Source organism: Pantherophis guttatus, chromosome 4 (assembly GCF_059756535.1).
Source record: "Pantherophis guttatus breed Tessera chromosome 4, ASM5975653v1, whole genome shotgun sequence".
Classification (NCBI taxonomy): domain Eukaryota; kingdom Metazoa; phylum Chordata; class Lepidosauria; order Squamata; family Colubridae; genus Pantherophis; species Pantherophis guttatus.
This window is the reverse complement of record NC_142066.1, coordinates 131,639,407-132,079,437: the sequence shown is the minus strand read 5'-3', so window position 1 is coordinate 132,079,437 and position 440,031 is coordinate 131,639,407. Positions and strand designations below refer to the sequence as shown.

General features: G+C 39.3%; 3 protein-coding genes and 3 long non-coding RNA genes across 26 annotated transcripts; 2 read left to right on the top strand and 4 right to left on the bottom strand.

Moving 5' to 3' along the window:
* Positions 1–30,133: 30,133 nt before the first annotated feature.
* Positions 30,134–32,228, bottom strand: LOC148114352 (uncharacterized). Its single transcript, XR_015734063.1, has 2 exons — positions 32,154–32,228; positions 30,134–30,343 (listed from the first exon to the last, which is right to left on the bottom strand). It is a non-coding gene; the product is annotated as an uncharacterized LOC148114352 (long non-coding RNA).
* Positions 32,229–41,490: 9,262 nt separating this feature from the next.
* LOC117655021 (uncharacterized) lies at positions 41,491–43,422 on the bottom strand. Its single transcript, XR_004588499.3, has 2 exons — positions 43,110–43,422; positions 41,491–41,767 (listed from the first exon to the last, which is right to left on the bottom strand). It is a non-coding gene; the product is annotated as an uncharacterized LOC117655021 (long non-coding RNA).
* A 15-nt stretch (positions 43,423–43,437) lies between these two features.
* On the top strand, positions 43,438–44,178 carry LOC117655022 (uncharacterized). The gene is made up of 2 exons (XR_004588500.3): positions 43,438–43,808; positions 43,948–44,178. It is a non-coding gene; the product is annotated as an uncharacterized LOC117655022 (long non-coding RNA).
* Positions 44,179–49,727: 5,549 nt separating this feature from the next.
* Positions 49,728–55,637, bottom strand: SKIDA1 (SKI/DACH domain containing 1). Of its 2 annotated transcripts, none has more exons than XM_034402174.2 (2): positions 55,427–55,637; positions 49,728–54,096 (listed from the first exon to the last, which is right to left on the bottom strand). In XM_034402174.2, exon 2 carries the CDS (start codon positions 53,858–53,860, stop codon positions 51,278–51,280), a length of 2,583 nt encoding a protein of 860 aa, XP_034258065.2. In that variant the 5' UTR covers positions 53,861–54,096; positions 55,427–55,637; the 3' UTR covers positions 49,728–51,277. The 2 variants fall into 2 exon arrangements, with proteins under 2 accessions (XP_034258065.2, XP_087748957.1); XM_087892831.1 differs by having other exon boundaries at positions 49,728–54,093; positions 55,427–55,622.
* A 6,227-nt stretch (positions 55,638–61,864) lies between these two features.
* On the top strand, positions 61,865–248,854 carry MLLT10 (MLLT10 histone lysine methyltransferase DOT1L cofactor). Of its 19 annotated transcripts, none has more exons than XM_087892818.1 (21): positions 61,869–62,223; positions 75,981–76,149; positions 84,667–84,746; positions 91,795–91,849; positions 112,510–112,619; positions 135,543–135,646; positions 136,003–136,096; positions 184,517–184,612; positions 196,428–196,683; positions 198,201–198,770; positions 212,806–212,978; positions 225,985–226,096; positions 227,339–227,411; positions 230,629–230,783; positions 232,498–232,686; positions 233,203–233,291; positions 233,399–233,603; positions 233,694–233,751; positions 234,982–235,084; positions 246,466–246,657; positions 248,449–248,854. In XM_087892818.1, the coding sequence occupies exons 2-21, from the start codon at positions 75,981–75,983 to the stop codon at positions 248,491–248,493; spliced, it is 2,928 nt and encodes a 975-aa protein (XP_087748944.1). In that variant the 5' UTR covers positions 61,869–62,223; the 3' UTR covers positions 248,494–248,854. The 19 variants fall into 19 exon arrangements, with proteins under 19 accessions (XP_087748954.1, XP_087748947.1, XP_087748944.1 ...); XM_087892819.1 differs by lacking the exon at positions 61,869–62,223 and adding exons at positions 87,755–87,838; positions 88,952–89,023 and having other exon boundaries at positions 75,358–76,149; positions 233,399–233,751; XM_087892828.1 differs by lacking the exon at positions 75,981–76,149 and having other exon boundaries at positions 61,865–62,223.
* A 2,800-nt stretch (positions 248,855–251,654) lies between these two features.
* On the bottom strand, positions 251,655–365,390 carry DNAJC1 (DnaJ heat shock protein family (Hsp40) member C1). 2 transcript variants are annotated; one of them, XM_034402170.3, is made up of 12 exons: positions 365,091–365,390; positions 345,283–345,384; positions 344,543–344,589; positions 337,833–337,998; positions 336,312–336,406; positions 335,219–335,312; positions 318,413–318,503; positions 309,174–309,340; positions 286,884–287,003; positions 259,801–259,849; positions 255,923–256,407; positions 251,655–251,844 (listed from the first exon to the last, which is right to left on the bottom strand). In XM_034402170.3, exons 1-12 carry the CDS (start codon positions 365,277–365,279, stop codon positions 251,776–251,778), a joined length of 1,674 nt encoding a protein of 557 aa, XP_034258061.2. In that variant the 5' UTR covers positions 365,280–365,390; the 3' UTR covers positions 251,655–251,775. The 2 variants fall into 2 exon arrangements, with proteins under 2 accessions (XP_034258061.2, XP_034258062.2); XM_034402171.2 differs by lacking the exon at positions 344,543–344,589 and having other exon boundaries at positions 365,091–365,338.
* Positions 365,391–440,031: the final 74,641 nt, after the last annotated feature.

The following is a 440,031-nucleotide window of genomic DNA, read 5'->3' as shown; positions in this document are numbered from 1 at the left end:
TTGGTTCTCTCTTTGATTAGTTTCCATCCCTTGCTTCTTATCCTGCCTTCAGATGCTTTGGAGAATAGATTGACCCCTCCTTCTTTATAGCAGCCATTTAGATATTACACTATTGCTATCACGTCATCCCTACTCCTTTTTTTTTCCATTAGACTAGAAATACCCAGTTCCTGCCATTGTTCTTCATATGTTTTAGTCTCTGGTCCACTGATCATCTTTGTTGCTCTTCTCTGCATTCTTTCTATAATCACATCTTTTTTATATTGTAAAAAACTGGATGTAATATTCCAAGTGTGGTCTTACCAAGGCACTATAAAGTGATATTAACACTTCACATGATCTTGATTCTATCCCTCTGTTAATGCAATTTAGGACTGTGTTGGCTTTTTGGCAGCTGCAGCATACTACTGGGTCATATTTAAGTGATTGTCCATTAGGACTCCAAGATCCCTCTCTGATGGAGTAGTTGGCATGTGAACCGATATCAGATAGGAATGTCCTATCAGTCCTTTACCTCAGACAGTTTACCAGTTTCCCTCACATTTGCAAAGAGGGAGACCTATTAGATTGGTATGTGCCAGGCAACTGATGAACCTAGTAGAGCTCAACGGCAATCAGGGGTTTCCCCTGTGAAAACTTGTTGGCAGTTTATGTGAATCTATGAAGCTGCTTAGAATAGACAGGTAACAGAGACTTTGGATCTGCTCTTATGCCTCTTACAGTTAATCAATCTCTAGGTAGTGCTTGGGGGAAGGCAAAGTTAGGACTTTTGAAAGGTGAAGTGCCTAGAACACTGTTAGAGAAACAAGTAAAATTCCACTTCAGGAATTACATGATAACAATAAGAGCATAAATCTATTTTTTCTGCTCTTATTGAATCTCTCAATATCTATCCAGATACATTTTTAATCTCATGTTTTATCTGAGAGTCATCGATGGGTCTACAATGAAAAATATTCTGGGCATTTACCAGATGAATTGACTTGGACTTACTGAAAGCTGGACTCTGACTTGGCAAAGAAAATGGACAGAATCCTGAAAATTGTTAATATGATGATTTTTTATTAGATCCCATCCTTATCCTTGCTTGTTAATCCATTAACCCAGGGATGTCAAACTCAAGACCCGTGGGCCGAATGCAGCCTACGATGTGGTCGTATCCGGCCTGCGGGGCCATCCTGGAAATTGTAAGGGTCGGACCGCGTCACTTCGGCCCTGTCTACATGTGTCATTTTGGGCTGGTCTACCCACATCACTTCGGCCCAGTCTACCCAATGAGAAGAGGAAACATCGGGCCAGCATAACTTCGACCCTGTCTACCTGTATCACTTCAGCCTGGTCTACCCATTGCGAAAAGGAAACATTGGGCCAGCATGGCTTCAGCCCAGTCTACCCACATCAATTCGGCCCAGTCTACCCCATGCGAAGAGAAAACATCAGGCCAATGTGGCTTTGGCCCGTTCTTCCCAATGAAAAGAGGAAACATGCCAGCAGTTTGATGAGTGGCATCAAGCTGGCCAGGCCCACCCAGCTGGCCATGCCCACTCAGTCAGCCATGCCCAGTGAGTGGTGTCAAGCTGGCCACGCCCAACCAGTCAGCCATGCCCAGTGAGTGGTGTCAAGCTGGCCACATGCACCCAGTCAGCCATGCCTGCCTGGGCCCCCGAGGTCAACCACAGCCCTGATGTGGCCCTCAATGAAATTGAGTTTGACACCCCCTGCATTAACTGAATCCTTGCTGTGGTGTCAGTTCTTTTGAAGAAAGGGGTAGTCCTGTCAGCTTGAAGGAGGCAATGATACAACCCTTTCTCAAAGAGCCATTATTTAGATCCATTTCATCAAGTTTCAGACCAGGACTTAGCACTGAGTGTCATTAGTTAGGCACCATCAACCTACTAGTAATACAATAATACCCACTGTACATATCTAACTCAAATTAACCATACTGCCAGTTAGCTATTCCATGTCTGAAAGCCATGAGGGCTTGGATGGAGAGAAACAGACTGAAGCTCAATCCTGATAAAATCAAGTAGATGTGGTTATTCTAGATCCCTTGGATCTAGAATTCATTAATCTTTAGTCCCGATTTGGGTGACATTATCCAACTTCGGACTGATACGATATTTTAACTTTTTCTGGCCCTTCTTAATAGTTAACATTACTTTGGTTCTCTCACATGTCTACTATTGCAATGTGTCAGCGGTGAAATCCACTTACCTTCACTACCGGTTCAGGAACGGGAGCGCGTGGAAGCGCACACACTACATGTGCGCGCACCTCTTCTGTGCATGCACAGAACCTTCTGTGCATGCACAGATAGTAAAAAAATGGGACGGGTAATGACATCCCAGCATGTGGGCAGAGCCTCCCACCGCCAGCACTACCGGTTCGGCGAACCAGATAGAACCAGGGGGATTTCACCGCTGCAATGTGTTCTACATAAATGAATGGAACTCTTCCTGAATTTATCAATCTCATTCATACATCCTCCTCCCCTTCTCCAGGGTTTACCAGACTTTCTTTCCCAGGTACTGGTTTTGATATTTTTTCTCTCCCTCTATTGATGTTCACCAGTTTTCTTTTCACGCTCCTTTTGATAACCTCACCTTAAGTCATTTCTGTCTACTTTTCTTAGTTCTTCAAACTCATCTAGCAGCAACTTCTCCTCTTCGTGACATTTTACTTTAGGTAAACAAGGCTGGCTTAAAAGCAACACACTAATGTTTTTCTCCATTCTGAAAAATGATGTGGGCCCACATTAATAGCTGGATCAAGGAAAGAGAAGGTGGGACAGACTGACATCATAGATATATTGTGTCTTGTTTTAAAAATCATTTTACAGAAATCCAATTCAGAGTGTCAACATTTTTGACAAGGATATTAAGAGGCTTTGTAAACTTGTATTATATTACTATACACTTGAGGAAAGTCATGATAAGTATGCCAGCAGTTCATCTTCATGTTCAAAGCTCTTCACATATAGCAATAGGCTTATATCCATGTTGGCTGCTGACACAAATTAAAACCTTGGAGAACTAATGTCCATTGTTGCAGAAGTTCCCCCCTTAAATTATGGATGGCAACTCGGTACAGAGCTGATGTGTATCCTCAGGTGCCCGTCTTGCATGTTTCCACAGGCAGAATACATAAATAAGGCTGCACAGTCATAAGGAAAAAGATGGAATGTGAAATTTGAACCCTTCCTACTCTTTAATATCTAATTTTTTCATGATGATAGCTTGTGACTCTCAGAAGTGTAGAGGGGGATCCATCTTGCTTTGAAATTAATTGGAAACAAAAAATTAGGATTGCCAGTCACTTTGTGAAGGAGTTTGTACAGTATAAGTTCAATGTGGTTCTCTGCTACAAAGGTAAAATAAATGTGTGCATTGTTTACAACTCATACTCATTCCGTCCCAGAATATTTATAATCAATTTCTCCAAACAATGCTGTTCAAAGATTTTGGAAGCCCTGTGGTCCTAAATTTATGGAGAGTTCTGGTGTGGAAGTCCAAGATACTTAGAGGACACAAGGTTGGAAAAAATTGGTTTACAATATTCTATACTGCAACTTTCAGTGCTGTGATTACTTTAAGCCTTTTCTACTACTGGATGGGGAGAATGTCAGATATATATTGATGGTCGTGCTCATTTGGTTCTATGGGGAAGTTATTTAGTCAATACAGCTTCAGGTTCAAAAGGTTGCTTTATTATTTACAAATATATACATGCATACAATAATGAACAGGGTGTCCTGTTACATTTTTACCCTAACTGTATGGCTCAGATGTTGAGAGGAGAGAGAAGTTCACGTGTTGTCTCACTGAGAGATAGATGAGAGAGGGGGGGGGGAAAAAGGGGAAGATATCCAAGTGGTTTCTAGGTAAGAATCCAATAAGAGAGTTCATTGGCTGATATAGTCACATGTGATGTCTGTAAAGACTTAACCCCTTCTAGTCTATGGTGCATCATATGCAGGCAATATCTGACAGAGAAGGGGTTACAAAAAAACATATCCTCACAAATTCATTCTTTGATAAGTGTTTTGCACTTCCTTCTTTCTTATTTATCCAATTCAGACACCTGGCTTTTTCTTTGAGTTAATGATGAGATACCTCTTTCTTCCATGTCTCTTCAGAATCCAGAGAGATTTTAAAAAGTAAAATAAAATCCTAATTTATCCTTTAATGATCACATCAAAGACAACAATAAGGAAACATTTTCATGATATACTTTCCTGAATCTCCCAGATATTCCATGGAGCAAATCTCGCTTTCATTTCAAAGGAAGCAATGAACTTTAGCTACTGCAGGATTATCAACCTGCTTCCTTTGAGACTGAAACTCGTGTTTTCATTTATTTATTTTTAGTGAAATAAAACTTTTATTAATTTTAGTTATTGAAGATAGTTTTAAAGAAGCCTATTCAAGAACCTTTAAGGCACAACTGTGAAACTTTGGGAGGACCCAAAGTCTCATATATCTTTTAAGGGACACATCAGTGACCACACTTTCAAAGAGTCAGAATCAGGGGTGAAATCTAAAAATTTTTGCTACCGGTTCTGTGGGTGGGGCTTAATTAGTGGGTGGGGCTCAGTGGTAAGGTGACTGGGTGGGCATGGCCAAGTCAATGTCACTTCTTTGTCCTTTTTTAACTTACAAAACACAACACAACACAACTGGCTCACCCACAATGTAAAACCAGCTGTGCTAGACCCAAAATGGCCCCTGCAACAAGCAGAAACCTCACAGAGCCACAAAAAGCCCAAAAAACCAACTTTCACACTTTACACACACACAGAATTCTACATACAGCTTTGTGAGATTTTGTGTGTTTGTGTAGTTAGAGTGAAACACTACAGAAACACACTAAAACTCAGAAAACTGCACAAATATTATTTTATTTTAATTTATTTTTATTTTTATATAAAGGCAGCTAAATTTAAAACTTCCTAAACTTTAAATGGTTAGGTCTAAAAAAAGAACAACAACAAAAACCCCAATTAACTATTTTTTTAAAGCTCCCAAAGGGGAAAAAAACTTACCCAATAGAACAGGGGTCTCCAACCTTGGCAACTTTAAGACTTCAACTCCCAAAATTCCTCAGCCAGCTTTGCTGGGAGTTGAAGTGCAGATAGAGCTGCTCATTGATGAGCTTGATTGCAGGCAGGGAGATTCAGTTGCTTGCTGATGCAATGGATTGCAGGTATTACAGCAAGCGCAGCAGCTAAGGTAAGCAAGCTGGAGGCTGGGTGGGGGAGGCAAAAAAATGTTTTTTCTTTTAAATGGTCCAAACTGAGTTGCCTGATTAGCAGGCAACTCAGCTGGGATTGTCAGAGTTTGGATCGTCAGAGCCATTTAAAAAGAAAAAAAGGCTCTGTTGATCGCGCGGCTCAGCTGGGCATGGGGGGCAGGGGCAGGGATTTTTGCTACCAGTTCTCTGAACTGCCCGCCACCATCACTATCTACTCGCCCGAGCCGGTCTGAACCGGGAGCATTTCACCCTGGTGAAATTCTAACCCCTGGTCAGAATCTAGATGAAGAAATGGGTGGAGCCAAGCCCTAAAACTAGATTGGATTAATTTAATATTTATTTACATTTAATGAAATAGAATTAATAGAATGATTCCAACTTCTTTAATAATTTCCTCCTTCATCACTGTAGAACTGTTATTTATTTATTTATTTATTAGATTTTTATACCGCCCCCTCTCCCGAAGGACTCGGGGCGGTGAACAGCCAAAATTAAAAACATACAATATAAACAATTAAAATACGTTTAAAACAGAACTAAATCTAAAATCTAAAACTGTGGTGTTAAGCTCCAATAGAATTTGAGTTAGGAGCCATTAAACTGTACATAACAATTCCTGATGGCCCTATATCAGGGGTGTCAAACTCTATTTCATTGAGGACCACATCAGAATTGTGTTTGACCTTGGGCAGCTGGGGTGGGCATGGCCAGGATGGGTGTAGCCAGCTTGACGTCACTCGGGGGTGCCTGTGGTGGCCTAAGTGCTCTGCCAGCTAAAACGGGATCATTAGCTCATTTTTGGTTGTGACAGCCTCCTGCAACCCTCTGGCAGTGAAAATGGAGCTCAGGAGAGCTGCACACAGCCCTCTCCTGAGCTCCATTTTCACTGGCAAAGGCACCATGGGCCAGTCCTTCACTGCTTCCAGGGCGGGCCTGCAGGCCAGATCTAAATACCCTGTGGGCTGAATCTGGCCCCCAGGCCTTGAGTTTGACATCCCTGAATCTATGTTAACTAGGAAAACTACATGTTTATATATTTACTTATTGATATATCCATGAATTTCATAATTACGTCCTACAAAGTTCATAAATCATAAACAGCAAAACTGGTTTAAGACAATAAGAAGTGCATTTATATTTCATATTTCTAAACCACCCATCTCCTTCAAACAGGGGCTGTTTTAAAATTGGGAGACATTCCTCAGGATCTTTATCTCCCACATAATCTGCTGTTGTCGTAAAGATATTTCACAATTTAGACATACATCTAGGTCAGGACTAAAGGAAAACTGAAATCTCAGTGTTAAAAATTATAATCCTCTCTTCAAAGCAATACAAATCAATACATTCCTCATTAAAATAAGTTCAGACAATATTAGATAAATAACAACAATAAACATTTGTAATGTCTAACTTCACTTTGTGGGTAATGGATTGGGTGAATTTCTCCCTTAACGGTATTTCTGTGCTTTTCAATTTAAGATTGAGAAATAGCAGAGAAATTAAATTACTTCAGTCAACATCATAGCTAGAACATTTCAGGAAAAACACAGAGATCCAAGTGATCATCTGACCAACTAATATCCAAATTTCAGTACTGCTGTTAAAAACAAGCAGAAATCTAAACAGGATTTATCCAAAAATCTTTTAATGGGTGGCTGTTATTAGTATCCCAACAGTAATCAATAGATGCACCATTCCTCTTTTCTGTAATTTTCTTTGAGAATTTTGAAGGGAAGAAGTAATGAAGCTTGGTTGTCTGAGTGAAGTACTTGGAATAAGCCATTTATTTTGACTATGGCTGTGTAATTGGGCATGTCCCAGTGGCTTGCATTCAAATGCAGAGGGAGGGGTGGATTAACTGGATTAGTCTCCATCATCTGAGAGAGGACACAATTTTCTATGTTTAAAGTGTTTTGTGAAGGAGGACAGGACTAGTTTTGAAGTTTGCATTAATCTAATCTGTTTGAAAAGGCAGCTGCAATGAAACACCTGAACTCTTCGAAAAGCTGAGCAATAGAAAACACCATAAAAGAATGTCTTAAAGTGAACTATCTATAGTCACCCACATTAGCCATCAAACTACATTGAATAGCCAGCATTATCACTCTGCTATAGTTGTCTTCCATCCCATCCCACAAACTAACTACAGACACACAACTGGGTTTAATACGATTGGCAACTGAGAGGTTTGATAAATACAACCATGATAAATATAACACTACTTATTGTACTACCTATTTGAACAGATTTACATAAAAGGATTTTTCTTTTATTCAACAATCCGGAAATACAATTTGTATAGTGGCTCCCCCAAATACTTTTTTCAGCAAGTAGACACGACAAGTTACTGTGCTGAATGAACTTTCTTTTTTAAAAAAAGACAAAACTCATCAAATACAAGAGTTTGGTATCTTGGACAACAGATGGAACTGGAATACCTGGAGTGATTTTCTATTTATTATTTATAAAATTTGTATGGCTATCCATCTCAGTTAAAGTGGTTCTGGAAAGTGTATAATAAAACCATTTATTAAAACATTTTGTAAATCCTTAAAACAATAAATATAGATAAACAAAACCATGAGTGGGAAGAAGTTTAAATACATACAGGAGATTCCCAGGCACGCTAAGGGGAAAAAAATACAGCTTGAGAGCCTAATAGAGGGTCATAAGAGTCGGGGCTAACCTCATCTCAGAAGGGATGGTATTCTTGAAGGTGGAACACACACACATCATCTCTGTTTATACAAAAACATTAGGAGAAAGCCGGAGTGAAATCCAGCAGGTTCTGACAGGTTCTGGAGAACTGGTAGTGGAAATTTTGAGTAGTTCAGAGAACCAGTAAATACCACCTCTGGCTGGCCCCGAGTGGGGAGGGAATGGAGATTTTGCAGTATCCTTCTCCTGCCATGCCCACCAAGCCACACCCACAGAATTGATAGTAAAAAAATGTGGATTTCACCACTGGGAGAAAGGTTATCCAAAATGGTTCTATATTTTTATTTTTATTTTTTTAATTCCACTCTTGTATTTATAAATAACTTCAAGTGCAAATATGATCACTCAATACTTAAAACTCCTTCCTCCTGCTATTTTACCCACAATAATAATTCTGTGAGGTGAGCTGGCCTGAGGTAAAGTGACTGGCTCAAAGTCACCCAGCTGGTTTTGTATCTAAAGCACGACTAGAATTCATCAATCTATCAGTGGTAGGTTGCTCCCGGTTTGGTCCGGTTCTTGCGAACTGGTAGTAACGGTGGCAGGAGACTCCACCCACCCGCCCAGATCAGGGGTGAAATGCTCCCAGACTGGATCGCCCAATCTGGTAGCGATAGAGGCGGGTGGTTCAGAGAACCGGTAGTAAAAATCCCTGCCCCCCCCCCATGCCCAGCTGAGCCGCGCAATCATCAGAGGCTTCTTTTTAATTTTTAAAAGCATTTTTTCTACAACCTCTTCGGTTGAAAAAATGCTTTTAAAAGTAAAAAAAAAAAGCCTCTGATGATCGCATGGCTCAGCTGGGATCATCAGAGCTTTTAAAAGCATTTTTTTCTATAACCCCTTTGGCCGAAGAGGTTGTAGAAAAAATGCTTTTAAAAGCCTCTGACAATCCCAGCTGAGTTGCCTGATCATCAGAGGCTTTTTCAAGCATTTTTTTACAACCTATTCAAAGAAGTTATAGAAAAAATGTTTTTAAAAGGAAAAAAATCCTCTGCCGATCAGGCAACTCAGCTGGGATCGGCAGAGCCTTTTAAAAACATTTTTTACAACCTCTTTGGCCGAAGAGATTGTAGAAAAAATGGTTTTAAAAGTTTTTTAAAAAAAAGTTGGCCATGCCCACCCAGTTACATTGCCCACCCCAAGCCACACCCACAGAACTGGTAGTAACAAATTTTACATTTCACCACTGGCCCAGATGTCATGATGAATGATCTATACATGCACAGAAGCTCACACGCGCGCTCCTGTTGCGAACTGGTAGCAGAGGTAAGTAGAACCCATCCCTGCAATCTATCCTTTTCTAGCCTGTTGCCTTAGCCAATAAATCAAAAAGGATGTGCACAATGCTTCATAGAAGGAAAGTTGCTTCTATCCCATCACCAACAGTAACAAATGTTTATCAGATATGGCTTGTGGATAAGGTTATACTCAGTGGTGAAATCCAATTTTTTTTACCACTGGTTCTGTGGGTATGGCTTGGTGGGCATGGCAGGGGAAGGATACTACAAAATCTCCATTCCCACCCCACTCAAGGGATAAGGATATTGGAAAATCTCCATTCCCTCCCCTCCTGGGGGAAGGATATTGCAAAATCTCCATTCCCATCCCACTCTGGGGCCAGCCAGAAGTGGTATTTGCCGGTTCTGTGAACTACTCAAAATTTCCACTACCGGTTCTCCAGAACCTGTCAGAACCTGCTGGATTTCACCCCTGGTTATACTCCCCTTTAGCAGTTCTGAATTTAGGGTACTGTTAGGTTATGGTTTTTGCCTTGGAAGCCGATAATTATTAAATTATGTTTTAATAATTTAGGGCACCATTAAGAAAGCCAGTTTGGTCTAATGGTTAAGTCAGAAGCCTAGAAATCAGGAGGTAGTGAGTTCTAGTCCTGCCTTAAGCATTGGTCCCTCTCTCTCAGCCCAGTCCAATCCACTTCACAGGGTTGTTGTTGTGAGGAAAATAGGAGGAGGAAGGAATATTAGGTGTGTTCACTGCCTTGAGTCATTCCTACAAATTATAAAGGTGGAATAATCTATAATTGATCAATTAAAAGAGATATTGTTCATCCATGTTCTTACCGACATCCTTTTCAGCTTTTATGGAAATGTCTTTGAAGCACACATGAGTTGTTCAGTTAGTTTAAATAATAATAGCTGGAATATTAAGATTGAACATATCTAGACAATCCTTGAATCAAGCGCAAGGTTGAAAGCTGGAAGGGACCTTGGAAGTCTTTTAGTCCAACATCCTGCTTAAGCAGGAAAATCTACACCATCTTGTGGGAGGCTGGGTTATTACTTTGATAGTGGAGCACTTGGTTAATCTGGTTGATTCATCAAAAATGTCTGACCGCTCAACCCAATATAGCACAACCAACACTAGCTGTAAAAAGAATAATGCTGCCATAAATCAGAAAACAACTCAGAAGCCTGCCAACAGGCTGTTACAATCATATGGCATCAGCGTAGCACAACATACAGTATAAAAACTGCCACTTCATAGGAGAAACAGGCAGAAAACCAAAGGAATGCATCATGAACACTCAGAAGCATTCAGAAGACATGATGACAGCTCTTTAATTTCACAATACATGGACAGACTTTACCTTGGTTTCAACTGGGAAATTGTGATAATCCTTGATCAAGCCAAGTCCAAAAAAACCACTAGAGAATTCCTGGAAGATTGGCACTCAAACAAATCAGCCATCAATGGTACATAGACATAAACAGCATCTACATACTACACAAAAGAGGCAATCAATAAGCCAAAAAGGAAACAAAAAGACTGAAACATTTTCTCACAAGCAATCAGCACCCAGATGAGCATAATTAATATCAAGATTAACATCAGAACAACAATCAAGAAGTAAACAATACCCAAATCAAGCAAGGACCAAACAAACTATCACTTATTTGAGTGAACAAACCCCACTCTCTGATGTTACCTAGTTTGGATAATGAAACCTCTCCCCCCCAAAAAAAACAAACTAAGCTCAGAGAGCATCAAGGACCCCTCAAAAAGGAAGACTTTGGAAAAGCAGGCAAAAAGTCTGCTAATCAAGAAATCACATTCAGCTGTGATATTTGATAGAAAACCTGAGAGTAATCTTTACCCATGGTTAGCTCCAGATATTGCTGTATGTATTATGCACATGTATCTCAATTTCCTTCTCTTATGCAAAATTCAGAAATCATCTAATAATTTTGGCAACCCAAGTGGAATTGAGGTGAGGCTACCAGAGTTCCTTTCCAGAATGTCTCTGGAAGACAACACACAAGATTTCAGATCTGCTTGTTTGCAGATCAAAATCTTCTGTAATGAAGACTTAAAGCTGGAGGCAAACTGAATGTGTTAGATCAGGGCTGTCAAACTCACAACCCATGGGCCGGATGCGTCATGCGCTGGCCATGCCCATGCCCTGTTTAGCGAAGGGGGGAAAGTCACAATACATCACATGATGACACTGTGACGACAAGAGTTTTACACCCCTGGGTTAGATTCTTGAAACTGAAAAGTGTTGCCAATAGCTGTAGCTAACTAGTTGATTTTGCCTTAACATTAAATATCACACTGATGTAAGAAATATTGATATTAAAATCCTACACAAAGGGCCTGGAGTAGGATAGGGAAAGAGCAAAATAGAAAATGCTACTATAATATCGTCTCAGAAGTTCTATTGATCCTGTTCCAAGGTAAGTCAAATCTAATAAGCACTTTTCTGAAAAATCAAAATACTCAGTCCACTTCTCTGCACTATGCATTCTGAGAGACAAAACAGCCTCGCTGCTGCTCAAAAGCCAGAACAATTTTTACAGCAGCATTACTCTTTTAAGAGTTAATGTAGTTAGATACTCATCCAAAATGATTGTGATTTGGAAAGATGTTTCACAGGGCAAGAATGGTTTCTGAAGAATATAAAAGCTGTGTAGAATAAGCCATAAGAGCATATAATTTCTCCATAAGTGCTCAGTCAAAGATAGCTCAACACATTTCATTCTGTTAAAAATGGACAGTGCATGTCAGCAGCAGGGAGCTGTTTTTAAGAGCTATGTTAGGATAATGATAGCATTTTAGAGCAGGAAAAGGTTAGGCTTAGGAGGTCTATGAAGATCTTTGCAGCTGCCTAACATCTAACATTCAAAATTTATTTATTTACTAATACAATTTTACATTCCATTTCGAATGTGAGATAAGAACAATAGAAGGCGTTTAGGTGAAAGATTTATGAGATCTGAAGATAAGTGGAAATATAATGGAGGTATGTTTATATGTTCTGGGTGAACATTATCTCAGAATTACTGTATTTACTTTGATTTCTGGGGAATTAAGTAAACAAGTAAAGGAGTAGAAAAAATGCACAAAAATGTCAGATTGTTTGTCCTCTGCAGTGGTCTTCACAATCTAATGCTTTCCATATTAGATGAACTACAGTTTCCATTATCCTAGTCAATTTTCTTGCTTTCCTCTACAAAAACACAAACTACAGGAGGCCAGATTCTTCTCTGATGTAACCATTATTCCTCTAAATTGTTCAATCAAATAAAAGGCTACATTTAAATAAATGTAATGTTATACATTGATAATGTACGTTGACAATCCCTATGGATACCATTTGTTACCCATTATCCTAATTTGTATCTAACGCTAAAAACTGATCCTCCCTAATGGTTAATGAAACCCTTGCTTCCTTGTCTTGTGAGCCAAATTGCAATTCTGGTAAATGTATTTCTGAAGCAGAGTTCTCCAACATTCTTGAATAAGGACAGGTTTACACTCTACTGTACCATGGTAAGCACTTCAACTTGATAAACACAATGATAAACTGTTTCTTCCAAAAAAAATTGGTAAACCCCTAAATTATATGGTGGATTATAGGAAACTTTTAGCCATTCACAAAGATAGTCCTCCCCAGCTTGATGGGCAACAATTACAGTGGCCCTCAATTGTTATTCTGAAAGTTTAAGTCCAACACATCTGGAGGGCATGAGGATGGAGAAAGTTGGTTAATAAATCACTCTTCAAATTCCCCCCTTCCAAGCTTCTCTCCAAGAGGAACAGCATCCCCATCTGGAGCATATCCCAGTGGCAGGTCAAGAGAAATCCCAGAAATGGCTCAATAGGTTATTGAGTAACAATGGTGTATCAATGGCTTCATTGTTCCTCGCTTCCATTCATCCCATCTGTCATTCAGGGACAACCCTATCTCTCATCCTTACATTATTAAAAGGCATTCTCAAAAGATCTCTTTACAGCCTGCTAGAATTGTCTTTTCAGTATCCCCCAAAGAGATCCCAGACCTTTATCTTGCAAACATCTGAGCTGGTTTAGATCATTTGCAAAGAGTTACCTGTGTCTGGTCACTGGCCATGAAGGAAAATTGTGCTATTTTGGCAGCCTGTTCAGAAAAGAGGCCAGGTGTGGCACAAAGTACATTTCCTTCTTGTCCTGAATTAAAGGCTAAATCCACTGTTTCTTTATTAACAAGTAGCTGATAAATCCTGGTAGGTTCTTGGGTATTTATTTGCTAGTAACAATTTTAATAGTATTTTTTTTTCATGTATAGCCCTTCTTCCTTTTTTAAAAGAAAGTACATTTTTTATTGGAGTAAGCTTTGTTTTGCATCCATATTACTGCTTTTAATTGTACAGTTTTAAATATAGGAGGAGGAAATTTCTTTTTGAAGCCAATGGATTACTTTTCTTTCGGTCTTCAGTTGCCATTCCAAATCCACTTTATTTATTGACTTGAATGGGATTCCTGAGACAGTAACTGAATCATATGGTTCGTGATTTTTTTCTGGCAAGTTTTCCAGAATCTTCCAGTTCCTTCTTGCTTCCTCCTTTTTGCCCCAGTTTTAGTACCATATATTATTAAGCTTAGAATATTTAGTAATACATATATTCATTTTTAATGGGGGGGGAGCATATTCTTCTTTTTCTTTCTTTTTTTGCATTCAGGATTTGCATTCAGGATTTACAAACACTGTTTGTAAAAACAGTGTTGATTATTTTGCTCCTTCCCAATACCTCTTCTTGATTATTTTCTCCTTGCAGCTAGTTTCTCTAGAACTGTCTGTCCAGGATTTAATTTCTGAATATATTGCAAGATGCTTTCTACCAAGAATCTACAAGACAGCTAATGCAATTCTCTTCTACCCATCACTGATCACAATGAACTTGTTAACAATGAACTCAGTCCCCTGAAAATTGCCCAGTGTTTATCTATTTAAATACTTAAAATTATTGCTAGATAACTTGAAATGCCTAAAGACGCCAACTTGAAATGCCTAAAGACGCCAACTAAAAGAGCCTTGGTACTACAGTGGTTTAAAGCACCCTGTTATTAACACAGCTGCCTGCAATTTACTGCTGGTTCGAATCTCTCCAAGGCTCAAGGTTGACTCAGCCTTCCATCCTTTCTAAGGTAGGTGAAATGAGGACCCAGTTTGTGGGGGCAATAAGCTGACTTTGTATAAAATATAGAAAAGAATGAAGGCTATTGCTTAACGCACTGTAAGCCGCCCTGAGTCTCCGGAGAAGGGCGGCATATAAATCAAATTAAAAAAAAAAAACTTTATTAAGATAAAGGATTGATTAAGGTGCTAAAAGTCAAGTTAGGAACTGAAAGATTTATTTATTTGATAATTTATTTATTTGATTTATTTGATATAGATGAGGAAATAAATGTTTTCCTTTTACAGATTTTCTATACATTGTTCCTATAATTTTTTTCAATAAATTCAAAGCAATGGATGAGCCTAGACGCGATGTAAAAAGTGCCTTAGGACTTAGAATGTATAAAAGATGAGCGTACAACAACCCAAATATTTTTAACCTGTGCTACAAAGTTATACCAGATTTCTTTTTTATTTTGAAAAAGGGGGGGAAATCATGATTAGCTGAATCACAGTGAGAAAAGTTACGAGGAAGATCATGTTCTATGAGAAGGTGTTTAAAAAGCTTTGTAAATATTAGTAAGTAAAAAGTATGTCTAGACTTGCCATAAAGTATATATATATTAGTATAAAAATAGTAAACATATAAAGGTCTGCAATGTAATTGTTGCTTGCATCAGATTCCTGACCTTTATTATTAATGTGTTAACTTAATACTAATTGTAATTATTGTTTCTTTAATTAGCAATATTCTTAACAGCAAGATATATGTAAGCAGACAACAACTGGACTTTGCCACTTGCTAGTCAGCCCATTGCTCAATCAATAATGCTATATTGCACTTGGGAGTTATTTGGAAGAGTAATCAATAATAAGGTATAAAATTTATTGCTACTTTAGCTAACTTTCTCTGTCTTCATGTCCTTGCATATCATAAGGAAAGGAAAATATCTATAGAATAAGAACTTATCCTCCAAAAAAAATTCATATTATGAAATTTGGAACAAAATGTACCAATGGTTGGAAACGAGGAAAAGAAGTTGGAACAGAAAATATTGAGGATCTGTAGAACTGAAACTGGACAATACTCAGACAAATATACAAATGAGGATAAGGGATATGTTTATAATATCAAAGTAACAATGTATGATGAGTAGGAATTGTATCTGTTGTTATATTAAAATATGTATGGAAATGACGAAGCCAGGAAGGTTGCACTGTGTCCAATGTTTTAATGTTTATTTAATAAAAATTTCATTAAAAAAAAAGAACTCATCCTCAAGATTAATCTGAATAAAGCAATTCTCTCTCTGTATGTAGTAGAGTTCCAGAAAAGCTAGTTTCTTGACAGTTCAGCCAATGTAAGCCAATTTTATAAAATTGGTTTCTACCTTATGAGAAGAAAAAGATTGTCTATCTGTTCTTTCTAGAATGAATCATGGAGATGATTGGAGTGGTAGTTAAATACACCAGAAAGTCACTAATTTTTTTTTCAAAGGTGTCCCTTATTTTCCTTCTCTATATCACCTCACTCACTTTTTTCTCCTTTTCAATATCACAAAAAAAGGATGCTGGCAGATTTGCTGCCTTTACTACCAGTTTGCAGTGGGGCCAGGTACATGCAGAAGCTTCTGTGCATGTGCAGAAGCATTTTGGTGACGTCAGGGTCAGTGGGCAGGGCCTCCCGCCAGTTTTACTACCAGTTCTATAGAACCGGTGGGAACCAGGGGCAACCCACCATTGATACAAACTCATTAAATTAAAATAAATGTTGTTTTTTGTTCCAGCATCATCTGAAATTTAGACCTGTACCACATCATGTAGAGGCAACAATTCAAAAAATCTTGTGCTTTCCTGCATTATAACACTATTGTTTTATCAGGTTGCTTAATTAAAGTTCTAAATCTATTTGTTCAACTTGAAATCCCACTAAATTCAGTGAGGCTGCAGTACAGTATGATTGCCATGGCAGGTTTTGAACTAAAGGCAAAAAGTACAAATGGTCTCATAATAAATTTGGATTCCTTTCTATCTGTTACCTACATTTCTTTAAAAAAAAACAGGAATTACCAACATTCTAATCTAACTCCACAATTAGAGTCCACATGCACACACATACATACCACCTTTGGCAGCTGGCGTGGGGAAAGAGAAGCTAAGTCCCTTAGAGTCTAGAATCAAGCATACAATGTTGCTCAGGAATCCCTATGAAATTTCATTTCTGGTGAGGATGACAAACTAGATGTTCCCAAGGAAGCAGAAGCAATATTGCAGGGGAATTCATGATCAGAAATTTTTCTGGTCAGCCAAGCCTCTCCAGATAAATGAGAGATTGTAAGATCACACACTTGCACTCCAGACAGCTGCTCCTTGTAAACAAACTGCAGAAACCAACCTTGGTTTCTGAAGAAACCTTTGTTTCTGCAGTTTTCTTACAAGGAGCAGCTGTCTGGAGTGCAAGTGTGTGATCTCTCATTATGGAGAGGCTTGGCTGACCAGAAAAATTTCTGATCGCCAATCTCACTGTTTCTGTTTCCTTGGGGGCATCTAATTTGTCATGAATCCTCATTAGAAATGAAATTTAATAGGAATTCCTGACCAACCTTTTGCAGCCAGCTTATGAGTGGAGTAGCTGGAAATCAAGGGATTTCCACCAAATTCACAGCTGCAATGTATCCTATACAAACATAAAGTTCTGCCAAGCCTCATTTCTCAAACACTTTTGGAAATTGCTCCTTAACTGCTTTTCAGTTATTAATAACCTTCCAATTTGTAGGTGTTATAACATGCACTGGGTGAGTTCATTTAACCCTTAGCAAACCAGGTTTTAAAGATAAATTTAAGGATATTTAAAAAGCACTTTTTTGGAATAAATAGCAGATTGGAAAATTGATTCTGGAAACATATAAGTGAATTAAGAATCCTAATGGATTGAAATAAGATTTTGATCAACGGAATCCTGTCTACATTCTCTTTGTATTCTTTTTTGTGCACTTTCCATTTTTTCTTTTCTTTATTTTTTGTAGTTTGTATTACTGTAGTTTTATCTATATGATGTAATTTTTAATAAATTATTTAAAAATGAATCCCTGTTAAAACTGATTCTGCAAAAGGGAGATTTATAGAGTCATCGTAAGCATCTGGTCCAGTCTGCATTATCTTTTATTGACATTGGCTGCAGAAGCCATACAGGCAAAGCCTGGTAGGAAGGCAGAAAAGCAACTCTGACCAATCAGGTTACAAAGAAAGACCTATTGGAAAAGAAGAGGAAAAACCTTTGTTTGGTTAAAGCTTTCATGCAATGAGAGAAGAGACATTCAAGTCTTAGCATCAAGATACCTAAAAGCTACCTGTTGCTGTGGAGTAAACAGTATGAATAGAAAAACAAGACTAGGCTAAAACTCTGTTCTACCAAGGAAAACCTGTGCTGAATATTCAAGAGAACTTTATTGAAAAATAAATCAAGCAAACAAGGAGCAGACCAAAAGTGCTTTGCCAAGGACTGTGTCCAAAAAAAGATTGTCCATGGAAAAGAATAAAAAAATCACATTGAGCGTGGAATAAGCTTCCGATTGTTTTGGGGCTGACTTCAAAGTGGAAGTTGAGAGAGAAGGCCCTAACTAGATAGGGACCTGTACTTTCTACCATAATAGGCTGCCTTTAAAAAGGTATTTATCATCTGAGATTCTCCTTTAGGGAGGCATTAAAAAGAAGAGGGCTTTGCTTGTTGGTGGCATCCAGATCAAATTGGTTTGATTGTGAGTTTGATAATAGCTCTCATGTGGGCAGATTCCCAATAAAGATATGAGAGAGGGGGCAGAGCGAGGGAGGAGAGAGAGAGAAAAAGAATTGTAACAAATAAGGGGATTTATCTGGTGAGTTATATTTTTAATCTGCTTTGCTGAAATTTGAAGAATATTTCTGGTGTTGTTTGGTCTTCAATTAAATTTTATTTATCTAATAATATGCCACCCTGATCTTTCTCTTCTTAAACATATTGTTCTTTCAAAATATGGTCTAAAATCTGTAAAACAAATAAATAATCCACCAGGTAGGAGGTGTCTTTTCTTTCTCCCTCCCAGCAAACAAAGCAACAAGCTATGATTAGGAAGTGATGAGGCACAGGATTTGTTCTGTCCACTGGTCTGGGAACACTACAAATAACTTCTGAGTGATGGGAGGCTTTTGGTAATATTTGGTTGGAAGCAACATTACTGACAAGATGAGTGGAGGAAAAATGGCATCAGAAAGCCTTAAAAGTATGCCTTACTATTGATCATTTAAATTCATTTTTAATATTCTTAGTTTTTACTTTTGGTTAGACTCTCTAGAGACTTCAGTATTTGAGGAGATTAAATGACAACTTTCCCAAAGAAGCACAGTATCGAAAATAATTATATGTCTAGCAATACCAAATGAACACTTAATCCTGGCCTTCCTCTTAAAGGACAAAGTGTGCAATCTGATACATATTTACTCAGAAATAAGTCTTACTGATTTCGGTTGGGCAATTCCTCCAAGCCAGTGTACAAGAGTATCAGATTTTCTTGGGATTAAGGCTCACTGGATTTGAAAGGTTTTACTTTTGTGTCTATGTATTTAGATTGGGTTGTAATTCTAACAATGAAAATCGAGGCATTTCTGCTGAAAAGAAAATCTCATTGAATTCTCTTGGACTTATTCCCAGAGAGTTGTATAAAACTGCAAGCAAAACCTGAACATGTTTCCTTAGAGATGAGCGTGATTAAAATTACAAAAAAAATCTGCTTCCTAGTCGATATGTTTTTAGAAACTTTTGTCTTTATTCCACCCAAAGGCTTATGCTTGTATTCACAACAATCTTCCATAGTTTAAGAGCTTTTCCCTAGCCACAACATAAGCATGTTGCATGGCACCTCCTTTGTTCTGCTATGTTCCATGGTGTTACCAGACCATTAGTGAGATAACTTTAAAGCAGTGGTGGGTTGTTCCCGGTTCGGTCTGGTTCTATAGAACCGGTAGTAAAACCAGTGGGAGGCTCCACCCACCCTCCAAAATGTCATCATGGGTGATCAGCGCATGGTCCCGTTGTGAACCGGTAGTAAAGGTAAGTAGAACCCACCACTGCCTTAAAGCATCTTTGAGTGCAGGGATATTAAAGTTTTCTCCTATGGTTTTTGGTTCTTCAGATAACCTGGCCCTATGACATGAAAGTTATAGGCAAAGCCAGATTGCACCAGTAACCATGCAGTTTGCACAGCAGTGGCATCACATGAGCATCCTAAGATATGGCCAGAGACTGTCTGGGCTGCTACATGTTGGACCAGCTGTGGTCTTTGAAGGCAGCCTCATGCACACCCATTTGCAATAATCCAAGATGATCCAGTAAACTACATTATAACAAACCAAGCTATGTATATTCTGAGAATTAGAAAATGAGCATCCCTCAGAAATTGATATTGCTCATATGACTTTAATTCCATGTGCCTTTCAGTGAAATATAGGAACCTTTTAACAGTCAACAGATTAATAGCTGAATTCACGCCTACTTCTGTTACTAAATCTTTTAGAGGGCAGTTCAATCTTCCCATTCTTAAACGCAGGGAAAATCTTTAACATAATTTGCATTATAGGTGCTGCTTTTAATATATGGCCCTGGAAATACACCTGGCCATTGTGCAGTTCCACAAGGGGCTGAGAAGTAGGATCCAAGAAGCATCCATCTCAGTTTTGAAAAGGGAAAGATGAATCCTAAAATAAATATAAACAAGTCCATCGAGAGCCAAAAAGAAAGTTGCAAATGCCAGGCTTAACTCTTTTTAACAGGAATTGAGGCTCTTTTTAAAAAGCCCTTGTCTTTTGCTCCTCTTTAAGAGAGAATAACCCCAGCCCGGGAAGGGCAAAAATAAAATTGAGCATAACAGCCAAACAAAACTTCACTATATGTTTTTACCACTGCCCTCTCCCACAGACCACCAACTGAAACCCACGTCCTTCATCCTCCAGCCCTACACCCATCCCACTCCGCCTCATGTGGAGAGAATGTGGCTCCTACGATGAAAAGCACTCTGCATCTTCTCCGAGGCGCTGTTTTTTCGCACTTCCTCTGAAGGAAAAAAAAGATACCGACTAGCCAAATTCGAGCCCTGAAGTTGCTGAAGTTAAAGAAAGCTTTAAAAATTAGCCGAGCGTTGCAGGTAACGTAGCTGTTTGTTCCCGCCTGCTGATAGCCACGGCAGAAGGCAGCTGCTCCGAGTGCCAAAGGCGGCGGCGGCGGCGGCGGCGGCGGCAGCCTCTCTGGGATCAGCCCCGCGCGTCAGGAAAAAACAGTTCCAGAGATTCGGGGATTCCTGTTCGGTTACCTAGCAAGTCCCTGATTAGACTGGGGCCCCTGAGCGCCCCAAGTCCGGCGCAGCGCTGTTGAGGAGCGAGCGCCCGCGGGGACAGATTCCTCTTCTCAGGATCACCGGTTGGCGCGAATTCTAATGGATCACCGGGCGTGTTTTCATCTTCGACTGCACTCGGAGGAGGAGGACGGCGGCGACAGCAGCAGCTGCAAGCAGCCTAACACCAAAAAAACAAACAAACAAACAAAAAACCCTACTCTTCTGTACCCCGCTGATTTTGGGGATCCACGGCTGTGGGCCAGCCGATTTTTTTCCTTGGGGGAGACGTGGGGCAGAATTGTTACAGGAAGGTGCAGTGGATTTACCTCTGACTCTGACTGAACTCGAATAGTTAAGCGGGATCTGATGACTTGTATTTCGAAGGGAGACCACATGGAAATCCTAGGTCGAAAAATAGGAAATAGAAAAGTTCACTCTGCGCTGTTCCTAACAACATGCTGTGAGCAAGTCCAAAGCAGCAAAAAAAAAAAAAAAAAATCATTTGAGAAGAAACGCCTCATTCCGAACCGGTCCTTTCTGGTATCCCGAAAGAGACTGCTTTCAGACATTGGTCAAGGGCGGCGCCCCTCGGAAAGCAGGTATGGAAAAGCAGCAGGAGGGGAGAAAAAAATCACCTGGGGACAAACCGAATTAATTTGCCAAGTGCGAGGTGTTGACACGACATACCGAACTCTAAACTTATCGATCAGTGCTGATATTCCGGTATTAGGAACCCATCTCTCAGGTTGTGATTCGTTTACGGTTCAGATTTGTGGGGCCCCAGGAAGCTAAATCTACCATAGTTCAGATACTTCGAAATGTACCGTGCCATCGGAAAAATAGGGGAACTGCCGGAATGTAAAAATTTCCAAGAATGAGGGCCAGTAGCCACCCCCATTACGCTTCAGAGAAATTGAACAACACCTCCCATCATCCTCAGCCTGCCCTAAAATGTGATTTCTCGTGGTACTGGGAGAGGTAGTCTAGTAAGCAGGTAAAATGCTTCAGGTGCGCAAAATAATTCTCATGGATGTGGGGTTATTTTTCCCTGCTTTAAGCAAAAAATCAGCGATAGATTATCCCAGTATTTCAACCTTAGCCATATTTAAGAAATGTGGACTCCAATTCCCAGAATTCCTCAGCCAATATGTCCACACTTCTTAAAGTTGTTGAGATTGAGAAACAATGGATTAGTCTGTCATTTCTTAAAGAATAGCGTTTTATTGTATCTGCCATTATTGATTTAAATCCGGCTGAGGACCAAGCGAGGCAGCAGACTGAACCAGCGTAATAAAACGCACCAGAGCGGCGACAATATATGCAAACGCTGCGAATACTCAGAGATATGCGAATAGGAAAGGTGAGAAACCGAATCCTTCCTATCGAAAAGGGACGGATAGATTCCTTGAAGTGATCAATACTGTGGATTAGTCTTACTGAACAAGATCTGTGGGAAAGGAAGGGAGCTTTTTAAAAAAGAAAAGAAAGAAAAAGAAATTAAAGGCAGCTGAGATTCTCCAGCTGCTCTACCTTAAAAGGCCTCCCCTTTAAGATAAAAAGTCTTTTTGCAACGAAACGTATCGCCCCTAGGAGGCGCTGCAGGTTCATATTTCCTGGTTGAAGCCTGTCCACCGCTCACACTTGAATAAAAAGCGAATCGGAATCCCAGTCACAAATCAAGAACATCCCGGCGCTCTCCAGGGTTGCATCATAGGGCCAAAAACTCGGGGCCGCAGCCACGTTTCCTTTTGACCGTTGGCTGTGTGAACCCGCTTGCTGGAAAGCAAGAAAATAAAAGGCCTAGACTCTGCTAAGGGGGGGGAAACTTTGCACATCTATGTGGAAACTACGGATAGGAGGACCCTAAATCACTTCTGTAATTTTGTCCCGTTTGGTCTGTTGTTTCTTTTTTTTTAAACCACTTGTTAGGACCGCTTCCAAACTGGCTGACTAGGAATTCCAGGAGCTGTTCCCAGAGCATCTGGAAAGGAAGGGAAGCGAGCCCTCCTTCTGCGCCCCCCCACCTTCCGTTTAATCAAATTTGCGCGGTAAAGAATTCCTCGAACTAAATCCACACCATTTTTCAGTCTATTTCCGCTATACAGCGACTGAGGGAGGCTTCAAGGGAGTATAAAAAATAACCCCTGGCCGTTTTAAGTGTATCTTCCTTTTATTTCATTCATAAAAGTGAAGCGCTGGCCGTCAGCTGTAATCCACATGGAGTAAGAAGGCATGAAGTATTCGGAAAAGCGGAGCTTGGATTCGCCACATGCCTCACCTTTCCTCCAGTTTCTACCCGATCTCGATTAATTATCTTGCTCGCATACATGTACTTTTTTAAAAAGGTTTTTATTTTTTTCCCATAAACATATCTTAAATGTACAATTTGCATACACGTACTTGATGGAAAGCTCAGTCTCAAGAAATGAACAAATCTTCCCCAAAACATTTGCACGGGGCGTATCCAAGCAGAAGGAAATCTAGCCAGAGGAATGGGACTTACTCCTATAAAAGGCTGCATAGGATCCCAATAACGCTCACCTCTGTCTATCGATTTATAGATCTAGTTATTTCATACTAGATCCCATAGCCCTGCAGGATCGCAGAGCAATAGGGCTTACTGCAGAGGGGTGTATGGGATCTCATTAATGCTCACTTCGATTGATTGATTGATTGATTATTAAATTCCATGGCCCTGCAGGATCACAGATTTAAGGACTTGACCTTCGAGTTTTTTTCCTTCAGATCCAGCTGGTATGGTAATTGTTAGCCACTTTGTTAGTTTTTTTAAAAAGAGAGAAAATAAGTTGAGTTACAAGAATGTTTCCAGGGTAGCATTAGAAGAAAAAAAAGTTATGATGGCGGATGAAATCGTGCCTGGTTTTTGAGGCGCACCGCACAATTTGCTAGTCCCACCTAGGAGACCCTCCAGAAATACCAAGACCACCATTTGAGAAAGGGGGAGGGAGAGAGATCTTGGAAATCAGAGGGGTAAACCCCTTCACTTTGGGGCAGCAAATCCACCGAGCTCTATATTCATCAAGTGGGTTGAAAGCGCGCGTTTCTTTATTCAATTTCCACTACATACACTTGGCACCATTCCGAAGAGCTTATTACACCTCTTTTGCTCTCCAGCCAGCCCTATGGGAGCTGAAGAGCTGGATGGAGGGGAAGCAAAGGCAATGACTCCAGTTGGGAAAGGCGGCCTTCTCCCTTCAGGAATTTGCACAAAAATGACTATGGTGCTCGATACCTCCCGCTTTCTTCCCTGAGAAAGCGCTGCGGGTTTCCCAGGAGCTCGGGGTGGGGGCGTTTCCCGTAGTTGGCGTCTTGCCTCTGCTTCCACTAACAGCATTTGAGGCGCAGCCCAGAGAGAAGGGATAGAGGAAGAGCCCCCTTTATGCTCTCGCTTAGCCTCTTAGCCAGGAGCAGGAAACCCCCAGCTTCTTGGGTCAGAGATCTTCCTCTCTTGAATGAAAATGGATTGGCAGGGGGACTGGGTGGGGCAGCTTTTGAAGCCAGGTTGAACTTTAGGATTGCGCAGGCTAGCAACCGCAGGAAAAGGGGCAGGGTACCTCCCCTTTACTGCCTTTCCCAGAGGAGTAGCCGCTGTGTTTGGGGAAATGGAAGAAAGGGTAGGCGCCAATACGGGCTCCAAGTGTGGTTTACGAGGGCCGATCTTGCAAGAGGGTAAATGTCCCCCTGGGAGTTCCCCACTAGAATCACTCGGTCTGGGGAAAAGAAGAAAAGGGTTCCTGGGATGGAAGGGTAAACCTGCCACCCTGAACAGGAGGAAGGCGTGGAAGAGACCAGGAGGCCTTCGCCTGGCAGTCCCCAGGTGCAGTCCCCATTCAGAGCCCAAGACGAAATTCTTGGCCCCTCAGGCAAGTGAGCATCCTTCATTGGGGCCCAACCAGAAAGTCAGTCCAACAACATCACCATCCCAGCTTCTCTTCGAGGGATCGAAGCGATGCCCTTGCACTAGCCCACAGTCTCTGAACCGGAGAGCCTTTCCTTTCTCAGGGGCTAGAAAGTCAAGATGTGAGACCCTCAGAGCCGACTGCCCAGCCAGCCAACGGGGAGTGGGGAGAGGAAGAGGGCGATTGCGGCCGTTTTTCCAAGGCTGAATTTCCAAGGCGTCTTAGTTTCTTCACTGATTCAGAGCATAATTACGTGACTTGGAGGGTGGGGGGGAGAGAGAGGGAAAAAAGAGAAGATGATCAGATTCCATGTTCCTTTGTTACGACCCCTATTTCCCGGGGCAGGGAGATGGATCACTGAAAAAGAAAACAATCATTCTCCAAATAAATAAATAAAATTCTCCAAATGAGCAGATTTGGGTTTCTCGCTGCTGGCGCTGTATTCAAATTCTGAACTAGGGAAGGGAGGTAGCATGTGTTTTCCGAAGTGATTGTGTTTGTATTCACTCCCTAGACGCCCCAGATTTGAATGGGTTCCCGGTGCAGTCTCCGCGTATTCCGCACGGAGCCCCATAGAATTCAACTGGTTTATTTCTCGTTCTTACTCCTGCACCGTAACTACTAATAGAGTCCTTGCAAGGTTGTCCTAAACCCGAATATACATTCTGAAACATCCCTCCCCATCCCTATGTCCTTGAGCAAGACTTTCTGCCGATATTCTGCCAAGAAAACTGGGGAAGGACCCAGCGAAGCTCTCCAGCTCCGGATGGTTCGTTGGGGGCACCAAGCCCCGAAATTGCGGAGGACAGAGCAGACCTAACGGGAGGCATTGGCCTCCGCATTCCCCCCTTGTCTCTAGCCCTGGAATTCCGCGGTGGGAAAAGAGCAAACAAGCTCGAGAGGCGGCTTTGCAGTTCCTCTTCCCTCAGGATGCCTAGATAACTCTCTGACCCTGCTACAAAAAGATTTTTCTTCACTCCCTTTTGTAAGTGGCTCAGCTCGGGGACCGTTCTGGGGTCCCCTAGGTGCTTTCCTTATCAACTAAAAAGGGTGCCGCTTTTCTTCCGATCCCCCAAATTCGCCAAAAGGCAAATTCCTCACAAGTGATGGGGATTCAGATAGAAAGATTTTTGTAGATTCGGGTGACCTAATCAAGATTTGGATTCTTGAGCGGGGTGAAGGATCAAGGATTCTGCCATTCCTGTTCATTGTTTGCCCAGCGCTTAATACCGATATAGAGATTTTGCTTATCCAGAAGACGACAGATCCTTAGAGAATAATTGGGCATGTGATTGGATTTTGGAACGATTCCCAGAAGTTTAGCAAGGAAAGTTGGTTGTTTAGTTAGACTCCGGCACCACGAAATTTCGGCACCCCATCTCGTGGGGTTTTTGCGTTTTAGACCCTTCGTTCTTCCATCCCGAAGTAAACCCCACTTCTTCGATTCTCACTCGGTGGGAATGTGGGCCTTTCTTTTGCGCCCCGGTGTCCTACCACTTAGGCTGACCACTGAGCCTCAAGACTACTTGTCTGTTGGGCAGCGAAGAGATGCCGCTGCCTCGTCTTTTCTAGCAATAGATGGATTTTAGAGCTCCGGAGTGGAATATTACTAAAGATGACCGCGCAGGGCCATCATTCCCTCCGCATCATAATTTATCCAGCAGAAGGGGGAGATATTTATTTCCCGATCAAAGAAAGTCACACACACTCACACAAATATCCGCTGTTCCTGCCCCAACTTTCTGATGTGTCATTAGAAGAGGCGTCTTGGAAGAACTCTGTCCCGCCCTCCCCACCACCCAGCCGCCGCCGCCGCCGCCGCCGCCGCCGCTTTCGCTTGGCTGCGGATTGGCCAAGCCTCTTTTCGCACCACACCTGCCCGTTGACCGAGATCGAAGTTGTGTAAAAAAAAACAAAAAACCGGAGCTCATTGCCCCATCCCCGCCACCCTTAAACTAAACGGATAGTGGCCTAATCCCTTTCAGGCTGGTGGCAGCCACCGTTTGGGCTGTGTCCTCCGCTCAAAGTCCTTCAAATTGTCCATATAGCAAGGACGGCGTATTTTCATGGTCGAAGCCACCAGAAGTGCAAGCAACAAATTTTCCTAGAATGATGATGCCCACCCACTCACCCTGCCCTCCTGGGAGATGTGACCATCCCCATAATCCTTAGACGCCCCTTCCCTGAAATGACAGCAGGTACACCGACTCCACAAATCTACCGCTCCCTCTTTAGGCAACATTTCGAACAGGGCTTACCGGGATTTCTTGGTAACCAAGGTAGAATTTTCTGTCTTTGCAGCTCGCAGCAAAGAAAGCGAATGCTTCCCGGCCATTTCATCACTTGGCACCAACGTTTTAGAGGTCCAGTTCCTATTTCAAATGCAATAAATCCAACTGGCTTAACTATTGAAAGGATTGAGTTTCGTAAATGGTCTTGTTCCGTTTCCAAAGCGAAGGTGTGCAGCATTTCAAGTTTTTCAGGCTTACGAGCAAAATGTAAAACCTTAGCCTAGCCAGTTTGCTCTTGAAATCAAACGTTTAAACATAATGCCATGTTAAAGTAAGTCCTATGTTGTGCCAGTAATATGAGTGTAATTTCTGACTTTTGTACAAAATGGATGGATGGATGGAAGGATGGATGGATGGATGGATGGATGGATGGAAGGAAGGAAGGAAGGAAGGAAGGAAGGAAGGAAGGAAGGAAGGATCTTGTTATTTAATATTTAATTGAATTTTCCAAAGGGAAGTTTGCAAGATCTCAAATTAAGTTTGAAAACAAGTAAAATCTTGTTGATTTCAAATTTCTGAAGCTTCCTCTTTAGGCTCAGACACACACACACTTTCCAGTCCTCAAAGCTCTTTTGTCTCTTCAGTTCACAAATGTCCAGAATTTGTTGTTAGTTGCCATGTTCTATTAATTGGTCAGTAGGGAAGGAAGAAAGATCAGGAAACAATTTTCTTCCTTTCTTATCCTGAAGCAAATATTGGGATGACACATTGATTTCACCCTTAATCAGTCTTTATTCTTGCCCATTCTTAATTGTTTGGTCCTTTCTTTAATAAGTGAAATAGCTTTCATGATAAGCAGTTTTCCTCCCTTTGGAAATTTTGAACTGCAAGGACAAGATCCAGTGTGAAATAATTCCCATCAGTTTAGGCAGGCAAGCTAAACATAGTGAGTAAAACACCAAGGGCATTGACTTTGGAGCTTTTTTATTATCAAACCAATCTCTCTGAAAAGTATTTACCTCTCTGAAATAAAACTTGGCCTTTCACTTTGCTGATAATGGAGCCTGTTTATGCACCCTAAAACTTCCACTGTGGAACTCTTGCAAGAATTGGATGAATGTTTGAAGCAATCTTCAACTGGATGAAGATTGAAGCAGTCTTTTGGGGATCCTTTTAAAGACAAACTTGTGGATTAATAGATCTGCTTTGAAATGCAGTAAACCAGATTGTCTGCGTTTTGGAATCTTCCTTTGAATGGCTTCCTGCTTTCTTTCCACTCCACCACCTCCCCCCTGTAACAAACACACACACAGAGAGAGAGAGGGGGGGAGGGAGAGAGGGAGGGAGAGAGAGAGAGAATTTCCTTGAGAACCTCAGGAACCATTTCAGTGTACTGAATGAAGGAATAACACTATTTAATATTTACAGCCGTGCAAACTTTTATTGCAAGGCTGGATTCAGCAGCAACAAATTGCCTCAACAATGTCATCTCTGCACATGTAATCAATTTCTCTCATGTATTGACTGTGTGTAGATATCCTTAAGCATGATTTTACTTAACCCTAGCCTAGTTTCTTAAATAAATCATGATAGGCAGCTCTAGCTCATTAAGCCACAAAAGTGCAAACTACATTTTGAGTAAGCTTCTTGTGCAAGAGGGGTCTGTAAATTCAGCAGCATCAACATCCTTCTTCTTTCTCCTTTTTAACCCCATTAGAAGCTCACAGGGCAATAATAGACTCAGAAGTAGCCCCATCACCTCCTTTCTCATTGGGACAGTGACAAATCTGGGACTAGGCCTTGCCTGCAACTGGCTGGTCTGAAGACCTATCTCTCCCCAGCTTCTTTTCTGGGCCTCACTTTTGCCCCACTGGTCTGACTAAACACCCACTGGTGTTTAACCTGCCCCAGACACTGGTGTTTAACCTGCCCATTGTGTTTAACCTGGTTAAACACAAGGGGCATGGACCAGACTGCCAGGAGTGACCTGCTTATCTGAGCTGCAGCCATATCTTTTCACACATGCCCTTCCTCCACTCTCCTGGTCTGAAAGAGACTGCAAAGAGGCAATGAGGAACTTCCATTCCCAGCCACCCACCCCAGCTGAGACGCTTCATCCAGGCCTGTGATAAGGAGACCTTGTATGGGAGATAAAAGGGAAGAGAAGTGGAGAGAAAAATCTAAGAAGGATGAACTCCCCCAGCTGCAGCATCAAAGGAGTGAACCAGCTGGAGCCCAAGAAGAAGCTAGCCAAAATTTCCAGTTCCTTGCTCAGGTGGAGCCTTGGGGAAACTGGAACTCCAAAACCACTTTTTTCCCCCTCTGCAAGGGGCATTTTCTTTTTAAGAGGGAAGCTTTACTTGCAAATGCGAGGGGTTGTTCAGGTTGGCCCAGCTGTAATTGCTGCACTGTTACCTCTGCTGCCAAAAGCAGGCAGCTGGCATCCTCCACCTCTTCCATTTGTTATTTTAAATTGGAAGATAAGGACCCGTAGAGGGGAAAGAATGAGATAGAATAAAAGAAGAGGTGGCTGTTAATTAATTCTGTCTATAATCAGAAATTCAAGAATGACTTCAGTTCCCATAACTTTCTAACCAGTATGCCAAGAGCAACATATTATGAAAATTGTACCTGAACTAAACATATGAAGAGCAGCAGGTGCTCTAGCTGTGCTTTACACCAGGTAATAATAAATCCAATCCCATTCTTTTCCATAGCTTCTCCCCCCCCCCCCCATCTGTTGTGCTACAGTTTCCTTGCCAGATTTCTAACTTGGGGAAAAAATGATAGTCTGCAGTGTAATATGAACAGAGGGTTCTGAGTTGGAGGAGCTTACCACAAAATGGAAATGCATTGGAAATTATTTCTTTGAATTCTCAGAAAACTTTATGCAGCTTTGTAAAGTATGCTGAGAAAATTTTCTTCATAGATGGGGGAAAGATAAGAATCTGATTTGCTTCATATGGTGAGCTGAATTCAGGCTAAGACTATATCCTTGACTGGGATCAGCCTGATCCTTATTCATTAATTGGTTGATTCTATCAGTGTTTGATTGTGCCATAACTGCTTTTGCCTTAAGTAATTTCTTGTGTCTCTGGGCAGAAAACAAGAAATAAAACCAGAAAACAACAGAACAACATATAATTCAAAAGAACCTGACATGAAAAATATCAATTCAAAAACCATTCTTGATCCTAGACTCTGAAGAAGTGCTGGGATTACAAGGAATGAAGATCTGTTGAGTCAGAATGGAGCTGATTTCTATGTAATATATTTAATACATATACATGTTTATAAATTTATATATTAACTTTAATATTGCAATTGTGATTTCCATGGGTACTGCATATTTTCAAAGGGTAATGGATGAAATGTTATGTGGACAAACTCACTCAGGTTGAGTTCCTCAAGCACTAGCAAACATTAAAAAATAACAGGATGGTGGAATATTCGAAGTTCCTAGATGAAGAGGTAGATAAAAGCACAGAAGAAGGAGGAGGAGGAGAAAGAGGAGGAGGAGGAGGAGGAGAAGGAGAAGGAGAAGGAGAAGGAGAAGGAGAAGGAGGAGAAATAATTACATTCAAGACTACATTTTTAAACAATAATATTTGTCTTCATTAATCTGATAGTTTCTTATTGGTTACTTGCTGATTTAAAAATGTACTGTTTTGCATATTCACACAGCAGAAAAAACAATCCTTTCACAGTCTTGTTTACATTTAGGTTAGATGTTTTATTTATTTTTTTCTTTATAACTTTATGTATTGGTTAACTTTTTCCTATTCATTTTTGTATTAAAAAAAAGGAAAATCATTTAAGCCTGATTATCTTCAGTGTGCTTCACTTTTTACTAGATATTAGATTGCATTAAATGTTAGTTACCTTTTTAAAGAGTTATTTTCTTTGTAGTATTCCTACAGTCAGGACAGATTAAAGTGTAAATCTCTTGCTCTTTCAGATATTAAATGTGCCTGAAAATGGAATAGTAAAGGATTGGTAAACCTTGCCCAGTGAGTAATTGTAGGAATACTTGACTACTGTTGGCCTCCCAATTGTTTCTCTGTCCAAATCTGCTGCTTTTCTTCTTATTCTGAAACCTCCATTAATAGATTGAGGATTCAGCATGACTATACTAAAAAATTGGCCATAATGCTTTCTGCATATTCTAGAAGTTACAACAGAACTTGTGAATAGTGACTAAGGCCATTTGTGGCTAGGCACAAAAACTATATGTTACAACTAGGATGCAAAGGTACCCGTCTTTGGTTTCTATTCACTGGGAAAGGCCAGTGGGCCTGAGCCTTTCAGAGACAGCTTGGAATGGAGAATTTGAATTGAATTGAACTGAAGGCTCTTGCTGTGTTCTCACCAAGAGTGTCCCACCAAGGATTTTTTTTTTCCTTTTCTTAGAGTAGAGCGATTATGGCTGTTGTTTTTAAGTTGGGGTTGTATACTCCGTGGGTGTTTATTTTTAAGAAATGATAAGAGTCTGTCATGATCTTGTAACAAACTGCCCTGCAGATGAAAACATCTCTGATAAACATCCTAATATTTTATTTTTCAGCCAAAATTATTTTTTAAAAAAAGAGAAAACATCACAGAAGCACAAACAGTAAGCCTAGTTTTAGTCAAAACAGAAGAATCTTTCCAGATGTATAATGTCATTTTTGTTTGATTTATGCAAGTTGTTTCAGAAACTTGGACTATACTTGGGGGAAAATGAGAGGTAGATATGGCCCATCTTCAAGGTTGATGTGAACAACTGAACCACAGAACATTTCTGAATAAGTAAATATGAGCCAAGAGAATCTTCAAAGGAAAAAGACACACAGAGAGAAGCCCACCCTCATGGAAATGAGGACAGGGATTCTTGCCCAAGGTTACAAGCCTGGGAGAGCTGCAGAACTTCTGACACTGTCCCAGTGAACAAGACAGCTTGCCAAAATAGCTCTTTGGTCTATCCATGGACCTTGTCCTTCTTGTCCAGAAGACGAAACTGAACAATTTCTATAGCCACCTAATCAGAAATAAAGTGCCAGGATAGTAATACTTCTGGTACTTTTTAGACAAATTATCCAAATAGTTGTAGAAGGACTCCCATGAGTTAACTGGTAGACTGCAGTCCATTTCTACTCTCTTTGGCTCAGTTGCTTAGAGCTTCATTCCCCACCCACCCAAATCTTCTGAAAGTTGAGAACAGGAAACACCATGGTATCACCAGATGCTTTGCTCTACAACTCCCAATACTACTGACCTTGGTTATACTTACTGAGGCTTGTGGGACTTACGGTCCATATGAAGGTCATGAGGTTGCAATCCGCTGGGTTAGAGTGATACAGTCAGCCCTGTGCAAATAACACCCTATGGGTAGGAGAAAGTGGGGGAGGGGAATGTTGGAGCAGATCAAGTTCCATATTGTGAATCAGAAAGTTTAGACATTGTTTCTCAAAATTGGTAATTTTAAAATGTGTGGACTTCAACTCCCACAATTCCCAACCATTTTAGATAGATGGATGGATGGAAAGCTATATAAACAGACAGACAATAACCTACAGCTGGAATCCTACATGGGAATAGAATCTGCTAGATGCTTTGGGGTGGAAATTAGGGACTTAACCCAAAGACAAATTGACATAAACTATGCCTGGATGGATAGATGCTAGTTTGGATCAACTGTTACTGAAACACAACCTTTGGTTTTTAATGTCCAAAGTTTATTTGAAAGCAAGATAATTCCAGTAGAATTTGCTGAAGCCAAATATAGATTGGTTCCTCTATAATTTTATACCAGAATAAAATTGGCCTGCTTTACATTTATGTTACAAGATTATATAAAAATTGTAGATGAAGGACAGTTCCTCTTTGCTTAACCTTTGTAACATTCTTTGTATTCTATTATATACAGCTAAGAAGATAGTATTCAACACTTAGGTGAGTACTTAAAGTAAGGGCTTGCTACAGAAATCTTATGCAACATTAAATGTGTTAATTGATATTTAAGGTACAACAGGATGTCTTGCCTCTTTTTAATTTCATACAGACATCTATATCAAACAACCTCCCCATGGACATTAGGTGAGCTCTCACTAGGAACAGTTTCCACCATAAATTAAAAACCTATTTGTTTGCCCAGATCTTCTCTTGATTTCCTTTCTGTTTTTCCACCAGCTGGCCTACTACTGTTGTGGTAGTTGTTATCTATATTTCTACGATGTAACCTCTTTAATACAACTTTTTAATACGTCAATAGATAGGCAGCATCTGGTATGACATTGTTCCCTTATTTGGATCTGAGAAAATTGGTTGTTGATTTGTGTTTGCTGCATGTGGATGTATAGGCATTCTTAAAAGAATTATTGAATTGAAATAGTTTTTTTTTTTATCTTATTTTCAAAGATCCCATTGCTTCTTTTTGCCTGGATAATTTACCTGAGTAAATGAGAGTTTTAATACAAATGCACAACAACATTTCCTGATCACTGCTTTCACTTTTTGACTAGAAGCAGTTTTCACAAACAGAAGGACACAGTGCCTTCGAGCATGAACAAAGTTCCTCCCATCTCAAGAGACTTATGCAACACATGAAATCAATGGAAGGTTTTCTTCCTAACCTAATTGCTATGTGGGGAGGATTTGGGGTGCCACAGCATGCATAGAAAATAGGGTTAATACTTCCCTCCTAATTAACCTCTCATGGAAGCACCCCCTCTCACCCTCCCATATGGCAATTAAATTTAGAGAAATGTTTTGTGTTAGCACACGTGGAAGCCTTTTTTCCCTAATCTTGATTGCCACATGGGGAGATTGTCTAAGAATTGCAGCCTGTGGGGGAAAGAATGCTTAACCCTTCCGTCTCTGCAATTCATTCTAAAAATGTTCTTCCCAGATGCCTAGCAATTTAGCTCTGGATGGGGGATTTCAGTTGGCACTTATGGAAATCCAGACTTCTAGCAAATACAAGTGAGGGCCTATAAAATGAATTCTGAGTTAAGACATTTGGGCAATGCTTAGAAACACTCAAATGTGGGAGTAAGCTCCACTGAACTCAATGGGAGTAATTTATGAGTCAACATTTGTAGGATTGCCTTGCAAATAGCTTCAGGTATTTCCCTTCTATAGACCCTGGTCTAGCCATCTTTGAGGTGGCATAAAATAATGCCAGGATAACATTTGTTGACTCCTATACTCTATACCAGTTTGGAGAAACTGCCAGATGGCCTTGTTCAGATTGTGAACTGGCCAGTTACAGTACATCTGTGCAGGTAAGATGTTTGACTTTCCTGCCCTTCCCTTTCAACACATCATCAGCTAAGGGGGAAAACATCCATCAATGGAACACTGCAGCTGGAATGGGGAAGGTCTGGTTGTAGGATTCTGTCTGGCTTTCCTAGGATGGTTAGCCTCCTTTCTTTTAAGTGAAATAGGAAAATAAAAGACCCAGACCCAGGGAGAAAGGAGCAGATTGGACAACAAGCAAGATCCTATGAAATAGCTGCAGTTTGTCTGCCTCTCTTATTTAAGTGACAAGTGAAAAAAAGGAATCCATAAACTGGCAAATAACCAACATACCCCCAGTTTACCACCATCCCTTATTAATTTTGTAATGGACAGTGCAATAAGCAAAAGCAGGATCACTGACTGGAAATAAAAGCTAGATTTTTAAAATACTATTAATGCAGAAAGGCTTAAAAACACAGTTTTCCCTTCCTCAGATCTCTCTCCTTTTTTCTAGGTTGTTAAAAATAGAGAGAAGATGACATCCAAATGGGGCAGGATTGGGTGGGAAGTTGACAGATATGGGAAGAACTTGGGAAAGAAAGTGTTAATGGAAAGGGCAAAGGCTGGGAAAAAAACGGTTGCAGGAAGGCTGGCTAGTGACCAGAGGAATGGGAGGGGGGTATCCCTGTCTCCCAACACTCCAAAGATATACCTCCAGCCACACACACCCAGTGGGTCACATGATCTCTCCTTCAAGATAATGAGTGACATACTTTACACACTTTGAAGCTACAGCAGGAGTGGTGTCTACTTAAGGGATGGGGGAGCACCTATTATTTTAAACAGGACATCTCATGTGAAGTTATGGCTGCATCTATACTCATAGGCTGGGAGAAGGAAGCGATAATCTATGAAGGCTAGAAAGAAATTGAATGTTTTCAGAGCATGATGGTGTTGGGCTAAAGTGCCCACAGGCAACAAGGTTCTCCATATATGCTGGTAACAAGTGTCCTGGACAACTTTTGTCCTGCATAACTGGTTGTCTACGTTTATTTGTTGTGTTTCAGTATATGGCACTATTTATAGCCTGATCCTGAGAGGAAAGCTTCTAACAATAAATGTTGAGAAACAACAATTAAATACTTGAAGTAAAAAGGTAATATATATCCAAGCAGGGCATGGATATCATGAAAACTGATGTGGTTTGCCAAAATAGAAAACCATGGAGAGATACTGTAGGTACTGCTGTTGTGCATTAGTGAAAGCTGTATTTCCTTTTCTTATCTCTTGCCTTATAATTTCTTTAGTTTATAATTTATTGTCCTTTGCATACCATCACATAGGAAGTATTTACAAGAGGGCAAATATGAAATTCTTGCAGAGTGCAGCTGATTTAGGAGGAAGGGATGTTCAAGAGACTAGCACCCAAGCCCAGGAAGAAAAACAGATAAAATCTCCACTAATGGCTCCCCTCACGCTGTTTCTTCTCAGCCCTATACAGGTAGTCCTCGACTGACAACAGTTCATTTAATGACCATTCAAAGCAACAATGGCACTGAAAAAAGTGACTTATGACCATTTCTCAGACTTATGACCATTGCAGCATTCCCATGATCACATAATTTACATTTGGATGCTTGACAACTGACTCACATTTATGATGGTTGCAGTGTCCTGGGGTCATGTGATCCCCCTTTTTTAACCTTCTGACAAGCAAAATCAATGGGGAAACCAGATTCACTTGGCAACTGTGTTACTAATTTAAGAACCGCAATGATTCACTTAACAAATATGGCAAGAAAAGTCATAAATCGAACAAAACTCACTTAACAAATCTCTCAATTAGCAACATATGTTTTGGGCTCAATTGTGGTTATAAGTTGAGGACTACTTGCATTGCTGTATGGATGAGTGGAAATCATTTATTTTTCTCTCTGTTTCTCAGATTTCTCCAAGGAGCTGCAGATGAATGTTTCTATTTTATTTTCACAACTTCTTAGTTTAAGCTGAGAAGATTCTGGAGGCTGTTCAGGCTAAACAAGATGGTTAGGGAATTCCTGGATATCCATTCATCTTAAAGATGCTAAGATTGAAAAATTCTGGCCTAGAAGTTTCATAATTAAATGGGAGGGGGTCAAATTAGGGTCACCCCATTCCTGACTACAACATATTAGATGATTTCAGATAATTCCCTGGAGCTGGAGCCGGCCATCCCAACTGATATTTCCTCAATGCAAGACAAAAAAACACTGAAACCATAAAGCAAAGGGAGGGATTGGGGGGGAGGTGAGAAGACAGGGACTAGATCAGGGGTCACCAACTGTTTGGACCTCAGGGACCACTAAATTCAGAATTTTAAGTCCCGCGGACCACTAATATGATCTGCCTAATGACAGAGCTGTTGGGCGTGGCTAGGTGGTCATGTGACTGGATGGGCATGGCCAATTTGATGTCACTCACATTAAGGGGTGCCTCACCAGCGTCTACTCGCCCCTCCCCTCCCAGCCACTCCTCGCCTACCCACCCCAGCTCCTTAGGCCCCCAACAGGAAGCAGTTGTTGGAGCTAAGCAGCCACCATGAGAAAGAGTTGGCAAAACAGTTGGCTCAGTTCAAATTGGATCTGATTGAGGAGGAGGCTCAGCAGAAGCACCTCACTGAGGACTATGAGCATAGGCTTTCCAAGCAGAGGGAGGACCTGCAGGAGTGCAAGACTAGGTACAGCGCCTGGAGGCTCAGCTGAGCTGAGATGGTCAGCCAGTTCCAGGCCATGATGCAGTCCCACTGGAACAAGGCCCTCTGGCTCTTTGCAATCTGCGGCACTTCCCTCCAGCCTTCGCCCAAAGCCCCACATCAGGAGGCTGAAACAGACCCCAAGTTGGAATTTCTGTCCCCTCTGACCAGCACAAAAAAATCTGAAGAGGGAGACTCTCTGCAGCAACACAAATGTTTATTGCACGTATTCAACCCAGGAGCTGTAGTTTGAGGACCCCTGATTTAGTGCAATATAAAAAATGCAAATAATTTTTCTGTGGACCACCAAAATTTTCTCACGGACCACCAGTGGTCCACAGACCACCAGTTGGTGACCGCTAGACTAGATGACAGTCCCCAGGCCATTTTGTGGTACTTGGGGTCTGGGGCCAAGTGTTCCTTTAATCACTAACTCTCTTTTCTCTCTGCAGTCTCTGTGGATGCAATTTTCCCCTTTATACTGTATTTTTTTGGTCCACTGATGTAGGAAAACTATAAAAATAAGTATTGAAATTCTGATGATTATTCTAATCTTGAATGAGACATCAGTGCAATTTATCTTACTATCCCAGAACAACTGACACCCCCCCATACACACACACACACACACACACACACCAAGGTTTGATGGAGCCCCTCTCCTAATTGATAAGGTATTCTCGGATTAGGAAAAAGAAGTCCCTCCAAATCAGACCTCCCTTCTCAGAGATACCCTCCATTGGCCTTCTTGAGGACCCAAGCTACTACAGCGCCCACCCACCCACCCCCACCCCTGCAGCACTCAGCGGGAGCTGCCCAGTCCGCTGGGCTCAGAAGCAGCTGTTTGGCCCCAGCCAGAACAAAGGGCGAGCCGTGTAGGAGAAAACTAGCAGAAGAAAAGAAAGCCCGCAATGATTCCCCTTCCTTAGGGGTGGAGATGGGGGGGGCAAGTCCCAGCACGTTCGGTGGTCCCTCCAGCATCTGCCTTTCTAAGCACAAAGCCGGCCACTTCTTCACCCTCTAGAAACAGAGGCCCGGATCTGGGTGGAGTGGGGCCTGCCAACATCTCCCCCACCTCCCGCGCGGGAAGATTCTAAATGCTCCCGAGATCGCAAAGAGAGATCTGCTTGGAACAGAGAATCTGGGCAGAAAGAGTCACGTTGGGATCTCCGCCTCGCCCCACCCTAGTACGGACACTGATTGTTACAAAATACTGAGTTTCCCTCAGCAACGGCTTTCTTCTTTCCACATCCATGCCCCCACGCACCCACCCATCGGTCACCCAGCTTTTTCCAAGATCTACTGGCAGCAAGGCAGCCCAGGGGAAAAAAAAAAAAAAAAAGGTCCTATGCATGATCTTAGTCAGATCTTCTCGAAAATAACCACTTTGGGTTTGCCTCCAAGTTAGCCTGAATCTTTTTCCAAGCCCAGAACTTCTGCCGGAGATCTTTAGATCTGAAAGGGAACATTCTCCTGCTGTAAGCCAGATAGCTTTCCAACCTATTCCGACACGATCCCACCGAAACTGAGAGGATTCAGCTCTAAGAAAGTCTCTTTGGAGTTTTACAGAGGCATATAGATCCACCCCCGGAGAGCAGAACTCTTTCCCCCCCCTTCATTTTAATTGTGAAGATGCTTAATTCAAGATGCTTAAGACACAGGACATGTAATCAACTGCGATTTTTTTTACAGGCTCATCTCTTTCTTTCTAACTGAGTCCATTTAAAAAATAAAACCCACAGATGAATACATTCGCCAAGGTTAACCGTACTTTCTAACTAATTTTGATGATTTGGGGGAAGAGGCCATCTTGTTCCCTCAGCTCCCCCCCTCCCCAATTGCCCAAGGGTTTAAATACAAAGCGGGCAAATCAAAAGTATTGCTTAGCATTTGAAATGAATATATAAAATTGTTATATCTGAGTGTTCCTGTTTAGTGACATTAGTGGAAGAAAAATAAACAGGCAATAGAGAAACCATTAAAATGGTTGGTGGTGGAGAGCAAAATTAATAGCATTTTCCATGCTCCTGAGAGTCTATGAAAGGTTCTGTGAGCTATGGATTGTTCTATCAAGAAAACCTGATAGATTTTAAGCATAGCTTAATTTTAAAATGGTAATTTCAACATTTTAATGCTGTTATTTACTTTTTCTAGGAAAATGCTCTTTTCACTTGGAAAAACTCGGCAACTGTCGTCTCTGGGGGTTCTTTTCGAGGAAAAGTGAAGGGAGTTGAGTATAATTCAATGTATTTCCCTGCTATTTGCAGTAAAGTGATTGCTTTTCAGATGATCAGCACGAACAAGACTAACGATCTCGCGATTTCATTTGAAAATCCCGGGCTTGTTTGCATGTCCCAAGCAAGGAGTTTATGGCACCCCAGTCACCCCTTCTTTGGTGATCCTTATTCCCGTCCTTCTCTTTACTGGAATGGCGATTGCTGCATCATCCTGCTTAGCCTGGCTGTTCAGAAGGAACATAGAAAAGAACTGGGACTGCAGCTTTCATCCCCCTCCCCAAATTGTTCCTTCTTCCTGAAATCTTGCTATAAAAATTGTTATTCACTCCCATTGACATAGATTCATAAATCGATCATTCCAAAATACATAATTTAATCTATTCCAGATGATATTTGGTGATCTTTGGAATTGCAATCTGTAAAAATTCGAAAAGCTTTCTGATGGCTTTTCCTTGAAATGGGTTTTATAAAAATACAATCGAGAAATAACAGGAGGACATCAATTAACTAGGTAGCCACAAAGAAGGCTTTAAAAACATCTCTGGAAAATCAGGAGCTTGGAGCCGGCAACTGTATTCATCTGTTTACTCCTCGCCTTTTCCACAACAGGACCAGTCTCCCAGGGTATCGATCCGCCATTGAAATCTCACAATGGTTAGATATTCCGATTGCAACCATAGAAGTACAGATAGGTAGAACTGGGTAAAGCCTTGGAATCGCCTGGGAACCAACCGCCTCCCACAGTCTAAACATCAGCCCTTATCTTCCTTTTATTCAGCCGTTGCTGTGCAGGAAATGTGCCCGAGGATGAGAAGCCAAAACAACAGCAGAGTGCTTCAACTCTGTGATTCCCATCCCCCGCCCTAGGTTTTCTAGTCGCACTTTCTTTTCTTTCTTTCATATAATTTTTTTCAGCTTTATGCATCTTTCTAAAGCAACAGATCTGAGGGCCAGAGAGCAGGAGGAATCTAGACTGCAGCCTCCCCCCGCACCACCACCACACACATAAACACACAAACATAGAGACATCTCTTCTGTCAAGCTATGCTAGGTATCCAATCCCTTGTCTAGGAAGTCCCCTCAAAACTACCAGCCAAACTGGAAAGTCAGCAGCGATGCTGATTTTTAAAGGCATGAGAGCAGCCTGGTTTTCACCCAGGGCCACCAGAAATCACTGTCTTTCTTGTCTTCGCTGATGGAGAGCACAGGGCATTGGTTGTAAAAATTGCACTTTCACAAGTGATTCTTTCAGAATGAGCAAGTTCGTCATTTAATTGCTCCTGAAAATGGGAGGGGAGAGAGAACGGGGAGTAAGGTGGATGTACAGCATTGCAGAGAAGTAATACCTTTTCCCATAATATATAGATACATTACATGGGATAAATACAGGAAAGAATACAGCACCTTGGGATTGTCTTAACTTTTTGGTTCATCTTATCAGATATATAATTCAGTGGATGTTTGAGTGATAAATCATGAAGCTACCTTAAAGATGTCACAACATTCCATTTGTTCTTTGCCTACATTGACATAATAGAACAATCCCAATAAAATGCCATATATTATAGAACCATCAAAGTATAGACTGATGAATTCTATTGTGATGTCCCCTCCCCATTTTATTTTATAGTAACTTTTATTACTGTAGTATTTCTAACCTGAGTTGTAATTTTATGACATTTTTTTTGAATATTATTCCTTTTGCTATAAGAAGAAAATGTAAACTGCTCAGAATCCCCCAGGATTGGTCAGGCAACCCCAGCAATTAAGGAAATAAATAGAATAATAGCCAACTGCATACAAATAAAGATCATTTCAACATTGCTTAACATTATACTATACTTTCCCCATGGGCCAGGTATAATCCAGAAGAAATCTTGCAGAAAATATATAGTATCTAATTCCCCCAAACCTGAAATTTCCAGTAGAAGTTGCATATAAAAATCCCATTGCCGTTTCCCTTTGTAAGAAAATTCCTTCCATCCTAACCAAGGAGTTTAAAGATACAGGGAGAGAGTTTCATTTTGATCAGGATTAAGAGCAAAGTAAAGCAAAGACCTGTCCAGTCAAATGTCCTGCAAGAAGTAAGTCAAAGGGGCATTTCAGGCCAGCCTCTAAATTGGCTTGTCAAGCAACCAGGTTGGAATGAGGAACTCTTTTCTAGATCAGATTCTAATTTAGTTGGTTTCCTCAAGTCTTTGACTGAAAGTGCATTTGTGTAGTTACTAGGCCCCAACTGATTCCCTCCAGAAGATGAAATAGATTCTAGGATGGCTTGCTGTGCTGGTTCATCATATGGATATTAGCTGTCCCCAATATGTGCTGAAGCACAGTTCCCTTTCAGCAGGGCAGTGACAGGGTAGTGCCAGGAGATCACTGATTGGTCTTCCAGGAGGAAAAATAGTCCTGTTTATTCAAAAGGCAGTTAAGGCTTTTATTATGATCTATACTGAGTTCTTATCTGAAAAAAAATACACATATTTTATCCCACAGAGAAAATGAAACACTCATAAGCTGCTTTTCCACCAAGTTCCTCCTAACTCTAACCTTTGGGTCAACACCCATTTCCCTTGGGGATCTTAGTTTTTCTGCTTCAAGAATCCATCATGTTCATATTTCTCAAATGGATATGGTGGGAGTTGCTCAGTCCCAAGTGCCTTCTTGCTCCCTTTGTCAGCTTTACCACACATTTTTTTCCTGAGGAAGAAAAGTTAAAAATGGATATTTATCCTAAAAAGGTCAAGGTGCAGGGTCAAGAAATTAGGACAGGTTGGGTACCATTGGTTACTTGATACTAGGAGTACAAAGCTTTATATATATAAAGTATAAAGATACTAGGAGTATATAGTCAAGTTTTTTCCTGTCCTTTAGTAGAACAATTATGTACAATATCAAAGCTTGTCCTTGTGCTAAAATACATCATAAACTTTTTAAATATATAATCTGAGAATTTCCAAAGTTTGAGCTTTTAATTTTTGTGTGTTTGAACTCTATTTCCAAATTATACAACCTAGCCTGAAGCCATATGAATTCTTTCTTTCTCTTTCTTTCCTTCTTTCCTTCTTTCTTTCTTTCTTTCTTTCTTTCTTTCTTTCTTTCTTTCTTTCTTTCTTTCTTTCCCTACTCATTCACTCTCTCACACACATCTACATTTACCTAGAAACAATGCCTGCTGCTTTCACTGGACCTTCTGTCTGAGAAAAAGCTCTTGGGATTAAGGAGTGTAGGAAACATAGGAAAACAGAAGATTCCCGACAATCCAAGGATTTTCCCGATTTTTGTCATTGTGCATGCGAAGTGATCTAGCCTAGGGAGGCAACAGATATACTTCATCTAGTTGCAAAATAAATATATAAATATTTGCCTGATTTATCTTAATCTTGAGCACTTTTGTATCACTTAATCTGTAAAAGTGCAAAAAAGGAATTGCCCCAAACTGGCTCCAGCATTCTGTGAATCTACAGAGCCAGATCAAACCTCTCAGATTTAGAGAGATGCTGCAGCCTTGCATGGATCTTTCTTTGGGATGGAGATTTTAAAAGAGAAGCCCAGTGTCGTTTTCTCCCCGTTTGCTTGGACACAAAGCGGGGGTGGGGGTGGGGGTAGGCAGGACGAAGGAGATCGTTGTTTGAAATGCAAAAGGAAGCAGGGAGAGAGGGGAAATGTGAACTGACCCGAGCGATCGTTTAAATGGGATGGTTTATCTCAGCGTATTTTAGGCTTGCTTCTCAACTAGAGTTTGGGACGTTCTTCAGAATGTATCTATAATGATGAAAATCAAATAGAATTTGATAGAAACATCCCGGTTTTTGCCAGGAGAAAATGGGAAATTAAACCTTAGAAGGAGAGGGGACAGGAAATTGTAAATACTGCGTCTTTCCATGATTTCTGAGGAAAAGGAGTATGTTCACAAAACTCACCCTCGGATCATAAAGTGCTTTAAAGAGAAAGCCCTGTGGAGCTTAGCGCCCCGGCAGCGACTAACTACGATCTAAGAGTAAATAAATAAGGCTAAGTGGTGGCGTGTTAATTATATTACCTTCCGTTTTTTGTTCGGCTTTGTTTTCGTGAAATCTGGGAATGTTTCCTAGGCCTAAAGCTTAGGCTCGGAGGAGAAATGAGAAGCAGCCCGAAGCGAATCTCCTGCGGGGCCTGCATGTTATTGGCATTTCTCGAATCAGAGAACTACGAAAAAAAAAACCCAAAGAAAGTGCCTATTCGCACTAGTCTCGGCTCTGGTATTTCCATCGCATCAAAAGTGCTGTTTATAATATACAGACACACGAGCGCCGAGAATCTGGTATGTGGTGTCGCCGCTCAGTTGCCGCTGCGCCAAACCAACTGTCCTTTCATTTTCCTTTGAAAACCAGAGAGAGAGTGAAAAGCTCTCGCTTTAGCAGCCTCGCCGGGTCTATCCACGGCCGGATCTCATTGAAACTGCCGCTTTGGCCAGCACTTGCCAGCAACCCGAGTCGAAATCCTACCCTGATGGGATCTTTTCCCCCCCAAGGAAAAAGCCCTTTGAATTTTTAAAAACAAAAATAAACGACACATCGATTATTAAAAAGAGTAATGGAAAAAACTGAATGCTGAATCTATGCAATCACCTTCCCATCTTAATGTTACAATGTGTTTTCCCCCCTCTTTGGAGATTGGGCTCTGTTTTGCAGTCCCCAAAGATGTTTATTAAGAATTGTATTTATCTACTTGATGGACATTAGTTTCATAAATGAAATTGGTACGTTTTCACCCTTTCTCCTCTAATACTTTTCTTTTCTTCTTTAAAAGTAAGTTAATCTTTCTCTTTTAAGAAAAAGAAAACTGAACTTCTGGAAAGGCTGCCACAGGCTGTAATTTTTATTTGTCTACATTTCTAGAGCTCGGGATTTGGAAAACATTTGAAGTGCGAGAGAATCCAAGCAGACTGTGGGATTGCTTTTGCAACCGTCAGCCTCCATTTCTCAAGGACATTTCCTGTATCAACCCACCGGTATTGGCTTCGACATCTCCTCCGCTCCCTTTATCTTATACAATGAGGAGGCGGCCCAGGGAATCTTTACATTTCGAGACAACTTCCCTTAAAGTAAAATGTGTGTGTTAAAGTAAAATGTGTGTGTGTGTGTTGTGATAGCATTTGTCACATAACCTTACTTGGCTCTGCTTTGTGAGCAAATGTGGAAATATGTCTTAGCTTAAAAGAGTTGTTGCCATCTCAAAATGTCTTCTGCTGGAAAGATTACAAGAGCGGATGTTCCTGTATCTTTTCTAGGAAGCCAAATCAAGGAATAGCCACAAAGAGTTGGGGAATTGGAAATAATGTATCTATTATTTAGCACTTACGTATGCATGTATGTATGTACATACATGTGTCAGATTCTAATCCTGTGTATAAGCCTTGGGGCTGGGGTAATGCACCTTTGAGGAGGGAGCCGTGAAGAAAGATCCCTACTACCTCCTTTCGGCCATGACCGATCCCTGCCTCAGCTCTTTAAAACAGGCAGCCATTTACTGCCCCTTATTGCCCCACTGACCAGGTTAGCTCATAAAGCTATTCACACGCCACAAAGGAGATTTTCTCAACAATTAACAAGAAACAACATAATAAAGCCATTGACAAAGGCCTGGCTATTTACTAGAAATTAGGCACTCTTTAAGAGACTAGTGCGTAATTTCACACACTTTACAGCTCCCCAGCGCATATTCCAACGACAGAGTAAACAACCTGGGTGCGGTTTTTGGCCGCCCGCTGTCGCCACCACTGTCCGGGGTGATTTCTTTCCTTACCCAACCTCCATTCCCCCCTCCCAATTCACACGCCCCGTCATCATTAAACTCATTTTAAATAGCGGAATGGCTGAGGAAGGACTATGACCTCTAAACAATAAAAAGACACCAAACTGATCCCTGGCATCTGATGGCCATCCCAGGGCCTTTGCGTTTCTCACGACGGATCTGATAGGGCTAAAGCCAGCTGGGCGACGGCGTCCTTTGACCTGTGAGCCTGGTTCCCCCACCCCAATCCAGGGATCTAGCCGGACTTGCAGGATTTCGCCCCTGGGGAGAAAGGGTTGAGAGCCAGAAAAGAGGTCCCGGGCCGTTCTGCTCCCAGAGACTGAGGCGAAAGGCTGCCAGAGGGTCGCCCTGCCTCTCCCCCAGCTGCCCTTTTTTTCTTTTTCTTTTTTTGGAGTGGCCTCATCGGGACATCCTAGGCAGCTGCGTCCCTCTCGGCTTTCGCCGAAAGACGACCCTGCATTTTGAGACTCCCGGCGCTCTGCGGATGGCCCGGGAAAAGGCACAAGGCCCGGGGAGGCTGGCGAAGGGCAGGTCTTGCGGGGAAGCTGGAAAGCTTGGGGGGCGGCGGCGGCGGCCGCTGAGGAAGGAGACAAAAGGAGAAGAGCTTGCGGGAAGCTGAGGCGAGAGAGCCCGGGCCTAAGCAAGGCGAGGCCTCCAAGGCGGCGCTTAGGCCTTCCCCTCTAGCCTCTGAAAGGCCACCTTGAAGTGGGTCTCTGGACGACTCCTCCAAGAGGCCCTTCCGCTTCGCCTAATGAGCTGGTAACACATTCAGGCCGAGGGAGAAAGAAAAGGGGAAGAGAAAGGCCGGAGACACAAGGAGAGGCCAGCCGGGGCGAAGAAACGGCGCGAGGTCCTTAAAAAAAAAAAAAAAAAAAAAGCAGGCAAGATGGCGACGCCGCGGCTGTGAAACGGGGAGCCTCTTCTCCTTCGCCCCACCACCTCCACCCTTCCCAACTCCTGAGATGCACGCAGGGGCCTTGCCCCCTAGTGAAGCCGCGGAATGGGGGAGACCCATTTCCTGTTCCTTCCTGACTCGGAAATCGACATGTGGGACTTGTTCCTGAGTCGGCCGTCTCCCCCAATTCGCGGCCAATTCTACCGGCTCTCAACCCTTGCCCTCCCCTGTTTACAAACACAGCTGTTGCCGTAGCTTCGCAATGCACCCTAAAGCCACCAGCAGCGAGAGAAGGTGCAGGAAAAGGAAGGGGGAGGATGGGGAGGTGATCTCGGCATCTGGAAAGGACGGAGCGCCTTGTTTTTGAAACTGTCAATTCTCTCAACCCCTATTGTGAGAGCTTCATGCAAAACATCTCAGCCCTTTTAACGTTGGGCCTTGTGAGGCTGCCTCGGGTTGAAAAGGAAAGGAAGAGGAGAGGAGGGGGAAGAAGCAGGGCAACGCAAATAATTATATCAGAACAGACATGCACAGAAATTACAACGTACCCTGCAATGCGTGTGCATACACACACACACAAACACTTAAGTCGAATGTGAATCTAGGGGAAATGTATTTAGTCAACACAGGAATATATGCAATCTTTGTCAATTAAGAAAGCCAGCTGTTCTGTCCCTTAAATATCCCAACTCCATATGAATGATGGTGGTGGTTGGTTTTTTGTTTTTTGTTTTGTTTTGTATAGCTGATCTATGGAATTTCTAGGAAAATATTTTAACAATGTTTGATGATTATAAAAGCAATTGAATTAGGTAAAATCCTGCCTTTTGTCATGCTGCTATGGGAAGGGGAATACTTCTACAATATCTGAAAGGAATTTTTCTGCCATCCCAAATGGAGATGCAGTTGAATCATAAACTTTTCTTTCTTATCTTTCCCCTCTTTCTTTTTTTAACACAAGTGTCTTAACTGTAAAAAACCACAGTAAGCAAGCACTTCCTGTCTTGTATATGTGTTTCCCAAAGGCCACTTTTGATCTTAACTCATGTGTAAAATGAAAGGAGATATGATTTCAAGTGTCTTCTTACAAAAATCTGAATATTTTGGCAATAATAGCACAATCTGTGTGTGGTAGGTATGAGTATACACCCCTTCCCAATTTTGCTGCTATTGCCAAAATACTAAATTTTTTCTTGAAAGAGGAGACACAGACAAACAAACACACACACACACACACACTTGCAAAAATACATGAAGAGGATACATAAATCAGACTTTTTTTTCCTTTTTTACTTCCCAGTGGTGTTTCGAATAAACAAGAGACTTATTTTGTTTTTCATTTATTAAAATAATTTTGCCTTTTCAGTTAAAATGATTGAATTTCTAGAGACTATCTCCTTTTGCAAACCAGGAGTTGATGGCAAATGCCTGAAAATTATTTTCACATCCATCCCCTTTGAATACCAGATGTATAAAGTCCTATTTTTTCTTTGTGTTGAAGAGTGAGTATATCATGTCTCAGTTACCTGGCATGGGAAGAATTTCTCTAGTGTGGGCTTCCAAGGTGACGCTCAGAGTATGTGTTAGACTATTTTTATCAGTTTGGTTTAGCCTCAAGGATTGTGTGTATGTATTCCTGCTTATGAATAAAGGGATGGGGGTTTCTGGTGGGTATATTGGCATGTGGGAGTATTAAAATAAGAACATTTCACCTACATTCAAGCCTTGTTGAAAAATGAAGAATGTCTTCTGTGAATGCTAAGAAGGTCTCCGTTTCTGGAAAGGACAGGCAGACATTCCTCAGGTCATTAATTTGGGATGCACTCTATAAAATTCTCTGCTCTAAAGCAGACCAACAGAGGACCAGGGGGTTGTTCTGCAGCAGGCAAGGAGTGTGTGGCTTTATGTTTTCCTCAGCATTCTTAATAGGACAAGAATATCTTGGACCTACAGGAATTGTTAGAATAGATCTTGAAAACATCCAACTGGACTCAGGACCTCTCTTCTTACATTTATTTATTTTTTAAAAGGTGACTCCTTACATTTATTTGTTTAAATAAAAAAGGCTGACCCTTTTTTTCTCTTAAAACTAGGGCTTTAAAAAAATCCCAAAAATAAGCACAGAAGCAATTTGGCCCTAGACTCCCATCATTCAATATATGATTTAATAGTTGAAGTGATCAGATGGATCAATATCTTTGATCCAAAGCTGTAAAAATCAATTAAAATAACATACAGTGAAGAATTATTTCAGCATTTGGTGTTTTCCTATGTCCTTGTACTTACCAGCCACTGACTTCAGTGGTCAAAAACAATGGAGGAAAAAATGCATAGATATGTAGAAAGCAATAAAGAGGGAAGGAGAGGGGGATAAATGGATGTTTTGCCCACCAGATTGTCAGAAACGTAAAGGGCTTTAGTTACATATGTGAAAGTGACCTCTCTAGAATTTGGAAAGATTCAAGGGTGGGTGGTTTTTGTAGAGATTTTTTTTTTTTTTTTTTTACTGAGCCATCAATCCACTGGAAAAGGCAGCCTGAAAAGCTTAGTGTTCTTTACCTTGCAACTTTTCAAAACTATAACTAGCAAATTAACCTTGAAAACCCTAAAGTGAAATTATAACAACAGACCAATTTTAGTTTTATTTTATTTTTTAAAAATTAATCTCACATTTGAAAATTAAGCTAGTTTAATTTGGTATAGTGGTTAAGATGCTGGCCCAGAAACCACAAGTCTGTGAATTTTAAGCCAGCTGGGGTAACTTTGGCCATTCTTTCTCAGCCCAACTCACCTTACAGGGTGATTGTTAAGTAGAAAATAGGAGGAAGGAAGGAGTATTCTCTGTCTTGAATTATTTATAAATAATAAAGGCAGGATAAAAACATTTTAAAAAACCAGTGTGGAATGTTGACATTTGCCTGCTCTTTTTAATGCAGAAACCAAAAAACAAAAAAAACAAAAAACCATCCTTCCATTTGTGAAAGCATTGCCTAGTGGGGAAAGCCTGTGTGAGTTTATCTGGATGAAGGAATGGCAGGTCTTAGGACTGTATGTCTTTTGGCAGGTTTCTCTTCCCAAAGGAGTAAAAGGCCTTTTGCAAATCACTTAGGGGTTGCTGAAAAAGCAAAAGAAGAAAAGGAGGGATGTTCCAAGCCAAAAGACATTCATTCATTCCAGATTGGATGACACACATCTAGATACACATACATCCAGGGTTACATTTCTGCCAGAACAATTTCATTTGCATTCTCATCTCTTTTTGAAAGCATCACATTTTAGCAAAGCAATTAAAACACATAATGCAGCCCTGTAAATTAGAAATATAAGCCGGTAAGAGGGAGCCTGACTATGCAGCAGGTGAAGGTATTTCTAAATATATTTGGCTCTTGCATATAATTTGCAGAAAGAAAAATACTTTATCTTCCTACCTGGGTCTGTATGAGATAGAGAAGAAATTATCTCAGTCTATTTGGAATATATAGAAATAAAAAAGGGAGATATAACCTAGGGGAGAAATGTCAACATTGTAAATAATAATATATGCACCACATCTCCATAAGAAAAGTTGACTCTGATGTCAGGATAAACAAAGGCTTGTTGCTTTTGTTGTTGTTGTTGTGAAATTGAAGATATATTCTCTTGGGACTGCCTCTTAAAGGATATCCTTCAGCATTTTTAATTTAAAAGAAAGATGTGCTCTCAAAATCTGATCAAGGAAAAAGAACTCAGGAAAAAGAACCAGATCCAAAGAACTAATTCAACAGCTTTTAGAGGGATGTAACTAACATTGTAAAAGTTCTTTTCTATTTCACAGTTATAATATTTGAAACATTTTCATCACAGTTTTATAGGAACAACAATTATTCTCTAGAAGTATCTGTCCTTCCAACTAAAGCTTTACATTCTTCCCATGCACCCAATTCATAAAAGAATGAAAACAAGGATAACCCTGCAAGAAATATATGAACATTTTCTTTTTAAAACAGTGTTTTATTTGAAAATAAAGCTAAAGCATGCTTTTTCAAGAGTGCAAATTTCCATCATTTTGATTTACTGTTTCCATTATCACAACATCTAGAAGTCCGCTTGCTTCAATTATGACAAATTTTAAGTGCAAATATAGACAATTGCCTCTGATTGTCATGTGCAGTAAAAAATGGTCTTGTTACAAAGATAGGATGGTTGGGAAAACTGAAATTTCCAGGTATGTAAGAAAACAGTGTCACATCCTGGTTTCAGACACCTGAGTTTGGGTGATCACAGCAGCTACTGAAAACAAGGAATTTGGGGCTTCTGTTGTTGAATTAAAAATGGAGGAGAGGGTGATTGCATTTTCCTGCAATGGAAATCTGGAAAAAAAAAGTATTATTTTGATTTTTTCAATCTGAGAGAGACACAGTTATGGATACTCCTTCATCTTTCCAATAAAAGATAGCTTCAGTCTGCTCCACTGCAATCCTAATTCTTCTAAGACTGCAATCCTTATCAATCATTCAGGGGCTGGTGTGGGGAAGCGGTTTTCTAAATTAAACGTGCACAAGTCTGGTCTGTGATACAGGAGACTGAATGCTGTAACCAAGATAGGATATGTGGACATTCTGAACAATTTATTATGGGAAGGGATAGAATGCTCCTCCCTTACTTTTTTAAAACTGACTTGTCCTGGATCATTTTATTTTTAATTTTAACAAGAATCCAACTAAATTTAACTGCTTCTATTGATTTTCAGCTGTGAAAGAAACAATTGTCCCAGCAATGATCTAGAAACATACACTCTATGCTAAATGTAGGCATGTTAGTTATTTTGATAGAAAGGGGATGAGGTGAGGATTAAGAGGTGGGGGAATACTTAGAAGTTAAGAAGAAGCGCGCACCCCCCTCCCCACAACTAAATGATAAAGTCCCTGTGCAACTTCTTGCTGAAGAAAATTGAATAAAATTGTACAGACTTCCATGTTCCAGATCTAGTGCATTACATATTAATGGCTCATTCAAATAATCTTTCAACTAATAAAATCCCAAACCCCAAGCATTTACTTGTAACAATTGAATTGAGGTACCAGGTGCATTATGAGCAATCTGAGACAGTAAAGTGTTCCAGCTTTGAGAGAGTCCACTGAGGTGTTTGTTTGTTTGTTTTTAATTAACTTGAGACTTTTGTTTGAAGTAGTCTGTGGAATGTTAGATCTCTCTCCCTTCATGCACACTACTACCCTCTTCCCCCACCCCCATGATCTGTTTTAATGGCAAAAAAAGTAATCCAATTTTTGCTGTCTTTCCCCCCCTCCCCCCCTCCTCCCCCCAGTGACTGGGAGGATAAAGTAGAATTCCAAAAATCAAAATGCAAGCAGATGCGATAGAAGAAAAACCAGAATATTGAACTGTAGTGAAAAAAGGTGTTGGGAAAGGGAGAGAATCAAAATGATATTAATTATAACTATTATTATTAGGATGAATTCAGAAACTCAAGCCATCCTCACATCAACCATAAAAGTAGACTTCCCACCCTAGCTCTTTTTTTAGTTCAGTTTCCTGAACTTGTGGCTGGGTGGAAGAGGTATTGGTGGCCCACCCAGCTGCCATTTCCAGAAAGGATGGGCCTTGGGTGGTAGTTGGGCACTCTTGGTGGTGCTTAAGGTATAGGCTGGCATGAGATCTCCATCTGGGCCAACCATCAAGGAGGGAGGGCAGGGAAAGTTGCCCATGAGACTGAAGGGCCTCTTGAGGGTGGAGGTGACATTGCTGGCCACCCTCTTGCGTCTGTTGAGAACACTTAAATCATCCAAGCCGCCTTCCTGAGCTTCTGGGAGTTTCCCTGGAGGTGGCCGGGGGTTGCGTGCTGATTTCAGATTTGGCTTGAGTGGTGCTGGGCTCGGTATGGTGGCTCGTTTGCCCAGCACCAAGGTGCGGTAGTTCTTCCTCACCCGGGCTCCAAATTTGTAATCCCCATCCTCAGGTTTGGCAGCAGAAGCAGGGCCTAAAGTGCATGCAGCAAGGGTCCGGCTCAGAGACGCTGGACACAGAGTGCTCTTGGGAGGTCTTGGACAGTCCTCTAGGCAGGTAGGGTCTGCCTTAGCTGACAGCAGAAGAGTTCCTGGATGCTGGGTGGGGCTGGGCTGTGGTGATGACTGGCAGTCTGCCTCCATCTTGGTCTCCTGGTCACTCTCTTCCCATTTGAGTGGGATCTGTACTGGGAGAGCTCCATACTCAGCATTAGCACTGCTGTCCTCAACTTTGATCTGGGCAATGGGCACAAAAGAGAGGAGCTGGACATGGCTTTGGAGATCTGGACTTGCAACAGCAGCAGTTCCCTGGCAAGTGGCTGATCTCACATTGAACTGGGCATTTCCCAGAAGCTCCTTGGACAGGTGGGTTAGGGCAGCAGTGGTGCTGTCTGCACCAGTTGGAGAAAGAGGAGAAGAATGAGGGTGAGAGGCAAGGGCAGGCTGGCAGATCTGGCCCTCTCCGAATCTTGCTTGGGGCAAAATGTAGTTTGGCTTTAAGCTAGAAGAGTCACCGCAGGCTAACCAGGGGACCCCAGGCAGGTCAAGAGACTTTACCTCAGGCACGAGTGTGGAGTGGTCCTCGCCAGTCAAGAGGGGTCTTCCCTCGCCGCCACCGGCTCCTTCCGTGGGCTGTTCCAGCAATCCTAAGTAAGCACTGCCGGCAGGATGAGTGGTGCAGTCCAAGCCCGGCTCAGCTTTTGAAAACCAGCCAGCCGGGATCTTCCAGTCCTCAGGTTCTTCCGACGCTTCGCATTTGATGAACTGCGGTGGACCTGGAAGCTCCTCGTGGCCAGCAAAATGAGTTGGATGGGGCACGAGGCCGGCTGAAGTCTGGAGGGTGGGCGATTTGCAGAAGCTAGTGCGCCTGAAGCGGATACTCTGGACCGAGACGTGGCTGGACCCGGAGCTGGAATCAGATTCCGAGCTGGTCTCTTCTTCCTCTTCCTCCTCCTCGTCTTCTTCCTCTTCTTGCTCTTCCTCGTCAGAGCTGAGCTCACTGGACTCAGAGGCGCAGCTGCCTTCCTCCTCTTCTTCCTCAGAAGAACCGGAACTGCTGGTGCTGCTCAGGCTGGAGCAGAAGTCGGAGTCGTTGTCTGCGTGATTCGAATAGGAGCTGGATTCCGAGTCGCTACTGTAAGGATCCGGCAAAGCTGGGGCAGGCTGCGGGGTCAGAAAGCCGCACAGTCCAGGCAGCCTCTCTGCCACGGCGCTCCGAGCTGCTTTGCAAGCTCGGGGCAGGATCAACACACGCCGCCCGCACCCGGCAGAGAAACGTCTCTCGGTGCTCTTTTTCCGCTTCGTTCTGCAGCCCAGACCCAGCGGTTTGCTTCTAGAGACTGCCGCCGCCGCCGCCGCCGCCGCCGCCGCCGCGATCTTAGGCTGAGTGGCAATGGCGGCCGAGGAATGGTAGTAGTAATGAGGATGCTTGGAGCAAAGCAGGCTCTGAAAACAAGCGGGTTCTGTGGCCAGAGAGACGTAGCCGGGGCCAAGCTGGGCCGTTTCATAGTTTACAGCCTCATTGCTAGGCAATCGGCCAAAGTTTGGCAAACTGCGCCCTGCGGATTTGCTCCAAAAATGAGGTAGATCCGAGGCCGGTAGGAAAGCTCCTGCTTGTGCAGCCGCCGCCGCGGCCGCTGCCTTGCGCCAGGCTGCTTTCTTTCTGCTGCTGGCTTGGTTTGTAGTCCCTTCTTTCAAGCTCGGGCAAAGTTTGCCGCCGTCTTTCCAAAAAGCCGGGTAGGGGTCGGGGCGCGGGGTCCCCTGGCCAGGCTTTGCGCCTCCCCGTCGCTTGGTTCTCAGCACCCGTTCGGTCTTGCACGAGGTATAAAGCGCCTCTACGTCCTCGCGGGAAATAAGGGTGCATTTGGCGGCGTGGAAAGCTATGGAGTTGATGGACTTGAGCTTCCGCAGTTCCTCCAGGTCGCACTGGTGCTTTTGGACTTTCAGGTGGTCCATGCGCTTGTGCACCGTGGTGCGCGGGATGTTCTTCAGAAGATCTGTGAAGACCTGCGAGAGGGGGAACATCTGCTTGCCCCGGATCATCAGGTAGCCCAGGCGTACGCCATCCACCTCTTCGAAACCCGACTTCAAATCTTCCATGGTGCGCCTTAAATTAAGCTTAGCATCTGAGTAGGGGAAGCGGAAAATGGATGGGCGACGGCCCGCCGTGCACCCCACAAGTTGGAACGGCGATCAGCAGCAGGAAGAAAAGGTGCGATGTCGGGCGGGTGTGGCGGCACAGATAGAGAGAGGAAAAAAAGAAATCCACACACGAAAAGGCAGTTTTAAAAAAAAAATCCTTAGCCAGATGCTGGATTTGGTCTCAAGGCATCCTACTGGATGGAAAAGAACAAAGCGTGTTATTCCTGACCAAACTTCGGAGGACTAAAAAAAATCAGAAGCGCAAGGCAGAAAGGAGGAGAAGTGGAAAGAGCCCTGGAGGGTGGAAATAAAAAAATCATGTCCTGGGGAGTGGGAGGGAATATATCAGTTTGGTGGCCCCGGCCTTTTTCGCGACGTAGCTGAGGAGGCAGGCTCACTACCTGTCCTTGGGCTGGTGGCTCTTCCCCCTGTCCAGCCCAGGATAATGGAATGTAAAGCCAGAGGGCTGCTGAAGGAGGCAGAAGAGCCACGCAGCCGTTCTTCCCGCCGCTGCTTTCGCTCCAAATCAAATGACAGAGTGAAGTGAGCTCGTCCGGAGACACCTTCATCAATTAATTCCCCTAAAGCCAGCGCTGATTGGACACTCCTGACAGGTGATGCAATAAAAATTGATATTCCACCCCCTTCATGCCCCCCTCCCCAATCTTTGGCTAATTAGCATACTCTTAGACTGCCACCTTCCCTCCCAAAGTAAATAATACTGTTAGTATATAAATCTTTCTATTAAACAATCCAGAGGTTCTCAGCCAGCCCAAAGGCAGCTCGACGGTGCTTGGCTATTAAAGGAACGGGTTGGAATGGGATTACTGACACCGTTTTAGTTCTTTTTTCTTCTTTTTCTTCTTTTTTTCTTCTTCCTCCTCTTCCTCCTCCTCCTCTTCCTCCTTTCTACTCTTTCTCCCTCCTTCCTTCCTCCCTCTTTCTCCTTTTCCTCTTCCTCCTTCCTCCTCCTTCCTTTTCCACCTTTCTCCTCCCCTTTTCCTCCTTCCTCTTTTCTTCCTCCTCTTTCTCCTCTCCTTTTTCTCCTTCTCTTCTTCCTCCTCCTCCTCCTTCCCCTCCTCCTCCTTCCCCTCTTCCTCCATCTCCTTTTCCTCTCCTCTTCCTCTTCTTTTTTTTCTTTTACAAAGCCCCCCCTCCCAAATAAATACCAATCTTAAAGCATCCAGGCATTTAGTATAATTTAAAGAGGGACTGTTTTTCCCACCAAGACACTGCAAGAGTTCTAGGGATGAAAGATGACTGAGGTGTGTGTGTGTGTGTGTGTGTGTGTGTGTGTGTGTGTGTGTGTGTGTGTCCGAACAGCAGAGTAACCATTTTAAGTAATCATTTTAAAGGGGCGTTTATTCTGCCTAAGGAGTCAAAGGAGACTTGCTCGTCTGGCGGGTCCCTCCGCGGGCGTTAAAGTTTTCCCTTTGTTTTAAGAGCTGGGGCGTATTTGTTGTTATTTGGATTTCTCCTTTCTCTCCACCCACCCCCTCCGACTGAGAGAACGAGCATACTCACGTTCACTAGAGGTGCCTCTTCTTTCCTCCTTCTCGCTCCTCTCTATTCCCCCCCCCCACACACCCCTTTTCGTTCCCCCCCTCCAAGAGCTAAGTTGTTGCTCCCCTCCTAGGATTTCTTTGGGGCAGTGCGCTTCTCTAGAGCTCCAGCTCCGTCATACTGTAACACTTTTCGATGAAATTCTGCCTGTGATATTGGGGGGAGGGGAAGCAGAGGGGGGAAGAGGAAGGGGGGGGAGATCAGGACGTGGGCTCACGTCAGACCCGTAACAAAGCAGAGATAAGCTAGAACTGTATCCACTTTCCACAGTTTGCGGGGCGGCTTCTCAAGGTAGAGGCTTTGAGTTTCCGAGTCAGTGCCAGGATCGCCTGAGCTTTGATTGTTTGGCGGGAGTGAGTGAGTGAGTGAGTGAGTGAGTGAGTGAGTGAGTGAGTGTGTGTGTGTGTGTGTGTGTGTGTGTGTAGAGGGGGGAAATGGTAACAGATTCAAGAGAAGTACTTGGAGAAGGAAGATTGTAGTGGGTCAAAAGGATGCTTCTAGTTTACAGCTTCTAGCCCCAATTGCCATTGCAGAACACTTCTACAGGTTCGATTCTGCCTTCCAGTCCCAGCACTGCAATCTCACGATGTGGGGTACAGAACTCCTGCGTGGGACAGTGGATTTGCCAGAGAGCAGACTACAGATTGAAATTGCCTTTCATGTCTCCCCTTGTAGCTCCTATTAGTGACCTCCCAATATTCAATATCTTAGTCTCAGGAAAAACTCACCAAAAACTTGCAGGATTGTTTCAGAGGTGTACATTATTCTCCCCCACACCACCCACCAGCAGCGCCCTTTCACCTTTTCAAGAGTAAGGACTCTTTCAATCATCAAATGCATGAAAAACCAAAGAATAAAATGCATTCAGCCCAAAGGGAACAGCTCCTAGGTGTGGAATCAGGCCAAAGACTGGTCTTCCAATGGAAGTCCAGCCAATGGGCCTCAATCAGAATTCTCCAAAGCTTCTGGAAGATGTTGGATGGAGGCATCCATTGATTTTAAGCTCCCTTCTTGGCCAGATGCACAAATCAGGCCTCCCATAGCTCAGGGCCAGAGTCAAAATGAAATACATCCCTCCTTTGCAGAAAACCCATGGGGGGAGGGGGAGAGAATAAATCTCTCTTCTAATTCATGGTTCTGTTCCTCAGTCCCTCCCCTTGATATAGACCTGCAAGTACAGGAAAAGGGCTTCTTATTATACTGGCACTGCAATAAATAAATACACACAAACCCTATATACACATACACACATCACTGCTTTTCCCCATCTTTTTTTGTAATTAATTTTCATGGCCGTTTTGCATGACTACATCCTTTCACCTCTCTTTCCCCAAATATATGATTCCCCAAGAAGGCTGACTTTGTCTTTCTTTGCATGTGCAAGGAGGCATCCGGAAATTAAGAGGCTCCTTTGAAAACCTAACTAAGCACCCCTAGGTGACTGCTTGCTTTCCTTTGGCTTCTCAAGAGCTGCCTGAATTCCCAGCCTCTTCAGCAGAATCTAAAGGCAAAGGTAAACAATGAATGGGTGTATATTGCACAGCTCAAGTTGAGCTCCCCATCTTGTCTATAGACAGACTCCTCTTCCTCTCACCAAGGAGGCAGCTCCTCAGATTCTGGAGCTGCAAGCCTATTTTTTTGAGGATAAACAGCTATTTGGACTGTAAAAAAAAAATAACCGTAGCCGAAGGGAGGGAGATATTTTCTTCATCTTTTTTTCTAGGATAGCAGAAGGCTCATTCTATTCCTCCTTCCTCTATTCCCTTTTGCTTTGAGGTTGATGATTCTGGAATCTTAGTAGATGAAGGTACAAAAGAAAGAAGCTGTGGCCTAAGGCTCAAAGTTCTCTCCTCTCTGGTAGCTGCATATTTGTTTCCTCCATAAAGTTGAGTTCTGAAGCCTTGGTTTGACCTGGTGCAGCTCAATTCCTTTGGGTTGCCATTGAACACAAGCCAAACCAAAATTCCCTTTACAGCTGTGAAGTACTCAAGGATAAATGGGGTGTAGGAATCTCTCTTGTTCTCTCCCCGCATCTCTACCTCCTTCCCCCCCCCTCACACACACACACACACACACACACTTTTAAATTTGCCAGATTACTTGCACCCTTTAGAAAAGGTTCAAACTCTCAAAGGGTTTTGTTTGCTATAAGCACTGGCCTTAAAAGCATACCCTCCTGCACGTGCATACAGTTATTAAGAATTGGTATGAATCCAAATTTCTTCCAAAGTACATTCTTATTTATTTTATGTAAGTCATGGTCATAGCAGCTTCTCCTGCCCCCGCCACCGTGTATGTGTGTGTGTGTCTGTGTGAGACAGATAGACAGACAGACACACAGAGAGAAAAACAGAGAAACAGAGAGAGAGATGGGGAAGGGAGGGGATAAACAAATGAAGAAGTAAATAAATACACAAGCGCAACTCAAGTCACAGGATTTAAGAAGATGCCCAGCTCAGCCAGTGGATTGGATTTAAGTCTCTCCCACAAGATTTTTTTAGGTCTTTTGTTTCTTAAAACTTCCTCTTCTTGATTTTTTTTTTGGGGGGAGGGGAGGAAGAAAGCTGCTGGTTTTCATGTGATCATCAAAACAAGATGCCCTCACAGGATCTTTCTGGCAGCATATTTGGAGGCAAGCTGGATTTATAAACAATAGCTCAGAGACCCCTAAGTGAGAAGAAAAAAAGAAAGAAAGAAAGAAAGAAAGAAAGAAAGAAAGAAAGACAGACAGACAGACAGACAGACAGACAGACAGACAGACAGACAGACTGGGGCTGTCCTAGGGATCATAGATCGCCTGCTGCAATCTGGGAGCCGCACTTAGAATTCACATTATTCGCATGAAAAATCACCTCCTTTCCCCCACTTCCATATTCCCCCCAATATAAGAGACCATGTCCATTTTGTGCATGCATATGAGTGAGCCAATGAAAAATTAAGGTGTTTATTTCCGGTCATTTCCAGAGAGACATTCTTCGAGGAAAAGCAATGCAGGCCCTTCCCTCCTCCCCCTCTGCTGGGTTATGATCTTTCAGCCCAGCTAAAGCAACATGCTTCAATTCTGGCTGTCTCGGGTTCCAGCCTTAAGCAGGCTCCCTCCTGAAGGATCTGCCTTCTAGCCGACTGTGACTGACTTCCAAGTCCAGGAACCTTGCCCTCAGTTCTTCACCTTCCTATCACCGAAGTCCTTGGGAAGACCAGCATACTGGGATTTATTCCTGAATACCCAGTAGTTCTTTGCCTAAATCCTAGTGAAATCTTCTCAAAAGCTGGGCTAGTAACAAGGTTCACTTTAACTCCACTGAATTATGGGCGCTGCTGGGAAAGTACTTAAGGTGCTAAAGGCGTGGAACTGGGCCTCCCGTTTCTTTGTGGAATAACAGGCTTACACTGTGTGGGGATCTATGCAGGAGTAGAAAAGTCCTAACTTTGAAGCATTTTGCAAACTGGGCTACTGTAATGGGGCACTGGCATTTTCAGCTCTTTTGAAAACTTTATTTCAAGAGAACCAAGGACCATCCTCTCAATTCCCACGAAAGGATTTTCTGTTACAAATGAATGAAAAAACAAACACAAAATGGCAGAGGTGAGCTTACCTGAATTGTGAGATGGGAAGACCTGTGATACAAGGTTCCCGACTAGCTTACATATATAGTAAGTAGACAGATGATCAGTCAAATATGCTTCTTACTCATGCAGTAGATTTAATGTTTTTTTTTTTTAAACCTTAGTTCATATGTCATTTTGAAGCACCCTTGGAAGATGATAAAGCTAATTAGAAAATAATAGAGAAAAGTAGTATTCTCCTAATGGTGTAAATAGTATAGAGAAAAATAGTATTATTCTCCTAATGGTGTAAATGAGCACTCCAATAATTCTTGTTTTGATATAAAAATATATTGGATTGTTGTGTGAATTTGAAGGACTGTGTGTGTTTCTATTTGAAATTGCCCCTTCAGATTGTACTTTGATATATTTTCACAGAATTATCAGGATGATGTTAAAACAGCAGGACAATCCAAGCTGACCTCTTCTTTCTGGAAGAATTACCCAGAACCATTTATAGCCTTTTAAAGATTTACTTGTGAAATGCAACAGCACTTTAAACTTCTGTTTCTCCAAGTCCTTAAATTCACTCTATCTTGATACATTTTCACACTACAATGCCCTCCTTCATGCAATGCTATTGTTTGTTTATTTATTCTGTATTATTATCTCTTTCTGCTTGATGTAGTTTAGTCTTCCAGAGCTATCCAGAATACCACTTTGTATTTTATGTGTATGTGGGAGCGAGTATGTTTGTACGAGTATGTTTCTACATGTATACCAGAAGAAATAACAAAACATTTTCTAGTTCAAAATAGGTATTCATAGTAAGTACATATGCTGTACTTATCACCCTTAATAATATATCCAAAGTAGTTAGAGTGATGGCATGTGAAGGATGAGACAATAATTAAAAGACTATGTGACTATAAATTAAAAGCCTCAATTGATTAAAAAAAAACATAGCAAACATAGGTACTTTTTAACACATTACAACTACAACCATTAAAAAAATAGTCTAAAAGCCATAATGTTTTTGTAACATAACATAAGGCTCTTGGATTATTCCTTTGTAAACAAAGCCACATTTATCATGGTGCTAAAGGCTGCTTTTCCCTTCAGCATTTCCCAAGCTTTAACTTCTCCCATGGAATATCTTTTCTACCTAACAGGTCCTAGAAAGAGAGGACCTTTTCCATTTTTAATTATTTCTTTCTCCCTAGAAATTTGGCTCATCTTTGTTTTTAAACTTAAAAAAGAGTTTTTGGGACACAAACCGTGTGCCATGTTGCCTACTGACCCATAATCAAAATGCAGTGACCTTCTACCCTTTTTTTGCCCCTTGACCCATCCCAAATTCAATGCAGCCTTTATAAATTTGCAAATCCTTGGATGTAAAGAGGATTTGGGGAGGCTTTGTTCTGCAAGGTTCCTAAAAGTGGGCATTTTTAATTAGACACAAAGGTGCAGTAAACAAAAAGAACAGGCTGGCGTTTCTTACATACAGGTGGGCAAAAGACTAGACTGTATGGAAAAAAGAGTATCCTAAATTTAACCCTCCTCCCATCTTTATTTATCCCCCACCCTGGAAGACCACTGAGAATCAAGATACAAAAATTGAAGGGAGCAGCAACGGCAATTACAAATATAGAGGATCCAAAGGTTATAGATTTTACCAAATTACAGTGTAGTACAATTTTACTTCAATGGTGCAAGGAATGACCAGACTTCTAACATTCTGTATTTACCAGGTATCTGAGGTTCCTGATGACCTGTACCCAGAGGGAGGGAGGAAGGGAGGGGGAAAAGAAAGATTTAATCTGAAGCTAAAGGCTAATTCCTTTATCTCACTTGCTATGAGGCAGTTAAAAGGACACCATAATTACAATTGTGATAAAAGCAAGACAATGCCTGCCTATTTTGGCTGCATTCATAAGGAATGTTTACAATCTCAGAACATTTTGATGTCAATTAAATATTGGCCCAGAAAATCTCTTCATCTGTCCCACATATTCCTTGACTATTCCTATTATTATTGGAATCTTTGTTTTTGTTTTTTCCTTTTGGAGAACAGTCATTATTGGGGAAGGTGGAGTCATTAAGAAAAAATGCAGGATAAGCTATATGAGGGGCAGGAAAAACATTGACAACATTATCCTTTCCATTTTTGAGAGTGTGATACTTATTTTATCAGTAGCCCAGGTATAGAAATTAAAAAGGTTGGCAAGGAAATTAATCTCTTCAGAGAAATAGTCCAAGTCAATGTTTGTGGGTTCTCAGTGAGGTTTTAAAATATGAGGATGAAAAGCAAGGTACACTCAATTCAGTCCCCAGATGAAGATGGAGGTTGGCAGTGAGTGCCTTCTTTTAATGTATCTGAGAGCTGCTGAAACCAAAGGAGACTACAAATCCCTCTCATTTGTTCAGACATAACGATCAATTCAAACAGCCACTGCATCAGAAAACCTCATCCTATTTAGATTAAAAGGTTTGTGCAGTGAGACTGTAATACTGGGCCTTTAGCATCAAAGAAAATAGGTAGAAACCCTTGAAAACAAGCTGACTTTGCTCAATTGACCATTGCATTAAATAGACACACTCTTGTATTTTTTAAAACAGTAATCTTTTTTCTTTTCAACATATTTTTCTGAGTTTCCTATGCAATTTAAAACTTTCTACCCAGGAACTCTACAACCAGATCATTTTATTTTTTAAGTCTCTTTTAAGGTTTGCCATGTGGGTAGAAAACAGAACAGAATGTGGTGGTGGATTTAAAACGTGTGCTGTGCTTCTCTTTTAACCTGGTACTCATGAAGAATCAATAAAGTAGAAACTTTCCTTCTTTCCTTTTCTAGCATTTCCCTTACTGCATGCATGAGGAAAGCGGTTGAACCCCCTCCCCTGCAAACCCAAGAGCATTTGTGAGCAGGCTAGTCGAAGGCCCCCTTCTCTTTTGAAAGTTTAGACCTTCAATATCCTCGATTCTACTGGCAGAATTAGGATGGCCTTGGAGGGCCCTAAACGTGACCATTCACCAAGGAGGGGAGGGGGGGGCTCCAGCTTGCAACAACGTGCTCGGCAACTTAATCTTGCACCAAAAAGAGAAGGGTGTGCAAAAGAAACTCTCCCAACATTTCTAATCTCTTTCCAAAGTGGATTGTATATTTACAGCTGATGGGAACGCCTGGATTTCGCAGCAAAAAAGAGAGAAGGTAAGTGTTAGTGATTATTGCTGCCAGTTCGGGGAGAAACAATGAAAGAACAAAGGGAATCACTTCCCCGGTGAAGCGTTTTACATTTCTTCCTCCATTTCTCCGCGAGAAGCAAGAACTGGGGGGGTGGGAGGCAGGGTTAAGGGGGGGAAAAGCGTAGAACTCTCCCAACTTTGTTGCTTTTAGAAACGGTGTAGCTAACGCCGTACAATATTTGAGGAATAAGGCGGCGGCGCACGGATTTAAATGAAAACTTATCGGCGAAAAGACCCCACCAACCGCTGCCGTACGAGGAGAACAGCGGCGGCTCAAATCGAAGTTTATAATCCAGGGGTTTGTAGGCTGGGGACGCCCCCCCGGGACTGTGCTAAGAGGCAACAGAGCAGCTCGTTCTTTGGGGCCAAGTGTACAGCATACTGAGGGTGACTGAGGACCAGGGGATAAGAAAGAGGTGGACTGGGAGGCTTGAAATGTAAAGCAAATTCTGGGGCGACCAAGGGGCTACCCGAAACGGGAATTAAGTGACCAACAACAACAAAAAGATACTTTTCTTTTTGTGGGGTACAACAACAGAGTTCTGAAGGGGAACAGAAAAAGCCGTGAGGCAGATGCGGGGGCACTACAAAAAAAATAATTTCTGTTCCTTGTACTACGTTGTCTCTGTGTGCGTATCTGTGTGGGTATGTGTGTGCGCGTGTTTACGGGCAAAGAAGGGAAAAAGTAAATGGTGATGGTCGGTGGGAGGGAGAAAGAAAGAGAGATCACCGCCTTGCAGGCTGAGGGAGGTCAGTGTCTCCAGCAATATCTCAGCCTCATATGCGAGACCGAAGTGCTGGCCCTCGTCCTGGCTCCTAGCTTGTACCGTGACGAGGGGAGCAAAGAAGAGCAAAGCCCCCATAATTGCAATTCTTGGTGGCATTGTCCGACAAACGCGTTGGGAGGAGGAGATTGTTGAGCTCAACTACTTCTTATACAAATGCAATGCACCACTGCCTGCTTGTCCCGCCGGGAGGGAGGGAGGGAGGGAGACATGCAGAATCTCCGGGAGCTGCACATGGAACACTGTGCAATACCAGCGCTGCCGCCACTGCCGCAGCTCTAATCTTCAACCCTCGCAGTTCTTCCATTCATTCAAGCACCCAGGCGCAAAGGGCGGGGCCTCCAGGCCGCTAACCTTTCACCTCCTGCCTGCCTCTTTCTGTCTCTCCCTCTCCCCCCACCCCCTCGGCGCTTCCTTTTGCCGCGCGGCCACTTGCTTACCCAGAATCCATTGCGCCGAGGGCGCACTCGTGCCGAGCTCGAGCCTCTCATAATCGCTCTCTCAATCCCGCCCTCTTCGCTCCCCCCCCCCGCCTCCTTTTCGTGAGGTTTAGATTCTAAAGCTGTTGCGCCCTGCTCTGTCGCTGGGGGCAGCCGCTTGCAAGGAAGGCTCTGTTGAGCATCCCCGGAGAACCTTTCCATAGGTGATGATGATGATGATGGTAATAACAATAATAATGTTTCAAACACACAACTTGAAAACTATTTTGGTTCCAGCGAGGTTTATTCTCGCAGAGAGTCGGCCTGATGGGGTGCATGATTATAAGTAATTATTAAGGGTAATTCCCGAGCGCAATAATTAATTGAATTTATTGAAATCAGTTAATACTTATAATAAACGAGGATTATTTTTAATAGCAACAACAGGATTGAAGAAACACGGGCGTTCCTTAAACTAGAGAGAAGCAGATGAAACCAGGCCACGATGTTAGAGGGAAGTAGATTGGAAAGGGGAAAAGCAAGCGACCGCGACCTGAAATATAGAAATGAGAGGCTGAACTAACCTCCCCCCCCCGCCCCCCGATCATAGTTGAAGGGTTGATCCTTGGAAATGTGCGGGTTGTGATGAGTCAAGGCATTTCCTACTCAGCATTTCCTGGACCCTGGTCATCTCCCCTCCCCCTTTCCTCCAAAAGCCTTTGAAGCAAAGGTTTAGAACTCTTTGTTTCTGCTTTTCTTCTTCCTGACTAGAGAGGGGGAGCAGCAAAGCAGGTCAGTGGGTGACTGCTTCGGCATTTTAGCCCCTCTCTTCCCGCCTTAGAAAAAATGACACTCCTATATGACTCTTTAAAAAAAATCATAGACTATTTTAAGGGTACGAAAAAAGACAAGAGACAGAGAATAACTGTAATTTAATTCTGCACCTCCAGTTAAAAGCAAATAAAAATGTTATCTGGTATCGCCTTGAATTACGAAAAATGGCTTTTGGTTATTTTTATTTTTTTTAAACTTCTTTGGGAGTCTGGATGATCACACAACTTCTTTCTCTGCGTGCTTCAGTTACACGCGATCTTCCTAATTTGGGTGGACGATGCTCTTTCCTCAGCAGCTTCCGTGGGGTGTTCCTCCCCTCGTCTCTCACTTGTTTTCCCACCCTTTCAGTCTTTGCGGAGGTTGCTGAATAGCCCCGAAGTTGGGGCGTTCAAATCACATGTAACAGCAACCGCATCTGGAACATCTTCAGGTCATTGCCTGATTTATTTATTTATTTGCTTAAGTCTTTCAAACGTGGGAGATTGTGAACAGGAACAAAGTGCAGCACTCCGAGCATGTGGAGCTGAACTTTCGGAGGTCTGGAGACCCTGCAAGAGGAGGGGGAAGGAGAAGAGATACTTATGGAGACATTCCATAAGTATCATGACTTCCCTTTTCTTTCTTTTGTCAGTAGGAACTAAATGGTGACCCCTTGCAACAGAGCCGAAGGTTATTGCAAAGGCAAACATTCTCCCTAACAGCCAAACGGAGTTATGCTCCATTTTAAATAAAAACTGTAATGGGACAGGTTTTAACTTAGAAGCATTGGCACATTATGGAAAGGAGTGTAAAGGCATTACCTTAGGGCTTATTTAGCACATCCTTGCTGCTGGCGCTATAATCAATACAAGCAAATCATGTAGAAAGAACAAAAAGATCCCTCCACCTTTAAGATGCAATAAAAGGCAGATGCTCTATGACTCTTCAAATCCCTTTAAATGTTTTGTCGAAGCTCTTGTCCACAGGCCAGCAGGGACATTTGGACCTGCTTGTTGCCTGTTGAATATGATTGACAAGTGTTTTCTTTACCAGACAAGAAATGCTTTTTTTCCTAACTGTTAGTAGTGGCCTACTAATAGAGTCAGTATCTAAGATCAGAAAAGATACTTAACAAATTCATAGAATGCTATTGCTCTAAACTGATTTGTGCAATGGAAAAATAAAATATAAGATAGTATTCGATAGACAGAGCATTAATATTAGTCACTCTTATCTTCTCCCACATTACAGCATTTCAGCCCAATTTCTAATTAGTGCTAAATCTCCTTAACTTAAATTATGCTTCTGATCCTATATATATTATTTGAATGAATGCGAATTCCAAGTCTGATATCTACCCGTAAAGAATTTACTATCTGAGAATTACTCTGGTCATCCATAATTTATTTATTCTGAATCAATCTTATTTGATTATTTGAGCTTTGCAACTCAAACTTGCTGTCCTGATAACTGTTCGAAAATAAGGCACCAATATGTGTAATAACCAATTAAATGTGTTTAAGATCCAATATCCCTGATTGTGTGAACAGCTTGAATTCATTTGGAATCATTTGGGCATTTTTCCTTGAAGAGTTCTCACCAACCTCAGTGGCCACTTCTCCCAAATAATCATGGAAGCATTTCAATGGCTTATGAAAGGTTGCCAACTGAATATCCATAATGTCCTATAATTCACATGTATCAGACACAAGCACATTTAGCAATATGGATTTTCATTGCAATATAAGCAGCCCAGTTAACATCAAATAAATGTCAAAGTATCCTGATAATGCTACCAATATTATTAACCTGAATTTTATAAATAAAGAGAATTGCTTACAAAAAAAGTCACTGACAAAACTACTCTATCTCTTCCTTCAAAATGTAATAAACCCACTGAAAGTCAAAACATATTTCTAGTCCCAACTGTAAGAGTACTGAGTTGCACTTCAGAAAATAGATCTGTATTACACTCAATAACTCTTGTGGCTTTGGAAGTGGCAAGTTATAGATCTAATGACTAGTAGTAAAAGTACCAAAAACCTAAGTCCTATTGAACTCAGTGGGTCTTATTTATAAGTGCCAGAGCATTATTACTGAGCAAAAAGACTCTGTTAAAGAGGATTTATGAGCAGGATAATTTGAAGAGTAGGAACAGATCTCAAGCAGTACAAGTGTCTTCTTCAGAGTAAGGGCCTGATTCTAGTTCAGTTATGGATTCACAAATCCTTCCTAGTAATTTGTAATGTCTGGGGAATGCTGCTGTGCTCCCAATGCTTGGATTTGTTTTGTTTAGCTCATGACTTTGCCTCCTGCTCAAGAGCCATTGCAATGAGAATACTGCTACCGATGATAGTTTTTGACCAGCACAGAGCTGTAGGAAGATACGCGCAGTGGTGTTGAGAAGTGGGCAGAAGCATTGATTTTCCTGTAGGCAGCGCTAGTGCAGGGAGAAGATAAAAAGCAGGACCGGGGCGGGCCGGCAAGGCAGTGGCGGGGTTTTCGCAGGGGCTTATGAAGCTGGTCCTAATTGGAACCCCGGACCTTAGGCAGGAAGAGAGAAGCTGAGCTGCTGCTGGCGAGCAGCCAAGTCCCATAATCCCATCCCCTTCCCTCCTCAAAGCCCTTTGCGTTGTACTTGATGAGAGAGGTTGAGCGTGAGCAGGTGAAAGAATGAATTCGCGGGTGTCACTTACAAAATGAGAGTCAACTGAGGGGCCTGCTTGTGCAGGACTAAGCTGGCTGGCGGGAGGGCTTAAAAGAAGAAACCGCGCCTTGAAGGGAACCTCGGCGAGGTGGCGGCTGGGCCTAGCTGCGCCGGGCAGCGAGAACTCGAAGGCTGGTCCCCACCGAAGAAGCCGCGAGGGGCGTCAAGAGTGTTGGGGTAGTTGGGGAGATGCCTGTTGGTCGTGGAGGAGAACGGGGGGGTGGATGGGCGCGAGCGGGACAGCGGATTCCCCAAGGCAGCAGCTGCTCCCGAATACCTCGGGGATCATTCAGGCAGGAAGTGCCGCTGGAAAGATCGCGCATAAGTTGCAAGCAGCCCGGCCGAGGCAGGGGAGTGGGTTGGGCCGTGCGAGGAGAGGAAGTGGAGCTGCCGAGCCTTTTCCTCCAGCCGCCCCATTGTTCGCGAGGAAGCCACCGCAGCTGTTGGCCGCCTTTGCACTTTTAGCCCAAGGTTCGCCTTGTCCTACCGCAACTGCGAGGGGGTTGCACGAGCTGATGCCAACCTAAGCTTCCGCAGGCGCCCAGTTGGGGAAACGGCGCGACTTTGTAACTCTCGTCCCTGCGCAGCTCGTGGGTTTCCAGCAAGCAACGCTGGTAAATAAGTAGGAGGGACTCCCTCTCTCCCCCCCCTTCTCTCTGCGTCTTTTATTTGGGACTCTCTTTTACTTCTCTTCACCGAGGAAAGTTCCGTAAAGCTGTAGCTCACGTGGGATGGCGAAGACGAAGAACGCACCCGGGCGAGCGCTCGACTGATACAAAGGGAAACATCTGTTCGGTGGTGAATTTTTAGAACAAGACTTTCTGGCGGGGATGGGGGGGAGGGAAAGAGGGAGCGGCAGGAAATAACACGAAAATAACTGAATGCTGAAATAATCAAACAAAACAAAAAAGGGGTTAAAATAAGGAACGGGTGGGGAAAGGAGTTATTTTATAATTTCGGATTTCGCTTTGAATTCTTCCAGAAATAAAATTAATGTTTTTACATAAACGTCGATTAGTCTGTTCTATTTAAAAATAATTATATTCGAGAGAGGAACTTTGTTTTTAATGAACTCCTTTATCGTGTGATTTGAGGCTGAGATATATGAACAAAACAAAATAACTTGAGTAAGAAAAAGTCCAACAAGTGTCTTTCTTAAAACGGGGGGGTTAAACTTATTGAATTAAAGGGGTGGGAGGTGACAGGCCTTGTCTAGGCTGCCGTTAAAAACATTGTTGGGACATGCTGTGCCTGCTTTTTACAGCAAACAATCTTCGAGACGAAAATAATGTGGACACTTTGAGAAAAAAGTACAGAAACAAACTTGAGGTTCTCAGGAGAAAAAAGAATAATTTTTCTGCAATTCTGAAAAAAAACAGGATTCTATTATTGAATTCTGTGAAACAAAACATTTGCTAATTTTTCAGGACACAGCACAGAATTATCCCTTTGTCTTTCCTTTTTCTTTGTATGAATTTTACTTTTGGGTTTTCAGAAAGAAAATGTAAATACATACTGTATGATTTTGAGAAGCTTTATGTTCTGAAAGATAATACAAAGTTTAAAATTTAAATGTTGAGATATCACAGATAATTAAAGGAATTAGTTTAAAACTCCTGATTGTTTCCTCTCTTGATCATACTCTTTATTTACTAATGATCAGAATTAGTTTTTGAAATATGCCTCTGAAGAAATCCTTTATTAAGTGTATAATTTTTACAGACTTGTATAAATAAATAGACTTAAAAATAAATATATGTTATGGTAGAGAAAATGTGTGAAATATAAAGCAAACTTTGTGGCTCTTTTTCCTGCATGTTTCTTCTCTTACATTCCAAATAAGATTTCTCTCATTGTCTTCTGGCCAAATGAGTCATTTAAAAGCAGAAAAAAGTAGCATTTTTTTGTTTTGTTTTTTTAAAAAAAAAACATTTCAAGCCTTAAATACCACAGTGAGACTGCCGAAAAAATGATCCAAGGCTTTAATTCATTCCGAATGTTAAGCCCCCAAGACGCTCTCCGCCTATGTGGCCCTGTTAGCTTTTCTCTGGGTTAGTAGACAATTTTAATGGTAAAAAATGAATATGTGGAAATAACATTCCTGATGTATGCTTTAACAATTGTAAAATTGAGATATAAAAATAAACATTGTGAGATATGTAATGTTGCTAGAAATATTGTTTTTAAATGGAACTATTTATAATTCCATTCATGAATACAATTCCATTAACTGAAATTCCAGGTATATTTTTGTGACTGGAAAATGGTAGTCCCTGTTTCATAAGAAAACTCTTAATTTGTGTGTGGAAAAATCATGATTATTTAATTTGATTTATACATGGACACTTCATATTGAAAACTCCTTTCATCTTTCAGCAAAGTAATTTTATGCCTTAAAATTAATCTGAAAGAATTTATAAACTGATCGTCGGTGATTGTATAGAATCTAAAACACATTTTCCATAGAGTAAAAATATTACAGAGAACAAGGGGGAAGGGTGAATATGGGACAACTTACAACCCCCACCCTTGCAAAACAAATGAGTGACTTTATACAGAAGATATATGCAAATATCAAAAGTGTAGGAGGGAGGGAAGTTGAAAGATTGTTTTTAAAAGTATTGCAGGAGGGAAGGAACACTTTCTAATTTTTCAGTGAACTTTTCTCACTAAGATCTGTATTTCACATTTAGATGAACCATTTCTTTACTATTTCTAAAGGCTATCATGGCATTAATGAAATGCCATTTAGCTTGTATTTTTAAACTTAAAAATAAAATACACTATAAACTGTATTCTAGTATAGGACATGATGCATAATTCCGAAATTTAAAGTTTTAGACTCCTGCTGTAAAAAAGTTCATTCATATTGCTTTAAAGAAAAAGTTCTATAATTTATTTATTTATAAATTACAGTTGAACATAAAGATTTTAATGCAAAACTACAATGCCTTTTCATAGATATATAAAAAATTATAGGGCAGAAGTAATAATTAAATACTAGAATTAACGTAATAGAAAGAGTACTTGAGAACAACTATTTCATCCACTGGTGCTTCTAGTTAAGTGGCATTTGCCAAAAGCCTCCTGAGGTGATAGAGCAATTTAAAACAATATAATGGATGCTTTAAAAACAATTTCCCAGTTAAATTAGTGTTTTAACTGGTATAGTTTAAGGGATTTTAACAGTCACAGTTTTAAATAAGTTTATACTTAACTTTAATAGAATAGCCAACTGACATGATTTTATATATACAAATAGATTAAAGATAAAATGAAATTTAAGCTATATCACAGAACTTCCTGATAGGTTTGGTTTTTTAAAAAATATTTTTAATATAACTTCACCCAAATTCAAAATACATTTGCCTGGAATTAAGTTTAACAAAATCAGATGGAAAGCAATCTAGTTTGAAATATACTTGACAGAATCAACATGAAGTTTTCTTTAATGGCAGAATATGTATTTTAAAACTTGAGATAATTAATGATTCCATGCCTACATAGATTTCTTTTAGTTTCAATAGAGCAACATCTAAAACATATTAATGTACATGGGTCATAACACAAGTGTCATACATTGTGTAGAACACCTATTATATTTTCATTTTCTAGGATTAAACAAAGCATCATTAACTTTTATTTCTATTAATACTATTTTCAAGTTCAGTAAACATAAGGAAGGCAAAGAGAATGTAATATATTTATATAAATACTAACAGAGCATCCATACTTTATAAACATGTTTCTACAAGCATTTTTGATAATATGTCTTGTGTTACATAGCTTCTGGTGCCCATGTAAACAATAAAAATAAATTTTACACTGATTTATTCTGAAGATCTTGGCAAAAGTTGTTAAGAAGGGCCTTAATGCAAAAACTCCCTAATTCCACACCTCAAAAAAGAAACAAATTGTCCGGACACAAATTTTCTATTTTCTCTCATTAATATTTCTAATTATTTGTAGTACAAGGTAAAAAAGAAACAATGTTGCAAAAATAATTATATATTTGTTTTACTATTAATATTGCACAATATGTACTAAAATTGCTTCATATATATGTGAGAGAGATACATTATAGGCTCTCTGTTAATCAGAGGATGTGATGTTGATTCTATTGTAAGATAAACCACAAATAAGGAAAAAATACTTTAAACAGATTTTAGTTAATAGTATTTGTTTTTTAAACATTAAAAAGGTAAATAGACTTTTAATTTTACTTCACTGAACTTAATGGTTTCTTTTCCTAATGCTCAGTCACTTTGAAAATAAAAGTAAATGGAAATACTGTTTTCCATAATATATACTTCTATGTGTATAACTTTAATGCTGTTAATAGCAATCTTATGCATGCCCAAGAATTCACATGGAATTCCTTGAAAGGTAGAGGATTTGCATATAAGCCAGTACTTACAATGATACAGAAGTACAGAAAGTATGCATATTTCATTTTAAGTTTTACATGTTTTAAATGTTGCTTTTCTGTAGTTTAATTTTAAGAAAACAATTGCTTACAAATTAGAAAATATAAAGTTGCAATAATTCTTTTTTCTGTATTAATATTCTTCTGAGTAAATCAATATAAAATGAATTTTTAGAAGCATGCCTCCATATTGCACTAGCATTTAGAACAACTGAATCCTTAAAAACACAATCTAACACTTGAAATTCTAAAAATATAACTTCAAAGTAATTAACATTGATTTCAGTCAATCTTACTCCCAAGTACTGTGCTTAGAAGCGGGATGTAAAAGGTTTATACATTCATATCATATGGATGTTAATGGCTTGCTCTATGTACCTCTTTGTAATAAAGCCTTTCTGTTTTCTGTTTTGCATTTCAATGGTTCCCTCAAAATGTATTGTTTTCCAAAACCACCAAGTGACTTACCTACAACTTGCCATCAAGTTTCCTGCAGTTATAAACTAGTGATCATGGTCAGTTTACTTTCATCACTAAAGCTAAAATTAATCACATCTTATTTAAAATAATATTGTAATTTATTAATGATAATATAGTGTCCTTTGATTTATACCCAGTGTTTAAACTGATTCTTAAATATCCCTTTGCTGTATATTAACAGTGACGTGTATTTGAACTACATGAAACAAAAAACTTTTAAAAAATTGTTTTTGTTTTGATATATTACAGTTGACATCATACATTTTGGCAAGGATAAGATTTTAATTTAACTGATTGTCTTTGCAAAAAATGTGAATTGTGACATTTAAAGACCTATGAAACTTACCAGTGTTTCTAATTTATTTTTAAATTAGAAAAGTACAGACTAATTTCTTACAATATTCCTTAGATTCACTGATTACAGTATATTTTTATCTTGGCAATGCTCACTGTTTAGGAACAAAGATTGCATTTCTTTTGTATTATTAATTCTGTAAGTTCCCAGTCATCATTATCCCTGATGGTCACTCTCTTTTGTGCCTCAAATCCCAGTTTCTTTAGCTCTCTTGTACATCTATCTATCCTTATTTTTTTCTGCAATTAGTCTTTGTAAATAGTCCCCTCTAGAAAAGAATGACTTGTTTAAGAACACTGTCCTGGTGACACTGGGGCTACTTTGTAGCAAAGTGATTGTTTTTGTGTTGATCTCAATTAAAAACCATAGTGTATCTGTGGATTTGATGTAGAAAAGAAATATAAATAAATAAAAAAATCAGTTAATATTTAAAGTACCACAGTATTTTAAGATTACAATCTCATTTGGACCATTATCTTGTTGGTGTTAATTAACAATATATTTCTAGAAATTAAGATTATGGAATTACTGTTCATATAAATACAGGAAGTAATGTTATATAGTATATGTACTTGAAAATACTGTAGGACTTAATGTAGTAGGATTTACTTCTGAGTCAATATGCACAGGACTAGACTTCATATGGAAACATTTAGATGTAAATGGATTTAATCCCCCAGTCATGGAACTGGCAGTGCAATCCCATGCATAGTTTACCCAGAAATTTCTGCTAAATGGGACTTATTTTGTAGTAAATATGCATAATGTGCTTGTGTACACGCAAGCATATTAATAGGATCCCAGCAATCTAATATTTTAAAAAGATTTTATTGAAATTGATGCTTCTCACTCATGATAATAAATATCACATATTTGTAATGTCCAAATAATTTTCTTTGAAGGACTAAAAGACCTTTTAAAAGAATGCTATATGGTTTTAAGTATTCTTTTTCATTTATAGAATTTTCTTCCTGCTCTTCATGCCTATGCACACATACACAAAAGTGATTTATAAGAAAATTATTACCTTGAAAGTTAAAAAAAAAAAAAGATTTCTGCTATGCATTATATTGGGGAATATTCAAATGACAAATTGCTATGTTAATCACTGTTCAGTAATGTTTTCTGTAGGAAATGACACTCATTGTTTTCCTTCCCTTGTCTTCAGTCATCTATTTAGAAACATTCACTTTAGACTTTCAAGGACAGCAAAACTTTAGCCAAGATACCCTACATGCAAAGTACAAGCTCTAATAGTGGTGATCTGAGGAGGAGGGTGGGGGTGGGGTGTAAAGAGGCTGCACAGCTCTACTTTGTATAGCAGCTTTTTAAAACATTCAATGTATGTCGTGATTATTTTGCAACTAAAAAAATGGCAATCCATTTTATATATTTAGGGCAATGTTATAGGATGATACTTTATTTAATACTGTAACGTATCAGTAAATAAGGCAGGTTTGCAAAAACATAAACATTGCCAAGTGATGCAGAAAATTGTCTTGCTTATCATTTAATGTGATGGTCAGATCAGTGGTATCTTGTGTTATTCTTTTCATCTTCCGTATAAAATTAGCAGCCTTGAAATAGCAGAAAAGTTGAAAGTAGTAAGCTTGAAATAGCAGAGAAGTGAAATGCTGTAAAGTTGCAACTCTTTACTGAGCATATTTTGATGTTCCATAAAATTCAAAGGGACTTATTCCAAACATATATTAACGATATTGTCATCCCACTCTAATCACTTCAGTTTTATGAGTAGCTACAGTTCCTTTTTTTTAGTCATAACTGCTCATAATATATAAATGAAAAAAGGAAGATTTTTCTTTGCTGATTACCCTCAATTTCTCCTGATTTTTTTATATATAAGCAAATCAACTATTTATTAAAAACTGAGAAAGATGCCCTTTCAAATTACCTTAGATAGCAAGAAAAGTCAGGTTGTATCTAAGAGCCTGAGGCAGATTTGTTGGTTTTTCTCTTTTTTTGTTAGCAGTTTAAATGCATATTGATATGCTGTGATATAGTGAAGCCAGGGTGAAAATAATAAAACATAATAGGGTCCTGCAAATTTAGGAAATATGACGGAATTAAAATGAATAAAGTAAAAAGCATCCAAATCAAGCTGAGTTGCTGGTAATTTAATTGATGTACATCCAGGTAGTTTCCCTGGAACAAACGAAAAATCAAAATGTGTAAATTCTGCAGATGAAGCAGAATAAAATAAATTTAAGATGACTATGAATGGGAAAGAGGTAAAAATAAATCTTGCTGGAATTCCTTAATGTTGCATCCTTAGTCTGACAAAGCGTGTCATGCAGACATGATTAAGATTAAAGAGTACAATAGAATAAAGGAAAGCTTATGCCAGAATAAAATAAAAGGCCATTGGACTCTTGTTCTTCATTAAATAAATGCAGCACATTTCAAAATCAAAGCGTTTTTAAATAAGCAGAATTTTGCAATTTAATTGAGACCATGAAAAAAAGCCAGTCAATTCTTATTAAAAATATCTGAAATTATTGCCATTAGGAAAATATTATTAGGTCAGTAAAGAACTGTACCAGTGAGAACAATTATTATAAGCCTATTTTGAACTTTTAAAGTATGCCCCAGAATAAGAAATATGAGCTTTGCTTGTGCACGGGTGCCTGTGATGACAAAAATAGAAAGCTGCGGTTGATCACATCTCTAGGGCTGGCCCCAGATGATAGCAACTGACCTAACCTTAGATTTGGTTGCCCGAAGCGCTCTCTCCACTGCGAGGAGTCTGAAATACACGGGGGGGGGGGGAATGCAGCGCCGGTGTGACCGAGCCAAGGGCCAGGAATCCATCAGCTCCGTTGGCCCCAAGAATCACAACGGCCTAAGGGGGGAAGTGAGATGAATGAAAACACACGCGCGCGCGCAACATTCCTCCCCCTCCCCCGCATCTCTCGGGAGCAGAGCGTGGTGTCATCTTTGTATGGCAGCCAAGAAACGTTAAAAAAAAAAAAATGAATGCGTCTTGTCGAGGCCTAGTCCCTCCACACAGCATGACTTCCTCAGACAAGAGGGAGGGCGGCTGAGCATTCCTCCCTCCCTTCTTTCCCTCCCCGCGCACGCTCCGAATGTGCATCCGTAGGAAACGGCCCAAAAAAAAAAAAAAAAAAAAAGAGGAAGGCTCGTGGGCATTGCGCGCGCGACACGGGAGTTAAGGTCGCTCGCGGTCTACGGACGGCCCATGATTCTCGCGTGGAGGGAGGAAGAGCGGGGAGGAGGAGAAAGAGAAGATCGGGGAGTGAAAAGGCCCTCGGTTCTGCGGCCGCTGGCGCGTAGTCGGGCCTTCTCTGAGGAAGGTTTGCAGTGCGCCTGCGTGGAGCGGGCCTTGCTCTCTCGCTTTATTGCCTCGCTTCGTGGACCGCAGGGTTTTTACCGCGACGCTGGCCCGTAACTTCAGACTCGTTCCTGTTGCCTGAGCTGAAAGACTGACGGATAGTGGCCCGGCCGAGCCGGCGCACGGGAGAAACTTCAAAGAAGCTTCTTCATCGCTTTTTCCCCCCCCCCCTCGCCTCCCCGCCGCCAGCAGCACCACTGCCGCTTCCAGCGGCCATGGGTCCGACATCCCTGTTATGGAGGCGGTACTGGCGGCGGCGGTGGCTGAGTGACTGAAAACCGAGTGCTGTGGGGGAGAAGGCAGCGGAGGCCACGGGGGTCTCCCTGGCGGTGTGTGGTGTCGTGCTGACGGTGTTTTTAACCCTTAGATGGTCTCTAGCGAGCCGTTGTTGCTGCCTGTGTCACTGGAGGGCGAGTTCTCCAATAGCATGAAGGAGATGATCGGCGGCTGCTGCGTGTGCTCCGACGAGAGGGGCTGGGCCGAAAATCCGCTGGTTTACTGCGACGGGCATGGCTGCAATGTCGCAGTGCATCAAGGTGAGTGAGAGGGCCCGCCTCGGCCAACCCCGTTCCGCCGCCCATTTACACGGGCAAGCTGCTTCCTGCGGCCTTCCCTTCCTCCTTCGCCCTCGCAACCAACCCTTCAGCGTCATCTTAGCCCCGATTGCCCTTTCGGAGTATGTGTGCCTGTGCACGTCATTCGCTCTCCCCGCCCGATAGCAAAGATCGAGTGGCTGCCTGCTCGCAAGCCCAGGCATTGTTTTAGGATTATTATTTTTTTAAAAAACGACAACAACAAAGGTAGGACGCTGTGTGTTGTGCAACAGTTGGGAAAGGCTCGCTTTCCTTCTGTTCGGGAATTGCACGAGTCAGTTGCGCGTGTCGTCTTAGGTCGCTACTTCCTTATCCTGCATGTGCCTGCCCCTTCCTCCGCCCTCTGGTTAGAAAACAGGCAGGGTGGGAAAGGGCTGGGTCGTTAGCAAAACAGTCCACGAATGCAGAGTTCGGCGTAGGAGAATACCGAGGTGCAATTTTCGGTCTCTGCCTCCTAAATTGGAATCCGTTTTCCCGTTTGCACGCCCGAGAGAAAGCTTGCTGCTTCCCTCACGCAGACTTCTATCCTTAAACGAGACGTGGAACTAGGTAAAGTGTTTGTCCAAGGGAGAGTTAGATATCATGTGACATCACCCCCCCCTTTCCCCCTCCCTCTCTTCCACGCTTGCCAAAGTATCATTAAGCTGGATCGGGTCGGCTGGATAGGAAGACTTCCTGTTTGTGGTAGGAGCTTGATGGAGGAAGGGAGAAAAAGGGCCGCTGTAGAATTACTTAGCCTTTGATGATAGATTTGTTTGGATTACTGGAGGGAGTGCAATTGGCTGGTGCCCAGCTGTGTTGCTGTTTTGCTGGCTATAATGAGCACAGTGTGCATCTGTCTGTACCTTGGTGTTCTTGTTTCTTTTACTTTTGGAAGAAGTTGGGGTCACTTATAACTGTATATCACAGCACAAAAGGTATAAGGGATTTAGTTGTTTTAAGAACACTTGTTAGAACTTTTGACAGGATCTCTTTCTTCCTGCAAACAAAATGTTTACATTTAAAGTTCTGTATGTATGTATATGTACTCTTCTTACCAGGTTTGCTAAATTTTAACAGCAGTTGCTAAATAGCAATTTAAATTCATATATTTCATATAATTTTCTGGGAGAAAAGAGAGAAACATTAGGACAAATTTTCCAAATAAATGATGTAGAATATTTTTTTCAAAACTGCTGTATGTACTCTTGATAATTGTTGTACTCAACAGGGTTGAAGAATTGATATTGAAATTTCAGTCTTTATTAATTTTCCAAAAGCCTATACATTTTGATAGCATGACATTTCATGGTAGGAAATGAGGAAATGGTGACCTTATATAAATGTGGTGTAGATATGTTTCTTACCCCACCTGAATGAAAATTAAATAGCTTTATCCAAAAACATTGCTGGGGATTTTCTCAATATTGAGTAATGTGAGAAGAATATATTGCATATTTTATAAATATCAATATTTGATACAAATGGTTAGGATTGATGTTTTCTCCTATAGAGATTTATTTCATTGTATTTTCTTAATATGTTCATAGTTAATTTGCAATATGTATCATATTTGAGATGTAATACAACCATGGGAACTACAGAATAATTAAACAGAAAATACAATGAGGATGATAGTCTTTTACAGCATGCTATAATTTGATTTTTATATGCTTCAATCATTTTTTGCATACAACAATATTTTGGGCTGAAAAATACATTTATATACTATGGTTTTTCAAAATAAGTCCAATTAATTTAATTGCAAATAGTCTATACCCTTAGAAAATAGTCTCAGGTGTTTGCTCAGTTGATTCATAGTTTCAAAAATATTCTCATGATTTACAGAAAGATTCAAGATTTTTCTAATGAGAATTAAATTGAATTCAATGTGAGAATGCATATTAAAAATCCTTATGAAGTAGCTCTTCAGAGAGATTTTTTGAGAAAGTTCATCTTAAGAATCAGTGATTCCTGTAGCAGGAATTAATTGCTTAACGGAATTAATGGGTGAAGGGAAGAATTTCATCATTGATGAGTAGTTATCCTTCTTTTGATATTCTAATCTTCCATTGTAGGAAAAATAAAGAAATTTGAAATTGAAGAAAGTTAATGTAAGTCTGCAGTCATTGTGGAATGACTGGCAAAGAAGGAAATTCAGAACAGTTTGCTTATGCTATAGACTAGTGTATGGCTGTGGGATGTCATTTGACACCTGTTGCCTATAAGGTGACATCTGAAATCCTCACAATTACATTAAAATGTTTTTTTTAATGTTTAGAAATTAAAACAGGTAGAATTCTTTCTCCAATCATATCTTATGACATTTTGCTTGAATATCCAAGTATATTTTGTGACATACAATTTTGGATAGTTTTGATTGGCTTTTTGATCATTTGATGGTTATCATTGCTTAGAATGCTGGAGTTTGGAGGAATTGCTTAATTGCCTTTACTCGCCTATTCACTACAGTATCCAAAAAAGAACTGATAGTTATCTAGTCTTTATTTGAGCACATCTGGTGAAAAAGAATCCATTAACCTATCTGGATAATTAGATCCATTATCAAACTGCCTTTACTGTTTGAATTCCCCCACCACCACCACCACACACATTTAGTAGAATTATGCCTCCTATAACTTAAATCTATTATTCCAAATCTGTACTCTGGTATGAAAGAAAACAAATCTTAACTTTTTCTATGTAACAACTTTTTGGTATTTTAGGAATGCTAGCAGCACCCCTCAGCTGGCTTTTTCATGGCTGAACTTACCCAAGTCCTTCAGTCTTTCTTCATAGAACATTTTCTATTCCCCTGATCATCCTTGTTGCTTTCTGGATTTGTTTCAATTTTTATGAATATTTAATGTAGTGTGCCCAGAACTGTACAAGTTCTTTAAGTAGTACCTGTGCAAAGCAGAATACAGTGGAATGATTATTTGCTGTGATTCAGAAATTATATTCTTGTTGGTGCAGCCTAAAGTTGCATTATACCTTTTTTGCAACCATATCCCACAGCTGGCTTATATTCAATTTGCAGTTAAGCACTTTATCAAGTACTTTCTCGCATGTACCATGCCAGATAGTCTCTATTCAGTACTTGTGCAGATAATCTTTTTTTCTAAGTGATGAAATTTGTTCTTGTTTCTGTTAATTCTCATTATTTTACATTCAACCAATATCTCTAACTTGCCAAGATTATTATTTTTTCTGTGTGGTGTCCAAGTGCTGTAGATACACTATCCAATTTGCTAAGGAATCATTGAGTGCTTTGTTGAGTACAATTTTTGAGTCAGCTTTGTATTCATCTTAATTATATGCCATCCAGCCCATGCTTTGAGAATGGGGCAGCTGTAATATATCTGATTAATAATAATAATCATCATGCTTTGGTTGCTCATCAGCATGTTACATGTTATTTTATCTAATGATTTGCTGAAAATATGATATATTATGTTCACAGAATTCCCATAATCTATTAAGGAAATTGCCCAGTCTACATTTCTATATTTATCTATATTTATGTATTTGTCTTTGATAATTTTTACATAGTTTTCAAGAATCTTATGAAATAATCTTTTTACAATAATTTCAAAACTTTTTCCAAATGTTGATGCCAGACTAAACAGATATTGAATTCAGATGTGATATTAGATCTATGTCAGTTTTCTATATCTTTTTTTTCCTTTTGATGATGGGCAGCATTTGCTGCTTTTCAGACATTTGGCATTTTGTCAATTCTTTAGGATTTCTCGAAAATAATAACTAGCATATTTTTCGGACTATAAGATGCTCCAAAGTAAAAGATGCACCTAGCTTTTGGAGAGGAAAACAATGGGGGAAAATCTGCCTCTGCTTCCCAGTAATTTACTTCCTTGCAGCAAACAGCAGACAGCCTGGTCAGCTTCAGCACAGCCTGATTTAGCACAAGCAGCTGATTGGCGGTTAGATCGGCGGTTAGATCCCGGAATATCGCCTATCAGTTGTTCCAGGCTGCAGGGATCCCCACCGCCTATCGCTGCTGCCACCTATCACTGCCTCCGAGTGCCCCATTTTCACCCCCCGTGCATCTTGTTTTCGGCCTCTGCGTGTCATGTCTTTGGTTCATTCCAGGCCGCCGCCTATCTCTGCCAAAAAACGGAACGCGCAGAGATTGCAAATGGGGCGTGTGGAGGCAGTAGCGACGGATGGCAACGGGTGATGATGATCCCTGCAGCCTGGAAGGTAAGCTGATAGGCGGTATTCCGGGAGGTCGATCCAACTGCCAATCAGTTGCTTGTGCTAAATTAGGCTGTGCTGAAGCTGACCAGGCTGTTTGCTGCAACGAGGTAAATTGCTGGGAGGCAGAGGCAGAAGGGTGGGGGCCAGTGGGTAGGCGTGGCTTCAGCATTTGCTGTATAAGACGCCCAGCACTGTTGAAATGTAAAATTTGTTACTACTGGTTCTGTGAGTGTTGGCTTGGTGGGGGGGTAATATGACTGGGTGGGCATGGCCAACTTTTTGTTTTTTAACTTTTAAAACCATTTTTTCTACAACCTCTTCAGCTGAAAGCCTCTTTAAAAGCCTCTTTTAAAAGACTCTGACAATTCCAGCTGAGTTGCCTGATCGTCAGAGGCTTTTTTTTCTTTTAAAACCATTTTTTCTACAATTTCTTCGGCCGAAGAGGTTGTAGAAAAAATGCTTTTAAATGCCTCTGACGATCCCAGCTGAGCCACGGGATCATCAGAGTCATTTTTTTTTTACTTTTAAAAGCATTTTTTCAGTCAAAGAGGTTGTAGAAAAAATGCTTTTAAAAATAAAAAAGTGCCTAGGATGATTGTGCGGCTAAGCTGGGCATGGGGGAGCAGGGATTTTTGCTACCGGTTCTCCGAACCACCCGCTGCCATCGCTACCGGATCGGGCGATCCGGTCTGAACCAGGAGCCTTTCACCCCGACGCACAGACATTTCCACCCACTTTTTTTTGGGGGGGGGAGTGCGTTTTATACACCGAAAAATACGTTCTGCCAAAACTTCAGTTAGTATCTTAAGTATGATAGGATAGGATTCATAGCATCCTTCTCTGACTCAGTTTATTCTTTTGTTTTCTGACTCCAATTTCATAGTACAATTCCTGACTACTTGTCCGTAAGTTTCCTTTGTAACTTGGACCACTTCCTACTTTATGTATCCAGTTTTTATTTTCATATATTCAATAAAGATGTTGATTTCTAAAGTCAATACTAGAGATACAAGCACTTTAACTTCTTTGTGCAATCCAGGTCGTTGTCATGTCTGATGTTATTTTATTATTTGTATTTATAAAAAGCAGACTTGCTCAATTTACTGATCTTATTTTCCTATCAATCTGCCTCTAAGACCATCAATTTTCTTATAGATAGAAGGGTAGCTAAATGAAAATACAGTAATATAAAGCTTATATATAACACTACAAGTTATGTAAACTTTATTTAGTGATAAATCCAAATGAATTCACTCCAACTTAATTTTCAAATTAATATGCATTTGATTCAAATGCTATTATGATGCCAAGTGATAAATTAAAACTGCTATATTATCTATACAGTGGTACCTTGCTACTCAATTGCTTTGAAACTCATCAGATATAGTACTCAACACATTTTGATACAAAAATTTAGTCCTGGAACTAATAGTTTGTTTGGTATTCAATGCACAGACTAGAACCTGTTGTCAGTTTCCTTGTGACTCACTACTTTATTCCTTATGGGAAAAACGTTTGGTACACATTGTTTTTGGTATTTTTTGTGCCTCCCAGAATCAATTAACAATGAGTACCAAGGTATCATCAGTATAACTAAACCGGATGTTTTTAGTCACATCACAGTTACCTTGCTTTATGAAATAGTTGGATTTTATGCTGTACAATCGTCATGGACCAGATGTTCCATAATCTTCAATCACTACTGTGATTTCTATACTCAGTTATACCAGTGGCATATGAATTTCAGAGCATTTATATACATGCAGTGTTTGCAGTTTGCATGCATGCCTGCCTTACCGATAGGTAAAGGAACTTCATTAAAATATTGCCAAACTGGGTCTCTGTTATGGCCTGCTGCCATTATAGGTTTTTTCCTCCAAGGAAAGTATGTGATAAACCTCAGGTCATACACACAAAAAGATCCAATGACTTGTCTGTCTGTGGCTGTGCAGTATTGTGCTCAGAAAGTTTCACTTTCATTTTGTACTGCTTGTCTGCTTGCCCCTTTCTCCTCACACTTAGTTTCGCTTTCTTCTTGTGCAGATCTATTCCACTCCAAACAATCAGAAAAATATTGTTTCTATTCTATTCACTGAATTTCTTGAAATTTAGCACTGAAGGGGTTGATTCTGTATTCATAGGTTTGTAGAACAATAGGATTAAGGTCTTTTTCTCAACTCTGTTCATGTTATAACATTTTTGCTGTGAAGAAGAGGCATGTGATCTCTGCTGAGTCAAATTCAGTTTTGAGAACTGCAAAAGTAAACCAAGCATCTGTGATAATATCTTGTAGGCAGAGAAACTGCCCAATAATCTTACAAAAACCTCTGGAAGAGCATGACATTGTGAATGGATTAATGGAATTTATTTACCAAAAAAATTAAACATATACAGCCTTATTCTACATAATTAAAAAAGTAATCTTTATTTCATGATGGAATAACCTTTGGATGGTAATATATTTTCCTCAAAAAGCATTTTATTTAAAAAAATCCGATTTAAATCAAAAAAATCCGATTTAAATCAAAAAAATCCGATTTAAATTAAAGAAATCTGATTTTTTGGATTTTTTAAAAAAAATCATTGATTTTTATCCACCCTGCATGCATGTATACATACATACATACATACATACATACATACATACATACATACATACATACATACATATGTAACTTCAATTTAAAACATACAACTAAAAGATTGGTGTATATCCAAACCTGAAAGGAATAAATAGAATTGGCAGATGTTACTTTCATGATGAAATGTGATAAAGTATATATGGGATAACTTGTTTCCTAGTGCTGGGAATAGCATTCTGTGATAGCACCAATACATTGATTACAATAGTTTTATTATAGTACACTTATTAATGGAATTTACAATATTATAATGCTGATGGAAGTCTAAGTAGCTAGTTGGAAGGTAAAAGACATGTAGGAATATAGGTTTGTTAGATTTGATTGTTGTACAATGTTATGGGACGAATATATACAAGGCATTTTGAAGAATAATAAGCAATACTGTTTAATAGATTATCAGAAACATAAGCATAATAATATTAGTAGACAAAGATGATGGTAAAGCTTCAATTGAGAATAGTATTATATATAACTTGAAGACCTGGAAATGAACACATCTGCTTTTTCTTCGTCTGCTTTTTGTACCAGATTGCTTGATTAAAAATAAATTTTTAATCCATTATTAGCCTTATAATGGTTTGATTTGCCCATTCAAACTTTTGTCTCCATTTTAGTTCCACAATATTCTTGTGACTTTTCACATACTCTTTTCTTATTCTCACTCTTAGTTTCGTGTAGTAGTTAAGGCATTAGACCAGAAGACAGTGAGTTAGGCATAAAGCCAATTGGGTGACCTTTGGCCAATCACTTTCTCTCAGCCCTAGGAAGAAGGCAATGGCAGCACTTCTGAAAAACTTCACCAAGTTAACAGCAATTTTTGAGAATTGGAGACCCTTGAACAGAAAAAAAACCCAATCCCTAGGACTGTGATGGCGAACCTATGGCAGGCATGCTAGAGGTGGCACGCAGCGCTCTTTCTGATGGCATGCAAGCTGTTGCCCCAGTTCAGCTCTGCCATGCATGCGTACATGCTTCTCACTGGCCAGCTGGTCTTCGGGTCTCTTCTGTGCATGCACAGGGGGCGGGGCAAGTGCGGGGACCGTGCACAGGGGCAGGGCATGTGCACATGCGTGGCGGTGGCACAAGTACACACATTGCGTTTTGGGGGTTCAGGCGTGCTTTGGGCGCTCAGTCCGGAAAAGGTTAGCTATCACTGCCTTGGGAAAATACTAGATTAGGGGAAAGGTTATTAGGTTATATGCTTTGATAGATCTAAAAAAGAAGCCCTTGTTGGGGGAATCCTCAATTTAGCAATTTAAGATAAGTTAAAGACGAGGATTTGATTTAAACCATTTTTTTAGTTAGAATTTGTTATATGGTATCTATTAAAATGCTCTACTAAAAAAAAGGACTGATCAAATTAACTTTCAAGGGCAAAAACATCAAAATAATTTTCAAGGTAAAACACCTTGTTGTATTAGTGTACATAAAATAATTGTAACATTTTAAATAGAATTAACAAGAGGTTTCTAAATATATATTTAATATTTATAAATTACCTGCCTTCCTCAATATTTATATATAAATAAATTACATTGCAGGTAATTTAATTCAATGGTATATTTTGGGTATAGGTCAGTAATATATCTGCATATATTGGTTTTTGTCCCCAAAACAGCATGCTACGGAATTGTGCAAGTACCCACTGGACCCTGGTTTTGTAGAAAATGTGAATCTCAGGAAAGAGCAGCCAGAGTGGTAAGTCTGAATTAGTCAGTATAATTTACAACTTATTTATAACTATTTCTACTGGCTGATATATACTGAAAATGAATTATATTTATCAGGGAATGATCAGTCAATAATGGGAGTAACTAAGTTTCAAAAAGTAAGCATTCTATTTTTATATTTTTTGCCTGGATGTTTTAATTAGTTCTAGTTTAAATTTGAAAGTATAGAAAACCAGACAAGGCACCCATTTTTACTTTAAACAATATATTATATATTCCATGACTGCATTCCTTCCTACCGCCTTCCCCCACTTACCCCTTCAGAGGGGAAAGATGACCTGTGAGTAAAAGTGCAATTTTCATTTTCTTTTTCTTTTGAATTTCTGCTATAAATTGAAAAATAAATCTAGATGCCAAAGTTTTCTAGCAGCTTGAAAACTTGGGAGGCTGCTTCTTCAGCATCTATTAGTTTCTGGTTTTTGCATCAAAACTGAAACTATTATAAATATCTATCTATCTATCTATCTATCTATCTATCTATCTATCTATCTATCTATCTATTTATTATATTTCTATACCGCCTTTCTCCCGTAGGACTCAAGGCGGTGTATAGCCAAGAAAAATATAGACACACAAACATCATAAAATTGCTAATTAAAATTATTACTTAGTTTGGCCAATTAAATAAAACCCAGAATTAGATAACATTTTAAATATGTTATAGAAGTCTAAGAGAGGCAAATCTACTCCTAGATTTCGCTCATTTTCATTACTGTAATTGACATATGGATACTTGGGAGTAAAAATCACAGTTCCAAAAGATAATTTCTACAAGTATTGTCAATGCATTCTGACAGTTTATTATTGGAAGTGGTATAAAAAAGAAAGCTAATTGTGATTGGAAATACGCATGGAATCTTAAACTCCTATTTTCTTTTATACTATTTTTTTTGAAACGGGCAAAGATGATCCACTGTAATAGTAGATCAGGATCTGTAACTTCAAAATTATAGCACTGAATTATGTTTGAAAAAAGCTAACAAAATTTTAAAGATGCCTGCACTTGTACATCATGCTAAACCATAACTTAATATAGCAAACACAAATAGAATCTCAGCAGGTCTTCTGTTCTGTTCTAGTTTTCCCTTCTTTAGTGTATTAATGGGAGAAATAATTGTCTTTTTCTTTATACAAATTGAGATTTAAAGTAGGTCAATTTCAAACTTCTGAAACTGGTTTTTGTAATTATGTTAGTTAAATATAAACTATAATTCTGAAGTAACTTATATAGCTAGGTGGAAGCTGTTTTCTGATCTGCAGTATTTCACAATGCACTGCTACATAGATGCATTGGTTCTTTAGTTTCTAAGTTACATAATTACATTACTGAGAATTGGGTTACTATTATATTGGGATTACAGCAAATTGGGAAAGGTTACTTTAGTGCATAATGTAAGATACAATTATAAATATTAGGTTATATTGTAAGATTTACTGTCCATTTTCTAGATTTAAATTTCCTGTGCATAAGAACAGAGCTCATTCTTTATTATCTCTGTCTACTATATAGTAGGTTTCTGTAACATTCTCATTGTCTTTTATAAACCTGAAAGAATACTTAGCCTATTAGTGGCAATATATTAGGATGTTGACTGGTTTATTTTATTTATCAGATTTATTTAATAAGAAATAAATGAGGATGCATTGAAGCTTAAGAATTCAGTTTAGTTCTGTTGCAGTTGATTGCTATTTTTTATATTTGTTACTGTATTTATATGGATGGCTAAGTGTTGTAATTTTTTCAATTATTTGATGTTTTGATGGACTTGATATCTACTACATCTAGATGCAGCTTAGCACATTGTTTTCTTGTGAGTCAGTTAAGTCCTTTGGTGGCACACATTTTTAGGGTGTGTATATGATACGGTGTGGCAGTATATCCTGCATACTGCTTTGCTTTAGATGAAATATAGTATGAATTCTTCTTACTCAAGAAACAGTTGAAACAATAGGTTGGGTTCACACATCATGCTATGCTGTGCTTTATTTCACTGTGGGCAAGATTGATTGGGATGTTAGAGCTCAATTCCTGTTCCTTTGGGGACAGTCTGGTTGTGGTTAGCAATATGGACATTGAAACAGAGCTGAAATGTGGATCTGTATGATCTATATGTATGGTGATGCTGAATACTGCATTCTTTATGGTTTTTCTGCTTTTCAAAAGCTCCTTGCTAAAAGAGAGATGAAACATTTATGGAAATGTAGATGGTTTACTAAATCAAGCAATTTTCAGAGAAAGGACAGTAATAATGATTTGGAATGCATGTATGCCTCTCAAGTTTTTTTTAAAAAATGCATCACTCTTTTATTTCATATAGTTGAATATTTGGGTAGCTGATACAATAAATACAGATTTCTGTCTGAGCCTTGGCTTTTATCCATGATTAGAAAAAAACTTTATTTAAATGTGGTATAATATCTATAGTTACTGTAATCCATTTTGATCATTTTTGTAAAGCTTTTGAAAGGATCCTCAACAGGACTTGGGTCAAGGTAACTATTTTTGTAATGGTTTTGTCCATTCCCACACTAATATTTGTTCTGCTTCATTTTCTAAGAATAAATTAGAACTGTAAATGTAAACATCCTTATAGAGATTAATTTCAGTACCTGAAATATTATTGTGCAATTTTGCAAGGAGGAATGCTGAATTAGTTCCATTCTGACCTTTTTTGTTTTTTGACTGCCATCATTTTCATTTAGATGGTCTTTGGTCAAAAAGTACTTGTAAATATTAATCTATTTTGCTTGTAACTAGTTTTTGATTTAATTTTTATATACAGTGTACATCATGAGTGTCAAATTTGCCATGTCACGTTGCTGTCACGTGACGTATTGCAACATTTTTCCCTTTGCGGAACTGGGGTGGGTGTGGCCTGTGTGTGATGCATCTGGCCACTGGCTGCCAGTTTGACACCCCTGTTGTATATGGTTTGCTGTTCCATGTTTTTATTACGTGTATTATTGTTCATACAGTTATGCAGAATCCTGCTCAGAACCTTCTAGAACTCATGTGTAGCTTGGTGGCAAGTCCATCCCACAAATATGTCACTCAACAAGGTATGGCTCCTGCCAATCTTTTTGATTGCTTTAACCATCACAATATTTGCATATTTATGCTTGAAGTTATTATTTCTCTACTTTGCATAAATTCTTCCTTTTAAAAACTTTTTTTCCTTAAAATTTTTTAAAATTATCTTCAAAACTCCATAGATACATTCACCAGGACAGGATATCCTTCTACTACAAGCTTTCAGTGTCATGATTCTCAGGGACTCATTTACTTGTTAGCATTGTTAGGCATTTATTAAACAGGCTCATCAAAATCATTCTTTTAGTTAGTCTCTCTTTGAACTTCCTGAAACAAGCATTAAGGGTAGTAGAATCCAAAGCTATCGTAACTCCTTTGTTCTTCTTTATGCCTCCTACCATATCTCCAAAATTGCCTGGCAGCTTCCTTGTCTGAGAGATCTGCTGATTTCTACGTCCTGTAGAAGACGCTTAATGTCTGTGTTGCACTATTGTTGGCCCCAAAAAATTCCTCTTTGAGATTTAAAACTTTCTAAGAGGCCTACCCTGCCTCATTCCACCCAGAATCAAAATAAAAAAATCTGGAACTACACAAATCAGAGCCCTCTTAACCTCTGGAGCCTAAAGCTTGCTGGAACAGCTAGGTCTTTAATGCTTTAATAAAGGGTAATAGGGTCAAACTATCTGGATCTCCCAAGGGAGTGCTGTTTCAGGCAGTATGATAGGATTATCTTTCTCCATAAAGTTATTTCCTTCCAAAGCAGTCTTAATCTTCCACCTGAATTAGAACATTATATTGCCACATTTTGCCAATCACTCAGTCACTGAAAGTTTTTGGATGTTTACAATGCTCTCATATTTTACCTGGAGTACAAGATACTCATTTGCTGGAAGCAAATTTTATTTCTGGTTTTTTTGTGGCATTTAAAGGCCATGGATAATTTATCCTTTAGCATTTTCCAAATGAAGGTGATAATCATGTTTTGTTATGAGTTAGCAAAACAGCCATGCCTCCTTTTTACTTATGCTCACTTTTCAAAACTTGTGGTAGCATTATCATTATTCCCCTATGGTGATTCCATAGTGAATTTATGCTGGGTAGCCACATGGGTCCAGTCTTCCCCTTTTCATATTCTTCTGTAGACTGGACCTCTTTTCCTAAGGAGTTGCAAGGTTTGGAAGGGCTATTCCTATTGTGGCAAGACTCTCTTCCAGGTAAGAAGTTGTTACTAATCCATGTGCGTAAATCTCACAGACAACAGTGAAAAACTGATTGCTTAGCTTTTGATTGGTTGTCTGTGAATTTACACAGCCCACCCTACTACACCACTAGGTGTCAGATGACTATTGTTCCTTTGGTTCTACTGATTTAGTTTTAGCAACTCAAGGGACTTGGTAGAAGTTTTAGTTTAAGATATTTCCAATTGAGACTTTGTACAGGGACACAAGCCTTGAATGTGAAATTATAAAAATCATTTAAAGAATGATTGTAATTAGAGGATTGTAAGTAATTCATAGCCACCTGAAGTACTGTCTCATGGAAAAATAAATCTGTATTTAATAATATAGTACATGAAAAGATAAACTCTCTTCACATACTAGGAAGGAATAGGAAATACAATGGGGTCCTGACAGTATTTGTATAAATCTCTACTGTGTGGGATGATTGCACTTCACAAACAATTTACAGTTTGAGTAAATGTATGTATATATTTAGTTTAAAATGCAGGTAATCTTCATTTAGTGACTATAACTGGCAGCTTGCTTATAAAGTGAAGTGATCACTAAGTGAAATTGCCATTATTCATGATCTTATTTAAGCTTTCCTTTGCTTTGCACTCCAAGGTTATAAATATGAAAATCAGTTGTAAAATTACTTTTTCATCGTTGTAACTGCAAATGGTCATTGTATGAGGCAGTTACTAAATGAGGACTACCTGTATTGTATAACTTCCCATCTTAGAGCACTCTCCGTGTGGTTTTTAACTGTGATAAACTACAAAAAGTAACCACAGTTATACAAACTGAAAGTAAAAACCTGGTGTCTCAGACATTCTGTTAGAATGCCCTGATAACCATCCATAGGCTCTCCTGCACTATATCCCAGTGAATGTCAGAAAGAACAAAAGGAGTCTGAAATTCCTTTAGCAGAGGATCTGCACCAAGTGGAAGTCTGAACCTTGTATTTGGGGCTAGAATTCTAGATCAGTATAATCATACTTCTCTCTTGAAACAAAAGTAACTAGCATATTTTAACAATACAAAGTTCAGCTTTATTAAGATTTACTTTAGGATTATCCTCACATTTTAAACTAGCAGGTATATCTAGCTTTCCAAGATTATCATAGAACGTTTTTCCATCAAATAGTTGCTGTTATGAGTATGATTAGTTCGGCTGGATGAAAATTAATTTTATTAAGTTTCAATATAGGTGATGTACATGAAAATGGAAGTTTAAAATAAATGCAAATTTAATTTAATTATTCAGTACTTTTTATCTAGTCTTCTAAATTTTTTTCTTTTTCAAACCTAATTTAAGCATTTTAAAACTTTGGATCATCTCATAAGACCTTCCTTACTGCTTTTCCATATGTCAGTTTCTCCACTTTCTGTTACTTAATACTACTTTTCTTTTTCCATTTACTTTTTGGGTCACATAGCTTCCTTTTTTTATAATACTGTATTATCTACACTAGACTTGCAGAACTTCTAGAGAGTAAAAAGCCACATTGAGAAATTAAAAATAATCACAGGCCACAAAGGAATACCTGGCATGCCAATCAGCTGTTTGGCAGCTAGTAGCACAGTGATAGGGAGGGTGCCGGTAATGTGGATGAGCCTTGGCTGAATTGAGATGCTCAGTAGTGTGTCTTGGAGGGTCCCTGCAATGGAAACATTGGACGCAGGGGATTTAATGAATTTCAGAAAATTCCAGCAGGCTGCACAAAGCTATTTGGCCAGCAGATCCCATGTTGTGCAGACTTGCTCCAAAGTCTTGTCATAGATGCTGTAGTGTGATTCCCAAATGCCACATACTTGGCACACCAAAGAGCAAGAATCATGTGCATTTCAAAAAAAGTTATTTAATGCTAGTCTGAGAAAAAAGAGTAAATTCACAATCAGACTCCTAGTAAGTTAATTAAAGATGGAGCAGATGTTTACTTTGCCTGGCCCTTATATGTTGGCTGTGTTACCTTTTTTCACCTAAACTGTACTTGTCTTCCTTCACTTTCTTTTGAGTCTCTCACAGCATTCCCTTTTACTGGGCAATGGTAATAAAGTTTGACCTTTCCTTTTTCTCTTTGAAATATGCCTGGCCAAGTGGAAAAAATGAAAATGAAATAAATATTAGGTGTGAGTAAGTGCAAAGGAAAATGTCTGTGGCTGAAGTGCACCTGCAATAATCATTATCTACAATTTACCCTGTGGAGGGTTCTTCCCCATTGCGGATATAATGAATTATTCCTTTCATCGCTTCCAGCGTGCATTGGTGTGATTGGCTGAAAAAGATTGGAATTTTAGATTTGAGAGATATAGATTTGGGGACAATTGTTATAAAATATGAAGATACTGTGTTTTATTTAGTTTTTAAAATTATCTTTCAAAATATTGAAAATGAAGAGATATAAATATCTAAGATATCTCAAAATGCTTTATACTGGTGTCTTCACTGAAGTTTTTCTTATGCAGAAGCATCTGCAGTAATCTGTCTCATATTGGAGTTGGATACACACAGAACTCAAGAACTCAAGACTTAAGAAGTTTTTCTCATCTCCCATGGATCAGTGTAAATTCATATGGAACTAGTAACAATAATGGGAAAATACGGAGCTCTGATTAAGGCCAAGGAAGTTTTTTAATGCATGAAAAATTCTCTTACTAATGTCTTTCCTTAACTGGAAAAAACTAAATTACAAGTTAAAGGTATTTCATACATTATGTTTTTCTTTTTTTTGCTGTTCATAATTGTGTTTATTTTCCTTTAGAAATGCGAGTTGTGCCCTCACAAAGATGGTGCTTTAAAGAGGACTGATGGTGGGGGTAAGTATTTAAAAACTTTTCTTCCAAATTCTTTGCTTATGAAATTACATTTTATATAACTGCTTACCTCTTTTTCTTTAGTTCTGTTTCTGGACATATATAAACATGTCTAGAAGTGAAACATCTTGAATGGAATATGTAATGCTTGGCTTGATTGTTCTGTTATTCTATCTGAATGTTATTTTAGTTCCTTTATATTTAAGGTTTTAACCACTTATAACCTGGTCAGAATCATTTTTGTGAGTTGCACAGCCATATAAATCAAATTAAAAAAGAAATAATACAATTAACTGGTATTATGAGTGGTAAAAGCTTTTAGGTTACAATCTATACATTTTTCGAGACAGTAAAAATCTCTTAAATTTTTGTATACCATTTATTGTATTTGGTAATGTAAATGTTCATCAGTATAACATATGTTTAGTTTTACATATGGGCATGAATCTGAGAAAATCATTTTCTTCCTTAATTCATATCTTCTTACACATGGTAAATAAGAGAATAGTATTAGAGGGCTGTATATAAATTGTACTCTGAATTGATAAAGAAATTCTGTAGTGAACTTTATAATTTCATCTGAAGCTTTAATTTACTACTCTCAAGTTGCATGTGTAAAATGAGGTGCAAGTATTCAACGATACAGTAATGTAAAGCTACATTAAAATTATTATCTTCCACTTCTGCTTTGGCAAATTGTGGAAAGAGATGAAAATCTTTCTTTTCCTACAAACTGATCCTTTCAAATGAAAATAAATTCAGGTTTGCTTTTTAAATATAAATTTCATAACAAAGCATTTAACTCTGCAATCTAGTCTTAACTTTCCATTTAGAAATCCACAGCATACTTAGTAATTACAACTACTTCAGTATAAAAATAGCAATGCTAATTTAAAGCCAAACATAATAAACTATGTAGCAATTCTGTAAAACAATAGAAATGTAAACCAGGCTCTAGTGTTTCTAAATCCTGGTAGAATAGTAGTTTTTGTTTAATGTCTGAAATAAGGAAAGAGGGAGGGTAATCACCATAAAGAGGAAACTAATAGTTGCAATGCCACTGCTGAGAAGGCCTTACCATGTAACCAAATACTGTATCTAGTACAGAGCAAATACTTGAAGTAGTGAAGAATTTTTAAGTGGTTCTTTTTGCAAAAATTGGACTTTTAGCATTTCCTAATTTAAATTAATCTGAATTTATAATCCTAGCAGGATTATAAAACATAATTTTACTAACAGAATTCCAGTTTCCTTACTTCAGATTTCTCTTGTCATGGCTTCCTGAAATATAATGCATTTAATACACCTGTTCCAGAACATTTTTTGATAAAATGTACAAAAGTCAATTAAGATTAAAGTAATATTTTTTGTTTTATGTATGATTTACATATGTACGCACACAAGTGTATGTTTGAGGGGTACACACACACACACACACACACACACACACACACCCTCTCTTGGCACATATATGCATATGATATTTTTACAGTGTTTAGCTTCTAGGTTTGTAATTATACTGCTTTGCTCTAGTGGTTATAATACAGAACTTGGAAAATTTTAATTTTATTATTTAAGACTTCAGAATGTACTTTATTAGAAGTCAACCCTTTTCATAATTATTATTTTTTTGTTTAGTGATTTATTAGCATGATATTTTTTCATGAATTTGAATATTGATTAAAGGTTGGATGTTTATACAAATTTTCTTTGAATAAAAGATGGATGGTGTTTTTTAATGGCGCTTTTAAGAATTTTCACTTACCAACTTTGCTGTTTGTGTGTGCAATATTGCTACTCCATGAATGAATCCTTTAGTTAATGCTTGAGTGGATGCTGTGATGAATGTTGTAATTGTAACTAGTTATAATGGAAGAACACAAGCACCAAGTTTCCTGATAATTAAGATGACTTTCCCTCTGTATGCTACGGATGCAGTAGATTTTTCGCAATGGTTTCTGCTGCTCTACTGGAACTCTGATTGATTTCTAGAAAGCACTTAAGGGTAAAGACATATGATGGTCATGGAGAAGATTTACAATAATCTGATGTCTTCTGCATGCTTTAGTCTATAATTACCTTGATCCTTGCATACCTATCATAACCTAGACATGATATCAACTGTAAACTGAAATAAAAAGGATAACTCGTTTTAGAAGTTTGCTTTAGAAAATGTACTCTTGTGAATATTCTGATACGTTAGATACTGTGTAAAAGTGAGAACACGTGATATGGAAAGATAAAAGTTGAGGCAAGTCAAGCTGAGCATGGGTTTAAATCTATGTTAAGGGTTATTCTTTTGAGATAATAGTGAATACATTTATTATTACAATTCTATCCTACCTCCAAAGTGTTTAGAAAGTAAAAACAAATTATCTTCCATTATGTTTCTCACAGGAGAGATGGTGATGGTTATTTTATGATAATAGTAGAATCTATCTGAGTAGACTCTGTCAAGAATATGATTACTTTCTGCCCTCTCCAGGAAATTTTACCATGGGCCAATTGATGGTAATGATCCTCTTGGGCAAGGAAAGCAGATCCATCCTAAGAATCTTGTATGTTAATGAGTAAAGTTGTATGGTGATTATAATCTGCCTTTCTTGTTCTCTTACCTTTTTTTAAAAAACCACCTTTTATCTATCCAATGCCATCTAGTGGAGCTTTAGTGAGCTGCAGATAATGTGTTCAACCTATCTAACTTGATGTTTGCTTTTGAGATTTTTCTAGATATATACTTGTTTATTAGTGTGTTTCCATCAGGGTGGATAAAAATCAATGATTTTTTTAAAAAAATCAAAAAAAGCAGATTTTTTTGATTTAAATCGGATTTTTTTGATTTAAATCAGATTTTTTTTATTTTTTATCGAATTTATTTTAATAAAAAACTTTTGGGGTAAAAATCTATCGTAAGATAGTTTTCTATTTAAGATACATAAATAATTTAGTTTATTCAGCATGAAATGGAGCTTAGTTATGTAGCATGAGGCTGTATATTCTGCAACACTGGGACTATCGGTGAGTCAACAGTGGATCAAAGGAGTAGCAGAGATGACAGTTGCTCTTTAAAAATTATGATTTAAATTGAGTTGATTTAAATCAAGCCTTTTTACTAGTGATTTAAATCATGATTTAAATTGTGATTTAAATCAACTCGATTTAAATCAAATCCACCCTGGTTTCCATAACTTACATGGATAAGTATTTTATGCTATATGCTCTCTCTATATATCCTGGGAGATAAATATTTCCATATATGGCTGCACACAGATTTTAAAATAAATATAAATGATCTATCAAAAATTGCATTATTTATTCATGTTAATAGTTTTGTATTATTAGAAGAGATACTCTAATCCTTTAGAAATATCTTCAGAAGTCTCTTCTTAATCACGCATGGCTAAACATGAAAATCATTCCTAGCTTTTCCTAGATGTCCCAAAGGTGCTTTTTCAAGAGGCAACTGAACTTTCTGGTTTTTCTTTGAAGACGTTTCACTTCTCATCCAAGAGGCTTCGTCAGCTCTAGGGGTTTTTTGCCAGGAAAAAAATTAACAACAAATTGTTACAAATTGTTTTATGTGTTTTGAATCACCAAAGTTAGAGATTAAAATCTTGAAAAATTGTAAACTATCCTAAAGATAAAAGACAGAGATCTAGTATGCTAAATTTGAAGGCAAAGGATGCATCCATGATTTGTTTGTAATTGTTCTTAGACTGTGGTGACATTTCACACCTTTTGTATGCTTAGTTACAATCCTTCCACTTTCAGTAAATTGTTTCACTTAATCTTGTAGTATTGCATAATTATTTTTCATCTGAGGAACTAGCGAAAGCATCTTAATCTTTTTTTATATAACATTTCACTCTAATTTAAAATCCAAAAAGTTTCTGTAGTTGTGTAGCCAGATTTCAACAACAAATAATCACCATGTACATGTTTGTTAGTCTTGTTCCAACTTGCATATTTCAAATGCCTTTTCTTGTTTAACTATCCTCAATTATGGCAATTTAAAGACAAAATTATTAATAATATAGCATGTTTTCCTTTTTATAACATGTTTTCCTTTTATATAATTTATAGACTCCACTGTAAGGGAAACTTATAAATTAATTGTAAGGGGAAATCTAGTCTCCCCCCCCCCCCCGGTGTATGTGTGTGTGGCTTTGTGGTAAACTTGTTTTTAATTTCTTTGGAAGCCTATAGTATACACAGTGAAGTTCTTTAGTTTTGTTAAATGTAAAGGCTTTGTTGGGATTGAAATCTTTCCAATTGGATGATGATCAGGAATGCTGTAGAACAGCATTCTTTGTTAGTTTTATAGCAGGATTTCTGAAAAGCATCTGCTTAGTTGAAAGTCAACTTAACAATGCAATAGTTTTGTTGTCATTTTTTAAGATTTGACTGGGGATCTCCTTGCTTATAAAGAATGTCACACCTAGCTTTTGAGTCAGCATTTTTCTAACCCTGAGTTCCCTTAAATCTACATTATACTTTTATTTATAAAAATCCTAGTGCAAAAATTAGGATACTAAACTGTTATCCTTAGAATATATATATATATATTTCTTTTTCTTTTTCGTAGGCTTTTATGTGCATATTCTTTCTAGCCAGGTTTTATCTACATAAGCTAAGATGTTCTAGAGCCCTGGTTTTGTGAAATCTCATTCACAAGTTTCTGGGCTTTTTCTCTTTGCTGACAAACAGCAATTCTATATATATGGGGTTTTTATCGAAGCAACCTGGTCTACCCAAATATGGGAAGGAGCATAATGCTTTCTTTTCGCCTTTCAGCCCCAATCCAGGAGCCCTCAGGCAGTCGCTTTCACGACAAACTATTTTGTGTTAAATTTATATTTACTGACAAAGAAATAAAGGGAGACTAGTATAGATCTATTTCAAGCTATTTAGCTCTCATCAGCTAAATACCCTTCTGGGATTCGAACCCGGGACAGCTTGAAATAGATCTATACTAGTCTCTCTTTAGTTCTTTGTCAGTAAATATAAATTTAACTACACACACACACACACACACACACACACACACACACACACACACACACACACACACACAATATATATATATTGCTGATAAAGAAAAAAAAATGGTATAAAATGGTTTGTCGTGAATGCGACTGCTTGAGGGCTCCTGGATTGGAGCTGAAAGGTGAAAGGGAACAGAATGCCCCCTCCCACATGTTGGGGTAGACCAGGTGTCTCGATAAACTATATATATATATATATATATATATTCATTCATTCTAAGGATAACAGTTTAGCATCCTAATTTTGCATTAGGATTTTTATAAATAAAAGTATAATGTAGATTTAAGGGAACTCAGGGTTAGAAAATATTTAATAAAAAGTCTCCATGTTGAGTTTCAGGAGGCTACGTTTGCCATGTAGTAGGTTTTGATATAAATAAACTAATGTAAACTTAATTTGAAAAAGGTTCCTATTTTCAAAAGTAACATTTTAAATGTTGGGAGATCTATAACTTTGTAACTTTATTGTTTACATATTCAACATAGGCATTCACCTTGTATATGAATAAAATTGGATTTAGCCTCTCAGTCTTTCTGTGAAGGTTTATAAACAAAGTAAAACATCCCATCACAGGACATGTAGAAAAAAAATAAGTTATTTTGATAGGTTGTATAGCTTTAAGCATTATTCTTGGAACTGTTCGTAAGTACACCATTGCACATTTAAACATACCGATAGCACTCTTTCTTAAAGCCTAAAAGATCTACTGTGAAACCATGAAATAGTGGTGTACAATGTAGAATTGATCAGTATTTTAAAAAATCTGTTTCTTTGGTACATGAAATAACATTATTACTTTTGGATAGTAGAACAATCTTTCTCCTAACAGCGGGCACGGCAGTCATGCCTGGGAGTGACATAGCCTTTCCTCCAATGGGACCAGGTCTGCTGAAAGCTTTTAAGTCCCGCCTCTTCCTGGTAGTCCAGTTTTTCGACTCAGTCTTCTCTGGGACAGTCTTGTCTGTAGTTTTCTCCTAGCCAAGTGGTTTCAATTTGGAAGCCTTTTATTTTTTTCCCTTTCTTGTTTAGCAGTTTAAGGAGCGAGGAAGGCTTTGCCTGCAACTGCTCAGAGCCGCTAGGGCGGCTTGGGGACTGCCGGCTGGCAGGTCCCTGGAAGCAGCGCCCACGAGCTTGCTCTGTAGCACTGGCAGAGCCCCTAAACCACAATTTGAAGAGGGCAGATTGCTGCTAATAGAGCCTTTGCTCTGCAGCAGTTTTGGCGCGAAGAGCTTGCCGCGCCTTTTACGATCGCACCAAGCCGGACGGCTAGCAATTCCTGCACTACTTGAGAAGTCATTTAATCGCAAGTATTGGGGCTTAAAGTTAACTTTTTGACTCCTACATTGGGTAGAGTTGAGTTATAGTCTGTAATTAAGGCATTAGAGGTGTTGGAATTTACTGGTGGCCAGGGATTGTAAAATTCAAAATGGCCGGGGCTTCTGCAGCCAGGTCTTCCGCAACGCTTCCAAGAGAAAAAGGCAGCATGAGGTTGACCCAGGCGAGGGTTCTTCCTCTCATCAGCATCAAGCCTCTAAATTAGCTCACCCATCTACTTCAGAGGACTCTAAATCCTCCAGGAATGAGGAAAGACGCAGTAAGGCAATAGAAAAGGTTATTCAAAAAGCTCAATCTGAGAATATTGATGCCCCTGGCCATACTCAGCCCTCAACTCCTTCTGTGTCTGCCTCTGCCACAGAGATTCAAAATCCTGCTCTCCAGACCGCTCACACTCCTACTCTATCGCTTGATAGATCTCTCCATGAGAGCTCAGGTTTAGCTGATACCTCATCAGTGTTTCCTGTTACTGCTGCAGAACCTAGCCACACCATTACTGAGGCTCAAGACCCTTCTCAACCTGATCCAGTTGATACAGCTTCTACCTCTGGGGGGGGGGGCAATTCCAAAGCAGACAATTTAATGCCAGAGATTCCCCCTCCTCTGGCTTCTCTTATATCTAATGCTATTCGCCAAGGTATTGCTGAGGGTCTTTGCCAACATGCCCCTTCAGAGGCTTCTGACCTAGATAGCCATCATAGCCATTCACATAGACCTCAGACATCCAGAGATTCTGCAGTTCAACATGAGGTTCATAATACATTTAGTGCTGACAGCCAAGATTCTCTTTCTGAAGGGGAGATCATCCTATATCAGGAACTTTCTGAGGATGAGGGTCTGGAACCAGATCAGCCTTCCTTTGTGGGTCTTTTCAGGCCTCAGATGTTTAGAACATTGTTGTTTAAAGCTCAAACCACCACTCGTCTCGGTATACCCAACGCTAGGTCTGATCCAACTTCACCAGTTTTTCTGGAGCCAACAGTTCACACAGAGGTCGTTCCAGCACCTAAATTATTCTCAGATGTAATTCAAAGGCAATGGTCCTTTCCCAGTACAGGTCCCCTGCCTAACTCACTGGACAAACGCTTCTATAATCTGGCAACTGAATTCTCTAGCCTATTGCAGGTTCCTTCTGTGGATGCTCCAGTAGTAGCATTAGCATCATCAGCACCTGTGACAGGACCGGCGGAGTAATCCCTACGCCCAGAGGATAAAAGAGCAGAGAGGATTCTTATTAAAGGACATCAGGCCTCTGCTTGGGCGGCTCAAGTGTCCTTGGCAGCTTCATTCTTTAACCAAGCAACTATCCTTTGGCTGAAACAACTCCAAGAGAGGATTCCGGCTGCTGACCTTAGATCTCATCAGGACATAAATAAAATTTTAGCAGCAGTAGAATTCTCTGCAGATGCCACCCTTAATGCAGCTAGGTTTTCTGCTAAATCAATTGGGTCTTCTGTGACTGCCAGACGCTTACTCTGGCTCAGAAACTGGCAAGCAGATCAAAGGGCTAAATGGCATCTGACTTCCTCTCCGTTTCAAGGGGACAAGCTGTTTGGGGCCCCTCTGGAGCCCCTTCTTATTGAGACCAAAGATCATCAAAAAATTTTGCCTTCTCTTTCTCGAAGGTCTGTCCACAGAGCTCCTTTCTTCCGGGATCCTTTCGTGGCCAAGAGTTTAACGCCTACCAGCACCGTTCCCAGCGTCCTTTCCAACCAAGAGGGCCTCCACAGCAGGACACTCAGGTTAGACATGGGTACAGGTTCTCTTCCAGGAGACCATTTAGGGATTCCAGGGGCCGATCCTTTCGGTGAGCCTGATAATTCTCCAGACTCTATGATAGGTGGCAGATTATCTTTTTTCACAGATCACTGGGATGCCACTATTTCCGATTCCTGGGTTAAAAACACAATTCGCTTCGGCCTAGCTCTCGAGTTTTGCTCCAATCCCCCCAATTTTTTTCTGCGCTGCCCTCTGTCTTTGGACAGAACTAAGCGGGCCCGTGTAGATTCGGCTATTGAACATCATCTAAGCATTAAGGCAGTTCAACTGGTTCCCTGTCGTCAACAGAGGCAGGGTTTTTATTCTCGTTTGTTCCTAGTGCAGAAATCTTCGGGGGATTGGAGAATTATTCTAGATCTGAAGTCCCTGAACTGGCATATCATTTATCGCCGGTTCAAGATGCAATCACTACAAACTATTCTGTTAGCTATTAGAACTGGAGACTTCATGTCTTCAATTGATTTAATGGGGGCTTATTTACATATACCTATACTTCCTGCTCATCACAAATACGTCCGTTTTTGTTACAATGGCCGACATTTCCAATATAGGGCCCTCCCTTTTGGCCTTTTTCTGCACCTAGAGCGTTTACAAAAGTTAAGGCAGCCCTCATCGCCCATTTCTCATCTATCCCTGTTAGGATACTTTTTTACCTGGATGATATTCTCATCCTCTCCCAGTCTGAGAACAAAGCTCGCCGGGATATTGCCACATCCATCCAAATTTTGAGGGCTCATGGTTTTTCAATTAACTGGAAGAAGAGCCATCTAGACCCTTCCACCCGTCTACAACACCTTGGCTCCATAATAGATACCGTTGCTTCAAAGGTTTTTCTATCTCAGGATCGACAAGATAGTCTCACTGACCTTGCCCGCCGTTTTAGACATTAGGTCTGCCACCCTTCTAGGTTTGTCCCGGTTATTAGGTAAAATGGTATCCACATACGGCATAGTACCCTGGTCTCGTCTTCATAGCAGGGAATTGCAGTGGCTGCTTCTCCCTTATCAATGGAACCTCAGCAGCACCTCGTCTCTCCTTCTATCTCTTCCCACGACCGTCGTCAAATCTCTGGGATGGTGGACTCCAAAGGCAGTCTCCAAGGGCTGCACGTTCCAGGAACCTCACAGAGTAGTCATCACGACGAATGCAAGCCTCACAGGTTGGGGGGCGCATCTATGAACACACATGGCTCAAGGCAAGTGGTCCACTCTGGAAAGCGCTCTCAATATCAACCTATTAGAACTACGAGCGGTGTATCTCACTTTTCTGAGCTTCAAACCCCATGTTCTAGGCAGGGATGTTCTTGTTCTCACGGACAACATCACTACCAAGGCACACATCAACAGGCAAAGGAGGACCTGTTCACGGGCTCTCCTACAGGAGACTCTTCGCCTGGGCCTCTGGGCAGAATCCCACCTAGCGTCTCTTTGTGCAGAACACATTTTGAGGGTAGCCAATGTACAGGCAGACTCTCTCAGCCGCTCTCCACTCGACCAAGCGGAGTGGAGTCTGCACCCTCTTCTCTTTCAGGAACTGATGAGGCGGTACGGTACACCGCAGGTGGATCTGTTCGCCTCAGAACACAATCATCAACTTCCTTGTTTCTTCTCCCGATTTCCCTCTCCAGGAGCGGAAGCGGTGGACGCCTTGCGCAACCCATGGCCCTTGGGGGTTCTTCTCTATGCATTCCCCCCGTTTCCTCTCATAGCCAAGGTAATCCGGAAGCTCATCCTGCTGGCTCCTCACTGGCCGCGACGCCCATGGTTTGCCGACCTGGTGTCACTGTCCATAGCTCCCCCCTGGCGAATTCCAGACGACCAGATATCTCTCCTACAGGGGTGACTAGTTCATCCAGATCCTCAGTCCTTCCAGCTAGCCGCCTGGAGATTGAGCGGTTCCTCTTGACAGAAACGTTGGTTCCTTCAGATGTCATCTCTACTATCCAAGCCTCTCGCCGTCAATCTACGATTCATATATACAACGCCACGTGGAAGGCCTTTTCCAACTGATGTAGACTGCGCAAGATAGTTCCTATCTCAGTATCAGTTGTACAAATTCTTGCTTTTCTGCAGGAGGGATTCTCATCAGGTCTCTCCCCAAATACCTTACGGAGACAGGTTTCCGCTATCTCATCCATTCTGTTTCATCAGAATGCTTCATCAGTCTCTCTCTCTAGGGATCCCCTGATTCGCAGCTTCTTACACGGGGCTACAAACCTCCGCCCTCCGGTCATCCACAGATTTCCAACGTGGGATCTTAACAAGTTGTTGGCAGCTCTCACTAGACCTCCCTTTGAACTGTTGCGGGAGGTTGACCTCAAATTTCTCTCTTTCAAGGTTTCATTCCTAGTGGCCATAACCTCAGCTCGCCGTATTTCGGAGTTGGTAGCCCTGTTAATCCGTAAGCATTTGTGCATTTTTCACACGGACAGAGTGGTCCTTCGCCTTGATCCGGCCTTTGTCTCAAAGATCAACTCAGTTTTCCACAGGTCACAAGAGCTTGTTTTTCCCAACTTCTGCCCTTCTCCTCAGCATCGGCTGGAACGGATATGGCACACCTTGAACATTCGAAGAGCGCTTAAAATTTACATTGCCCACACATATTCCTTCCATCGCACAGAGGCATTATTTGTCGCCTTCCAACCCTCTTCCATGGGTTCCAAGCTGTCCACTATGGCAATTGGCCGTTGGATCAGGGCCACCATTGCTTCAGCTTATTCCACCCAGTCCTTACCGGTACCTCAGAACATAATGGCCCACTCCACTAGGAACTCAGCCACGTCAGCGGCCTGGTCCACCCGGGCTCCCTTAGAAGAGGTATGCCAGGCTGCTACTTGGACCTCTCTTACTCCATTCATATGACATTACAGACTGGATTCCTACGCCTCGTCAGAGGCGTCCTTCGGTCGTAGAGTATTGCAAGAAGTACACCTGGAAAATGTTTCCCAGATCTGGCCTACTCCCTCCCTATTGGACATTGGCTCTGGTATGTCCCAGGCATGACTGCCGTGCCTGCTGTTAGGAGAATGGGCATTGGTCTTACCTGATACGCCCTTTCTATATCAGGCGGGCACGGCAGTCAGCCCCTCCCTGTCTAGGCCATTCCCGGGCACTGGGGTGGATGGCACTTTCATATGTTTTCTTACCTTATAGACACGACAGTCTGCTGATCTACCTCATCTCAAAACTGGACTACACAGGAAGAGGTGGGACTTAAAAGCTTTCAGCAGACCCGGTCCCATTGGAGGAAAGGCTATGTCACTCCCAGGCATGACTGCCGTGCCCGCCTGATATAAAAAGGGCATATCAGGTAAGACCAACGCACAGTCTCAAGTGTGTTATTTGTCAAGTGTGGTATTGGTGGTATTGGTCAGCAAGCCCTTTGGTAATGTGAGGCTGAAGCCCAGGGAAGTTTTACAGTTTGACTATATGGGAATGTGTTGTGTTGAATGGTTGATCAGTAAATGCATTACTGTGTCTATGTGGTAGTACGGTTCAAATGATTAGTGACATAACAAAATGATCTGTCCTTAACTCCCTCTATCATACTTGCATCATAAAAATTACATAAGTTCTCCAGAAAAAGTAGTTTTGATAAGAATACTTATGGTAATTTCTCCAGAAGAAAGTATTTTGACACATACCTTCTTATACAGCTAGCCAGTTGCTTGGTTTCTTTGCCAGTAGCAGTCCTAATAAGATTGAGATTAGCTTCATTCTTTCTACTACCCAGACTTTTGGGATTAATGGTCTACAGCATGAATTGATTAAGTCCTGCTTTAGTCATGAAGCCATCTGGGTGACCTTGCGTTGGTCACTCTCTTTCTAAATTGTTTGAATGAATATTGAATAGGACTAGCTGGACTGCAATCTGCAATTTGATATTCTTTTAAAGTAGCTATAGATATTCAAAGTGATAAAACATGCTAATCAACATTAGCTGATACATTTCAATATCAGTGATTTCAGAATTGCTTTTAATATTTCTTATCTGCAAGCTAATAAAAAAGGATCACATTTAACTAATTTTAGATTAAATTATAGCTATATCCTGCAAGATCCTATATTTATTTATTTGTTCATTTATTTAATTAATTAGTTTTATGCCATCCATCACTACCAAGCAACTCTGCATGGCTTACATCATCATAAATAAAGGAAACTTTTTTTAGAATTAAAACATTAGACATTAAAAATTAAAATCTTAAAACTAATGCTAAAATGGATAAAAAGAACCAATGTGTAGACAGGGTAGAGAAGGGATCTTCTGTTAATCTATTAGCCGCCTCCTTCTTCTGGGATCCAAGCCAGTTGGCAAAGTCAGGTTTTCAGGTATTTTGAGAAGAGTAAGAGGATGCAGGCAGATTTCACTTCAAGGGGATGATATTCCAAGGGCTCTTCTAGCCAGGACTGCAATCTGCTCTTCAAGCAGGAATCGTGAGTCTAGAAGGACCCCCAATTGACATTTGGTTTGTCTGGGGAAGTGCAATATATTAAACTCTTGGTTCCTGAGGCTCCATGTATCCAAAGTCACTTAGTCTTACCAGGGTTCAGCTAAAGCGTGTGGTTCCCCATCCAGGCCTCCACAGCCTCTAGGCACCATGAGAGGGCAGCACCGGTAACACTTGTGTCATCTTAGACGGAGACACAAAGTTGAGTATCATCGGTATACTGATGATATCTTATCCCATGGTATTGGTTGATCCCACCCAATGGCTTCATGTAGATCTTAAAAAGAGCAGAGAGAACACTAAGCTCTGCGCATGCCACAAAGAACAGCCACAAACTAGATCTCTCACTCTATTTGTTAATATGGCTGGATGTAGGACTCTGGTGATCAAATACACTGAGATTTAGCATAGAGAAAAATATCAGCATATTTAGGAATTCTTTAAATGTTTAAATATTTTTCTTAGACTATATGCATAAGATCAGTATAAATATAATGATTTGATAAAAATGATGTGCATTTAGCAAATGCTGATGAAAAGATAGTACTTTAAAAAAGATGTGAAGAATGGTAATGTGGTTCCTTGGGAAAAAAGCAGCAGGAGCTACTTTCAGAAGTGATTTGCAACTTTCCCTGCCTATTTTCCCACTGAGTTTGCTTGTGGGAAATTGGCAGGAAAAGTAATAAATGATGATCACATGACTATGGAGGTGCTGCACCAGCCAGAACTGTGAAGCTCAGTTGTAAGTAGCACTCATTCATTGCTGTTGCAACTTCAGCGTAGTTGTTAACTGAGAACTATTTGGAAAATTGTGAAAAATGTTTAATTGACAAGTGAAAAGAAGTGTACATAGACAGTTTTATTCAAGAACATGGCTGATTTACCTTTTGGTCCCTCAGCAGAAAAAAATATTGCTTTCTATTGTTGAAAAAGGGTGGGATACATTAATGCAAATGCTTGTTATAAATGGTTATGATTTTTTAAGAAAATAAAAATTGTATCAGTGACTTTTCTGGAACCTCAAAGTGTTATCTATTACATTCTCTATACCTTCCATGCTACACACTGATTGTTCAGTTGTTGAGAGACTATAATTGTTCTGAGCTTTGGTAAACTTGATTTGAAATTTACTTTACTTTATAATTTTATAATTTTCTGTTAGAAACAATAGCTTTGTGCTCTTAGTAAGTAGCAGGATATTTTAACTACCTTTATCATCATTGGTTAACATCAAAGGGTGCCTTAAAACATTTCTCATATAAAGCTAAATTTCTATAAAAATCTTTCTTACAAGAGACTGAGTATATTATGTGAATGTTTTATATTGCAGTAGATGTTTTTACATTTCTCTATTAAATGATACACAACTAAAAAGTTATGATAAAATGATGGGGAAAACTGACACTATTTTGGATATTTTATTATGTTGTCTTCACACTGAAATCATATATTGCAGCTTTGCGGACCTGCGAGGTGGTAGAGAGAGAGGGAATGGTTCCGCATGCGTGGTGGGCATGCGCGTCCGCTACTCGTGCAGATGGCGTGCACGTGCATGCACTTGCCCACTGCTCTTGCTTGCCCGCTGCTTTAGGCGGCCCGGTTCTGAATAGCTCATGGCCTGATAGTGGGCTTGGGGTTTTGGAATCCTGGATATATTGTACATTTAGATGTGTTTTATGTCAAACAAGTATTTATAGTTCCACTTATTACACTGAAATTATTAAGCAGCTCTTTAATTTTCTTTGAAAATAGTCAAATGGGAAACATATAATATTGGTTTCACTATTTTATGGAACTTTCCTTACATTTTCCAAATTTCTTACTTAAGGAAAGTTTTCACTTAAAAGTCTAAAGTCTGAGTAGATAGTTTCCATTCCATGTAGCATTAATAAAATATAGTTTTAACTGACCTCCAACACTTTTATTAGACTTACACAAGAAACCATGTTGAGCAGATGAAGCTCTTCAGCATCATATCAGGAAAGTCAATGTTATGCTCTAATAAAATATGCACAATTCTGCTTAATAGAAATTTATGATAGGAAGTGCTCTCTGTTGTCAAGTCTGAGGTAAATGGATGGTTACTTTCTTCAAAGTATGTTTGAAGTCATGTTGACATTGGTAGTTGTGTATATTAAGAGCCAGTTTGGTCAAATGGTTAAGACTCCAGGCTAGAAAGCAGGAGACTGTGAGTTCAAGTCCTGCCTTAGTCATGAAAGCCAGCTAGGTGACTCCAGATCAGTTGCTATCTCAGGCCAGCCCATCTCACAGGATTGAGGGGAAAATAGGAGAAGGAAAATGTGTGTACTGCCTTGAATTATTTGTAAAAATAATAAAAATGTGATACAAATAAATGGAGGGATGGCTCAGCAGTTAAAAACACATGGACCACATGATGGAGTGAGCTCTTGTTACTTGCCCCAGCTCCTACCAATCTAGTAGTTGTAAACATGCAAATGTGAGTAGATAAATAGCTGCACTTTGGTAACAGCGTTCTATGTGCCTTGGTGTATAGTTTTTCTGGCCATATCACCATAGAAGTGTCTTTGGACAACTCTGGCTCCCTCAATTAAGAAATGGTAATGAGTACTGCCCCCTAGAATCAAACACAACTAGACAAGAAAAACCTTTACCTTTATCTTTACAAATAAACAAAAAATAATTACATTTCTGATTATATAGTGGTCACTTCTACTTATCCATTGCAGCTTGCAATACAATTTGAACATGTCTAATTGAATTATAGCCAATGAAAACAACTTGGAAGTCAAATATGTAAAGTTATATAGGTAAAGAAGCATATATTTTGATTACTTGCACTTTGTCACTTACCTCCAAATGATCAGAAGCCCCCTTTCCAGCTCTTTGATAAACTTCTTATTTGCTACTTTCCCACAGAATAGCCTTAAGTGGTTATTTGTCTCTGAAAAGTATTGAAACAAAATATTTTTGTCTATAAATATATAATAAACATATAATGGATTTTATATATTTTTGTTTACCTTAAAATACTTAAAAGATCCTATAATGTTTGGCTACCGACTTATTAAAATCCATGGGAAATTTTGCCAGGAAAGGGAATTTGTGCTGCAGCTGCCAAAAAAGTAAGCAGTCCTAGACTGCATTGACAGAGGGATAAAATGAAGATCACATAAAGTGTTAGTATCTCTTTTTAATACTTTGTAAGACCATACTTGGAATATTGCAGCTAGTATTGGTCACCACAATATAAAAAAGATGTTGAGACTCTAGAAAGAGTGCAGAGAAGAACCACCAAGATGATTAGGGACTGGAGGCTAAAACATATGAAAAACAGTTCAGGAATTGGATATGTCTAATTTAATGAAAAAAAGGACTAGGGATGATGTGATAGCAGTTTTCCAATATCTAAGGGGCTGCCATAAAGAAGAGAGGGTCGTCTTTATGGGGTATTATTCTTCTATTCTAAGCACCTAAAGGAGGACAAGAAACAATGGATGGAAATTAATCAAAGAGGGAACCAATCTAGAACTAAGAAATTTCCTGATAGTTAGAATTCAATTCAATTCACACCTTTATTGTCAATGCACAACATGTGTACAATGAAATTGAATGAGCCTCCCTTGGTGCAGCCCACCCAAGAACACAGAATACAATAAATAAATAAATAAATAAATAAAAATGAAATCCCTAAACCCAAATAAATTAACACACATTTCCACATACATACATATATAATATTATATTACATATTGCATGTTATACTGGCACTGTAAATCTATCACATTAAGCCTGATTGTGGTGTGGTGTGGCGTTTAAAAGTCTGACAGCCCATGGATAAAAGCTATTTTTCAGTCTATTTGTTCGGCTGGCTATGCTTCTATCTCTCCTGTCTGATGGTAGGAGAATAAAAAAATGTTCTCCAGGGTATGAATCATCCCTAAGGATTTTCTTCACTCTGCTGAGACAGTGAGATCTGCCGATTTCATCCAGTGGGTTTAGGGGGCAGTCCATGATTTTTTTGTGCTGTTACACCCTCTGTAATGCCTTTCTGTCTGCGGCTGTTAAGCCAGCATACCATACTGTGACACAATACGTGAGGGTGCTTTCTATCGTGGACCGGTAGAAGGAAGTTATCAGCTGTTGTTCCACCTGATTTTTCTGCAAGACCCTAAGGAAATGGAGTTTCTATTGAACATTTCCAATAACCTGGGACATGTTATTTTTCCAGGTGAGATCTTGGCTAAAGTGCACTCCCAGGAATTTGAACGAGGAGACCCTCTCCACACAGCACCCCTTGATGTAGAGTGGGGCAGGTTCCTCTCTCTGCTTCCAGAAGTCCAACACCATTGTAGAAAAAATGCTTTTAAAAGCCTCTGACGATCCCAGCTGAGCTGCACGATAATCTTTGTCCAAAGAGGTTGTAGAAAAAATGCTTTTAAAAGTTAAAAAAAAAAAAAAAGTTGGTCACGCCCACCCAGTCACATTAACCCCCCCCCACCAAGCCACGCCCACAGAACAGTTAGTAACAAATTTTACATTTCACCACTGGTGCAGAGCTTTCTTCTCATTTTTATAATAAAGAGTCTGGGATCTCAGAATATTTTAATGTTTCTTGCTGTTTCCTGCAAAGGCTGCAGTGTGTATTTTTACTTTTGGGTTGTTATATATGAAATATATCAGCCATGTGCTGCCATAAACCAGTAGATGATAGACCAAAGTATGCCAATTATAGGGCTGTTTAAATGTTTATCAACCCTTTTAAATTGTCAATATTTCTGCAGAAATATTGCAGAAATAAAATATAAAATGCAATCTGCTCTTAAAATCCTAAAACTGAATGAAGAAAACACAAATGAGTAAAAAAATTATTATATTTGTTCACTGAAGAATATATTCCCAAACTACATATTTAATTCGTAATCAGGTGTGAGCGAGAGAGGTCCTGCCTTATTTAAAGAATAGAATACTGGGTATACAAGTCTAATATTTATGTTTGGAGATTTCTGAGAATCTCTGACAGACAGTTGTTAATGCTCACCAAGCTGGAAAAATTTACAAATCTATTTCTAAAGTTTTGGATTCTACCAGTCCACTCTCAGAAGATTGTGTACAAATGGAGACAATTCAGCACCACTGTTATCCTCTTTAGGAATGGTTGACAAATCAACATCATACCAAGAGCAAGGTGTTTAATACTCTAGTGGGTCTCGGACTGGTCCAGGCTAATGTCTGAGGAACTGAAGGCCTTTCTTGCATTGGTGAATATTACTGTTTATGACAGAACCATTGGGAGAAACTGAAGAATAGTGGTATGCATGGCAAGGTTGCAAGAAGACAGTAGCTATTCTCCAAAAAGAAAATTGCTGCCAGTCTGCAGTTTGCAAAAGACCACATGGATAAGCCAGAAGGCCATTGGAAGAATGTTCTGTGACGGATGACACTGAAACAGAATTTTTTTGGCTTGAATTAAAAATGTTATATTTGGCTGAAAGGAAAAACACTGCATTCCAGTATCAGAACTTTATCCTATTTATGAAATATGCTGGTGGCAGTAATGATTTGTGCCTGGCTTTGGACCAGGATGACCTGACAACATTGATGGAATTATGAATTTTGAATTGTATTAGCAATTTCTATAGGAGAATGTTAAAGTTATCCATGAATTGAAGTTCAAAGGAATGCAGCAAGACAATTCTGCAAAACAAGTTCTACAACCAAGGAAGCAGAAGATATTTAATGTTTTGGAATGGCCATGTCAAAATCCTGACCTTAAACATTTAGAAATATTGTGGAGGGGCCTGAAGTGGGCAGTTCAAGCAAGCCTACTAACATCCCTGAATTGAAGCTGTTGTATAAAGGGGAATGGGCTATAATTCCTCCAAGGTAATGTGTAGGACTAATCACAGTTAGTCGATACATTTAGTTGCAGTTATTGCTGCATACGAGTTACTGAAAGCAAAGGTTCACATCCTTTTATCACTCATATATAGCTATGGATAATTTTCCTTAATAAATTACTGAATAGGTATGTTTTTGACTCATGTTTTTAAAAAATGACTTTTCTTTATCTAGTTTTAGAACATGGAGAAAAGATCACATTGTAGGTCATAGTTTTGCAGAAATATTAAAAATTTGAAAGGATTGGCCGCCACTGCATAATCTATAGTTGGATGTTATAGATACAGAAATAATGTAAACATTTTTTTCATTTAGTGTAGTACAATTTCTTAAATTAGGCTATAGAAAGCTGGGTTTTCCTTTTGTATTACAAGGGCTTCTTCGTTAAAGATAATTGAATACAATATAACACAAATTTAGAATCTTTGGAGATGTGGCATATTATTGAAGCTGTATTCTAATTTCACATATCAAGCTTTCTACAATGAAGGTATTGGTTGATTTCTTCAGGAAAAATGGATAGGTCAAGGAAACTCAAAGAGAAGTAACATACTTGTGGGTGGCTTTTGCTTATTTTTTTTACATTGGAATAAAATGCAGCTTTTCATAAAATATTGCTTATCCCAAAGGGAATATCATGATGGTATAATGTCACAAAGCAAACAGCAGTCACTGGATAACTTATTTGCATGGGGTCATGCAAATGGCATTATCATCACAATTCAGTTCAGATTAGAGTTCTTACAAAAGCTCTTAAAGAAGATGAAAAACAAACATATGACATCCATTTTTTATTTAATTTGGTTGTGAAAATATCTAGCATTTTATATAATTCTAAAGTACAAGTATTCTTATATAGTAAGGTGCCTAATGAAATGAGTGCATCCCAGCTTTTTGGTAGAGATGTTGATTGTACGACTAGTGATCTTTGTTTTATATCTTAAATTATCTCCATAATTGTTAACATTTTATAGTAATTCATCTGTTAAAAGAATTTTGTATAAGACATGGTCATTGGTCTTTAAACATTCTATCTTTTGAAAAAATGAAAATGGCATTTTCTAGAATTTCATTATAGAAGTAAGACTAAGATTTGGAGTAATTAGCATGAATTAGCAAAACTTTTGCTAATTAGAAATTCAAGGAATTTTTTTACTAAAAGGGATAATTTGAAGGAGAGGAATCTATAAAAGCAGAGCTGGAATAGAAATAAAATTAGAGTATGGTGTGGCATCAAAGTACGGTAGATGAAGGAAGCACTTAGAACATGGAATATGTAAAGTTGTTTCCATCATTCCATCGTATTTGTTATATCCTAATATGTGATATTTTCTATTCAGGGAAATATTAGAATATATATTTAGTAGGAGTGGAATTTTATTTTTTGTGAAATAATGCTGTTGCTTTTTGAAATTCCCACAATTTTGTTATTTTTTTTATTTTAGGAAATTATTACATCAAACTGCCAGGGAAATTCCTCATATGAAGCAATTCAGGACATAATATAGGGAGTTTATAAATTAGCAAAGTTTTGGCCTAAGATATGGATACAAAGAGACAATGCTTTGATGTTTACACTTTTTCTTATTCTAGCACAAATTTGTGACTTTCTCAGGAACTGCAGGAGATATGAAATAAGGCAGATGTATACTTCTGTGCCTATATCAAGTAACCTAGGAATTAATTCTATTTGTCTATGTAATATGCTGCATATTATTGAAATAGCACTAAAACATGTCTTGATTTATGGCATGAAATACTATTTTAGATAACTATCTAGGAATGTAGTAATGTCTTTTAGGAAAGGCCTGTATGGAAATAGGTTTTTATTTTAAAAGGCCTTTGTGTTTCCTTATTATGATAGATGCTCCAGTTTCTGCAATATATAAATAAAACATAAGCTCATTTATTATAATGATAATTAATAAAAGAGTTAATAAAGTATGAGACCATAGTTTTTGTTGTCTAATCATCATTTTCATTGTTTAAAAGTTAGGCTTGTAGCTCTGTGAAGAATCTTATAATCTTATCCTGTCTGTATATGTTATGTGCTAAATAATGAATATTAAATAATTAAAATTACATGCAAATCATATGGAAGCTTCTTGATATGAATTTATTCTATTTATATTGTCAAAAATGTTAAGAATAAAATTAAATTAACTTTTTATAGGTTGGGCTCATGTGGTTTGTGCTCTGTACATTCCCGAGGTGCAGTTTGCAAATGTTTCTACAATGGAACCTATCGTGTTGCAGTCTGTTCCTCATGATCGTTATAATAAGGTATAATTAAATTATGACTTTCTTTCTTTATATAACATTGTTATTTTAAAAATTTAAAATATTTTAGAATTTATAAAAATACATCTGTGAACTCTTGCACTTCGCTTTTTTACTGAAACGAGTAAATTAGGAAAAAATCTTCTAATAATAACATATTGTAATTTGTAGCATGAAGTGATTTTTGTTTAGTTAATATTTCAGCATAGCCTGAAATATTTTATTTAAATAGATTTCCAAAATAAATATAAAGTATTTTGTAATGTTTTCAGTGTTATTAGTAATAATTGTTCTTAGTACTGTTATAAGTAAATGAAGGTTATTAGAAATGCTAGTTGAGAGCAGAATGTCAGCTTGTCATTTACATTTAATATAATTATATATTTTGTTTCTTATAAAAGTCAAACTTCTTCGGTCATTGATTTTGTCATTGAGAAGGTCAATGTGATATTAGCAATTCTCCTCTCTCCTAATATTATAAAATATAGATTTCTATTTGTTATTAAATTGACCAAGCATATCAATAAATACCTAGATAAATTGCAAATTTGTTCCTTTTTTTTTTTTTTGCTATTTACCAAAAAGTAATATATAATTAAGTTTATTTTACTGGTATGTGAAGAGTTTTCAGTTGTAAAATTTTTGAAAACTAAAATAAGGCTATGGTCTCCTCTTTAGATAAGTTTTAAAATGTTACAACGTAAATGTCATCAAATGATGGTAGTTGCAATTAATAATTAGGCCTCATTTTTTAAAACTCCTGGAACAAAATATTTTTAAAATTTATAGGTAGCCCTTGACTTACAACTGGTCACATAACAATTGTTTGGAGTTATAGTGGCCTTGGAAAGGGTGCTGGACATACAAAATCATTTGGATTCACTCCCAAGTGGAACCTGTCAATGATGTTGGTCCATATGAGATGCCCGAGGAACAGTCTTACCCAGTTATCTGTGAACAGTTCAATCCTGCTAGACTTGATGAAATGGGCAGGGTCCTTGCTCCTGTCAGTGCAATCACCTGTCAGTTAGTTCCTTGTCTGTTTTGATTGGTGAAAGCTTTCAGGATAGTGAATGCCAGGTGGGTTCAGGTAGTAATTAATTCTTCACTGCTGAAGGAGATTTTCCCAGGGCTTTTTAAAAGTGACCCTGGGTTTGCCCCCTCTTAAAAAAAATCCGTCTCTTGAGCTTGCCTACCTGGACAGTTTTCATCCAGTTTCTACCCTTTCTTTCCTAGAGAAGGTGGTTGCTTGGCAGTTTCAGAGGGCCCTGGATGAAGCTGATTATCTGGACCCCTTCCAATCAAGATCTAGGCCCGGTTATGGGATAGAAACAGCAATGGTCACACTTGCTGATGATGTTTGGCGAGAGCAGGATGTGGGGGGTGGTGCAACCTTATTTACTGTCCTTGATGGTTCAGCAGCCTTCAGTACCATCAATCAGGTATCCTTTTGGGCTGTCTGTGAGGTTTGGGGCTAGATCGTACAGACCTGCAATAGTTTGGTTTCTTTCTCTGAAGCTGGTCTCAATTGGTTAGGTTGAGAGTGAGAGATCCAGGCCCACTCCTTTATGGTATGTTGCAGGGCTCAGTAATCTTTCCACTCTTTTTAAACATTATATCAAGGCCCTGGGTGAGATCATTTGTCACCATGGATTGAAGTATCATCAATGCGCAGATGATAGTCAACTCTATATTTCCACCCATGGTGTCCCAAGTGATGCTATTGCTGCCCTCCTGTGTTGCCTGGAGCCTGTGAGAGTCTGTATGGGGGACAACATATTTCGACTGAACCCTGGCAAGGCCAAATGACTTTGGGTGCTTGGAAGGTTGAGATCCAAAAGTTTGACATAGCTAATGGATTTTTACAACCTCAAATAGACCTGATGCGCAACTTGGGGGTTCTCCTGGACCTGTGACTCCTGTTTTAAGAGCAGCCAGAAATCATGGCTAGGAGAGCATTTGCACAACTTAGTGCTGTGCATCAGTTACAACCTTTCTTGGATTGGGAGTACTGGTGCTTAGTTATTCAAGCCTTGGTCATTTCATGTCTAGACTATTGCAATTCACTCTATATGGGCCTCGAAATGTAATTGGAAGCTACAACTGATGCAAAATGTGGTGGCATGGGCTGTTTTTGGGACTCCTAGGGTGGCCCATGTTACATTGTTGTTCAGCTGTATTAGTTGTTGGCTTGCTTACAGTGCAATTCAAGGTATTGGTTATCACCTTGAAAGCCCTTCATGGCATAGTTCCAGACTGTCTGAAGAACCATCTTGCCACAATGGGATTGGCCCACCCCAACCTTGCTGGCAGAGGGAGCATGCTGCAGACCCGTCAATCAAGGAATGTCCATTGATGGTGCCCAGGAGCATATGGACAGACAACCATAGTTTCATGCGGAAACTATGACATCCTAAACTAAGCTTAGTCCAAAAATGCTATTAACATCAAATCAATATTAATATCAAATCAATATACACATAGACCTGAACAACATCTACATACTCTGCAAAAGAGATAATCAGCAAGCCAGAAAGTGAACAAAAAGACCAAAACACCTCTCCTCTAGCAGTCAACACCCAGATTAACACCAGAACTAAGTAATTAATATCCCAGTCAAGAAATTGCCAAACAAGCTAACAGTAAACAGGCCAACCAAAGAACCACTAAGACCTCTCCTACCAATTGACAGGGCAAGCCACTAGAGTATGAATTGAGAGGAAATCCTACTGCCTGTTAACAATAATTATATTATTTAATTTGAGAAATGAAACATCACCAAAAAACAACCAAGCTCAGAAAGCACCAAGGACTGCTCATTTCAACCCTGAGCTACAAATATTCTTCTTTATCAACTATTCCATATTCTGTACTCTAAAATAAGAAAGTTATTGTATATGACTTTTATTTGGTATTTGAAAAATGCTGAATGCTAAACATACCCATCTCCCTCAATCTTTCTTCATACAGTTTAGTTTCTTGTTCTTGGATTATTGTTATTGAGAATAGAATACAGTAGGAGTAGGAATAGGAATAAAACAGTAATAGGAATACAATTCTTTTTTGCCCAAGCATGATTGGACACAGAAAGAATTTTGTCTTTGGTGCATAAGCTCTCAGTGTACATACAAACCACAAAGTAATATAACCATAGTAGAAAAGAAGGATAATATAGCCCTACTGCATGGGTAAATATACTTAGGTATAAGACAGTCCTTTGGGAATTAGATATTCAGCAGAGTGATGGCATGAGGGAAAAAAATCTATCTCTCTGTGTAGTTGTTTTGGCATGCAGTGTCCTGTAGCAGTATCCCAAGGGGAGGAGTTGAAACAGTTTTTCTCCAGTATGTGAGGGGTCTATAGATATTTTCTCAGCCCTCCTTCTGACCCTTTCAATATACAGGTCCTCAATGAAAGACAGGCTACTTGCAATTGTTTTTTCTGCAGTCATAAATTATCCATTGAAATCTATACCTATTTGGTTGCTGTACCAAACCAGACAGTTATAGAAGTACAAATGACAAACTCAGTAATTCCTCTGTAAAACTGTATCAACAGGTCCTGGGTAATCTGAACTTTCAGAGACACATTATTTGGGCCTGTTCCAATTTCTCTGAATTCTTTTTAAAATAGTGTGCTCTGAACTAGACACAGTACTTGAAGTGGTACCTAAAGTGGTACCTAAAGAAGTAGAATGGAATAGAATTAGTATTTCCTGTGATTTGGAAATTCTTAGGCTAATGTATTCTAAAGTTGTATTATATTTTTTGCAGCCGTGTCCCATTGCTGGTGCATATTAAATTTACAGTCAACTGTTTGGAGTGCTATGACCACCCCATATATCCTCAGTGCTATTTGGTAGTTGAATTTGATAGTTGTTTGCTAATTGAAGAAATTTTTCATTTTTATGTTAAATATAATACTGTTACTCCCAGCTAATTTGACTAATCTTTACATCTGTTAATATTGTTTTTGGTTTTTGTGGCTTAAGCTGTGCAAACCAATTTTATATCATTCATATGCAGTATTTGATAAGAATTCCCTTCATTTAAACAAAAGTGTTCCTTACATGGCTGTATTTCTTACTGGTGTCCAGTTTTGATTTTAATACATTAATGACTGTTCCTTGAGTAGTGTTTTTTTAGATAGCTATATTTCAACTTAATTGTCATGTCATCAAGCTCACACTTAACCACCTAACTAATCTCCGAATTGTGTGATGGGTAGGATCAGGGCCGGATTTAGATGAAAAGAGGCCCTAGGCTATTCCACTTATGCGGCCCTTTCACTAGTGGTGGGATTCAATTTTTTTAACAACAGGTTCTGTGGGCGTGGCTTAATTGGGGGTGTGGCTTGGCAATCATGTGACTGGGTGGGCGTGGCTAGCTGGTCACGTGACTCTGTAGGCGTGGGTAGCTCGTCATGTGACCGGTGGGCATGGCTATGTGCATAGAGACTACTCAGAGGGCTGAAAAAAGTCATTTCTGACTGGGCCTCGCACTTTTGACCGGTCCTCACACTTATGACCATCCTCACATTTATGCCCGTGCAGCTTTCTTAACAACCATGTCACTCATTTCACAACTGCTTTTCTTCACCATGGTGACAAGATAGGGCAAAAACGTAAAATGTGAGGACAGTCGTAAGTTTGAGGACTGGTCAAAAGTGCGAGGACCAGTCAGAAATAACTTTTTCAGCCCTCTGAGTAGTCCATATGCATAAAAGGATACAGCAATAGAGAGGGATGAAGGAAGGGAAGGGAAATTAGAGTAGGAGTGAGGGTAAGAGAGGGAGGAAGAGAGGAGGAGAAGGAGAAAGGAAGAAGAAGTAGGGAGGAGAAGAAGAGGGGGAGGAAGAGAAAGTAAGAAGGAAAGAAAAGAGAGAGGTGGTAGGTTTGAGGAGAAAGATTGCTGTACAATAAAAAAGATGAAAGGGAAGAAAGCCAACCCCAAACAAATACAAAGATATTAAGATAAAGAATGAATTGTTAAACTTTAAAGAATAAAAGAGAACAAATATGAATAAATAACAATAATTAGAAACACACATACAAACATACAATGTATTTTCTTTGAACAGAGTATTTGGCCAGTTCACAAATTTAAACAGTGTTTAGTCATTTCAATTAAATTTACAATTTCTATATTTCCTTTTTGCCATATTTATTCCTCATCTATTTTTGTAAAAAACCAATATTACCCTTCATCCTCATCTCTAATCTTAATCAAATTCAATTTTTCCCTTCTATTCTATATTATACCCCTTCCCATTGTCATCTATTTTTATATCCACCTCACATTGGTTAATTATGTAGTATTAGTTATTTAATATAAATTCAACATTTTAATATAAATCAATTAGTTATATAACTACCTTTTTTGTATATTAATCAATATGAACATGAATATTCCAATTATTTCCATGCAATCCAATTTCTTACAAATCAATTAATTATATTTACCAATAATAATAAACCAAATAATTTCCCCCATATATTCCTCCAAACCACAACTTAACCATTTCTGCTTTCAGAAATATACAATTAATAGTATCTCAATTATTACAATTCCCTAGTTAAATAGAGCTTTTTTTTGTGTGTTTTAAAATCCTGAACTCTCCTCTTTTTTCCTAAATTTCCCATTGTTTGCACCTACCTTTTTTGGTGAGGAAAAAGAAAAGAATTCTGCCTGCCTAATTTTCCAGCAACAGCAAAGCAGTTTCAGTTTTGTTTCTCAGCATAGCTAGGGAAAAAAAAATCAGCACTCTTTGCAAGGAAGCAGAAGAGCCCTGACCAAAAAGCTGAGACAAATCAGCTGAGAGCTGGGAGGCCAATTAACCTATGCTGAAGCTCCGTAGACCAATAAAATTACAAAAAAAAAACACCGAACCCTTTGTTAAATTGCTAGCTCCCCCGCCCCTCGCCCACCACTATTTATTGGCAATAAATAGTGGTGCGGAGGGGCGGGGCAAGCCAGCAATTTAACAAAGGGTTCGGCTGCACCACTGGCTCTAGGGCGGCCCTTTGAAGCCCCGCGGCAAGAATTTGAAGTTTTTTTTTCCTCTAGCCATCGGAGGCATCCTGCTCTCTTGCGTCCGGAGCCGGTGGGGAAACAAGTGGCAGCCCATGTGGATCCCAGACAGCGGAACTCAGGCTAGGGAAGGGGTGGGCAATTGTCACTCTTTTACAACCTGTGGCCTTCAACTCCCAGAATTCCTGAGACAGCCAAGCTGTCTCAGGAATTCTGGAAGTTGAAGTCCACAGGTTGTAAAAGAGCCACAATTGTCTACCCCTGGCTACGGTAGGCTGGCGCCGCGCGGGTGGGAGGCGAGGGGCGGGCGAGCCAGCAATTTAACAAAGGGTTCGGCTGAACCCCCTAGAACCCCCAGAATCCCACCACTGTGTAGGCCCCTCTTGATCTTGAGGCCCTAGGCTGAAGCCTAGTTAGCCTATAGGAAAATCCGGCCCTGGGTAGGATATACATTTAATAAATAAATAAAATAAATAAAATTTAACAAATATTCCTCAAAATAGGTTGCAACCCATAGGAATTCATGAGGATCTTTCGGAGAATTGCAAAAATTTTAAGGTTGCAAATGCAAGTGCTAGTCCAGGCAGAGTGGCAGTATAGTCTACCAGGATTATGCTGAAGCAATGGCAGCAAAGAAGTTTCCTCATTTGCCAAAAGGGAAGGAGCAAGGAGAAGACATCACAAGATAACCAGAACTAGAACATCACCTCAGTTTTTGGCAGTAATGTGTTCTCATCAACAGCATACTTAAGTGGTCTGGCTTCATGCTTTAAAATCTATTCTGCTTCTTTCTTGATTAAGGGAGCCAGGAGTGAAAATTCCTGTATTTTAGTTTCTCCCTATTCATACATCTATAATTTTGCTTAAGGAACAAGACACTGTGTAAAATACCCCCTTTCCCCCCAAAAAATAATTAAAAAAATGAACAAAAGAGAAAACTCAGTATTTCAAGTGGTATCCCCCCAACTTTGGTGTATGAAAGGTATGAGTAGTGGTCCTATCTTTTGAAACAGTTAACCAAAATAGCTTAGCCTCACACAAAACCCCTGTGTGAGGGGTTTATCAAAGATGGACTGATCAGTTACAGCAAAGTGAAAACTGCAGTAGACTTTTGGGGCCCCTGTGGTTCTAAAGAGGCAGAAAGATGCAACTACCAGATCAATTACCGTATTTTTCGAAGTATAAGACGCACCGGAGTATAAGACGCACCTACCTTTTTTGCTTGTTGTTTTTTTTTAAAAGTTTTTTTTTTTTTTAGACGAACACATATACAAACATACAATGTATTTTCTTTGAACAGAGTATTTGGCCAGTTCACAAATTTAAACAGTGTTTAGTCATTTCAATTAAATTTACAATTTCTATATTTCCTTTTTGCCATATTTATTCCTCATCTATTTTTTTAAAAAAACCAATATTACCCTTCATTCTCATCTCTAATCTTAATCAAATTCAATTTTTCCCTTCTATTCTATATTATACCCCTTCCCATTGTCATCTATTTTTATATCCATTCTCACATTGGTTAATTATGTAATATTACAATTGTTTAATACAAATTCAAAATTTTAATATAAATCAATTAGTTATATAACTATCTTTTTTGTATATTAATATGAACATGAATATTCCAATTATTTCCATGCAATCCAATTTCTTACAAATCAATTAATTATATTTACCAATAATAATAAACCAAATAATTTCCCCCATATATTCCTCCAAACCACAACTTAACTATTTCTGCTTTCAGCACAATATACAATTAATAGTATCTCAATTATTACAATTACCTAGTTAAATAGAGTTTTTTTCTTTTGTGTTTTAAAATCTTGAACTCTCCTCTTTTGCCCTAAATTTCCCATTTGCACCTACCTTTTTTGGTGAGCAAAAAAAAAAAAAAGAAATCTCTCCCTGCCTCATTTTGTCATGTTGCAGGTAAGAGCCTGCTTTACTTTCAGTTTCATTTTTTCAGCATAGCTAGGGAAAAAAAAAAATCTGCTCCAGCACTCTTTGCAGAGGAGAGCCCTGCGCAAAACAGCTGAGAGCAAATCAGCTGAGAGTTGGGAGGCCGATTTAATCAACTTGTTCTAATTAACCTATACTGAAGCTGAAAGGGGCTGCTTTTTCTTGCTGTTTGCTTGCAAGAAGGTAACTGCTGCGAGGCACAGGCCAAAGGGTGGGGGGTCAGTGGGTGGGCAGGGCTACATTCGATGTATTTATTTATTTATTTGTTTGTTTGTTTCAATTTCTATACCGCCCTTCTCCAATTAGGACTCAGGGCGGTGAACAGCCAAAGTAAAAAACAGGACATACAAAATTTAAAAACAGTTTAAAATAATTAAATATTTTGGCCGTAAATTAAAACAACCCAATTTAAAATCAATTTAAAATTTAACTCAAGCCAGCCCAGCTAGTTGAAATAAATAGGTTTTTAGGGCCCGACGAAAAATCCGGAGGTCTGTTATTGTACGTATCTCTGGGGGGAGGTTGTTCCAGAGGGTGGGCGCCGCCACAGAGAAGGCTCTCCCCCTGGGGGTCGCCAGCCGACATTGTCTGGCGGACGGTACCCTGAGGAGGCCCACTCTGTTTGAGCATACTGGCCGGTGGGAGGCTATTGGTGGCAGAAGGCGGTCTCGTAGGTACCCCGGCCCCGGCCCTTTTGGGGGGTAAAAAGGTGCTTCTTATACTCTGAAAAATACGGTAGTCCTGTTAAATAAGTGAAGTGAGGACTGGGAAAGAATCTTACTGTACACTTGTTACATTTTTGCCTTACTATCAAAAGGCTTAGGAATTTTACTACAAATAATTCAGCAGTGTAGGGTGCAAATGTAAATGTGGGGTGGTGGGTTTTTTTTTTTTTTTTTTTAATCTCAGGTTTTCCTTTGAAATATGGTTTGCTTATCTGTAGCAGACAACCTTAGATTAATTTGACAGTATTAGTTTACATTTTCCAGCACATTTAAGAATGGCCAGGTTGGCTGGGACTACTCCAGTGACTTTTGAAGGATCACAATTCTAGATTAAAATGTATTATTAAAAGTAAATAACATTGTGACAGAGGGAATATTGAAAACATAGGAGTAGATTAAAAATACCTTCAAAATGGAGAAAAGAAAGCAATTGCTAATATGATATAGGGATTAATGTATTGGATTTAGTTGGGGAGACATGGGTTTATTACTTTAAAATAAGAGGAGGAAGGAGTATTAATGTATGCTTGCCACCCTGAATTCCTTTTTTTATAATAAAGTAATAAAAATAGGATTTAAAAACTAATCTAATATTAATTCAGCAAATCTACAATAAAAACTAATAATTACCCCCTTTAATATCCATTGTGGCACCATTAGTTGCCCAATGGCTCACTGCAAAACAATTCTTTTTAGAGCATTCTAAAGACCTTCAAGAAGATTGTCATCTTAATTCTTGGGAATATAGTATTCTGTAGGAATAAACTATGTTGCCTTCCTTCCTTCCTTCTAGTATGACACGGAAAATTTCTTAGTCAGGAATCACTCTTTGAATGTGTTGATTCTCATACATGTAAGAGAAGGTAGTTGCAGATACCTTGGTGCTAAATCATATAGGACTTTACAGTTGATAGCTGGCACTTTGAATTGTTCTTGGGAGCCAGTGAAGCATCCCAAGTGCTGCTGTCATCTAAGCCTAATGGCTGTGTAGTAGGTTGCTGTGTTCTGAACCAGTTTCAGCTTCTGAATAATTCTAAAAGACTGTGCAAACAACATCACTATAAGCCATTCTAAAAATGATAAGGATATGGATGACTGTTGCCACAGCTTCCTACTCCAGTTAAACACAGGTTGGGCAAAAGCCCCCTTCAACTGTGAACCTGGAATGAACCTCATATTGTAGATTTCCTCCTTCAGGACGTTTGCTAACCTGTCCAGGCTAACAACAAAATCAACAAGAATCTTTCTTATTTTTGAATAAACATGACCTACATCATGCCAGAATTTCAATTTTGTTTCTTCCCATCCAATCCCTCATAGTTTTTAGATCTATATGTAGCAGGTATTATCAGCATTTTGATGGCACCTTACCCAAAATCTGACCTAGCAATTTCAGTGTGGTTGTTAAACAATAGGAGTGAAAGAGACAAAGCCTGCAAAGGAGTCACTGCTAGAATGAACTTGTTTCCCTTCAACTGAAACTGCTCACTTAAATGAGAGCACAATCACTGAAGCATAGTGCCCCTCCCCCAATTCTCAGAAGCATACCAGAAGGTTAGCATGGTTGATTTGCATTGAAAGCAGGTAAGAGATCTAAAAGGATCAAGAGGAACACACTCCCCCACATCCACATCCTAACAAAAGCCTAGATCGAAGGAATGCTGTTTCTTTCCCATATCTGTCCCCAACACAGTTTGGAAAAAATCCAGATGATCCATTTAATTTAGTGACAGAAGTTATAATGCCTATATAATAAAGGCTAGACTAGACTAGACTAGACTAGACATTAGTTTTCCAAATTTGCTGGATTCAAAGAAGGCCTTTTGAGGAGATATGCCACACTTTTCCTGTGCGGTAGGGTCACTTCTCTTGTCTAGAGAAGTTTCCATTCAGCTATGGAGAAATACTGTCTTTCTGTCCTAGCGCAGCCTATCTCACAGGTTGATGGCATGAGGAATTTTTTTTGAAAAATTCCCACATTAGTTGCCCCCAGCTCTAGAAAAAAAGTTTGATTAAAAAAATCTGAGAAATTAATCAGAACAAATCAAATAGCAGATCAGAATTCAAGAGTAGGTTTTTTCCAGCATTTTTAGTGATACCATTATTGTTTCCAGAGAATGGATTTGGTGCAAATTAGATGAATAAGGTCTATCACTAAAATGAAAAAAAAAATGGTTTGTTTGTTTTTGAATTAATGTAATAAGTGACCTAGAATTTATATTTTAATGCCATGTGTGAGTAGTTCAACAAATACAGTTTAAAATCTAATCTCTATATAGGAATGGGTAATTGCTTCAGTATTTTCTGCATATAGATTAGCCCATTGACACTAGGGGTATTTTTCAAACAGCAGAAAATTCCCACCAGAAATGACACTTATTTTCTATAGTTATTAGCAATATCTGAATTTAAACTTTCTATTGTCTAATATATTGGGACTTCAGTTTTGTTGCTGGCACCAACATTCATTTTCCAGAAAAGAAATAAATGCAAATTTACAAGGTCAGAACTTAATTACCAGTAGTTAATTAGAACCCTCCAGACTTTAATTCAATTTTATGCTGAAATCTTTTATTATCAGGCACACAAAATTTGGTTGTAAATGCATACATGGTCAGATATGATGATGATTGGTTGCATAGTCAGCCAGATGTTGAGATTGGATTTGGCATTGTTATCCACCTATCATGTCCTTCCCAAAGACCTGGAATAGGTAGATGATATTGTTTTAATGGTAGTAAAGATATTGTTGCAGGATGTAAACTGTTCATACTAAAGCTGCCTTTTACAATAGATTGATGGTGATTTTGTCAATGCCAGTGGTATTCAAATATTATTATTGCGGTTCATCGCACTGTCAGCCAGATGTTCAGACTGTATTTAGCACTAACAAGGTAACTGCTAAATGAAGAGTGGCTGTCACATGCTGCCATAAGGAAGCATTGACATTGTAATATATGGAAATGATGTTGAGAGACGAGGGGAAGGGATGCTGCCTAGGAAACAGTCAGACAACGGAGGTAGATGCTGCCAGTGGCTTAATAGTCATATAAAGAAATCTAGGAAAAACTTGCCCTTATTGATCAGGCAGTTAAAAGTAAAGGGGAGAGAGTTGTACTTTCAGACTTGCAAGATTCTGTTAATGTAGGCTTAGAATAAAATAGTATTAACCCATCTAGTTGCATTTCCTGTTTAGTTTACTTGGAGTGACTGACAGATACAAAGGATGGTCCTAATTTGTATCTATTACTCCCACAGGATATGTAATACCTGTTTCCCCCCCAAAAAAGACCAAGTATTTTCTTTTTCTTTTTTTTTAAAATTTGATTTATATGACGCCCTTCTCCGGAGACTCAGGGCGGCTTACAGTGCGTTAAGCAATAGCCTTCATATTTTTGTATATTTTTATACAAAGTCAGCTTATTGCCCCCACAAACTGGGTCCTCAATTTACCTACCTTAGAAAGGATGGAAGGCTGAGTCAACCTTGAGCCTGGCAACATTTGAACTTACTTTAATTGCAGACAGCTGGTGTTAAATTACAGTGTTTTAGTCTGCAGAGCTATCTAGGCTCTGCAGACTCCTGCAGAGCCCTCTTTTGGGCCTCAAAATATGCACTAAGGCTTATTTTTGGGGTTTTATTCCCTTCCCCCCCCCCATGTATACGAGGCCTACTTATTCTGCTTGGTTGCAGCAGGGCAGGAGGCTGCGTAGCATGCCAGTGCTGTGGCCACAAGACAGGAGGGATGGAGCTGCCTCACCACCTCACACTGGCTTATCTCAGTGCCCCCACAGCCAGACCATCCATGCCCCGACACCTGCCTCGCCTCATGGTCGGTCTCCTGCTCTGTTGCGGCCACGAGCAAGCAGAAGAAGTGGGCCAACAGCCACATGGGCTCCTGCATATGGGTGCTGGTTCTGCTGCCGTGAGGCAGGTGTTGGAGCATGGATTGCCTAGCTGTGGGGGCACTGAGATAAGCCAGTGTGGGGTGCTTGGGGCAGCTCCACTCCCTTCGCCTCATGGCCGCGGCACCACATGCAATCAGATGGAAATGGCGGGCTGTTGGCTGCCCAGGCTCTTAGGACTTATTTTTTGGGTAGGGCTTATATTAGACTCACACGTAAAACATGCTAGAGCTTATTTTTGGGATAGGGCTTATTTTAAGGGTTATAACCCTTATAAACAGGGTTATAGATGGTAGATTATAAGTAATCAAATATGTGACCCAGAACTAATTCCGTGTGCTATTAGCTAGATTACCTATATACTTATATACCTATAAATACAATACAATAATTTATAAATAAAATAGGGGCTGGAAAGTTCATAATTAAATGGGGCAGTCATTGAGACATCATGTGACCACCCCCAATTTCTTGACTTTTTATCATGCCCCTTAAGTAAATCATTCCTGATTGTTAAGTGTGACATCACAAGACTGTCAGTTGTGATTATCTGCTTACTTCTCTGTTGAGTTTGCTTGTTGGATGTTGCCTGGGACGGTCGCAGATGATGATTATATGGACTTCAGGACACTGCAACTATTGTAAATATGATCCAGTTGGTAAGATCCAGGATCATGATCATGTGACTATGGAGATGCTGTGATAGCCAGAAGTGCAAGAACAGTTGTAAGTCACTTTTTCAGTGCCATTGTAATTTGAAATTGTCACCAATCAAATGGTGTTAAGCAAGGACTACCTAATTATGGTTGTTAATTTTTGGGTTGTTAAGTAAATGGAGTCCCAGGGAGCATAGACTGCTTAGGGGGTGAGAGGCCTGCTACAATCTGTTAGTGTGTGTACTCAGGTACTGAAAATTCGTGCTGAAATCCAAGATTTTTCTGGATTTGAGTGAGAGAAAAAAAAAGCTCCTTGTGCCAGGTCTCTCCCACCTGCCTAAGGCACCTCTTGTTCCTTAGTTTACCAACTCTCCCCAGTCTTTCTACTCTGGACTGTAAATTCTGCCATGGCTGAAAGCTTGCATTTCAGAACAGACTTTTTCAGCCAGCCCCAAAGACAAGGACTCCCTCTAGGGGCTTGTTTAAACACCTTGTATTGCAAACACTGTGCCAAAATCCTTTAATTGTCTCTGGGAACTTTTTGAAAAAGATTTGTCCCCAAAATCCAAGTTGGAGTTTGGAACAGATTCTTCATAGCATGGGTGTTTGCAGCCAGCTCCTAGAGACAAAAGGACTCCCTCTCATTTCTTTCTCCCACTTATTGACTTTCTGGGGAAGCCAGCAGGGAAGATTGCAGATAATGATAATATAATCGTAGTCTGGTTGACAACTAGTCAGAAGTGCAAATGAGTTGTCAAATATCCAGATTGCAATTACGTTACTATGGGGGCACTGCAAAGGCCATAACATCAGACATGGGTTTTAAAATCCATCATCAGTGCCAACATAATTGCAAACAATCACGGAACAAATGGTTGCTAACCGAGGAGTATCTGTATTCAATTTATTCTGAATATGAAAGCTAGAAAAGAAAAAGGGCATACTTGCTATTGAAAATTACTGCATTGAATCAACTCTATTAAGTCAGATGAATGGCATAGAATTTTAATTTTACCCGTGTTTTCCCGAAAATAAGACCCTGTCTTATATTTTTTTGAACCTTGAAATAAGCACTTGGCCTTATTGCCATGCACTCAAAAGCCCAATTGGGTTTATTATCAGCGGATGTTTTATTTTGGGGGAAACAGGGTAGAAAAATATAACTATCATGTTATATGAGGTCACTGCTAATAGTTTACCACAGTCTAAACTTAGTAAAACTTTTGCATCAAAGCATGCAACAAGGAAGAATATAGATGCAGAGCTAATACAACTTGAGCATGTGATTTAAGCTACATTATAAACATGTAAAGTGATATACTGTACACAGTATATTCACTAGGAATTTAGTACTTGTGAGTGGATAATATTTTTAGAAGGTATCTAGAAAATATCCTGTTCTATAGGTGCATGTTATTAAAAATTAACATGTTTTTCTTCTTTAAGTTATACTAAGTTATATTAAGTAATAATACAAGAAAGTTAAATTTTGATTTGAACAGCATAGAAGAAGCAATGATAATCATCAGTTTAAGGGGCTGAGAAAGGAGATTAAATATAGGAATTTATATTAATGGCAACTATTCATAATAGTTTATGATAATGTCTGAAATTATTACTAATGTTACCTGGAATTTTAGGCTTTATTATTAGCCTTTTAATAAAAATATTAGCATTTTAGCATGACCTCATGTCTTCCTTTTGGTTTAAGAAACCATATTTTCTTTTTAGCCAACCCCCTTTTTTAAAAAATTTGTATATGCGAACACTAGCCTATTCATAACACTATCTATAAACCAAACAACAGGGAACTTAATTTGGAGTCCCTGAGTGTTGCAGGTATCAAAGAAATAATCTTAAATGAAGAAAGGGAAAATGCAGCAATTTTTAAGGTGGTCTGTATTTTCTCACATCTAATCAGCGTCCTTTATTGTTGCTTTTTGATGCATCACATAAACTGAATGTATGTACCATTTGTTTCTGTGTCCTACAATTTTTTTAAATCCCCCCTTTACTTTGTCTGAAGTATTTATACTATTGGGATGGAAGGAAAAAAAAGCCACTTTGCAAAGTGAGTGTCTTCAAGGAACAGGTTCTTATCAGCTCCATACCAACTTGAGTGCTTGAGTTTTAAAGGTAACACTAAGAGGTGGTAACAATACAGGTAGCCCTTGATTAACAGCCATTTGTTTAGTGATGGTTCGAAGTTACAACAGTATTGAAAAATGTGACTTATGACTGTTTTTCACACTTAACAACCATTGCAGCATTCCCATGGTCACGTGATCAAAATTTGGATGCTTGGCAACTGACTCATATTTATGATGGTTGCAGTGTCCCAGGTCATGTGATCAGCTTTTGTGATCTTCTGACAATCAAAGTGAGTTGGGAAGCCAGATTCTCTTTACAATTGTTATACTAATTTAGCAACTGCAGTGAGTCACTTAACTGGAGCAAGAAAGGTTGCAGAATGTGACAAAACTTACTTAACAACTGTCTCACTTAGCAACACAAATTTTGGACTCAATTGTGGCTATAAATCAAAGACTACCTGTAATAAGAGATAGCTATTGCCCTCATGCCTTAGTTATGGATCACCTCATAGAGGTCTGATGGTAATAAATGGGATGCTATATTATATGCTTTCTTGGTCTAATAGAAAAAAATACTATGTTCTTATGAATTGTTCTCCAGTTTTAGACCACTAGCATAGTTACATAGGACATCTCTGATTATGTTACCATTTTATTTCAGAAAGCTACAATCCAATTTTTGCATACATTGGGTATTCATCTGTCCACTGTATTACAGTGCATTGTGTGTACAGTGGAACTGCATCTATGCATCTTAGCTACTTTTACATTACATTGAGTTTACAGTATGTAACTTAGGAAATACAGGCAATCCCCAGGTTATGAGCGTTTCCTTGGCAAACGTTTGAAGTTACGCGATTAGCACCCTGTAATGTTTACAGACAAGTCACGAAACTATGAATGTTGCAGCACCATGGCAGTTGTTTGCCCTTATGAACAACCATAGAGGTTCTGCAATAGTCATCCTGTCTATTCTCCTCCTCTCTGCACTTTGCTGGTCAAAACAGAGCTTTGGAGGGGCGGGCCCCTCTGACACTCTGTTTTGGTCTGCGCAGGCCTCGCCCGAAACTTTGCAGGCCAAAACAGAGATTCGGGGGGGTGGGCCTGCCCCTTCAAAGCTCCATTTGGCTGGCAAATTCCCAGGTGAGCCCGCACACACCAAAATGCAACTGTGGAGGGGAGTGCACAGCTGAGAGACTGGAGAGAAGACAGCTTATTAGATCTTCACATGGTAAGTGACCCAGCACAGCAGGTGGGTGGGGGGGAAGCATGAGGTACTTCAGAGCAACGGGGAGGTCTTAGGTGGTCTTAAGCAGGTGGCCTGTTCCATCACTAGGTCCCCCATGGCCCTCCCCATCCTGAAAAACCGTGCATTCAATTAGTGAATACGTGGGTGAAAGGAGGGCGTAATTGCGTTCAAGATACGGGATTCACTCCCACAAATACTCAGATTATGAATGGAATGGGTAGGCTCAATTGCATTTGTAATGTGAGGACTACCTGTATTTGTATATGCTCCAAGGAATTTAATTATCATATTTTTCGGAGTATAAGATGCACCTTAATTTTTGGGGAGGAAAATAAGAAAAAAGCTGATTGGTGGGTGGATTGGCCTCCCACAATACCCCCAATCAGCTATTTCCAGAGGTGAATTTTAGCAACAGGTTCCTTGGTTGTGAGCTCTGTGCCAAACTTTTTTTCTGCCTTTGAAAGCCTCCGAAACAGAGCTTTAGAAAAAAGGCCTTTTTTCTGAAGCTTCTTTCAGAGGCTTTTATTCTGAAGGACTATCTGTATTCTGTTGAATCTCCTTTCTTTGGTATAGGTATGTAGATTAACCTCTTCCGATCTGTTGGTTATTGTGTCATTCTCCAGATTTGTTAATATAGTTTGGAAGGTGCATCTTATACTCTGAAAAATAGAGTACATCTTCATCTTTTACTACAATACTTCTGAATAGTTACTTGCAAGTTCGTAAGGGTAGGCCTGCAACTATCCGAATTCATCTTGTGGTATTTGAAAAACTTCCTTATAAATCAGATTTTTTATATTAGAAAAGTAGGTACAAGTGTTTATTTACATTTCATAATATGATAAAAATAGATATAGATTAGTCAGATACTATCAAGAAGAATGGAAGATAATGCATTTGACAAATATCTAATTATGAGTTACAATGGAAATATAGCATATTTTGAAGAAAAAAATTATGCTGCCTACTACAATCAGCATTTATTGTTCATATAATGAAACAATTAAATGAGATGTATATTATTGAGAGTTCCAATATTTGAACAGTACTTTCAAATAGCCTGTTACCATTTTAGAGGATCTTTGAAATTTTCATTTTTAAATTATTTACATAAGCTATAAATTTATTTATGTTTAATTTATTTGCTACCTTTCTTGCTGTGGGACTCCTCTAGGTGGCTTACAATAATAATAAAGGAAGAAAATGAAAGAAGTGTAAACAGAATAGAAATTAAATAATAGAACAATAAAATAAACAGTGAAAAAGAACACAATAATAAGTCAATATGATAACCAAGAAGATGGATGGTTGGGAGACCAGAGTGCAAAGTGGGGAGGAGGGGGGACTGGAATCTGCCATCAGTCCAGCAGCCACCTCCAGCTCGGAAGTCCACCATTTGGTCCCCAGGCCACCCAGTAGAGCTAAGATTTTAGGCTCTTGTGGAAGGAGGAGGGCATATCTTACCTTAGATCTGTTCCAAAGGGCAGGCATTGCAGCTGAGAAGGCTCTTCTAGTTTCCGATAGTCAGAGACTGAAGAGAAGTCTCTTTCTATTTGCATGAGAAGGATGGCTTTAGTGGGCCAAGGCAGTTCATCAGGACCTATGCCATTAAGGACTTTAAAGGTCAGAACAATACTTTGAACTACATTAAGAAGCAGACCAAATAAATAAATAAAGCACCAGTTTTTATATCTAATAAAACTTTTTTTCCCTTCAAACAGAAAATTATCTGACTTATCTGATGAGCTACAAATATTCTCTACTATTATCTGATGAGCTTTAGACATTATATGTAGGCATCATAAGGTTCTTTTCATGTTCTATCATTGCATTAATGTAGTGTATCATAAGAATAAGTCTGAAGTATAAGGGTTTCTTGTGCACTTATGCACAAGGCAGAAGTTTTGTTTGAGATAATAACTCTAAAAACTATAAAATATCAAGTATTTTATAGAATTGATTTTCCAGAATGTAACCTTTTCTGTGATTTTGGGAGATTTATTTAGGTTGTTTGAAAGTGGAGTCAATATACAATATATTACATATTGCTGAAGTTTTTATGGAAAAAAGTTTTTAATATTTAGAATTTAAATATTTAGAATTGACCTCATTTGTGCTTATGTATTTGAAATCACATACACATACATCCTTGCCTTTTTGGAATACTTCCATATTACTGAAATTAAAAAGTTAGCAATTATTTGATGACACACAAATTACAGAATACAAAAGTTAGGCAATTTATACCTCTTATTTTACTGATATTAATAGTATCAGTTGTGACTTCCTGGGCAGAATTTTTTGTGTGTTACATTTGTTCCTGCTGTAATATAGTATTTATTCATCTGCTATTAAGAATAGAATAGAATAGAATAGAATAGAATAGAATAGAATAGAATAGAATAGAATAGAATAGAATAGAGCACAGCACAGCACTGCACTGCACTGCACTGCACTGCACTGCACTGCACTGCACTACACTACACTACACTACACTACACTACACTACACTACACTACACTACAGTGGTTCCCAACCTTTTCAGCTTGCGCCCAGCCCGGTGCACACATGCCCATTAGTACGAGTAGTGCATGCGCTCATTCTCCACTTGTGAGAATAGTACTTCATATGGAAGTGGAGGATGCTTGTGTTCGTGCACAAAGCTCTACTTGCATGAGCTGCAGAAACTTGTGCTCACACATGAAGCTCCACTCGTGTGAGCAGAGTGCACTTGTTCAGGTAGCTCCATTCACACGAATGAAGCTTCATGCATCAGCATAAGTGCCCTCCGCTTGCATGAGTGGAGCTTTGCCCACACGTGTAAGATTCCTCTGCTCGTTCAGGCGGAGTTTCACATAGGTGCACACGCTTGCCTGCCACTTGCACAGGTGGAGCTTCACGCACAGGCACTTGTCCATTTTTCCTGTGGTCTGGTTTCAAATAGGCCATGGTCCGCTAGTGGGCCATTACCTGGGAGCTGGAGACCCATGCTGTGCTGTGCTGTGCTATGCTATGCTATGCTATGCTGTGCTATGCTATGCTACACTACACTACACTACGCTACACTATATTTGACCAAGTGTGATTAGACACACAAAGAATTTGTCTCTGATGCAGAAGGTCTTACCATACATGGTAAAACAAAAGAGTAATAATATAATGATGATAACAAAAAGGGAATGTAATAGAAAAGATGAGAAGGATAATAGTAATATAGCCATATTACAGGGGTAAATATATTTATGCATATATGTGGGAATTAGGAGTTCAGCAGAATGATGGCATGAGGGAAAAAACTGTCTCTCTGTGTAGTTGTTTTGGCATGTAGTGTCCTATAGCAGTGTTCCAAGGAGAGGAGTTGAAACAGTTTATGTCCAGGATGTGAGGGGTCTGTAGATACTTTCTCATCTCTCTTTCTGACCCGTGCAATATACGAGCCTTCAATGGAAGGCAAGCTGGTTACAATTATTTTTTCTGCAGTCCTAACTATTTGTTGAAGTCTGTACCTCTCCTGTTTGGTTGCTGTATCATACAGTTATAGAAATATAAATGACAAACTTAATACATCCTCTGTAGAAATATACAGTCAGGTCCAGAAATATTGGGACATCGACACAATTTTAACATCTTTGGCTCTGTACACCACCACAATGGAGTTGGAATGAAACAAATATAATGTGCGTTAACTGCAGACTGTCAGCTTTAATTTGAGGGTGTGTACATCCAACTCAGGTGAACGGTGTAGGACTTACAGCAGTTTGCATATGTGCCTCCCACTTGTTAAGGGACCAAAAGTAATGGGACAGAATAATAATCATAAATAAAACTTTCCCTTCTTAATACTTGGTTGCAAATCCTTTGCAGTCAATCACAGCCTGAAGTCTGGAACGCATAGACATCACCAGATGCTGGGTTTCATCCCTGGTGATGCTCTGCCAGGCCTCTACTGCAACTGTCTTCAGTTCCTGCTTGTTCTTGGGGCATTTTCCCTTCAGTTTTGTCTTCAGCAAGTGAAATGCATGCTCAATGGGATTCAGGTCAGGTGACTGACTTGGCCATTGCATAACGTTCCACTTCTGTCCGTTCAAAAACTCTTTGGTTGCTTTTGCAGTATGCTTTGGGTCATTGTCCATCTGCACTGTGAAGCGCCGTCCAATGAGTTCTGCAGCATTTGGCTGAATGTGAGCAGATAATATTGCCCAAAACACTTCAGAATTCATCCTGCTGCTTTTGTCAGCAGTCACATCATCAATAAATACAAGAGAACCAGTTCCATTGGCAGCCATACATGCCCATGCCATGACACTACCACCACCATGCTTCACTGATGAGGTGGTATGCTTAGGATCATGAGCAATTCCTTTCCTTCTCCATACTCTTCTCTTCCCATCACTCTGGTACAAGTTGATCTTGGTCTCATCTGTCCATAGGATCTTGTTCCAGAACTGTGAAGGCTTTGTTAGATGTTGTTTGGCAAACTCTAATCTGGCCTTCCTGTTTTTGAAGCTCACCAATGGTTTACATCTTGTGGTGAACCCTCTGTATTCATTCTGGTGAAGTCTTCTCTTGATTGTTGACTTTGACACACATACACCTACCTCCTGGAGAGTGTTCTTGATCTGGCCAACTGTTGTGAAGGGTGTTTTCTTCACCAGGGAAATAATTCTTCGGTCATCCACCACAGTTGTTTTCTGTGGTCTCCCGGGTCTTTTGGTGTTGCTGAGCTCACCGGTGCGTTCCTTCTTTTTGAGAATGTTCCAAACAGTTGTTTTGGCCACGGCTAATGTTCTTGCTATCTCTCTGATGGGTTTGTTTTGTTTCTTCAGCCTAATGATGGCTTGCTTCACTGATAGTGACAGCTCTTTGGATCTCATCTTGAGAGTTGACAGCAACAGATTCCAAATGCAAATAGCACACTTGAAATGAACTCTGGGCCTTTTATCTGCACATTGTAATTGGGGTAATGAGGGAATATCACACACCTGGCCATGGAACAGCTGAGAAACCAATTGTCCCATTACTTTTGGTCCCTTAACAAGTGGGAGGCACATATACAAACTGCTGTAAGTCCTACACCGTTCACCTGAGTTGGATGTATATACCCTCAAATTAAAGCTGACAGTCTGCAGTTAACGCACATTGTATTTGTTTCATTCCAACTCCATTGTGGTGGTGTATAGAGCCAAAGATGTTAGAATTGTGTCGATGTCCCAATATTTCTGGACCTGACTGTATCAACAAGTTCTGGGGCAGTCTGAACTTTCTAAGTTGATGTAGGAAGAACATTCTTTGTTGTGCCTTTTTAATGATGGTTTTAATATTAGGTGTCCATTCCAAATTCTAGGAAATTATACAACCCCAAAATCTGAAGCATTCTACTGTTGATGCTGTGTTATCTAATATAGTAAGACACGATAGAATAGGAGGGCTCCTCCTAAAATTCACCCTCATTTCTACAGTTTTAAACATGTTCAGCTCCAGATTGTTCAGGCTGCACCACAGGGCCAGTTGTTCAACCTGTCTATATTCAGACTCATCACTGTCTCAAATGAGACCAATGACTCTTGTATCATCTACAAACTTCAGTACTTTAACAGAGGGATCCTTAGAGATGCAGTCATTGGTACAGAGAGAAAAGAGTAAGGGATAGGGTGCGCAGCCTGAAGGGTTCAGATATTCAATGTGATTTTCTTTAGCTTCACCCACTGCTTTATATCTGTTAGAAAGCTTGTAATCCACCTACAAGTAGGGTAGGCATAGCTAGCTGAATCAGTTTGGAGTGAAGAATTTCTGGAATGATGGTATTGAATGCTGAGATGAAGTCTACAAAAAGGACTCATGCACAAGTCCCTGGGGATTCAAGATGTTGCAAGGTGTAGTGTAGTGCCATATTGACAATATTATCTGCCAATCTATTTGCACGGTAGGAAAACTGCAAGTGGATCCATGATTTTCAACTGGGCCAGCATTAACTTTTCAAGGTTTTCATAACTACAGATGTCAGAGCAACCGGTCTGGAATTCTGGGACTATATCATTTAAGTGTGGAAATCTACCATACAATCAAGTAAATGCATGTATTTGCCAGTGCTATGTGTGGTCAGTAGTAGAAACAGTTTACTGCATGGAGATCTGATACACAACTGGGAACTCTTACAGAATATTCAGATGGAGGTTGCATTCAGTGTAAAGTAACGTGTCTGAAAACAGAAGAACTGTTCAGTGTTTACTCTTTTGTTGTCAAGTTTTAACCTGCTTAAAGCAAATTGCATACTAATTACAATATTATTTTTTCCCCATAGACATGTTATATATGTGAAGAACAAGGCAGAGAAAGCAAAGCAGCCTCAGGTGCTTGCATGACCTGTAATAAACATGGATGTCGTCAAGCTTTCCATGTAACATGGTAAGTAAACAGAAAAGACAATCCTTTTTTTTTCTGTGCTTTCTTTGTTACCTAGATAAATTTATACGTTTATATGTTGCTACAAATCACCAGAGTTATTCAGACAAGTTACGTATAATAGATGTTATTTACTGTTGCAATATCTCAGGGAAATTTTCTTTTTTTTTCAATCCTCCAAACGTTGATTGCTAAGTTCCTTTTATATCATATAGATATTTTATTGATTAGTTTTACTTCATAATTGCTCCAAATTAAAAGGTCAGTTAATAACCAAATTTTGAAATTTTGTTAAGCATCCATGTTTCGTAGATGACCCTTCCTGTTTTTCTTTGTTTTGTTTTGTTTGTTTTTTTCAGTGCACAGTTTGCAGGACTTCTTTGTGAAGAAGAAGGTAACGGTGCAGACAATGTCCAATACTGTGGTTATTGTAAATACCATTTCAGTAAACTGGTAAGAACTTGTTGAATTCAGAATTGCATTTCTTACATTTCACAAATACATAATTTTACTATTAGACTGGTTGAATTTAAACAAAGTAGTGATTAAAATTTAATCTTGTGAACTGTTAAATGTGGATTTTAATAATCATGTAAAATTCAGTGCATTATAATATTTAAAGATTGGAGTTTCATTTTCCAATTTTATATAACAGAGAGTTAGGTTTTCATTTTGGGAATATCTTGAAGATTATCCATAATTTTGCCCAAAATATATTTGGACAAATGTTGCCCAGATATTCCTTGCTTCCTTGCTATTGTGTAAATGTAGCATAATATTTGCTTTATATAAAAAAGTTAATCTAGTCTCTGATCCTAATGTTTGTATCTAGTAATTGAAGATATCATATTTTAATACAAATCCTTTTTGAAATACATTTCCAATAGTAGCTGTCCTACATTTATTTTCTATAATTTATTAAAAATTTGTCTCTCCCAGTTTGTAAGTTTCAATTTACTTTTAATTTATGATCTTTTATTTTGGAGATATTTATTCTGTAAATCTGAGTATATTGAGGATTTTCCTCAAAAATCTGATCATACTGTGTTTTTTGTTTCTCAGATTAACATTGTGTATATCTTGTGTCAAATTCTATATAGCATTAAGGCTTGAGGAGATAACTGTTGTTTTGTGATTGACTGACAGTATTTGTTTTATAAATCTGTCTGATCTGAATTTACAAGTATCCAGAGAATTTAAGTTTTTTGCTTAAATTATTTTATTTTGCTTTTCCTAGTTTTTCTGCCTTAGAATTATTGTAAATGTCTTGATTGTGGAGGTAATCTTACTTAGAATTTCTATTTGTAGTATTTTTGAGTGTAAATATTTATGATAAATTTCATAAATTAATAAACATTGACTTTTCTGAGAGTACAAAACAATTTTCAGAGAACATTCTTTATTGTTGGAGATTTTATAAATTGGGATCAGTCATAGGTCTAATTCCTTTTTTTTCTGGTTGTGTCCTACATTTTAATATGAGGGATATACCTATATTTGCTTCTACAGTGGTACCTTGGTATTCAATTGCTTTGAAACTCATCAAACTTGATACTCAATTGATATGAAAATTTTGTCCTGGTACTCATCATTTGTTTGGTACTTAATCACAAATTAGAATTTGTTGGTGTTGGCTGCCTTGTTACTAATTACATTATTCCTTATGGGAAAATTTTGTTTGGTACTCTTCATTTTTGGTACTCATCGTGCCTCCCAGAACCAATTAACAATGGGTACTGAGGTACCACTGTACTTTCAGATTCTCTAATTTGTACTTTTTTCAATTAATATTTAAATTGTCATGATGGATTCCTTTGACTTTGATATTCATTATTTTATTCTACCCTTGCTGTGAAAATATAAAATTTAACTAATAGTCTTCTATTTTTAATATGGAATTGGAATGGATTTGGGATCTTGGAATGAAACTTATAAGCATTATATATAGAACTCATGCATTTCTGCTGTATACACAGGTTCTTTTTACTGCAATAGTAAATTAAAAGTTTAAATAATTTGGTATTTCTTATCCCTGGTTTTGAACCTTCCAACATTTCTAATATTTATACATATTGCATCTTTTTTCTCCTACAGCATCCTTTATTTATTTCTAGGTCCGTGGTTAATTTTTCTTTCTGAAATTCATTTTATGCCACTGTCATCCCTCTGATAATCTTTCTGTTTCCTTAGTTTGGATTTTGTTCTCATATGCCTTGCTGGCAAAAGGTATTTGTTTCAGTTTATATTTGGATCAGACATTTAATACATTTCATTTAGTTACTTTCCTATCCAATTGTCATTAACTCTTTAAACTGTGTGCATAAATATGAATTATATTCAGTGGTGGGCTGCTGCCAGTTTTAACAACTGCCTGGAAGCAAAAATGTGAGTGCACGCACGGCATCGAAAAGGCATTCAATGCCTTCCGCGCATGCACATGGCATCGAAAAACCGGTGATTATATACAGTAGGACGTAATAGCACCAGGGCAGGTGGTGGGGCTAGGTGCCGGTTGGAACTACCAGTTCGCCCAAACCGGTCCGAACCGGCAGTAGCCCACCACTGATTATATTCCATCAAGTTGGCATCAACTATTAGTAATCACATAGACAGACTTTCTGCTAGAATCAGGTGATGTAGCTAGATGATCTTCTCCCAACATGGACCTTCAGATCTTCCAGTGGTGCATCAGTTGCCATTGTAAATGAGTCCATCTACCTTAGTAGCAGTCACCTCTTCTGCTCTTTCCTTCTAATTTTCTCATTATAGATTTATCAAGAGACTAGCCCTCACATATTGTGTCCAAAATTTAATAATTTGGTCATTAATGCAATGAATGGGAATTCTAGATTGATACGTTCTATTTTCCCCTGTTGTTGTTTTTGTCTCCATAGTATTATCAGGCTTCAATATCAATATTCAAAAGCTTCAGTGCTCTTTCTATCCTGCTTCATCAGAATCCAATTTATGCTTCCATAGAGTGTCAAGGGAAGACCATTGCTAGCAAACAGTTGCTAGGTATAGACTTGTCATGGTATCTGTATATCTTTTCCATGACCTTCATTGTTATCCTACCAAGTATTGTCTGGTTCTATACAGTTATTTTGAGATCTGGATGACAGTCCCATTTGCAGAGAAACTTAGCTATATGTACATAATCCAATACACATAATCACAAGTATATGATTACACATGACAAAACCTGAATCTTACAAATAGCAATTGATCTGTATTTTCCTACATTAATGTGATAGTCTGTAATTCAAAGATTAAGATGACCCAATTCCTTTACATTATGCATGTTTCTTTAAACATATATGTAGTACCATACATTATAAATGTAACTTGCATGAGTATTAATAATAGGGTTTTATATACTGTACCTTATTTATTCAAGCTAGATGTTGAGTATATTTTCAATATATATTAAGGCAGTTCAATTTCAAAAACAGAGTTCTGATTTTAAAAGTAAAGAGAGAAATATCAATAATTTGTGCTCCTTCTATGGCACAACTCTGATAACTGAAAATGCAGCTGATCGGGAAGCACAAACAATAAATGTCAAGGAGCACAGAGAAAAAAATTGGACTAAGATTAAGATTTATTTCAGTGAATTATTTCTGGTATGTAAAGGATATTAGTTTTCAGTTCATTGTCACTAAAAGCCTCAAAATGTTTTCTTCATATTGTGTGCACATGTATATAGCATCTGTTTCGGCACATAGTTCCATTTGGAAAATTCTTGAGTAGAAATAAGTTTTGGTGAGTCCCATATTGAAAAAATATCTCATTCTTTTTTTAACAAAGGACATATACAAAAGAAAAGCAAAAAGCATAATTTTCTTCCTTTTGACCATAGCAGAAACATTCATCTCAACCAATCTATTTATCAAATACTGCTTTGATTTAATTTGATTTTATTTCCTGTCCTTCATCTCTATCGTTTTTTTCTATTCGGTATTATACCTTTGGTTATTTCTTTGGATTTTTAAAAATGTACTACAAGTTCAACAGTTCTGGATACATTGCTCTTACTGCTGAGTATTTGTTTTCTCTGCTGTTGAGAATGTGTAATTTTCAAAAATTTACCAATCAAAGCTATCCATTGCATCATTGAGCTCTCTCTCTTTTGTGAATATTGCTTCACATAACTGTTACTCCTATAATCAACATAATTCAGTGTTTGTCTCAGATCATTCCGGCTTAAAAATACCAATTGGGTACTTATCACATTTTCTTTGATATGGAACAATATTATTTATTTATTTATTTATTTATTTATTTATTTATTTATTTATTTATTTAATTTTATTTATTTATTTTTCATATTTGTATACCGCCCTACTCCCGAAGGACTCAGGGCGGTGAACAGCCATAAATAAAATAACAAAGACATATAAAAGTTAAAAACTATTAAAAAACAGATTAAATAATTTAGGCTCAAAGATTGAAACATCCAAATTTATCTAAAAGAGATTTAAAACCCAAATTAAAAAGCCAATTTAAAAGCCAATTTAAAAGGGAGAGTTAGGCCAGATCAGCCTGTTGGAATAAAAACGTTTTTAGGGCGCAGCGGAAGATGCGTAAGTCTTGGATCCTCCAAGATAATAAATAATCACAAATCTTATTTTAGAGCCAGCTCCAGCTTTGAACTTTCTGTTTTGGATTTTTTATAAGATTATTCACATTGACATTATGATAGGAATACCAACAGTCCTCTGGTTTCCAAACTCTACAAATATCCTAGGTTAATGCTTTTTATTCATCATATTTATGAAAGTGAAGATAAGCAGTTACTTTGTTAGATAGCAGGAACTGTAGAAAGTAATGTGAAAAGAAAATGGTCATTTCCATAATTAGCTATCAACATTGCTACTGGAATAGCTTTAACCATGGTGCATCAAGAAAATACTTCCCTAGTGGTTGGCTGTGTCGTATAGATTTAAATGCAATGTAACTTCCTTTAGTTGAAGTAATAAAATATAGATGATTTTAGGACATACTTCTAATGATGTATAAATTATTTGGTTTATTTTGAAAAGAAAATCTGCAAAAGTTCACATGTGCTTCATTTCTGACGTAATGGAATTTTCTGTGGGAAAAAAAGTGCTTTAAAAGATCACTTTTCAGGTTGCTTCTTTTAACTAATGTCATAGGAAGACTTTATTCAACTGGACATAAATGGGCAAGATACGTAGAGGGTATTTGTCACTGAATTTCATCTTGGTTTAAAAGAAAAAACACACTGATTAGGATGTCTAGAAACTCAGTGAAGGAGAATCCAGAATGTTATCATCCACAATGAGCATCTCATTTTTATTCACCAGTAATTCCTCAATTTTAGTTTATAACAATCACATTGATAGTAGACCATAATTAGTAAGTTGCAGAACTGTCCAATTTGTAGACTTTATTGGATTTGATTCTGTTTGCTATATTTGCAGTTCTGGTTGCAGCAGTAGTACACATTAGACTTTTCTAGATGAGCTTTCTAGTGAAAGAAACGTTTGTCTTTTTATTAGAGTCAGTGGTTTGATTTAATTAATAATTAAATTAATGAATATTTATAATACTGACTTGTCCCTTACATTGCTTATAGGCTTGTTCCAGTACTAATATCCTTAATATCATCTATTATACTTTTCTTCTAGTGTCACTTCAATAGATATAGTCATGTGAAAAAGAAAATATATTCTTTTTGAGTTCTGTGGTTTTATGTATTGGGATATAATAAAAAGCATCTGGTCCTTAGCAGTTCTTAAAAGTAGATAAGTACAATCTCAAATGAACAATAACACATTATATATTCCACTATATCATCATTTATTTTACAAAAAAAGTCAAAGTGGAGAAGCCATGTGTGAAACTTAAGTACATCTTATGATTCAATCAACCATCTTTTAGCAGCAATAACTTCAATTACTTCAATTGTTTTCTGTATGACTTTTATCAGTCTCTCACATCATTGTGGAGGAATTTTGGTTCACTCTTCTTTACAACATTACTTCAGTTCATTGAGATTTGTGGGCATTTGTTTATGCAGAATTTTCTTGAATTCCCATCACTGCATTGCAATTGGGTTGAAGTCTAGACTTTGACTGACCCATTCAAAACACCTTGATTCTTTTCTTTTTCAGTTATTCTGTTGTTGATTTGCTGGTGTGCTTGGGATCGTTGTCCTGTTACAAGATCCAAAGTCAGCCAAGCTTTAGCTGTCAGACATATGGCCTCACATTTTACTCTAGAATATTTTGATACACCGAGGAGTTCATGGTCAACTCAATGACTGCAAGGTGCCCAGATTCTATGGCTGCAAAACAAGCCAAATCATCATCACCATTGTGCTTGATGGTATGAGATGTGTCTGCTGATATGCTATGTTGGGTTTTCATCAATCATGGCTCTGTGCATTATGGCCAAACATTCCCACTTTGATCTCATCAGTCCAAAGGATAATGTTCCAGAAGTTTAGTGATTTATTCAGATGCAACTTTACAAACCTAATCCATGCTGCCATGTTCTTTTTTGTAGAGAAAAGACATTCTCCTGGCAACACTTTCAAACAAATCATACTTACTCAGTCTTTTTCTATATGTCATGAAATTTAACATTTAAGATGCTAATTGAGTCCTATACAGTTTGATATGTAATTCTTGGATTTTTTTTGTAATTTCTCTGACCATTGTATGGTCTGGGCCTGGGCTGAATTTTCTGGGATGTCCATTCCTGGAAAGATTGGCAACTGTCTTGAATGTTTTCCACTATTCTAATGTGAATAATGTTCCTCATTATAGCATGATGGACTTCAAATTGTTTGGAAATGGCCTTATAGCCCTTCTAGATTGATGGGCACCAACAATTGCTTCTCTAAAATCATTGCTGATGTATTTTCTCTTTGGCATTGTGTTAGCACACACTTTCAGATCAGAATAGACCTTGGAGGTCTTCTAGTCCAGCCCCCTGCTCAAGCAGTAGATCCTATACCAGTGATGGCTAACCTTTTTGTCCTTGCATGCCAAAAGTACATGCGTGCACACGACAGCGCATGTGTGTGTGCCCACACCCATAATACAATGCGTGCACAACACCCCCATGTGTATGCGTGCGCCACTTCCACGCATGCATGTGTGACCCCGCCCGCATCCTATTTTAGGCCTCCATGAAGCCTCCGACCAAAAACGGGGCATGGGGGAGAGCGGGGTGTGTGCCGCCCCTTGCGCTCCCCCCGTGCATGCCTATGCTGTTACAGGTGTTATGCCTGCCTTGTATGCAGATTTATTCCTCTCTAGCATTCATCTCCATTGTTCAGTGACAGTGATGCATTTCCTGCCTCTCTAGGATTTACCTCTAGCTGCTCCTGTGAGGCACTTCCTGTTCCTGTTGGATGTATATAGTTATATTCTTGTATAGTGTTTTAACTGCATTTTTTTTTTTACAAAGTTTATTTTCATTTTTTAAAAATACAATACTTTACATATATACATACAAGGTTATTGCAACTAATGTATACAAATATGCGCCTATACCACTAATACAATCCATTTCATTTCCCTCTCTTTTCTTTCACCCAATTTTACCATGAATTCCAACATTTGTAATAATCAGAATCTTTTTGGTTCCTAACTAATTTCGTTAACCGGTCTGCCTCTGCGCATTCTGTAATTTACCAAATCAATTTATTTTCTGTGGGTATTAATTCGTTTTTCCATTCTTGCGCGTATAGTATCCTAGTTGCAGTAGTGATGTGGAGGATCAAGTACCATTTTTCCTTAGTTATTTTGTCTGGTTTCATTCCTAATAAAAAAGTCTCTGGTTTCAGCTCTATATTATATCCTGCAATTTCCACTATCCAGTTCCGAACCTTGGACCAATATTTGCCTGCTTTGGGGCACGTCCACCATTGGTGGTAGTACGTCCCACTACCATCCCCACACTTCCAGCATGCCGGGGAAACTCCCAGGAACATTCTTGCGATTTTTGCCAGGGGGATATGCCAACGATAGACCATTTTATAAATATTTTCCTTGTAGGAGGTTGACAAAGTAAGTTTCATATTCCTATTCCATATCTCATCCCATTTATCCAGATTTGGGGAAAATCCGAGGTTCCTCCCCCATGGTGTCCTTAATCACCTCCTCACCAATCCATCGTGATACCAAAAACTGGTAGCACCTTGAAAGTAATTTCTTTTCGATTCCCAATAACATTTTATCTAACTCCTGTAGTGACCTATATATTCCCTCCTTTCCTTTGTCCCTTCTGACTCTCGATTGTATTTGGGCGTACGCCCACCAGTCTACCTTTTTGCCCTGTTTTGTAAGCTCCTCACGGGTCTTCAACTCCCCTTGAGGGTCAAGCAAATCCTGATAAGTCAATGGTATTTCCTTATTATATAGTGTTGCATGTGTTACTGCCTCTAATGGAGCAAACCAAATCAGAATCATTGAATAATACCTGTTCCTAAACCCTTCCCAAGATTCTAATAATATTCTCCGAAGGTAGTGTCTCTTAAAGTATCCACATTTCTTGCCCCTCTCACTCCATAAAAAGTGGTGCCAACCTTGACACAAATTGTAACCCTCCAATGTAAGACTCCTCTTCCTATTTAAAAGCATCCAGTCTCTAATCCAAGTTAAATTAGCCGCTTGGTAGTAAAACTCCCATTTCGGGAGACCAAATCCCCCTCTACATGGAGCCTCTTGGAGCATTTTAAGTTTTATCCGGGGCTGCTGCTTCTGCCACACAAATTTCCTCACATAATTATCTAGCAATTTAAAAAAAACCACTATCCAGTCTTGCGGGGGCAGTCTCAAATAAATAATTCCATTTCGGAAGTACGTGGGTTTTAATCGTAGCTATCCCAGGTAAGGAGATGTAGGTGCTCCCACTTTTCTAGGTCTGTCTTTCTTTGGGCTAACAACTTTGTGTAATTATCTGCCATAATAGACGTATTTTTAGAAGACATCCAAATACCCAAGTATTTTATTCTTTTAGTCGCTTGAAGGCCCAATTCTCTCTCCAATTCACTCCAACGGTTTCGTGTCATATTCTTTATTATATTCTTCGTCTTGTCTTTGTTGATTCGGAGACCTGCAACTCTGCCATACTTCTCTATCTCCTGAAGCAAGTTTTTACCTGATACTAATGGATCCTCTACGAGAAAAACCAAATCATCCGCGAATGCCTGTGTTTTATATTCTTCAGATCTCACCTTCAGCCCCTTTATTCTCTGATTCTTCCTAATTTCCTGTAGACGAGATTCTAGTGTGAATATAAATAGAAGTGGGGACAGTGGGCATCCTTGTCTTGTGCCTTTTCCAATTTCAATCCTACCCGTTTCTCCCCCATTAATTAAAGCTCTAGCTATTTGAGTTGAGTAAATCGATCTTATTGCCCATATATAATTGTCTCCAAATTCCATCTTATCTAACAAGGCAAACATAAATTTCCACCTAACCCTATCAAAGACCTTCTCAGCCTCTACAAAAATAAATGCTACTTCCTTATCCGAAAATGCCTCATAGTACTCCATTGCATCTATTATCGTCCTCACATTATCCCTTATTTGTCTATGTGGCAAGAACCCATTCTGGTTTCTATTTATGTAGTGGTTTAAAATTTTTTTCATTCTCTCTGCTAAAATTGAAGTGAAGATCTTATAATCAGTATTCAAAAGGGATATAATCCTGTAATTGTGGATCAGCGATGAATCTGTTTCTGCCTTGGGAATCAAGGAAATATATGCCTCCGTTCAGGAATTTGGGATCCGACCCCCCACGATGATTCCATTAAAAACTTCGGTCATATATTGTCCCACTATATCAAGAGTTTCCTTATAGAATTCCATAGGAATTCCATCTGTCCCCGGAGTTTTCCCTAATTTCTGCCTCCCAATTGCCTCTTCAACCTCCTTCTCTGAAATTTCCCTGTTAAGTATTTGTCTTACCTCTTCCAGCACTTTTGGAAGATCCAGCCCCTCTATATATTTCTCTATCTCTTGTTCTGACCCTTCCTCTCTCTTGTATAAATCCGTAAAGAACTTCTGTACGATTCCCTTCATACCTTCCCCATCAGTTACCCATCTTCCATTCGCATCCTTCAAACCACCTACTTTACTTCTTTCTCTTAACTTTTTAATTCTATAGGTTAGCCATCTTCCCGGCTTGTTAGCATTTTCAAAATAACCTTGTTTGGCCCACCTGCTTTTTTCAGCTACTACTTCTTGGTCCATTAAATTTATTTTATGGCAAATTGAATTTTTTTCCTCTAATAATGCCTGATCCATTGGTTTGTTTTGTAATCCCTTTTCCACCTGTCCTAAACCATCCATTAAATTTGATCGTTCCTTCCTTTCCAATCTTCGCTTCCTTATTGTATATTTTATTACCAATCCCCTAATTAACGCCTTATAAGTATCCCAATTATTTTGCAGGCTCGTATCCTCTTTCTTATTCTCTTTAAAGAAATATTCTGTTTCTCTCTCTCTCTTTTTTTTTTTAATTGCAAAAGTTTTACAATTACATTTTCACCCCTTTCACCCCTTTCCCCCCCCCTCAACCCACCCCAAACTTCCCAACCTCCCTAACCCACCCTAACCCTCCCCTCCCCCCGGACTTCCGCACAATATACTCATATCAGGTAAAAAAAAAACACCCTCCTTTGTATAAAGGAGGGTGTATAAAACTTGAACCCCTCCTTCCCCCTTATAATTTTTCATCTTCATTACATTAAAAAATTTCTATCTTAATATAACATTTTCAAATAAAAGCTATTTGATACTTCCTAGTTTGATATTTGTTCTGAACATAATCTATCCACTTTTTCCATTCCCATTCATAAGTCTCTTGTGAACAGTCTTTTAAATATGCTGAAATCTTCGCCATCTCTGCAAAACTGGCCATCTTCAAAATCCATTCCTCGATAGTGGGCAAAGCTTCATTCTTCCAGTATTTACCTATCAACAATCTCGCTGCTGTTATCATGTACAATATCAATTTTGTTTCACCCAATGTAAAACCCTTAACTATACCCAATAAAAACAATTGTGGAGAAAATTGAATTTTTTTCTTCAAAACATTCTGCATGACCCACCAAATTTTTATCCAAAAAGCCTTAACTTTCCTACAAGTCCACCAAACATGATAATATGTAGCATCTAAACAATCACATCTCCAACATTTTGGCTGAACATTAGGGTACATACACAACAATTTTTTGGGGTCTAAATGCCATCTATAAAACATTTTATAGAAATTTTCCCTCAAATTCTGCGACTGTGTGAATTTAACATTCTGAACCCAAATTTTTTCCCATGTTTCCAACATCACTGGTTCCTCAAAATTTTGTGCCCACTTAATCATACAATCTTTAACTAATTCAGTTTCTGAATCCCTTTCTAACAAAACATTATAAAGCCTTTTAATATGCATTGGACCTTTCTCTTTTATGTGTCTAACCAATTCTTCCTCATGCAACATAATACCAGTTTTTTGGTCCTCTTTCCATCTCAATTGTAATTGATTATATTGTAACCAAGTTAAGTTAATCCCTTCGTCCAACAGTGTCTGTAATGTCTTCACCTGCCATCTGCCCGCATCTGTAAAAAGAACCTCTTTGTATAAAACCCCCCCGAGTGACATTATATTTGTATTCCACATAATATGACCAAGATCCAGCCATAGCGGTATTTTATAATCCCATTTGAATCGGTGCTTCTTCCAAACTCTCATCAAAGAGTCTCTAACTATATGGCTTTTAAATACTTTATCCACTTTGTTGTCATAAATAAGTAAGCATGCCATCCAAATTCAAGATCAAAACTTTCTATATTCAGTATTCCAGTCTTTTTCCTTCCAAACCAATCACTTGCTAGAGTCAAAGCTGCTGCTTCATAATATAACTGTAGGTTTGGAAGTTTAAGACCTCCCCTTTCTGGAACATCTTGCATAATTTTCAATTTCACTCTCGGTTTTTTCTCGTTCCAGACAAACTTATTCACTCCAGTTTGCCACACTTTCAGTTGTTTATCACTTTTAAGCACCGGAATCATTTGAAACAGAAAAAGAAATCTTGGCAAAATGTTCATCTTAACTGCTGCTATTCTTCCAAGTAAAGACAGCTGCAGTTTTTTCCAAGTCTCCATATCTTTCTGTACCTCTCGCCACAACACCTCATAATTATTTTGAAACAGTTTCATATTTGATTCTGCAACCTGAACTCCTAGATATTTTACCTTTGGTACAATCTCAAAACCTGCCCTCCTTTCAAGCTCGTGTTTACGATCTTGTGTCATATTTTTAACTATCATCTTAGTTTTTTTCTGGTTCAGTCTAAAACCTGAAACTTTACCATAGTCTTGTATAATGTCCTTCATCTGGATTATTGATTCCATTGGCTGTGTTAGGGTAACAACCAGATCATCTGCAAATGCCTTTATTCTATAATCCTCTTGCCTTATCATTATACCTTTCAAGATATTAGAGTCCCGTATTGTATTTAACAAGACTTCTAGTGTTAGAATAAATAGCAATGGGGATAACGGACATCCCTGTCTTGTTCCTTTTTCAATTTTAAACTCTGTTGTCAAACTTCCATTAATAATAATCTGTGCCTTTTGCTCTTGGTAAATTGCTGAGACCGCCTGTATAAATTGGTCCCCAAAGTCCATCTTTTTTAAAGTCTTTAATAGAAAATTCCAATCCACTCTATCAAAGGCCTTTTCTGCATCCAAAAAGACCAGCACTGCAGGTACCTGTTTATTCCTCTCAAGATATTCCAATAAATCTATTACTTGCCTTACATTATCCTTCATATATCTGCCCTCGATAAATCCCGCTTGATCATCATGAATCACCTTTTGGATTACTGGCATCAACCTGTTGGCTAGTACTTTTGCATAAATTTTATAATCAGTATTCAGAAGAGATATTGGTCTATAATTTTCCGGTTTTTTAGGACCTGCTTGCTCTTTTGGTATCAAAGAAATATAAGCTGTTGTCCATGATGGGGGTATTTTACCCCCTTGTTGAATATTACAAAATAGATCTCTAAGTTGTTCCACCATTTCTGCTTGCAAAGTTTTACACTGCAGTCAAACCATCCATTCCAGGAGCTTTAGCTGTTTTTAATTGCTTAATTGCTACTATTATCTCCTCCTCTGTTATAGGATAATTCATTCTTTCCTTTTGTTGTTCAGTAATTTTTGTAACTCTTTTATTATCTAAGTATTTTTCTATAAGTCCATTCTGCACATCATCTTTAGCATATAGTTTAGTATAATAGTCCACAAAAGCTTCTTTAATTAATTTTTGTTGAAAAATTTCTTTCCCTCCAATATCAATATTATCAATAGTCCGTATACTCTGCTTTTTCCTTAATGTGTAGGCCAACCATCTGCCCGGTTTATTGGCATTACAAAATGTATTATGCTTCGCATATTGTAAGTTCGTTGCAACTTGTTCCTCCTGTATATTTTTTCTCTCCCCCCGGCAGTTTAGTACCCGGTGAATAGTCCAAATTACTATCCAGTACAACATTAAAGTCCCCAATCAGGCAAACATGGTCATATTTTAATTCAATCAGTTTTTTATATATACGTTCATAAAAAGACTTCTGATTTTCATTTGGAGCATAAATGGTAACCAATAGACATTTCAGTTGTCTTATTTCTAGTTCTATTAACAATAATCTTCCCTCTTCATCTTTAAACATTTCTTTAGAGTTTAAGTGATCCTTCACATATACCCCGCCCCCCTGTTTCCTCTTATCTGCCGATGAATGATACATCTTCTCAACTCTTGAACATAACAGAAGTTTCTCATGAATTTTTTTAATATGAATTTCTTGAAGGCAAGTAATATCATAATTAAGTTTTGCTAAATTATTTAGTATTTTTCTTCTTTTAGAGGGGGTATTTAAACCATTAACGTTCAAAGAAATGAGTCACACCTCTTTCCCCATCACCACCTTTCTTCCCCTCCTCCTATTTTCCTAATACTTTTTTCTTGGTTGCCGGGTTTCTCGTCTGCCTCCCCCTCCTTTTTCCTCTAATTTCCCCTCCTACTTCCTTTCTTCTTGGTTTCCCACACTATTTTCTTCCTGCAATTCCTCTGAACTTCTACTCTCCTCCTCCCTTTCTAGTTCCAGCTCTAGTTGTGTAGATTTAAAATTGTGTTCATAAAAATCCTGAGGATCCCGGCGGGCTTTCTATTTTCACTTTCCTATCGTTCCACGTAAACATGAGACCTTCCGGCAATAACCACCTATACATAATCCCATTCTTCCTCAGCTGTAGCATTAAAGGCTGGTAATTCCTCCTGATTTCCCTAACCTGTCTTTGAACTTGCCTCAGCGCTGAAATCTGTTTCCCCCTAAATACTACAGCTTGGTCCCGAGATTTCTTGTAGATCTCTCCCACACCGACTTCTTGTTAAACCTAATATGTACTTCTCGTGGGTGGTTATATCTCTTTGCATAATTAGTAAAAACCTGAAATACCTTATCAATATCACTAAGGACCGCTATTTTATCTTTTTCCAGTATTTCAGAGATAATGTCGCCTATAATCCCTTTTAAATCATCTCCTTTTTCCTCTATTACATCTCGCAATCTTAAAATAAAGGAAGATCTTTCAAAAAGAGCCTTGGTACTACAGTGGTTTAAAGCACCCTGTTATTAACACAGCTGCCTGCAATTTACTGCTGGTTCGAATCTCTCCAAGGCTCAAGGTTGACTCAGCCTTCCATCCTTTCTAAGGTAGGTTAAATGAGGACCCAGTTTGTGGGGGCAATAAGCTGACTTTGTATAAATATACAAAAGTATGAAGGCTATTGCTTAACGCACTGTAAGCCGCCCTGAGTCTCCGGAGAAGGGCGGCATATAAATCAAATAAAAAAAAAAAAAAAAAAAGTTCCAAAAAAATTATCTCCTCTTCTACAGCTCTATTTACTGAAATCTGTTCGCTTTCATAGCCATCCAGTCTGCCTTCACATCTACCTAACCTGGTTTCCACCTTCTGTAGTCTTCCCTCCTGCTTCACCATGTCACCTCGTATTTCTTCTAACTTCTCATTAAACTCCTTAATATCCCCCCTTACCGCTCCCATTTTATCTTTCATATCTGAAGTAAGATCCTCAAGCTTTTCAAGTTTTTTGGAGATAGACTCCTGGTTCTTTATCATAACCTCCTGCATAGCTTGGAGCATCCCCTGAAGGCTTTGCAAGGTGGGAGCCTTTCCCGCAAAGGTCTGATCATCCATATTTTTCACCATCGCCAAGGTTGATGAAATCAGAGATGACACAACTGGAAGCATAACAACCTTTTCCCCTGTTTTAGTCATTGTGGTTGTCGCTGTAGTTGACATGGTTGCTATTAAATCTATGTAATACCGGAATTTAAGAGTTCACTTCTCCAGCACAAGTCCAAGTCACCCTTAGGATTTAAACAAGCCATCAATAATAAATTTCTTAAAAGCGTAAATTACAATACTCAGTTCTCTCTTCCACAGGGATTCACCATCAGACGGAGGGGGGAGGACAGAGATCAAGTGTTCAGTCTGTATTCATCTTTTCAACACTAGTGGACTAATTACAAATACAAAAAGAACTACAAAGAGGAACTTCAGTGCTCTGATTTCTTTTAAATTACCAGCTTTCAGTCTGTTTAATCCCTCTAATCAGCACCAGAAAGAAAGTTTGCCTCTCTCACTGCAGCCACACTCGCTGGCAGATCTAACACACAAAAAAAGAAATTCCAGTTCTTCCTCTCCTTTCTTTAATTCCGATGACAATTGTCCCAAGCACTCCGCTGTTTAATCCCTCCTGCCGCTCGTTACAACGTAGACTTCCCTTCCAAAACAGCTTAGTCTGGGGGCAGCCATTAATGGCCCTCTCTTCCCAGTCGCTAGGGTCGAAGTATCTGCTAACGACACGCGGGATTGCCACCTCCTCGCGTATCTCAGCTCACCACACTTTCACTGACCTCGCAGTCAGCGCCAGCACCAAAAGCCGTTCGCTGGCTGGGAAAAAGCAACTCAAACCAGGAGTCATCTCCGTTCCTGACCCGCTGCAAAATGACGTCACCGGAAGCCCAACTGCATTTTGATTAAACAATAGCGCTACAGAGACCAGAAAATCAGGTGGCCAGTGGGAGGCGTGCCAGAGTTCAGCTGGTGCGAGGGCTCACGTGCGATAGGTTCACCATCATGGCCCTATACCATTTTAGACAAGTGACTGTCCTTAAAAACCTCTGGTGATGAAGCACCCACAACTTCTGAAGACAAGCTGTTCCACTGTTTAATTGTCGTCACTGTTAGGAAGTTTCTCTTTAATTCCAGGTTGCTTCTCTCCTTGATTAGTTTCCATCCATTGTTTCTTGTTCTGCCCTCTGGTGCTTTGGAAAATAAATTGACCCTCTCCTCTTTGTGGCAACTTTTCAAATACTGGAATACTACTATCATGTCACTCCTAGTTTTTCTTTTCTCTAAGCTAGCCAAACCAAAATCTGCAACCATTTTTCATATGTTTTAGTCTCCAGGTCTTTAATCCTCTTAATTGCTCTTCTTTGCACTTTTCAACATCTTTTTTGTAGTATGGTGACCAAAACTGGATGCAGTATTCCAGGTCTGCTCTAACTAAGGCTTTATAAAGCGGTACTATTACTTCACGTGATTTTGATTCTATACCTCTCGTTTATACAATCAAGGATTGTATTAGCTTTTTTGGCTACTAGGACTCCAAGATCTTCAATGATGGAGACCAGTAAACTCTTAAAACTTCAGTTTTATAGAGGAAGTCATACTTGCTGATGGGGCTGCCACAAAGAAGAGAGTGTCAACTTATTCTCCAAAGCACCTGAAGGCAGGAGAAGAAGCAATGGATGGAAACTAATCAAGAAGAGAAGCAACGTGAAACTAAGGAGAAATTTCCTGACAGTTAGAACAATTAATTAATAAAATGACTTGCCTCGAGAAGCTGTGAGTGCTCCAACACTGGAGTTTTTAAGAAGAGATTGGACAACTATTTGTCTGAAATGGTATAGGACGGGGTGGGGAAATGTGGCTCTTTTACAACCTGTGGACTTCAACTCCCAGAATTCTTGAGCCAGCTTGGCTGTCTCAGGAATTCTGGGAGTTGAAGTCCACAGGTTGTAAAAGAGCCACATTTGCCCACCCCTGGTATAGGGCAGTGATGGCTAACCTTTTTGCCATTGCGTGCCAAAAGCGGGGTGTGTGCGGGGGGTTGTGCATGTGTGTGTCCACACCCATAATTCTATGCGCCCTGTGCATGCATGCACAACCCCCCCCACGTTCCCCCCACTTTTGATATAGAGATTTTTCAATTGTAAAACTGTGTAAAGTTAATTTCAGTTAAAAAGGCCTCTTCCTTGCTATAATATGTAAAACATTGGCAAAAATGTTTAACAATTAAAGAAGTGGAAACCCTCATTATGACTTCCAGTTTTATGAACAGATAATCTACATCAGAGGTCCCCAATACCAGTCCATGGTCTGGTGGGAACCAGGCTGTACAGTCAGTGGTGAGCACGTGAAGCTTTATTTGCACATGCGCAATATTAGGCTGTGCGCATGAAAACCTCCCCTCTTCCCTCTCATTGCCATTCTGTGGAACCAAAATGGTTGGGGACCACTGGATCTACAGTTGGCATTTTGTTCGGAATTATTGATACTGTACATGTTATCAAGTTGCTTTTGTGAATACCCTAGATCAGCGATGGTAAGCCTTTTCGGCACCAAGTGCCAAAAAGGTCATATGGAAATGTCGTGCATGCGATCATTGGGGCTACACTCCGGAAAAGCTGAACTTCCGAGTTTCTAGTGCGCATGCGTGCCTGACAATCAGCTGGCTGGCGGCATGCACAGGCCAGTTTTCGGCACTTCTGCGTGAGCGAAGGGATTATGCTCCAGAAAAGCCGAATGTCCAGGTTCTGGTACGCATGCATACCCAACAATCAGCTGGGTGGTGTGCACATGCACAGCAGTTTTCAGCATTGCTGCGCACGCAAAGAACAGCTGATCGTTGCGCGTGCATGCATGCCAGAAACCCAGAAGACAAACAGGCAAGGCCGCATGTGCCGGGCAACATGGTTTTGTGTGCCACTTTGGGCACACGTGCCATAGGTTCGCCATCATGGCCCTAGATCCATGATGGCGAACCTATGGCACGCATGCCACAGGTTGCACGCGGAGCCATATTAGTAGGCATGCCAGCTCAGCTCTGGGGTGCATGCGCGGGCTGGCCAGCTGATTTTCGGGCCTTCTGGGCCCACCAGAAGTAGGGAAACAGGCTGCTTCCTGCCTCTGGAGGGCCTGGGGGATGGTGGGGAATGCCCGTTTTTCTTTCTTACCTGGCTCCAGAGCCTCTCTATGCATCTGGGAAGGGCGAAAACAGCCTTTTCCACTCCCTTGGAGGTCCTACGGAGGCTGAAAGGGCCCATTTCCCGATTCCCGGTGGGACAGGAAGTGACTTTTTTCCTGTCTCCAGCCTTCAGAGACTCCTAGAGAGGCTATTAGAGACTCCTAGAGAGGTTCTGGAGGCTGGGGACAGCAAGAAATGTCACTTCCTGTCCCACCGAGAGTAAGGAAATGGGCCATTTCAGCCTCCGTAGGGCCTCCAAGAGAGTGGGAAATGCTGTTTTCGCCCTTCCCAGATGCATAGAGAGGATCTGGAACCAGGTAGGAAAGAAAAAAGGGCCTACCAGGCCATCATGTGCCAGGAGCGGGGTTGGTGGGGTTGTGTGTGCATGCGCGTGGGCATGTGCGCGTGCGCGTGCGACCCTCCCCCGCCCGCCCCCTCTCCTGGCATGCGATGGCAAAAAGGTTAGCCATCACTGCCCTGGATGTTACAAGCATGTAGAAGCTCTGGTTATAAATGCTGCACAAAGAACAAACACCAAACAGAAATAAGAGTCTGCTTGTTGTTGTGTTTAAGCTTCATAAGCTACTACTATTTCATATAATTGAGTCTTGATAGATGCTGATTCATAGATTGCAAATGCATAATCACTTTTGCTTCAATTTTGGTCATCTTACTCTCTTTAGTTATTTTACCAGTCAGTGTTAATTAGAGGACACATGGAAATTATTAGTCCAGTACAAATTCATTAAGCTATAAAATGATAGCCTTACACATAGAAGTTGAATTATGATAGTAGTGCATCAATACATAGCAAAATAAAATTATAATTTTATATTATTTTAATCAAATTATATATAAAAAATTTTTGGCTTTCAGTTATTCTTTGCATAGTTTTGTTTAGACCATTAGTTTTGGAGTGATGTAGCTGTCAGGCTTTAATTAGATAGCTTTTATCTATATTCACTCCATGAATATATATATTATCTTTTTAGAAAAAGACCAAACGGGAATTTAATAGGTCATACAATCAAAGTTTAAGTAATTGTTCCTCTCACTGTCAGGATAAGCACCATGAGAAGGAGAAAAAAGTAAGTGGGTTTGTTACCTAACACGTCTACTTTATCATTTTAGCACCTTCAAAAGTTTCATCAGGAAGCAATAAATGTGTAAAGGTCTTTGGTTTAAACAATGTGTGAAACAGTTACATTAACACTATGTGTGTTGATTAAGAAATAATGAGAATTAGTGAAGGAGCTCTCCTTTTCATTCTTTAAATTTAATTTTAATAGTGTTTTCATTTCAGTGTGTCAGCAAACTGAACAAAATTAGAGCAAGATTTCTTGTATACAGTTGATTTCTTGTAAAAAACAATTGTGAACTTTTTCATTTCAGTATTGAGGAAGAAAGTAATTAGTAGTATATTTTCACAGCTGTACCTTACACTTTATAACAATCTTTTTTATATCTATTTCACTTCTTAGCTGAAAAAAGTTAAGTGAACATTGTTGACTGATCTTTTAATTTTTTTTTTAATTTTTAATTTTTTGATTTATATGCCGCCCTTCTCCGGAGACTCAGGGTGGCTTACAATGCGTTAAGCAGTAGCCTTCATACTTTTGTATATTTTATACAAAGTCAGCTTATTGCCCCCACAACCGGGTCCTCATTTTACCTACCTTCGAAAGGATGGAAGGCTGGGTCAACCTTGAGCCTGGGGAGAATTGAATTTGCAGTAATTGCAGGCAGCTGGAAGCTAAATACTACCTTTTTAACATTAGCATTTGTCTGCTGCGCCACTCAGGCTCTTTAGTGGTACTAGCATTCTTTCTGTACTGCAATTCTAGAATGTTATCCGTAATGTGAAAATTTATTCATTTATTTATTTATTTTATTTCTATACCGCCCTTCTCCCGAAGGACTCAGGGCAGTGTACAGCCTAATTAAAAACACAAAGATAGACAAAATTTAAAAATAATTAAAATTATTAAATAATAGGCCCAATTTAAAAAATCCCAAATTTAAAATCCCATTTAAAACCAATTAAAATCTTTACATTGATAGCCCAGCCTGGCGGAACAACATGGTTTTGAGGGCACAGCGAAACACACGGGGATCAGAGATTTTACGAATTTCTGGGGGCAGATCATTCCAAAGGGCAGAGGCTCCCACAGAGAAGGCCCTCCCCCTGGGTGTCGCCAGCCGACATAATTTGGCTGATGGCACCCTGAGGAGACCCTCTCTGTGGGAGCAAACTGGCCGGTGGGAGGCTACTAGTGGCAGAAGACGGTCTCGAAGGTATCCAGGTCCAATGCCATGGAGCGCTTTAAAGGTGATAACCAACACCTTGAATTGCACCCGGAAGACCACTGGGAGCCAGTGCAGCTCGCGCAGGAGGGGTGTCACGTGGGCGCAACGAGTTGCGCCCATAACCACCCGCACGGTCACATTCTGGACCAGTTGGAGCCTCCGGGTGCTTTTCAAGGGGAGCCCCATGTAGAGAGCATTGCAGTAGTCCAGTCGGGAGGTGACAAGGGCATGAGTGACTGTGCGCAAGGCGTCGCAGTCCAGAAAGGGCCGCAACTGGCGGATCAGGCGAACCTGATAAAAAGCCTCCTGCGTCCAGGAGGACACCCAGATTGCGGGCCCTCTCTGTGGGGGGTAAAGACTCACCCCCAATAGTCAGTGATGGCATCAGCTGACTATTGCGACGCCGGGAACCACAGCCACTCGGTCTTGGAGGGGTTGAGTCTGAGCCTATTTCTCCCCATCCAGACCCGCACGGCCTCCAGGCAGCGAGACATCACATCAAGGGCATCGTTGGGGTGGTCTGGGGTGGAGATGTACAGCTGAGTATCATCAGTGCACAGATGGACTCTCACCCCAAAACCACAGATGATCTCACCCAGCGGCTTCACATAAATGTTGAACAGAAGGGGCGAGAGGACCGACCCCTGAGGCACTCCCCATGCAAAGCACCTCGAAGTCGACCTCTGCCCCCCTGTCAACACGAACTGCGAGCGGTCGGAGAGGAAGGAGGAGAACCACTGCAAAACGGTTCCCCCTATTCCTAACCCCCTTAACCGCTGCAGCATGATACCATGGTCGATGGTATGAAAAGCCGCTGAGAAATCTTAACAGGACCAGGACAGAGGAGCAACCCCTGTCCCGAGCCCTCCAGAGATCATCCACCAACGCGACCAATGCCGTTTCTGTGCTGTACCCCTGCCTGAAGCCCGACTGGTACGAGTCCAAATAGATAGCTTCATCCAGGTGCCCGGGCAGTTGTCGTGCCACCACACTCTCAACAACCTTCGCCACAAAACGAAGGTTGGAGACCGGACGGTAGTTGGCTAATTCAGCCGGCGGGAAAGGCACCCTCACTCAGAGAAGCACTTATAATCTCCTGGAGCCAGCCTTGTGTAACCCCCGGGAGGCCAGTACCAACCAGGAGGGTCACGGGTCTAATAAATATGTGGCGGCACTAATCCAACCCAGAACCCTGTCCACATCCTCGGGAGCCACAGGATCAAACTCTTCCCAGATAATATTCTCAAGACCTACCCTCGTCTCCTCCCCTGGACTCACCCAGTCGGAGTCCAAACCTTTCCGAATCCGAGCGACTTTATCATGCAGGAATTGCACAAAATCCTCAGCTCGACCCTGCAAGGGATCTTCCCGCACTCCCCCCCCGAAGAAGGGAGTGGGTCACCCTAAATAAAGCGGCTGGGCGGTTCTCTGCAGATGCGATAAGAGCGGAAAAATAGTTAGATTTTGCCGCTTTTATCGCCACTAGGTAGGTCTTGATATAAGACCTCACCAGTGTCTGGTCGGAATCGGATTGACTAGTCCTCCAAATGCTCTCTAGGCGTCTTTTCCTTTTTTTTTTTTATTGCAAAAGTTTTACAAATACATTTTCACCCCTTTTTTTTCACCCCCCCACCTCCCTCCCCAAACTTCCCGTCCTCCCTAGCCCTCCCTAACCCTCTCCCCCAGACTTCCCTATTATATACTCATAACTAATAATACTGATATATATACCTGAACCCATCCCTCCCCCTATATAATTTTCCCTCTTTATCTCTTTACATTAAAATATTTCTAATACATTGTTTTCAAATAAAAGCTATTTGGTACTTTCTAGTTTGGTATTTGTTCTGAACATATTCTATCCACCTTTTCCATTCCCATTCATAAGTCTCTTGTGAACAATCTTTTAAATATGCTGAAATCTTCGCCATCTCTGCAAAACTGGCCATCTTCAAAGTCCATTCCTCGATAGTAGGCAAAGCTTCATTCTTCCAATATTTACCTATCAACAATCTTGCTGCTGTTATCATATACAATATTAATTTTATTTCACCCCGTGTGAAACCCTTAACTATACCCAATAAAAACAATTGTGGAGAAAATTGAATTTTTTTCCTCAAAACATTCTGCATGACCCGCCATATTTTTATCCAAAAAGCCTTAACTTTCCTACAGGTCCACCAAACATGATAATACGTAGCATCCAAACATTCACATCTCCAACATTTTGGCTGAACATTAGGGTACATACATGACAACTTTTTAGGATCTAGATGCCATCTATAAAACATTTTATAAAAATTTTCCCTCAAATTCTGCGACTGTGTAAATTTAACATTCTGAACCCAATTTTTTTCCCATGTTTCCAACATCACTGGTTCTTCAAAATTTTGTGCCCACTTAATCATACAATCTTTAACTAATTCCGTTTCTGAATCCCTTTCTAGCAAAACATTGTAAAGCCTTTTAATATGCATTGGACCTTTCTCTCTTATATGTCTAACCAATTCTTCCTCATGCAACATAACACCAGTTTTTTGGTCCTCTTTCCATCTCAATTGTAACTGATTATATTGTAACCAGGTTAAATTAATCCCTTCGTCCAACAGTGTCTGCAATGTCTTCAACTGCCATCTGCCCGCATCTGTAAAAAGAACCTCTTTGTATAAAAACCCCCCGAGTGACATTATATTTGTATTCCACAAGGTATGACCAAGATCCAGCCATAGCGGTATTTTATAATCCCATTTGAGTCGGTGCTTCTTCCAAACTCTCATCAAAGAGTCTCTAAGTATATGACTTTTAAATACTTTATCAACTTTGTCATCATAAAATAGGTAAGCATGCCATCCAAATTCAAGATCAAAACTTTCTGCATTCAATATTCCAGCCTTTTTACTTCCAAACCAATCACTTGTTAAAGTTAAAGCTGCTGCATCATAATATAACTGTAGGTTTGGAAGTTTAAGGCCTCCTCTTTCTGGAACATCTTGCATAATTTTCAATTTCACTCTCGGCTTTTTCTCGTTCCAGACAAACTTATTAAGTCCAGTTTGCCAAACTTTCAGTTGTTTATCACTTTTAAGCACCGGAATCATTTGAAACAAAAACAGAAATCTTGGCAAAATGTTCATCTTAACTGCTGCTATTCTTCCAAGTAAAGACAGTTGCAGCTTTTTCCAAGTCTCCATGTCTTTCTGAACCTCTCGCCACAACACCTCATAGTTATTTTGAAACAATTTCATGTTTGATTCTGCAACCTGAACTCCAAGATATTTTACCTTAGGTACAATTTCAAAACCTGCCCTCCTTTCAAACTCATGTTTACGATCTTGTGTCATATTTTTGACTATCATTTTAGTCTTTTTTGAGTTCACTCTAAAACCTGAAACTCTACCATAGTCTTGTATAATGTCGTTCATCAAGATTATTGATTCCATTGGTTGTGATAGGGTAACCACCAGATCATCTGCAAATGCCTTTATTCTATAATCCTCTTGCCTTATCATTATGCCTTTCAAAATTTTTGAGTCCCGTATTATATTTAGCAAGACTTCCAATGTTAAAATAAATAAAAGTGGGGACAACGGACATCCCTGTCTTGTTCCTTTTTCAATTTTAAACTCTGTCGTCAAACTTCCATTAATAATAATCTGTGCTTTTTGCTCTTGATAAATTGCTGAGATCGCCTGTATAAATTGGTCCCCAAAGCCCATCTTTTTTAAAGTCTTTAGTAGAAAATTCCAATCCACTCTATCAAAGGCCTTCTCCGCATCCAAAAAAACCAGCACTGCAGAAATCTGTTTATTCTTATCAAGATATTCCAATAAGTCTATTACTTGCCTTACATTGTCCTTCATATATCTGCCCTCAATAAATCCCGCTTGGTCCGCATGAATCACCTTTTGGATTACTGGCATCAACCTGTTGGCTAATACCTTCGCATAAATTTTATAGTCTGTGTTCAAAAGAGATATTGGTCTGTAGTTCTCTGGTTTTTTAGGACCAACTTGTTCTTTTGGTATCAAAGATATATAAGCAGTTGTCCAAGATGGGGGTATTTTACCCCCTTGTTGAATATTGCAAAATAAATCTCTAAGTTGTCCCACCATTTCAGCTTGTAAAGTTTTGTAATACACTGCAGTCAAACCATCCGTGCCAGGAGCTTTGGCTGTTTTTAGCTGTTTAATTGCTGCTGTTATCTCCTCCTCTGTTATAGGATAATTCATTCTTTCCTTTTGTTGATCAGTAATTTTTGTAACTCTCTTATCCTTTAAATATTTTTCTATAAGTCCATTCTGCACCTCTTCTTTGGCATATAGTTTAGTATAATAATCCACAAAAGCTTCTTTAATTAGTTTTTGTTGAAAGATTTCTTTCCCTCCAATATCAATACTATCAATAGTCCGTATACTTTGTTTTTTCCTCAATGTGTAAGCCAACCATCTGCCCGGTTTGTTAGCGTTGCAAAATGTATTATGCTTCGCATATTGTAAACTTGTTGCAACTTGTTCCGCCATAAGCATTTGAAATTGGTCTCTCAAAAGTTTTATAGCACTTCGTATTCTTTCATCTGTTGGATTTTTAATAAGTAACTGTTCTTTATTCTTTATTTCCATTTCCAACTCAGATCTTTTCTTTTGTCGGAGCAGTCTATGTTTGCCGCTTTTATCGCCACTAGGTAGGTCTTGATATAAGACCTCACCAGTGTCTGGTCGGAATCGGATTGACTAGTCCTCCAAATGCTCTCTAGGCGTCTTTTCCGACGCTTCATCTCTCTCAGCTCCTTGGAGAACCAAGGAGCCAATTGAGGTCAGCATTGGGTCAGAGGCCGCAAAGGTACGACGTGGTCCAAAGCCCCGGCGGCCGCCCTCTCCCAGGTCTTCAGTCGAGTCGTGTGCCAGGGTCTCAGGAAATGGCCCAAGCTCCATCAGGAACCTTTTGGGATCCATCAGGCGCCTGGGACGGAACCATTTAATCGGTTCTGTCTCCCAGCGGCGGGGGGAAACGGCAGGAAAGTCCAAGAGAAGAAGAGAATGATCTGTCCATGACAAGGGTTTAATGTCTAAATCCCCTCTACCAAGATCATTCAACCACTGACCAGAGACAAAAATCAAATCCAGAGTGTGTCCCCCTGTGTGAGTGGGGCCCTGAACTAATTGGGTCAGGTCCATGGTCGCCATGGAAGCCATGAACTCCCGAGCCACCTCTGACGCCTCACCTGCAGATGGCAGGTTGAAATCCCCCATGACAATAAGTCTGGGGGTATCAACCACCACCCCGGCAACAACGTTGAGCAGCTCGGGCAGGGTCGCTGCCACATGGCAGGGAGCCTGGTACGTAGTCAGCAAACCCATCTGCCTCCCACGGCCCCACTTCACGAGGAGGGACTCACATCCAGCTATCTGAGGAACAGTGGTCTCCCTCGGACTAAGACTTTCCCTAATAATCGCCGCCACTCCCCCACCCCTCCCCTGGGCCCTTGGCTGGTGAAATGCACAGAAACCTGGTGGGCACATTTCAACGAGGGGAACCCCCCCTTGTGGCCCAACCAGGTCTCTGTAATACCTGCCAGGTCTGCACCCCCCTCCAAAATAAGATCACAAATGAGGGGGGCTTTGTTAACAACAGCCCTGGCATTACATAACATCAGCCGCGGACCCAGGGCCTGAGGCTCTGTGCAACCCAGGACCCGAGTCGCGCATTGGGGGCCGGAGTGCACAATCGCTCGTAGACAGCGTATGCGCACCCCCAGAACATGATATGGTCCCCTGCGCCCGTCGTATCTGCCCCTTCCACTCACTATTTCAATTGGACTGCCCTTCCCAACACCTTGTTGTTCCCCAGACAAATTTCCTTCCGTGATCCCTCTGCTGCGCCCAAGCGACTCATCATCTGGCCCAGTGGCTATATGAACCCCCCCAGGTCCATCTCTACAACCCCTCCCCTCCTCCCGGGTCCCCTTAAAATTTCCCTTAAAAATCCTGATAAAAAACCCCTCAACCCCCTCTTCGCTGCATGCCATCTCTCGGGGTTCCAAAGCCCGTCATCAAGATAGGCCCTCAATAACGTGGAGGGCCAGGCCTGCGAGGGGGGGAGTCTTGCAGCACTAGAAGGTCGGCTTTTAAAAGCATCATCCGAACCAAGGACGGGAAAGGAGGGTCAGTTCGGGGTTCCTCCATAGTCCAGAGAGATTACCGTGCACAAGATCACAAATGTCCATCGTAGAGCTGGACTCCACTGTCCTCTCATGACAGGGATTTATAATATTTCAGTAAATTGTAAAAATAAAGAAACCACTAAACCATCATTATATTCCTGTTAACTTATTCTTCTTATACTTTGATTTTAGATTGTTTAGGGAAGAAGGTTGATTCTATGTTAAAAAGTGAGCACTTGCCAATTTTTGGCTAACATTACCAAATCTACAATTCCTTAAAATATATTTTTCTATTGTATAGGATTAAAGCAATAGATCTTTATAACATAATTCAGGCCTCCATAGGATGGCATTTGTGAGATATTCATTTTACTGATGAGAGAACTTGGCTTTTCAGACCAAGTTTAGCAATATTGATTAATGTTCATGAGACATAAACTGATTTGATTCTTTTATCAGTTTTTTAAAATAATATTTTCTTATCACATTTTTCTGAGAATAGTTTAAATCTGTTTTTTCATAAAATAAATAATATATTTACTGCATTGTCAGTCAATTTCAGTAGTTCTTAGTATTATTAGTTGCATGTAGTTATTAAAGAAAATGTAGTAAAATAAGTTGGCCATACCCTTGTTGTAGGTAGAACTTTTTAAACAAAAAACAGTGGCTTGAACAATTCTGCATTAGATTTACACTGGTTTGATTTGGAACTAATAAGGTAGATGCTTCCAGTATCTTAATAGATAGCAATATTATTTACATCCCTGAGCATACTAAAATTGATTGATCTTAATTTAAACAGCAATAAAAAGATTAGTTGTATCTTATTTTTTGTTATGTCTCTTGTGCTTGTCAACTTTGGTTAGTACTGGACCCATTTCTGGACAAAAAGAACTATTTTCCGCTGACCGATAATCACATAGTTAAATAACTTTTATAAATTGAGTTAATCCTCAACTTATAACAGTTCACTTAGTGACTGTGCAAAATTACCACAGCACTGAAAAAAGTGACTTTTTTACCCTTATGACCGTTGCAGCATCCCCATGGTCACATGATTTATACTGAGATGCTTGACAACTGATTCACATTTATGATGGTTGCAGTATTCTGGGGCCATATGATCAGCTTTTGCAACCTTCTGATAAGCAAACTCAATGAGGAAGCCAAATTCACTTAAGCACCATGTGACTAATTTAACAAGTGTAGTGATTCACTTAACAAAGGTGGCAAGAAAAGTCGTAAAATGGGGCAAAACTCATAGAATGAATTTCTCATTTACCGTTAAATTTTGGGCTCAGTTGTAGTAGTAAGTTGAGGACTACCTGTATGTGATCCTTATGACATTTAGGTTGAAAACAGCAGTTCATGAAGAGCATGATGGCCAGGTCCTGTGATGCTCTCCAAGTGCACTGGCTACTAATGAGACAAGTCTATACCAATGACTGCACATCTGTTAAAGTTAAAGTTCTGTTAAAGTTCTGAAATTTACAGACAATACAATGATCATTAGCCTCATTCAAGACAGATATGAGTCTACTCCCTCTTACTATATTCAACAGCACAGAATCAACAGTAGAGTCCTTCAGGTTTGGGGGTTCTATAATTTCCCAGGATTTGAAGTGGACACTCAAAAAGACACAATAAAGAATGTTCTTCCTGTATCAATTCAGGACATTCTGACTGTCCCAGGAGCTGTTGATACAATTTTACATAGAATTATTAAGTCTGTTATTTATACTTCTATAACTGTGTGGTTGGGTACAGCAACCAAACAGGACAGGTGCAGACTTCAATGGATAATTAAGACTGCAGAAAGAATAATTAGAACAAGTCTGTCTCCCATAGAACACCTGCATATTGTGCAGATCAGAAAGAGGCTGAGAAGATATCTGCAGATTCCTCACATCCTGGGCATAAACTGTTTCAATTCCTTCCCTTGTGCCAATGCTTTATTTATTCTATGCCAAGACAACTAGTCACAGGGACAAATTTTCCCTTCTGCCATCACGATGCTGAACACCTAATTCTCACAGTTCCGTTAAATTTCTATTTATTATCCCATATAGTGTAGCTGCAGTATTATTATTTATCCTTATTATTATACAGTATTTACTTCCCTTTTTAAAATTGGAATTATTATTATTCTCTGTGTTATTTTGCATGTACATTGAATGCTTCTGTACTGAAGACAATTTTTTACATGTCTAATCACACTTGACCAAATAAAGTATGCAATTCATTTCATTTCAGTTCAGATTTTATTCTTATAACATAGGACTGAGATGGGCTAGCTTCATGGTTGTAGACTTATCAGTTTTTCAATTTGGTATCTTCTCATAGATTGGACTAAATGTATTTGTACATTTGCCACTTAATAAGATAATTCTTATTTACTGACTACCTCATTTAATATCCATTCAAAAGTTAAAATCATGCAAAAAATACCACTGAGGACTCTGTTAGAGAGTTAGATATCAACAGAAGGATCCTTGGAGGTCTTCTAGTCCAACCCTCTGCTCAAGCAGGAAACCCTATACTCGTGATGGAGAACCTATGGTACGCGTACCAGAGGTGGCAAGTAGCGTGCTCTCTGATGGCACATGCGCTGTTTCCCTAGTTCAGCTGTGCTGCGAAACTGTGTGCGCCTCCCGCTGACTAGCTCGTCTTCGTGTCTCTGTCATGCATGCGCAGGCGGGGTGAGTGTGGGGGCGGCATGCATGCATGCGCAATGGGCGGGGAGCATGCAGGGGGCCACCCTTTGACTGTTTTCGGCCTCCGTGCGCTCTGTTTTAGGCCTCTGTGCGCCCCATTTTCAGCCTTTGTGCACCCCATTTTTGGCCCATTCCAGGTGGCGGAGATTGCCACTGGGGATTGCTGGTGCCTATTGCTGCTGCTGGCTGCCTAGTGACGCTGCTCACTCCGGCCATTCACCATTGGCGATAGGTGGCGGTGATAGGCAGCAGCAGCAGCCCCCACTACCTGGAATGGGCCAAAAAAGGGATGCTCAGAGGCTGGAAACAGGACATGCGGAGGCCGAAAATGCGGCACATGGAGGCTGGAAACAGTGGCGGGTTGCTACCAGTTTGCCCTGGTTTGGATGAAGTGGTGGCGGGAGGCTCCCCGCACTTGCCCGGACATCGTCAAATATGCTCTGTGCGGGTGCAGAAGTGGCACGTGCACAAGCGAACCAGTAGCAAAGGTAAGTGAAACCCACCACTGCATGGAAATGGGGCGTGTGGAGACCAAAAACGGAGCATGCGGAGGCGTTATTTCGGGAGGCTGATCCAACCTCCAATCAGCTGTTCATTCTAAATCAGCCCGCGATAATGTGCTGAAGTTGACCAGGCTATTTGCTGCAAGGACACTGGCCAGATGAATACCAATGGATTCTAGGAGGCAGAGGCAGATTTTTTCCTCTCCAAAAGCTAGGTGTGTCTTATGGTCCGGAGTGATCTCCTGTGCGCTGCTTGGAGAGTCCAAGCAATGGGTTCAAGTTTAGCCTGGTTGGCCAGAACTGAGTTGAATTTGCCTAGCCACGCCTCTTTCTCCCATGAGCCTCCAGTGTTTCAACTCAGTCGGCCTAAAGAGACTTGCTTTAAATTTCTCTGTCTTAGAAAAATTATTTAAAATACTGCCAGCCACAGAAAGAAGCCTCTTTCTCCCTTTTCTCTTTAAAATTACCACCAACAGCCTGAGGTGTTTTCCAGCTGCAGCCGGGAGCTGGAGCTAATTAGCTCCGGAGCTAATCTCTTGCCTCAGGGCCTCTCCTAATTGCTGCCATTAACAGCACAGCGGAGGCAATCCTCTTAAAGGCAAAATTGACCCCTAGCAGCTTTTAAAGGCAAATTTGACTTCTACCAGCTCAGAAACGGAGCAAAAGCCTCAAACTTTTCAGAAACCTTCAAGGGATCTTAATTATCAGTCCTGGTTTATCGGAAACACAGCAAGGAGCCACGTGAGTTTTGGCGATTGGGCCTAGCATTGCTGGCTGATTTACTGCTGTTGCCTTTATGGTTTGGGGATTGTTGTGTCTCGCTCGCACCATTGTTTACTGCTGCCTTTCTCTCATAGCGTTATTAGAGCTGGTCATTGATCAGTCTCACGCTTAATACCTAACAGCCTTTCTCTCATAGCGTTATTAGAGCTGGTCATTGATCAGTCTCACGCTTAATACCTAACAGCAGTGGAAAATTGGCACCATATTTACAACTACTGGAGTGAGGAATAATATCATTATTATAATCATTATCCTAGTAAAATCCTCTGATTGAATTGCCTTTTTTGCTTGTCATTCCAAGATAGTGGATCGCAGTTCCTCTCACTCCAAAAGTACTGCATCCCATTTCTCTGCTTCTAAGAGAGCTAAGTCTTCAGATCACAGTAAGCCAATTGGGGCTCAGCCTGGGCCTTCTACCAGATCCAAGGCCCCTTCTTCCACAGCTGTTGATAAGGATGCAGAAAGAAGGCAAAAAGCCTTAGAGAAACAATTTGCAAAGGAAAAAAAGCAGGCAGAAGCCTCCTCAGGCCTAGGCCTTGTCATTGTTCACCCAGAGCCTAATATCCCTCCAATTCAGGATATACCTCCTTCTGCTTCAAATGAAGATAGATTGAATTGGTCTCCAGATATTACCACAGATCCTCCAACTGAATTAATTGAGAGTGCTGTGGAGGTTATTCCCATATCAGAACAGGACTCATCTGATCAGGGAGTCATTCCAGTACCTAGGAGGTCAGCTCCCTCAGCTACTTTCACCCGTACAGCAGTGGGGCTCTGCCCTGAGGTAAACCAGGCCCCTGTTCTTTCCCAGGAACTCTGCCAGATGTTAGCTCAGACCATTGCCCAGGGCATTGACTCTGCCCAGGGCATTGACTCTGGGCTTTCCTGCTCCCGACTCAGCTGGTACCACTCACAATGTACACCAGGCCCACCAGAATAGGGTTTATTCCCGGGCCCCTCACTCGCCTCATGATTCTCAGGGCAGTGAATGGTCTTATGCTGGGGAGGAGGAAGAATTCGCAGTTCATGATCTTTCTGAAGATGAAGGTAGATCTCCAGACAAACCAGCCTTCACTGGCCTTTCAACCCTAGCATGTTCAAGACCTTGTTATACAAGGCCAAAACCACGGCCAATCTAGGGGTTGTGGCTGGGGCATCTGACCGCTCGGCTGAGCAGGATCCCCATGCTCGATTATTTACAGAACCGGTCTCTATCCAGGATGCTGTTCCTTCTCCCAGATTATTCATAGACATTAAGAAGCAATGGCTTCAACCTGAGTCCTTGTCTAATCCCAGCGGATTAGACAAAAAGATGTACACTGTAGAACAGGAGGTAGAGGACTTGCTTAAGTTGCCTACAATAGATACTCCCTTTGCCAATCTAGCATCTTCCAATATTCTCCCCTCAGACTCTGCAGAAGGGCTGAAGACTGAGGATAGGAAAGCTGAGATGTCAGTTTGTAAGACACATCAAGCAGCTGCCTGGGCGATCAGATCAGCCACGGCAGCTTCCTTCTTTAATAGAACCTTCCTCCTTTGGCTGCGCCAAATGCAGGCAAGAACTCCCCAGGGAGATGTCAGGTTACACCAGGACATCAACAAGTTAATTGCTGTAGCAGAATACTCTGCTGATGCAACCCTTAATGCGGCTAAGTTCGCTTCCAGGGCACTGGCCTCTAATGTGACTTCCAGACGTTTATTATGGCTTCACCATTGGCAAGCCGATATGAAATCCAAATGGAAATTGGCGTCTGCTCCTTTTCAGGGCAATAATCTTTTTGGTGATGTTTTAGATCCCATTTTGGTAGAGACCAAGGATAAAAGGAAGGTACTTCCCCTGTCTCACAGGAGGCAGACAGGAGATACTCTCCATATTATCGCAGGCAGTCCTTTCGTGGGGCGGAGGGCGGTTACTCCGCCCCAACCTATCAGAGGACTTACCCTCCAACTTCAGACCGATCCCAGGATAGGGCTCAGTTCAGGGACAGGTCTAGACAACCCAGTCTAGGAGACCCTTTCGAGGGGCCGGCGGTAGACCTTACCGCAGGTCCAAATGACTCCCAGTCACACGTTCCCATTGGAGGCCGCCTCTTGAGGTTCTCAGCCCAATGGGAGCTCATCACAACTAACGCCTGGGCTCTGCAAACCGTCCGGCTCGGTCTCACATTGGAGTTTTCATCCCTTCCTCTAAGGAGATTCATCTCTTGCACTCTTCCCAGGGATGCCACCAGGAGGTCTCTGATGGAAGCCGAGATCCTTCATCTACTCTCCATCCAGGCAATAAAACCGGTGCCTGTCTCGCAGAAGAGTCTCGGTTTCTACTCGATCCTCTTCTGGTCCCAAGACATCGGGGGGTTGCAGGGGAATACTAGATTTAAAAAAAAAAAAAGACTCAACAAACACATCAAATACAAGAGATTCAAGATGCAATCCTTAACCTCTATTCTAAATTGCATTAGACAGGGGGATCTGCTTACATCCATAGATCTAAAGGAAGCCTACCTGCACATACCAATTCGGATTTCACACAGGAAATATCTCAGATTCTGTTACGCAGGGCAACACTTCCAATACAGGGCCCTTCCATTCGGGCTGTCCTCTGCCCCCAGGACATTCACAAGCTCCTGGACATGGTGGCAGCCTATCTGCGGGCTCGCCCAATCAGGCTTCAATGTTACCTAGACGACATTTTGATTCAATCTTCATCCATCAGGCAGGCGAGACAGGATTTGTCAGAGACTATTCAGGCTCTGCAACTTCACGGGTTTTCAATAAATCTAGAAAAGAGCCATTTAATTCCATCCCATTCTATCCATCATTTAGGTGTCCGGATAGACACAGTCAGTTGCCAGGTTTTTCTATCACCAGAACGTCTAGTCAGCATACGGGCCTTGATACATCGGGTCAGGTCAGCCAGGTCTGTCTCCCTCACAGTATTGTCCCAGTTACTAGGGAAAATGATTTCATGTCTGGCCATCGTTCCTTGGGCAAGGTTACATTCCCGAACCTTACAATGGTTCCTCCTACCGAGCCAATGAGCAGGCATCAGTCACTCCACAACAAGAGTCAGAATGCCTCCAAAAGTTCTCCACTCCCTGAACTGGTGGACGTCACCTTCCCTAGAGAAAGGCTATCTCTTCAAGGAACCGCCACATCTAACACTAACTTCAGATGCCAGTCTATTCGGCTGGGGGGCTCACCTGGGTTCTAAGATGGCACAGGGCAGATGGTCCCCACAGGATCTGTTATACGACATAAATTGGTTGGAACTCAGAGCTGCCCACCTAGCTCTCCGTCATTTCCACCTCTAACCAACCGTCACGTGTTGCTGTTAACCGACAATGTGACCGCCAAGGCACACGTGAACAGGCAGGGAGGCACCCGGTCCAAGGACCTGATGTCTGAAGCAGCGAGCCTCAGCCTCTGGGCGGAATCACACCAGACTTGTTTCACCAACTGACAACCAGGTTCAGCCAACCATGCGTGATCTGTTGGCAACACCAAAGAACACTCATCTACCACGGTTCTTTTCCAGATTTCCAACGCCAGGGGCAGAAGCAACAGACGCCCTTCGGGCACCCTGGCCTCGAGGCCTTCTATATGCATTTCCTCCAACACCTCTACTACCAAGGGTCATCCGGAAGCTTCTGGACGAGCAGGCAGAAATTCTGTTGGTGGCTCCGCACTGGCCCAGAAGGGTTTGGTTTGCGGATCTGGTGTCACTGTCAGTGTCCCGCCCGTGGAGGATTCCGCCAGACAGGATTGTCCTAAACCAGGGAGCAGTTCAACATCCCGAGCCCCAGTGGCTCCAACTGGCCATCTGGCGATTGAGTGAGAAATCCTGAGGGACTCCAGATTCTCAAGCGAGGTCGTTTCCCTCATCCAGGCGTCTCGTCGTCCATCTACCACCAGGATTTACGACGCCACTTGGTCAACCTTCTCTAACTGGTGCCGAAAATCGCACATTCCTCCCAGGGCAGCTTCTGTTCCGGAGGTCTTGAATTCTAATTCTTACTGCCAACACGCTCCGCAGACAGGTGGCCACCTTAGCGACTATTCTACAGGGAAAGGTTCCTATTTCTCTTTCTCAACACCCCAAGTTGAGGAGTTTTCTTCAGAGAGTTGCTAACTTACAGCCTCCTCCAGTCCATAGGTATCCTTCCTGGGACTTGCCTCTTGTTCTGCAAGCACTTACGTCTGCTCCGTTCGAGCCCTTAGGATCCGCCAGCCTCAGAATACTTATCTTCAAGGTCACCTTCTTGATAGCAATCACATCTGCGAGAAGGATCTCCGAACTGGCGGCACTGTCGGTACGTGGAGATCTATGCATCTTTTACTCCGACAGGGTGGTCTTCAGGTTGGACCCGACTTTCGTACCAAAAGTCAACTCTTGGTTTCACAGGGCACAGGAGGTGGTTTTACCTAACTTTTGCCCTGACCCAGCACATCCTAGAGAACGACGTTGGCACACGCTCGACGTTCGTAGGGCACTCCGCAAATATATTGACAGGACCGCATCATGCTGGCAGTCTGAATCACTATTTGTATCATTCCAGCCTACTGCCATGGGGAAGAAAGTTACCCCATCTACAATTGCGAGATGGTTCAAAGCTTGCATTGCAATGGCTTACGAACACCAATCTACTCCAGTGTCTAGAAACATCACTGCGCATTCAACTCGTAGCGGTGCCACCACGGCGGCCTGCGCTACTCAGGCTTCCATATGGAGATCTGCAGGGCTGCAACTTGGGCTTCTCCCACTACCTTTATCAGAAATTACAAGTTGGACGTTTTGCCTCAGCCGAGGCTTCGTTTGGCAGAAGAGTCCTGCAGCAGGTTCTACCAGGAGAACGACACCTGGACCGCTCGGACTCCCGCCCTAGGGATACTTAGCTTGGGTATATCCCATTGCTTGGACTCTCCAAGCAGCGCACAGGAGATTGAACATTGGAGCTTACCTGAATGTTCGATCTATGTGCGCTGCAGGAGAGTCCAACCCCGCCCTACTGTAGCGGTCCAGCATCCAACACTTACTTATAGTGGACATTCTTCTATCATCTTGCTATGTCTTCTACAGACCTCTTCGTCGAAACACTGAAGGCTCATGGGAGAAAGAGGCGTGGCTAGGCAAATTCAACTCAGTCTCTGGCCAACCAGGCTAAACTTGAACCCATTGCTTGGACTCTCCTGCAGCGCACATAGATCGAACATTCAGGTAAGCTCCAATGTTCATTTTATAGACCGAAAAATATGGTAATTGTCCACTATGACTTCCAAGATCCCTCTCTCAGTTACTACTGTTGAGCCAGGTGCCACCTATTCTATACCTGTGCATTTGGTTTTTCTTGCTTAAAAGTAGAACTTTACTTTTGTCACCATTGAATTTTATTTTGTTAGATAGGGCTCAGTGTTCAAATTTTCCTTCTCTATCTTGAGCCTATCTTCTGGAGTGTTGCCTCCTGACAATTTAGTATCATCTGCAAATTTGATGAGTTCCCCCTTTATCGCCTCATCGAAAACATTGATGAAGATATTGAAGAATACAGGCCTAAGACACAGCCTTGGCGTATCCCATGGCATACTTCCTTCCATTAAGGACTGCACATTAAGTGTGGTTGGTCAACTAGTTACGAATCCAGCTGGTGGTGATGCTGTCTAACTCACATTTTTCTATCAAATAGTAGGTTGTGGTCTACTGTGTCAAATGCCTTACTGAAGTACAAGTAAATTATATTCACAGCATTTCAGTGGTCTACTAATTTTTACACTCTATCAAAGAATGCAATAAGATATGTTTTGCATGACCTGTTTTTGACAAACCTATTCTGGCTTCAGGTTATGACTTAGTTTGCCTCTAGGCATTTTCAGATTCGTTCATTAATTATTTTTGTCATTAAGATTTGTCTAAATGGTTCTGGAATATGTATAACCTATGGACTTTATGTACCTCAGTCCGCAGTTTGTAGTCCTAGAAGTCTTGCAAGATATTATGAGAAAATACAGATTGTATTTCAGGTAACTTTGGTGACATGCTCATTGTATCACATAACAGCATTTGACTAGGAAACCTAGCTGCCTGCAACTACTGTCACCTACAGGAATTATGAAGTATCTGTAGTGGGTCAGCAGATACCTAGTCTGCCTGCCTGCCTGCCTGCCTGCTTTCCTTCCTTCCTTCCCTCCTTCCTTCCTTCCTCCCTCCCTCCCTTCCTCCCTCCCTCCCTCCCTTCTTTCGTTTCTCACAACTCATACAGTGAGTCACTTATGTTTACTGTACTCAGCTCAGCTTTAGTATATCTTTTGTAGTAGTTTTCAAGCCACATAACATATCCAAAATAAACATGTTAAAAAATATGGTCTTCCAAATATGCATTAGATGAGCTCTTCCAGTGGTGAAATGTAAAATTTGTTACTACCAGTTCTATGGGCGTGGCTTGAGGGGGTAATGTGACTGGGTGGGCATGGCCAACTTTTTATTTTTTATTTTTAAAAGCATTTTTTCTACAACCTTAAGAGGTTGCAGAAAAAAATGCTTTTAAAAGCCTCTGACGATCAGGCAACTCAGCTGGGTTCGTCAGAGGCTTTTAAAAGCATTTTTTTTCTACAACCTCTTTCTACAACCTCTTCTTTTAAAAGCCTCTGACGATCCCAGCTGAGCCGCGCGATCTTCAGAGGCTTTTTTTTTAACTTTTAAAAGCATTTTTTCAGCCGAAGAGTTTATAGAAAAAATGCTTTTAAAAGTTAAAAAAAAAAGCCTCTGATGATCGTGAGGCTCAGCTGGGCGTTGGGGGGGCAGGGATTTTTGCTACTGGTTCTCCGAACCACTCGCCGCATCGCTACCGGATCGGGCAGTCTAGTCCGAACCAGGAGCATTTCACCCTTCGGCTGTTCTGTGGTTAAAGTTTTTAATCAGTAATAAAAAAAACAGATTAATGTATAATTAAGTTTGAAATCTAACTTTGTGCTTCATATGAAGTTACAGATTATGTAGTTTAAGCTTTAGTTTAGTTGGTAACATTTGTGTAATTTTAAGGGAGTAGTTTTAGAGAGAGAGAATTATAGAAAACAATAGGTGGCAAAGGCTTTATCTTTCTATTTTTTCTTTTAGCCATTACCTTTCTCTCTCCCTTCCCAATTCAATGGAGATACTTGGCTACATTTGGATAGAAGAAGATAGGGAGGGATAGGGGGAGGGTGGGAGAGAGGTGGGGGAAGGAGGGTGTGTATGTGTGTGTGTGTGTGTGTGTGTGTGTGTGTGAGAGAGAGAGAGAGAGAGGGAGAGAGAGAGAGAGAGAGAGAGAGAATTTTATTTCATTAACACTACAGGTTTTTTTAAAATTTTAAATTATATGGATACTTGTTCAAAACAAATAAACCAATGTTAATGGTTTCCTTTTGTGGTGGTGTCATCCTGTATAAAACTGTATCAGCTGTACATAATTTATTCATAAAGACAGTATTTACTTTTCAATCGTTGAAAGCTGTGGTTTTTTGTTTACTTACATGTTTCAGGTTATCGTTACACAAATCAACTGCAAAAAGTGACTAAAAATAACGTGTGCCAATCCTTTTTAATAGAACACAGCCTGCTTTCATCTGCATAAAAGTCTTCCTGGCAAGTCTTTTCTGAAAGCTCTCTATCTCAATTCAGCATGACATTGTATCTGAGCTTCTCAGCAAAAGTGCTAATTCGAAAAAAATGTTAACATCTGCCTAGACATTAGAGGTAAATAAATGTCTTGGATTGTGAGGGATTCCTTCTCAAGTTGTTTCTTCACAGTATTGTATATTTTTGGAAATCTTTGGAAATTCAGGTTTTTGTTGGCAAAGTATGTGTTGCCTCTTGGTAGTTTCTTTTCACCCCCAAATTCCATTCCCGTTACGAAAGGTTTCTCAGTCTTCCTTAGGAAGAGTTTAAAAAGTTTAAGCAATTGCCTACTGCAAAGTTTATTTCCAAGAGATTCCATTATAGTCTCTGTCATATGTTGAAAAATATGTTTTTCCAGTACCTATCATAGCTGACAAATGCATCCAGGGCTTTCTGTCATCTGATTCTCAGGTTTTTGTGTTTAAGAATGCTAGACGGATATTCAAGAGCTTACATATATCAATTCTGGACTGAAAGAGGTATGGGGGAGGTCTGAAAGAGGTATGGGGGTGGGTTTTCATGGCTCAGTGAATAGCAAAAAGTTTGAAATATATGAGGTTACATGAGGTTGAAATGAAAATGAGATTATCCTGTTATGAATGTGTAAAGATACAAACAGTTTCTAATATACCATTCACTATTGTATAGAGAAGATCATAAGCTTGGGGGGAAATAAAATCTTGAATGTTCTATAACAAATTGCTAGAAAACCAACCAGAGTAGTTGCATTATGGAAAGTAAGATTCTTCTGCCAGGGAAGGGGAAGTGTTTATGCCCATGTAAATGAGCAGTTAACCACCAAAGCAGATACCTCCTTTTGGAATTAATTCTTACTTCCTTGACAACCAAGGCCCCAGTTCTGACTTCCACAATAATATTAATCAAACTACCAGTAATACATGGAATTAAATTCATATATACACCATAATTTTGCAAGAGACCCTACCAGTGCATCCATATCTATGCATTCTGTTTTGGAACACTTAGAAGGGATTTCATGAGGACTGATCTCTTTGCAAATGGCTGTATTTTGATTCCAACTGAGCTTAAAAGAGCTTAGAAAGACATAAGTACCTGGCAAGTTCTCAGATAGAGTGAATGTTTTGGACTCAGTCATTTTTTCAGAAGCTCATTGCTGGGATAGATAGAGGGGAATGTTAATAAAACAGTGAACATAATGGGAGGGGTGGGGGGAAGCAGCCACCATACGTTTATTGTTTTGGTATGTGCACCATATAGGATCTGAGAGACCATTCTGCTAAAGTACAGATTCAGTCCTAAGAGAATTTTTTTGAAAGGTGCAAATATGAAAAGATTCCTGAAAATTAATGCTTTGGAGAACTATTCTCTGTGGTATAAAAGTACATCGGTTATAAAAGTAAATGGGTTACCCCCGCCTACTCAAACCATGATTTATCCTAGATTTGAGCAAGTGTCTCACAGTCCATAATTAATGAATAAGCTACTCAATTCGACCAATAGCCAGCTAGGTTCTACCTTTGAATATCCTCTCCTTTTATTGAGCAAAAACTGGGATCATTGAAAGGAGTGCAGGTGACTATATGTTACAGATTACTGTACCTATACAAATAGTTATGGTAACAGTATTTTTAGTTTAGTAACAGTCTCAATAGTTATTAAAGAGAAAAAAATTCCTCTCATGGAAATGCAAACATAGAAATAGAATATTTAGGGTCATTAACTTTTGGTAGAATTACTAGTTTTAATAGATTAAGGGTCCCAAACCTAAGGATTGCAGCATACTACTGGGCTGTGGCCTGTTGTTCACTAGGCTGCATGAGTGACTGGCCATTGCGTGTGTGCGGATGCACCCCCCTACTCATGCTAGCATTGCTGCAAGGGTCACATGAGTGCTAACGTCGCACGGGCACTGGTGTTGTCACAAGTATATCACAGGGGCTAGCATTGCCATGTGTCTCACGTGGGCGCTGGCGTCGCTACGAATGTCACACAGGTACATTCACACATGCATGCAGAAATGTGCCTGCTCCTTCCCACCCTCCAGATTGCCAATCCAGAAAGATTGGGGAACTCTGGATTAGAGGAATGCTGTGGATATAGTGTATCTGGATCTCACCAAATTCTTTGATGGATTATCTCATGAAATTCTTAATAAAAAGATTAAATGTGATCGTAATCTTAGATTGACTCAAAATTGGCTGAGTAACAAGAGCCAAAGGGTATTAATTAATGGCTCCATTTCAATGGAAGGAAGTATCTAGTAGAGCACACAGGGATTTGTCTAGGCCTGGCGCTTTTCAATATCAGTATTGGATCAAGGGATACCTATCAGGTTTGCAGAAGGCTCTGGGTTTCTTATCAACTGTAAGTTAAATATGAGCCAGTAGTTTAATTGTTAAAAAAACAAATACTATATTATGAAAGATCTGGTTATCAATAAATGAAGAAGAAATACCTGAAGGGCTGTAATATCTGGAATATGTCACATAAAAGAGGGAGTGGATTAACTCTCTATTGACCACAATGAAGGAACAGAAGCAATGCATTAAAACATTAGTGACATAGTTTCATGTTACATGTCAACAGAAATATCTTGACACTGATGAGCTGTCAGTCTATGGAACAGGCTGCCATAGGAAATGAAAAATTCTTTTACTGAGAGATTTCATATAGGTTGGATGATAACCTTTCAGAGATCCTCTAATGGATTCTTCACTGATCAAAAAGTTGGACAAATTTATCTCTATGGCCCATTGCAATTCTATGATTCTGTGAAATAGTTATTTGATCTGATATATTTTGTGTCTCCAAAGTGGAGCTGTAGTTGAATTCAAAACTACAATGGAAATGGAAAATTAAGAACACATTTAAGAATCAATCTTAATCTCTTAATCTCAAATATTCTACTAAAGCATGATCTACTAAATCTGGTGGGCAACTATGGTCCCTTTATGATCTGTGGTCTATAGCTCTGAAAATTCCTGAGCCATTATGGCCATAGTTGCCCATGCCTGCACTAAACAATGCTACTGTAATATTGTTTACATATAGGAAGAGATATTTCTGGTTCATTGATTATATCAACTGGAAAGTGTCACAATTAATCCAAACATTGGAGGACTTTGTAATGAGAAAATAAAAGAGGAAAGAAAAGTTACTAAATCACACTTTTTTTCCCAGATGAAACATCCAGTAATAAATTCACTAAAGTTAAAGAAGAAAACAATCAAACATGAATTTATAATTCAAAAATAGAACAGAACATCGGAGTAACAACATTGCTTCCAACTGCTTAGCCAGGCTTAATGTCATTCTTTTAGCATTCTAGAAATATAATACTTGCGTAATCAAATTCCATAAAAATCTGTTAGTTTTCCAGCTTTTAGCAGGACCAAAAGATGGGTAATATCACAGAAAACCAATAACTTCATTACAGTTAGTATTGACTCCATAGAAGAAAGTAAAGTTTCAGTTTCCTGCTTGTCTCATTCATTCCATAAAATAATGCTGGCTTGCTAACTCTGTTTTCACAACATCACTTTCCTAAAGAGAAAAGGAATTTTCTAATAGAATATTGAACTAAGTTCTTTGAATGCTGTAAGTATATTTCTGTTGGCTATAGAAAAGGGGTGCAGGTGGTGATGGAAACCATTTCCGTCAGCACGCTGTATTCAGAACTACATGGCACCTGTGTGTAGATAGCAATGGTGGGTTGCCCCCAGTTCGCACCGGTTCTATAGAACCAGTAGTAAAACCGGCGGGAGGCCCCGCCCACCGATCCCGACATCACCAAAACGCTTCTGCGTGGCCCTGCTGTGAACCAGTAGTAAAGGTAAGTAGAACCCACCCCTGGTAGATAGGTGTGCTTCTGATAACAGAGTGGTCATTCTAGGTGCAAATGGACAGTTGTTGTGGGAATGATAAAAATATGTTGCCTAAGAGATTGCCCCAGAAACAGGATATCAGTATGTGTTATGCATATCCTTAAAGTTGTAATACTCTGAGTCATGTTATTCTTAGGTATTGAGAACATGACCAAGAATACTGCCACTGTACGTGCTCTGATACATGGTTCTTCAGGCTCAGACAAAGCTGATTCATGATTCAGGTGTCTTTTGGACCCCTCAGGCTGCAATCATTTAACTAGTAATTTAAGGATCATAAATCCAATAGGCATGGTCATAAATATACTCTTGATTTCAAAGAGAACAGAGTTCTCCAACCAGTAGCTTGAGTTCACAGGGCAAAGTCCTGTTTGTTGTCAGTGTAGGTGAGATTATGGTTTCCAAGAAGATTTCACAGCTAAAGCTAAATACTGAATTTACATTATTTGACCTAAATTTTAAAATGTGGCTGTAATGGAGAATTGCTCCAAAATGATTGCATTCAGATGGCACATTACATCGTTGAAACTCTCCATTTGAATATAGATACATCTTTATTTTTAGTACCAGGCTGCTGCCATGTAGACTGGTCAATGCCAGGTGTTTTTCTATGGTGTTTTTCTATCTCTGTGCTTCCTGGCCTGTAACTCTACACAATAATTTCAGCATTTCCATAGGTTGGGTTTTTCAGACTATGGTTCAAGATTTGACTTACAAGGCCTCTTGTTACTTTACCACGGGTCAGGATTCTTATCCGATTCACTGATTTTCTCATCTTGAAAGTCTACTTCTCTGAGAATGCCTCCTTAACAAAGGACATAATGTGTTTGGAAAGTCATATTTTTTTAACTGTCCTCTGGTGAAAGTCTTTGATATCCATAACAATACGTATTTGCAGTTGTGACTAGTTAAATACTGTGATATATCAGCTTTCTTGATATGGAATGTAGTATGATGCTATTCAAATAGAAGACGAATACAGTTATGATGCTTATCTCTGCAATTGCTTAACCCTGGAAGATTCTATGATTTATGTTTGACTATTACTACCACTTTCCTCATACTTGTGTGGGATGTCACGAATAGTTCTCTTTTGTATCCTTGGCTGATTATTTCAATACTTCTACTAGTTCCAATGAATGCTTTCACCTGAATTTTAAATTTAACAGCCAGAAAATATATACTTAAATTACATCTTGAGTGTTCATGATATTATTAGTTATGGTTTATAATATTAGTTACAGCAACAATACTGTTTTTGATGCATTTGTAGAATGGAGCAATCTTAATTGATTGTAATACTTGATTCTTATCCTTAAGGGAACCTCAGCTTTCTTTCTCAGCAGGGCACTAATATATAAGTATGGGGTAATTCATAATTAATTTCTTTTAAAAATATCCCTATGACTAAATAGCTGCAGACTTCCAAGTATAGGCATTATCTGTAAGGGAATAAGATGTTTGGAGGAAAAACTGTAGGCATGATGAGAAATAAATATCCCTTTTCCATCTATAGTTTTTGCTGTGTAATCCTTCCATGAATATTCATAGAAATCAATAATTATGCAAACAGTGCTTTCCATGGAGGAAAAGATTTGGATATTTATTGAAGGAGAGATATTTATTTTGTTTGGCTATTAGCATTTTGAGCTATATTTGGAAGAGCTACAGATATTTCTATATCAAGTTTTTGAGATTGAATAATTTAAATAAATGTGGAGATTACTATATGTACTCATTTGAGATTGATACAATCAATCTCAATAAATTGTGCAATTTATTTTGTTTATGCTGTTGAGAAAAAATCATCTTGAAATTCTTCTTATGGTACCAGTGATGATCAATATCCTCTTAGATATTTGTCTTTATATCAATCAGATGGAGCTGCCCCAGATTTCTAGCATCATCTTTACTTCCAAGAATGCTGTGTGTGCCATTTGGGCATTATTGGAAAATAGAAATGGTGGATAGTTGCAATGTGGTGCTTTAAGAATGCCTGAAATCATCCAGAAAAATGATAAAACCATGTTGGGATGACGGAGGGCATTCTGGAACTCTAGAATAATTTTGATTGAGCCCAGTTTCATCACTTTTCCTCCCAGGCAATGGTTTTTTCTCCAGAAATTCTAAAATGCAACATAGAAATATATTGGGAAAAAGTTTTTGTAATGTTATGTTTAACTGTATCTACTATATTGTCTGAGTTCTTCAGGTTTTCTCTTCCCTGTTTTTTTTATATTGCTTTTTAATTTTCTATAAGCTGCTTAGCATTGTTGTATGATGTTGGATGCTTCTAAGAATGAATGTATGAATCTAGCTAGCTGGTTAGTTTTCAGCAACTACAAGTTACAGCATTGGTTTTGGACATTAATTTAAAAATAATCGGTAATTATTTTCATGATCAGGTAGTGAAACACGCAATGCGTAAATACTAGAGTTGGTACCTACCTATTTCAATATGATTTGATTCTGATGAAGAGATCTTAGATAAGGAATATTTTTAGCCTTTATAAAGCATTCTGTTAAACAACATTTAGATTTACAACATTCAGGTGTTTAGCTGGATGGGGAAAAATGTTTCGGGAAAGAAGCTATACTTTGTATATTTGTAGCTATACTTATATGATAATACTATTTATTCATTGGATCCTTTGGTAGTTATTTTTCATGGTACATATTTTTAGACTGCAACTTAATTTAGTAAGTCTTTTAAAAATTAAACCTTCCAGGTCTGGAAATAAGGCCTAGTGGAGTTGATTGAAATCTTGAGCACCATTTGAATTTTAATAAACATGCAGACTTACTATTATTTAGCAGACTTTTAGTGAATTAAATGTAAAAGTAATATTAAATAGAGAATGTAATATTTTCAAATTGTATTTTCCCATGAAAATGGCCAGTAGGAGGGGGGCAAACTAAAGAACAGGTTATACCTCCCATGCCTTGGGACCAGGTTATCTAAGGGACTGTCTGTTGTTGGTCACATCTACCTGACCCATCAGAGCGGGGAGGCAGGGAATGTTGCGGGTCCCGTCCCCAAGGGAGATACACCTGGTGGGACCCAAAAGAAGGGCCTTCTCCGTGGTGGCACCCTCTTTCTGGAACATCATTCCCCCAGAGATTAGAATGGTCCCCACTCTAATACTCTTCTGGAAGACGCTGAAGACCTGGTTCTACCAGCAGGCCTGGGGAACCCAGAGCGGGATGGAGCCCATTAAATGGCTCGTGTGATCTGCTTCACTGGGGTGGGGGGGTGGGAGTGATTTCATTATATTATACTATACTTATTTATTAAATTCTTTTTATTAGTTTTTTTTAAAAATGTGATTTTATATTTTGTAAGCCTCCTTGAGTCACCATGGGCAAATAGGTGGCAATATAAATTTATTCATTCATTCAATCAATCAATCAATCAATCAATAACACACAGTCTATGTAGCGGTTTCTCAACCCCTAATGGCTGCTGTTATTACTCAGATTGTACAGGTAGTCCTTACAACAGTTCATTTAGTGACCATTCAAAGTTACAATGGCACTGAAAAAAATGACTTATGACCTTTTTTCACAGTTACGACTTTTGCAGCATCCCCATGATCATGCAATCAGAATTCAGATGCTTGGCAACTGGTTCATACCTTTTGCTACCTCCTGACAAGCAAAGTCAACTGGGAAGCCAGATTCCCTTAACAACCAGGTTACTAACTTATCAACTGCAGTAATTCACTTAACTGTGGCAAGAGTCATAAATGGGGGGAAAAATTCATTTAACAAATGTCACACGTAACAACAAAAATTTTGGGCTCAATTTTGGTAGTAAATGACTATTATGAACATTTAATAAAATTTTTGGGCTCAATTTTGGTCGTAAGTCGACTATTATGAACATTTAATAATTCTTTGAGCTTTTAAAACAAGCACGCACATGGACACACACACAGTTTATATACCTATATTTGGTAAAGTTTTGTAAAAGTAAAGTGCAGGTTTCTAGTCTGGAATCATCTAGCAATATTATCAGGTGATCAAATTGTTTGTAGTCATTATTTGTTGTGAGTGATATAAAATTCAGTGTTAGATAGTCAAAGATTCTAAACAAAGTAATAGCAGGGAACTAATATTTATATTTATTTATTTATAATGCAATTTATATGCCGCACTATCTCCAAGGACTCAAGGCGGCTCACAACGGTAAAGATGCACAGTTCCTCATTAAAAGACAATATAAAATTAAAATTCCAATTTAAAACAATTTAAAATTCATTAAGAAACCCCCCCATCAGTCCAGGCTGCGGAACAACCAGGTCTTCAAATCGCGGCAGAACGAGCGAAGGTCAGGGGCCATCCGGAGCTCCAAAGGAAGTTGGTTCCAGAAGTTGGGTGCACCCACAGAGAAAGCTCTCCCCCTGGGGATCGCCAGCCAACACTGTATGGCCGACAGCACCCTGAGGAGGCCCTGTCTGTGGGAACGCACCGAGCGATTGGGAATTGTCACTGGCTGCAGGGGGTCTGACAAATATCCCGGGCCTAGGCCATGAAGGGCTTTGTAGGTAATAACCAGCACCTTGAACCTCACCCGAAGGGCAACCGGTAACCAATGCAAGTCTCGCAGGAGGGGTGTAACATGGAAGCGTCGGGATGCTCCCATCACAACCCGCACAGCTGCATTCTGCACCAGCTAAAGCCTTCAGGTGGTTTTCAAGGGCAGCCCTAGGTAGGGAGCGTTGCAGTAGTCAAGACGGGAGGTGACCAATGCATGAGTAACGGTGCGTAGGGCATCTTGGTCCAAGTAAGGGCGCAACTGGCGCACAAGGCAGACCTGGGCAAATGCCCCCCTGGTCATGGTCATTACATGATCTTCCAAGACAACCTTGAATCCAGGAGGACACCCAAGTTGCGAGCCCTATCCACAGGGGGTAACACCTCACCCCCGATGGTCAACAATGGAATATCTCGATCGGACCAAGATGCCGGTACCCACAGCCACTCGGTCTTGACGGGGTTGAATCAGAGCCTGTTCCTCCCCATCCAGGTCCATACCGCTTCCAGGCAGTGGGACATCACGTCGAGGGCATCACTGGGCTGGTTTGGGGTGGATATAAAAAGCTGGGTATCATCAGCGTATTGATGATACCGCACCCCAAAACCACAGATGATTTTCCCAAGCGGCTTCATATAGATGTTAAACAGGAGAGGCGAGAGGACCGACCCCTGAGGCACCCCACAAGTGAGGGGCCTCATAGCCGACCTCTGCCCCCTGCCAACACCGCTTGCATACAGCCCAAGAGATAAGAGAAGAACCACCGTAGAACAGTGCCTCCCACTCCCAACCCCTCGAGCCGTCGCAGCAAGATACCATGGTCGATGGTATCAAAAGCCGCCGAAAGATCCAAGAGGACCAGAACAGAGAAGTATCCCCTGTCCTGAGCCCTCCAAAGATTATCCACCAGCGTGACCAATCCTGTCTCCGTGCTGTACCCCGGCCTGAAACCCAATTGGTACGGATTTGTAATATAAATTGCAAATAAAAGATGTGTAGATTACAGAAGGTTCTCGACTTAAAACAGTTTGTTTAGTGACTGTTCAAATGTACAATGGCACTGAAAAAAGTGACTTATGACCATTTTTCACACTTACGAACTTTGCAGCATTCCTGTGGTCACCTGATCAAAATCCAGATGCTTGGCAACTGACTCATATTTATGACAGTTGCAGTGTCTTGGGTTCATGTGATCCCCTTTTGTGACCTTCTGATAAAGTCAATGGGGAAGCCAGATTCACTTAATAATCAGGTTACTAACTTATCAACTCCAGTGATCACTTAACAACTCAGGTAAGAAAGGTCATAAAAAGGGACAAGACTCACTTAACAAATATCTCACTCAGCAACAGAAATTATGGCCTCCATTGTGGTCATAAGTCAAGGACTGCCTGTACTAAGCAAAAAAACAAAGTACAGTTTTGTTTTATAATACCCAGCTTTGGGAAGAAAAGACCAACTTTGGAAGAAAATCGACCTCATTAATAGTTTTGCTTCAACTGAACATTATTAAATAAAATATTTGTTGTATATACATCATAAATTTTCAGTTAATGTTAGAAAAGTAATTTATTAATATAGGTAGTCCTTACAACCATTCTTTTAGTGAGTATTTGAAGTTAAAATAGCACTGAAAAAAAGACTTTAACAACCAAGTTGTGTACTTAAAACTAACGCAGTATTCCCATGGTCACACAATCAAAATTCAGGTATCTAGAAACCTTCATGTATTTACAATGGTGGAAGCACTCTGGAGTCCTGTGATTGCAACCTATAACCATCCCAGCAAGTTTCTGATAAACAATGTCACTGGGAGACTTAATGACTGCATGATTATTCAATAATTGCAGTGATTCGCTTACTGACCATGGAAAAAAGGTCATAAAATCTGATGCAATTCACTTAGCAATCACCTTTAAGGACCACCTGTTGTTAAAATGCAAATAATTATCTAATGTTGCTTTTACCTTTAATTTTCTAGAAATATAAAGAAAAGGAAAAGCATAGACAAAAACATAAGAAGCAAACAGATTCTTCGCCATCCTTGGTTCCTTCCCTTACTGTAACTACAGAGAAAGTAAGTGAATATTACTTGTAATTTTTCTTGAAATGATGTCTCCTTTTTTTATATTTATGAAATGAGGATTTCAGTAGTTTCCAAACTTTATTATAAATTTCTTTTGATAATAAATAGTGATTTGGATTAAATAATTTTGATAGACATTTGTGATAAAATAAACTTGATTTTTAAAATGTTAATTGTTTACAAGAATAAAGTCATATTTATTTCAGTTGGATCTTTCCACAGAAGAATTATTCCTAGAGCAACTGAAATTAAAATAGAAATTATAAATACTGCAGCGGAACCACCTTTGAACTAAAATTGTTTAATTTTAGTTTATATTTAGAGACTTAAGTTTTCCAGTAAATTAACTCTGTTATGACTGTTACATGTGACATCTAAGTCATAATTTAAACTTGAAAAAAATCATTTATTAGCCTTTTTCCTCATTCTACTAAATAAATAATTTTATTGTGTCTATAATCTAGTTTTATGTTTCCAAATGTAAAGTACTGAAAATTAAACACCTGCTAATATTTAAATACAACTTTTGTGAAAGAGTAAGTAATAATCTTGGCATTTAATAAAATTTAAAATTTATTTTTATTTATTAAATTTCAATAAAAAAATTCAATAAAATTTAAATATTTTTAATTTGTCTGTAATAACTATTTTACTGTTTAATTGATTGGAATGTATGTAGAAGAAAACCAAGAGATTATATTAAATCGATAGTATTATGTTTTTCTAATACAGATTTTTAGTTTTGTGGAAGATGTACCTTTTTATTTCAGTGGTGTGCTTCAAATTTTTAAAGTATGTTTCAGGTCTTTACACAAAATAACTGCATACCCATGTTTCCCCAAAAATATGACCTGCCCCGAAAACAAGCTCTAGCCCGATTTTCATGCCTGCACCTAAAGTAGGCCTTATCTCCAAAATAAGGCCTAATTAAGTCCTGCTCACCTTCTGGTTGTACTAGGTGAGGTGTGGTGCAGCCATAAAAATCAAGCTGGGGCGGGTAGAGGACGAAATGAGCTGGGGGTGGAGGATGAAATGAACTTGGGGGTAGAGGATGAAACAAGGTGATGGGTGGAGGACGAAATGAGGTAGTGGGGGGTAGAGGACAAAACGAGGCGGGATGTGTGGAGCTGTCCCATGCATCCCACACCAGCTTACCTGAGGGCCCCACAGTCAGGACAAAATGTCCTGCCTGGTCTTGTGACGGTGGCTCCAAAACTCCCATTCAGGACTCCATGTGGCTGCTGGCCTGCTTCTCTTTGCTTCTGCCGCAACGGAACAGGAGAGAGGCTGAGCGATGCACGTGCGGTCCTAGATGGGGCTGTTGGAACTGCCGCAAGGCAAATTAGTTGTCAGGATGTTGATGGCCCGGCCAAAACAAAAATATACTATAATTTTTAATACTAGAACTAATGAGTACTAGTCCCCCTTTAAGTCTTTTTTTTTTTTTTGCAAAAACAATTTTTTATTTTAAAACAAAACAATACAAAACAAAACAAAACATAAAAGCATCATCGTGCCAAACAATTACAGACAGTGTATCGATTGATTAACATCCTTTTGTGCTCAATCCCATCTTCAAAATATCAATATATGACCAAAGCTTATTGTCATAAAAAAATATTTCACTTATTTTATCTCAACTTCCACTTCATATTTCATATTTATCTCCATGTTTTATTATCTATCCATTGGTAAAATAAATCCCATATCAAATAATATTGTTTACTTTCTGTTCTCTTATTTCAAATGTCAATTTACTCATTTCAGCACAATCTATCATTTTCTTAATAACTTCGTCATCAGTAGGTATCTTTTCTCCTTTCCAGTTTTTAGCAAATACAATTCTGGCCGCTGTTAAAACGTTCACAATTAAATATTGCAATTCTTCATTATATGTCTCTGGTAAGATCCCTAATAAAAATATCTCTGGTTTAAAGTCAATGTGTCTCTTTGTCATTTTTTCCAACCACGTGTGTATCTCAGTCCAATATCCCTTTGCTTTTGTGCATGTCCACCACAAATGGTAATAAGATCCTGGAGTCTGATGACACTTCCAACACTTCTCCGATTTATTCTTGAACATTCTGGCTATCCTCGTTAGGGGTAAATGCCACCTGTAAAACATCTTATACAAATTCTCTTTATATGCTATAGACATAGTCATTTTATAGTTATGCGACCACAATTTTTTGCCATTTTTCTAAATCAATACCATGGCCAAAATTTTTCCCCCATGCTATCATTGATTCTTTAACTTGTTCTTCTTCCAACTTTACCTCTAACAAATATCCATATAGGTTTTTGCTTAGATGATCATCAGAACCCATGAAAATCTTATCTAAATTAGTCAAAACATTATAAAATCTTTCTTGTTTGAGATCTTCTTCATATCTAGTACGTATTTGCATATATGAAAACCAATCCATCTTACATCCTTGATCTTCTAGTTCTTGCTTTAATTTAAGTTCACCCTTTTCATCCAATAATTCACTATATCTAACAATTAGTTCCCTTTTAAATATTACTGGGTATGAAAAAGCTTCAATTGTAGATACCCAGACTGGAATTTTCAAATAATAATGTTTTTTAACCTTCAACAATAAAGCTTCTCATATCTGGTGCCTTCTAAAGTACCCCTGTATTTTTGTTCTTTTATACCATAAAAAGGCATCCACCCGATCAACAAATCATGTCCCTCCAAGTTCAATAATCTAGTGTTTCTCAAAGTTATCCATTCTTTAATCCACATTAAACTTGTTCTCCCCTTCTCAGAATTATTTTTAATTCTGAATTTATTTTTAATAATTCTGAGAAGGGGACGTCCTTCTCTGTGGCAGCTCCTGCCCTCTGGAACGATTTGCCCCCAGAGATACGAAGGATATCGGTCTTTCGCCGTGCCCTGAAAACTTTTCTTTTCCATCAAGCAGGGCTGGCGTGAACCCCCTCCCCCTTTTTTAGTCTTTTTTAGTTTTTTCGTTTTTAAATTGTCATTGGGTTTTAATTGAATTGTTTTAAATTTGGGCCAGTTATGTAATTCTTTTAATAATTTTAAATTTTGTATTGGTATGTGTTTTAGTTCTGGCTGTGCACCATCCTGAGTCCACTAGGAGAAGGGCGGTATACAAATTGAAATAAATAAATAAATAAATAAATAAATTGTCTTTTTGGGAGAAATCCATTCTGATCTATTTGTATAAAATTATTCAAATATCTCTTAAGCCTTTCTGCCAATATTGAAGCAAAAATTTTATAATCTGAATTTAGTAGGGATATAGGCCTATAGTTTTTGATTTGTTGTGGGTCTGTATCCTCCTTATGGATCAATGTAATATACGCCTCAGTTCATGATTTGGGTATTTTCTTCTTTGTCATCACTTCATTCATAACATCCAATAATGGGAGACTTAAAGATTTTTGTAATGCCCTATAGTATTCAACAGGTAAGCCATCTGGCCTGGGTGCCTTTCCATTCTTCTGCTTCTTAATTGCTTCTGTTAATTTCATCATCGTTATGCTCCCCTCCAACATCTCCTCGATATCTTTGGGCATCCGAGGCAGTTTTGCATCTTGTAAGTACCTTGCCACTTTTTCCTCCTCTATTATCTCTCCCTTATAAAGTTGTCTATAATATTCTTCTTGTCAAGTTATTTTTCCCATCTCTTTATTTCCAAATTTACTTTGCCCTTGATCATCAATTAATTGTGTGATTTTTCCTGATTCTCTTTCTTTTTTCAATTTATATGCTAACCATCTTCCTGGTTTATTCGCATTTTCAAAATAATTCTGTTTCACGCTTCTTATTTTTTGGACTAATTCTTCCTTCTCCAGTAAGTCCATTTTGTGCTTTATTATATCCATTTTCATTTTTACATCTTTTTTGCATGGATCTTTCTGGAGCTCCTTTTCAAATCTCTTATATTCATCAATTAATATTTTAGAAGTTTGTCTTTTCTTCACATTTCTTTTCCTTGTATAGTCTATTATTAGGCCTCTGGCATAGGCCTTCATTGTATCCCAAAGATTTTTGCCAATGTATCTTCTTTCTTATTCTCCTTAAAAAAGAAGGCCAACTCTCTCTCCATTTTCTGTACAAAGTCTTTTTCTTTTAAAATAGTGTTATTTAAAGTCGATCTGGATTTTCTTTTTCGACCTTTCCAGGTAACTATCACAGGATTGTGATCAGCCCATAAATTTGTTTCTATTTCCATGTGTTCTATTTGCAAAGTTAAATCCATTGTAGTCCATATCATATTTAGCCTAGACAAGATGAGTGTCTATTGGAGTAAAAGGTATATTGTCTGTTTTTCCCATTTCTCTTCCTCCATACATCTTTCAAATTTATTTCCTCTGTCAAAAGGATTTTGGTAGTGTCTTTCTATTATGTCTTACTGTTTTGAGTGTTTTATAGTCCAAGTTCTCATTCACTATTCCATTAAAATCGCCCATCATGCATATATTGTCATACTCCATTTCAATTATTTTCATGTGCAACTTTTGATAAGAGTCACTTTGATTATTGTTTGGAGCATATATTGCTACCAAAAGAATTTTCATATTATTATCAATTATTTCCACCATCGAAATTCAGATCTTCTGAATCTGCATATATTTGCTCCGCCAATATTGAATTTCTAATATATAAAACAACTCCTCTCTTTTTATTTTGTGACAACGATAAAAAAGTTCTTCCAAATTTGGGTTGTATCAGTAATTGTTCATGTTGCTTTTTAATATGACAAATTGTAGACAAATTATGTCAAATTTTAATTTCTCTAATTTCATGAAACACCTTTCTCCTTTACACTACTGAGTTAAGTCCATTTATGTTTATTGAAATTAATTTATTTTCTTCCATATTCATAGTTTATATGTAAGTTTTGTTGCTCTAGTTCAGTGATGGCTAACCTTTTGCCATCGCATGCTAGGAGAGGGGGGGCGGGGAAGGGTCGCGCGCGCACGTGCCCACGCGCATGTGTGCGCAACCCCCTCCCCCCGTTCCTGGCACATGATGGCCTGGTAGGCCCGTTTTTCTTTCTTACCTGGTTCCAGATCCTCTCTGTGTATCTGGGAACGGTGAAAACAGCCTTTCCCACTCCCTTGGAGGCCCTACGGAGGCTGAAAAGGCCCATTTCCCAACTCCCGGTGGGACAGGAAGTGACATTTTTTGCTGTCCCCAGCCTCCAGAACCTCTCTAGGAGTCTATAGGAGCCTCTCTAGGAGTCTCTGGAGGCTGGGGACAGGAAAAAACGTCACTTCCTGTCCCACCGGGAGTTGGGAAATGGGCCCTTTGAGCCTCTGTAGGGCCTCCAAGGGAGTGGGAAAGGCTGTTTTCGCTGTTCCCAGATACACAGAGAGGATCTGGAGCCAGGTAAGAAAGAAAAACGGGCCTTCCCCACCCCCCCACCAGGCCCTCCAGAGGCAGGAAACAGCCTGTTTCCCTACTTCTGGTGGGCCCAGAAAGCCCGAAAATCAGCTGGCCGGCGCGCGCATGCGTCCCAGAGCTGAGCTGGCGTGCCCATTAATATGGCTCCGCAGCCACCTGTGGCACGCGTGCCATAGGTTCGCCATCATGGCTCTAGTTGATCTTACTTCCCGTTGTTCCTTGTATTCCACAATCCCACCTATGGCGCCTTCTGTTGATTCAATCATTGCCAATTCCTCTTCTGTGAACTTTACTTGCACTACTGTACTTTGGGTTTCCATTTCCATTGCCACTTCCTTTTCTTTAAGAAAATCTTGATAAAAAGCTCTCGCTTTATCAATTGTATCCAACCTATATCTTTGAAGTTGCCACATTAAGATTAACCCTTCTGGTATCAGCCATCTGTAGTTGATTCCTTTTTGGATTAATATTTTGGTCAAAAATTGGTATTCTCTTCTCTTCTCATCTCTCTCACTTTTCTTGGTATTTGTTTCAAAATCACCACTTCTTTCTCCTTGTATTTCAAAGCTTTTTCTCTGGCCACCTGAAGAATTTGTGCTTTAATCGATTTCTTAGTAAATCTTATATGTACTTCTCATGGCAGCTTATTATGCATTGCATATCCAGTATAGATATTGATATATCTCGTCCACACCGTCCATCATCTTTTCTTTGGTAATTTCTAGAGCATCGGCCAGCATCTCAATCATAATGTCAGCCAAATTTTCTCCTTTTTCTTCTTTCACATTTTGAAATCTAAGATAAAATTCTGCTTTATCCATTTCCCATCCAATTAAATCACTCCTTTCATGTTCAATAATATAGTCTATTATCTATATCTTTCACTTTTTCCTCTTTTTGATTATCCTTTTTCTCCAATTTTTGCAGCCTTTCTTCATATTTTGACATTGTTTGCTGAATGCTGACCACTTTTTCATCTATGTTAAGTAATTGTTGTTCCATCCTTTGGACTTTTTCATCAGTCTTGAGTAGTTGTTGTTCCATCATTTGGACTGTTTGCAGAATCGTTTGTATCGATGTGCCTTTGTCTTTGTCTTTGAAGCATCACCTGAATTTATTTATTTATTTATTTATTTATTTATTTATTTATTTATTTATTTATTTATTTATTTATTTATTTATTTATTTATTAATTATATTTCTATACCGCCTTTCTCCCGTAGGACTCAAGGCGGTGTACAGTCAAGAAAAATATAGATACACAAACATCATAAAATTGCTAATTAAAATTATTACTTAGTTTGGTCAATTAAATAAAACCCAGAATTAGATAACATTTTAAAAAATCATTCACATGTTCATATGTTTAGCCCCGCCTGTTGGAACATCAGGGTCTTGAGGGCACGGTGGAAAGCACGGAGATCAGGGATATTTCGTATCTCAGGGGGCAGTTCATTCCAAAGGGTTGGAGCCCGCACAGAGAAGGCCCTCCCCCTGGGAGTCGCCAGTCGGCATAATTTGACTGACGGTACCCTGAGTAGTCCCTCCCTGTGAGAAGGAACTGGTACGTTGTCCTCCAGATGGAGATGAAGAAGGCGTGGTTGCAGCAACTCCCACTGTTGCAACTTTTCTGCTCATTTTATTCAGTGATCAGCCAAGGCCAAAGCCAAAAATGAATTAAAAAGGAGAAAAAAGAAAGAATGCCAAATATAAAAAGGAAAAAGGAGAAAATGAAACAAGTCTTCAGGTTCTTCCAAACCCTAATCCATTAGATGTGAGTCAAAAAAGAAAAAAAGGATTAAAAAAAGAACAAAAAAAGGAAAGAAAAAAAGAGACAAGCCAGCCAAAATGGGGGAGGGGGGGAGAGAAAGTAAAATAATATAAAAATCCAAATTCAAAAAATCAACAATAAATTTTCAGGCTCTTGAGTTACTTAATCCAATTCAGTTATATAAGAATCTCAAAAAGAAGAAGATCTTTCAAACACATTTGTACCCAGAAAGCATACAGAGAGTTATCTCTTAGCCAAGCCACAAACAAGAAAAATAAAGTAACTGCCCAAAAGAAGAAAACCAAAAAGATTTCCTTCTATAGTTTTCCAAGACTCCTCCTTCAAATAAATCCAGCAAGAACATCTGTGTAAACAATACAGATAGTTCCACTTCCTCAGATGTTCTCTTCACACACTTATCAATCTGGAAGTTCAGAATCATTTTATTATGGCTACAAAATATCTCTCAGCTTATTGCTTGTATAGACATGGCAACAAAGTTTCTTTCTTTCTTTTCCAGCAGATGGCAGCACTACACACTCTCCTAACTTTCCTGCACTTTAAAACCCAGACCTTCTTTATTAAAAATTAATAAAAAATTACAGAAAAAAGAAGAAAAAGGAAATACTTCAATCACAAAAAATCAAACAGTCACTTTAAAAAGGCACGGCTCAGAAAAAAAATTACCAATATTAGTCTCTTCTCTTTCAATCCAGTCCCGGTCAGTAGTAAAAAAGAAACTAATTTTAAAATCCTCAATTAGATAATCGGGTATAAAAAAACCATTCCAAATTAAATTTGCTGCTTAATTTGTCTTACTCTTGCTCTCCAAGTCTCTTATCTCTCAGGATGTTCTTTGTATTAGTTAAAAAATAAAGCTTTCTCACCACATCTATTTACTGTCATTCTTCTTTCTTCTTCCTGGAGCTGTCCCAGCCTCAGCAACCGCAATGGCTGCTACCCTGCTGCCAGAAAAAGGGCTTTCCTGGATCAACCAGGGACTTTGCGATGTCCCTGGGATCGACAGGATGTGCCCTCTACTACCACAGTCAAAACTAGACTGTGGGGTCCGAAATGGACCGTCCAGCAGCAGGGCTATCAGCAGGGATCCTGGAGCCCCAGAATCACCCATCCGTTTCGCCACAATGTCAGCTTCCGGTCCCCCTTTAAGTCTTAAAGCCATGTCATTCTAACATTAAAAATTATAGTATATTTTCTGTAAATAGAAGCACCATAAGAATATTTTCCAGTCTAGTACTTTCCATAGCAGATGTTAATCCATGTTTATCTGATTTAAAGAAATAAATAAAACCAATATCTATTAAGAATAAGAAATAGATATAACAACTGTGTGTACATAAGAATATTTTCTGTTGTTCACACTTTTATCCACCATGCCTTTTGCAGTTCTATAGTTCTATAAAATCACAAATATTTATTTTCATATTTCAGTTTTGATGACATTTGGTGTTTAGATCTTGTGAAATTTCCAGTGTTTTTACACAGTTTGGCAGCCAGGCCATCCACACCCTAACAATTGCCTTGCGGCAGCAACACCAACAACTTGTTTTGGCCTGTATGCTGCCTGTGCAGCTAGTAGTTGATTCAGACAGCGAGGAGGCTGCTATGGTGCTGTGCCAGCAGCCTGTGCAGCTGGCACTTGAGTCGGACAATGAGGAGGCTGGAGAAGATGTGGTGCCAGGGGCGGGGATTCAGCCAGGGCCTTCAGAACCCCAGAAGCTCCCTTAAGTGAAGAGGACGAAGAGGAGGAGCCTCTTCTCGATGCACAGGCGCACAGAGCTGCCAAAAGGCAGGAATGGCTCCTCAGGAGGAGGTCTCCTCGAGAGTAAGGCTTGGGGCTGATTGGCGACTCCCTTAACCTATTTAAGGAGGAACGCCGACTGAAGCAATTTGCAGGGAACAGCTTAGTTCACATACTTTCGTGTTTTGTCTTGCTTATCTTATCAGCTTCCTGCAAATTGCTTCTGGGCATTCTGCCAATCATAGTAAGTTTTCAGTTATTATTCTTTGAATTCTTGGCGGCTGTTAATGCAATTAATTAACAGCCGTTGTTGTAAAAGACTGGTTTATTCAGTAAATTAAGGTTTGAACGGACTTTGTGTGTGCTGTGTTCTTTGGGGTCCGTAGCTGGGGCAGAACACAGCTGTGTGCAGCAGGAGCCAACGTGGATGCCGGCCTACTTCTTTTTATGGCTCCGGCACGGCACTGGAGTAGGAGGTCAAGTAACGGATAGGTGCTCTGGCCACGAGACAGGAGGGTGAAGCTTCCCCATATGCCCCACACCAGCTTACCTCAGGGCCCCCGCAGGTAGGCCATCCACACTTGGCTGCCGGCTCACTTCTGCTTGCTTGAGGCCAGAATGGAGCAGGAGACCGAGCGACGCACCAATGTTGCCATCACGGGATGAGGTGGGTGTTAAGGAATGGATGGCTTGGCTGCAGGGGCTCTGAGGTAAACAGGTGCAGGACGCATGGGGAAGTTCCTCACCCCTCGCCTTGTGGCGCTTGGGAGCTGTGCTGGTGCCAGAAGAAATGGGCCGGTGGCCACATGGGGTCTTGCTGGACGGGGCTGCCAGAGGTGCTTGAGCGAGGTGAGGCAGGTGTCGGGGTGGGGATGGACTGACTGCAGGGGCCCTGAGGTAAGCCCTGTGGGGCACGTGGAGCAGCTCTACACCCCCATCTAGCACCAACGGCACTCAAAAGAAATAAGACATCCCCAAAAATAAGCCCTAGTGTTTATTTTGGAGTCCAAAAGAAAATAAGACTGGATCTTATTTTGGGGAAAACACTGGTAGATACTACACACTCCAAGTAGTAAAAATTTTAAAAATACCAAGAATTTTGGACAGTACATATTTTTATTATTACCAGAATAATAATATATCTAGTTAAGCAAACTGTTAATAGCAAATTAAGCAAATTTGTTTAATATTGAAAAATTCAGAAAAGGTTATGTGTAATATTCTGACCTAGAATTAGTTACTGATGCTGGTAAATTATATACTTTCTTTGAAAATGTGCATATCAGTAACTGGTTTGGAATTGAGCAATCAGGATTAAAGTAATATGGAATACTGGTAGTTCACAACTTGATTAACAGCTGTTCACAGTCACAAAGGGCTTTGGAGAAATGCTTTACAGTTCATAAGGCACTTCCAGCTGTTGTAAAAATCATGGTTCTACCAGTCACAAGATTGTATTTCAGTGCTTGGCAACCTATTTGTATTCATAATTGGTTGCCAAGTTTCTTGTGATCATGTGATCACCATTTCCAATCTCTACTGGCTTCTCTAGAAAGTCAGTAGGAAAACTGATAGAGAAGATTGCAAATGGATTGGATGTTAGATTTGAAGTCTTTCCCCCCAGTATGTTAACAGTGAAGAAAAGCTACAGTGAATCTGGCTGTAGATTACAATATCTCCCCTCACAGATATCTGGAATGCTACATCCTCCATTTTTATTTTATATGGATTGTTGTAATAATTGATTGGGATTTTAATTTTTTTTTGAAATTCTAATAAATAGAATTGTTGCAATTTATTTCACAAAGCAGATTAAATAATACTTTAATACAGATTAAATTTAAATTTAATACAGATTAAATTTAAATTTATATGGCATCCATCTCACTGATATAGTGACTTTGGTTGGCTTACAGATTGGTTAAAAGATAAATATAAAAACAGTTAAAAGTAATAAGACTTAAATAAGAACTAAAACCAAACCATTTTTATCTTTGAATGGCATTTTAGGGGCAAATTCTAAAAAGTGATTAGGATAAAAACACAATTCCATTTGAAGTTGCTGAAGGGGAAGTAATTGCAGAGGAACATCTCCAACTGGTTTATACATATGTGAGAGCATATGTATGTTCAGAGAGCTTTTCCAATTCTTGCTTATACTTGTAAAGTTTTATCATCTTAATATTACATATAATTTGGCCTGTTTGCTTTAGGAATTGCAACCCTGAAAACTAGTGTTCAATTATTATTATTTTTTGAAAAAAAAGTCATCTTGATTGTTGCTAAAGGGGAAAAGAGTAAAATTAATTTTAGATGCTAATTTTTTAAATGTCAGATGGTAATAAGTTTCATGGATGTGCTGTGAGATGACATTGTGTGTATACAATCATGATATTTTGTAACATTGTATTTTCTGAATTAAGCCAAAGAGTCATTTTAAAATTAAATGGCTTTTTCAGGGTAGATATTTGTGCTCTATCTTATATATACTTTTATTTGTAAAGCTAAGGTGATGAACTATTTGCCACTGTGCTGAATATATTAAAATAATGCAATTTTCTTTATTTTCTCTTTAGTCAGAATATCAAATCAATAATAGTAGAGATTTAAGACACAGCAGTTAAAAACAGCAGAAAAACAGGAAATGAAGCTTTTTTTGGGGTTATATCATTGAGTTACATTGGAGAAGTTTTCAGAATCTTTCAATAAAGAGCAAAAGAATGTAATTAAATAGGAGCTGCTTTTATAGGTACTGTGGAGAGCCAGTTAAGTATAATTTAAGGGCAGGTATATATCTACACTGCCACTGATTGCTGCAAAGTTTTATGTCAGTTCCTTGTGGTCTAACTGTCTCTCTCAACTTCCCTTTTCTCAATTCAATACTGTTAAGACTTACACAAGCACTACCAACAGCTCTATGACAGGGTCATTGAAGAGACTGGAAGATACCACAGCTCGTTTTACAAATGCAAATTTCCAGGAAGTCTCTGCACATGCTTCAAGTGGCAAAGATGTTTCAGAGGCCAGAGGTTCAGAGAGCAAAGGGAAGAAGTCAGGAGGTCATAATTCAGGTCAAAGGGGAAGAAAGCCTGGTGCTGCCAGGACTCCTGGAACTGCAGTATCAGCAGCTTGTACTTTTCAACAAGGTATTATTGAAGGGTACTCTATTGCTTTCTTCAGTGCCAAGTGGAATTTAAATTAAAAATAATAAATTTAGATGAAATATATTTTTCATATTTAGTATGTGAAGAATATAAGTAGCTTCAGAATTTCCCTTGAGAAGCTAGCAGCAGCAAAATTTCAGCACATGCTCAGTATCTTACATGGCATTATCTAGAAGTAATTTTCCTAACAAATAACTGTGAAAACCTATACTTTATTGATATAAGAATTATATTTTATACTAATTTAGGGGAGAGAAAATATTTTTGAGAAACAATATACAGTATCAAAGAAAGCACTGCATGTTTTTATCAAGAATTAGTTGAATATATAATAGTACTGAGAAGAATATTTTCCCATATAAATTGAATTCTTTGCTTTTCTTGGAATGATTTTATAGTTGAAAAAGGTATTTCTCTTATTGGAATATTTCCTATTATCTTTACTGTAATATATTACATATAATGGATTGTTTCATTTGCCAATTCTGAAATCTGGAGTATTATTCTTCCCTTTTGATTTAAAAATATGTTTGTAATCAATAAAAAGTATTTTTCAGATCAGGATTCCTCTTAATTGCCCAATCTAGATATTATGAGAAAGTGTGGTAAGAGTTAAGTAAGTTTAGTAAGAAAAAGGCAGAGATAATTTTTTTAGAGGGGAGAAAATTACCTGTTTATTTTGCTCCTGATCTTTGTACTGCCTACAAAGGGCATATCAGGGACATATGATAAGAACAAGTTACTGCTTGTTTTAGCTTTCCCAGGATTATTTTAATTTCTTTCTTACATATTTTTCCGCCCAAAGAACCAGCAGTTGGAGAGATGTAATTTTTATTTTTATTTTATTTGTCTAATTCATATAAATGGCATTCTCAGAGAACAAGTGACTCTGGTTGGTTTACCATAAATTAATTTGAAGGTGTTTTTTGTTGGTTGCTAACTTAAAAAATAATATATTAAAAGCCACGGTGGCGCGGTGGTTAGAATGCAGTACTGCAGGCCACTTCTGCTGATCACCGGCTGCCAGAAGTTTGGCAGTTAGGGTCTCACCGGCTCAAGGTTGACTCAGCCTTCCATCCTTCCGAGGTCAGTAAAATGAGGGCCCAAATTGTTGGGGGCAATATGCTGACTCTGTAAACCGCTTAGAGAGGACTGGAAAGCACTGTGAAGCGGTATATAAGTCTAAGTGCTATTGCTATTGCTATATTAGCAGTAATATTAAGTAGAACTTTAGTGACTAGTTAGAAAACCTGCCAAGAAAGTTTTCTAAATTGTAATTTTTTTAAAAAAACTGTTGCTGTAAACCATGAATATGTGTAATTACTGAGTTGGTTAATTCTGGAAAACAGAAAAAGCTACATGCATGTCCAGAAGTTTCTTAATAACTCAAAATTCATAATGTCAGTAAAATTTTCTTTTAATAATATACTTACATATTTGCTGATAGAGTAAACATCTGTTTTCAACAATCAACACTTCTCCCCATCTCTTTTCTCCAGGAAGTTTTTTGGGAACTCCAAACAGTACAAAATCATCCTCTGGAAGTTCTGTTCAATCTCCCCAGGATTTTTTGAGCTTTACAGACTCAGATCTACGTAATGACAGCTATACTCATTCTCAGCAAACTTTGTCAGCCAAAGATGTATATAAAGGAGAGATTGGAAGTCAGGAAGGTGGTTTGAATTGCTTTACTTCCTTAATTAATCTTCCTTCAACCTCAACTGTTTCCTCCCAGCCTACTATTTTTGACAGTTCACCTGGAGAATTAGGTAGTTCAAACCTTACTCCAACAGGATACAAACGTGCTCAGTCATCTGGGATAGAAGATGAAACCATAAAGGAAAAGAAACGAAAAGGAAATAAGCAATGTAAGCATGGGCCTGGTCGGCCCAAAGGAAATAAAAGTCAGGAGAATATTTCTCACCTATCAGTTTGTTCAGCCTCCCCAACATCATCAGTAGCATCTGCTGCAGGAAGCATAACAAGCTCTAATCTGCAGAAGTCTCCAACATTGCTCAGAAATGGAAGTCTACAAAGTCTCAGTGTGGGTTCCTCTCCTATTGGTTCAGGTAGGCATTTAGTATTATTTTAGAAGATACATGTTTTAATTTAGCTTTACTTCAAAGTAATAATACTTTGGTGTTTGATTCCACTCTGTTTTAAGTTACATTTTCTCGAAAACAGTTGCCTTTTTATAAATATTTAAAGGCTAAATGAGATTTTTTTTCAAGTTTTTATCTTTATTGTTGTTTACCATATGTTACATTTACTTGACATCTGTTATCCTAGTTTATTAGAGGTGAGCACTGCTTCAGTTTCAATGGGACAAATGTGCTTTGGATTACATGTGGAAACCTACAATGCATCTGCAACAATCCTATAATCTGTTTCTAGAATTGAGATCCTAGGACAGGGGTTGGCAACTTATAGCTCCGGAGCTTAATCCTCTGCTGTGGCTCTCTTCTTTCATCCTTCTGCTGCAAAGAGAAGCAGCCAACGCCGCTGCTATTGCCACCTCCATGGCCTGCTCGCTGCTCTTGCAATGCCTTGCACAGCACAATGAAATTTAGTGTGTTTCACAGTGTGGGAGACAGAGTCTCCTCCTCCATAAAGGAGCCCTTTATGATGCGGAGCCACAATGTGACCATGCCCCACTTGCCCCCGGCAATGGCCACCTTGGCTGCAGTGTGGGCCAGTGTCAGGGCAGAGAGCAGGTCATGTGTCTCTCTGAGCGACCAAGGCGCGTACAATACCAACAAAGGTCGGAAGTAGCCTCCCGCCATTTCCTGCTGCAGTAGATTGGGCAGTGAGAGACAGAGAGAGAGACAGACAGACACAGAGAGAGAGAGGGAGGGAGAGAGAGAGAAAGAGAGAGAGAGAGAGAGAGAGAGGGAGGGAGGGAGGGAGGGAGGGAGGGAGGGAGAAGGAGAAGGAGAGAAAGAAAAGCGAACAACACACCCAAGGCTGGGTGTGGCAAAAGGTGGCTGGAAGGGAGGGGTGAGGCGTGGCCTGCTGTGGCAAATAAATTAACAACTGGTTCTCTGCCCTAATGACTGGCTGGGTAGGCATGGCTGGTGGGGGTCACTTGACTGAGTGGGAGTGAGTGATGTCGAGTTGGCTACATCCACCCAGTCATACCGGTTGTTAAATTATTGGCTCTTATAAATTATTGTTTTCTTTTCTGTGGGAAACAGGTACAAATGGCTCTTTGAGTGTTTAAGGTTGCAGACCCCTGTCCTAGGAAGACAAACTGTTTCAAGGAGTTTGTAGTGTGTATTGGCGAGTGCTCCCACATGCTCCAAAGTACTGTGTCTTTTAAGATACAAATAGAAAGTAGGGCATGCAGCATTCATACAGTCAGGTCCAGAAATATTGGGACATCGACACAACATCTAACATCTTTGGCTCTATACACCACCACAATGGAGTTGGAATGGAACAAACACAATGTGCTTTAACTGCAGACTGTCAGCTTTAATTTGAAGGTATGTACATCCAATTCAGGTGAACGGTGTAGGACTTACAGCAGTTTGCATATGTGCCTCCCACTTGTTAAGGGATCAAAGGTAATGGGACAGAATAATAATCATAAATCAAACTTTCTCTTCTTAATACTTGGTTGCAAATCCTTTGCAGTCAATCACAGTCTGAAGTCTGGAATGCATAGACATCACCAGACGCTGGGTTTCATCCCTGGTGATGCTCTGCCAGGCCTCTACTGCAACTGTCTTCAGTTCCTGCTTGTTCTTGGAGCATTTTCCCTTCAGTTTTGTCTTCAGCAAGTGAAATGCATGCTCAATGGGATTCAGGTCAGGTGATTGACTTGGCCATTGCATAACATTCCACTTCTGTCCCTTCAAAAACTCTTTGGTTGCTTTTGCAGTATGCTTTGGGTCATTGTCCATCTGCACTGTGAAGCGCCGTCCAATGAGTTCTGCAGCATTTGACTGAATGTGAGCAGATAATATTGCCCGAAACACTTCAGAATTCATCCTGCTGCTTTTGTCAGCAGTCACATCATCAATAAATACAAGAGAACCAGTTCCATTGGCAGCCATACATGCCCATGCCATGACACTACCACCACCATGCTTCACTGATGAGGTGGTATGCTTAGGATCATGAGCAGTTCCTTTCCTTCTCCATACTCTTCTCTTCCCATCACTCTGGTACAAGTTGATCTTGGTCTCATCTGTCCATAGGATCTTGTTCCAGAACTGTGAAGGCTTTGTTAGATGTTGTTTGGCAAACTCTAATCTGGCCTTCCTGTTTTTGAGGCTCACCAATGGTTTACATCTTGTGGTGAACCCTCTGTATTCACTCTGGTGAAGTCTTCTCTTGATTGTTGACTTTGACACACATACACCTACCTCTTGGAGAGTGTTCTTGATCTGGCCAACTGTTGTGAAGGGTGTTTTCTTCACCAGAGAAAGAATTCTTCTGTCATCCACCACAGTTGTTTTCTGTGGTCTCCCGGGTCTTTTGGTGTTGCTGAGCTCACCGGTGCGTTCCTTCTTTTTGAGAATGTTCCAAATAGTTGTTTTGGCCACGGCTAATGTTCTTGCTATCTCTCTGATGGGTTTGTTTTGTTTCTTCAGCCTAATGATGCCTTGCTTCACTGATAGTGACAGCTCTTTGGATCTCATCTTGAGAGTTGACAGCAACAAATTCCAAATTGAAATGAAATGAACTTGAAATGAACTTTGGGCCTTTTATCTGCACATTGTAATTGGGATAATGAGGGAATATCACACACCTGGCCATGGAACAGCTGAGAAGCCAATTGTCCCATTACCTTTGGTCCCTTAACAAGTGGGAGGCACATATGCAAACTGCTGTAAGTCCTACACCGTTCACCTGAGTTGGATGTATATACCCTCAAATTAAAGCTGACAGTCTACAGTTAAAGCACATTGTGTTTGTTTCATTCCAACTCCATTGTGGTGGTGTATAGAGCCAAAGATGTTAGAATTGTGTCGATGTCCCAATATTTCTGGACCTAACTGTATGTAGTGAGGCAAGAGGAGTAGACACTTGATACTTGATACTTTCACAAATTAGTATTGACTAATTTACTGTTTTAAAATTGAAGTAATAATCATATTGATTGTGAAAGATTATCAATAGTAACACAATTACGGAGATATTAGTTTGAAATATTGCATAATTAAATTACTAATATTCTTGAACGCCTAGCATCACTTGTGATAATTTGATAATTGGAACATTTGGTGATGAGAGAGCAATCTGTTTCTGAAACAGAAATTTTTGTATACCGCTATACCTCTGGGGTGGCGCGGTGGCTCAGCAGTTAAGATGCTGGGCTTGTTACCTGGAGAGATGTGAACGCTATGCTACAGGTGAACTTCTGTTCTTGCCCCAGGTCTTGCCAACTTAGCAGTTCGAAAGCATGCAAATGCGAATAAATAAATAGGTCCCATTTCAGTGGGAAGGTAACAGCAATCTGTGAGGTCATGTTGGCCACATTACCATGGAAATGTCTTCAGACAGTGCTGTCTCAATGGCTTTGAAATGGAGATGAGCATCACCTCCTATATTGGCAATGACTAACAGAGTAAAATCCTCAGGGACTCTACATAACTTGGTTTGTTTTATATTAAAGCTATTCAAGAATGACTGAAAAGAGGGAAAACTTTTAAGTGGCTATTTACATTCTACTGTAAAGAAAAACCATAGCTAAATTAATAATAAGATCCCAGACTTGTTCAATATTTTTGTTGCATTTGTAATCATATACAGGAGCGAATTATTGAAGTTAATTTAATTAAGTGGTCCTGTCCATTCCAGGGGTGAAATGCTCCTGGTTCGGACCGGATCGCCCGATCCGGTAGCGATGGCAACAGGTGGTTCGGAGAACCGGTAGCAAAAATCCCTGCGCGCACTCCCATTCCCACCATGTCCAGCTGAGCCGCACGATCATCAGAGGCTTTATTTTTTACTTTTAAAAGCATTTTTTCTACAACCTCTTCCGAAGAAAAAATGCTTTTAAAAGTAAAAAAAAAAAGCCTCAGATGATCGCGCAGCTCAGCTGGGATCATCAGAGGCTTTTCAAAGCATTTTTTTCTTCAACCTCTTGGCCAAAGAGGTTCTGGCAACTCCCAGCTGAGTTGCCTGATCGGTAGAGAGGTATTTTTTAAAATGCCTCTCTGACGATTCCAGCTGAGTTGCCTGATTGGCAGAGGCTTTTCAAAGCATTAGAAAAAATGCTTTGAAAAGTTTAAAAAAAAAAAAAGTTGGCCACGCCCACCCAGTCACATTAACCCTCCCCAGCCACGCCCACAGAACTGGTAGTAACAAATTTTACATTTCACCCTGATCCATTCAATCTTACATTTCATATATAGGTAGTCCTCCACTTATGATTGGTTTCTTAGCAGCCATTGAAAGTTATGACGACCCTTCCCCCCAAAAAAAACCTACTTATTACTCAGTTTCAAAATTACGTCTGACGCAGTGCCCCTACGGTTGGCCTTATGACCAATTGCAGGGCTGTTACAGTGCCCCCTTCCCCTGCTTATTTCCCTCACCCATCCTCTCTTGAGGATTCCCATAGCCTTGGGCCTGCTTTCCAGGCAGGAAAAGATTATGCTATTGAGTGGCTGCATTTAAAATATTTAGAATTCTGAATATTTTTTTGATGTAATATGTGAAAGACCTCTAAGTATTTGTCATTTATTTTATATTTCTCTTAAAAATATTTCAGCTTATCTCATTTCAATTTTTTAAATAATTATTTGACATACTTTCTCAAAAGCAGATTGTGCATCAATTTCAGATATGATTTTTACATATAAAAGTTTAGAAGCAGCATTTTTAAAGGAAAAAAGTACAGAGTAATTGCAATAAGCAATAGCTATTTGAATTTCTTTCTGATGCTAGTGAAATTGTGGGTATAATGTAATTGGAAAAGCAAGAGTCTTTGTTTTGAAGCACACCATTTCCTTTTCTCTAGAAGAGGGCAGTCAACAGCATTGTGGTGTGACTTTAAAGTCACTATCCTTCCTGATTGTGCTATTTCTTCCTTAAAATTGCAACTGTTTCTCTGGTGGATGTAACAGCTTCTTTCTTAGTTTTTTTTTTTAAAGAATGACTTAAATATCCTTTGCCTTTATGTTTGAGTTGTTTCAAATTATTATTTTTCTAGTTATTTTAGCTATTACTCAAATATGTAAAATATTTCTGCTCATGGTTAATTTCAGGAAATCACTCTTTCCTGTTCTTCCTTAACAATTTTTGAGCACAGAAAGTTTTTTCGGAAAAATGCTTGTGATATTTATGTCTGTTACACTACCATTTTTCTTTATTTCCTCAGTCAGTACCTGCACAATTAGTTGCTTACAGTGAAGGAATTCAAATTTATTATCTGAAATAATCTCTTCACAAACCTAAAAACACCTGCTAACAGCAATAGTTACAATTAAAATGTCTTGAAAACAATGGATAAATGCCATAATAGTGTTCACAATATAATTTATTTATACTTTTCAGGCATAAAGAATTATTTTTCTTTCAGAGATCTTACATACAAACATGTAGCTATGGTGGCGCAGTGGTTAGAATGCAGTAATGCAGGCTACTACTGATTGCCTGCAATTTGGCAGTTCAAATCTCACCATGCTCAAGGTTGACAGCCTTCCATCCTTCCGAGGTCGGTAAAATGAGGACCCAGATTGTTGGGGGTAATATGCTGACTCTGTAAACCCCTTAGAGAGGGCTATGAAGCAGTATGTAGGTCTTAAGTGCTATTGCTAGGCATGGATATGGTATATACATCCAAAATTGCATCAAAACCCCACTTATAACTAGGGATGCATTTTTGATTTTAATACATTCTGGGAAAGTAATCTAGTTTACTGTTCTTTGATGGCTTTATTTTTTAGCAAATGTAGACATTTTCAGAAACTGCAGCTCCTGTAAGTGAAAGCATGAAAATTGACTAGGAATATTTATTTAATATCTTGTTTCTGAAGATGTACTTTTTTTAAAACAACAACTTTTTGAATTGATTTGACTGAGAATGACTGGCTCAAAATCATATAGTGAGCTTCTGTGGATGAGCAGATTTAAATGGGCTTCTGTGGTTCCATTCTATCTTTTTAACCATTGTACCACTCAACTAATACTAATACTAATATCAATATTAAAATAATTTCTTTTATTCTATTCAAGTAATGGCTTTTATTTTTAATATCTATATCTTTGGGATACAATTTAGGAAGCTTTTTTATCATTACAAGTCCCTTTCTGTATAGTAAGGAACTATCCACTGTCTAATTCAAATCTACTCTTTCTCAAATGATTTCTACCAAGTAGCCTTTTTGCCATTGGCATTTAAAGTACTTACTGATTGTAGTAATCAAGCAGTTAATCTTTACATCTTTATTGTGCTAGAATTTATTTTATAGTTTTGTTTTTATCATCAGGAACTGTTATGGATTTGACAGATCAAAACATGTATAAACTTAAAATGTTACATTTTTGTTGAATGCTTTCTAAGAAAACAAAAAATTAGGACTGTCTGGAAATCAATCATTTTTGGACATCTGGAAATGATTTACCACAGACAGCATTTGTGGTACCTCATTTGCAAGATAGCAACCAGCAATTAACTATTAAAAAATTGTTTAAAGTTTCCAAGAAAGAAAAAAAGTGGTTCATATAGAAAAAAATAAGTTTAAATTTAAATATTTATGATACTGTAGAGTATCTGCTATGGATAATTATTGATAAGAGCATTTGAAACAATATATATAAGAGTAAAAAGGGCCGGATCTCCAGCAATTTGAGGAAGTTTTATAGAATATACATATGTATGTATGTATGTAAGTTTTCACGGGTATATATGTGTGTACAGTTAATATTTCGGGTTTCTTCCCGTGTAATTGTGAACATATCCCTAAAAGGGTAGAAGCGACGTTTCGACAGAATCTCATCTGCCATCATCAGGCTCACATAAGCCTGATGATGGCAGATGAGATTCTGTCGAAACGTCGCTTCTACCCTTTTAGGGATATGTTCACAATTACACGGGAAGAAACCCGAAATATTAACTGTACACACAAATATAGCAGTAACATCATGCATTTTTCACTTGAATAATTTATATTTTCTAATAATCTGCAAAACATAGACATAGACTGCATTTCAAATTTTAGTGTCAGATACTTCTTTCTCAATATGGTTGCCAAATTTATTTCACATTTGCTTTTCCCCAGACTCTGCATTCTAATACAAGACAACTCATGGTTAAACTGTGGAGTCCTTAGTTTTTTCTGAGCTTTGTTTTTTGCTTGTAGATGTTTCATTACCCAATTAGGTAGCATCATCAGTGCTAGCAACAGTAAGATTCCCTCCCTATTTATATAAAGTAGCTTACTCTGCCATTCTTGGTGGGAGCATTGTTTTCTTCTTGGTAGTTCCCTGATTAGGGTATTGTTTTCTACTTGATTGTTTGTCTAATGTTAAGCCCCATATATGAGCTTGTGGCTATACAAATGTTGTAAAATTGGCATGATTTAATATTTGAACTACTTTTGTTAATGATCAGTTTATAGTGAAGCTATAATAATTAAAATAACTGTGAAAAGGAGAAAGAATTGTGATTGTTATTTATTTATTTAGAAAATTTATATGGCTGCTTAACTCACTCACAGTGATTCTAGGGAACCAGCAGAAATAAAATCCCAAAACAAAAACCCTACTGCACTGGCGATAAAAATCGAACCAACCACTTGATGGACTTTGTACCACTCTGGAGTCTCCAGACCACTGGCAAAACCATGTCTTCAGTGCCTTTCGAAAAAGTGTCACGGTGAGGGACCAGTCTTATTTCCACAGGGATGATGTTCCACAGGGACCAAGCCACCATGGAGAAGGTCTTTTTTCTTACCAAATGAACCTCCTTAAGACAAGGGCCCCATAACATATAATGCTTCCCTTCTCTAGTGGATCAGGTACATGTAGTTGGGAAAAGACAGTCTTTCAAATAACATGGTTCTAAAAGATAAGTGGTTGTGTTCATAGTGCCCTGGATCATGTCCACTTTCTCAAGAGCAACAGATTGTGGCTGATGACATATTGACATTGAAGCCTATATAGGCAGGCGGCATGTCATTATTTAAGACACATGAAAAAACATTTTTCAGTCTGCGTATACAGATGCAGAAAGCTTTTAATAATCCAGCTAAATGTGGAATGATGATTGGTGACAATACCATGTCTTAAAAAGCTAATCTATATTTGTAAACTAGATTGTTAAGTAGCCAATGTGTAGATTAGGATGTTGAACCAAGTAGGGATGATTGAGATTCAAACTCATCTCCATGGAAACTCGCTGTGTGATGTTTGGACCAGTCACTCTCTCAGCCCAATTTATTTTAGAAGAACATTTTTGTGGGGAAAAATATATAGTAGCTTACTTGTTCCCAAACAAAAGGAGGATATAAACAATTTAAGAAAAAAAATCAAATTGCATATTATTGAATGCAGAGTGGATAATCCATCAAATTATATATTAATATTATCACTTCATTCACAATTAAGCCATGTGCTTACAGTAAATGTACTAGGATATTCTTAAAATATCAATATTAAATAGGTCAATGACTTTACTTACATATATATATATATATATATATATATATATATATATATATATATATATATATATATATATACACACACACACACACACACACACACACACACACACACACACACACACACACACACATGCCATGGTGGTTATGAACACATCTGACTACCAAACCAAATTAACCAACCTACTCCAAGACTCCATATACAAACCCCTAAACACAGACCCCACCACCTACCTGGAAAAAACCACCAGATCCAAAATAAAAGCCTCCTCCATCAGCGAAGATTTTCAGCAAAGAATCATTCCCAGAGAGAAATCATCCAGATGCCCTAAGCTTTATGGTCTCCCCAAGATACACAAAGAAGGAACCCCACTTAGACCCATAGTCAGCTCCATAGGCTCACCTCTACAAAACCTAGCCAAATTTCTCGCCAAACAACTACACCCCTATGCAGAATCCATCACCTCATACGTAAAAAACTCATTCCAGTTCATAGACATCATAAAGCAACAAAACTTACAGCCCAGTGACTTACTCGTGAGCTTCGATGTCATATCCCTCTTCACCCAAGTACCAATCAAAGAAGCCTTGACAGTTATCCAAAACAAATATAACCCCCCCAAGCACATCTTAGATCTGACCAACCACTGCCTATCCAACACATACTTCATCTATAATGGACAGAAATACAAACAAACAGAAGGAGCACCCATGGGATCACCCCTCTCACCTGTCATTGCCAACCTCTATATGGAATACTTTGAAACCCAAACTCTAGAAAAATCCGATCACAAACCCAAACTCTGGCTCAGATATGTGGACGACACCTTCATAATCTGGCCACATGGGAAAGAAAAACTGGACAACTTCCTCACACACCTCAACAGCCTACACCCCAAAATACAGTTCACCATGGAAACAGAAGCTAACAACCAACTTCCCTTCCTGGATGTCTTAGTCTACAGAAAATCCAATGGCTCCCTAGGACACACTATCTACCAGAAGAAAACACACACAAACCGCTATCTGCACGCACTCTCACACCACCACCCTGCCCAGATCAACTCTGTAGCCAAGACACTCATTTCCAGAACAAAACGCTTAGCTGACGAACAACACCTAAAAACCGAACTACACACCCTCACTAACGTACTAACATCTAATGGATTCCAAAGAAATAAGATCACCAACCTAATCCAAAAAGAAACCCCCACTAAAATCCAAGACAGAGAACAAGAAAACGGCAAAGCCCTCCTCCCATACATAAAAGGCACCACAGACAGAATAAGCAAAATCCTCCACAAACATAACATCAAGACAGCATTCTGCACAAACCGAAAAATATCCACCATCCTAAGGAACCCCAAAGACAAAATTGAGTTAGAAAATCAAGGAGTATATGAAATCCCATGCACCGCCTGCCCCACCACATACATCGGACAAACCAACAGACGAATAAGTGCACGCATAGAAGAACACAAGAACTCAGTCAGAAAAGAGGAACCAACTTCTTCCCTGGTCCAACACCTTAAAGCCACAGGACATGATATTGACTTTAAAAAGACCAGAACTATCGCCAAAACTGAACATTTTAACAACAGAATAATCAGAGAAGCCATCGAGATAGAAAAACGCCCACACAGCATGAACAAACGGGACGATACCTTCCGCCTACCAGCCATTTGGAAACCCGCCCTTATTGACAAACGAGTCCCTTACACAACGAATGACACCAGACCCACACTCACGAGAGCCACACAGGATGTCACCACCACACATCCACGCAGAAAGCAGACTCTAACCCACACTGATAATGAGCCACGACCAAGGACCAGAAGCCAGACCGCAGCTGCATTATTAGCCACTTTAAACCCCTCCAATCCATACATGAAGCAGACTGACACCCACCATGAAGAGCTCGCACGGCCACAAACACGAAGCCAAACAACAACAACGCAGCTCACCAGCTCAAATCCCCCTGCAACTCAGACTAAGCTGAGCACAACCAAGCCCCCACCCAAACAGAACACACTCCCAGCCAATCAGAGCACAACCAACCCCCCATCCAATCAGAGCAGAGCCAAGCCCCTAACCAATCAGAACACACCTCCACCCAATCAGAACACAGCCAAGTTCTCACCCAATCAGCTCACCCCCCCACTAGCAGTTAAAAGGAAGAGACAGCTGCGATCTCACATTGCTCCTGGAAGCACGAAGCCGAGAACACCAGCCTGAAGATGACGAATGAGACTTCGTCGAAACGTCGCCAAGACACTTCCAATTTTATGTGGGAGAAGACCCGAATAACCAAAGACCTACATACAAACACCCGCGAAAACCTGAGAAAACATATATATACATATACATACATACATACATACATACATACATACATACATACATACATACATTTTACAAAAAGAGGTAAAATACATATAATTTCCAACTGGCCATCATTATAGGTACAGCTATAAAAAACAATTGTCAAATAGCAGCAAAAAGTAGTATTTTTATTAATTACATTTATATTCCATATATGTATTCTTTTTCTGAAGTGTAGTTTTACTATCAATTTTTATTTTCTTAATTCAAGCTTCTTTGTAGAATATGGTGATTAGTTCTTAGAATATCTACGTATTAATTACATCCAAAAAATGTCCCTTCATCATTTCTGATTGAAGATCCGTCTGTTTTCTTGATTACCTGTATTTGAAATCAATCCATTGTACAGAATCATTTGTTGAAGATCTTGAAAAAGTTTTTATGGCTGGCTGGGCAAGTTTAATAGAAGTTACTTTTCTACTTTAGATATAGGTTTCTGCATTCTATACTGCTGGATTAGCAACCTATAGTAGTTTTTTTTTTTACTTCTTATTGGACTGGACATTATCAATTTTAGACATTGTTGTTTCAGTTATGTTTATGTTTTGATTGTGAATTAGTTAGAATTTTAGGTCTTTTTTTTGTAATTAACCATTCTTAGTCCAGGGATTCTCAGATGAAATCTGAGTAAAACTATTATATCATATTCTAGCAGGCCTTTCACTTTTCAGAAAGTGCACCCACATTGCCTGGAAAAACTAATTGTTGGCTTATCTAAGCAACAATTAGCACAATCTGGCTGTGATCCAGTTTTGTGAACACCTAGCCATGTTTGCACATTCGTTTATTCAAACATATATTAGGTAAAATATCAACTTTAGTGCTTGTACTTGAGCAAGTATCTGTATTTTAATCGGCAACCAAAGTTAAGTATAATGTCTTATTTATATCAATATATTGATAGAAACAAAGAGATGCCTAAATTTGGAGCAAGAGTAAATTCAGAAAGTTAAATTTGGTATCCTGTTACAGTAGATCTGATTTATATCCAATTAATTTAACTCAATTTACATATAATTGAAGTCTCAATTGAATGATTTAAGATATTCATTCGTTAGGAAGATTCTGTAATCTTTTCTAGTAAAAATGTATTTTTGTTGTTTGATGTAGTCTGAATATTACTCTGCAATACTCAGAGAAAGATATTCACTATTAAGATGTGTGTGTATGTCTCCATTATTTTTCAAATTAATTCTAATTAAAAATTGAAAATTATTGCACATTTATTAATTCATGAGGAGCTAAAGCATCTCCACTTCAGTAATGCCATTTTTCAACATTTTGAAAAACACTTTTAGCAGATGTGTCAGGAAAATAACTCACTAGTTTTTAATACATTTAATAAGAAAGGTGACTGCCTTGCCTTAATTAAAAATGGATGTGCTTGGTTTTGATTGCTGAATTTACATAATTTCCAGTAATTCACTCCTTATTTTTTTTAAAAAAATACCATCATCAAACATATAACTTGGCTGAATATCCTAATTGTTCTGAAATATATTGTAAATGATGTCACAGGTACTGTTTTGATGGAGGTCTATGTGATACCTGATTCTTTCCCATCAAGGATTGTTTACCGAAGTTTTGTCTCCTGTTAGTTTTATAACCATGACATTCTTAACTAATCCAATCATCAGCCTAATTCTGATGGAAACTAAGGCACCACACAATTGGGTCAAAAAGCATCATTGCAAGTGTTAGGAAATCTTTAGGACATTTTTGCTTTCTCCATTTAAATTTGGCCATTTAAATAACAGTAAGGAAAACTTAGCTTTACACCTAATCACTGTTTGGGATATGTGTCCATTGTTACAAACCTTTGCATGCGGCTATTTTGATTGCTTTTTCTCTTGAGCTTAAGAATTGGGTATGCATTATGGATCAACTGATCAGACAGAGAGGTTCCCACGAGATAGCGAACAGAATTAACCCTATGTAACTGTTTGTAGTTATATTTCCTCTCCCGATGGATAGTTGCCTAGGTCAACTGAGCTTTCCTTGATGTGTCCAACAAAAAGGCCATTGTAAATTTTGGTCCTGATACTAATCTATTCCATCAGACATTTTGTTGGAAGGTTTGATGTGTCCTCCACATCCCACACTTTCTTCATATCTTGTGAAATACTTTGCAACACCTACTATACTAACTTTGTTTTTTTGCAGCAAAATAGTATTCCATGTGTACATATTAATTTGAGAATTCCTTCACTTTTGAGTTATGTTTGGCATTATCTATGCCTATTCCTGTAAGATAGAGAATTAGTTTGCAGTTTGGGGCTGATCTTTCAGTATTATTTAATAATAATATTTATGGATCACTGCTATCATAATTAGTAGATGTTGATGAAAAATTAGATATGGGAGACAGCCATCAGAATTTGGATAGAGTCACCCAAAGAAAAGAAATAGATGTAATCATTCCACATTTTTACTTGTTCAGAATTATTGACTGAATACATTAACAGAAGTGAAATAGTGGTTGCTGATTTAATCATAATGAAATAATGGAACAGTTGTATGTTTGTGAACTGTATAAATGTTCAGAAGAAACAGTTTGTAAGGAAGAAAGAGTATAACAATGTAAAACTGTTTATAATGTGATGATCAGGCATGCAATCTTAAATTTCTTGTAATTATGCTTTATTTGAACAAGGAGCTTTTGGTTAGTTTCCTTGCACCATTTGCATTTTGCATAGTTTCCTGTTTTACCCACTGGTATAGAAAATTGATTTCCATATACAATCTCTTTTACTGTCTACTGACATGATTAGTTTGAATCAATAAACTGTGCACTTCAGGATCAGAAATATAGTAAGTTTGTAGTTTTGTTTTGTGTTCCCTTTTTATTTCAGTTTCAGATTCATTTAATTCCAAAGAAATCCCATCATCAATGTATTACATTTTTTCTGAATATTTTCCTGAACAGTTTACAGCAGGGCAAAGCTTTAGTTTACAATAGTTATCAATCTTGCCCACCCCCACCCCAAAGCTTGTTATAACTGTTTTATTTGTTTTTAAATAAATTGCTTAGAGGCATGATGTTTTTTAGCTCCAATTTCTGTAACAATTTAGTTCATATGTGTTTTCCTCTTTCTTTTAACAGGCATTTATAGCAGTAATGAAGTAGCAGTATCTTTTCCAAATGTAGTCTCTGGCTCAGGATCTAGCACTCCTGTTTCCAGTTCACATTTACCTCAACAGTCTTCTAGTCATGTGCAGCAAGTGGGAACTTTGTCTTCTACACCTTCTGTAACTACAGCTGTTGCTGCAACTCAAGTAGGTTGTTAAAAGTATTTGATAGTCAATATTGGTGTGATAAATGGGGCATACTGGCATTTTGCATATGCTTTTTCAGACATGTATCTAAAGAAAGAATAAACTGTACATGTATCTTTCGTTTCTTTTAATGTGTTATGGAGAAAACCAGACTAACTTCTAATTTTTCCACTTTTGACTAATTCCACAAATGGATTTAATGTTCAGAATCTGCACACTATAAAGTTAGATATTTTTTAAAAATAGATTTTCTGTTTTGGTATTCTATTTGTTCTTCTGCTAGCTATATCTGCTTAGCAGTTATGGTCAATGCCAGGATTTATTCATTATATTAAACTAAATTTGTTTGTTTGGTTGTGACTTAACATGGTATGTTAGCCCAGTCAATTGTCAGTCTGTATTTAACAGACTGTATGGTTAAACAGTGTTTACATTGTATTTGTAAACCCAGCTAATGAATATATTTGAAAATCTTCAGTGAATTGTAGTTAGTAATTACTATTAATTACTTAGAGTCTTACTTTGGCATATCTAATGTGCATAATAATTTGGTGAATGTATCTTTAAATTTGTAAGCAGATTTGAAAGCCAGTGAAGTTGCTATGATTTTTTTTAATGTAATTGCTTGCTAAATAATATATTACAATTGTAGCAGAAATGCTGTAATGTGATATGAAAACTAGTATATTAATCATAACAGTAACAGTATAAAGGCAAACTAACAAATATTTATATATAAATACAGCTAAATAAATACCTGAGGTAGTAGCAAACAAACTATTTCTTTATTTAAACTATTTTACTACATGGATATTTTTACTTATAGAAATTATTCATGGTCTCTTTCAAAAAATAATGAAGACAACTCATGCTTAATTATAATAGCTTCGTTAGTTATTCACCTATAGACCTAATAAAGCTAAATTGCATCTTAGTTTTATTTCAGGAAAGTTCCTTACTACATTAACCTTTTAACCACTAAAAATTAGGTGAAAAACTTCTGATCTTTTGTCATCATAACTACTCCAGGAGTCATTTTTATAAATGAGGAATTCTCAAAAGGCAAAATTCTTTGTTTTAAACATAAAATATCCTACTAGGTTACTAGGATTGAAAGAAACTTTTGAACTTCAACATTCAAGTGAAATGCTATACTTAATGGTTCAAAATAAGTCCCATTGATTACAGTAGATCTTGGTAAATCTGCATAGCATTAAAGTCTGTTAATCCTTTAAGAACCTTTCATAAATTCTAGCTTTACAGGTGAGATACATTGAAATATTTACTGAAGCTTTCATTTAATGCCCATGGTAAGTAGTGTCATCATTAAAACAAAACTCTGCAATAATTTATTTTTAAGTAAAAATATAATTTCTTCAGGCATATAGTTTTCTTTCTAAGAAATAAAGTATTGAGAAAGTATCTTAAACTAATTTTTCAATTATATGGGTAGTCCTCAACTTAAAACAGTTCATTTAGTGCCAGTTCAAAGTTACAACAGCAGTGAAAAAAAAGACTTGTCATTGTTTTTCACACTTAGGGCCATTTCAACATCCCCATGGTCATGTGATCAGAATCCAGATGCTTGGCAACTGATTCATATTTATGATGGTTGTAGGGTCCCAGGTCATGTGATCCCCTTTTACAATCTTCTCAGCAAAATCATGGGGAACCCAGATTCATGTAATTGTGTTACTAATTTAAAAACTGCAGTGATTCACTTAACAACTGTGGCAAGAAAGGTCGTAAATGGGGCTCAATTGTCATAAATCGAGGACTACTTGCATATGTGATTATATAATAGTGCTTTCAATTGTATATTTCTACTTTTGAATTCACTCTAGTATTCTCTATGCACACATACATTTACTGTAATTGCTTTGAATATCTGGAATTTAGTTAGATGATATAATATATCGATAGCTTGTATTTTACTTATGTGCTAAATTGGATAAATACATTTTAAGAAAGGCATTAGTATCTTTTTAACCTCATTATTCCAAAGAAAGAGAATAATAGGTGGCACATATTGCATAATAGTTGCTCATTATTTGTTCCTTTAATGCTTCTGAAAAAGTGGATGTTAGATTTTTGACAAGTTGTTTGTGTAATGCTAATGGTGTAATCGGTTGTACATTTACCTGAAAATAAACTCCATAGAAAAGCAAACAGGAAGTAATGAATGTTAACGTATTAGCATGTTTATTGCTGTAGTTTAGTTTTACAATTAATATCTTAAATATTTTGTTTATTTTTCTGTTCTAGCTCCTTTTCCACACATATATTCCTAAAATGAAAGTGTTATATCCCATTTTATATGTTAATACTGTGTGGCTTTGCCTTCTCTTTTATCTTCAGTACCACTTTTTTATTCTTAAAATATATTTCATTTGTTGCATATTAGATAGCTTTCCTTTCCTTTTTGAAAAAGAGAAAGCTACCAATGTTGTTGTCTAAATTGTGCTGTTTATATACTGTGATTTATTTTTATATTTTCCATATTTAAGGAAAATTTTCCATATATGGAAAATTCCATATTTTCCACATTCTTTTAATTCCTAGAGTTCCATTCTTCCTAAGGTGAAGAGGAAAAGTTCAAATAAGCATACTAAGTATACAAGTTGTTTTCATTAAATTGTTTAAGTTGCAATTTGCAGTTGTTTGACTCCAGACATGTTCTTTTCCAAGACATGCTGTTTCAGTTCCCCTTCCCCAATAATAAATCAATGCTCCATGGTTACTGAAAATTGTTAAACTTCACTGGACTATTTTGGGATATTTTCTAAAAGCCTTTTTTGATATTTCTGGAAAGCTTAGTATTTCCTTGAGTATGGTAATACTTTTGTACTCTGCTGGGTTGTTTGACTATATGAGGACCAGTAAATGAAACAAACTTGCTGCTGAAAGATGTGAGTGTAGAGTCATAATTATTTATAATATTTTTCAGTAATTTATTTTTAAGTAAATACCTGTGAAATATGTTCAAGTCTGTTTATATTATGTAGAACTGTCACTCATCCAAGGCATACAGTTCTGTTTATTTCCATAGTTTTGAATCAGTGTTATCGTGTTTTCCCTTTTTTTAACCTATTTATATAGCAATTTCTTTTTCCCCTTTTTGAGTTTCTGTAGAATTCAAATTATGTGAAGTCCTGCCTTCCTGCTTTTTAAAAAAAATAGCAATAGCATGTAGACTTACATACTGCTTCACAGGGCTTTACAGACATCTCTAAGCAGTTTACAGAGTCAGCATATTACCCCCAACAATCTGAGTCTTCATTTTACCTGCCTTGAAAGGATGGAAGGCTGAGTTAACCTTGAGCCGATGAGGATTGAATTCCCGACAGTGTGCTGAATTAGCCTGAAATACTGCATTGTAACCACTGCACCACCATGGCTCCTCCAATTAATACTAATTGTTTTTTTTTTTTAGCAGAGCCCTTTTTTCCATCAGAATAAATCCAATTTTTTTAAAGTATGAATTATCTGAGACCATTTATTTAAAAGTGGGTTGGGAAATGACCATCTCTCATCCATAATTTTGGATCCAGGCATAGTCCCAAATAAAGTATATGGATTTCCTATATCTACATTCCAGGAATTACATTATTACATTACCGGAGAAGAAATTGTAATTAGCAGTCATGTATTATCATAGAGGTTTATTATTCTGGAAATGCAGCAAGAAGCTAGTAAATCCAAATTTATCAGAAAGGCTAGAATGTCTAACTATTTACCTAGCTGTAAAGGCACTGAATTCATGGGGATTTGCTTCTCAGTAGATAATTAAAACTGTGCAACAGGAAAGCGTCTCTTTGGAGAACAATATTCACAGATTAACCACAGTGGATATTTACAATATTTGGATAACAATTCTGTTTTTCAAATGTTAACTATAATGAGACATAATGCAAACATGGTCTTAGTATTTTTCCTGAAAATAGGAATAGACTAACAGTACTACTGTATGTAACTTATATTGGAAAGTTAACTATCCACAGCAGTTCTATGCACAAAGTATGTATAGAGAATTGTGGGAGAATTGTTATATCAAGTCCTGAACTTTGTCCTGAATTTGTTTTTTGAAAAGTGGTATTGTATTTGTAACATTCCAGAGTGACCCCTGCTGGCAGGTAGTATTAAAACAGTGATATCTAATTAAATTTTCCTCTTTCTGTTAACACAAGGTTTCCTAAATGATCACATATTTACTGATATCAACAGTAACTTACGTTTATATTTCTGTGTAAATTTACCCAGCAAATAGTAAAATGTTTCTATGATCACCTTTATATAAAATGTAATTTCATAATGTCTCATTTGAATATCTGTTACTAGGTAAAATTAAGCAAAATCTCTTTTTTGAGTTCATTAATTTGACTATAAATTCTGTGGTAAATTAGATTCTGTGGTAAAGAGTAGAATTAATAACCAAAATGGAAATTTCAAACAAACTTGTGATTTCACTATAAGAAGAAAAGAATCATAGCTACTTGTGATAATGATCCTTGGTTCAGTTAAAATGTTTGCTGCTCAATAATCTGATTTCAGTAATATACGCCTCCTTATAAATATAATTCAGTAAGTCTGCTAAAGAGTTGTGTAATCTTTTGCACACCACTGCATGCTGAGACAGCTGCATCAGGGCTTCAGTCCGCCAGTAAATGGTTTCTGCCTTCAAGCTGAAGCTTATTTAGTCGGGCTTATCTGATGCTGCTGTAGCAACCATCAGTCTCCAGGCAACTGAGGCACATTGACCTCTCTGATGAACTGAGAGAAGCACTACTTCAGTTTAGCTTCCTAAGACAATTACTGGTGGTGAATTTATATATATGTTCATAAATCCGTGTGTAGATACACACATACAGTTCATAACACATTATGCACATATGTGGCTGTATTCTCTGAAAGGATGCTAAGGTAATAAATTTAAGAACACCTTAAGCTAGCACAAAATCTTTTATAGGATAAAAGTCTGATTAATCTTTAAGTAATGTGCAATTATATTCATATTTCATATTTTTTCATATTTTTAAAGAAAATTTTAAAAGGTTTTGTTTTAAAAGTTGCCTAGTAAAATTACAACATGTTCAAGACCGGGTAATAAAGCAATAACCGTGCTGAGATTTAGAGTTCTTCCATGTAATTAAAAATTAAATTGTTTGCCCTTAATTTTATGTTTTATCCTTTAGAGGACAGTGATAGATATTCATTTCTTTATACGTGCTGTTACTATCTTGGCTTTTAACTGTTGGGTGTTAATATTTTTGTTTTTAAATCAATATTAATGCGTTTAATTTGACAGGGATTTTATAGTATCAGATAGTTTATACTTCTTATGTTTGGCTATGCACATTAAAAATATCTATCGCATAAAACATGTGCCCGACAAAAATATGTCTAAGCAATTTTGTGTTTTTGTAAAAAATGATGTAGTCCTTTTAAGTTTAAATGGGGCTTCAAAAGTACTGAAATAGAATGTAATGGCTTGTCAGTTTATTTTAGTTGCATCTTTATTTCAATTGCATCTAATATTCTTGAAAATTAGTAATAAAAATGAACAACACAATTTGAAATTATGTCCTTCCTCTAGATCTTCTGATTTGGGTGGTTGCCATGGGCCCTCTAAAGGTGGAAAGACACATCTGTCTTGGCAGCCTGTAATGTGTCCTCAGAAAATTCTGTGGTGTAGATTTATGACTAGCAGAGTTTCCCTTGGTAATAGACTTTGAAATGTGGCATTCCAGGGTCAGGAAGTTGGAGGTGGTCCTATATCTGATAGAGTGGCATAGGTATTTAATTAAATCCATGGGGAAAGAAAAGGGGGAAAAATCCCTGGAGAAGAAAAAAAAACTAGATGCTCCACCCTAACACCTGGGGTTAATTTTATAAATGGCAGATGAATAGTCACTTAATCCTTCCCATCCTCACACCCACACAAATTACTCTTAGGAATGCTTTTTTGGACAAATAACTTACTCTAATGTAAACCCTCAAATATGCTAAGTGTAGTTTTTTTAAAAAAATCTGAGGAAAAAATAGTCTTATGTTTCTGATTAAGTGAGAAATTTCATAAAAGATTGCTATAGAATCTCTGGGATATTTTATATTATTCTGTGTATCTTTTGGATCGTTGATGTGTCTGTTCTAAGTGCTGAAAAAGGTTAACACTGCTGGGCTCCTTTTATCATCTTTTTATTTCTGCTGGAGAGACAAGCCGTTTCTGAAAATAAAATTGTGCAATGCATTCTAATTTTGAACCTCAGTATCCAGGTGAGTGAATCCAGTACTTATATGGCTATTCAAAATTTGACTCCGGTGAGTGAAAGTTTCTTCTGGAGTTTGATAATGAGCAGTGTTGCAGGAGCTCCTTCATTATGTTTCTTAGTTTACATTGGTCATCTTTATGTTCCATATTTGTATTTTGTTGATAAGAAGATTTGGCTGGCATCCAATTGAGTCACTTTGCTACTGCAAATTTTGCTCATAGAAAAAAATCTGTTTAATTAAAATGAAACATAATGCTTTGATTCCCCTTGAACACATTTTTTTTTTTTTTTTTTTTTTGCAAACATGTCCAATTCTTCATTAAACTAGGTGCTTGTGCGATGTCCTTAACTAAATGCTTGGCACTTTCATTTTTTTCATTTCATTTCATTTTATTAAATTTGTATGCCGCCCTACTCCCAAAGGACTCAGGGTGGTGAACAGGCACGAAATAAAACACATAAATACGAAAGTTAAAACATGATTAAAACCTAATTAAATAATTTTTGCCCGAGACAATTTAAAACTCCCAATAATTTAAAACAAATTAAAATTTGAGTTTAAAAATTTAAAAGAAGGGGAAAAAATTAGGCCAGGCCGGCCTGCTGGAATAGGAGTGTCTTCAAAGCACGGCGGAAAGTGCGCAGATCCGGGATCCTCCGTATCTCTGGGGGGAGCTCGTTCCAGATAGTAGGTGCCCCCACAGAGAAGGCCCTCCCCCTAGGGGCCGCCAGTCGACATTGTTTGGCTGACGGCACCTGGAGGAGCCCCTCTCTATGAGAGCGTACCGGCCGGTGGGAGGCTGTTTGTGGTAGTAGGCGGTCCCGTAAGTAGCCAGGTCCTAAGCCATGGAGCGCTCTAAAGGTGGTAACCAAAACCTTGAAGCACACCCGGAAGACCACCGGGAGCCAGTGCAGCTCGCGCAGGAGAGGTGTCACACGGGAGCGCCATGTTGCTCCCATAACCACCTGCGTGGCCGCACTCTGCACCAGTTGGAGCCTCCGGGTGCTCCTCAAGGGGAGCCCCATGTAGAGAGCGTTACAACAGTCCAGGCGGGAGGTAACGAGAGCATGAGTGACTGTGTGTAGGGAGTCCCGATCCAGAAAGGGACGCAACTGGCGGATCAGGCGAACCTGATGAAAGATCCTCCCGGTCACGGCCGTCAAGTGCTCTTCTAAAGACAGCCGTGAGTCCAGGACGACGCCCAAGTTGCGAGCCCTCTCCGTGGGGGCCAGCGATTCGCCCCCAATAGTCAGCAATGGCATCAACTGACTATATTGGGACGTCGGAAACCACAGCCACTCGGTCTTGGATGGGTTGAGTCTGAGCCTGTTCCTCCCCATCCAGATCCGCACGGCCTCCAGACACCAAGACATCACTTCAAGGGCATCGTTAGGGTGGTCCGGGGTGGAGATGTACAGCTGGTGTCATCAGCGTACTGGTGGTACTTCACTCCGAAACCACGGATGATCTCACTCAGCGGCTTTACATAAATGTTGAACAAAAGGGGCGAGAGGACCGACCCTTGTGGCACACCACATATGAGGGGCCTCGGGGTCGACCTCTGCCCCCCTGCCAACACAGACTGCAACCGGCCGGAGAGAAAGGAGGAGAACCACTGTAGTACAGTGCCTCCCACCCCTAACTCTTCCAACCAGTGCAGCATGATACCATGGTCGATGGTATCAAAAGCCGCTGAGAGGTCTAACAGGACCAGGACAGAGGAGCACCCCCTGTCCTGAGCCCTCCAGAGATCATCAACCAACGCAACCAATGCCGTTTCCGTGCTGTACCTGGGTCTGAAACCTGACTGGAACGGATCCAGATACATCATCTCATCCAGGTGCTGGGGAAGCTGTTGCGCAACCACACTCTCGACAACCTTCACCACAAAACGAAGGTTGGAGACCGGACGATAATTAACCAACATTGCCGGGTCCAGGGAAGGCTTCTTGAGGAGAGGCCTCACCACCGCCTCTTTCAAGGCAGCGGGGAAGACACCCTCACCCAATGAAGCATTTATAATCCCCTGGAGCCAGCCTCGCGTCACCTCCCAGGAAGCCAGCACTAACCAGGAAGGACACGGGTCCAATAAACAATAAACAAGCACTTAACTAAACCAAGGTGCTTGTACAGTAGATAGTAGACACACAACTACTAATGAAACTGTGCTGCCAGCATCTGTATACAGCAACTTGTATTTCTGTTGGTGTTATGTTAAATACAAATTCTAGTAATTGGCAAATATTTTCTTCTTTTTCATAAATATTTATATTGTCCTGTTGTTTATAAAGATTAGTTCCTGTTTTTCTTAAGTTAAATATTGAGTGCATATCAGAATTTTGTTGATAAATGCACTTTAAAAAATGAATAAAATTAAGTTTTGAATAAATTCATATAAATAGAATGCATTGATGAATCTACAAAAATACACTTGTAAATTTTAAAAAAGAACGTTTTTAGGGATAACTTATTTCCAAGTTGAAGCAAGCAAATAAAATTGTTCTTTATTTCATTTTTAAATATGTTCCTCTGTTCTTTAACAGCGACAACAAAAACTAATTCTCAAGAAGAGTATTGATTAGATATAAACTGATTATGAAGCAACCCTGGAATTGGTGGCCCAGTCATTTCTTATACAATTAAATCCCTCCTTCTTCTTTATGGAAATTCAACTGTGGGCATTTTAGCATTAGCCTAAACAATGGGTTTGAATATGTTAAGCCCCTAACAATTAGAGAGAAGTTTGGGGCATTGAATAATGTGGAATGATGCAATTGAATCTGACAGCTTTAACAGTCAGCCCTCTCATGGGACCTCAAAGTTGTTCACACTTGGTTTCATCTCTCATCACATGCTGAGTATTAAAACCTTACTGGAAGGTGTCTTAAACTTAAATGAGGTGTATATCAGAAAATATTTAGTATCTTAAAAGTTGAGATGACTGAAGAGTTTGTGCTTTTTAAAAAGATATTATAAGATTCAGTAATATACAGCAGGACAATTTTTGTTTAAAAGTAAATTTTGAAATGCAATGTATAGCTCAGCAGAACTTTTTTTCCTCTACCTTCAAGTCATTTCTGATCCTAGTGTCTGCTTAGACTAATCCACACAATTGTATTGCCAAAATGTTCGGAAGTAGTTTGTCATTACCTTCTTTTTAGGGCTAACATGGAATGACTGGCCTAAAGTCATCCAGCTGACTTCGTGCCTAAAGAAAGACTCACTCTCCCAGCACACCCAGATTGGTGAAGTGTTTAGTGAAGTTGTATAAAGTCTTTGTGTTTCAGTATCAGCAGATCAGATGCATTACATATATTGCAATGTATTTGGTAAATTAATTTACATATTTATATCAAAATGTCAATGTTTTTCTATTTTATTCTTTAAATGTAGGTAATGAAGGCAAAATATTCAGCCTGTTCAATACAAACATTAAAATAATATTTATATGATTTGTTACTGTGTTCCAGTGCTACATTTTTTATAATCAAAGGATTTTGGGAGTATATAGATACATACACAGAAAACAGACAGGCACACAGACAAATATATATAGAAATAGACACACAAGCACACACACACAACCAGTTTATTTTAATTTCAGTGTTATCATTTTAGTAGTATATTTCAGTTCTTAATGATTTTCATTAAATTAACCCAAGTCAAATAAGGTGTATCATACTTCTAAAAGTGCTAAAAGTTATGCCTTGATTTGACCTTTTTCATATGTTCAAATTATCCTACATTTTAATAAATGCTTTTTAATGAAGTTGAAATACATTGTAAATGGTACAAAATTGATAATACCAATCCAAAATAATACCAAATAATACCAAATTGAATATTTATCTCAATCTGTGAAATTGTTATACTATGTAGCTTAGAGAGCTAAATCCCCCCTTTTAACCTTTTTAAAAAAAATAATAAAAAACTGTTTTGTTTATGGCACTGTTGTAGTTACATAACCAATTTTTAAATTTTTATCCCAGTGCAAAGATTGCATTATAAATATAATGTATAGCTAATGATAGAAGAAACCAGTGATATTCTATCTTGATCAGAGAATGCTACTGCCTTGGTATCAGGTTTAATGTTTTTCTTACATTTGGGGAAACAATTCACCAGAAATGAAAGTTGGCATTTTCCACAGCTTTTATTTAAATAGCACAATTATTCTGTTAAAACAGTACTGTCTTGTTTACCTTTTAATCTTACTTATTAATCTTTTATCTGCTAGAGTAACTAAAAAGACAATAAGTAAATTAATAATTTTATAAAATCCTTCCTTTCATGAACTTTCATTTGAAAAATGATTTGTTTACATGAAGGAATGTACAAATGAATTCAAAATTTTTCATAATCTTTAGTAACAAAAAAAAAAAAAACTGCTGATTTTGTTCATGTAGTTGCTTGTTCACTGTTTGATGGCTCTAATCTAAAAACAAATAACTATAGTACCCAGCATACTTACGTGAATAAGTTGTTATATAAGATGTGATGAGAACATGTTTTTGTTCCATACAACCATTTGATATATGCAGAGTTATAGAAAGTTTCATTGGACTTTTATAGGTTTCAGGTGCTCAAATTCACACTATTTCTGTTGAAATTACATGTTTGTAAACCTGCTTCAGCTTTTAAAAAGTTGGGACACAGGATGTTCTGTGTAGGTACTAGGAACGTCTCTAATTTATATGATCTCATTTCTCCTTTTAAGTGTTAATTTTTTATACTGTTGTATATCTTACTTGTGAGAATTGAATTACTGTTTAATTATTCATTAATCATGTGAGGTTTATGAATGAATAGATATTATGCAATGGGAAAAATACTTTATTAGAGGGGAGCCTTATTCTTTGGATCTGGAAAGTGGCATGCTCCAAAACAACAATGAAAACATCAGTCTTTTCAAATGAAATTTCACAATCTCCTCCCATCCTTGATTTTCATTGCTAGATCTCATATTTGTCTTGTTTTGGGAAAGGGAAAACTAGAAAGAGATAAAGGACTGACTTTTCTTTCTCATTGTCTCTGGAAAAATGTTTCTTGGCACAACTGTTAAAAAAATTGTCTTGGTTGAGGATAAAACCTACCAGTTCTTTATTCTCACTTCCTAATAGGAAAATGTTTAAGAAGTAGTTCCTAGAGGTTTATAAGCAAGGTTTATCAATTATCACTTTAAAAGTTGGTTTCAGGAGTGAAAGACCAGGTCCAGAGGTGAAGGTTCAGTTAAGCTGATTTATTGCTAAAAGCTTATTCACAGGAATTGTCTCAACTAATAGTCAGTACCTGGCTAGAGTTAGATCAGGGTCAATGGCATTCAAGGAGAGTTGTACTTAGTTCTTTTGTGGCTAAATAAAGGTTCTAGGTTGATTCCCCCTTTTCACTCAGCTTCCAGGTTCTGCCACTCCTTCTTCTATATTTGGTAAGTATGGAGTGTTGGCAGATCCTAATGGCAGAGAACAATGCCATTAGTACAGAACTGTGTTTCTGGTAGTTGCACTTGTGCAATTTTAACAATTATTTTGAAGCATTTAAAGTTTTGTTGATCACAAAGGTGGAATTATGATTACTTTTTTTTTTTTTTTTGCTGAACCCACTAGCCTATTAAATGCAGTACTTAGCATACTATTTAAATACTGCCTCCTTTGTTTAATGGGTAGTAAGTGTTCTTAACTGTTTTGGACTGCATTTGGTCTAGTAATTTGTTTGTAAAGCAAATGTGTGTTCTTTTCAAATTTCAAATTGAAAGTGCTTATAATTTCAGTCATTTTAATGGTTTGTGTATCAAAGCTGTAAGATGATATATTTTTTAGAAATTCTGTTCTGAAAAATAATAATAATATGTCTGGCCATTACACTTCTGAATTAAGTTTTCAAATGCCATAAGTTAATTGAGAGTAATGTAGTCAAAAGATGTTTTTAATACAGTGATTAAGCAAGATTTTGCCAGACTTAGAACTGGGCAGAATTCAGTTTATCTTGTTGAGGGTTCATCTTCTCTTGCTTGACTGAAGTCCCATTAGAAAAATTGAGAATTGTTGTTAGCAGGATGGATGGATGGATGGATGGATGGATAAATTGTGTACCAGTAAGTCAAGCTGGCTATCTGCCAAAAGTCTATTCCTTATTATGAGGTTCAGGGCAGAGCTGTGATTTTGGTGAGACCTTTATTATATAGAAAACATACCTGGAAGTAGAGCTGCTTTTCTTTTATGGGAAAAATAAGCTTTCATGTGCATAAAAAAATAGGAAGTTACTAAGCAATAAGCAGGTTGTCCTGATGACAGAGTACAACCAAGGAAATACGACTCAGGGGTACAACTGAAATGGGGCCTTTTGACCCCATTGCATTTTGTGAAGTAAGGAACAGGAGCATTTGTGAGACATCTGTTGTCTACCTGCCTTATTTTGTAAATGGTTTTAAAAGATTAAACAATTAGTGTAAGCACATGGACATCAATAAGCAAAATCTTTATATTCCCAGTGTGATTTAGAAATGTGGGTAATTCTTTGTGTCAGCAATATTTTGAAAATATAATTCATGGTTCATTGTAATTTTACTATAAAGAAAATCCTACAAATGCATTTTTACTGTGCTTTTAAACTTCTATCAACAGGATACTTGATAACTTCATTGGATTGACTAGATCAATTTTTAATTTAATATGTTAAATATATCTTTTAAGATTTTCCTTCGCATATTTCAAATTTCAATAATTCTGTGTTTTGGCAGGCATTACCTGGATCTTCCCTCGGCCTTCCTCCCTCACATGTCTATGGCAATAGGTTAAATTCTAACTCGACAATGGCATCACATACTACACAAGCTGAAAACATTCAGTTAGGCAAGTTAAAAAATGTTTTAATGGTATATGTATTTCTAAAAAAATGTTTTTTATTGATCTGCATGCTCAACTGCTAGCTGCATTTTACACACAAATAATGTTTTACACCACAGAGTATGTGAAATGTAAATGTTTAAGCAGAGCAATGAGCAGGCAGGAATGCAACAATGTCTCTTGTGACTTTTTGTGATTGATGTGTTCAGTTGCTTTAGTTCTTTGCAATGAAAGTAGCATTGGGTTTTTGTTGTGAATCGTTTAAATCTTTATTTGCATAATTTATGGAATTATATGATCTCTGAGCTGGTATAGCTGAGATCCTGTTACATAAATTCACCAGTAACTGAATGAATACTAGTGGTCTTTTTCATAAGTACTAGTTTTTTAAAAAATTAATGAGCTTCTGGATTTGCTTTGTTTCATTCTATCTTTCAGGATTTGTTGACATGTCCTAATAGTCATGCCTATCTGGGGGAAGGGAATGAGTTTAGCAGTTTACCAAGAATGGATCAGTCATGTCTTGCCCTCTAAAAGGCCAAGGGTCATTTGCTGCAGAATAGGGGGAGGGCTGCCTTGAAAGGGGCAGATAGGGTTATTTTATTGAGAGGCCATAGAGAAAAATAACCCTTTTGAGTCATGCCATGCAAGACATTTCAGTATATTTGACAAAATGTTTTTTAAAAAATCTTTTCATCTCTTATTGTTTTTTCTTTTTACATAAAATTGGAAATTGCTAAATATTTATTCTTGCTTAAATAGAAAAGAAACATTTTCTAGCATTTGTTGCTAAAATTTTGTGAGAAAAAGTTACTAGTAGAAGTGACTGTGTGGAATATGGTTTGTGAATTTTCCTGGGATGCAAAGTGTTAAAAAATACAAAGCCTGAGGATTTGCTGTGATAAGCATACAGATTAGCTGTCCGCAGCTGTGATTCATTACTTTCACTGCAGAAATTAAAAGTGGCTGAGGGGAGGGTACTAGAAATACAAACCATGCTTGTGTGCTGTAAAACTGAAAGCAAAGAAAAGACTAAGGCTAATCCATGGCCTGCTTCACCCACAGAAATTTGTACGGAGAATACTTTATCCATTGCAGTTAGCAGCTTTAAAGTAGTAGTCCTCTCTGATATTGCTACTGGAATAATTGCTAATAATGAAGGACATCTTGAAATGAGCTCAGTCTGCGACATTTTAAAATCTTAGTTCAGAAAGAGTCACTTTTGGCTGTGAAATATTTGCTGTGCAGATCAAGATCTTGGAGACAATAGCCGGAGCCTGGTTGGAAGGGGAGGTTCACCCAAAGGAAGTATTTCACCACGGTAAGCAAAATTTACAATCATTTAAGGAGAAAAAATATTTTTAAACTACAGAAACTTTTATAAGGTGCCCTATTTAAGTTGAATAAAATTATTTAGGTTCAGTTGGAGTAAGAAAATATTTTAGATTAGTTTGAAATCACAGGGATATCTAACATAATAAAGCTATGTCTTTTTCTCATGCATAGAAATTACTGAAGAATTAGGTACATTTTTTACATTATCTGGTCTCACTTATATAGTTAATTTTACAGAAAAGCAATTATCAAATGGATGCTATAAGAATATTAAATGCAAATATTTGTGTCTGTTTGGAGTGTAACCACACTGAAAAAAGGGAAGACTCTTGTATAGGCAATGAAATCAATATTTTTAAAAAATTAAAATAACTAGGATTCAATCAGCAGTTGATAGGTCACTAGCATAAAACCATGGTACTGCACAGTGAGTGTGGAAGATTTTCTAATAATTATTGGATAGCATTTTAAGTGTTTCACTTTAATGTATGATTAGCAGTACACATTTCTACTATAGTCTGCAAATAGTTAATATATGGATAATAAACTTAAAAAAAGAATGTCAGTGTGCCACTTTTGCTTATGAATTGCTATATCATGGATAAAGTGTGTGTTAGTGATCTGTGGCCAGATTTTCAAGAACCTGGAGATCTCAAAGACTGACTGAAAAATATATCCACTCTGCAAATTAGGCCAATGGTCATCTTAGGAACAAATCCTTTAAAATCTTTTGAAGCTGAGTGTGATCGACTTCTAATTAGTGTTGTAGAAATATACCTCTACTTACTGAAATATAAAGTTATATAAGAAAGTAGATCTCTTTCTTTAAAATGGTTTAGTTTGAACGGCTTTTATACATAATTATTTGTAAGGTTCCAGTCCCCAGTTACTCATTTAAAATTAAATTAAATTGAGAATGTAATATTTCTTTGTTCTTCATGCTCCTTTTCAAATTTGTTAAATCTTAATTTTAATGTAAGCTCTGTGAATAATGTTTAAGACTGTTAACTTTTTATTTTAGCTTTTTTAGAAGGATTTTGCCCACTGTTTTAAGGCTGCTAAGTAGATAAGAGAATTAAGGAATCAGAATCAAGACATAATACTGAGAAAAATTATTTTGTTGTCCCTTGGATTTTGTCAATTATAATAAAATATGCATGGATTGAAATAGCATAGAATTGCCAAATTTATACACAATGCTAGCAATAAGCATACTACTTAATAAACATGTATATCGATATATGGAGGAAGGATTTAGAAGATCCACAGTACTATAGAATGTATGTAAAGATTTTCATTCCTTAAATGAGGCAAAAATAATCTAAAACAGAAATACATGTGTCAGAAAGGTGCATATTAAACATAGCAAAGAGTCCTCTTCATTTTAATCATATTCACCTACTTTTAATATAAAAGCTGTCAGAATTATATCTAGCTAGTGACCTTCAGTGAATCTAGTACCAAAAATCCAGCAAAGGCTCAGACTGTTTTTCAGAGGAATTATTCAAGAAATACGTAGGTATGGGTGATTTGTTCTCTGTCATTTTTTCTTTATACATACACATAGCCAAGCATCCAAGATATTTTAATTTTACTGCAATCTCTTATACATCTGTGGCTATATAAGTATTTCCATAAAGTTTATACTAGTGTTCAGCAATGCATTCAGGGCAACAAATCATGTTGTGTAGCAGTACTGCTTGAAGAATACAATACCTTTTGAAAATATGTCAGTAATTTGCTAGTCATTGGCTAGTAACATCCATAAATATTTTTATCTTAATTTAATAATTGTATAATTCAATACAGTATATTATATCATCCTAGACATGGATGATGTGGTTGATTAACCATATGGAAGAGCAATTTACTGTTGGGTGAATTCTGATATTAAAGAGAAGAATGATTAGTTAACACTGTAATTTGAGTGCATGCCAAAACAAAAAAACAACAACAACTGGTGAAGGTTTATGATCTATTTGAAATTTTAATCCTAAAAACTAAGAAAAGATTGGTTCCTTTTAGTAGCAGAAATAATTCTGGTACAAATACTACAACATTAAATCATGATTAAGTACATTTGTATAATATATGAATATAATTTATTCATTATTCCATCTCCACCTTCACCGATTGCTTGGTATATACCTTCTATTGTGTAAAAAAGCCTGGAGTGCTGGCTGTGTGTGTGTGTGTGTGTGTGTGTGTGTGTGTGTGTGTGTGTGTATTAATATGTGTATTTTCAATGACAACTGGGAACATGGGAAAATAATGTTATATATTTTTACAGTGAAGCAAGGGAACAATTACAATTCACCAACAGAAAAGGGTTGCTAAATTTATTTAATTTCAAAATACTTATGTATAAGTTCTGTGATTTGATTATTTTGATACATCATGCTGCTATAATGATATTTGTAAACACATATAAAATGCTTCACATTTGACATTTTAGTTGAAATCATTGTCATCAAATAATTTGCAATGTTGGTTTCTATGCATTTTAGGATATAAAACTTTCCAAATTGTTAAGGCCTGTTAAGGCCTCTGTAAATTAAATGTTGGTCATGATTTCCTAAATTAGTGTATTGGCTACATAAATATTTAATACTTTCCTGCACATCATTATGGCTGCTGTTCCACTCCAAAAGGGCTTTTTCTGTTGTTATTAATTTATGAATTCAATTATATAGTGATGTCAGATGAATTCTTACCAAAAATATTCATTTTTAGTGAAGATATCTGGGGCATGATAGCTGTTTTTTGTTATATCTTCTGTAGATATTTAATTGGAAGAGACAGTTTTGCTCTTTCTTTGTGCATAGGGCTGAGCATTTTATCAAGGTACTTATTTGATCTGATATTTTCTAAGTATATTATAATTAATTTCATTATATATGTACATATTTCTCATTATGTTTATGTGTTATTAAAATACCCTAAAAATTAGTACACTTTCAGTTATTTATGTCATATTAAATTAGTTAACCTAAATAATTGAAGTTTTGATTTTAGTGCAAAACTCTCCTAAAAGAATTGACATGCGGGAACTTCATCATTAAACTCTTTGGTACTGAGACCTATAGGTATCTTAAGGAGTATTGATTAAAAGAGTTAAGAATAGCCAAGAAAACTGATATGTGTATATTGTATATATCTCCTCTCCCTTTGTTCTTTTAGTGTAATTCATAACCTTTCTACAGGTCTCCTGTAAGCAATTTACAGATTCGTTATGATCAATCTGGAAATAGCAGTGTAGAACATTTGCCTCCAACACCATCTACTATAGAACAACTTTTGGAGAGGCAGTGGAGTGAGGGACAACAGTTCTTGCTAGAACAAGGAACTCCCAGTGACAGTAAGTTTTTTATCCTGTCCTGGTTAATTTTTTGATTGCTTTTAACAATATGCATTGATGGCCTTACTATGTAATCTAATATCCATCAGAAAAGTATTATTGATATTTGTAAATTTTATATGTAAAAGATGATCATCATGCCTGGAATGTACCCATATGTTAAAATGTGATTCTAATCATCTGTTCATTCCTGGTATGTAAAGACATGCCTAAAACATTAGTCATTTACTTTAATTTTGCTGCAGAATTATTCTGAAGTGGGAGGATGGTGATAAGAAAGAATTTGATAATGAAAGATGAGATCATAAATTTATTTTGAAAAGATATAATTAAAGCTTGTCTGAATCTTCAATGACTAGTGATATCTGATTACATATGCATATAAATGCATTAAATATTTGAATTGTTTTAAAATTATTTTATTATTTTACAAAATGTTTCTTTAGTATATTTTCTTGATTACCGATCATGAGTGAAGTGCCATCTAGAGGTATGTATGCACGTGTATGTGTGTGTGTACTTTGTGTGTTTTTATGAATGGTATCCTGACAAAAATGCTAATTGTGAGGAAATTCATGCAGGGATAATCCTTTAAACATGATAGCTGGAGGACAGGTTTAGCTAAGTCTTATTGCATCTCATTTGGGCACACTGAGAGTTCCTTTGTATATTCTTGAAGAGGAGGGATAAAAAGCTAAATCCTTGGGAAATGACCAGATGTGCCTGCACTGCTATACTTGTGTCTGTACTAGGCCTAAAGGTCATGTTAAACAAATACAATTTAGAATTTTAAAAGCAGCTTTTATGATGCTATAATGGCTAAACTGTCTTTATGTGCTAACTGAGGAAAGTTCCAAATTTTATCCAGAATTCAAATTTCAGAATAGAAGTGACTGAGGATGTGCTTTATTTGCAGGAAGAGGGCAAGGGCTGCAGGAGCCTTAATGATCCCTGCTGGGTCCTCTTTAAATGGACATTGGAAACAGCTGGATTCTGTTGATTTAAATGCAATAAAAAGTTCTCATTGATTACAGAAATTCTGTGGGGGTTTTTTTTACATCAGCAATTGTCTTGAGATTATAATGATTCATTGGTTTATTTTCTTTTCTGAAACTATATTGTTACTATTTGTTAATAGAAGGGATATTTTCTCCCAGCCTGTTTTCTTTAAAAAAAATCACCATTTCAAATTGAATAAAGTAGAAAACATATGTACAATGTGTTCACAAACTTTAGAAGGGCAAATGATTGCCTGTGCTTCAAAGACTCTGGACTGAAGCTTTGAATTGTTAAATATCTCCACAAGAAATTTAAAAAATTATGATGTTTAAGAATTTCACAATATTTTTGATACACCAATAAAGATACTGCTCTTTCCATAGTGGCATTGGCACTATACTTCCAGCAAGGGAGGAATCTTAGGCTATATATTTGTGGATGAACAGATCTGGTGCACACATCTGGTCTGTCTGTCTGTCTTATGTAGAAATAACACAATTTAATTCTCATCATGGCTAATTTCAAGGAACTTTGAAATATTTTCTGTTTCTTCAATATTTTATATAGAGATAATTTACATTGCAAAGAAATATTCTCCAGCAATTTATTAGCAAACAAATAATTACAATAATGTACCTATCCAATTGCATATACAGAATGATGCACAAACAATTTTTAGCTGCAACTTTCAGAATTTTAAAATGTTTTTGTTTAGTTTTAGGCATGCTGAAATCTTTACACCAGCTTCAAGTTGAAAATCGCCACTTAGAAGAACAGATTAAAAATCTAACTGCTAAAAAGGAGCGCCTCCAGCTCTTAAATGCCCAGCTTTCAGTTCCTTTCCCAACAATAGCAACCAACCCAAGTCCTTCTCATCAAATGCCTACATTTTCAGCACAGACTGGTAAGTAGAGAAAAGTAGGTCTCTCTTTTAAATTGAGTTTTACAACAATTTCTAAAAGGCTTGTAGGCTCTTACCTAAATAAATAATGAATGTTCTCTGTGGGAAAAATAATTTTATTATTCCTCTCTTCTATAAATGTCTTCCAAAATGAATAAAGCCTGAGAACATTTTCAAAGAGAAAGGCACATGCATATTAGATATGTTTAAACTTTTGAGGATGACCCAAAGGGAAATTGACTTAAATTATCAGTTTATATACCTTTATGATGTCAAAAATCATTCATGGGTAATGGGATTTCCCACCTAAATATTATAAAAACTGCAGTTCAAATAACAGCTTTCTTTTTAACTTTGTCTTCCAGCTGTGATTGAATCCATTATCAGCAATAAAAATTTTGGACATAAATAGCTTGATTTATTAGGTTCAAAGTTTAGATTTTATTAAATATCTTCACATAATTTCTGCATCAAAAAGCATAAGACCTTATTAAAATTGTTTTTCAATTGTCAATCTAGCTGTTAGCTCTGATTCTCTAAACAGCAGCAAAAGCCCTAACCTGGGAAGCAGTTTTCTACCTGACAACTCCCTCCCTGTATTAAATCAGGTACTGTTTTTTAATAGCTTTTACATATCTCATTAGTTAATACTAATTTCCTATTATTTTGCTGTTTTGTGAAGTTTGATACAGCTGAGTCTTTGTATTTTTATTAGGAAATACATTCCAGTGGACAAAGCACTAGCAGTTCCTCTGCTCTTTCCACTCCACCACCTGCTGGGCAAAGTCCAGCTCAGCAAGGCCCAGGAGTTGGAGGAGTTCAACAGGTCAATGGTGTGACGGTGGGGGCACTTGCCAGTGGAATGCAAACTGTAACATCCAACATTCCCACAGTGGGTGGAATAATTGGAACTCTGCCAGGTAACCAGCTGGCAATCAATGGAATCGTTGGGGCTTTAAATGGAGTAATTCAGACTTCTGCTACAATATCACAGAATCCTTCTCCTCTAGCTCACACAGCTGTGCCACCAAATGCAGTCCATCCTCTGCCAACCACACTCAGTAACAGGTAAATTCTTTTGCCAAGTAGATATGTAAATAGGTATATTTGGATATAATATTCTTAATGATGAAAGTATTTGCTTACAGGTTTTTGTCTCTTTTATGTCCATCCTGCATTACACAAGTAATTTACTAAAGTATGTTTGGATTTGGTGGCGTATAGGTTCAATCAATCAATCAATCAATCAATCAATCAATACATACATACATACATACATTCCGAACTGCATTCTCTACTCTTCCTTCCTATCTCATAGTTCGCATTTTACCTTAGAATGTTTATGAGAATACAAAATTAGTGATATATGTGTAGGAAAAGAGAAAAGTCAGACTATTTCCTGAAACAATTTAGCAATTTGGTCTCAATCCCTGCATGCATTCATGCTGTGCAAATTAAACACCATAAAGGCATAATAAATCAGTCTACAGTAGAAAATCAAAGAGGATGCTCCACAGAATGATGACCATCATCAAAAAATTCCTGTCTCATATAGGTCCTAGGTTCTCAAATTTATGTTTGAGACACCCCTGAGACACATGATTGCATCTTAAGCCTTGCAACTGGCTCGTATTTACAACTCACTCTACCTTTCTGTGATCTCAATCACAATTTGCAACATATTTTGCCATTTTCCAGCAGAAGTTTGAAACCCCATTTGACATGCTGGATTCAGTTAATGACCACATGGTTTGCTTTACAACTGTCATAAAAAGTTCATAAAACCAAATCTGATCAGCAATCCTTCAACATACAACCATAAAGATTTATGACTGAAATTCTATACTCCAGCATGGTCATAAATTGAGGACTAGATATAGTTCAGGTAGTTTTCCTGCACTACAGGAATTTAAAAATTCCCTATATTTTTTAAATATTAAAGAGGCATTTGTGGCTGTCATCATTGCTTCTTCAGCATAGTTCAACATGCCACTGAAAATGTGGATGAGATTTTCAATATTTGTATGATTAAATACACCAGTTATTTTATTAGCATATTAATGATATTAAGTACTTTGTTAGTTCAGTTGTACTTATTTACTAATGTTACATCCGTAAATGTTGTATAAATAAACTTTTAAGATCAAAATTGAGCATATGGTTAGAGAAATACATGATCAGCCTAGGCACATAAATCTGTGTATATTTTAGTTTTAAATGGTTTAGTTTTTCAGAAAGTAGGCTATAGAAATGATTCAAGCATGTTTGCTCAGTAAAATGCACTTCGTTATTTCGTAGAACCTCTGGACTTGGATTTCTTCCTGACCAGCAGAGACAACTGTTGCTGCATCAACAACAGCAACAATTTCACCACTTACTAAATACTCAACAATTCACATCAGTAAGTGTTTCTATTTTATCATTATATTTTCAATGTTCAGGAATAAGTGTTGATGCTTAGATATTACAGCCTGTCTTTGAATGTTCATGGATAAGACAAGGATCTGCAATTTAAAAAAAAAACAGGAAAGAATGTGATTAAAAAAACATAGGCCTTATGACTACCTTAAAAGATTTGGCATGTCTTCGCTTATTGCATCAAAAAATAAAAGAGCAATAAGAGAATGTACACACTATTAACTAGAGAGCCAGTTTGCTCTAGTGGCTAGGGCACCACGCTATAAAATGGGAGACCACGAGTTCAAGTCTTGCCTTAGCCATTAAAGCCAACAGGGTAACACTCTCTCTCAGCCCAATAATAATTTATAGGGTTGTTGTAGGAAAAATAAGAGGCGGAAGATACGTTGGATATGTTCACTGCCTTGAGTTATTTGTAAAAACAATAATTTCAGGAAATTAATTAATTAATTAATTTATATATCATTGTGATTTCTGATCCACACATCTGGATTATCTGCCTGCAGAGAGTCCCATTCAGACCTGTCTAGGACTTTCAAACTTGTTTTATTTATTTATTTATTTATTTATTTATTTATTTATTTATTTATTTATTTATTTATTTATTTATTTATTTATTTATTTATTTATTTATTTATTTATTTATTTATTTATTTATTTATTTATTTATTTATTTAATTTATATCCCGCCCTTCTCCCCGAAGGGACTCAGGGCAGTGAACAGCCGAGAATTAAAATAACATGCAATATAAAAGTTAAAATAATTAAAAATAAATTAAATTAAACAGCCGCCCCAATTTAAAACCCCTAGCAATACAATTAAAAACCCCTAAAACCTATTCAGGCCAGGCCGGCTTGCTGAAATAAAAACGTCTTCAGGGCCTTACGGAAAGTGCGGAAATCCGGATCAGCCGTATTCTGGGAGGTAGCTCGTTCCAGAGGACGAGTGATCCCACAGAGAAGGCCCTCCCCCTGGGGGCTGCCAGCCAACATTGCTTGACCGACGGCACCCTGAGGAGGCCCTCTCTGTGAGAGCGTATTGGCTGGTGGGAGGTTATCGGTAGCAGCAGGCAGTCTCGTAAATACCCTGGCCCTAAGCCATGGAGCGCTTTAAAGGTGAGAACTTGAAGCACACCAGGAAGACCACCGAGAGCCAGTGCAGCTCGCGCAGGAGAGGTGTTATATGGGAGCGCCATGTCGCTCCCGTGATCACCCGCGTGGCCGTATTCTGGACCAGTTGGAGCCTCCGGGTGCTCCTCAAGGGGAGCCCCATGTAGAGAGAGTTAGCGTAGTCCAGGCGAGAAGTGATGAGAGCATGAGTGACTGTGCATAAGGAATCCCGACTCAGAAAGGGGCGCAACTGGCGTATCAGGCGAATCTGATAAAAAGCCCCCCTGGCCACTGCCGTCATATGCTCTTCTAAAGACAGCCGTGTGTCCAGGAGGACGCCCAAGTTGCGAGCCCCCTCTGTGGGGGTCAATGACTCGCCCCCAATAGCCAGCGATGGCGCCAGCTGGCTATATCGGGATGCCGGCATCCACAGCCACTCGGTCTTGGAAGGGTTGAGTCGAAGCGTGTTCCTCCCCATCCAGACCCGCACGGCCTCCAGACACTGGGACATCACTTCAAGGGCATCATTGGGGTGGTTTGGGGTGGAGATGTACAGCTGAGTGTCATCAGCGTACAGATGGCATCGCACCCCAAATCCATGGATGATCTCACCCAGCGGCTTCACATAAATGTTGAACAGGAGTGGCGAGAGGACCGACCCTTGTGGCACCCCACAGCGCCTCGAGGTCGACCTCTGCCCCCCTGCCAACACAGACTGCGACCGGTTGGAGAGATAGGAGGAGAACCACCGCAACACGGTGCCTCCCACCCCCAATCCCTCCAGCCGGTGCAGCATAATACCATGGTCGATGGTATCAAAAACCGCTGAGAGATCTAATAGGACCAGAACAGAGGAGCAACCCCTGTCCCGAGCCCTCCAGAGATCATCAACCAACGCGACCAATGCCGTTTCTGTGCTGTACCCAGGCCTGAAGCCGGACTGGCACGGGTCTAGATAGATGGTTTCATCCAGGTACTGCGGGAGCTGTTGCGCAACCACACTCTCAACAACCTTCGCAATAAAGCGAAGGTTGGAGACAGGACGGTAGTTAGCCATAACAACCGGATAGGAGGCTCCTAGACATAAATTCCCATTGATTCCCTTCAATCTGTTTTCTGTCATCGCAACTTTTAACATTTTTGTTCTTCTGCTTTACTGAAAGCATTTCATTCCTTATTTTTAATTTTTTTAAATGTCTTTTTAGCATTTCTTCAAAAATCCTTAAGAGTTTTTCATCAGGACATGTTTTTTTCTCTCACAGATTTCCAACCTTGAGCCTTATGACTATAAGACTATTTCACAAGTGCTGGTGTTTGAGAGGAAATGGGCATGAATTTGACTTTTTTGCCTTGGTGAAATAGATTTCCATTAGCTCTTCCATGCATTTACTAAGTAGTCTTGTTGTCTCCCAAATTGCCTGGTGATCATCTCATTTTTCCAAAGGTTGATTGAACTATCCACAATCTGGAGGGATTACATAGATCTCTATTGCACCACCATTAACATATCTCATTAAACATTCAGAACTTTTTCAGTGGTTTCAGATTTCAGTCAGGGCAATAGGAAAAAGCTTTTATTTCCTGCCTTCTTGAATTATCCTTCTATTGTTCCTGCTGTTGCTGAATTTATACTGTCCAGTCCTTACCAATTTTTGTTCAAGCGCATGATCTGATCTCAGAAACATATATTTAGGTCCCTCTAAAAACCTACTTTTGCAGAACTGTACTCCTACCTATTGGGAAAGTCAAAACCAACATTTTCCCTTATTGGGAAAAACCATTCTCCATTGAGAGTGGAGACAGCAGCCAGCGTGGGTAGTGCCCATCCAATCAGCTAGAAGGACTGAGCCTGCCAATAATTCTTAGTCCCGCCTCTGTTGCCGGGCAGGCCAGCTTTTTGGCTCAGTCCTTCAGCGCTGGCTGGTGTGTGGGACTGCTCTCTGTTAAAAAACCTCCTTTATCTTCTTTCTATTGGAAATTCTTCGGTTTTCTTGACTTGGACTGTTTGACTATTCTCTGCTGATTCGACTTGGGCTTTATCTGAATTTTCGGCTGACTTGGACTGTTCTGACATCGGTTTGAAGGTTGTGTGAGTACAATTTAGGCCTCGTTAACATCGGCCTCTCCTGGTTTTGCCAGGGGCGTGGGATTCCTCCCCCTCCGTCCCTTCAAGGAAGATCCTGTTTGTCCGGCAATCTGATCCTCGAGGGACAATCTCCCTGTTAGAATTTCAGCATTCCCTGTTTAATTCCGCTCCTCGCTTCCTTGAGTGACTTGCAGTTTCGGCGGGCTTCAATTAATGGCGCCCGCCATTTTGGATTTCTAAATTTCAAGCCGTTTGGGGGGAGAGCGCTAATTTAGGGCCTGCTAGCCTCAGTTGCCGCCGGAACGCTCCTTTTGCGGCGAAATTAATTTGAAAGTTTAAGGGTGACGGGCCTTTTTCCCTTGTTGAGGAGCCTCGCGCCCCCACCTCTGCGCCACTGCGACTGGCATTTGCGGCTATTTAAAGTTGCCTCGTGGCCATTCAGCACATTTAAGCGGATTGCTGGCTGCATTCTGCACAAGCAGCTGAGGGGCTTTGCGCCCCCCTCCCCCTCCTCATTACTACAGAGGCACTGATCCGAAGGCCTTCAACTCTGCCCTGTGGAGCTTCACGCCCCCTTCTTTGTTACAACCATTGTGGTTTGGGACTCTACCTCCCTTAGCAGATTGGTGGGGTTTTCGCGCCCCCGTTAGTGTCTGGTTTTATAACAATCATTGACTGTGGCCATTTATTGGTCTATTGGCTAGATTTATTAAATTTCTTCCTACTAAGGCGTTTCTACAGGCCCTCGCCCCTCCCACATACTTCCAGGCCGTGGAGTTGCTACGCTCCCATTTGACCTCTCTGGCCTTTAAATTATAATAATTAGAGGCGGTTTATTCGAAGCTTCCTCGTGTGGAGTTCCTCTCGCTCCCTCTTATACATTCAGAATTGATAAGTGTGACTCAGTCTTGTGCGTGGGAGGTTACATTTCTCTATCTCGTTGGCTATCATGCCTAAGGCCCTTTCTAAGTCTAAGCACGGCCGTAAGGCCAGTGCAGGTAAAGTTGGCCAATCAGACTCCACGTCTGTTACCCAGCATTCTGCCATGGAAGATTCCAGATCTCATTCTGGACCATCTCAATCCTCACGTTCTCACCACAAGTCTTCCTCTCGTGATGTATCATCCTCTTCTTCTAAAGTGGAAAAACGTAGAGACAGAGTTTTGACCAGGTTATGTGACAAAGCATGTGCCCAGTTGTCTCCACCCACTGTTCAACCTCCTGCCTCTTCTAATCAACCTCCAGTCGCTGTTCATTCACCTTCTCCTGACCAGCTTTCCCTTCAAGATTGTCCAGTGACTATTTCCGAGGAAAACTTGTGGGGTTCTGACTCAGTTGCTCATCAACCGGTACCTGATTCAGCAATAGTACAGGAGGCTCCTTCATCTGACCCTGCTCCTGCCCGTCCCTTAGATCCCTCCATTCGTCCAGATCAACTACAACAAATGATCGAGGCGGCAGTTCAACGGTCCTTGGCCGCCCGTTCGGGCCTATCCAGTCGACATGGTTCGGTGAGAGAGACTTCCCCCTGTTCGGCTGGCCGCAGTGATGAAGGATGTTCGCATTCTGTTCGCTCCGCTTCTCCTTCTTCTTCCCATTACAGCCATCCCTCAGTATTCATCGACGAAGGGGGTCCTGATTCTGATCTGTCAGAGGATGAGAATCTCCCTCCGGACCAGCCGTCTTTCACAGGTCTTTTTCCTCAAGCCTTGTTCAAATCGTTGCTCTTCAAAGCTGTCAATACGGCCCGTTTATCCTCTCCGAATGCGGATCCAGCACCCCCCTCGTCTTCCTCTGGACCTCTGGACCCGATGTTCGCTGAACCAGCTAGGCCTGTAACATCCGTTCCTACCCCTCCTCTCTTTCTGGACGTCGTAAAACGACAGTGGGAATCTCCGGCTTCTGCTCCTCTACCTTCAGCTAATGACAAGAGAAATTTTCAAGTTTCATCGGATCTGGAGGCTCTTCTTCAAATCCCTTCAGTAGATGCCCCGGTTGCGGCTCTTCTTCCTAATTCAATGTTCCAGGCGAGCCGGACGAAGGTCTCCGTCCTGATGAACGCAGATCTGATCAGGTTCTTCAGAAGGCCTTTCTAAGCTCCTCCTGGGCGATTAAAGCTACCACTACAGCTTCCTTCTTTAATCGAACAACGTTGCTCTGGCTGCGTCAGTTACAAGATAAACTTGCCCCCGGAGATACTCGTATCAGACAAGACCTGAATAAAATCGTAGCTGCCTTACAATTCTCAGCTGATTCTACTCTACACGCAGCCAGGTTTTCAGCAAAATCTCTAGCTTCGACAGTCACGGCTAGACGTTTGTTGTATCTCCGTCACTGGCAGGCAGACGCCAGACATAAGTGGCGATTGGCTTCGGTCCCCTTTAAAGGCACTAAGCTTTTCAGGGATGCTTTAGATCCTTTTCTCACAGAAACCAGGGACAAAAAGAAGGTTTTAGCTGCTGTTTTCCGGAGAGGAGCTCCCCGTTTCTCACCCTACCCTTCTCGTTCTTACTCCAGAGGTGCGGATGGGGGGTCCTCCTTTTCTCCTACCTTTCCCACTTTTAGGAGAGATGGGTCTTTCAGCAGACAGAGGGGTTCCTCCGATAGATCATTCAGAGGACGTCCCTTTAACTTTAAGAGGCCCTTTCGAGGGGGAGGAGGTCGTTTCGCCCGTCGCCGTCGCTGATTGCCCTGTGGATCCTCCTATCGGTGGTAGATTGGGTCTCTTTTCAGCTATCTGGGAAAAATCCACCTCGGACAAGTGGGTCCACGCCACCTTAAGATCCGGCTTGGCTATTGAATTTATTGCCACCCCCCCTCACACCTTTGTCCGCTGTCCGATTTCTCGTAATCCAGTCAAGAAGTCCCTTATGGACTCATCGGTTCAGCATCTCCTGACCATCAGGGCGATCCAACCTGTGCCTCCCGGTCAGGAGGGTTCGGGATTCTATTCAAGGGTGTTTCTAGTCCCTAAGTCATCGGGGGGGTGGCGTCCCATTCTGGACCTCAAACGTTTAAACAGATACGTTGTGTACCGAAAATTCAAAATGCAATCATTGAAATCAATTCTGGACGGTGTTCGGAGGGGCGATCTCCTCTCCTCAATTGACCTAACAGAGGCCTACCTTCATATTCCCATCCTCCCTTCCCATAGACAGTTTTTAAGGTTTTGTTATAACGGGGCTCACTTTCAATATAGGGCTCTACCATTTGGCCTTTCTTCGGCCCCCCGCACCTTTACCAAGGTGTTGGCTGCCTTGGCGGCTCAACTCCGTATCCGTTCAGTTCGTCTCCTCTGTTATTTAGATGATATTCTTTTGTTGTCCCCCTCTGTACAGCAAGCTGTTTTAGATATTCGTCTGACGGTTGAGACATTGGCGACTCACGGATTTTCTGTTAATTTGGAAAAGAGCCATCTTTCCCCCTCCACTAGATTAGTGCATTTGGGTGCCCTGATTGACTCCGTTCAGGGTAGAGTTTTTCTTTCTCCCGACAGACAAACTAGTCTAAGGCAGTTGGTTTCCCGGGTTGAGAGGAGTCGGGTGGTTTCCCCCTATGTTTTGTCTCAACTCTTAGGTAAGATGATATCAGCGATAGCTATTGTTCCCTGGGCTCAACTGCACGCCAGGGAACTCCAATGGTTTCTCTTACCATTGCAGAAGGCCGGCAGAGGCACTTCATCGAAGCCGATCCCTCTCCCTCCTGCAGTACGAAGATCCCTTCGGTGGTGGCGCTCCCCCGCTCTCTCAACAGGTTGCTTCTTCCTCGAGCCCGCGAGAGTGGTGGTGACGACAGATGCCAGTCTCCTGGGCTGGGGAGCTCATTGCCAAGGTCATCTGGCTCAAGGGACTTGGAATCCCTCGGAAGCTCGACATCCCATCAATTGGCTGGAACTGAAGGCTGTCTTCTTGGCTCTAAAGTCGTTCCGCAGTCTGGTCTCCGGAGCTCATGTCCTGGTTCTCACGGACAATGTCGCCGCAAAGGCTCATTTGAACAAACTGGGGGGCACCAGATCGAAGTCTCTTCTGACCCTAGCAGTCGCGTTGGGTATCTGGTCAGAGCGTCACCTGTGTTCCCTTCGGGCGGAACACATCTCCGGGGTTCAGAACGTTCAAGCGGACTGGTTGAGTCGCCGTCAGATAGACAACGCAGAATGGCGCCTCCTCCCGCTCCTCTTCCAGGAGCTGTCCCTCCGCTTCGGCCACCCTGTGATCGACCTGTTTGCGACTCACGAGAACTCCCAACTTCCGCTGTTCTTCTCGCGATACCCTCATCCTCGAGCAGCCGGCGTCGACGCTCTTCGAACTCCATGGCCTTCGGGCCTTCTGTACGCCTTTCCACCGACGGCTCTCCTTCCCAGGGTCATACGCAAGATTCTATCCGAGCGAGCGGAAGTGATCCTTGTGGCTCCTCATTGGCCTCGGAGACCCTGGTTTGCGGACCTAGTGTCCCTATCGGTGACCCCATCGTGGCGCATTCCTCTCTCGGACAATATTCTCTCGCAAGGCGCTCTGATACACCCAGACCCGGCCTGGCTCAATCTAACCGCTTGGAGGTTGAGCGGGGCTCTTTGAGGGAAGTTCAAGTTCCGGCAGATGTTGTGCATACCTTGTTATCCTCCCGACGGCCTTCTACGGAACGCATTTACTCTGCCACCTGGCGGAGTTTCTACAGCTGGTGTAATCAGGTCGGTGTCTCGCCCTTACAACCGTCTATTATACATATTCTGATGTTTTTGCAGAAGGGCCTCTCCCAAGGCCTCTCCCCCAACACTCTACGCCGACACATCGCAGCTTTATCCTCAGTACTTACCTGCGGATCCTTGCCTTCTCTGGCTCACCACCCTTTGATCCGACGTTTTCTACGGGGAGCTAAAAACTTATGCCCTCCTGTTCTGCATCGCTACCCGACCTGGGATCTTCCTCTGGTCTTGCAATCTCTTACGAGTCCGCCGTACGAGCCACTTCGGACTACCAGTCTCAGACTTCTCACCTGCAAGGTTGCCTTCCTAGTGGCCATCACTTCGGCTCGCCGCATTTCCGAGCTCGCCGCTTTGTCTACTCGTTCGGACCTTTGTGTTTTCCACGCAGACCGAGTGGTACTCCGTTTGGACCCGACATTCGTGCCGAAGGTGAATTCCGTCTTTCATCGGGCTCAAGAGTTGGTCCTGCCAAATTTCTGCCCCCGGCCTTCCCATCCGCGGGAACGTCGTTGGCACTCCCTTGATGTCCGGCGAGCTCTGCGGATTTATCTAAAGAGGACAGCTCCTTTCCGTCGTTCGGAGTCCCTGTTTGTCTCATTCTTACCTACATCTCAAGGCAGTAAAGTCTCGTCTTCAACTATCGGTCGTTGGATTCGTCAGACGATTGCCTCAGCCTATGACGTCAGATCCCTTCCGCGTCCTTCAGGTTTGACAGCTCACTCCACCCGTAGTGCAGCTACGACGGCAGCTTGGGCTACACAGGCTCCCTTGCTAGAAATTTGTAGGGCAGCCACGTGGACTTCTCCTAGCCCTTTCATCCGGCACTACAAACTTGACCAGTTTGCGTCGGCCGAAGCCTCTTTTGGTCGACGGGTTTTACAACGGGTTGTTGCCGGAGAGGACAATGCGGTCCAGTGTGATCCCCCCCTAATATCGGGACAGTGAACTTGGGTATGTCCCACGCTGGCTGCTGTCTCCACTCTCAATGGAGAAGGATCGTTGGTCTTACCTGATACGTTCCTTCTCGTTGAGTGGAGACAGCAGCCAGACCCCCCCTTTTTTTTCTCTGAGCTGGACTTGGCATGTTTCTGTCTCTCTATCTTGTTTCTTCTTTGTCCCACACACCGAGTCTGTCTTCCAGTCTTCGCCAAAGCTGGCCTGCCCGGCAACAGAGGCGGGACTAAGAATTATTGGCAGGCTCAGTCCTTCTAGCTGATTGGATGGGCACTACCCACGCTGGCTGCTGTCTCCACTCAACGAGAAGGAACGTATCAGGTAAGACCAACGATCCTTTAACTCAAATCTGATCACCTTATGCCTATTCTGTTTCTGAAGGACACATCTCTCCAAATTCTTTGGCTCCATGCTTTCCCATTCTTCTATGACATATAATTTCTTACCAAGTTTTTCAAAATCACAATTATTGTACCTGTATTTCCTGAAATAGTTCAAGATGTACTAAGGCAAAACTTTGCAAGTATTGATTATTTCCATATTCTTATCAAATTCCATCACCTCATATTTGTAGACTTGTAACATATATAGCTTTTGCATGTGTTGCATTCTCATTCTCAGAACTTTCCTCTTCAGAGATGTTCCTTCAAGGTAGATCTCACATCTGAATTTAAATTGGTGTGATTTCGTGTCCAGCACTATCTTATCCTAGACAGAGAAACTTCCATCTGCTGAAGTCATTTGGCCACATTTTTGGTCCACTGTCATTGCTAAGATGACATCATGTTCATTCATTCCCTATCAGAGTTCATGCCAATCATTTTCAACTTGGTGATTATCCCTCTGATTCATCCTTAATCTAGATTTTAGAAGCCACGTCACTGGAATACTTTTGAAAATGTATTTAGACTCTTAGCATTCCCAATAAATTCCTTCAGGGAAGAGCCATTACCCATTTTGTCTAAAAAGAGAATTTTGGAGCTTTTTCTGTCTTTTCATTTGTGCATCCTTGTAGTGTCTATTCTATAGTGCTTATAACTGAGAGTTTAGAAGAAGGAAGGATGAATTCCCAGTGAACACTGTTGTCCTCAAGAAACAAAGTGAAATATCACTTAAAATAGTACAGATGTTGCCTTAAAATATGGCAGCTGCCATTTTGACCAATTTAATTTTTGAATCTTGTTGGCTGCAGAGGACGATGTTGTATAATGTATAATGGATTGAATTAATGTTTTGCTGGATGTCTGATCCTTCCCCATGCAAATATGATAGAAAACTAACTACAATTTTCCTATAGAAAGGACTTCACGATCAAGAAAATACATCATATTACATTTTGAATTCAACAAGTTTACTGAATCTTGCCCAGTTGTTCATTTCTTGATATAAATTAAGGAGGAACCTGTTATCCAGTATATGTTTCTAAAGGACAAATTTCTTCATCCCGAATTACTGGGCATGCTAGCTAGTTGGGAAACTAAAGTTAGGAAACATTTCAGTAAATGTTGAAAGGCCACCCCACTCATTTTCTAAATCTTGAATCCAAAAAGGATGAATATGTGTAAAGAAAAATCATTTGCATTGTTCAGAATTTCTCTAAGAGGAGGATAGACATGCCCACGTCTTCCAGAGTGTCTATGGAGATTCTCAGTCATTCAGGTCGTGGTTGTCCCAAAGATGCTTTTCCAAAAGGCAACTGGACTTTCTTTTTTTTTCCCTTTGAAAATGTTTCACTTCTCACTCAAGAAGCATCTTCAGTTCTGAAGAATGAACTGAACTGCCTTTTGGAAAAAAAACGCTTTTGGAACACACCTCTTTGAGAAGCTATTAGATCTGTAATTCCTCAATAAGATCTTGTCAGAATGGTTTTCCAAAAAACAGGTTTGCTTATACCTTATCTCACCAGTATTTTGATTTTTGACATAGCATATTCATCAGTTGTAATTTGAATGTTTGCATTGGTTATTTCACTAGAAGACAGCTGGCATAATCTTTCCTGCCCTGCCCTGCCCTTTCAACTTTTTCTCTTTTTGTTTTATAGTTCACAGGATGAGTGAGAGGTTTGCTGCTTGTTTTCATTCCCTTTTTGTGGCTGTTACATTTGTTCTCTCATAATTGTCTGCTTAGAATGAGATTTTGTTCTTACAATAACCTTGTAAGAGATTATGATTTGGGGCCAGTGAACTTCTTAGTTGGTCATGAATTTGAATCTGAATATTCTATATCCAAGCTCAACCATGTATAATCTCTGATTAGGCATGGAATCCTTCTGCAATGAGGAGCTTTCAGAAGAATATTTTTAGCTTTCTTTCCTGCAATAATGAAATAATATTATCACTTTTTTGTACTCCAAACTATAAAAAAAATGACTCCTCAGGATACAGTGAGAGAGCTATAAATCCTGTCTGAGTGAGAACCATTTGAAAGTTTAGTTTTCATCCATGTTTAACTACTTGCATGAAAAATAATCTATAAAGTAATAACTACAATGTGCCTCCACTATTGTACTAAAGGAACAGCATCAGGCTCTTCTGTATCAACTAGTGCAACAACATCAACCTGAAGTACAGCAACTGCAGCTTTCAGGAGCTACACAGATTCCCATTAATAACTTGCTGGCAGTCTCTCAGGCATCTCCACTTCACACAGCTGCTACTAACCCATTCCTTGCAGTTCATGGGGATAATGCAGCTCCAAAAGTCTCTGTAAGTATATAGAGGTTGGGTTTGTAATAAAAAAGAAAAAAATATTCCTGTTTATAGGAGAAATGCAACTTAAAGCAACTGGCTTGTACTATCACAGCTATTTTGGTAGCTGGTCACTGAATGGGCTGGGCTGGCCTAACTCTTTTTAATTTTAATTTTAATTTGCTTTTTTAAAAAAGGAGTGTTTTAATTAGTATGGGCCAAATTTGTTTAATATGTTTTAAATTGTTTTTAAATTTTATATTGTATGTGTTTTATCTTTGGCTGTTTACCGCCCTGAGTCCTTTGGGAGAAGGGCGGTATATAAAGCCAAATAAACCTAAACCTAAACCTAATGAACCAAGTAGCTCTAATTGTTCTATCTCTCTGGTAAAGCTGACAAAAGCTGGCTTTTAACTACAATGAAAATTAGCATAAAACTTTCCAAATTCCTAATTATTGTTCAGTATTTTTGACTTCTAGGATATTGTAGGTCCTCCATCTTCAGAAAGTAGAAAGAACATCTGTAGTCACATTGTTGGTGATCTGTGTTGGCTTCATACCAATAGTTGCAGCTTTGACCAGCAACAAGTTTCTAAACCTCACCCAAGCAGCTAGAATCTGGTCAGAAAGCTAAAAGGCACATACATTCTATATTTTTAAAAAAGTTCATTTACTTCTCTGGTTTTAGCCACTGGCAAGCGGCGTGGGAACTACTTTTTCTTCTAGTGGACAGTTTTAAAACCATGTTAATTCTAGCACAATGTTCCATTGTATAAGCTATCATTACATGCAGTGTGATTTGCATACATAAATTTAATGATACCAAATATGGTTTCAGTGAAAGGACCCACCTCTGGAATATCTTAGTAAAACAATAAAGAGGATTGTGACTATTAACTAAATATGCCTCACATATATGCATGAATGGCCAGGAATTTTGAATTGGAGGGAAAAGTGGCTTGAAAGGTAGTCTTGTATCTCAATTCTTTTTTTCCCTTAGCTACTAATCACTGTTCTGAAATAAGATCTGTCCAGTAATTACTTTTAAATTCCCTAATCAGCCAGCCGTATTTACTGAACTGATATTTTAGTTATAGTTAATTTAAGGAAGTGAGAGAATTAAGAATAGTACAAAAGTTTTAAAGAGTTGTTTTGTTAAATTGTTTCAAATTTTCTATTCTCCCCCACAGCTAGCCCTAATCAGTTTCACATTTGCTGTTTTTCTATTTCAATAATAGGCCAAATGAATGTAGAACTTTTTCTTGGCTATTCAGTACAGGATATGTCCCTAGCTTCCTTTTTAACATTATTTCCCATTTTGTATACTGCTAGTATGGCAAAAGCAGAAGCCGGCTGAATCGAGGAGCAAGATAAGAGGTTTCTAGCTTGAGATGGGGTGACCTCTCCACTCCCTCCCCAGGAGTGAGTGTACTCAATGCAGATAAAATTCCCTCTCACTCAACAGCAGCGAATAAAAAGGAAGGACCACATGCTGCTTTCTGTGCCCATTTGGACTTGCAAAAGAGGCTAAGCAATCAGAAAAGAGAACAATTAGCAGATGGAGATTTACCTTGGCAGCAGCTTTGGAGGCCAAGCACTCCTCAGTTCAAAGTATCAGTTGTAGTATTACTTCTGAGCCTTAGAAAGTATTGCCAGATATGGGTACATGGGTGGGACTAAACAAGTGCAATCCTTTAAACTTTCTTTGCTGTGCTGATATATTCTGGCTAGCTGTATAAATTGTTTACTACAAAAACACTGGCAATTTTAGCAGTTGTAAAACAGTATATTTCTTTTTTTTCCCTCCAGAGGCTTAGTGATAAAAGTGGATCCCTTGCACCGGAAAAAAATTAACACTTGGAAGTGTATGTAAAATTGCAAATCCTGCTGATAGCACTTCATCTGGCTGTGAGTTGCACTCTCTCTCTGCAGGTATGATGAGACACATCAATGAGCTAACTGCACACTGGAAAAGTGAATCTACCTGAAGATGTTTATTGTAAAATTTGACCTTGTTGCTTTGTGTTGCACTGAAACTGAACTGTTTCCATCAAATTGCCTGGAAGCTTGGATTTCAGATTAGAGCACTGTAAATTCAGTCAACTGATCGGAATTCAGTTGCTGACTTTACAAAAACTGCAGTGCTAAAAATCAGATGTTTAGTTCCATCACTTCTTTGAAGAAAGCAAAGAAAATATAAAATTTTTGCCAATGACATGGTGGTTTGTCATCAGTGTTTTAGAAGCACCATTTTTTCTTCAGAAAAGAACCAGATTTTAAGTCATTTATTTTGTCTTACTAGTTTTTAAAATGTTTTGCTAGAATGAAAACATTTAAGAAATGACAAGTAATATTTAATTTTGAGATGGATTTTTCAAGATCACTGGAAAAACATCTGTTGAAAGTCATAGAACTCTTACCAGATGAGAAAGGTAACTCCTATTCTGGTAGTATTTAATGTAACCCAAGTGCCTGTTGCTTCCCTCTGTTGGGTTAGGGATGGCTTTAGACAGCTGGGCATGCACTAAAATGAGATAAAAAAGCCGCAAGTATATTCAACTTTGCACCAGCAGCCTTCCTTTCTGATCTGCCTTTACTAGAAGTGTTTGTCACTATTGATAGCTCAGGCAAATTGTTACCTGGGTTGCTTTCCACTAATAAATTACCAAAAAAAAAAAAAAAGGGGGGGGGGGGTTTCCATTGCTGTGAAATGTTAATGGATGAAAGAGACATATTTCACTTTGAAGAGTTAATTTCATGGTATGACTATGCAGTAAAACAGGAAATAGTTTTAATTTGAGAGTTAAACCACTAATTTGAGTCTGTGTGAGTTATTAGTGGAAAATACTCAAGTATACTTAGACCTTCACTGTGTACTTAATTGGAAGAACCTATTGTTTCTGCAATATTGTTCTGTTAAACATTGCACAGTTCTTACCTCATTTCTGTAAATAAGTTTTTGTGACTGTTTTGTATTGTGAAGAATTCATAAAATGTGGATATTTTGATTTGTAAAATTTCTAACTGGTAGTTTTAATTGAAAGGTAAGAATAATTTATTTTTATATATTAATGACAAGTTTTCAAGTCACAAATCACTTTTGTAGATAAATTTACTAAAGTAAATCAGTGTGGTTTAATATATTTAAACCACTTGTTTAATATTCTGTAATAATTTGTATAAATGTTGTTTTGCCTAGATGTAAAATTGCCAATTTATATAAAGATATGTACAAAGCTTTGGTTAATAAATTTTAATATTGTTTATGGCTGTAAATTGCAATACATGATACAGACTTCATCAGAAGAATGCATTAGTCACTGTGTCTACGCCAAGTCCTATTACAAGCATGCTTTTAATGCATACTGAGAGATGTCCAAATCTTGTTGTTTTAAATGGAATTTAAACAGGCCTATTCTAATGTGGATACTCTAACAAAAATATATAGCCAGAATGGAAAGTCCAGTTCCTGCTGCAGCAGAAAGTGCCTTGACACAAAAGAATTATCTTTCTTGAGAAAAAGGTTGTTTTACAATGTTTGATATCCTTTCACCCAATAGAAAAAATTGTATATTAGTTATAAGGAAAAATGTGCTGCCACGCGCCACTATATCACCACAAAGAAAACAGGCACAATTGGCTTCATAAATTTTGAGAAACATAAGGTTTTAGCACTTTAAAAAACAATTGACATCCTCATTCTACAATGGCATTAGTATGAAATGTGTAGAGTTTTTAGGCTGAAAGCAGTAGTTTTCTCCCTTACATATTTTTCAATCCTCCCTGCAAGGCTGAAAACTTGAGGATTCTTCTGATATAGTAGAATTATTCTTATTTGGAATGAAGACTTGCCTTCATCATGAGCACCAGCCACCAGCAGACAGAGCTTGGACTATACAAATGCAAATATTTTTTTATTTTTTCCTCATATTTTACAACTGGAATATATATTTTAAGTTGTGGCTGCTTCTATATATAGAGTATAGGAATGCCTGAAATGTCACACATAGTCTGATATCTAATGGGATTATATCTTGGGTTAATATTCCTGCCATGGGAGGGAGGAGGGAATCCACTTTTGATGAATTACTGACTTGGACTGATCATTCTTTTGTTCTTCAATTGAGGTCTCCAACTGTTGTGATTTTTTTAAGTTAAGTTATTTCTCAATTATTAATGCTGTCCAGCTGTTCTCTGTGTGGAAAGAAAGATGGGCAACTTTTCCTACCTGAAACTGACTTACAGGTTTGAGGCAGTAAGGTTGGTTATGGGGCTGCAGTCAAGGATTAACTGGAGGATCAATTGTTATAATGTAAGGCAATAGATAGAATTTTCTATATTGAACATTATGGTCTGAAGATAAATATTAATAGGATCCACAGTGAAGGCAAATAGAACGAAATTAGAAATTCAGTTCCCATTTGTTGGCTCTCCATAAATCTCCAAAGGAGCAGTAGCAATAGTACTTAGACTTATATATTGCTTCACAGTGCTTTACAGCTGCCTCTAAGTGGTCCTCATTTTACCGACCTCGGAAGGATGAGTCAACCTTGAGCTGGTCAGGTACAACGGAATCAAACTCCTGGCAATGTGAGCAGTTAGCCTGCAATATTGTATTCCAACCACTGCGCTATCATGCTCTGGCATATACAAAATTTGTTGACTAAGAATGGAGCTTTTGTGGAATGTTCTATTTCAGAATTGACTAAATTTTTCACTTCCCTACCTCTGCATGTTCCATTGGAATAGGATGAATGTAATGCCAATGTTATATGATAATAAAACAGAAAGTGTAATATTCTTAGGGAATGAGTGGTTATTAACGAAAAGTAAAATGTAAGATACTTAGAAGACACAATGTTTCCCATCCTGCAATATGACTTTATATTAAAAAATATTTGCTCAGTTGTTCCAATATGTATTCCAAATGATATTTCTTAAATACCAGTTAGTGGCAAAACCCCCTCCTGTACAAAAATATATTGATTCTATTAAAAAAATTCAAAGTGAAGATGTAAAATTTACAGATTTTTACTAAGGCACATGACATACTGAAATACTGAGGTACAAAAATACAAGTCACTGCATATGATGTTTAATGTATCCCATTTTGATGAATAATATTCTTCAAAATGTTCAGCTTTTGGCCATTTTTTTCTTTTGTATAAGTTCAACCAACAGTTTGTATCTAGTCATACATTCTTCCTGTAGAAAAAGAAAACATGGAGTATTAATGTGTAATATTCATTTTTAAAAGCATTACAGACAATTTATACTAGGCAGGAGAGAAAGGGAAAACATTTTCTGAGAATTATGGGAAAAAAGTAGTATCTATTATTACCACAATTTCTTATCTTGTACATCTCTTATCTTGAGCTAGTCCTCAACTAACAGTCACCTAACAGCCATTTGAAGTTACAGTGCCCCTTCCTCCTGAAAGCTGCTCATGCTCTGGCCTGATGTTATAGCTGCTGAAGTTCATTGATTCATCCTTACTACTGATTGCAAGGATGCTGCAGCACCTCCTGCCTATCTTCCTCCTGCCTGGGTCCCTGTAAACATGTCCTCCCTCAATGGCTCCCCCTTGGCCTTTTGACTTGATTTTCACCCTACCAAGCCCCGTGCACTCCTCACTTTTTAGAGTTCTGAAGCCTTCCATAGTGATAGAACAGGTTGCTTTGTCTCCCGATTGCTTGGTGTGCTCATCTCTGGGCCACATAGTGGCAACTGGAAATGGCCAGCAATTTGGTCCTGTCCACTTGTGGGTGAGGACAAAACGGCACACGAGATATATTGTTCCATTTTGCTGCCTTATCAAGGTTGGACAGCACTATGGAAAGTTTCTGAAAGCTGCAGAAAGAGTCTGCAGCACTGTGCAAACCACATTGAGGTAACAAACAAGTGGTTTGTCCCATGGCTACATGGCATCATTCTGGAAGCAGCACCCATATTTCCAGGGGCTAAATTGCATTCTGGTATTGTAAATATTGCAGCCACTTCTGGAATCGTGCCACATGGCCTTGCAATGAAGCCTTTCAGCACTCTGGAAGACCTTGGAGCTTATCAAAAGATAAGTGAGGAAGAGGGTGTTTGGCATAGTGGGGTGGGAATTAGGCCTAAGGCTTGGGGAGACCTGAGGGGCGTGGGGAAAGACCTGTGGAAACCTAAGGAGCAAGAAGCAAGTGGCCCTGGGTCTATGTTAGGCCTACAAGGGCCTTTTCCACCTGAGACACTCCAAGCTCCACCTGACCTGTAAGTTTGTTTAACAACTGCATTAGGGAAAGCAGGGATGGGAAGTTCAAGTGAGACACTATTTGTGTTATCACAACAAAAAGCCATAATGGACAGGCTCCATTACAGCTATATCTTGAGGATTACCTACATTCACTAGGCAGCCTCCAATATTAAATCTTCCTCCACTATTGAACTACTCAGCTACTGAAGATTTTCCATTCCAAGGACCCTGCAGATAACTGCACCCATTTGTAAATGTCCCAAAAGTGGGAGCCTGACTTTGCCAGGCAAAGTATTCCATATGAGAACACTGCTAATGAGAAGGCAGTCTTGCAAGCCTCTGTGCACTCAAGCTCTTATGGGCCAGTACCTGTAGCATCCCTGCCTAGTTCAGGTCAAGTTGGCATATTCTATATGGATCAGACAGCTCCAAAGATAACATAGGGCAGGGATGTCAAACTCAGAGCTGGTCTGTGAGGCAGTCCTGGAAACAGCGGACTGGCCTGCAATGCCTCTGCCAGCGAAAACAGCACTGTTTTCACTGGCAGAGCACTCAGGCCAACACAGGCGTCCAACACGAGTGATGTCAAGCTGGCCACACCCACCCTGGCCCCCAAGGTCAAACCCAACCCTGAAGTGGCCTTCAATGAAATCTAATTTGGCACCCCGATATAGGGTTTTTATACGTATTTCCCACCATCTTGAATTGGGCTTGGAATGGGCAACCAGTGCTGCCCTCAAAGAATAGACATATCAGTTATTAAACCTGTTCAATCCATGGCAGGTCCAGTCTCTGGTTGTCTTCAAGGGCTTTCCTGTGTAAAATGAATTGCTGAAGTCTAACTGTGAGTTAATAAGAGCCTGATTAATTGCCAGTATTTCTATAATCAAGTAAGGTTGCAATTGTTAGACTAGTGGGACCCAGACAAAGATCCTCCTGGTGCTCTGGAGATCAGGATGTTAAATTGCATACCTGCTTCTTCTAGAGCAGTGCCATCAAAGTCAACAGTTGAACTGTCTATGGATCCATAAGGGTTTTGCCCTTACAATGAATGTGTCTTGCTGGGATTCAGAAAGCATGTGCTTCAATTCATCCACTCCCTTCTAGCTTCCAAGCATCAATTCAAGATACTGGAATCTGTAGTGCCTCAAAAATTCTAAGCCTATTTTTCCAGCAGACATTGATTGCTATAAGTCCCTGTTCACTGCATATAGAAACATATTTGTACCATTTTTTCCAATGTACATTTGTTGCTACCCAGAATATATAATTAAAATATTCTCAAAATTCACAAGCCTGATCAAGCAGTAAGCAGCTTTTTGCTTGTAACAGTTATAGTTCTACTACACTTCAAGAAATAGTTTGTACAAAGTTCGATCTGCTTTGTGCACCTCTAACAAAAGCAACTACTTCTAATATAGTTTAACATAATGTACCTCTCACTAGAAAAATATTCAGCTTGATAGCCAAGGCAGATGTACTATTTAAATCACCCTTTCTTGCCATATCCTTTCCAAAATTATCTTTCATATATCCCGGACAATGCGGACAATGCGACAAGCAAAGATATAATTAATCAGTTCCTGTCACCTGGTATTCATTATCTAGTACATTTGACAACTGCTTACTGGCTAATTGTGGTACAGCCACTAATATTAAGACTACTCTACTGAATAACAAAATCTGACAAAGGTTTTTACTTTTTCTTCCATTTTCCATCTTTGGCCATGTATACAAAGCATCTACAAAACCTCTGAAATTATTTTGTTAGGATTGCTTATCTCAAGATGCTCACCTTCTTTAAATTAAATTTACAATCATGTAATATTTCCATTAATAAACTATTTAATTAGTTGTTTGGACTGGTCTTTTGCTCTAGTCCCTTTATTGCCTTCCATGCTTTGATAATTAAAAACATTAAACGGAGATACGGAGGATCCCGGATCTGCGCACCTTCCGCCACGCTCTTAAGACCTTTTTATTCCACCAGGCGGGCCTAGCCTAATCTTTTCCCTCTTTTTAATTATGCAAATTTTAATCGGTTTTTAAATGATTGGGGTGTTTTAATCTGTCTGGGCCAAATTGTTTAATTCGATTTTACTTTGTTTTTAAATTTTGTATCTATGTATTTTTACTGTTTGGCTGTTCACCGCCCTGAGTCCTTCGGGAGTAGGGTGGTATATAAATCAAATAAAGTAAGTAAGTAAGTAAGTAAATTATCAGCAAGTTTGGGGGGGGGGAGAAAGAGAGACAGAACATCATTTCCCACCTTACTTGGTTATTTTCCTATTGAATATACTGCTACCTGACATGTTTGGGAAAAATTAGTGAATAGAGGAAGCAATGTATCAATTAACTAATTGAAAGTATCTGCTCCCATAGCAGTCTACAAATTTTCAGTCAAGAATACACTGGAGAACTAAGTTTTGACAAAACATGGATTTCCTCAGTAACTTACAACCTACAATATACAGTAGATTGCACTCAAGCCTTGGAAAATCCTGCATTGAAAGTAGCAAGGAATGTAAATGGAAAGAAATTAATCATCACTCACAGGTAGCTTTCTAGCAACTGCTTGAAAACTGAAGCACATGCTCTCTTCCCATAGATAAACCTTTTGATATAATCAAGGAGGCTATTCATTCACTTGAAGCTTCTTCTGAAACCCTGGTCCTTTAAAACTTTCCTAGAACAGATTACATGACAGACTAGGAATACAATAAATATTTTCCAGGATTGTGATTTCATGGTCTCACTGGTATCCTGTATATAAGACTATGCAACATTTTTTGGTGTTCTAAACACAGTATCCAACTGCTTTCTGCATATTAAGCCAACACAGTTGAATTAGCTTCTATTATTCTTTCAGAGGTAGGTAATAGAGAACATTAAAAGGGCAGGCAGTTTGTTAGAAAACAAAAACCTTGTTTACCATTATCTTTAAAAATACTCTGTAATTGCATTAAATTTAAGAGAGTTAATCTTCTAAAACTAATTTTACAAGAAAAATTAATACAACATTATCGAACCCCAAATCTATGGCTTCACCTTGCTTTTTCCTGGAACACACTTGGCAATCTTATCCCAACGTTCCAGCGTTCCCTTTGGATACTGTTGCAAAGCCAGCTCTAGAAGCTTCTGTTGATTCTGAGTCCACAAGTCATCTGAACTGCGACACTTCTCTTTTTTCCTGGCCTCATCATCGCTATATTCCTCTTGTTCTGCAGTGTCAAAGTCCTTCTGGCGCTTCCCTCTACATTTGTCCTCTGTTGTCTCTTTTGTCCCTGGGAATACTGTTTCAGCAGCCTTTGGTATTGTTTTCCGCTTGCGATGTCGGGCTTCATTTAACCCAGTCTCTTGTTCATCTGTTGTGATCTTATTTATTGTTTCTGGATCATAATTGTACTTTGTTTTTTCCTCCTGGTCATCTTCTTTATCCCGTTGAGTGATTATAAGATCAGGTAAGTTAATATTGGCCTTGCTGGATCTTGAGCTTTGAGCCAAAGTTTTCAACTCTGAGAATTTAATAGTACCTATTGAAAAATAGCACACATCAGGTTAACATATAATAAGAGAGAAGATGGGGGGAACCAATATTCCAAACCAATTTTTGTTTAAAGTATGCTTCATGAGTGTGTTGAACCAGCCTTGAAAATATCTGACACCTGCATTCAAAAATCAGATTTGAAAAATGTAATAGATTAAATCCAGATTTAGTCAAATGTAAGTCTGATTCCAAACTAATAAAGTCAGGCTTTCATTTTTACTTGTATGTTTCCATGGTAGTCACACTTAGTTTAAACAATCCAGAAATAGCATCAATTAGGTACGATGTTAAGAGGTCTTCCGTTATATTCTGGCTCTTTTGTTAACATGCACTCCTCTATGCACTGATACACTGAAATGAATGAACTGCAGTGCTCCCATTGAAAAGGAAGAATAATGCACTGCCACGGTGTTTAATCAATGGTACCCTTAGTTATTTTAATTCATCTTTTGGTTCTCTGGAACAGATGTCACAAATTTTTGTTTTCTTTACACTGCTGACAATTTGAGGCAGAGTTTCACATTATCCACTTAATGAAGGCATATATGCATAGAAGCTCCTTTTCTGCCTGTTATTTGTTTTCAAAAGAAGCAGCCAGTATGCTTAGTAAAGGTTTAGTAATACCTAGGACCACCTTTTGTTCACCACTACTCTAGCCAATACAGATATTTACTCTCTGGCCTCTACAATCTTTTAAATAGGACTCAGAACTTCTGGAGGTTGCCACTTTCCCATGACTGTAGAGGAGAACTCCACAACCTCCTAAAAGCTTTGGTTTTTTTTTTTTAACGAATTACTAAAAATGATACAATGAAAAATATTAAATACTTAAGAGGAAAGCAGTCATTGCTTCAATTCATTTTAACTATACAAAATTAAATATAGATTTGAGCCTCACTTCACCAGATTTTGGAGGATTATCTGGTACTCACACCAGAAAAAGAATCATTTTTCAGGTATACAGTAGAAGAACCTCAGCCTTCTTTCTCTCCAAATATGTTAATTTGATTTACTGCTGTGGAGAATTCCTAATCCTGATAACAAAGACAAGGAAGCTTCAGTCGCTATAAAACACTATAAAATGAAAAGCATGTTTTTACCTATCCTGCCATTAGTTGAGACCTATGAATATTCAAGACTGCACCAACAAAAGACTAGATTCTGTGGTTCTTGTTCTTAAAACTCCTGGCTAGGAAAGTTCAACTCCAGTTGTCCCAGATTTAGGAAGGCAACTCTCCCTGGTTTACAGCACAATAGGTGGGCAGAGTGCCAAGAAATTGAGGCCCATTATATTTTATTTTATTTTGCAAAGAACACTGAATTAAGATATTAGCTGAAGACATGATCTTCAGTATATCAATAGTATGTGCTTAGCCACAGAAGTGGAAACAATTGAAATATTATGTGTTGCAACTCTGTTTTGGAGGATTGCACAGAGCCATCAGGAGAATTTTGGGATCATTTTTAAATGCTGTTTTGGGAGTAAGAATGAGAATAGGGAAGTCTTTGGGAAATTATCATCCCTACCCTTACCTCCATAATCTTCCTAAAACATCCCTATTTGGAAGTGGATTTTTTGCAAGTGTGATAGATCCAGAGTAGGAATGGTATTGAATTAAATTCTTACATTTCTAAACCCATCCTCTGAGGACAAAACTGCCATGAAAATAGTGATTTCAGTTTGTTTTGTTGCTAGAACAGGTAACAGCAGGCAGCATCTAGGAGGCAAACTAGTTTGCAGATTAGTTGGCCTGGCTAGGTGGCTCAATGGCTAAGACGCTGAGCTTGTTGATCAGAAAGGTTGGCAGTTCAGCGGTTCGAATCCCTAGTATAGGTCTTCCTGCATGAGCAGGGGGTTGGACTAGATGACCTCCAAGGTACCTTCCAACTCTGTTACTGTTTTACTGTTTTAGTTACATCTCCATGCTTATTTCTAAATGAGCTTCTACTTATGGAGCCACCAAAACGTTGGCCATTTGACCATCAAAATTTTACCAATCTTAAAGAGTTACAATACAGCCTGTACATTATAACATCCTAAACTTGTTCTTCAGCAAAGAATATCCCTACAAATTAATATACAATCCAAAGGGGGGGGGGAGGCATGCAACTGAAAAGTCATGAAGAATGGAGAGGAAAAAAAAGCAAGTCCAGCTATTAACCTTTAAAGGCAAATAAATACATTTTCTTTAACCATTGTGAAATATATAACAATATATATTCTTTATCAGTGAAATAAGAAGCAGACATCCTGCGAGCTCTGGAACTTAAAATTTTAAAATAATTAAAATTTTATTTAACTAAGCTTTAGTCAGCCATCTGCTGACATTGTCAGAGTATTAAACTACCATTACAGAGATCTCTGCTTTTATATGCCATTAATCAATTTGGCCCTTGCTAGTGTAATAGGCCCTTCCAGCTGTCTCCCACTTGTAATCAGCTGTGTTGTTTTTGCTGTCGTCATGCTGGATGATGGCGGCTTAATTCCTACTGTTTCCTCTCTCCTAGCTTGCTTATCAGTGGGGGATGATGTTAGCCTGTCAGCCATTGCAATTTGCTGCCTTGTCCGTGACCTTGTGATCGGCCAGGTTTCTCATTAATCCTATCCGTTACAGTTTGAGACAGCCCTGCCGGGTTGCTCTGTGTTTGGTCAGGACTAACTATGCCTTCACAGGTTGAGTCTGCATGCTCAGAGTTGGGGGGTGAGTGCCTTTGGTCTCTGCTTACTGATGGAAAGCTGTCTCTGCTCAACCTGCAGGGTCTTTCCTGATGTCTCAAAGCCTGGTAGGCCAGTGGCAGTTCGATATGCCTGTTGATGGAATTATTATTGGAGAACCAGGCTTCTTTTAGTAGGCGTCCTCCTTTAGTCCTATCATGGGCAATAACCTCAGCTTCTTGAAAATCAAATGTATGCTTGTGCTCCTTCATATGCGTCCAGATCTGGGAGCGCTGTTCCTTGACAGCTAGTTCGTGTTCGTGTACTCTGGTCTGTAACCGCTTGGCCGTTTCCCCTACGTAATTGCTTGTACAATTAACAGTAGGAATTAAGCCCCCATCATCCAGCATGACGACAGCAAAAACAAGACAGCTGATTATAAGTGGGACACAGCTGGAAGGGCTATTACACTCGCAAGGGCCAAATTGCTTAATGGAATATAAAGGCAGAGATCTCTGTAGTTTAATACTCTGACGATATCAGCAGATGGCTGATGAAAGTTAAATAAAAGTTAAATAAAATTTTAATTATTTTAAAATTTTAAAATTTTAAGTTCCGGAGCTCGCAGGATGTCTGCTAAGCTATTTAGCTCTCATCAGCTATCCATACCCTTATTCGGATTCGAACTTGTCCTATATATATAGTAGGTACATTAGACATTACCTGGAGCACTTGAAACTGAATCTTTAATCTGCTTGGCTTTCGTTGTAACCTGTTTAGGAAGAAAGAGAAGTCATCTGATTTTCAATGATTTTGGTAAGAGTGCTTAAAATGGATGTTGACTTACCTGAACGTCCCTTTTCGGTGTGCTGCAGGATAATCCAAGCGTGGGTTATCTCGCATCTATTTGCCAGAGACTGAGTGTAGATTTTTCTTGTTAACTACGCCTCCTCTACTTGGCTGACCTTCAGTTTTTTCCCGAAGGTGAAGTCATCTAGTGTGTCTAAAAGGAAACAGAAGGAACCTACCCTAGGGCTCCAATTAGGAAGCCTGAAGAGTGGGTTGGATTATCCCGCAGCGCACTGAAAAGGGCATTCAGGTAAATCAACGTCCATTTTCCAGTGCACTGCTTGGATAATCCAAGCGTGGGATGTACCCAAGCTCAAGGTAACTGGGCGGGAGGCTGACTGATCCTCGGGCCCTGGGTGGAATGCACAGTCTGCAACACCCACTCAGCTGAGGCGTAACTATCTAATTTGTAATGTCGTATAAATGATGACAATGAGGACCAAGTGGCCGCTCTACAGATGTCGCTGATGGAAACCTGTGTGGCCCATGCCACCATCGTGGCCACACTACAAGTTGAATGGGCTATAATCCATCCAGGTAAAGGCTTGGCCCTGAGTTCATATGCTTTTGCAATAGACGCCTTCAACCAATGGCCCATCGTAGAGGAGGAAACTTTTCTGCCCATTGACGAGGGGTAAAACAACACAAAAAGAGCTTCAGTCCATCAAAAGGAAGCCGCCTGTTTAATGTAACTGCGGAGGGCCCTCCTGACGTCCGAGGTGTGCTATCTTTCTTCCAGCGGATGGTTGGGAGCTGGACAGAAATCAGGCAAAATGAGCTCCTGGCCATGGCGAAACTAGGAGTTCACCTTGGGCAGAAAGAAGGATCCATCCACAGAACAACTCTGTTCGAATGGAATATACAGAGATCCCCTTGTATGAAGAGAGCCACCAGTTCATGGTGGATGTAATTGCCACGAGGAAGGCGACTTTTAGGGTCAGGAACTGGAGACTGATGGAATTCAATGGTACAAATGGTGAAGATGTAAGAACTTTCAGGATTAAGGGAAGGTCCCATGTGGGGCACCTATGTACCACTGGGGGGTGTAGATTGGTAGCCCCCTGGAGGAAACTATTTACTCTCAGATGTTGAGTGAGAGTACGGTGAGTCACAGGTAAGTACTGTAAACAAGACCACTATCTGCTGGCATAGGGTGTTAGGGGCCAATCCCTTGTCCAGTCCCGCTTGCAGGAATTCTAGGACCTCAGGTATTGATGCCAAATTTGGGTCAATGTGCTCCTTGGAACACCAAAGACAGAAAGACTGCCAAGAAGTGGTTTGTAAATCCGATTTGTCGATGCACGCTTGGAAGCCTGTATGGTTTAGATCACCTTCCCTGAAAGATTATCTTTCCTCAGGAAGATCCTCTCAAGTGCCAGATGATCAACTGGAGCCACTGGGGCTCTGGATGGAGTACAAACCCCTGGCTGAGAGAAATGCTGTCCTGGGGAATCTTCCAAGGTTGGGACATGGAGAGGCTCACCAGGTCGGCATACCAGGGATGTTGTGGCCAATGCGAGGTGACAAGAAGCACCTCTGCTCTTTCGGTCAACACCTTTCGAATTACCCTAGGGATAATGGAAGGGGAGGCAAGGCCATGCACAGAGGTGGGCATTGCATCCTTCCGCCCTTGGGCTCGGAAATAGAGAGAAAAACCTCAGAAGTTGTGTGTTCTTCGGACGGGCAAACAGGTCGAGCATCAGTTGGCCAAATCTCATTGACAGCTCCTGAAAGAGCTTTGGATGAAGACGCCATTCTGAAGAATCCAGGTGTTTTCTGCTCAACCAGTCCACTTAAACGTTGGATGAGCTGGAGATGTGCTCTGCTTTGAGGGAGAGCGTGTATCTCTCCGTCCAGCTCATCAACCTTTCTGCCTCAGCCATCAGAGGCTTGGATCGAGTGCCCACTTCTCGATTTATATGCGCTTTTGTGGCCACATTGTCCATCAATATCAACACATGACGACCTGTCACAGCAGTTCAAAATTGGCGGAGGGCCAGGTGAACTGCCCTCAGTTCCAACCAATTGATGCTGTTCTTCTGTTCCATTGGGGACCATTGTCCCTGAACCACCTGAGAGAGAAGATGGGATCCCCAGCCAAAGAGACTCGCATCCGATCTCACGGTGATGCACTGGGGCTCCTGGAACACACCCCCCGTCTGAATTGCTGTAGATGTCCATCACCAGAGGGATAAATGGACATGGGAAGATACTCGTACCTTGGCCCTGGAGTTGCTGCAGCCCGTTCTCTGGAACGGTAGTAAGAACCACTGTAGAGGTCAAGCATGCCGTCGTGCCCATGGTACTATTGAATGCACAAGATCAACTTCTCAAGCAATTGGGATAGAAGGATCACGGAAACTGACCTTTGGGGAGCAATTTGAGTCACTAAAACCTTGATGCCGTGTTGTCGATCCGGAGACAAGTAAACCTGGCCTCTGATTGAGTCTATCACCGCAGCAAGGTGGAGTATGAGAGTGGTGGGTCGCAGATGACTCTTCTTCAGGTTTAGAGAAAAAACATGTTACAGTGTTTTGGTCACCATCTCTAGGTCCTTTGTGGCTTGCGATTGTGTGGACTATTGAATTAAGGTATCATCCAAGTTACACTGTAGGCATACCGGGACCAATCGGATAGTCGCAGCTACCACTGCTAATAGTTTGGTAAATGTCCTTGGGGCCGATGACAGGCCGAATGGCATGGCTCGATATTAAAAATGGCGACTGGCATATGTGAAGCGTAGGTACCTTCGATGTTGGGGATGGACCAGGATGTGTAGGTAGGCCTCCTTGAGTTCCACCGATGTCAAGAAATCCCCGCTCTGTATGCTTCCCAAGATATCCTTGAGGGATTGCATTTTGAATGACCAGTACAGAATGACCTGTACAGAGTTGCTTGAGATTCAATATCCCTCTTCAACCCCCGGAACTCTTGGGCATGAGAAAAAGAATTGAGTAAAAAACGGTCCCTTCTTGATCTTTGGGCACTGGTTCGATGGCCCTGGTGTCTAACAGATGTTGAATCTCGGCTTCCATCAATCCTCTCTTTGCGGGAAGACAGGAAACTGGGCATTGGATGAAACGGTTCAGAGGGTTGGAGTGGAATTCCAAGGTGAGTCCGAGTTTCACCATCTGAAGACCCAAGCATCGGTGGTGGATGATTCCCAATGATCGTAAAAATGCTGTGGCTGTCCGCCAATGGGGAAGGCAGGCTGGGAGTCACTTGCCACATCTGAAAGGTCTGTTCCGGCCCCACAAAATGGCCACTTCGCCAGAGGGTGACGTCTACCCTAATCCCGGAAGGTAGACCTGTCTGCTGGTCGGTTGAACCCTTGGGCATATGACTTTTGGAAATAGGACCCACTGGAGTCAGACCAAAAGGGCTGTCTCTGTGAGTAAGGTGAATACCTATGATCCGGCCTCCTATAAGTGAAAGGCAACATCTTCCTTTTGTCCTTGTTTTCAATAAGTAAGGGGTCTAACGCTTCTCCAAAAAGATTAGATTCTTTGTATGGGGCCAAAGTGAGCCTCCACTTTGATTTCATATCCACCTTCCAATGGCGGAGCCATAGAAGGCGGTGGGAAGTCACGGCAGACGCCAATGCCCAAGAAGCAAATTTTGCCGCATCCAAGGATGCGTCGGCAGAATATTCAGTAGCTGCCACCAATTTATTAATGTCCTGGTGTTACCTTGTATCATCCAGTGATAACCGCTCTTGTAATTGGTGATGCCATATCAGGGATGCGCTGTTGTAAAAGGAAGTCGATGTTGCGGCTCTGATGGCCCGAGCGGCCGCCTGATGAGTTTTTCGGCAGGATAATTCCACTTTCCTATCCTTCATCTTCAAGACCTCCACTATGTCATTGGAAAAAACAGTGCAAGATGTTAAGCTGGCAACTGGAGTGTCTACTGAGGGAAGCTGCAAAATCCCTTCTAAATCTGGAGCCGTGCAGTAAAGTTTTTTGTCATGTCCACTAAGCGCAGCCAAGGAATCTGGCTGACTCCACTGCCTTTGAATCACCTCAGCAAAGAGCTTCAGGCAAGGAATAAACTCCTGTTCAGTTGATGGCACTGCAAACAGCTCATCATGTGGATAGTGATTCCCCTGGGGTTGATCTGCTGGACCAGCAACCAACATATTAGTTGTTACTTTAGCTTTATGAAGCAACGATTTAAACATGGAGGGACAGAAAAGGCCAGTGAAGCCGGTCTCTCTGGCAACATCCCTTCATCTTCCGAAAACTCTAGGTCTCTCAGGTCATAATCTCCCAACAAGGAATCTGCGTTATGGGTAGAATCCTGTTGAGAGGGAGATCCTGGCATTGGATATATATTTGACAGAACCTGGGGCTGTAGATTAGACGACAGAGGGGGGAATTGACTGCTTTGTTGGACCCCTGTTGCCATGGCCTTTGAGATCACTTCAGCAAACAAACTATGAATATCCAGTGACAAACCAGTACATTGCCCCTGCCCTGAGCGGAGGCCCGCAGCTGTTGGGTGAAAGTTGCTTCCAGCCCCAAGTGTCTAGTAGGCAGTGCCACGTGCGACTCAGACGCTGTAACATCTGGAACTGGCAACAGAACATCATGAGGACCCCCAAAGGATACTGTTGCTGCTATCCAGCACCATGTAATGACCAACCCTGTAGGTGGTTTGCCATCGGTTGAGGCAAGGAAATCGATTTCTCAGATCCAGATAAAACTGCTTCGGTGGTAGAGAGACTTCCGGTTGGCACCCCAGGGATACAGACGGGGAATTAGCGGGCTCTTTGGAGCCCCACGAAAACCCCGTCTGCCAAGCCCCCACCAGTAGGTCTTTGACCTACCCTGTCCTGTAGGGACAGGGGGATAGAGAGGGACCCCTTGGATGGCCGAGAGGAATGGGCAGGTTCCTCGGGGTCGGAGGCTTGCCCTCTGCGCCGGCGGCAGTGGAACGGCGGCCATGGCAGCTGCCCTGAGACCGCAGCAACCGGGATACAAGAATGTGCAAGATGAGAAGAGAAGAAGCGGAGAGCGGAGCTGGGAGTTTGCATGCCGGGTGAGTGGACATCAACCCAGGCAGGAACTGCCCACAAATGCTGAACTACAATTAGTCTGCCCCAGCCTTAACAGCGGTTGAGAACTATTGGGGCACAAAGACAAAAGACTTGTTGGTGGATAACATAAATTACTGACATTTTGGAAATGTTTGATTACAAATCTGGATATATTTTTTCTGTACTTTTTGGTGGATAAATGAGATTGGACTATGTTTGGGAGAGAGGAAGGAGAAGAGGAATTAATTATTCCTTCAAAAGCAAAGGAAAAAGACAAACGGAGATGGAAAAAATGGTTGCCAGCTGAAAAGTGAAAGTCTAAATTCCAGGCTGCTTGTTACTTGAAAAGAGAAACTTTGTTGCTTGTTATTTAAACTTGACTATTTTGAGGGAAAGACTTAGAGAACTTGACTTAGGATACATAATCTGCTCACTGGAGGATTTATTGAAGATTAGAAAGAAGAAATTAAATGGAACAATGAAAACTGAACTAATAAACGTGGCAACAAAAGAAGGGTGTAGCAATAGAAGAAGGACATGATGATACCATATATGGAATAGCTTCAGAATTAACTTTGTAGAACTCATAACTTTGATGACATTGAAATGGAAAAGATACATATTTGGACAGACTGGAGAAAGGAATAATGGAATATATCATGTAACAAAACAACAAAATATTATATTTTGATTTAAATGAATGTAACGGTTTCTGGTGAATAATGCTAGGAGATACTTTTTTTTCTTTTTCTTTTTCTTCTCTATGCTCTCTCTCTATTTCTTTCTTTTAGTATCTTTCTCTTTGTTTCTTTTCCCCTCTCTATTTTCTTTTTTAATCCATTTGACTTCTTTTGTTATATTTCTACTCTCTTCCTTTTTTCTTTTCCTTTTTTAGAGTTGCCTTATTTCTTTGTATTTATTTTATTGTAATTATCATTATCATTACTATTACTCTCTCCTTTTTTCTATTATTATTCTCATATAAATATATAAACAATTTGATTAAGAAATAAGAGCATAAATGATTGAAGAAAAACATGATTTTTGGATGTTCTAATGCCTTTTTTAAACTTTGAATTTTTAACTAGCACTACCTACAGATTTAATAATCTGGAAGAAAATGTTTACCTTTAAAGGCGTTGGATGTTAAAAAGAATTATTTACAGAATTAAGAACCATAAAAAATTGATCTTAAAGTGTTTCAAAATGTTTCCTATTGAAAATAAGAAATAAGCATGGAATGGGAGAAAACTTAAGAGAGAATAGGAGATAAGATATTTATTGAAATATACTTTTATCTTAAATTGGTAAGAGATATGGAGGAGAATAGATTGGAAAACAATATTGGTAACACATTCCGAAGTAATTTGTAGATAAACAACTGAATAAGAGATAAATGTTCTGAATTAGTTAAATAAATGAATTTAGGAGTGAAGGAAAGCATGATTCTGGAGAACAGTTAAAGTAAATTGGGAACCAGTTAAAAATAAAAATAAGAGTTAGGAGTGGAGGAAAGCATGTGCTGGAAAACAGTTAAAGCCAAAGCTGCGAACCAGCCAAAATACTGAGTTAGGAGTGGAGGAAAGCATACACTGGGTAACAGTTAAAGCAAAACTGTGAACTAGCCAAAAATAAAAAGTTAGGAGTGGAGGAGACTATACCTGGGGATCAATTGAAATAAAGTTGTGAACCAGTTAAAAATAGGGGTAGAAGTGGAGGAAAGCATTGCTGGAAGGCAACTACTTGAGTTGTGAACCAGTTTTATAATAGATTTAGGAAGAGTTAAGAAGAAGGCTGGTGTGCAGTTAAAATTATACTGTGAACCAGCTAAAATAATTAAGGTAAAGAGTGGAGGAAAGCATTGCTGGAAAGCAGCTGATTAAAGATGCGAATCAGCTAAAAAATAAATTTAGGAGGAAGTGGAAGAGATTTTACTGGAGAATAGTAGCTAAATTGTGATCCAGTTTAAATAAATACAGACAGGAGAAAATACAGCTGGGAATTAGATATTTAAACTATGAACCAGTTAAAAATTAGATTCAATAAAATATGAGAATAAACTTGAAGTAAAAAAAATAAAGTATTGTGGAAGTAACAAACTATAGAAGGAAATGTTGATTGTTTATGAAATGACTTTAAGAGAGGAGGAAAATACTTTTTGTTAAGATTATGGATATTAGATGTCATTTAAGAGAAGTAAAATATAGATTTGAGGTAATGGGTTTTAGGATTGAGGATTATATATGAAATATTGATTGTTAAAATGATAAAGATTTAGAACGGTGTTTATTGTTTAGAATTTTGGGTGTAACAGTAGAATGATAAATGTTTAGAGTAAGATTTTTTTCTTTTTTTTTTAAAGATGTAAATGGATAAAACTTGGAACAAAATTGATTGAGGGAATGTGAATAATTGTATTCATTTTATGCCGGATCAAACCCTTGCTCTAAAAAGATGTATTTTATGTTTTATGTTTATAAAAAAAAAAAAAAAAATTGGGGGGGGGAAACTGCTTCGATGGTAGAAGCAACCTGGAGCTGTTTACCCTGGGCCTTCTTTTGAGCTTTATCAAATTGCCTTTCCAAGGCCTTATGATACCTCTTCACGTCTTTGTCCCAAACATCAGACTTTTTGGATGGCAGAGGAGTTGAAGGTCTACTCTTGCCCTGGTGGTATTCTTAGAGGACTTACTACCAGGATTATGTGCCCTGCAGGCTCTGGGGGGACTATTAATTGGTCAATGTCTGAGGACTGGACAGGATCCACCATGAGTCAACAACCTGCCTTGGCAACAGCGATCAGTTTAAGACCAAAACCTTAGCACTGAAAGGTAGACCAGAATGCAGAATTGGCTGCCTAGCATCACTGGAGCTAAAAAAAAAAAAATTCCAAGGGAAAATTGATGCGATAGCCAATTAGTCCTCCCAGCACTGCTGCCGCTCGCTGAGCTGAAATTGTCTGGCGACTGTTAAGTTTTGGTGCGCAATTTCAAATTAGTCTGTTAGCACCACCGCTGCCCTTCGCAGCTGTAATTTGGTGTGAGAGCGGCAACCCTGCTCTCCCAGTGCCTGCCCAAATGGAAGTCCGTGACCACAATGAGCAGGATCTGAAACGATTACCTCAGTACTGCTTTGCCGGGTCACCCCCACTCTCCGCCGCCTCGGCTTGCCAATTAACAAGTTCCTAATGGCACAAGAGTGGATCTCAGCTCTCACAGGGCCTCCGCATTCCAATCGCTCACAGTTGGCAGGAGAGTCAATAAGACCCTCCAGGCGCCGCTGCGGAAGAATCAAGCTGAGGAAATTGGCGCGAGAATGCAATTGTTCTCCCAGCACTACAAAGCCTCACAAATCTTTGAAGTTTGCCACGGCAGACCGGGCAGTGACTCCAGAGCCGCCCACTGGATTGGAGCTGCAAGTTGGGGGCGGTTGTACTGGCGGACCAGGAAACCAGCTCATCCACCAGCAGCAAGTCCAGCGAGGAAGCAATCACTCTCCCCATCCAGAGGAGCCCTGGATGGGCAGAACTCCAGGTGCTGCCAAATGTAGTACTGGTTGGTGGCGGTTGGCCTGGCGTCCCAAGGATGATCAGTGCACCGCCGGCAGCGGAGGAGACCATATTCAGCCTAAAGCTGTGTTGGCTGACAACTCCTCAATCACAAAGTTTTTCTTCAGCTCCACCGTTGGAAAATCCAAGTTAGAATATCTACTCTTATCTAATTGCCAGAGCAATGACACACACGTCTCTCTAGCTAGACTGAGTGAAAAAAACTGAAGCTCAGCCAAGTAGAGGAGGCATAGTCAACAAGAAGAAAAAATCTACACTCAATCTCTGGCAAATAGATGAGAGATAACCCATGCTTGGATTATCCAAGCAGTGCACTATTTCCAGTTCCATTTGAAAACTATCAGTAACAGAAATCCATGGTGAGGAGACAAATTATCAAATGTGTGTCATGACATAAACTGTTCCTTTTGCACTTGCATTTTGATACTACAGTTGCTCTGGATACTCATGTCAACATACTTTCAGACTTGGATGATTGATGTCACCCTTGTAGGATAGTCCAGCAGGACGCATACCCAGAAGTAGATCTCTACTTTTATTATGAGATTACATTAAAACAACATCCTCTCCATCCTTACTTTTATGGTCAAGAAAGTCCTTTCTGAGATGTTTATCACCACTTCATTCTTTCACCAGTGAACTCAACTGCCTTTTATCTGTTTATTTCCAGACTGCAGTTCCTCCTCCTGTCTCCCAAATTCATTCCCACATACCATTACAAACATGGTATACTGAATTTGATGGATCCCTGTACATTAAGGAGACATACACTTGCGGCTAGCAACTCAAAAACCCAAAATGTAGTCGAAATGCTTCAGGAAAGAGCTGAAATCAACCCTTTATAGTTTTTAAATAAAGATGTTATCATTGGTCTAGAACTAAATAACCATCCTGAGAATTGTTTATTCATAAAGTTTCAAATGCAGCCCCCAAGATTTGAATCCACCTAGTTTCTGATTTCCTACAATTTCTGCAACAGAAGTGAGGAAATTGGTTTTTCAGATGATGCCTTTATATCCATGAGACAGATCTGCTGGGGTTAATAGGAATTGGCATCCAATAGCAATTGGAACATCACAGTTCTAGACAATAAATTATTTGAAAGATTATTCTTTGTCCTAATACATTTTTTGATTAGTGCATCTCTCTAGCCAGCATGTTGTTGGGAGAATTCTGGGAGTAAAAGTCCATACATCTTAAATTTGCCAAGTTTGAAAAATACTGTTCTTCATATTTCTATACTTACCTAGAGAGATCAGCACAGAAGAAACCACTCTCATCAATCATTTGTAAGGTCACTACTAGAAAATAGAGTCAAGAATGTTCTGCCCTATGCCCACTCCAATTGTCAAGCATTTCCTGTTTCTAACATAGCATCCAACAGCAATGTTACACTGTCTAAAACTATTGTCAAGCAGCTGATATAATACGAGGACCAGATTGCTCCGTCTTAGAATTCTTCTTGTGCCTTGTAAATGCTCAATCACTGAATTAGAAGTTCTGGAATCCATCATCAATATTCACTTAGCCTGGGACTGAAGAGAGTTCAGCAATAGTTATAAAACACAGACAGAGCACATGGGCAGGGAGAGTCTGATGAGTTTGGCATGTGAGTACAGAATTGAACTTGAGCCTCACAAATAGATGGTTTAGTGGTTTGGATTGATGGATTATGAAGTAGACTCAAAGAACCACTCAGCCATGAAACTCCAGTCACTCTTTTTTAGCCTTTGAGGGTTGTCATAAGAATAAAAGTAATGCAGTGTAGGTGGGAAGGGGAGGTAAAAAGTAAATATATTTCCTTGCAATAGATCAATAAACTACATTACATCTTCTCATATGTTCAAGAGAAGCTTATATTTTCATTTGTCCTATTCCTGACACAATCCAGGTTAGGCCTCTAAACTTGCTTTTCAAAAAAGAAAACAACACTTATCATTTGCAAGCCATAGTATCCTGCATTGGGTCCTTTTTTAAAATGACAGATGTATCTTTAAATTACTCTGCTTTTCTTCAATACAATCAATATATCCATCTCTTTTTAGGAATTCCTTGGCTAGGAAATGCTCCCTGAAGCCACGAAGTAATCCATCTAAGTATGTTTAATATAAATCCTGGACTGTTTGAATGTTAACACCTCCCCTCCACAAAATAACCACAAAAACTAACTGATAATATTTTTCTCCCTGTAACCTTCAAACTCAATGAGAAATAGGGGTTTCTCAAGCTCCTCTGTGAAAACGGGGCACTATTATAACTGCAACCACTTTGGCTTAGAGCAGCAGGCACTAGCTAATTAGAAAAATGTGTTTCTATCTATCCACCTGCATATTTTTTATGGCTTACTTGGGCCTTTTCCACACAGAAAGCAAATCCCGCATCCGTCTGCTATTGCAACTTGAATACAAGAGATTAGTGACAACAGACACTACAGAATCAGTTTACCTCCTCCCAGGCGAGTAAATGATATTATTTCATGAGGATGGAATTCTTTGCTGTCACTTCTGAAAACCTGCAGTTAATAACCATATTAAAGTCTATGTTTTTTGCAGACTGGTCTATTTTATTTTCACAATTTTTATTTCCTTTTAAGTTTCTAAAAATAATGACCTGGATCCAGAAACACATTCCTTTATTCATAAAGCACTTCCATCCCTCTTTACTTTCAGCAGCAATTGTGTGCCTCTACTCCAGAAGAGCCTACAACCTTTACTGCCTAGAAGGCCAAGAGAAACAGCAGGGCTTCCATTAGCAGAAAAAGACTACCATGCAGGCATAAAATCCTGCACAAAGAATTCAAAAGCTTCGTCTGCACCAATATATACTACCCAAGATTATAACATACCTATCCACCCTGTTTGATCTTCCTTTCAAAATTTCAGTGCAATTTGAGCCCTGGTGGCGCAGCAGACTAAAGCACTGTTATTAACATCAGCTGCCTGCAATTACTGCAAGTTCAAATCTCACCAGGCTCAAGGTTGACTCAGCCTTCCATCCTTTCTAAGGTAGGTAAAATGAGGACCCGGATTGTGGGGGCAATAAGCTGACTTTGTATAAAATATACAAAGGCTATTACTTAACGCATTGTAAGCCGCCCTGAGTCTCCAAAGAAGGGTGGCATATAAATCAAATTTAAAAAAAAATTGTTGTAGAAATTCATTTTACAAAAAATGTTTGGCAAATTAAGAAATACTTCAAATTACCTACCTGAAAAAAGTAACAAAAATCAAGACAGAATGTTGTCATTATTTTTGTTAATTTTTTTCTTGTTATAGGTAAACCTCAGGTGTAACCATTCAGCGATTGTTCAAACTTACAATGGCACTGAACCAGGGATATGTAAGACCAGTCCTCAGAGTTCCAGCCATTGCGGCATGTGATTGTGATCCAGGTACTCAGTGCCTGGCTCATGATTACATCATTATAGTGAGCTGCAGTTGTATGATTGTGATTTCAGGCATTTGTTGCTAGCATCCCAAAAAGAAAATCAATAGGGAAACCAGCAGAAAATCACTCTCACTACTTTTTTGCCCACCTGCATTTTGTAATACCTGCTTGAGATACCCTCTGTGCTCCACTGTCTGCTTGCTTGGACTTCCTGTCTCTTTCTGTTTAGTGATCCAGACAGAGTTACAATTGGGACTTCTGGGATTGCAGTCACTAAGCAATACGGTCATGTGATATTGTGCTTTATGACCATATCACATAACAACTAGAAACACTGATCCCAATTTCCATCATAACCAAAGGACTACCTGTATTATTATTAATATGCTGCCTTTTTTATATGTTTGATCTACTCAAAATGGCAATCATGCCTAATACTAATACTAATACAGACAAGTTGCTCTGACATCCATAGGTATGAAAATCTTTGAAAGGTTAATTATATTTATTTATATTGGATTTCTATACCGCCCTTCTCCCTGAGGACTCAGGGCGGTGTACAGCCAGATTAAAAAACATGCAGAACAAATATTAAAAACAATTAAAAGATATATAAATTTGGCCCAATTAAAACTCATTTGCCAATTAAAAACGTTTAAAACATTTAAAAACAGTTAAAAATTTCATCTTAAGCCAGCCCGGCTTGTTTAAATAAATGGGTTTTAAGGGCGCGACGGAAGGCACTGAGGTCTTGGATTCTCCTTATCTCTGGGGGGAGCTGATTCCAGAGGGTGGGAGCCCCCACAGAGAAAGCTCTCCCCCTGGGGGTCACCAGCCTACATTGTCTGGCTGATGGCACCCCGAGGAGGCCCTCTCTGTGGGAGCGCACGGGTCGATGGGAGGTCGTTGGTGGCAGCAGGCGGTCTCGAAGATAGCTAGGCCCTATGCCATGGAGCGCTTTAAAGGTGATAACCAACACCTTGAAGCGCACCCGGAAGACAACTGGGAGCCAGTGCAGCTCGCGCAGGAGCGGTGTTACATGGGAGCGCCATGCTGCTCCCGTCACTACCCGCGCTGCTGCGTTCTGGACCAGCTGGAGCCTCCGGGTGCTCCTCAAGGGGAGCCCCATGTAGAGAGCGTTGCAATAGTCAAGGCGAGAGGTGACGAGGGTGTGAGTGACTGTGCACAGGGAATCCCGATCAAGAAAGGGCCGCAACTGGCGAATCAGGCGAACCTGATAAAAGGTCCCCCTGGTTACAGCCGTCAGATGTTCCTCCAAGGACAGCTGCATATCCAGGAGGACTCCCAGATTGCGAGCCCTCTCTGTGGGGGCCAATGACTCGCCCCCAATAGTCAGTGATGGAGTCAACTGACTATATCGGGATGCCGGGAGCCACAGCCACTCAGTCTTGGAAGGGTTGAGCTTGAGCCTGTTCCTCCCCATCCAGATCCGTACAGCCTCCAGGCACTGGGACATCACTTCAAGGGCATCGTTGGGGTGGCCTGGGGTGGAGATGTACAGCTGGGTGTCATCAGCGTACTGGTGGTATCTCACCCCAAAGCCACGGATGATCTCACCCAGCGGCTTCACATAAATGTTGAACAGGAGAGGCGAGAGGACCGATCCCTGCGGCACTCCACAAATGAGAGGCCTCGAGGTCGACCTCTGCCCCCCTGCCAACACAAACTGCGACCGGTCGGAGAGAAAGGAGGAGAACCACCGCAACACGGTGCCTCCCACCCCCAACTCTTCCAGCCGGTGCAGCATGATACCATGGTCGATGGTATCAAAAGCCGCTGAGAGGTCTAACAGGACCAGAACAGAGGAACAACCCCTGTCCCGAGCCCTCCAGAGATCATCAACCAACGCGACCAATGCCGTTTCTGTGCTGTGCCCAGACCTGAAACCCGACTGGAACGGATCTAGATAAGATGTTTCCTCCAGGAATTGCGGAAACTGTCGTGCGACCACACTCTCAACAACCTTCGCCATAAAGCGAAGGTTGGAGACAGGACGATAGTTGGCCAATATTGCCGGATCCAGGGACGGCTTCTTGAGGAGAGGCCTCACCACCGCCTCTTTCAAGGCGGTGGGGAAGTAACCCTCACTCAACGAAGCGTTGATAACACCCTGGAGCCAGCCTCGTGTAACCTCCCGGGAAGCCAGTACCAACCAGGAGGGACACGGGTCCAGTAAACATGTGGCCGCACTAAGTCTCCCCAAAATCCTGTCCACATCATCAGGAGTCACAGCATCAAACTCCTCCCAGATAACATTCTCAAGACTATTCCTCGTCACCCTGCCCTGATCTACCCAGTCAGAGTCCAAATCCCCCCGGATCTGGGCGATTTTGTCATACAGGTATTGTCCGAAATCCTCCGCCCTGCCTTCTAAGGGATCCTCCCGCACTCCCGGATGGAGCAGGGCGCGGGTCACCCTAAACAGGGAGGCCGGACGATTCCCTGATGACGCAATAGAGGCGGAAAAGTAGTTAGACTTTGCCGTCTCTATCGCCACTAGGTAGGCCTTAATATGCGACCTTACCAGTGTTCGATCAGATTCAGCGAGACTGGCCCTCCAACCGCTCTCCAGGCGTCTTTTCCGGCGCTTCATTTCCCTCAGCTCCTCAGTAAACCAAGGAGCCGCACGGGATCGGCATCGGGTCAGAGGCCGCAAAGGCACAACTCGGTCCAAGGCCCCACCAGCCGCCCGATCCCAGGCGGCTACCAGGTCCTCGGCCGAGTCATGTGCTAGATCCTCAGGAAATGGCCCAAGCTCCGTCTGGAACCTATCAGGATCCATCAGGCGCTTGGGGCGGATCCATCTAATTGGATCCGCCTCCCTGCGGCGAGGGGTCGCGGTTCGAAGATCTAGGCGAAGGAGTGAGTGGTCAGACCATGACAAGGGTTCCATGTCTATATCCCCTATAACAAGACCACTCAACCACTGGCCAGAGACAAAAATCAGATCCAGAGTGTGACCTCCCCTGTGAGTAGGGCCATGAACTAACTGGGTCAGGTCCATGGCCGTCATGGAAGCCATGAACTCCCGAGCCACCTCAGACGCTTCACCGACGGATGGCAAGTTGAAATCACCCATGACTAAAAGCCTGGGTGTATCTACTGCCACCGTGGCTATCACGTCGAGTAGCTCAGGTAGGGCTGTTGCCACGCGGCAGGGAGCCAGGTACGTAAGCAACAAGCCCATCTGAACCCCACGGCCCCACCTCACAAGGAGGGACTCACATCCGGCTATCTGAGGCACAGCGGTCTCCCTCGGACCCAGATCCTCGTTAATAATAACCGCCACCCCCCCGCCCCTCCCCTGAGCCCTCGGCTGATGGAATGCTCTGAAGCCTGGTGGGCACATTTCAACCAGAGGGACGCCACCCTCCGGGCCCAACCAGGTCTCCGTAATACCCGCCAGGTCCGCTCCTCCCTCTTGTATAAGATCGTGGATGAGGGGGGCCTTATTGACCACGGACCTGGCATTGCACAGCATCAGCCGAAGGCCCAGCTCCTGAGTATCTAAGCCACCTAGTGTCCGAGCAGAGCCTTGGGGACCGGGGCAAGCAATTGCTCTCAGACAGCAAGTGCGAGCCCCCAGCACCTGATGTGGTCCCCTGCTCCCGCCATATCTGCCCCTCCCATTCACCGTGCCGATGGTATAGCCCTCATAGATATCGTCCCCCATCCCTTTCCCAATCCCTCGTCCGGTGCCCCCCGAATCGTTACCCTGTGCCGGGCACGGCTCTGACCCTGGTGGATTTCCCCCCCAATCCGCCCTAGTCATCTTCCCAATATCTTTAAAAGAATAATTACAACCCCCTCCCCCAGAACCCCTTAAAATCTTTAAAAATTTCCCTAAAAAGCCCCATAAATTCTTCCTTGCTCCATGCCATCTCTCCGGACTCCAAAGTCCGTCATCGAGATAGGCCCTCGATAATGTGGGGGGCCAAATCTGCGAGAGGGGAGAATCTCGCAGGGCGAGGAGTTCCGACACCGAGTACATATAGCTATCAGGGGAAACAGTCCAAGGGTGGGGGACCACTGATGTTATAAGCGTAGGGAAAATTCCAGTCCATGGTCAGGCTGCCAAGCTCCACTGTCCTCTCACGACAGTGGCTAAGGAGGTGCATATCATTCGACCCCGAAAGTTCCAGGGTGGCCGTCTCTCACCAGGCCAATCCATGGAGACTTTGATAGAAAGCTCAAGGGTGAGGATAGCCATATTCCGCCTCCTCGGCCCCATGTCCATAGAACCAGTATCCCTCCTGGGATTAGCAGCATCAGGGAATCCAATATCCAGCTCAAAGGAGGTTTAAGTTCGTAAATGTTCGTCATGCTGGCCCACCTGAAAACCATCACAGATCCACTGTTAGATCCCTTGCAATTTGCCTACCAAGCAAACAGATCAGCAGATGACGCTGTTAATGTGGCTCTGCACTACATCCTACAACATCTTGAATCTCCGAAGACCTACGCAAGGGTTCTTTTTGTAGACTTCAGATCAGTATTCAATACCATCATTCCAGATATTCTTCTAACTAAACTAAATCAGCTAGCCATGCCTGATCACACTTTTAAGTGGATTATAAGCTTTTGAACAGTGATGAAGTAGCAAGTGAAGCTAGGCAAAATCACATCAGATATTTATTTGTACAATTAGTACAGGGGCCCCCAAGGCTGTGTGCTCTCTCCACTTCTCTTCTCTTTATATACCAATGACTTCATCTCAAAGGATCCCTCTGTTAAAATTCTGAAGTTTGCAGATGATACAACAGTGATTGGTCTCATTTGAGACAACAATGAAACTGGAATCTGCATGCAGATGGGAGGTTGAACAACTAGCATTGTGGTCTAGCCAGAACAATCTTGAACTAAACATGCTCAAAACTGTACAAATGATAGTATATTTTAGGAGAAACCCTCCTATACTACCACCTCTTACAATATTAGACAACACAGCATTAACAGTAGAGACCTTCAAGTTCCTAGTCCTATAATATCTCAAGACTTAAAAACGGATACCTAACATCAAAAACATCATCAAAAGAGCACAATAAAGAATGTTCTTCCTGAGCCAACTCAGAAAGCTCAGACTGCCCAAGGAGCTGCTGATAGAGAATTCTACAGAGGAATTATTGAGTGTGTCATCTGTACCTTGATAACTGTCTGGTTTGGCACTGCAACTAAACAAGACAGACATAGACTTCAACGGATAATTAAAACTGCAGAAAAAACTATTACTACCAACCTTCCTTCCATTGAGGATCTGTATACTGCAGGAGCTAGAAAGAGGGCTGTGAAAATATCTACAGACCCCTCACACCCTGGATATAAACTGTTTGAACTTCTACCCTCAAAATGACACTATAGGGCATTGCATGGCAGAACTGGACAAAAGGAGAGTTTTTCCTCTCATGCTGTCACTCTGCTAAACAACTAATTCCCACAACACTGTCAAACTATCTAGTAAGGCTGCATTACTATTATTCTTCTCATCTTTCCTATCTCTTTCCTGTCTCTTATCTTCTATAACTTTGTTGCTTGTATCTTACGATTTATATTATTTTATTTAGTATCCTAGTATTATTTATGTTGATTGCTTATTTAGTATTCTATGACTATCACTAACTGTTGTATCTTATGATTTATGATGAATGAATGTATTTTTACGATGACTATGTTCATGATTTATCAGTTATTACTTGTATGTACACTGAGAGCTTATGCAATGGAGACAAATTCCTTATGTGTCCAATCATACTTGGCCAATAAAGAATTCTGTTCTGTTCTGTTCGTATTCCTATCTATTTATTTTACTGTATTTATTCCATTCCATTCCTATTCCATTCCACTCTATTGCTACCTCTTGTTTTTCCCACAACAACAACCCTTTAAGTTGGTTTGGTCTAAAAAAGCATCTGACTCAAAGTCATCCTAGTCTCCCAGTGTGGCCTGAAAATCACAGCTTCCAAATTTTTAGGCTAGCATCTTACAGGAACTACAACAAACTATTTGAATTAGTAGTCTAAATATGTAAGTCCATACATTGAATGATGTCATCTGTTTCCCAAGCAGTATATAGCCATTACTGAATGTGTCATTCTACCAAAAATTTAGATTAATCACAAAAATATTCAGTGCTACTACATCTTGCTAAGAGATCACCACATCTAAGATGTGACTGCATAACAGCTGGCCATGACTGAGCCCTTAGGCAGAAAACAGTGCATCATAGTGGAATTCTTAGAAGAGAAGCAACAGTAACAAACTGGTGCAAAGGGTTTTAATCTCAAGTCGTTGATGGTATAATTGTTAAGAATAGCAGACAATTCTGACAGCTATGAAACTCATTAAGTGATTTTGGCCAATCATTTTCACTTAACTTCCTTTCAGAGGATAAAATTTGGAAGAAGTACAACATCATCTTGTATGTCATAGGAGAGCAGATAATAAATGAACAAATAAACACATCAGAATCACTCTTATCTAAACTTTAACTTTCCTGTAAAACGTCTCCCAAAGGTGAATCATAACTACCTGTTTTTGCAAATAAACCGAAGCAGCAGGGGTAATAGTCAGAACTCTGAGCTACACTGGGGGGAGAGGGAATGTGACTGGCAGACCAGTACACATGCACAAACGTGCACAGCTTGATATGTGCAAATTGAGTTGCATGTGTGTGTGCACGCCTACCGGCCCACCGCTAGTGCAAGTTGGCCCACCACATGTGGGGCCCAGTTCCAAATAGGCCTTGGCCCAGTATTGGGCCATGGCCTACAGCCCAGGGATTAGGACTAGAGCATATAAAATATAAACTACATCTTAGCTCACCACCTCTATCTACCCTGAAAACAGAAGCACACAAGATTGCTTGAAAGCCACCTATATGACTAAGCTTTCCTCCTATGGCTTCTCTGACCAATTTACCTATCTGAACACATTTTATGCTTATCTTGGCTTACTTAAAAAATTATAGCTGAAATTAGTATCCCAAAATAATATGGAAGAATTTTTGGTTCTCCAATCATGCACTAAAAAGTTCAGAAGATGACAGACCCATTTGCAGTGTGTTCCAATGCCAATTCTAGGCAGCCATGAGAATATATATTTTGGATAGCATCAATGCATAGTCCAGTATTACAAACCTATGGAAGTCTTGAGGAAAAAATAGAACTTGTCCTATCAAAAAACTGGAAGAAGTGATTATTGATTAATTGAACCCAGGATAACTCACCTTTCCCTGGGTGTGTGTATGAATGGAGAGAGCTTGTTCAATTATTTCTTGAAATAGTAAAAGGAAGGTTTGTGAGCTCCAAATTCAACAAGGTGGGAAATGGACCAAAAACAGATATGTAGAGATAGACATGGAATATCAGCTCAGCTAACTAGGTTAGGTGGCAGGAACCCTCATTAAAGAAAACTGAATTAAATCCCTTTCATAACTGAAATATCTGGAAAGACCTGGGGGAGGGAGGAAACCAATCTAACGAGAAAAGTAATCTACTAAAGGTTGCATTTCCTTTTTACTTTTAAATAAAAACAAGGTCCCATTATTCTTATTGGTTTAAGAAAATCTTTGCTTGTTTGAGGTCAAAACAAAACTAAGTTGTTTACAATGTAGCAGTTCTTACAGTCACACAGACATGGCAAAGTTGGGGCTCAAGCGGATTTAAGCTGATGTTGCTTCTCTCCATAAAATTGTTGTATAAACAATTTTAGGCCAATATTTAAGTAGCTGTGCTTAATATGGCACATCAAGAAGAGACTAAAAGCCACTTTTTCATAATTAATGCTTTTAGCACATTTCAAAAATCTAATTGAGGCAATAGAATTTATAATATCTACATTTAAAAAAAAAAACATGGCTAAAATGATGGGAAAAGAGAAATGTCAATACAAGGTTTCCAGTCAGGTCACTGTGACCAATCGTCACATTATTTTGTTGCTTACATTTTCCAGAAACCTGACTCTTCATGGCCAAGCCTTTAATCATGAGTGGGCATTATCTTGTTATATTATCTGGAAATCCTTCTGCCCAATCGACCCCAAGGACATGAGCAGAGTATTCTCTAAGTTTTTTTTTTCCACTTGCAAGCCTGACTTTTTTTGGGGGGGGGAGAGAGAGACTAGGAATAATTGCAGCTATCAAACAACTTAAAAATGGAAAAGTTGCAGATCCTATCCAAGTCAATGTGGAGGTGCTCAAGGTAAGGTAACTGTAGCAGTCAAATATATTCACAGGTTATCCTCAATATTAGCTTTTTAAGTGTAAATTGGGTTTTAATTGGATTGTTTTAAATTATAGGCCAAAACTGTATAATTCTTTTAATTGATTTTAAATTTTGTATTGGTATGTTTTTTATCCTTGGCTGAGTCCAATAGGAGAAGGGCGGTATATAAATTGAAATAATAATAATAATAATAATAATAATAATAATAATAATAATAATAATAATAATAATAATAATAATAATAATAATAATAATAATAATATGGAAAGAACAGGTCCTGCTTAATTGGACCCTGCTGATATTGTTCCTGTATTTAAAAAGAAACAGGTATGATGTGAAAACTATCACAGAATCACCGTTCCAATCAGAAAGGTCATTGTGCATGTTTTCAAAGCATGATTACTGTCAATGCAAAAATTCCACATCCAGGAAAAGTAATGTGATTTTAGATCAGGCTGTGATCAGATTTTCATTGATAAGCAAATATTTAAAGAGTATACATACTATGCAAAAAATGGCTGCTGTGTTTATTGATTTTAGAATTGCCTTTGACAGAGTCTACAAAGACATACAAAATTATTTTGGTGATCAGTGTACCTAAACAATCATCCAAGTCATTGCTGTCTTTTATGATGATATCCTTTGCATGGTTGAATAGTGAGAAAACCAGTACCTTCACGGTCAAAACAGAAGTGAGATAAAGATGTATACTATTACCAATTGTTCAATGTGGTGACAAATTAGGTGATGGAGAAAACCTTGGTTGGGCATTTAGGAGTTGAACGTGACATGGATAAACTGAACTCACAGATGGACCATTAAACCAATGACATTGTTTTCAAGAAATCAGAACTGTAGGTACGGAAGCTATTAGATGTCATAAACAAAAGAGCCAAGAGGCTCTTAGACAAATTAGTATCCACATTATGGATAAATTCAAAAAAGATCAAGGCCATGCAATTGAAATCACACAAATTAACTTTGCCTTAAAAGCTAATCAACTGAGCAGACAGATTAGTTAAAATATCTAGGTGCTTTGATCCCTGCATCTGATGCTGCTGAATCAAGTAATGTGTAGCCCCACAGCAAGATAGGTAGCAAATAAATTTAACAAATAAATAGACATCAGCGTGAACACGAAAGATTTGAATACAAGTAATCCTTGATTTCTGACCACAATTGAGATTAGAATTTACATAGTTAAGCAAGGTGGTTGTTAAGTGAGTCAAACCCAATTTTACCATCTTTTTACTATGGTTGTTATACAAATCACTGCAGTTGTTAAGTGAATCATGCAATTTTTAAGGGAGTATAGCTTTCCCCATTGACTTTTCTTGCTGGCTGTCAGCTGGGTAATTCCAGTCATTAGACACACATTAGGAATAGCGGACTGGACTCAAGCATAACTAAAAGCAATGGGTAGGGAGAGCAGAAAAATAATGACAATGGATCATGCCCTTCATCCTTGCAGAGACATTGACAGATTCTACCTACCAAGGCAATAGGTAGGCGTGGAATTTCAACTACATCACTTCATGGCTAGTACATTAAAAACAATAGCAGGGAAAGGAGATAATAACAAGACCTAATAATGGCTAAGAGCAGGAACATTAAAGAAAGAGACTGAGGGACTAATTCTGGCTGCACAAGACCAAGCCTTAAGACAAATACAAAGTCAGAATTGAAAAGACAGTAACAGACAGTAAGTGCTGCCTATACAATGAAGCTGAAGAAATAGTGGACCCCCTGGTAAGCTGCCACAAGAAGATCGCACAGACTGACTACAAGCAACAGAATGACAAAGTAGCAACAATGGTGCATTGGAAGATCTGCAAGAAGTATTATTTGCCTGCAAGCAAGAGTTGGTGAGACCATAATATAGAGAAAGTCATAGAAAATTAGAAAGTTAAATTGTTCTGGGACTTTAGAATTCAAACAGACAGGTACCTGCTACATAATATTCCAAACTTAACAATTATGAATAAGAAAGACAAAAAAATCTGGATAGTGGATGTGGCAGTACCTGGAGACAACAGAAGAGAAGAGAAAAAACTGGAGACAATAACAAAATGCAAAGACCTATAAATAGAAATAAAACAACTGGGGCAAAAGCAAACAAAGGTAGTACCAATAATAATAGGTACCTGGGGTGCAATTCAAAACAACTGGAGCACCACCTGAACACCATTGGCCTTGATAAATTCACTTTCAGTCAATTGCAAAAAGCAGCTGTCAACTCGCAAAGCTTTCCTGACCTGCTTTACTGGGAACAGCTTCCATCCTGCAACGATAATGCCATCAAGCATCCACATCTGCCTATTCAAGGTCCTTAGTAAGGACTCAATAGGTAGAAAAAAATGCCAAACAAGTCTAAACATCTCGTTGACTGTGCAATGAATAACAGCAGCAGCAGTATGAACAACAGGTGATGCACAAACTGAAGAGAAACAACTAGAAAAAATAATGAAATGTCACCATCTGCAAACTGAAGTTGAGTGATTGTAGAGGAAAACTTCAATGGTTATACCAATAATAGGAGCCCTTGGAGCAATACCCAAAGGGTTGACCAAATACATGGAAATTTTGAACTTATCAGACTTCAATATTCTGACTTTGCAAAAAAACACCTTCCTCAGAACTGCCTATATACTCAGACATTACTTCAACAGCTCTTAGGTTCTTGGTCAGGACTTGAACTGTTAAGTTTTAATCAGTTCCAGATGTGAATCAAATTGAAGATTAAATCTTGCATAACAATGAAAGCACTGCAAAAGTGACAAGAATGGAAAATGTTTACATAATGACAGAAATGGTGCAAAAACAAGCAAAGAAGATAAAACACTGGAATGGCCCTGGTTTGGATGAGCTGCATGGATTCTGGTGGAAATCACTAACAAGTTTGAATGCAAGGTTAGCAAACCAGATGATTCAGGTTCTGGAAACACCAGAAAAGTGAAAAATGGCTAACAACCGGAAGAACTTTTTTGATTCAGAAGGATGCAGAAAAGAGAAATAAACCTGAAAATTACAGGCCAATAACTTGCCTGCCAACAACATACAATACATTATTGCAAACCAAATTTATAAATATTTGGAAAATAAGGATTTGCTGCTTGTAGAACAGAACAGAACAGAAAGCAGCAAAAGACAGCAAAAATTCAAGAGGAGCCAAAGACCAATTGATGATTGATAAACTGGTTTTGAAGAATTGAAAGAAAAGACGAACAAATTTGTTCATGACCTGGATTGAATATAAGAAAGCATTTGATTCTGTTCCACACAGCTGGACTGAGAAATGCTTAGACATTTTTGGAATTAGCAGCAACATCCAGAAATTCCCTGAAGCTATGGCAAACGAAGTTGATGGCGTGTAGAGAAGAACTTGGTAGTTGAAATCAAACGAGGAATCTTCCAAAGTGACTCATTGTCATCTTTGTTATTTATACTTTTGATAGTGGAGCGTCTTATAGTGCAAAAAATACAACAAGAATAAAACAAGAACTGAAAATCTTGAGATCAAAGCTGAATGGAAGAAATATATAAACGCAATTAACATCTGAGCAGTGCCTGTAATATGATACTCAACTGGAATAATTGATTGGACTCAGTTAGAAGTTGGTAATTTAGATCGAAAGACAAGAAAACTAGTGGCAATGCACCATACGCTGTACTCAAAAAATGATACTAATCGATCAGGGAAAACATGGCTTAAATGACTACACAAAGAAAGCAAAAGAGCCTCTGCTGAAGGAGATGAACAAGGGAAACCTCTTGAAAACAAGATTGAAAGCAGAATATTGAAAGGAAATAATTGAGCATTGAATTCCTAACTGGAAAAAGAAGCCTTTGCATAGCCAATATACAAAGCTAACATGATATATTCAACTGTTTTCATTTGGAAACCAGGCACCCTCTCCTCTGCCTCAGGAAGAACAAAGCCCTCTAACTAAAGAAGTAAAAGAACTGAAACAAAGAATAACTGTGCATTTAGAACAGCAAAAAAAGAAAAAAACAAACAAAACATCAGAATAAGGTTCTACAAATAGAAATAGAACGAAAAAGCAAGCAAAAGTAGTACCAATTGTAATAGGTGCCTTGGGTGTAATTCAAAACAACTGTAGCACCATTTGAATACCATTAGCATTGACAAATTTGCTATCAGTCAATTGCAAAAGGCAGCTTTACTGAGAACAGCTGTGACGATAATACTATCAAATACCCAGATCTGCCTGTCCCAGGTCCTTGATAAGGACTCGATAGGTAGACAAAAATGCCAAACCCAATCTGAACATCTTGCTGATTGTGCAATGAATAACAATAACAACAACACCTTACTCAGAAATGCCTATATACTTAGATGTTGCCTTAACAGCTTAGATCCTTGGTTAGCACTTAAAAGTGTTAACGTTTTTACCAGTCCCAGACTGTGAATCAAATTGAAGATTAAATCTTAAATAAAAATAATAATAATAATTCCCCAGTGGGGCATTACTTTGATGTGGTTGTGGGGCTTGTATGTCCTGAGGAGGATGAGAATGTAGCATGGATTGACTTCAAAAGGCATTTAATGCCAGAAAAATCTCATCAGAGGAGTCAGATAAAGATTGTCTCTCCCATAAAAAATATGGTGAGGCATACATTTAAGTAAGCCATACCAGCTCGGATGTCACCCTGGTTAACAAGGTCTGCACTAGATGTTGTAACTCCTGGATATCTGATGAAAAATGGGCTACAGGGCTGTTGGCTGACCAACCAGGGCCAGCAGCTGCAGAACTATTGGAAAAAAGAGTGCCTGAGAGACACTTTGTACAGAATGCCACAAGGAGACATTAGTTTGGGCTAAAGGCACAGGTAAGACTAAGGAAAGTAAGTGCATGCTGGGATAGGGAGAACATGTGGCTAGTGGTTGTGGTATTTAGCTAACTCTACCATGGGCACAAATCAGAGATCTGATTTAGTTATTACTGCTTCTCTTCTACAAAAATCTTTTTTTCATTTTTGCAGGTCTAGCTTCCATATGGAGTAAACAACGTAATAAAAATAAAATAAAAATAAAAATAAAAATAAAAAATAGAAAACTAGCCTGTCAGGAAAGATGTGTGTATCTGTTGGAAAACAGTCTGCAGATGACCAGGCTGAGCCTGAGGAGGGGTTCAAATGCATTATCAGTGTCGAGTCCCTTTGTTCCCACAAAAGATCTACCGTATTTTTCGGAGTATAAGATGCTCCAGACTATAAAATGCACCTACCTTTTTGGGGGAGCAAAACAAGAAAAAAAAATCTGCCTCTGCCTCCTAGCAATTTGCCTCCTTGCAGCAAACAACAGCCTACTTTAGTTTCATTTTCGTTTTCAGCACAGCCTGAGTAGCACAAGGAAAAAAAAAAATCTGCCTCCGAGCAATTTGCCTCCTTGCAGCAAACAGTGGAGGCCTGTGCGACAACAGGCAATGGCAATCCCTACAGCCTGAAACAGTCGAGGGTTGGGAGGTCGATCCAACCGACAATCAACTGCTTGTGCTAATCAGACTGTGCTGAAGCTGAAACAAGCTGTTTGCTGCAAGGAGGTAAATTGCTGGCTGTGCTGGAGCTGAAATGGGCTATTTGCTGTTTGCTACAAGGAGGTAAATTGCTGGGAGGCAGAGGCCAAAGGGTGGGGGCCGGTGGGTGGGTGGGGCTACATTCGCTGTATAAGACGCACCCAAATTTTTACCCTTTTTTAAGGGAGGGGGAAGTGTGTCTTATATTCCAAAAAATATGGTTATGTCCAGCCCACCTTGAATTCCACTGACTCTTATCTACCACCAATTTGCTTTGACTGTTAGTAGTTCAGATTCTTGAAGCAAGCTTAAGCTTGCAATAAATCTTTATATTCATTTGAATTTCCTGGATTTCCTGATTTCTCACGTTTGACAGTCATTCTTCTGTGGTTCTGCCTAGCACTTGGAAATGAGAAACAGAAGCAGCTCAGGTGGAACCAAGTTACACTGAAGTAAACAGAGCTTCTTTCCTTGCATTTTCCTAGTGCAGTATTTCAATTGTTGATTAATAATCAGAAACGCCATATGCTAGCAAGTGCCAAACAGCCACTGACAAGCACCCTAATTCACTTCCCTTATCAGTTTGGATTCAAAGCATCCAAATATAATCCTATTCCTTTTCTTAGGAACACAAACTTTTTAAAAAGTCCATATTAAAATAAGCACTCTTTTATCTTCATAATCTGGCAAATTAGTCATTTTTACATCACCATATATACAGACCTCAGTCTATGGCAAGCACCTCAAGTTCTAATTAATGTCTGCCACCTGTCTAAATACTATTAGCTAATGAGGTTTCTTTTTTTCCCTCTCTGCTGCTTTTTCATTTCTTTTAAGGTCTACGTAGAAATATAATCTTTATTTAAGTCCGACAAATGTTCTCTTCCAGCAATGAGAATTTAGCACAAAGACTAAAACCAGCATTGTTTTTTTGGTTATCAGGTTACAGTAGCTTAAGTCTCTAAGCACTAGGATCTCCATATAGCTGATCAGTTACAGCTGTTAATTGTAGAGTGGGGAGACCAGCTGACATCTGTTTCTTGCCCAGTTACCTAATGGTTCATTTCCAGGTCTTAAAAAGGTAGTATCCTCCATCCAAAGACAATGTCCAACTCTACCAAGATCTGCCCTCTATCCTGCTTGTCTTGTGCTGGTTTGTTCATACAATGCAAATTTGAGTGAACTCACATCTGCCACTGATCGACCCAATTCGTGAGCAATCTTTTCCCATCGACCAGGCGTCCCCCCTGGGAACTTAACCATACTTCTTGTCAGTTGGCTAAGGTCCTCTTCCATCCATTCAGGGGCCTGTAAAATATTTGTAAAACATTTAGTATACCAAGAAACTCGAAGGGCTTTTATAGTAATTAAAAACACCAAACATGAATCTTAAGTAAAGCAGTCCAATAAAATCTGTTAAGCAATAAGAACATTTTTTACAGCTTTTTAATGGCGCCTACTTGTAGAAGATCCAACTTATCTGATTTATGTAATAGATGTTGCAGACCTTTCTTGAAGACCAAGCCTATCTACTTAACAAAATAATTCTATCTTTTTATGGGTGTCAATGCAGGGAAAAAAATAAAATTAAAAAGGCCCATATTAAAAATATTTTTCATGGACACATGTTTTAACTTACAGGCACTATAAAAAAAAAGCATAGAGAATATATTCCTTGGGGAAGTATATTTAGAAATGATGAATCAGGCCCTTATTTAACAAAATAGATATATTTGTTAAGTTATAAATCGCTCTGGCAAAAAAGGGATTTTGAGAGATTGTGAATAATGTGTTAAAAAACAGCCAAGCCTCCATAGCTCCTAAGCATGGTGTGCTCATTAGGGAGGGTAGAAAACGTACCCATCAACTTCCAGGCACTTGCATGTCACACCTATTGTGAACAATTTCTTCCTTTTTGAATCCTTTCTCCAAGCAAAAGAAGCTGTATGAAAAAGCCTTCACAAGCACCCAAAGAGCAATTTCCACTGTCCTTTCCTATCAAAACACCATCTGGATCAGGCTTCCTCTGCACTGATACAGGCCGTGAGCAACAGCTTCCCATTTCTCTTTTATTTCTAAAAGGAACCTTTTATGACAAATACCTCCCCCTAATCACTATTTCTGATAATGAACAGGCAGGCATCAAGCAGTTTGCATTACAGAGCCATCAGTACTAAACAACAGTCAGAGGTGAATGACCCCTGGGACCATCTCCACAGCTACAGCAAAGCTTCTGCCTGACACTAATCCTGCCTGTCATTCTCCCACTGTGCTTGAACTGCACTGACGTCCGCCTGCTGCACTGCAAGCAGAAACGGGGCCCTCCCTGACTTTTTACTGTCTCCCCCAATCAATGGCTCCAGCGTGCTCTTTTCACCATGTCCAAATGGCAGCTTCACTCATCGTCAGAGGGCCTTGCCCCTTGTTTAAAGGGGCTCCCCAAAGGCACTCCCATTTGCATTCATTTGCAAAGCAAACTACTCTTATTCACTTTGTTCAGGGCGATCAGGAATGCTCCCTGAAGCAGAGAAATTGGCATAAATATACAGCCTGCTGCTTAAAAGACAGTAAATAACAGCCAATAATTGGAAGGATTTTTTTCAGTCATCCTTCTCTTGTATCCATGCCTGTCTTTGTCCACCCAACGCCAAAATCAAATCTACCTGGATTATTGTACCATTATCAGTGATCAAAATAGAACGCAGGAGCACAAAATAGATGAAGACATGCAGTGCCATAACCTAACACAGAAAATCCCATTTTCAGCAAAACAACACCTATACACGTACAAAGTGGCATTGGTTTGGCCTATAAAAAGGAGGAGCTAATTTCCATTAGACAGTAATCATAGCCTTCAATGAGAAGGTTCTACTAACCAGTTTCCCCAAAACATTACTTAGAGTTATGTGAGGTAAAATTGACCATCCAAGTAGCAGAATACCAAATGCACACAACTGGAAACACTTTGCAGTATACTGCATGCCATACATCGAATGGGGTTCTGAAGATCCTATTGCCTTCAAATCAGTTCAATTATATTTAAAGATAACATATTTAGAAGATGTTATAAATTATCAGAAGAGAAGCTGAAAGGTGGGAGATTCTTCTGCATGAAATGGAGACAGATTATGATGTCCACCCTGGGATATCAGCAACTGATTTGCTATCGACACCTAGAATGGCATTGTATACTATAGTCAACAGATATTCAGGCTCTTTGAAAATCCAAAAAGTTTTGAACCATTTGAAATTGGGTAGAGTGGTACAACAGGAAAGGAAAATGATTCTCCAAATTGCCTTTAATATATAAATAGATTAAATATAAGCATTTGCACATAGGTAGTCTTTGACTTACTACAATTGAGCCTAATGTTGCTAAGTGAAACATTTGTTCAGTAAATTTTGCCACATTTTACTACCTTTCTTGCCATAGTTGTTAAGTGAATGTCTATGGTTGTTAAGTTAGTAACACAGTTTATTTATTTTATTTATTTATTGGTTTGATTTATATGCCGCCCTTCTCCGGAGACTCAGGGCAACTTACAATGCGTTAAGCAATAGCATTCATACTTTTGTATATACCTGCTTAGTAGGGCTTTCAGCCCCCCCCTAAGCGGTGTTCTTTTTTATATAAAGTCAGCTTATTGCCCCCACAATCCGGGTCCTCATTTTACCTACCTCGAAAGGATGGAAGGCTGAGTCAACCTTGAGCCTGGTGAGATTTGAACTTGCAGTAATTGCAGGCAGCTGGTGCTATTTAACAGCACTTTAGTCTGCTGTGCCACCAAGGCTCTTATTGTTGATAAGTGATAAATTACTCTGCCTTCCCCATTGACTTTCTTTGTCAGAAGGTCACAAAAGGCAATCACATGACTCTAGGACATTGAAGCCATCTATAAATATGAACCAATTGCCAAGCATCTAAATTTTGATCACGTGACCATGCTGCAATGGTTGTAAATTTGAATAACAGTTATAAATCATTTTTTCAGCACCACTGTAATTTCAAACAGTCACTAAATGAACTTGCAAACCGAGGACTGCCTGTTCAGGTTTTGATACATATACAGGCATACATATTTATATATGCTCCCATCCATACCCCTTCATACATGTACGGTAAATGCTCATAATTTATTTTAAAATCCTCACTTTTAGATTCTCAGTGCATATATTTATCAATCATAAAAGGTTGTCTATTATTAAGATCTGCCTCTTTTTCAATCTAAAAATGTTCTTAATGGTTAACTACCCTAGAGGCCTTATAGATGTATTGGGTACGAAGTGTAAAGGCTTAGACAGAAACTTCGTTATCAAATAGTCTGATGCATTGTGTAGTTGTTTATTTAGCTTTGAGTGAGACATTTAAATAATTTTATGTTAATCAACATGGATGTTTTAGAAATCATAGTTAATTACTGATATAAACTTATTTTTATCTGTAAAGGTTTAAGTTATTTAAACATTAGAATGCTAATAATTTCTAGTCAATATTGTATAAACATCACTGTAGCCAACTAACACAATGTATTATGTTTTATAATAATACAATAAAATAAATGATAAGAGAAAAAGATTTATTGTGGGTACAATTTTTACACATCTGAGCCACGGGTCAGTTAAAGCATCTGGTTACTGGTTACAGTCACAAAGCGATTGCCATGAAGATCTTGTGCAGAAAGAAAATGATTAGTGTAACCAAACAAAACCTGGCTTCTTTTTTCTAGTGCTACATTGTATCTCTGCTTTTTGAGAAGTAAGAGGCTGAATTTTCAATAAAGCAAATTTTTAATTTAATATTTGGTTTTATAAAAGATCTTTATTTTCCAATTGTGTCTTTCCATGCATACTAGATTCCTATTTAATTATTTTTAGTCAGAATAATAGGCAGTCTGAAGAGAAATGTCTATGAAATAGATAAAATTTGCAATTTTCCTTTAAAACTTTTGAAAGAGTAAAAGAAATGTATGAATATCAACATAAACTGAAAGCATTAGCTTAATAAGTTAAAAGAATTAGACAACAGCCAGCTTTGCAGGATATCTGATCCTTTACATGGACAGTAGACATACAGTCTGGAGAATTTCACACAGATCTGAGAAGCAACTCTCTGAATGCCAAGGTAAAATTTAGATGCCAACAGCAGATAAGGACCCATTATAATTAGAATGCTACTAAAAGCATAATTGAGCTTTTCTCTCCAGAAGTCAGATTGTTCTTAGAAATATCCACAACTTATACTATGGGAAACATTTCAAATATTAATCTATAGCATCCATCCTTAAGCAAGAGTCCAGAAGTTTCTCTACCAGGATTTCTCCCTTCTCAGAGAAGTTTAGATACCTAAAATGCAAAAACACAAACAATTTTATGTTAGAAATCAGCCCTTCACAATCCTTGTTTGTTGGTGAAGAGCCACAGCTTTGTTCTTCTTTTTTTAAAAAGGTTTGCTGAATTTACAGCTCTTAGGCAACAGTTAATTGGGCTTTTAGATGCAGCAGAACCTCCTACAATTCAACTGCTACAATCATCTAGGAGGGTGGCCACAGTGTGAATTTATTTTCCTGCTGAAGCCAATACTATGAGAGTTAAATGAATGCATATGCATAAGCCTTTATCACTTCAAACTACGTTTGTCCAATATTACCCAAAACCTGGCCAGAACTCATTTCTATGGTAAAGTAATAGAAAATGCCACATAGCGAGGGGACAGCTGTTGTATCTACACAAGCATCCAGATTTTACATCAGAAAAGCTGTGCTTTGGGATTAAGTCCTCACATTGAATGCTGTGCAGTCAAAAAGAAAAGCCAGAAACAAGAGGCCCTATTTTAACACAAAAATTAAAAGGGATTTGTGCAGTTCATAAATATTCGTATGATTTGGTGAAAGAACAGAAGGAGGTTACCATATTACATTTCAATAATGCGTATCAACTTCTATTAGCTTATTATGTTTATTGCTGTTTCAAGCAAATGTTATTATATATAATATTTTCTCCTCAGGTGGTTCTAATTTGTAATAATTAAAAGTAATTAAAACACAGTGCTTATTTACATGAACATGCACATGGATTTTGTTGACCCACTCAACAAGTCCACCTGAATTTTTAGTGTTCTGTCATTCATTTTCGTTCAGAAAATTCTATTGCTCTTGATTTTAAATTATTTATTTTAGTTTCATATCATTCAGCATACTTAGCTATGCTAAATTAGCAGTCTCTTCAATTAGAATGGTATGGATTGTTTAGAGTAAAAGCCTAAGATTGTGATAAAATTCCTGCTATGAATTATTTGTTTACTTATTAGGAAAAGGAAACTTTGATTTTTGATTAATGATAGTTCTTTAAGAACTTCCCCATAGTCTATCATGGTGTTTTCAAACTTGCCAACTTTTAAGCTATATGAATTCAAGTCCCAGAGTTCCCCAACCAACATGTTGACTGAGAGAACTCTGGGAAGTATGTGAAGTACACATATATTAAAGTTGCCAAAAACACTCACAAGTGCATTTATCTGTGTCCTTCAGCACTGTAATGGCAATTAAATAAGCTAAGGCCAATATAATAAAACTGAGCTCTGAGCAAGTCATGGATACCCCATACTTGACAGCAGAGAATGGACAGCTGCAGTTCTTTCTGTGCAATTCCAGCTGAATTTCCCATGATACTTTGGCCTCACTCATGAATCCATAATCTACCTGAAGAAGAAAAGTGGGGGTGGGTGGGTGGGAGGGAGAGACAGAAAATCAGAGAAAAGAAGATGGCTTCCATTATTTTTTCTAAAGATACTAAAGCCTGAAAAAGAAGTAGCATAGGGTAGCTTTCTGAGATAGGTATGTTAATGCTACTCATTCCATAGCAAAGTTAGCATTATTAATTGTTCCGAAAGTACTGTTGCATGTCAATAGTGTCCTTTAAAACAGGAAATTCAGAGAAATATAGTACAGTATTTAAGAGAAGTACTTTGCAACATTCACATAATCTCTAATGATGTTTCTGTCATTTGTCTGGTGACCCTGCACCTGTTGAATGTCTGTCTCAACCATCTCTCCCAGCTTCAAGATGACCTAAAAGATTAAGGCCAATTAACCCTGAACTATAAAACAATCATAATACATGTGAGAGAATAAAGTCTTTACAATCATAATCTTGACTTACATTTTAATCTCCTAGGTTTTTAAAAACTAATTGAAATTGTGATCATTTTACAATATCACCTTAAAAATTAAAAAAAATTAATTACTCAGCATGGCATCCAGTTAGTAATAGCATAAAGATCAAATTAAAATGAGCAATAATTAATACTGTCTCACAAGATCAAACTAAAGATAAAAAGTACTCTAAATTCTCTTGGTGTCATCAGCCGCTAACTGCCCACAAGTCTGAAAAAGCCGCAAGTGTCAGTTTGTTTGGAAAAATATTAAATTTATACCCATTTCTTCATTTAACAGACTAAAGTGAGCTCTGGATATTAGGGCTGAATCCAAGAGGGCACCCAAGCTACAAATCCCAAACTCAGCTTGATCTCATGCAGGTTCAGTCTCAATTGCTTTTTCAGTTGACCAGAGAAATCCCCATCTTGTCTAGATTAAACTAGTCAAAATCTTTGAAAAGGGTATGTATGTGTGGAGGAAAGAGTTAGGAATGCTATTGTTATTAAGGAGTTCCTAGCAGTTTGTAAGAGATTTGGATGTTATTTTGCTTAGTATGAATACTTTTTATGTTATACTTTTCAATGTATTTGCTTGAGCTAATAAGAAAGCTCAAAATTCTTTATTTACTGGAGTGTTTGTTCGTTGCCTCTAGATACAAAAGAATTAGTTGTCTGGGCACCTATGACTACCCTGACACTTGGCGAAACATAATTAGCCACAAAGGTTGGATCCAGTGACAATGCCCTCTGGGAAAGAAAATCGGCAAGATGATAGTGATAGAGAATTATATCTCTGGTTGACCCAGCACAAGTGTCTGGGGTCAGAGGCTAAATATTAAACCAGATGATCTCATCAGTGTCATGACAGCATGAGTTGGCACAATTTGGAGATTCAACTTCCAATGCAATATTTAAATGTATATAGTTACTAGGAGTAACAAAAATCAGTGGGTGAACTAGAATGGGTCTTTTTCATTGTGCTCCAGAACATCTGGGAGTTAGTCAGAAAAAGGTACATCAGCAAGATGAAGAAACTATCGCTTATAAAGATTAGCAATCTCTCTTTTGAGAGTGGGACTAGAACATGCCCAAAACTGGGAGAGGAATTAACTGTAACTATGGCTGTTTGGTTTGCAAAATTAAAGCATCATAAACAGGCAAAGAAAAGGTGCATACCCAACCTTGCAGTTAAAGTTCTCATATTATCCTGGGAGTGGAATATAGAAACCTGGAATGGTCATATGTGAGATTCTGATGATGAGGAATCCAATTTAAAGGACTGGGGAGGGGCTTCCAATTTCCTGGTGGAGATGACATGGTGCCTGGGAATTTTATACAGTGTAAAAACTGGTGGATTATTGTATTTTTGTTGTCTTTAGGAATGCATTTTAAACAAAGGAATAAAAGAAATGAAGTTTGGTATGCTCTTGCTTTGTGAGCTTTAAAACATAATTCAGTGTCTGCATTTGGAACTCCTTGCCATTGCAAAGGGTGTGGTAAATTTGTTGACCTAGTTTACTAAAAACCTATGAAAGCAACTGCTTCTAAATGTGGCAAAGACTTGTTATTTATAGACAATATTCCCCCTCCCGAAACAGACAAATAAAACAATGTAGTTTTTCAAAAGTTGAGGAAAAGGTGGCCAAAGTTCACTTGGGAAGACAATTAAAAGTAAGGTGACTAGGAGACTACAGGTTGATTATTAAATTAGCCATTCATTAGGCAAACTGAAACATGCAGAAATAATTTGAACACAAGAGCTGAAAGCATCCCTGTGCATGGAAATCCTATAGGATTTCAGAACCCACAGCTTTCATTGGGGATGGGGGTGGATAGGGTTAGTTCCCTGGAAGTAGCATAGCAGGAGTCTTAAAGAAATTATTTTAAGCTGTTAACTTTGCGAGATGGGGAGAAGTTTGCTCTCTACTCTAGTGTAAAAATGACTGCAATAAATGGGCTGGACTTTTAAGGCCCTTATCATCAAAACATCTGAATTTGAAGTCTTTTTGTAAATGTATTTTCCTAAAGCTGTTATTGTTAGGAAAATATGATTCTTCCTTTTGAGGAGACCTAGGCAAAGTTTGCTTATTGCTACTGCTTAACTGTTATGCAGCTCCCAAGAATGCTTTGCATTCCACTTTTTACTCGCAATCCCACTTCCCTCCCTTCCAAGCAGAGTCCATTACTGGCTCTAATGCGAATTGCTGGAAGAGAGAGAGAAGGGGGGGGGGAAAAGGGAACCAAGTCTAGAAGAAAGGAAAGTTAAATTGCAGGTGTCTTTGTTTATAGCAGTAACAAGAAAAAATCAGGAAAGTAAAAGTACTGAAAGAATAAAAAAAAGGTGGGGGGGAAGAAAAGAGAAAGAATCCCAATGATGAGGAGGAAAGCTAAAAGTATTTTCAAGGAAACAGAGGAAGGTTCTCACTGAAGACAATGAATGCAAGGGTTTCAGAAAGAATGAATGGTGATCTCATGTGTTTTAGCTTTTAAACTCAACATAGATTATAAGACACTTTTTGGATTTTATTTGTACCTCAACATGGCATATGATGAACAAAAGTGAAAAGAAAATATATTTTTGGCAATGTTTGATAGAGCCTCCCTGGGCTAGTATAGTCTATCGGAAAAAAATTAAAACAGTTTTTAGCTGGGGAAGCAATTCAAGCACTGAATATGCATCAATTTTTTTCTTTCCAGCTTTGTAAATTTTGATTCTGGAAAGTTATTTCCAGATAAAATAGTACTAAATTTTTTTGCAGTCGGGTTGTATGATGTTGTCTTTATCTAAACAGAAAATGCAATGAACTGTTCCAAGGCTGCTTGCCTCTAGCCAGATACAACTGTAATTATATTAATATTTGAATATTTATCTCTACTTCAAAAATATTCAGCTAATCTATAAACATATTTGCTCACCTAAAAGCGGGCAGTTAATTCTAATGATCCACAGATCAAACACTAGCAAAAAATTTGAAGTGTCCTATGGTCAAGAACCTCACACTATGGTTGACAAGGTAAAGAATACACTCCTTTGTTGGTTGTTTGAAATTGAAAAGAAGATGCTTTAAGTGAGGCTATATTTTAGTTTAATAAGCAATTTCTTTATAAATTCCAGAATAAGGGAATCTTTTAAAACTGGCAGTGGAAGTCACAGAGGATGGATGTACAAATTGACTCTAATCAAAAGAAGTGGCCTATAGGATTCTGGTCACAGCTATTCAAAGTGTAGAAGTGTGGTAAAAGCAATTGCTGGCAGTTTCCTATGCACCACAACAGATCAAGGGAATCAACACAGTCACAGTTAAAATAGTCACCCAATATAGGGGTGGATAAATGATTCCTAACAAGAAAAAGGAGGTCAAGGTCAGCACAAGCCTCTACTGGAATGAAATGGAAACCTTATTTACAACTAAAAAGTATACTAACTTTATCATCATTAAACACTGAATAGTTGGTAGTTTGGGGACTAGTCATATTTTGGGGAAAAGGTTAATAATGAGTTATGAAGGGTCCCACTAACAAAAATTAAATGATTGGGAGATGCAGTTGGTAAACAATCTTTGCCTTCCCCTTTGAAATGATTTGAATGTCCCCTGAAGTCTCCATTTGGTTTAATGTACAAATGCCTACTAGTTGCATTTGAAAAGCAATTGGGGTCCTTGGTGCTGGCTAAGTTTGGTTGGTTTTTTGCCAATATTTCATTACCCAACTAGGTAATATCATTGGTGCTCATTTGCACAAGAGCAGGGGTGTCAAACTTCCAATGTCATAGTGGTGTCACGTGACGTAGTGGGACTTTTTTTCCCCTTCGCTAAACCAGGTGTGGGTGTGAAAAAATGCAGATTAATCCTCACAGCTGGTCCACCACCAATTTAGAACTTTGCTCTGAAATGTTGAAAGTATTCATCACAGGGATCATACAAAAGAATCCCACCACTGATAAAAAATGTTAAAAATACCAACTCAATTAGAACTTCTCTAGCTGATTTAATCAACCAGTATAGATACAGATGAAGTATCCTCATACTGCTGTTGACATACCTTCTGAGTAAAAACCAAAAAGATGACACACTGAATCCATGTCTTTTGCATATGTTTGGAATTGTAAATCTGAAGTTAATCTGAACAAAAATTTATATTTAATAACTAATTTAAAACTTTTTCCTCTTTCAATTGCTCTTTATATCAATATCGAAATATTTTTTTTTCAATTTTGATGAGAGTGAAATATCCAAGAAATTTAAAAATTTAAAAGCTGGTGAATAACACAGGAATCTAGGAAATGTGGGAAAGGTCAATTATATCAGAATTTGCAAAGATTAACTAATCCCCAAGCATTCTCTCTGAGTATGTCTACCAAAATGACATTCAGAACCAAGTTTAATTAGAACAGATAAAAGACATTTTATCTGGAAAATGTTTACTAAATTGGTCACAATGGTAGAAAGTCATCTATCAGCCCTTCACAGTTAAACTTTAGCAATCCCCAGATTATTTACTCAGATGGGGAAAAAACCCCAATGTAGTCAGAAAAATGAAATCTCTTACAAAGTATTTTTTATTTATTTCACTGAATTTCTTTAAAAATCCAATATATCGCCCAGTCAGATAATTTCTCAAGAGAACATATTAGTAAATTTCTGGATCAGCATTTATTTAATTTGGACACCTTCTAAATGGTATCAACAAAACAAATACTACCCAGAGTCAGGAGACATACACGTTGTTGATTATTATCATGGTTGATCACAGTCAGCCAAATGTTTAGACAGGATTTGGTATTTGTGTCTACTGAATCTTTCCAAGGATATGGGAAGGCAGATACTGTTTAATTTGTTGTTTAGGATGTAATTGTTTGATGTTGCTGATGATGATGATGAGGAGGATGCTTTTAAAGAAAAAAATAATAAATCTGGAGATTTTGCAAGAAGCTAGGGGCATAGTGCTAATAAAATGTGAAGTAATTTACATTTTTTGGGAATTTTTTTTTAATTTTAAAACAAAAATAAAACATAAAACCATCATCATTTCAAACAATTACAGACAGTGTATTGATCGGTTAACATTCTATTGTGCTTAATCCCATCTTCAAAGTACCAATTTGTGACAAACCTTATTTGACTTCAGGAACATTCACATATTTTAGTTTTACATCAACGTCGTATTTCATATTTCATCTCCATGTTTTATTATCTATCCACTGATAGAACAAATCCCATATCAAATAATATTGTTTATCTTCCTGTTCTCTAATTTACATTTGATGTGTACACAGTAACCAAACAGAGTGTGTGACCATATCCTGATTTTATTATTTTTAGACATTTATCTTTTTATTCCTTTATTAATAATTCAAGGCAGTGAACACACCTAATATTCCTTCCTCCTCCTATTTTCCCCACAACAACAGTCCTGTGAAGTTGGTTGGTCTGAAAGAGCAACTGATCCGAAGTCACACAGTCCGCTTTCATGCCTAAGGTAGAACTAGAGCTCACAGACTCTTGGTTTCTAGATCAGCACCTTAACCTCTGCTGGCTAACCAATTAAAGACTAATCAATTAAAACAACTAAGTAAAAAGGAATTAATAAATAAGGCTTTTTAACATGTTTTTCTTCCCTATCATGCAAAAAAAAAAAGAGTTAAAGCTCTAATATATTAAACTTTTGATTGAGTATACGAGAAAAGATAATGGAAAATCTGTGCAAAATGCCAAAATCCAAATAGTTTTATCTATTCAAGGTATAGTTGTGTCTTCTTTAAACAAATGCTTTGAAATACAGCAAGAGTTAAGAGCAGAAATATAGTCACAAATCCAATTTTCTCCATTTTTGTCCTTGAGTTAAAGGCATTATAAGAATATTCCATGTGTTACTTGATTGGACAAGATGAGATACATATACACAAATTCCCCACAAGCATCCACAGGAGAGGCAAGTTGGAGCTCTATGTGCAGAAGCTTTTAAGCAAATAGAACCTTTTGACAATGAAGGATGCTTGTCTGCATGAATATCTCCACTGGGTTTCCATTAACACTTAATCCTAATCCATAATTAACGCAGTACAATTGATATATTCATATACCCTGCTATAAGTGCTATATTTAAACTAATAAAAGCTGAATCACAGTTTAATGTGATGTTCGATTCACTCAACATGCAAGGAGTTCTGGCTTTTTCACCTAGGAAAAGGTGCCTGAGCCACTTGATAGTTTTGGTTGCTTCTTGTTACAAATTCATTCAATTTGCTTCTTGTTAAGCAAATTCATTTATGACACAGATCCTATGAAAATGGTAGATGCTTAGCAATGGACTCATTACACTTGTTAATATTTGAGTACCTGATACTTCTGAACTTGTTTTAAAAACAACTGAATTCTGTCATTTTCCCTCCTGTGTATTTAGCTTATAGTGATGGCAAACATTTTTTGTCAAAAACTCAAAAAATTGATTCTTCTAGTGTCTCTGTCTCTGTCTGTCTCTCTCACACACACATACCTGAACAAAAAACCCAATTATTTATCTTCCCCCATCCTAAGGCTATCCTAAATAGCAGCACTCACTGACATTGCCAAAATTGGGTCTGAAGCAGAGGCCCAGACCTTGATTTCAGCTCTAGTGCTATCACTGCCAGTCTATAAGAACACTTTGCACCATTATCCAAGAAGCTTGGGGACCAGCACTGTTGCCTGCAGAGCCCAGTGCTTTCAAGGATCTGCCATGATACTCTTTCTGTGGCCTACTCCACGTCACATAAGGCCTTCATTTTCAAATGAACATTTCAAAATGTTCTTCCACAGCCTCTGCAGCCACCAAACTTTCTGGAAGCAAACCCTGTACTTGTGCAATTTTCAGAGGCTCCTGAAGCCATAAGAGATCACCCCACTTCTACATGGCCTCTAGCCTGCAATAATCACATGATAACAGGCATGATTTTGAGAATAGTTCTGTTGGTGGCATGCCATCATTCACCATCATTGGATTAATTTTTTCCCTCCACTGCTGTTGTTTTAATTTATTCTAATTTACTCATGTTCTCCTTTTTTTTAAGGATTTTTTGGGCAATACTAGGAATATCCATGGGTAAAATGTGATGTATGATTATTTGACCTAAAATCTAAATCCAGTTTTCAGTACCAAAACCATTTTATATACTGGTACATCTTAACTCTAAATTCAGCTGCACCCATGTTAAATATAATGACTCCTTAAAAAGTCGGACCTACCTTTAGGTAGGTAGACAACAACAGACGGAAAATTGGGATTACCACAACTTTAACCAAATAAATTGGTTTACTAATTTAGCTTATCTAAGAATGTGGCTTTCCAGAATAATTTATTGTCTTGCCCTATATACCGTCTCACTCTCTGAAAGCATATTTAAAGAAATGACACAGGTCTTTAATGTATTTGATCATATTAATCAACAACTTTATTTTGTTAACTTCTAAATCAACAATTTTAACAACAAAGCTCAACTGTTACATAGTGATCTACAACATGATAACTTTTGCATTATATTTCTACAATTTAACAATCATTTTTATAAAAATACTAGGACTAGAATAGAGCTGTTAATCTAACAAGCCTTGTATGCAGAACAAGTCAAACTGTCTTTTCTTAAAAATAGAAGGAAAAAGAGATGAAGCCTATGAATCATGACAAGAAAAAGAAGAGAGATTACTACAACATAACAAAATGCATCCAGCTCTAGTCAGAGGAAGGAGTATTGCTTTCTCTGTCACTCAAACCATTTCCCAGTCACCACCACCCCCTCAACAGATCCCCCGAACACCTCAACCATCAAATGACAGAAAGAGAACACTGCTGAATAAAAATTCCCCATTCAGTCATCTTTGATGTAGCTTGGTACAACAAACATGATTGATATGAACAGATTCTGTGAAGAATATTCTGCTTTTTTTTCATCTATTAAAACAGACATTACCATCACATTTTACTTTGAGGTTATTATTAGCTAGTCCAATTAATAACATATCAATTCTGACATTCCTATCTCCTGAGTATCATCACCAGGTCTCTAGATGGACCATAATTAAGATGATTATTTCTGATCTTTCCTGTTTCTGCAAACTTGACAATATTGACTAGATTAATTTACAGTAAGTGTTTTCAACTGCATAAAATAAAACCACATTTTCACCAATTACAACTGTTTAAAATATTGATGCTCAATCCATTGATAACATTACTTAGATCTACTATACTCATAATTCTATTTACATTAGATTAATTTTATGATACATTTTATATTGTTGGAGCTCATATAGAGCATTTTACTTTCTTCCAAAACTAAGGACAGATTTCATTGGCAATATTGAGACAAAAGAAGAAGCTCTTGAATCACTGTTTTCATTTAATATAAAATATAAAAATGGAATAGCACCATCCTTAAAATAAACAATCTTAGAACCAAAATCTCCTTTTTGCAATCCTAAAACAATTTCCAGTCACAATGGAAATGAAGTCTCCTGTGATTAACTATATTGTAAATGCTAAAATATACTTAACCAACCTTGGATGTCAAAATCCAAGTTGGACTTTCAGTATTTCTTCATGTTCTCTAATGATCATCTGAATTAGTGCAACCTAGATATGGTAGCCCCACCAACAGCAATATTATTAGTCATATTATTATTTCTATTCTGTACCAGCTACAACTGGTACAGAATACACTGGTGTGGACAGTTCTGAAGGCCCCATGGATGGCACATGTGATACTGTTGTTATGTGAGTTACAAAGATTGCCAGTTTGCTTCCAGGTCCAATTTAAGGTGTTGGTCACTACCTTTGAAGTCCTGTATGGCATGGAATCAGAGTATTCGAGGACCAACCTTACTCCAGGCTACCCATCATCTTGGTTTTTAATTCTAATTTTTAACTTTTTATAAAATTGCTTTTTTCACTTTCTAACTTTTATTATAGTGTAAGTTGCCCAGAGTCACTGTATCAGTGAGATGGGCAGCATAGAAATCCAATAATATTATTTCTTCCCATATAATTTATATAAGGTATTACCGTAGAGAAAGAATCATAGTGCCTTCAAAGAGGCTATGATTTATGATTGTGAACAATACAAAATTTATGAGTGAGCAAATGTCAGGAAAAGTATGAATGCTTCATCTGGATTTCAGCATAAATACAAAATTAAAACTACTTTACAAGTTTGTCTGCTAATCTTTTAACCAATCTTTTAACCACAGAGAGTAAAATCTTTAAGATCCAAATTTACTTGGAGTAAATAATTATAAGCAATTCATGGAATAGTTGTCTTCAATGAAAAGATCATTTGTGTGCATGTGCCCTGAAAGGTTAAAATTTTCATTTTCAAATAAAGCAGCTTCCAAAAAATGTGTCTATATTTGTATTCAGCAATACAAATGGGGAAAAAAAGATTAAGTTGATCTGTGCATCAGGATCATCATCTTATGATGAAAAAATTGTCAAGAAGAGAACAGTATCACAATTAACTACAATTCATAAAGACCTAAGTCTCTTTTATGAAAAAAAATTAAAATGCAATTTTTAATTGAAAGGCCAATGCAATTGGTGGCAACTTAGAAGAAAACATTAACTTATTTCTTTTCTGATTAGGACAATTGTATAGAAATCAATTCAGTAAAGAACAGAAGTTCTCTGCATAAAATTTCTTTATAAAGCACTAAGGCATGTAGAATTTCACTGGCAAAATCATTAGTTGTGAGGAGACTAAGGCAAAAGATGTGTTTTCAAAATACAAATGTTTTGGTTAATGAAAGCATTTGTTTATCTGTAATGTTAATTTCTATCTTTTGATTAAACATCATTTTGCTTTGGTAGGACTATGCAGTTAAAGCACATGATGCACACAATACTAGATTATTTACTAGACATATTTAATTTGCACTGTTTATGTTCCACAAATTACATACACTCCTTTTTCTTTACAAGGCACATTAAAATATATTAAAACTACAAAATGGCAATAATTGCATTCCCACCAAAAAAGCAAACCAAGAGGAAAGCTAGATGGCTCTTCATTTCCTTAAAATGCTGAATAGCATCATGCTCAATTACCCATCCATAATTTGAAAGTTTTTATTTTATTTTTATTATTAAATTTATTTCTGTCCTTCTAATTTCAAAGGGACTCTGGGCGACTGACAGTATTGAAAGCAATAAAATCATAAATGATAAATATTTATAAAACAATAAAAATGGAAATTAAAGATAAAATTATGGTTAAAAAAATAGGGAGGAAGGGGACAGGATGCGCAGGAGGGTTGGTGGGATTGCCTTTTAATTCATTAACTACCTCCAGTGTGATGTTCCCCCAGTGGGGCTCCAACCCATCCGGCAGTGCCAGGTCTTCAGACTCTACAGAAGGTCAGAAGAGTGGGAGCTGATCTCCTTAGGGAGACTACCTCAGGGAATAAAATGTTCCAAAGATCAGGAGCCATGGCAAAGATAGTCCTTATCCTAGACACTGCTAGCTGAAATTTATTGAACTACAGTATGGTTCTATAAAAGCAAAAAGCTTCTGATTTCACTTATAATATTGGTAATACTCTTTTCTGTTGTATCATTTCATTATTTATTTTACATGTTGATTTGCATTAGAGATGGTTAGTAAGTTTTCAAGAAACCTCCTTTAAAAGTTATGCATGAAAAAATTTGATCTCTTGTACAATGCAAACTACATTAATTCTGCTAAGACTTATGACTTTTAATATCCTTCCTTCCTTCCTTCCTTCCTTCCTTCCTTCCTTCCTTCCTTCCTTCCTTCCTTCCTTCCCCTCCCCTTCTATGATGTATTTCATCATTCATAAACATTCAAGAAATTTGTTTCCCTTCCTCTTCAGAAGAACTGTTTGTCCTGCTTATTTACAGTATATACATACATGTAATTCAATATTAATCAACTGAAATACTATTAATAAACTATGTGCTCATCAATGATTAACCAAACAAACACAACAAATGTTTTTCTTTTATTTATTATTTCTTTCATATTTATAAGATATTACCAGTCTCAATAATAATTATAGCACAATTGGTAGCATAGTTTCCAAGACTAAATCCTCCTTCCCATTTCAGTCTGATCACCTGTATCTAGATTAACTGTAATATAGTCTGCATCAAACTGGTGCCTGCCAGATAGGTTATACCCAGTTATTATGTTTTTATGCAATCACCCATAGCAAAATAAAAACAAGTTGGTGGAGAAACTCAAGAGAAACTTGATTTTCTAAGAAAATAGTGTATTTGGCCAAGGAAAAAAATAAAGATACCATGGAATGTAATAGTTATAATTGTTAAGAATGCTCACACTGTAAGAATGCAATCTCTAGTCAAAATTTGTTCAGACGACTAAACCATACTGTAGGGTTGTTGGAAGTTTTTTTAAAAAAAGGAGGGATGGGGGAAAAGCTGAACTGCTTCTAGGAAAGGAATAAAAAAGTGATAAATAGTATTTAATTTATATTGATGTAGTATTAAAGAAACCAGATTTCATTAATTAGAATTAGCTTGTGATTCTAGCCATTGTCAGTGTTCCAGAAAAACCCCAACTCCAAGTAAAGACGCGGAAGCAAGCATTTTTCCAAAGTTCTCTTTACTAGAATAGGCAAACTGGCACATCTGGGAAAACCCGAATCTGAAAAGCCCGGGTTTTCCCTCAGTAAGTCAAAAGCCCCAAAATCCCCTTACTCCCCAGTCGATCACATGCTCCAATCAACGTCTGTTCCATCTCGATCCAGCCCCCTGACCACTCCTTCTCCAGATGCTGGATTGCCCTGACCTTGACCGACAGGAAGAATGCTATTATGTCTACTAACAACCCCTCTCCTTAATTCCCCCTCTTACTTTCCCACACATGAGAAGGTGGCAGCATTGAAGCTTCCGGCCTAATATGGCTTCCAAAACTGACAGCCATTACATTTCCTGCATCTTTTGTTAAATTTTGAGCAATTATTTAACTCACCAATTATATCCAGGCCATTGGTGAAATTTAGAAATCTTCATATAAGTCCAAAAAAGTATGCATTTATAATATACAAAAAGGTACACATCTAGAACATGTTGGATTTTTTTCTCAATTTTCTAAAATATTTAATTGCTAACCTTACTGATTGAAACTAAATTTCTTACAGCTTACTTATTTTTAAGTTGGGTTAGGCTACTTTTAAGTATAAAAAACTGTCAGAATAGGAAGCTGGTTAAAGGAAGCAAAGTCACTGTTCCTCTCTATTCTGCATTGATCAGACCATACTTAGAATATTGTATTCAGTTCTGGGCACCACATTTTAAAAAGAAATTAATGGAGCATGGAAAAAAGATTAAGAAGAATGGAGAATATCATAGGGAGATATGAGAACTATTTTTAAGTGTATGAAAGGCTGTCATGTAGAAGCCTGAGCAAAACTTTTTAGAGTCATTCCAAAACACAGGATGAGATACTGTGGATTTAAATTCAAATCTCCAGACCAAACATATAACAGGCACTGAAAGCAATAACATAAGAATTAATGGATCTCAGTAATCTCTCAGTAATCTTTGAGAATGATTTAGATGCAGGAGTGAATTCCAGCAAGTTCTGACAGGTTCTGGAGAACCGGTAACGGAAATTTTGAGCAGTTTGTAGAACCGCTAGCGGAAATTTTGAGTAGTTCAGAAAACTGGCAAATACCACCTCTGGCTGGCCCCAGAGTGGGGTGAGAATGAAGATTTTGCAATAACCTTCCCCCAGGAGTGGGGAGGGAATGGGGATTTTGCACTATCCTTCCCCTGGAGTGGGGTGGGAATGGAGATTTTGCAGTATCCTTCCCCTGCCACACCCACCAAGCCAAGCCCACAGAACCGGTAGTAAAAAAAATTGGATTTCACCACTGCTTGGATGGGAGAGTTGAAGAGGCACTTCTCAGATCTGCAGGTGATACAAAACTGAGGGCCATGGCAACATTTTAAATCAATATTTCTTAAATTTGGACTTCTAAATCCGAGACGCCCCCAGCCAGCCAACTCCCAGTAGGAGTTGAAGTCTGTCTATTTAACATTGTCAGGTTTGATGAACAGAGTTTTTAATGAATGACCAAAGTTTCAAAAAGATCTGGGCAGACATGGCCAGTGGCTGAAATAATTGGGATGGCATTTAGTAGGGAGAAATTTGGAATTCTGCATTTGGATAGGAAAAATGAAAGTCACAAGTCTAGCACCGGATAACCTGGCTTGGCAGTAATACATGGGGAAAGGATGTTAGTATCCTTGTCACCTTCACATTAAACATGAGCCAGCAATGTGATGCAGCTGCTAAAATGGCAGCCCTATCTTCAGATAGAGAGGAGTGTGATTTACAGATGTAATTAATTTAGTCTGCTCTAGTCAATAATATTCACAGTACTATGCCCAGATATGGCAGGACAGTTCAAAAGAGGTTAAGGATAAACTGACGTGACTTCAGATGAGGGCTCTCAAGATAGTGATTGGTCTGGAAACCAAGTCCTATAAGGAACAGTTCATGGATGAATGGATAGATGTGTGTGTGTGTGTGTGTTTAGCCTTCAGGAAAAATGATTAAGGGAAGATATGGTAGCAATCTTCAAATAACTGAAGAAGTATCTCATAGAAGAAATGAACTCATTCGCCTTTGCCCCACTAAAAAAAAGGAGTTTCAGGCTAGATCCCAGAGTACTTCCTGGCTGCATAGGCTGATCAGCCAGTGAAACAGATTGTCATACATGATGTGATGTAATAGGTCTTCAAACAAAGTCTGAATGACTATCTGTCACAGATACTTTAGAGCAGTGATTCTCAACCTTTTCTTCACCAAAGATCTCTTTTAAATACCTTTTGTGGTTACGGACCATGGCCGTGGACTCCAAGACAACTCAAGATTTAAATCATAACATTGCTTCAAGCTTTTGCAAATCTCCAGTGATGACATCGCGCGCCCCAGGGGTTCATGGACCACAAAGTTAAAAGATTCAAAACTGCTCTTATTTCATGAAAATACGTATGCATTATAATTGTATGTGGATTCATTTTGCTCCAGCCTAAAATAATATTTGTTCATAAACAGATCAATTCTGGTTGAGATGGAAGAGTGCACACTAACACCAGCTTTTCTGATCTAACAGATCAGAGAATTTTAAAAGTAGCTTCTGAAGTCACATTAAGGAGACATCTTACCACAGAGAGTGGTTAAGGACAGCGAGAAGGTTATAGGAAGCTTGCTTTCTGTTGTGCTTAGAGCTCAAAGCATTGTCAGAGACCCCACACACCCACTTCACATCTGTTTCTGTTGCTCCTCTCTGGGGAGCAGGGAGGAGGTTTCAAAGTATTTCTAGCAGGACTACCAGATTCTGTAACATCTTTGTTCCCTATACCATCCGTCTGTATACATCCAAACTAAACTGTGTTGTTTCTCTGTGTCATATAAAATATGTGGGTAAACACATAATTTTGCATTTATTTATTTACTTTGTCATGTTTATGTAATGTATATTGGAGGTGGTATATTTTGTTGCATATAGCTTTAACAGCTACATGCAATGAAATTTCATTTAATGTATGCCGATTAGTGTACATTCAAAGTGACAAAGTTATTCTATCTATCTATCTATCTATCTATCTATCTATCTATCTATCTATCTATCTACCTACCTACCTACCTACCTACCTACCTACCTACCTTCCTACCTACCTACCTATCATCTATCTCTTTAAAAGACGGAAGCTTACATACACATGCCAAGAATCTGAAATGTAGCTTCAAAGTTTAAATATCTTAATGCTTCTTTAAACATGATGCTTTATTTTAATACCTTTTTTTAAAAAAAAAATCAGCATATCATTTTTACAGCATAGGATTCAGGCCACTTAGATTTTCTGTTGTCTTTATGTTACTCACCATTTCACTTAGTCTTAAACTAATTATTGAGGTATTATTGATGTACTAAGAAACACTAAAGGTGGTTACGTCATTACTGGATTCAAATGTGGTTGCCTAGCTATTTCCACAAAAGAACAACTGCTGTGTTGAGGTCTTATATTATGCTTTGGTCATCATTTTGTAGTATTTTGAAACAAATGTATTGGTCAGATTGTTGCACTGCGTTCAATCAACCAAAAGAGACTGAATACAATGACAGAAATATCTTTTAATTAGCTAAAATAATTCAAAGGGTTTACATAAACTTACAGTGCAAAGATTTTGCCCATTTAGATTTTTTTCTCACCAGTTACACATTTAACAGTAATTTTATTTTATTTAAAAAGATGGTTCAAACGACTTCTTTTTATATATTTGGCTAAGAATTACAGCCATGAAATTTTCCATGTGAGAAAAAACAATACATAATCTTTTAAAAGATTATGAAACTCTCCAAGTATACCAATAGTCATCAAGAAGACCCAGATGACATATCATAATCCTCAGAAAGAAGTATGACTCATTAATAGTTTTTAAATTTTGAAAAGTGTGAAGTTTTTTCATGCATTGGTAACTGGTAATGTGCTCTGGAAATCCAAGATAATACTCAGATTCATTTCCTCAATGTGTGGTAAATTAACTGCTCCCCATCACGGTTGTCTTATTGTGCTTATATACGGTAGATTTAGACACCTAGAATTCACTTGTCTTTCATCTTTTAGAAATGTTCATTTTTCTAATGACAAACAAATGATTCACTCTACACATTTCCACTTCTTAACACTTCAGCTTGGACCCATGAATTTTTACAGGGGCAGGATTAACATGCCAGATATAAAATAGTATGTATTTGGTAGCAACTTACAATATAACATATATGGTAGCAAAGTACAATAGAAACAGCTTTAACTTTTGCATTGTCTTGAAGTATATCTTTACTCAGTCTTTTTCTGATATATCAAGATAATTAGAAAAATAAATACAAGGAAATTAGAATTTATGTACAATAAATCCAGGATTTAAAAGACTGAACCCTAACTCTTTTCAGGTAATTCAAACTTCTCATCTGCATAATGTTACTTCTCATCTGCATAAGACAACAAGGAAGATGACCAAAACAAAGTGCAGAATTAGCACAGCTGTTCTAATAATGAATTTATTCTACAAAAAATAGTGGGATCAGACATATAATTATAAATATTAAATGTATCTTAAATAATTCAGCCCTGACCTGCTATATGAGAGACACTTTGCCTCTGTCAGATTTGAAAGCCATTATTTTGACTGCTTACTCAAATACAACCTACAAGTATTAGAATATACTGGTAAATACATCAATGTATAATTCCTTGCCAGGTCTTCATTCTTTTTTATCCTTTTAAAACAAATATATACTTGCCTTTTTTTTAAGTGATTTGTTCCTGTCTTCCAACCAATCATCCATCTGGTCCTCAATTTCTTCAATAGAAGTCCCATGATCATATGATGGTATATATGCATTTGTTTCAGCCACAGTATACACAGGAAATTCAGATTTTGGTTTCTTGACTTTAGGTTTTTTTTCCTCTGTGAAAAATAAGAAGGAATTTAAATGACAAATTTTGGGAAAAGCATGCTTACAATATCTGCTACCCTCAAATATGTCTAAGAAAAAAGAGCTATTTGAGATTAGCAAATTTACACTCTGAATTTTCAAAAATACACTCTGAATACACTCCATTTGTTTCAATCTAGAAACTAGTACACTAGTAAAAGGAATGATAACCCCCATAAGCTTCATGTGTGTTAAGAGATTACAGTGAAAATAAAAATTATTCTGGATGGCCACATATTACAAACACAATATTCATGTTGCATCTAATTGTTGAAATATAAGTTGTCCATATGGTGAACATCAGAAAAAATCAGAAGCTAACTATTTCAGCCTACAAGATTTAAATCATGCACAATCTGAAATATGGGGCTAAGACTAAAGCATTTTTCAAATTATAATTATAATTCATATTTATCTTATAAAATACAATGCAAGAAAAGTACTAAAAATGGCAAATGTTTTCCACTTTATGTACTTAAAATATTCCTTCTATAGTATTGTTCCTTGCAAACCCAGTTCTTAATGTGTACTAGAACAGTATAAAGTATAATACAAAATAATTGAAACAATTTAAAAAAAAATTAAAGTCATAAGCTCTTTCAAGTTTCTAGAAAGATGCACACTTAGATTTCTAATTGAAATATATTTCTGTTCAAGTAATGAATAAGGCCCATCATGAACATGAATTAAGACTGGGATTTTGGTTGGTAAAGATATCTTCCATATAACTTCTCAAGAACATACTAAGAACGTTCAACTACGATTTCATATTATGTGCTCAAACCTAAGTTTTGATCACTCCTTTCTTCATTCCTCCTTAGCAATCCAACATTAATTGGATACTGTATTATGCTTAAATAAAATTTAAACAATAATGATTTTAAAAATTATTTAATGGAAAAATAATTCATTTAACTAGTTTATAGTTAATCTCCATCAATATCCTGGTTCCAATGGCTGGCAGAAGAGTCAGGTCTTCGAAGCCTTTTTAAAAGCAAAGATGGTTGGAATTATTTATATTTTGGGCAGAGGCCAAAGATAGGTATAAGTTGGGTGAGAGTCAGTGAGTGTGTTGATTCCACTCCCCTGGTGAGAGATGGGGTGAGTGGCTCCCTGCTTGGTGGGTGAGAGTAACTGGGCAGGGTGCTGTTTGTGCATTAAGTCAATGTATTGTGAGCGTGTTAGGGAATAATGGGGTGCTGGATGTGACCTCTCTGCGGAAGTGAGGAAGGGGTGGTATGGGCTTGAGGGCACAGAGAGCAAGTGCTATAGTGCCTGTTGGGCTCTCTTTGCCCATTTGTCAATTGGAGGAGGTTCCCCTTTTATACCAAGGAAGAGTGTGAGAGATGGGGGATGGAATGGTTGGCAGGGAAGGCAGAGGAGGGCGGTCTATTTCAGTAGGGTCGGATAACAGAAAATACACGATGCAAGGGGGGCACTCATGGGCAATGCAACCTCGGTGTTTAGAACCAGTTTCATTTTCTGCCCCCTTGTACTCCATCTCATTTACCTGGTCAGCAGATCTATGGTGGTCCTGGTCTTAGGCTGCTTTTAATTGTCAGATCAGCCTGATTTGATTTTTGAAGAGAAAGCTGATCTAGCTTGTATAACTGAGACCTGGCTGGGCCCAGAGGAAGGTGTTCCCATCTTAGAAACATTCCCAATGGGTTATTGAGCATGGCATCAGCCTAGAGCTCAGGACCGGGGAGGGTTGTGGCTGTTGTTATTAGGGATTCTCTGGCAGTCTCTGGGGCACAGCTCCACAACTGCTTGGCTATAAAACCCTTTTATTTAGATTGGGCTCAAGGGATCAGGTGGGATTGCTGCTGCTACACCACCTTCCCTGCTGTGTGGCAGCTTTCCTACCCGAGCTCCTGGACCTCACCGCAGGTTTGGCAATTGAGTTCCCCAGGCTTATAGTTCTGGGGAACTTCAATCTGCCATCTCTGGTGGTGGGGTCAGATGCAGCCCGGGATTTCATGGAAACCAGGACTTCCATGGGCCTGTCCCAGATTATCCAGGGCCTGACTAGGAATAGTGGTCACATACCCGATTTGGTGTTCTTGTCAGGGCAGTGCCTATGTGACACAGAATTGGTGGAATTTGGTCCCCCTGTCATAGTCAAAACACAGTTTGATGGCAATTAGTTTCTCAGCCGAACTCTTAGTCACTATTTGGAATAGAAAGGTGACTGAGACTCTGGATAGGATTATGCCCCTGTGACCTCTCCTCACTCATAGACCTCTCTGTCTTCTGTGGTAGACAGAAGAACGGAGGGGGGTGAAACAGATGAAGAGTGTCAGTATATAAGGTTTCACAAACTGGAATAGACATGGTAACAGGTCAGCCAATGGGGACTGTTTGGTGACCTAGATGGCTCGGAGCCTAGGCATGGCTTAGGTTCGATCTGTATATATATATATATATATATATATATATATGAGTGCTTCTGTGATTATTGATTCTGTACTTCTGGGTTCTGAGTTCTGGTTCTGGCTTCTGCTGTATGGTATTGTATATAAAAAAGTTTCTTATATAAATCAATCCTGCTGAATTATTTACTTGTGTGCTGGTTGGATTGCTGCAAACCCTAACAAAGAGATGTCTAGAGCACTGCTGACAGAAGACAAGGAATGAACTGGATCGAACATGAATAAGAGCTTAAGGGCAATTCATGCAGTGAAATGTAAATACTTCTCTGCACTAATTGCATCTGCAGATAACTGACCAACAAATCTCTTTAAAGTGAGCCATCTCCTCCTGGGGAAGGAAGAGACCGAGGCCCACCTGAGGGGGCGCGCTAAGGAATTTGTGAATTTTCTGAAAGGCAAAATTGCTGGACTTTGTTCCCAGTTAGATGCCAGCGTGGTTGCTGATCTAGTGGAGGTCCCTGAGGCAGGTTCTTGCCCTGTTATCTGGGAACAGTTTGATTCTGTTGCTCCTGAGGAAGTGGACAGGATCCTAGGGAATATGCTTGCAGGCACCTGTGTTTTAGAGCCATGTCCCTCCTGGCTTGTGAAAGCTTCTGGGGAGGTAAAAAGTGGGTGGCATTGATTAATGCTTCCCTACAGGAAGGGGTAGTCCCCTGCACTTTAAAGAGGCTGTAATCAGCCCTCTTTTCAAGACACCATCGCTGGATTCCATCCTATCAGGTGGATAATTTTCGACCTGTCTTCAATCTTCCCTTTTGGGGGAAGGTTGTTGAGAAGGGGTTTTGAGGCGGTTCCAGAGGTTTCTGGATGAAATGGATTATCTAGACCCCTACTAGTCAGGATTCAGGCCTGGATGTGGGACAGAAATGGCACTGGTTGCGTTATCTATGGTGGGAGCGGGATGGGAGTGGTGCATCCATCCTTGCTCTACTTGACCTCTTAGTGGTCAATTTGATACAATTGACCACAGTATCCTTCTGAAGCAGCTTCAGGGGTTGGAAGCTCTGTGCTATCCTGGTTCACTTCCTTCTTCTGTGGTCACTCTCAGTCAGTGTTAATAAGAGGCGAGAGATCCAGCCCTCATCCATTGCTTTGTGGGATCCCGCAGGGATCGGTACTCTCTCCGCTCTTATTCAACAGGCACATGAAGCTGTTGGATGAGATCATCTGTCACTATGGTCTGACATATCATCCATATGCTAATGATACCCAGCTGTATATCTCAGCCCATGGTGAGTTAAGTGATGCCATGATCTCCCTCTTGCAGAACCTGGAGGCTGTTAGGGGCTAGATGGGGAGCAACAGGTTGAAAATGAACCTTGGGAAGACGGGGTGGCTCTGGGTTTGGGGTTCTTTGGCCCATGGAGAATTACCACCTTTGGTCTTAGGTGAGATGGCATGCCCCAAATAGACCGTGTGTGTAATCTGGGGGTTCTTCTGGACTCGTGACTCCAGCTCAAAGAGCAGGTGGTAGTCGTGGCCAGGAGGACCTTTGTGCAACTGCGGGTTGTGAGCCAGTTATGCCCTTTCCTGGATCAACAATCCCTACTCACGGTCACTCGTGCCCGAGGCACCTCCCATTTTGATCATTGCAATGCACTGGGGCTACCCCTGAAAAACATCCGAAAACTCCACATGGTTTTGTGCAGACCTCGGTGTATACATGTATCACCTCTTCTGCGGGAACTGCATTGGTTATTTGCTTCCGGGGGCAATTCAAGGTGCTGGTTTTCACCTTTAAAGACCTTCATGACTTGGGACCAGGTTATCTGAGAGACCATGCCCACTAGAGCAGGGAGGCAAGGAATGTTACGGGTCCCGTCTCCTAAGGAGATACATCAGGCAGGACCCAGAAGAAGGGTCTTCTCTGTGGTGGCTCCCTCCCTCTGGAACATCACCCGTCCAGAAATTAGGTTGGCCCCCAATCTAACTCTTTTGGAAGCTCTGAAGATGTGATTTTGGGGACCTGGGGAATCCAGAGTGGGATGGAGCCCATTAAATGGCTGGTATGAATGTGTGCTTTCACCAAGGTAGGATATGGGGTTGTTATTGTTATTATTTTCTTTTATATTGTGCTTTTATGTCATGTAAGCCGCCTCAGATGTAAGACGTCTCACCATGTGCGAGTAGGCAGTAATATAAATTTTCTAAATAAAACATAAATAAATAAGATAGATACCATGACAGAGAAAGCTCAACAGAAGGGACCTAGAGCACATCCACTTTGCTAGAATTAATAGGTGGGCAACAGGGAAATAAATTCTGCAATAATCTGGTCACAACCTATGTAGGGATCTAAAGGTGACAACATCTACCTTAATTTGTACCTGGAAGCCCACTAGCAGCCAATGCAACACTAGTAACAGCAGTGTTATGTGAATGTATCATGGCATAGGTAGTAATCAATTTACAACAGTTCATTTAATGACCATTCAAAGTTATAACAGCACAGGAAAAATTGACTTATGACTGTTTTTCACACCTATGACTGTTGCAACATGGTCACATGATCAAAGTTCAGACACTGGGCAACTGATTCATATTTATAAGGTTATAGTGTCCCAGGGTCCTGGGATTACCTTTTATTATCTTCTAACAAGCGAAGTCAATGGGGAAGCCAGATTCATTTAACAATGTGTTACTAACTTAATAACTGCAGTGATTCACTTAACATCTGTGGCAACAAAGGTGGTAAAATAGGGCAAAATTAATTTAACAACTTCTGTATCTTGCTTAGCAACAGAAATTTTGGGGTAAATTGTGATCATATATTGAGGACTATCTGTACACCCCAAACTGCATGTGCCATTCATTGCACTTTAGACCACCTGAAAGCTTCTGAGTGCTCTTCAAGCACAGGGTGACATAAAGAATGTGGCAATAATCTAATCGGGAGATGAGCAAAATGTAAGTGACCATCATTGGGGTCTCCCAATTTAGGAATTTAATTCAAATAGAAAAAAAGCAATAATAAATGTTCATGATTCAAAAATTATGGCTTGAAATTGCCTAGTTTTTAAAATTATATTGGAGTCTAAATACGGTTCATCTCATTCAAAATTACAGGTTCCAAAACATTAAGAGAAATATTTTAGATCTCTTCATAACCAGGGAAAGAAAGAAGAACATGATTCATTTTCTATCTATTAAACTCTATTTTATTTTTGAGGCCAAATAGACTTTCTGGAACACTCTACTATTTGATATCCTCCAGATTCTTTGACTACAACTCCCATAATTCCTTAGCATTATCAATGCCAACTAAGGTCAAGGAAAGTAGAAGTTAAAAACAACTGGAGATCAGCAGGTTGCTTACCACTGCCCTTCCACACATCAAAACATGGATCACCAGAAAGTTTTATGGAAAACAGAAAGCTTGATTCTCAATAGATGAGGTTTCACATTTTACATACCCATGTTCTTTTAAGAACCCCTAACTTTTTCCCAGATAAAAAAACTGCATTTTATTTCTATGAAGTACTGTGATATGTGCAGTTGTTCATATAGTGAAATCAAAATCTGTCTTCCATTTTACTGTTGGATAATCCTAATTCAACAAGAACTACCACCTGAAGCAGCATGCATTACACAGATATACTTTGGGATGGTCAGTTCACTGTCATGGTAATCAACCTTACAAAATAAAATAAAGAAATAGAGATAACCCCTGCCAAGTCATTGTGAATTGCTTGCAGAAAGGTGAATCAAAATGTAATTAAATCAGACAACTACTTTAGTAGTAATTTATGTATTTATTAATTCTGGCAAAGCTATTATTAACCCATTTAATACTCCCTAAAATTTCACTGCAGTCCCATTGCTGCCCAGACTCTTGGGAATACTGCATACACCCATACAAAGATTCTTCTAGTAGCCGGTTTAGTCAGCTTCCAAAAAGCAATGGAAATATGGTTTTTCTTTGGAGATGATTATTCTGTGTTCCCTATATGACTAGTAGTCAGCTACCAGTCACATTTTGTTTATGGTTTTCATTATTTTGCTGTTTTGATTTGTAAATCCATCTAGAAATGTAGCAATATAAAAATACTTGAAATTAATTAATAGCCTGATCCCCTACTTTCCATTCTATAAAACAAAATAAATAAATATGAACCCAGCTGGGGTTAGATAGAAGTTGTATAAAGATAAAAGATAGCCATAATGAAATAAATTCATAGTGGAGTCTGCTAACATAGCATGTGTATGTCTGGAAACAGATAAATTCACTGGAGTAGTAGATAAATTTTGGGGACTATGAGCACATTTGGCATTTTCAGAACATATACTGTGTTTCTCCAAAAAGAAGGCCAGATCTTATTTTCTTTTGACCCCCGAAGAAACTGCTAGGCCTTCTTTTTGGAGATTCTAATTATTGACTCACCTCGCGGCGGTGGCACCAACAGCCCCACCCAGCAGGAGACTGCTGCTGGCCCACTTCTTCTGCAGTCACTTGCCATCACTCGCACGCATCGCCCCGGCCTCTATTATAACTTGCAGATGCCTTCTGGCAGGCATCTGAAGGTGACATGAAAGCCAGGGTAATGCATACAAATAGTGGCAAGTGGCCGCAGAAGAAGTGGGCCAGCAGCAGGCTCTTGCTGGGCGGGGCTGTCGGAGAAGGCAAGGCAGGTGTCGGGGTGTGCGAGGCCTGGTAAATAGGGCAGCTCCACTCCCCCATCCCCACCCTAGCTTATTTTTTACCTGTGTGCCTCGCCCACCCCCTGGACCCCGGGGTAGGTGGGGTCTTAATTAGGGCTAATTTGGGGAGGGCTTAATTTGATTGCATGCACTCAAAAACGTGATAGGGCTTCTTTTCAAGGTGTGTCGTCTTTTTGGAGAAACAAGGTAGCAAGTATATGTGTTTTTTTATCAGGACAACCTGGTCTACCCAAATATGGAAATGGAGCATACTGCTTCCGCTTTTGTCTTCAGCCCCAATCCGGGATCCTACTCAGGCAGTCGCTTTTGCGACAAACTATTTTTTGTGTGTGTTATTGTCGGTAAATATAAATTTTACATATGGCAGGTATACTTACAAAATAGCTGCTGTGGGAAACTGCTTATTTACTAAAATGGCTAATCAGAAAAAAATCCATTTCCAGAGCATAAATTAGCCTCAGATAATACTCTCTACTATTCTAAAAAAAACACTCTGGTGCTCAAAGGCATGGCTGAAAAATCTGCAATATTATAGTCTACTGTTCTGTTCTGCAAATTTCCAGATTTGTATTTTATAAGAGATTGTTGTTGTTGTTCAGTTGCTAAATTGTGTCCAATCCTTCATGACCCCATGGACCTCCCCCATCCTCCTAGTGTTTCGCCAAATTCATGTTTATTGCACTGATGCCACTATCTAACCATCTCATCCTCTTCTATCCCCTTCTTTGGTCTTCATATAAAAAATTATAACCTTTAAAAAAAGTCAGTTGGATATGAAGTCCAATGAACACTAAGGAATACCTGACGTCATCATGTTAAAGGTAAAGGTAAAGGTTCCCCTCGCACATATGTGCTATTCACTCCCGACTCTAGGGGGCAGTTTTCATCTCCATTTCAAAGCCAAAGAGCCAGCACTGTCCGAAGACGTCTCCGTGGTCAAGTGGCCGGCATGACTAAATGCCAAAGGCACACACAACGCTGTTACCTTCCCACCAAAGGTGGCCCCTATTTTTCTACTTGCATTTTTTATGTGCTTTCGAACTGCTAGATTGGCAGAAGCTGGGACAAGTAACGGGAGCTCACCCCATTACACAGCACTAGGTATTCGAACCGCTGAACTGCCGACTTTTTGATTGAGAAGCTCAGTGTCTTAGCCATTGAGCCACCGCATCCCTCTTGTTGGGACGACCCTCATGTTGCCTACTTTTTAATATGACAGAAATGGGGCAAACTGGAAAATCTGTAATAGTACTAAGAGGCAATAATACCTGCAAAATAATATTGCTAAGCATTTTATGATGCAGAACAATTACAGAATAAATAAAATGAGGAAAAGGAGAAATAATATTCACAGTTTTTATACATAGCAAGCAGTTTAGATATTGCAATTAAATAAAGGTGAAACAGAAAAATCTCAAAGGTTCTACTTCAAATTATCAAAGAACCACATCTTTTGTGAGTAAGTTACGCATAGCAACATTTTCGGTAAGTTCGTATCATTTTGAGCACATTTTATAGTGCTTAGTAGTCAAATCAATTTGGAACTATTACGAAGTTTATCAGAATTTTTTTCCCAGGAAAGCACAAAACTAAGTGATTACTATTTCTTCAGGACATTATATAAAGTCATATCTTTTGGAATTGTTAATATATTTGTGCTGTTTTATCCAACCTTATTTCTTACCTGATTAATTGATTTGAATGCAATAAGACAACAGGAATTCAGAAGTAATTTTGGGAATTTCATATTGCAGTTAATCTGATCCTTAGTAAACCCATTTTCTGCACAGATGGAATCTGACTCCATCTATAGAATTAGATTTCAGTTAGACTCCATCTGTGTAGAAAATGGGACATGCTGAGATAGGTGGAAAACCCACCCACCCCCCTGCCTCCCACACATACCATTTTAGAAAGAATAAATGCAATAAAACTGCACTAAAAAAAACTCACTCTGAAGTGTTTCCAGTTCAGCTCTTGCCGAAGCCTCTTCTTTCTCTTTTATTTTTGTTTCTTTATATTCTACGTAGAGTTGCCTGGCCTCCTTTAAGAAAAAGCAATGACATTAGCATTTCAGAGAGACCAACTCTGAAAGGCATAATGTTAAAGTTTTACACTTTATTTCAAGCCTGGCAATTATTTTCTTTAAAAAAATTAAAGAGTGAGATTTCTTAATAACAATGCAGCATAATGAAAACAAATTCTAAAGATGTATTTTAGCAACAAGCTACTGTGGTCCTAATTATTGAAAAGATATTGGATGAAATGGTTCAATTGTAGATTTGAAATGCAACATTGCCCACTAGTTTTTACAGTATGCAAGATATCCTATCAATTATCATTTCAACAAATCATCCCAGCAAAGTTCTTTGGTTGGCTGGAAATTAAAAGCACAGATCAGTCAAGCCACTCACACTTGCAACTGTGTAAGTAAATTCAGCAAAAACTATATATCAAACTGATATATCTGATGCATTTAGGATGAATATCTGACTAGAAGAAACGTAGAAGAAACCTTTCTGTTTAGAATGATGAAGATTTTCATAGTGCTTGTTTTACTGCTAATATATCACAGCAGCCCAAATGCCTCAGCCACTTAGCACTCTAATGGCCAGTTTTATATTTCTTTACCGTGAGTAGAAAATTATATTAAGGTTTCCTTATTAGACAAAGAATAGGAAAAAAAGAAAAAATTATTCACACACACCCCCCAACACACACACCAATGCATATATCCAGCTTTTAGTTTCAGCTGCAGTGAAGGAAGATAGCCTAGGGCAGTGATGGCTAACCTTTTCCAGACCTAGTGACCAAAGCATGCACGCACACCTGAGCCTTCAAAATGCAATGCACGTGCAGGCCCCGCACATGTGCCCCGCCCCCTGTGCATGCACGTTTCTTGCGCATGTGTCCCGTTCCCGTGCATGCATGCACGGCCATGTGCCCCCACCCATGCATGCCCCCACTGCCCCCCGTGCACCCATGGGGCCCCGCACGCACCCACCCACATGTGCACACAGCACCCCCACTCCCCTGCCTCCTGCGCATGCGTGGCAGACCCGACGACCAACTGGCTGGTGGGAAGCGCGCGTGCATGCACGGCAGAACTGAACTTGAGAGGGCAATGTGTGCCACCTGTGCCATAGGTTCGCTATCACGTGCCTAGGGCATTTGGGAGGGTAAATCCAACAGCAAATACAAGCTTGTACACAAATTACAAAGGTTAATACATCCATTTAAAATCAATAAGCAGTAAGAAAGAGGTAATTCTATCCTTGCAGACTGAGGCTTTCCTGCAACAGGTTATAAAATGGAATTTCCTATCATGGTTACAACAGAACGTTTGAATCATATGGAGATACTTGATACAAATCATCTCTTCACAAACCATATATTTCTAGCTACAAACAGAACCACAGTATATAAATTAAGTACAATCCAAGAAGAATAACATTGTATGTTAAACATTTGAGATAACAAGCTTAATGTTTGCTGTTTATATTTCCCAAATAAGACAAATTCAGCTATTTAGATGTATTAGCACTGTCTTTTATATAGCACTACTTTTCTGAATTGCCCGATATTTGGATATTTGAATATTTGGATCTGGAGCCTTAATTCATGTTATCAAATTACCAAAACATGATCAGAAATCAGTTTCTACAATGAGGTTTAGAGATTATATCAAAAGCACAAAACCAATAAGGCATGGATGCTTTGCTTGTGAGTTCAGGTTAGAAAGAGTTAATTGGCATTTAACTCTAACCCTTCTGACACTGAAAGCCAATATTTGATGCTAAATTCTGGAACAGAATCTATTACTGCTTATGTGACCTCTAAACATCAGACTCCAAGGGGTATCTGTCAATCTCAGTAGTGTGTCAATCATGGAGCAACTGGAAGTGAGGCTCAGATGAAAATGAGAGAATAGAAGAGAAAAACAAATAAAGTTTTCAATAATCAGAATTGGTAAAAGTTATGAATTGTTTGGGATTAATTGAAATTAAGGCAGCATGGCCTTCTCCAATTCGAAGAGACACTTGTTTGGCAGGCTGAGGCAAAGAGGCAGTCCTGGAACCAGCAAAATCTGGGGGCTGGGCAGGGGACAGAATGTATCTGCCCTCAGTGTGGAAGGGATTGCTATCTTGAATTGGCCTTTTTAGTCACACTAGATGCCATTTTAGGACCTCTTTCCAGAGCACGATACCACAGTCTTTTGAGACTGAAGGATGCCAAGTGAATTGAAATTAAAAGAAGCAGGATAGAAAAATGATACTTTTGAACTTTAATATTGGAGAAGACTCCTGGCAATACATTGAAGCCAAGAAAACAAACAAATAGATCATTAAATAAATCAACCTAGAGATACAATTAACCAGGATCATACTTTGAATGATTCAGGCCTGAATGTCAGCAGGGTGACTTTGATATTCTCTTTTACCTCAACCCATCATTCAGAGCTGTTGTGGGACAATAGGAGGAGGAAGGAATATTAGGTGTGCTCACCATCTTAATTTATATAAATAATAATAATTGATAAATAAATTATACAATAAATAAATAATGTAAATAATAAAAAGGATAATCAACAATACTAAAATCTAAGAATCAACACTGACTTGGCACATACAGTATATCACAGAAGTGAGTACACCCCCTCACATTTTGTAAATATTTTAGTGTATCTTTTCATGTGACAACACTGAAGAAATGACACTTGGCTTCAATGTAAAGTAGTGAGTATACAGCTTGCATAACAGTGTAAATGTGCTGTTCCCTCAAAATAACACACAGCCATTAATGTTTAAACTGGTGACAACAAAAGTGAGTACACTCCTACATGTCCAAATAGGACCCAAAAAGCCGTTTTCCCTCCCTGGTGTCATTTGACTCGTTAGTAGTACAAGGTCTCAGGTGTGAAGGAGGAGCAGGTGTGTTAAATTTGGTGTTATCGCTTTCACGCTCTCATATTGGTCACTGGAAGTTCAACATGGCATCTCATGGCAATGAACTCTCTGAGGATCTGAAAAAATGAATTGTTGCTCTATATAAAGATGGCCTGGGCTATAAGAAGATTGCCAAGACCCTGAAACTGAGCTGCAGCAGGGTAACCAAGACCATACAACAGTTTAACAGGACAGATTCCACTTAGAACAGGCCTCGCCATGGTCGACCAAAGAAGTTGAGTGCCCATGCTCAGCATCATGTCCAGAAGTTGGCTTTGGGAAATAGACGTATGAGTGCTGTCAGCACTACTACAGAGGTTGAAGGGATGGGGTGGGGGGTCAGCCTGTCAATGCTCAGCCCATATGCCGCACACTGCATCAAATTGGTCTACAGGGCTGTCATCCCAGAAGGAAGCCTCTTCTAAAGATGATGCACAAGAAAGCCCGCAAATGGTTTGCTGCAGACAAGCAGACTAAGGACATGGATTTCTGAAACCATGTCCTGTGGTCGGATGAGACCAAGATAAACTTATTTGGTTCAGATGGTGTCAAACGTATATGGCGGCAATCAAATGAGGAGTACAAAGACAAGTGTATCTTGTCTACAGTCAAGCATGGTGGTGGGAATGTCATGGTCTGGGGGCTGCATGAGTGCTGCCAGCACTGGAGAGCTACAGTTCATTGAGAGAACCATGAATGAAAAAACAACAAATTCCATTTTGGTGGGATGCCCCAACTGGCATAATTCTGAGGTACAATGGAGAAAGATATCGATTAAACACTGTTGAGAAGGCGGAACAATTCTATTCTACTGTTCTTAAAGAGAGATCACCATCCCCACGTACATCCACCGTGTTGGAGATAAAGGAGAGTGACAAGGAGAAGCAACCACAGCAAGAGATGGAAGAGCAGCTTAAGCAGGTGGAACCAGAGGCAGCAGAAATGCAGGGTGCTACAGGTGGTTTTCTGGAGGAGCCCCTGTTAGAGTCTTCTCCGATTTTGACTACAAGAGATGTGGCTTTGGACCTAGTCCGGATGGCTGAAGCTAAAGACCAGCGTGTAACTCGAGCAATTTCTAAGCAACTTAAAGAAAAGCAACAACAGGAAAGATCTAAGGTACAACAATACAAGAAGGGAGTCAAGAGTACTACACAAGAAAGTGAAGCCATGGGGGGAGCAAAGCCAAAGACTTCGGAAGATATTCGGCAATTCTGCTCGTCGCTTCAAAAAAGTCTACATGACGATTAAGTTTCTATCTTGGAATGTGAATGGATTGAATTCACCACAGAAAAGGAAGAAATTATTCACATATCTGAGACAATTTAATAATGATGTAATTTGCCTACAAGAAACTCATGTCAGAACACAAGATCAAAAATACTTGATAAACTCAAAACTAGGAACACACTTTATAGCCTCAAATTTGGAAAAAAAGAATGGTGTGGTTATTTATATAAATAAAAAACTGTCAGCTAAAATTATAGAAGCAGATGAAGGCGGCAGGTACATAGCAATTGAACTGCACACAGTAAGTGGCCAAATTCTAGTGATCGGAATTTATGCTCCTAATCAACAACAGGATCATTTTTACAAAACTTTGCACACCAAAATACTGCAATGGGATTATAGATCTATTTTAATCATGGAAGATTGGAATGGAGTAATTGACTCCAAATTGATAAAAAGAGCTTGGCGAAGTCAAGGATTAGACTACCACAGACTTTTTTTGACATGAAAGAAGACTTGGAATTAAAAGATATTTGGAGAATATATAATCCAAAAGACTTGGATTTTACTTTTTTCTCAGATAGGCATAGATCTTTTTCTAGGATTGACTTTATTTTATTATCAGATGATTTACTTGTCAAGACAAAAAGAACAAAGATTTTTCCAAGAATTCTAACTGACCATAGCCCAGTATGGATAGAAATTGAGATGGGAAAGATTGAGAGAAGATCATGAAGATTAAATGAAAATTTGTTTAGATATGAAAAAAATATAATATAATTTAAAAAGCAGATGAAAGAATTTTTTGAAATGAATTTGAATAAGGGTACCCCGATTGAAATCGTGTGGGATGCGAGTAAACCATATATGAGAGGGGTACTCATTCATATGAATTCTAAACACAAATTGAATCGACAAAAGAAAAGATCTGAACTGGAAGCAGAAATAAAGAATAAAGAACAGTTACTTATTAAAAATCCAACAGATGAAAGAATACGTGGTGCTATAAAACTTCTGAAAGATCAATTTCAAATGCTTATGGCGGAACAAATTGCAACAAATTTACAATATGCGAAGCATAATACATTTTGTAATGCTAATAAACCGGGCAGATGGTTGGCTTATATACTAAGGAAGAAGCAGAGTATACAGACTATTGATAGTATCGATATTGGAGGGAAAGAAATCTTTCAACAAAAATTAATTAAAGAAGTCTTTGTAGATTATTACACTAAACTATATGCTAAAGATGATATGCAGAATGGACTTATAGAAAAATATTTAGAAAATAAAAGAGTTACAAAAATTACCAACCAACAAAAGGAGAGAATGAATTATCCTATAACAGTTGAGGAGATTATTGCAGCAATTAAACAACTGAAAACAGCTAAAGCTCCTGGAACGGATGGTTTAACTGCGGTGTATTATAAAACTTTGCAAGCAGAAATGGTTGAACATCTTAGAGACTTATTTTGTAGCATACAACAAGGGGGTAAAATACCCCCATCATGGAAAACAGCTTACATTTCTTTGATACCAAAAGAGCAATCAGGTCCCAAAAAACCTGAGAATTATAGACCAATATCTCTTCTGAATAATGACTATAAAATATATGCAAAAGTATTAGCCAACAGGTTGATGCCAGTTATTCAAGAGATGATTCACGATGATCAAGCGGGATTTATAGAAGGCAGATATATGAAGGACAATGTAAGGCAAGTTATAGACTTATTGGAATATCTTGAGAAGAACAAACAGATCCCTGCAGTGCTGGTTTTCTTGGATGCGGAGAAGACCTTTGATAGAGTGGACTGGAATTTTCTATTAAAGACTTTAAAAAAGATGGACTTTGGGGATCAATTTATACAGGCGGTTTCAGCAATTTATCAAGAACAAAAGGCACAGATTATAATTAATGGAAGTTTGACAACAGATTTTAATATTGAGAAAGGAACAAGACAAGGTTATCCATTATCCCCATTATTATTTATTTTAACACTAGAGGTCTTGTTGAACACAATACGGGACTCGAGTACTTTGAAAGGCATAGTGATAAGGCAAGAGGACTACAGAATAAGGGCATTTGCAGATGATCTGGTTGTTACCCTAACACAGCCGATGGAATCAATAATCCAGATGGAAGACATTATAAAAGACTATGGTACAGTATCAGGATTTAGATTCAACCAGAAAAAAACTAAAATGATAGTTAAAAATATGACACAAGATCAAAAACACGAACTTGAAAGGAGGGCAGGTTTTGAGATTGTACCAAAGGTTAAATATCTAGGAGTTCAGGTTGCAGAATCAAATATGAAATTGACTCAAAATAATTATGAGGTGTTGTGGCGTGAAGTACAGAAAGATATAGAGACTTGGAAAAAACTGCAGCTGTCTTTACTTGGAAGAATAGCAGCAGTTAAGATGAACATTTTGCCAAGATTTCTTTTTTTGTTTCAAATGATTCCGGTGCTTAAAAGTGATAAACAGTTGAAAGAATGGCAAAGTGGATTGAATAAATTTGTCTGGAACGAGAAAAAACCGAGAGTGAAATTGAAAATTATGCAAGACGTTCCAGAAAGGGGAGGTCTTAAACTTCCAAACCTACAATTATATTATGAAGCAGCAGCCTTGACTCAAGTGAGTGATTGGTTTGGAAGGAAAAAGACTGGAATATTGAATATTGAAAGCTTTGATCTTGAATTTGGGTGGCATGCTTATCTATTCTATGAAAACAAAGTGGACAAAATATTTAAAGGCCATATACTTAGAAACTCCTTGATGAGAGTTTGGAAGAAGCACCGATTCAAATGGGATTACAAAATACCCCTATGGCTGGATCTTGGTCATATTATGTGGAATACAAATATAATGTCACTCGGGGGGGGGGGGTTATATAAAGAGGTTCTTTTTACAGATGCGGGCAGATGGCAACTGAAGACATTAGAGACACTGTTGGAGGAAGGGATTAATCTAACTTGGTTACAGTATAATCAACTTCAACTGAGGTGGAAAGAGGACCAAAAAAATGGTATAATGATGCATGAGGAGGAATTGGTTAGGCATATAAAAGAGAAAGGTCCAATGCATATTAAAAGGCTTTATAATGTTTTGTTAGAAAGGGATTCAGAAACTGAATTGGTTAAAGACTGTATGATAAAGTGGGCACAAAATTTTGCAGAGCCAGTGATGTTAGAAACATGGGAAAAAATCTGGGTTCAGAATGTTAAATTCACACAGTCGCAGAATTTGAGGGAAAATTTTTATAAAATGTTTTATAGATGGCATTTAGATCCTAAGAAATTGTCGTGCATGTACCCTAATGTTCAACCAAAGTGTTGGAGATGTGACTGCTTAGATGCTACATATTATCATGTTTGGTGGACTTGTAAGAAAGTGAAGGCTTTTTGGATAAAAATTTGGTGGGTTATGCAGAATGTTTTGAAGAAAAAAATTCAGTTTTCTCCACAATTGTTTTTATTAGGTATAGTTAAGGGTTTTACACTGGATGAAACAAAGTTCATATTGTATATGATAACAGCAGCGAGATTACTGATAGGTCAATATTGGAAAAATGAAGCTACGCCCACTATCGAGGAATGGATTTTGAAGATGGCCAGTTTTGCAGAGATGGCGAAGATTTCAGCATATCTAAAAGATCACTCACAAGAGACTTATGAATGGGAGTGGAAAAAGTGGATAGATTATGTGCAGAACAAATATCAAACTAGGAAGTATCAGATAGCTTTTAACTGAAAGTGTTATATAAAGATAGAAATATTTGACTTTTGTGAAGATGAAAAATTATATTGGGGATGGAGGGGTTCAAGTTTTATAAAAAGGGGATTTTGATTGGATTATATTCTGTGGAAGTCTGGGGGGGAGGGGTGGGTTAGGGGGGTTGGGGAGGGTTAGGGTGGTTAGCGAGGGTCGGGGGGGGGGAAATGGGGAGAAAATGTAATTGTAAAACTTTTTCAATAAAAAAAAAGAGAGAGAGAGAGAACCATGAATGCCAACATGTACTGTGACATACTGAGGCAGAGCATGATTCCTCCCTTCGGAGACTGGGCCGCAGGGCAGTATTCCAACATGATAAAAGACCCCAAATACACCTCCAAAATGACCACTGCCTTGCTAAAAGAAGCTGGGTAAAGGTTTAGTTTAGTTTAGTTTAGTTTAGTTTAGTTTAGTTTAGTTTAGTTTAGTTTAGTTTAGTTTATTGTCATTGCACATGGTACAATGAAATTAAATGCTGTCTTCAGTGTACATTATAACTATAAAAATAAAAACACAAACATAAATCCTTTACATTCTATATAATTGAAACTGAAAACCCAATATTGCAGTATACCGTAGAATTCAATATGGTTATTGCCCTGAGATAGAAGCTGTTTTTCAGCTTATTTGTCTTTGTTTTTATTATCCTGTACCATCTGCCAGATGGTAATAGTTCAAAAAAAGGGTACCCAGGATGAGTTGCATCTTTAAGAATGTTTTGAACTTTCTTAAGGCAGCGGGAACTATAAAGCTCTTCCAAAGAGGGGAGAGGGCAACCAATGATTCTCTGGGCAATGATGTTGATCCTCTGGAGTGCTGTCCTATCTGCCACTCTGCAATTTGCAAACCATACACAGTTGCAGTAAGTTAAAATACTCTATATGGTGCAGTGGTATAAGGTCACCAGTAGTTTTTCATTCAGTAGGTATTTCCTGAGAAGTCTCAGGTAGTATAATCTCTGCTGGGCCCTTTTGACCAGTGCTGCAATATGAGTATCCCAGGTCAGGTCCTCTTTTATGATAACACCCAGAAACTGAAAACTGGCCACTTGCTCCACTCAGTCCATTGATAAGCAAGGGCTGGATGTCTGATCTATTCCTTTTATAGTCCACTATAAGCTCCTTGGTCTTATTTGTGTTAAGGACCAAGTTATTGTCTCCACACCATGAAAGGTGATGGCTTGGCCAAGCATGTCTCCAGACCTAAACCCTAATGAGCATCTGTGGGGCATCCTGAAATGGAAGGTGGAGGTGCGCAAGGTCTCTTAACATTCACCAGCTCCGTGATGTCGTCATGGAAGAATGGAAGAGGACTCCAGTGGCAACCTATGAAGCTCTGGTGAACTCTATGCCCAAGAGGGCTAAGGCAGTGCTGAAAAATAATGGTGGCCACAGAAAATATTGACACTTTGGGCCCCATTTGGACATTATCACTTTTCTGTTCTCACTTTTGTTGCCACCAGTTTAGACATTAATGGCTGTGTGTTGCGTTATTTTGAGGGAACAGCACATTTACACTGTTATACAAGCTGTATACTCACTACTTTACATTGTAGCTAAATGTCATTTCTTCAGTGTTGTCACATGAAAAGGTATACTTAAATATTTACAAAATGTGAGGGGGTGCACTCACTTCTGTAATTTATTGTATTTCATTACAATAAATAAACCCAAAATCTCTTAATTGAACTTGATTTTTAGTGACTTTAATGGACATATCTGTTTCTAATCCTCCTCCTCATTATCACTATTCCATATCAATTTACTGAACTATCTCTTCACTGAAAGTTATGGGTTACAATCTATCATGCAGGTCTGAAGCGTGTGCGTGCGTTTGTGTGTATTGGGGGGGGGGTGTATATGTATGAAAAAGAAAAACCTGGATGAAAATCTTCATAAAAAGAGATTCAGCTTCCATATAAAGGCTGAGAATTTAAATGAAACTAAAACTGCTGCTGACTGGCCACATGTATCTCCCATATTAATGAACAAGCTATAGAATTGATCAGCATCAAAACTAATAAATCATTAAAATTATTATCACTTTACAGTTTACTTGAATGTCAAATAAAGATGTGCTAATATGATTTTTAATCAGTGAAAAAAATATAAAAGAAAAGCCTATCTTTCCTAATTATTTAATTCATACGAAACAATACAGCGAAATCTTTTCACTGGAGAAAAATGTTTAAGATAATCAAAGAACATAGATGATAGGCAGATAGATATGGACAGACAGACACACATAGACAGATAGATATAATTTAGAACAGGGGACCCCAACCTGTACGCTGCAGTCCACTAGTGGGCTGTAAGGGGTTTGCAACTGGGCTGTAGAAATGGAGCACACTCTCCATTTAAGTGACCAGCAGGCTCATGTGCTCGCCACTTACACAAATGGAGCTGTGCTCACACTTGCCGGCCGCGGAACCATCCCGTCTCCCCTCCCCTCCTCCGATCCACAAAGCTGGAAACCTTGGGAAATTCTGATTTAGAACCTCTCAGGCGCCAAAATATTTTGCTTTTGCATGCATGTGTATTTAAGATAAAACTACCAAGCAATAATCTAGAAACTGGAATGAGTGACAAGAAAGCAATCTAATGTTCTTCTATGTCTTTTATTCATTTCAGTAATGTTTGTACCAGTACTCATGGTAAGTATTATTTACATGTTTTCCAATACGTAACTTCAAAAACTTCATTTATTTTTATTTTAATTACTTATATAAAATTACTGTCCTGCCATTCTGATGTATATGCCTCTTTCAAGGTTAATTGTTTCATCTGTGTATGCTAAAATAAGAAACATAGTAAAGCTGTTCCAGAAATTCAAAGAAAAGTGAATGAAAGTTTGTGGTTTACAAATGAAAGGTACAGGAAGATGCAAGAATAGCTGAAGAAAGAGAAAACTTTCTCTCTACAAAGGAAACAATGCAGCACTACAATACAAAAAATATCCATCTTAAAACCACTGATTCATGCAAGTAAGCCATTCTATCAACATGCATTTTACAGAGCTTCTTTTCACTCTTTAGGATAAGATAATATGGATTTTACTTTTAGTAGTTGTATTTTACTTTAGCTTTGTAACTTATTGCTCTTTAAACTATCTTCTTTGCTAATAGTATCACTTCAGGATCATCAAATTCTCTCCAGGATCTATAATTCTGTTTTTAGTAGAACCTCCTCACAAATATATGCCATAGATGTTATGGAGCCTTGAAGATTTCAGAATGGTGAGCAGTAATATTAATACACGTTAACATAAATAAAATGTTAACTGCAATATAAGATCTGATGAAATGCTTCAAGTTTTCATTTAAAAATATCAGGAAGTATAAATCAATCTTATAACTCTCTATATAGCTTTCAAAATAAACTGCTTTCATTTTGTTATAATTTGCTTCCTTCCCTAAGAAATAAAACCAAAATCAATTCCTTTTTTTTATTGGAAGATTTTGGATTCTTTAAAGACAGACGTATTTCATTCAACACTGGATAAGTGCTGAGCTTCCCTGACATATCTTTACACATGTCAGGAGAATTCTCATTTTCCATGGTCAAAACAAGATTTGATATGGAGCAGCTTTTCCATTTCCATATCATTCTGCCAGCACAAGATTTTAGTGGCACCTAATATTTCATTAAGAAGACAATTTAAAGCAAGAAAAGACTACTCTCTCTTCAGAACAAAAATCTTGCAGAGATTGTATCCAGGATTCCTCAGCAATTCCTGAAAGTGAAAACTGGTGGTACGTGAGGTATAAATGCCGAGAAAAAGCTACATTTTGGGAAATTGAGTGGAAACATGATGCTTCCATAGTATACAATATCCATGTTACTAGTTAAATGTACGTGAAAGCTACTAAAATATATGAATCAACAGCTTTTTAGCACCAGATCCAGGATCAGAGAGTAAGTTTTCCTATTTAGATTGGCTAACAAAATGCTTCAGTAGTTATATGTACTAGAGTTGACTGTCCTGTTTGAGGCACCTGGGCAGTTTTATTAAGTAATTAATCACAGTAGGAAGACTTGGCATGATTCCAAGATACAACAAGCTATCCAAATAATTCAGAGAGAATATGACACATGCAAGTTGAATAATACATTGCAGAACAGGGCCTGCAGGAACATCCATGCCTTTGCAATGAATTCCTGTTTCTAGAGACCATGATTTAATAAATTGTTCTGTCCAGAGTCAACATCCTAGATTTAATCTTCAAAAACTAAAGAAAAACATAAAACACTCAGCTGTTGGGGATGAAAGATGAATGCCCAACACTACCAACAGGTTATAAATGTCGTTCATGGTAGGTTCATTCGCAGAGGACCTTTAACCATATGGTCGATCTTTTTGCTTAGTATGATATGCAAATTTATCACTATAGCTTGTTCAATAAAACATGCTTTAAAAAACTGACTTAGTATTACATCTGTATGACAAAAATATCTCTGTGCTAAACAGGTTATTTCTGAAAGAAAAAAATATGTCCTGACATCAGAATTCTGTTTAGAAATGGCATCTGGAAGTATGTACAAAACCAAGCTTTGGCTGGGGACATTTGGTAATATTCACATCAGCTCTCCTCACTTCAAAAATCCATCTTAATCTACTTCCTCCCATCATCCAAAAAATAATTAAAAATAAAGCTCTCAAAAATATTGTGCTTTGAAACTGAGCACCATTTTTCTTCTAACCCTAGAGAACAGCTGGCATAGCAAAGAAAAGGAAAATGACAACAACAGCTAACCTGTGGACATGCATACAAAACAGTTTTCTGAAGTAAAGTACCACCTTAATTATTTTAAGTGCCTTCATGTATTAGAGTTAAGGGAAAGGAACAGAAGGGACAAGAGTAATAGAAAATATTCAGATGGATAAATGACAAACAGATGTGAATAGCAGTTTTGCAACATGATTTGTGTAAATATATATTTAGTCAGTCTATTTAACAACTAATATCAGTAGATATTAAAAAGATACAGGCTGGGATCAAAAGACAGGCCTTCTGATTGCAATCAGAGAGTATATATATTTTCAAATCCAGCTTTGGCCCAAGACTTGTTTTCGTCTACATCTTCAAAAAATAAGATGGGATACAATAGTGCTAATCAGGGGAAGATGATGAAAACAGAAACTGCACTAGAAAAAAAAACAAATTTAATTGGAAGACAAGGAAAAAGTGCAAATTCTTGATTTCAAGAGTGAAGAATTGTCTCTATTGTTATCTAATATAATATATGTAATTCTTTAAAAGTTTAAAGAAATAAAATACCTTTGTATTCCATTTCTGAAGCACCACCACTACCACAACCCCACATGTTTTAATGAGGCATTGACTCAGACAGAATAAATAACTCGGTGATGCTGTACCCTGTCCGAGGGTAGGAGGGACTCCGAAAACATATTCTGATTTGACAAATTTAATATATTTAATATTTGGAAAATGTATATTGCCACCTACTTGCTCACGGTGGCTTAAGGTGACTTACAGGAAATAAAAACACAATATAAAAAAATAAAAATAATATAAAATAAACATAATAACTCCACACACTCATAACAGCCATTTAATGGGCTCCATCCTCTCTGGGTTCCCTAGGCCCCTGGGCAGAACCATGTTTTCAGGGCCTTCTGAAAGACTGATAGAATGTGGCCAACTCTAATTTCCAGAGAGATGAATTCCAGAGGGAGGCAGCCACCACAGAGAAGGCCCTTCTTCTGGGTCACACCAGATGTATCTCCTTTGGGGACAGGACATTCCTTACCTCCCCACTCTAGTGGGTTGGTGGCATGTGAATGGCAAGAAACGGTCCCTCAGACAACCTAGTTGCAAGCCATGAAGGACTTTAAAAGGGGACAACCAGCACCTTGAATTGCATCCAAAGCAAATCAGAAATCAATCTAGCTCCCACAGGAGAGGTGATACATGTGCACACCAATGTCTATACAAAACCATATGGGTCACTGCAATTTTCACCAACTGAAGTTTCCAGATACTTTACAAGGGCAGCCCCCTGTAGAGGGTGTTGCAATAGTAAAGACGGGAGATGACTAGGGCATGAGTGACTATGAGTAGGAATTGTTGGTACAGGAAAGGGTGTAACTGGCTCACAACCTGCCGTTGTGCAAAGGTCCTCCTGGCCATGACTGCCACCTGCTCTTTGAGCAGGAGTTGCGAGTCCAGGAAAATCCCCAGATTACACAGAGGGTCCATTTGTGGCAGTGCCATCCCCTCAAAGACTAAAGCTGGCAATTCTCCACGAACAAAAAATCTCAAACCCAGAGCCACTCAGTCTTATCAGGGTTCAGTTTCAACCCATTACTTCCAATCTAGCTCCTAACAGCCTCCAGGCACTGTGAGAGGGAGATCATGGCATCACTTAACTCACCATGGGCTGAATGTACAACTGAGTAACATCAGCATATGGATATTTCAGACCATGGTGACAGATAATCTTATCCAAAGTAGATGTTGAATAGCAGTGGAGAGGGTACCAATCCCAGTGGGACCCCGCAAAACAGTGAGCAAAGGCTGGATCTCTCATCTCCTATTAACACAGAATGAGAGCGGCCAAAGAGGAAAGAAGTGAACCAGGATAGCACAAACCCTCCCACTCCCAACCCCCAAGGTTGCTCCAGAAGAATACCATGATTGATGGCATCAAAAGCCGTCAAGAGGTCAAGTAGAGCAAGAATGGATGCACTATATCAATCCCACCAGAGATAATCAAAAAGCACCACCATGCCATTTCTATCCCATATCCAGGTCTGAATCCTGATTGGTAGGAGTCTAGATAATTTGTTTCATCCAGAAACCTCTGGAGCTCCCGCGCAACCACCTTCTCAATCACCTTCCCCCAAAAGGGAATATTGGAGACAGGTCTGAAATTATACAATAGGGTGGAATCCAACAATGGCTTCTTGAAAATAGGGTGGCCATAGCCTCCTTAAAGTGCTGGAGCACTACCTCCTCCTGTAAGAAAGCATTAATAACTGCCAAAGTCCACCTGCATGTCACCTCCCAGGAAGCTTTCACAAGCCAGGAGGGACATGGGTCCTGCCCACTTCCTCAGGAACAACAGGGTCAAACTGTTCCTAGATAATAAGGCAAGCACTTGCCCCCTGAGTCTCCACCAGACCAGCATCTAACTAGGTACGAAATTGAGCAATTTTGTCTTCCAGAAAATCCACAAATTCCTCAGCTTAGGTGGACCTCAGTCTTTCTTGTCCTTCCCCAAGTGGAGATGGCACACCTTAAAGCAGGTCGCTAGTCGATTATCTGTAGACGCAATTAGTGTGGAGAGTTATTTATACTTCACCACATGAATTGCTAGAAAGTAGGCCTTAATAACAGCTCTTACACCTGCTTGATCAAGTTCATCCCTTGTCTTCTGCCAGATCTTACATTTTTTTCAAAGAAAGACAAATCCTCTAATCTTAATAGAAAGAGCACTTCATAACAAGTCTGGAACAGCTGTAGTGTCCCTGTTCCTAGAGGGCAAAAATTCTCTAACCCAGCTTTCCCCAACACTATGATTTTTCTAATCTTTCAGCATTCCAATTCCATAATTTCCATCCATCATGGCTGGATGAGTTCCCATCCCAGCATAACTGGAGAACTTCATGTTCAGTAAGGCAGTCTTACATTGTTTTTAAGATATCCAGCAAAAGTTTGGTTTGTCAAATATCAATAATTTAGACATCAATTTAGCAGAGAAGTTCCACAACCTAGGCCTTCTCCAGTTTTTGGACTTCAATTCCACAATTCTCAACAAGACTATGATTGATGAATATTGTGGATTTTTACTGGATATACAAAAGAAGCTGGATGAAGTTTAAAATTAAAGGAAATGTAAGTGATAAACCAAGAGAATGATCTGGTGGTTTTTTTAAAATAGGTAATCTTCGTTTAATGACTATTCATTCAGCAACTGTTCCAAGTTATGGAGATGCTAAACAAATGGTACTTATGGCCAGTCCTTAAAGTTATAGGTCCCAGTAGGTGACCAAAATTTGGATGCTTGGCAATCAGCATACAATGACAACCGAAGTTATCAACTTTCCCCAGCTGTCTATTTATTCGCTCACCCCATACACACAGAGATCTCTACCCTGTACCATGCACAGCGATACTCCTCAGCTGGGACTGAAGTATAGGCCTGGGGCTTTCAGCAGTCTCAGCCAGCTATCCCTGTACCCAAGATCTCTGCTTTTACCTCAACATTGCTGCCAAGGAGTGCCATCTCAAGCCCTGCATATAGCCAGCCACTATAGCACCACAGCACAAAGACTCACCAGCACATTGTCCTGATCACACCCAACTGATCTCTTCCATCTTTTTCCTGCTGCTGCTGAGGCATATCTGACCTGGACCTATGTGAAATAGCTACTGGCTATATCAGGCCTTCTTCTGAAGGCCATCTGCACCCTTCTCCAAATAGCATGTGCTGCTTTTGGAATGGCTTTTGAGGTTGTTTTCCAAATAATATAGCTTTAAACATTTAAAGATCCCTGAAATAATGTAAATAGATAAGAGAGACAAAAAGGCCAAACTAATTATTGAATTTATTTTACCTAGATTTAATTTTGATTGTTTTGTCTTTCCACTTATGTAGCAGAACTCTCAATGCCTCCCATGTTTATAGATATAGGAATGATTGAAGTTCCATGTTTAGCAACATCAAAACATTTCTTCAATCAAATTAGAATGCAAGGAGTATAAAGCAAGGAGTATAAAAATGGGGACAACTTAGAAAAACACAAATACACAAAAACAGCAGCAGTACGGTGTTTTGATTATTACCTGAAATAATTGAGGCAATGCTTTTACCGTTGTATAGAACCATATTCCCACTTTACATGGAAGTAGATCCCGCCACTGTGGTTTTTCCACCAGTCTACAGAAAACACAGTTAAAAAAAAAAAATTACTAGTGGTGCTTTTGCAGCCAACTAGGAATAATAAAGGTTCAAAGTAAGTAACAGCCTATCATGGGAATATGTAGGTAGTTTCATTCAATGCGTAACTACAAAGACAGATATTTCTTAAGATTGGTTTTGCCAATTAGGCTTGTTTGTATCTTTCCAAATAAAGTCTTCCGCCTTTTCTGATGGTTGCAGAAAGAGAGGGAGGGATATTAAGCATCACCAAACCAGTTTCAAGCATTGACAACCAGTTATGAAGACTGTACTACAAGCAAGCCAATACATAAAAATTAATGTCATTTGCCATTCACTGAAGCATTACTTAGTGATGTCATAAGAATGGAGGATGGGAAGAATGGTTTCTGCTCTTTTACCCTGCATTGATTCAGTTCATGTTCCTGCTGTGTGAATTATTTAAGCCTTTTATTTCTTTCTATAATTCAACAAAAGAAAAGATGGTATCTTCTGGAGCATTCTGAATGTCACTATTTCCTCCCCCATGGTTTGTTAGCTTCAAAAGTGAAGATGGAAATAAAACATTTTACTAATCTTTTACTTTTAAAGCCAAACTCTGTCAGACAAACTCAGACTAAAGTAATGAGAGGATCATAGCAAAAGATCATGTATTATGTAACACCACTGAACATAGCCTTCCCTTAATTCTTCGCCTGAAATTAAAAGAAAAAGTAAATTAATGGTTTCTTTATTAAAGTTCTATATAGACTTCAGTGTTTCCTGAAAATTATTCCAAAATGTGTATTCATTTCTTTATACTTTCAAAATTCATTTCTATCAATTAACATCTATAACTTCAGCACTTTTAAAAAAATAAAATATAACTCTTCAAAGATTCCTTTCAAAAAAACCAAAAACATTTCCAAATCTTATTTTCAGTGCCTGTTATGTCAAAAACTATTGTGTTCCTCTTCTATGGAAGGAGCATTTTTACAGAAGTATTTCCTAAATTCCCACCTTTCACTCTTCTCTACACCAAGTTTCACTTCATCACTATTCTTTCCTCCAGACCTTTTCTTCTTTTCCTTTTTTTTTCTACTAAGCAGCTCATCCTAAGCAAGAAAAGAAGAAAAGAAAGAAAGAAGGGTTCCACAATTGTTAGGAAAACTCTACAGATAAAAGTAAAAATAAAACAGGACAGGGGCTGCTAATTATTTTAAAGAAATCATTAACAATGTTGTTTCTATGATAGTCACTCTTTAAAACACTGCTTCCCAAACTTTTTTCTTCATTATGCAAAACCACTTTACAGAAAGTCCTTTTTACCCAAAGTAGATAAAACTCTTTAAGTAAATTTAAATGCTCCTGTTGCAATTGGATAATATGTTCATGTATCATTACCCAAAGAAAAATCACTTTTATCCAACTTTGTGTAATTTACCCAAGTTTGGGTAGGACTTTCTTAAACACATATGATCTCCAACAGTCAGGTATGTTATTCACATTAATCAAACTGTCCCTTTTTTATAATTTTAACTTATCCTTCTCATTCAAAATTGTAATAATGTGGTTCTGAAAATATTTTAAAAATATAGGTGGCTTAACTCCTGAACACTGCTGAAAATGCAAAACCAAATTCAAACATAAATAAGAATGTTCTTTTTTTTCTGGTAATCAGGAAGGAATCAGCATTTAAAACATTTATTTACTTCTGTCATTTTCCATTTGAACCATGGACTATTTATCATCTTTGAAAGACACTTCAATTTGTGGGTGTAGAGGAGACCCTCCATTAAGAGTGAGCATATTTTTTCTTTTAAAAAAAGGGATGGGAGAAAGGAGAAAAAAAGAAAGGAAAGGAAAAAAGGAAAAACTTAAATTAAATATCAAGGAAGGGAATTTAGCTTGATTGTTTTTTCAACTCTGCTTCCTCTGAGATCTTCCGATCTTGATATTAGAATGAAAACTAAATATTTATGTACTTCAAAACGATCTTAACCATTTAAAAAACTTCTAGAGGAAGGAGAGAGAAAATACTTTTTTCTTTTTTCTTTTCTTTTCTTTTCTTTTCTTTTCTCTTCTCTTTTCTTTTTCTTTCCTTTCCTTTTCTTTTTACGGCTATTATTGTCAGCATGCAATCTGAAAGGCTAATTCAGACAAGAGCCTGTATATCTGCATGTATAAAAGGCAGAGCATGATCAAGATTCCCGAGCTGTGCCAAGACATTTTGCTGCTTGAAGCAATAAACAAGATGGTGAGAGAGACAGCCTGAAGCTGACTGGACAGAGAGCAGAATCTAATTTTCAGCATTGTCCTATCATCAATGTCCTCCACTACACTAATGGAGTATTGCATTTATAGCCCTCTCGGCTGTCTCTTCCAATCCTCACTATTCCATCCCCCATTTCCTGGTTGAAGCTACCTGTTTCTCTCTTTGCCTCCTAACAGATTAACTATTAACAGTGTTAATAATGAGACATTAATGCTTAATTCAGAAACACTGAACAATTCTTGATGATTTTAGAGCAAGCTTCTTACCAGTTGTTTTTCCAGGTAGATAGACCAAACCACGGCATAATGTCCTACTGTGAGGATAATGAACAGAAGTAATGCCAACTCTTCATTGCTCATTTTCCTCACTCGCCTGTAATAAAATACAGGCTGTCGCCAATCTGGTAGCCCATTGATCAGAATATCATCATACCTAGGGCAGTAAAAACAAACAAACAAGCACTCATAATGCATTTAAAATTAACCTATTTCCTTCTTTTTTAATGAGACAGATATGGCTATTTTGTTTCACTCATCAGATGTTTTGTTTTTAACAGCAAACTCCTACAATTATATAGCTTGTCGACATTTAATCTGGGTTCCTAGGATAAAATTTCGAACCAGACTGCTATGGAAATGTTTACCACCGATTACTTTAAAAATGGTGACTCTACTGTTCTTACAGCTCCCCCAATTGATTCACTGGAGAAGTGTTTTTTCTCAACAATAAGCCACATGTGTTCAGCCTACCTGCCAATCAAGGGTCATGTTCTGAGAATAAAAGAATTACAAAAGGATGATTGTAAGTGGAAAGGCAAAGACCATCAAAATCATTTATTGCCTATAATTCCTTATTTATAGCCATATGTAGAAGTAGCCTTAATTCTCCAAAACATATTTAGTTTTTTAAAACTTTGATGTGGAAACTAATTTAGGAATGACTAATTTAATTGTAAACATTTAAAAAAAAGAACTATCATTTTAAAAATATAAAAAAGAATAACTTTAGCCTAGTAAGAATTTTCATTTTAAAGGTTGAATTTGCATTACTTCACATTAAAAAATAATATGGATATTTTTTTAATATTTACTCTTACTAGTGTTTTAAATGGATGATTTAAACACCCGCCAGACAATATTAATTTCTTAAATGCATAAAAATAATTTTCTCTGAAAAAAAACAGACAAGTCTATTATTGAAAACAGTTCAAATGGAGACATATTATATGCTCAAATTAATCCTAAATAGAGTACAGCTCATTGAATATTCTAATCACACTATTTCCAGTATTAAATCTGCACTAAAGGACTAATTTGGTGCAACACATTGACCAAAATATTTTAATTAAAAATATTCTGAGTTAGTCGCAGGCCTAATTACAGGAATAGCAATAGGGCCTATATTGTCATGCAGGTCAGTAGGACTCAGTAGTAGGTTTTTCTCAAGTAAATTGACCGATCCAGGAATAATGGTGCAGCTGCTAAACTGCCAGTCTTGACATGTAAATCAATTTAAATGCAACAACTGCAGTAGCTACTTTGACAGTTATTAAATTGATACCTTGGAGATATCTTAACAGAGAAAGTCAAACTTTTAAAATATCTTTTTATTTTAAAAAAATCAAATCAAATTTTCATTGAATACCCAGCTCATACTGTTCATTAAGCAAAATGCATTTTATTTCTATAGTTAAATGTTAACAGAACACATATAATAAAACTATCTTATGTTAGTTGGTATCTATAAGATTTAAAAAACAGAATAAAATATAGCTTTATAAATTCACTTGAAGTCTTTAGCCAATACCATTCCTAAAAGGCTTAAACTACAATACTAAACACACCAGCAATTTCCATAGCATTCAATGGATTTGATTTCAAGTAAACCTGCATAAGTTTTCACCAAAAAATCTTTTTCTTCCAAAAATAAAGAGAATCTCATTACTTTTTGAGATTCAAACTATCTTAAAATGTTAAATGGGTTTTTAAAAACAGTTAAATATTTTTTAGATTATATCAAGTCTAAAATTGAAACACATTTAACAAAAAATAGTATAATTTGCATATCAATTAGAAATTTCAGATTAAAGTTACAGAAATTAAACCAAAATAGAAGTTTATTCCAATACATCTAACAAATATAGTTCACTAATAGCAAAAAATCAATAAGATTATTTTTCAAAAACTGCACAATTCACAACTCGTGTATTTTTAAAATTTGTATGCCATTCTTCAAGCCAAGTTTTTCAAAAACAGATTTCAAATTAAAATTACAAATAAAAAACAATAATCATAGTAGTTATACCTCTTAAAATACTTTTAATATATTTCCAGATTTGATGCAAGAAAATCTCACATGCTAAAATACACTAAACACTAAGTATTTACCAAGCTCTATCTGCTATTTTGAACAAAAGTCTCCAAGGATTTAGTTCCAGAATCAATGCTCTATTGATTTTACTATCAATGAACATTATGGCTCACATGACAGGCCATTTTAAGGGAAGATAGCTTCTATTATATTCCACTTTTTAGAATATATACTGTCAAAAAATAAATCACTGAGTTCTGTGGCAATTCAGGACTATATTTAAAAATTAAGCTGTCTGCTTAATTTTTAGGAGTACATATAAACAATGATCCTTAGTTAGTCAGAATGCTTTGATAATTTTAATCTTGTTTTTCACATTTAGGAAATTAGATAATTAGGAAGTATACAGACAATTCATTATAGCCCTTGTTTGCAGAAATCAATCTATCACATAGAATGAATCTTCAAAGACATGCAGGAGAATGAAGCACATAAGCAGATTGTCAAGCAGTTTTTCTGTTCTCTCCATTTGCCCATTCTCCTAATTTCCTCATTTCAAATTATGAATTACATAAAGAGAAAATAATTCACTATATTCATAACTAATAAAGGTCAGAATAAGATTCCCCCAAATTCCCCCTAAAGTATTTCTTCAAACTAGAGATTTATTTTGCAAAAGATGCAGTTACTAAACAAAAAAATTGGTTCCTCTTATTTAGGTGGCTCAAGGCTACTATAGTGTAATTGGCTATCACATATGAAAACCCAGAGCTATAGTCCCTACTTTTTAATTAAAATTGTGACAAGATTAGAACTGAAAATTATCACCAAATTTAACTGACTCTTCAAAATTATTTTGTATTGCTTTGTCTTCCATTTGTTTTGGGGAGAGTGGAGGGAGAGGGAGAGGGAGAGAGAGAGTGGAGGAGGGAGAGAGAGGAGAGAGAGAGAGAGGGAGGGAGGGAGGGTGTGTGAAAGAGAATGAATGAATGTAAATGAGTTTCAGAACACTTCTATATTTTCCATATGGTAGTTGCAAAAACCTATTCATTACAAAAAAGTGCTAGGATATACAAGACTGGTGTTGGAACAATTATTTTGGTGCTCCACCAATTATTTTGGCCACAATAATTTTAAAAAGCTATTGATGAATTGAAAGGAACACTCTGAAAAAGTTATCAAAAAGATGTTGTTCTAAAGACCTTTTTATTTCACCAGGCGGGCCTGGCCTAACTTTCTCCCTCTTTTTTAAATAATTTTAATATTTTAATATGTTTAATATTTTTTAATCCTCAAAGTTTAAATCTGTTTTAAATTGACTGGGGTTTTAATCTGTCTGGGCCAAACTATTTAATTCGATTTTATTTCTGCTTTTTTAAATTTTGTATGTATGTATGTATTTTATTGTTGGCTGTTCACCGCCCTGAGTCCTTCAGGAGTAGGGCGGTATACAAATCAAATAAAAGTAAAAGTAAAGTAAAAGTAATAATTAAAGTTTTTATATAAATAACAAGTTTGGATTATACTTTTTAAAATTTGTCTAATGAAAGGGAAATAATTTGTTGGATATCAACTTAATTTCATCTACATATTAAAGCTAGACACCAAATTTACATTCTAACTTGGCAACTAAAGTAACTATCTTGAAAGTAACTCCTATCAATCCATATATAATAGAGATCATGGAAATTTTAAATATTATTTTACCTGCTGTTCACTCATCTACTATGTGCAGTAGGATATTAAACCTTTGGGCATTGTGCAACAATTTCCAAACTACTATTTATCTTCCTCCAACTTCAGAATGCAGATCGTTTGACATGTAAACAATTCAAAGGGGAATTCAAAAGTTCAGCCTTTGTACAGCTTCTCTTTCACATGCTCTGGAACCAAAGGTTCAAATTTCTTGTGAATTGGGAATAGGGTTCTGAACAAACAGATTTAGAACCAGAAATTCAAGCTTTCTTAAAAATTCTGGTACATATTTTAGATATGCTGGCTTTATTTACAACAATGATATTCAATAGGTAAGCAATATTTAAAATGATTGTTACAGCACATAAGATAAATGGAACATCGGCACCCTGAGCAAAATATTTATTTCATGGCAAAAAAAGGCTGAAAATTGAAATAGCTGAAAATTTTGATCCAAATAATATGTTCAAACTTTAATATTATTACGACCAACAAATCTGAAGGAAATTAATTAAACAGATGCATTGTGCAACTGGGAAAAATATACTTTTAAGAAGGAAAAAGCATTTAAATAGCACTAGTTGTCTCTTGATTAGCTGTTATTTAAGGAAGATAAATATCCTCCATATTGTAATCAACACCAGCAGTTTTTCAACTGAATCAGTGAACCAGTAGTCAAAAATTCCTGCAGGCAAATACCTGGGGAAAGATTTCTCATAGAAGAATGGATGTTTTGTTTGTTGCTTTTAAGAGGAAACACCTGCTGCTACTGCATATTCCTAGCATCATGGAAGAGATCATCATAAGAGATTCTGAGGCATTTAAAGCATCATAAAATTTAATTTTTGTTTAATTGTAAATCATTCTTAAACATGGGCAGAGATTGGACTCCTGTAATGCCACACATTTCTAACATAATTTTAGTAAAATTATGAAAATTATAAAAAGCCTCCTGGCCCCCCGTGGCCAGGGGGGGCTTTTTATCAGGTTTGCCTGATTCGCCAGTTGCAGCCCTTTCTGGACCGGGACGCCTTGCGCACGGTCACTCATGCCCTTGTCGCCTCCCGGCTGGACTATTGTAATGCTCTCTAAATGGGGCTCCCCTTGAAGAGCACTCGGAGGCTCCAATTGGTCCAGAATGCGGTCGCACAGGTGGTTATGAGGGCAACCCATTGTGCCCACGTGACACCCTTCCTGCGCGAGCTGCACTGGCTCCCAGTGGTCTCCCAGGGGCGATTCAAGGTGTTGGTTACCACTTTTAAAGCGCTCCATGGCATAGACTCGGGTACCTTCGAGACCGACTTCTGCCACCAGTAGCCTCCCACCGGCCAGTTCGCTCCCACAGAGAGGGTCTCCTCAGGGTGCCATCGGCCAAGTTATGTTGGCTGGCAACACCCAGGGGGAGGGCCTTCTCTGTGGGAGCCCCAGCCCTGTGGAATGAACTGCCCCCAGAAATGTGTAAGATCTCCGACCTCAGAGTATTTCGCTGTGCCCTTAAGACCCTGGTGTTCCGTCAGGCCGGGCTATCAATGTAACGATTTTAAATTGGATGTTTTAAATTTTGGGGGGTTTTAATATTGAGCCGAAATTATTTAATAATTTTAAATTATTTTAATTGTTGTTTGTTAATTGTTGAGTCCTTTGGGAGAAGGGCGATTTAGAAATAAAATTATTATATTATATTATATTATATTATATTATATTATATTATATTATATTATATTATATTATATTATATTATATTATATTATATTATATTATATTATATTATATTATATTATATTATATTACATTACATTACATTACATTATATTATATTAATTATATTATATTATATTATATGTACAATGTGTAAATATTTACATGAAACTTCTAAATAATAATATCCATAGCCAGCAACTACAAAAGGCAATTCCTTGACATTCCATCTGTATTAAAGAAAGAAGGCTGAAAATTTTAGAATCTAAATCTTTAGTATCAGTGCATATAAAATAAGCACTACAAAAAAATAGCAAAAATGATGCACACATATGTATATGTGGCAAGAAGTTGCATTTAAAGTAGCTCGTACCTTTGCAACCATTTGACACAAGACATTGACCCCCCATTGTTTAACTTCCTAAACTTCCTTGATCTATGACTCCAAGCTGAAAGAGTGCAGTAGGAGGCAGGGTAAAAACCATACACAAAATCACCAAAACTCCTCTGAACACTGTTCCTTGGCTCTTTCAACACAGAGGATTATCTGAAAGTAGATAATCTCTACTATGAGACCTGGAGTCATGCCAAGGCGTCTACAAAGCCAAGAACCCCTAGAGAACATTCAGCACCCCTGCTCAGAATATTGAAAACCTAGAGATATTTCAAATAGATCTCCTATCCTGTAGTAAGCCTTTTCTTCCTTCCCCCAAAATATCTGGGTCACCAATAGTTAAATTGAGTATCTTAACAAACCGTGTAAGTCCTGATTCTTATTCTACAAGAATTGAGAAAAGCAAACCAAGCATAAGTGATTGCCTGATTATGTTCTTTTCTCATGGAGAGTAAAAATATTTACTGTGTTTTGCCCATTAAAGAAATTACTGAATAACATAAAAACAATTGAAAGCTAAGTATACTCATTGTTCTTAAGTCTATGCATTTTGATAAAATAGGTGTGGCAGAGAAGAAACCCTGAAGATGGCAGGGGGACTTGTTCTGAGGACCAAATTAACGATCAGAAAAGTAACAGTTAAACAAGAATCTGTTAGTAATTGAAAAACACAAATATATTTTGTGAGCAACTATAGAAACCTCTGTTCCCTAAGAGAAAAGCCATTCATACTTATTGAGAATTTAGCAACAGTTAGAAATGTATGTAACAATCATAACGCAAATCATAATCCTTGCAAGAAGCGCTGAAATTCTAGCTCATGTTAGTGGCTATACAGGTTGAAAATATTGTTTTGAGATATATTCAAGATAAACTCACCTACGCCTTCTCTCTTCATCCTTTAAAACCTCATATATGGCCACCAACTAGAATAAAAGGTACTTTTATGTTCAAAAACTCTGCACTGAAAAACCAGAGAGTTTTGCTGTAAAATTGTAAAAATGCTGGACTATCTTTCTTAAAAAGCAAACAAAGAATAATACAAATAATTTCTTGAAAATATTTAAAACTCTCAAACATTTCTACCAATATTCCATCTTTGGCAGTTCTAAATATTTTTTCTCCACAATTAAAGTAATATTAGTTTAATTGTTATTTAGCCTAAAATAAAAATATTAAACATTTTAAAACATTTTATTGGTTCACTAATATAAAATCTACCAACAGATTCCATGTGAAGTAGTGAGGAAAAAATATTTCAACATAACTAGAGCTCAATTTTAATGTACAAGTAAACCAAATCTTGTACAAATATTTGCTTTCCATTTCCTAAAGTATAGCTTGTGACCTTGTCCTAACAAAAAAAAAAAAAAAATCCCTTAATGTCTAACTCCCAAATTTAAGAATTGTCATCTAAGAAGGTTCTATTTTATACAATGTTCCTTTCATCTTTTTGTTTTGTTTCATCTGAACCCTGTTTTAAATATTTAGGAAAAAAGTAAAGCTTAAATGCTTCCAAAATCCTGAATTCGTTTCTAAATATAATACCATAGACATAATGAGGTACATTTTTCATATTTTTAATGATCACTTAAAATTTAATAGTACTTATCACTTACTTGTCTAAACTGTGTTTCAGCATTTTCATCTTTATTCTTGTCTGGATGTAATATCAGTGAAAGCTTGCGATAAGCTTTCCTAATATCTGCTGATGGAGCATCCTACAAAACACAAAGCAAACTTTGTAAGAAATGAATTTCCAGAACCTTGTTAAGATCGGAGAAGGCAGCCAACCAAGCGCAGGGACCTGAGGCAATGTAATTTGAGCAATCATTCTTTATAGCCAGGATATGCAGCCAGTTAGGCCCAAAAGACTGAACAATCGGTCAATCTAATTTTGTTCTCCTCTTAACTTGTTTCAATATCATGTGCTCATTACAAGAAGACAGTATTGTCAGGATACTTTCAAACACTTGTTTTCTTAAAATGTGCAAATAAATCTTCAGTGGCAATTAAGAGATCAAGTGGATAAATTAAAATTAATATATCTGCCTATCTTGAAAAATATGATCTTTTATTCAGGAGTTTTCTTATTTCTATAAATTGCACTACTGACTAAAACTGGTTTTATTACTAAATTTATATCCCTTTAATTTCTTTCAGACAACCACTGACACTGCATGCTGCATAAAAGGACTTGTAAGAAGTGCCAGCTTCATTTTCAAAAGAAACAGAAATACAAACAAAAGCAATTCCTCAAATTTCAGTTCAATTGCAATTTATTTTATTCTTTAATCTTGAAAAGGCCAATTAACTACATTTTGGGGAAAATCTCAATACTTCTTTTCTAAAAAATGCACAAAATGATGTATCTGACTCCTAGTGCTTTTCTTAAGAGACATTGTTCCTGTGCCTTCCACAACTGAACAAAATACCATTTGATGTACTATTGAGGGAAAAGATTATTTAATAGTCATTGTGTCAAAAATATTCAAAGATATAGTATTTTGCTTCTCATCCAAGAAACTTCATCAGTGAATCATGAACTGATGAAGCTTCTTGGATGAGTGGTGAAATGTCTTCTTCCTCAAGAAAAAAAACATAATCCAATTGCCTTTTGAAAAAGCACCTTTGAGACAAGCCCAAAAGATACTTGGGACAGGATTAATTTTTTGTCAAAAAAAATCAAGAATTAAGGATTTGATTTTAGAAATGTTTTATTTAAGTTTCTGTCAATATGCTCAATGCATTCTCAATGTATATATGCTGAACACTTTCTAAAATACAATATATATGTGCAAACTTACTATAATCAGTCAAAGCAGAAAGATCCTCTAAAACTGTAAACCAAAATTAAGGCAATTAAAGCAGCACTGTAATTAGTCTGTCAAACCTTCCAATACAAAGCAATGTTTACCTTACATTTATAGCATAGTATAAAATATTTGAGGCCAGAAGGAAATAATAAGTTGGGGTTTATTCTGTGTGAGGGAATGTCTGACTATATAGCATACATACATTGAGAAGCTACATCCAATAATCATATATATGCCATGAAAACAAATCCTTGAAAAAGGTATATGATTTATACAACTGCAGATTTCATTCATCCAGCTCCTAATCTGAAGTGTTTTTCATATAGGAAGTGTGCAATGGCTAAAGCATTTTTGACTAATTAATGGAGAGAATGAGTACCAAAACCTTTTGGATAAAGAAAAAAGTATCCAAAATTCAAACAGAATTTCTAGCTCCAATAGCTAAGTAATAAAAATTTACTGAAAATCTAGATTCCTAAGCATATTTATGAAAGCACTTGTGTTCTCATTAAAAATCAAATTCCATGCAAATCAATGAATATTCTACCAATATAGGTTTTAAAGAGGTTTATATAGGACCTGATAGCTCAGCAGACTAAAAGCACTGTGATTAACACCAGCTGTCTGCAATTACTGTAAATTCGAATCTCACCAGGCTCAAAGTTGACTCAGCCTTCCATCCTTTCTAAGGTAGGTTAAATGAGGACCCAGTTTGTGGGGGCAACAAGCTGACTTTGTATAAAATATACAAAAGTATGAAGGCTATTGCTTAACGCACTGTAAGCCACCCTGAGTCTCCAGAGAAGGGCGGCATATAAATCAAATTAAAAAATTAAAATTAAAAAAAATATGCTTCTAGAAACTAGTATAAATGGGACTAAAAGACATTTACAACCTATCTTTATGACAACTGCCTATAATGTAATTCCAATTTATGCCTATTTGTAGAAGACTTTGGCTTCTCTCATTCAAATGTTCAAACAGTAATAACACTAAGAAAAATTACATATTGTCAAAAAAAAAAAGAGGAAAAGAAACAAAGTTAGTTCACTTTAATATTCAATCATGTTTATATGAAGTGAAAATTGACCTTATTTATAGAAAGCCGATTTGTAATATATGTAAATAAAATAATTTAAAGGCTAAGAATTTACTTCTTCACATACTGCTTTGGCAAGATGTCTCACTAACACAATTTCATTATGTTTGGACTTGGCTATGAGAAGTTGAGTTAGCCAAGGCAATATTGACCATGACTTTGCAGTCAATTACACTATGACAAATTGCATTCAGCATCTGTCACTTAATTATGATTAAATCCTAAGAGAAGAGGTAGGAGGTGGGAAGGTAGGAGTGAGGGTAAACTAGGGAAGATGCATGTTTAGTACTCAGTCATGTTTTGATTAACACTAGTGCTTGTGTAGGCCAAACTCTGTAAAATTCCAATGTTGTAATATTTAATTGCTTTTCTCATGTATCTTATTACTGCTAAACATATATAATCTGTTTCCATATCACAGTCAGCACTGTACAGGGTTTTATCATTTCAACCATTTAATATTGTCTGCAGATCCAAAAGGCTAAAGTAAACTTAATTTAGATTAACAGCATTTGACAAATGAAAATAAATCAAAACACTTTTTACAAGGGAATTTTCACCCAAACATATTCATCAGAACTGCAGCTTTTCTTGCTCCAAGAAAACTATTTTTATTTTAAATCTTGACAAAGTAGATAATTCTTCATCCTCTAATTTTTTTGTAATAATTTCAACTTTTACAATCCCTGTCTTAAAATTTCAGCAATCCTACCAACTTTCCCATCTTACTACTTTCCAAATATAGGATACAGTTCCCATCCACCCTTCTAACATTTGTGATTTAGAATTTTTGTCATTCAGAATCCAAAAAATATTTATTTTATTTATTTGAATTTATAAACCATCCAATTCCAATAGACTACTTTTTTTAATCATAGCAATTGCATCGGGTGGCAATAATTTTGTATTTTCAAAACCTAAAAAAGTTACTGAACTTGGTATTTACTCCTAGCCAACTATCTACTGTAAAATAATAATCACAAAATGGGCCTTGATTAAAAATAATTCTGTGCTTCTTTTCTGCAAAATTAAAACAGAAAATAAATAACTGCAATATCATGCTTTATCATTACTGAATAAATAGGCAAAAATTCTCTTATTCATATAAGTTTAAAAATCACCAGAATTAGACAAACTGAAAATAAAAGCAAACCATGACAGAGATATTATTTTGATATTTTTCAGTTAATTAGAATGGGGATGGAGCTGATCAAGTAGTTGGTCCAACTGTGTTGCTGCTGCCATGGAAGGGTGGCTGCGTCTGGTTGTTATGCTGTAGATTTTTAAAGTTGTAAGGTGCCAGGAATCACCTGCGTATGGGTTACCATATTAATTTGTTTAATAAATAAATAAATTATGAATTCAATTAATGTTCATGCTGAGCTAGCACTAGGTCTTTTATTTTTTTACTATTTTTCTATTATTAAGAAATTAACGCCTACTGTTATAAATCCAAACCAGACCACTTCTCAGTCCCTTACAAACTTGATTCCTTTCTACATTTAATAAGTATACTGGATGTAGTACCAAATCCAGCACTTAAACCATAGTTTCTCATTCTGTACCTTATTTTTGTCTAATGAAGAACTGTGAATGGAAATGTTAAGAGTATCAGTTTAACTTAATCAATGCAAATAGAGTTTGTATCCTCAGCACATATTCAGTATATGACTTGTATTTTCAACTGGTAGATTATAGGCACAGCATCTTGACTTGCAAAACTGCTTTTAAATTAGAGCTCCTAGTTTGCACAAAATAGTGGGATCATTCTCACAATAAACTGAGCTTTGCTAGCATTTATGGCATATTGCCTCAAACATGCTAAAGTTGGCTAAAATAGTCTTTACTATTACTATGGAACAGGAATAGATCTAAGAGACTCTTAAATTTAACCTTCTCTATTTTCCTAAATAGCATTGTGTAAAAACCTGATTGATCAAAGCTATGCTGGGCAGAAGATAAATATATACCTATCTAATGATGAACTCAGTATAAACTTAGTCATAAAATGAGTAAATGAAAAATAGGAATTAAAAAATAAAATGAAATATAAAATATATCTAAATGATTTCAAATAGAAAAACATATATCTTTAAGCTGTGTATGTAAAACTGAGGTTCTATCTAATAAAAGATAGAAAAATGAGGATTTTAAAATGAGGAACAGACCTTTTTTACTGTAGTGTCAACACTTGGTCTTGGAAAGAAATAGATGTAGAGGGAAAGAAACAAAAGAAACTAGAGAAGAGTTGAACTGTTATAGGAAGAGAAAGTATGAGTTCTTTATGAAAAAGTATTAGAAGTCAATTTCTTATCACAATTAAGGGAAAGTAGACACCAGGAAATATGTTGTTGAAGCAGTTTAGAACATAGCTAATATGTTATAGTATGCCACAGAAGAGTATGGAATTATGCTAATGGGAATTATTAAAAATATATTTGATGGAATGATAAAAGAGGCCATCAATAAGAAAGATGCACATAAAACGATTGCTTCAAAAATGACAGTAAAATATTGTGTGACTATAGAGACAAAAAGACTCCATATTGCAAAGAATATTGTCAAAGACCCCAATGAATAGCTAAGAACAAAGGAAGCAGAGAAAATACAGAGCTATCTTAACTGAAAGAAAAATAGCTTTGGAAGTGAAGAAAACTAAACTAGAGTTGCCACCGAATGGACATAAAAATAAAGAGGAGAAACTAAAGAGATAGAATGTTAGAAGGAATATTTAGAAGTTAGTATAGGGACAATGGTCCCTATAGAGGATTATAGATAATTCTATATATCTATAGAGGATTATAGATCTGAAAATTAATGGTATCAAAGACCAAAACAGTAATGTTTAATGGAAAAAATGGAACAAATTATTTCAAGATTACTTCATGTGCCTTCATGAATGTTGGTAAAGTGGAGTGATCTATTGCAAAGAATAACTACCGGTATTTACTGGAAAAATAGAAAATTTGTAAGAGTATGAAATTTATAAGAGTATTCTTTTGCCCATTTTGCTATAAAGATGAGAAATATGTCAGAAGAAACATAAAAAGTTGAGCACTATTAGAATGAAGTAATTAAGAAACATGGTTAGCAAAATAGAAAGAGATAGGGCAAAACAATGGATGTTGAATTGATATGAAAATAAAAGTGTGATCTTTTGAAACAAGTCAGTTCAGGTACTTTGGAAAAAGAGGAGCAAAATGCAAAAGAAGTACATGAAAGAATTAGTTCAGAGGAAGGGGTACTTTATTTATTAAATTTATATGCCACCCATCTCTGTTGAAGCAACTCTAGTTTAAAGGGAAAGGGGAAACATAAAGGAGTGTATAGATGTAATGGAATAGAGAACAATATGGTTAGAAATAAATGAAGAGAAATTGTTAATATAAATTTTAACTATATTTCCTTTTGTCTCATCCTGAGGAAGCAACATTTTCTTCCTCAAAAAAAAAAAACAGTCCAATTGTCTTTTGAAAACACACCTTTGAGACAACTATGACCTGGATGACTGAGAATATCCACACACGCAATTCCTTTTCTTATCTCATGCCTTATCTTCTTGACTTACTTTTCTATACTCTGTATAATGTAACTTACACCATAAGAGAACAATAGGGTAAGCATAAATATGAATGTTTGAATGTTGCCTTTACAGGCAGTCCATGACTTATATCCATTCATTCACAACCATTTGAAGTTACTAATAAAGGAGAATATTCACAGCTCAAGGTGAAATGCAAATGTTTCATTACCCAAACTAGCACTGATATTACCTAGTTTGGGTAATGAAATATCTGTAAGAAAACAACCAAGCTCAGAGAGCATCAAGGACCCACCCCACCACCCCTGCATTTGAAATTACAATGGCATTGAATGGTGATTAAAATGGTCTTTGTATTCCAGTCCCAACTGGCACTTCTCGCACTCACTTTACAACCATATCGCTTAGCAGTGGAATTTTCAGGACCAATTCCATTTTAAATTGAAGATTACCTGTGTTTATATAAATAATTACAAAATTCAATCTCTCTCTCTCTCTCTCTCTCTGTGTGTGTGTGTGTGTGTGTGTGTGTGTGTTTTCTATCCGCTCTTCTTTTTTTTTTTCTTCATCCATCCTCAAAAGAGGGGATTTACATCAAGCACAAAAATTGAATATTCTTCATTTTGGTGGCATGCATTAAAACAAACTGCAAAACATGGGAGAATAATGGAATAAACAGATTTTATATTAAGGATCACACATTCAGTTGATTCCAATTAAAAGTTACTCATTACCATTCTTCCCAACACAAAACTATGATTAGAAAGTCATCTAGGATTTTTCTAAATAAATAACAAATTAGAAATTTCCATATATCATTGATAGCTTTTTTATACAAAATTCATTGCTTCATACAATCCCTGTGTCTAATAATTACATGAAACATACTTTTTACTTTTTAAAAAGGATCCAGAAGACCAAGCAGAGCATCCTGGATTACTCTAAACATATTGTTCTGCATTAGTTCTAAATATTGTATGAATTTTGCAGGCAAGCAAAATAGTTATCTCATAATCAGTCAATGTCTTTCTCTTTCCTTCTTTTTTAGCTGTTCCCAATCCAATTTTATAGATAAGAATTTGGGCAGAGCTCAAGCCAGAAAATACAGCAGCACCATGGGTATTTAGTATGCCAGCAGCCATACAGAGTTTATTACAGAGGTAAATTCCAACCAAGATTTCCTTATCCGCAGCTCAGTCTCTTAGCATTCAATGCCTTTTCCCATTGTATCTTACCACAGCACAAACATACTGCGACAATTTCTCTCGTGGTATAACATTGTCTTCATTTTAACTTCCACTAATGTCACAGGCTGTTTAAAGTTATCCTTAGTTAATACATAAAATACTTTTCTTCTTTAAGCAGGCTACAAGTTATGTGATGGTTGCAAAGGTCATATTTTATGGTCATATAATCTGTATCACAATCAGATTCCTAGATTGTAGGATCAGACTGGCATCTACTTCTATTTTAAGCTGATGTGGGCATGGCTCCTCCACTCCACTGTCTTCCATGGACACCCTGCGCAACTGGAGAGTTATTTCTTTCAAACTGGATCCCCTCTATCCACTAGATCTTTGACCCAAACATTAGTGGTGGAAGGCATTACACGGTAAACTAGAAAACAGAAGAATATTGTCTCTGATGCTTCTGCTCTCCCTCTCCCTGACAGCTGTTTTCAGGTAGCTCTTCAATACAATTTAAGTGCTATTCAAAAATGGAGCATTTGAAATTACTAATAATTGGACTCTTTTTGAGTGCTTCCTCACAAAACGCCTGTATGAAACCTGAGCAAAATTTGGGAGATTTAAACATGCTTGTCTAAGCATCTGTTAAAACTTGCTTCTTCTACCCTCAGCCTCAACTATAGTAATTGGTGAAATCTGCCAGCTGAAGTTTGATGAGAAGAAAAACCAATGGATGTATTAAATGAATACCAGTGGATCTGTTGTGTATAGTGTCCTGTACAGGACCCCCTAAACAAGAACAGTTCTAGTTTAAAATATGATGTCTAAAACAGAGTAGGCATCACCAGTAGAGATAGCAAATTTTATGCAAATATTGCTTTCTGTTGGCTTAAGAACTAGTGGAACATACTAACTCAAGCATGAAGAGCATAAAAACACTAAATTTGCAGATGTTCCTTTCATGGGTTTTATTTTGCTTAAAAAATTAGTTGGAGGGAATATAAATATGAACAGAAAGGTCATGCTCACAAAGGATTTCATCTGCATTCTGGAGGAGATAAGCTGACACTGCACCCCATGCAGGTGACAGTTTATTCCACTTCATTAGATACCTAAATGTCTCTTCATCAGGATTCATAAAACAGCACTGTTTCTTTTCCTGAAAAATTCCCCAATGCACAGAATTAAGACATTAGAATTGTTAAGAAGTTACCAAAATCTTTGAGCTATTTGTGCAAATGTACATAATACCTTGGCAGTCAGTTGACTCAACTCTATAGAAATTAACAAGTCATGTTTATTTCTAAATTAGCATCAGTACAGCCAAATAGCATGGCAATATTTTATTACATCATTTTTTTAAAAAAGTAGCCCTGCTCAGTGGTGTTTTGGAGATTTGCTTTCATTTTTGTGGCATTAATTTTTTTTCAGCAAATTAATGGTAAGACTATTATTGGGTCATCTAATTCTGCTCCATCATTTTCATTCTGTTGAAATGTAATGCACTTTTTAAAAACACAATTTCCAATTATCTTTTGAAATTTTCTTTATAGAAAAGCAGTCTATATATTATAATTCTGTACCTTTGGAACCAATTTTCAATATGTTATACAAACATATTTTTAAAAATTAGCATATCCTGCTTTTTCCTTTACTACAACTTAATAAGGAATATTTCGTAGCCATAAATCTATCCACTGAACAAATAATTCTGTGATCTTTTTCTATAGCATGTGACACATTTGAAGAAAACAGCCTAATAGCTAAAGTCCAATATTGTCTCAACTATTTCCAGAAAAGGCACTGATATAAAATGCATATCTAAGAGGCATGTGGAAAGAACTGAGAAGAAAATTAATTTTAGGAATGAATAATCTGCAGTACAAATGTATGGAATTCTTATTCCAAATGGCCCCTTATGTTATCTTAAATTAAATTGTTTTATTTAATTCTTCATATACTATAATCTAGAAATGGAAGTTTATTCAGGTATGTTGATATGCTGTCCACACAGATGAAGGGTTTTGTTTATTTGTTTGTTTCCAGCAGCCCTGTCATCTGGGCATTAATTCAGTTCCTTCCGTAATGGAAAACATTACAGAAGGAGAAGGAGCAAACAATCTACAGCTAAATCTAGGTTGTAGAAAAAGATCAATGGGCTGACAGGCTATGAAATCTGGCAGAATATTACACCAGTTTCATTACAGCAAAGGATTTTTCACCAGGATTCCATCATTTAGGTAATTCTAAGTATGGATCTAACACTAGCAAACCAGACTCCTCTTAAGTCTTTTTACAGGCCACTTAAGAAGTAACTACTATAAATGGGACCTGATAATCATTTATACATTTATTGCTTAAATAAATGTACTTTATAAGGTAACAGAAATAAATTCTCATCATCAAGTTGTCTTCTAAGATCCCTTCCCTGTAAATTCACCAAAGTCTAAACTTCACTATTTTCCAAATCAGTCAGTCAAGATGACTTTTAATATTCATCCAAAGGCTGAAGACATATGTATACTTTCAGTAGTTTAAAAATGCCAATGCAACATCTCTGGGAAAGAAAAGGGATGTACTAAAACAAGAAAAAATATTTGCTACCGAAATTATGTTTGCTTTAGGATCCATCCAGAAATTTATTTTTAAATTTATTGAATGACTGCAACAAAATTTTTGCTGCGGAAAAAACTATAAGGAAGTTGACTGTGTAACAAAAGATGCACAATATTGTAACATACACACTAATATGATTACAAATGCCAAAAGGCTTTCTTGAAAGCTATTAGCAAAGACCAGAGATCACAACTATGGGGTTGTATCTTCAACTGTTAATGGCAGATACACATGAAATGTTCTTCTGAAAAAATTCATGCCCCTCTGATCATCGTAAGTGAGATCAGTTGTTAACCTACCCACTACTTCCAAATAATTTATTATTAGAGCCTTTTGCCTTGGATTGCTGGCTGTACCCTAAGGCAACATCAATCATTTTCTCCATTAAGACCAACCTCGTATCATTAAATATGATGGTTATTTACCGTTTTGCTTTTTTATCAGGATAATTAAATGGTTTAATTTTTTTTCAAGATTTTTGCAGCAGCCAAAGTGAATTTCTATAGAACCCCCAGCATTAGCACAGCACACATAAATTTGACTTTTTTTCACTGCTTTTTGTCACCAAAAGATCCACAAAACTTATCCTTTAAAAATCTGATAATATAATTTATTTTTAGTTTCGGTAACAGTTTCTGCCTATTTGTGTTTTGACTTCATTATTTGAAGAGCCTTTTTCCCATATATATTTTTCTGTAGCATGGTTTTGTGCAGATCATTTTCAAGCAGAAGATTAAACTATCAGAACAATGCTTACTGAGGAAACAGCACTTTCAATGCCAGTCCTCAAGAAAGAAAAAAGGATGACAAAAACAATAACTGGACAAAGAAAAATGGTACAGAAATAAGAAATTGAACTTAATTCAGAATTGTAAAATGCCAATCCATTTTTGATGAAACCAAAATTAAAACAATCCATTAATAAAAAATACATTTTTAAAATATGTTTATCTTTTTTCTAAAATACCATTGAAGTACATCTTTTTTTTGATTTTCTAACTTCAATCTAAATTATGGAAGCCTTTAGAACTAGTTCATTTGAACATGAAAATGCATGTAAAATTAATATTATTAATTTTACATGCATTTTCCTTCCTATGTAAATCTTTCAGATTTTTTCTCTTGAGAGTATTTATATTGGAGAACAAGCAATAGTTCTAAAGACATTTTCATTGCATATTGCAGACTTATTTTCTATACACAAAGAAAGGAAAAATAACATTGAATGAACTTGTTGTAAAATTCATTTTAAGGCTGAAAAGCAGCTTTCCCTTTAGAAAGTGCTGAAGCTCTATCTAGAGATGTTCTTTTTAATTAATTTTACTTGCAAGATCATCTACAATTAAGGATAATATAAAAGTGTCAGAAACTTCCTTTGTTACCTCCACATTTTGTAATCCATAGAAGAATCTTGCCTGAACTTTTCCTACCAACTTTAGCTCCTTCACTGCCATCAAGTGGTAAGAAGTCAAAACTGATTCTTTAAAAATTAATCTCTTTATATACAGTACAACAACACAACTAGAGATATAATGCCTTGGGAGTAAAGTTGAATGACTTAGTAGTTCAAAAAGTTCTACTTAGTTGTCTTTAAGCTACATATTGAAAATAAAATCACTAACCCCAAATACTCATTTTAGCTTTTTTAAAATCACAATGCAACTGATAGAGGTCATTCTTTTCTTTGCATCCATGTTAAACACAATATGTATTCCAATGTTTTATCTTGCTTACAAATGAAGCTAGACTGATATTTAATATCCAACAAAGATATAAAGAAGATTCAGTATAAGTTAATAAAAACTCGTTACATTGGAGCTTATGATGTAGCAAATAATTCTAACTTCACATGCATGCTGAGGTTTTTTTCCTGGTTTTTAAATTTATCCATTTTCAAAGGAAAGCACTCACAAATGTTATATGCAAACAAGAGGTCTCAACAAGACAAAACAGCCTTAACTGTATGTAAGGCTGAATACACATTACTTACTATGTATTTTCCTCTTCTTTTTTTTACCATATAGATCAATTAGAAATTCAATTAACAGCACCTTTAAATGGAAAGAACATATTTTTCACTCTTTTCCACTCTAAGCACTCAACTAAATTGGGAAGACTAGGTACATATCACCTTAGGAAGGAAATTCTATCGTGTTGGAGCAACTTATAAAGGCCCTCTCTCATGAGGTTAATCAAACAGAAAGCAGGGGCTATTCAAAAAGAGCCTTCATTGTATGCTAACAAGTACTGCTAATCACTGCCAAGAATAATGCAGAAAGGAAAAACTCCCATAAATTGTTTTCTTTTTTAAAGTAGAAAAAAACAGCATGCAGTTAAGCAGAGAAATTCTTGAAAATTTTGCACTTTCTTTGCATCCATGTTAAACACAATATGTATTCCAATGTATTCCAACAACTTTTTTTTCCTTGTTCTCTCACAATATCAGAATCTGTAACTAATGCAATGACACTACATGAGATTCAGCTTAGATCAAAGGAAGCATTTCCTTATATGGGAGAGATAGAGATGTATTCATTTATCTAATATTTACTATCAATACTGAAATATAATTTTATTTTATTTTACTTATCTATATATCAAATTATTGTATTTTAACTACAATTTCATTTTAAATTGTTTTTATAGGATTTTATTAGTAATTTATGTTTGGAACTCTGTATTTTGATATGGCCTATAGGTCTAATCAATAAACTAAACTAAACTAAACTAATATTACTGCCAGTATCTGTGAGTATCTTTATATTCTGTTTATAATGTTTCCAAAGGTATGATTGGTCACCATGGAAAATAGGACACTATCAAAATCTTTGGCATGATCAAGCACAATTATGTCTTATGTTGGATTTTATTAAAACAGCATGTTCAGGCTGCATATTTCCATGATTGAAATTATGTTGCCACCAACAGAAAATGGAAATGCACCTTGACTAGTCTGGCAACATCACCATATTTTTTTGGTGAAATCCATTATTATTGCATAGCATAAGTGGAAAAAAAATCTGAGTAATTAATATGTTTGACAGTGTTCAGGTTAGAGGCTGAGAGATTTCAAGCTCTATTAATGTCATTGATGCCCTTGAACAAAATCACTCATCATTTAGCTTCTCTATTTCCATTTCTAAAATAATGACTTCTCTCCCATCAGTCTTTTCCAAGGATAAAATTTGTAGCATAAAAGAGAAAAAGCAGTGGAGTTAAGGTTTTTAAATCCACCCAGCATTAATTTTCCTGTAGAAAAATGACCTTCCAGTAGTAAAAAAAATAAAAAAGCAACACTTTCGTTCTTAAGAAGGCCTCACCTGGATCCGCGATCAACATCTGTTGCTTCTTAAATGTGCTTCAGATTAGTTAAACCATACCATTTAATGTAGTAGTATAGTTCATGATATATATTGCAAATAAAGTAAAACTTGTTCTTTGCTTCTGATAGTCCTGCCTAAAAGCAGCACAATAAGATGGGGAAAAATCCATCCTTGTGCACTTCTCCCTAATTTATGGCATCAGGATCCATAAAGCAAATTTTTAAAAGCTATCTCCCCACTCCCAATTTTGGTAGAAAATGTTCATTGTGTAGTATTTGAAAACTGTATTTACTGAAACCCAGCTTTATCTACAATCACTTCCATTTGGTCTTAAAAAATAGCAAGGAAATGGAATAAGCTATAATCCATGATTCATTGCCAGCCCCCAAAAAGGAAAGAGGCGAATTTTTTTGTGCTAATAACGAAATATAGTGACTCCTAATTTTTTTTAAAAAATGATCCAAGCAGATTGTCAACTCAAGCAAGTATCTTTTTCAAGTTGGACCAGTGTATGTTTCCCATGTCTTGTGAACATGAAACAAGCTCTAATAATACAAGGGTGGAATTAGAGGATTCATGCAGCCAGTTGCTAGGCAACTACTCATACGTGTACCAATACCACTGCCTTTCGTCAAAACCCCAAAGCACTGGTTCTTTCACACATTTAATTGGAGGAATTCACAGACACAGAATGTGATAATCCTACCAATCGTGGTAAGCACTGGTTAAATGCATGAAGCTATCTTGTTTTTAGTAACTGCACACAAGACAAGCTGATTTAAATAAATAACAGCAATATAATAGGTTGCTTTGTTTCTAGAATCAATGATAGATATAAAAATCACAATCGTATCTTGGTATTCATCTTTCTCAGTACTTAACAGCAGGTACATTACAACTCTAATATTGGATTGAAGCAGTTACCAACTTGCTTTGGAAAGAGCTCTTTGACAAATTCTCACTGAAAGTCTGTCTGGACTAAGAACAGTTGGTAAAAAAAAGCAGCACAAACTTATCTGGCATTTTAAAAATCAATTCTGCTAAATCAACAAGCATATACCAAGATGCCCTAGTCTTCAATGTTGTGCCAATTCCTATAAAGAAAAAACTCCTCCTGAAATATATCTAATGTACAAGACTAGAGGAAATATATAGAATAGAGGAAAAATATGTTTACAAGTATCAGCCTTGTTAAAAATTTTGTGCATCTTCTGACCTTATACTTTCTGAACATGGGAGGGGAAAAAATTAGACCAGCATTTCATTGTGAGACATTTAGCAGTTCGGGTTTCAGTCATTATAATAAGTCCAGGATGAGGTAGAGAACCATAGCATAAAATATTCATCTGTATTGCAAATGCTGACTTTTAAATATATAATAATAAAACATTTACCACAATGTACCAAAGTACTATTAAGCTTCTTAAATCAAAAAGCATCAATGGGAATGATAGGTATTGAAGAATTTAAGAGATCAAACCATTTTCATGAATTTGGAACGCAAAAGTGGGGGGGGGGACCCTATTAGGTTTTCATACAGTAATCCAGACATTGAGAATTAAAATTTCATGCAAAGTAATTTAGTAGGAGGCTTGAGAAATTTACAATTACAATAATTGTTTCTTCAGTCTGGTTCTATTGAAGGCTATTCAGTATACTCAAGAACTGTTCAATTCCTGCTGTCTGAGCAAGCACAATAAGAGTGTGAAAAACCAAGAAGCTCTGAATTTTTTTACTGCATAGAAATAAACTCTTCTTTGAGTCAAGTTCAATTTCTGGTAATTTATTTGGAAACAGATGAAGCAGCAATATGAAAGTGGTTTAAGTGCTGTCTTCTTCCAGAATATTTTCTGATTTCCCAATTTAATCTGCAACTCTTGTCATTCCAAATGCCAATCCTATGATCAATGAAATGAGCTACTTAACTTAGTGAGAAATGATTATTTATACAAAATTCAAGATTATTTTTTTACATTTACTGGTCAGAAGTGACATTTTTTGCCCTACAAGGTTCTATGCCTCCTCAGGTTTCTTTATTACAATTTTTAAAAATGAGCCTCTACCCAATCATCCTGCATAGCAAATCTGGTGAGAGTATGTTGGGGAGAGTATATCCATCTTTGCTTTCCTTGACCTCTCAGCAGCCTTTGATACCATTGATCATGGTATCTTTTGGGCTGGCTATGAGATTTGTGGCTGGGTGGCACAGTCTCAAAGCCAGTCCCAACTGGTGTTGATAGAGTAGAGAACAAGTTCATGGTCACTCCTTTATGGCATATTGCAAGGCTCAGTATTCTCTCCACTCCTTTTAATATCTGCATTAACCCACTGGATGAGATCATCTGCTACCATGGAATAAATTAGCATCAGTATGCTGATTATCTCAACTTTAAATCCCTGATGACCCAAGAAATGCTGTTGCTGCCCTCTCACAATGCCTGTGGGATTCTGGATGGGGGACAACAAGCTTTGGATGAACCTTTGTAAGATTGAACGGCTTTGAGCACATGGGGCTTTGAGATCTAGGAATTTAACACCTTTAGTTCTGGATGGAGTTGCATTGCTCCAAACAGGCCTGGTACATAACTTGGGGATTCTCCTGGGCTTGTGACTCTTGCTCAAAGAGCAGATAGCAGTCATAGCTAGGAAAACCTTTACACAACTTTGTGTCATGCTCCAGTTATTTTCTTTCCTGGAACAGGAATCCCTGTGCTCAGTCACCCAAGTCCTGGCCATCTGACCCCTAGAGTACTCGAATGTGCTTTATATGCGGCTACTCTTGAAGAGTATTGGGAAGCTACAACTGGCGCAGAATGCAGCTACATGGACAGTTCTTGGGGCCCCTAGAATGATCCACATTACACCACTATGGCATGAGCAGCACAGATTGTCAGTTTGCTTCCAGGCCCAATTGAAAGTTTTCATTACCTTTCCCTTCATGGCATGCGTTCAGATTACCTGAGGAACTATCTCACTGCAGAGGGGCACACTATGGAACCTGTCAAGGATTTCCATCTGGTAGGGTCCAGGAGAATTTTTTCTGCCATGGTTCCACCTTCTGGACAATTATGTTTCCCATGCTAAAATCTGTATCCACCCTTTTGGCCTTCCAAAAGAGTCTGAAAACCTGGCCTGGGGCTGCAATGGGAGCATGTCATTCTGGAAGTGGTTAATGAACTAAGAGAAGACCTCACCTCCTCCCCGTATGCATCTTGCTCCTTTCCTTCCCATCTTTGCAAACTTTTAATTAATTTTAGTGTTACTATTTATTGTTTTAATGTTTCATGTGTTTGCTTTCAGGAATGCTTAAAGGCTCACTTATACCACTGAAAATAAAAAATGGTAGCTAGCTGCAGTACAGTCTTACTGAATTTTGTCCTTCCTGCTATCCAAATGAAAACAGTCAGAGGGGCAGTATAAACAATTGGGGAGGGGGGCTATAGGAAATGTTTAACTTTACTGATTTTCCTTTCAAAAAATAAATATTATATGCTAGATCACAGGTCAGCATCATTACGTTTTTAAAATTCTACATGGCATGAACTCATAATGGTACTTCGACACAGGATCTGTATTACAAAAAATATTACACTACCATTAATATTAAAATATTGCTTGTGAGTTGTGTTTGGCACTCTCCTGCTCTTTTATGTTTTTTTGATTAATCATTTTGTTTTGAATGTTATTTATATTTATACAGTTTTCTCTTATAAGCCACTCAGAATCACATAGGTAAGATGAGAGACTATACAGATTAAACTAAATAAATAAAATGGAACTATACTGAACAAAAATTAGAAAAGGTTACTGAAAAGTTGCTGTAACTACATGCCATATTCTCAAAGGTATTTTAATCCATTCACCTGAATCTAATACTGAGTACTTTTCATCACCATATCATGTGTGAATTGGTGGTCACATAAATCTATTAAATAAATCAATAAATAAATCTCACTGCATGAAGAAAGCACATCTATTTCTAAACCTGAAGAAAATTGTACAGCAATGTCCATACAAATTCATATTGGACTCCATGTCCCCACTTACAAAGATTTATGGTCATTTAATTGTACAATAGTAAGGAAACTGACATGTTTAAGGAAATTTTAATTTTAAGGACATTTTCAAAAGTAGAAACTGAGCAATTCAACAAAATGCAAAATGAGATAAATGAAGACTTCAACTGAACCCTAGTAAGACTTAGTGGCTGTGAGTTGGTCCTGTTGTATACAGGAGTTTATCATCTTTGGACCTGGATGGGATTGTGCTATCCTAGACAGAGTGTAACGTGGAAGTCATTTTAGACTCATGGTTCCTGCTTGAAAAGCAGGGGGCAACTGTGACTAGGAGGGCCTCTGCCCATTTCCATGTTGTGCACCAGTTACACCCCTTCCTGGACAGGAAGGCCTTCTATTTGGTCACTCATTCCCTGGTTATCTCCTGATTGGACTATTGCAATGTGCTCTACATGAGGCTACTCTTGAAAAGTATCTGGAAGCTTCAGCTGGTGTAGAATGCAGCCAGACAAGCCATACTGGGTGCCCAAAGAAGGGCATGTATAACACCTTACATGAGGGATACAGAGGCCCACACAATCGTGGGGCTGGCTAGCCCCAGGAGAACTCTCCCTCATAAACATTTTCCATTATTTTCTTTGTAATGATGAAATATAACAAATTTAAAGTAGTGAAACCAATTACTGAACCATTAAAAAAGTTCCTGGATAGAAAAGGGAAAGAGAATAAATGCCAGTTGTGTTTGAATTAATTTTGGATTAAGTTTAATGGTTATCTGTCAAGAATACCAGTTCCATACTAATACTTCAAACTATAAAATTCATTTAAAAAAAACCCTCCTAATTTAAATGCTGTGTTTCCCTGAAAATAAGACCCTGTCTTATATTTTTTTTGAACCCTGAAATAAGCGCTTGGCCTTATTGCCATGCACCCAAAATCCCAATTGGGCTTATTATCAGGGGATGTTTTATTTTAGGGAAAACAGGGTAATAGGAAGTGGCAGTTTTCACAAACTGGCATAGTGTTTGGATGAAGCTTTTCCTATCTCCTCTAAGAAATATCAACATAATAAATCTATTTCAGAGTAGTAAGCCCAAACTTCAACACTATTTCGTTAATCCTTTAACTTTCAGTTTCACCTCCAACTAATCAGGTCCAAAGCTTTCACATATGCTATGTGTTTATTTATATCCAGTTTTCAGTATATGATAACCTGTAGTCAAAATAAATAAAATAGCAGCAGAATATCAAATCAAAAATAAAATCAATGAAACCATATCCAAAGAAGCAGCAACACTTGCACTATGTATGAAAGCCAGGTATGAAAATAAAATAATAATAATAATTAAATCTGATATCAAGGACTTCAAAACACAAGGCAACTTTGAACAAGAAATTCTACATAAATACAAAACAGGATGACAGGAAAAGTATTACCCTGTTTCCCCCAAAATAAGACATCCCCTGATAATAAACCCAATCGGGCTTTTGAGCGCATGGCAATAAGGCCAAATGCTTATTTCAGGGTTCAAAAAAATATAAGACAGGGTCTTATTTGCGGGGAAACACGGTAGGTCCAAGTCTCATTTGATAGTTCTGGAGACCAGCCTTTGAAGTTGTTCTCAGTGGGTGGGCACTGAGAACAACAGACATTAAGCCACTAACAAGCTTGCTCCACAGAATAATATTATTAATACCGGTATAATTATTAATATAATTAATATTATTCCCCTCCCCCTTTGCTAATAGTGAACAGAGTCATTCAAGAACAAGAGTATCAACCTTGTTTATATTTTACATGACTATGTTATTGTACTTCATTATACTTTGTAAACTGAAGAAACCGCAGGGATGTATAAATAAAATTGTGCGATAATATATGAAAGGCATCAGTGGAGACAACTACACTTTAACATGTATATAGAAATGGCAAAACTGGTATAGGCAGTCCTCGATTTACAACAGTTCGTTTAGTGATCATTCAAAGTTACAATGGCACTGAAAAAAGTGACTTATTACTGTTTTTCAGTTATGATTCTTACAGCATCCCCATGATCATGTGATCAAAATTCAGATGCTTGATAACTGGTTTATATTTATGACTATTGCTGTGTCCCAAGGTCATGTGATCACCTTTTGCGACTTTCTGAAAAGCATCATCAACAGGGAAGCCAGATTCACTTAACAACCAGGTTACTAACTTATTAACTACAGTGATTCATTTAACAATTGTAACAAGTAAGGTCATAACATGGGACAATATTCACTTAACAAATGTCTTATTTAACAACAAAAAATTTGGCCTCAATTGTGGTCGTAACTCAAGGTCAATACTGAACTTGGTCACAGTATTCAAGAAAAAGTGATAACGCTGCATTTAGCAATACCAGCAATACCGCTGAAAGTTTGAATAGCAAGAAATCAATCAAAACCAGATTATACAGAATATCAGAAGAAGCAGGATACAGTGAATGGAAATGTAAAGAGGAAAAAAACAGGATGTCTATCTATTAAAACACTGGCCTTCTTCAAGCCAGCACCTTTCAATAATGTTCAGCTACAGGGTAGCGTGAGCTACGAAAAGTTCCAGAAGACTTATTGTTGAGCCTGTTAAAAAGCAACTTTAAAGATCCCATTCTCTGTTACAAGAAATCCCAAGTCTGTGGTTTAATACAGACACTGCAGGCCATGTCCCGCGGAGAAGTCCCCGCGAAGAAGCCCCAGAACCCGCTTTGGTGTCTGCGGTGCCTCTAAACGCCCCGGGATTCGAAGGAACTTCCAAGGCCCAGCCTAAAGCCACGAATAGCCCAGACGCGCTTCTCTCTTCACCTGCTCAACGCCGAGGAAAGCATAGAAGTTTTGCGGGACTTCCTCCACGAGGTCGAAGAGCTCCAAGTCGCCGCTCTCCCAAGCGAAAGCGAGTGGTACGAGCAAACCAAGCGCCAGCAGCTGCGGCCAACGCAATCCCGTCCAGGGGCGCGCGCGGCAGCCCAGAGCGCCCTGAGAATTCTCCCGCATCTCCGCTCCTAGGCTGACTTTAACCCACAACAGCTGCTACTGCTGCGCCGCAGCTACACAACACAACCCGGCAGACGTGGCCAGAAAGGAGACTGCCTTACTATTACGCATGCTCCGCTCGCCACGCCGGTTCCGCTCCTCCCTCCGTGAGTCCCACGAGGGAGAAGCAGGACCGGGCCCGGCCAATGGGCGATCGCAATACGGTGCGTCATGAAGCTGAACAACCACAAGACTAGGGAAGAGGCCTGCAAAGAGGCTGTAGTTTGGCTGCTCGGGCTGGGAGAAAAGGAAAGGGTTAGAGCTAGGACAAAAGGAAGGGGCTGGGACGCTGTTTGGGAGTGAGGCCTCCTCCGGGGTGGTAAACTAAACCGACTCTGTAGTGAAGGGTCAGTCTACTGCAAGTCGCATAACTTGCTGGTTCCCTCTTACACCTGCACTTACTCGATCCTGGAAAAGCTCTGGATAACCTTTTCATGCATCCGATGAAGTTCAAGAAAGCTTATGATTTTTAATAATCTGTTAGTCTGAAATATACTACCAAACAGATGAGGACCTCAGAGAAGTAATGTGGCAGACACCTGGAATGCTGCTGGAGAAAGATTTATCTCAAGCCTGACCCAACTTTGGTAAGAGTTCAAGCTTCAGCTACACAGTGACAATTTAAGAGGCAAAAATAAATATTTTGCTGTCCCGATTGCATCACTGAGTGCTATCCAGCAACCTTTTATAAGGTGATTTGGTGAAGATCTTCACCAAAATCATATGAAAGTCTCTGTTAAAAATGTTTTGCCACATTATGTTGGCAAAGTCACTCAGAATCCAGATGAACTAATCTCCAACTTTGGATATCAATAAGCTGATATCATGTTGAGCCTATTGGACAAGCCTTCTGCGATTGTATCCCTGGATCCTTGACTCCATGATTGATTAAAGCCATCTGTGAGATGAGAGAAGATTGGATTTGAGCAATCCTGAAGTTAAAAATTTTGGTAAACTTTAAGAACTTATACACTATTTGTTATCTAAAATTCTGGAAGTCCTCAGTTAACAACCACTCATTCAGTGACCATTTGAAATTATGACTACTGAACAAGAGATGGTTATGACAAGTCTTGGAAGTTCTGGCCATCCTAGCACTCGTTGGTCAAATGGTCATATAATAGCAATCTGGCCACTTGGCAACCAGCAACTAGCTGCAATATCTTGCAGTCATATGATCTCTATTTGTGACTTTTCCTATTGGCTTGCCACAAGCAAAGTTAAGCTGGCAGGAAAGGTTTCAAATTGGTTGGGTAAGTCTGTGTACCCTCCGGGAGCTTTGTTGTGCTTACACCATGTCACTACAGCCACTCATGGTATTCTCCACAGCCATCTGTGCACCTTCATTCACCCTCCCCACAAGAGCAGCCATCCCAAGACCCATTGCATTTATGACTTCCCCTGCGCACATCCTCTCCCACCCAACAACAACCACTTCAAACTCCACCATAGTTATATAGCATCTTCCTGGCCACTGTACACCCCCTCACTCCCTCTCCCACCCAGCAATAGCCATCGGCCTGTTGGCCTGCTTGCAAGGTAACTGAGACTTGCAACTTCATTTTGGTTTCACTACTAATTTTGGTTTTAGAAACGCAGGAGCTTTCAAAGGTGCTCATTTAACACTGGCAATGGGAACTATAGGAATTTTGGTCATGTGACATTTCAGATTACAACCACATCATTTAGCAATAGAAATTACAATTTTAACTACAGTGTAATTATGTTCAATATTAGGAATCAAACCTAATAAATGTCTACCTTTTGTGACCATAGAAATTACAGGGTTTTACAGTTTTCCCAATCTGCTTCCAACAAGCTAAATCAATGAGAAATCCAGCAAGGCAGGTTACAGGTAACTCCAGTAAGTCACTCATACCCTCTCCCACTCAGCAACAACTACCTTTAACTTGCTGCATCTGTGGACAGCTGGCATCCATTCATATATTTTCTTAACACCTGCTAATTTCCTTGACTGTTAGTAGCTCAGATTCTTGTAGACAGCTTAAGCTTGCAATAAATCTTTATACTCATTTAAACTGCCTGAATCTCCTGATTTCCCTGGCACTTGACATTACTAACCTTCATCAAAAATTTTTAGAAGCTCCAGAATACGCTGGCCATGATCTCAGATCCCAGCACTGCAGCAATAGCAATCAAGCAGACCTCCAGTCTATCAGCAGATGCCAAGACAGCATTGAAAACAAAAGCAGGAATCTTGCAGCCAATTTTCAACAAATGTTGCAGCAAATACAGATCTGGACTCAGCAGGGCATTCCTCTGAAACCACAAGCACCTGCTCCGCCCATCCAGGCACAACTGCCTGTTCCTGCCGCACTCATCCCCAAGTCTCCCAGCTGCCTTCCACAAAGATTCACTGGTGAGCCTGATAATATGAGAACATTCCTAGTGCGATGTGTTCATCAGCACCCAACCTGGGAAATATCCAACAAACAGATCAAGAGTTTCCTTCATCCTCACTCTCTTAATTGACTTTGTTGCCAAATGGGCACTTCCACTGAACCAACAATCCCATCCTGGGCAGCTAACCAAACTTTCTCACTAGATTTAGAGAGTATGTTGGAGACTCCATTCGGATAGAAATTGTCAAACAACACATTTTCCAACTCTACTAGGGCAACAACTCAATGATAGTATACATTGAAGATTTCAAGCTTATTGCAGCAGATCTGGATTGGAATGAGCCAGTCTTAAGAGCACAATTCAAGAAGGAGCTCAACAAGGCCATAATCATACAGCTGATACAGCATGGTATTCCCCAGGGTCTACAAGACCTCTACTAGCCACTATAGCAACTGAGTCTTGATTTGCAGAACTTAAAAGCATTTTTTGGCAGCCCCAGTTAACTGCTTCCGAAGCTGACTTCCCATGTCACTACCCCTAGCTTCCCTGTTTTTTGGATTTGGACACTAAAGAGCTGATGCAAATTGGAACAGCCAGAAAAGCCCTAGGTCTAGGAGCAAAGACGCAGAGAAGTTGCCCTGTGTTTCTACTGCTGAGAGCTTGGCCACATGATCAAGAATTGCCCTACTAAACCTCCCAGGAAAGCAACTGATAGACTAGCAATGTCTCCACTACTCACCACCTAGACAAGTCCCAAGGTCAGAGAAATGCCTTCCTTCCATGAGCTTATGGGGGGAGGGGCGCACCCAAGCACCGAACGCACTTCAGTTACCTCCAAACTCAGGTATATACCGTAAATAAAATTTGATTCTATCCTGACACTTCCCAGTGGTCAGGAAGCCACATCCAGAAACTTAAGATCCCTACAGTTTCCATGAAGTCTCCATTGCTAGTGATAACTATTGATGGCCAAATTTTAAAAACAGGCCCCATTATTCATGCCTCAATGCCTTTGAAGTTAACAGTAAATCAGCAGTGTGAAGCTGAACACATTGATCTTTCACTAGTGCTGGGAACTGCTTGGTTACAACTTCACGACCACACTATTAGATGGAAAGATTGGTCTATTGCCTTTGAAAATCTTGAATGCCTTTCTCATTGCAATTGGCCCTCCACAGTTTCTCACCAGCCCTCCCTAAAGATTCACAGAGAGATTCCCAATCTGCCAAGTAAACGTGCAGACTTCGCTGATGTTTTCAGGGAGGAGGAAGCCTGGGCCCTCCACCCACATATAGACTGCAATTGCACCATAAATCTGGTCCCTGGTGCTAAAATTCACACCAAAAAACAATACCAAATGTTTACTAAGATAGTCTTCGACTTGCAACAGTTCATTTAATGACCATTCAAAGTTACAAAGGCATTGAAAAAAGTGAGTTTTTCACACGACCATTGCAGCATCCCCATGATCACGTGATCAAAATTCAGATGCTTAGAAGCTGGTTCATATTTATGACAGTTGTGTGTCTTAAGGTCATGTGATCACCTTTTGTGACCTAACAAAGTCAATGGAGAAACCAGATTCATTTAACAATCATGTTATTTAATAACTGCAATGATTCACTTAACAACTATGGCAAGAAAGATCATAAAATGGGGCAAAACTCACTTAACAGATATTTCACTTCATAACATAAATTTTGGGCGCTATTGTGGTCATAACTTGTACAGAATTAGTAACTTTAAAACAATATTTGGACTCTAATTTGCAAAAGATGCTACCAGCTTCCTGGCTTGGCTCTCACCTTCTTCATAACCAAGAAGTAAGACCCCAGTGGGCCTAATAAGTACATTTAAAGCCTTGTAATCGCAGTAAGAAACCATTATCCACTGCTGTTAATTCCAGACCTATTAGATATGCTGCAGAAAGCCAGCATTTTTCTGAGACTGGACCTCTGCAATGTTTACAACCTCATTCGAATCAAAGGCCATGAATACTTAACCTCCTTTGACACCAGATGTGGCAAATTTGAATACACAGTGCTGCCTTTTAGACTCTGTAATGCCCCAGACATATTTTCCAGATTCATGAATCAAATCTTTGCAGAATTAGAAGATAAATTTGTTGTCCTGTAATCTACTATGAGAATGAGAATGAGTGGCACACAGACCACTTGCGCAGTCCTCAGTAGACTAAGAGATAACCGCCTCTTTGCCAAGCCAGAAAAATGTGCCTTTGATTTGCAATTAGACTTCTTGGGCTCCCGTAGTTTCACAAGCATCCAGTTGGATTCCAGAAGATCCAAACTATACTAGATTAGGAAGCCTCTCACACAGCCAAAGATGTCCAGTGCTTCCTGGGCTTTGCTACCTTCTACAGGAAATTTATATGAGGCTTTGCTCATAAAGCCAAACCACTAATGCAATTGATGAAGAAAGGAGTTAAATGTGCTTGGACTCTACAGACAACCAGCATTAGAAGAGTTAAAGCAGCTCTTTGCTTGCCAGCCCCTCCTTTAGAACCCAAAGAAATCTATTGTCCAAACCAATTCCTCAGATGTTGCCATTACAGCTGTTCTTTTATAGGAGGAGGGACACAAAAGACAGCCTCTTGCTATGTCCCTTCTTTTCCAGAGCCCTAACTCTGGATCAAACTCAATTTGATGTTTTTAATAAAGAATCCCTTGCCATTAAATCAGCATTCCAACACTGGAGAAACTTCCTAGAAGGTATTTCTTTTCTTATAGAGGTCAACACTGACCACAAGAATCTACACATCCTGTAAAAATCCAAGCCACTTTCAATCAGATGGAACCAATTCGTTTCACTTTTTTTTGGATTTTTTTTTATTTTTAAACATAACAAAACATAAAACAACCATCATCCATTACAACCACAGAAAGTGTGTCGATTGATTACAATTCTTTTGTGCTTAATACCATATCCAAAATTTTCAAGTTATTTAATTTTTCTTATTTGACAATTTTTTAATATCCCTTTATGCTGTTATTCTCATTTAACAATTATTTAACAATGGCTTGTTAAATCCCATAAAAAATCGCTTCATCTGTTTTATCATTACATTTATTTCATATTTCATTACTTCATTTCCATGCTTTATTATCTATCCATTGATAAAATAAATCCCATATCATATAATATTGTTTGTCTTCTTGTTCTCTAATTTCAAATGTCAGTTTACTCATTTCAGCACATTCCATAATTTTCTTAATAACTTCATCTTCAGTAGGTATTTTCTCCTTTTTCCAATTTTTAGGAAATACAATTCTAGCCGCTATCAAAACATTCACAATTAAATATCTCAATTCTCTGTTATACGTTTCTGGAAGAATCCCTAATAAAAATATCTCAGGTTTAAAGTCAATGTGTTTCTTTGTCATTTTTTCCAACCATGTTTGGATTTTAGTCGAATATCTTTTAGCTTCTACATATGTCCACCACATGGTAATATGATCCTGGAATCTGATGACATTTCCAACATTTCTCCGATTTATTCTTGAACATTCTGGCTATTCTCGTAGGAGGTAGATGCCACCTGTAAAACATCTTATACAAATTCTCCTTATATGTTGTTGACATTGTCATTTTAAAATTTTGCAACCACAATTTTTGCCATTTCTCTAAATCAATCCCATGACCAAAATTTTTTCCCCATGCTATCATTGTTTCTTTAACTTGTACTTCTTCCAATTTTACCTCTAATAAATAACCATACAATTTTTAATTACATAGTCATCAGAACCCATTAAAATTTTATCTAAATTAGTCAAGACATTATAAAAACCTTGCTTAGAATCTTCTTCATATCTAGAACGTATTTGCAAATAAGAAAACGAATCCATCTTAAAAACTTGTTCTTCCAGGTCTTGCTTCGATTTAAGTTCACTCTTTTCATCCATTAATTCACTATATCTAACAATTTGTTCCCTTCTAAATATTAGTGAATATGAAAATGCTTCTATCATTGATACCCAGTCTGGAATTTTCAAATAATGTTGTTTTTTAGTCTTCTCCCAATTTAATAACAAAGCTTCACGTATATGATGTCTTCTAAAATACCTCTGTATTTTTGTTCCCTTATACCATAAAAAAGCATGCCACCCCAACAACAAATCATGTCCTTCTAAATTCAGTAATCCAGTATTTCTTAACGTTATCCATTCTTTAATCCACATCAAACTTGTCGCTTGATAATAGAGTTCCCAGTTAGGTAAACCAAAACCCCTTCTCATTTTAACATCTTGTAACAAATTTAATTTTATCCTCGCCTTCTTTCCCTGCCAAATATATTTTAACACTATTTTATTCAATTCTTCAAAAAAAATCTTTCCCCAATCTAATTGGAATTGTCTGGAACAAGTATAAGATTCTAGGCAAAATATTCATCTTAATAGTTGATATCCTCCCAATCAATGATAATTGTTAATTTTCCCATTTCGCCAAGTCTGTCCCTATCTGTTGTTTAATTATTTTCATTCCTTTTATATCTTTTTCTTCTCTGATACTTCTATTTAGCACTTCTAATGTTAATATGAACAACAGAGGGGACAGTGACTGTCAGGGCATTTATTAATCCCATTTTTGGCTCTGGGACTAATTACCCTGGTTTAGAGTAGATGAATCGAGGCTTATTCCTTGTTGCACTATTTTGAAAAGAAACGCGAGGAAGGTTTCTAATAAAACTCATTTATTTGTTATAAAGAAAATAAAACACCTCACTAACTAAGAAAAGTTAATTGTTACATTTTTGAAAGTAATTCTTGCCGGCTATCTGAGCCGGACCTCTGGCAAGAGAACAAAGGAAAAAAGTGTGTGAAGAGCAAGTGAAGGAATGTGGGTGGATACGGAAACACGTAGCTTACTGATAAGAAGTTGGCAAAGCTACGGAGAGTCTGACAGTCCAGAAATAATGAGCTCAGCTGGTAAATAAAATAACGCAGTGACATTCCCCTTCTTTGCCAGTTGAGCGAATATCAGTTCATCATCAAATAAGGCACATCTTCTCACGCAGATACTCGTGTTGAGCTGCTGGAAGTGGTTTGTTGAGCATATCAGCAATTTGATCATGTGTAGATACATATTGCATTTTGACAAAACCTTTTTTCACTAAATGCTTTATGTTTTGGTAACGAATGTCAATGTGTCTGGACCTAGAACCTGTAAAATGAGATTCAGAAATATAAACCACCGATTCATTGTCTTCCATCACTGTGATCGGTCGGATCGGGTGTGTCCAGATATCTGTGACTAAAGCATCAAACCAAGTTAGAGAATTACATGCATCTGAAACACAAGCATATTCAGCTTCAGTAGATGAACAAGAAACAAAATTCTGTTTACGTACTTGCCAATAAACAGGACATCCATTTAAGAACATCATATAACCTGAAGTACTTTTACGTGATTTCTTATCACTTGCCCAATCAGAATCTGCATAACAACATAATTCTGCATAATCAGTATGTGTTGGTTCTAACAATAACTTAATGAGTTTAGTGTATTTTAGGTATCTCAATAATTTCTTAATACATGTCCAATGAAACTGTTTTGCCTTACCTACGTGTCGTGATAAGAGGTTAACACTAAGTGCAATGTCGGGTCTGGTCCAACTACTAATGTACAATAGTGACCCTATGACTGAACGATAAAGTGTTTGATCCTCGAACTCAGGACTTTCTTCTTGTGTCAAGTTGTGAAAATCTGTTTGCATGGGTGTCTTTGTTGTGTTAGCATCTTTCATGTTGCAATGATGCAAAACTTGTTCAATTTTATCTTCTTGTGAGAGACTAAACCCCTTCTGTGTTTTTTCAATCTGAACACCTAAATAAGTGCTAATGTGACCTAATGATTTCAATGTGAAGTATCTCTGCAAAGCTTTGGCAAAAATTTCACTCATTTGCTTATTTGGACCAATATAAACAATATCATCAACATAAACAAGAACTATCTCATATGCATTGTTAGATCTTTTTGTGAACACGCACTCATCAGTTTCGGACTTAATAAAGCCCATTGAATTTAGTTTGTCAGTAAGACATAAATACCACATTAAACCAGATTGTTTCAGACCATAAAGACTTTTGTTTAGGAACCAGGTATCCCCTTCTTGCTGTCGGAATCCTGGAGGACTTCTCACGTAGATCTCTTCGTCTAGGTCTGCATGTAGATAAGCCATGTCAACATCAAATTGGAAAACTTCTAAACCAAGGATAGTTGCAGTTGCTAAAGCAATTTTTACACTCTCAGTTCTGACTGTCGGTGAGTAAGTATTTGTGTAGTCCTCAGGATAACGTTGAGCGAAACCCTGAGCTACAAGTCTGGCCTTGTACAGTGACTCACCATTTGGTTTCTTTTTGATTCTGTAGACCCATCGAGTGCCAATGGTCTTTTTGTTTGCTGGAGGTTTTGCAGGTGTAAACACTTTAAGTTTCTTCAGACTGTCCATTTCAACCTGCATTGCATCATACCATTTGTCTTGCTCTGAATCAGGGAGCTGCTTGATTTGCGTGAAATTATCAGGTGGAAGTGTGACATTGCAAATCAAAGGCAAGGGTGCTTTTGTCAGTTGCCAAGAATATCGTTGTGGAGGGATTCCTTTTGTGACCCTCTTGGAACATCTCGGAACAACTGTCCAGTCTTCTTCTGCTTCGTCCTCGTCCTCACTTTCGTCGCTAGCATCAGCATCCGCGGCTTGCGAAGATGGAACATCGGGTTGAGAAGAATCAGTGGAATCTTGATCATCAATCTGCGTAGCATCAGCAGTATCATCTCTGGGAAAATAAACTCCAGGATCATTGGAATGAATCCTGGACCAGTCAATATCTTCTTCAAAATTAGCAGATTGGGAAATCACAATTGCATGTTTAGAGTCAATAAATTTGCTCCATTTTGAATTATCATCAATACCCATAAATCTCAGTCTCTTTGCTGCTGGACTTCCTTTTCTTCTTTGAGCTAAGGGAATGTTCACCATAGCATATGAACCAAAAATATGGATGTTTTTAAGATCGGGCTTGTAGCCATACAACATGAAGAAAGGAGTCTGATTTGTTACACTGCTCCAAGTACGGTTGACAATGTAATTTGCGTACTTGATAGCTTCCCCCCAGTATATCATATCAAGGTTGGCGTCTTCTAGGAGACAACGCATCATGGTTTGCAGTACCTCTCCGTTGTGAGCCGGTGTGTCAGGGGGTGAAGTCTGATGAATAATTCCATTCTTACGCATCCAGTCCTGGAAACGCTGAGACATGAACTCGGCACCACGATCACTCTGGATTCTGGCGATGCGAACTTGGTGTTGGGTAGAAACAAGGGTTGCAAAGTCTTTAAAGATCTGAAAGGTCTCTGATTTTTCTTTCATAGGATATACATATCCATATCTAGAGTAATTATCAACAATTGTTAGAAAATATTTTCTACCACCAAATGATGGCGGAAATGGACCAACTATGTCAATGTGAACCAAATCAAAAATGCGTGTTGACAGGCGTGTAGCATGTTTGGGAATGGCTGCTGCTTTGGATTTGGCTTTTTTGCATACAGCACAATCCAAAAACACCTTACACCCCTTTAGATCCAAACCTTTTGCGAACTCCGGCATCTTCCTAAGAACACGGAAACTGGCATGCCCCAATCTTCTATGCCATTTGTGGATACACCTGGAATGCAAAGGTTTACCTGTTAGTGAATTCTCAACATTAACATTTTTATGCGGAACCTCAGGCTTGCTCTGAGCAACCTGTTTACCAATTCTATTTTTGTTGGCTTTAGGAGCCTTAGGGGTAGCAACAGGATCTCTCACTGGAGCATCTCTCTCTGGGCCTGTGCTCTGCCTTTTTGGAGTTTGCATACTTGCCTGTGTTTGTGTTTTAGGCTTTGGCTTTAAGTAATAAACACCACCAATTAATATGGTTTCAGCAACAATATCTCCATCTTTAACTATGTAACTTGCTTTTTCAAGGTGGTGAATTTGGAACTTTAACATTCTAGACAAGTGATACTGACTAAGCAAATTACTGGTTGCTGTTGGTATGTAATAAACATCAGGAATGAATGCATTGAGCTCTTCAACATAAACAGTTCCTTTTCCTTTGACCTGACAAGGATGATTGGAAAAAGAATAAAGTTCACGTAGTTCTGGTTCAGGCTCGTGCATTTCTGTGAAAAGTTCCTTTCTGTAGGTAACATGCAATGCTGCACCACTGTCCAAAGTCCACAGGAGTCATCTGTCGTACTCTGGTTGAGGTTGTGGATCATTGGTTAAAGCCAATGTGGCGAGTGGAGTTTGTGGATCACGCCGGGGACCACGACGACCTTGTCTTCCGCCTCTGCCTCTGGAATCTGTTCCTCTGGGCTGGTACGTGACGGGAGCTGGAACTCGTTGGGGACAATCCCGGGTGGCATGTCCCACACGATTGCAGGTGTTGCATCTTGGCATCCTTGGAGCATAGGTCCTTCCTCGGAAGGGGTGCCTAGCTGGAGCTCTTGATGCAGGTGGTCCTCTCAAGTGTGGTGTGGCTAGCATGAATGCCTCTTCTTCAATTAAAAGTCTACAGACATTGTCCACTGTGCGTTGAGCAATAGGGACTTGGTTAATTTTTGTAACAGCATCTTTCCATTCATAATTCAAAGAGTTAATAATGATGCTGATCATTTGAATATCTTCAATGTTATGGCCTCTTTCTCTCAATTCTGTTCTCAGACCTTTCAGTTTGGTCAAATGTCCTCCAATTTGTTCACCGGGTTTCAATCTCGAACCGTGGAATTCAGACATTTTTAGTTTTGACTCACCAGTTAGTGGAGAGACAGAAAATGCCTGGTAAGGAGCCTGCACTTGGTATGCTGGCTGTGCTGGCAGAAATGCCTGTGGTATTTGCTGTGCCTGTTGTGGACCTAAAAATGGTCTTGGTTGTGCCATTGGAGGTGGGCCAGGAGGTGGCCCTATTTGCACTTGTGGCTGGGGCACATATGCAGGCATTTGTAGCTGCTGTGGCTGATGCACTGGAATCTGCTGTATTCCAGTTGCCATTTGTGCTTGAGCTGCAATATTGGCATGACCTGCTGGAGATGCAGTCATTTGCCTTTGCTTCATTAAGTTTAATTGTGTTCCATCTAAAAAGACACCAACACCGCCAGGGGGTGTTTGAGTTTGGGCCTGTGGAAACACTTGTGGCATTTCAGCTTCCTGTAGTAAATTACTTTTGCCAGCAGATGGTGCTGCACCTTTGGCTTCGGGCAGCTTTGCATACGGGGCATTGTATGCTTTAGAGTAGGAGTGGTTATGTAAGACATGTGTAACTTGATCAGGGAGACTTTCATGTGACGTATGCAGTGCTCTTTGCCTTAATTGGCCTGACACAGAATCCACCAGGGGGAGTGTCTTTGGCTCTGAGCAAGAAGACAAGATGGCCTCTTTTGAAAATCTTAAGTCACGGGATTCTTCCTTATCATGCTCAAGCATAAACAAATCTCTCTTAAATCGAGACAGTTCATTTTCATAATATTTTACATGCTCACGATAGGATTTGATGGCCATCTCACGCTGGGTGAGCTCAGGGCTTTGAGAAGAATAATGAATTACTTCTCTCTCTGCGTGGGGGTGAAAAAGCTTCGCCGTTTGTGGAAACTTTCTTGGCCTGGCACCAAGCACATCGTAATCTGTGGGCTCTGGTAGAATAGATTCATAGCATGCAAATTGAGAAGAAAAAGCTACCGACCTCAGTCGCAGTTCATTATCTTCAAAAGCAGCTGTTCTGATATCTGTCCTTTGATGTGTTTCCGAAAGCATTTTCAGATCTTCTTCACCCATGGCACCTTCTTGTTCCAATTGCGTAGCCGTAGCAAGAGGCTGGAATCTTGAGGGCGTTACTATCTCCTGTTCTTCTTCCAAAGAGGATAAAGCTCTATGCTTCATTTTTCCTTTTTTCTTCTTCTGTTTCGGCATCTTAGCAAAATAATTAGCGTACCTCAGTAGCTAAAAACTAATTGCCTATGCGCTCTTATCAGAAGTAACAAAAACAAGGAAAAAGCCATAAATCAGACCATCCTCGTGCTACCAGAATGTCAGGGCATTTATTAATCCCATGTTTGGCTCTGGGACTAATTACCCTGGTTTGGAGGAGATGAATCGAGGCTTATTCCTTGTTGCACTATTTTGAAAAGAAACGCGAGGAAGGTTTCTAATAAAACTCATTTATTTGTTATAAAGAAAATAAAACACCTCACTAACTAAGAAAAGTTAATTGTTACATTTTTGAAAGTAATTCTTGCCGGCTATCTGAGCCGGACCTCTGGCAAGAGAACAAAGGAAAAAAGTGTGTGAAGAGCAAGTGAAGGAATGTGGGTGGATACGGAAACACGTAGCTTACTGATAAGAAGTTGGCAAAGCTACGGAGAGTCTGACAGTCCAGAAATAATGAGCTCAGCTGGTAAATAAAATAATGCAGTGACAGTGACAACCTTGTCTGGTGCCTTTTTTAATCTCAATAGAATCTGTCAATTCTCCATTTATCATTACTTTTGCCATTTGTTTATAATATATGGCTTCAGTTGTTTGGGTAAATTTTTTACCAAAGCCCATCTGTTCCATTTGAAGCAGCATAAATCACGAATTCACATTGTCAAAAGCTTTTTGTGCATCTAAAAATATCAGAGCCATTTGCTTTTCATGATGGGCTTCATAGTATTCCAAAGTGTCCAGAATTATTCTTATGTTGTCTCTAATTTGTCTTTTTGGCAGAAACCCATTTTGATCTAAGTGTATAAAATTGTTTAAATATCTTTTAAGTCTTTCTGCCAGTATTGAAGCAAAAATTTTAAAATCTGAATTTAGCAGGGATATAGGTCTATAGTTTTTGATTTGTTGTGAGTTAGTGTCCTCCTTGGGAATCAATGTAATATATGCCTCTGACCATGACTTGGGTATTTCCTTCTTTGTCATCACTTCATTCATAACTTCTAAAAGTGGGAGACTCAAGGATTCCTGCAATGTCCTATAATATTCCACTGGCAATCCATCTGGCTTTGGTGCCTTCCCATTCTTTTGTTTTTTAATTGCTTCAGTTAGTTCCATCATCGTTATATTTCCCTCTAGCATCTCCTCAATATCTTTAGGAATCCGAGGTAAATTTGCATTTTGGAGATATCGTATCACATTTTCCTCCTCTAAATTTTCCTGCTCATACAATTGTCTATAATAATCCTGTATAATTTTTTTCTTTTCCTTGTTTCCAAATTTACTTTGTCCTTTGTCCAACTAATACAATTAGTTGTATTATTTTTCTTGATTCTCTTTTTTCAATTTATATGCTAACCATCTGCCTGGTTTATTAGCATTCTCAAAGTAATTCTGTTTAGTACTTCTAATTTTTTGGGCTAATTCTTCTTTCTCCAATAACTCTCCATTTTCTGCACAAAATCCTTTTCTTTTAGTACAGTGTTACTTAAAGTCCATCTGAATCTTCTCCTTTGTCCTTTCCATTTCACTGTCATTGGATTATGATCTGCCCGCGTATTTGCTTCTATCTCAATTTGTTCTATATTCAAAGTCAGTTCCATTGTTGTCCATATCATATCTAGTCTAGACCAAGATAAATGTCTGTCAGAATAAAAAGTATATTGTCTGTTTTTCCCATTTCTGTCTCTCCATGCATCTTTTAAATTTACTTCCTCAATCATCTTGAAGAAAGATTTTGGTAGTATCTTTCTGCTATGCCTTATTGTTTTATGTGTTTTATAGTCCAATTTCTCATCCACTATACCATTAAAATCTCCCATCATATATTATCATATTCCAATTCGATTATTTTCATATGCAATTTTCTGTAGAAGTCACCTTGATTGTTATTTGGAGCATATATTGCTATTAAAAGAACTTTCATATTATTATCTATTATTTCCACCATCAGAATTCTTCCTTCATCATCTGCATATATTTGCTCTGCTGGTATTGTATTTCTAATATATAAGACTCCTCTTTTTTTACATTGTGGCAATGATGTAAAAATTTTCCCTAATTTTGAATGCGCCAATAACTGTTCATGTTGCTTTTTAATATGTACTTCTTGCAAACAAATTATATCAAATTTTAATTTCTCTAATTTTGAAATACCTTTCTTCTTTTAACAATTGAATTAAGTCCATTTATGTTTATTGAAATCAATTTTTTCTCTTCCATGTTCATACTTTATAGGAAGGATTTATTGCTCTAATTGTTCTTGGTTCACGCTGTTCTTTGTACTCCACAATCCCCCCTACTGCTCCTTCTGCTTTTTCAATCATTGCTAGTTCCTCTTCTTGCAGTTCTATACCACTATCTTTTGCAAATCCATTTCCATTTACTTCTTAAAAAATTCTGCATGAAATGCTTTCATTTTCGCTTTGTCTATTGTATCTATTCTGTATCTTTGCTAGTTGCCACGTTAACACTAATCCTTCTGGTGTCAGCCATCTGTAGTTCACACTTTTTTGAAATAGTATTTTAATCAAAAATTGGTATTCTCTCCTCATATCCCTGACTTTTCTTGGTATTTGCTTCAGAACCACAATTTCTTTCTCCTTGTACTTCAATGCTTTTTCTCTGGCAATCTGCAGTATTTGTTCTTTAATCGATTTCTTAGTAAACCTTATATGTACTTCTCATGGTAATTTGTTGTACATTGCATATCTAGTATAAACTCGATATATCTCATCTACACTGTTCATCATCTTCTCCTTGGTAATTTCTAGTGCTTCTGCCAAAATTCCTATCATTATTTCTGCCAAATTCTCTTCTTTCTTTTCTTCTACGTTTTGGAATCTAAGATAAAATTCTGATCTGTCCATGTCCCATCCAATTAATCCACTCCTGTCACATTCAGCTTCTCCCAATCTATTGTTTACGTCTTTAATTTTCCTTCTCTTTGCTCCTCATTTTTCTCAATTTTTTGCAATCTATCTTCATATTTCAACATCATTTGCTGTATACTTGCCACTTTTTCATCTGTCTTTAATTGTTGTTCAATCTTCTAGACTACTTGAAGAATCATCTATAAAGTCATCTCTTTCTCTTTCTTTTTCCTTCTCTTTCTCCTGCTGAAGCATTGTCTGAATAGATCACTGTCCTCCAGATGGTGATGAGGAAGGTGGAGTTGAGGCGGAGCCAACTGCCATTACTTTTCTACTCATTCTATCAAGTCACCAGTAGCCAAAACCAAAAGAAGAAAAGCCAAGAAAAAAGAATAAAAGAAAAAAGGGAGAAAGAAAAAATTAACAATTCTTCAGGTTCTTCAATACCCTAATCCACTTTGGAAAAGGCTTAATGTAATCCCAATGTCAATAAAATATCAAAATCAATAGAAAAAAATGAGAGAAAGGGAAACAAAACTAAAAAATGAAAGGCCCAAAAAGCCAATCAAGAAAAATCAAAATCAAAATCAAAAATCAATCTTCAGGCACTTGTATACCTTAATCCAATTCAGTTATATATGAGAAGAAAAAAAGGAAAAGTTTCATAAGTTCATTGAAAATGTTTAAGCAGGGGAAGAATACAGAGAGTTACCACTTAGCAGAGAAAAAAAATGATGAAAGGTGAAAGAAAAAAGGATTCCAGTTTTTTTCTACAATTCTCCTTCCCAAACATTAACAAATCTCACTGAATAAGAGAGATTTTCTTATAGTTCTCCGAAGAACACCTAAATAAACAACACAGATAATTCCAACTTCCTCAGATGTACTTTCAACTATCTTATCTGCAAGAAAGTTCAGAGTCTTTGAGTTGTAACAAAATATAACACAAAAAAAGAGTAACAAAGTTTCCAATCCAGTAGATGGCAGTATTACACACTCTCCTTTCTTCCCCACTATTGTAATCCAAAACTTCTTTGTCAATAAAATGGAGAATTAAAACAATCCTCAGAGGGAGAAGAAAAAATTAAATCCCCCGCAAAAAATGTTTTAAATAAAAGGCACAACGGTTTAAAAATGTAAGACAGCTCTCAGTTCTATTAGTCCTTTTCAATCCAGACCTGGTCAAAAAGCAAAACAAAGATTTATACCTCCATCAATGCAAATGGTTTAAAAATAAGAAATAGATCCAGCTTAATTTTGCTGCTTAATTTCCTTTTATCTCCAATTTAACTTCCACTTCAGTCTCAGGGTGTTCTTTTATATTAATTTAAATTTAAAGTCTCTCACCGCATTGACTCACTGTCCTTCTAATCTTCTTCCGGAGCTGTCCCAACTTCAGCAGCTACAATGGCTGACGCCCCGCCGCTAGAAAAAGGGCTTCTCCCGGATCAACCAAGGACTTTGCGGTGTCCCTGGGATTGTCAGGATGTGCCCTCCACTATCACAGTCAAAACGAAACTGTGAGGTTCAAAAAGGACCGTCTAGTGATGGGGTTCTCGGCGGCGATCCTGGAGCCCAGAAATCCTCCAACCGTCCCGTCACGATGTCAGCTCCTCCCCCCTCATTTCGTTTCACATTTTGATTATGTTAAATATGTCCCAGGCTCCAAGAACTTAATGCCAGATGTGCTCTCTTATAAACCATAATATTCCCTTGTTTAACAGACTCCAAAACCAACAAAATCCTACAATCTTTCGATTTCCAGCTTCACCAATTGCTACCAACCAGTGGGAGGTTGGGAGCTGGTCAGTTGCACCGGGACTTAGTTACAAGGATAAAGACGCAGCAACAACTAGATTGCTTCTCGCGGGCCAGGATAGATGACCTCAAGGAGACCCCAAGCAGGTACTGTAATCCTGTTTACCATGGAGGGTGGTGCCTTGAAACACACAGGCAGAATAATAGTTTTCCCCCCTCCCCCATGCAGGGAAGAAGTACTGCAGTTTTGCCATGACAATCAAATGGCTGGGCATGGGGGCATGTTCAAAATCCTGCACAGAACATTAAGGGACTTTTGGTGGCCTAAGATGGTTACAGACATCAAAGAATATGCGATCTTTTGCCACACATGCAGGAGAGTCAACTGCCTCTATCAAAAGCCTACAGCCATTGCCTACATGCATACCCCCATCTTTTTCATACAATCTCTGTGGCTTTCATTACTGATTTACCCTCTGTCCAAAGCTTCACTACCATACTAGTGGTGGTAGATTTTTTTCACCAGGATGGCCTATTTCATCCCCTGCAAGGGGTTGCCCACTGTCAAAGACGCAGTCTAATTTTTTTCTTCTTTTGCTACCATGGTACAGTCTCAGCACTCTTTTCAGAGAGAGGCACACAATTACAAACTAGATTTTGGAAAGCATTTTTCAAGCTATTAAATATTCTCAGCTCATTTACTCTGCCATGAATGGGGAGGATAAGACTAACCATCTCCTTCAACAGTACTTCAGGTGCTACTGCACCTACAGCAAAGAGAACTGGCCATCATTACTGCCACTCACATAATTTTCTTACAACAATTCACTGCACTCATCAACTTCAATGATACCATTTCAAACCATGTCTGGCACAACACAAGATATTGCCAAACCACCCTACACTGGACTCCAGTTTTCTAGGAGCAATTAACTTCTTACAAGAGCAACTTGCAGCCCAAGATCTTTTGAAATAGCAATTTGACCAAGCAAAACAGGCTTACAAGATGCCCATCAACAGGAGGGTCCACCATAGTACCAGTAAGAGACAAAGTTTGGCTCTCCACTAGGTTCTTGGCCACTTCAAAACTTCCAAGAAGCTAGATGCTAAATTTGTGGGCCCAACAAATCAATCCTGTAGCTTTCCAACTCCAATTACCTCTTCAATAAAAGTACATCCAGTATTTCACTGAGTGTTACTTTCCAAAGATGCCCCCCAAGCAGGGGTGAAATGCTCCCAGTTCGGACTGGATCGCCCGATCTGGTAGCGATGGCGCTGGGTGGTTCGGAGAACCAGTAGCAAAAATCCCTGCGGGCCCCCACCACCACTATGCCCAGCTGAGCTGCACGATCATCAGAGGCTTTTTTTTTTTACTTTTAAAAGCATTTTTTCTACAATCTCTTCCGACAAAAAAAATGCTTTTAAAAGTAAAAAAAAAAAAAAGCCTCTGATGATCGCGCAGCTCAGCTGGGATCGTCGGAAGCTTTTTAAAGCATTATTTTCTGCAACCCTTTGGCCGAAGAGGTGGTAAAAAAAATGCTTTGAAAAATCTCTGACAATCCCAGCTGAGTTGCCTGATCGGCAGAGAGGCATTTTTTAAAAAGCCTCTCTGACAATCCCAGCTGAGTTGCCTGATCAGCAGAGGCTTTTCAAAGCATTAGAAAAAATGCTTTGAAAAGTTAAAAAAAAAAAGTTGGCCACGCCCACCCAGTCACATTAACCCTACCACCACCAAGCCACGCCCACAGAACCAGTTGTAACAAATTTTACACTTCACCCCTGTCCCCAAACACAATAAGATCACAGCAACACACTCCGCCACCAGTCATAGTAGAGAAAGAACCAGAATATGAGGTGGAAGAAATCTTAGACTCTAGGAAAAAGGCAAAGGCATCCAATATTTGATTCATTGGAAAAGCTACTCAGTTGCAGATTACTCCTGAGAAAATGCACGTTATGTTCATGCCCCTGATTTAATTTGTTAGTTTCACCAACACTTTCCTGACAAGCCACAGCTGACCAAGCTACCAGTTCCCTACCCAATTTCCCCTGAGACACTTGTCAAAGAGAATAACCAGTCACACTGCATTTCTCTGGGTGAAGGGGGGAGACTTGCCTACAATGGACCTTCTACATCTGGCCTTCAATTCCCAGAAAAGGGAGGGGAAGGACCCTCTAAAGATGTTTGTGTGTTATGGCAACCACCACCTGGCTCACTAGCTTATGTGAGTCACACAATCCCCCTCCCTCTCCTTAGAGGAGAGGGAGGGGAATTCCTTTAAAATTGCCTCCATTCCATCCTTATCAATGTCCTACAAGAACTCAGCCTTTGAAATCACAATACTGAAAGGGAAAGCATCATAGAAGAACCTGTAGAAGAGAGGGGGCCAAGATGGAGGGGCGGTAATGTAGGAGATGACCAAACTGAGCCCGAGGGAGGGTCAAGTCTGGAGACAGTATGCACCTACAAGAGATCTAAGTCCAGCCCACCTTGAATGTCTTTCTTAATTCCTGCTAATTTCCCTTGATCATTAGTAGCTCAGATTCTTGTAGAAAGCTTAAGCTTGCAGTGAGTTTTTATACTCATTTAAACTGCCTGAATTTCCTGATTTTTCCAGTGCTTGACAGTGGTCATGTGACATTGCACTTTATAATGCATTGTTTAGCAACAGAAATTCTGGTCCCAATTAATGTTAATTACCTATATTACTAACATTGTAAATAAAAAACTGGCCAATACAAACCACCATGAACTTCTGCTGTTAAAGTGGTACACTCATAAAGTGATTCAAACCATACTAAAATTAATGTTTCCAAGAAATGAAAAACAACTTCTGCATACTGTGAATGTTGCCAATACATCAGGGTATATTTTCTTAGTTCCCTTTCTCTCTAGTTTTTTTTTCTCTACTGGAAATTATTCTTCCTTTGTTGCTTTTCCACTCACATATAATTGAAACATATCACTCTTTTTAATTAAGTTCATAACTTTTATTTTTATAAAAAAGTTATTGGGAAATGGACATTGGCTTAGCTGAACGTCCCTTTTCTTGGCGATACGAAGCAATTCAATGGTGGGTTCTCTCATATTTGGTTGATAGGGACTAAGTGTAGTGTGTCTTTAAATTTCTTTGTCTGACCATGCCTCCTTAGCTCCGTTGATCTCCAGTTATTTCTCGAAGATGCTCTCAGAAGACGTGACCTAAGGAGAAACACAAACAACTCCCTGGGAGGACCCCCCAGGCAGCCTGAGTGGTGGGTTGAATTGCTTCGCATCGCCAAGAAAAGGGATATTCGGGTAAGCCAACGTCCATTTTCCATTGTGATGCTATGCAATTCAGTGGTGGGATATGCCCAAGCACAGAGTCAATGGGAGGGAGGCTGGCTGGATCCCGGGATCCCAGGAGAGTGGACAGACTGAAGTACCCTACGCCCAAAGGAGGCCTCTGCCGAAGCGAAGGAGTCCAATCTATAGTGTCTAACAAAGGGTGAGAGGGATGTCCACGTAGCAGCCTGACAAATGTCTAGCACCGATGCCTGAGTAGACCAGGCAGCAGACGTAGCCGCACTACATGTGGTGTGGGCCCAGACCCTACTCGACAATTGCTTGCCCTGAGTGCTATAAGCTAGCGAAATGCATGCTTTAATCCATAGAGCAACTGTCTGTGAGGATACCTTCTTCCCCATGAATGCAGGGTGAAAGGATACCAGGAGTACTGCCGACTTGCGAAATGATGCAGTCCTGGCAATATAACGACACAAAGCTCACCGGACATCCCGCGTGTGCCACTGGATCTCCAAAGTGTGTCTAGGCTGCGGGCAAAAGTCGGGCAGTATAACCTCTTGACACCTGTGGAATGGCGAGTTCACTTTTGGCACGAAGGAAGGGTCCAACCTTAGCACAACAGTGTTAGGGCGGAATATGCATAAGTTACTACGTATAGACAACGCCGCCAGTTCAGAAATCCTCCTCGCTGACATAATGGCAAGGAGAAAGGCCAGTCTGAAAGACAAAAAATGGAGACTAACTGACGCCAATGGTTCAAAGAGGGTAGTGGTAAGGGCCCTTAACACTAGGGACAGATCCCAGGAAGGGTAGCGATGAATGACAGGAGATCTGAGGTTAGTGGCCCTCCGCAGAAAACCTCTAATTCAAGGATCGTGAGACAGAGACTGAACAGCACCCGGAGCCAGTACAGTTGACAAGGTGGCTACCTGGCATCTCAGCATTGAAGGGGCAAGGCCTTTGGTCAGACCCGATTGCAGGAAGTCTAAAATGTCAGAGATGGTCGTGGGGTCCACATGGCTGTTGGAGCACCAGAGGCAGAAGGCCTTCCATGAGGCGTCGTAGATTCTGATGGTCGAAGGATGCCTGGCGGACTGGATGGTATGAATGACCTCACCAGAAAGGTTGTCTTTCCACAGGCGGACCCTCTCAAGCACCATACAGTTAATTGCAGCCACTGGGGGTTTGGATGAAGTACAACCCCCTGGCTGAGAGAGATCCAATCCTGAGGAATGCACCAGGGTCGATCCATGGAGAGACTCACCAGGTTGGCAAACCAGGAATGACGAGGCCAATGAGGTGCCACTAACAGAAGCTCTGCCCGTTCGGACAATAGCTTGCGAATCACCATTGGAAGGAGAAGGATGGGGGGAAAGGCATAAAGAAGACCCGGAGGCCACGGGCAGTGGAGGGTGTTGTATGCCACGGCCCCCCTGCAAGGAAACCTCGTGACAAACCTGGGCAGTTGAGCATTGTCCGGTTGGGCAAAGAGATCGACCAACGGTTGGCCAAACCTGTGGACCAGGTCCTGAAATAGAGTTGGATGTAGCCTCCATTCTGATGGATCCAATTATTTCCTGCTGAGCCAGTCCGCCCTGATGTTGGATGCCCCCGAGATGTGTTCCACCCTCAGCAATAACAGGTGAGTCTCAGCCCAGTCCAGTAATGATTCTGCCTCCGTCATCAGCGAGCGTGAGTGAGTGCCCCCTCCCGATTTATGTGGGCCTTTGCGGACATGTTGTCGGTTAAGACAAGAACATGCCGGTGAAGTAGAGTGTGTTGGAAATGTACCAGAGCGAGATATACTGCTCTCAGCTCTAGCAAATTGATATTGTCTAGGCAGTCTGTCTGTGACCAAAGTCCTTGAACTACCTGAGTCTCTAGATGGGCTCCCCATCCAGAGAGGCTCGCATCCGTCGTGACTACCACTCAGTTGGGTTTGTGGAACACATACCCCTTTGACAGAGCCCCTGATGCCCACCATCGGAGGGATGCACGTACCTGAACAGGAAGGGATACCTTGGTTGTGGACAAGCCGCGTCCCGTTCTCTAAAATGATAGGAGAAACCACTGGAGCAGTCTCGGGTGTCTGCATGACCACAGCACTATTGATAAACAAGAGATAAATTTTCCAAGCAGTTGTGATAAGCTTAGCAAGATCACACGTCTCAGGGACAGAATGTGATGGACCAACACTTTGATGTTCTGTTACCGGTCAGGCAAAAGAAAAACCTGGAAACGCTCTGAGTCGATCCTCGCTCCCAGATGTATGATGGATGTGGTGGGAATCAGGTGGCTTTTCTGGAGATTTATGGAGAAACGGTGTAGATCCAGGATACGACAGACGGTCAGCAAATCCTGTTGAGCTTGGAGGTGGAAAGGAGACAGAATTAAAATATCATCTAGATAACAGAGGATGTGAATAGGAACCAGGCAAATCGAGGCAACCACCGCGGCAAGAAGTTTGGTGAAGGTCCGTGGTGCTGATGAGAGGCCAAACGGCATCACCCGATACCGGTAATGTCGGTCGACATACGTAAATCTGAGATACCTTTGATGGTGTGGATGGATCGGCACATGGAGGTATGCCTCCTGGAGATCCAAGGAGGTTATAACGTCCCCTTTTCGTATACAGTCTAAGATGGTCTTGAGGGACTGCATCTTGAACCTCTTGTAACGAATGAAGTTGTTGAGCTGCTTGAGGTTCAACATGGGCCTCAAACCCCCTGATGACTTGGCCACCAGGAACAATATGGAGTAAACTCCTGTCCTTTCCTGTCCTGCCGGTATCCTTTCTATCACCCCTATTTCCAGCAGATGTTGGATCTCTGCCCTCTGCCGTGCGGGTCTGGATGGGGAGGAACAGGCTCAGACTCAACCCTTCCAAGACTCAGTGGCTGTGGCTTCCAGCGTCCCGATATACTCAGCAGGTGCCATCGCTGACTATTGGGGGTGAATCTTTGCCCCCCACAGAGAGGGCTCACAATCTGGGTGTCCTCCTGGATGCACGGCTGTCTTTAGAAGAGCATATGATGGCCATGGCCAGGGGGGCCTTTTATCAGGTTCGCCTGATTCGCCAATTGCAGCCCTTTCTGGACCAGGACGCCTTGCGCACGCCACTCATGCCCTTATCATCTCCCGGCTGGACTATTGTAATGGTCTCTACGTGGGGCTCCCCTTGAAGAGCACTCGGAGGCTTCAACTGGTCCAGAATGCGGCTGCATGGGTGGTTATGGGTGCAACTTGTTGTGCCCACGTGACACCCCTCCTGCGCGAGCTGCACTGGCTCCTAGTGGTTTTCTGGGTGCGATTCAAGGTGTTGGTCACCACCTTTAAAGCGCTCCATGGCATAGGACCCAGGTACCTTCGAGACCGACTTCTGCCACCAATAGCTTCCCACCGGCCAGTTCGCTCCCACAGAGAGGGTCTCCTCAGGGTGCCATCGGCCAAGTTATGTCGGCTGGCGACATCCAGGGGGAGGGCCTTCTCTGTGGGAGCCCCAGCCCTGTGGAATGAACTGCCGCCTGAAGTGCGTAAGATCTCCGACCTCCAGGTATTTCACTGTGCACTCAAGACCCTGTTGTTCTGCCAGACCGGGCTATCAACATAATAATTTTAAATTGGGTGTTTTAAATTTCTGGGGTTTTAAATTGAGCCGAATTATTTAATAATTTTAAATTATTTTAATTGATGTTTGTCTTGTGCTTTTAATAGGCTGTACACCGCCCTGAGTCCTTCGGGAGAAGGGTGGTATAGAAACAAAATAATAATAATAATAATAATAATAATAATAATAATAATAATAATAATAATAATAATAATAATAATAATTATATTGCCTTGCTTGTCCTTGTGATGGGAAACTGGAGAACGAATGAAAAAATTCTTGGGAGTAGTTCGGAATTCCAACAGAAGTCCCTGTTCCACCGTACATTGAACCCAGGAGTTGGATGTGGTAGTTTCCCACTGGGGTAAAAAATGATGTAGCCGCCCCCCAATGGGAATGTGGGACGGGGAGTCATTTGCCCCGCTTAGTGGCCCTAGAACCTGTGCCTCTAAACGGTCGTTTGGAGGTAGATTGGTACCTACTCCGGTCCCTAAAGCCCTGTCTATTGGCTGCACGATAAAATCCTTGAGCAAAGGATCTATTATAGTAGGACCCACTGGGCCCTGACTCTGCATGAAAGGGCTGCTGGTGACCATAGGGAGTGAATCTACATTCAGGTCTGTTATACGAGATGGTAACGCCTTCCTCTTATCTCTGCCCTCCACCAATATCGGATCTAAAGCTGACCCAAATAGGGAGGATCTGTGATACGGAGCTGATGCCAACTTCCATTTAGATTTGGCATCAGCCTTCCAAGGCTTAAGCCAAAGCAGCCTGCGAGAGGTCACAGAGGAGGCCATTGCTCTGGCAGCAAATCTGGCCGCATCTAACAATGCGTCCGCAGAATACTCCGTGGCAGCTACTAACTTGCTAAGATCCTGTTTGATCCTGGTGTCATCAGGGGGAAGTCTCTCCTGTAATTGGCGAAGCCAAATCAGGGTGGCCCTATTAAAAAATGATGCAGAGGCTGCTGTCTTCACTGCCCAAGTGGCCGCTTGGTGCGTTTTCCTAAATGACACCTCCGCCCTTCTTTCATCCGACTTCAAAACCTCTACAGTGTCAGTAGACAAAACTGTAGAGGATGACAGGCTGACAACCGGAGGATGCACAGTCGGGAGACCAAGTAGCCCATCCAACACAGGGTCAGCACAATATAATTTCTTATCATGCCGGCTAGGAGCCGAAAGAACACCCGGTGAGTCCCATTGTCTTTTGATTACACCTTTAAATAGCTCAGGACAAGGAATAAAATCCTGGTCGGGAGCAGGCACTGCAAATAATTCTCCATGAGGTTGAACCCCTCCTGGGCTTTGGTCAGCAGGATTCACAATTGTGCCCATGTTAGTTGCTATTTTGGCCTTTCTAAGAAGAGTCTTGAAGACCGCAGGCCGGAATAAGGTGGAGAACGCTGGTCTATCCGGCATAACCTCCTCATCATCTGAGAACTCAGGATCAACCTGTTCTCCCTCCCCAGCCCCGGAATCATTCCTACTAGCCACTTCCATTGGCACCTGAGCTACTGGGGCAGGTATAGGAGGAGGAGCCATAGGCATCTGCCAAGCAGGTGGCCCAGGCATCCCCTGACCCCCTTGATGCAGCCCAGAAGCGATAGCCTTGGCCAAGGCATCAGTGAAGAGGGATTGGAAATCAAATTGAGGAGGCCAACCCAGCCCCTCCTGTGGGCGGAGCCTTGCAGCAGTTGGGGTAAAGGTCGCTGATGGCCCCGGTCTATTAGAGGTAGGAACCCCTTGGGACATTCCATGAATGTCCCCATGTGAAATAGGAACTGGTTCTTAAGAAACTTGTGGAGGAAGTTCAGGACCTTGAAGATCCACAGACTGGTAATTTATAGGTTCTGTCTCCCTAACAGCTGGGAGAGCTTCCACCCCTTCCTGAACTTTCTTTTGTGCCTTTGAGAATTGTCTCTCCAAGGCCTTGTGTCTTCTCTATTCTTGCTTGTCAGTGGTGGAAGAAGTAGAATGAAGCCTGCTGGAAGTAGCCACATTGGTGCAGGGGTTGGACTGACCTGGAAGAAGAAGGTTTAGAACCTTTTTTGGTGGCCTTCTTGGGTCTGGGTGGAACTGGGGCCTGTTCTGAATCAGAGGAAAATGCTTGGTCAGCCATGTATAATATAGATCCTTGTCAGACCCTGCAAAGCTGTCAGGCGGTGACAGAGAAAAATATTTTAAATGATCCAAATAGGTGCTAACAGAGTTAATTAAGATGTGCAGTCAAATAGTGCCAAAGTCACTTCTATAGTCGAAGGCCTCGCCAATAAACCCCCACAAGACAGGCGGGAACAATAAGATCCCTAAAATGGCAGCCGGCTGACAAAATGGCGCTCCAAATTGGTGCGCAGCTCAAACGCATCAGTCATTTCTCCACTACTCACAAATCAATGAATTGTCCTTTGGTGAGCCTGGCGATCCAAGCGCAAGAGACAAACTGCCCCTTAAAGCGCTGCGAGGCGATCCAATTTAACAGAATGTGACTCGGAGCCCCGAGCAGGTACTCTGTAGCTGCCCAGGCTAAGAGGGAGCAAATGGCGGCGGCGGAAAATCCAGCGGACCAGAAATCCTGCTCACATGCCAGCGGCTGATCAATCAGCCTTAACAGGCTGTCCGGAGGTCCTCTCGAAGGAAAACTCCGATCGCTGCTGAAAAAAAAGGTAACATTGACGGGACAGTCAAGCCGGATCCCCAGTGACATGCCCACGCCAGCAGTGGGTGACTGGCTGCAGCCACAGCAGTCTCAGTTCACTCTGTTTTGCTCCATCAGCCTAACCCCCCAAAATTGACTATCTACACTATACAATATAACTATATACAAAAAAAATCCACTATTAACACTAACTACACTAACAGAAAACAAGAAATCTCACAAATAGTGAGGACAGCTAAAACACACGTCCCTATACCTCAGACTGAGAGAAATAACTGGAGATCAATGGAGCTAAGGTGGCATGGCCAGACAAAGAAATTTAAAGACACACTACACTCAGTCCCTATCAACCAAATATGAGAGAACCCACCATTGAATTGCATAGCATCGCAATGGAAAATGTATATGTTTATTTTGCTGTAAAACCTCAGGCTCAGCTAACAATAGATAGCGATCTTTTATATATCAGCTACTCTCAAGAAAAACAATACAATATTTTTAATAGAACCCTGACTATGCCATAATATGCCTTTAATTTTTAAGCTGTTCTGAAATGATAAAGGATATACTACAGGTAATATTCATCCATGAAGCACTTCTGTTCATTAAATTGAATGTTTATAAAATTGTCATTAGAGCCCTCACTTTTATGAGCCTAGCAGGTATTGGTTAAAGCCTAGCTTAGTGCTGGGGACATGGAAAAACAAACAAACAAATCATTCCTTTTTGGGGGGGGTACAATATATTCAAATTTTATCTCATACTTAATGCAACGAGTGTGCATGTTTGAATTGGAGATAAATACCTGTAATAATAATTTTGGGAATCAAAACTGACACGGGTTAGCTTAGACATGTCACTTTTGTCCCTTCATTATTACAGGACATTATTATTACAGGACTATTAAGGAACCTAGGCTTACATCTTAAAAATATCTTATCATAAACAAGTGTGAAATGGTTCGCCTCTATTTTGGACTTCAAATTCATAACTCCTTAAGGAGACTTTAGAAAGCCTGAGATTTTCTACCCCAGATTTTTTTAAAATCTTGAACACATCCATAGGATCTAATTATATCTTCTTCTAAAAACATTCACATTAGATCAAGGCCTCAGTGTATGGGTAGGATCCTATCATAACTATGGGTCCCATCAACGAGATGTATTTAGCACTCCTATAACAATATGAAGAATGTACTGTTAGGCCTGGCGCAGACATCATAATGGAACATGAAGAAAAATGGCACAATATATGTAGGTTAAAAAATTGAAAATAGTTTAACATGGATGAGCTATTTTAGACTTGGAGAACACAATTTTGTACAACCCACTAATCTTGCTTCCAGAGAAGATGGTAATTTTTTAGATTAGGTATCAGTATTCTCCATCAGATCCTACAGTATTTTCTTTCTGATAAGCATTAATTTACTACTCAAGTTGCTATTATTGTAACCAGAAACAGGTAATTATTTTGTGTTTTGTTTATTGGAGATAGTTTATTTTATTTGTCTGAATGGCACCCCATCATCATTTTCTCCTTCTAAACCATGGGTGTCAAACTTTCTGCATCATGATGACGTATCATAATGTATATTGCCTTTGCGGAGCTGGAGTGGGTGTGGCCTGCGTGTGACGCATCCAGCCTACAGGCCACCAGTTTGACACCCCTGTTCTAAACTGAATTTATCAGATAGTAGAGAACATGATGGCTATTCTAACCAAGAGAACAAATAAAAGCAATTAAAGGCATTGTTAATGCTGAGTATCAATTTGATTGTAGCTAAAAACAGAATATCTCAGTTGAAAGATCATGGGAAGGGAGTGGATACATCTAAAATTGATTGACTAAAGGCTGTGAACATTCTTCGTGATCAAACAGTTCAAGTCTCACTCTCACTGGAACAGTTTATGGGTGTTTAGAATTCGAAAAGAAACTGAGAAAGGCCAGCTGGTTCTCTTTATGAAAGCTCTGAGATGGGAAGGTTTGTATAAAGATTATCAGATAAATATTGAGTGGCTTCTTGAGAAGGCTTCTCATTTTTGTACAACAACCTCATCCCTACTTATTACGAAGTTCCTTAGATTTGCCTTGAGAAATAAAAATTTTACAGAAAGTAATAAAATAATTGAATGGGGAAGAGATAAAAGTCTCATGCTTTTCATTACTATAACAAGGAAGATAGATATACAGAGAAAGATGATCAACACAATAAATGATATTTTTGAGAGAAGAATCTTCCAAATTTTATCAGATTTCCAGTTGTTTTTGTTTTAAACATTTTTAAAGGCACTCAGAAGTCATTTCATAAGAATGAAAGTTAAAATAAGTTATATACCTTTAAACTCCCATTGAAAGAAGATGATTTTTAAAACTATCAGATTTTGCTATTATGCTTGCTTATGTTCAAGTTATTACATTTATTTATCTCTAGCTCTTATATGCATTTTGCTTGTAATACCTATATATTTGGGGTCCAGAAAAGTTTACAGATTTCAGGTTCTTTTACAGTTTTATTCTGTATTCCCTTTATTTCTTTTCTCTCTTTCTTTGCTTTTCCTTCCCCCACCTTTAAATATATCTTCATTACTAGGTGTGTGTGTTTCTTTTTTTGATTGATTGTATGCCATCAAGTCATTGTTGACTCTTAGCAACCACATGAATAGATTTTCTACATGACAATTTGCCACTAACCTGGTGAATCAGGCCTTCCATCGATGCACTCCTGGCCATTGTAGCTTAGTTCATCTATCTTGCTGCTACTCATCCTCTTCTCTTTCCTTACGCCTTTCCAAGAATTAGAGCTTTTTTCAGAGATATGGGTCTTTACGTGATGTGTATGTTTCTCTCTTTTGCTCTCCTTCCCTTCCCATTCATTCATTCCTAAACAGGGCAAAGGGCCTTCTATATTTTATAGATCTGTTTTCTTCTATTTCTAACAGGATGTTAAGGCTTTAAAAGACATTTGGTCATAGAGGTTACAACTTATTATTCAAGCTGTTGAACACCCGGATAAGGCAGGATTTACACTAACGTTAGAAACTTCTAACAACACCATTTGAATCAATGCTTTGCTCAAAATTAACATCAACAAGATGTAACAGCTATAACCTATTTGGATTCTCTAAAAAGTTTAATAAGGGTTATTTTTGAAGTTTTTAAGATGAATTGCTTCTTCACCCCCTAAATCACCTATAGCAGGGCTGCCAAACTCTAGGCCCACGAGCCAGATGCATCATGTGCTGGCCATGCTTTAGCGAAGAGGAAAAAAGTCTTGCTACGTCACGTGATGCTGTCGTGACAACGTGAGTTTGACACCCCTGTCCTATAGGGAGTAATTCTATGATTTTTGCTTCATTATTAGTAGTCCTCAGGTGGTTACAAGCAATTGAGAGCAAAATTTCCATTACTAAGCAATGCAGTTGAAAAGTGTGATGTCATATTTTTCATTATCATTTTTGTCTTTTCTTTATTAATTTTTAGGCCTGCTACCTTTCCAAATTTTTCAATCTCTATTATTAATTTCGGGCCTGTTTCTATTGGATCTTCTATGAAGAAAACAAGGTCGTCTGCAAAAGCTTGGACCTTGTAATCCTCTTTCTTAATCTTTAATCCTTGTATTCCTTTATTTACCCTAATTCTAATTAGCAGGTTTTCCAAAGTTAAAATAAAAAGTAAGGGTGACAGTGGGCATCCCTGCCTTACTCCTTTATTTATTCCAAAGAATTTTTTGGATCTCCATTCACCAAGATGCATGCCTTTTGGTTCTGATATATTGATTCTACCATTCTTGTAAATCTCTCTCCAAAATTCATACTTTTAATTTGCTGTTTTAGGCAAGCAGGCTGGTGAGTGAGTGGACAGGTGACTCAGAAGTGCCATAGGTAGGCACTCTAGAGCATGGGTAGATGTGTGGGTACCATGGTTCGGGTTGCAGTGTCCAAATGCTGTGGAGAATACCACAGGCAGACAGAACAGAGCATGGGCAGGCGAAAAAGTGGCAGAGCAACTTCTGACTTCCTACCTGCTTCCCCATTCACTTTGCTGGTGGGAAGCTAGCAAGGAACATCAGAAATTGTGATCATGTAACTACAGCTCAATGCAATGTTGTAATTGTGATCCAGGCACTTAAATACTCACATTAAATTCATGTAACTATGGAGATGCTCTGATGGCCAAAACTCTTGAGTAATCCTAAACTACAAGTAATTCTACACTGAAGTAATTCTATGCTCTAAGTAATTCTATGCTCCTTCATTACAGGCAGTTCTTGGTTATGGTGCAATTGGGGCTAGAGGACCACATCGCTTAGTAGTGGCAATCCTGACAATCCAAGTTGCTATTATAACCTCAGAACTGCGCAGCTCATTAAATGGGAAGAGGCAGTGGTGAAATGTAAAATTTGTTACTACCGGTTCTGTGGGTGTGGCTTGGGGTAATTTGAGTGGGTGGGCGTGGCCAACTTTTTTTTTTTAACTTTTAAAAGCATTTTTTTCTACAACCTCTTCAGCCAAAGAGGTTGTAGAAAAAATGCTTTTAAAAGGCTCTGACGATCCCAGCTAAACCGCGTAATCATCAGAGGCTTTTTTTTAAAACTTTTAAAAGCATTTTTTCGGCGGAAGAGGTTGTAGAAAAAATGCTTTTAAAAGCCTCTGATGATTGCACGGCTCAGCTGGGCAGGGGGAAGGGGGGCAGGGATTTTTGCTACGGGTTCTCTGAACCACCTGCCGCCATTGCTACCGGATCAGGCGATCCAGTCCGAACCGGGAGCATTTCACCCCTGGGAACAGGAGAATCTCAGGTAAGCATGCTAGTGGGTGCTGTGGAAAAGCAAAGAGTTGCTGCAGGCAAGCACTCCAGAATGCACTGGATGCACTGGAGAATAGCAAAAACAGGTACCCCAAAGAACAGGCAAGCCAAAAAGAATTGGGAGCAACTTCCTGCCAACTTCCCTTAAGGAAAGTTGAGTTAAGTTCCCTTTGCTTAAGGAAAGTCAGTAAGGAATGTCGAAAATCATGATCTCAGCTCATTGCAATTTTGAAATAAATGGCTAGGCACTAAGCAATTGGATCATGTTCGTATGACTGTGGAGATGCTGTGATGGCAGGAACTCTCAGTCGTGAGTGGCTCTTATTCAGCACTAAAATAACTTCAAACAAGTGGTTACAACTCAGACTATCTGTACATTTATTTTTATTTTTTTATAAAAGTTTTTTTTTATTTTATAGACAAACAAACATACAATACATAATCAATAATTCACTGCATCTTCTGAGTACATCTTTTGTGTCTTCATCCTACTCCTCCACTATTTATCATATCTTAATGTTATCATTTCATTTGTTATAACATTTCTCCCATATTTCTTGCTTTTCTATTAATACATTTATCTATCTTCTTTCTCTTCTTTCTTCTTCACTCATTTAATTAAATTACCCTATATATATAAATCAGAACTGATTATAAAAAAACCCCACCAGGCCGTGGACTGGCAATTAAGGCCTCTTCAGCAGCATCATTCTTTAACCGCACCTCCCTTATTTGGCTCCGCCAACTGCAATCAAGGGTAGCCCCCCAAAAGGCTCACCTGCATCAAGATCTTAGTAAGATTATTACAGTGACTCAATTCTCAGCAGATGCGACTCTGCATGCTGCCAAATTTGCCTCCAGAGCCCTAGCCTCATCAATAACATCCAGGAGGCTATTGTGGCTTCGTCAGTGGCAAGCTGGCGTAAAGTCAAAATGGAGGCTGGCATCCACTCCCTATGCAGGGGACATGCTGTTTGGTGAATCTCTATACTCAATCCTGAGTATCTTATCCAGGGATAAGAGAAAGGTACTGCCTTTGGTGGCAAGATGGGCGGACCGTCGTACTATCCCCTTCTACCAAAGGTTGTCCTTTCAGGCCAATGAACAGGAAGGTCTATCCCAGAACAGACCGACAGCATGAGAAGCAGAACTTTTGGGACAGGCTACAGCAGTTTTTCCCAACAAACGGCCATTTTGAGGAACTGGCAATTGTCAGTTCCATAAACAAAAGTGACTCGAAGACCAGCCCCCCTATCGGAGGATGCTTGGGCCTCTTTGTAGACCAGTGGATGCAGACAACAACAGACTATTGGGTTTTTTTTTTATTAAAAAGTTTTAACAAGTATTACAGCAATTTTTCCCATCCCTCTTCCCCCCCTCTTCCCTCCTCCACCCACCCCCATCCCCCTCTCCCTCCAACCCCCCTCCCTCCAACCTCCCTCCCCCTGCCCACCCACCCCAGACTTCCCAGAGCAAAAACAGGGTATAGCATAAGAAACATAAGCTAAAATAATCTAACTTTCTGTAGTCTCCAAACTCCCTCTTGCTCTTTAACTCCCCTTTCAACTAACAAAACATAATTCAAAAAGAAAATATTGGTTCATTCATAAGCTATTTGAAACATTTTAGTCCGATATTTGTTTTGAATATAGTCAATCCATCTTCTCCATTTCAATATATATCTTTCATTTGTATGGTCCTTCAAATATGCTGAAATTTTGGCCATCTCTGCTAAATTCACTACTTTTAGTGCCCATTCTTCAATAGTAGGCAAGTCTTCCTTCTTCCAATACTGTGCCACCAAGAGTCCGGCTGCTGTTATTAAATTTAAAATCAACTTAGTCTCTATCACAGTACAATCTGTAATTATACCTAACAAAAAGAACTGTGGAGTAAATTTTATCTTCTTTTTGAGAATATTTTGAATAATCCACCATATTTTTATCCAAAATGCCTTAATTTTTTTACATGTCCACCATATATGATAATAGGTAGCATCATCACATTCATATCTCCAACACTTAGGTTGCACACTTGGATACATACAGGCTAGCTTTTTAGGATCTAAATGCCATCTATAAAACATTTTATAAAAATTATCTCTTAAATTTTGGGCTTGCGTAAACTTCACATTTCTAACCCATATTTTTTCCCACGTTTCCATCATTATTGATTCTTCAATATTTTGTGCCCACTTTATCGTACAGTCCTTAACTAACTCCGTTTCTGAATCTATTTCTACCAATGCATTATACAACCTTTTTATATGCATTTGACTTTGATCTCTAATCTGTTTTACCAGGTTCTCCTCATTTTGCGAAATACCAGTTTTCTGATCTTCTCTCCATCTAGCTTGCAACTGTACATATTGAAACCATGTTTGAATTATCCTTTCTTCTCTTAGTTGATTCAAAGATTTTAATTGTAGTATACCTCTTTCCTTGTTAAGAAGCTCTTTATATGTAATCACATCTTGTTTTTGCTCTACACTTATATTCTCTATTGTCTGGGTGTTGCCCACATTGGTAACTTCTCGTTTAATTTATACTTGTACTTTTTCCAGACACGCAATAAAGCATTCCTTAATATGTGACTTTTAAAAGTCTTATCTACTTTCTTATCATATAATAAATAAGCATGCCACCCGTAAACCAAATCATATTCCTCAATATTGAATATTCTTTCTTCTGTTGAGTTCATCCAATCACTCATTGCTGATAGGGCAGCTGCCTCATAATATAGTCTTAAATTGGGCATTTTGAGACCTCCTCTTTCACGTATATCCTGCATTATTTTTTGTTTTATTCTTGATCTCTTCCCTGCCCAGACAAAATTATTAATACCCTTCTGCCATATCTTCAAATTCTCATCTTTTTAAAGTATTGGTATCATTTGAAAAAGAAACAAAAACTTAGGCAAAACGTTCATTTTTACAGCTGCTATTCTTCCTAACAAGGATAATTGTAATTTTTTCCAGTTTTCCATCTCTCTCTGTATTTTTTGCCACAATGGATCATAATTATGCTTAAATAATTTCTCATTTGATGTCATAATGTAGACCCCTAAATACTTAACTTTTTTTACAATTTCAAATCCTGTTAGTCTTTCTAATTCATCTTTTTGGTTTATAGTCATATTTTTAGTTATTATCTTCGTTTTCCCTGCATTTATTTTAAATCCAGATACTTGTCCATATTGATTAATTATGTCCATTAAACCTACAACCGACTGTAATGGTTGGGTTAAAGTAACAACCAAGTCGTCTGCGAATGCTCGTAATCTGTAGTCATACTGCCTAATTTTAATTCCATTTATTTTGTCCGACCCACATATCTTACTTAACAAAAATTCCAAGGTTAAGATAAACAATAATGGAGACAAAGGACATCCTTGTCTTGTTCCTTTTTCTATATTAAAAGTATCTGTTAAACTACCATTAATTATTTGCGCTGTTTGTTTCTGATATATTGCCTTAATAGATTGTGTAAAATATTCTCCAAACTGCATCTTTTCTATTATTTTCAATAAGAATTCCCAATTCAATCGAACAAATGCTTTCTCTGCATCAAGAAATATCAGCACTGCAGGGATTTGGTTGTTCTTCCCCAAATACTCCAATAGGTTAACAACTTGCCTTACATTACTCTTCATTTGTTTATCATTTATAAAACCAGTTTGATCATTATGAATCATGTGTTGCATTGCTAGTATTTTAGCAAAAATCTTGTAATCTGTATTTAAAAGTGATATAGGCCTATAATTTTTTGGCTGGGTGTGGTCTTGCTCCTCCTTTGGAATCAGAGAGATATAAGCTGTCCTCCAGGGGTACATATCCTCCAGATCGTATGTTAGTAAATAATTCTTTGAGTGGTCCCACCATTTCTAACTGCAAGTGTTTATAATAAGCAGCTGTCAAACCATCCGTCCCAGGAGCTTTACCCACTTTCAACTGCTTAATTGCAAACATAATCTCCTCAGAAGTTATTGGTTGATTTAAACCCTCCCTTTGCTCTTTTGTAATTGTAGGAATATTCTCTTTCTGTAAGTATCTATCTATATTTATACTTTGAATTTTATCACTAGCATACAACCTCGTATAAAATTCTAAAAATGCTTTTTTAATCATATTTTGCTGATAAACCTCTTTATCTTTATATTCTATTTTCTCTATGGTCCTTGACTTTTGTTTTTTCCTTAACAAATATGCTAACCATCTCCCTGGTTTATTAGCATTGCAAAAAGTATTATGTTTAACCTATCGCAAATTAGTTGCGATCTGATCTGCCATTAACATATTAAATTGCCCTCGCAATAAGTTAATTGCCTCTTTTATTTTCTTGTCTGCTGGGTTCAATATCAAAGCTTGTTCTTTTTTTTAAATTTCCTCTTCTAAGTCCTTCCTTTTTTTCCCCTGTTTATGTCTATGTTTATTATTATATCAAAATACCTCTCATATATGCTTTACTTGCATCCCAAACCATTTCAATAGATCTACCCTTATGCATATTTATAATGAAAAAATCTTTCATAAATTTTTTACATTCTTTTACATTTTCCTCATATCTAAACAGATTTTCATTTAACCTCCAAGACCTCTTAGATCCCATTCCATACTCTAATTCCATCCAAACTGGACTATGATCTGTTAAAACTCTTGGGCAGATCTTCTTCTTCTTCACCCTAGAAAAAAGAACATTTGTAATTAATATAAAATCAATCCTAGAGAAAGATTGATGTCTATCAGAAAAAAAGGTAAAGTCTTTTTCTTCGGGGTTCCTCTCTCGCCAGATATCTCTCAACTCCATATCATCCATCATTTCAAAAAACGATTTTGGCAATCTAGCATGCGTTGAAATATTCTGCAAGAGCCCCTTCTTATCTTTTTTAGTGTCCAAAACTCCATTCCAATCACCCAGTAAAATACATGATTTATAATCCCATTGTAGTAACTTGGAATGTAAAAGCTTATAAAATTTTTCCTGTTGTTGGTTCGGTGCATAAACTCCAATTAAAAGTATTTTTCTCCTTTTATTAAAAGTTCAATTGTTATAAATCTTCCTTGATCATCTGCTTCAATTAATTTGGCAATTAAGTCTTTTTTTAGGTATATAACTATACCATTCTGCTCGGGAGCAGATGCAACAAAATGTATACCTAACCTTGCATTTATTAAATATTTTTGATCTGTCGTTCTAATGTGAGTCTCTTGTAGACAGATTACATCATTTTTAAACTGTTTCAAATAATGAAATATTTTTCTCCTCTTTTGTGGTGAATTTAGGCCATTAACATTCCAGGTCAAAAATCTAGTTGCCATTCTTGGGCCCCTGAAGCTTTTGGAGCATCTGCTGGAAGTCTCCATGCATTTTACTTTTTGGCCTTGCTCCTCCCACTGCTTCTGTTTTTGTAGTTTCTTGAATCATCTGTAGTTGCTGCACTCTTAATTCTTCTTGACACTTGGCTGCCGCTCGGGTCTGTCTTTGATCCTTAGGTTCTTCTATTTTGTTGAATATCTCCAAAGCTTGAGCAGTAGTCGAAAATTGTATTAAGTCTTCTTGAGTAATCAAAGCTCCCCCTTGAGCCTGTGCCAACAATTCTTCCTTCTCCCCCTTTTCTGCTTCCGCCTTCCTTCTAGCTTCTGGGGACTGTGGGCGTCCAGCCTTTAGTACATTGGTATAGAAATCTGTTGCCTTCCACACTGAGTTAAGACGATGTCTTTCTCCTGAATAATTCACCACTAGTCCAGCTGGAACCTCCCATCTGTACTGTATCTGACGATTTCTCAGTTCTTCCACCAGAAAGCCATAATCCCTTCTGGCTCTCAACATTTTGGGGGGGGGATTTCTTTCAGTATTAAAACCTCCTGCCCCTGCACTTGAAGTTTATTTTTAAAAGTGACTTGTAGGATTTCATTGCGTATTCTCCTTGTTGTAAAATAAATTACAATGTCTCTTGGTAGATGTTTCTGTCTGGCAACCCATAAATTGACACGGTAAATTTTGTCAATTTGCCATTCAAGATTTGCTTTTTGGTCTCCCATTATCTGTGCAAATGCTTCTGAAAAAATCTCTCTCAAATTCTCTTGCCTATTTTCTTTGAGGCCTCTTATTCTCAAAGCAAATTCCATATCTCTATATTGTATCATTATCACATCGGCCTCTGCTCTTTCCATCTTATTCTGGACCTCCCCCATTTTATTTTCCAGGTTCTCATTAGACTGCTTAATTTCTTCCACTTTTTCATCTATTGCTTCAATGTGGTCTGCCAGGCCTTGTACTGCCATGATAATATCTTCTCTAATTTCTTGATTTCGTTTTTGAATAATCTCTTTAATTTGTACTAACTCCTCAGCAACATCTCGAATTTTATCCTCAAACATTGAAGCAATTTTTTTTTCTGTAACAGCGATTTGTATTTTAAGGGCTTCCTGCAATATTTCAAATGTTAATATTGGTGGTTCCGTTGGAACTGAGAGAGATTGCAGTTTGGATGTTTGAGCTGGCAAGGTCCCAGCACTTTTAGTGACAATAGTCTTTACTTGTTTTGAAGCCATTTTTAGTTTCCAATTTAAATTTATTCAGCAACCAGAACAACAAATCCACCAAATCCAGAAATTTCCAGTCTTTAAATAATCAATCCTTTAATCCTTTTTAACCTTTAATCTTCTTTCTTTCCAAGTCAAGATCTCTAATTTTAAACAGAGGCTGCCAGCGCTAAACAAAACTTTCCTTTTTAACTTTCACTTTCACGCCCAATTAAAGCTCAATCGCCATCTTGGTTTCACTTTCTCCCCTTAATGTGTCAGAAGGAAGTAATACACATTTGGAGTTAAAGTTCAGTACTTGCAAATCTGATCTCTCCTGAGTTTGGTCAGCCTGCTTCCAAATGATATTTATTCAAGCGTTGTTTGCAGGGGTGGTCGCGGCGTCTTTTGCTTAAAGCAGAAATGTCCCGGATCCGGAGCTCTGTCGGGCTTCCAGGGAGCTCTCACCCTTCGAGCCCCAGAATTGTTCCTGGGCTTCTTGGGGAGCTCTACCTGCACCCGTCTGCTCTCTTCCTCCCCTTTTCCCGGGGAGAAAGTTTTCAAGCCGCTAGACAGCTGATTTGCGCTGTTCTAGCGGCTTTACGAGATCACAGGGCTGGTGCTCACAAAAGGAGCGTCTTCGGCGCCTGTGGTGCCACCGGAAGACCAGCCCCCCTATCAGAGGACGCTTGGGCCTCTTTGTAGACCAGTGGATGCAGACAGCAACAGACTATTGGGTTTTGAACACCGTAAGATTGGGTCTCTCGTTGGAATTCCTCTCCAAGCCCCCGAACCACAACTCCCACTTGGTCTACAGGAGGTTCAAGATGAGTTCCCTCCAGTCCATCCTAGAGGGAATTTGGCCCGGGGACTTCCTGGCATCAAGCGACTTAACTGAGGCGTACCTCCACATTCCAATTCTGCCAGCACATAGCAGGTTCCTCAGATTCTGCTATGCAAGGAGCCACCTTCAATACAGGGCCCTGCCGTTCAGCGTGGCATTGGCACCCAGGAGCTTCTCAATGCTCCTATCCACCCTTGCAGCTTACCTGAGATCAATCCCAGTGAGGCTGCAATGCTACCTGGACAATATTTTAGTCCAGGCCTCCTCACTGCCCAGGACAAGGGAGGATCTGGGCATAATGATTCGGACGCTACAGGACCATGGCTTCCTGATAAATAACAGGAAGAGCCACCTAGTTCCCTCACCATCATAACTCACCTAGGTGCGATTATCAACACCAGACGGCGGGGAGGTGTTTCTCTCACTGGACAGGCAAGACAGCATAAGGGACCTGATAGCTCAGATCCAACAGAGCCCCAAGCAGGGGTGAAATGCTCCCGGTTTGGACTGGATCACCCAATCCAGTAGCGATGGTGGAAGGTGGTTCGGAGAACTGGTAGCAAAAATCCCTGTGCCCCCCCCATGCCCAGCTGAGCCGCACGATCATCAGAGACTTTTTTTTTTACTTTTAAAAGCATATTTTCTACAACCTCTTCTGACGAAAAAATGCTTTTAAAAGTAAAAAAAAAGTCTGATTATCGCGCGGTTCAGCTGGGATCGTCAGAAGCTTTTCAAAGCATTTTTTTCTGCGACCTTTTCGGCTGAAGAGGTCGTAAAAAAATGCTTTGAAAAGTCTCTGATGATCCCAGCTGACTTGCCTGATTGGCAGAGAGGCTTTTCAAAGCATTTTTTAAAAAGTCTCTCTGACGATCCCAGCTGAGTTGCCTGATCAGCAGAGGCTTTTCAAAGCATTTTTTTGCAACCTCTTCAGCCGAAGAGGTTGTAGAAAAAATGCTTTGAAAAGTTTTTTTTTAAAAAAAAGTTGGTCACGCCCATCCAGTCACATTAACCCCACCACCACCAAGCCACGCCCACAGAACCGGTAGTAACAAATTTTACATTTCACCCTTGGCCCCAAGTTTTCCAAAGCCACCTTGTCCAAGTTGTTGGGCAAGATGGTATCTTGTATGGCAATAGTGCCTTGGGCCCGATTACATGCAAGGAACCTTCAGTGGTTCCTGCTTCCATATCAGAGGATAAACAGATCCAACTCTCTGACAAAGGTCAAAGGTTTCTCTGCCCATTCTAAAGTCCTTCCACTGGTGGACATCGTCAGTCCTCAACAAAGGGAGTGTCTTCAGGGAGCCCACCCGAATCACCCTAATGTCCGATGCAAGCCTCTTTGGCTGTGGAGCTCACCTCCAATCCAGAGTAGCACAGGGATTCTGGTCCCCGCAGGACCTCACCAACAACATAAACTGGTTGGAGTTGAAGGCAATTCATCTAGCCCTTCATCAATTTTAGGACTCGGTGCCCGGGAAACATGTACTTGTGCTGACCGACAATGTCACAGTAAAAGCCCATGTCAATTGCCAAGGAGGAACCTAGTCCCAGCGCCTCATGGCAGAATCCTTGAGGTTAGGGAGGTGGGCAGAGCAGAACATACTCTACCTCAAGGTGGAGCACATCACTGGGACATCAAACACTCAGGCAGACTACCTGAGCAGGATTACAGTGGACAACGGCAAATGGTGTCTCCACCCAGAGATCTTCCGAGTCATTTGTGACAGGTTCGGACATCCGACCATCGATCTCTTTGCCTCATAGACAAGCTCCCAAGTTCCTCGCTTCTTCACAAGGTTTCTGACTCAAGGAGTGGAGGGGATGAACGCCCTCCAGAGCACTTGGCCTCCCAGTCTCCTATATGCATTTCCACCTCTCCCCCTAAGTCTTTCGGGAGAAGGGCGGTATATAAATATAATAAATAAATAAATAAATAATACCGGTAGTCATACAGAAAGTGATTTCAGAGGAAGCAGAGGTTCTCCTGGTCGCCCCTCACTGGCCCACGCAACCATGGTTCGCGGACTTTGTCAGTCTGTCCACTTCACGGCCTTGGAGAATCCGTCCAGAGAAGATCTCCCTCAGCCAGGGGGTCTTGGAACCCAGAGCCACAGTGGCTTCAACTGACCGCCTGAGGGGTCACTTGAGGGGGTCCTCTTGAGGAGAGACAAATATTCTGATAAGGTCATAAGGACTATCCAGGCGGCCAGGAGACCATTGACCACCAAGGTCTACAATGCCACCTGGGCTGATTTTGCCTCTTGGTGTGGCAGAAATCACATCGCTCCTGTTTCCGCTTCCATTCCCCAGGTACTGCACTTCCTACAGGAGGGTTTGGACAAGGGGTTGTCGCACAGTACCATTCAGCGGCAGGTAGCAGCCTTATCTACTGTTCTGTCTGGCAGTGACAAGGGCCCTCTCGCACGCCACCCTGTCATTGTAAAGGGGGTTGTAAAGGTGGACCTGGGGGGTCCATATAGCCACTGAGCAGGGTGATGGGTCGATTGGACACAGCGGAGGGGTCGTGGAAGGAAATTTGACTGGGGAGCAGGGGGTTGATAGGAAGGGCAGTGCAATTGAAATAATGAGTGGGAGGGGCAGATATGACGGGCGCAGGGGGCCATATCATGTTCCAGGGTGCGCACATGCTGTTTATGAGCGATTGCGCACTCCGGCCCCCAGTGCGCAACTCATGTCCGGGGTTGCACAGAACCTCAGGCCCTGGGTCCGCGGCTGATGTTATGAAATGCCAGGTCGGTTATTAATAAAGCCCCCCTCATTTGTGATCTTATTTTGGAGGGGGGTGCGGACCTGGCAGATATTACAGAGACCTGGTTGGGCCAGGGGGGGGGTCTCCCTCGTCGAAATGTGCCCACCAGGTTTCCGTGCATTTCATCAGCCAAGAGCTCGGGAGGGGTGGGAGAGTGGCGGCGAATATTAGGGAAAGTCTTTGTCCGAGGGAGACCACTGTTCCTCAGATAGCCGGATGTGAGTCCCTTTTTGTAAAGTGGGGCCGTGGGGTGCAGATGGGTTTGTTGACTACGTACCTGGCTCCCTGCCATGTGGCGGCGACCCTGCCTGAGCTGCTCGACGTTATTGCCGGGGTAGCGGTTGATACCCCAGACTTATTGTCATGGGGGATTTCAACCTACCATCCGCAGGTGAGGCGTCAGAGGTGGCTCGGGAGTTCATGGCTTCTATGGCGGCCATGGACTTGACCCAGTTAGTTCAAGGTCCCACTCACATAGGGGGACACACTCTGGACTCAATTTTCGTCTCTGGTCAGTGGTTGAATGATCTTCGTAGAGGGGACCTAGACATTAAACCCTTGTCATGGACAGATCATTCGCTCCTTCACTTGGACTTTACAGCTGCTTCCCCCCACCGCAGGGAGACGGAACCAACCAGATGGTTCCGTCCCAGGCGCCTGATGGACCCCGAAAGGTTCCTGACAGAGCTTGGGCCATTTCCTGAGACTCTAGCACACGACTCGACCGAAGACCAGGTGGCCACCTGGGAGAGTGCGGCCACCAGAGCTTTGGACTGCATCATGCCTTTGCGGCCTCTGACCCGATGCCGATTTCAATTGGCTCCTTGGTTCTCCGAGGTGCTGAGAGAGATGAAGCATCGGAAAAGACGTCTAGAGAGCATCTGGAGGACTAGTCAATCCGATTCTGACCGGACACAGGTGAGGTCTTATATCAAGACCTACCTACTGGCGATAAAAGCGGCGAAATCTAACCATTTTTACACTCTTATCGCATCTGCAGAGAACCGCCCAGCCGCTCTGTTTAGGGTGACCCACTCCCTTCTTTGGGGGGGAGTGCGGGAAGATCCCTTGCAGGGTCGAGCTGATGATTTTGTGCAATTCCTGCATAATAAAGTCGCTCGGATTCGGGTAGGCTTGGACTCCGACTGGATGAGTCTGGGGGAGGAGACGAGGGTAGGTCTTGAGAATATTATCTGGGAGGAGTTTGATCCTGTGGCTCCCGAGGATGTGGACAAGGTACTGGGTAAGATTAGTGCTGCCACGTGTTTATTGGACCCATGTCCCTCCTGTTTGGTACTGGCCTCCTGGGAGGTTACACGAGGCTGGAATTATAAGTGCTTCCTTGAGTGAGGGTGCCTTTCCCGCTGCCTTGAAATAGGCGGTGGTGAGGCCCCTCCTCAAGAATCCTTCCCTGGACCCGGCTGAATTAGCTAACTACCGTCTGGTCTCACACCTTCGTTTTGTGGTGAAGGTTGTTGAGAGTTTGGTGGCACGACAGCTTCCCCGGCATCTGGATGAAGCTATCTATCTGGACCTGTACCAGTTGGGCTTCAGGCAGGGGTACAGCACAGAAACGGCATTGGTCGCATTGGTTGATGATCTCTGGAAGGCTCAGGACAGGGGTTGCTCCTCTGTCCTGGTCCTATTAGATCTCTCAGTGGCTTTTGATACCATTGACCATGGTATCATGCTGCAGCAGTTGAGGGGGTTAGGAATAGAGGGCACCATACTGCGGTGGTTCTCCTCCTTCCTCTCCGACTGTTCGCACTTTGTGTTGGCAGGGGGGCAGAGGTCGACCTCGAGGCGCCTCGCATGGGGAGTGCCGCAAGGGTCGGTTCTCTCACCTCTTCTGTTCAACATTTATGTGAAGCCGCTGGGTGAGATCATCCGTGGTTTTGGGGTGAGAGTCCATCAGTACGCTGATGACACTCAGCTGTACATCTCCACCCCAGACCACCCCAACGATGCCCTTGATGTGATGTCTCGCTGCCTGGAGGCCGTGCAGGTCTGGATGGGGAGAAATAGGCTCAGACTCAATCCTTCCAAGACCAAGTGGCTGTGGCTTCCGGCGTCCCGATATAGTCAGCTGATGCCATCGCGGACTATTGGGCATGAATCTCTGCCCCCCACAGAGAGGGCTCGCAATCTGGGCGTCCTCCTGGACGCATAGCTGTCTTTAGAAGAGCATATGATGGCCATGGCCAGGGGGGCTTTTTATCAGATTCGCCTGATTCGCCAGTTGCAGCCCTTTCTGGACCAGGACGCCTTGCGCAAGGTCACTCACGCCCTTGTCACCTCCCGGCTGGACTATTGTAATGCTCTCTACATGGGGCTCCCCTTGAAGAGCACTCGGAGGCTCCAGCTGGTCCAGAATGCGGCCACCCGGGTGGTTATGGGCACAACTTGTTGTGCCCACATGACACCCCTCCTGTGCGAGCTGCACTGGCTCCCAGTGGTCTTCCGGGTGCGATTCAAGGTGTTGGTTACCACCTTTAAAGCACTCCATGGCATAGGACCTGGGTACCTTTGAGACCGACTTCTGCCACCAACAGCCTCCCACCAGCCAGTTCGCTCCCACAGAGAGGGTCTCCTCAGGGTGCCATCAGCCAAGTTATGTCGGGTGGTGACACCCAGGGGGAGGGCCTTCTCTGTGGGAGCCCCAGCCCTGTGGAATGAACTGCCCCCAGAAATGCGTAAGATCTCCGATCTCCGTGTATTTCGCTGTGCCCTCAAGACCCTGCTGTTCCGCCAAGCCAGGCTATCAATATAATGATTTTTAAATTGGGTGTTTTAAATTTTTGGGGTTTTAAATCTGAGCCGAAATTATGTAATAATTTTAATTATTTTTAACTGATGTTTGTCTTTGTGTTTTTAATAGGCTGTACACCGCCCTGAGTCCTTCGGGAGAAGGGCAGTATAGAAATAAAATTATTTATTTATTATTTATTTATCTGCAGGTTCATTCGTGGGGTGACTTAACCGGCAACCACCTACCATCCACAGATATCCCACTTGGGATTTGCCCAAGGTGTTTCAAGCACTTACAGCGCTGCCCTTGAGCCTCTGTGGACAGCGAACCTCAGATACTTGACTCTTAAAGTAGCCTTCCTGGTGGCGGTTACATCTGCAAGGCACATTTCCGAGATGGCAGCTCTGTCATCAAGATTGATCTCTTCATTTTTCATCCAGATAGGGTGATCCTAAGGCTCGATCCCTTCTTTATCCCAAAGGTAAACTCCTGGTTCCACCGGGCCCAGGAGGTCATATTGCCAAACTTCTGTCCAGGGCCATCCCATGGGCTGGAGAGAAGGTAGCATACCTTGGATGTAAGGAGGGCCCTCTGGATCTATATTAAAAGAACTGTGCCCACCAGGAAATCTGAGGCACTATTCATATCTTTCTAGTCTACATCATTAGGCACCAAGGTGTCCTCTTCGACCATTGGTCGTTGGATAAAGGTGTGTACCATCAAAACGTACAAGGTGCAGGCGACCTAGACAGATAACTCCACACTCAACTAGAAGCACAGCTACCACTGCTGCATGGTCTACGCAGGCCTCCCTAGAGGAGATTTGCAAGGCAGCTACCTGGTCTACATCCTTGCCTTTTATCAGGCATTATAAATTAGATGACTTCGTGTCCATGGAGGCATCCTTTGGCAGAAGGGTTTTGCAACAGGTGCATTTGGTATTGGGGGTCTCCAGACCCAACGGCTACCCACCTTTAGGACAGCCAGGCTTCGGTATGTCCCATTCCTGGACTATTCCACAGCTACATTGGAGAATGGACGTTGGTCTTACCTGAATGCCTTTTCTCAGTGTCTGCGGAATAGTCCAGCTCCGCCTTAAGGACCGTAGGTTCTGGAGCCAGATGTCTTGGAAAGTCTCTCTTTCAGCTGCGCCATCACTGAAAAACTGGGCCCAACAGAGAGGCAAGAGGACGTATCTAAAGAATTATGACTCAGTCTCTGGGCAGATCAGACTGTAGCAACCCATTCCTGGGCTATTCCGCAGCCACTGAGAAAACGTGTTCAGGTAAGACCAACGTCCCTTCTATCTATTTTAAAGTAATTTGAAATCAGAGGTACATTCAATTGATGAACTGTATCCCTTATTTTTTTTCTTAAGATTGGCTCTAGCATTTGGCAAAGCTAAGCTTAAATCAAGAGTAAAAAAGAAAGAAAAAGAAAACACCCGTTCAATTAGAATGTTACTTCCAAAGAGTATTTAAAAGACTGTATCAATATTAGGTGAGTCAAATCCAATGCACTATAAGCTAAATTCAGTTTTAACCAATAGTTAAAATTAAAATTTAGTAGAAGGGGGATGGCTTTAAAGGGTAGGAAGAAGAGCCACTTCAAAGCAACAGTCAAATAAGATGAGCCTGAACAGGGGCCAAGAAAATAACTTGAGAAAATGTCTCAGATAAACCCCTCCTTAGTTCACAAAAAGATAAATGTTTTGCAAGGTTTTGTTATTATAGCTGTTACAATAAAAGTAGTCCCAATTTACATGGCATTGGTTTCTCAGTCTAGTCTACCTTGTAGAAATGACAAATTTAGGTCTTACAGCTTCCAGAGTCCAACCTTAAGTCATAATATAATTAAAGAATGAAATTAGAGGTGTAAAGGCTGCCTGTAGGAAAACACCAGACTGCTTTTAAGGATTAACATTTAAGACTGTTCTAAAGCATTAATTCAAAAACCAAAGATATAAAGTGAACCATAACCCACATTCTAGACCATATGACTTCTAGAGCTTTCTCCTTGAAAAGTTTAAAAATTCACTTGTCGCTTAACATAAAATACTATACAATCTAATAATTATGAGGGGATGAATGATTAATACATAGATCATGCAGGACATCAACCATCTAGTTGGATGCAGGTTATCTTTTTTTTTTTTAATTGAAAAGTTTTATAAGAAATACAAACATTTTCACCCCCCGCACCCCTCCTTCCCCTCCCTCCCCCCCACCCCCTCCCTAGACTTCCCAGAACAAGCACAGGGTATAGCATTCACAAATCAAAAGCTAAAATATGCTAACAAATTATTACATTACATATTCTCCCTAGGTCCTTAACTCCTTATAACTAAAAAAAACAAACAGATATAAACTACTTAAAATTATTTCATTCATAAGCTATATGAATCTTCTTATTCGGATATTTCTTCTGTATATAATCAATCCATCTTCTCCATTCCGATATATATCTCTCATTTGAATGGTCTTTAAGATATGATGAAATTTTCGCCATTTCTGCCAAATGCACAACTTTTAATGTCCATTCCTCAATGGTAGGTGGAGCTTCCTTCTTCCAGTACTGTGCTACCAGTAACCTGGCAGCCGTTATTAAGTTCAAAACCAGCTTAGTCTCTATTACAGTACAATCCGTAACTATTCCCAACAGAAAGAACTGTGGCATGAATTTAATTTTTTTCTTCAAAATGTTTTGAATAATCCACCATATTTTTATCCAAAAAGCCTTAATTTTTTTACATGTCCACCATATATGAAAGTATGTAGCATCTTCACACTCACATCGCCAACACTTGGGTTGTAAGTTTGGATACATACAAGCTAGTTTTTTTGGATGCAGGTTATCTTCAGAGCAGATTTAAAAAGAGTTGATGCTTCCGTCTCTGGTCATGACTTCCATCTTGATTTTTTATTGAGCCCTCACCACTCCCACTCCTCCCACAAAGTTATTCCTGGATGTATGAGTTCCTTTTCCTAACATAAGAAAACACAGCCATGGCACAGAGAGTTAGGAGCTGCTAGGATTTCCACCTCATTCATCTTAGACAAGAAGGGCTGTTTAATGTATGAATTTGTTTCAAAAATAAGTGCCAGGCTTGTATACTCATACTGTTTATATTTTCCATGCAATTCTCCCCTTTAATTTCTTTATTCAGTGGTGACAGTAATATTGCTCAATCATGACAAGAAAAATATGGTGGTTGGCAAACTGTGCCACCTTTAGGTTTTTAAGGAAGTTGCCAGAGCTGACTTTGAAAACAATTCTGAGTAAACCACATTGTACATACTATTCAATATATTGCTAGGAAGCTTTTTACCCTGAATAATACAACTCAGATAGGACATTTGATTCCACAATTTAACCAGTGACAAAAGACTCAAATTTTGACTGTAGTTTTCTTTCTCATAAAAATTAGATAAGACATACTTATCTAGTTCTAGTAAATGTTATTTTTCCTTTGCAGATTTCAGACTTTTAACAAATATAGTGTCATTGTGTTATGATGGCCCAAACCTGTTGCTCCTGTTGACTTTATTTCAGTAATTTGGTTTTTATGTGTATCCAGCTTCACAGATGATGCCAGTTATTCATTACTAAATTTCACAAATATTTCCATGTAGACTTCACAGATATTTGCAGTTTTTTTAAATGTCATTTGACCACAAGGGGGCAAGGGGAAGTTTCTCTCAGCTCAGCATAACCTCATAACAATATTTACATTGTTTTTTGTCTTAACATGGAAAATACAGTGAATCAATGTTGTCATAATCATAGCTTTTCCTTAATATTTCCTTATAGCATTTTTAATTAATATTGTTATTGTGGGTTTGATACTGTTCTATTTTCTTGTGAGCTTTCCCGGAATATTAGAAAACTTGTAGAAAACTTTTATTAAAAGTTTTATAAATGTAGGGATAACACATAGGTAATATAGGCTTGAGTATCATATTAAGCCAGAAAATGAATTATTTGATTTTGGTTGACTTATTCTGCTATATGAACTCAGTCACTACAATTTGTAAATCATTGTACATGGTTTGACATGTTGTATGAAAGTTTCTTAGGTAATACTGACAGCTGAAGTTTACAATCTCTTATTTGTTATTAGAACTCCTTCTAATCACAAGTACTAAAAATCTTTGATGCAGTTCCCTTCAGTTTTCAAGTAAGAGACACTAAAATAAGTTTATTCTAAGCCTCTAGAACTGTGATGGCGAACCTATGGCACCTGTGCCAGAAGTGGCACACAGCGTCCTCTCTGATAGCACATGAGCTGTCGCCCCAGTTCAACTCTGCCAGGCATGGTGCATGCTTCCCACTAGCCAGCTGGTCTTCGGGTCTCTGCCATGCATGTGAGGGGTGGCGGGGCACATGTGGGGGCCGCACATGCATGTGTGAGGGGAAGAGCATGTGCACATGCGCAGGGGTGGGGCAAGTGCACGCATTGCATTTTGGGGGTTCAGGCGTGCTTTGGGCACTCGATCTGGAAACGGTTAGCCATCACTGCTCTAGAATAAGTTTAAAATAGTTTGCATAAAATAATCCTTTATAGGCCTTTAAAACAGGTGTTGGTCTTACCTGATACGCTCCTTCTCGATGTGTTGAGAGAGAATCCAGGAATGGGTTAACTCTGTCTCATAGCTCATTAGACTGAGTCTGTCAAAATTGTGTGGACATGCCTCCTTTGCCTGCGGTCCTCAGTTTTGATGAAGGCATAGTGACAGACTTGACGTGTTTCTGCTCTAATGGTGCCCACTCCTGGACTCAGGACTAGACAGTCTCCAGGGTGGGGCTGGATTTTCTCTCAGCACACTGAGAAGGAGCTTATCAGGTAAGACGAATGCCCCTTCTCCAGTGTGCTGATGACAGAATCCAGGAATGAGACATACCAAACCTGGCTTGTCCTACGGGGGGGCAGCAGTCTGGTCCAGAGTCCCTGGTTCTGTGTGCACCCTCTGGAGGACTTGTCTGTCAAAGGCCGCTTCAGCAGAAGTGAAGGTATCCAGTTTGTAGTGCCTAATGAAAGGAGATAGAGAGGACCATATTGCTGCTCAACAGATTTCGTCGTTGGGAGCCTGTGTTGCCCACGCAGCCATAGTGGCCGTGCTTCTGGTAGAATGGGAAGTCACTCTCCGAGGTAACGGGAGAGCCTGGTGTTTGAAAGCCTTGGTGATGCAAGCCCATATCCACCACCAGTGTGTCCTTGTTGCCCAGTGTAGAGGGCTGGAAGGACACAAACGGTGACTCTGTCTTCCTGAGAGAGGAAGTCCTCTTAATATAAATGTGGAGGGCCCTCCTAATGCCCAAGGTGTGCCACTTCTTCTCCAGGGTGTGGATGGGGCCTAGACAGAAGTCTGGCAAAATTATTTCCTGTGCCCTATGGGAACAAAGGTGGGATCCAGCCGCAGGATCACCCTATTTGAGTGGAACATGCACAGGTCCTCACTTATAGAGAGTGCCGCCAGTTCTGAAATCCGTCTGACCAATGTGATGGCCACAAGGAAGGCTACCTTGCAGATAAGGAAGTGCAGGCTGGCCAAATGAAGCTGCTCAAAGGGGATAGAGGACTTTGGGCAGGTCCCATGTAGGCTACCTATGTACCTACATAGGAGGCTTTAAATTAGTTGCGCCTTTAATGAAGCTGCACACAATCGGGTCTTGAGCGAGGGACTCCAAGTCTCCTCATGATAACACCAAGGACAAAGCTGCCACCTGCCTGTATATGGTATTGGAGGACAGGACTTGTCCAGTCCTTCCTAGAGGAATTCCAGATTCTGGGCCACCGACACAGAAGTGGGGTCAATGCCAGCCTTGGAACACCAGCCGCAAAAGGCTTTCCAAGTTGCGTCATGTTCTGACCTAGGCTTCCTAAGTCAGTAAAACACACGAGTAGTCCCAAAAACCTCTTTTATTTCAACAGCTGTGAATTCTGTTCATTCACAGATGAGTCCCAAATAGTTGTAAAGAGTTCTTCGGGATAAGGCTGATAATCACCCACCTTTATCTCCTTTGACATACTGCCAAAGACCTAATTGGCAAAGCCACAAGGAGTCCAGAATCTAACGGAGCTTCAGACTTTAAACTGAATAGAATTAATAACGTTGCTTCCTGCAAAGGCCCATGCACCTTTGCTCCTCATTTAAGTCTTTTTTTTTATTGAAAAAGTTTTCAAATACAAGTTTTTCCCCCTTTTCCCCCCCCTCTTCCCTAACCCCCCCTCACCACCCATCCCCCTCTGTGACTTCTTCACAACATTAAGCTAATTCATAACTAATTACATAATATTTTACCATTCCCTTACTCCCTCCTCAAAATACTGACCCTTAGCATAATATTCTTATAACCCCCATTTTCGCAATAATCTGCCCTTTTTCTCCTCCCCCAAACTTATAGTATATTATTACAACAACATAACATTTAATCTTTTATATATATTAATATAACATTTCAAAGCAGCCTTCTCCCCACATCCAAATTTAACATTTATTCAATTCTATCCAATTCTTCGACTCCCCTAAATATATAACTTAAAAATCCTTTTTCTTAAACTAATCAATCAGTAAACTAACCTATTTCAACCCAGTTTCCCGCAAAATTACCATGCACTACAATTCTAAATATGAACCACTGCCCCCTCTGCTAAAATATACATATATCTGTGTATACATTCCATTTTATAAAAAGAAAAAAAGACAATAGCTTTAAATTTATAATCCATATAATATCTTCTTTGACGTCTTTCCACTGGATTGTTGAGTCCATCATCCATAACTGGGTAACATAGCATCCTGGTGCAACAGTTTGTTCAAAATCTTCAGTCATCATCTGCCCCCATCAGTAATGAATATCCTCATATATATATAAAAATAAAAACAACCACCCGAGTGACATTATGATTATATTCCATATAGTTGTAATTGTGGTTTTCATCAGGATTATTAATTCCCATCATCCTAGTGGGAAACAACCAGATCTTCTGCATGCCCCAGCATGACTCTCTTGCCTTGCAACTCGAAATAGTTATAATATATTTATCGGTAAAAGAAATCCAAAATAGATAATTCAAATCCAACAATGTAAGGCTCTTTTCACGTCCCGAAATCACGGCATTGCAGAGGTCTGCCACTGTCCTCAAGATAGTATTAAACAATACTTCGCCTCCACTATTTTCACATATTCGTTCATTTTTTTAAAAAAATCCCTGGCTTCGCTGTTGCTTAGTTTAGAAACTACTGTTTCTATGAGATCTGTTTCTTTTCTTTTTCTTTTGCGGATTGAATTTCCATCCTGGTTTCCTTCCTACAAATTGTGTATCAGCTAGTTGATCTTGTTGGTTTTGTTTTATTATCTCGTATTTCTTTTCCATCACTTGTATATCAACTGGTTGATTTACGCACTTGTCTGTAACTTGATAATTCATCACATTGGAATCAGATGACACTGCTCTCATATTTATAGACAGTCCAGCTGGGGTATCCAGGGAGTCCGAAGACAATTTATCTACCACAGCCTCTATAATTTGATATTTTCCCTTTGTTTCCAACTCCTTTTGTTTGTCCTGTGTTATGCCTAAAGATGTTAAATTCTTTTTAAAGATTTTTTGATAAAATTCTTCCGCTTTTTCAACAGTGTTCAGTTGGTATCTTACTCCTTGGTGTCTGAATATTAAACCAACTGGAACATCCCACCTAAATAGGATATTTCTTTTTTTTAACTCAGACACTAGAAAACCAAATTTCTTCCTCTCCATTAACATCTTAGGCGGGAGCTCCTTAAAAATCCAAATCTTTCTTCCACGAAATTGCAAAGTAGAACTAAAAGAGTTCTGCACAATATCATTTCTTATTCCTTTATCAATAAAATAAATCACCACATCTCTAGGCAATTGCCTTTGTTTTGCCAACCAGGAGTTTATTCTATAAATTCTGTCAATCCTGCAAAACACTTCATCAGGTTGAACCTTTAAAATCCCAGCCAGAATTTCAGAAGATATCTTCCTTAAATCATCTCTGTCATTTTCCTGCAGACCTCTTAGTCTAATTGCATATTCTGTAAAATTATATTGAATCATTAAAACTTCTCTTTCAATCCTCTGTTGTACATTTTCTTCATTACCAGTCTTTTGGTCAACCTCCATTTTAGGTTTGTCTTCTGAACTATTATCCTGAATGTTTGCCAAATCCTTTTTAATTTTTTGGATCTTATCATCCAAATTCTCCTCAGTTTCTTTCATTTTAGATTCTAATAATTTGGTATTTGTATCCAACTGAATCACAAAGTCTGCTAGACCATTAGCTGTTTTTAAAATTTTTCGATCCAAAAAGTCAAACTTAGATTTCACCAATTCACCAATTTCTTTAATTTCCAGCTTAAATTTTTCAAGTTGCTGATTCACAATCTCATCCCTTCTTACAATCTCCTCAAGAAGAAATTCTATTATATTAAAGTCAGGTTTCTGAGACTGGAGAGTTAGAACTTGTTGATGTAATTTGTTAATGGGGGAATGCCCCCCCCACTGCCTGTTTGTCTAACTTTATAAGTCTCAGTGCCATTTTTCCACACAGACAAGATTTACTGGAAAAGAGAAAAAAAAGCTTTTTTCCAACCAAGATCAATATCAGATCCCCAGGAAAAAAAAAGGAAAAAAAAACAAGAGTGAGAGTGAGGTTTTGCCTTCAATTACAGCCAGAAGTATTCACTCCGCTACTTTGTAATAGAAAACGGAAGGACTTTCCCCTTCAGCCTCTCTTCAAGCCGCAGCAGTCACAGCAGCAATCGCCATTTTAAAAAACTTTTTTTCCTTTCACTTCTTAAACAACTTCAATAACTTTTCTAAAATAAGAAGAATACTTGCGCTTCAGGATCAGAGGTCCAGCTCACATCTTCTTTAATTAATTTAACAGATTTGCAGGCTTGCTTTTGCCCCCTAGTTCTGCGTGTAGCAGAGATCTCCCAGAGCCCGGAACATCGGCTGGGGATACGGGGAGTCTCTTCCGCTCCCTCCCAAAAGTAAATAAAAAACTTTGGGGATTAGGCAGAGGACTCTACCCACCCCAGCCGGCTCTATCTCCGTTTCCTAATGGAAACGGAGTTTTTTCGAGCCGCCATTCCACTGAAAAAGGCGGCTCTTACAGGCAATGGGTTCGACGATCCCGAAGGAGCGTCCGGCGGGGACAAACAGCAAACCGGAAGTCCCCGCTCCTCATTTAAGTCTTATGGGAGGGGCCAATCATCTCCAAGCCCTACTCCTGAGTCATCCCTTTTGTTTTAACTGTTCTTGCCTTCTGGCAGCCCTGCACATGTGCGCACTGGGAACTGGCTCTCCCTACTCCTCTGCCTCACTGAGGTCTGACTCTGAAGGCTCCGTAGATAGCACATACCTCCCAGATGGCCCTTTCTCTGCCTCTGATGCAGAGGCCTTGTCCGAGCCTTCTCCACACTCCAGGACTGGCCCATGTTCCTCCCCAACCTCCTCACGGTCTGACTCTGCTGCCAGCTCTGCAGGCCTCCAGTGGACCAGAACATGTCATAAATCCTGTTGGTGGATGGCCTCATAGAGGCCTGAATGGTTTGTATCACTCTGGAGGAGAAATTGTCCTGTCTCAGGACTCTCCGTTCAAATGCCAGATGGTCAGAGGAGCCATTGCGGTTCTGGATGGACCAAGGCCCCCTGGCTGAGGGAGATTCTGTCCTGAGGTATCTTCCATGGTCGGGATACTGACAAATTGACCAGTCGGCAAACCATGGTCTTCTGGGCCAGTGGGGGGCCAGGAGCAAGATCTCTGTTCTCTCTGTCAGCACCTTCCTGATTACCCCTGGAATAAGGGGAAGAGGAGGGAAGGCATATAGTAGACCTCGTGGCCACAGACAGGGGAGTGCATTGACCCCTTCTGCCCCTGGTGCTGCAAACCTGGTGTAAAACTTGGGCAGCTGACTGCTTGATGGGGTGGCGAATAAGTCCAGGATCGGGTGACCGAACCTTCTTGACAAGTCCCTGAACAGGTACGGATGAAGGCACCACTCTGAGTGGTCGACCGTGGCTCTGCTGACCTAGTCCGCCTGTACATTTGCTGTCCCAGAAATGTGTTCTGCCCAAATGGAGAGAAGGTATCTCTCTGCCCAGAGACCCAGTTGTTCGGCTCTTGCATGAGGGGTCTGGAATGAGAGCCCCCTTGGCGGTTGATGTGGGCCTTGGTGGCCATGTTTTCCATCAGGACAAGGACATGGTAACCTGCAATCATGTCCTGGAACCGTCTGAGGGCTAAGTGGGCTGCCCTGAGCTCCAGCCAGTTGATGCTGTTGCTCAGGTCCACCGCCCTTGTGCATCTGGGACTGAAAGTGAGTGCCCCAGCCAAAGAGGCTGGTATCTGTGGTGATGGTCAGGTGGCTGGGCTCCTTGAAAACACATCCCTTGGCTATGGCCCGGGATAGCCACCACTGGAAGGATTGAAGTACTTTTGGTGGGACCTGAACCTTGGCATTTGAGTTGCTCCTGCCGGACCTTTGGTACAGCAGGAGAAACCACTGTAAGATTCTGGTGTGCCTAGATGAGCTATTGATATGCAGGACACCATCTTGCCCAGGAGCTGTGAAAGGAGGGCCAAGGACACTGTTTGGTCCACTCGGATCTCCCTCACCAAGGTCTTTATACTGTTCTGTCTTTCCAGAGATGTCATGCATGGTCTCCTTACCATGCATGACATGGTGTTTATGACCACGCCCAGGTGTAGCAGTCAGTTGGTCAGAGCCAGGTGACTCTTGCCAAAATTGACAGAGAATACGTGGTCCTGGAGGACCCAGATTGTGGTTTGCAGATCCTCTGTTTCCCAAAGGTGAGAGGAAAACTGCACCAGGATGTCATTCAGGTAGCACTGGACTTGGACTGGTATCACCCTGAGATGTGCCAAGAGCGCTGCCAGTATCTTTGTGAAAGTCCTGGGTGCTGATGACAGGCCAAACAGCAGGGCCCTGTACTGGTAATGGTGGCCTGCATAGCAGAGCCACAGGAACTGCCGGTGTGATGGAAGTATAGGCACGTGGAGGTATGCCTCCGTCAGGTCGATGGAGAAAGTCGCCCTCTCGGATGCTCTCCAGTATGGACTGGAGGGACTGCATTTTGAACCTCCTGTAAACCAGGTGGTTGTTTACCCTCTTGAGGTCCAGAATTGCCCTCCACCCCCACTTCCCAAGGTCTTTGGGATTACAAATAGTATGGAGTAGAATCCCTGCCCCTGTTGGTCCTCTGGAACTGGTTGGATGGCTTGGATGTCCAATAAGTGTTGTATTGCAGTTTCTTCTTTTTTTTATTAAAAAGTTTTAACAAGTATTACAACAATTTTTCCCATCCCTCCTCCCCCCCTTTCCTCCTCCCTCCTCAGGGTTGTGGAGAGAAATTTGAGGATGAGGTCTGACCTTATCAACTCCAGGACCCATGTGTCTGTTGTAATTTCCTCCCAGTTGTCGGCGAAGAAGCTTTGGCAGCCAACAATGAGAGGGTTGGGCCTGCAGTCACTTAGAGCTGTGAAAGGGGTGACTCCACTGCCCTGAAATGGTTGCTTGGCTTGGAACTTCTGTCTGTTCCTACCCGACCTGTAGGAACGGTGCTGGTGCTCCTGTCTTTGAAAGTAGATCCTCTGAAGACACAGAAAGCTCGAACCAGTGTCTACCATTCTGAATGAGGAGTAATGAAAATAAAGCGAGGGGTAGTAGTCAGCCACCTGGAGAAGGATAACAGGACCTTTCTTTATCCCTTGACTCCACCAGAATGGGGTCCAAAGACTCCCCGAACAGCCTGTCCCCCTTGAAAGGAGCAGACGCCAGCTTCCATTTGTGTTTTGAGTCCGCCTGCCAGTGTTGAAGCTACAGCAGGCGGCATGCTGCCACTGATGATGCATTCTTTTCTTCAGCCTTAGAGGCCTTCTGTGAGGCAACCATCCTTGCCTTAAGTTTGGCCACCGCTCCTTTAACCACCGACCTCGGTGATGAGGAGCTGTCTTTAGGGCCTTGAGAGCCAGCTGAGAAGGCCTGCTCCTCCCTGTGAGTTGTCTCCTTGGGGCAGCCTGCAGCTGCAGCCTCCTCCATCACAACAATGGCCCGTCAAAGCAGACTTGTTCCGCCTGGAACTCTGCTGCTGACGTATTGAAATGCCTTGCCACTGAAAAGTATGCACCAGGAACCGGGCAGGGATTTAGATTGCCTCTGCCGGTGGCAGGAATCAAAACGGGCCTCGGGTTGATACGCCATTAGGCCAGGAGCCAGGCAGTCCGTTCGCACCTTTCATGAACTCTTGAACTCGAAGATTGCCACCTGTCAGCTGTATGCTCTCTCGGCATTCAACAGAATGGACGTTGGCTTACCTGAACGTCCCTTTTCTTGGTGATGCGAAGCAATTCAATGGTGGGTTCTCTCATACTTGGTTGATTGGGACTGAGTGTAGTGTGTCTTTAAATTTTCTTGTCTGGCCACGGCTCCCTGGCTTCGTTGATCTCCATTTATTTCTCGAAGACGTCCATGGAAGATGTGACCTAAGGAGAAAAACAAACAACTTCCCGGGAGGTCCCCCAAGCAGCCTGAATGGTGGGTTGAATTGCTTCGCATCGCCAAGAAAAGGGACGTTCAGGTAAGCCAACATCCATTTTCCACTGCGATGCTATGCAATTCAATGGTGGGATATGCCCAAGCACAGAGTCAATGGGAGGGAGGCTGGCTGGATCCTGGGATCCCAGGAGAGTGGACAGACTGAAGGACCCTACGCCCAAAGGAGGCCTCCGCTGAAGCAAAGGAGTCCAATCTATAATGTCTTACAAAGGGGCAGAGTGATGTCCACGTAGCGGCCCGACAAATGTCTAGCACCGATGCCTGAGTAACCAGGCAGCAGATGTAGCAGCGCTACATGTGGAGTGGGTCCAAACCCTACCTGGCAATTGCTTGTATAAGTGTGTATAAGCTTATATGAGTGCTATAAGCTAGCAAAATGCATGCTTTAATCCATCGAGCAACTGTCTGTGAGGAAACCTTCTTCCCCATGAATGCAGGGTGAAAGGAGACCAGGAGCGCTTCTGACTTGCGAAAGGAGGCAGTCCTGGCAATATAACGACGTAAGGCCCGCCGGACATCCAGCGTGTGCAACTGGATCTCCAAAGAGTGCCTAGGCTGTGGGCAGAAGTCAGGCAGCATAATCTCTTGTCTCCTGTGGAATGCCGAGTTAACTTTTGGCACGAAGGAAGGGTCCAATCTTAGCACCACAGTTTTGGGGTGGAAGATACACAGGTCACTACGTATAGATAAGGCCACCAGTTCCAAAATCCTCCTTGCCGACGTAATGGCAAGGAGAAAGGCCAGTTTAAGGGACAAAAAACGGAGACTAACTGATGCCAATAGTTCAAAGGGGGAAGTGGTAAGGGCCCTTAACACTAGGGACAGATCCCAGGAAGGGTAGCGATGAATGACAGGAGGCCTGAAGTTAGTCGCCCCCCCGCAGTAAACCTCTAATACGAGGATCGTGAGACAGTCTGAACAGCACCCGGAGCCAGTACAGTTGACAAGGCGGCTACCTGGCGTCTCAGCGTTGAAGGGGCAAGGCCTTTGGTCAGACCAGATTGCAGGAAGTCTAAGATGTCGGAGATGGTCGCCGACATGGGGTCAACATGGCTGTTGGAACACCAAAGGCAGAAGGCCTTCCATGAGGCGTCATAGATTCTGATGGTCAAAGGACGCCTGGCGGACTGGATGGTATGAATGACCTCACCCGAAAGGTTGTCTTTCCTCAGGCGGATCTTCTCAAGCGCCATACGGTTAATTGCAGCCACTGGGGGTTTGGATGAAATACAACCCCCTGGCTGAGAGAGATCCGATCCTGAGGAATGTGCCAGGGTCCATCCACAGAGAGACTCACCAGATCGGCAAACCAGGAACGACGAGGCCAATGAGGTGCCACTAGCAGCAGCTCTGCCCATTCTGACAATAGCTTGCGAATCACCCTTGGGATGAGAGGGATGGGGGGAAAGGCATAAAGAAGACCCGGAGGCCACGGGCAGCGGAGGGCGTTGTATGCCTCAGCCCCTCTGCAAGGAAACCTCGTCCATTGTCCGGTTGGGCGCAGAGATCGACCAACGGTTGACAAAACCTGTGGACCATGTCCTGAAATAGAGTTGGATGTAGTCTCCACTCCGACGGATCCAATTATTTCCTGCTGAGCCAGTCCGCCCTGATATTGGATGCCCCCGAGATGTGTTCCGCTCGTAGTGATAACAGGTGAGTCTCTGCCTAGTCCAGTAATGATTCTGCCTCCCTCATCAGCAAGCATGAGTGAGTGCCCCCTCCCGATTTATGTGGGCCTTTTGTTGTCGGTGAAGAACATGCCGGTGAAGTACAGTGTGTTGGAAATGTACCAGAGCGAGATGTACTGCTCTCAGCTCTAACAAATTGATATTGTCTAGGCAGTCTGTCTGTGACCAAAGTCCCTGAACTACCTGAGTCTCTAGATGGGCTCCCCAGCCGGAGAGACTCGCATCCGTTGTGACTACCACTCAGTTGGGTTCGTGGAACACATATCTGTTCAACAGAGCCCCCGATGCCCACCATTGGAGGGATGCACGTACCTGAACAGGAAGGGATACTTTGGTCGTGGACGAGCCATGTCCCGTTCTCTGAAATGGTAGAAGAAATCACTGGAGCAGTCTCAAGTGTCTGCGTGACCATGGCACTAATGATAGACAAGAGATAAATTTGCCAAGCAGTTGTGATAAGCTTAGCAATGTCACATGTTTCAGGGACAGAATGTGACAAAACGCTTTGATGTTCTGTTGCCAGTCGGGCGAAAGAAAAACCTGGAGCCGCTCCGAGTCGATCCTCACTCCCAGGTGTATGATGGACGTCGTGGGAATCAGGTGGCTTTTCTGGAGATTTATGGAGAAACCGTGTAGATTCAGGATACGACAGATGGTCAGCAAATCCTGTTGAGCTTGGAGGTGGAAAGGAGACAGAATTAAAATATCATCTAGATAACAGAGGATGTGAATAGGGACCAGACAAATTGAGGCAGCCACCATGGCGAGAAGTTTGATGAACATCCGTGGTGCCGATGAGAGGCCGAATGGCATTACCCGATACTGGTAATGTTAGTTGGCATACGTAAATCTGAGATATCTGCAATGGTGTGGATGGATGGGCATGTGGAGGTATGCCTCCTGGAGATCCAAGGAGGTCATAATGTCCCCTTTCCGTATACAATCTAAGATGGTCTTGAGGGACTGCATCTTGAACCTCTTGTAACAAATGAAGTTGTTGAGATGCTTGAGGTTCAAGATGGCCCTCCAACCCCCTGACGACTTGGCCACCAGGAACAATATGGAGTAAACTCCTGTCCTTTCCTGTCCCGCCGGTACTCTTTCTATCGCCCCTATTTCCAGCAGATGCTGGATCTCTGCCCTCATATTGTCTTGCCTGTCCTTGTGATGGGAAACTGGAGAATGAATGAAAAAATCCTTGGGAGTAGCTCGGAATTCCAAGAGAAGTCCTTGTTCCACCATCCGTTGCACCCAAGAGTTGGACGTGGTGGTCTCCCACTGGGGTAGAAAATGATGTAGCCGCCCCCCAATGGGAATGTGGGACGGAGAGTCATTTGCCCCGCTTAGTGGCCCTAGAACCTGTGCCTCTAAATGATCGTTTCGAGGTAGATTGGTACCTACCCCGGTCCCTAAAGCCTTGTCTATTGGCTGAACGATCAAACCCTTGAGAGAAGGATCTATTATAGTAGGACCCACTGGGCCCTGACTCTGCACGAAAGTGACCATAGGGAGTGAATCTACGTTCAGGTCTGTTATACGAGACTGGTAACACCTTCCTCTTATCTCTATCCTCCACCAATATCGGATCTAAAGCTGATCCAAATAGGGAGGATCCGTGATATAGAGCTGATGCCAACTTCCATTTAGATTTGGCATCAGCCTTCCAAGGCTTAAGCCAAAACAGCCTGCGAGAGGTCACAGAGGAGGCCATTGCTCTGACAGCAAATCTGGCCGCATCTAACGATGCGTCCGCAGAATATTCCGTGGCAGCTACTAACTTGCTAAGATCCTGTTTGATCCTGGTGTCATCGGGGGGAAGTCTCTCCTGTAATTGGCGAAGCCAAATCAGGGTGGCCCTATTAAAAAATGATGCAGAGGTTGCTGTCTTCACTGCCCAAGCGGCCACCTGGTGCGTTTTCTTAAACAACACTTCCACCCTCCTTTCATCCAACTTCAAAACCTCCACAGGGTCAGTAGACAAAACTGTAGACGAGGACACACTGACAACTGGAGGATCCATGGTCGGGAGGCCCAGAAGCCCATCCAACACTGGATCAGCACAATATAGCTTCTTATCGTGTCCACTAGGAGCAGAAAGAACACCTGGTGACTCCCACTGTCTTTTGATCACATCTTTGAATAGCTCAGGACAAGGAATAAAATCCTGGTCAGGAGCAGGCACTGCAAAAAGTTCCCTATTAGGTTGTATCCCTCCTGGGCTTTGGTCAGCAGGATTTACAATCGTGCCCATGTTGGTTGCTATTTTGGCCTTTCTAAGAAGGGTCTTGAAGACCGCTGGCCAGAATAAGGTGGAGAATGCTGCTCTATCTGGCATAACCTCCTCATCGTCTGAGAACTCAGGATCAACCTGTTCTGCGTCCCCAGCCCCGGAATCGTCACTATTAGCCTCTTCCATTGGCACCTGAGCAACCGGGGCAGGTATAGGAGGAGGAGCCATAGGCATCTGCCAAGCAGGTATCCCAGGTGTCCCCTGACCCCCTTGATGCAACCCAGAGGCGATAGCCTTGGCCAATGCATCAGTGAAGAGGGATTGGAAATCAAATTGAGGAGGCCAACCCAGCCCCTCCTGTGGGCAGAGACTTGCAGCATTTGGGGTAAAGGTCGCTGATGGTCCTGGTCTACTAGAGATAGGAACCCCTTGGGAAGTTCCATGGATGTCCCCATGGGAAATAGGAACTGGTACTTAAGAAACTTGTGGAGGAAGTTCAGGATCTTGAAGGTCCACAGACTGGTGACTTATAGTTGGTGTCTCCCTAGCAACTGGGAGAGCCTCCACCCCTTCCTGGACTTTCTCTTGTGCCTTTGAAAATTGTCTCTCCAAGGCCTTATGTCTTCTCTGTTCTTCCTTGTTAGTAGTGGAAGAAGTAGAGTTAGGCCTACTGGAAGCAGCCACATTGGTGCAGAGGTTGGACTTTACCTAGAAGAAGGTAAAGGAACCTGGGAGGAACAGGGGACTGTTCGGAATCAGAGGAAAATTCTTGGTCAGCCATGTTTTAAAAAGATCCTTGTCAGACCCTGCAAAGCTGACAGGCAGTGACAGAGAAAAATATTTTAAAAGATCTAAATATGCTGCCAACAGACTTAAGTAAGATGTGCAGCCACACAGTGTCAAAGTCACTTCTATAGCTAAAGGTTTCGCCAAAGAAAGCCCCACAAGTCATGCGGGAACAAAAGGATCCCTAAAATGGCCGCTGGCTCAGAAAATGGCGCCCAAATTGGTGCACAGCTCAAAAGCCTCAGTCATTCCTCCACTACTCACAATCAATGAATTGTCCTTTGGTGAGCCTGGCGATCCAAGCGCAAGAGACAAACTGCCCCTTAAAGCACTGCGAGGCAATCTAAGTTGACAGAGTGTGACTCAGAGCCCCAAGCAGGTACTCTGTAGCCGCCCAGGATAAGAGGGAGCAAATTGCGGTGGCGGAAAATCCAGCAGACCAGAAATCCCGCTCGCACACCAGCGGCCAATCAATCAGCCTTACAGGCTGTCCAGAGGTTCTCTTGAAGGAAAACTCTGATCGCTGCTTAAAATTAAATCAATTTGATGGGGCAGTCAAACCGGATCCCCAGCGACACATCCATGCCAGAGTAGGAGACTGGCTGCAGCCACAGCAGTCTCCGTTCACTCCGTTTCGCTCCCTCAGCCTAACCAAAAAAAATTGCCTGTATACACTATACAATATAACTATATACAAAATATACACACTATTAATAATAACTCTACTAACAGAAAACAAGAAATCTCACAAATAGTGAGGACAGCTAAAACAGACTGAGAGAAATAACTGAAGATCAACGAAGCCAGGGAGCCATGGCCAGACAAGAAAATTTAAAGACACACTACACTCAGTCCCAATCAACCAAGTATGAGAGAACCCACCATTGAATTGCATAGCATCGCAATGGAAAATAAAACAGTGCTCTTTCACACTGATCCGGCCAGCACGGAGCGAAGGAATGCTCCTGTCAAAGCCCCTGAACCCCTAGCCATCAATGGAGTCTAGCTGAGCCGGCCAATTTGAGTGAAGGAATACCTCCTGTCAGTCAAGTTGAGCCCTCAGCCTTCAGCAGAATCAAACCGTGGCTCTTCACGTTGGAACAAAACACAGCGACTATTCCAGTCAGATCGGGAGACCTCCCTAGGTGGGAGTCGAACATCTCCCAGGAGCGTCTCCAGTCAGCTGGGAGAATCCAGGAAGGCCTTGAATAAGTTTGAAAGGTGGAAATTACACATCTATACGAGTGAGAGACTGAGTCAAAACTGGGGACTGCAGGCAAAGGCTTGTCCACACAACTTTGACAGACTCAGTCTAATGAGCTATGAGACAGAGTTAACCCATTCCTGGATTCTCTTGTCAGCACACTGGAGAAAGTTTTTTTTCTTTTGTAGTGCCTATAACACAACAGTGTGACAAGCAAATAAATGTGAAGACTTTACATCTACATAACAATGACTATTATTTACATAAATATGAAAAAATATCAATGTAAAATCACAAGAGAATTGTACTATAGCTTTTTAAGAATTATCAGAAAGTGTTAGAATGGAAGAATAAAATACAGAGATTAATAAAATATTCAAAGAAACATAAAATAAAATAATACACACTATTTCTTGTGCAAGTTTAAGAGACTGCTGCTTTAAAAATCATGTTAAAGATGTTCTATTTTTAAGGACTTGATTCTTTAAGTCAAAAACAAACCACAAATCATGTTTTGACAGAACTGTCTTAAGTTAACTGAACTAATAATATACCGTATTTTTTGGACTATAAGACACACTTATCTCTCCCCCTCAAAAGAGGATGGAAATGTCTGTGCATCTTACAGCTAATGTTGCTGAAGCCCCACCCACCCACTGGCCCCCACCTTTCGGCCTCTGCCTCCCAGCAATTTGCCTCCTTGCAGCAAAAAGAAAACAGCCCGGTTAGCTTCAACACAGCCTGATTTAGCACGAACAGCTAATTGGCAGTTGGATCAGCTTCCTGGAATACCAACGATCAGCTGTTCCAGGCTATAGGGATTGCCGCCACCTAGTGCCGCCTCCGTGCACCCCATTTTCAGCCTCCGCGCATCCCATTATCGGCCCGTTTGAAAAAGAAGACATGCAGATTCCAAAAATGGGGCACACAGAGGCAGTGATGGGTGGCAGCAAGCAATCATCGGTATTCCGGGAGGCCGATCCAACCACCAATCAGCTACTCGTGCTAAATCAGGCTGTGCTGAAGCTGACCAAGCTGTTTGCTGCAAGGAGGCAAATTGCTGCAAGGCAGAAGCTGGGGAGGGGGTTCCCCTCCCCCAAAGCTAGGTGCATTTTATAGTCCAGAGAGTCTTATAGTCTGAAAAATACTGTGAGTAACATGCCTAAGGTGACCAGACGTCCCGCTTTTGGCGGGACAGTCCCGCTTTTGAGCAATTTGTCCCGCGTCCCGCGTCGTTTTAAAAAAGTCCCGATTTTTCATTCTGCCTCCTGAGTCCCCGCTGATGGCTAGAGGGAAAAAAAACTGTTTGAACTCTTGCCGTGGGGCTTCAAAGGGCCGACCTACAGCTGATCAGTGTTAAAAAAAAAACCTTGGTATATTTGCGGCGCAAGGCAGCCCTCGTTTCCTGCCGACTCGGAGCGGTAAACAGCGTCTGGTTCAGGGAGCAGCCGGATTTTGCTCTCCATTGCTCTCTCGGTCCCCTGCAAGCTCTCATCTCTCGAGAAGCCCAACCAAAGTTTCCCGCGCCATTTCAGGGAGCGTTCCTCGAGAGACGAGAGCTTGCAGGGGGCCGAGAGAGCAATGGAGAGCAAAATCCGGCTGCTCCCCGAACCAGACGCTGTTTACCGCTCCGAGTCCCAAGCGACAGGAGAGGAGGGCTGCCTTGTGCTGCAAATATACCAAGGTGGAATCCTGATGCCGCCCTTACAGCGGAGAGAAGAAGCCGGATTTTGCTCTCCATTGCAGACACCAGATCGTAATGCACCACCTGCAAAAATGCGAAAATTTCCAAATGTAGCCCTGCCCTCTTACAGCTCTCCTGATGTTCAACTGTTGTCTCTCAAGGAGGATACTTGGCCAGCCTCATGCTTGATGTCTCCCACCTTGGCAGCTTTAAGACTTGTGGACTTCAACTCCCAGAATTCTCCACAATTCCCCAGAATGGGCTCGGCGGGAGTTGAAGTCCAAACGTTGTAAAAGAGCCACAATTGCCCAGCCCTGGGCTAGGGTAGGCTGATGCCGCGCGGATGGGAGGAGGGGCGGGCAACCCAGCAATTAAGTTGTGGTTTGGAGGTATATATGGGGGAAATTATTTGGTTTATTATTATTGATAGATATAATTGATTGATTTGTAAGAAATTGGATTGCATGGAAATAATTGGAATATTCATGTTCATATTGATTAATATACAAAAAAGATAGTTATATAACTAATTGATTTATATTAAAATGTTGAATTTGTATTAAACAACTGTATTACATAATTACATAATTAACCAATGTGAGGATGGATATAAAAATAGATGACAATGGGAAGGGGTATAATATAGAATAGAAGGGAAAAATTGAATTTGATTAAGATTAGAGATGAGGATGAAGGGTAATATTGGTTTTTTTTAAAAATAGATGAGGAATAAATATGGCAAAAAGGAAATATAGAAATTGTAAATTTAATTGAAATGACTAAACGCTGTTTAAATTTGTGAACCAGCCAAATATTCTGTTCAAAGAAAATACATTGTATGTTTGTATGTGTGTTTCTAATTACTGCTATTTATTCATATTTGTTCTCTTTTATTCTTTAAAGTTTAACAATTCATTCTTTATCTTAATATCTTTATATTTGTTTGGGGTTGGCTTTCTTCCCGTTCATCTTTTTTATTGTACAGCAATCTTTCTCCTCAAACCTACCACCTCTCTCTTTTCTTTCCTTCTTACTTTCTCTTCCCCCCACCCTCTTTTTCTCCTCCCTACTTCCTCTTCCTTTCTCCTCCTCCTCCTCTCTTCCTCCCTCTCTTACCCTCACTCCTACTCTAATTTCTCTTCCTTCATCCCTCTCTATTGCTGTATCCTTTAATGCATATGGACTACTCAGAGGGCTGAAAAAGTTATTTTTGACTGGTCCTCACACTTTTGACCAGTCCTCGAATTTACGACTGTCCTCAAATTTTACGTTTTTGCCCTATCTTATCACCATGGTGAAGAGAAGCAGTTGTGAAATGAGTGACATGGTTGTTAAGAATGCTGCATGGGCATAAATGTGAGGATGGTCATAAGTGTGAGGACCAGTCAAAAGTGTGAGGACCTGTCAGAAATGACTTTTCAGCCCTCTGAGTAGTCCCTATACACATAGCCACGCCCACCCAGTCACATGGCCTCCAAGCCACGCCCACACAATAAGCCACGCCCACAATGGTGTCCTTCTTACCAATGTTAAAATCTGTTCACCTTACCCTATACACATAGCCATGGCCACCCGGTCACATGACCAGCTAGCCATGCCCACCCAGTCACATGACCAGCTAGCCACGCCCACAAAATAAGCCACGCCCACAATGTCCCTCTTTACCAATGTTAAAATCTGGTCACCTTAAACATGCCCCTCAAGTTGATCTCAACTCCTGTTAGCTCTCTTGACAGAGCCAGATGCTTCCCAGTTTAGCCTACAGCTCTGTTCTTAGTAAGCTTGCATCCAAAGTCCAGACTCTCCTTAATTTTTGAAATCATATGTTAACTAAGTTCAGCTAGGACTTGTCCAATTCTCTAAAATGGATTAAATTAGTTTGGATTTAAGATACATGAATGTCAATTTTAGGAATTCCTATCTAGGATACTGGCTGAGGAATTCTGGGATCTTATATCCAGATATCTTACTGCTGCCAAGAAATACTATTCTAAGGTAATACTCTGCTTTCCTCTTTCCCTGTCAGCTTTTTCATCATAAGCTACATAACTTGCTGTAGTTTGTATATATCTATATATGTGTGCATATACATTAGTGTTTCTTTGGAATGAATACATATATATATATACTATAAAATAATATTTGCTAAGTGGAAGACCTTCTTGCAGAACTATGTTTTTATTTCCTGTTCTATTTTTCTTCAAGTGGTTACTCAGAGGTTATTCAGAGGAGATAAAACTGTTGAGTGTTTCCACTGAATCTTAAAGAGAGATCCATGAAGTAGTCCCTTAATTATTTATTTTTCATTTCAATTCTAACAAAGTTGTTGCTAGTTCAACACATTATTTTTTATATTTAAAAAGAGGAATCCTTTGATTTATCCTAAAAAAGTGGTGGAAAGGAAGGTTCAACTTTCTGCATTGGCTGATGGATGGTAGAATATTTTAGACTCAGCCAAAGGGTGGTGGAAAATGAGCTTTCTGAAACACTCCAGATTTAGATCTTTCCAGCTACCTTGAAGTGATTGTTTCTAACTGAACTGACTTTCTAACTTACTCTCCTTCTCTAAAAGGTAAGGTTTGGGAATGAAGAAGGGACTTAGAACGGAATGTTGGTAGGGGTAATAGAAAGTTAGGTTTGATATGATTTAAAACAATGTTTCACTGATCTAGCTAGGGATACCCATCGAAGTGCTTCATTAGGAAAAAAAAAATAGAAGCTAAGGATACCTCTTCCTGTCTATGTACAGATGATCCTCAACTTGTGATAATTTGTTTAAAAAATGGAAAGAGATTGTAATGCTACGTGGCCACACAATACTCCCTGCTGGTATCATGAAAAGGCAGTTTATATTGAGAGCAAAAAGTTAAACATTTTATATATGTGTGTGTGTGTGTATGTATATATATGCATCATAATACTCAATTTTGGGGTAAGCAACAAAAGAAGCCACAAAATCACAAAAAAGGTGCAAGAAAAAGTAAACCAAATGCTGATTTTCCCCCTTCCTCTCAACTCATTCACTCTTTTTTCCTTTGTATATTGTTTTGCAATTTGATCCTCATTAATTCTAATATTACCAGTATGAAGTAATTTGTTATACAGAAAAAAATGAATGATAGTGAAACTGCAAAATAAGTACATGAAGAAAGAATAAAGAAGTCAAGGGGAGGGGACTGATTGAATTGTGATTGGAAATTTTTAATGAGGTCCTCAAAAAGAGAGAGGTGAGAAGTTTAAAAAACTAAAAGCAATCTATAGGCATGGTAGAAGATAGTTTGCAAAGATAGAAAGATATAATGAATGGTGTTGATATAAACTAGATCCAGCTAATTTATTGATTATTAAATTTGCACCTCTCTGTTTAGCAATACTGGATGGCTTACAACATCATAACAGCTCAATATAAAACAATGAAATAATCAAAAGGTGGGGTGTGTGGGTTCCCCCAATTCAGCATTAAAATTTAACAGAAAATTAAACAAAAATGAACCAATATGTAAATAGTGCAGGTGGAATCTTCTCCTAATCTCCTCTCTGTAGAGTGGAATATCCCTATCAAGACCCCAAGCCATTTGGCAGACCCAGGTTTTCAGGTCCTTTTGGAAAACCAAAAGAATGGGGTAGACCTCACTTCAAGGGGCATAATGTTTCAAAAGGGAGGAGCCCCTGCATAAAAGGCTTTTCTCTTGAAACCTGCCACTTGACCCTTGGCCAACAGGATCTGCAGTATACCCCTTCTACCAGAGTGAATGAGATGGGCCAAAATTCTTGGGGTTTTGTTCCATATCTCATGCCTTTATTTTCTTTGGCTTACTGCCTTGTATTCCCTTTTTAGTTTTTCATAATGATGTCAAGAGAGAACAATGTGTTATATATGTAGATAGCCCTTGAGTTACAACTATTCATTTAAGGAAAAAGTGATTTACAACCTGTCCTCGAAATTACTACTGTTGTACTACCCCAAGATCACCTGGTTGAAATTCAAGTTTTTGGCAATTCGCTTTCATTTATCATTGTTGCAGTGTCTTGTGATCATGTGGTCATGATTTGCAACTTATCCAGCTGATTTCCTAGCTGTCAATTGGGGAAGCTGGATGCATTTAATGATCTACTTAATGAAATAATAAAAATAGTTGTAAAATTGGGTGTATTCATATGATGACTCATTTAATGACTGCATCTTTTAGTGACCAAAATTCTAGTCCCAATTGTGATTGTAAATTGAGGACTACTTGTATTTCCTCACGTATTTTCTCCTTTTTGTCACATTAAATGTTTCAGTTTATAACTTATGGAGAAGCTCTGGAGCCCAAACTGAAAGTGACAGAATGACAGGAAATTGTGAGTTTCTATTCGAAATAGCTCAGGGGTGTCAAACTGGCGGCCTGTGGGCCAGATGTGTCACGCACAGATCATGCCCATCTCGGCTCCGCAAAGGGAAAAAATCACAAAACATCACATGACAGCAATGTGACGCCGCGAGTTTGACACCTGTGAATCACTCAAAAGTACAGTACATTAACTACTATTGTTCTTGTGACCTGCCCCTCTTGTTAATGTAGATCAGCAGTTCTCAACCTGGGGGTTGCAACCCCTTTGGGGGTCAAACGGCCATTTCACAGGGGTCGCCAAAGCTCTCTCTCGTCCCCCCCCACACCTTCACTCACCCTCACCCTCTGCCTCTGTTGGGTCGCCAGTCGCCGTTCGCTTACCCCGCCCACTCCCAATCTATTGCTGCCTCCGGAGTCCCAGCTGATGGCTAGAGGGAAAAAAACTTTAAATTCTTGCCGCGGGGCTTCAGTGGTTCTCAAGCTTCCTAATGCCGCGACCCTTTAATACAGTTCCTCATGTTGTGGTCACCCCCAACCAGGGGTGGGTTCTAAATTTTTTTACTACCGGTTCTGTGGGTGTGGCTTGGAGGTCATGTGACTGGGTGGGCATGGCTAGCTGGTCATATGACCAGGTGGCCGTGGCTATGTGTATAGGGACTACTCAGAGGGCTGAAAAAAGTCATTTCTGACAGGTCCTTGCACTTTTGACTGGTCCTCACACTAATGACCATCCTCACATTTATGCCCGTGCAGCATTCTTAACAACCATGTCACTCATTTCACAACTGCTTCTTTTCACCATGGTGATAAGATAGGGCAGAAAACGTAAAATGTGAGGATAGTCGTAAATTCGAGATCTGGTCAAAAGTGCGAGGACCAGTCAAAAACAACTTTTTCAGCCCTCTGAGTAGTCCATATGCACAAAAGGACTACCCAGAGGGCTGAAAAAAGTGATTTCTGACTGGTCTTTGCACTTATGACTGGTCATCATTTATGCCCATTGTAGCATTCTTAAAAAACCATGTCACTCATTTCACAACTGCTTCTCTTCACCATGGTGACAAGATAGGGCAAAAACGTAAATTGTGAGGACAGTCGTAAGTTCGAAGACTGGTCAAAAGTGCGAGGACCAGTCAAAAATAACTTTTTCAGCCCTCTGAGTAGTCCATATGCATAAAAGGATACAGCAATAGAGAGGGATGAAGGAAGGGAAGGGAAATTAGAGTAGGAGTGAGGGTAAGAGAGGGAGGAAGAGAGGAGGAGAAGGAGAAAGGAAGAGGAAGTAGGGAAGGAGAAGAAGAGGGTGAGGAAGAGAAAGTAAGAAAGAAAGAAAAGAGAGAGGTGGTAGGTTTGAGGAGAAAGATTGCTGTACAATAAAAAAGATGAAAGGGAAGAAAGCCAACCCCAAACAAATATAAAGATATTAAGATAAAGAATGAATTGTTAAACTTTAAAGAATAAAAGAGAACAAATAGCAATAAATAGCAATAATTAGAAACACACATACAAACATACAATGTATTTTCTTTTGTAGGAAGTTAGCACCCATCCCTTTCCTGGAAGAGTGAAATATTTTAGGAAATATGAAAAAGGCAGAATATTATATTTCCCTGGGATAAACATGTTTCGAAGCAGCTCCCATCTTCCTGCCCCCACCCTTTGTCAATGGGCCATTAAGGCCTGGGCCAGTTTATTCTACGTAACAAAGATCTACCTGCTTCAGGCAGAGCCATAGTAGGAATTGCCAAAGATCCAATAAAGATAGGATTAGCCCTCTACCCATCTAGCAACAGAAACTCACCACACATGACCTAGGAAGCACATGTGACCATCAGCCACAGCAAGGCTAGCTAAGACCCCCACACCCTCGGAGTCTGACAACCAATCAGGATACTCTTTCGGGGCCCCAAGAAATGCAGAGCCAGAAAGAGCATAAAAACCCAAGGATTTACTGTATCTGCCCTTTTCTGTTCAGGAACTCAAGCCATGTGATCCTGTCCACCATTAAACTATCTTTCCAAGCAGTCTCCGTGTTTCCAGTGTCTTTTTCCCCACTTGGAGCAGAACCTAGAAGGAGATTTCTTCCAACACTTTGAACAGAGTATTTGGCCGGTTCACAAATTTAAACAGTGTTTAGTCATTTCAATTAAACTTACAATTTCTATATTTCCTTTTTGCCATATTTATTCCTCATCTATTTTTGTAAAAAACCAATATTACCCTTCATCCTCATCTCTAATCTTAATAATATTCAATTTTTCCCTTCTATTCTATATTATACCCCTTCCCATTGTCATCTATTTTTATATCCATCCTCACATTGGTTAATTATGTAATTATGTAATACAGCTGTTTAATATAAATTCAACATTTTAATATAAATCAATTAGTTATATAACTACCTTTTTTGTATATTAATCAATATGAACATGAATATTCCAATTATTTCCATGCAATCCAATTTCTTACAAATCAATTAATTATATTTACCAATAATAATAAACTAAATAATTTCCCCCATATATTCCTCCAAACCACAACTTAACCATTTCTGCTTTCAACACAATATACAATTAATAATATCTCAATTATTACAATTCCCTAGTTAAATAGAGCTTTTTTTCTTTTGTGTTTTAAAATCTTGAACTTTCCTCTTTTCCCCTAAATTTCCCATTGTTTGCACCTACCTTTTTTGGTGAGGAAAAAGAAAAGAAATCTGCCTGCCTAATTTTCCAACGTTTAAAGATTAAAGATGAGGATGAAGGGTAATATTGGTTTTTTTAAAAAATAGATGAGGAATAAATATGGTAAAAAGGAAATATAGAAATTGTAAATTTAATTGAAATGACTAAACACTGTGTTGGAAGAAATATCCTTCTGGGTTCTGCTCCAAGTGGGGAAAAAGACACTGGAAACATGGAGACTGCTTGGAAAGATGATTTAATGGTGGACAGGATCACATGGCTTGAGTTCCTGAACAGAAAAAGGGCAGATACAGTAATTCCTTGGGTTTTTATGCTCTCTCTGGCTTTGCATTTCTTGGGGCCCCGAAAGAGTATCCTGATTGGTTGTCAGACTCCCAGGGGGTGAGGGTCTTAGCTTAAGGTGACCAGACGTCCGGCTTTTGGTGGGACCGTCCCGATTTTTAGCAATTTGTCCCGCATCCCGTGGCGTTTTTAAAAAGTCCTGATTTTTCATTCTGCCTCCTGAGTCCCGGCTGCCTCCTGAGTCCCAGCTGATGGCTAGAGTGAAAAAAACTGTTTAAACTCTTGCCGCGGGGCTTCAAAGGGCCGCCCTACAGGTGATCAGTGTTAAAAGAAAACAAATGAGTAGACCGATGCCTGCAAAAATAGAAAAAACAGCCCCTTACAGCTTCCGCATAGGTTAATTAGCACAAGTTGATTAGCTCGGCTTCCCCACTCTCAGCTGATTTGCTCTCAGCTGTTTTGTGCAGGGCTCTGTTCTGTTGCTAGCTGCAAAGAGTTCCTGGAGCAGATTTTTTTTCCCCTAGCTATCTGAAAAAGCGAAGCGAAATTTGTGAACCAGCCAAATACTCTGTTCAAATAAAATACGTTGTATGTTTGTATGTGTGTTTCTAATTATTGCTATTTATTGCTATTTGTTCTCTTTTATTCTTTAAAGTTTAACAATTCATTCTTTATCTTAATATCTTTATATTTGTTTGGGGTTGGCTTTCTTCCCTTTCATCTTTTTTATTGTACAGCAATCTTTCTCCTCAAACCTACCACCTCTCTCTTTTCTTTCTTTCTTACTTTCTCTTCCTCACCCTCTTCTTCTCCTCCCTACTTCCTCTTCCTTTCTCCTTCTCCTCCTCTCTTCCTCCCTCTCTTACCCTCACTCCTACTCTAATTTCCCTTCCCTTCCTTCATCCCTCTCTATTGCTGTATCCTTTTATGCATATGGACTACTCAGAGGGCTGAAAAAGTTATTTTTGACTGGTCCTCGCACTTTTGACCAGTCTTCGAACTTACGACTGTCCTCACAATTTACGTTTTTGCCCTTATCTTGTCACCATGGTGAAGAGAAGCAGTTGTGAAATGAGTGACATGGTTGTTAAGAATACTGCACAGGCATCAATGTGAGGATGGTCATAAGTGTGAGGACCAGTCAAAAGTCCGAGGACCTGTCAGAAATGACTTTTTTCAGCCCTCTGAGTAGTCCCTATACACATAGCCATGGCCACCCGGTCACATGACCAGCTAGCCACGCCCACCCAGTCACATGACCTCCAAGCCACGCCCACAAAATAAGCCATGCCCACAGAACCGGTAGTAAAAAAATGTAGAATTGACCCCTGGTTCAGGGTCACCACAACATGAGGAACTGTATTAAAGGGTCGCGGCATTAGGAAGGTTGAGAACCACTGATGTAGATGATTGTTGATCCAGCTATCATTACTGCTAACATGATTATAAATGGTTACATTAGTAAAGAACTAATCAAACACAAGTTTCCTTAGATAATTTTCAAGACAGAAAAAAAATAAAAATGTAAAAACAGAGAAACTTGCACAAGTGGGGCCCTTTCTGTATGGGAATTTATAACCTTTGATTTTTGATGGAGTTGTACCACCAGCCAGTGCATAATATCTGCTGAAGAGCAGCCATGGTTTTTGCTCAACTTCATATTTGCGTCAGTTATGCCCAGGCCTGGATAGGGAGGCTTTCTGCTCTGTCACTCATGCCCTGGTTATTTCCTATTCAGACTACTGTAATGCACTCTATATGGAGCTATCATAGAAAAGTATCCAGGAGCCTCAGCTGGTACAGAATGCATCTGGGCACCAAAAAAAAAAAAAATAGCACGACACCTCTGCTATGCAACCTACATTAGGCTTTAGTCTATTTCTCGGTCCATTCCAATATGTTCATTATGACCTATAAAGCCCTACATGGCATAGGGCCACGTTATTTTACTTCAGCCCATTTCAGACAGGCAGGGAAGGCATATTGCAGATTCCATCAGCCAAAGAATTCTGACTAATGGGGTTCAGAAAGAAAGCCATCTCTGCAGTTGCCCTCCTCTCAGAAGTGAGGCAGGCCCCCATCTCTTGATTTTCCAGAAAGGCATGAAAACATGGCTCTGTGGCCTTATGTGGAGCATATACAGCAGCATACAGCCATGAGGCTGGCTGGTCATCCCCTAAAAATTCTCCCCTGGCTTTTTAATTAATATTTAACATTGCTTGCCTCCTTTAAATTTTATATAATTTTTTATGTTTTAATATTTCATTGTACATCTCCCAGAGTCCCTCTGTGAGGGAGATGGGAGACTTTAAAATTGGATAAATAAAAATAATATTCTTCAAACTGCCTCTTACTTGGAAGAGCTCGCCCTCCAAATTGATTTCTTTAGTAGTAGAGTAGCATGTCTTATAGATGAAGCCTTCCAAATGAGAAAGGGTGACTCAGTTTTTCTAAAATGTTATCCAGGAAACAAAATTTGTTTCCTTCTCTCCTTCAGGCCAACTCAAAATTGAAGACTATATAGCTATGTAATAAACAGTGGCCACCAGCCAATAAGAGGCTACGCACTCATTGCTTATGAGCAATGTAATATAGCTCTATTCCTAAGAGACTAAAAAGTTTTGTATAACAGCTGTCTTGTTTTAGTTACTTATTATTTCCAGAGTTTTTATAACAATCTCACTTACTTTCAGTTTCTATCAGAAATGTAATCTTGTGCACCTGACTGACTCCAAATGCTGATTTTTTTTACACCATGTGATGGATTTATATGATGAAAACATCTTTTATTTGCATTTCATTGCTTGTCTGTTTCTTCTTGTTTGTATCTTTCCCAGCATCAGTTTTTTTTGCCAACTATGAAAAATTTAGCACATAAAAGTGCTGAACACCCTGTATTCCAAGAACCTAATAATCTATTTATTCAACTAAACCAAATGGGTGTCTCCAATATTTAATTTGTAAAAGC

Coding starts and splice junctions, on each gene's coding strand:
- SKIDA1 (XM_034402174.2), bottom strand. CDS start 53,860: ATGGAAGATTTGAAGTCGGGTTTCGAAGAGGTGGATGGCGTACGCCTG.
- MLLT10 (XM_034402162.3), top strand. CDS start 75,981: ATGGTCTCTAGCGAGCCGTTGTTGCTGCCTGTGTCACTGGAGGGCGAG. Junction 135,647..136,002: donor CAAGCTTTCCATGTAACATG/GTAAGTAAACAG, acceptor TGTTTTTTTCAG/TGCACAGTTTGCAGGACTTC. Junction 212,979..225,984: donor CAGCTGTTGCTGCAACTCAA/GTAGGTTGTTAA, acceptor GTGTTTTGGCAG/GCATTACCTGGATCTTCCCT.
- DNAJC1 (XM_034402170.3), bottom strand. CDS start 365,279: ATGCGGGAGAATTCTCAGGGCGCTCTGGGCTGCCGCGCGCGCCCCTGG. Junction 337,999..344,542: donor GATGAAGAGAGAAGGCGTAG/GTGAGTTTATCT, acceptor TTACTGCCCTAG/GTATGATGATATTCTGATCA. Junction 336,407..337,832: donor TCTACCTGGAAAAACAACTG/GTAAGAAGCTTG, acceptor TTTCTTGCTTAG/GATGAGCTGCTTAGTAGAAA.